At 43.8% G+C, this 563,310-nt stretch overlaps 8 protein-coding genes and 1 long non-coding RNA gene across 21 annotated transcripts; 6 read left to right on the top strand and 3 right to left on the bottom strand.

The window, feature by feature from the left end:
- Window positions 1-11,010: 11,010 nt before the first annotated feature.
- LOC119161503 (dual specificity mitogen-activated protein kinase kinase 7) lies at window positions 11,011-76,171 on the bottom strand. The gene is made up of 9 exons (XM_037414022.2): window positions 75,857-76,171; window positions 66,229-66,319; window positions 62,453-62,693; window positions 49,431-49,631; window positions 35,300-35,452; window positions 26,212-26,292; window positions 22,118-22,260; window positions 22,001-22,046; window positions 11,011-20,256 (listed from the first exon to the last, which is right to left on the bottom strand). Exons 1-9 carry the CDS (start codon window positions 76,008-76,010, stop codon window positions 20,164-20,166), a joined length of 1,203 nt encoding a protein of 400 aa, XP_037269919.1. The 5' UTR covers window positions 76,011-76,171; the 3' UTR covers window positions 11,011-20,163.
- LOC119161502 (folylpolyglutamate synthase, mitochondrial) lies at window positions 68,669-100,843 on the top strand. Of its 6 annotated transcripts, XM_075879138.1 has the most exons (12): window positions 68,669-68,833; window positions 73,025-73,061; window positions 83,246-83,374; window positions 83,442-83,560; window positions 85,815-85,926; window positions 86,006-86,077; window positions 86,149-86,210; window positions 86,923-87,103; window positions 91,533-91,692; window positions 91,777-91,878; window positions 92,758-93,314; window positions 96,862-97,023. In XM_075879138.1, the coding sequence occupies exons 3-12, from the start codon at window positions 83,303-83,305 to the stop codon at window positions 97,018-97,020; spliced, it is 1,596 nt and encodes a 531-aa protein (XP_075735253.1). In that variant the 5' UTR covers window positions 68,669-68,833; window positions 73,025-73,061; window positions 83,246-83,302; the 3' UTR covers window positions 97,021-97,023. The 6 variants fall into 6 exon arrangements, with proteins under 6 accessions (XP_075735253.1, XP_037269918.1, XP_037269916.1 ...); XM_037414021.2 differs by lacking the exons at window positions 68,669-68,833; window positions 73,025-73,061 and adding an exon at window positions 76,212-76,559; XM_037414019.2 differs by lacking the exons at window positions 68,669-68,833; window positions 73,025-73,061 and adding an exon at window positions 76,213-77,085.
- A 4,728-nt stretch (window positions 100,844-105,571) lies between these two features.
- Window positions 105,572-381,185, bottom strand: sws (patatin like phospholipase domain containing sws). 4 transcript variants are annotated; one of them, XM_037414017.2, is made up of 33 exons: window positions 380,853-381,185; window positions 380,624-380,705; window positions 380,407-380,501; window positions 380,219-380,298; window positions 374,874-375,011; window positions 372,229-372,388; window positions 363,969-364,049; window positions 363,823-363,884; window positions 348,637-348,784; window positions 344,975-345,134; window positions 327,114-327,214; window positions 312,963-313,136; window positions 308,108-308,260; window positions 299,628-299,761; window positions 287,784-287,915; window positions 281,172-281,295; window positions 279,847-279,896; window positions 276,360-276,423; window positions 265,280-265,352; window positions 260,376-260,498; window positions 246,219-246,282; window positions 245,592-245,760; window positions 240,756-240,938; window positions 234,054-234,172; window positions 230,821-230,977; window positions 193,202-193,265; window positions 186,648-186,770; window positions 158,092-158,208; window positions 139,623-139,771; window positions 137,659-137,913; window positions 115,165-115,252; window positions 110,010-110,068; window positions 105,572-106,124 (listed from the first exon to the last, which is right to left on the bottom strand). In XM_037414017.2, exons 1-33 carry the CDS (start codon window positions 380,973-380,975, stop codon window positions 106,074-106,076), a joined length of 3,855 nt encoding a protein of 1,284 aa, XP_037269914.1. In that variant the 5' UTR covers window positions 380,976-381,185; the 3' UTR covers window positions 105,572-106,073. The 4 variants fall into 4 exon arrangements, with proteins under 4 accessions (XP_037269914.1, XP_075735249.1, XP_075735248.1 ...); XM_075879134.1 differs by lacking the exon at window positions 158,092-158,208 and adding an exon at window positions 157,287-157,403 and having other exon boundaries at window positions 281,172-281,291; window positions 287,780-287,915; XM_075879133.1 differs by having other exon boundaries at window positions 281,172-281,291; window positions 287,780-287,915.
- Window positions 166,887-225,510, top strand: LOC142776119 (uncharacterized). The gene is made up of 2 exons (XM_075879139.1): window positions 166,887-169,246; window positions 225,228-225,510. Exons 1-2 carry the CDS (start codon window positions 169,112-169,114, stop codon window positions 225,402-225,404), a joined length of 312 nt encoding a protein of 103 aa, XP_075735254.1. The 5' UTR covers window positions 166,887-169,111; the 3' UTR covers window positions 225,405-225,510.
- Window positions 381,186-381,353: 168 nt separating the features above from the next.
- On the top strand, window positions 381,354-466,183 carry LOC119161500 (histone-lysine N-methyltransferase SMYD3). 4 transcript variants are annotated; one of them, XM_037414012.2, is made up of 13 exons: window positions 381,354-381,504; window positions 381,559-381,668; window positions 381,740-381,803; window positions 395,085-395,195; window positions 396,746-396,815; window positions 406,220-406,350; window positions 418,752-418,819; window positions 425,981-426,089; window positions 445,738-445,842; window positions 448,499-448,577; window positions 450,381-450,567; window positions 451,426-451,534; window positions 465,937-466,183. In XM_037414012.2, exons 2-13 carry the CDS (start codon window positions 381,565-381,567, stop codon window positions 466,069-466,071), a joined length of 1,272 nt encoding a protein of 423 aa, XP_037269909.1. In that variant the 5' UTR covers window positions 381,354-381,504; window positions 381,559-381,564; the 3' UTR covers window positions 466,072-466,183. The 4 variants fall into 4 exon arrangements, with proteins under 4 accessions (XP_037269909.1, XP_037269911.1, XP_037269912.1 ...); XM_037414014.2 differs by having other exon boundaries at window positions 381,356-381,504; window positions 381,544-381,668; XM_037414015.2 differs by having other exon boundaries at window positions 381,364-381,473.
- LOC142776121 (uncharacterized) lies at window positions 418,826-421,192 on the top strand. Its single transcript, XR_012887320.1, has 2 exons — window positions 418,826-419,121; window positions 419,195-421,192. It is a non-coding gene; the product is annotated as an uncharacterized LOC142776121 (long non-coding RNA).
- A 35,622-nt stretch (window positions 466,184-501,805) lies between the features above and the next one.
- On the top strand, window positions 501,806-505,345 carry LOC119162214 (heme-binding protein 2). Its single transcript, XM_037414678.2, has 6 exons — window positions 501,806-502,164; window positions 503,072-503,137; window positions 503,245-503,316; window positions 503,435-503,564; window positions 504,248-504,428; window positions 504,750-505,345. The coding sequence occupies exons 2-6, from the start codon at window positions 503,096-503,098 to the stop codon at window positions 504,919-504,921; spliced, it is 597 nt and encodes a 198-aa protein (XP_037270575.2). The 5' UTR covers window positions 501,806-502,164; window positions 503,072-503,095; the 3' UTR covers window positions 504,922-505,345.
- A 16,625-nt stretch (window positions 505,346-521,970) lies between these two features.
- LOC142776122 (uncharacterized) lies at window positions 521,971-536,232 on the top strand. 2 transcript variants are annotated; one of them, XM_075879141.1, is made up of 3 exons: window positions 521,971-522,108; window positions 528,821-529,086; window positions 533,044-536,232. In XM_075879141.1, exons 2-3 carry the CDS (start codon window positions 528,826-528,828, stop codon window positions 533,404-533,406), a joined length of 624 nt encoding a protein of 207 aa, XP_075735256.1. In that variant the 5' UTR covers window positions 521,971-522,108; window positions 528,821-528,825; the 3' UTR covers window positions 533,407-536,232. The 2 variants fall into 2 exon arrangements, with proteins under 2 accessions (XP_075735256.1, XP_075735257.1); XM_075879142.1 differs by having other exon boundaries at window positions 522,010-522,108; window positions 528,825-529,086.
- A 22,122-nt stretch (window positions 536,233-558,354) lies between these two features.
- On the bottom strand, window positions 558,355-559,440 carry LOC142776123 (uncharacterized). Its single transcript, XM_075879144.1, has 2 exons — window positions 559,205-559,440; window positions 558,355-559,145 (listed from the first exon to the last, which is right to left on the bottom strand). Exons 1-2 carry the CDS (start codon window positions 559,431-559,433, stop codon window positions 558,379-558,381), a joined length of 996 nt encoding a protein of 331 aa, XP_075735259.1. The 5' UTR covers window positions 559,434-559,440; the 3' UTR covers window positions 558,355-558,378.
- Between the last annotated feature and the right edge of the window lie 3,870 nt (window positions 559,441-563,310).

The raw sequence follows: 563,310 nt of genomic DNA on the forward strand, positions 1-563,310 counted from the left end.
TGGCGCCGAGAGGCGAAGGAAACAAAATACCGAGAAAAGGGGAGCGCGCTACCACGTGACCGCAGCCGCCCTATCAGAGGCGTGGAGAGGAGGAAGCGGCGTAGATCAAGAGAATGCTGTACTTTTCCGAAGGTACAGGGGCTTTAAGCTAAACAAGCTACTAGCGGAAATTTTCAAGCATTACCCGGATCTCTGAACACTTTACCTGCGACTAATCTGCCGTAACGGATCCGCACCAAGTTTTTATGAACTACCCGAAATTCACAAGCTTGACGTCCCCCTCCGCCCGATTGTTGACTTCACTTCCTCCCCATGCCGAGCCATTTCAAATTTTCTACACCAAATCATTGCCCCACTAACCCGGGGGACACCAACTCATGTCCGTGACGCCAGCCACTTCGTGCAGCTAGCGTCAAATGTGAGCATAGGCGATGACGAGAGCATGGTCTCATTTGACGTCATTTCATTGTTCACCAACGTGCAAGTTCCTTTAGCTGTCTCCCCTGCCCATGCTGCACTTGAGGACGACGCAAGCCTGAGCGAAAGGACTCCTTTGGCGGTTGACGAGCTCTGTCGTCAATTGGAGTTCTGCCTCTCGAGTACGTACTTCTCCTACAAAGGAACTATTTTCAGGCAGAACAGTGGAACCACGATGGGAGCTTCCATCTCCGTCACGATGGCAAACCTGACCATGGAGTACATAGAAGAGGGTGATTCCACGAGAGATCGACACGGGTCCAAAAGTTAATATGTTAGATTTCATTGAGTATTTTATATTTCGTGCACCTCTCACCAGGTAGCCCGAAAGTCGACAAATACATACATTTATCGACATAGATTTTATCGACAAATACATTGTGAAATTCATTTTAACGTACTATACTTCAGTTTTGCATTCGCACTGTGGATACTTGCGCACAAGTATCCACAGTGCGAATGCAAAACTGAGGTATAGTACGTTAAAATGAATTTCACAATGTTTTTGTCGATAAAATTACGGGAGGCGTAATCTTTGTCCCTACTTTGAACCATATAATCTAAAGCATTGCCTCCGAGATGCGGCGCACAGCAATTCATTTGTAGAGCAGACGACGGATGACAACTTGCCCTGAAGCGTGTTCTTCAGTCTAATGCGGCAGTCTTTGTGCCCCAAATGATAAAAATTTGTTATGAATCGTTTATGAACTCATTCAACATTCAATTCTCTTACCCAACGTGTTGAAAACACATGGCCGTCACAGCAGCTCCATCTGTGTGTCAGTAACGGAGAGGCACCACATATTAGAAGTCTCAGTGCTCTACGTATAAGAGTGAATTCAGATACTATAGAATACCGTGTTCAAAATAGTTACTCCTATCTGCTAAAACAGCCTTTTTTCACCAAATGCGGTCACGTTTACTCGCGTTTGAAGCTTATTGCCGCTTTTCCGTTCAGATTTCTAGATTTCTCAACTTATCAGCGCATTCTCGAAAAGCTCCGATTTGTACCACGAATATTGTCGGTAAAAACAAAATAATGCGACATGTTTTTCTATATTACTGTATGATGGCCTTCGGTTGTCTATTTACAAAATTTTAAGAAAAATCGAAGATGGAGTTTTTTTATTATTCAAATTTCAGTGAAGTACACTTTTGCCAATATGAGAACTTTGAGGCAATATATAAAAATTTACATTTGCCCTATGGCAGCAATAATTTATGTACCTAATGAACACACTATATCCTTAAAACGTGTGAAGTTTGAAACCGCTGCTTGCATTACTTTCGGAGAAAAAAATGGGGAATACGTAACTTATGTTAAACTGTCGCAAAATTAGACATTTTTAAAAGCTGTTTTCTTAAGGTCTACAAACTTGAAACCGTATGAATTCATTCTTCATTAGACATGCATTTCAGGTAAAAAATATCTTCCTTGAAACAAAAATATTTGTCTTTTTATAGCATCTGCAATTTTCGAAAATGACAGGTGACGAAATTGGTGCCTCCGTGTTGGTGAAGTTTGAATTTTTTTTCTCGTAAGTTATGCCGTTAATCATAAAACGAAGTTGACTTTCGGGCTACCTGGTGAGAGGTGCACGAAATATAAAAATATACTCTATGAAATCTAAAATATCAACTTTTGGGCCCGTGTCGATCTCTCGTGGAATCGCCCAAGAGAAAGCACTCAGCTCCTTCTCGCCGCGACCCAAGTTTTTTCTGCGTTATATGGACGATTGCTTTTGCGTCATTAAGACGGCTGAAGTTGAAAACTTTAGACAACACCTAAATTCCGAATTCACGACCGAGTGTGAAAGCGACCACTGCCTGCCCTTTCTCGACGTCCAGGTGGCAAGAAAGCGCAACGGCCTGGAGTTCTCCGTTCATAGGAAGCCAACGCACACTGGCCGCTACCTTCAATTCGATTCTTCCCACCCCGCCTGCCCCAAGGCCTCGGTTGTGACCACGCTACTCGAGAGAGCTAGGACCTTATGCTCTAATGACACCGAGCGAAAGAAAGAGGAAGCCCGCGTAATTGCTGACCTCAGAAAAAAACGGATACCCAAAAAAAACTTCATTCGAGCCACCACCCGCGGCGCAGAGCAACAGAGAATACGAAAACACCAATCAACCTCAGTTGGCAGCCCCCTCCGAAACGCGTACCGGTTCCATATGTTCAGGGAACCAGCGAGATGTTAGCGCGGATCTTCAGGAAGGAAGGGGTTCGCATCGCGCACGTGCCTTCGTGTACACTGGGCTGGGAGACCAGTTTGGACAGCCAGAGGAGACGGTTGTGTCTGTGCCCTCCGCGCTTTTTCGCTGCCTCTCCTTGACGTCAGTCGCTCCCCAACTCCCGCTGAGTGCGGTCGCTCGCGGGCCGCGCTCGTCAGGAGTACGGCTCCTCCGCAGCAATGCGTTCGCGCTCCTGCGACAGTGACGGACATCTACACTGATCTGCGGTCGCAACTGCTGTGGAATAGCCTGCCATGGACTGCCCGGAACCCCCCACACCTCACACTGCCGGTTAGTGAATTAATTCCTTTTCACTTCGCGTGTTGTACCCGGCCGACCGGCGTGTGTCGTGGTGTAGGGCCACGGCTCATTGCACGTAGCTTAGACGCGCTTTCGCCGCGCCTGTGTGTGCGGTGCACAGGCGCTTGAGTCATAACGAACAACTAGTGTCCATTACGCGCGACCACGCTATTGGGCAACCATTCCTGTGCAGTGTGCGCTTTTTTTTTTCGAACATTGACAGTGACGCTTCGCAGTCCTCCTTAGTGCAACCGTTTTTCTTCTTTTCTCTCTCTTGCACTAATTGTGACGTGTTGTTTTCCCTGAGCGGTGTCGCGCATCCCTGGGAACTCGTGCGCGAGTGTAACCATGCATTCGCCTAGGCGCAACACCACCCCCGACGCCCGCTCGCCCATCGTGGCATCCCCCCCATCGGCAGACAGCGCTTTAGTTGCTGCCCGAACTCCTGAAGAGCCCACAAGGCGTCGCTATTCTCACCGAAGATCGGAGAGCCTCCCAACCAACAAGGTACAGGCACACCGCCACCTCTTCTTCGAGAAGATAGCGACCGAAAAAATCCAAGCCATAGTGGAGAAGTGGCTGCAGGCCAACCCTGTCGCCCCCACACAGGCCCCCATGCCGGCCTCTCAGTGCGCCAGCGGGGCCGCACCTGCCATCATAGCCACCAGAACTGCAGAGGAGCCACCACAAAGCCCCACGCAGAGCGAAGCTCCTGGGCAGACACAGGGGCCTGCTGGTGTTCCCCTACCTCTGAGCTCCGATGAGGACGACGAGTCGATGGACTTCTTCAACTCACGGAAGAGGCTGCGGGAAGAGAGTGGGGACGAGGACGACCACGCTCCCCGAAAGCAAACGGCTACTACCTTCCCCGACGAGGAATCACACGCTTCACGGGGCTGGCTCAGAGGAGATGTCCGGGAGCGAGTTCAGAACCGTGGTGAATTCCGAAGGGGCGTCCTCCACAGGGGACATGACAACATCTGCCCCAACAGGCGGCCCGGACCCAACGAGCTCGGATGGTGCAGGCACTCGCCAACACCCCACTACCGCCTCAACGGTCGACCTACCGCCTGCAACAGGAGGGACCACCGAATCCCCCGACAACCCACCCTCTGACGCTTCAGCTGCCATGGAGGTGGTCGAAGAGGTTATCACTCGTACCGCTACAGGGGGCACCACCCGAAAGGAAGCCCCTTATACTGCGAAAGACTTCCTCCTCACATCGTCAGCGGGGGCCACGCATACCAACCGCAGAAAGAAGGGGAAGAAGAAGCCCACCAGGAAGCAACCCCCGGTTACTGCATCGGAGGGCACAGCTGCCAACCTTCCCCAACCTTTCAGCAAGGCCCCCACTGCAGTGGACACAAGGAAGCACAGCAGTGCAGCGGGGAGTCCCCCAGACACAGAGGGCTTCCAGGTGGTCACCACCAGAAGTGCCCGACGCCGTGCCAGGGACCTTGCTGCTGCTGCGGCCCTCCCGGTCGACCCTGCCATTGTGGGCACAGTTCTGTTCCGGCCGTCAGCCCCGGAGGTACCTTCAGTGGATCCCCACGCCTCATCCTCGCACAGGCGCTCTCTGCGAGGCCCGGGGTGGCCGCAATTCGCGTAAACCAAAAACGCAACATTGTGGCTGCTGACGCTACCACGCGAGAGTGCCTGGAGCAGCTACTGAACATCAGGGAGCTAAAGGGGATCCCCGTATCTGCCAAGGAACCCGCTGACCACAAGACCAGCATCGGGTACCTACATGGTGTCGACGGGGAGCCTGCGGTGGACAGCCTGCTGCCTGGGATCCAGTCGGCCGTTCCGGTGCTCTCTGCTGCCAGGGAGGGGCGAACCGTGACGCTCCGCTTCGCCGGCCCTGTGCCGCCGGAGCACGTGTCTCTCTTCTTGGTCCGTTTCCCAGTGCGGCCAGCCAGACCCCGCCCTCTGCAGTGCCGGCAATGCGGTCGGTTCGGCCATGTGAAGGAGAGCTGCAGCTGGCCAGGCAGCTGCATCAGATGCGGCCGGACCCACCCTGGAGAGAGCTGCAAGCAGACCCGGTGTGTCAACTGCGGGGGCCCTCACTCTGCAGACACCCCAGAGTGCCCTCGGTGGCAGGAGCAGCGGAAGATTGCCACAATCATGGCATCCTCCCCAACCATCCTCTCGAGGCGCACAGTGGCAGCAGCGGTGCGAAAAGAGATTCGGGAGGCGCGGACCTTTGCAAGCGTGGTGAAGGGCCACCCCGCGCCGCCCCCCCCCTCCGGCCAGACCCATCCCGGCGCCTCGAAAATCTCGCCGCCAGCCACTCCAGGGACTGCAGTCCACCAGCGCTGCTGCCCCTATGGCCCTGCCAGTGGCCACTGCTGTTCCTGAGGCCCCTCCTGCTGCAGCTGCCACTCTCGCGTCCCAGCCTGCAGCTATTGCCCCCGGAGGCCGGCCTGCTGTGCCCATGGCTCCTGCGGCCCCGCCTGCTGCGACAGTAGAGTTACCTCCAGCTGACCCGGCCTACCAAATCGTCGCCACCCTGCTGAACACCCTGCGGTCTGTGGGAGAGTCTCTTCCCCTGGACCACCCTCTTCGAGCCATCTGCTTACAGACGGGAGGCTCTCCACTCCCCACAACCAATCATGGCTAGCTCCCCACCCGGAACGAGCCGAGGCCGACGCCCTAGCGTTCTGCAGTGGAACGTAAACTGGCTGGGGCGGCGAAGAGACGACCTGGCAGAGCACCTCCTGCGGAGCGACTACGACGTGCTTGCACTACAGGAGGTGTATGCCCAGGCGGAGGACCTTCGCCTGCCAGGGTACGTCGGATACAGCAGCAGGACTGGCTGCACTCTGGCGACCTGCCCTGATGCCCCCTGCCTGAACGACAGCCACCAGCAAGGACGTTCCCGGTGTGCTATCTACGCCAGGCGCGAGCTCCCGCAGGCAGAGGTGAAGGTGGCTGACCTGGCTGGAGGCCCCTTTGAATGCTGTGCCGTCCGCATCCACATCGGGGGGCTGGACACCACTGTGGCCAGCATCTACGTTCGGCCGGGCCAGCCCTGGGACCCCAGATGCCTTCGTCAGCTGGCGCATCGCCTGGGCAAGGAGTTCCTGCTTTGCGGGTACGTCAATGCGAAACACCCAGCATGGGGCGGCCGCAGGACTGACGCTCGAGGCAGAGAGCTGCGTGATGTCCTCCAGCAGCTGGGGCTGGCGATCCTCAACTCGGGTGCCAACACCTTCCTCCGTCGTGGGCAGCAGATCACCAGCACTGCCATAGACCTCAGCGTTGCCACGGAGGGTTGCCAGTATGCCTGGTCGCCATTCCCGGACACTTGGGGCTCGGACCACCTGCCCATCCTGCTGTCTCCCTTCAGAGGTAGGGCTCCGCGGGACCACGAGTACCGCGTGGTGGACTGGCAGGTCTACCGGCGACTACTCCAGCAGGACACGAGCAGCGGGGACCTGCTGCAACTGGTGGCCCACAGTGCGAGGGCAGCAACGGTCACTGCCAAGGTTCAGCAGGGACAGCCCGTCCCAGACATCCGGCACCTGGCTCTGAGGGCGGCACGGCGACGTGCAGAGCGGCAAGCACTGAACAAACGCCAACCGGAGCTCTGGACGGTCTTCCGGCGAATCGATGCCGTCTGCAGACGCCACGCACGCAGGCGCCGGAACCAGGGCTGGCAGGGCGTGTGCGCCTCGATCAACAGCTCGCGGGATGGGACGAAGGCCTGGCGCCTGCTGAAGTGCCTGCTGATGGCGCCCCGGGCCTTGAACCAGGGACTGTCCCTGGCTGTTCACCTGTCGACCACGGCTGCGAACCTGGCAGAACGGCTGGCTGACCAGTTTGCTGCCAGAGATAGAGCCCCACTGCCTGCTGCACCACCGCCTGCTGCCCTCCCTTGCCCTACCTCTTGTCACCATCCCAGATGGGTGTCCGCGCAGGTGCGGGAGCTGTGCGAAGAGCCCATAGCGACACATGAGCTGGTGGCAGCCCTCGAGAGGACCAAGCGACGAAGTGCTCCAGGGGCCGACGGCATCACCTTCCAAATGCTCCGCAACCTGGATGGAGGTGGCCGTCAACGACTCCTGGAATACTACAATGACGTCTGGTGCACCGGAGCCTTACCCGAGTCCTGGCAAACTGCGGTGGTGGCGCCAATCCTGAAGCCCGGGAGGAAGGCCACGGCTCTCTCCTCATACCGGCCAGTGTCTCTCACCTCTGCGCCCTGCAAGGTGATGGAGAGGGTGGCTCTGGAGAGACTGGAGTGGATTGCCGACCACCTGGGCTTCTTTCCGGAGCAGCAGACGGGCTTCAGGCGGCACCGGTGCACGGCAGATTCCATCTCGGACGTCGTCGCTACCCTCGAGGACGCCAGGAGCAGCGGGGACGTGGCCATGCTGCTGCTGCTGGACGTGGAGAGCGCCTTCGACGGACTCCCACACGTGGCGGTCGAGGCGGCCCTGGACCGCCTCGGCGTCAGTGGTAGCCTCCGAGGCTTCGTGACCGCCTTCCTGTCCGGGAGGACCTTCCGCGTCCGCGTTGGAGGGGCAACCAGCCAACCCAGGGCCATCACTGCTGGTGTCCCACAGGGTTCAGTACTGAGCCCCTTCCTCTTCAACATCGCACTGGCAGGACTTCCGGCGTCCCTCCCAACAGACACCAGGTTCCCGGCCCGCTGCTCTATCTACGCAGATGACGTGGCACTCTGGGTCCGGGGACCAAGGCGGTCCATCCCCGCCATCAGGAGATCACTGCAGGCGGTCCTCGATGCAGTGGTAGCCTACCTCGGAGGCATCGGGCTCAAGGTCTCTGCCACAAAGACCGAGGCCCTGCTGATTCACCCGCTGGCGGCAGCACGCACCCACGTGAGACGGCTGAGGATTGGCAATCGCAGCCTGCCTTGGAGGTTGGTGGTGAAGTACCTAGGCCTCACCATCGACCACCGACTCACCTGGATCCCGGCTGCCAAGGCTGCTGCCACCAAGGTGCGGCGCGTCCAGGGCGCCATCAGCAGACTGCAGCTGCGTGGCCGCGGCTGCTCCACCAAGTGGGCCCTCCGGCTCAACCAGGCTGCGGCGTCCTCGGTCCTCCTGTACGCCTTCCCGCTGGTGAGCCTGACACCGGCCAGGAGATGCCTGCTGGAGGGACTCCACAGGGGTGCACTGAGGGCCATCCTGGGGCTTCCCAAAAGCTCGCCAGTGGCAGCAACTCTCGCAGAGGCAGGAGAGTGGCCCCTGTCGTTACGTATGCTGCAACGAGCGCTGGGCCACATTGACCGCCTTCACCGCGCCACCGACGGCAGGGCCCTCCTGGAGCGTCTCCGCAGCCAGCCAGGATCACGGATGGGAGGCCTCTGCCTGCTGTACCACCAAATGGTCCCAGATCCACCAGTTCCGGTTGCCTCTCCACCGCCTCACCACCAGCCACCAGAGGTCCACCTCTGCTTGGAAGGGGCAACCAAGCGACGAACGCCTGCGGCCGCACTGCAACAGGCGGCCTTCTGCAAGCTCCAGGAACAACTGGAGGGACGGCTGCAGGTGTTCACGGACGGATCTGTGATGCCAGACGGGACCGCAGCGGCCGCATGCGTAATCCCGTCCAGAACCAACAGCCGGCAGTGCAGGCTTCCCTTCCCGGCGAGCTCCACGGCTGCGGAACTGGCTGGACTGCATCTCGCAGTAGACCTGCTGGCTGAGGACATCCCCCTTCAGCCGGCCGCGGTTCTATGCGACAGCAAGGCGGCCCTGCAGACCCTGGCCAACTCCCGCCGTGCCGGACTGACGGCCTGCCTCCTGAGAGCCAAGGTTCGCGCCCTCACCGACGCCGGGGTGTCCGTCTCCTTCCACTGGCTGCCCTCCCACGTGGGCATCGCTGGAAACGAGAAGGCGGACACCCTCGCCAAGGCTGCCCACCAGCCTGGTACTCCCTACTCCTGTGCCGTGGCGGCCAGGGACTATTCACAGGCCCGTCTCAAGAGGCTCCTCATCACAGTCCACCCAGACCCGAGGGTGGCCAGCGGGCGAGGACCAAAGCCTCTCCCAGATACGGGCCTCACCAGGAGAGAACGGGCCTCCCTGTTGCGACTGCGGACTGGCTGCGTGTGGACGGCGGCCCGCCGCCACGCCAAGGGACTCTGCCCCTCCCCGGCCTGCAGTCGTTGCGGAGACCCAGAGACCATCGAACACCTCCTCTGTGCCTGCCCTGGCTTAGCACAGGAACGCTTGAGGGCCTACGCGGCCTACAGGAGACAGGGTCTGCCCGTCTCCACCCTGGAAAACCTGCTGTTCCCGTCTCATCCACATCCAGCAGCACTCCGCAGCCTGGCGGAGTTTGTGGAGGAGTCAGGAATTGCTGCCTATCGCTGACCCCAGGAGCCCTGCTGCCCTTGCCCTTGCCGACGGCCTGCGCTGAAGCGGACCGGACATCCCTCCTACACACCACACACTATTTCTCCTATCCTCTTTCATCCCCCTCTACCCCACCCCAAAGGCACTGTGCCGTGTCGCCTGTAGGCAGACAGAAATTAGGTGCCTTCTTCCTTTTCCTCATGAACCACTAACAACAACAACAACACTGGGCTGCCTCCTCCCCCGCACGAAAGACCAGCCAACAATGGACAGGCGCCCCGGGGTCGTTTACGAAATTCCGTGTGCCGAGTGCCCCTCGTCGTACATCGGCGAGACGAAAAACCTACCAGAACGACTGAAGCAACACGCCAACGATGTGCGGAATTTCTACAAAGAGCGCAGTCGCCGAACATGCTGAGAAGTTGGATCACAAAATAAATTTCGAAGCGACGGCCATCCTTGAAAGCGAGCCGAACTGGAGGAGAAGGTTGTTACTCGAGTCCTGGCACATACAGAGGACAGCCCATAATATCAACCGCTCTCTCGGAACCCTTCTTCCAGTGTATTCACACGGACTGCGCTCCACGGCAAAACGAGAGAGAGAGGGGGGAGGGGGGGGTCATTAGCCACCCCGCGAGTGCTTTGAAGACAACGCTGCTAGTAGTAGCCTCCACAGTCACCCCTGAGGAAGAAACCAAGTCAGTTCTGAAACGTCGGGTTTCTTCAAAACTTTTGGTTGGAGTCTAAATCATCTCCCAGTTTCATACCCAACCAGACAGACTCCTGTCGAATGTTTACTTTCAGGATGGAAGATACGTTGAAACAGGTGGTTTACGAGGACGAAGTACCGAGAAATAGAGTTCCAGAAGTCATATACTTCTAGGATTTTAAAAGGAGCCTCTAGCTTCACGTTAGGTACAGAGGAAAAAAAAAAGGCGTGGGAGGTGGGGGGGTTGTTAGAACAGTAGTGTAGGGGCATGACCCTAGTGGTTTTGAATCTTTTGGGCGACTCCCTCCCCTGGTTCCAGAGCCCCCGATTGCGTGGCAGGAGCGTAGAATGACATCACACGTCAGACAAATGAATTGAAGTGGAAATGAAATGGGTGGCTTAAAAGCCCATCCATTACAATGGGATCAGCTATAATTAATCATCAGCAGCAGCAGTAGCAGGGACAGCATCAAGATGCGCAAACAGACTTTCCTAGTTGAACGGTCGTGGTGTCCACTGAGAAGCGAAGTCTAGCTAGCAATTGAGAAGACAATGCGGACGAGTACCGACTACGCTATCACAGTTCTGAAGGCGAGGCTTATTTCCACACGGTGAACTCGCAGAATCCCTAACTCGTTCGCCTTGAGACAAGTCGAAAGCGAAAGCCGCCTCCTTTTCCTTCTCAATCTACAAATCCATCCTTCTGCACCAGACCTCTAGGATTGTAGGCATCGCAAGCTTTTCACACTGTGCCTAGTTTTGAACGGCCTCCAGTATCGGCCCCCCTTTGACCAAGCGACGATGTCATGATGTAACAAATTAGGGCGGTCTCCGACATCATGATGATGTCATCGCATGATATCTTGCATCACTCACATTGACATTGACACCGCCGATGGTCTTTCGCGTTTAATCAAGCATATAGGGCTTTCACCTTAAAACTGTGAAACAACAAACAACCACTAGTTCAAGAGCAGAATGCCACTTTTATTTGCGCTTTGCAAAACAATCGAGCCCCACTCGTCGACAAGGGCATACATCAGTCGAGATTTCGCTACAGGGAACCAGCAGGCAAGCAGGGCAGGCACAATGCCCAATGCATCACAGTTGGCACTGCCAGATGGAGGCAGATTGCGTACATCATGCCCTCGGCTCGTGACAATGCACACTGGTCACACAAACTGCTTGAGAGTCACATAATGATAAAAAATGGTAGAGAACCCAATTGTTCTCCAGTTCAAAATAAAAAAGGCCTGAATAAATGCTCTCTCCAGCAGCCTTCGAAGATAATTTCTGTAAATCACTTTGATAAAAGAAACAGCTTGCAAAATAAACAGCGGCACCATCACATTAATTACTATCCATGATCTGCAAGCATCAGGTTCGCCCACTGATGTCAGTAGGTGCCATTCAAGTTCAAATCTATAGTGGGATGATTCAGTCATGTTCTTTCCCAGCTCAGTCAAAGGATAATGCACTGGTACACACGAGAAGGACACAATGACTTGAATTCGTTGTGGCCATTAGGTTGCAGTTTCTAACAGAATTTTTTTAAAAGGCTACATTTGTGTTCATTAAAAAAATTCCTGGTAAACACGAAAACAGCAAGAACATTTGAATGCCATGCAGTCCATGATAAGGTCGATAAAAAGGCACCACACAGACCAACACCCAACCACATTAGGGGAAATTACAAAGCACGAATTATTCCCCAACATTTCATTGGTAAGATTCCTGCAGTGACAGCTTATGATGTCAACTTTCCTAAACAGCATGTCAAAAGCAGCACGAGTGCACTTTGAACCATAAGAGTGCTGAGAGAGGGGGCAAGGCAAACTGCCTCACCTGCTACAGATATACTGTAGGTGGGACGCTGCTGAAGCTAAAAGCACGTGCAGTGGCAACATTTTGAACACAGTGAATAAATCGCCTTCGCACCAATTCAGCAACCACATCCCATGCAGGCCTGGCAGCACAACTAAAGCCCAGTTGTCAATTTTTCACATTTACTATAACAGCAACAAATAACATCAATAAAATAAATAAACAAAAAATATCAGAGCCAGCATCAAAATAATTACATGCGTGGTCTCGCACGCTTCAGCATTTACGTCTGTAGGCTTTCCGTGCCAAGGAAGAGGGCAACTGTCTACAGTCGGTAGCAACTTGAATGGGGCCTGAACCACTCTTCCAAGTAATCATTGTATGACCTCAGTATCAGCTTACTCAAAAAGCGATTGCCGCAAAAATATCTGGAATCCATCAAAAACGACCAAAGTGATTTGTCGCTAAGTGCTTTCTTGTCTCCTCCCTACGAGCGCGAAGAAACTACACAATATGGCACAGGGTAAAGAAGATACGCCAGTGCGCGTGATGAAATGCGATCGCTTTTCCCTATTGGTTTTCCTGCACGCTGGTGAGGCTGTGAAATGTTAACAGACTATTGAGCATGAAAAAAATACGTGGCGGCACCTGATGACAAGAGGCGTATTTTATCCAAACTATGATTCATGTTGGAATTTGGCCGTTAGAATGCCATCCATTGTGCGACGCCGAGCAGGAGGCGCCGTTAGCTCGCAGATTGAGCACAGGACTCGCTAAGAAAAAGGCCGCCTGAGAAATTGACGCTCCACTTCTAAACTCTCCTTGCCACACACGACTGCAAGACTTAGATCAGTTGTTAGTAGGAGTGTCTGCTTTCCACAACATGTTTTTTCACTAGGCCCGAGGTATGGTTTCTGGCCCATTATAGAAGGCAAGACTTCCTCTGCCCAGGAGAGCGCACAGTGGCAGCTGATTGCATTCACGAAATGCACTAAATTACCCGCGATACGAACCTCAAAGGGGAGCAAAAATGCTTGTTTTACCCGAAATTTCATGCCACGAAAAAACTAGCGAAATCCACTTTGGAACCCCAATATGCCTTTACGGGGCACACGCGAACGGACGACCGCTAAGGGATGGCAGCTGCGTGAACGTGCATGTGAAAGCTTCACTAGAGACCAACTTAAAACGAGCCAAAGTAAACTTCACAAGAGTTATAAGCAAACGACTGGAGCGCACCAAAACGCTTCGAGTCTTGTTACTTCTTTGACGCCACGATAGCGCATACCTTCAGGCCTGCTTAGTCTCATTGGCAATCGCACTCACAGCGACCCCATTTTTGAGAGCGGTGGCTGAAGTAAAAGGCAGTTTCGTTTTCAGCCCTTGTGCGTTCGTAGCTCACGTGCCTTTGGGACTGCGTGGTTGCCATGATCGCGCTTACCATGGTTCCGTCTGCGAACTTAGCGGCAGGCAGCATCCCTTAGACTCTGCAAGCGCTGAATGCACTTGTGCTTTCAGTTTCCTCGGTTACCATACATGCTCGCGTGGATATAGCGACAACGGTTTAGTGAGCAGCTGATGCAAACAGTAGCTTATCTTACTGTGTGCGCTGGCCGCGCACTTGCGTTCAGAAGTGCGTTGTGGCTATGATCGCGTCTACTGCTTGCGTCGATAGTGACCGTGGGTCCATTCGCAGCAGTGGTAAGCCAGCCACGCATACTACCGGAGCCCCGCCGCGGTGGTCTAGTGGCTAAGGCACTCGGCTGCTGACCCGCAGGGCGCGGGTTCGTATCCCGGCTGCGGCGGCTGCATTTCCGATGGAGGCGGAAATGTTGTAGGCCTGTGTGCTCAGATTTGGGTGCACGCTAAAGAACCCCAGGTGGTCAAAATTTCCGGAGCCCTCCACTACGGCGTCTCTCATAATCAAATAGTGGTTTTGGGACGTTAAACCCCACATATCAATCAATCATACTACAGGAGTACGGCGCTGCGGCCATGGCTCGAAGGTCTTGGTACCCAAGTTAGTAGTGCAGAAAAGTGTTCGGCACATTCGAACTAGATGCAACAAAATTCGGTCGGGGAATTTTTAAAATTCGTGTCAGACCACTACTCTGATTGTGCATACCCACACATACAAATGCATGCACGCACATAAAGACAGCTGACCCCCATCCCATTAAAAAATCTGGCTATGCCACACGGAGGGGTCACCGCCGCCGGGCTTGCGACAGCTAGAGCACGCATTTATTGGTGCAGGCTTCTGTGCATCCGCGTTGGAGGCCGAAATGCGCCAGCCTTTTATAGTTGTACACGACTGTAGAGAGCAGTTGCCATTCACTGCCAATTGCTTAACATGCACGAAAACAGCCCACCCTAAACCACGGTGTTTTTTTTATGGTGTCTCTCTACTATGGTCACGACGAAAAATGAGCAGTAGAAACAACCCGTAAATTTGACAAGAAACACAACCAGACACTTTGAAGCAACAAGAGAATACGATATGACAGTTTGAAGTGCACATGCATCTACTACACACTGAAACAATGCATCCACAATGCTTTTTAAGCCTGCCCCGTATAACTTGCTGCACAATGCTTGAATCAGAAGAAAAAAAATACCGCACACAACTCGCGGAAATGAACGCTCACCAAACAAGCATGTGACAACACCGACATTCGTTGAGGGGACTCTAGCACAGTTGGAAAGGTGGCACAGATCTTGCATCCTCTTAAGATTTAAGCAAGCACATCTCCTCGCACAGCATCACATAACCTGTCTAAGCTTTAAACAGTAATGAATGCTGCCACCCAACTGAGACATGTACTGTTAAGACATTCATATGAAATCTTCGATGGAGGTGAAAATACTTGAAGCCTATGTACTTAGATTTAGGTGCAAATTAAAGAACCTTAGGTGCTTGCAATTTCCAGAGCCCACCCCTATGGTGTGTCTGACAACCATATAGTGGTTTTCGAATGTTAAAACACCAACAATTATTATTATTCATATAAAACAAAGCCACTTTCACCCCCCTAAAAGCACGGACATGTCTTGTATGACAATGTGTGGCTTTTGTACTACTTAAAGTCTCTTCAAGTGCCACATCAGCAGCATTAAAAAAAAAAAACTACCTTGCACCACGTGAAACCAGGACAAAAAAAATTGAAATATTTAGCGTCCCCTCACTGAACATGAACACCACTTTACATGCACATTTTAAATTACACAGACTTTAGTCGCACTTCAACTAAGCATAAACTCCATCCCAGTTCCCTAGTGTGCCTTACTCATCACAAAGAATGAGGTAAAAAAAAAAAAAGCATCACAGCCCCTGCACACATATGATGGATGGCACAAAAGGAAACTAAAGACGTTGCAATGCAATGGGCACCCAGCCATATGCTAAATTAAGTCTCCAGAGGTTGTGTATGCATGACTGCACACAAAAGTAGCAGTCATGTAATGACTGCTGCTCATCACTCCGTGCAGCATGTGAATAAACATAGAAAAACTGACTAGCCGCATCTTCACAATGGGAGAAAAAAAAAAGCACATGCACACACAGGTTGCCCCTCTACTCGACAAGACTTTTCCATTTGCATGCGACAGAGAGGGATTACTTACACACGATTCAATCATATTTACATCATAATAGTATGTGAATCATCTACTATATATACGTCACACTGTTGTGAAACATTATGTACATCACATCTGCACATGCTGCTTCCCAGCAAAAACATGGAAGCAGCTGGCTAGGGGGGACTTAAGTAGGACAACGCATCAAGAGCAAGAGAAGATCCTAGCCTGGTCAAACAAGACAAGTCACAAGCAGCTGTGTTTATACATAAATACGGCTGTACAGTTCTTCCCGCAGGGTTGAAGACCAGCGCAGAGTGTGAACAAAAAGTTGTCCTACCTCCACAAGCATCTATATCACAAAGGCTGGCCTGGCCAAGTAATGTAACAGCAAAAAACTGGATACCCTTAAACCTGTTTAACAGGCACACATAGTTAAATAGTGTAAAGGAGCCGGCGGAGGCAACTCATTTTGGAGAACGCCTGAATCCTCACAAAAAATGCCTCCTTAAATATACGACAACAAAAACTTCAGAGACGCTTTCAATGTCTCGGCAGGCAAAGGTACACGAAAAAAAAAAAATTGCCGGGCGTAACCTATTTGGCGTTTGCAGTTGCACAAAGGACCAGGTTTACAGAACAGTTAATGCGCCAGTTAGTTCAAGCAATAACCAGTCAAAGCCTTAGCCTTGCAAAGCGAAATGCGATTTGGGGTGAAATATTTTGCTCCATGATAGTAAACTGAAGCTACTGAGGACACAAAGGCAAATGGTAACCGAAGCACAACAATACACACAAAATGCCACAGGACATCTCATTTAAATTACGTCGACGAACTGTACCTGCCTATCTGCAACAGCCCTCAGCAGCATTGACGTTAATGCAGAAAGAATAACCAGAAGGACAAGGACAGCACACAAACATGCACAGAGAGAGGGACTGGAAGCGAGAGGACTGGGGCCACCTTGGGCAGCAACTTTTCAATTACTAAATAAAGTGTAAAAAAGCTCTCGCCCAAACGTCTAAAACATATGCGTCTCACTCCACCCTACAATGGCTTATCTGGCCAAAAAAGTAGACACTGCTAGATTTTTGCCGTGGGAATCTCTGCTCAGTAACAGAGCAGTAGTAATTTTACACACTGTATAAGAGAAAAGTGATTCCTATAGGCATTCAAGCATTTAAGCAGGTGTCACAGAGAAGGCAACCAAGCAGTAAATCTTTGTGTAAAGAGCAAATTATTCGCAATGCCCATAAACTGTCGCGCTGCTAAGCGTAATTCATGAGAATCCTTGTGAGGAAAGTCGGTAAGGCAGCGGCACGCAATCGCTCCCTTGTTTGGCTGTGCTAGCCTCAGTGTTGAAAGGGCCCTGCAACACTTTTTGAGCATAGTCAGAAAATGCTGCTGATCGATAGTAGAGGCTCTCTAGAACACGCGAGCCAAATATTATAGCGCAGCACGCGGCCTCGAATTCACAATAAATTATCAAAGTCAGCTAAAAATTGCTTTCTCTTTTCTCGACAAATGACGCAAGACGCTCAAAAATCACTTGTAAAAAGCCCATCTATCAACTATTGGCTGAACATGATGCACTCAGTCGTTACAAAGATCGCCGTGGGAGGCTGCTACTTGTCCACGTGCGCACGCGCAATCACACTTAAGAAGCCACGCATTCGAAGAGAAAAAAAAAAGGTATCGAGGTGCAGGTGACGCATTTTCTTTGCTCCTGCCATCCTTCGCTGCTTATCTTCCAGCGCTTTCGTCAGGACAAGAGAGAATGCACTTGCAGCATGCAACAAATCTTTGTAACTCCATTCACATTGAAAGGAATCCTCAAATTTTTGCGGCATTGAGTTTGTGAGGCAATAAGCTCTCCCAGCGATTCCATTCCAAGGTTACTTGAAGAAGTGTTTCAGGGCCCTTTTAAGGCATTACCAAGAAAAAAACCGTACTACTTTGCATGTTTCCTGCATCAGTTAACAAACCGACCTCTCCATGACATTCGTTTGGCGGCAGAAATTCTTCAGATCGCTTTCAGCAGTGATGTTGAAAAAAGCCATGACGACGAGAATTTTTCACTGGACGTAGAAGGCTATGTGAAAGCACTGAGAGTGACAGCAATGATGAACGATCAGCTGCTAACTCGTGAGTAGCGACTTGTCCCTCACATCCCCTCGTGTTTTACTTTCTTCATGCTTGTAAGACCCTTTGACTGTATCTGATGTATAATATCCTTGAGCAAAATCAAAATAAAAGAAAAGTTCTTGTGCATTGCATGTAGTGCAATTATTGTGGATATTATGGAGTGCTGTATGCTGCCAACACAATTTAGCTTGACCAGCGAAGAAAAATGGTCAGAGCAATCAAATGTGCATTCACAGCCACAATTCAAGCCTCTCTACTAACTTCTCCTGTACTTCACATGCACCTTCCGCACGGCACAGTTATTCGACGAATTTGCACAATGTCGAAACATTAGGCGTGAAAAGCATACGTTCGTATCTTTTTCGATATCCATGTTTCAATCCTGCTGATAGACCCGGCCACATCCGAATGCAGTGAATTGCATATGGCTAGAGTGTGAGCATGGTTGCAACACAAGCACTACTGAATGGGATGTTAAATGCTTGTGGTATGTTAAAGAAGCAACTCCGCATTTCTGACTGTGCATGAAATGATGACGAGATATGTTTGCAAGCCATTACCTGTTAAACATACAGTCCTGTGCAGCAGCGATGACGCTACTTGCTGGCGGCTTAGTACTGCAACAAATTCATTAGGCACGACTGCTCCACATGCATACTACTTCAGAGTGTCGTTCAGTTCATATGTGAATCTTCGTTCATGAAGTTTTCTGCAGCACGCACCCGATTTTACAAGGCATTGCTTATGCTTGGTCACAGAGCTAAAATATAACCTTTCATACTACGGAAAATAATTAGGTGGCGAGCTTCCATGGTTTGAGAAAGTATTTCAGTTTCATATTCTTTTTGGTGCAGTTCATGACTTCATCCCGTGAAAGTGGAACGGACCATACATCCACATGTGCTATCTATTCCTATACTAACGAACGGTTGACCCTCCTCCATGTGCCATCTTGAGTCGTACAATACACCACCTATAGTTCGTAGACATTGCAAATATTGTAGTACCTAAATAAGAATTAATGCAGCCGTGACATCTTCCTTTCAGATAATTCTTGGAAAATATAGAAGCCTCGGCAAGAAAAAGCTGTGGAAAGGAAGATGTAATGCTCCTGCTCAATAAAAAAAAGTCAAATAAAAAGCAAAAAAGTCAACAGGAAATAATTGTTTTGTCAATAGTGAGCAACTAGCAAGAAGGACATGGCACTTACAAACTAATGCTTAGCATTAATAAGAAGTCCTAAGGACCATGCACCAGGCTGCTTTCATGAGCATTTACAAAAAATAAATGCATTGAAAGAAGGTCCTAATGCAAAGCCACTTAAGTGGCCACAAAAAGCAGGATCACATGTTTCCTGTCTGAGCATGGTGGCTGCGCACAAAGATAGATATGCTGCAGTAGTAACACAGGAAGCTTAAAATTTACAGTAAGGAGTAAAAAAATGAAAAGTTACATTCCCTTTCATCTCACTGAAAATCATCAGCATTAAAATGTTTATAATGTACACTAAAGACAGACAGACACACACATTATATATGTACAAAATGGTGCTACACACTATAAAAATACGTCGATTTGTAAAAACCTGAACTCATCTGGAATAAAAATTGCCTCATACATTCCTTAGCAGCTGAAAAACTACAAAACTGGCATAGCCTCAAAATTCTCAACTTATCAAAATGAGAACAATACTCTGCATGCTGCGATGTAGCCCTGCAGTGCCCATCATGCCTGCTGTCAAATATCAGGCTTGTGCAAAACACGTCGATTATTTTTTGTTCAGAGTAAATATAACCTTTTTCTAAAAACATTAAGATACCTTCCTTTTGCATGGGAAAGTGGTTGTCAGAGGCAAACAAAAAACACGCAACTCATCCTCCCAGCTGGTAACATTTGCAGTACCTGCTCGTGGTCTTCAACCCTGTGAGCAGTTTTCTGTGGCCAATGGTGTTTCTTAGGCCTCAAAGCAGGAACAGAGGACAAAGAATAGAAGCGACGTACTCCACAACATTGCAATGGCACTGGAGCATCCAAATGACTGTACTGCTCATCAAGCCAAAGTGGGCCTTATGCAAAAGCAATTTTGCATGGAGCAAGGTACACAGAAAGCACTGAAAGCTTTCAATGCAGACCAGTTGAAAAAAAGCAGCTAAAACATGGCCAGTGTCTCTTCCCAATTGGACTTCTCTTATCTGCTGAATTCTGTGTCAGTATCACCAAGATATTAAAGCTAGTAATATCAGGGGGGAGGGGGGGAATCGGGCATGAGTGAGAAAGATACCTGTGAGCCATTGCCACAGATTCTGGTATCTCGTGTACACTGCATCCTATATACCTTGCTCCACACTGCAACACCAAGATGGACAGCTATGAAAAATGGGCATGACCTGCCAGCCTCTTATGTAGATCCTATACACTGGTGCTGTGCCATCCTCCTCAGTTGCATGACAAAAAAAAGGAGGGGGGGTCGACATGTGAGGGCAAAACCGCTGCTGGTTGGAAACTAAACCAAGCATTCGATTTGGCATCTGCTTGCTGCTTCCATGGGAGCCTTTATCAGCCACCTTTTCTCACTGGCCATCTTGGGAGTTGTCCATTACTCTGGCTAGCCATGCTGCTACATCCACCTCTTTCGTTTCGTACCGCTTTATGAAGGCATGTTCCTGCAACAATATTTCAGTAACACATCTCATAAGATTGCTGCCTACTTTTCCTCAATGTGTGTTTTGTGCATATGTACAGTACTTCTTGATTTTTAGCTCACAAGAGTGACAAAAAACATCATACACCACTTAATTTTGAAATATTTGGGAAACCGTTTAATAGAGCTGACATCTGTTAAAATGCAAACACGGCATGATTAACACTAAGACAACCATACCGGCAGGGTTGCCAGAAAGAGCCACATGCAGTAAAAGTAGCCAAAACTAGTCATCAATGTATTAAAACTACTTTCACATTTTTACTTAGATGACTAAATGCAGAAACCTTTTAGTAAACATGTAGATCTGTGCAGCACTAACACTTTCAAAATATATTTGTTGTGATTACAGCCCAAGTTATTGACTTCAGCAATCATTTCACGCATGATGATGTAGTGTTCGCACTGCTGAAAATAAAAGGGCTATTTACGCATCTTGCATTATTTTTTCTGGAAATGACTTAAAGTTACGGCAAAACAAAAAGACTACAGCATGATCAGTGCATTAGAAATCATGGTAGCTGGCACTGAAGCACAAATTGTTGCCTCTTTTGGAATAACTTTTCCCATGATGACGAATCAAGGATCTCCATCCACACCTAAGCCTTATAAATGCTAGAAGTTGTTTGTCGGATATCCTGGAAGAATTGATTGTTCAACTAGTCGGTACGACATTTTAAAGTGATCCCCAAAAAACCAGGATACAAGAGGCAAAGGTGGCAATACAAGTACTCACTAATAACTGTTGATCAAGCTCGTGTTGCCACCTTTGCCATATGTATCCAGGTTTTCCAATGCTCACTTGAAATATAATATCCAATTTCTAATATTGATAAGAGCAGGTTAACTTGGAAGCGGAGCGCTTTGGATTGCTTTCACTTCCAACTTAGGTGTCAAATCGCGTTCAGCAACGGGTGATTCGTAAAATGAGGCCTCACGCAATAGTTTGGAGTGCCAGCCACGTACACAATTTTCTTCTATGCGAGAAGTCTGCTTTACTAGAAGTTTAACTGGTAGTTTTTCTTAGATTTATTTTCCGATCACCATCATTGAACCTTACACCTACTTAATATGCAATTGCCCTTATCACTTTAATTAGAGATCATTATCTGCATAATTAAAGTGCTTAATTAAATGTTTGGAGCTGGACGCACACTTTGGCTGCCATGTTTGATACCATATACTCGAACACTAGTGCTGTGACTTCACCAGATATCAATAGCTTTGATTAAATCGAGAGAACAAGAAAGTAGCCAAAAAAGAGCTAAGTTGCGAAGTTTACTTTTATGTCGTCCCTGGCATAAAAAAAGTAGCAAATTGGTGCAAAGTAGCCAAACCTGGCACGCTGGTGGCATGCATTTGTTTATTGCTTTCTTGATAGCCTGAATAGTGCTCAACTGCTGACCTGAAGATTGCAGGATCGAATACCGGCTGCGGCATTTTCGGCAGAGCAGAAAATGCTTGAGGTCCGTGTGCTTAGAATTAGGTGCAGGTGGTCAAAATGTCTGAAACCCTCCACTACGGCATCCCTCATGACCATATTGCAGTTTTGGGATGTTAAACACCAACACGTATATTGATACTCTCAATAATTTATCCTTCAGTTAATTCAAGCATCTATTCCTGTCTAGTGAAATCCAAATTAAAGAGATTTTCTACACTATATCAATATTTTAACCAGCTGACAACCACACAAAACTACCCACCAGAAGTTTCTTGTACTTTGGCCTCTTGTTGTAGTCTTTTGTGAGGCTGAAAAACAAGCAGAAAACATCAAAGCCAAATTTCAACAACTCCAGTTGCACAAAATAACATCAACTAACCACTGCCTGACGAAGGAGCAGAACTCCGGTGAAAAAGTGCCATCATCAGGCAATGAAGGAGGCTCATCTTGAAGGACTCTGCTTAGAACTTCAAAGTCAGTTTTGCAATCCTGGTAAGGAAACTGGCCAGTGGCAAGCTCAACCTGCAGGAAGAAGTTGGCAGCTGTAAACAACACTGCAACAAGAGCGCCATGCACGATGGCACAAGCTCATTTTTCTCAACGTACACCCAGGTTCTGTCCCTGCCGGCAGCACAGTATCGTATTGTCCACTTTACTTCCTTCACATTTATACCATAACTACTACAGTCGTGAACAACTTTTCTAGGCAATAAAAGAAAGATTACGAAGCCAAAGTGAGGCGTGTGTCCCCGCTGATGAATATAGTCCCACAACTGTGTCCATGTTTTCCGCGTGAAAAATCATACAAAACAACATTACTTCATTTTCTACATTAATGAAGAGACACAACACGCACCAAGGAGATATTCATATTTGTTTTAGTTTTTTAAACATCACCATTTTGCACATTTTATGTGCACATCACATCTAAATTAACGTCTTCCTCTTTGATTAGAAGGGTGCTCGTCACTCAGCAGCTATTCCGACAACTCGCCGAAAGAAGTTGTGACGAATTTCACTGACAAATGACCGTCTAAGCAGACGTAGCAAATTGCAGGCAGCGTTATCACTCCGATTTCAAACGTGAGCTGCATCGAACTACTTGGCGAAGTACACATGCAATGAATTTGCCCCTGTAGCTTTATTTTCATTGCAAAGAAAAGTTGTCCACGAGTATACAAACAATATCCCCCATACTTTCCTTGGCATTCATGTCTCTTACTTTTAATTAGTACAAACAAACAAACAAACAAACAAATGAAGAAACAAAAAATGAGCCCATAAAATTTCTCTCTTGTTCATATATTCAACAATGTTCATGACAGTTTTGGAAAATATCTAACGGTCACAAAGACTTCCAACACAATAAATGGCAACACCATTCTCATTAAATGTAAGTGCTTTTGTTTCTGAATACAAATAAATAATGTATAGAGAAAACATCAAGAACCATCAACTGCACCTCCCAATAACTTGATCATTTTAAATGGCATCATATATAGAAACAGGTGATCAGAAACAATCCAAGAAGCTTAGCCAAGATTTTGACAATCCCATGAAATGTAAAAGATTAACAGGCCTTGAAAATTGTAGTGAAATGATAATCGAAAAGCTGGTTTCTCAAGTTCCCACAAAAACTCATATATACAGTTGATTGATGATTGATTGATATTTGCAGTTTAACGTCCGAAAACCACCATATGATTATGAAAGTGGAGTGGAGTGGAGAGCTCCGGAAATTTCGACCACCTGGGGTTCTTTAACGTGCACCCAAATCTGAGCACACGGGCCTACAACATTTCCACTTCCATCAGAAATGCAGCCACCACAGCCGAGATTTGATCCCACGACCTGCGGATCAGCAGCCGAGTACCTTAGCCACTAGACCACCGCGGCGGGGCTCATATGTATGCAGTTGATTCCAGATATATCAAAGTTAAGCGGCTATATCGAATAGTGAAGAAGGACCATTGTAAATTTTACAAAGAAAGTACATGACATGTGCGCAAACATGTAGAACACCAAAAGACACACATATGCAATGTACCAAATGCACAGCCACACTAAAAAACCAGGAGATGCATTCCTTTTAATAAATAATGGTCACCTTATGACCGTGCTCAAAGGAGTTGTGAACCCTCTTTGTATGTGCATATGGCTAAAAGGTGGTGTCATTAAATTGCTTAAGTAGATTGCACAATGCATAGCAACTAAGTTTTTCATGCACAGAAATGAGAGGAATACAAAGTGATGGACTAGTCTGTACTAGCGGCAATGAAGCAGTGAGCTCATTCCAGTAGTTGTTGAATGGCTACTTTGTGGAGTTCCCAAAAAGCATATCTTTCAAATAGTACACCGTTCAACGACGCATGGAAGCACTGGTGTTCAGACTCCGAAACAACATTAGAAAGATACGGCCCGCTGACAGCATTATCATTGGTTAAAGACAGCTCTCAAGGGCCATTGTTTTGCATCCTGTAAGTGCCTGACCCGCCAAGAGCAGGCAAAAGCTTAGAGCTTTCGATACCGCGTTGGGCGCCAGTGTAGTGTACACGTATCCCGAAGGAGTACGGCCACTAGCGTGGTTCCAGTATTAGCGAGCAGCAGGGCATGCGTTAACCGTTGCCGTGGTGAGAACACGGTACTGCTCAAGGTCGCAACACTTTATTGTCTGTGGCAACACCAGAAATGCAGTACAGAGCCCGTTGCAAAGGCGCGGCGAGAAGCAAATGGGCTGATCTACACTACAGGCGAGAAGTACTACACAGGGGTGCCGCGAGCCCGTCTCTGTGGTAAAAGTGATTCACAGGGACACCGGGACACAGGGCCTGGTTGCTCGAGCGAGAGCAAAGGCGCTCGCAATGGCTTCGCAAAAATACGGGTCGGCGTAGCCTGGCCACGCACTAGGACACCGCACTGCTCTTCGGCCTAGCGTTCGGTAGGGGCGACAAAAGGTAAGCCTTCGCCCCAGGCGCAAGGCATCGTTAGTGAAGTCCGGAAGGGCCCCAAACAAAGGGAGCCGACGAATAAAAAAGAAATGCGTGCTTACCCCATGACCTCCCGGAGAGGTTCTCTCTCACTCCCGACGCGCACGCGCAATACGTTCCGGAAGGCTTTGCGCACGGTGCCACAGTCGACATCCCCTACCAGGTGAGAGGGGCTAAACGTCACTCCTCGCTCTGCCAGTGCGGCACACCGTAAAGGAGGGAAGTCATGTCGGGACATGAGAAGGCAGAAAGAGTCGGCAAAGCCCACGCAAAGGAGGTGGGCTAGCCTCGATTCCCACAACTGAACTGGCTAAATCTAGAAAATGACCACCATTGGATGCAGTGAATAAAAGAATGAAATTTAGACATTGCTTGGTCATAATTTCAAGGCTTTCTATGTTGCACTTGCTCATACTGATAGAGCCGGAAGAAATCTAACAGAATGCTGTAGGGCATCGATCAGAGTTGCCAGTCATGGTTATACGTTGCATCAGTAGAATGAGTGAAAGTGCCGCAAAGGTGCTAGTGGCAAGAAAGATGCAAAAAACACTGTGCTATGAACTATAGTAAACTAAATATTCTTTGTAAGTAAAGTTGGTTTATTTTACTTATGTGTAAAATATTCTGCTTCTGAGAGCAAAGTGGCAGATGGGATGCTTGACCCGTTTAGGTGGCAAATTTCGAAAGATTTTTTTAGCCTCGAGTAATGCTTGCAGCCCACTCAAAACTAATTCACACAACTTGAGCACCTGTTCAAATTCATTTTATGAAGAAACGTAACAAGGCTGACTAAAATACTTATACATTTGATCAGATAGCATGAAATTATGAACATTTCAGTACATTATTGTGTGTTGCACTGTAAGAAGACTAAGAAGATAGTCCCACATCAGAGAATGTTCCCATGTTAACTTTCTTTTTAACCTACTTGTGTTGTACACACTAATTTTTTTTCTTTTAGGCTTTTGCTGTCATCAAATATAAACTCCTTACTATTTGGGCCTTCACTATGGTTTTAACAGTACATCAACAGAAATGTTGGAATGCCGGTCCATGCAGAGGTGTTTCTTTACACTTCCTTGCAAGTGCTAGCGTAAGGCATGGAACTTCTGATGTATCAATACTTATGTAAGGATGGAACTGCTAACCAACTTAAACAAAAATCAAAACCTCGTACACATTGACTGATCGATTGATATATGGCGTTTAACATCCTGAAACCACCATATGATTAAGAAAGACGCCGTAGTGGAGGGCTCCGGAAATTTCGACCACCTGGGGTTCTTTAACGTGCACCCATATCTGAGCACACGGGCCTACAACATTTCCGCCTCCATCGGAAATGCAGCCGCCGCAGCCGGGATTCGATCCCGCGAACTGCGGGTCTGCAGCCAAGTACCTTAGTCACTAGACCACCGCGGCGGGGCAAAAAACCTCGTACACACCACCACATAATAGTTTTCATATTATTTTAGCAGATACTCACCATAGATATGCCAAGACTCCACACATCAGCCCGAATATCATAATCGGGTTTTGTAGGATCTGGTGGATCAATGCGCTCCGGCTGGAAAAAAAATTGATCAGTAAATACCTTGAAAGTTAGCCAAAGAAGGAAGCCCCAATGAAAATGCAGGCTACTAGAATTTTTTATGAACAGACATTTGTATCAACCTTTGACACAATTGTTGAAACAATGTGAAAGAAATGAAGTAATAGAATTATAAAAAATGCTGCAGTTACATAATTCAATATACCCGTTGGCCTAAGTGGACTTTCAATCAAAATAGTCAAACACAGGACACTCCCAGAAACTAGACTATAATTAATTCAATACATGAGACAAATCACTTTATTTCAATTTTGCTATACGCCTTTGCTGGATAATCAGTAGAGCATGACTGGCCAGGACGCAAGCACATGACCAAAATGGCAAACTATCATGACCACAATGGTTGTACACTCAAACCTCAACATACCTAACCTAGACATAACGAAATATCGGTAGCAACAAAGCAAATGAAGATAGTCTTGCAATAGCTATAGTGTTAGGAATGAACCTTTATAACGCATTTTCAAATATAATCTACTTGATTTCATGGAAGATACAATTTCGTTATAATGAGGTTTGAGTGTAGTATGTATGTGTTGTGCTAGGGGCCAGTAAATGTACAGAACACATATAACGCATTTTCAAATATAACTTACTTGATTTCATGAAAGATACAATTTCGTTATAATGAGGTTTGAGTGTAGTATGTATGTGTTGTGCTAGGGGCCAGTAAATGTACGGAACACATATTGCTTGCGAAAAAACAATTTTTGGCCCGACTCTGGCAGATACTATTGACGACAAAACAACATTCACAATGAATGATTACTATTTCTACCAAATTCTATTCAATGCCTGTATCAACTAGATACAAAACAAAGCTCTGTTCATGAAATCAACAACAACTTACTGCTGCAGACATCCCATTGCATAATGCGGCAGTAGAAAAGTATTAACAATGACTGAATGACAGTAAGACTTGACCTACAGAAGCTGGCTCATCAGGCAAGTTATTTCAGATTATCAGGCAAGATAGTAGCAGCAGGGTTGTGTCATTGGACATGGCTCGGAGAAGCAAAACTTTTACTTTTATGTTGATGGGGGCATGCTTGCCAGGTTGCAATAAGCTGTGCCAGACTGGATTTTTCTAGCCTGTTGGCAGGCAAAAAAGTTGGCTTGGCTATTGTAGAAATTGAACATAAATGTGTGTAGCATATCATAAGATGCAACTTTAGCAAGTATTTAGGGTGCCGGGCATATACAGTTAAATCTGCTTATAATAAACCTCCATATGACGAATTCCTCGACATAAGTTTTTTTATTCCCCACCGTTACTCCATAGAAGCACATGTATTTGTGACCTCTGTGTAGAAAAGTGTCATCCCTGATTAATGAATTTTTACCACGAACAAGCTAGGATTTATGCCTCAGATTTTTGTCATTTTGGCACGAGCATGCATCTTCTACGGTTGCCCTGGCGCCGACAAACACGAAGCAGTGGCGGTGGGCTCGTGGCCCCCAGCAACTTCCAGGCAAGAGCGAGCACTCGTTCGTGAGCGCAGGTGTGTGCGAGGCGGGCATGCGGGTCCACGCCTCTCCTACAATAACCATTGTAAATCACACGCTTTTCAAAAATGCCATAGTCAACATTTTGTAATTCTTGCTTGTTGTGTACAGTTATGCTTGCTTGCTGCGTTTTTTTGTTTTGCCTAATTTTGTATAAGATGTTTGTTTCATATGTTTTCTCTCCCTGCTTTTTTTGTTATTCTTATTAATGTACCCACTTCCCTCTATAATGCCATTGGCCCTGAGGGTATTGCTAATAAATAAATAAATAAATAAATAAATAAATAAATAATGTGAGGCTTACGGTGGAGCAGTTCGCCGTCGTCTACCATTCCTGCCGCTGTGGGCGCATGCACAGGGATATGCCCTCCCCCTCCCCCTATTCGAAAAACAAAATAAAAGTAGTATTGCGCTGGCACTGTGCCACGCTTTTAGTTAACATTACATAAGTGAGGCTGCGCTGCATAAGGAAGGGCACTTTACCGAATAGTTTCCCTGATGTCCATGTCGGTCACTCATAGTTTTTGGCACCGTGCGCACATACGTGGTATCACTGCGTGTGCATAGTGTAGCCCCTGATGACGTTCAGCTTTTTTTCTTTCTCTTTTTTTTTCCACACGAACGACGGTGCATGCCGTCACTACCAAGGGGATGTCATATTAAGCGCTGATGGGAACTCTCCGAGACCACTGTAACGACAGATTTTCGGAGGTCGACTCGTTACATGCTCCCGTTTTGTGCCGCGCCGCGAGTTTGCGGAATTGTAGCCTTTGTTATTAGCCGATTAGCTCTGTGAGCAACATAATGTCGCATTGAATGCAATGCAATGAACATGATAGCAACGAATTGTAATGCTATACTAAGTAAGGCTGACAGCAACTCTTTTGGATCTGATATCACAGAACTCCTACAAAACGCTTGTTTAAGCAAATATGGTGGCTCCAAAGAGAAGTGCTCTTTTCACACAGTCTCTTCGCGTTGAAAGCACACTGATGCTTGCCGAGATAGCATGCGCGCCAATGATAGCGACGACGCCCTTAAAGGTCAACTCCGGAAATTTTTCTAGGTCAATTGATCTCAATGACATTCGCTGGGTACGTTTTATTTGCACGTTTTCATCATTTCTGCCCAACTACAGGCTTCAGAGATACGCAGATTTTTTGTGAGTGAATTTTATAGATTGCTCCGACTCTACCAACTGGCTTCCATCAACTGGCTTCCAACAATTACTGGGAACATTGCGCTTGTGTGCCAATGCTTACATCAAAGCGACGGAACCGATGAGCTAGTAAATCGTCTGCTGTTCTCAAGGCGATGATTGTGTGTTTTGCTTGTGCAACACTTCGCTGGTTCGGTGCGCAAATTTCAGTTCGTTGTGAGCTTGCTAGCGATAGGTGGCATGTGGTGTTGCATTGTGGTTGCACACGATTCCTTGTATAATTATCTGAACATTCAGCGAACACTCAAAGGCTATGATTACCCTTTGTTTTGATATTATATGATGTTTTAGCTAGCAGTGCCAGCTCACTTCATGGAAACTGTGTTAATACAGTACTGGCAGAAGAGAATCCATGCGTGAAAGTTACGGCAGTGTACTAAGCGAGCACATTACTGCATGGAAACACTTTTTTATAATGTACACAGTGCACACCATGACTGGGCCTAACGTGTTGTGCCAAGATACACCAAGTTGCTGAATTAACTTCTCTCAGCCCTGCCACTATTGCCAGACATATGCACTCTTCCTATAGCAATATTAAGAGGCTTCAAATAGTTCGCGAACTTCTCAGTGATAGCATTTTACCAATCACGGCCCCACAAACTTGAGCGGCCTGGACAGGTGAGACGCCATCTGACAGTGGAATGCACAACCAGCAATCGCCGTTCCTCTTTGGCAATATTACTTGGCCTTCACATCCGTCTGAATTTCAGCTGTCCTTTTTCGACAGCTCCGAAGAGCTTGTGCACATAGCACACTAAGTAACAGACATGGTGCGGCCGTTGCAATGGGGTTACCCTTCCCCTGAGCATTTGCTCTTCGCAGATTTCGCAGGCAGCTTTCATACTTCGCGCTCGTGAGGCTGGCATGCATTGCACGGATTATGGTTTGCATGGTTTTTACCAACGCTTATGTCACACGATGATAGTACTGCAGCTGAGTTTCAGTGTTGCACTTTTTTAAGGGTTCGTACAGGTTTTCAAAGAGCAAATTCAAGGATATTCAAGGGCTTTCCAGGACCTGTGGCAAGTTTTTCAAAGACTAAAAGCGGCACGCAATGTTGAAAATTTTTTACTCTAAATGTTTCAAAATTGACTCATTTTTATTGCACTTTATAGTACATGCATACTGCAATTATAGCAAACATGTCTAGTCTGCAATTCAGCTCACTTAAGCTTCACCGCTCGCAGAATAAAAAAAGAGCCAGCACTGAAGAGCATTAAGAGTCTCTCACTTCGTTTGTTCGTGATTTGACACAGTAAAACTTTATTGCTCATGCAGATTTGGAAAACAATACCGTATCAACTGACGCCGAATTACTGTTTCAGAAATGGAGAGTTGGTCAGGTCGATGTTGATCCGTACCTGCCAAGTTCAAGGATTCTGAATCTGGGCGACCTCCGCAACGTGAAGAGGAAGAGGGGGTTTCGCACCAATTCATTTCCACACTTTCTTTTTTTTGCACACAAAAAAAAAAACATTGTGAATAAAGGGGGGGGGGGAAGGGGGGTGTCAGTAAACATCAGCGTTGCGCAGTGTCGTATCGACTTGGAGTGGCTGAACACCCGAGAGTAGGGTTTACCAACTACAGTAAAAAGTGCGAGTCTCAAAAGAGTGCAAACATACTACTTGTATCTCTCAAAATTTTTAACATCAAAACAGCTAGCAAAATCTATTTCTGTCAAAAGAACTCTTGTATGTCTTCCTGGGACACACGCGAATGAACGAGACGACGCAGCCGGTTGGCGGGATGGCTCGAAGCTTTGCTTAAGGCCAACTGAAAACTTAACGTCTAAGTATAGCCAAAGCACCCAGATCGACAGGAACAACATGACTTATTCTTTTGATGGAATGCCAAACGCTTTTAATAATTTTTACATCTTTATCGCCTCTACCACTGTGTTAACTACATCTGCAACCGCGACTTCGCACGTCGTGGTCGCTGAAACCGGTAGTTTTGTATTCAACCCACAAGTGTATACCTTCAAAACCATTTTTGTTTTTGTTATGACTGCATCTGCTGCGATTTTGTCCGCTGTGTTTGTGGATGGAATGCAATGTTGCTTTAACTGGTCGTGTGTTGAAGGCACGCGCACTTTTGGAGTTCTGTAACGTCGTTGCCACACGTGATCATGTCAAGCGCAACCACGGTTTCGTCCACAGCAGTTGTGGCAAACGATAATCGCAGTTCTGACAGTGCGTGCGTGCATGGGTCGCGTAACTTTGAATGAAAAGTGTCGGAAACCTATTGCAACAGGCATCAACGCCCGCCGATGATTGAAGCGCAACTAAGTGAGGAGGGGACAAACAACCAAAACTAAAAACTCAAAATATTTTTTTTTATCAAATAGACATAATTTTACATATGTCAAAGTTAACTATACACTTGCTTTACGATGTATCGCACACATAGCGAAATGGTTGATTGCCTCAATTCTTCGTTGAGTGCCATACATGGGGATGGGGGGAGGGGGGTGTCTCCTGGCAATTTGCTTTCTGAGCTTGTGTTTAGTTCGGCGTATTCTTTGGTTCGGTGCACTGCTAGGCCAACAAGGCATTGCTTATTTTTCTGTGGTGGTTTCGTGCGTCCCTTCAGTATTTTACTTATTTTTTATGTTCTGTTTACTGGGGCGACATTCCGGAGCTGAACTAGCTCACAGAATGTGTAGATAGCCGCTTCTGCGACTGCTTTCACTGGCGCGTGGCCAGCGTGCTCTCACCTTTGTGACGGTGAACGCGACATGCTAAGCAACGAGACGCTGTACTCCACGGCTGCTAAAGCTACACTTTCAAAGCTGCTGTCTTGCTGCAGTGGTTTTCGACGATTGAGCAATGTGAGTTTTCAAACTATAAAGCTATTGTGCTCGTGAACAGTTGTCTCGCAATTGCATTGGCGAAGTCTTTGTGCATATTGTAAGTACGTCATTTGGTTAATAAAACAACTTTGCTTTCTCAATATTTTTTTTATCAATCCCGCATGCAATTAGTGAGCCATAAGTTCAATAAAACCACGTATCGTTGACAGCACGTGAAAGGTCAGCCCCCAATTAAGAAAGATTGCAATTTCGCGCCATGTAGTGCAAATGCGCGGTGTCGCTACCACTTTCGGCTGTGATGTCATATTTTAATTTTATGCTTTGTTTGCTGTTAGTTGTCCCTTCCTTCCATAGATGGCGACAGTGGCAACAAGCCACCAACTACTGGATCTATGGGCTTCTATAGAAGTTACGCTACCAGTTTACATTTACCTTGGCGCGTGCACTGGCCATGTGTCCTTCCAAAGCTTCGACCAAGCTGCCCTTGGCACTAAAGTTCATACGACCCGCCGCGATGAGAAAAAGAGCTCGGATCATCTGAACTTTGGCCCAATAAACATAGTGGAACTTGGCTGAGGAACTTCACAAATTCGTATAGCTGTCGGTTTCGCATCATTGAGATTCTACTGTGACACCTCCTAAATTCATTCACAATAAAATGCGATGGGTTCACAAAAAGCCTGGATTGGATTGGGCTGCATTTTCGTCAATGCGGCCAGATCACACACAGAAATTTCAATTTCTGGGAGACTTTCCTGACAGTCGTACGAACGTAAGAACTGTTCAAAATTCGGGAGACTTTGCAGGTATGCCGGTCTACCACATAAAGGAGGCCGCAATGTCCATTGGCAGTGCTCAGGAAATTCAAGAATTTTCAAGAATGGGAAAAAATTGCAGGACTTTCAAGAGCCTCAAAAACACATTTTTCAAATTCAAAGGTTTTCTAGATATTCAAGGGCCAGCACACATCCTGTTTTTTTTTTGCTTATTTGAAATTATTCTAAACTTTGCCAAGTATTTATTTTATCAGGCCCAGGCCGAAGCATCTGGGGAACATAAAAGCACCATTACTTTGACCGGAGTTGGCCTTTAAAATCAAAGTTCACCATTGCTACTCGAGCGACCCCATCCCTCGTTTTTTCATGCTCATTCAAGACAGGTGGTTTCCTTTCAAACATTCGACGGCAGTTCTAAAACGTAGTGGGGATGTTTCTATATGCACCCTCCAAGCGATAGAGATGGGCCGGCTGGCTCATTTAATCTCTCCTTCATAAAGCACTCATGCGCTTTTACCTGCATAAAAGTTACGATGCGCGCAGGCATGTTATCAATTTGGACTTGTTATAAAACATGGCGGCGAATGCCAACCGCAAAGTGTCCATATAATTAAATAAAAACGCAGTTCTTTACCGCTAAATAAGTGTTTTGGGTTAGTTCTGTTTCCAGTTCTCTTTTTTGTTGAATTTGTGCGTTCTTTGAATTTTCAAACTGAACCTCCATATCACGAAATTCTCTTATAATAAATTTTTCCTGAAATTTGTGAATTTCGTTATATCTAGGTTTAACTGTAACCACTATACAAAAAAACACCCGTTAAGATGAACTCTATTAAGACGAATTCTTGTTTAAGATGAACAACACGGGAGTGCTTGTTTGGTTTCCCATAGATTCAATGCAAAAAAAAAAAAATCTGTTTAAGACGAACCGTCTAACAGGCCTCTTCTATCAAGATGAACTCTCACAGCAACTAACAACGACAGGGATTCTGCACAACAAAGATTATAGCCTACCGTCTTGTTTTATGGGAGAGGGGGGGGGGCTTCAGGCAAACAAGAAAAGGTAAAATGAATAAAAAAAATTTTCCTAGTGCAAAGCTAATCGAAAGCTAATTGCAACATTGAGGGATGAAGCGAGACAAGTGGGAAAGAAAGGTCAGTGCATAAAGCTGGTATCTCCCTCACCCCTAGCCTGTGGGTAGGGAAAGGGCTGGATTTATCAGCAAAAAAAGTAACAGAAAACGTTAGTCCTTTCGTATTCTCCTCACATTCTTCAGTTCTTTAACAGGAGAACAGTGGAGAACAGAACACAAGAGCTTTGCTAGAGGGGAAAATGCAAGGGAAGAGGGGGAGAGGGCAAAAGACAGCCAAAAGAAAGTGAAAACAGGAACAAACATTTTCTGTACATTATAATCGCATGAAGCGAAATTCGCACGTGCAGTGCTAGCACTCCCATCAGAGGAGTCAGACGCATTGTCATCACCATCACACAATGGCACCTGAGCGCATGTTGTGGTCAGTTTGCATTGATTTGCATAGGGCCTGTGCGCGTCATACCTGTTCCCACAGAGACGAAGCAAATTGGGATGCATCATTTTCATTATGAAAGTGCACAACAAAGGTAGGCCATTTTGCACACTAAATATGGCTGCCTTTTTTGCGTGCTCGAAGCTTGTGATTGTGAGTCGTGTAAACGGAGAACTTCAGCTGCATGTCGTTCTGGAGAAGTTACTGCGGGCTGAAAATAAAACCTCAAAGAAATGCTTGCACGCTTTCATAAGCAACTTGGTGTATCTTGGCTTTATAAAGGTAGCGGTATGCAATGGAGGCATATCCAAAAGTGATAGCAAAGCCAGTAAAACAGCCTTTCTGAAGGTGAACAGCCACAAGAATAAATTTTTTGTTCTTTGGAAAAAAATTGTTCTTGTCTCTTCCTTTTTATGTTCTTCTAATAATTAAAATAGAGTCGTGCTACAGATTTATTGTTAAAATGTGTAGCAATTTATTCATGAGCCTATTTAAAATGAACTTGCAAAATCGAGTACTCCACTTGAAAGCACAGTTTTTATCAAGCTTTGCCAGATAGATGCTTTTCATGTTCCTTTCCAGCCCATTATGACTATGCTTAATTCAACATTTTCAAGCAACATATTTGGGCATACTTGGAGTGTTAGCATTTGGTTTTTGGGGGCACTTCTGATAAGCCAAACTCCTGATAAGACGAACAAATGATTGTGGTCCCTTTGTGCTTGCCTTAAAGGGAGTCTACTGTATTTCAAAAAACTTTTAAAATTTGTTCATTGCCATTGTCAATTTGACCCTATGCTGGCTCTTTCATTTTATTTGAACGATCTAAAAATTTAAATTTGTATGTTGTTTTACCGTGCATGTGATTTTGCCAGCAAGATTCCTGGGTGTCTGCACAGCTCCTGATCATGCATGAAGACCGCGAATTCTTTGTTACCTATGCAATAGTGGACTGCTTTCATTTCTACAAAGTGACCCCAGAAAAACTTTTTGTCTAGAAGCTCACTGTGACTGAAGCAATGAAAGTAAAAACTATACGAGGCATTTTTTCTTCCAAGAGAGCCAAGTCCACTTTAAAAAGAAGAGAAAAATGATTCTGAAGTGATGAATGCAACTCACAGCCATGTATGCTGCACAACCAGCAGAGCGTGTGCGTGCCTTGGAGTCCACAAGGCGGCCACTAATACCGAAATCGCAAAGACGAACGCGACCTTGTCTGTCAAGTAGAACATTGGATGGCTTCACATCTCGGTGGATCAGGTCATGGCTTTCCTGCATGAATAAAACACAATATAAAAACCACAAGCAGAAAGGCCGGAACTTTTTTTTCTAGTAGTTTCAACAAAAGTTCTTTATTTCTTTATTAAAGATACTTTCGAGGCCTGAAGGCACAACGAAAAGAAGTGCGCATAAACAATACAAGTGCAGGTCGAAGAGGGAAAAAGAAAATTTACAGGATATCTTGTACAGCGAGCTTGAAATTTTTTTATCCATTATGCACGCCACAGAGGTGGAAAGGTGGTTCCAGGAGGTGCTTGTTCTCAGAACAAACTAGTCGTTGCACAATCTAGTGCAACAGGATGTTAGGCCCACGCTATAGCGATGATCAGTCCTTGATGATATGTAATGAGAAGGATGAAATAGGCCGTCCTTAAAATGGCTGTTATATAATGATGGATTGTGCAAAGCAGGTAAAGGCGTGACAATTCGCGGTGCAATGAAAGGTCAGGCAAGTCTAGAGTGCTTAACATGGATGCGACACTGGAATGACATGAATTATCTGATAAGATGAAAGATTATGCCTGAATAGTGTCTCTTTACAAAGCAGTATCGACACCTGGTATGGCTCTGTGGTAGAAACCTTGTATACCACGCAGAATGCTTGGGTTCAATTCCTGGTGGGGCCCTGATATTTATTCTTTGCATTCGTCGAGTCAACGCTGCCAGTGCCAGCTTCTTTCTTAACTCTCTCGTGTTAGAATTACCTAAGTCTGTTCTTGCCATGCCTGGGTACACATAAACTGTCCATCACCTGCGGCATACACACACCCGTGGTTTGTGTCTGCTCATGTCTGCCACTCATGTCTGGCAGAAAGGGTTTGATGATGTACACGACCGGATTGTCACATTCTTTTTGTCATTACCAGTGTGCCATACTCCTCAAACCGTCTTACCCTCCCATAAGTATTTGGGTTTGCCCATAGTTGAGGGCGTCATCACAAGAGCACCCAGACGGAGGCGGCTAGATAGATACCCCTTTACTCTCATAATTAGTGCATCCCTAATATTTCACCATCTTGGGCAAATGTTCCGTTGGGATGGGCTACAATAATTATACAGTCGAGTCAGCTTATAACAAACTTGAGCATGATGCGGCATCTGCTCGCTGTGTCCGGAAGTTCGTAGTTAAATGAAACACAGCTTTAAAAAAAGTTTTGAGTGAAAATTTTTTTCCTAAAAAAGTCTGTGATACACGAGTTTGAATGAACAGAAGCGATACGGATGTCCTCGAGTTTATTTAAAGCGGCAGCGTGCTCCTCGCCGAGGCCTGTGGCATGTACAAGCTGCCCGAGGCCATTAGCACAAGCACGCTTGTGAGCACTGGCTCCAAAGTTTTGTCGTCATCATCCGATTCCTCCAGATCGCTCTTGCCGTTCACTTTATTCGCAATGCTTTTATCCCTGCACAGTTTCCCAGTGTTGGCATCATGGTCCGCCGTAATGAAATCATGTAAACAGACGTCCGTCCCGCCCTCCCATGTCGACGACTCACTGCCACACATCGCCATCGGTGTGGTCCTGTTCGGAAGCTTCAGGCTCGGCATAGGGTCCCACATGAACAAAGTCAGCCTCACAAAAACAGTTTCACACACATGTAGCCGTCACCAACGTTGGCCGTCACCGCCACCCACTAAACTTTCACCATCTCCACAGCTGAATACAGGGACACCTGAAGCGGCAAGTTGGGTGCCGGACGGTCAACAGATATGAGCAAACGATAAGCCTTAAATGAGCGGAGTACGCCCAAGCCAAGCAGTCCCACACTAGCGACGTTTTGTTGAGCGGCAGAAAAAAAGATGCGGAAGGCCATCCTGACCACACATCCACACCAAACAGTGAGCAAGATGAGCAGCGCGACATAGAAGCGAGCATGCGTGGAACTGCTCTGGCCCCGTGTCTAGTCAGAAAACGGAACTTCTGAATTCAAGCCAGTAGCTAGCGTGGTTGGCGTCGCGGAGCAGTGGGGACGGGCGAAGGTGTTGCGAGAGAGTGAAGTGGGGGTAATGACACCCCTGTAAAGTTCTTTGCCCCATGTGGCGCACGTGTCTCGCCCAAAAGCCGCATTTCGGGTTACAACTACCGGGTGGTCAGTGGCACTGATTATCACTGTCATCATCATCATGGTTGTTACAGTGGTAGCGCCGGCGGTGACCCCTGGCGGAAGCAAGCCTTGGTGACGGGCGAGAGTTGAGCGAGGCTCTTCTGCGCGTGGCGCTTGCCGCGAACAGTTGTCTCTAGCGTGGGTCCTCGGCGCGTGGCCCCGCAGGCCTGCGCGCCGAGGGGCCCACATGGTAAGTCAAGCGTTGGCGATGCTGCCTTGGGTGTGTTATTGTGTGTTTGTCATGTTATTGTGTTTGTCATGTTTTGGAGTGTATGGAAATTGTGTGTAAGGATGTCCTAGTGGGTTGGTCACGATTGGTGCATCATTTGGCGGATGATATTGTCTAAATTAGTTGAATAAATGTGTGTACGTTTGGTTTGTACCGATCGCGACTGCTGTGTCCGTTCACTCCAAGAGCGTGGCGTGGCGCTCGCTCACCTCGTCAAGACCCCACAGGGGGAGCATACGGCGGGGAGGCGACCTTAAAAACCAAAACACGCGGGAAGAAGGCAAGTCGGGTAGCTTGCTTGCAGGGTCCACAAAACTCACAACTCGTGCGTAGGAGAACATGGGACTGCGCGCGCAGAGGTCAAAGAATCGCACTGTGGTGCCAGCGGACATGTGCAGCCCCGCCAATTTCAATTATTGGCAATTCGTTCTGTATAACAGTCACTTTTACGCTTCTGCATGCGTGCCTAGAGCGAAGTGAGCGAGAGCAGGTCATAAACACAGAATGAGTCGCAAATAATAAAAGTCGGTAGGACGTAGCGCAAGCTCTTGCAAAGACCGCTCTTCGAAAGATCGGTGGTAGTGTGAAAACACAAGGCTCGTCTGGTGATGCACAGAGCAGTGGGGGGGCCATTGGTCGGAGGGGGCATGTAGCAAAAAACGGTCAGGGAAAACGACATCTAGAGGGCTGCCCAGGCAGGTTCAGCGTTTAAAAATAACAGGGGTGCAATAGCCGAAATACAATTTCGAGCAATTTTTGTAGCAGCAAAATGTTACTTTTGGAGCACTAAAATTCGAATTTGAAGCAGGTTACAAAAAAATAACATGCATTTTTTATAATAAAATACCAAATTTGGATCATTATAAAAAAGCAATACATTTAAAAAAAATGTAAAAACAATTCAACATAACCTAAATCGCGCAGTGTGAACATGAGCTCTGCTATTTGAATGAAAGTGGTATTTTGAACCACCCCACTGAGCAATGAATGGTAAAGTGAGCAATGAATGGTAAAGTCAATATTAGCATTTGCTACACCTGTCAAATCATTCGACAAACTCTGTAAATTTAAATATGGATCTGCCAAGCTAGCGACTTCGACATTCGGGAAATTTACAAAACCGCAAAGTAGGGCCGGCAACAAAAAAAAAAGGCAAACAATTGTTTTTTTTTTATCAAAACAGGAACGTCGAAGCAGGCGCCAAATGACTGCCAGTAACTTATTTAGACGTCAGTGATTATACTGGTACTCAAAATTATGCAGCGTACAAACGCATGAGTAATTGAATAAAATGTGCAATGTCCTGTGACTAGTCCTAACAGCCCCTTCCAAATTTTAACGCACTTTTCTGCAGGGCATCGGTGTATTGCAGCGAAGGTGGATTAAGCATTGATTTGATTGATATGTGGGGTTTAACATCCCAAAACCACCATATAATTATGAGAGACGCCGTAGTGGAGGTCTCCAGAAATTGTGACCACCTGGGGTTCTTTATTGTGCACCCGAATCTGAGCACACGGGCCTACAACATTTCCGCCTCCATCGGAAATGCAGCCGGGATTCGATCCCGTGACCTGCGGGTCAGCAGCAAAGGTGGATCAAGCAAGCAGCATTCTCTGCACGGGTTACAACCAAGTCCAAGAAATGTCCGGCAAGTTGGGTGGTTTGGTAAAGATGCATAACTCATGTCGTCTACATCACTTCCTTTTGTCCCCATTTTTTGGCGTTAAGAATTTAAAGTTATCCAAGAAATGTTCTGACCGCTACACCTTCCCCCCCCCCCCCCTTTTTTTTCACCAAGGGGTTAGATGCCGCCTCATCTCACTTGCAAGGTGCTTTTAACCACGTAATGTAACAACAGCGCCCGCCTGTTAGGCCAGCATTGGTAACAAATATCTATCGCCAGGACCGTGGCCGGGACAACGCCAATTCAAAAAAAAAAAGTTTTATGTGCCACTGCTAAGCAATCAACGTGGTTGCTGGCAACGCCCGTGTTCGCAGCACGATCGAGCTTGTTCGTGGGAAGAAAATGCAGCATACGCTTCCAGCTTTAGTTCCTAACAAGCTATGGCTGCCTTTTCAGGCTAGAAAATTTATTTACATTTCCCAGATACGTTGGTGGCTATAGCAACACATTTGTGTCTTAAAGTTCCGTCATCCCGTCGATAGGTATCCGCTGCGGCAAGCGAACTAATGGGCACGCAGCGTTGTTACTTTATATGGTTGATCGCGTCTCCCGAGCCTAGGAAGGGTGCCTAGAATACCGTATCTACGAGCATAATTTGTGCAACACTAATATTTGGCAGCTTTGCTGAAAAAAAAGATATATATATATATATATATTTACTCGTATACTTTGCGCTCCCCGACCCGCCCGAGTCAGCTTGCCGGTGCGCGCTCCTTCGAACCTTTCGGTGTTTTGGCCACGTGTGCGCCTCCTCACTGAGCAGACCAGCGCAGTGAAACAGGCTGCGAGCACAAAGTACCTTCTTCTAAGGACTTCCCCGAACTAAGGTCCCTAAAATACCGCACCTGGACACACACCTGTTGACAGGTCGCCGGAACTGCTCGAGCGTCTGCCGCCCCCTATCTCCCAATCTTTACCACGGCGATAATGGCAAGAATCTACGCTCGCGTAGCTGCATCGGATGCGTACGAGGGCCTGTCGCGCAACTGACTCGTTCCCTGCATCCGCGCTGCAACGCACGCTTGGTCGATTTCGGAAGTTTAGGTTTTGCCATCCGGCCTATGTGTTTTGGTGGTTCCCTTGCGATGTACTACAGTAATTATATATACGGCGAAATTGAAGCTCGCTGTAGTAAATTTCACCGAACAAAATGAGAAACATGCGACCCCAAAGCACTTCAAGGAGACATACTTCAATGCGACAACCGGCGCGATTGAAAAACAGAGGAGTGCGTGTTTGCTAATGAAAGTTTCCTGCCACTGAAGGAGGCCTTTTCAAGTATGTGTGGATGCTTGGTTCTTCCTGTATCGCTGTGTTGTGGGACCTAGTTTCTCCTGGCATTGTCGAAAGAGCTTCGGGAGGGCCGTGGTAGCGGCCGCGATGATAATCCCCAATCGAACTTCGCGATCAGTGATTCTCGTTAGACCACGTGTGACCGGATCTGACTGGTTAAAGTAAGCACTAATTCTTTCAAAATTAACAAGTACACTATGTTTGTGCTCCAATTTATCTATTTTTTTTTATGTATACACTGCGCACGTTAGGACTGTGACAATATTTCGTATGCGCTCGCAAAATAACTGCGTAAGTTGCACACCGCAACCCCTTCTCGGGGCCCCAAAATCGTGAAAAAAAAGTGCGCAAATCATGCAAGTAAATACGGTATTATAAGTATATTCTAGGCACTATAGTTAGGATCTGCGGCTTTGAGTGATGGCGCCAACTGCAGGTGGCCGACGTGGCCGGCATTTCTCGCCGAAATTAGCACACATGACAGAATTTTGAGGCTGGCTGAACACTTTAGCGCAGTGTGGCACAATTTCAGCAAATTTCACGGTTTAGTCCCAGCTCAGCGCAACAATTGGGAATTGTATCGAATTAGCGCAATTGGTGCAGCTCTTGCACCCCTGCAATAGAAATCTATGCCTCGCCGATGGCTTATAGGTGGTCGAAAGTAGTTTCCTGAGAAGTCGCCGGAGCGCAGACTCTGTTCACTCTAACCGAGCGGCGACGCTCAGACACATTTGTTGTAAGTGCATGTGCAATTTTGTGCCATTGAAATAATGCATATTTCCATGGGGCATGGCTATCGCTCATTTTAAGCGAAAGTTCGTTTCAAGTGGGGCCGTTATATGTGGGCTCAACCGTATAGAGTTGAACTCCTTAATAAGAGACACTGATATACGAGACAAATGTGTGTAAGACACCCATATGCCAACAGTAAAATACGAGGAATAGAAAAAAGCATACGAGGTGCCCTGCTTATAAGAGACATTTTGTATAAAATACAAGAATTGCTGCCCGGAGCATGCCTCTTATACAGGGGTTTAACTTTATATGGTGAAATTCAAGCTCGCTGTTATAAAGTTTGCTGAAAAAAACGGGAACTGTGCCGCCGTAAAGCACTTCAGCGTGAAGTTCTTCATTGTGTGACGATTGAGATGAGTGGTATGAGAGAAACCAGAAGAATGCATGCCTGCTAACACAAGTTTCCTGCCGTTGAGGAAGGCCTTTTCAATTATGTGCATCGCTTAGGTCCTCCAGTATCGCCGTGTCTTGGGACCTAGTTTCTACCAGCACTGTTGAGGAGAGTTAAAAGAAAATAGGGCATTTGAACGCGCTTGACAGAACTGAGGACGATGTGCTTAGGGAGGGCGGTGACAGCGGCTGGGGCAAAGATTCAGTGATTACGGCTAGACTGCATGTGACCGGATCTGACTGGTCAAAGTACGTGCTAATTCGGTTAAGTAAACAAGTGCACTTCGTTTGTGCTCCAATTTCTTTTTTTTTCTTTAATATACTGCATGCGTCAGAACTACTGCACATTATTTTATATGCATTTGCGAAATTTCCGGCATAATTAGCCCGCCCTTTCGCTGAGCCCCAAATTCGCAATAAGAGTGCTCAAATTATGCCAGTAAATACAGCAGATAGATACGTAGATAGGTGCACAAAGTGCCTGCACCATGCAAAACAAAATGCCTCGCATTTAAAAGGCCTGCCATTACCAGTCGTGTAGCCAGCAGGTAGCATACCAGGCTTGTGCCCCTCCCACTGAAAAAATTTCTGCCTACGCCACTGGCCGCTACAGCCGAACCCTTTTATAAAAGACACTGATATAAGAGGCAAATGGGTATAGGAGACAATAGTGTGTCTACAGTAAAATTTAGGTTTATAAGAAAATGCATACACGGTACCCTGCTTATAAAAGACTAGAATTGCTGCCTGGAGCATGCCTCTTATTAAGGGGTTCAACTGCATACTGCAGTGTTGCCATGAGCATGAAACAAGTTTCACATTGAACTATAGCTCCATCTTTGTCCACCGCCTCTGCTGCTTCCTGTCAAAGTGTGCGAGCTGTTCCTGTGGAGTGCTTTCTGAGCACACCTTAACAAAAAAACGATGGACTAAGTCTGCTTGTAAGCGAGTCATCCCAGTGCTCAGTAAGAAGTAGTCTTACAGTAAGTTGCCTGGAACCAGCCTCCAAAAAAAAATGCACACAGCCGAACAGCCAGTGTCCACAGTCGATTTGTAGTAAGCTGGTCTATCCACCACTTTCTGTGCAGAGACTTTGACAGAAGACATGCAGTCTTTCTTGAAATTATAATAAAAGTGCGAGCTGCAACCACTTCTGGATATGGTGGAGTTCACTTTTTGCCCAATACTTAAGGCTGGATAACAATACATTTATTGGTTATTCAAATACGTGCAAGTCTATCGTCACCTGCTTAGCGGGTGTGCCGGTAACATCGAGAAAGTCTTTTTCTGAGACAGCAACATATGGACATGCCAGGAACATTTTTGCAGTCACCATCATGTTTTCTATAACTTCAAAATCGATAACATTGCCCCAGGCACCATATGATCTAACTGGGAGTAAAAACTCGCGAACGATGCAGATGAACGAGGTTAAAGCAGATTAAACAAGCCGGCCACCTGCTTTGCATAAAAGGCACAAGAAGATAGGAGCCGAATCCAGTAGGAGGTGGGCTAGGGTGGGAGGATATTGTGTGCCTTTGGTAGATAATGCATACTTAGCCGACCAAGCATGGTCCCTGGCTGTTGCATGTATCTGTAAAAGGGATCAGCAGAGAGATCACAGCCTTTCAGGAGCTGTGCTCTCATAGTAAGTTTGCAGGGAATCAATAAACAACACTAAGTTCTCTACCCTTGTAGCACCGGCCACGTTTCCTGAAAAAGTATAGGCGTTGTCTGCATTGCATTCAATTTTTTTACTATCACATTCATTTCGTCGCCCTTGATGCAACTTATTTCTTTGAAGGACCAGCAAACAACCCTAAGGTCCAAAAATTGTTATAAAGAGACATATGTGCACTTTGATAGATAATGCATACTTTGCCCCTGGCTCTCGCGCGTATCTGTAGAGGGGATCAGCAGACGAATCACAGCCTTTTAGGAGCTGTGCTCTCATGGTAAATTTGAAGGGAAGCCAAGAACAACACTAAGATCTCTACCCTTGTTGCATTGGTCACGTTTTCTGAAGGAGTATAGCCATTGTCTGCATTACATTCAATTTTGTTGCTATCGCATTCATTGCGTCGCCCTTGATGCGAAACTGACTTTTTTAAAGGTCCATCAAACAACCCCAAGTCTTCGTTCTACAGAGCCCCCTGAAGTTGCCAGAGATGAATGCAAAGATGCCTCCAATCAATTTTGATGAGGCCATTTTGCAGAAATTCAACATTGAAGTAAAGGATAAAGACATTGAAATGAAGGCCCTTAATTTTTCCGCCATACATAAGCAACTCTTCGTGGGCATGCTGCCTCAAGAATTTTGCAAATACATCCTATATTAAGATAGTTATCGGAGTTAGAACATCACTTTCAGCTGGTTTCAAATTTTCGTGCGGTCTCGCCACCTTTCTCCTTCAGAGAAAGGGGAAGGTGTAGCCTGTCGTCGTGACTCCACGCTCTTTGGAAATGTGACACGACATCAGCAATTGACGCCATCGGCGAACTATATCAGTCGCAACGCACTTCTGCTTGCTGAGGTACCTGGCTGTTTACTATTGACCCGGTCAACACCCTCTAGACTAGCTAAGGCCTCTCCACTCCTCAATGACGTCACCCCACTACGCCGGGCGCGGCGGATGCGTTTTCAGAAAGACGACATCGCTTTTTCGCGTACTTATGGCACGTTGCAAATCCTCCATTTGTTCTCGGTTTTGTGCTCTGGTTTATATATATATGTTTATTAAAATATATAAATGAACCAGTGCATGTGACGTTTTATAGACAAGTGAAAGTGCCGAACCGTCAAGGTTTTGAGGTGTTCAGCTTCCGCTTTTTGGCCACTTTCTTTTAGACAAATTGATCATTTTTAAGTTTACAATAGTTTTTCAGCAGAATATTAATTGCAGCACTAAGTAGGTGTTGTAGCACTAACTCTGGGCTGTGACCGCTATGACATTCCTCCAATAGCTGCCCTCCATCAAGAGGTTGCACGTCAGCGAAAAAAGGACTCGCTTTTGATTTGGGAGTGCATAAAAGACAGTAGAATACTTGTGACTTTGTAGTTTGTCTAACACTATTTTGGCGGTCATAACAGCATTAACCACTGCAGGTTGGGGAAACTTAAGTTCCCCACAGCTCATGCTCTCTATTACTTCTGTGTTGTCCTCTTTTTCCACTAAGTTTGTTCTGCACGCAGTGCATGACAGCTTCTTAAGTGCCGCATGGGCACAATAGCCTGCGATGTACGTTATGGCAGGATGATTAGGGGCGTTCATTTCAATATCCTTAGCGTTTACTTCAAGGTTGAATTTCTGCCAAATGGCCTCATCAAAATTGATTGGAGGCGTCTTTGCATTCATCTCTGACAACTTCAGGGCGCTTTGTTGACGAAGCTTGCATTCGGATTCAAATATCTGCCTAATGGAGACATGGTACTCAGACTTGGAAAGTTGTCAATACTTGCAAAATTTTTCCTCCAGACAGTCTATCTGGAACTTGCCCAGGAGTACATAACCAAATTCAAGGTCTTTGAGGCAATATGCGACAAGCTTGACCAATGTCTCTGTAGCGAGTCTAAAAGCACTGTGGATCTCCCGTGTGAGAATTCCGTTAGTGAACTTCAATTGTTCCCACACATCAAGCCACTGCATGATGCTGCGAAGAAATTCCCCTTATGGGCACAATGTTTCCGTGATGAAAGTCTGCAGCACGTTGCGAAGCCGTCGTCCTTTATTGGGAGACTTGACATTAATAATCTTCCACCACGTTTCTACAATCCTTATGAACTCTGCAGTTCCAGGTGCGTGCTGCAAGTCATAGCGCTGGTCATATGTTTCTAAACCAGCTGTCATGAATGGATTAAACACTTTCAGGGCAAGTTTAACATTCTGCCTTTCCATGTTGGAAGGATTGAGAGCTTTTATTGAGAGCATTGGAGCAGCCTTCACAAGTTTATCTTGTTCCTTTGAGTGAAGATGCCGGAGGGTCTTGAAAGATGCTGTGAGAATTTTTGGGCTGCCATGCAGATCCAGAAGAGAAGGAAAAAACATGCATGTGCCACTGTTCTTTTGATTAATCCAATTGTTACGAACACATTTTAACAGGTGAATGGGATCAACAACAACAAAAAAAGAGGACGTGTCGGATCTGACGGGTGCGGGTAGGAGCTGCTGACTTTTGATGAACTTCCAAAAAGACTCATTGTTCTGCGATTGATAAAATCGGCGATCTGGAAACGACCTTCAGAAAACCTGCGATGGCAGCCATTCCGCTTCAGCGACGCCATTTTAGATGGTGCAAAATGTGCACAAGAAAAACAGCTTCAAATCAAGCCCAAGATGGCGGCGCTCAGTTTGCTGCAACGCACATAGCACGTGGGGGCAGTTCAAACAAATTTCGTCCATTTTGGGGGCATTTTAGTGCAACCGGAGTGCATTGAAGGTCGATTTTATCGCGTTTCCCGACCAATTTCATCGTCAGAAATTTGAGAGTAGGTGCTAAAAAGTACAAGTTCCCAGAAGATAAGCTTTGCAAAAAATCAATTTTTTGACCATTTTTGATCATTCTAAGACCTATGTCCCTCCTTAAGAACGTACAAGCATCGTGTTGCTCCTTGTCTTGCATTTCTTGATTCATTGCGTCCTCAAGCAGCGACACTACGAGCTTTATATGCCACTGGTCTTGTCCTCAGACTTCAAGGTAGGTGTCTCATCAAGTCCCTCAACAGCTTCCAGAAGACACGTCATGCACCGAATGCCATTCACAGTTTTGGGAATGTCGATGCCATCACGTTTGGTGACCTCGACGTCTTGAAAAAACAGCGTGAAAGACAGGTCCTCTGTGATTTTCACCGATTTTTCTGACAGCTGGGGCACCATCATAAGTACACAGTCATGCTGTGTAAAAGCTGTCCAGAATTTCAAAACCTTAATATGTAGAAGGCAGTTCAAGAGTGCCTGAAAAGTGTCAATTCTGTTATTTCACTCTTCCTCGAGATGCGTTTCGATGGACAGGTTGACGGCTTCTTGCAGAAAAGCTGCCTCTCTACGAGCTTTTTTTCATGTGGGGCCTCTCAAGATGTGGTTGCGACTGGGGCGGAAAGATAAGCTGGACAGTTTGGCAATATGCTTAGAATTGGGTCAGGTCGAAGACGGGTAAGACTCAGCTTTGCTTCAATTACTCTGCCAGTCTTTGTATCCACATAGCTTGGTGTGTTTACCATGTTGAATGGTCTGAAGTGGCGCTCACAGACCTAGAATAATAAAAAAAAAAGACAGAATAACGTAGTATTAAGTTCAGAAGCAGCAGCTCATCTTCATGGCAGCAAAGTAATGGACACTCCGACTATTTCTCAAGAAACCCGTGGTGCCTAATGTAAGCTATACAAAGTCACTCCCTTATATTTCCCACACATTCTCTTTAATATAGAGTGGGCGTTTTTGTTATCTCTCACATCAGTCCCCGTGGTGTTATGCAATGCACAGGTAGTGTAGAAAACAGGACTTAATAGGAAAGTTAGCCTTACCACTGATAGCTTTCCTGGTGTGAAGTTGGCACGGTGAATAGCCTTAATCCACCGAGTTGTTCTTGTAGGGTCCGAGGAGAACGTGAACACATGCACAGATTCTTCACCATCATAGTTCCCGCGGCACCGCGGTACACGGCAATGCTCAGGCATTATCACAGCTTGCCCACTCGATCCATACACTATTGGTTGGACTCACTCATGCCATCGTTAATAAGGCAATATACCAACACTCTCGCCAATGCACAGAGCACGAAAACACAGAAACAGTTTTACAACGCAACCGCTCGAAAAATCAGCCAACTGCCACATGAACCGGGTGTTCACTGATGTTTATGGTCCTGCGGATGCATTCACCCTCTCGAGCATTGCACTAAAATATCAAAAATAGGAACAAAACTTGGCGTAAAACCTAATTTTAATGTTTCAAAAGACTACGTTTACTGATACGCACGTGTTTAACGCAATAATGAATTAATTTTGAGGTCAAATTTTAAAGAAAAACGCTACAGATGATTCCCCGAAATTTGACACTTCGGCTTGTTTTATTCAGCGAGCTCGCAGTAGCGCAAATACCACAAAACCGGTCAGAGCAGGGCGGAGTGATGAAGACGGGTTGCTTCGGAAGGGGAGCATGCCTCCTGCTTACCAAAACCGCATTAAGAGATGACGAAGCATCTCCGTCGTAGTGGGGTGACAACGCGCTAAGGACAAGAAAAAGTGGAGAGGCCTCAACCAGTCTAGAGGGTGTTGACCCGGTACCGAAGCTGCCTCGCAGCCCATTCGCTCGATTCGCAGCCGGCAACGATTTGCAGTGAAACTGCATTCTAAAACGTGGACATGTTGTTGGCCTTATTTTTCGAGAGTTAGCAGACTGTCGCGCCGTTTGGGAGCAGTAACACAAAACACAAATAATGCGTTTAATAGTGGGTGTGCTGATCAATAGATGGCACGACAATCTGCTCACTCCTAAAAACTGGACCAGTGGCGGGTTCGAATTTTGATACATGGAGCCTACGGGGAGTTTCGCAACTCGTATGATTGAATGCCTTTGTCTTAGCTGTGGGGGGGATACCGTGGGAACAGGAACTATCATTGACTTCACTACTATTCGTTGAGACCTGATTTAGACCAATCAACGAGCTGCATGCTCATCGAATAGTTGCTGCGTGCTTGTCGAGATGCGCGGGAATTGTTTTTCGAAATGGAGGCTTAGCACGGAGCTGTGATATTCCGAAAACGTGATCGCTGCGATTTGCCGAGCTTGTTTGGGGGGTGTAAAAAAAAAAGCCGGACCCTGTTGACTGGTCCTTTCACAATTCTTGACAGCAACAAACACGGAATGACATTTAGTGCTACTGATGAAGGGATGCAGCCACTGTTTACCTGTCTGAAATTCACACAGAAATGTTCTCAATTTTTCAGCAATTGAAAGAGCAGTCAGCTTTGCTAACAGTGTTGCATGATTAGCTCCATGGAAGGCAGGGCACATACACGCAAAAAAAATGAAGGAAGCAACATAAAAAAAGCTGCTTTGCGGTATTTCCAATGCCACACGGTGATAGTATTTTCCATATCCACGTTGTATCAGTGAGTTAGCTCACAACGGAATATATCCGAAAAAGTGCTTTAGCCAAAGAGATCAATAACAAATGAGCTCAAAATCACACAAGCACCAAAGTTCAAGGTGGCCTCGCTCGTCTTCCCACAGGTGAGTGTTGCCTTGATATGCTTCGAAAGCTCATACTTTCCCATTTCTGTCCCCACCCTTGTTGATGCTACGCACATGCAGCCGGGACAAAAAATAAGAGTGAACTGCTCGCTTGTTTTCCTGGTCAATAGACACCTTGCAAAAACTAAATAGGACAATCATCTACCACATTATTTCAGATAGGCGTAATATTCTTTCCACAAAGATAGAAGAGATCTGGAGTTGGTCAACCTCATTCTTTACCTTGAGATAGTGCAGGGCACGAAGGACTCCAAGGGCCGTCTTTCCAAGTATATCCTCAGGCAGTGCACGTGGCCTGAGGCGCTTCAGCAGCTTGTCAAGACATGTCTCCATAAGCTCCATGCAGATCCACACTTCACCTTCAGTAATCAAGTATCCCAGACACTGCACAATGTGTGGACAGTCCCGGCAGCGTAGGACTACCTAGGATTTAAAATACGAAACCACTCCTTTGACAACCATGCTATTAGACATATCTCAAGGCATGCATATGTTCAAACAAATTTTTGAGAAGTTTAGCTTATACGCCAAACAGCTGAACTTTCTTGATATTGAGGGAAAAATGCGTTTTATTTTTTTTTTTTGTAGGTTGCACCAATACATGAACAAAATGCGGAATAAATGAACATTTTATGGGTCCAAGTTCCATTAACGAGACGTATGTCATGCAAGTGATATAACTGCCCAATATAAGGCTGTGGGACAATACTGAACAGAGTTTTTCGAGACGTTCTTTAATCTACTAAGAAAAAATATAGCTGAAATAATAAGATATAGATGAATTCCACTGGACATACGTCACGAAAATGCAGTGGTGCTGGCGGGCGTTTGGTTTCGCTTGGTAGGCGAAAGCCGCTGCGCCTACGGCAGTTGCTGCTGTGTTTTGACTGGTGCGTGAGCTAGTTGTCGTCGTGAAAACAAAAAAAAAAATGGTGTAACGATGAGCTGTTCTGGTTATTTGTGAGGGATGGCACAAGAAAAGATGGGCTTTTTTTTCCCCCTCGGTTTTCTGTTGATGAAAACCGTCGCAGATCAGCCGCAGCTAGAAAATACGAGAACTTGCCTTCAACGCCGCCTCATCGGTTATGTTTTGGAGTGCGGCTTACCCAGAAAAAATGATTAGCTCCCTGAGGCATTGGAATAAGCTGTAGAATTATGCATAGTTTTTTAAGTGAGCGACGGAAACTCATCGAGTATGTTTACCTGAAAGCATGTTAACGTTCTGGATAGCATTGCCTTATCCAAACCATTTTTCACGGTTGCCATTATCAATATAACTGCTAAAGTCTTCGACACGTCAAAACGATATCGTTATATTCGCATGAACTACATCGAGCCAAATTGGCCATGTGTTTTTTTCTGCATGGGTACAGTTCATTAAAGCAGCAGGGCGCGCATGACTTAAGACTGTGCTTTTTCTGATTATATGCGACTAGGATGACACACCTGACACACGTGTATCGGGCAGGGCTGTTCTGGCTGTGGTGCGCTTCATGAGATTTTTATGTCTGCGTGAATTCACAGAAAAACATCACTCAGGAAACTTGCAGAGTCTGTCTATGGTCAGTACACATTTCACGGTGTTGGCTTGAGCGTATGAATTGAGCCATGGACCTTACAGGTACGTAACCATATTGTCCCCAGCATGTTGCTGAAGCATTATTGCAAGCGTGTTGCGGATGAAAGTGTCGCCGAGATCGCCCTTGTCGTTTGCATGAATAACTTCTCTAGCAAATTTGTAATATGTGAGGATTTATCGTAACGATTCGTGGCTATGTATTTTTACACCACACATTTGCATATTGCACCCTAAAGCCTCTTGCTGAACTGCTGAACTGGGTTTGTCCTTGCATTAGTACAAATAAAAATGGGCACATGTGACGTAGGCTGCAGTAACGGCAATGACATTTCGCAAAAAATCCAAATTTCGACCATTAAAATGCTTCATGTTCTGAAGAAGTTCTCAAAGCTAGAGCTACACGTCAACATAGCTTATATGTTCCTTTCAGAACCACTCCAACTTCCTCTGTTGGGGCCGCTGCTTGTAAATATACGAGAGGCGTCCCGATGCGCTGTTCTCGAAGGCAGCTTGAGCACCTGCAGCGGTAGTTGTCACATGATTATAGAGGGTGGCGACGTGCTTTTAGCTGGGACGACTGGGCAGAGCCAATGTGCCGTGTTCTCACTCGGCACCTACCGTTTGTACAAACATGGAGTAGGTCTATACAAAATGTACTGCCATATAATAGTGACCATCTCTAAAAATTCAAACGTTTTCATTAACAGGACTTTCTCGACAAAAATTGGGCATGTCATGGGCGTGAACAATTGGGCATGTCATGCAACAAAGCCATTCCTTGATGTAAAACGCAGTGTACTGGGCCCTAGATTGGGCTATAGGTGGCAGGACCATCAGCGCGTTAGTGTGGATAGGCGGCTGGTGGTGCACATACAATTGCATGCAGCGGCCCGTTTTTATGAGTGATGTGAGCCGGTTGTCAGCAAATAAATGCATTAATTGCCACCCACTTATAAAATGTATGTTGTCCATTATTGAATGAATGCACGAAACTCATCGAACACTACTGTCACTTGTGCAAGAAATGCTATCTGTCATTGCAAGAGATGTTCACATTTGGTCATTGCGTTTTTACACTGTCACATTTCTTGCATGTTTAGTATTTAAAAGTACTGAGCTTGTGTCCCGCCTACTCCCCAGAGCTGTAGCCCAACTGAATTCATTCGCTGCCTCATGCATGCTGGTCTTGCATATTAAAAAATGAGAAAGAGAGAAAACATATTCTTGGGCGATGAGCTAGAATAACCGCAAATCAGCATTTTTTGTTATTCAGTTGTCCATGAAATGAACGTAGGACAGCCATGTTTATTCAGGAAAGCTACGTCGCTCTGATAGTGCTTTAGCATGATTGTGCTTTTCCAATAACAGTATAAAAAAGCAACAGTTCCGAACACAGCTTTTTTCAATTGATTACCGTATATACCCGAATCTAAGCTGTTTTTTTTTTTTTTTTGAAAAAATGATGTGCAAAAGTGGGGGGGGGGTCGACTTAAATCCGAGTACCACGATTTGGCCGCCGCTGCCAGCTGCTTGAAGGCCGGCCGCGCAAGCGGCAATACGGCCCTCATTGCGCCGATCTCTAGGTACCGGTTTTGCATGCTAAAGGCTCATTTTCCCGCCATTCTACAGTAGCTGCACGGTCACGAGGCCGCTTAGGCCTGTTCAGAAGGAAAATAGTGGTCCCTATCACTTTCAAACGGTCCATTGACCCGAAATCACACAGTCCAATGTTCACGCAGCGAGGGAGTGAGGGTAGTCAAGCCAGCGAGATTTCACTTTGGAAAAGCCATGGAAAAACGGAAAGACGTGGATTGTGTCACGTGATTACCGCCGATGGATGGATGTATTGACATGGCTGTACCCTTTAGATCGGGCGGCGGCTAGTCACCCAGCTGTAATACTTAGTGGACAAAAACTAAACTTCATATTATTTTTTTTTTTCTGTGATGCTCAGAATGTCTGCTGTCTGCTCTGTGTTAAAATAGAATAGAAATACCTGATTCGCTTACTGGAGTTTAAAATGAAATGAATTTCCAGCCAAGCCCGGTTTCCAAAAAAAGAAAAAAAAATTCAACACGACTGTTGCCACTTTGGCCACTTATTGGCTATCACGTGGCAGATGGCGCCAAAAAGAGGCGCGGAGCTGGCCAATAGTCATTCTTCTGAGAGCGATCGTGCAGCGTAGTTGTGCCTCTTGCTCGCGAACAGCTTTGTCAATTGTGCTTCAGATTCGATGGCACCAACCAAGCGGCGTTTAAGCGGAAAGTCGGGTTACATGTGGAAAAGGCATTGGACCTATGAACGCAGCAATAGTTCAGTGTGCACGCAAAGAATGTGCGACGATGGCAAAAATGGAAGTGTGCACGCAAAGAATGTGCGACGATGGCAAAAATGGAATTTTTTTTCTGGCCTTGCCAATTTTGGGGGTCGGCCTAGATTCAAGTATATACGGTATCTGCATGACAGTGATGCAATAAAGGTTCGGTTCTTCGATGGGACAAAAAAGTTGTTTTTTCAAGCGAATAATGTCCATTCCTTCCGTCAATCAATAACAATGCCACAAAAGCACTCAAGATACTAATGTAAAAAAAAGTGACATTTTGCGCAAAATTATACGACATAAGCGTGATGCACGCAGTCTGAATTAATTCTGACCATCTGAATTCTTTAAAGCAAACCTAAATGTAAGTATTGTCTGTTTTCGTTTAAGGTGAAAATTGCGCACGGTGACTCAAGTTTAATCAGCTCTTTGTCATTCCATTTCCTGTTCTTTTTAAGGGACAATTTCTGATATTTCAAAATTTTTCAAAAAGAAATAATAACGGAAAGCTGAGCTAGTTGGTACGTATATATTATAAATATTCAAATGTTATGTGCTGCTGCATAAACTGACTATTGTCTGCATGCCATTGCTACCAGCTAACTTTAAAGTAGTGATTTAGACAACATACCACCGCATTTACTTGCGTAATGAAGCCACTTTTTTTTTTCCAGAAAAGCTGACGCCAATTTGGGGGGAGGGTTCATTATACTGGGGAAAGAAAAAGTCACCGGAGTTATAAATTGAAATGTTTCGCATGATGGTTTTAAAAAAGTTGCTATCCAACTACTGCTGGCCTTCAGTTCAGTGACAGGACTATGGAGCCTCAATTCAAAAAATTCACTCTCCACAAGGGGAAACCGCCCTTGTTTTTTGTTTTGGCCTGCAAAATGTGTAACGAACCTCCTAGCAGGAAACTCTTGTTTTCTCTCGTGACGAACACACACGGAGTGACGCCAAAGTGTCCTCCAGCCGCATGGTTGCCATGCTCGACAAACTTAGTAGTGTAGCTAGCCTACCAGCCAATCGTGCCCTGCACAGCAGCTGTCCCAATAAAGTTCACTACGACAAACCTGACAAAAAAAAAAAAAAAAGACCGCCAAGCCTGCACGGAAGGTGCAGAACAGTCACAGCAAAAGCTAGAAGAGTGGCCTTTCAGAGCTTTTTCTAACCACTCATTGGGTAACTGCTGCAAGCATAATTGCTGGGTATCCACTACAACATTATTAATCATAATTTCTGGGCAGTAAGCCAGAATTCCCTATGCTATTGTCATTCTTCTAAGAAGCATGGTATCCGCTAAACACTTGTTGAAAATTTTGTGCAAATTTTTTATGCAGTGGCTGACGACAATGAAGAAATATGCCGGAAGTGGGTATGCACCACAGTTATTAGGTGATCAAGAACAAGTTTTCTAATGGGCTGGAGCATTGGAAAACCCAGTCGTTATGCAATTCGTACCGTGTGACCCCTAGCTGTTCCTTTGCTGTTCTAAAACGCTTCATTACTCAGTAGCGGATCCAGGTTCAAATATCACTGTGTCATTGGTGTTTTTTATTTACTGAGTTACAAGCACTGGCGTGGCTCAGTGGTAGAATACTGGGCAGGCACGCAGTGGACCTGGGTGTCATTGGTGTTTTTTTATTCACGAAGTTTTTTTCGTTCGATACCGGTTACGCACACCGGCGGCGGCAGATAACTACGGCGCTGCACGTGACCCATGTTTTGATCTCATAACAGCTTTCGCTGTAAAATGCGGCGTCTGATAGCGGCGCACGCATGTTGTGGGTGCACGTTACGCCGTCGGTGTGGTGGTCACGGTTGCACTGTTTTTTTTTTTTTGTGCCACTGTGCTTGCGTGGCCCTATAAGCAAAGAGGTTTCTCCTGTGTCCGACAGATGGCACTGTGCCGCAAAAGGCGCGACTTCTAAATTTAGTCGATGTAGTTTGCACTCATGCTGCTTGCAACGGTTTAGCATGGTTCTTAAACGATGTTTTGAATTTTATTGCATTGTTGTTTTGTGGTACAATCGCGTGATTTAACATTGTTTCAATTGTCTACTGCACTAGATATCTCACCAAAATAAAATGAACAGGTGCATTAAAAGTAGATTTTTTTTGTTTTTCAAGGACTAAGGTGGGGGGTGGGTTCATTATGCCAGTGGGTTCATTACGCAAGTAAATACTCTGCTAAACCTGCTCTTTTATTTCTTTTTTGGCGGTAGTGAGTTTGTACAGCATTTCATGCATATATGTGCCACATATATAACATTACTATATTTTGTATTAGGAGAGCCTGTAATAAGTAGACCTTTATGTTGTTATTCCATATTTTAGTATGTGCATCTTTATTGCTTTTGCCAGGCATTGATATTTCACTTGAATGTGCCATCGGCCTGTGGGCCGTTGGCGCATTTTAACGAGAATCTTACATTAAAAACTCCTACACATTTTAACCTGTATTCTACTAAATAAAAGTTGCGTCCTTTACATGTGTATACATAAAAGAACCTATGAATTTCATTGTAATATATATATATATATATATATATATATATATATATATATATATATATATATATATACAGTCGAGCCCGCTTATAATGAACCCAAGCCTGACGCCTCATTCATTCGCTGTGTCCTGAAGTTTGTAGTAAATGAAACAGTTTTTAAAAAAGTCGCGAGTGAAAACACAAACTTGCCCAAAAAAGTCCGTGATGCACGTGTTTCAAAGAGCACAAGCGATAAGGGTGGTCTTGAGTTTATTTAAAACGGCAGGGTGCTCGTTCGTCGAGGCCGGTGGCATAAGCTGCATGAGGCACTGGCTCCAAAGTTTCATCGGTCTCGCAATCCGGTTCCTCCAAATCGTTCTCGCCACATACTTCATTCACAATGCCCGCAGCAAAGAACCGTGCACGGTTCCGCAGTGTCGGCATCATCATCGGCCATAATTGAACCATCCCAACAGACGTCCCAACCGCTCCCCAGGTCGGAGTCGACGATGCGCTGCCACAAATCACTGCCGGAGTGATCCAATTCGAAAGCTTCAGGCTCGGCATCGGGCCCGACGTCGACGAAGTTGGTTTCGCAAAGACAGTTTTGCGCGCATGTAGTCATCACCACCGTCCACGAAATTTTCACTATCTTCAAAGCTGAATACCGGGACCCCTGAAGCGAAAAGTTGGCTGCCAGGTGGTCAACAGCTATGAGCAAGCGCTCCGAAATGCGGCACCTAACCCGCGGACTACGCTTAGGCCAAACGGTCACACTTTCGACGTTTTGTTGAGCGGCAGAAAAAAGCAAGCAAGTTCTCCCGTCTGCCATCCCGACCACAAACGCACACCAAAAGCGAGCAAGACTCGCACACGCGACGTACATGCCAGAATGCGTGGAACTGCTCTGGGCCCATTTCCAGTCAGAAAACGAAACTAATTCGAGCCAGCATGGCTGGCGTTGCGGAACGGTGGAGAATGGCGAAGGGGTTGTGATCAAAAGAGGAGAGCAGATTTGTGAGAGAAGGGCAACGAGTTGCGATAAAGTGAAGAGAGGGGAGGATGCGGCGGGAGGACGACCTTGAAAACCAAAACACACGGAAAAGAGGCAGATTGGGTAGCTTGCTTGAAAAGTCCGCGAAACGCACAACTCGCACTTAGAAAAACTTGAAAGAGTGCCTACGTGCGCAGAAGTCAAATCACTGTCGCCTGGATCGGTGCGCGCGGCGGTGTTCAAAGAATCGGCGGCTGTGGTCAAAAAATCGTTTTGTTGGACCAGCGGGTTTGCGTGGTCTCACCAACTTCAATATTTCGCGATTTGTTCCGCGCAAATTAACAGCCGTTTTCGTGCTTCCGAACGGGTGCGGAGGGCATGCTGAGCCGAGTGCGAAGTGAGCGAGAACAAGTCTTAAACACGGAACGAATCGCAAACTATCAGAGTCTGTGTGGTAACGTACGCGCGTGCACTTTATGCAGACGATCCGATACAGTCGGTGGCCAACGATGTTGGCAAATAGTCTGGTCACTCCAGGCCGACCATGCCAACGACAGTACCAGTGATGAAAACAGGGTAGATGGCCGACCGGTCTTTGAAAGATCGGTGACAGTGCGAAAACACGGGACTCGTCTGGCGATGCAGGATGCTCCGAGTAGTGGGAGGAACAAAGGACGGAGGGGTGGGTAACAAAAAGCGGTTGGGGAGAGCAGCAACTAGAGGGGCGTGGAGGCAGGGTCATCGTTTAACAATAAAAATGTATGGGCAACTCGCCGATGCCTGATCGGCGGTCGAACGTGATATCCTGGGAAGTCGGCAGAGTGCCAACTCCGTTCGCTGTAACCATCAACGGCGCTCGGAGACGTTCGTTGCAAGTGCGATTTTGTGCCATTGAACCAATGTATATTTTCACGGTCACGTGGATATCGTTCGTTTTAAGCGAAAGTTCGTTTTAAGGGGGGACACGGAGTGTGGAGCCCGAAAAATCACGAGAAAACTCTTTTTTTTATTGCATTTTTGAAATCTACAGCTACTAGTGCACTTATATCGTGAATTTCACGCCTATAATATTATTATTTTATCCACTAAGACTCTTTATACAGCGCTTTCTAGCTAAATCTGAGTCAAAATCGACGTTGAAATTGCACATTTTACGTGACGCGCTCCTGCCCTTTCATGTATGCCAGCACGACCCACTTGGTCTCATTTGAGAGAGCTGTCTTTCACCTTCAAATTCCCGCCAGAATGGGTCCTATTCAACCATTGGCAGCTTGTAAAATGAACGGCAAAAAGAAGTATCAGAGCGCCTTCCTATTCGCTACTTCGCGCACGTGACTTGAGCTTGCCTCCCTATTGGTGGAAGTTCCTGGCTTCGTCTGCTCTGGGTATTGAGGCGCGCGTCCATGTGCGCCATTTTTCCTCAGTGTCAGCGGAGAAGTTACACAATGTCAAATCCTGAGTGCAAATTTCGCACGCGGCACAAGTTTGGTGTGAAAAAGGTGCGAAGGACGCTAGTAGCGAATTTCGAGAAGTGCTCCGTGATACAGCAAAACCCCCAAGATGCTGCACTCTCCACGTCCCATGACGAAGTTGTCGACGCTACCAAAGAAGGCCTAGCTACCGCACCAGTTGTCCCGGAGCCTGTGCAAAGTCCGTCAGTCGCGGAGCCTTCGAGCAGCGGTCGCGTGCATCTATCTATCTATCGGCAGCAATCTGACTTGGAAGACGAGCGAGCCAAAGCTGAAGATAAGTTATCGGAGTTGTTCGCTGCAGCGACGGAGCAGAAACGCGCATTCGTGGTTGACGGTGCCGACGAAGCAGCTCGGCCGCCTGATGAAACCACGTTCACAATTATAGATTTGGACACAGTGAACAGTTCTTTGTTGGCATTTGCAAAGTGCAAGGCATGTAACGGAGAACTGCAGATTGTCTGCGACGACCGGGAATTCGGACTCACCGTGAAGTTGCGTTTTGTGTGTTCGACCTGTGGGGAGACTGCGTCATTGTGGAGCTCGCCGCACGTACGTAGCGATGAACGCATGAAACCTTTTGCTGTGAACGTTTTGGCCGTGCATGCTATGCAAGCAACGGGGAACAGACAGGCCCGCTGAATGATGTGTTCTCGTTGATGGGCATCAGCCGTCGGGGTCTTCACACAAAAACGTGGCAACACTACGTGAAGACGAAGTAAGTTGGCACTCGCGGCCGATCGTGCTGCGCGCAATTTGACGAGCGACTGTGCGCGGCTGGCGCGCGAACTTTACACCGAATTTAATATAGGCCACATGGGAAACATCGCAGTGTCGTTTGATGGGTCATGGATGACTCGTGGTCATTTGCGAATATTGGTCTCGGCACCATCATAGAATTGTTCAGCGGGCTGGTGCTTGACTTCGTTGTCTTGAGCAACTTTTGTGCTAGATGCGAGTCGGGCCCAAAGGAAGGTGACCCTTTTTATGCAGCGTGGAAGGAACATCACTAGTGTCAGAAAAACAGTGACAAGAAGGCTCGGGAAAAGAAGGTTGAGGCTGCCCTCATCCTCTTTAGGAGGTCACTTGAACGGCACAACCTGCGCTACACCACGGTGCTTTGCGACGGGGACAGCCACAGTTACTTGCGCTACAAGAAGATAAGGTTTATGGATATATCCCAGTGGAAAAAGAGGACTGCATTAATCATGTCCAAAAGCGTATGGGCACTGCTTTGCGCAACTTGATTGCAAAACACAAAGGCCCTGGCCTTGAGAGTCTTGGGGGAAAGGGCCGCTTGACAGGAGACCTGATCTCCAAGCTCACCATTTATTATGGGTGGGCTCTGAAGACACACAGTAGTGATGCTGATGCTATGCACACAGCAGTGATGGCCACTTATCACATCACGTCCAATGATAATGTGGCAAACCACACTCAGAGCCCCCCTGGTCCAAATTCCTGGTGCAAACAAAATGCGGCAAAGGCCAAGGGGGAGCCCATTCCCAAACATCGTCGAATGCTGCCTCCACACGTCTGCCAAGCCTTACTTCCCATTTATGAGCGCTTGTCAGACAGAAAGCTGTTGCAATGATGCCAGCGAGGAAAAACCCAAAATAACAACGAATGTTTGCATTCAATGGTCTGGGCACTGGCACCAAAGGAGCGACATGCTTCGCTATTCACGGTGGAGGCAGCTGTGGCAGAAGCAGTGCTCAAGTTCAATGCAGGCAATAAAAAGGCATCAGAAGACATTATGAAAGAGCTGAGCCTAAACCCCAGCTGGCAAAGCCGCAGCCGCATGGCTGAAAAGGATCGACGCGCACGGCAGCATCAGTCAAGAAGCGACAAGCAACGGAGAACATGCACCAGTCCCTGAAAAAGCGCCACACAGGGACTCATAGTCAAAAGGACTACATTCTCGATGCATACTGAGCATTTTCAAGTGCAGTCATGTAAATGAATGAGATTTATTTCTTTTTCTCAGTTTCCTGAAAACATGCTTTTTGGTGAGTTTACTAGTTTGTCGGGTTGATATCTTGCAATCAAGAAGAGCTAGAGCAATAATTTTTGTCATTAATGTAAAGCCCAATCTGTGTATTACAAAGCGCTGGGAGCAGAATTTCAATTTGCTGCCCATATAAATTTAGAAGGTATTAAATTTCTTTGTATGTGATAGCCATAACATGACTCCTCAACTTTCATCATCTGGAGAATCACTAGTTTTTCTTTAATTTGAAATCTGCTTGCTGCATTGCATTTACTGCTAATTGCACTGTCTAGCTATGCAATAATATTTACTTTTTGATAAGCAATTTCTTTTCTATTGTCTCCGAAAACAATTGAGTGGCAGCACTGTGTATCTTCTAATTTAATAGACCTACAATGAAAATTTTTGCATATTTGAAATCAGCAGGAGAAACTACATAAGCATGTATATTTTCATCATGTTGGGTCCACAAATACAGAAAATATCTCCACACACCATGTCCCCCCTTAAGTGGGGCCGCTATATGTGGGATCGACTGTATATATATTTTCACGGTTTGATCATTTTTTAACCTTATGACTAAACAACTCGGCAATTTACTCCAAACACGCTGTGCATCCTTCCATTCACATCCTGAATGCGTATCATGCCCCATTATATGCAAATACAGTAGACTCTCTTTAAACAACCTGAAGGGACCAGGAAAATGTGCTCCATTTAGCAGGAATTCTGAGAGATGAGCAGGGGTGCAGAATCCAAGTACGAAACCAATCATAACAGAGACAGTTGTTCTATTTAAGCCACTGTTCCCTTTAACAGATTTCTGTTTACTAAGACACATAGCAATAAAACGAGATCAATAATGTGTTGGGAGCGAAAATAATCTTTTATGCTGTAGTAAATGCTGGTTGGTTGCACTTAAACACACAGCACGTGCCCCACATATGAAAAAGGGGGGACTTCTGCTTAAGAAAAAGAAAGCGCTCGGAGAGAAAGGGGGTGTGAGAAGGAGCAAGCAGCTGTTCTGTTGCCATGATGACATAAGCAATGTAAGTGCTAGGTAGGTGCCACCATCATGCTGACCCTATCCTAAAGGGCTGTAACTGAATGGGGCTTTTGGCAGTAGCATTGTTGGCACCCTTGATTTTAAAAGAAGGTAGACTAAGTAACACCCTCTTGATCACACTAAAAGTAAGCCACGTGTTTGCAGAAAAAAAAAAAAAAAACCTTAACATCATGACGTGCACTGATGAACGAACACATCTTTTTGCACCCTTATCACACCCTCTCCCCTCCCACACGCAGCTTTCAGCGCACTCCCTCTTATGAAAGCAGAGAGAAAGCATCTGAAGAATGCAACCTAGCCCTGCAACTCCGCTCATACTTCACAGATTCTAAAATACTTTTGTGGCAGTTGATCCATGAGGCAAATGCTTTTTTAATGAAGCTATTCGATGATAACTTTGAAAAGTGCTGCTGACCACTTTAACTATTAGTACATTAAAACAGTCAAGTATTGACAATGTTTTACTGAGAGGACATGGCAGGTGCTCGGTGTATATCTCTCGCGACAGGGTTCTTTTCCAAGTCTTGGTATGCTTGAAGATGTAGAACTTTTGCATTGCAGCAAAACCAACATTTGGAACTGCTACAGCTGGCTCAAGGCTGAAAGATGATTGACGTGACAGAAGTTTCAGGTTCAAGTAACCCCTGTTCTAGTTTTTTTTTTTTTTGTCATCGTTAGTGTCCTCCTTGTTACAGCTATGCAGCGCAATTATCCACAACATATTTCAAGTAATCATATCGTATTGACCTGCAATCAGAATTAAATGTCTGAAGGAACAGATGCCAAAGAGTTTCAGCACTCGAAATTTCAGACGTGCTTTGTACACATTACCTCCACAAGGCATTATGTGGCGATTGACCTTGTTTCTCAATTGTCACACTCAAAACTTCCTGGGAAATACCCCAAGGGCATCCAAAACCCATTGGCTACAACTTCTTTATCTCAAGGGCTACAGTCTATGGAACAGAGTGGTGGACCCCACCTGAACAAACCACAGTGGCAGTTTGTCCCACCATTTAAGGAAGTCTTGACATCCCTAAATGCAAGTGAAGTTGCCGTGTGAATTGCCAGCTAAGTATGTGCATGATTTATAAAATTTGCGTTTGTCCTACCCCCAAAAAATCTAAGCCCTGCTTCACTAGTCTGAAGAGGGAATAAAAAAAAAGAAATAAAAAAAAGAAACTAGTAGCCATGCTTTGATGAAAATAGCAATGAGTCTACAATAAGCAATACCATGCACACTGCTTACGTTCTGTATCAAATAGTAATGTGCAGGCAATGTAATCTATTAACAATCTTGGTTGGCAAACACCTTTAGCTATGCCGGCACTTGCCTCAAGGTCCATGGTGATACGCTTGTTCTCCTCACGATTTCCTGAACGCCGCATTTGCTTGACAGCCAGCACTTTGCCTGTGGGCCGGTGGCACATTTTAACCACATGACCACATGTACCTGATCCGAGGTCACCAAGCTTCTCAAGGTCAGCCATCTCAACCCGATACTGATGGCCACCAATGGTGAGCACATTACCAGCTTTCAGGATCTCCTTCAACTTGCTTTCAGAATCGCCCCCACTGTAATTCACAAAATGAATAGAACAAATGTTAAACACCAATGAAAAATCTTGACATGGAAACCATGCAAATGTGCATTACCCCTTGACAGTGCAAGTACTGCACACTAAAACACTTCAATTTTATAGAACTTGGAAAATTCACAATTGTACTTCCTGTGAAATTCAGAGCATGTGCCCCCTCCAACTACACTGCTAATTTCACTTTTTTTTAAACGATTCGGCAAAGTGCGCCCTTTCCTGCATCACACTGTTATAGCGCACCGTGTCCCCCCCCCCCCCTCTATAGCCTGCATAAATGAAGTCTAATTTTGCTAAGCAGCCTGATCTTAAGCATCAGCGCCTAAAATTTGTCTTCAAAACCTCATTTCTCCGTTAAGGAATGATGATCACACCTCAAACTTCGGGCATGATACCTATAAAAAGTTGTGAGGTGGTTCATGCGAGAAAAAGCACACCCTTAAAGATCTGAATTAACCATAGGGAGATGTTCCCGATGACACACATAGTAAGCAAAAGTAAGGCCTTCGAGACCTGTCTGTTGTTGCCCAGGGCTCTTGGGCATGCTCATTTTCGGAGGGTGCTCCCATGCCATGCCTCCAGTGGCCTTTGCATTTTGCAAGTAGGTGAAAAATCTTTTTAATGCACCACGCCACGAATGAAAGCCATAAGACTTCTGAGGAAGTCCATATGCACTCCATTCATTATTTTTATTCTTTCCTGGCAGGAAAAATTCGCCACCGCCATATTGAATTTGAGCACTGTTTTCGGAAAGTGCCCCTTCAATTTTCTGGTAACTTTGAGATGCTCGAAATATTACGGTTAAAGATGGGTTTTGGCGCGATGCTAGCAATGACATAGACACACAAACAAGCTAGCACAGACACACTGAATCAGGAAGAAGCAACAGATGTGAATGATAAAGATACTGCCCCCAAATCCAGAGGAGGCGGAAATGTTGTAGGCCCGTGTGCTCAGATTTGGGTGCACGTTAAAGAACCCCAGGTGGTCGAAATTTCCGGAGCCCTCCACTACGGCGTCTCTCATAATCATATGGTGGTTTTGGGACGTTAAACCCCACATATCAATCAATCAATCAAATCTAGAATGCTTCCAATGATTTCCTGTACCTCGACAAGTGAGACACAAGTTTACTGCTGAAAGCAATTGATTCCAACATAGAATGCATGCAGCAACCACACTTAAAAAATAATAACAAATAAATAAAGCAAATACATATGTGAACTTTCAGTTAAGAAACTTATGTCCTTGAATTGCTAAAAAATTAAAGGATCACATCAACACTTCATGAAAAATGTAAAGTATGGTGTAAATGGCTTTGAATACTTGAGTTTCATTCAGAAATGTTATTAACTCCACATCATCATGTTACCAATGGTCAACTTCTTCCCATCTCTTCAGTTCCTTTGATTTTCCTGTCCACATGTAAAAACAGATGTTATTAATCTATGTTTGTAATGTTGGAGTGTGCACTGCACGTAGTCTGGGCATAGTAGTCTCATCATATAGCACATATACATGAAGGGCCCTGAGGCACCCCTCATAGGAGGTGAAAAATGTATACAGAAGAGAGGAGACACTGCTATGAACAGCTCAGCCAAAACTTGTAGTCCTGCACAGCAAGGAGAGTTCACAAGTGGAGAAAGAAGTTGCCAGTTTCTCAAGTACCGTAATTACTCGAATCTAACGCGCACCTTTTTTCCGGTTAAGCGAGTTCATAAATCGCATGCGCGTTAGAATCGAGAACGAACAAAAAAATTACGGCCAATCTATTGCCATCGGCAAATCTAAAATGGCCGCCCCCTACGTGCGTCGGCATGGCGCGTCGTCCATTTCTGCCTATGTGTTTCTCATGTGCGGCACTTCGTACGTGTGCTGAGGAGTTCGTCATCTAGTAGTGCATTAGCATCGACGGCGTGGAATGGCCGACTCCAAAAACTCGAGTGCACCACGATGCCGCTTTTAAAAGAAAAGTCATCGCGTGTGCAGAAACGGACGGAAGTCGGGCCGCATCGCGGTCGTTCGGAGTTCCCGAAACGTGCGTGCGGGACCGGCGGAAACAAAAGCAGAAGATTTTCGACAGCAAAGCTTTACGCAAAGGCTTCAGTGGACCACAGCAGGGTCGGTTTCCGCAAATTAAAGAGCTGCTCGGCGAGTATGTGCTTTAGCAGCGAACAGCACAGCGGCCCGTGACGGCAGAACTGCTCCAAGTGCAGGCTATGCAATTAGTCTTAGAAAAAGGTCTAATGCGGAGCCAGTTTAAAGCGAGCAGGTGCTGGCTAACTAACTTTATGAAGGGGAAAGGCTTTTCCCTCCGAAGGGGAACATGCATATGCGAAAAGTTTTGCGGAGGAGTACGATGAAAAGCTTCACAGTTTTCAGAGGTTCGTCCTCAACTTGCGGCGCAACAACGACTACCTGCTTGGGCAAATCGGGAATGCCGATCAGACGCCTCTTTACTTCGACATGCCTGGCACCACAACCGTTGAGAAGAAGGGGGCGAAGCAAGTTCGCGTGCTGACATCGGTCCACGGTAAAACTACAGTGACGGCAATGCTCTGTTACACGTCAGATGGGCACAAGCTTCGCCCGTACCTCATATTTAAATGGAAGACGCTCCCGAAAGGAGTCGTTTTTTCGAGTGGTGTGATCATGCGGGCCAGCGAGAAAAAATGGGTGCGCGTTGCAATCGATGTCTTACGTTTTTTTTTTTTTTTCGTGGTGGAAATCGGGTGCGCGTTACAATCGAGGGCGCGGTAGAATCGAGTAAATACGGTACCCTCTCTTCATACAGAAGCCTGTACCCAAGAGGCTGTCACACAGCAGATCCCTCTTCATATAACAGATTGCTGCTATTTGTTCATAGCTGGCATAAACCAAAAACAGACTTTAAACCACAGCACTCTGGGAACACTCCCCAACAAGAGTGGATTATGCAGTGATGCTGCACATTGGCTCGCTAAACACCTTTGATGGCTGGCACATCAGGTTGTTTTGAAGCAAAAACACCCACAAACACAGTCATTGCAAAACGAAACAAAAATTCTTTTTGGGCTGAGCCACTGGAGACGCCAAACATTTTCCAGCCAGTATCATGTGATGTCGCTTTGTATGTCAGGGATCGATTCCAGAAAATGGCACCATCGTATGTCCTCCAGGCTTACCATCTGATAGAGAACTCATAATTTGTTTGGTGAAATGAAGGGCAAAATAATATAGTCGTGTGGTGACCACCAAAAAATAAATTTGATTACTTTGTCTATAACACTCATCAACGCATGTAAGTACGGCAGACATAACACGACTCTTCTTTATTTACTGCCGCAAAGGTAAGAGGCAACCTTCAGGGACGGGGTTTTTTAAGTGACAAAAAGAGAATGAGACTACAAAGGCAACTATACACAAGACTAGATTGATGTTTGGAATACATGACCTGCAAGCATGTACTTGTGAAATCATCATGAAGGAAGTGAAATTTTGAAAAGAAGGGGTATACCCCCGAGCCTTACACATACCTGTCTTGCCGTGTAATTATTGGACTTGATGTAGGCAGAGAAAACTGCTTCACAGGTCGGCTAGGTGCTGCTGCCATCTCATTCGGTAAAACTGAAAAGCACAACCAAACAGATTTTTGAATCTTTCAAGCACTATAGAAAATTCAGTTTTAATTAAAGGGGCACTGAAGCACATGAAAAAAAAAAAACGCGATTATGGTGTCATGATACATAATTTTGTGCTGTGAACTCGATAATAAAGTAAAAAATTTGCCGCAAATAACTTTACTTCACCAAAACAAGCAACAGGCGCCGCGGCCGCCACCGCGAGTTTTGCCGCCGTTGTGATTGGTCGAAGCTTCATGACGTAACGGTCAGGAACGTGAGGACAGCTGACTGCGCTCGCCGGCAGTCAATGCCTTATTTAAATGTTGAAATCGGGTAGTTGCTGTAAGTATGGCAAACTGTGAAAGTCAGACGGAGTTCGCTGTATACATCCGTACATGTTCGAGCCGATTGCTACTTTCAAGGGCGACGACTGAAGCGGCACAGAAAAACGAGTCCCATCCAGTCCCATTCACCTGCGTCGGATACAGACTGGTACGCATAAGATGCATACTGGTGCTTAAGTTCTCTGTAGTAATCGATTACTAATGATACACTTATCAGTGGACATAAAATTTGATAAGAAACAGCAGCATCAGCACCCGCTTTTACCCGCGTATTGGCACGGTTCGCGCTAGGTGTGGGTAGCGTGCAGAAACATCAGCTGTTCGTGGATTTCACAGCTCAGAGGCAAGGCGCGCGGAATGAGTCAGTATGCTACCGTGAGAAAAAAAAAGAAAAAAAAGAAGAGTGCCACTTTTGCCGCAGTGGTGATATGTGCTCTGAACTGGGCTGCAAATTGCGCAAAAATAGTTCGACTCATATATAGTAGTTCTGTTCTTTTATAATACCACCACTTTTTCTCAATTCTGTCCAGTACTACAGTGATGATGTGTTAAAATGCAAACGGTATATCAGCTGCGCTAGAAGCATGTGACTGTCGTGTAGAATAACTGATTTTGATTATGTGTACTCATATCTTTGTACACATTTTTTCGCAACAGGTGCTCATGCAAGCACTGCGCACAAATGGGGATAGAGGAGTGCTGCTACTGCCTCGAAATTTGGCAGATTTGTTAATGCCACAGTGCTCTTCATTTCCTAGGTTTGAAGTATTTTTTTTAAAACTACAGCGGCCCATTTTGCAGCCATCTTCTGATCCCAACGAAACTTGTGAAAAGCGACCTCATCGCGACAATAAGCGCTGCAGCAGCCATATGCCGCGCAGTAACTCGGCAACGCGAGCCCACTTCAACCTTGCACAAACACAACTGGTGAATGTTGGATGGCGAAAATCTCTAATCAGAAGAAGAGAATGGTGCAATGGCGAGAAATTCCTACGAACTGGCAAAACTGATGCTTCGCCAGGCAGCAGATCGCAGCAGAAACAAGGCACAATCAAGAAGTAAACAAGCTGAGATGACTGGTGACACAGGCAGCCTGGCGCAAATTTGCCCGCCGAGCAGCGGCTCAACCCTGACGGTGACGTCACCTCCCCACATCTCTCCCATGCTCCGCCCCTGCGCGTGCCGGCAAGCGTTTTTTTGGTCAAAGTAAATTTGCCCGCTTATAGCGTCGTTGTTCAATCGAACCTCCCGAAAGAAACTTCCGTAGACATGTTGTAAGAGGTTGTGGGTACCGAATTCGCAATAAGTTCACGAATTCAAAACTTCTTCAGTGTCCCTTTAACTCACAAGATTATTAATTACATGCTGCATCAATTATGAATGACCTGATCTTTATCCAATCATTGTAGTTCCATTAAAATTTTTATTGTTTTATTTACACTACCCTAACGGCCCTCAATACTTCTACACGAAAAATTAGTTTGCCACTGTGTGAAACAACACCACTCATGTTGACTTACTTTTCATCCCACCTTTTTCTTTGAGTTTCAATCGACCAGTTATTTCCATCTTTCCAGCTCTAGATATACCACATTATCGTACTTCCAGTAAACTGTTTTCTGAAAAGAGCTCTGCTATGTGTCTAAGCCAGTGGTGTTCAAGTCAATATTTGTTTTGTATGTAGTAGACAGCCAATATCGGAGGATCATTAAATTATACAAGTTTGTTTACCTTGTGGTGCCCTATATCAACAAGCAGTTGACCAGGAAAAAAAAGTGAACTAGTTAATGATATAACTAACGTTTTAACTCTTTCCTTACCATCCCATAGGGCATCGATCACTATGAATCAATCGTTTCAGATGCTCCGCCGAAAATGGAGATGCGCCTTCACGGACACCTAACGCCATCTAGCCGGAAATATAAGAACTATTGCACACTTCGTCCTCTTTGTTTCGCTCTATCCTACCCCCCCCCCCCCCCCAAGAAAAAAAAACAGCGGCGGAGGTAGCGCGGTGTTTCGCAACCGCCAAAAAGAAACTTGTGAGATGTGATTCCACTTCCTCTACCACTCATGATCTTGATTCGAGCAGTAGTGAGGACTCCGTAGAGTTGGATCATCGAATTTCGACTCAGACAGCGATGACTCATCTCCACTGCCCCGACCTTCAAGCAGTGAGTCAAAGTGTAGTTTCAGATGTCGATGTTGTTTGTATACGGTGAGTGTGTTTTGTAAGTGACAACACCTGTTTACATTTTTTACTCGGGTGTCAACTACCACCTATGGAGGCAATATTCTGCCGAATGCACCATGCCGAGTGACGTGCAAATATTGCTCAGGACTGATCCCAAGGTTGAGGCAAGATCACTGTCTGCTATTCAAAATTGAGTAGGTATCAAATATTATCTGACGTCGAGGCAAAGTTGAAAACTGTGAGCGTGCTTGTTTTCTTAATTCTTGGCTGTTCAACTACGTACTTCTGCTAATGGAGCAAACAATGACCAAGCTAAATGCTTTACGAGTGCATTAAATATCAAACAGCTTTTCCAATAACTTTTCCAAAGTACACAGCCAACTAGGGCTCAAATAATGCCCTAACTAATTCCACTCACTATCACATTTTGCAACTAAATAAGTGGCCCACTTAGATCATTTAAATAATAGATCTATGCAATTTATCAATTATAGCAACAATAAAATATGATGAAAAAACAAAACTATCAATTGCACTATCCCGGTAATGAATGAAATTCTGACACTTACACGAGCTCTAGCCAAAGCTAGAATTATGTTGCTGAATTTTAGCAATGAATAAACTTAACAGGACACCGTTTTTACAAAACAAATGTGATTGGCTTGTTGGTGTCTTTAGAAGCTTCTTTTACGATGTAGATGTTGCCACACTAAAGCTTGTATAACTTGCATGCAAGCAGAGGGTAATGCTTTATGTCGGCCAGTCATATAGCTCAAACAGACAACCACCACCTGTCGAACTGCCAAGCTTTCACATTTATGGTGGAACTCTGGTGATACAATCACGGCTCGTAATAATTTCGAGTAATAAGAGTTTTTTCTGTAGTCCCGGCCAAGACCCGTTAGCCTGCAATGTAATAGAGTTCGATTCTTCCGAACTGTCTTTCTCCCCGCAACGTTTCATACAAACACTACCACGCAGGTTCAAACAGTTACCATCTGTACTGCCACAAGAGACGGCAAATTTAGCATGCGAATCTTGGAGGCCCTAATGCGCCTTTGCCTGCCTTCCGGCTTAGATTGCAGATGATGCTGGCGTCATCTCCTTTTTTTTCCCCGCCCCACACGTGCTGCTGTGCTCGAGGCAGCAACGTTTATTGCTACGTTTACACGAGCCTGCCACATCGACGTAAGCCATGTCCTCACAATCAAATATCCCATGAAAGGTAGAAGAGGCCCAAAAAAGGAAGGTCTTGGTGAAGATCTAGGCCTCACAACGTCACCATGCATGATTGTTGGGGATGTGCGCACTAGTCAAATTGAACAGGAGAGACTCAAATGTTGCGCAAACCTCCAGAGTAAACCCCTCGCAACCATAAAATAAGAACAAAAGAAAATAACTACAAAGGACAGCGGTTCTAAAATTTTGTGGCCTTCATCCATCATGTGCAAAGTGCTCTGATTTCAGAAATTTGGTGTCATGTGGAAAAGCGTAGTAAGATTAGAAAGGGGGCTACTAATGGTCAAGGGTCGTAACGCATTTCCTTCCCTGCATGCACCATATATTTACGACTACAAGTATGCCCGCTGATGTCTAGAAACTTTCTGGCAATCATTCACAGCTTTTCATGCATGTTGCTACGGGACTGAGAAACAATAAATGAAAACGTATGCCAGCTTTCATTGGTCGTATTCTGATTTTCCATGTTTTCTGGTGATATAAATAGTTTTCCTTACCCAGCGAGATTCATATCACCGAGGTTTCATTGTATAAAAATTTGCAGCACGTTTCACCAGCAAAAGCACTGTATGTACAGTCGAGCTCAACGCGACCTGTGAATGGTGCAAATGACTGAAGACTACCCAAGACTGCACAGCGGCACCAGAAGGCATTAAGCTGGTTTACAAGCAAGGTGTCTACCAATTTGCCTTTTCAAAATTCCCTGACTTTTCCAGGCTTTCCATGATGATTTAAGGCAAAGTCCATGATCGTTATGTCTTCTTTAAAAGCACTGGAAACCGACCCTCGAGTGGTTAAAAAAAAATCAGGCGCTCCTATAAAATAAGTAAGTAAATTTACCACAAGTGCTCGGAATGTTCTGAGCATGTGCAGTAAATATGAAAAAATATGTATATCCGGCCAATATGAAACCTCCGAGCCAGAGAGTAAGCAAGTTGGCTGTTTAATGTTTGGAAGAATGGTAAAGCAAACACACGAGTTGAAATTAGCCACAGCTAAAGGTTTGAAGGAGCCCACAACAGTCCTATAGTGAAAAGAAAGCTGCTAGAAAACATAGAAGTGCACCATCTCGTGGCATCTGTGTAAAAGGAGAACGCCGGAGTTCGGCCGGTTCAGCTATTAGAATATATTCTAGTTCACAATAATGGTTATAGACCAGGCCGCTGAGGATATGAATTTAATTAGATCGACCTGTATTTACTGACCTTGATGTGGATTGGATTGGATCTGATGCGACCTGGATTGCTGTGTTTACTATTGGTTTGCATCCCCACCTAAATTACACACCTCTACTATACACTTTCCAGCAAAAAATAAAAATAAAAAACACCACTACTACGTACTCGCATAATCTGTACACTTTGCATTGAACAATGACTAACAATGTTGCAAGAATGGAGCCATACTGCATAATTTTTCTTTCTTTCATTTTTTTTCCCACAACAAGCAACGTTGATGTTTTATTTATGTGGTCTCTGACGCTTATAGTTTGACAAAGTCCTTAGATTCCTGCGATGAAAGCTAGGGGTAGCGTTAAAGTGATGAGTTAAAGTGATGACGTTTGAATATGTGCTGGCAAAAAAGAATCTGTCAGGGTGCAACAGCTACCTCAATTCCATAAATTTATCACAGATGCCAGTGGGTTACTTTCATTTGCGTACTTGTCTATGAAGATAACACTAAAAAGTGTTCACAGATTTAATAATATCATCTCAAGAAACTGAGATGAGAAATTTAGACGAAGGCACCCAACTCTACCCTTGAAACGCGAGCTACCAGCAATAAGTGTAGCTGAGGACGTTTGCTGTTGAATCGCCAATAATAATAATAATAATAATAATAATAATAATAATAATAATAATAATAAAGGGCATGACATAGCCCGGCAAGCCTCTGCTAAAGGCAGTCCTAGCCGAACCAGAAGGCTTTCAAGCCGAGCCAAATCATGATTAAGACAAACATGCACAAATTTAACGACGTGAATAAAGTTCTGGTGTAAAAGTAACATATGCTGTGTGATATGTAGAAGCAATAGGCATAGAAATAGTGCATGTACTAACATAGAAGCTAAGGAACGCTTTAGATAATGTGAAGGACAAGTTGCCAAGCGGAAATCTCCACTGCCTTTTTTACTTTAGGCAGCCACGATTGCGACGACCAGTACATAGGTGAGACCACTGATTTCAAGGAAAGAGATAAACGACACGAATATGATGTTGGGAAACTACACGTGCCTTCGTATGCCCTCGCTAAACACGTAGAATCTACAGGCCACTGAACTGACTAGCCAAGTGCGCGTGTTCTGGCCAAAGAAAAGCTTGCATCATGCCTGCACCTTAAATACCAGGACATGCAGACAACTGCATATATGCTGAAAAGGAGTGATGGGACGCTTCCAACAATGTACTTCCAGTGATGTCATGTACTAAGGCTAAATTAAATAAGCTATGCCTTTCTTATGGCTTTTATTGAGAACAAAGCTCCCGTAGCGGGTGCCATAATGTCAGTAAACTTTGTATTTTGGTAGGTGTACCCTTTCGCGTCTTAACCTACAAGCAACAGTAGGAGAAAGAATAAACTTTATCATCAGAAACCAGCAGGTTTAGGTGGCTGGGTCTTGGCCTCCCATGAGGGGATGTCAAGGGTTCACCTCGACGACGCCTCACGGGCGTGCTGTGTCGCCCACGTTTGGTCGTCGAGAGCGGGGCTCCACAGAGCCTCATGAAGCTTCAACGAAAGGGTTGTGGTGTTAGTGCCCTGCTTTTTTTTCACACATCTTGCTATTCACTGTAGTTGCAGCTGAAGGTGTGGCGTCTTAAGCTTTCATCAATGGTAATGTTTATTTTTGTTACTTTTGCACAGACTGTCGTCAGTTTCTATGACCAGGCCAGATTTTTCAGAAATTCCCCGATTTTTTTCCTGACTTTTCCAGAAGGATTGGAATTCCCTGACTTTCCCATGTTTTCCAGGTTGGTAGACACGCTGACAAGATACCACTGCTGGAATAATGTATAGTTGACTAATTTTTTATATGTTGGTGCACAGATCACTTTTCAAGTCATACTGAGTTGATGCATGTTGTTCACAAGGTCGAGATGGGAACCACATTGGCCACTGAGTAGCAGCAGCTTCACACAACTTCCAAAAGTGCCCAAACTGCTCCGATTTCGATACTGTTTACCCCTATCTCATTTCCCATGCAAGCTGATTTTGATGATGGCCAATGAAAATGCATCTATTAAAATTAAGGGGAACCCACACACCTAGCATTGAGACAACAGAAAGCCTCTAACTGAATGTTCATTAGGTTACAGCTGTGCTCATGTAATTTGCCGTTAAAGGAGCTCTAACACTTTTTCAAGTAATCTGTGAATGACTTCCCTATACTAGACTTTACTGCCTCATGAAATGGTTGCTGGAAAAATTTTTCAGACCAGTCTAGGACAACCAGAGTTACAGAGATTTGTCACATGCTCCAAGTATGTTTAATTTCTTCTCGAGCATGCTGGACACTTCCCAACGAAAAAGCAGAGGACAGAGAGGTCAAGGACAAGCAGAGTTACAGGAATTAGTAGCATGCTCCAAGCATGTTACCTTCCTTCTCACAAGCATACTGGAAGGCACACAAAGGGGATCACAAAGGGGCTAGAAACTACATCAGTGTGCATTATGACCTTGAGCATTTGGTTTTCTTTCCCTCTTTTTTGTTCACGTGTTCAGATGCTTCTGGTATGACAATGAGCACACCTACAATATGCATCAGTAAGGTGCGTTGACAGTGGGCTAAGTAGGAGATGAGTGAATGATTTATGCCCCTAGGGTTTAAAATAGTACAAGTGTATATGCTAGCTGCATAAATTTAGGAGAACACAAAACAATGTGCATATTGTAAGGTGTGGCCAGAAGTACTGATACAGTTGCGGTATTCTGTATTTCTAAAGAAATACATGTGCATTGTTTACTTATTGAAATCAAAATGAACACTACAAATATTAGAATGTTTCATAATATCTGCTGTTGCATCTTTACAATGCCCTTCCACGGTGACTATAAGTTAATGTCTCGGGAAGTCAAGTGAAATGTTGAATGCTGTGTTAAAAGCACATGTGCAAAGATTTGCTGAAACATGGCGAAAGCACAGTGAACACGAGGGCAAGTTGGCCCTAGCATGATGAACTAATTCAAATGGTCTCTGCTCATACACTCGACACTTACGACAACTTCAATTATGAAAAACAAGATAGTTTTTGCCTCCAAATCTGAGGCTTGTGAAGCTTGCGAGGTTCCTCCACTGGGGTACGAATTAATTTATTTTTCTTTTCAAAAAGAAACTAAGCGTGAACACGACAGCACCCACGCATCAGAGACCACTAATGCACAATGCCATTTCTTTCTCCTTTATGTGCTGATCTATCTGCATAGTCTACACAAAGAAGAAGAATAAAAGATTAATGTCCCAAAACCACTATATGATTATGAGAGAAGAGTGGAGGGCTCCAGTGGAGAGCCCTCCGTAGTGGAGGGCTCTGGAAATTTCGACCACCTGCGGTTCTTTAATGTGCACCCAAATATGAGCACACGGGCCAACAACATTTTTGCCTCTATCGAAAACGCAGCCACCGCAGCTGGGATTCAATCCCTCAACCTGCGGGTCAGCAGCTGAGTACCTTAGCCGCTAGACCACCGCGTCAGGGTGACAATGCAAAAACTAGGCCCATAGCGTTTATTAGTTTAAGTATCACCAGCTATTTTCCTGCATCATACAGATGACAGGCACCAGTGTCTCACAAAAGTAGGAAAAACTTGGGGCAATGTACACAACATACACAGATAGGCGTGTATACATGTTCAGCTACTTAAGTATGTTTCAACAAAAATATGGACAATGAATTTCACACATACTTGAGTGCAAATGGAATTCCCCCCCCCCATGGAAACAGACATGTATGCGACACCAAACAGAACCTTGCCCTGGAATCAATACATTACAGACACTGCCCCTTGCATTCTGAAAGTAGTAGCCCCATGCTGAAACCTACGGCAGTGAAATGCAGGCTAAAACTTACTTAACAGACATGAATGAATTACAATTGAACGCGTCTGTACGGGCGTTCGACACATCGGACGAACAAGAGCACCAACCGGCACCAACCAGGTTAGCGTTCTTTTCCGTCACCTGGGACAACAAGTTTAAGGCCGGAATCACCATCAGCGGCTACCTGGCAATTCGCACTATGCTCCCAGATTGCACACAATATTTGCACAAACGAAGCTAAGCGAGTGAATTCGCTTGCAATAATGTATTCGTGCCTTCATCATCTTACAGATCACTTTCATTTCGCCTCGAAATGTCATGTCATCAAAACCGAAAGGAACGTGCCGCTGTGAAACCCAGAGCAATGTCACTAGCTCGAAGCTTAGAAAGGGTGACGGGAGTCTGCGTACGCGGCTGGAATACATGTAAAACGCGAGGTGTAGCGATCGCGACATCTTGACGGCGTAAATAGCGCAATCCGCTCGAACCGCAACACCACTTTCCTCGTCAACAATCGATACACTCACAATACACACGCACATTCTGCGAGGTAGTATACGCGCACAGCTACCTAGAGAGTGCATCTAAGAAAACACCACACTGTTACAAATATATGAGAGCAAAGGACACACATGAAATACACTCAACAAGTTCGCATAAGTTTAGAGTCGTCTTTCTCTCAACTTAAGCCTACCTGGCTCTGTGGGCTACGATGCGAACAGTACTTACAAGGCTTGGGCCGGGATCGTGGAGTGTGCTGGGGGCTTGAAAAGTTCAAGTTGAGATCACGAGGTAGTTTGTCTTTCTTCTTTGCGTCATTTTCCGCACGAAGTCTAGCTTGCAGTTCCGCAAGCTTATTCTGAAACGACGCCATGGTCGCCATTCTGAACAGTTTCTGTATTTTTTAGATGCCGCCAGTGCGTACTTTCATAAAGCCAACTGTAGCACTTGAACATAATACAACATCTAGAAAAGTAACTTTACTTCAAATATAACTTAATTCTGTGATTTAAAAGAACACTAAAAAGAGTATATTGCATAAAAAATGTCACAGAAATGTCACGACAAAACGCCGCAGGGGCCGCAGGCATGCCGATCCACTGGCCGATCGTACCCGAAACTGCGATACATATGCGAAAGCAGATTGTTCCTCAAAACGTAAACCTGAGAATAGCTCTGTAGTGTATAGGAGTGGTTGTGTCTGTTAAGACGTGCGGTTTGAACGTGCTGCAGTTTTACCGTCCTCAGTGTGTTGGCATGCGCACGGATTCAGCGCTAAAACATGGTTCAATGTGTGGTTAACAAACCACGTGGTGTGTAAGCAGTGACGCAACACGCGGAAGATCGTTACAGAGGTGGCAGATACGTGAAAAAGTAATGGAGATATTGCATAGATGTTCTGTGGTGGAGCTCTTCGATTCTAGATTTACGGGTAATCACATTTCGACGATTATGTGTGTCGCCTCCCAGAAATGTAGCTACCGTAACCATGCTCCGTGCTACACCAGCTACACAGAGTGAACAAGATCCGTTTTGACGTCGTGCAGTGGGGCAATAGCACACGAGGCCGCGATAAGAGATAAGGGGCGAGGTGGCGTAGGGAGATTGAAGGAATGTGGCGTTGCTGGCTCGTTAACATTGTGTGGTGAGAGCAGCTAGCACCGTCAGCAGACGACGGTCGTCCTAGGCCGCGGCTATCATCTGGTTCGCAGGAAGGCAGATTTAGCTCAGGTGCACCGGTTTTGCTGTGTCACTTCTGGATGTACTAAGAAAATCGAAACAAGTCGGATGTTGCACTAGCCTACCAAACTCGGTTTTCCTGGTTCTACTCCGATGCCCAGTGGGGAATGAGAAACCTGCTCCGCCGCCTAATGATGGTGAAACCGACCCAGGTTAGAACTGTCTGTGACCTTCCCGCCAAGCCGACACCAACTGTATCGCCTAAACGGTGTTATGAGGTGAGATCAACTGGTGGTCATACGGCGTCTGTGGTGTGCCACATTCAGCTTCACTTTCGAAAAGGGGACGCGCAACTACAGGTCGCGAATAACGGCAGCTGCGCCTGTTCGCCGTGCTGCCGAAAGTAAAAATTTCATTAGAACGGTAGCTTCCGACTCGTGGTGTGGAAGCGATTCTTTTGTCTTCTTGCATTTCTTCACTTATTGGTCGAAGTGAGCCGCGGATAGTTTTCGTGGTACATATACTTGTTTAAAATGTGTCTGAATCCGTTTTCCAAACGTAACCTGCGGTAACTGTAGCATGGCATAGATGCCATGCCATTATTCACTATTTCAAAGCTCATTGTTTTTTTTGGTTTCACTTAAAAAATTCTAACATTAACAACTAAAATTTTCAGAAACGTATACAGTATTCTTTTCTAATTGTTTATAATATGCTATTTACATTCTATTTTAAACGAGTACATTTTAAAATGGTATAATGCTTTAGAACCATACCATACCAGCTCATGGCAGCTTATTGAAGCAACCAGAAAACAGCCCGAACTCAAAGTTTATGAAGTTACTGACTTGGATTACTGACTTGACAATACAACCTTCATTTTGACATTGCCAAAATTGAAAACCAGTGTCCAGGACTGACATTACGCTACAGAAAAGGAAAAACAAAATAGTTTGGAGCGACCTCCAAAACTGATTTAGTTTTTCTTTTTACTGTTCCTGTAATTGAAAACTGTGCTTTTGTCCTTGTGACAGACCTCCTTTCTGTGGCTTTTAGTGTGCTGCTTGTTATGGCATCCATTGCCCCCTCTTCATCATGGGTTTATTGCTGTCTGTGTGTGATGGCATGACACTGCAGCTTTGTTTAACTTAATGCTGCTTTAGTAGAAATGTGGTTGTTTGGCTGCCACTGAGCCAAAAGTAAACTCAAATGTTTAAAGGGACACTAAAGGCAAATAACAATTTTTGTCAGAGTGAACGCTCACTGTTCAAAATGTCTAAAACAACAATATTATCAACAGCAGTGCCTTGCTTGCCGAGAAGTTAAGCTAAGTGTATCACACGACCTGTGCCAGGAGTGAGACATTTTGGAAACGATACCATTGACGTGAGAGCGTCTGACTACAATTTATAACTAGTGATCAAACTGGCTGCAATAAAAAAAGTACCTTCCGTGCATCAAGAGTTGTAATAAAATACTGCTTGTCTGTTTCTGTTTGATTGCGCGAGTGGTTCAAAAGTCCCGCTATCGCCCGGTTAGGCTGGATAGGTTGTGCCATTCAGTGTGGCCCGGTTGAACCAAGCAAGCAGAATATTGTTCAATGGTCGTTGTTGCTGCTGTGGCTCCCGCTACTTTTGTTGTGCTGCAACTATGTTGGCGATTGCGTAGTAAAGGCAGGCAATGTAAGCCTGGCAACAGTGACGTCGGAAAGATCACTTTCAGGCGGCTGTCTTGAACTGCACTAGTACGATGTGGACCTCTAAAAGAAAAATTTTTTGTCAAAATAAGTCTTCCCTTGACACAAAAGTAGTCATCATCATCATCAGCCTGACTACACCCACTGCAGGGCAAAGGCCTCTCCCATGATTCGCCAATCAACCCGGTCTTGTGCTTTCTGTTACCATGTTACACCCGCAAACTCTTTAATCTCATCCTACCACCTAACTTTCTGTCTCCCCTTCGTGCGTTTGCCTTCTCTGGGAATCCAGTCTATAGTTACCCTTAATGACGAGTGGTTGTCCATGCCCATGTTCTATGTGTCCGTCCCATGTCCATTTCTTTTTCTTGATTTCAGCTATGGTATCTTTAACCCCGGTTCGTTCCCTGACCCACTCGGCTCTCATCTCGTCTCTTAAGCTTACACTCATCATATCCTTTTCCATCGCTCGCTGCGTCGTCCTCAATTTAAGCTGAACACTCTTTGTAAGCCTCCAGGTTGTTGCTCCGTAAGTAAGTGCTGGCAAGATGCAGCTGTTATATACCTTCCTCTTGAGAGTTAGTTGTAGATTACCATTCATGATTTGAGAATGCTTGCCGAATGTGATCCACCCCATCCTTATTCTCCTAGTTACTTCAGAGCCCCGCCGCGGTGGTCTAGTGGCTAAGGTACTCGGCTGCTGACCCGCAGGTCGTGGGTTCGATTCCCGGCTGCGGCGGCTGCATTTCCGATGGAGACGGAAATGTTAGAGGCCCGTGTACTCCGATTTGGGTGCACGTTAAAGAACCCCAGGTGGTCAAAATTTCCGGAGCCCTCCACTACGGCGTCTCTCATAATCAAATGGTGGTTTTGGCACGTTAAACCCCACAAATCAATCATCAAATCAATCTAGTTACTTCAGTCTCGTGGTTCGGCTCCGTGGTTATTACCTGTCCTAAGTAGACATATTCCTTTACAACTTCCAGTGTCTCTCCACCTATCGCAAAGTGCTGTTTTCTGCCGAGACTGCTGCACATTACTTTAGTTTTGTGCATATTAATTTCCAGACCTACTTTTCTGCTTTCCGTGTCCAGTTCAGTAATCATGAGCTGTAATTTGTCCCCTGAGTTACTCGTCAAGGCAATGTCATCAGTGAATCGCTGGTTACTAAGATACCCTCTATTAACTCTTATTGCTAACTCTTCCAAATCCAGGGTCTTGAAAACCTCCTGTAAACATGCAGTGAATAACATTGGAGAGATTGTGTCTCCCTGGCTTACACCCATCTTTATTGGTATTCTGTCTTTATGGAGAACTATGGGGGCTGTGGATTCACTGCAGATTTCTTCCAGTGTGCTTACGTAGGGTTCTTCGATGCCCTGATTCTGTAGTGCTTGCATTACTGTTGATGTCTTGACTGAGTCAAGCGCCTTCTCGTAATCTATGAAAGCTATGTATAGGTGTTGGTTGTATTCAGCGCATTTCTCTATTACCTGATTGATAATATGAATATGGTCTATTGTGTAGTAGCCGGTATGACATCCTGCTTGGCTCTTTGGTTGATTGAACTCTTATATCGCCTTAATTCTATTAGCTATTATATTAGTAAATAGTTTGTAGAGAACAGACGGTGAGCTGATAGGCCTGTAATTTTTCAAGTTCTTTACGTCTCCTGTCTTATGGATTAAGATGATGTTGGCACTCTTCTAAGGTTCTGGTACCCTTCCTGTCAGAAGGCACTTCGTATATAAGGTGGCTAATTTTTTTAATACAATTTCTCTGCCATATTTCAGGAGGTCCATTGTTGCCTTATCCTCAGCAGCGGCTTTGCCTCTTTGCATTCTTTTTAGGGCTTTCTTTACTTCTCCTGTCGTTATTCATAGGATGTTGGATTCCTCTGGTCCATTATTGTATCATCTTGGTTCTTGTGACTTCTGTACAACTCCCTGTAGAACTACTCCACCATCTCGACTGTACTATTCATATTGGTTATTGCATTGCCTTCCTTGTTCCTCAGTGCATACATCCGATTTTTGCCTATGCAAAAGTCTGCCTTCGCAACTTAGACTTCTGCCGATTCTTATAGCCTGCACAATTCTTTTCATGTTATACCTCCTGGTGTCGGCTACCTTACGTCTATTGGCTAACTTCAAAAGCTCCACGAGCTTATTTAGTAGTACTACGAGGTACAAAAGTAGTACTACGAGGTTTCTGGACTGCTAATTCATCAATCAAGGTCGACCTAGTATTTGTCTTTAGTGTCCCTTTAAAAGTTTAAGCTAGCTTCACAGCAATTACACTGACATACCTTTATAAAGAAGGTTTAGATCATCACTTGGATATGGCTTAATATGGATATTGAAAATAACAAAGCTGAGCTCTTATTGGCATTTGTAGTTTCACTTTTTTGTGTGTGTGTCCGGGTTTGCTCGTCCTCTCCTTTAGAATGGACACTTACATTTTTAAGAGAGAGCACATGAACGAAAAGAGGGAAATGAATCAAGGGGCCTATTTTTGTCACGCAACCACTTGAAACCAAGAAAGTTCAAGGGAGCATTATGAGATGGCAGGAAAACTATTTAATGAAGACAAAAATGTAACTTATTTCCACTAGTTAGGGCTGAACCCATAACCTTTCACTGTACATGTGGGGAAACATGTTTGGGCCCTTTACTGTGAACAAGGCTCTCATATTGGAGCTCAAACACCTTGTTTTTATTTACTTTTATCAATTGGTAAACATGTTGCTTTAATTGTATTTATACATGTAGCACAAAAGCCCTTAGTTATTGTCTCCATGTTCTTTTTCTTGGTTATTCTGTATGTGTAACCCTTGGTTTTGTTGGTGGCACTCTTGGCCATGGTGAAAAATGTGGAACATTAATGTTGGTACATCACGTTTGTGGAATAGGGCACACTTAGACAGGGACAGAGTAAGCAACATGACCCCAGCGCAAACTATCAACAAATGTTTGTCAATTGTTAGTGCTCGTGTCGAGTTGCTTATTCTGTTCGTGTCTAAGTGTGCACTGTTCCTCACACACAATTAAAACTGGAATTTACTTGGCACACATATATTGATTAGCCTGTTCGCTTGGTGCTGATAGACTCAGGCTCCAGTTATTATTGTTGGATTGCTACTTATGAGCAAATAATAAATGTAAGAATAAAATGTCTTTGCTTTGGAGCATAACTACTTGATTCTTATTTTAAACTTCACAAGTATTTGCAGGGGCAATTATTTATGATCACTAGGTTTATCAAAGTTCTTAACCTTTGTTTTTAACAAACTGTCTGTGAATAAAGACTCTGCAACATAGCATAAAAAATGGAATGCATTTAATAATTTGAGTCTTGCATGGAAGGAGGCAAAATAACCAGATCAACTGTCCACTACTTATTCATTGTTATTCATTGGTAGACAAATATTTGCCAAGTGCATATGCTAGTTTTCCAGTGTCTTGTAATTGTTAGCTGTCCATATTATGTCCATTGCAGGTGGACAGCCTCTCCTAACGATCTGCAGTTAACCCCATCTCGTATGAGCTGGTTTCATGTGGTCCCTTTTAACTTACTTTTGTCATTCCATTAAATTCACTCCTGTCTTTGCTGTGCTTCCCATCGCTTTATATTTTTTGCACTACTCTAACTTGACGCTTATTACCAGTCCTACGCATTATGAACTGGCGCTCTTTGGCCATGAAATGGCCCTTGCGCCACAAAACATCAAACATCGTCATCAGTCCTACGCATTACATGGCCTGTCCAGACCCTTTCCTTTTTTTTTTTTTTGTTGGTGTCAATTGTAAGATTGGTTTCCCCTATTTGTTCTTTTATTCACCATGTTCTCTTCCTACTTCTTAATGTTATGCTTTTCATTCCCTGTTCCATCGCACACAGGTGGTCTTTGACGTTTTTTCAAGTGATTTCGTTATCCTCCTAATTTCTGCCCAGTATGTTAGAATTCGTAGTATGCAATGGTTGTGGACATTTTGCTTTAGGTACAGCAGAAGGTTGCTTGTCATGATCTGGTAATGCCTGCTGTGTGTGCTACTGCCCATCCTAGTTGTTTGTGGATTTAAATTTATTTTTTATGAATAGGGTGCTCTATAACAGTTGATCGGTATGTGTGACCTTTTTTTTTTAGTTGAGGTTGTTGAGCATTGCCTTTGTCTTCAGAATATTCATGTTTAGCCCCACTTTCATATTTTCTGTGTTTGTGTTCAATTATTTGTTAGTTTGCCAATGTCAGGATAAATGTACTTATAAATTAGGCTTATTTCTGTCATCCCTTCCCCATTTTTTTCTCTTTTATCTTCCTTTCTTGTGCTTTTCAGATTGTCCTGTTTCGTGAGGTAGTTGGGCATTGTGTCCTTTCTGGAGGCTGTGGCTATTCATCCCTGTGTACAGAGCAGACTACAATAATCAATAATGTAGTTATGTCACGAAGTTAGTTGTAGCACATGTATACTGTATGTCTAATGCACAACTTGTCAAGGAAGTAAAATGGGGTGGGTAAAAGCATACAAAAGAACCCACCTGGACTGAAGGATTTTTGGGCTTACTGAGTTGTGCTTCCCATGGCCAACCAAAGAGCCACTTTGGTGAGATACTATTAAAGCTTGTGTGGCATGAACTAGTAATACGTGAGAAGCTCTTATATACATGATAAAAACATGATGTGTAAAAAGTAAAGAAAACTGAACAGCTTCTTCAGTGCTATATTCAAATGTGCATTTCAGGATGCAGTGTATGCCCTCAATAACCTCCAGAGTAATGAAGCTACGCTGAAAAAATCGATGCAGTACCCGACCAGTGCGTTTCTCAAATCAAGACTAATGCCTGAGCATCTTCAAGCAGTTGGCCTAAAGGTAATGATATGAGCTGACTGTTTTTTGGTGCAGTATAAAAGATGCATACTTTTGTTTAATGGCATAGGTATCAGATCTTGATGACCTCAAGGTAATCCATGTGGCTGGAACAAAAGGAAAAGGATCAACGTGCGCTTTTGCTGAAAGTATTCTCAGACATCATGGCTTTAAAACGGGACTCTACACGTAAGTGGGGATGTCTACTCATGATATCTTGGTTCTGGCAATATTCCTTAAGTGTCTCTGTATGAAATGAACTAATGACTGATGCAAGTGGCAAATGCTATAGAAACTTTGATGAGTCAATTTGACTTCTACCCATGGCGCTTCTCAATTGTTTGTGTCAACTTGCATTTAACTTTCATTACAACATATATTGACTGTAGTCGCTCATGCTTGTAGTGTTGCAACTGGCTTTGAAACTCTCCATTTTTTGGTTATTCTACCTTGTTACTATGCAAGCCTTAGCAACTCTCAATTTACAGATATATACTGTGTGCGTTAGGACTATTGCACCTTATTTTGTATGCATTTGCGAAGTCTCCGCGTAATTTGCGCACCCCTTTTCTCGGAGCCTCCAAATCACGAAAACAAAGCAGAAACTGCGAATAAGTACGATAGTATGACTACTATTGGTGGTTTGAAAGTTGAGCACGACTCATTTAGAAAAAAAAAATTGTTTGGAACCAGTATTTTCCTCTAGACAATGCAAACATGTTTTACAGTGTACTATTACCATACTCTCGGCACATGGTCTGAGGGCTCTACATGGCTGGTGCATTGTATTATCAAGGGAGAGAGAGGTATCATGTGCTGGAAATGGGAAAATGCAAAAATATGGCTGGTGCATTGTATTGTCAAGGGAGAGAGAGGTATGTGCTGGAAACGGGAAAATGCAAAAATTTGTTTTACATGCAGTGTGAAATACTGTTAACCTTTTCCCTACCATGAAAAACAAGTAGTCTATAAAATTCAGTGGAATTTTTTTCCACCACTCAATTTGTGGACTATTTTTTTTTTCGGAATAAAACGATACCATTCTTTCAATTCAGTGGGATTCCTTTATTTCACTAATTACATGAAAAGATAACTCAAAGATGGCTTCAATGCATACAATGAAAAATGGCAATGAAATGAAAGCCAATACACAAATGGCACAATATGGACAGGTGTGACCATCTGGCATCCCAACAGTGATGAGCAACTGGGACCAATTTTGTTGTTAACGAGTATAGACACCAGTTATTTTAGTGAAAAACTTTGACATCTATACTTGTAAAATAGAGGGAAAGGGCTATTATTAATTGGAGGCCTGATTTCTATTTCTACAGGCATTCATAAAGGAACATTCTCTTTGCTCTATCAATTCATGTCACATTGCAGTGTCAAGAAATATAGCATTTGACTTTCCCAAGTTGTACACAAAAATTTGTAATTCTACCAACATGTATGAGAGGACGACTAAACGAAAAATAAATGTTTAGATCCCTAAAAAACTCTCCCAGCCAAGGATGCCCATCCACAAACCCACACCTACATTTGTTAAAAAAATTTAATGAAATGTCGTCCGGATGTGAAAAGCTGCTTTTTTTTCTGATTAGATTGCACAGTGAATGAGCTCACAGAGAAGTACATGGGCCTTTTTATTCTGAAGAGTTTTGTGTGAATAACACTTCCTAATCACCTGCTCAAGATAAAATAAGAATACGTATGTCTTAGTTATGCTACACTGACCAACACTTCTATACTTATTTAACGTCAAGTTCCAATGTATGGGGGAGTCAGTGGATGACAATTTTAATTTGTTTTCATGAAGCTTTAGAGTGCAGCTAACTTACACAATTCAGTGTACTACTGCCGTTTATATGCTTCCAGCTGCTGGTGATATTTATAAAATAATGCTTATCTGCTTTTGCTAGTCGCACAGTTACAAATTCTCATTTATTTGTACGGCTAGCTAGCACGAACTTTTCTGCTAAGTTATGCACAATTTTTATCTTTTTTGATGATTGTTTTGTACTTTACTGTATGTTGTTCGTTATTGACAAATGATTGTAAACTGATATAATGTTACTATAAGTGATCTAAAGATGCTTGATAAGATATATCATCATGTATAAGATTTTATTGTGTGAAAAATTGTAAGGGCTGGTGTGCAGCTTTAAAAAAATATGTATTTTTTGCTAGGGTGGTCAGTGAGGAATACACATGTATATGCTGGCATATAGTTTATTGGATGAGATATTCTTTTGTAGAAGTCTTAATGGTAAATGTTTCGTTATTCTTTCATAACTATTCATAATTGTTTTGTCGATAAGCAGATTTGTGTAAATGTATGATTGGGCATTACTTAAATAACAAAAAAAAAAAAAAACTTGCTGAAAAGAAGGCTGTGTATCGTATATGTCACTTGACTATTTTTACATTTTTCCCATGACAGCTCTCCTCATCTCGTGGCAGTTCGAGAAAGGATCAGAATAAATGGGAAACCACTGTCCGAAGCTGCTTTTGCAAAGTACTTCTGGGATGTTTACCATAACCTAAAAGCCAAGGTTTGTAGTTTGCTCATTTAAGATTCTAAAGCAGTTGCAATGTTGCGTTAATCTGGCCTAACATTCTTTACTTAATTAGGAGGGACTGGACATTCCAGCCTATTTTCAATTCTTGACTGTGATGGCATTTAAGGTATTCATCATGGAAAAAGTAAGTGCGTGTTAGTGCTGCTCAGTCTGCCTACATGTTGATCCTGATGCACGTTTGAATTTTCTTTTTAGGTTGATGTGTTGGTGCTTGAAGTAGGTGTTGGTGGCGAATATGATTGTACTAATGTAATAAGGTAAGAAAGTGTTTGCAAACACTGTAACTGTTATTGCTCTAGCTTGCTACAGCCGGTTTCGAATTCAGGTTCATGTAGTCAAACTGTTCTTTAGTTAGACTAATTATGAATTAAGTATCGGGAGCCAAAGTGTGTGCTTTCTGAACCTTACATCATTGCACACTTTATAAAAAAGGCAATTGAAAATATGCATACATATTTAATCTAAATATATGTGAATTCTTATAACTTCAGGCTAGTCATTTACAGGGACAAAAAGCTAAAAGCAGCTTGAAATTCGTTTGAAAGCGCTCACCAGCCTATGCATTGCAGTATGCAAGTAATGACAAAAAAAAAAGGTTTTACTTCAGCTCTGCAGATTGTTTTGAGGCTCTGTTTCCGGAGGTACCACTGTTCTTAAGCACTGCAAGTTAGCCAAGCATGCATATTAACTTGAGCGGTGTTCTGATAAACGAGGGCAAAGTTGCAGACTACAGCATACAAGTGTATAGATAATGCTCTACAAGGCACAGTAACTGCTGCTTGCGCTTCCTGAACCTTTCATTTTTAGTGCACAATGGATGGCTGATCTACAAGCCTACGAGTTCTAGCAATGGCATATTATGAACATTTTGCACACCTGGTGACTGGCAATTGGAGCTCTTGTTTTGCAGTTGTCGTAATCTACAAGATTTATACATTGTCATGTCATTTTCATGCTTCTTTGTGTCAGGCATCCTACTGTGGTTGGCATCACATCCCTGGGTTTAGATCATACACGTTTGCTAGGCTCAAGCCTGCAGGAAATTGCTTGGCAAAAAAGTGGCATTTTCAAGAAGGGCTGTCCAGCATTTTCACTTCCCCAGCCAGAGGGAGCATTTCAGGTGCTCCAGGAGAGGGCACAGGAGAGGGAGGTGAGCAGTGTAGTGCCATTTAACCTTCGTATAGATACTGTGGCCACTGCAATAGTTGTGCAGTAGCTGCTTGCTGGTAAAGGTGACTTGTTGCTGTAATGGACACGATCAGATTTGTGCAACCACATCTAACTGCTGGCTGTATCATCACTCTTTATTAAACTTCGGTTGTATCACTCTGCGTTACCTAAGGGAAGATGAGAATTGAAAAACTCAAAATTTTCCCAATATTACATATTTTTCATTTTTATTTACTTTCACAAGTTTAATTTCTATACTTTCACAACAAAAAAATGAAAATTTTAATGAATCTCAAATTAAGTTAAAATAGCTTTTAAAGTGCACAAGGTGGCTACCAAAATCTAAAAAGTGCTCATTTTCTAGAGTCTTGGAAATTGTGACCTGCCTGATTGCCTTTGCATGAGTTCACTAAAGTCACATGCTCAAAATAACTATGGTTGCCAAGCTCTGATGATAGAAGAAATCACATGAGAAACGTATATTTGCCCCATAGGTGAACTGTAACTTATACCTTTACAATGCATTCTTCTCTGCATCTCTCATAATCATATGGTGGTTTTGGGACGTTAAACCCCACAAATCAATCAATCTTCTCAAGATCAATTTTTGGGCAACTTCTTAGGATTAGATGTCTTGTTTTTGGTACTTCTGATAGCCGGATCAGCAAGAAATTTTGCCCAGATATTTCTTAACATGTGAAGGGTGCAAGTTTCTCCTTCATATCTTGATATCACCTGTGTAATTATTATGAAGCTAAATCAAGCAGTTAGTATGGGCTGATAATTCTAGAAATTTTCACATTAAAATTTTTCTTGTCCATTAAAATGTCTTATACACACTTTTTAGTAGTTATTTACATTATGCAGTTAATGAGGAGCAATATGAGCCATTGTTGGGTTAGAACCATAAAAGTTCGATGGCATTAAATTGTTGTCCCAAATGAACTATATTTTACACATTGTGATGGCACAAAATGAAAACTGTGAAGCTTACTACAAATCTAATTACATATTTGAAATCAGCATAAAAGCCAAAAGAGCAAAAAAGTTTATTGCCCTAGTCTATAGATTCACTAAACTTCTTTTTCGAATTGCATCTCCCCTAACTAATGGTGTGCACCATTTTCTCGTTTTTTTTAGGTGAAATAAAGAGTATTTTACTCCTTATGTGGAAATTTGTTGATCGAAGCATTTTTTTCTGAAGTGCATGTGGTTAAAGGTGTCCTTCAAGTACTGCAAGGAACACTTGACTTATGATGGTTCATGAAAGTCAGATGCATGAGCATTGTTGAAATTCCATTAATTTGTTGGTGCGACTTACTCTGCCAGCCAATTCATATAATTTAAAAGTTGTTTTTTGGAAAGTTAAGCTATTTTACTGTTAAACAGAATTTGCAGTTTAAATTATTCGCAAACTGCTTGAGGTGACAATATTTGCTTCAAGTTGGCTCACGTCAAATGTTTCAGTATGCAGATGAAGTTATGTAAAGGTGGCCGAAGCTCAATAAAATGTATTTCATGCATTTCAATATGAACACTGCTTTGAAGATCTACGTGGAAAACAGAAAAATTTCAATGTTACGAGTTTTGCTTACACCCTTCTTTCACTGCTGACAAGTAAGTTGTCTTGAAATTTTGCACCAATATAACACAATGAGTATAGTAATGGTAAACAAGAAATCTTCGTGCAATGAACTTTTAAGAAAAGTATTTTGCTGCTTTGGGTAAAGCCATTGTACAAACAATAAAAACTGGAATGTCTCTTGAGTGTGATCGTTTCAAAGACCATTTGCAGTCAGTTTTGAGGCATTTAGTAAGCATGGCATAGGATGTAATTTTGCATTTAAACTTATGCAGACTATATGTGATGGATGTGCGTAAGAAAAGCAGTGCAGGCATCGAGGGATTTTGCAGAGGTGTTTGACTGTACACCTCTTGTTGCACCTAGTCGCGATTGGTTTCTAGATGGCCACAGTGCTCCATGTGTTTTGAACGATGCCTCGCCTTTGTCTGCATTAGCACCTCTGGCACCTGCCACATGGGAATGAAAGCACACACACGCAAAGTATTTTGACCACTCTCATCAGATGACAGCTCTGTAGAGTTTGGATGGAAACAAATATGTTTTCTGATTTGAAGACCGAAGGGAATGGTTCAGTGGGTAGACTGGAGTGAAGCCATGCAGTGAAGCCTTGTCCACGTTATCATTTCACACTATTTGAGAAATAGAGGAATGCTACTAAATTTAAAAGATGGGGCCATATTAGTCATAAGAGGAATAGAGGAATGCTACTAAATTTAAAAGATGGGGCCATATTAGTCATAAGAGGAAATACAGTTCTCTGAACTTGCCAAAAAAAGAAAAAAAAATTGGTATATTTGGTACATTTTCATATTTCATGGTACGAAACATTAACGTAGATGAAATATTGTGCCAGCATTTTGAAAGTTAGTGTGAAATGTCTTATTTGAGCCCATCTTGCTGGGTCATGCCCTGCAATCTTTGAAAACATCTAAGTTATAGTCTATAGTGTGACAAAATTGGGAGAGTATGTCCCATACTTCCTTTGTCATGGTGATATCTCTGCTTATCAGCACATGAGTTACAGCCTTATCTTTGAGGACCTTCATATCTGTTCTAGTTTCTTGCATGTATCCAGGTTAATGCAACATTCTGTCTTCTGTGTTGTTTTCAAAGTAGTGATCCTGTAGCCTTTTCATTATTTTTTTTTTTACTGTTTTTCACTGAAACTTCATTATAACAAAAATGAATATTACAGAAAAATGAGTTTGTGATATAAAAATTTATTATGTTATTTCTAACACTGTATCTATTGCAAGTCTATTATTTGTTTACTGGGTTATAATAGATATTTTGTTATATCTGAGTTCATTCTATTGAGGTTTGAGTGTACATCATTTTTCCAGTTGACTTGTGTGAAATTGTTTTCTTTAAGCAGTGGTTACATTAGCAGTGTCTTTAGCCAGCACTATGTCATTCTTGGAGTTGTTGGTGGCTCTTCAAACTTTAGCTGTGTTGCCTTTCAAGAGGATATGCGAATAAAAAAAACGCAAGTTTTTTGCAGAATTACATAATTACATACTACTTCCAAAATTACATACCTGTCAGATTTTATTTGCAATAAGAACCTTTGTTTCTTTACTTTCATGTAAAAAAAATTTAAAGATTGTAATTAAACTTAAAGTAGGTTAAAATGTCTTTTAAAGAGCATAAGGTGACTACTAAAAACTCAAAGGAGCTCATTGTATAGTCGCCCCCGGAAACTGCCACCTGGCTGCTTGCCGTAGCATTTTGCATGAGGAGTTCACTAAAGCCACATGCTCAAAACTATCATGATTACCGAGCTCTCATGATAGAAAGAAGCATCTTAAAAAATGTATCTTTTTCGTACATGTAAGTTTTTGCTTATACGTACCTTTAAAATGTGTTTTTCTCAAGATCCATTCTTGGGCAATTTCTTGAGTATGGACATCATGTTTTTGGTACTTCTGATAGCCCGATCGGGCTGAAGCCATACCCACATATTTCTTAGCATATGAAGGGTGCAAGCATCTTGCTTAAAACTTGACATAGACTGTATAATTATTATGAACCTAAGATTTCTTGCACTACAATTTTTCTCGTCCATTAAAATGTCTTATATGCACTTTCTTGATAGTTATTTGCATTCTCAAGTTAATGTATAGCAATATGAGCAATTCATGGCTCAGAACCGTAAAAATTTAGTGGCCTGAAAAGTTTGTCCAATACAAACTATACTTTACACATTGTCATGGCACAAAACAAAAACCATGCAACTTACTATAAAACTAGTTGCGTATCTGAAATCAGCGTAAAAGCTTATACATGCAGTAAAAATTTAATTGTCCCTGGCTACAGATTAACCAAAAACGAAATTTTTTTTTTTCCTAATAGCACCTCCCTTTCATGAAATACTATCTCACTTGTTTGGGCATAGTCATTGTAGCAACAAAAGAAACTAGAATGCTTCTGGCATGTGATAGTTTCAAAGGCTTTGTGCAATAAGTTTTCAAGCGGTATGTAATAGTGGTATGTAATTATGGCATAGGATATCATTTTGCATTTTAACCTATGCAAGCTATGTGTGATGGATGTGCAAAAGAAAAGCAGTGCAGACATAGAGGGATTATGCGGGGGTGCTTTACCAAATGCCCATAGAATGAATATACACATGAAGAAGTAAACATTCTTTAAATACTTGAGTGTTTCCAGGTGCCAGGCTACTCAGAACTGGCTCGATATTCTCGTATAGATTAAAGGACTAGAGCTTCTTTACAACTAGTGCTACTTGGAAATGTTTTTCACTGGGGAAGAGTTTGTAGAAACGTGGTTTAGACTTTGTATTTTTATTTCTGGATTTTCGCAGTGTTCACTCAGCTTGGCACCTCCACTTTTGACATATGAATGCGAGTCACCACTTCTGCAACTGGGAATACCTGGGGAGCCACAGCATGCAAATGCATCACTTGCATTGCAGTTGTGCAAGACCTGGCTTTCAAAGCACTGCTCATCTAGTTCCGCAGCGAGTAAGTTAGAAGAATGAGGTGCTAACAAGTATTGCTCGTTAGCCGAGGCTTAAATTCACAATTTTTTTCACCTCTCCTCAACAGAAAAACAAGTAGCAAGAGATGCTGCTCAACGAAAGTGGCTGCATGACCAGAATTTACCTTTTATTGTTCCTCCTTTCACCATATCAAAGTTAATGGCCAAAGGTGAGCAAATGCTGCTTAGTTTCCTGGCATGTTAGTGTTGTCTCTTTCCAAAAGGGCTGCTCTTTATGTGACAAAGCTGTATTCTGCAAAGCATATTTCAGTTCATGAAAGCAGAGAAATGTACCAGGAACAGGAACTGTAAATTGTGCATCAAAATTGGAGTGGCAAACAGTTTTTTTTTATTTCTATAACCCCTTCATTCATCATGCAGTTAACCTTGCCCAGTGGACATAATTACACTTGTGCTTGACATGTTGGAAATTTAGGATATTCGTTATGGCATTTGGCCTTTTGGTTACATTTTGTTTACCGGTAACGTCTTAGAGGAAAAGACCCTAACACTTGCTAAAGGAAGAGGTTCTCTGCTTAGAGGAAAATGGATGGTAAATTCTATGTTATCACATTGTAATCCATGTTTACTCCAATGTAGTAGACCCTCAAATCTAATGCCTCGTATTTGCATGTTCAAAACATGCTGACAAAAATGTGCCTGAATGTAATGCTACCCATTGTTTTAGGAGAAAACTCGTGGATGTCACATTGTTTACAATTGAAAAAAAAATGTATAAGCACAGTCTGCTTTCATTGCATGGAAAATGTATTCTCCTCACAGTTCTTTTTCTTCTGTGATAAGCCTATTTGGGTTTTTAAAATAACTTTTTCTTGGCCTTGATCATATACTATTTGGAGAATCTTGATGTACAATGAGTTGATTACAAAAGTTTTCTGGATTTTTTTTGAGATCCATACATTTTTCTCTTTTCACCCTATTGATAATTTTATTTCAACAAGCCAGAGTTTTAATGTCCTGTTAGAAACATACACGCCTCTTTGCATTTTTAACTTTCTGGATAATAACTGTGGGCTGACTGTTTACAGGTCTTGAGCAGTGCCGATGGCCTGGTAGGTGTCAAATAGTTCCTGCTGGACAAGGCATGACACTGTACTTGGATGGGGCGCACACAGAGGAATCTGTGCACTATTGTGTACGCTGGTGGCGGGAAGCTGCAGCATCTGAACAATGTGCTTTGGGCGCGAATGTTCAGGTTCACCGTGTGCTTCTGTTCAACTGTATGGGGGACCGCCGGCCCGAGGTTCTGCTCTCTTATCTCGCAGAGGAGCCCTTTCATGTAGCACTGTTCACACCTAACCGCCTCACTGTAAGCAAGAGCCCATACTCGGATCAGAGTGACTTTACTGTGGAGAAGTGCACAGAGACGGCCAGATGCAAATCCAACATGCGCATCTGGTGTCACTTACTGTCAAGCCTTCAAGAAGAAGAGATGCTTGGTGTAGGCAGCCCTACATCTCCACCAAGCCTCAAAGGGAACCCTGAAGACTCTTGCATTGTGTTTTTCTGCATCTCTGATGTCATGGCCTGGCTCCAGGAGCAGCAAGTGGCTGCCCAGCAATTGACACCTCCTTGCCACATACAGGTAGGTTCTCTTTCACTGTTAGTTAGTAGTGACTTCTTTTTGTCCTATGTATATTTAATAGACTGTGTGCGGTTATGTTTCCAATCTTTTGGTATCCATTCCATGGCCCTTACTATCAGTTATCTATTCATTGCATTACTCGTCTTGTACAGGGCCACTGTTTTCTTTACACGTCAGCAAATGTCTGTTGCTCCTGTTTATTGTTTAATTCACTATGTTCATTTCCTCTCTCTCAATGTTAAGCCTATCATTTTTCTTTCCATTACACACTGTGTAGTCCTCAACTTTCTTGCCCTTCAAGTTTCTTGCCCTGTGCTACTACCAGCAATATGAAGTATTTGTACACTTTCTGCTATAGGAGCAGTGGTAAATTGTCTTTTGGAATGTCTGGTGAGATCACAGCATGCCAGCCTCCTTCTGTGGTGAATTTCCTGGCCATGAAAGGCTCTCTGTCAATAATTGAACTAGATATATTATTGTACAGATACTAGGTCCCAAACATAAATTTCCAATTCTCGTTCTTTCACTGGGCATCCTAACAGTATCTTTGCTTCAACAGAATTGAAAATTCTTCACAGACACAAACATTCTTTCGACAGACAGGCAGGACTTGAACCGGGAATAGACCTTTTTCAAGCAATCCCATAACACCCCGTGGGCGTGCGGAGCACTATGGGAAAAAGTTGTTAGGCCAAGAGAACTGGCTCTTCCTCCACCCGCTACTTGCTGGCGCCGTACGAGCAGAAAACGAAAGAAACATGCCGCCGCTTGTTGAATAGGGTCCGAATGCACCTGCATGTATATCTACGCATCAGATGTGAATTGAATAATGCAGTCGGTGTGGGTATCACTGCAATGCAGTCAGTGTGGGTATCACTGCACGGGTGTACATTGAACGCACAAGATGAGCGACATGCGAGTTGTTGCGTACAATTACACGTCAAAACATGCTGTCATGAGGAATGTGAGCTGGAACATTGAATTCTTAGTTATTCAATGATGAACTGCTCATAAACTGCTATGGCCTTTAATACCACCGCGGTTTGTAAGTGTCTCTGCGGAGCATGTTTGCTGGCAGTGTATTCCGCATTAAGTGAGACTACTATTGAATTTAACGTTGGCGCATTCAAATATTGTTCAACGAGGAATAATGATGTAGTTATGCTCAGCAAAGAAAAAAAAAAAAACTTGGGCACGTTACATGATCAATTGTTTCCAGCTACAAGAAGGCACAGTGTCCTGCCTTTAGCATGTTGCATCAGTTTGTGAACAGCTCATTCGAACTGCAAACTAAGATAAATTCAGACGACCTTCACCTGCAAAGAAGCTAGGGATACTGCAGTTATTGTATGCATACGTTCTTCACAGTCTCAAAGGCAGCTTTGAAGCGATACGAGGTGAACGTTAGGTTTTCCGCACCATAAGCTTAGTAACATTTCTTTCGTAGAGCGCAAAAGGACGCAGGGGTCTGCATTAGCCAGAGAAAAGTGCTATGAGAGGCACGCCAATTGTTCTTTGAATTGTTATGCAAGAGTTGCTAACCCAATTCCTCTTGTATTAACATATACAGGGTGTTTCGAGAAATGTGTCCAATATACTTTAAAAACTACAGAAAAGAGGTATCTGCATGCTACTTGCGGCGTTGCCTTTCTGTGGCAGAAGGCATCTTCAGATATATACAAACATTAATTATGGCAGTAATTATAGAAATGAACAAAATTAAGTTTTTAACCAGTGGTAATGCCAGTCGAGTCAAATGGGCAAATTCAAGCCCTTCCTACAAATAGTCCATAGCTACTTTGAAATTTTGGAAAAGCGGCCACTGGTAATCACTGTGGAGCGATGCAATCTGGCCAGTTTATCTGGCAAAACCAAAACCGACGCACCAACCAGTGCATCTACCATTCAATTCAATTCGCTATCGCTACAACACAAGAAACTCAACTTTACTAATAAACTGTAAACACGCGTCTCGGTTGTTAATCTTTTTGTACCTCTTTATGAGATGCGGGATGCACCCCCATTTTCTTATATATATTTGTTAATTTGTGCGATAACCTTTTAGTCGTGAGTGAGCGTTTCCAGTGTGCATATTTCTTTCTTGGTCTTTTTTTTTTTTTTTTGCCCTGAAGGCTTTATTCCAACCTGCAGTTGCCTCGCCGCGGTGGTCTAGTGGCTAAGGTGCTCGGCTGCTGACCCGCAGGTCGCGGGTTCAAATCCCGGCTGCGGCGGCTGCATTTCCGATGGAGGCGGAAATGTTGTAGGCCCATGTGCTGAGATTTGGGTGCACGTTAAAAAACCCCAGGTGGTCGAAATTTCCGAAGCCCTCCACTACGGCGTCTCTCATAATCATATGGTGGTTTTGGGACGTTAAACCCCACATATCAATCATCAAATTAATCCAACCTGCAGTTACAGCGCCAAGGGAAGTTGGTGATGCATATGCTGCGAGCGGCGTGCAGTGGTCTAGTCAATGCATTTTGTTGTTTGAAATTGCGCTTATTTCTAAAGCACTGTTTAAATATACCAGAACCATGCAATTTACTCATAAACAGCATCAAAAGACATTGATTCCTAATGTGTCCGTGAAATTGTTTACAGTGCTTGCAATCTTTAGGCAACCAAGTTGTGCTGCTTTTTCGTTATTTGTGCCAAAGGCATACTGACGCTAAAAACAATAATAATCAGCCGACGCTTCTGAGTCGCTCAGCTGGTGGAACAGGGAGACAAGTGCAAATTGTAGACAGGCCATTGCATCCAAACACTGAAGTTTTCAATTTTTTGTAGTTAATTGAACCTGGCAGGGTTCGTGTGTGCTAATGAAAATAAAAGTGCATTTCATCATTTCTATTGAAAGAGTTGCAAGTTTGCACCCGCAGTGTCCAGGTCTTTCTTTGTCCTTGTGTGTGTGGCAGAGTCAGTCGTGAATAATCTCAGTCTTTTGCAAATACTGTTATGATTGGCCTGGCTGGCTTGGCGCCGCTTGGACGCATCAGACGTTGCGGCTGAGCCTACCGTGATTTCTTCCGGGTCAGCGCTTCCAGAGATTCACCAAGAGCGGCAACAACATGAAAGTCGTTCTTCAAATTCTCTAGGGCCGTCGGCGCCCCTCGTAGAACCCTTTGGACACGCCTGACCGACTGACAGATTAGGGAGGGCTGTTGGCCGTCGAAGCGGCTTGCTTTGTCGTCAAAGTGCCCCGGGGAAAATGCCGAGCAACTGGGAACCGTCTGTGGATGCATTTTTCACATTCTCCATGGCGCCTTATGCCACTGTTTCCACAATTCGTGGTCTGCCTGGCGCCGCATACCTATCACTGCGACGGACTACAGAGGTCATTTCCACGTAGGACTCAACGTCTTCATGCTGTGCTGTGTCGAGCGCGGTGTGCAGTGTTTTCTCCCTCGCCATAGGACGACCTGGGCGTGCCTCTTCCCCCTTTCGTGGGTTGGCAAGGAGGCGGCGCCTCACCTTCCCCTTTTGGGGACAAATGTGAAGATGGCAAAATTCATTGGACTGTCCTGGTCTCCATTGTTTATTCCTGCAGGGAATTCAGGGAAAGCCAGGCCATAAAACGCGAGCGCCTAGACGCTCCCAACAAGCTCCCGGAAGCTCCCATCAGCTTCCACTGAGAGCTTCCATGATGCTGCACCCATCATGTAGTAACACACTACCTGTAAATAATGTAAATAAAAGTTACTGTTAACAGCTCCTGGCTCCTCTTCTCAACATCTCTCCGAGACTCTGGCTGGCTCTGGTCCTCTGGGCAGATCCCTGACCACATCAATACTTATTTTCAACCGTTCGTTAAGGCTTTCTTGGCTTAGGTCTCAATTTAAGCCACAGCTTATGGGCTGTAAATGCACTCAACTGTACAGATCACTGGAGTAACTGCCTTTTGGGACTACTCTCCTTCTCCCTCTATTGTGTGCTCATTATCTCGTCCTGTGCTACACCACACCCCCAATGCTTATTCAGCCACCACCCTTTTTGGCTGACCTTTACACGCATTCCTTTGCACATAGTGACTTATAAAAAATGACGCGCTCTTACTTCACATCACCTCCATACACAACACAGTTGCTACTGAAAGTAGCCTTGAGTGGCCTTATAATTGCTATCACAATAAAAGAGAAATTGCATCCTGCTGCAGTGGTCTAGTGGCTAAGGCTTCTGACTCGGCTTCTGACCTGCAAGTCGCGGGATTGAATCCACACTGTGGCGGCTGCATTTCAAATGGAGGCGGAAATGCAGCCACCTTCATTGTGTGCTCAGATTTGGTGCACGTTGAAGAACCCCAGGTGGTCGAAAATTTCGGAGCCCTCCACTACAGGGTCTCTCATGATCATATGGTGGTTTCGGAACGTTGAACCCCATATATCAATCAGTTAATAGAGAAATTGCAATGGTGCATGTCGTGGACCATATTGGAATGTTTGAACTGTTTATTTGGCCTCTTTTATTTGTTACTGAAATTTGGCGAGTGCCAGAATTTCTTTTATAATCATGTTGTTGGATATTGCATACACAAAAGACCATATGAAGCCTTAATTGCAGGTTTTGTCTGTTTTTAACGAAGTAAAATGGAACGGTACCCAAAGTTTCATTCTCAAGTTATCTATTGGCTTGATATCGGAGCTAATACTAGAAGTTTTTGTACAGCAAGAAAAAAAGTGTATTTTCTGTTTGATTCATCTCCTTTAAATTCAACATCTCTAATATCGAATTGGCCCACAACATAACTTGCTCATCATTGTTTGTTGGGGGTGTAATATACTTCAGAGTGAGTGTTTTATTTGACATTAGTGCCATTTTATTAAAATTAATATTTATAATTATGCCAGGAGTGACAGCAGTACTCAAACAGTGTGCTTGCAGGGACAGCAGCAAAGGTTTTCTATATGTGCTGTGCATAATGCTATACTTCTGTATTGATCTGCAATACGAAATTGCAGCTTTTTGATACACTGGGATTTAACTGCATCATAATTTTACAAGCAGACCAGCTTATGCCTTTTGTACATATTTTTTACCTCACCATGGTACATTGCAATATTGTGATCTCATAGTTTTTCTTAAGCATCAATTTACAAGTCCTTTTAAATGTCTCTTTTCAATTTTTTTGTCTTGATAGTTCTGTAAAATGATCAAAAATGTATAGCATGTGCTCTATTATCGCTTTTCTGTCATTTACTTATTGAGGGTTCCTCGCTAAAAAAACAAACTGGATATTCAGTACAAGAATTCTTTGGTGGTTCTATAGTTGCTTTTGCAGTCGTTTAAGTACCATCTGCTCTTGTCAGTGGTCGCGTGCTTCATAGAATGCACGTAGGAAATTGGTGCAACCAAAACTAAGACTTGTATATCATGAGTTCAGAAGAAATATCCTTTTCTTCCAAAATAAGTTGACTAGATTTGAAAAAGCCCTTGAAAAAACCTGTACAAATTATGAATGCTTAGTTTCAGTATAGGCACATTTAGTTTTAATGAACACGGAAAGTGTACCCTGCAGCTTAGAGCATGACATTTTGCTAGTTGGTAAGTTTGTACATTTTTTTTTTGCAGGTCTTGGTAACTGGAAGCCTTCATCTGGTTGGCGGAGTAATGTGCCTACTGGATCCCAAACTTGCATTGCTTTAGGGGATGTACTAACAAATCTCCAGCTGTATAGAAAATTTACCATCACATTTACTTTAAAAGAGAACACATTATATGGTTGCATTTATATTTCTAGTTTTTCACACTAGAGGTATCATTATATTTTGTCAAGAATAAGGTGTCAGGTTTGAATTACCAATAATAGTACTATTACTGCAGTGTGTGTTTTAACATAACTTTGCGCTTTTATGAAACAGTAGTCCAGTAGAGATGTCAATAACATGTTTTGCAATCTGCCAAACACCAAGTAACAATGCCCTTAATGCACACAGCTTGAAACAATTATTTAATGGTTCACTTTTACTGTTAAGCAGCTGTTATGTTTTTAAAGCTTGCCATTCCACAGCAAGCTATGGTAGTGAGCATGCCAATAATTTTGCAATAATGTACGAAGCAAATACTTGTCTTTGTTCCTTTATAATCAGATTCTCGGGCTCTTAACTCAGCATCATCTTGATTGTCCTTTGGCTTACAGTGAGCTATATGATAAATTAGGTTTTTAAAGGATTTATCAAAAGAGATCACAAGTTTTGGTAAAGAATTGCTGAAAAATCAAAATTTCATAATGCTTTAAGTGTCTCTAGGCTGAAGCACATGTGTTGTGAAAGTTTTGTTAATAGTGTTTTGCATGGTCTGTGTGCAGCTAATGCTCATCTTGCCAGACACTGTGAACTTTGCGCGTGTATAGCTGTCTCTAGTAAGAAACATTATATTGAGGCTATGTTGGTCTCTTTTAATGTGGGTTGTGTAGTTTTTACTCTTTTAAACATTTTATAAAATACTGTTATGCATTTTGATGCAGCTGCCTTGCAATAGGACCCAAGGAGTGTGGCAAAACTACAGTAAGGTATATGCTAAGGCATTTAAAAGTTATAAGGCTCAGATACATCTTCTTTAGAAAGACAAATTGTTGAAACCAACGAAATAAGCTCAAGCCTTCTCTCATAGCTTGTAAGCATGCTGTAAAAGTTAAACAGTGTGCTTGATTGGGCTGGTTGGTGTTGCATGGTAGACTAAAACAGCGTGAAGGACAGGACAAACGGAAAGAGAAGACAAACACAGCATTTTAGTTGTCTTGTTTCTTGTAATGATATATGTGGGGTTTAACGTCCCAAAACCACCATATTATGAGAGACGCCTTCGTGGAGAGCTCTGAAAATTTTCACCACCTGGGGTTCTTTGACATGCGCTTAAATCTGAATAGGGCCTATAGCATGTTTGCCTCCATCCAAAATGCAGCTTCTGCAGCTGGGATTATCTCGCGACCAACGTTCCTGTAAAAGTTCTGCGAATTGATAGGGCAGCATGAAAGTTATAATATGAAAGTTATAATAAAAAAAGCTAATGACTTCTTGAAAAACTGGATTTAGCACGATTTAATGGGACTCGTTATAGCAGCACACTTACTTCCTTGGACACAAAATTCGGCATCACATGACTAGGGTGACATGTTCCGCTATTGCATCGGCAAAACCAGTGGCAGAACAGGCCTTTAAAGCCAAATATGTGAAATGGCCCCCAAAATAACTTTTGCACTAGTGATCAATGTGTACCGTACCCCCCAGAGTACTGAGGTGGTCCATATGTGGCTTTCCAGGTCTCTGGTTTTCCAGAAATTATAGCCGTTTCAGAGCTCTCCCATTATTGGGTGGGTTAGCTTGCTAGAAAATCTCAGCATTTGGCATCGATCTTCTTGGCTTTATTGCTTTACAGATAGAATATGGGTCATGCTCTGCATATGGCACACTATCACTTGTTTGACTGTGCAATTGAATTGTTCTTATTTTGTATTGGTGGCTACAGTTTAAAACTTTTATTTACACCTGTATACCTTGAACAGAGCTGCTAAATAAATGCATTTGTCAAAGGTACTGTATTGTACCCAAGCTTTGCATATTTTAGTTCCATTGCTCATGAAATTGAAATCTTGTGTGGCCAGCTAAAGTAATTGCAAGTTGTGAAAAGTTGCACACCAGCTATAAAAGTTGGAAATAAAATTGGAAATAAAAAAAAGGCAAACCTAGTCATGTTAAATGTTCCTTGAAGGGACTCTAAGGTGAAAGCAGTCTAGTTTCCAACAGATATGCTGTTCTCTAAAACACAGCTGTCATTTATGTCACTATCGTGGCATTATTAATAGAAAAGAAAAAATGATTTCATTTTAAAATTTTAATCCTAATTATTTGCAGGTAATAAATCTTACATTTTTTTGGCCAGGTCAACTCAATAATTTTTTTTTTTACTTCATCTGTTAAGTCTCTGAACCATTTGGCGGACGAAGGAGTTCATTTTTACAGATTGGGAACTGTGTATATACTCTATTGATGCAGCCGAAAACCACAGTGTCATGGCAATAGGTGCACAAACTTCCAAAGTGGTGACCCCATCTGCATATCCTTTTCTCACTTGCAGTCTTCCCGTGGCAAGAGTAGTTGATGCTTATGACATTCTGAAAGAGTAATTCACCTACACGGGAATTTGTTTTTGTTAGCATCCCAGTCACGTTCCTGCAGGTGGTATATACATTGCCTTTGGTGCTCTGCTCTTGCAACTTCTACAGATAGCCTGGAGGCTTCATGTCATCTATTCAAGACTTTTCACTGAGACCCTCCTTGTTCTTGATTAGAAAGGCTGTCTCCACATAAAGCTAGATGTTGAGACAGTCTTAATGAATTCCAGAAAATACCGTAGTAGGGTTTCTACTTGCTCACACTGAAGGCAAAGGTGTGGATGCCCTGATCCAGGAGAGCAGTGTTTGAATGATCATGTCAATATGATTAGGGGCTCAGCTGGGATTTTATTATGCAAAATAAGGGGAAGGGAGGTAGGCAATGCTAAATGTACACACATGGAACACACATGTGGAACAGAGATGGCAAAATTACTTAAATGTAATTGTGTTACAGCTGGCCTAAAGTAATGAAATTGCTTTAACAAAAGTACATTATTCATCTACACTTTATTTAGAGCATGTACACATTCACACCTCAGAAATCTTGATTGTATCACAGGAGCAGCGGGGACTTGAAATGAGGATCAGAAAGGTGTAGTACTTATTTGAAGGGCAAAGTTTGCTTCATCATACTGAAAAGTTGCTCCACAGGCACACATAAGGGCAGAGCTGTTTTGAACATAATGAATTTCTTCATTTTGGGGAATACTAAGAATGTCACCTAAGTCATACCACTGCGCTGACATTCCCTCCAAACACTTGCTTGTCACCCTATAGCCCAATCAGCAGAAACTTGGCACCATCCTCCTCTCTGGGAGATGGAAGCTAAACCTGTTGCGGTGGCTTGTAGCTGCACTGTTGTCCAGATTCTCTGACCTGTCGAGAAACTTGCCTGACCTTGCTTGACTAAAGAACAGTTGTGCAGTGGGAGGATCTAGGACCACAGAAGCCATCATTGTTTTGTCTAAAAAAAAATCCTATCTCAGTTGAACACAGTTATGCATTTGAAACCACTGCATTCTGTTGCTGAGCTGTCCGACAGTCGACAAAGTACAAGGTTGTGGTCAAACCACTTTGTCTGCAGTTACGAGGGCTGTGGCTTTTCAGCAACATTATTCAAGGCTTTGTGTTCAGATGCTACGTGGCTTTTTTTGTGGGCCCGCCTCATTCCACACTTGAGGCTAGGAACTAGATTATCTTTGTTGTTTCAAGTGCATAGCACTTTAGGGGCCCAGCTCATCGTCTGTCCAGTCTCGTGGTCCTACAGTAGTCAATAGTGGAACGAGGTACACTGGTTTATAAGCAGTCCTGCGAGCAGGCAAAAATGTTTTTTCGTAGCAGGCTTGGAGCACCCAGAAAGACATTTTGGAGCAGGCTTGGAACAGCCAGAAAGGCCTTTGCAAGGAAGTTTGGAGCAACGCAAGGAAGTTGGGAGCAGTCAGAGAAACGTTCAGAGTAGATGTTGCCCCATCACAGCACATGTAAAGCAACATTTGTCCAATGCATTTTTTCAGACACTAAGCTAAATTTTCCAATAGCCTTATTATTGCGACAGAAATGTGGTTACTCTCAACGTTTTTTATTTTTTTAGCAAGTTTGGAGCAGTCGGACAAACGTTCAGAGCAGATGTAGCCCCGTATCAAAGCACATGCAAAGTAACATTTGAGCAATGCTGAATTTTTTCAAGCACTAAGCTAAATTTTGCAATAGCCTTTCCTTCATTGTGATAGCATATGAAGGAAAGTAAATTTATGAGCTCATTTTGTTTTGTTAGACACATTATTAATGAAAACTAAGACAATTAATAATAGGGGCTTTTAGCTTCTACGTATACTTCTTTACATTACAGTGTTACCGGATAGAATCTGCACATGCGCGGGTCTTAATGCAACTTAAACCTTTACGTTTCCCGCCCTATTTTGCAAATCCACCTTTGTTCGTAGAAACTTGTGGTATCCCCATTGCGGGGACTCGAGCAGTCGAGTTGAAATAAGCTGAAGTGCGAGAACCAATAGCCATTGCATTGTTTCAGCCGGATTACCAAAGCTAGAATTGCCTAAGACAGATGCCATAAACATGCGAACTCTCGACGGCTGGATAGGTGATGCCATTCAGCGGGGCATTAGTAAACCAGGTAATTACAAAATTATTGCAGAAACATCGTGCATTGTACGTCCGATATAAAAGCCATACATTGTCGTTATTACAAATGAGTTACATTTTTAATTATTTTCACCTAGAAAACATTACGCGTAAGCTGTGTTCATGACTGTGGTTGCACGAACTGTCACAAGATGGCGACATCATCATTGCAGTAGCCTTGTATTTTTCACCCTTTTGCGCATACGAGGGAGGATACTGTACGCGATCAAAGAACGTCTCGTGATTTTGCCACAACGGTGATTCAATCCTATGTAAGTTAAATGCAGTTAGCATCACCATTTATGGTTTGCAACAATGTAAAGGTATGTGCGTTTATGTACGTACGTAAACGGTTACGTATGAAGAGCTAAGACGTTGAAAGATATCCGTTACAGTAAAACGGTAAACGTAAACCGGTATCTAGTAACACGTTAAAGTAAAGAAGTATATGTACAAATTAAAACTCCCTGATGCTTTTACATTACAATTACTTCTAATGAAAGCTTTCACTTACCCTGGCATTTTGTCTGTTAGTTCTCATTGATAGCAATATGGTCACTCTGATTGAGTTTTTGCCATCGGTGTTGCTGTCATGTCCTCTATAAACTCCGAAGTGATAACTTGCCCCCGCCCATCATATGCTCTACCTGCAAGCCACTGCATGTGAGCAAGGGCAACGAATGCTGCTGAAGCAGAGATATAACAAGCCGGCCCATCTCTGTTGCTCAGACTGCACATGTAATAACATCACGCCGCTCACAAGGCTTGCCGTCAAAGCAGAAAGGAAACAACCCACCCATATTAAATGAGCACAAAATGACGCGAGAAGAGGGAGGGGGAGTTGCTCGAACAGTAATTGTGAACTATGCTTCTAAAGGTGCAGGCATGCGCGATACCTTGGCAGCCATCAGCGGGTGGCTCGCAACTCTACAGAACACTGGTGTAAGAATTCCGCCGCGTCAGAGAGAAATTCTCTTTTCGCACAGTCTTTTTGCATTGAGAGCACAGCAGGCGGGTTAAGAAGCTGTACGCGCTGATGCCTGTCAAGATAGCATGTATGCCAGCGATAGAAAGTCCTTACGATTTAAGTTAATAGCTGCTTCTTGAGTGATCACTGCCTTAAAAAAAAAAAAAAAAAAAAAAACGAAGCCATGGCTATTTCAATGACAATAGGAACATGATACTTCAGCCACAATTTTGGGCATGTGGCTTGATGACTGTCGCACCTTGTGGCTAAATTCAGCTCCTGTGGCGCAGTACGATGCTGATAAACGAGCTTGGTGCAACAGGGGTGGTTCGGCGCAGGATGGACTAAGTAAACAAGTTTGGCGCAAATGGTGCAGCCTCGGTCAATGCAGGCCTAACACAAGGCTAACAATGCTCAAAACCAGTGCAACATAAACAAGGTCTAAAATAATATAAGCTACAGAAATAGCCCGAAATAAATCGCAATCATTTATCTAAAATGGCGGAAAATGCTTCTGTAGCATTCTGCGGATACCCAAGCCATGCAGGAAAAGGCGCCACTGCGTTGACAAGCCCACAATTGTCAAGGGAATCCCTGTATTTCCTGTGCAACGGTTTTCCTCAGGTTTCATGGTAATGGAGTGCATGATTTTGAACTGCACCAAAACTTATACAGAACTACATCAGGGCAGGATTCAGAACTGCACCGAGACCTACACAGAACTGCATTAGTGCCACAGAATTTTTTTTTTCTTTCCTTTTTTTAGTCATTTTTATAAAGGAAGCAGATATGCTACATTTTAGTCGAAAGCAATTAGAAATGAAGTGTTAATTTCCCTAAAATGCTTGAATTCATTACTAAATACCAGCTTACAAGAGTAATTCATTACATTACTCATTATAGCAAAAAGCAATGTAATTACTGTAATGCCATTACTGCTAGGTCTCGTATAAAAAGTGGTTGAACTCTGCACACGAGGAACACTTTCAAGTGCAATACCTATGCCTAAAAAACTGCAGTGAAGGATGGGCAAGACAATTTATAAACACATGGCAAGAACAGCCAGAAAGCACTTTATTTGACTGTAAGCCACAGTGGCAGTCTGTGAACATTTCTTATGAAAATAAAAACTAGGACACCTATAGGCCATTGACCAAAATTGCATTGGAAGCTGAAACATCACAAAAGAACTAGGTTGTCCATAGTAAAGATAAGCTATGCTTATTATTTACAAAAAAATAAGAGGCACAGGAACAGAAAGGAGCAGGGAGTGGCACCTATAAATACAAGCTATTTACAGCAGTGTACACTGGGCCACTTGCCTCTTTTGACTAGGCTCTGTGCACAGTGCAGCGCTTGGCCTGACAAATCGCAGACCACAGACCACGTTTTAACGGTGTCAGTGGCACGATTTAGACTTGATATGTGTCCATGTAGACATTCGTACGTCGAGAGATAAATTAGCATTGCACTACTGTCATTTGCGTACAGTCGAAAAGCACCTGTCCAGCACATCACATGAGCTTCTCACTAGGCTCTCTCATGAAGCAACTTCACTTGGTCCTGGATTTAGCTCTTCAGGCTCTTCATCCTGCAAAAAGTTATGCTATATGAAAACACTCCAAGATGCGTGCAATCAATCTGACCATGAATAGAGGGAATAAAACTGGAATGAACCACAGAACATGGCAGGAAAAGCAATTAACTTCATGACCCTAGCTACCATGACATTCAGCACACATACCAGCTTTAGCACAACATATTAACAAATGCTAAAGTAATAGTTATAGTGTAGCCAGATCGAAATGCACACGGATGACCCGCTTTTTTAAAGATTTAGCGTTACTGTGTTTGCGTGGTTTACATAGTCTACTTAAAACATGGCAGTTTTTTTGGATGCCTGCTTTGAACTGAACTTGGCATTAGTGGGGACGGATACACATCTTTCCTAGCAAATGACTGTGCGAAATGACGGCTTGTCTTCAGGTAGCTTCGACGACAGAGTATTAAGGATAATTTAGCCTAGTTTTTGGTGTCACTGCCCATCTAAAATGCTCCTAACTAGAAGATCGATGGAAACAAATCAGCAACATAAAAATTTACATGTTTGGTGCATGGTTCATATTTATTTACTTTTAAAATTACAAAAAAAAGTCGTAACATTGCTTTGTGTGGTGATACAGGCAAACATTCTCTTTTGCTCCTTTTTCTTCTTTTCACCTACTGTTCTTTAACTTATTCACCCTCAGCTGGGTGGCACCACCATCCCAACTATGGCGCGTAAACCGCATAAACGCTGTCCCATTTAACTAGAAGGTGCTGTCCGCAACAAACGTTTCTCGACACGGTAACGCTATTTTAGTGATGCTACCGAGGTCTGCTGATTTGGAAAAATTTTTGGAGCAGCAAAATTTGCATTTTGGGGCACCTTGAAGCAGCAAAATTTTCTACTTTGAAGCAGCAAGATTTTTCATTTTGGAGCAATCTGGAGTAGCTAGCTTCATATCCAGGTGCAGAAGCAAGTTAAGTTTAAATTCAATGACATGAATAATTATTTTGGGCTTCTTGAGAAGACCTACAAATACTTAGATTCATTGTAAACCTGATGGAGGAAGACATCTTAGGAGCACTCTCTATTTCAGTTAATGATGCAAAAATAATGTCATCATGCTGCTGAGCATTCTAGAAAAACTTGTTCAATGATTATTTTTGTAGCCAATAAACAGAATACTGGTTCAATACAATAGTACTTCATAAAATAACTTTCTGAATTCACCCATGTGGTTATCAGCAGATTTGGTAGACAAACTTTAAAGAGACTCGCACAGTCCCAGCTGCAGTTCTCTAAGATGAATCATCAAAGATAAAAAAAGTTCTTTTTCTTCACAACTGATTATAATGCTGGGTGTAACATAACGTCATTTAGCTAGCCTCATAAAGCCAATCTCCTCCGACACTTGTCTCTCTGTGCTGAAACTGAACGATTTAACAAACTTTGTTTTCCTTTTGCAGCGGTGTTTTATGTGGCTAGGGCATTCTGTCTCTACACCAAAAACCCCTATAGTGTCCTCTAGAAAGCAGTGGAAAAAACACAACAACAAGGAGCACCTTATGCATTCACCTAAGACAACTTGAAAGAGAGAGCCATTTTGTTTTTATTGCAATAGCAATTACATCGACATTCTCGATTGGACTTTGCTGTCGCCAGGGCCATAGGAACAAGAATTTTTCTTTTTTTTTTGGGGGGGGGGGGGGGCAGGCAGGCAAATTCATTGGGGGGGGGGGGATTTTCCTGATGTCACCCCCTGGCTACGCCACTGTCACGTTTTGAGTACTGCCTAAGTTATTAACATTCTCTTGCACATAATGTTTTCCATGCTAGTAAAAGCACGCGAGTGGGGAGGACAAATGCGGCTAAAGCAGAGATAAAAAAGCCGACGTATCTCCTTTGCACGGAGGATGGATGTGGTAACATCACCCTGCGTGTCAGGCCTGCCATTGATTGTCACTCAAGCAGAGAAGAACGCGCCGCCCATTTTTAAAGAGCAGGAAAGAACCAAGACCGCAAGGGGGTCTTCTTATATGAACTTTGACTATAAGGGTGTGATCGCTGGCACGCTCGCTATTTCGGCAGTGATTAAAGACAGCTGGTATACCCTTGTACCTTGTACTCTCAATGCGAAGTGACTGGGCAAAAGTGCTTTGCTTTCTGGAGCGGCCATATAGGGGTCTCCACTGAGTCTTAGCCACACGATAGTCACGCCATTTTGTGGTCCGTTCGTACTTTGTATGCACCGTTCGCTGTTCATAAAATCACACTTATCTAGAGCAGCGGAATACGTGCCTGTCGACAGTGTTGTTGGCTGCGGCTTCTATCTCATGCTAGCTACAAGCTCCCGTTGATGCTTACATGTAGCACAAGGACTTAACATGCAGTATAACCATGTTTGGTACCATTACGGCGTCTCTCTTCACATTTCTGAAAAAAAAAAAATGCAGCAGCTGAAGCAGCCGGTTTGGCGCTTTAGACAAGTCTGATTCTATCTGTACGTGCGTCGGCGTGCAAGAGGTGTTCCAGGGGTCTCTAGTCATCAAAGTCGCTGTACGAATATCGAACTCTGCGTGTGCAGAAAGTTTTCTGCACGTGCAGTGAGTGCACGGACCTCCGAAATGGCAATCCCACCACTAGTGCACATTGCAGATGATGTCAAGTCTCATTATTTTGTATAAAAATACAATTTGTTGATATCACATTAATTACTAACAGCTTAAGTGATAGTAACAAATTGTATCTTTAGGACCAGATATCCTGTAATTCATAAGAATGCTGGCTAAAGGGACAATGATCACTCCAGTTGCAAAAGCGGTTTTTGTGCGGTCAGTTATCCGGAACGCTAAGCAGAGGTTAGTACAACAGAGCCTCCAGCGATGGCCCCACTACTGAAAGCATTGCGCTTATTAAAACCGAATTGCGGCTGCTCCGACCAGGACGCATGCTTTCATTATTGAGATGACATTTAATAAAATCATGCGAAAATTTTGCATTCGGACCCTATCAATACCGAGTTTGAAAGAGCAAAGTTTTTTGGGGGGATTTTACCGCAACAGCGATTACAAATGGAGACGTGCTGCAGGAAGGCATTACAAAAAAGCGTTTTTGAATGAATATCCAGGAATAAGAAGTATAAGAAGAAAATCGTCAACGCGTTCCCATTGTTCAGGTGTTGTTCTGTGGATGCGAAGCACAGAAAATTTGATTACGATGTCTAGAAGTAGACGTGACAGATATTCTGGCTTCACGCTCGAAGGTATCAGTGAAAAAATTCCTTTGCGCCATTATCATATTTCACCAAAGAACTCAAACTGTTTGAGCATAGACAAGTATGTCTGCAGGGTTTTCATAGATTTTCAGTCTTTGTTAACACCATTCAAGTGACTCTGCATGCTTTGCCTTGTCCACATCTGCATTATGCCTCTGGCTTAGACTTCTTGCAGCAAAGGATTGAATACAGGAATACAGGTCCACTAACATACAGCAGACTCTCAGTAAACGGAAATCTGTTAAACAAAACTACTGCTTAAACAGAACTATTGCCTTTTCAATGCTTGGTTTCGGGCTTGTATTCTGCACCCATGTTCACCTCTCAGTAAACGGAACTCCTGCTAATGGAACACATTTTCCCGGTCAATTCAGGTTCCATTTACTGAGAGTCTACTGTATTTATATGTGGTAAACATGTGAAAACACTAATGAACACACATTACTGCTATAGTCAATGAAATGAATGGACATGGTTAACTGCCTTCCTACACTGCAGTGTGTGGTGGCTGCAATAACTGTACAGCATTAAATTGAGCGAAAACAATTAATGCCAGAAAAAAACTTCAAAATAATGAAGCTTTTTAGCTTGGCAATTTCTATTTAACAATAGCCTCAGCTTGTAAAAAAGAACAGTTGTCAAAAAAAGTAACTTGCCTTTTCTGTGTCTGTCACAAAATCTTGTTCACAGCACTCGTATTCGTCGTCGTCGGATACTGCAAAATACAATTAGGTCAAGTTAAACTGCTTCCTTTCCACCAGCTTATTCTGACGAAGCAAAGGGGTGAAGCTGCTGATCTGCAGCAAATATTTTGAATTACACAAAGTAAAACATGTACCCACACTTAGAAATCTTATTAATGAACAGCACAAATAGAGGTTAAATACCAACATCAGTGAAACTCTATATCAATATACAAAAATACCAATAGTAGTGAGAGTGCAGCAATAGAGAATGTTCAATATAAAATTTGTTTAAGGGCCCCTAACCAGACCCCATTGAGAATCTTGGTTAATTACTTTAAGTTATAAGGTGCCAGCAGGGAAATGTTGTAACAAGGCGATTTTTCAATCTTGTTCATTGATAGACATGTTACAAGAAATTGAGTTCACAATTGCCACGCCTCCAGGAGGCTAGCTTCACAGCGAGATCTTATACTCTCCCCATTTTGCTTGAACTGGCTTTACCGAGCAGCACAGGTGACCTTGAAGTTAATTTTACTAGCCCTATCATTTTTTATTTATTTTATTTTCATATTTCTATTTCGGTTTTTCATCAAATGCAACCTTGCAGGCTTAGCATTCATTGAAAAACCTAAGTTGTGCCATGGTCTGTGATGCCTTTCACAGACTGCTTGTGGAAGTTTCAACGAGTGCCTGTTGCATTGATATATGAACACGTTAGCTTCCACTCTCTTACAAAATAAAGCTCTTGTGGAAACAAGTGTGTAGCATTCCGTTTTAACTTTTGTCTACTCTCATGCCATGTATGCATGGTCACTACTGAGTAATCTAAGCAACACCCTTGTCTGTATCAAATATCAAAAACCGGTAAGAGGCCCTTTAAATAAGTCGCTAAAATCCATGTTTCCCATAATGAGCTAGAAAAAACTACTACTAAGCTCGATGGAAATGACATCGAACCAACTTGGCCCAATAAAAAGTTTTATGCTGCTTGGAGCCATTCCAAGATATATTCCCATATTATTATGTTCACAGTCGTACACATAACATGCAAGTGGAGAGATGTTATTCATCGCCTGTGGCTGAATAGGGCTTTCCTGTGAGCTCAACATTGTGAAAGATAGTGTGAAAGATAGATGGGGTGAACAAATTCTTGTTGCTTCTAGTAGGGCGCATCATGGTGTTATCTCTAGAGCTTGATAAAGCGACAAAGTGAAGCGGTTGATGAGTGGGTATTGATACGTTCAATGTGTGACCCAGCCGTTGGTCAAAATGCAAAGAAATTGCAACGCAAAAATAATTTTGGAGTGACGAGATTTGGGAATGCTTACTGTGTAGTTATAATGGTACTTGTGATATAACACGAAGTACATTTAAATGCCTTTATTAAACCAGTGTGGTTGTCAGTGTTGGAATGAAGATGCCGATGTTCGAAAACCGTTTATTGCATCTGATGGCAGGTACACAATTGACATGACACAGCCGAATTGCCGGGCTTTTAACAGAATAACAGCGTCAACAAAGGATGCGCACGCATGCTCTACGCACTGAACAACAAAAGACAAATAACATCACAGACACATTTCTTGCGATTAAAACACTCCTCCCCAAACGAAATCACAGCCGGTCATACATCAGTCAATCTGGTGGACGCGTCACCCGAGTGCTATATCTAAGCACAGGAGGGGTGGCTGTTTGCTGCGGTGACGACACTGCTGGTTGTACTGAAGGATTTTCCTCTTCCAAAACATCACTTGCATGCGGCAACGACATTTCATCACCACAGCCTTCCACATACTCATGTTCTGAAGAAGTACAACGCAGGTGATCGGCGTGCACAAAGTGCATTTGCTTGCCAACGTACACCAGGTACATTAGTGGAGATTTCACGCTCACCCCGTTCCCAGGCCGCCACTTCACAAGTTCACCACGAAAAGTACGCACGAGCACGTAATCTCCAACAGAAAATGTTCTGGGCTTGTCTCTATGCTTATTCGCGCTGCGGACTTCTCTATCGAACTTAGCTTTGATCGTAGCTTCCATGTCTGGTTTAAGCAGAGATAGTAGTGTGACCAACTTTCTCTTTAAAAATTCTGCTGGTGTTTTACCAGTGAAGTGTGTGGCGTAGTTCTGTACACGAAAAGGAAGTTATCAACTTTGTGTTGCAAGGATTTAGAACTTTGGCTCCGCTCACCCTCAAGCAACTGCTTCAGCAATGACTGTTTAACAGTCTGCACTGCTCGTTCTGCTATGCTGTTCGATTGAGGATGACAAGGCAGTCAGAGTATGCTTAACGCCGTTCACATGCAAGAAATCCTCGAGCTCCTTGGCTTGAAACTGTGGCCCATTGTCCGTAACTATCTCATGAGGCAATCCGTAGCTTGAAAACAATGACCTTACAGTTTCGACAGTCTTTTGCGCAGTAGTTGAAGTCATTATTTTTACATCTACCCACTTAGAGTGTGAATCGACTGCGACCAGAAACATCTTTTCTTTTTCTGCAAAGTCAACGTGCACTCGCTCCCAACTATTAGTACACCATCTCCATGGGGTCAGTGGCCGCTGGCTGGCCTACTGGTCTTACAATGTGACAGATGTGACATTGTTTTACAAATTGTTTGAGGTAACCATCAATTCCGGGCCACCATACCATTGATCTTGCCAAGGCCTTCATTTTACTGGTATGTACCTATGTGTTGTTCATGTAGCAACAACAGTACTTCCTCCTGAAGAACACAGGGTATAATGACTCAGTTCTCCCAAATTAAGCAGTCCTTATCTACCGAAAGTTCAAACAGCCTCAAAAATAAAGGTTGATACTGCACATCCACAGATGACAGCCAGCCATGCCATGTCATTTCTTGTACAGCTCTCAAAACAGTGCTTACACGTTTCATGTGCGATGTCCGTTATTAATGGCAATTCTCTGACCAGGGAAAAATAAAAAATCTTATCTACATCATCAGTGTTCTCAGACAATGGCAGACGTGACAACCCGTCAGCATTGCTAATCTTTGACCCTGACCTGTGTAAGATGCGGAAGTGGTAGTTTGACAGAAAAATGGCCCAGTGGTGGACTCTTGCCACTGCCACAGCAGTGCTATGATGTTTTGCTTCAAATATTACCGTGAGTGGGTGATAATCAGTGATAACAGCAAAGCTGCGGCCATGAAGATACTTGTGAAATTTCTTTATGCCGAAAATGATGGCGAGTGCTTCTTTTTCGACCCGTGCATAGTTTCTTTCTGCTTGTAACATTGATCTGGAAGCGAATGCGACTGAATGTTCAATGCCATGCACAACGTGGGATAACACTGCGCCCAGCCCGTGAACAAAAGCATCACATGTGAGCTGTATTTCTTTTTTTGCATCATACAGCTTTAACACCGTTTCTTTAGTTAGCAACTGCTTACACTGCGTGAAACGCTCATCACACTGACACAACCATTGCCATACGCTTCCTTGGCGTAGAAGCTGGTGAAGTGGTTCTAGCTGTCCAGCTAAATTGGGCAAAAATTTTGCATAGAAATTTACTAAGCCCAGAAGTACCCTCAACTGGGTCACATTGCTTGGTTTCGGTGCTTCGAGGATCGCTTTCACTTTGTCCGCTGTGGGATGCAGACCGTGTTGGTTTATCTCGTGCCCCAAGTACTGTACCCTTTCATGAAAGAAAATGCATTTCGTCACATTTACTTGGATTCCATGTTTACACAGAGTATTTAGAACTTCATTCATTCGACTGTAGCACTCTGTTGAGGTTTTTCCAGCAATAAGTACATCGTCTAAGTGACGGGCTGTGCCAGGTATGTCTTGCAAAACCTGATCCACGACAACATTGCAGGTGCACTCGCATTGTCGTATGACAACTGCCGGTATCTAAAGAGACCCATGTGCGTGTTAACCGTCAGAAGTTCTTCAACATGCTCATCTAACTTCAGCAGTAAATAAGCTTTGGCCAAGTCTAACACAGTGAACACCGTTCCTCCAACCAGGGAAACAAAAATGTCCTCTGGAAGAAGTAAGGGATAGTGATCTACATAAATGGACTAGTCACCACATATCCTTATTTCTTGGCCATTTTCTTTGGCATACAACAGTAACTAGTGGCGTTGTCCAGGTGCTGTGCCACACCCGGTAAATTACCCCAGCCTTCTCTAGTTCTACCAGTTCTTTTTCGACTTGTTCTCGTAAAGCATACGGTACAGGCCTGGTTTATAGAAAACCGGAGTTGCATTCTGTTTTGTGGCAATGCTACCCTTGTATCCCTTTATAGCCCCTTACCCTGCTTGAAAAACATCAGCGTTCTGTTGTTTTAATCATTCTACATCTTCTAGTGATTTTATAGGTGCGACTGCTTGTACCTTAAGCGCAACCTCGCGAAGTTTCTGCTGGTTCACTTTGGTCTTTGCGAGCCAGTCACGCCCGAGAAGCACCGGCATGCGCATACCTTCTACGTACTTGGCAAATGACAAACGGTAGGTGGCGACTTTCCTTCCCGCACCTGACATCGACTTGTGCACTTGTGCAACACCCTTTACCACTGATTGCGGTGCCATTGTACACTTTTGAGTTTTATGTCCTCACTGTTGTACGATAGGCCAGGAAAGTTTTCTGCAAAGTCTTTTTCAGACATGACTGTAACGGCAGCCCCCGTTACAATCATGTCTGTAATGGCGCCCCTGTGTTGTTAGGTTTGGTCTGACCACGTCTGCTGAGTCAGTTCACTCCAAGAGCGTGGCGCACTCTCCACATTGAGACCCCACAAATTGCATACAAGGTAATGCATTAAAATTTATTAAAATGCCCAACATAATGAGTATATTGTCTTGTGTTGTGCAGGCTATAAGAGTTTGACTTCAAGTAGAACCCGCTATAAAAAAAATTTTTCTACTACCTTATGAATGCTACACAAACATAGCGCAGGCAGAGAAGGAATGCTAGGCATTAACTGCAGCCACTCGATGATTGAAATTTGTTTTCTTTCAAGATGTTTCCCTACACCTACCACCCAAGTCAAGCAACTAACATTTGAAGGTTTTGGGATGTTAAACACCACATATCAATCAATCAATCAACATTTGAACGTAGCCACAGATATCCACTATCATAGCAAATGCCAGCAGCATACCTGAAGACCTCCCTTTTTGGGGCTGCTTGATGGCGCAGACCATCTCAGCAAGGTCAGTAAAAGTTGTAGGGCGCCCTTCTTTGCCAGCCTGCACACACAACGCATATTTCACGATGCATAACACAAACTTTCAGCAGCCCATCCTGTTCCACACTTTATGCAATGAATGAGCCAATCCAGGTAGCTAAAACTGAGCAACTAGAAAGTGCTTGTTAATTTGCTTTTTGGCAAACGTATGTCAAGTCCACAGACTGCAGTTAATCACACTGTGCACCATAGTCAAAAACACTGCAATCAAATTTAACTCAAGCTGAAATGATTATAAAATAATGTGGTTATAAATTAGCATACCTACACACATGGTCCTTCAGATCACTTGAGCCAAGTTTTCAAAAATTTATGATTAACGGCAGTGCACACCGCGTTAATACACAAACATGAAACATGAAAGGGACGACACAAGCGCTTAAATTTAGTGAAAGGTCAAAGCTTGTGTCGTCCTTCTCATGTTTCTTGTTAGGGATTTAAACCAGAGTGCGCTGCCGTTTATCGTAAATATGACCAACGAACTAGCCTACAAGTACAATTTTTTTTTAATCTGTGTGCATAACTAAAATGCAACCAGATTGGTGTTGTTCGCTCTTTTCTTTTTATGAACACAGAGTATTTTTTTAAGTAAACTCGGGTCATTAGTTAGTAATTGTTAATGCTCCAATACGGTTTCTAGAACCACTACGAACTGCACCGACAGCTAGCAAAGCTCCCAGGTGGGGTAAAGCCCTCAACGTTTTCAGATGCCAGCTATAAATAACTCTCTGTACATGTGCCAAATGAATGCAAAGTTACTTCAAGGCACTCATATTCTACTGCAACAAAAATAATATTGCAGTATCAACTTTTGCAATGGTAACAACATTTGTGTATACAACAACTTTTTTATGCTAGTTGTGTCAGCTTGTAATCGAAAAAGAATAAGATATATTGCCCATTGCATGAACTGAACCTTCGCCCACAGCCAATATGTCTCGACTTGACTGCAGTGTGCTAAGTATGACTGCAACTGATCACTAGGGTGAAGACACAACAATGTTCTACAAGTCGTTCGACATACCGTGTAGTAGAACCAACATGAATAGTACCATATTTACTTTTTCAATATGAATACAACCAAAACTAATTGTGCATATGTTTAGGGCCCATGTTTTCATTTTTTCATATCAAAATAGAACATGGCTGACTACAGAATAATTAAATATTTAATTACATGCTAGTTGCAAATAATAACTGAAAGTCGCACCAAACGACTAATTGCCTCATTTTATTTTTGTTGGAATGTAATATAAAATGCCTTAGAGTTATCCTATATGAATCTGACACATTTTACGTGTGTGATGTAGTACCTTAAAAATGCGAGCCTAGCAGACGACAGCACCACATCATTTAGAAGATGAGAAAAATGAAGGGGCATTGCAGCGCGCCCATTAAAAAAAGAAGAGGAGACGCTCGCGGAGAACGAAGCCGTTCGGACGCCGGCAAGACGACGCAAGGGAGCCTAGGGCGAACCCTCAACTACGCGCGAGGTTCGAAAGGCCGGGTTCCTGTCCTCGAGCCATTGACGTCCTCGGGGCACGGCGTGGCGGCGTGGCGGCGTGGCCAGCACGAGTTCTCGGTGAGTGGTCCTGTGGACATCTCCGGTACGGCGAGCGCCCTCGAAAGACCGGAGCTGCTGACCACGTCTACCGAGCCGACGTCGCTGACAGTGTGCGGCTACGCCTAGACCTGGTGATATAGACAGTGGTATGCTGACCTGGCACCCAAGCGACGACTGCATCCGAGCACGCAACGGGTCCCACTTCAAGGCATCGGGCTACGGCACAGACTGTGAGACTGGTTACTCTTTTCTTTTGTGTGTGAACCACGCGCGTGTACGACTTACAGTACTGTACGCGCAATAGTTTTTTTTTTGTTCATCCAATATAACTCCCGTTTGTTTTCCTCACTGTCTCCATCTTCCTCGCGTCACACGCCTTGCTATGTGACGAACCTAACACACGACATATCTGGTGTCCGCGAGACAGGACTACTCTTGTTACATCTAAGGAGAGTATCACATCGCATATGCGTGTGTGACGGTCGATGATGGAGGCAGATAAGCTGACGGCGATCGGAAAGGAATTGGGGTTAAGTGGATCAGCACTAAAAGAATGGATGGACCAAGAACGCGCACGCGAAAAAGAGGCACGTGACGCTCGTCTGGCTGAACGAAATGCCGCGAAAGAAGCCGAAGCAGAGGCAGTCGCTAGATTACAAGCAGAGAAAGAAGTTCTTGAGCTCAAGTTAAGGTTGCATCAGTTAGGTGCGACAGCAGGTAGCACAACTACTGGGCAGCTTACCGAGGATGCGCCCGTAGGCACCACGCAGAGCTACCGAAGTCCACATAAACTCATCCCAGCCTTTAACGAGGAACGCGATGAGCTGGACGCATATATACAGCGATTTGAGCGCGTCGCTACTAGTCAAGACTGGCCGCAAGACAAATGGGCCCTATCACTAAGCCTTTGCTTGACCGGAGAGGCCTTGAGTGTAGTTGGTAGGATGGCACCAGAACATGCCACGGACTACGTAACGTTGAAGAAAACGCTACTACAACGCTTTAGGTTCACAGAAGAAGGCTATCGGACAAAGTTTCGATCAGCCAAACCAGATAATTCTGAAACGGGCACGCAGTTTGCCGGGCGTCTATTAGGTTATTTTGACCATTGGCAAGAAATGGCCAAGACAGACCGGACCTACGATGCTCTGCGAGACAAAATTGTCTCGGAGCAGTTTCTCGCGCAATGCCATGAGAAACTCGCTGTGTTTCTTAAGGAAAGAAACTGTGAAAACCTTGAAAAACTTGCGGAGGCTACAGACCACTACTTGGAGGCCCAGGGGTTGATTAACCTTGGCAAATGTAAAGGCGATATCCTGAGAAAGCCTCCAGGTCAAACTCGAACGACTGAGCGGCAAGATGACAAAGAGAGACCGCAGTGTTTCCTTTGCAACAAAAAGGGTCACAGAGCAGCTGATTGCTGGACCAACACAAAGGGCCCAGGTACAAAGCCACCCTTTTGTGGAAAAGGCCGCCGCACTGGGCATAAAACAGCTGACTGCTCCAAAAGGGCCAACAGCGTTGAGAAGGCCTCATGCTCTTTTCAACAAAGAGATGGAGCCAAGATAATTAATTCAGAGTCGCAGGCTTCCCTTTGTGTTTCTTATAGTCCGGAGTGCGCAGAAACGCGCCCAGCCAAGCTGAAGGAAAAATCAATGCCCACGGGCGAAGGTGTACTCGAAGGATATCCCGCAACAGTACTGCGAGATACCGGATGCGATTCAATCATTGTCAAAAGGTCTCTTGTGGCGGATAGCAAGCTGACTGGAAAGATTTCCTCGATTTACCTCCTGGACGGACGGTTGATGAAGCTGCCTGAAGCACACGTGGAAATTTTTTCACCGTTCTTCACTGGCAAAACTCGGGCCCTTTGTATGGATACTCCTTTATATGATGTTGTCTTGGGAAATGTGGAAGGCGTTCGAGATGCTCACAATCCTGATAACGATTGGAAGAGCCGTCTTTACACCCAGAACACTGCAGAAGAGTACTCTGGCGCAAAAAAATTTGGTTCTGCACACGGACCCTTGTATGCAAAGACTTCAACATCGGCTGCAAGGAAAACACGTTGCAAGACAAAAGTTGCTGCAGTAAACCGAAAGGCAGGAAATCCACATCTACTTCCGGCTCCAGTTATAAACCCCTTAGACATCAGCCCACAGGACTTTAAAACCAAACAGGAGGAAGACAGCAGCCTGCGGAAATGCTTCGAAGCCGTCAACAAAGAGGTCAAGACCAGGTTTGCTAAAATATTGTTTTTCACGAAGAATGGTATCCTCTATCGCAAGTACACCCTTCACTCTAAAAGGCAGGTGAATCAGCTTGTGGTACCAAGGTGCCTCCGACAATTTGTTATGAAAATGGCCCACGAAGGCATCCTTTCGGGCCATCAGGGAATTAAACGAACTACCGACCGGGTACTCGAAGAGTTCTACTGGCCAGGGGTTCAGTCAGACATCACACGATTTGTTAAATCGTGTGATATATGTCAAAGAACTATTCCCAAGCATTTGGTGGGTCGTGTACCTCTCAGCAACACTCCTATAATTGACACCCCTTTCAAGAGAGTAGCCATTGATATTGTGGGTCCATTATCACCGATGTCAGAGGGCGGAAACAAGTACGTACTGACAATGGTGGACATGGCAACGCGTTATCCCGATGCTGTAGCACTGCCGAGCATTGAGACGGAGAAAGTCGCTGAGGCACTTCTGGAGATGTTTTCTCGTGTAGGTGTCCCACGGGAGATAATCAGTGACAGAGGCACGTCATTCTCGTCACGCCTAATGAAGGAGCTAAGCCGACTTCTCTCCTTCAAACAATTGCCAACAACCCCATATCATCCCATGGCTAATGGCCTTGTAGAGAGGTTCAACGGTACCCTGAAACAAATGATAAGAAGAATGTGTCAGGAGTGTCCGAAGAAATGGGACCGGTACCTGGCGCCCTTACTCTTCGCTTATCGCGAAGTTCCCCAGTCGAGCTTAGGCTTCTCCCCGTTCGACTTGCTCTACGGCCGTTACGTCAGAGGTCCCCTGGCGATATTGAAAGAAATATGGGCCGCTGATCATCTTGATGATGATTTAAAAACATCCTACGGGTACGTAGTCGAACTGCGGAATCGTCTTGAAGACACCTGCCGTCTAGCAAAGGAGGAGCTTCAGAAAGCGAAGCTAGTACAAAAGAAACATTATGACCAAAAGGCCAGACCACGTCAATTATCCCCTGGAGACAAAGTTCTGCTTCTGCTTCCATCGGATACCAACAAATTGGTTCTGACGTGGAAGGGACCCTTTAATGTCATTGAGAAGAGAAACGATGTCGACTATTTAATTGACCTCGGTACCAGAAGCACGCTATTTCATATAAACCTACTGAAAAAGTATGAGGAACGGCCGCCTGCACCACCGCATGAAGCATCAGCTGTTTGCCAGGCGGATGACACTGAAAGTGACGAGCTACCATGCGTACCATTCCAACGAAAGGAATCATCTGCTGACGTAAGCATATCGGAGTCACTTTCTCCTACCCAGCATGTGCAAGTCACCAACTTATTGACCAGGTACGACAACGTATTTGCGGATGTTCCTGGCAAAACGCACCTCGTACAGTGCAAGTTCAGAGTGACCACGGATAGACCCGTAAGCATACGGCCATACCCTATGCCATTTGCTACCCAAGAAGCGATACAGAAAGAAATAGCAGACATGCTGCGACAAGGCATCATAGAACCATCGGAGTCTGCTTACAATTCACCTGTAGTAGTTGTGAAGAAGAAGGATGGAACGATGCGTTTGTGAATCGATTTCAGACAACTTAACAAGATTATAGTCAATGATAACGAGCCTATACCCCGTGTAGACATCATCTTTGGTAAACTTGGACAAGCAAAATACTTTTCAAAGTTTGACTTCGCTAAAGGCTACAGGCAGGTTCCCATAGAACAAGGCTCAAAACCAATGACTGCTTTTTCGACAGAATCAGGACTGTATCAATTTAGATTCATGCCGTTTGGCATTAAAACCGCCCCAGCTGTGTTTAACCGCCTCATGAGGAAAGTGGTAGCAGACATACCGCACGTTTATTACTACTTTGACGATGTGCTCATTGCTACTGAAACCTGGGCGGAACATATAGCTATACTTGAGTCTTTTCTCAAGCGAGTTCGCGACGCTGGTTTGACCATTCGGCCAACAAAGAGCGAGATTGGTCAAGAGTCAGTCAAATTTCTCGGTCATCTCGTTGGGCAAGGCGTTATTCGACTGCAGGTCGAAACGCTCGACAAAATACAAGCTGCGAAGCGTCCACAAACAAAAAAAGAAGTACGCTCGTTCTTGGGCCTTACAGGTTATTACAGAGATTTCGTGCACAACTACTCTGAAGTTTCTTACCCACTGACCGAATTGACCAAGAAAAAGGCCCCAAACAAAGTCCTCTGGAGAGAACGAGAACAGAAGTCTTTTGATGAACTCAAGGTTTTGCTACCTACGCCACCCATTCTAAAAGCACCTGATTTTTCAAAACCGTTTGTACTCCGCACCGATGCATCATCGAGAAGTGTAGGTGCCATACTCATGCAGCGTCCCGAAGAAATACTGCATCCAGTGTCATACGCAAGCCGTAGACTACAACCACGTGAAGCTGCTTACGCTACAGTAGAGCGAGAGGCCCTGGCTCTTACGTGGGCGGTTCGGAAATTTCACATCTACCTATTTGGACGCACATTCATTCTACAGAGTGACCACAAACCGCTTGAGTACATCAAGTCGGCCAAGCATGTGAACAGCCGCGTGTTACGGTGGAGCCTCATTCTTATGGAGTACGACTTTTTGGTCGAGTATATTAAAGGCAGAGACAACATAGGCGCAGATTACATGAGCCGTTTGCCAACTCCGTGAGCAACGTCTGTAGGAAGAGTCGATGCTCAATGGTATTAATAGCTTATGATGTGAACCTTACAGCGCGGTACAGGTATCATGACACTTTAGTTCTGTGACTTGTGTCTTTTTTTTTCCTGGTGTGTACTTTTGTGACCGAATGTGCCGAGTGTGCGGGGCTCGGAACTGCTATAGTGTGCAGCGGTGCTTACGTGTGTGTTTCCGTCTGCGAACCAACGTGTCCCCAGTGCCCTCAAGTTCTTCTACCGGAAGAACTTTCTTAAGTGGGGGATGATGTGATGTAGTACCTTAAAAATGCGAGCCTAGCAGACGACAGCACCACATCATTTAGAAGATGAGAAGAATGAAGGGGCATTGCAGCGCGCCCATTAAAAAAAGAAGAGGAGACGCTCGCGGAGAACGAAGCCGTTCGGACGCCGGCAAGACGACGCAAGGGAGCCTAGGGCGAACCCGCAACTACGCGCGAGGTTCGAAAGGCCGGGTTCCTGTCCTCGAGCCATTGACGTCCTCGGGGCACGGCGTGGCGGCGTGGCCAGCACGAGTTCTCGGTGAGTGGTCCTGTGGACATCTCCGGTACGGCGAGCGCCCTCGAAAGACCGGAGCTGCTGACCACGTCTACCGAGCCGACGTCGCTGACAGTGTGCGGCTACGCCTAGACCTGGTGATATAGACAGTGGTATGCTGACCTGGCACCCAAGCGACGACTGCATCCGAGCACGCAACGGGTCCCACTTCAAGGCATCGGGCTACGGCACAGACTGTGAGACTGGTTACTCTTTTCTTTTGTGTGTGAACCACGCGCGTGTACGACTTACAGTACTGTACGCGCAATAGTTTTTTTTTTGTTCATCCAATATAACTCCCGTTTGTTTTCCTCACTGTCTCCATCTTTCTCGCGTCACACGCCTTGCTATGTGACGAACCTAACACACGACATATCTGGTGTCCGCGAGACAGGACTACTCTTGTTACATCTAAGGAGAGTATCACATCGCATATGCGTGTGTGACGGTCGATGATGGAGGCAGATAAGCTGACGGCGATCGGAAAGGAATTGGGGTTAAGTGGATCAGCACTAAAAGAATGGATGGACCAAGAACGCGCACGCGAAAAAGAGGCACGTGACGCTCGTCTGGCTGAACGAAATGCCGCGAAAGAAGCCGAGGCAGAGGCAGTCGCTAGATTACAAGCAGAGAAAGAAGTTCTTGAGCTCAAGTTAAGGTTGCATCAGTTAGGTGCGACAGCAGGTAGCACAACTACTGGGCAGCTTACCGAGGATGCGCCCGTAGGCACCACGCAGAGCTACCGAAGTCCACATAAACTCATCCCAGCCTTTAACGAGGAACGCGATGAGCTGGACGCATATATACAGCGATTTGAGCGCGTCGCTACTAGTCAAGACTGGCCGCAAGACAAATGGGCCCTATCACTAAGCCTTTGCTTGACCGGAGAGGCCTTGAGTGTAGTTGGTAGGATGGCACCAGAACATGCCACGGACTACGTAACGTTGAAGAAAACGCTACTACAACGCTTTAGGTTCACAGAAGAAGGCTATCGGACAAAGTTTCGATCAGCCAAACCAGATAATTCTGAAACGGGCACGCAGTTTGCCGGGCGTCTATTAGGTTATTTTGACCATTGGCAAGAAATGGCCAAGACAGACCGGACCTACGATGTAGGTCCGGTCTGTGTGTAGTTGGGGCCGTTTGCTGTTGCATCACCAGTGATAATAATAATAATAATAATAATAATAATAATAATAATAATAATAATAATAGGCATGAGTAGCCCAGCACGCTTCTGCTGATGGCAGTTTTAGACTATACAAACCAGACTGCCTTCAAACCAAGTTTAAATCGTGGCTAGACAAACATGCATGAATTTACAGGTGCGAGTAATATTGTGGTTTGAAAGTCAGATATGCCGTGTGATATATAGAAGCGACAGACATCAAAATAGTGCATGTATCAACATGAAAGCTAAGGAATGCTTTAGCCAATGTGAAGGACAAGTTACCGAGCGGAGATCTCCTTGGTCTTGTTTATGCCATAGGCTGCCACAATTGTGACAACCAGTAGATCATTGAAACTGGTGATTTCAAGAAAAGAGAAAAGAACACAAACATGACGCCACAAAATGACGCGTCACCTCGGCTGCCTTCGCTGAACACTCGGAATCTACAGACCACCAAATACCGTAATTACTCGAATGTAACGCGCACCTTTTTTCCGGTTAAGCGGGTTCATAAAACGCATGCGCGTTAGAATCGAGTACGAACAAAAAAATTATGGTGAATCTATTGCCATTGGCAAATCCAAAATGGCCGCCCCCTACGTGCGTCGGCATGACGCGTCGGCCATTTCTGCCTATGTGTTTCCCATGTGCGGCACTTTGTACGTGTGCTGAGGAGTTCGTCATCTAGTAGTGCATTAGCATCAACGGCGTGGAAGGGCTGACTCCAAAAACTCGAGTGCACCACGATGCCGCTTTTAAAAGAAAAGTCATCGCGTGTGCAGAAACGGACGGAAATCGAGCCACATCGCGGTCGTTCGGAGTTCCCGAAACGTGCGTGCAGGACCGGCGGAAACTAAAGCAAAAGATTGTCGACAGCAAAGCTTCACGCAAAGTCTTCAGTGGACCACAGCAGGGTCGGTTTCCGCAAATTAAAGAGCTGCTCGGTGAGTGTGCTTGAGCAGCGAGCGGCACAGCGGCCCGTGATGACAGAACTGCTCCAAGTGCGGGTTATGCAATTAGTCTTAGAAAAAAGTCTAATGCGGAGCCAGTTTAAAGCGAGCAGGTGCTGGCTAACTAACTTTATGAAGAGGAAAGGCTTTTTCTTCCGAAGGGGAACATGCATATGCGAAAAGTTTTGCGGAGGAGTACGATAAAAAGCTTCACAGTTTTCAGAGGTTCGTCCTCAACTTGTGGCACAACAACGGCTCCCTGCTTGGGCAAATAGAGAATGCCGATCACACGCCTCTTTACTTCGACATGCCTGGCACCACAACCGTCGCGAAGAAGGGGGCGAAGCAAGTTCATGTGCTGACATCGGTCCACGGTAAAACTACAGTGACGGCAATGCTCTGTTACACGTCAGATGAGCACAAGCTTCGCTCGTACCTCATATTTAAATGGAAGACGCTCACAAAAGGAGTCGTTTTTTCGAGTGGTGTGATCGTGCGGGCCAGCGAGGAAAATGGGTGCACGTTGCAATCAATGTCTTACCTTTTTTTTTTTTTTTCGCGGTGGAAATCGGGTGCGCGTTACAATCGAGGGCGCGGTAGAATCGAGTAAATACGGTAGACTTGTAAAAGCCGTGTGTTCTGGACAAAGAAAAAACCCGCATTTTCCGACGGGGGAGGGGGGGGGGGGCTAGAGTAAATGCGGCACGGAGTAGTGTGGGTATTGCGTGAATGTTGCGTAATTGGGTAAGGTTTGGGAATGCTTAATTGTTATTTCATCTTTATTATTCATATTTATTGAATAAAGGAGAAGTGTTGCCTTCAACAAGTGGTAAGACAGTGATGTTGGGTTGTGCCCCACTACTGATTGAAGGTGCTGTTGCTTCCATCGCATCTACTTGAGTCAAGCAAAGTGTCAAGTCAAGCGAAAGCCAAGTAAAGACGCCCTGAACGTCCAATCTAGTGCCTACATATACGGGGTGGTCAGTCAGCGCAAACAGTTGGTTTTTGTGAGCAGACGAGTCTGCATCAGCCTTGCAAGGCGAGATAGTGGTAGTTGGCACGAAACGCGAGCGTGCGCAGTAGGGGTGTAAACATTTGCGAGTAGGTGCAACTATAAAATGCTCTGCATTTAAAAAAATCTTGTATTGCCTGCACCTGGAATCCAAATACAGACGACTGCACATACGCTGAACAGGAGTGATGGGACACTTCTGGTAATGTACGCTCGCTGCTTACGTCACATATGTAGGCTTACTGAAGTAGGCAAGGTTCTGTTTGGCGTTGCATATTTCAGTTGCTAGACTGCCACCAGATTTGGTGGAGAAATTTGCCCCTGCAGTTGTGACTTCCCAGCAAAAGGCTGTGGGTCATCCGTGGTGCATTTCGCATCCGTGGTGCATTTCGCAAGTGTGTAAGCGACGCGTGAGATCCGAGCATGCGCTGTAGGGGTGTAGACAGCACCACCGAAGCCGTTTTTACGAGTAGGTGCGACTAGAAAATGCTCCACATTTAAAAGAAGCTTGCATCATTCCTGCACCTAGAATCCAGATACAGCAAACTTTACATAAGCCGAACAGGAGTGACGGGATGCTTCTTACAATGTAATCTCACTACTTACGTAATGTGTTGAGTAAGCTTGTGCGAATACTCGAACGCTTCGAATATTCAAACGAATAGTACGGTATCCGAATTCGCTTCGACTCGAATTTGGAACTATTCTTTTTTTTTTTTTGAAGCATTCGAGGTGAATGAATATAAAAAACGTGTGCTAGTACAGTAGAAACTCATTGATACGTTTATGTAAGGACCTTAAAGATGAACGTGAGAGCCCGTCGAGAAATGCAAAATCCGAAAGACAGAGAAAAAAAACAAGAAAATATTTAATAGGAAAGAATTTAGTTTCAAAGCTTACACCTAAAAAACGCCTATCACATTATGTAGTGGGTTTAATCTTGCCCGGGTGGTACAAAAAGTAGTGCCAGCACGGCCGACGCATTGTAAGCATCACTGGCGATACTATCACGAGATTATCACCGGATCTGTCAGCGTTCCCGAGCGATAGTGCACCGCAGATGCGGGACCACTGTGGCTTGCTATATATACAGGGTGTCTACCAACTTGCTTTCCGAAATTCCCCAATATTTACAGGTTTTCCATGATGATTTGAAGCAAATCCCATGACCCTTACGCCTGCTTGGAAAACATTGTGCACTGGAAACAGACCCTCGAGTGACAGGAAAAAATCAGGCGCTCCTATAAAATAAGTAAATGTACCACAAACGCTCAGAATGTTTTGAGCATGTGCGGTAAATATGGAAAAATATGTTTATATCTGGCCAAAATGAAACCTCCCAGCCAGAGAGTGAGCAAGTTGGCTGCTTAATGTTTGGAAGAACCAGAAAGCAAACACACTAGTTAAAATTAGCAGCAGCTAAAAGTTTAAAGGAGCCCAAGACAGTCTTACAATGCAGCCAAAGCTGCTAGAAAACGTAGAAGTGGCACCATCTCGTGACATCTGTGTGAAAGCAGGACACCGGAGCCCAGTCGGTTCCACCACTGGAATATATTCTAGTTCAGTATAATGGTTACCGCCCAGGTCGCTTAGGATGTAGATTGGATCAGATTGATGTATATTTACTGACATAACTATTTAGGATGCAGATTGAATTGGATCTGATGCGACATAGATTGCTGTATTTACTATTGATTTGCATCCCCACCTAAGTTTCACACCTCTAGTATATACTTTTCTGGAAAAAAAAAACACTACTACTCGCGTATTCTGTGCACCTTGCATTGAACTATGACAAACAACGTCGCAACAACGGAGCCTCACCCCATAGTTTTCTTTCTTTCATTCTTTTCTTTTTCCACAACGAGCACATGCATGTTGATGTTTTATTTATCTGGGCTCTGACGCTTAGAGTTCCACAAAGTCCTCAGATGCCTGCAATGAAAACTAGGGGTAGCATTTAAAGAGGTGACATTTGAACATGTGCTGGCAAGAAGGAATCTGAGGGTGCAACAGCTCCCTAGATTTCACAGATTTATCACAGATGCCAGCGGCTTACCTTCATTTGTGTACTCTTATATGGATATAAAGCTAAAAATAATCACAGATTTCATAATACCATCTCAAGAAATTGAAATGAGAAATTTCAATGGAGTCACCCAACTCTACCCTTAAAACGTGAGCTACCAGCTATAAGTGTAGCTGAGGACGTTTGCAGTTGAATCGCCAATAATAATGACGACAGTAATAATAATAATAATAAAAGGCATGACATAGCCCGACAAGCCTCTGCTAATGGCAATCCTAGCCGAACCAGAAGGCCTTCAAGCTGAGCCAAATCATGGTCAAGACAAACATGCAGAACTGAATTATGTCTGGTGCGAAAGTAACATATGCTGTGTGATATGTAGAAGCAATAGGCATAAACATAGTGCATGTACCAACATAGAAGCTAAGGAACGCTTTAGACAATGTGAAGGACAAGTTTCCAAGCGGAAATCTCCACTGTCTTTTTTACTTTAGGCTGCCACGATTGCAACAACCAGTACATCGGTGAGACCACTGATTTCAAGGAAAGAGATAAATGACATGAATATAATGTCGGGAAACTATGCGTACCTTCATATGCCCTCGCTAAACACGTGGAATCTATAGGCCACCGAATTGACTAGTCAAGTACATGTGTTCTGGCCAAAGAACAGTTTGCATCATGCCTGCACCTCATATACTAGCACATGCAGACAACTGCACATATGCTGAACAGGAGAAATGGGACACTTCCAACAATGTACTTCCAATGCTTACGTGATGTACTTAGGCGTACTTCATTTGATTTTTTAATTTTTAGTTCATTGTTTTAAAAAAAAAGTTACAAGATACACAAAAACAAATATACAGGTGAGAGTCTTAAAGTAAGAAAACTGTAGTTTAACGCTGTGCCTTTCTTATGGCTATTCTTGTGAACGAGGCTCCCGTAGTGAGTGCCATAATGTCAGTAAACTTTGTAATCTTTTTGCAGGTGTATCCTTTCGAATCTTTACTATGAAGCAACAGTTGCGCACAGCTTTTTTTTTTTTTTTCACACAGCTTTTAGCGGTTCACTATAGTTGCAGCCGAAGGAGTCGGTTTATACTTTGATCTATGGTAATGCTTATTTTTGTGATGGTCGCACAGGCTACAGTCAGTTTCCACGACCAGGCCAGATTTTTCAGAAATACCCCGACTTTTCCTTTCGGAAAAGTTATGAAAAAGTCGGGGTATTTCTATGACTTTTCCAAAAGGGTCCAAATTTCCTGACTTTTCCAGGTTTTCCGGGTTGGTAGACACCCTTAATATATAGACAGTCGCATGCCTCACGACAGTAACCCGAAAGCAATCGTCGAACACTGAAGTTCGTCACTAGTACAGTTAAACCTGCTCATAACAAACCACCATATAACAAATTCTTTGATATAACGAAGTCTTTCTATTCCTCGCTGTTGCTCCATAGAAGCACATGTATTCGCGACCTCTATGTAACAATGTAACAGTGGGAGACAACCTTGATATAACGAATTTTCCCCACGAACAATCTAGGAATCTTATTCCGCATTTTGGTACGGGCGAGCATCTTCCATGGCTGCCCCGCCGTCGACGAAGCGGCGGCGGCGCGCATGACACACCAGGAGAGAGTGATCGCTTGTTATTGGACACAGGTGGGTGAGCGCGAGGCGGGCCAGCAACCTACAAGCCGGAGTGCGCAAGTGTGTGCCCCCCCCCCCCATACTCCAAACCAAAATAAAAAAAAAGTACTTTTGTGCATTGGCAGTGCCACGCTTTGAGTCAGCGTCACATGCGGGGCCACGCTGCACATGGAGGGCGCTTTACCAAATAGTTTTCCGCTGTGTTCGTGTCGTTCGCTCTTCGTTTTCGACGCCATGGCGCGTGCATAGTGGGGCCCCCGATGACGTTCAGCTTTGCTTTTTTTTATTATTGAGATAGCAATTACATGGACAGTCTCAACTGGTTTTTTGTCGTCGCCGCTACCATTCACATAAATGAAAACTTGAGAAGAGAGACAAATACACGTTTATTTAGACACAGTGTTCCAAGCGAAGCCCGGTATTACCCCAAAATGAGAGGGTTCTCTATTCTAGGAACCCTCTGGCTTTGACTGCTCTCTTGGCCCTGGCGACAAGTTGTCACTGGTCTTCCAGGTCCTCGAGAACGAGCTTGCCCTCCCACGTTTTCATTAGGTGGTCATCGTTTATTTTCCAGAAAGAAAAGGAAAAAAAAACCACTCGCGTACGGCACCTAGTTAGTCACCACGATGCGCCGATGCGCGCTTATTTCCCACGCGTACTTTGCCCCACGAATGGGGGAGGGGTGGTTAGATGCTTGTGAGTGCGCGTATCCTTCGGTGAAGAGAATTGCGCGCCTTCGACTTTGACCGGAACGATTGTGTTTAGTTGCTGGGTGCACAAAGATCACTTCGCTCGCAAGACAGGCGCCGTCTGCGAAAAGAGTGCACTTTTCAAACCCAGCGAAGTAACAACTGGGACACATTGTTGGTTCGCACTCATATCTGTACCTGTGATTATGTTTCGTGCCTCATTTTTGTTTAAACAGCGCGTCAAGTGTCCAGCATTAAACATTCTCAGTTCACTCTCGTTCTGGGTATGTTGTTTTCGTGCATCATTTGTGCGCGAGCAACGTGCTGCCTGTTTCAATCTGCTTGCAGTTCTCAGCGTTAATTCCAAGTTGTTGCTATCGCATTGCTTCGCCCTTGCGGCGAAACTTTGACTTTTGTTAATTTCGGACAACTGTGTTGTCACCCCTGAGGGGATGTCACATTAGGCGCTGATGAAAACTCTCCCCCGAGACCACGGTGATGATAGATATTTGGAGGTCGACTCGTCACGCGCTTCTGTCTTGTGCTGCGAGTTCGCAGGCTGGTAGCTTTCGCGATTAGCCTATTAATTCTGGCAACAGCACGACGGCACGTTGAATGAAAGGCAATGAACGCGATGGCAAAAAATTGTAATGTTGTAAGAAGTAAGGCTGGCAGCCAACTCTTTTGAATCTGATATTGCAGAACTCCTACAAAACGCTGGTGTGAGCAAATACAGCCACTCCAGGGAAAAGCGCTTTTTTCACACAGTCCCTTCATGTTGAAACCGCACTGATACTCGCTGAGATAGGAAGTGCACCAGCGATCGTGACCGCCCTTATAATCCAAGTTCATTATTACTACTCGAGCGATTTCCATTGCCCCTCTCAGTGTTGTTTCATGCTCGTTCAAGGCGGGTGGTTTACTTTCTGTTTGAGCATTTAACAGCAGTTCTAACACGCGGGAGATGTTATCTCCACTTTCCAGGCGATACAGATAAGTTGACTGATCTGACTTCTGCTTCAGCAGTGCTCACGTGCTTTTGCCCGCTCGTGAAAGTTACGATGTACGAGGGCATGTTATCAATTTGGACTTGTTACAGAACATGGCGGTGATGGCATAAACCCGCCGAGAGCGTCCATATAATTGCTATCGCAATAATAATGCAGTATTTTACAGTAAAATGAGTGTCTTGGGTTAGCTTTGCCTTAAGTCCTCTTTTTGTTTAATTTGCACGTTTATTTTCCAAATTTTCGTACCGAGCTTGCATATAGCGAAATGCTCTTTAAAACAAATTTTTCTGGGAATTTATCAATTTCATTATACCCAGGTTTAACTGTAAACGCATTGGCACCCTTAGCAATGATCTAGTTGACAGGTAAAACTGCTTAGTTGAGGACGAGGTCATCCACAAAAATGTAATTTATAGTATTCAATTCCATCGCAAGCGCAGAAGGAAGCACACAACACAACCAGAGTGAGTCGCGTTGAGCTCCACTGTGCGATGACAATACGGCTCGATACGGCTGTGCAATATAGCTGAATGATACTGCTGTGCCATGGCGATACTTATCGGGCCGACTGGGCTCAACGCGTGGCGTAGCCTGAACAACAAAAAAATCAATACATCTCCACCGACTAATGATGACGACGAATCTACGCCAACGAAAAAGCAAACTTTTGCAAGCTAATTTACAACCGATAACGTAATAAACGCCATGTTCTCGATACGGATCTTAAAGGCTGTGTCTTTGCAGAGAGAAGTGAACGAGGGGGTGAACATTACGTCATGTAGCCGCATAGAGCCAATGACCAGTTGCGCCAAGATCACGCAATTTCTCACGTCGCCGACCCCTCGGCAGGCCTCGCCCTCATTCGTTGTTCATTATTTCGACAGGCACTCGCACAAACACTCTCGACATGTCCAACGCTGACATGGCCGCCGCCCTGAAACGTGCGAACTCGATATGGAAGTTGTTCGTCAAAGTGCCACCAAGCCAAGAAGCACAATGTATCAAGTGTCACGCCATCCTAAAGAGGCCGACTACTACTTTGGTGATGCACTTGCAGAGGCTCCCGGATGACTTTAAGGCATATGAAAAGGAACGCTGTGCATGGCAAAGCTCGAAGTGTGCCATGCTCACTAAGCCTATTGTTCTACAAACTTTGGTAGCTGACCGTTTTAAGCCCCAACTGAAGTCTACAATGCAAAAAGCACAGGAAATGACGAAGGCAATTGCTAGATTTGTGGTGCGCGGGATGCATTTTTATAGTGTGGTTGAGGAGCCGGGCTTCCTGGCCATTCTGAACGCAGCTGTACCCGAGTACGTCGTGCCGTCGCGAACAACGCTTTGAACAGCAATAATACCCGAGCTCTACGCTTCCAAGAAGTGGAGCTTGATGGACAAACTTCAGGCGGTGATTGACAGCGAAGTAGAGGCCATTTCAATTAGAACGAACGGTTGGACATCACATGCTAATGAAATCTACTTGTTGGTGACATGCCACGTGAAGGACAGCTCATTTCAACAGCGCGCGCATGCGCTCGCATGTACAGAAGTGGCAAACGCTCACACAGCTAGAAATTTGGTGGCCTTTCTAAAAAGCGTGATGAACGAGTAGGCACTTCCCGACTAAGGTATTGTACCAGTGTACATTATTACATATAACGGCAGCAATTGCTTCGTTGCCTTGGATGGGCATAAAATGTTTCGGACACTTGCTGCAGTTATGTGTGGGCGATGTCAAACGGGAGGTACCTGGATTTTCTCTACTGTGCGCAAAGGCTAGGGCTATCGTTGGCCGCGCAAGAAAAGCCCAAAGGCTCGGGCGCGCCTTATGGAAGTACAAAGAGAAATGCAGCTGGATGTCTTCGAAGTTGTGCAAGATGAATAGCAAGCACGAGATGATGTCTAGGTTGCTTAAGCTTCGCAAGCCTATCACCATGGAGCTCTCAGAGTGTGATGGGGTAGACAACCTCACTATGGCTGAAGGGAAGCTGATGACTGCTGCTGTGAAGATGATTGATCCACTTTCCCAAGCCACGACAGAGCTATATGGGGACAAGTATCCCACGTTGTCCTAAGTCATTCAGTTGCATCGTACTACAGTCGAACACGGATATATCGAACTCAAAAGGGATCGTGAATCAGTAAGATATATAAAAAATTTGATATAAAAAATAGAGGCCCCGAGAGCTTACTTGTAGCAGATCATCACCTACAAAAGACGCATTCAAAAACAACAACTGATTCCGCACACACGCCGCAACAGAATGATTTATTTGCCTAAAAAAAAAATTGCTAATCTTGGCCTGCATCTTCGTTTTTGAAATGTTCAAGACTCTAGTCTCGATCGTATCAAGTCTGTCCAGCTGCGACAGCCCGGCAGTTTCCACCATGTGGCCGATACAACAGCGAATGATGCCGAACGCTGCCGCCACTGCAGCGGCGGAGTACGCGCGTGTAGCCAGCATCTCGTCCGCACAATCCTCCTCGTCACATGAGCTGTCGTCCTGGACATTGTAGACTGCTTCCACGAAGTTGTCTGCAGACACTCCGTGTGGAACTGCTGCCAGGAAGTGGGACGACAACTCACGAAACACACCATCTATGCGCTCGTCGTCTTCACCGGTTTCCAAAAGTTCCGCTATCTTAAAGCCTGCCTTGCGGAAGCAGTTGACCATTGTGTCCATCTTCACGTCTTGCCAGGCATTGAAGATCTCCGCAGGAAAAAAAATTGCGGAGATTTCCAGCCACTCCTTCGCCACCCACTGCTGGATGTCCTAAATGCTGACAGCTTCGTTTTTGCCAGAGTTGGTTTCGCTAACGATGTTGTAGCGCTTCCTAAATCGGTGAAGCTACCCATTGTTGCTGGCGAAGTTGTTTCACCGAGAGCAGTGGCAAACCATTAGGTCTTGGCGATCAGCATTGGGCCATCCACTGGAATGTTCTTCGTGTGCAATTCGAAAAACCAGGCACAGAGTGCCTTTTCTACATTCCTGTGGGCAGAAGCGTGCACATGACAAGCTCCCAACGTTCTTTGCGCTGCCGCCTTTGCCTTAATATCTGCCTTGTTTTTCAACAAGGTAAAGGTACTCAGAGTGCTCTGTGGTATGCCGAAGTCGTTCGCGACGGTCGAACATTTCTCACCCGCCTCAACACGCTGAATAGACTTCAACTTGGTCGCTAAGTCAAGAGTCTTGTGCTTCTTGATGCTAGCCATAGCTACACGATAGTGGTACGTAAGCGACGCGACAGCGGAAGCAACAAAGCGCTCGCAAGGCAATGGCAACCTGCGAGGGCAACTGCAAAAGGCGCGAGCTGTGGTTGGCTCATAAAAACTCACGAAACAGCAACGAAAATAAAAGAAAAAATAGCCGAGAGGAGGAGGACGCCTGCTTTTTTGTTCCTGCTCTGCAAGTGAAGAAAGCATGAGGGAGAGAGAAGAGAAACGAAAAAAAAAAAAAAAAGCCATTCGGCAAGTTAGAGATTGTGCAGTCCGAGCACTTTTGCCCTTACCTTTTTTCTAGCATTTTGGTGGAGGCCTGGTGCCACGCGGAGGTCGCCAGGCTAGCCGGGCACTGCGTGTGCCAAAACACACCTAACAAATCGCGCGCAGATCCGCGCTGCCACAGAAATCGTGGGGGTGGGGGGCAGGCGCAAGCTGAAAGGTGCACTTCGGCACATTTCAGCTCGGGCGGCGTTCGATATATCCGAAGGTGGGTAAAAATACCATTCAATATAAACGTGCAAATTTCTATACCTTTACAAAAGGATTACAAGGGGATAACTTACGAGTTCGATATATGTAGGTTCGATATAACAGTGTTCAATTGTAGCTCGATACGCAGCTCAGTCAGATGAGTCGATGGCTATTGCTGTAACTCTGGCACATAGTATTAAGGCACGGTTTCCTCGTGTCAAGACATCAGAAGATACAACTCTAGCGATGTTGCTGGATCCAAGACTTAAGGATGTCTGTTACACAGAAAGGGCCGAGAAGAAATGGGCCTGCACTCTTCTCATCAAAGCAGCAGAGGGCACACTGGAAGTGATGCACTGTGAACCATCAAGTCGGAATAAGACTGGTTCTGATAGCTCCCAAGATTCTTCTGTGGGGGGGGCCTTTGCTAGGTTTGCGTCAGATGGTTCTAAGAGGTCTGGTCCTTCCATCAAAGATGATGCTGAGTGCTATCTGAGATCTCCCCTCTTTCCTTGCTGTGAGAATCCACTCGAATGGTGGAAGCACACAGGCAGCCACCTTCACCCATTCCTTGTGAAGATAGCTCGCAGGTATCTGTCAGTACCCACTACCCAAACAACAAGTGAAAGATTATTCTCGACAGTGGGTGCCATTGTAACCTGCAGAAGAGAGCACCTTCTTCCGCAACATGTCAAAGAACTAGTTTTTTTGCATAAGAACTTTCGACTCATTTTAATTTTGGAAAGGGACACCTTAAGAATGTGATTACCTGTGATTTGTTTTTTATCTGAAGCATACCGAGTTTCTAAATCAGTTAGCAGAAACAAGGAACTTCTGCGATTTTACTGCTGCGATATTTTTTTCGTGATGTAACCTTTAAACTTTGAGAGGACTTTCAAATGTTTTCGGAGCTTCTGGTCCTTATTGCATATCTTGTTTGTTGAAATATGTATATTTTCGAAAGACTTTCTGTGATGTTCTATGTGTGTATTTCATATTATCTCAGAGTAATTGCACTCAAATCTCGTTATAAGAAAGTTGAAGGGGAGCCACATTCATTTTGTTATATCCATTATTTTGTTATATCGATTATAACAGTTTGTGGCAGTGTATGCTCAGATGGGCGCACACCTATAAGCATGCAAAGAAGGAAACCGCCTTGCGGCCCGATGTACCGCTACCGGACCACGCGTGCGACGGAAAATAAACACAGTTTAATCGCATTAATTCGAACACGCTTTATTTGAACTTCCGGTTGATTCGAACTCACACTGAGGTCCCATCAAAGCTATGTGTATTTCAATGGGCGAAAACGCTCTGTAATTCGAATGCGCAAGCACTTGCGACGATTAATTCGACATACCGCGCTTCAAAAATGCTCTCAGCACCATGCCCAATCCCATGGCGGCTTCTCTCAACACTGCGCGAAGAAGGAAAAGAAGAAAAGTAAAGAAAAGACTGTGGCGGATTGTTTGCTTTCTCTCAAATGCCAATCTGCGACGCGCCTGTGCCACGCTTCTCCATTTTCCGTCTCAGCACGTAGAGACCCTCCTTTTTTCAAGGCCGTATGCAGAGAGAGAGAGAGAAAAAAAAGAAAGCTGTCGCGGAGAGTCCTTCTTTCTCGATGCAGAGGGTAGCAGCGGAGACGCAGTCATTGCCAAGTGAGAGGGAAATCACTTTGCACCGCGGCACCGCTTCTCGGTCATGTGACCTGCTGAGCGCTTTCTCAATCCTTTCCGCTGGCTGTGTGAGGATGGCTCTTTCAGCCACGCGGGGCGTGGCTGCAAGGTCGGCACGAGAGTTTTGAAAGAGCCGTGCCGAACGAGGTTCAAACTCCGCAGAAAACGATATACTTAACACACTACGGTCATTTTTTTATAGACTATTTGATAGACTAATTTAGTTCGTTATATCCATTTACCAGTCAATTTTACTTCGTTACAATGAGATTCAAAATGTATGGTTCTCAATATAGCTTTCAAGAACAATTGCATTTACTTAGGTATATCCATCATTTCGTTATATCCCATCACATTATAACGAGGTTTCAATGTACTAATATGTATGTAGAAGGGAGCACCTACATTTATGCCTAGTCTACGAATAATTTGTGATGTTCTATGTGCATGTTTTATATTATCTAATATGTGTGTGTAAGTAGCACCTGTGTAAAAGGGCGCAGCTAGAAGAGCACCATTTACCCCTAGTCTACAAATAGTTTTATTTAATATATATTGCCAAAAGATTCTGTGTGATAGCGCTTACATTGCGAATTTGGAAATAAAGGCTTAGACCTTTTAACTGTTCACTCTTGTTCTTTACACGACTGGCAACTATTCGTAATCGCTTTGAATTTCTTCGACCTTGAGGGCTATTCACTTCGCCCCAAAAAAGCACTATTCGCCCTAGTCTAGTATTTGGGCGTACTTAAGTACGCTGTGCCTTTTTTATGGCTTGACCTTGAGGGCTATTCACTTCGCCCCAAAAAAGCACTATTCGCCCTAGTCTAGTATTTGGGCGTACTTAAGTACGCTGTGCCTTTTTTATGGCTTGTATTGTGAACAAGGCTCCCTCCCATATCGCATGCTGAAACGTCAGTAAACTTTGTGTTCTATGGGTCAGTGTATCCTTTTACGTTTACACTAAAAAGCAACAGTTATGCACTGTCATTTTTTTTTTCAGACGCCTTCTAGCAGCTCACCGTAGTTGCAATTTAAAGAGCGACTTTTTAAGCTTTGATCAATGTTAATGCTTAGTTTTGTGACGGTCGCAAAGAACTGCTGTCAGTTTCCATGACCTGGCTGGGTTTTTCAGAAATTCCCCAACTTTTCTATGACTTTTCCATAAGGGTCCAACTTCGCTGACTTTTTCAGGTTGGTAGACACCCTGGAATACGTACCGAAACTGCAATATTATGAAGCACACCATAGTGAAACACTCTGGAAATTTAACTATTAGGGGTTCTTTCAAATGCATCTGATAAGTACTGCAAGAGCCTGTAGCACTTTTGCCTCCATTGAAAATGCAACTGTCAAGACCAGGATTAAGCCTGTGTATCTAACCAGGTCATCTTGCCTATGATGCAGCTTCATTTAAATTATGCTGCACACTAGCAGAAAGTAATGATACCTCTGGTTTACCCTGGCATTGAAAGAGTAATAAATATATAAACTTGCCTGGACAGAGCGTGCCTTGTCCAGATTGAGGACTGAGCGAAGTGTGCGCTGACCAGCCTTCATGCCAGCGAAGAGGGTGCGGCCATGAACATAACCAACCTCCATGATTTCATCGAAGGCGCCAAACTGGAGTGTCTTGTAGCGATCAATGGGAGGCCGCACATACGTGCAATAGTCACTGGTTTTCACTTCCTCTAGTTGCCTCACACAGCTCACATATGCCAGGCGTGACTGGATCTCTGGCAAACTTGGGATCTGGGAATGGAGTGAATGTTTCATGTAAACTTACTTTACAGAAAAAAGTAACTTTTGCACCTCCTATTTCACCCCCCCCCCCTTTTGTGACACCGTTAATAGCAAAAAGAAAACTAAAAAAAAACTGGCCGTATTTTTTTCTGTTAGGCTTTTTGAGCATATAACTGTCACAAAAAAAAGCATTGCCGCTTACTATCTTTGTTACTTACTATGCACCCTTTTTTAACCAAGATTTTAAACAAAGCGTTAGCATCAATTTTTACTGCTATAGTCACTATATTTGTTTGTCAAACACTTATTCGAAACCTTGGCCAGTAATGATGAAATTTAGCTTTACTAATTGATTAACTATACAGTAACATCTGCAATTCCCTAGGAAATCTCAGATAGAGGCCTTAAGTTACCTGGATACACTTCTTAGGCACCAATTTTACAACTATGTCACCTCTATTCAATTTTGTGTTCTTGTTGACTGCATTTATTTTTTTTCCCACACACTCATTGCTTCAAGATATCAGTCTTTGTACTAAATCAGTCAGCCTGCATATCTGTATTTATTTCTCTAAATTCAAGTAAGCGTACTATTTGCTTGTGCTTGATCCCAAAACCATACTTCGCTAAGAATACGGAGCTCCTCTGTCACAGTATTTCCCATTTTATATCCCATGAAATGTCTACTTCAATCAGCTTTATGCAGGCCATTAACGGTGTACCCATAACTCATGCACCAGGCAGAGCACATCAGAAGTTTATGATGTCACGCGACACTCAACCCTACTAATTTCGATAAAGTCATCAGGCAGGTTGTTCAACATGACCAAAGTTACGCTCAACTTGATGCGTGTTTTTTGAATAGGCAACCTCTTGTTACCCGGAAAAATATTTCTGGATACACCCCTGGTATTACAGACCCATCTCGACTGATTTCACCATTTGTCCTGTGAGGAATGCAAAGTGCATGATATCATACAAACATTTTTTTAGCGCACCTGCTGTACCTTCATTATAACATTAGCATGACAACTTGCATTTGTCAGGAGAAGACTTCATTTTTAGGAGGCTCCGTATTACACCTTCAAAACAATCAGCCTTTGGGACTTCAATATTTACATGCATAATACTCAGTTACACCTGCCAATAAAACAGAACATATGCAGCAAACAAAAAAACACAATTGCTTTCCTATCATCTGACAAGTAATCTAAGACGACGTGTTGCAGAAAAAAGCTTGTTATTGCAATGCCTACCCACATATACTTCCCAATTTTCGCTATATATTTTCATTTATTGTGCACAAAATTTTGTCCTGAATTGTGGGTCAACTCTTATATTCGAACAGTTACCACAGCTCAACCTCATTAGTTTTCTTGTAAGATATTTAGCGCAACCTTGACTCTCGCAAACACTAACACATCCACCCGAGTAACACACATGACACACATGACACTGGATGTTTGAGAGACAAGTTTTGTCTTTCAAACCTCCAGAATCACTAGCACTAACTAAAGTGAGCAAAAACAGAAGCAGTTTAGGAATAAGATGTTGGTAAAAGGACTTGCTACTACACACACTCACACCTTGTTCTTTTGCAAGCAGGTCCAACACTTTTGATTCACCCCTTATTGACAGGAGAAGTAAAAAAATTACTGTAAATCCAAATGAGCTTCAGCTTACAAAAATAATTAAATATAAAAATAAATGGTTCGTGCCTTGACAGTGTTTGAAATAGGGTTCCAGCGTTTGAAAAGAAGCCACCAGCCACTCAAGCAGTCGCCATAGTTGGTAAGGTCAGTGTCGTCCTGGCTGCCCACGTCAACAGCTATGATTGTCTCAGCACCCATCTCTCGCATAATGTCCGCTGTAAATGTTTCAAAGAGAACAACACATTGTTTTACATTAACATCTTCATCTAGATCACAGTGCAAATCCTTATGCTGGTGAACTTCTAAACAGCTATGAAAGAAATCATGCCATCAAATTGTGTACTGATCAGCAGAGCATCTCAGGCAAGCTTTACACTGATTAATTAATGATAACTTGCCATCATCTTAATGCCTCTGTATATGGAAAGGTTGACCCGCCACAGTGGTCTGGTGGCTAAGACACCCAGATGCTCACCCACAGGTCGCGGGATGGAATCCTGGCCACAGTGGTTGCATTTCCGGTGGAAGCGTAAATGTGTGAAGCCCGTGCGCTTGGATGTAGGTGCACATTAAAGAACCCCGGGCAGTCAAAATTTCCAGAGCCCTCCACTACGGCATCTCTCATAATCATATGCTGGTTTTATGAAGATAAACCCCAAAAACTATAATTAATGGAAAAGTTGGTAGACTGAGCACAGGAGAAGCACAGGAGAAGAAAATGAAGAAACATGACAAAGAGGTAGCAAGCTGATGGAATAAAGTATAAACCAAATACAAAAAAGTCACACTTATATATTTTCTTAAGTGCACAAAAAAAACCCTAAAACATGGCATCTAAAAAAAGGCAATGGCACACATTAAAAACTGCAGTTAAATTTTAACTTCATAAATGGTTGTCTCCTCAAACCTGGCTAAGACTTCAAAAACCTGAACCTAGTATTTGTTCTACTGAGTGTCTCTGAGTCAGTTACGCGAGTTTGATAGTTCCTGGTGAACACTTGACGCCTGCACTATCTGAAAAACCACTAATGATGCCACGTGTACAGATCTGTATAGATATTTATGGGCTTTCATTTACATGGTCTTAAACTGCAGATATGTGTTGTATTACATACATGGAAATATCAGCAGCACTTTTGTTACTATTACTGTGCAAAAGCAATCAAGAAGTACAGAATACAGACAAATGCAACCACTGGAAACATACATCTTTGTACTGTAAGTGACCCCAAATGCTATTAAAAAATGTCCTCTATTTTAGTTCACAATAAATGCCAGCACGTGTCATTCTGACCCAATGAAGGCTTCGTGCAACTTTCCTGACAAAACCGTTCTAGCAATCTGGAACAAATATAACCCTTGTACTTTTGGCTGGGAGTTCACAATTAGACTTCAAAGTCTGCTTTCCTTTTTCAACTTTTAAAGGACCCCCATTACTAGCCCATAAAGAAAGTGTACACAACAGGTGACAGAATGTATTCCTTTAAATGTCAGAACTCATCAATTGCTCTAGAAAAAATGAAATATTAAAATAATCAACACTGATTGGGGAATTCAACTCCACCTTGTGGCAGAAAACATACAATTATACAAATAACAAGACCTCTATAATGAGCAGTGTTATAGAAGTGTGTCTGGATTTACTGTTGATATTTGGAAAAATGTAGGGCCTCCACAATAAATTTTACGGTTGCTGTGGATACGTCACACACCATGAAATCTCAATGGCTACTTCATGTTATTTTTACTGTTGCACTTGCACACATTTTTAACTTAGAAAGTACACTGTTGGCATAACTTGCACTTTTACTCGTTATGCATCATGGGCCCTCCAAAATGCAATGTCCCAACTTCTTTAGACTTGCCTATCAGTGCTCTTTTGGAGAGCCAAGGTCTATGCTATTGAAGCAACATTCGTTACACGTGAGCACTATTTTTCTTCGCACAAACCTGGCAATTGCTCCTCTGACTGACATAGGTGAAATATTGCATTCTAGGCTACCTTGGGATAGCCCCAGGATAGTAGATAACAGAATTATCAGTACTGCTCGAAAAGCTAAGCATTGATGACTATACCAGTCAGAGTTTGCACGTGTTTTTAAGGACAAAATTCAAGGTCTTTCAAGCGCCTTCAAGTTCCAGTCAAAAGTTTTTCAAGAATGCCGAGCAGTGTGAAAAGTAGAAATTTTTAGCATAAAAATGTTTTCATCAAAGCAGTGTGGTTTGTTATTTTAAAGGACTACAACAAAAAATTTGGATAAAAAATACCCCGTCCTCATCATATAATGTGCCTAACATACAGAAATGTTCACAACATCAATGAAACTGCTGGGTCACTCTTGCATTAGCTAGGTATTGTTCTGCAGTTCTTCCACTTTACTCCTTTTAGTCTTTGGCACAGAGTGACTTCACTATGATGTCACACAACACCCACTTTTTCTGAGTAGTCATAAGCTGATGCAGACAAAATAGCAATGAATGCTTCAACTACCACTTGTTTCTTCTTTGATCCTTAAATTTGATCCTTAAATAGTTTACAACTGCCTTATAGTCATGGTGGATACTGTTTCTTATGTGTAAAGCATACAGTGTAGGAAAAACGAAAATGAAATGTAAGCTGCAAAGGCATAGCAACATCAGAATGCTGATAGCTCTGTTAACACAAGTCTCACTAAAAAAGATTTTTGTTTGAAAAGACTTGCAAAGAGGTGGCTTTTCATCCAACACACCTTCCGATTATCATAAAGGATACAGTGAGCCTCTGATTCCCATTTGATTTGTGCCCTAGAACTACCGAGTCTAACAGTGTATGCAACAATGAATTGATCTATACGCTTTCATTAACATACATCTAGTAGGTTCTACTTCAGATAATGGATAGCCCAATAGAAGGAGAAAGAACAAAGGCAGACACAGGTGTACTCATTTTTATACATTTAGAGTAGTCCTGCTTGTTGCAAACCAGCTAGTAACAGCTCGAAATGCCCACAATGATGATACATATTCCCATAAGTCTGCAAAACTTATCTAAAAACTTTTGTTTGAAAAAATATGGTACAGTGGAGAATTCGTGGCAGACTTTTAAAGAAGCGATTGCTCACTGTAAAGAAGGATTTGCCCCTACAAAACTAAAACGTACAAAGTGCAAAACACCCTGGATATCACAGGGTATTACAGTTGAATCTCAATATTTCGAACTCGAAGGGGCTCAAAAATTTGTTCGAATTAAAAGGCGTTCGAATTAATGAATTAAGTAAATGGAGGGCTCCGCACTCAGTGGCACATGTGCGTTGAGCTAACACACGAGGGGGAAGTTTCAGAAGACTTACATTTATTCACAAATCACAGGGCATCCAATATTAATTGAAGTAATTGGTGATGCGCCTCTGCACATGTTTGCCTTGCAGCGAGTAAATGTCACACGCGGCTTATGTGATTCTTAAAGAGAAAAGAAGGTAAAATTGAGCCCCATAAACTCTGCATCACAGTGCCTCACGAGGAATGGGGGTAAGGAGGGATTAAAAGGATAGGATTAAAGATATATAGATAGAGAGGGGGAAGGAGAGCACATGATGCCGGGACAGCGACACCCAGAAGCAAGGAGAAGATAGGAAAGATGGACACGGTACGCAGCTAGCAAAGCATGTCTACTTCTGCTTCAGCATTTTCCTGGCAAGAAAAGTTGCGCGCGGCAATGTCCAGCGCCGACGCTCTCCAAAGACGAAACAACAACGACTGCATCTTCGCTACTACCCTCTGCGCCGAAGCCGCAGCGTGGCCAGCACGTGACGAGAAAGGAAGAGCGTCTCCAAGCGGAGTGAAGCAGATTGCCATTTGAGAGAGAACCAAAACTCCATGGCAGCTTTTTTTTTTTTTTTTTTGCTCTTTTCAGGCCCGTCGTTGGAACAATAAGGGGGAAGCATGGCACCAGCGCGTGTGAGAGGGCCAGACTGAGCAACAGCTTTCTTTTTTTTTTTTTTTCCTCTCTGTCTTTGCGCGCGGAGTCGGCAGGAGATAGATCTTTACGTGTCAGGAGCGGAAAAGGAAGAAGCCTGGCACAGGCATGACGATAGTTATAGCGCGAGAACAAAACGACGACACAGAGACAAGAAGGACACGAAAGACTTCTTGTCTCTGTGTCGTCGTCTTGTTCTCGCGCTATAACTATCGTCATGTCATACCAACTAGCCCAAGCTGCCACACTTCTGGCACAGGCGTGTTGCAGATCGGCATTTGAGAGAGAGCAATCATTCCACCGTAGCCTTTTCTTTCCTTTTCATTTCCTTTGCGAACAGCGTTGAGGTGTCGCAGGTGCCGCCGAAGGATTGGGCGGGGCACTGAGAGCATTTTCGGAGCGCAGTATGTTCGAACTAACCGTCGCAAGTGTTTGCACGTTTGAATTACCGGGCGTTTTCATCCATTGGAATACACATAGCTTTGACGGGACCTCATCGTGAGTTCGAATTAAACGGAAGTTCGAATTAAGCATGTTCGAAATAATGAGATTTGACTGTATTCATAAAAAAAAAAATTTAAGCTCATGTGCAAATGCAAAAGCTGCTCTTAAGAAGTACATAGATTAACCCTTGAGCTAAAACAGGAAATGAGCTTTGTGCATAACAATTTTTTCGCCACCACATACTATCATGACAGATGAACCAAGCAAATTTTGGTACTATTTTTTCAAGACTGAAAACAATGCCGAGCAGTTAGAAATCGGCAGCGTAATTGAGGATAATGCTCCCGCTATCCCAAAGTGTTCAACAAATATTTTCAGTCCGTTTTCACTCGTACATCAGGGCCTCCATAACACGTTGATAGAGTCCACGATTCGACAATTGTGCCAGTAGAATTTTTCAAATCACAGAATCCTACACCTTTTCTTGCAAATGGACGTCAAAAAGTCACCTGGACTCACGGAGCAAGGAAGACAGGAGGGGAAACTGGGGAAACTATGGGCAGGCGACAGCGCGAGCGTGCGCTGCGATAATGCCCCCAGAAAGAGGAAGTTGGCGAATGTGCGCGAAGCAATCCTTGCGCGATGCACAGAACTATTCGTTTTCCGCCGCGGGAAGAGAGCCCGCGCACCCACGGCACCAGTGGTCTTCGACGGCACCGGAGTGTTGTCTGCTACATCTGCTTACCGCCGACTCCACAGTGCTACTGGATGCAACTATGAAAGTTTTTCACCAGCGCGGTTCGCCAAAACAAAATGAAGCAAGTAGAACGTCCTATAGTGCCAGCATTTCAAATTGTATATGTTGGATCAGATGCTCTTTGGGCAACGAAAGAATTGAAGTGGTAGAATAAAAAAAAAAAAACCCATCTGTAGTCGTAGTTAGGCGCATGCCTAAAATCACTCATTGTGTAGCTTGAAGAAAGATTTTGCACATTCTTCGATATAACAGTGTCATACAGAACTACTGCTCGCAAAAGAAAGACATTGATGAAGCACGTTTGAGCAGACAGCAATTTATTTGAACAGAAGAGCAGAGACTGCCTCGAACTGTAAATCAGTTCTGCGTAACAAAAAAGTTTGACCTTTCAACGCTCCGTCTGACCAAGAACAGAAGCAAAAATGGGCGGGGGCTATATGAAGAGGAGATAGACAATGAGAGGAAAGCGACTGCGTCTAGGAAAATTATTTTCGCAGCAGAACAGTCGGAAGGCGCGAGAAAATGCTAGGCTTAAATTTACAGACATCCCTGACCAGCCAAAAATCTTGTTGATTGATATGTGGGGTTTAATGTCCCAAAACCACCATATGATTATGAGAGACGCCGTAGTGGAGGGCTCCAGAAATTTCGACCACCCGGGATTCTTTAACGTGCACCAAAATCTGAGCACACGGGCCTACAACATTACCGCCTCCATCGGCAATGCAGCCGCCGCCGCCGGGATTCAAACCCGCGACGTGCGGGTCAGCAGCCGAGTACCTTAGCCACTAGACCACCGCGGCGGGGCTCTGAAGATCTTGTGACTTGCTGAAGCCGGGCCTTAAGTTTTTGAGCGGAGCTTTTACTTACTCGTTCCAAGAAATGAAGCCAAGAAATGGCTGAAATATCGCTGAAATTACCGATAAAAGCAGCGCCAAACGAGCGAAAATAAAAGATACTCGTCTGAAGTCGGAAGGCTTCAGCGAATATTTTACCAACTTCCAAACTTCCAGGTAGGCTACATCGCGAAAAGTGTGTGGTTCTCAGTTTTACGGGTTTGGTTGTTGTAGCTTGGCATGAACGATTGGTTCTCAGGAAGTTACAACATAATACAAGCTTCGGAAGAGAGCAGACACATGAGAAAAGTTTTTCCTGTTCTTTCGTTTCTATTTTTTACTTTTTCTCTCACATAAAAAGCTCCCCATGTATGTTTTTTTGTATTAATGCATATTGTACGCCATGTTCCCACAAATATTTCTACCCTCGCATGCAAAGGTGAAAGAGTGAAAGCGAACCTGTTTAGCGCTAGTGGACAGCTTTGCAAAACTATCGCGGTATGGTCTCCCTTCTAAGTGATCGGGCTAAATTAGCGAAAACTCGTCGTGACGATTTGCCGATCTCGTTTAGCAAGTGTATCTGAGCTACGCACTAATACAGTGAGCAGCGAGCACAAGCATGCAAGTAGACACTTCTCGCATCTGCTGCTCCGGTGCGGCAGTTCGGCCACAGTTCTGTAGGTGGCGCTGTCACGTCGTTTGCAGCACTATTGTATGGAATCCCTACCAAGGATATCTTAACAAGTTAAAGACAATACAAAAGCTGCATACCGTGGTAGACCGTGGTAGCCATACCGTGCATACCGTGGTAGACACAGTATGCAGTGCATGTGGAGAGGAAGAAGAAACTGCGGAACACTTGATAATGCTCTATAAAGCGCTTCGCCCTACAGTTCAAGATGATGGCGCAGAGTTTTTCAAAGCAGTTGGGTTTAGGGACAGGGAGGGCAAAATAGACTTTAAGCGGGTAGAATTAACTAGAAGGAGGTTATCTGACTGGTGGCTAAAGTCGAGGCACGAGTGAAAATTAAACCCTTTACTACAAAGTACGAATCCTCAACCTCACTTTTTGAAAGGAAAAAAAAATGAAATCTAGTTTTTGGTTCATTAGGTATTACAGCTTGGTGGTGCTAGCCACCGCCCGATCTAAAGGGTACAGCCATATCCATCCATCCATCCATCCAGCCACTCCTGGGGGGGGTGACACAATCGCGGCGCGGAAAGAAGCCGAGTTTCTTCTCCTGTCTATCCTGCCTCCGTGCCTGGACCCGACAATATTTCAAATATGTTTCTTAGACGCTACGCAGAGCAAGTGACTCCTTTCATTCATGAAATTTCCATATCATCCTTTAAAACTGCTAGTGTTCCAGCGGAATGGCTATGTGCAAAGATCATCCCCATCTACAAAGGCGGCAGAAAACTACAGGTAAACAATTACAGACCCATTTCATTAACCAGCTGCTGCTGTCAAGACATGGAGCACATTATTAACAAAGCAATTATGACATATCTTGAAGAAAACAACTTGATATACACTAAAAAACACTGCTTCCACAAAGGCCTTTCCCCAACAACACAACTTTTGAAAACCGTTCACGACTTTGCTGCAGTAATTATTTCTAGGCTACAAGTAGATTCATAGATTTTTCCAAAGAGTTTGACAGGATAACCCAATGGAAATAAATAAGCAAGCTTAGGAACATTGGAATAGACGATAAAGTGGTATCTTAGATGAGCATGTTTAACAGCAGCACACAATTTGTTAAAGTAAATAGTGCTGAATCAGAATGTCTGGAAGCTTCCTTGGGAGTGCCCCAAGGGTCTGGGTTAGGTCCTGCTTTATTCCTAATATACGTAAATGATATGCACTTTCAAGTTGAACAAGACATTGCACTAATATTATTTGCATATGACCGCGTCATATACAGAACGATATGAACAGAGGCAGATCAGTTTAAGTTAAACTTATCTTTGGTCAGTATTGCCATGTGGTGTGATGAATGGGAAATGCAAATTGATGCAGCTAAGACAGCACAAACGTCAGTAACAAAAAAAAAAAAAAAGCCACTAGTATTTACTTACAATTTCATGGGGTCAAACGTTGCTCAGGCAGAATCATACAAATACTTATGGGTGACACTAATGAGTACATTAAAATGGGATACACACATTAGTAACACGTGTCAAAAAGCATTCAGACAACTGGGGTTTCTACGCAGAAAACTTGCAACAGCACCCCTGAATCTTAAGCTATCAAGCTATAAATCTCTGCTACACCCAATTCTTGAACACGGCAGTATTGTATGGAATCCCTACCAAGGATATCTTAACAAGTTAAAGACAATACAAAACAGGGCGCTTCATTTCATCTATTCTAGATACTCCAGAAATGACACTGTGACGCTGCTACAATACAGGCACTTGACAACTACTGCTGTGTTGCTTCTTCGAAATTCATGTACTTGTTATATTACGACAAGCTTGCTGTTAATAAAATTGACTACCTCAAACTATCCTATCAGTGCTCTTCCAGACTAAATCTTGCAAAGCGTATCAGACCATATATAACACGCTGCAGCACTTAGAAATGTTCTTTCTTCCCATCTATCGTAAAAAATAGAATGTGCTTCCACATGCTTGCATGAATATTGAATCCTTATAGGTGTTCACTGCTAAAACAGAGCAGTTTATATTCATATAAACCCTTAAAGTGATCAACTATATTTCTACATTTTCTAGGTTCCCCATGACACTGAAATTTGCTGTATGTAACACTGAGTTATGTAAAAAAATGTTCTCTGTTGTTTTTTGCTTTGATCAATGTATCACACAATACTGTGCTGAAGTGTGATAGCTGTGTTTTTCTTACGCTATTGCAAACTTCACCTAGGTATTTATTGTTTATTCCTATATGGGCCTGTTAGGGTTCAGAGTGCCCAACAAATAAATAAAATTAAAAAACAACAATTATGGAGCTCACTGACTGACTCAAGAAATATATCTTGTGCTTTGGACTCACTCGTGCTCAAACTCACCAAAATCGTACCCACCCGGACTCACAGCTCGATCTGTGTCCGAGTGAGTCGACTCATGAGCCCATTAGTGCAGACTATAGTGAACTATAGTCCAGACTTTGCTTTCTCGATCGTGGTGTCAGTGTTCTTTAAGACCAATATCTCACGTAATATGGAACTCTTTTTGATTCCTTTTGATATAGGAATTGGAATACGAGTTATGAGTGGCTGCAGCTGAGCAAGGACATTTTTCTTGAAAGAGATGACAACATGAGATATATATATATATATATATATATCAACTTTCCTGGAAGAGTAAGTGGGAGTGGAGTTCAAGGCACTACCCTAATGTATTCCATGCCTCTGATCAATAAATAAATTAAATGGTTTATGAACAATACTGCTTTGGAACACATGTGAGTAGACATAAGCATAAATGTGAATGCAGGTAAGACTCATAGTAATGCTGAAGATGATCAGATAGGACTATACAAAGGTGGGACTCACTCGTGACTCATTCAAGAATTATATCTTGCACTTTGGGTCCACTCGGACTCGGACTCACCGAAATTTTCCATCGCCGGACTCTCTCTGATTCAAACTCATCAAAATATTAATCACTTGGACTCACTCAGACTCAAATAGAGCCGCGTGTCTGAGTGAGTACGAGTGAGTCAGAGTGAGTCGATTCATGAGTGAGTTTGCCGACCGATGCATATTACTAATAAGCTCCTCACGATTACCTGCACAAATCAGTGCAGACGTGAACTGTCACTTGCCATTTACTAACAACTTGTAAACCTTCAGAGAATTTAGAATGATGTGCAAGCTTCAAGATAGCTGAAACATTAAAGGTATTATATTTACTGAAAGACAATATTTTATATCTTAAGATAAAAACCTTATATTTAAAGCATAGAAAAATAACGCAATAAGACCAAGATGACAAAAATGTCAAAACCAAGTTTACGCAATCAGAACACTTGACATGTACCAAGTGTGTGTTCAATTCTCACTATTTTTCAGAAGCAAGATATTTCAAACACTGCATTCTGCATTAGCAATAAATATTGCTAAACACAGTCCATAATGCTCTAACATTAAAAATAATTTCGCACCAAAAAAGCATCTAGCTCTCTTTCCACTCATCTAAACCCGCTCCTCAGACACAAAGACAATCCTTAATCACCGACAAAAATTTAATGATTCATTCATTTTATAAAGTGCATATTTTGATTTGAAGCATTCCACTAAAAGTCAAACCTCAACGACGAGTATCCACCCCTTTCTTTCCCTTACGGCATTACTTGATGCGTCACCCTCTAATGTAAACATTTGAGGCCTCAACAATAACATGCGAAAGTGCTTTTGCAAGAAATCATCTTTTTGAACTAAAAATAAAAAAAAAAACAGCTGTTCTTGCACACAGCTACACATTGCTGCCACAAAAAGAAAGACAGGTTTGAGTCAGGAGAGTACAAGAAAACTTCACAGGGGCAAGATAGCACAGGTAATACACAAAATTCGGTGATCTATTGTCAATATGCAGAGTTGCCAAACTTACTGTAATATTGAGGTGACAGTAGAAATGCTAGCTATAGTTGCAACTTTTTGTGAACACAAAAGGCAGCTGCTGCTACTGCTCAGCACCATAAGCTCACATAATATTAGGACATTAAAACAACAATGACATTTTAGTCTGCTCAAGTATCTTCATTAGTCTTCAAACAAAGGAAAGAAAAAAGTCCGACAAAAAGTGGGAAAAAAAACACCACTGCAAATTAAAGAAAAAGCACTCTTATGCCTCTATTATTCGTTTTTACAATCAGAAAAAACCAAACAGCCTAAATTACCACCTTTAAGAAAAGGAAATAAAAATTGGTTTGCAATAACATAAACAGCTTTCTTAAGTCAGTTACTTTATTAGCTTAATTTAAAAAAACAAAAACCACACCAAAGTAGAGCAACGAGGTAGACTACAGTGCCTTAGCAATTGCAAAAAAAAATTTGACAAAATATAAGAAAACTTCCCACTCTAGCAAAATATTCTAGAACTAGGTCCACACCGTAGCAACTCCTGAGGACAATTTTGCCACTAGTATTGAACCAATTAATAAAAAGGACCATTACAGTGTTATTGATTGTAAAGTAGAATAAGATGCTATTTGTGCAGTTGAATAGGTGGTATCCAAATTTGCATCTATTTGATGGTTTCCTAGTTTCCAGTGAGCAGCAATCACAAGTCTGGCTTTGCTTTCGGGTGCTGTGAGCATTCTATTCGATATGATGAACCCAAGACATATCTAACCACCTTTTTTTAAGCACCACCTATTCCATTCATGTAAAAAAGAAAAAAAGATTGACTTTACCCAAGATTGTGTTTAATCTTCTATTGTAGTGATGGTTTCTGCAGAATAACTACTAATCTCACAGGCTATGTTTTAGGACACTGCGAGCACAGAAGTCAACAGGTCTATTCAATTTGTTGTCGTGTACGGTTCTAGGACTGCCCAAAACACTGTATACACAATGCTCATTGGTTGGAGAAACTGGCAGTTTTGGGCTCTCAAGAACGAATGACTGAAGGAGACTGCCTGAACTAGACGCACGTGATCACTGTTTCAGACACCAGCTTTTAAAGTTAATGTTTGTTGTTGACAACTTTTGCTTCACCTAGCGCAATGTGGTTTTCTTCTAAAGGTAAACATTTTCTTGGCATGAAACAAGTGCTGTGATATTCTTTTAGCAATCCATGTCAACATATTTGCCTTTAGTGACCCTTTAAATATAAATCCCTCAAATGCGTGAACATTTTTATTTTCTGAAGGAGGAGGGGTAATAAATATTGAAAATTTAGTTTGTTGTGTAAATCAATAAATGCAGTCAATACTCTGAGTGCTTCCAAAGCATTTTTCAAATATTTAAATAAATCATGACAGGGAGTCAAAATTATTTGAACAAAATGCTTCTACAGTCGATAGTGAGCAGCAAATGAATAAGAACAGTTATACATATCTATTATTTATGTAGGGTGTATCTTCATCATTCGAGTACAAAAAGCTTGCCATTGCATACACAGGTGCAACAGCCAAATTAAGATTAAGAGCAATTTTTGAAAAGCAATGTTGCTTTCCGAGCATAAAATTCTTAGTTTTGAGCAAGTTACGGGGAAGAAAAATGCTTCATTTTTTAGCCCAAAATACCAAATTTCTAACAGTACAACAAATAGGATGTACATTAAAAAAAATATATATATATACAAAAAGTATTCAACATCAGCTACCTTCTCTGCTACCACTCCGCTACTCACTTCACGGTGCTAACATCAGCTACGACTCCACAGTACTAACAATGTCAAAGTCCACATTAGTATTTGGAGAGCATGTCAAATCATTTGACAGGTGTACCATATGCTATTGTGAATCAGCCAATCTGGTGACCTCGAAATTCTAGATTTGTAAAGCAGGAGCAAAAGGGGGTGGTAAAAAAAAAACTAACGTGTTTTTGTTTATTGTTTCTCAAGGCTGTAGAACCATCATATGTCCTTCTATAATTGCCAGTAATTTTTAGACATTAGCAATCATACTAGTACTAATATATGGCGAGTTCACATATGAGTAATTAAGGTACAAAATGTGCTGTGTCCCATGACAGCCAGTACTAGAAACCACTTTTAAATCATGGCATGCTTTTCTGCATAGCACACTGTACTGCAGCTAAAGTGACTTAAAAAAAAAAAGGAAATTTTACAACTTCTCTCCTTCCTTTTTCTTTCATGGCGAGGTTACAGTATAGTGAACTAGTAGTCAGCGCTATGGTCTGTGCATCTGGATTAGAGTGGATGATGTGCAAACTGCAAGTGATTAATGCATTCTTCATTTCTTGCTAAAACTAACAGAGATGCATTCTCCATTTCTTCCTAAAACTAACAGAGCAGTACTGAGACAGTTTTGAGGCTGCTTGGCTATTTTGTCACAGCATGGCGCAATTTCAACAAAGGTGATGATTTTAGCTCAACTTGGCACAGATGTCACACCCCTGTGTGCCATACAGAAACTTTCGAACATGTCACGCATATTCTGGAAGCTAGCAAATCATTTATTTTTTTCTAAATATGGTGACAGACATCACAAGAAAAAAAGTGTGAGATTTTTCTTGTGACAATTATTGTAAGTACATACATACAGTTTTCTCAATAATGAAGCCCCGTTCTTGGCATTCTTAACTACAGCGACTGCAGATTCTGCCTGACAATGTTAAGAAACTTGTTTTCCCATGTGAACACATCTCAATGTACACTTTGATAGCATCAATTATTTTTATGTATTTAGTCTAAATGTGGTGTGCTGTGGCAACATTTGCGAATAACATGTGTTATCTGTGTTTGAACGATTCACAGAAAAAAAAAAAGAGCGTTCTTACTGTGCATTCTAAAAATTTTTATCTTATACATAACATAACCTTGCTCAATGTAGAATATCAATGTACTATATTGACAAAACCAATCAGCATTTTGCTTTGAAGATCACTCAATATTCTATATTTTCTACCACTTTGTAGTTATCTATGCATCAAGCATCATTTAATGACAAGCACCACTACTTATTCTGAAGATAATACCTAACCTATTTTGTCCCAGGTGAGAGACCAATATGTTTGACTGAGAAATGGGATGCTGCTAAACAGTATTTGATTTGAGACAAAGAAAAAATAACAAGCTTTGAGTCATGATGATGTACCAACAATCTGTTAGAAAGAATGAGCAAACTATTAGACATAACTACATTTGAAATTGTAGCATAGCTACATGATCCACATTCAATTCAGAAAACACTGTTGTGGCTCAGTGCCGATATGATTCGGCTGTTAACTATAGGGTTGCAAGTTTGGTTTGTAACCACAGCAGTTACATTACATAGGAGATCAAATGCAAGAAACTTTAGTACTGCATGCAAAATGAAAAACCCTGTAGTGATTAACAGCTACATTCCTCAGTATTGACTGCATAAATTTGTAACATTACACTCTATAACTAGTGCTAAATTTGGTGTTAAAATTACTATTCACACACTAACAAGCTGCACTTTCTAAGCAAGGAATCATATGAAACTGTCCACAAATAGGTCTGCACCAATAATGCTTTTATATCACTATCACAGAACATATCAGTCTAAAGTATGAAGCCCTTCAGGTAGACAGCTGTACCATATATGCAGCTACACGGTATAATTAAACAGGCCTACTTAATCACACAATATATGCAAAAATTTTTATAGTAGATGGCAAATGTTACAGAGCCAGGATGAGAAAACATCAGTAGAGATATTTTCTCTTGTACATCCAGAAAAAAAAAAGATCCTGTTTCTGGATGGTATAGAAGACACCAATATGAACACAAAAATGTGCCAGCAAGATGCACTCAAGAATAGGCCAGCTCTCAAGAGGAAACTTTAGTTCTATCATTCGAATCTAAAATATGATAATGAATTATTTTGTCATTATTTAGCCACAGTGCCAAATTTCATTAGGCTTGTTGCACTAAAAAAGTTTAAATTGGTCAACTTTAGAAGACACTCTCTCATTCATATTATCTAGCTTGTTCACAATTGCAGAACTCAAGCATATTATGTTTACCCTTGTAATGTGGCAATAAAGAACAGTATTACAATGCCACAAGCTGCACAAATAACAGACCTAATGAGGTCAAATTGATGTATTATAGGCTGCTCTGAAATATACAATCACCCTGAAAACTCTCAAAAACCATCAAAAACTTTTGGATAATGTGCACATTTGTAAGTTACATTTCTTCACTTTAAAGAAGCCCTGCAAGGCTTTTCAAGCATAGTCATAAAACGCTGCCAATCAGTAGTCGAAGCTCCCCAGAACATGTGAGCCAAACATTACAGGGCTGCATGCGACCTGTAATTTAGAATTAATTCTCAGTCAGCTTAATATCCCTCCCTTTTCTCTCTATGGGTGACGCCATATACCAAAATTACTGAGCCTACACTAAAAGTCACCACTGTTTGCTAATTTAAGCATTGTGAGCTGCATCGTTACCATGGTAATCGTACAATGCCGCCATGTGCCCATGTGCTTGCACCTGCGATCACAAAATAAGCTGTGGGTTTGAAGAAAAAAAAAAGGAATTGCTCAGATCATGATGCACGCTGATGAAGAGCCTCATCTTCTTTTCTTTTTAGCCTTCAGTGCACTCACTGGTGCGAGGGGAGCGAGAAAACACTACAAGCAAACGACAAATCCCTGAAATTCTTTTCTTAAAATTTTTGCAGCCTGTGATTCGTGAAGCATCATGCGCTAATAGTGAGACTATTCCATTGAAATTCATAACTGTGTTGCAGGGTCTCTTTAAATGCTCCAGCACATCCAGTTTATGGATTTACAATACCTACTTTCAATGAAGGGTTAAAACATTGTAGACATCATCACTCAATTTCTTTACAACAACTTCTTTGAAGAACTCAATTAAGATACCATCCAACCTACTTACAAAGATACCAGTTTCAACAATACATTGGTAATAAGAATGAAAAGCAGCTGCACTGTCAACTTTAGTATGTTTTCTATAGTGAAAAAACCCACTTATAACAATTACTGCATGCCCCATTATCGGTTATAACAATGATTTCTGGCTATTGGGTGTCTGTGCTGAAAGGTAATGAAATGTAAAATCTTTAAAAGTAAAGAAGAAGATGAGGAATTCAAGCTGCTGTACCTCCGCTCGCAACCTCAACATTTCCTAATGCCCCACTTAATTCAGGGTGTGTGGCAAGGCTAACTTTTGAAGCCTGCGACTGTGCTGGAGCAGTTACAAAGTTATGACTTCAAAAAGTTTCAGTGCCCGAATCTTCTGACGTTTTCTATGGGGCTTGTGATGCTCCCATGAAAGGGTGAATTTCAAGCACATCTGAATAATTGCCAGGTTTGTTATCCTTATCAGTGATGTCTGTCGACATATCCTAGCTTGTATTACAGGTTTTCCACAACAGCCTTCTGTCCCCCTTTATTGCTTGTTTTTGTGCAACCCGTTTATAGCAGTTACCGACTATAACACTGAAATTTTTGTGGCACTTGAGTATTTTATCATCATTATCAGCCTGACTACATCCACTGCAGGACAAAGGCCTCTCCCATGTTCCGCCAGTCAACTCTGTCCTGTGCTTGCTGCTGCCATTTCATACCCGCGGACTTCCTAATCTTATCTGCCCACCTAACTTTCTGTCTCCCCTTCGTGCATTTGCCTTTTCTGGGAATCCAGTTAGTTAGCCTTAATTACCAGCGGTTATCCTGTCTACGCGCTACATGCCCGGCCCATGTCCATTTCCTCTTCTTGATTTCAGCTATGATATCCTTAACCCCCGTTTGTTCCCTAATCCACTCTGCTCCCTTCTTGTCTCTTAAGGTTACACCTACCATTTTTCTTTCCATTGCTCGCTGCATCATAGAACTTGTAGAAGACTGTCTACTTAGGGCAGGTAATAGCCGCGGAGCCGAACCACGAGATTGAACTAACTAGAAGAATATGAATGTGGTGGAGCACATTTGGCAAGCACTCTCAAATCATGACAGGTAGACTGCCACTATCCCTCAAGAGGAAGGTATATAACAGCTGTATCTTGCCGGTCCTTAGCTACGGAGCAGAAACCTGGAGACTTACAAAGAAGGTTCAGCTTAAATTGAGGACGATGCAGTGAGCAATGGAAAGAAAAATGGTAGGTGTAACCTCAAGAGACAAGAAGAGAGCAGAGTGGATTAGGGAACAAACGGGGGTTAAGGATATCATAGCTGAAATCAAGAAGAGGAAATAGACATAAGCCGGGCATGTAGCGCGTAGACAGGATAACCGCTGGTTATTAAGGTTAACTAACTGGATTAGCCTAACTGGATTCCCAGAGACCGGTAAGCAGGTTAGGGGGAGACAGAAGATCAGGTGGGCAGATGAGATTAAGAAATTTGCGGGTATAAATTGGCAGCAGCAAGCACAGGACCGGGTTAACTGGCGGAAGATGGGAGAGGCCTTTGTCCTGCAGTGGACATAGGCTGATGATGATGATGATGACTCTTTGTAAGCCTCCAGGTTGTTGCTCCGTAAGTAAGTACTGGCACGATGCAGCTGTTGTATACCTTCTTCTTAAGGGATAGTGGCAATCTACCATTCATGAGTGTTGTTATCAGTGGGTTCAACTATAGTCGATTTCCTAAATAAAGACTATCCTTCACTAGAATCACTGCAATTAAAAATTTTCTCTCAGACAACAAATTTTAGATGTATCAGTTCTGCAACTGTCACATGACATTTCTGCATGTCATACCTATGTGTTTGAATGGAGAAATCGTATTTGGATATAAGCTAAAGTTTCCTCATAAATGAGTACTTGTTAGTTCATGCATGCATGTGAACTTAGAACTTGCAATGAAAGTAGCGTTATATGGACAAACTTGGCTGCACCAATAAAGTGAATTTCTAAAAAATCTGCTTTTTTGCTTAGCAACAAGTAAGAAATCAGCTTCTTCGCTTAGTAAAAAAAAACCAAACACTGCAACACATGCTGCAAAGCAAAGAGGATTTTGCATGCATAATTAACCCCTCTTAAACTCTGTAGGTGCAAGCCAGCCCTTGAGCATGCGTCTGTAGAAAATAAGACAGAATTAAGCTGTGCTCCGGCAGAGAATAGGCGAGCGATGGTGCTGTGCTTTTACCTGGAACATTGTTCACATAGCAGCCGTCAACCAAGAGGTGGCCGTTGTCGGGATCGCATAGTGGTGGCAGGGGCCCCACGATGCTCATGCTGGCTCGAACGTAGTGCCACAAGGAACCTTACACAAATCAACCAAGAAGGCAATCGCACTTCACGCCTTCATTCTTAACACTTCGCTTGTGCCCTTCAGTCCACGACGGTGACTTTTCATGGTCTTTTTGGCATCTTGCATTGGCAAGATGCGCATTACCTTTTGGCATTGGCAATTGCATTCTGGCCACTGCCAGTTTTGATGGCAGTCTTAATGCAATGTGTGACAGAGTGACAGGTACAGTTTTCGGAAGACGCACACGGTGCAAGACTAGCCACCATAAACCTTACTGCCTGCATGTGTATGGAACCTTACCTGCATGTCATGCGACAGGGTATCATAGTTCTGTGCAAAGCTGAAGCACTTAATCCTAGTAGGGGCCCACAATTTAGGGAATAAACTGCAGCTTCCTGGTCGTACCCAAGTTGAGTCACAGCCAGAGACGTAACATTTCCAAGAGGGGAGATAAATATACAAACAGTCGGGAAAGACAGACTCAAAAGGGGTTAAGGGGTTCAACTTGAGGATGATTGATGATCAGAGGACATGATAGTATAGATGGAGCATGGAAAGGAAAATTAGGCCAGCAGCAACAACTGCATGCAAGAACAAGCAAAGGAGCAGGACGAGGTAAAGGGTGCGGGGAGCAGTTACAAGGCACAGTAGTAAACAGCCAGCAAGGCAAGACAGGTGGATAGCCCATGGAAGGGCTCACCTGGAAGATTGTTGACGTATCCCCCGTCCAGAAGCAAGTGTCCATCCACAGGGTCGCACATGGGAGGCATGTAGCCTGACAGAGACATGCTCGCTCGAATGAAGCGCCACAGAGATCCTGAAACAGGCGAGACTTCAAAACTGCAATGCCTGAAGTATTTCTTGTTGGAGGGTCCTTCTTTTTCACTTAAAACATTGGTGCAGATCGTAGATTACCTCCTAAAATAACTTACGGCACCTTGCACGAGCCCCATTCCTGTTAGGAGAATGATGCAAATTTTATAAGCAACACAATTTTTCAGACACGTTCCTGTTGCTTCAGCTGCCTTCTCAAGGAGTAGAAATATATTAGAATGAATTTATATAAGTGAAAGTTACATGTTAATGCCCTCCTTAGTTACAAATTATCACTTGCAGTCCTTGAAATTATTTCAATATAGTTATATTATTAAACCACTTTGAGTGCTAAATGATTTGCTTCAATTACTGCAGGCATTCAGATATTATAACTGATGCTATAGCAGGTTGATCTGCCTGTACTAAGAGGTGCATAAAAAAAATGAAGAATGAAAGAGACTTTAAGATGCTTGTACAATTCTGCTTTTGATGATAGCCTGGAGAAGATTTACATGCTTTTACTCTTGCACAATAATTTGCTATATACGTAGTGTGTTTTTTCATCATCAGGCTGCAATAATGCTAATGCTAACTGCTTCCAATTTTACCCAAATGGCAATATCTCTTTAGTGAGTGCATTCACTTGTCCAAATTCAAAAGTAGAGAGGACCAGGCACCGAGACTAAACAACAAAAATTCTGTCAGAGGCATTAATTTGGTTCACTTCAAGAGTTAAACAACACTAATATATTTCTCTGTGATGTATAAAATCATCAGAAAGTTTTGGAGATCATAGTGCTCATGCAGATAAGCCATTGGTTATTGCATTTGGGTCAATAAATTCCTTTTGTTAACTTTGCATGTTACCGAATCAACAGATGCAACATTCTATTTGATTAAGCTTAATTGGTAATTCAAGGTGCAAAGCCTGAAGTATAAGCCTAAACAGTTTTTTTCTATCAAACTGCTTTTTTCAGAACAGGGGCCGGTTAATTGGGCTTTAGCACTGACTCGCAAACTTTCAAGATTTCTAGCCGATCTTCAACAAAAATTTTCCTGGACATTTCGTATTAGCAGATAAGCAAGCTAAATGCTCATTTTAATACTTCTGTTTTTTTCCTCACTTCATTTATTTAAAAATGAATAGGAAGCAGCAGTTCACTCCTGGCAAAGTTTATGCTCTCTCCAGTGACAACTGGCAAGACTTTCACTTCACTTCTGCTATGTGGCTGACCCATTAACAGCCTGGAATGTATATTTCTGGGTGCTCTTCACCCGTTAGTCACTTTGGTCATTTACTTTCTTTGCTTCATAGCTCACACAGCCCGGCTTCTAATTTTAATCAGTAACTAAGAATGTGTTGTGGTCTCTAAATAACTCCGCTCAATGTTGCTTCAAAGACACGAGCAAACATTGCTCAATGTTGCTTCAAAGACACGAGCAAACAATCTTTTAAAACCTATTTTTTTTGTGCATATGTGTCTATGGCACAATACAAAAATCATTGGCATTGAGTGCCACGGTATTTGGGAATGTGTGCATAAATTTTTTATACAATTCTTGAGCCAGTACAAAATTCTATTGTATGCAGATGCTGGCAAGTGATATCAAAAGAATAGGGAGAATACTATAAAAACTACTAACAGATATAGAAAAGAAACATTGCTGTAAGAAAAGTAATTTTGTGAAGCCGTGCAATTATCTCTTTAGCGATTGTTCAAGATGCCAGAAAGTTCTCGAGCAGCTTATGAATTAAAGCATATACATTTTTCCTCCTTTCTTATGAAAATGCACATGCATTGTTATGACATTTAAGCTAGGGATAGTGACTGCACTCATCAGATGCCTAAGCACCGGAGATGTTCAGTGAAGAGAGCCGAAATGAGCAAGTAGATGTGATCCTTAACCAATTAATAACCAGAGGACAGGAACCATGCAACCAAGAGACTTGTGGAAGAATATGGAGACTAAGCTGGACAAGATGTAGCGAGAATGTGTGGAGTGAAGGCAGAATCACATTTAAAATAAATTGTGCACACACAGCCTATAAGAAATTATTAAAACACATTATTGAAATGCAGAATTAAATGCTGAATTTTCAGCATTCCTATCTCACAAAATGCATGAGCCTACTGCACCGAGTGCTCTAACAGAAGCAAGGCTTCTACATAAGGAGTGCACCAAAAGCGTTTTCACAGGCAACGCAGTTCAAACAAAAGCCCACCCTGGTGGTCACAAATATCAGCACATCCGTTTTGAGAAATATTACAGGATACCAAGCAAGAGAGCCTTGCATGATGTGATGAGGTTGCTTGTAGTGAATGCATGTTATCATGCAGAACCTCACAATGCTTTTTAATGTGCATGACTTTGTTGCAAGCACAGGTCTAAACAAGTGCGTGCAAATGTCAAGTGCTGCTGTTTATAACATTATGCTCAATTTGAACAGACTACGTTGTGGAGGGTCCACACTATTCGTGTAAATGGCAAGCTACCTTTTGTCATTCATGTATTACTGTATTCCACACAAAGCATGAAAATGCTCACATTTTTATCCTTTAATGATACTTTTCTAACATTGTATTACAATGGCCTTACAATGTAATAGTAATAAACCATCTTATCCTGAAGAGTATGGCCCTCAGAAATAAAAAAAAAAAAAACTTGGGCGACTGTAAACTACACGAAATGTCAGCCCTTTTATAAATGGTGAGTAGCAACATTGACAATACCATTGCTCTGTGCACCTAGCACTCTCCAGTGAGAGCTGTGTGTGTCTGCTACTATAATGTTAACTTCAGGAGAGCACATTCTCTATACCTCTGTTATGCATGATGGCCCCCATTGTTCACAGGCAATGAATATCTTGGGGTACACTGATTAATTTCTTTTACTATGCCTTTTTCATTTCAATTCCATGTCCACTATTCGGTTCACTCCAATAACACTAACAATGGACACTACACTACAGATTACACATTTTAGTCATGTGCATGTCTTGGGTCATTTTTATTTTATTTTATTTTTTTAAACAAGGCCACGTACAAAACTTAACCCTTTAATGCCTGAATTACGAAACTGCCGACCAAAATATAAATCGTTTTCATTTTCAACCTTTTCAACCTTTCATTTCATTTTCAATGTTTTCAACCTTTAAATGATGCCACAGCTTAAATTATCTAAAATGCAACTTTAATGCATACTTTTGTATATGTCGTGAATTCTCCATATGCCACAGAAGCGAGGACCTTGCAGCAAAAAATGATTGATGATTGATCGATTTGATTGATATCTGGGGTTTAACGTCCCAAAACCACCATATGATTATGAGAGATGCCGTAGTGGAGGGCTCCGGAAATTTAGACCACCTGGGGTTCTTTAACCTGCACCCAAATCTAAGCACACGGGCCTACAACATTTCCGCCTCCATCAGAAATGCAGCCGCCGCAGCCGGGATTCGATCCCGCGACCTGCGGGTCAGCAGCCGAGTACCTTAGCCACTAGACCACAACGACGGGGCAGCAGCAAAAAATGCACTTCAGAACTACGTATCATGTAGTGTGCCACCTTTTGAGTGCATACACACCAAACAAACAAAATAATTATAGATAAAACTTACGTCACTAAGGCGAGAAAAAAACAAGGAAGTGAGAGCTGTAGCACGTGCTTCGCGCTTTTTGCCATTAGCTCCAAAATAGTTGGTTCTAGCTTAAAATACCTTAGACGAGACACCGCTAAATTTTCCATGCTGAAAGCTAAATGCGCTGTGAGTACTTGACAGTCAGCATTGAAGGTGAAACGAACTTCGGGACTTACTTGCTCAAAGTTTTTTGGTATGTCGTGAATTCACGACATCCAGCAATAAAGAGTTAAACTGAACATGTGCCCTCCTGAAGTGGTCATATTAGACGAAACTTGCATAGGAATGTGCTCCATGCATGCCTCACCACTGCCAACCCTATGTTCGCCAGGTGGCAATATTGCACGTGGGTGAAGGCTGGAATAATATTAATATTCTGGAAGCTGTACTCTATAAAGCGCAGGCTTGATTTGAGCGGAATCTCATAGTAACTAACACAAAAACAAAGAAAAAACATCCCTATTGCAAGTAATAAGAGCACGGCTTCTCGATACGTGCTTTGCCCTCTGCGAGAAAGTGTAAATAGCTGCCAAAATGTCATCTGAAGGTCTTAAAAAAAAGGCAGAAGAAAAAAATACAGTAGGAATGATCTCTGTATTATTTAACGGTTAGTAATGGAGAACTACTAATGCAGCAATGAAAGTAATACAGCAATAGTTTATATTGCAGCAATTAAATATACCAAGTACAAGGCACGTAACTGGCCAAAACTCATGCTGGTTCACATGACCGAAAATTCAAGGGTTTTCAAGGACCACATTCTTTGTTAGAAACCTTATTAACACATGTTCAGGAGAAGATGAAGACTTGAAGTACCTATAATTCATCGACATCACCAGAGCAGACATGAAGAACATGGCTCTAATAATAATTTTTTTCTAGACAATTTTCAATCAGTTTCTCAAACTTGCTCAGGTAATCACTTTCAGTATGACATGAGTTGCAAACTTTTATCAAGATAGAAAAAACTGAGAACCATTTATTATGCAATGCTTTGTTGATGTTTCTGCTTTTTCATATTAATATCCACTATCTCCTGCTGCTTGGTCTTGGCAGTCTTGCTAAGGCTGTTTCACTTGATGATGCACATCTAGTCATCAACTGTCTCAGACTGTTCTGCATGTGGGTCTTCTGTAGCAGTTAATTCCTTAACAGTGGCTACTAGCTTCTTTTCCTTTTTTGTAAGCATTTTGACCTCCTCCTCAATGCAACATTTCTTTTTCTGTTTCTCATCCTCCTGTTCCTGCCTTTTCAGAGTTTACAGAAATGCACGGTACTGGTTCCATGCAAAAAGTACTGATGTTCTCAATTATTTTGTGATTGGCACGTTACATATGCCACCTGCTACATTTATGGCATCACAAATAATGCGTTGTGAAATGTGCGAGTTGACAATCAGGGGTGGAAGTGGGCTTCAGTGCTTTGGAGCAGCTAAGGGAGCAGAAATAATGTGTTGTGGAGCAGATTTGGCACAGTGAAAGGGTAGTTTTGGAGCGGAGCACCAAAAGGTGTGTTTTGGAGCAGCTCGAGTTAGTTTCGAAGCAGCTTTCTAGAGTGAAACATCATCGTCAATCAAAATTATTGCTGGCAAAAAAAATTCCAATAGTTTTCCCTAAACATTCAGCACTAATGAGCTTAAGAGACTTACCACCTGCACATGTCACATGTGCACGCGCCTGTGTGTGCATATGTGTGTATGATACAAAGCATACACATTTCATACTAAGCCTGACACGAAAAAGAAAAATATATTCTGGGCAGGCACATAGTCAGAAATTTTTTTGGCGGGGAATGGAGGGGGCACTGCTTTTATTTCGAGGAGGGCAACCCCTTGAAATGGTCAATTTTCGCTCTCTATGCCATGGCGAAAAAAATTTTCAGGAGTGGAGGGGGGGGGGGGGGGGGGGCTTACGAGCTCGGTGCGTCCCCCTTGTCTATGCCCCCGATTCTGGGTGGTAAGAATATAGAACTATTTTTTTACGCGATCATGTCTACTACAAAGAGTCTCGCTGGCCTTTGCAGCGTTGCACCCGATGTGTGAAATGGAGTATACATAATTGCGGCACACTTCGCTTGGCGATAGTTTGTTATCCCGACGCTAATTAAACACACTACTCTGGTCATCTGGGCTCGGTCTGAAGCGAAGTGGGGACGAGCAATTCACACTAAATCCGTGTGCACAGTGCGGCGAGCCACCCGGCAGAGATGGAGTAAGCAGCATAGGCGCTGCACTATATGCAACCAGGAGATGATCCGGGTCTATGCGACCACTCAGTGTTTCCATGAAAATGTCAGCTGTTGCTTAGTATCATATCACGGTAAAGAAGCGCACATATGTATCGCAGAAACCTGATAGTGTTTGTTCTGTTGCCATTTCAGTCAAAGCGTATCCCAGACGGACCTTGTAGTAGTTTTAAAATGCTCCTTGGCATCTGTACTGCGTGCGATAAAACAATTGTGCGAGAATGCCAGCCCTGTATGATCTTTTACACACTTGGGCAAAAAGGTAGAAAAGACTTTCTGGTAGGTACTTAGGGCGAGATCTGCCGTCGTACTGCATTAATTTATTTGTGGCCATAAGACACGTCAGGAGATGCACAGCTACACTTGTAAGCACGCACTGCTGTTTAGTGCAAGATCGTGCCGCGTTTCTGGCTGGTACAAATCCTCCATGTTTCACTCTGTTACTAAATAATTAACAGTTACTCGTGTTGGTACCACCACTTTTGTGGGGAAGCCACGGCGATAACAGCAATGAGAGCCCCACGAATCACTTAATTACAATGTGATCGAACACCACTGGATAAGGATTTGGTCATGTCGTTGGTGTAGCCAACACTCAGTGTTGCTTCGTCGACGATATTATTTGGCTGGATTTGGCAGTTTACACTTTCAATCGACAATTCTCACGGAAGTTGCCGCTTATGCGCAGCCTGGCGCAGCAGGTCAGATTGGCGCAGTTGGCGCAGCACTTCCACTCCTGGACAATGTTTATTAAAACAAAAAGTAAATTCAAGAATTTTTAAGGATTTGCAAAAATTCCAGCACTTTAAATGCCTTGAAAACAAACTTTTAAAATCCAAGGGTTTTCAAGGATTTTAAAGACCCGCATGAACCCTGCTGACGTTGGGCTGCTTCTCTGTTTCCAAAGAGCATCATCAGGGCACCTTGCACACATGGGCCACTGCTTTCAGATGGCAAACAAACACTACATAATAAACTCATTCTCCATTTAGGATTACTTGTGCCCTGCCACAGCAACGTACCCATGATTGCAAGGTCATGAATCCTCAGTTCACCTTGCATGTTCTACAGCATCTTAATTTTATTTTGACAAGATATTACATTTCTAAAATTCTGCATTTTTTAGCACCATTTAGGTCAAAGGAAGTGCGATTTCATTTTATAGTATATAGCAGTCAATGGTACATTGTGTGTGCAAGACAGAACATGCAAGTGTAAATCAAGAAGGATGGTGGAGATTTGCAAGCACTGGTTAGCAATGACAGGAGGGGGGCACGGAGAGCGCACATCTCTTCCTTTAGCCTGCCTGGCTGGCTGTGGTGGCTGTGCTAATTTTGCACATGACAGTGCAAAAGTGGTCCATGCACATAATCTGAGGCATTTCAGGCTTTTTATTTACTCTCTCAAGACAAAAGTCTCCTGGACATGCGCTCGATGGCAAATGCAAACTTCTGGTCTGTTAATACATGACCCTTCTAATTTAAAGGGGCCCTGCAACACTTTTCCAAGTAGCCAAGGAATGAAATCACTAAGATTTTTATGCCTCGTGAATTCTCCGCAGGAAAAATTTTAAAAATTCGTCCAGTACGGGCGGAGTTACAACAATTTGTTGCATGTCGCAATTGCATTTTCTCTTCTCTCGTCCGGACGAAAGCACTGGAAGCTGAGCAGGGAGGGATGGCACGAAGGGGTAGAAAATACGTTATGAGAGCTTCTTGACATTGAGCACTTATTTTCTCCTTTTTTTTTCTTCGAATGCGCAGCTTTTCAGTGCGATCGCGTGCACATGAGTGAACAAGTTGCGGCCTCTCGCAGTTGCCCAAGTAACAAATGAGCGTTCCATGCTCAAATCAGTCAATGGCCAATACTTGGCACAATACTTTTGAGCATGTAGCGTCATTTGTCAAGAGAAACAAAAAGCAATATTTGGCAGACTGCGAATTCATTGCAAGTTCCAGGCTGCGTGCTGCGCTATGATATTTGACTCGCATGTTTGTTCTCAGAGAGTCTCGACTACTGATCGGCAGCATTTTCTGACCATGCTCAATAGGTGTTACAGGGCCTCTTTATTGGCAGCTGTTTTGCTCACAAACAGCTATCGCAGGCTGAAACTTGGAGGTCATTTTCTCAGGCTAAGCGAGGATTCAGCTTTTTTGCAAATCTCTTGTTTTACACACTTTTGTCCGCAAATCGTGTGTTCATACATGCCGGAATAATGCATTTACATAGAAAATTCTAGTGAAAACAATTTAAAAAAATGCTAGTTAAACCTGTATATTGAAAATCTGTTAAATATATTTAATGACGATTCTGATCAGACTGAATTTATGCTGGAAGATAATTATTAAGTGTAAAGTGTGCTATATAAAATAAAATGTAAGCATCTGTGCATACTTCTGGGGCCTTAGCATGTACTAGTACACGCAGTCATATAACGGGTTCTCTACTTTCTATAGAGGCGATTCAGATTAAGTAACATCTCCTACAGGCTAGCAACTACTAGCAGACAATTAGTTAGAAAATGCCCAACTATTTGGGCTAGCTACTATTTAAGTAACCACGGATATCTACTGGCTGTCTATTATGAATACATATGTCCGGCCGTATGGACATCCAAGATTTGTAGCCAATGAACGTATTGTGAAAATCCATGTCCCGTGTAGCTGTTCACTGGACGTCCAAACTGGATGTTCGGTCAGACATCCAGTTCAGGCATCCAGAATACAGCCACACGGAACAGCCAACGTCCGAACTGGATGTCCGACGGAACATCCAGTTCGGACATTCACTGGCTATCCATAAAAGGACATGCCAATGGTATGTTCATTTGCTCATGAATCATTGTAAATTTAGAATGTAGTGAAAATATAAATAGACCTGCAGAATCCCAGGTGACAATCTTGTAAACTTTCATTAAAAAGGCTCATTCAAATTTCGGCACATGCATTTGATCCCAGGATGCCAAATAATTTTGCTTCCCGAGGCAAAACCATCTGGTTGATTCAATATGCACATCGTATGTCATAAGAAAGAATGTATTTAGTGTTATTATCATCACATGTGAACTGACCAAAATGCAGATTGAGCGCGTCATTGCAGTCATCATGTAGCCAAACTTTCATGCGGCAGCCTCGACACTTTTCAACAAGTGGTGCACCGCAGTTGCTCAGATTCCTCGAACGTACACGTCATGCAAGCCGTGCCCCTCTGAATGTGTTGGGAGAAAACACGCGCCATTGTGCCTATTGTCCCGAAACTTGCTTGACCAGTGGCGCGCACAGTGGGAAGGAGCATGGGAAAGAAGGGTGTTCGTGTCCAGTCACACGCAGTATGATATTTACGCTGGCAGTTGCTCGGAGGATTCCAGGCAGACCGGTTGTGCCGCCTGCAATCTCCGATGTCAGCGAGTATGCGCCGACTGGTTCGCCCTCCGCGACCTCCTGAGTCCTGACCCCGTGAAGCTGTCGTCATGCCATGCCCCGTCCTCGGATTTCTTCGACCGGCTCCCAACTTTCCCATCTCCTTTTTCTGTCGCTTGCCTGTCCTATTTCTTTACCTATATCCTACCTATATTATTTTATATCGCCCCTCCTTCCATTCCCTACAAGATGCTGAGCCATGCTCCCACAAGGGCTGCTGAAAATAGTGCCTTGTTCCTTTTCGAAGCAACCACGCATTCATCTACGCTGAGCCGGTATTCGAGCGGCCGAAGGCAAATTTTTTTTTAAGTGCACCCGTGTGAACATCAACAGCAACATGTGAAGTTCTAAAGGATGGCTCTTCTACAAGAAACACCGGAACGCGGCACGAGCTCACCAGTGTTTTTGGCGGAGATAATCGTGGCAAGCAGCAGCAACCCCACTCACTGACATGGCACAGATAAGGCCACGTGTTACATATCTGTTCTTTACATCTCATATTGGAAATTTATTTGTTCTCCAGGTGCTCAACATTTCCCGAGCCCCCCACTACGGTGTCTTTCATAATCATATGGTAGTTTTGAGACGTTAAACCCCACGTATCATCATTTATCTGTTCTTATCACGCATTAACTATTGTCCATCATTTGTATAAGCCCTGCTAATACGTGACAAGTTTCCAGCTCTTCATTTTCTTGCATATTCCTAGCTATTAACCGATTTAACATGAGCATGTGGTCAGTGCTTGTACACTTCTTTAAAGCATGTGTTACACGCATTAGTTTTTCTTCTATGCTTGTCTGTATGTTCGTATTACGTTTACTAGAATAACATTGGCATAAAAGGTACGAGTTCGGTTTATTACTAATAAGTTAATTTAATGAACCCGTAAGAAAGCAACTGCTGCTGCCTTAGAAGTCATCGCACTTGAAGGTGAAAGGGCATTGAACACTGAAATCTTGCAAGACTACGTACTCACTTTCACAATCGTGGCTGCGGACTATGAGTTATTTGCTTCTTAGCCTTGATATATGTACATAATAAAGATTCCATTCTTGAAATCCCGCTTGGACTCCATTTTTTTTTTTTTTTTTAGAATTAATTTGCAGCAGGAAAGCTCCCGCCGTAAAAAGACAGGCCTCCGAGTAGGCTGTGTGGCTGCAATTTGAATATGCACTAGCTATATACACACAAACATTATATATATATATATATATATATATATATATACAGTGGACTTCCATCAAACGAAACTCGGTTAAATGGAAAAGCCGCATAAACGAAACTATCTAGGCACATTTGGTTGGTCTTTTTTATATTTAATGATAAAGAGTTTCGAGTAATCGGAACATTTTTTTCCGCTTGCGACGGTTAATTCGAACTACAATGAGCGAAATCCATCAACTTCGAAAGTGGTCACGGCAGTCTAGCAATTATGAAACAAATGCCAAAGTTAGCCTAGTCTAGCCAAGCCAATCCAGCGATTGCGCCTGTCCTCTCACGCCGAGCAGCAATCGACATCTCATCGTGAACTTGAGGACAGCCTTGAGGAACCTATAGCTAAATTTCAAGATGAGGACCTGTGCTCAAGTAGTCATGAGATGGTGTGTGATCCCGAGCTCATTTCAGTGGCTGACAGTGCAGCAAGAGATGCTGTCATCCTGTTGCAGCGCTACTTTGAACACGATGGTGGCACAGAATTCCTACCCAGCCTTTCAGCAATGCACTCCTACTATGTGAGAAAGAGCTTGAACAAGGCCGAGCAAGTTGTTACCACCTCCTTTTTTCCGAGTCAGCAATATTAGCAACATTTCTCTTTTTAATCAACTATAGTAGTGTTGTATACTTCAAATTCTTTTTGTTCAGTCAGCGACAGTTGGTGGTTTTGAAACATAGTCATATTTCATTCATTTTGTGAGCTTTGCTTAAATGAAACTTCGTATAAATGGAACAAATTTTCTTGTCCATACGAGTTCCGTTTAAGAGGAGTCCACTGTGTGTGTGCGTGTGCGTGTGCGCGTGTGCGTGTGCGCGCGCGCGTGCGTGCGTGCGTGCATGCGTGCGTGTGTGTGTGTGTGTGTGTGTGTGTGTGTGTATATATATAACATATTCTTTGAAGGGCCTGTCAATGTCCGTGCTGGCTGTCCTAGACGGATGTCGAGCAAACGTACAAATTTGTTACCTTTGTACATCTGATGGACGTACAGTGTACATTCATGGACATTTGATGGATGTCCGGAATATCTGAAACGCAACGTCTTGTCGTATGCCTACCAGATATCCGTGGTTACTTGGGTAGCTAGCTTAACTAGCTGGCATCTTTCGAGTAAACTACACATACAATACAGTGAGACCTCTGTGATACAAAAAATATTCCTATCACCAAAAAACATGGCAAATATAACATGTGATGAAAGAAAGCTGGTGCACATTTTCGTTTCTTGTTTCCAAGAACCACAGCAACGTCATGAACAACTTTGAGTTATTGACAATAATGTGTTTAATTGTCAACAATATGTAGTCATAAATATATAGACCATGCATAGGTGTGAAATAATGAATGCCATGTGTTGCGTGCGACCAGTGACAGTGTATATCACCTTCAAAATTATAGTAAGCTTTTTTGCACGACACTGAAGCACTACAGCAGAAGTGACCTAAGGAGCTTTTCGCACACTATTGGTGAAGGCCAAAACAATTTAAGGCCGCTTGCTTTTGTTTGTATTTTCTTATCCCCTTGGTATTAGGGGATGTTTTTCAAGATGTTATTTTCTTATCCCAGTGGTATTGGGGATTTTTTTCGAGGAACTTATAGTGCTAGCAGAACCGGGAGCTCTTCTCGAAACTCTGGAGTCCCCATGCTAATTGGATTGTTGGCAGGTGTGCATACCTGCGCTTGGGTTCCAGTGTCCACGCGAAATTACTTTGTCCTTCATGACAGCATGGGCAGCACCTGTTTGTAGCTGCATGGTAGTTTACTTTCGTATCAAACATCTCTGCGTGAAAGTTTGTTTACAACAACTGCACTCCATTACACTACAGGTTAACGGGCCTTGGCCGGGACTACAGAAAAATTTGTATAATCCCGAAATTTGTACGATATGTGATCCTATCACCGAGCTTCCATTGTAGTTAGATTGTACATAGATTAACCTAGGGTATGTTTTATAACTAAGGTGTACAGATGTTTGTCTATGCAGAAAAAATCGCCGACAATTCGTGCAGACTGTTTTCCGTGATGAATTAAATGTAGCAAATTTATCAGGACTTACTTGATACTGCTAGTAATTCACACAATGTGGCAGTTTCCATCTCCAACAAGCTTTGACCCATATGTTTATGTAATAAAGTACTGTGATGAAACGTTGGTGGGCATTCCACTTTAGCATGCAATCCCCACAAAATGCTGTACTCTGTGCAAGCAAGAGGTGCACCAGGTTGACTGCCATGTGCTGTCATGCCAGAATGAAATCTGATCACCAGAGTTTGTGGCTTGAAGTACATGCAGTTCAGTTGAACTATGGCCCCAGCACGCTTCATAGACATGAATTGAAGGGTTAGGCTGAAGTACCAGGCAATATTCGAAAAGGTGATCATGAAGTAAATGTAGTCATAAGCTAAAGTTACAGCATTTTTTTTTTTCTGCACTGGACTGTAGGCTAGCGTTATAAAACATAACATAAAATATGAAAATACAAACAGTAAAACCTAGACAGATTGAGTGGACATATAATGATTCGCTGACCACAGCAGGGCCATACAGTTGAGCCCACTTTAACAAACCTGAGCGTGACGCAGCATCCGTTCGCTGTATCCCGAAGTTCGTAGTAAATGAAACACAGCTTTTAAAAAAAGTTGGAAGTGAAAACACAAACTTTTTATGCCCCAAAAAGCCCCTGATGCACGTGTTTCGAATAGCAGAAGCGATAAGGGTGGTCTCGAGTTCATTTAAAACGGCAGGGAGCTCGTTCGCCGAGGCCCATAGCATAAGCTGCATGAGGCACTGACTCCAAAGTTTCGTCGTTCTCGCAATCCGATTCTTCCAAATCACTTTCGCCACGTACTTCATTCACAATGCCCCGATCCGTGCACGGTTCCGCAGTGCCGGCATTGTCATTGGCCGTAATTAAACCATCGCAACAGACGTCCCAACCGCTCTCCCAGGTCGAAGTCGATGACGCGCTGCCACGAATCGCCGCCGCAGTGGTCCTGTTCGGAAGCTTCAGGCTCGGCATCGGGCCCGTCGTCTAAAAAGTCGGCCTCGCGAAAACAGTTTCGCGCACATGTAGCCGTCACCGCCTCCCATGAAATATTCACCATCTCCACAGCTGAATACCGGACGTCCGAAGCGGCAAGTTGGCTGCCAGGTGGTCAACCGCTATGAACAAGCGCTCCGCAACGCGGCACCTAACCCATGGATTACGCTCAAGCCAAGCGGTCACACTTCGGACGTTTTGTTGAGCGGCAGGAAAAAAAAAGCGTGCTAGTCCTCCCGTCGGTCATCATGACCACACACGCACACCAAGAGCGAGCAAGACGCGCACACGCAACACACATGCCAGAACGCGTGGAACAGCTCTGGGCCCGTTTCCAGTCAGAAAACGAAACTGATTCGAGCCAGCGTGGCGGGCGTCGCGGAGCGGTGGAGACGGGCAAAGGGGTTGTGATCACGAGAGGAGAGCAGACTTGCGAGAGAAGGGCAAGGAGTTGCAATAAAGAGAAGGGAGGATGCGGCGGGAGGGCGACCTTGAAAACGAAAACACACGGGAAGGAGGCAGGTTGGGTAGGTTGCTTGAAAGGTCCGTAAAACTCGCACCTAGAAAAACTTGGAAAGAGTGCATGGCCGCCTGAATCAGTGCGCACGGCGGTGTTAGAAGAATCAGCGGCCATGGTCAAAATATAGTTTTGTTGCGCCGGTGGATTTGCATGGCCTCACGAACTTCGATATTTCGCGATTCGTTCACGCAAATTAACAGCCGTTTACGCGCTTCCACACGCGTGCGAAAGGCATGCCGAGTTGAGTACAAAGTGAGCGAGAACAAGTCCTAAACACGAAACGAATCGGAAATTATCAGAGTCGGTGGGGTAGCATACACGCGTGCACTAGACGAAGACTATCGGATACAGTCGGTGGCTGACAATGTTGGCAAATGGTCTGGTCAATTCAGGCCGGCGACGTCAACGACAGTACCAGCGATCAGAAACTGGGTAGATGGCCGACCGGTCTTCGAAAGATCGGTGGCAGTGTGAAAACACGGCCTTGTCTGGCGATGCGGAATGCTCAGAATAGTGGGGAGACAAAGGACGGAGGGATGGGTAACAAAAGCGGTCGAGGATAGTGGCAACTAGAGGGGCGAGGAGGCAGGGTCGGCGTTTAACAATAAAAATGTATGGGCACCTCGCCGATGCCTAATCGGTGGTCGAAATTGGTTTCCCGGGAAGTTGGCAGACCGCTGACTCCGTTCGCTGTAACCGATCAGCGGCACTCTGAGACGTTCGTTACAAGTGCGATTTTGTGCCATTGAACCAATGTACATTTTCACGGTCATGCGGATATAGTTCGTTTTAAGCGAAAGTTCGTTTTAAGTGGGGCCGTTATATGTTGGCTCGACTGTATTATCAAAGCTGTGGAAGACATAGCTGGTTTACCTATTTGTAGATTATGAAATTCGTACTACATGTTGTAAAGTGTTAAAAAATGTAGTACACTATAGTAGAGGTTAAATGCTAAAGTGCATTTGACATATGAATAAAGAATGTCAACAAGACATGGTTGGCACAGACTGTAGGATGACAAGGTTTTGTACATTCTCTTCAATAATGACATTAGTTAGGACTTGAGCATTGTCACTGCTCTGAAAACTAATCTGACTCAATGACAGCTCTTAACATGCTTGAATGTTTCGGGCCTTTTTCTTTCACGCTGCAATATATCCTATCATTTCACTACAGGTTCAGAAAAAATTTACTTTGGTTAGAGAATAATACATTTAATTTGTATTTATTTAGAATTTATTACTCTAGAACACTAAACAACCAATGGGATGGTAGATATTTTGACAGTGCCTACCAGTGCAAAAATAATTAGTAGCAAATGTACTAATCATGGGCCAAACAGTAAATGCAATACAGTAGACTCATTAAACGGAACCTTAAGGAACCATGAAAATATTGCCATCTTTGACTGGTCGTTTCAGAACGCTTTCTTGATAGAGAGAAAGAGAGGTTGCATCTTTTCCTTTCTTCAGCCTCTCTCTCTCCCATGAGAGCACTATAGAGCATTCCGAAATGACCTGCCAAAGATGGCGTATGTTCCAGTTAACAGGATTTCTTTTTCTGATGTTATTCATCAGAAAATACCACTAGGAAACGAATAGTGTTGAAAGCAGTTGTTTCATTTAGGCAGAAGTTCCATTTACCAGATTTACGTTTACTAAGAGTCTACTGTATTTGGTGAGTTAATTGGTTAAGGGTTTATACTGCTTTGTCATGATAAAAAACCTCACACAACAAGTGCATGGAATATTGAAAGCTCTACACCATATATGTAATCAATACTGATCATGGCATCTTAGAAAATTAGATGAGTGTGTCTTTTGTTCCAGTGGTTTATAGAATTTTTTACGTGAAAACCATGTCATTAAATTAAAGAGGCACAAAATTTTTAGCATGGTTACTCAGTGCAATGTGTGCTGATATGTTCACTGTACCTGGGATACATCCATGCCATATTCACTTCATATAACCTCTCATTTCGTTGAAAACATGTTTGCAAAGTTAGTTCGAGCCTTCTTGAAAACTTAGCATGCATAGCTGTACTTGGTGGATACCCCATCAAAGCCATCTTGTAGATAAATGGGGAACAAGAAATGAGAACCATTTTCTTACTCAACGACTGCAACAACACTCAACTGTGTGCTTTCGATGGATAACCTTTTAATAAAGCACAATAAAACAAGCAAAGAAAATTAGCAATATGAAGGAGATTTTGTTAGCAGCAGGGGTTGAGAAACTATTTACCCTGCCACCCAAACAAGCAGAAGAGACTATGACAGCTCAGCTGAGAGTAATGGCAAAATCAGATATCAGCACCGCACTACAACATCTAAAAACAGTCATCATGCTACACATTGCATTCTATGCCATATGCCAAAAGTGGCACTTTTGTGCCTGATATATATAAAAAAAAACAAGGAAAGTCTTTGTCGTGAACTGTGGCCAAAAACACACCAACATACACAGCACAGTTTTTTTGTACAGACATTTAAGGCACAAACATGAGCACACAAGGCAGGCCTAGGTACAAATGAGCATAAAAATATAACATGTTTGCAGTTTGCCGCCATGTATGCATCGCTGCGATAAGAAAAGTCAGACCAGTAAAACTATGGCATATTGCAGTGCCTGTGCAAAATTTGTTAAATAGTAGAAAATAACAGTAATAAAAATGATCACAAGCACACAAACAGCCAAAAATGAACTGTAAACATAACTGAAAGGCAACTGACTGGTGTGTAAGTGCGTTCAATCGAGATGTTATTAATGAACGCTATGCCACAAGCACAGGACGAAGGCTTCAATGAAGAAGTAGCATGCATATGATACAAAAGCTGAACAAATGCCGCTACATCTTACACCATGGCGTTCTTGTGCATTTGTCAATCCTGCCATGCATGCATGTGCACAGACACAAAGTGAGAGCTGGAGAACATGCACATTGCTACATGCCATGACACACAACCAAGATACCACATACACTCATGTACAAGTATGCTGTTGTAACAAAAAGAGTCTACTTGTACAAAGTGGTGAATTGAAGTGAATGAAATTACAACCATACCCCTTTACAACGGCAGCCATAAATGTTTAAAATGAAGTTTTATAATTATTTTTTCAAGTAGTTTGTGAGACTATATCAAGATTAGAGTTGACATTTGCCAAGTGACATCTACCATGCGATGTGCGTTGTCCTAACTACTGCTCGCATGTTACATATCCATGTTACCTGGTCTAAACACAGATGCATCACATAACACTAAATAAAAGTAAACCCTTGCAAACAGGCTGAAAAAAATGCAGTTTTGTTTGAAATATAACTTAACCAAGGCATGTTAGTATCTTTCTGCCACAAAGCTATATTTAACACAACGTACCCGGTACTTTTGAGATCAGGGGTGCAACAGCTGAAATAGGATTTAGAGCGATTTTTGGAGCAGCAGAATCTTACTTTTGGAGCACTAAAATGCAAATTTGGGGCAGGTTACGGAAAAAAAAACATCTATTTTTTATCTCAAAAGACCTAATTTGGAGCAAAGAAGGCTTACATAAAAAAAAGTAGGTTCAAGCCATTCAACAACTAAATCATGCAGAGTAAACATGAGCACTGCTGTTTCAATAAAACTAAGATCTACCCCACTGTGCAAACAATGATAAAGTCCACATTGGCACTTGCCGTGTCTGTCAAATCCTTTGACAGAATCCGTGAACTAAAATGTAGATCTGCTAAGCTGGCAACTTTGAAATTAAAGGGATTTGTGAAACTGAGGAGTAGGGGTGGCAAAAAAAAAAAACAAATATTGCACAGTTTCTTGTTTTTTGTTTTTAGGGTGGCAGAACTGTCATATACGGCTCCAAATGATTGCCAGTAACTTTTCTATGACGTCAGTGATCATACTAGTGCTCACAAATGTGAGGTGGTATACACACATGAGCAATTGAACGAAATTTGCTGTCCCGTGAGTTGTGCTAACAGCCCCTTCCAAATCATATTACACTTTTCCACAGATAACCGATGTATTGCAGCGAAGGTGGTTTAAGCAGCGTTCTGCACGAGTCAGAAGAAGGCCAATAAGCTTTTGAAGACTACTATACCCCCTCCCCCCCCCCCCCCTTTTTTTACAATGACGGTAAGGTTTAGGGCACAACATCTTGGCTCGCTTACAAGGCGCATTCTACCAGATAAAGTAACGACGCACGCCCATCGGTCCGGCGACAGCATCGGATATCTATCGCCGGGACGACACAACTAATGCAACTTGAAGACAGAAAAATGTTCTTATGTGCCGTTGCTATGATGACCAACGTGGTCGCCGGCAACGCCGGCATTCGGAGGACGTCGACTGTGTTCGTACGCGGAAAACGCAGTATGCGCTTGCAGCTCCAGTTGAGATTTCCTGCGAAGCGTTCATGGCTTCGGCAACGCAATTTTTTCTTGAAGTTGGGTCGTTCCGCCGATACATATCTGTTGCGGTCAGCGGACCGATGAGCGCATAGCTTAACTTTATGTGGTCGATCGCGCCTTGCGAGTGCCCTGACCTATTGGGATTAAGGTTAGCATGGTTAGGTTACCATGGTTTAAGGTTAGAGCCTATATAATTGGATTGACTGATGACTCAAACTCAAACTGCAAGTGGGCAATGTATGTGGCCTCCATTTCTCGCTGAAATTAGTGCAACTGAGAATGAGTGAACTGACCTCTAACTTCAAATGTGTTATAACCTGTTATCAAAGCAATATTAAAGTACGAGAAAACATTTATATATGATGAAAATCGGATAGAAAAGCTATAAAAGGCTTGTTTAAGACTTAATTACATCACTAAATGTGAGTTTTATAAGAGACATCCCAATTTACAGTGCATGCCCAACTGCACACATAAAAGAGCTCTAGTATCATTGAATTTCAAGAAAAGGTGCGAGAGCCTTTATCTAGATTAGTTTAAGGGTGTTGCCACAAAATAAAAAGAAAAAAATAGAGCTAATTCAATTACACAGCCTCACAGGATTATTAAAACACATAATGTAAACTTGCTGCAGGCACATAACGTTAGCATTACAACATGCATCTTCTACACCATTGCAATAGCAATGAATGTTACAGCTCTACCTTTACTAATATTGCTATATCAGGACAAAGGTTTACACCACAATACATGGAAACTTTAGCAGAAGATTAGACAGAGCACCGAGAGGCCGAAAAAACTAAGTAACCACGCAGTCGTGAAAATTTACAAGATATTTAAACTGCCATTTGCTAGTTAGTGTGCAGCACCATTCAGTGAACTTGCAGCCCAATAAGAAAAAGTGGAATGTCAAAGTCTGAAAATCAAGCAGCATACTCACCTTTAAACTACAGTAAACTCCTTTTAAGAACTCTAAGGGGCCATGATCATTTGTTTATCTTATCAGGAGTTCCTCTTATCAGTAGTTCCTCCCCCAAAAAACAAATACTAACATGCCAACCATGCCCAAATATGCTGCTTGAAAACACTGCATGAAGTGCACTTACAATGAAGAGGAAAGGAACAAGAAAAAGAATTTATTTGACTCAGTTTGGTCAAAACTATGCCATAAAGTAGAGTATTTACACTAATCTAACAAATAGTCAATTTCATGACTTCGCAATAAATATGCTGATTGATATGTAGGGTTTAACATCCCAAATTCATCATATTGCCGCGAACTATGCCTTCTCGTCTGTGTTTCGTGGCGAACATCTGGCTGCGCCCGATCGTGCTATCTGTTGTGGGCCGCACCCATACTGTGCCGCAAGCGAAGTGCATGTTTTCCTCCTCCCTCGGACTATCTCATTTTGATAGGGAGAGCGTTTCGCGGTGGGCCGTTCCTTCACCACCTGGATTTATCTTTCTTTGGCATTCGTTTCAGAGCACAGGTTCGCTCTAATAAAAAACTAGTTTCCCCAAGAACTCTGCGTCGTTCCTGGCTACGTGACATCTGGTGGAGGTGCCGGGTACATGAACCCTGAACCCCTGACAGGTCGTCGGGCAAGTCCAACTCGCGCCAGCCGCCGACAGCTCGGACTTCAGCCGGAGTTTGGACTGCTTCCGGAAAACGTAAAGAAAGAAGACGTCGTGACCACCACCATGAACAACGCTGCTACTATGACGAACCCTGCAAACCCCCCTGTAGTCCTCCAGCAACCCAAGGAGCCGCCACCATTCCACGGGTCTCCTTCGGAGGATCCCGAAGACTGGTTGGAGCAAGTTGAACGGGTCAGGCTCTTTAACCGCTGGGACGACGAAGAGACGCTGAGGCACGTGTTCTTCTACCTTGCCGACTCAGCTCAAACGTGGTTTGAAAATCACGAGAGCACACTTGGATCGTGGCAGGAATTCAAGAGGAAGTTTTTGATGACATTCACCACAGTTGTGCGGAAGGAGCGGGCCGAGGCCATGCTGCAGACGCGCATGCAACACCCTAACGAAGGGGTTGTTGTCTTTGTTGAAGAAATGAAAAGGCTCTTCAAGCGAGCTGATCCGGAAATGTCCGAAGAAAAAAAGTTACGGCTGTTAATGCGCAGTGTGAAGGAAGAACTGTTTGCTGGGCTTATCCGGAATCCCCCCAAAACCGTCGCCGAATTCGTCGTTGAGGCTAGCACAATTGAGAAGGCCCTCGACATGCGCGCTAGGCAGAGTAACCGCCAGTTTGTCGACGTGGGCAGTTCGAACTGCGTGGACGGGACACGTATCCCGACGGATACACTACGTGAGACAATTCGCGCCGTAGTAAGGGAGGAGTTGCGGAAACTTTTTCCAGCGGTGCCGCAACCACAAGTGGCTTCCTTAAGCGACGTCATCCGTGAGGAGGTGCAACAAGCACTGGGCACCTTTACGCTTCCGGAAGCACCACGCGAGCTACAGGCGATGTCCTACGCCGCTGCAATTGGCACCAGTCGCCCGCTGGTAACTCGTCGCCAAGAGTCGCCGCGACGCCACTACTCGTCGCCCGCCCGACTACCTACGGCTCAACCTCCGACGCCAAGGAAGACCGATGTATGGCGAGCCCCCGACCGTCGTCCGCTGTGTTACCACTGCGGAGAAGCCGGCCATGTCTATCGTCGCTGCCCCTACAGACAACTCGGCTTGCCAGGTTTCTCAGTCGACGCACCACGCCCCGTACCCGGCCAACGACCGAGGGAGATCAACGAGTACCTCTCTCGCACTAGCCAGGAACCAGCTCGCTTCAGCCGGTCACCGTCGCCCCACCCCTACGGATCAACAAGCCGCAGTAGCCACTCTAACTCCACACGCGGAAGGTCCCCCAGCCCAGGAAGGGGAAACTAAGAGCTGCAGCTTCGGGAGGTGAAGTTGCACCACGGCCGCAAAGTAAAAACCCTCCAGCGACGCACCGACGCGCAATGGACGAAGATGCACGATGCGCCCACAGCCCGACGCTCCGTTGTGTCCCCGACATGATTCCCCAGCACGACGACAGCCACATGGCGCCGCCGCTACCCGATGCAACCAAGTCCGCAGTTACCAAGACGACGACGACGACGCCTGTACACCGACCATCAACGCGAACAAGCCGTGAGAGGACGCCCAGACGAACCCGAAACTCGAGAGTGACCACTTCTGATATACAACTGTGCATTGACGGCCTCGACGTAGTTGCACTAATCGACACGGGTGCCGACTATTCAGTGATGAGCGGCCCATTTGCATCGAAACTGAGGAAAGTTGCCACTAGCTGGGACGGTCCACACATACGTACTGCGGGAGGCCACCTCGTCACGCCTTGTGGAACTTGTACGTCACGCGTCACCATAAATGGCACCACTTACCCTGCTGCCTTCGTCATATTGCCCTGCTGCTCCCGCGATGTGATTCTAGGCATGGACTTCTTGACTGAGAATGGTGCTATTATTGATTTTCAAGCCAAGTCGATCAGTTTCTCGGCTGATCGCAGCGCTACAACAAAAGGAAGTGCGAAACAGCATACCGCTTTGAGGATTGCCGATGACCACGTCACCCTGCCTCCCCGTGCAAGCCTGATGATCGCCGTTTACTCTCAGGGCACCACTCCGGACACGGACGCCATCGTGGAGAACGACCACAGTTTACTTTTGGACCGCGGTGTCTCCGTCGCAAGAAGTATTATACGGTTGGTCGAGGGAAAGTCGCACGTTCTAGTCACGAATTTCACTGAAGAATATCAGCACCTCAACAAGGGCACTTCCATCGCGTTGCTCGAAGAAATTCCGGAGGAAAGGGACGTGATTGCCGTCGCCAACCTTGAACGCCAATCGGATGACATCAAGTCTGCTCATCTCTTCGACGTGAATCCGGCGCTACCGCAAGAAAAACGAGAACAGATACGCGCTCTGTTACGCCACTACAGCGAGTGTTTCTCGTCGACTTCGACGCTACGTCAGACACCCCTTGCAAAGCACCGCATAATCACCGAAGAGGACGCCCGACCATTGCGGCAGTCGCCTTACCGTGTTTCTGCCCACGAGCGCGAAGTTATTCGGAGCCAAGTTGACGACATGCTCGCCGCCGATGTGATACAACCATCCAAAAGTCCTTGGGCTGCCCCAGTTGTGCTCGTCAAGAAAAAAGATGGCACTCTAAGGTTCTGCGTCGACTACCGGCGACTGAACAAAATCACGAAAAAAGACGTATATCCACTCCCTCGAATCGACGACGCCCTCGACCATCTTTGCCATGCCAAGTACTTCTCTCATATGGATCTGACAACCGGATATTGGCAAATCGAAGTCGACGAAAGGGACCGTGAGAAGACAGCATTTATAACGCCGGATGGACTATACGAGTTCAAGGTAATGCCTTTTGGGCTATGCACGGCACCGGCCACATTCCAAAGAGTCATGGACACCGTACTAGCCGGCCTGAAATGGCACACCTGCCTCGTTTACCTTGACGACGTCGTCGTATTTGCGCGGAATTTCGACGAACACCTGGCGAGGCTAGAGTCTGTGCTCGAAGCCATTCGTGCGTCGGGATTAACGCTGAAATCTGAGAAGTGCCATTTCGCATACGACCAACTGAAGTTTTTGGGCCACATCGTCAACGCCGCGGGTGTCCTACCTGATCCCGCAAAAACGTCAGCCATAGCAAGTTTCCCGAGGCCGAAAGACAAGAAAGACGTGCGACGATTCCTCGGTCTTTGCGCGTACTACAGACGCTTTGTGCAAAATTTCGCTAAAATCGCCGAACCGCTCACGCGCCTGACGAAAGACAGTGTTCAGTTTCGCTGGGAGGAAGCACAGCAGAACGCGTTCGGTGAACTGCAAAATCGCTTACAGCGGCCACCTGTGCTTGCACATTTCAACGATTCTGCAGAGACAGAAATGCACACAGACGCAAGTGACGTAGGCTTGGGCGCTGTCCTTGTACAAAAACAGAACGGCTGTGAAAAAGTAATCGCTTATGCCAGCCGTGGCCTTTCCAAAGAAGAAAGGAACTATTCGGCCTCTGAAAAAGAGTGCCTTGCGATAATATGGGCCATTTCAAAGTTTCGTCCATACGTCTACGGCAGGCCGTTTAAGGTAGTAACCGACCACCATGCGCTGTGCTGGCTCGCAAACTTGAAGGACCCTTCAGGCCGCCTTGGGCGATGGAACCTGCGCCTGCAGGAATACGACGTCTCCATCGTTTACAAATCCGGCAGGAAACATTCGGACGCCGACTGCCTATCACGGGCTCCCGTCGAGGAGCCGCCACAGGACCCCGAGGATGACGTCCCGTTTTTTGGTATTGTGACAGACAGTGACCTTGCCACTCAACAACGTGCCGATCCCGAGCTGCGCGCCCTAATCGAACATCTCGAAGGACACAACGCCGCAGTGCCAAGGGTTTTTAAGCGCAACTACACCACCTTCGCTTTGAAAAGTTCGGTGCTCGTGAAGAAGAACTTTGACCCTACAACGAGAACAAAGTACCTTCTCGTCATCCCCGCTGGTCTCCGTGACGAAATCTTGGCAGCGTGTCACGACGACCCGACATCGGGGCACCTCGGCACGGCCCGCACGCTGGGAAAGATAAAGGCAAAATACTACTGGCCGCGTCTCACGTCCAACGTCACCCACTACGTCAGGAGCTGCCGCGACTGCCAGCGCCGAAAAACGCCGCCGACCAGACCCGCCGGCTTCCTACAGCCGGTTGCAGTACCATCGAGGGCCTTCCAACAGATTGGCATGGATCTTCTCGGACCGTTCCCCACGTCACGGGCCGGGAACAAGTGGATTGTAGTAGCCACGGACTACTTGACGCGCTACGCAGAGACCGCCGCGCTCCCAAGGGGAACTGCAGAAGAAGTCGCCAAATTTTTCATCCACCAAGTGGTGCTGCGACATGGAGCCCCTGGAATACTGATCACGGACCGCGGAACGGCATTCACTGCAGAGCTTATGCAACGGGTCTTGCACTACAGCCACACGGATCACCGGAAGACCACGGCGTATCACCCCCAGACCAACGGGCTTACCGAACGCCTGAATAAAACGATCGCGGATATGCTGTCTATGTACGTCGACGTTGAACATAAGACGTGGGATGACGTACTCCCTTTCGTCACGTTCGCGTACAACACAGCTATCCAAGAAACTACTAAATTGCCCCCATTTGAGCTTGTCTATGGGCGACAGCCGACGACAATGCTCGACGCCATGCTTCCACACGTAGAAGATGATGACCTCAACACCGACGTCCAAAGGTACCTACAACGCGCGGAAGAAGCCCGCCAGCTTGCTCGAGTGCGCATAACAGACAAACACCTCGTGGATGCCGGACGCTACAACCTCCGACGCCGCGACGCCGATTATGACCCAGGTGATCTTGTGTGGGTTTGGACCCCTATTCGACGTCGCGGACTCAGTGAGAAGCTCCTGCGTCGGTATTTCGGGCCCTATAAAATTCAGCGACGTGTAGGCCCACTCAGCTACGAGGTTGTCCCCGACAGCGACCATGGCATGTCACGACGACGCACGCGGCCCGAAATTGTCCACGTGGTTAGGCTTAAGCCTTACTACGCCAGATGACTGACTTTTTCTTGACTACTTTTTTTTTATTAGTAGCATCGGGCCGATGCTCTTTTTTTCGCGGGGGGCAATGCCGCGAACTATGCCTTCTCGTCTGTGTTTCGTGGCGAACATCTGGCTGCGCCCGATCGTGCTATCTGTTGTGGGCCGCACCCATACTGTGCCGCAAGCGAAGTGCATGTTTTCCTCCTCCCTCGGACTATCTCATTTTGATAGGGAGAGCGTTTCGCGGTGGGCCGTTCCTTCACCACCTGGATTTATCTTTCTTTGGCATTCGTTTCAGAGCACAGGTTCGCTCTAATAAAAAACTAGTTTCCCCAAGAACTCTGCGTCGTTCCTGGCTACGTGACAATATATTTATGACAGATGTCGTAGTGGAGGGCTCCGGAAATTTCGACTACCTGGGGTTCTTTAACGTGCACCCAGATAGATCTGAGCACACGAACCTACAGCATTTTCGCCTCCACCAAAAATGCAGCCACCAGAGCCGGGATTCGATTCCGTGACCTGCTGGTCAGCAGCTGATTAACTTAGCCACTAGATCACTGCGACGGGCCCACAATAAAAATGCTCATGAATAAATTGCTACCACACTTTGACAATAAAACTGAAGCATGACCCTACTTTGACAATTATAATAAGATAAAAAAGCAGAGACAAGCACAATTTTTCTCCAAAGATTAGAAAATTCATTTTTCTGGCTGTTCACCTTCTGAGAGGCTGTTTTACTGGCTTTGCTACCACTTTTGAATACATCTCCATCGCAAACCACTACCTTGACAAAGCCCAATATATGCCAAGCTGCTTATAAAAGTCTGCAAGCTTTTTTTTTTTGAGGTTTGGATATTTTCTAATTTTCAGTAACTTAATTTTTCCTTAACGACATGCAGCTGAAGATCCCAATTTACGCTACTCACGATCACAAGCCTCGGGCACACAAAAAAGACATGATGCAGCTATAGTGTGCAAATGACCTTCCTTTGTCGTGCACTTTCATAACGAAAATGGCGCATCCGAATTTGCTGCATTTCACTGGGAACAGATATGACGCGCACAGGCCCTATGCAAAACAACGCAAACTGACCACAGCATGCGCTCAGGCACCATTGTGTGACAGTGATGACAATGCATCCGACTCCTCTAATGTGATTGCTAGTGTCGCATATGTGGTTTCAGTTTCATGTGATGGTAATGTACACAAAAGCTTTGTTCCAATTTTCACTTTAATATGGCTTTTTTCATCCCTCCTTCATTTGTGTTTTTCCCTCAAGCTAAGCTCTTGTGTTCTTCTGTTGTCTACTGTAATCCTGTTGGCAAACTGGCGAACGCGAGGAGAATATGAAAAGATGAACACTTTTTGTTGCTTCCCTTGCTGATAAAGCCAGCGCTTTCTCCACCAACAGGCTAAAGGTGAGAGAGATACCACTTTTATGTGCTGACCTCTCTTTTCCCCTTATCTCGCTTTCTCTCTCCATGTCGCAATTTGCTTTATATTTATTTGGGTCTTTGTAACAGGAAGTTATTTGTTTTTTTATATTGCTTTTCTTGTTTGCCTGAATGCTCCATCAAGAGTATAATGTTTGTTGCACAGAATGCAGTCGCTGTTAGTCGCTGGGAGAGTTGTTCGTCTTAACAGAAGAGGCCTGTTACACGATTTGCCTTAAAAAGATTTTTTTTTTTTTTGCATTGAGTCTATGGGAAACTAAACAAACACTCCCGTGTTGTTTGTATTAACAGAGTTCATCTTAAAGGGAGTTTATTGTATGCAAAAACAAGAAAACATCTGCTTAACAGCCCAAGATGGTGGCACCCATATGTCTTAGGCAAAGTAGTCTATATATATTTAGGAAGACTTGTTTCCACTGCATATCACAAGCGTCTGAGTAATTATCCCAACTGTGACACATGATAAAAGTTCACTTTGTGCACTGTCATAAGCAGCATTACAACCCATGAAACACAACTGTGCACAAAATCTCAGTGCCAATCGCAAAGTATGATATCATGCTGGTGCATATATGTGCTTGCTAGAATGTCAATCTTTTACAAAAGACAGCACATGAAATAAAGCATTTAGGCACTTCGTGTATATGCAGAGCAAACAAAGCACCACTGCCACAATATGATCAGCGACAGCCAGTGCATGCTGAATGCCACTGCACACTTTAAACAATGAGATGTGTCGCTTACTGTTCTCCCACAAAACTGCTCTTCTCAGAACATCAGCTCACTTTTTGCAATGATTCCGTTTGTCTGTTCTTAGACCTTGGGAAGCTATTCAGAGGTGCTCTGTCTCTGGCTCGCATGTCCAAAAGCCACTCTTATTGCCAACACTGGCCACATGCTGTTATAGGTGGCAAAGGAGAAAAAGAGACTACCACAGGTGAATAAACTCAAAGCTTTGATAAGATATCAACTACTCTGGAAACCATTACACACATAGTATATTAAAGTGAGTAAGATATAAGGGTAAGTAGCACCCCTTTATTTAACAAAGGGGTAATAGTTAAAAAGTCTTGCCTGTACAAACAGTAAAGAAAATATCGTCTGCCAATTATATAAATATGATCAATTACATTCAGAAGTTTTTCTTAGCATCACTGTTGCCCAGTGCCAGCCACCATACTTGTATTATTGCTGTATAAGTGACTTCTGGATTATAAATTTTTTTATGATGCTATGCATAATTGAGGTTTCACTGTAAACAATGTTAATGCAAGTGGTGAAGGCTGATGTAAACAGTCATCTGTTAAAGGGACACTAAAGTGAAACAATAAATTAGTTTAGGTAGATAATTTATGCTCTGGAAACTCTACTGTCATTTCTTTCACTGCCTTAGGTTTATTAGGAAATGTGAAAATCGTGCTGATAAGTTTCACTTTTATATTCTCCACTGAAATCTTCGATGGTGAGGTCACAGATTTTAAATTGCTGGCGCCTTTGAAAGATAACCTACCACATTTTAACTTATTAAGAACTACCGAGATCCTAGTAGACATTTTAAAATTCATGACATCATGGTTTATGATGCGGGTATTACAAAGTGGCATCACTAACCTCATTTTCTATTTGCAAGATTTCTCGCTTACCAAGCATCTTTTTGCAACAAACATGCTGTTTTTGGTATTATAAAATAGTAATTAATAAATAAGAGGAACTTTTTTTTTGTCTTTAGTGTCCCTTTAATGCTGCAGCTAAGTTTTGTGGATGTTGGGAGAAATTAAATACAATTTGGCATTCCAGCAAGCTCTTCGGCTAAGGATACAGAAATCCTTTGAACGAGTCTTCAGCAATTCTCCTGAACACGAAATATAAAATGGACAGCCTTTTGCTTACCATGCCGATGGATGCGCATGCAGCTGCTGGTAATGTCTGTTGTGACAGTGAAGTACGGCAGCCACAGGTCCTCAATTTGGCGGTCACCGAACAGATCATAGATGGTCTGGTTGAATGCTGCTCCTGCACGATGTACAACGATTTGATGAATGAAATAATATTGCCAAAAGCAAATTAAAGCAGATAATACAAGCCACTCCTTTTTGACAGTCATACTACTAATTTACTCAAACAATATCTCAAAAGGGCTAAGTACCACCTTTATAAATAGTATTCCTAGTGTCCCATCTGTGGACCTTTCCAGAAATTGGAGCAATGTTCTCTTCCTTCGTGAAAAGGTGTAAGGTGTTGTGGGAGAACAAAAAGTTCCATTGCATGAGCCTTACAACTGACAAGCGCCCATTGAGTGCTTTTCAGAAGTAGTGTGCTGCCTTTGAAACAGGCAGTTCATTACATAATTGCACGAAGATGTCAATGAAGTCTAACGTTTCCAGGATTTTTTTTTTTTTTGCTCCCATCAATTTGGTTCTAATAAAACAATGAATGCTCACTGCTACACAAACAGGACTGAACTGATTACAGTCAATAAGCTCAGCGATAAACAAGACACCTACGATTGTGATGCGTAGATTGACAGATAGAGAAAATTCACTCTTAAACTGAGTGCTTAGCAGCCCTTTAATCAAGATAAAATTCGAACTTGAATCTTGACTGATGGCCAATAAATGTGCCCGCGCAATAGCCTTCTCCAGCTTTGAAGTGCAAAGTAGGCTTTCAAACGTACACTTTTTGCATTGACCTTAATTAAATTAAACCTGTATTACGCTACAGTTTTATACAAAATGGAAATTTTTTTTATACATATATCCTACGCCGTGACACTTCATGATTAGTAGCACCACTAGGATAATCATGCTGCAGTCTAGTTTTTTTTTTAAACTCTTGCAGGGAGTCCTTTGGTTGTAATAATAATAATAATTGTTAGAATTTATCCTCCCAAAACCAAGACATAATTAGGTCCTTGGGTTATTTTATTCATGTATTTCTGGTTACAGAGCTGGCAGAAATAAAATTTTAACAGCTTAAAGGGGCCCTGCAACACTTTTTCAATTAACCATGCAATGGATTCAGTAAAAGAGCTTATTGCCTCGTGAGTTGAATGCCGCAAAAAGTTTTTGAACCCATCAAATAAGAAAGGAGTTACAAAGATTTGTCGCATGCTGCAATTAAATTCTGTCTTCTCTTGTCCCGAAGAAATTGCTGGAAGCTAAAAAGGAGAAATGGCACGGGAAAGATACATCATGCATGCTTCGTGACCATGAGCACTTAACTTTTTTTTCCCTCCGAACACGCGGCTTTTTCAGTGTAATTGCGCACAAGCATGCACTCACATGCAGACAAGCCGCTGCTTCCAGCGGCGACTTCAGTGACGATCAGTCGCGTCATGCTAAAATAAGCCAATGGCCGATACTGTGACAAGCAATTTTTGAGCTTGTAGTATCATTTGTCGAGAGAAAAGAAAGCAATTTTCAGCTGACTGAAAATTTATAGTGATTTTCAGGCTGTGTGCTGCACTTTCATATTTAGCTCACGTGTTCTCAGAAGCCTGGACCACCGATTAGCAGTGTTTTCTGATAATGCTGTAAGAGTTGCAGGGCCCCTTCAAAGAAGCATATCACATATGAAGTAATATAACAAGAGTAAAACCATTGACTTGCTGACTCACCATTCACTATTTTTGATTAAATTTGCTTTAGGCACAGGTTTTAGATCCAGAACAATGATTAATTAGTTTTGTGAAAGAAAGTTTCGTTTGCCTAGAAGGCAATTCCAGCTGACCCCATGCACTGTGGTCATTCATGCAATGTGAAGCAGTCAACCTACAGTTATGTGGCAATTGCAGGCCTAAAACCTAGACCTAAAACAAGACACACATTCGTTTTGTTCTTGTAGTCAGATACAACTTCAAAATTTCAGAGAGGTTGGCCAAAACGTGGCAGCAGCTCGCCTACACGACTAAAGAAATAGTACCGCGCATGCACTCGGCAATATTCTCCGAAAGCCGGGTCACCGGCCGCTTGGCCTGTGACATCACTCGGGAGTTAGCACCCGTTGTGGCAGACTCATGTGCATCCACCTTTGAGGAGAAAATGAAGCAGAATTCTAAAGTTTTATCCGACCATAATTTCATAAACAAGTCCCAATTGCTACCCATTTCATTTGATGAAATACTGTGCAATTGTTCGAAGAGTTTATGAAAAAACAATGCACATTCATTATCAGTGAGCTCGTGACCCACCACAAAGAGGTAAAATTTGGCTACCTGAAATTTCGAGACCTGTCTATAAGGTACTCCAGCATCAGTACATCAATGTGAATATTTATATTGTTGCTCGGTACCACTAGCTGCAATCTGTAAAAGTGTAGTTCAGCAAGCAGCATGGGTAAGAAAGAAAGACCTCACCACAAGAGAGAACTTTCTTGTTCAAGGAACAAAACCAACAAGGCATGCTATTTCCAGCTCTGTTATCCTTTTATATGCACAAAAAAAAAAAAACAAGGCATTTCGAGCTTATTCAAGTTAACTTGCCATTTTAGCCAGTAACCTTTATAGCCTCCACAGTGATATGAGAAAATTATCAAGATGGAGTCAAGTGATGCCCATTTTGTTTTATTTGTTGAGCTATGACAGACAAAACATGCATTTCAAGGGATTCTGCAACACTTTATCAGCATGGTTAGAAAAATGCTGCACATTGGTAGTCGAGGCTCCCAAGAACATTTAAGCCAAACATTACAATGCGGCATGCATCCTGGAATTTACAATTAATTCTCAAAGTCAGCTATAAATAGCTCGCTTTTTTCTCAACAATTGAAGCCATAAGCCCAAATGACTGCGTCATAAATACAAAGTACGTAGTCACACTGGTTCATTTGAGCATCATAAGCTCAAGCATCGCGACTGTATAAGCATAAGCATCGCGACTGTATAGAAAGTAAGTCAGACATTCTAAGAAATTCACCGATGATTACAATACTAATGCGAACTCAGAGCGCAGGTTCATGTTGGGGCAACACCAACTACGTTTGATGTTTCAGCTATCAATAATTGTAGCAGTATACCATTCGTCACATATTGTCACAGACACTGCCGGCACTGATGTGCTATGCACACCACTCTGTGCATAGCAGGCAACGCGAAGGAAGCAAAACGCTGATAGCCCTCAAATGTTACGCGCACCACTCTGTGCACTGCAGGCATTGCGAATCAAGTTCTGAAACACGGACAGCTCCGTTATGACGAGCAAAGCCAGCCACAGTGCACGTGCCAGCCGTACATGCACACGGGCTGCAACCAAGGGGCCAGCATGCATGATGGAGAATGAAAGCGAGGTTAGAGGCCAGTGGCTCATAATATCAAAAGACCCTGTGTTTGCTTTTTCATACTCGTTTGCTCTATCTCGTTTTTATATGCTCTATTAATTGCGCCTACACCAGCCAACAATGACGACCCCACTCAATGCAGAAATGGGCGCCTATGAGTACTGCTGTAAAGAGAAAAAAGCGCTCAATGTTATGAAAAGTGCTTACAAATGAGTGCAGCTTCTTGCACCCTTTGTTATCCCTCCTTCCTGCACTCCCTTCACCTCTCCCCCCCTCCCAACGTAGCTTTCAGGACTTTTCAGGTACAAAAGAAAAGAGAAAGTGCCTAAAGCGTATGATAAATCTTGAACACCACTCAATAAGAGTAGATTCTAGGAATTTTTTGCAGCAATAGATTCACGAGACAATGCATTCCTTTAATGATCATTCAATGATGCCACAGCGCTGAGCCCAAAAGTCTTCTTCAATAAAGCCATTCAATGATTACTTCAAGTATTGCAGGGCCCCTTGAAGAATATCACCAAATTGCAAGATTAAATAAACATTTTAACTAGAGGTGTGAGAATATTTAACTTTAAAATATTTTTTGAATCGTGTTTGCTATTTAATTACCACCAGAATTTTACTATTCAAAGTATTGGGGCTTCCAGAAAAAGAGATACAATTGTTTACAACAGAAAATAAAGAAAATGGTGATAAATCGACAAGCACTGTGCTTGGTCAAAGTACGTACGCCATCCGGTATCATGAGTACAAAAAGCCGTTCTGCGACAGTTTTCATCACAAGATCCAAAGTGGCGATAAGCAAAGCCTGTGAATGTCTGCTATGTGGCGACGAGTGCAGCCCACTATCGTAATCTTATGATTCAGTTTCCGCTTGCAGCTGCCAAACTAAAGCAGAATTATTTTCTAAATAATCATCTACTTGTGAACACAGAAGGAGTGGGAACAAGTTATTTCATCATATTCAACTGTCGTGGCCTAGAAAATCGAAATGCTTGCAGATTTCAAAATCTGCAGGCATTATCAAATAGACTAGTAAGCAGCTTACCGTTTATGTGAAATGTGTGGTGCTTATTAGTTTCTCTCTTAAAATACACACAGGAGCAAAGAACCTACTCGCCTGCTTGCAAGAAGTTTCGCAGCAGCTGCCTTTTAGTTTCTGTCTTCGCAGAGAAAAAAAGAAATTGATATCACATTTTTTTAACGCACAGCTTGAAAGAAACAGATAAGCACCAAACACCACATGCAAAAGTTAGGCGATTCGGCTGTTACGAAATTTCGTATTTTCTTAGTCATGAGTAATGCCGGTCTGACATAACTGAGTGGTCATAATTCATGTGTTCCAAGTGCAATCAGTTCCACCATCAGTCTTAGAATACTATGAAGAATATCTTTAACTACATTCAATTTTCATGATTTCTGAAATATGAGTATGCTATACATCGGTACACACTAAAACTTTGTAATATAAACACCAGCCCTGAAGTCAAAGTCAATTACAGTCGAACACGGTTACATCGAACCCACATATATAGAATTTCAGGGTATATCAAACTCGCAAGTTATCCCCTTGAAATTCCTTTGTAAAAAGTATAGAAATTCACATGTTTATAACGAACAGTATTTTTACCCGCCTTCGGATATATCGAACGCTGCGCGAGCTGGAAGGGCGCTACAGCACTCGCAGGCAGCCATCGTCTCACAAGCACTTTCTAGCTCTTGAGCTGTCGCGTCGTCTATGTACCACCGCATGTGCAGCATTTCTCTTTTGCGTGCGTGGTGTGCAAAGCCACTGCGGAATTTTTGAATTGTCGACTTCAAGAAGCTCAAGATCTTCAAGAAGCTCAAGCTCAAGAGCGTCAAGAAGCCCAAGATCTTTGACTTTGCGATGAAGTTGAAGGCTATTGAGCGTGTTGAGACCGTCGCAGATGACTTCGAGATACCACAGAGCACTCCGAGTACCTTGTTGAAAAACAAGGCAAGATATCAAGGCAAAGGTAGCGGAGCAGCAAATGCTGGGAGCCTGTCATGTGCGCCCTTCTGCCCACGGTAATGTAGAAAAGGCACTGCCTGGTTTTTAGAAGTGCGTGCGAAGAACATTCCGGTGGGTGGCCCGATGCTGATCGCCAAGGCCAAATGGTTTGCCGCTGTACTCAGTAAAACAACTTCACCGACAACGGCCGGTGGCTTCACCGATTCAAGCAACACTACAACATCGTTGGGAAAACCATTTCTTCAGCAGCCAGGACATCCAGCAGTGGATGACCAAGGAGTGGCCAAAAATCCCCACGAAGTTTTCTCTCGCGAAGATCTTCAATGCCTGGTGAGACATGAAGATGGACACAGTGGTCAATGGCTCCCGCAAGACAGGCTTCGTGACTGCGGAACTTGGGGAAACCAGTGAAGATAATGACGAGCGGTGATAAGATCGAGGTAGCGTCTTCAATATTTCAAAAAACGAAGAAGCAAGCCATGGTTAGTGTCCCCCCCACCCCCCCAAATAAATAATTCTGTTACGGCGTGTGTGCCGAATTAGTTGTCATTCTTCAATGCACCTATTGTAGGTAATGATCCGCTACAGGTAAGCTTTCGGGGCCTCTATTTTTTTTATATAGGATTTTTTATCTATTGAACTCATTCGCGATCCCCTTCGAGTTTGATGTATCAGTGTTCGACTGAATTTAAAGTTGCAATTTGTTGCCAGTGTCATTTAGTTGGGCAAGGTATTTCCACCTCAACGTGAAGTTCATGTGCATAAATGGCAGAAACCTCACAGTCATAGGATTTTTATTTAAAAATCTGTACTGTCTAAAAAAAAACTATTTGTGTTAATAGACAGTGCATGCCAACACGGATAAATGAGAGAAGTCAGGATGCCACAAATACAGACTAACAAATGAAAAAGAGGCACAGCAGCGACAAAGTAGGTAGACAAATACTTCTCCGACGTGCTAGACTGATAGGTATCACCTCTTTACTGGGCATGGACAGAAAAGCTTTTTTGTGTTTTTATTTTCTGGTGTTATGCGCCTTTTTCAGTTGCTAGAGTTTCTGGCGTCTTGGCCTCTCTTACGGCCGTGTTTGCATGCCCTGTCTCCAACATGAATACCTATTAACTAGTTCAACTCTCTGTTATTCTACCAGAGATACAGAAAATAAGTATTCACCAGTGAACCAGGCAGTGATAGGGTAGGTAAGATCCCACAGCTGGCTCCAAGGGGATGTCATCCTCTGCAGGAAAAACAATAATATAGCAGTAATAGTTTACATTTAGCATAGTAATCAAACTTTATTGAAATGCTTATCCTACCCAAACAAAACATCACAGAAGAAACAAATGCCAGCATGGTGACTTCATGCAACTGCATAGCACAACTACACTCCTAGAAAGCTGATGTGTGAATAGCTTTGGCACAATGCATTATTGTCCATCATTGGCTAGATATTCTCAGAACTGTTCACCAGTTCTACAGGACTCCTACAGGTGGTGTGTCAACATGCTGTCTCTTACCATGCTCCTGAGTGCAATGTAACACTGCTGGTTGCAAACGTGACACACAGAGGCGCATAACAGCACTAGAAGCAAAAATTGGGCTAGTTGGTGGTTCATACTTGGACATAGAACTTGTTAGACTTAAAGAACACTTAGCCTCTTTGACAATTTCTGGCGGTCTGCACTTGCCAGCTCATTGCAGGAAGTGTGGCTGCCAGCCATTGGTGGACGGAAGCAATTGTTTGTTTGGCCACCGGGACAAATGTACTCTATTAGAGAGGCTTTTTACAATGAAAGAGAGGGGAAAAGATGCGTGAGCAAGTCATCTGTGGCACTTCGTGGAAAGGAGGTTGGATGCCTGGGTTCAGCGCTATCAGGTTAAAGCGAATGTTAGTATTTTTTTTACTATCACGCATGTTTCCGCGAATAGGTGTGGTCATTATTTCTTTTTCACTTTTCTTTTTTTTTTTGTATTTACGCATGTGTCGATTTTTCTTTAGAGTAGATTCTTCTGTGTACCCTGTTTGCTCTGCTACACAGTCACAATGGTGTGCCATGTGACCAGGTCTTCTACCTGATATATGTGTGTTCATTGTAATAAATTTAGTTGCGAGTTCAGCACCTTGTTGTCTCTTCTTCCGTCTGTGTGTATACTTGCACTGTTTCTACATCCAAACATAGTAGCACATCAGAAATGGAACGAAGTATGCTATAGAATGAATGCAACTACTTTCAATCCAGACACTCAACTAACACGAGTTGAAAAAAAAAACGTCTTTTTGAGGTGAAACTTACTCAAGAAGCGGAGAGTTGAATAAGATTGTTGTCGTGCAAAGCAGTTGTAAGAGCTACAAGAATTTTTTTTTACCTATAAGCAGTCAGGGTAACAGTAATTCACAGCTATGGGCATTTGGTCCAGCATACTATTTACAAATTTGTTTATTTTACTCAACCGAATTCATATTTACAACATCTGAATCACTATAGTGTGCCACGCACAAAAAATTTCCTTTTCATAATTTTACTAAGTACTTTTTCCCCAGGTGAAACATACTTTTTGGCAACTTCTTTGCATTCTAGACAAGGCTTCAGTTTTCCACTCATGCAAAACTGATGACGTTCACAAAAGTTTTATGGAGATGGTGAACTTGGTTTCATAAAAATTCAGACCTAGTTCTAAGCTGGCACCAGTTAGGTCTCCAATCTTTGCAAGCAGTCAGCCAAATCGATGCACTGTTCGGAGTGCCCCCACTATAGCCTGCTACATGAGGTGCCCCTGAAACGTGCAAGCACATTATTGCGCACGCTACGCGAAGGGCTCCTCGTGAAGGGGCAACTAAAGTCAAATAAAAATTTACATCAGAGTGAAAGCTTTATGTATGACAACTTATAAAACAACAATATTACCAACTTACAGAGAAATTAAGGTAAATGCACAAGAATACATGCACCCCAGTAGCACATTCTCAAAATGATACCGACGACGTATTTGATACTTACCAACGACGGCACTATAGTGCCTACAATTAATTTTTAGTAATCTAACTGCACTGAATAAAGATCCTTCCTTGCATCAAGAGACACGATAAAGTGCTGCTTGTTTGTTTCTGTTTAATTAATGAAAAAAAAAATCGCCGGACGTTACTAAGGAAAATGGCGCGAGTGGTTTCAAAAATTCAATTTTCACGTGGTTATAGTGGACATGTGTCATCTAGTGGGGCCCAGTTGAGCCAAAACACGTCTGCAATCTCTGAGCCAATGGCAGAAAATCAATGGCAGTTGTTGTTACTGTGGCTCTCGCTGCTTTCGTTCTGTCTACTAGTGTCGGCAACTGTGCAGTAAAGCCGGGCAACATTAGTGCATGGCAACAGTAACGCGAGTGGGACCGCTTCTTGAGGAGGGTAATTTCAAGTGCGCACACCCGATCCAGGCCACTAAAATGTGATTTTATTTGAAAATATGACCTTCTGTGGCACAAAAGTAACACTATGAGGTTCCTGGACCGCTATTTCAACAATCAACGTTTACTTTATAGTTGCTTTTAGTGTCCCTTCAACACCAGTCAGTGATGCCACCGAGGTCTGCTGATTTGGAGCAATTTTCGGAGCAGCAAAATTTGCATTTTGGAGCAGCTTGGACCAGCAATACTTTCCATTTTAAAAAGCTTTGGGGCAGAAAAATTTCATAATTGAAGCACTTCGAAGCAGCAAAATTTTTTATTTTAACGCAATCCGAAGCAACAAACTAGAAGGAGAAGCAAGTTGCATTTACATTCAAGGACATGAAAAATTATCTTTGGGCTCCTGTGAAGTGCTAGAAATATTTTGATTCATTGCTAATCACATGCAGCAAGACCACCTTAGGAGTACTCCCTATTTCAGTTGATGATACAAAAATAATGTTGTAATGCTATTGAGCATTCTCGGGAAACTTGTTCAGTGATTATTTTCGTAGCAAATAAACAGAATACTGGTTGAATAAAATAGTAATTCATAAAATAGCACTCTAAATACACCCATATGGTTATCAGAAGATTTGGTAGGCAGATGCTGTGACTTAGAACACTAGAGACTCACACAGTCCCAACTGCCTTTCTCCAGGATGAATTCAAGAATAAAAAAGGTTTTTTTATTAACAACTGATTATACTACTAGGCATAACATGACGTCATTTAGCTAGTCTCATAAAGCCAATCTGCTCCGGCACTTGTATCTCGGTGCTGAAACTAAACGATTTGACAAACTTTATTTTCCTTTAGCAGCGGTGTTTCATGTAGCTAGGGCGTTCTGTCTACTTAAAAAAAACACCCTATATTGTCTTCTAGAAAGCAGCACAAATAAAACCCTTAAGGAGTACCTTATGCATTCGCCTCGGACATTTGAAGGCAAGAGCCATTTTGTTTTCATTGCTATAGAAATTGTATGAACATTCTCGACCGATTTTTGCCATCGCCAGGCGCACAGGCAAAAACATTTTTCTTATTAGGGGGGCGGGGAGGACCCCTTGATTTGAAGGCAAATGGTAATTTTGTGCTATACATGCCATGGTGAAAAAAAATTTGAGGGGCGGGGGCCTTTCCAAATGTGCCCCCATCATGTTTTGTGTACTGTATTAATTAATAACATACTCCCATGTATCGTGTTTTACGCGCGTGTAAAAGCGCCCGAGCGGTGGCGACAAACGCGGCTAAAGCAAAGATGAAAAAAGATGGACGATGAATGCGATAGCATACCCCTGCGTGTCAAGCCTGCCATCGATTGTTACTCAAGCAGAGAGGAATGCGCCACCAGTCTTCAAGGAGCAAGAAGGAACTAGGGCCGAAAGGAGGGGGGGGGGGGGAATGCTGTATTATGAACTTAAATTTTAAGGGTGGGATCGCTGCAGCCCTCGCTATTCTACCCTTCTACCTTGTACTGTCAATGTGAACTGACTGGGCAAAAGTGCTTCGCTTTCTAGAGAAGCAATACAGGGGTGTGCACTGAGCCTTGATCACAAGGTGGCCACACCATAGTCGCAGCCTTTTGGAGGTTCATTCGTATGTGCATTTTAAAATAAAGCATGCGAAAATTTTGGATTTCGACCCTAGCAATCTTGAGTTCGAAAGGGCAGGGCCTTTTGAGGGCTTTTACTGCAATAGTGATTACTAACGCGGATGTGCTGGTGGAAGGCTCTACGAAAAAGTTTTTCTGAATAAATCTCCGGGAATTGAGTATACTAGTGGAAGAGTGCCAATGCATTCCCACCACTGACGTGTTCCTCTGTGGACGCGAACCACAGACAATTAGATTGCAATGTCCAGAAGCAGACGTGACAAAGATGCTGGCAGCACGCGTGATGTTATTAGCAAAAATCACTTCAATCACGTGCCGTGCAACTCTTCAAATGAGCTATCAGCAGCGTTCCTGGACAATGTTTGCCAATGAATCAGTGCCACAGTTTCACTACCAATTGGACTAGACGTCACGTGCCACTGCAGAGAGTGTGTTTTGCCGTAAAGTGAACTTTGTGAGAGTGCCGACACCCCCTGTAAAGTTGTTTGCGCCGCGTTGCGAACGTGTCTCGCACAGAAGTATTTCGGGAGTGATAACTATTGAGCGATAGGTGGCATGTTCGCGAGCGGTGATCACCACTATCATCATCATGGTTGATAAAGTGGTAGCCCCGGCAGTGACTCCTGGCAAAAGACAAGCCTTGGTGGCGGGCGAGAGAGTTGAGCGAGTCTTTTTTGGCGTGCGGCGGTGGCGCGGACGGTTGCCTCCAACGGTGGGTCTGCTGTGGATGGCACCACGGGCTGTCTGCGGTGGGCCCACGTGATGAGCCAGGCGTTAGCGACACCGCCTTGTTTGTCATGCTGTTTAGTGTTGTGTAATTATGTGTAAGGTTGTTTAGTGTGCTGATTACAATTGATGTTATAATAATTTGGCTGACGATATCGTAGATCAAAAAGTAGTTAAATAAACGTAAGTTGTTGTTTGGTATGGACTGACTGCGTCTGCTGTGTCCGTTCACTCCAAGAAGGTGCCAATTTGAGACCCCACAACTTGCACAACAGAAGTTGCGTCAGCACCAAACATAGCATTGTGGATTACTTAGGATGCACGCGTAACAGCTGTTTATTCAGCTGAATAATTGTAGTCCCGTGATTGTGACTTTGGTAGCCCAGAGAAAAAGGCACATATGTTTTGACGCAACGGCGTGGCTATTGCTGGCGAGAAACGCTTACAAATCTGACCTTGGTGCAATTTCCATTAATATTATCAGGATGGCGCAGTAAATCTGATTTGGCGTGCTTTAGCGTAGTTGGGGCAGAACTGGAATTACTGAGCGATCGTGTCACCAAAAAATATAGAACACCTATAGCAAATCATATCTACAACCATGACTGGTGTGGAGCATGCATCTGATCAGATGTAAAATGGGCGTTTCATGCTGGTGATGTTTCACCACAAGACACTTCACATATTTTAAATGCTTTAATACTAAGCACTGCAGCATTGTTGCTACTAGCACTACAAAATACACCATGTGGAGAGACACAATTATGCATTTAAAAAGTGCTTGTAGGAGTCCACATGGTTGACTACTACAGAATACTACTGCTTGTAAGAACAGCGTAAGACACAACAAAATTTTTAAAAATAATGAGCTGAAGCAGAATATCATTATGGCAGTGCAGCAAAGAAAGCCTATTTGCAGGTGTGCAACAACTGAAATAGAATTATGAGCAATTTTCGAAGCGTCAAAATTTTTCTTTTAGAGCACAAAAATATAAATTTCGAGCAGGTTAAGAAAAAGAATTCCCTATTTATCACGAAATCCCAAATTTGGTGCAGTATAATAAAGAAGGCTTACTTTAAAAACAAATACAGTTGAATCTCATTACTTCAAACACGCTTAATTCAAACTTCCGGTTAATTTGAACTCACGAAGAGGCCCCGTCAAAGATATGTGTATTCCAATGGGCAAAAACGCCTAGTAATTCGAACGCCCAAGCACTTGCGACGGTTAATTCGAACATACCGCGCTTCGAAAATACTCTCAGCACCCCGCCCAATCTCGCGGCGGCACCTGCGACACCTCAACGCTGCGCGCGAAGAAAATGAAAAGGAAAGAAAAGGCTGTGGTGGAGCGTTTGCTCTCTTTCAAATGCCAATCTGCGACATGGTCATGTCACACTTCTCCCTTTTCCGTCCCTGCCACGTAAAGACCCTTCTCCTTCCAACGCCATGTGCAAACAGAGGAAAAAAAAAGAAAGCATGTGTGGTTGAAGTAAGTGTGGTTGAAGGAATGAATGTGTGGTTGAAGGAAAGAGAAAAGGCACAATCTTCTGCGGCCCTTGCCCCTTGCGGGAGTACGGCTCTGCCCCTTGAGGGGGAGGATCTCTCACGAGCTGGTGGCAAGCTTCCCCTTTCCCGTCCCTGCCACGTAACCCTTCTTTCAACGACGCGTGCGAGAAGAGCAAAAAAAAAAAAAAGAAAGCTGCCGTGGATTGTTGGTTTTCTCTTAATTGCCGATCTGCTTCTCTACGCATAGAGACGTTCCTTCTCTTTTGTCCCGTAATGGCACAGTCGTTGTCGTCATCGTCTTTAGAAAGTGTCGGCGCTGGACATTTCCACGCGCAACTTCTCTTGCCAGGAGAATGCTGAAGGCGAAGTAGAAATGCTTTGTAAGCTGCATGCGAAATTGATTGACTCGCTGCAAGGCAAACGTGTGCAGACGTGCATCACCGATTACTTCAATTAATAACACATGTCCTGTGATTTGTAAATAAATGTAAGTCTTCTGAAACTTCCCCCTCATGTGTTAGCTCAATGCACATGCGCCACTGCATGGAGAGCCCTCCGTTTATTTAGCTTTCATTAATTCGAACTTCTTTTAATTCGAACAAATTTCCAGGCCCCTTCCAGTTCGAATTACCGAGATTCGACTGTATGCACAAACCATTCAAAATTCCCTAAATTGTGCACAGTACACTGTTAATTCAATAAAAGCCCTATTTTGAACTAACCCACAATTCAAATAATAAACTCCACAATAGCTTTGCAGTGCCTGCCAAATACTTTGACACCGGAAATTCAAATGTGAAACTGCCAAGCTGGTAACCTTGAACTTTGGGAGATTTGTAATGCAGCAACAAGTGAAGGTATCAAGAAAAACAACTGACATGGTTTTGTTTATCTTTTCTTAGGCTTGCAGAAATGTCTTATACAGCTCCAAGTGATTGCCAGTAACTTTTCAGATGCCAGCAATCATACTAGTACTACAGACAATTATGTAGTGGATAGATGCATGCGTAATTGAGGAACAAAATGTGGTATATACAGTGAATATTACAAACAGCCCCTCCTAAATCTTGGTACTCTTTTTTGCAGCGTGTCAGTGTACCGGAGCAAAGGTGGCTTAAGGGGAGATGCTACTCGAAGAAACTTTTTCTTTAATATTGCCACTTAAAGTTGTGAGCCGGCAAGCCCTAGCGAGCCGAAAAGGGAAAAGAGAACAAAGAAGAAGTGTGTGGTAGCGCTTCGTTTAAAGATACACGCTCGTGTTTTTCTGCCCCACTGTTCCTGTCTTGTCTTCACGGCTCTTTGTGCGTGACAAACTGGTGGACGTGCTGGGTAATCTATGCACCGTACCCCTCCACATAGCAAGAACTCAAGCGTCGTACCGGTGGTCACTCCTGTGCACCGCGCCAGCAGAAGAATCCGAGGGCAATCCCCTCAGTTTGGACTGCTCGTAAACAACATGGCAGCTCTGACCAGCCCTACTGACACCAACCCAAACGGTACGAACGGCAAAACGCCGCTTCATTGCGCCTTACTTACAACGCGAATGCCAAATCCCTTTCATGGCACTGCACTTGAGAATGTCGAAGATTGGCTCGTGCATTACGAGTTCGTTGCCGTGCACAACCAGTGGGACGACTCAGACAAACTGCGGCACGTCTATTTCAGTCTTATGGACGGCGCACGTGTATGGTATGAGAACCGGGCAGGTATTCTTACATCGTGGGAAGACATCAAACACCGACTTCTTTGGACATATGCCAGCCCTGACCGACGGGAGAGAGCTGAGCGCGATCTGCAGTCCCGCATACAACTGCCGAATGAAGGCGTTGCGATGTATGTCGAGGACATGACACGTCTTTTCCACCGAGCTGACCCCGGCATGCCAGAAGAAAAAAAGGTACGGTACCTCATACGCGGGGTGAAAGAACAGCTTTTCGGTGGGCTTGTGCGCAGTCCTCCCAAGACTGTGTCCGAATTTCTCAGAGAAGCCGTCACCATAGAAAGCACTCTTACGCACCGGGCCCCGTCATACGAACAGCACGTCAACGCTTCAACTACGGACTACTTGGGAGCTTTCGGTGGCCAAATGGATTTCTTCAGAGCGCTCATACGTTCAGTCATCCGCGAAGAACACCAGACGCTGTCAGTGCCCTCGTAGCCCACTATCTCCTCGTTGTCCAGCGTAGTCCGAGATGAAGTCCAGCATGCCTTAAGAGAACCTCCTTTCATGCGGGATTATCAACCACCCAGCGACTTCCCCTGCATGTCGTATGCTCAAGCTTTGCGGCAACCTGTTACACCCGCAATCCCGCATCCCACCGTGGCCCCAGCCATGCTGCAGATGGTCCAAGCGGCACCATATTACAGCGCACCTTGCCTGATTTCGCGGAAATCAGACGTCTGGCGTGCACCAGATAGGCGTCCTCTCTGCTTCCACTGTGGCGAAACTGGGCATCTGTACCAACACTGTTCTTACTGACAACTTGGACTGCGCGGATTTTCGACACTACGCGGATTTTCGACGAACTCACCGCCACCCAGGTTCATTCAGCGGCCCCCTGAAATTGAACAGTATGTGGCTCAGCAGCACGGAACTTCGTCGTCCTTGCACCAGTCACGCTCCCCGTCACCGCGTCAATTTTCTCCTAATCGCCGCACCTATTCGAGCGTGGCGCAGGGTCGGTCACCAGTCCACGTCGGGAAAACTAACCACAGCGACCTTCGGGGGCGAAGCCGCTCATACTGGACAAGCTCAAGGCCTCCTACCGACGCTTCCGCAAACTGACGATACCCCGACGACGACGACACCAGCTGGTTCCACAAAGATTTCATTAGACATTCCAGTGCTGCTCGACGGTAGCAAAGTCAGTGCTTTAGTTGACACGGGTGCGGATTTTTCTATAATAAGTGAAAAACAGGCTGCTCTCCTGAAGAAAGTCACGATGCCTTGGAACATCAGGCCAATTCGTACTGCTGGTGGGCATATCGTCACGCCACCCGGCGTTTGCACAGCACGAATACAGATTCGTGGTTCTACCTTTGTTGTCAGCTTGAGAGTTCTCCGTCAGTGTTCTCGAGACCTGATCATTGGCATGGACTTCCTGAGGGAGCACGGTGCTATTATCGACATTCGACAACGCCTCGTCACGTTTTCAACAAAAAGCGCCACACCAGAGCATAAACCTAGCCACGATCGAGTATGTCTGCGTGTAATTGACGATGATGTGATGATACCACCGCACTCAAGTGTTATGCTTCAAGTGGCGTGTAACGAATCAGCACACAGTAAAATGGTGGCGGAGAGCAATCGATCCCTACTCTTTTCCCAGGGTGTCTGCGTAGCACGAAGCCTAGTAGACCTCCAGACTGGCCACTGCGAGGTTCTTGTTACAAACTTCAGCTACGAGCGCCGACACCTTTTCACTGGTACTGTCATCGCCTATGCCTACCCAGTAACCAATGTGACTGAGTGTTTTCCTTCCGAGGCTACCGATAATGCCGAAGCACCTCTCCAGTGTGTCGACGTAAATACAACGCTTTCTGACGAAAACAAACGAAGGCTTAACGTCCTGTTGATAGAATTCCACGCCTGTTTTGCACATTCATCGAGAATTCACCAGACATCGATTATCAAGCACCGTATTCACACCTACGGCGACGCGCACCCTATACGGCAACAGCCTTACAGAGTTTCACCAACTGAATGACACGCGATTCAAAAGCAAGTGAAGGAAATGCTTCAAGACAGTGTAATACAGCCATCAAGCAGCCCTTGGTCATCGCCAGTGGTCCTTGTAAAGAAGAAGGATGGTAAACTTCGCTTTTGTGTCGATTATAGGAAGCTGAATAATGTCACAAAGAAAGACGTGTACCCATTGCCTCGAGTGGATGATTCTCTTGACAGGCTGAGGAAAGCAAAGCACTTTACCTCAATCGACCTCAAAAGTGGTTACTGGCAAATTGAAGTTGATGAACGTGACCGTGAAAAAACTGCTTTTGTAACTCCCGACGGTCTGTATGGATTCCGAGTGCTCCCATTCGGTCTCTGTTCCGCTCCGACCACATTCCAGCGAATTATGGATACCGTTCTCGCTGACCTCAAGTGGAAAAGTTGCCTCGTCTACCTAGATGATGTCGTCTTTTCAAGAACGTTTGACGAGCACCTTCATCGCATTCGGAGTATTCTTGAAGCTATATGTTCCGCTGACCTTACCCTCAAGCCTGAGAAGTGCCATTTCGGCTACAAAGAACTGAAGTTCCCGGGTCACGTTGTGAGCGCTGCAGGCGTTCGGCCTGATCCCGAGAAGACTGCCTCTGTGGCCGCTTTTCCAGCTCCGACAGACAAGAAAAGTCTTCGACAATTTCTGGGGCTCTGCGCATACTATCGCCGCTTTATCGAAAACTTCTCCAAGATTGCGGAGCCACTCATCAGACTTACGCGTGACGACACCCCATTTCTGTGGACTGACGAACAAGCGACTGCCTTTGCGGAACTGCAACACCAATTGTTGCACTGCCACGCGGGACAACATCTGAAGTCGCCCAGTTTTTCATGCATCACATAGTGCTTCGTCCCGGCACCCCGTCATTCATCATCCCTGACCGAGGGACAGCGTTTACAAAAAAACTGTTGGACGACATCTTCAAGCTCAGTTACACGAACCACCGTAAGACAACCGCATACTACCCCCAGAACAACGGCTTGACAGGAACGCTAAACAAAACACTGGCTGACATGATTTCTATGTACGTGGATGTGCAGCATAAAACGTGGGATGAGATCCTGCCGTACGTAACGTTTGCGTATAACACCGCAACCCAGGAAATGACAAGGTTCGCACCCTTCTGCCTCGTTTACGGTCGAGACCTGCAAACCATGCTAGATGCCATAATTCCTTGTGACATCGACCAGCACGAGCTGCTAACACCTGATGTCGAGGATTACATTCAGCGTGCAGAGGAAGCAAGCACATCAACTAGCTCGCGCGCACATAAGATCGCAGCAATGTAAAGACTCTCGAAGGTACAACATCCACCATCGACCAGTTACCTATCAACCTGGCGACCGAGTGTGGGTTTGGACTACTGTTAGACGACGAGGTCTCAGCGAGAAACTCCAGAGCAAGTACTTCGGACCCTACAAAGTATTACGGCGGTTGAACGAGGTCAACTACGAAGTCATTCTAGACGGAGGCTCTCGGCAACGACCCAGCGCCACTCACCACGAACAGAGATTGTGCATGTCGTCTGCTTAAAACCTTATTTTACGTGGTAATACTCGCCTTATTGTGCCAGGGCAGCAAACATATTCTTCTTTTTTTTCGTTGTCCATAGGGTCTCGAACGAACTTTGAACTGTATTAATGTTTTTTTTTCTTATGACCAACCACAGACATTTTTCTTTTTTTTGCACCTGCATATGCCCTGTGCACTATAAGTATCGTTTCTCCCTTTCTTTTTATTCCCTTATGGGCCCTGCTGTCACCTTGTGTATGAGCATCGAGTCTATGCTCTAATGGGAGGGCGAATAATGCCACCTAGAGTAGTGAGCTGGCAAGCCCTAGCGAGCTGAAAAGGGAAAAGAGAACAAAGAAGAAGTGTGTGTTAGCGCTTCGCTTAAAGATACACGCTTGTGTCTTTCTGCCCCGCTGTTCCTGTCTTGTCTTCACGCCTCTTGGTGCGTGACAATATTCATCCTAGAGCAATGAAACTTGAGCTGCTTATGGAACTTTTTATGCTGATTTCAAATATATACCGTAATTACTCGAATCTAACTCGCACCTTTTTTACGGTTAAGCGAGCTCATAAATTGCAAGCGCGTTGGAATCGAGTACGAATAAAAAAATTACGGTCAATCTATTGCCATCGGCAAATCCAAAATGGCCGCCCCCTACGTGCGTCGGCATGGCGCGCCGGCCATTTCTGCCTATGTGTTTCCCATGTGCGGCACTTCGTACGTGTGCTGAGGAGTTCGTCATCTAGTGGTGCATTAGCATCGACGGCGTGTAAGGGCCGACCCCAAATACTCGAGAGCACCACGATGCCGCTTTTAAAAGAAAAGTTATCGCGTGTGCCGAAACAAACAAAAATCGGGCCGCATCGCAGTCGTTCGGAGTTCCCGAAACGTGCGTGCGGGACCGGCGGAAACAAAAGCAGAAGATTGTAGACAGGAAAGCTTCACGAGAAGGCTCAGTGGACCACAGCAGGGTCGGTTTCCGCAAATTAAAGAGCTGCTCGGCGAGTATGTGCTTGAGCAGCGAGCGGCACAGCGGCCCGTGACGACAGAACTGCTCCAAGTGCGGGCTATGCAATTAGTCTTAGAAAAAGGTCTAATGCGGAGCCAGTTTAAAGCGAGCAGGTGCTGGCTAACTAACTTTATGAAGAGGAAAGGCTTTTCCCTCCGAAGGGGAACATGCATATGCGAAAAATTTTGCGGAGGAGTACGATAAAAAGCTTCACAGTTTTCAGAGGTTCGTCCTCAACTTGTGGCACAACAATGGCTACCTGCTTGGGCAAATCGGAAATGCCGATCAGACGCCTCTTTACTTCGACATGCCTGGCACCACAACCGCCGAGAAGAAGGAGGCGAAGCAAGTTCGCGTGCCGACATCGGTCCACGGTAAAACTACAGTGACAACAATGCTCTGTTACACGTCAGATGGGCACAAGCTTCGCCTGTACCTCATATTTAAATGGAAGACGCTCTCGAAAGGAGTCGATTTTTTCTTTTTTTCGAGCAGTGTGATCGTGCGGGCCAGCGAGAAAAATGGGTGCGCGTTGCAATCGATGTCTTACGTTTTTTTTTTTTTTTCGCGGTGGAAATCGGGTGCGGGTTACAATCGAGGGCGCGGTAGAATCGAGTAAATACGGTAATTGGTTTTCTTGCAAGTTACACACTTTTAGCTCTGCAACATGACAAAGTGCAAACCTTAACCCTTTTGCCCCCCCCTCTTTTCATCCCTAAAATTCTGTAATTTTTTACCATTCATAGTTCATAATGCTTCAAATAAAGTGTAGAGTGCAAATAAATAATTATGAAGCACATACAAAATATGTAATATGCGTGAAAAATAATATACATAAAAAGTCCATATTTCACCTACCCTCGTAAATGTATACATACAATGTTTTCAATATACAATAAAATATTAAAATTCAAACTAGATAATTGCATTTGTCATACTTTGGAAAACATTTGGGCAAAATTTCATGCAGATCCGAGCACTAGAAGTGCCCGAAAAAGGAGGGGCACATTGGAAAAAATGGCAAAATTTGTGTTCTGAGAAAAACTAGTTTTAAAGTTAAAATTGAGTTTTTATTAATGAAAGATATTATTAAATCAGATGAAATTTGCACACCAAGAAGAACAATTCTTGTAGTGGCCACTGCGACTAAAGTACGCCAGCACCATGAGTTTGCACCTCTCGGCGTTTTCGAGCAGACTCCTCACAGACATTTCGATCACAGACAGGGCTATGAAACGCTTGCCAAACTTCCGCTTTATCTGGCAGAGCATTGTGCCAACTGCAAGCTAGGAAGAAGTTCAACAGGACTGCGAAATCCAAACTAAGTCCAGAGTCCAAACTAAGTCCGTTTTGCAGCCAAGTTTGTGCCACATACCGACGTACATAATGGCAATGTCGTCCCTACTAAGTTCTCTCAGTGCGAGCTCTTTCGACCTCTCAAGATTGGCGCTGACGTCATCCATTGCTGCATCACGAACTTTCCGGCTGACGGGTGTGAATGACTTTGATGCATTGGCTTTTGCAAGCCAACAACTTCCACGAATCGGACCAGCTGCTCGTGGCCTATTCCTACAGAGCGCGCCGCACAACGGCTTTCACTTGCGAGCAATGCCTTTTTTAATTCACAACGGAGATAATTACACGAGAAAAGCATTGTTCAGCTGTGCTGCTCGACAAGACATGGACCCCGCAAATAGGTTTCACAGCACATACAGGCGCGCAGCGGCAAGTGGCAGTCTCCCGATTCGTACCATGTGATAAGCCAGTCGCGGCGCTCGAAACATGCGCAGAAGAGTCATTCTTTTTATTATTTCTTGCGCTGTATCAGCAAAAAAAACTGTTGTTATTTGAAGAGTGAGGCTCGAATCTTCAACTCATGCGATCAACAATGGCTATCAGCGGCGCATTATTGGCGGCGCATTATCGGCGGCAAGGTCCTCGAAGACTGCACACTTTCGACCTTTTAACAGACACCTTGTGCTCTTTAGATGAAATTTGAAAGCATTTCCAGTTAAGTCTCGACCTGTATTATTTTTTTCATAACAGTAGAGGTACTAAATCTTATCAAAACAGGCTAAAATAAAAAATCGATAATTTTGAAAAAAACTCGCGTTTTTCGACCCGCATCTCCCCTTAAGCTGCATTCTGCGCAAGATTAACAAGACCAAAAATTTTTTGAAGAGCTGCCCTTTTTTTTCTTTCTTGATGGAGTTAAAGGGATGAACTAATTTTCCTCGACCCGTTTTTTTCCGGCGCGACAAAAAGCTTACCCTTCGCAGTGTTAACAGCTGCAGTAGTTACACCCAAAAGCACGTAGTTATTCTATAAGCAGTACTTTTCAATTTGAAAGGCTCTGAACACCAATGTGCCTTTCTGTCCAACAACGCTAAGAATTGATAGCGATGCCGATAGCCTTTCTAGCAACTTGTGCATGCTGTCATTGTTCTGCTTTCACAGGAGTTCCTGTAACTACAGCAGATGCGTGATAATTCAAACTCCGATAATTCGAACTTTCGGTTAATTCAAACAAAATTCAATTTTTCGGTTGGCCCTATCCTTTCAATGGATTCTTTAAATTCAAACTCCATCATTTGCTTAATTCATACTTTTTGTGGTTACATACCAGAAAATATCTGCTGCTTTCCCACTACTCTTTAAAAATATGAGTGTTTATATAATCCTAACAGTCTAAAAATAAAAAAAATTGCCCGCAGCTTCCCTCGGGGGAACACTGAGGAGGATGCGGACCATATAATTGGTTAACGGGGTGTTAAAGTGCGACTTACTTGGGTCGATGGCTAAATTGGTTAACGTGGTTGTGAAATGGGGTGTTAAATTGCGACTTACTTGGGTCGATGGCTAAATTGGTTAACGTGGTTGTAGGAGGGGGTGTTAAATGAGTGAACACGTACACACGTATGCGAAAGGGCGGCGCTGGTCGAAGGGACGTCGATCATTGTGTTTGTGGATTCGTTGGAATTCATTTCACCGCGACCTTGGACGTCGACGCGCCGTACAAACCAACCGACGAGCGGCAACTGAGCGAGCGAGCACCGACCTTGAGTATATATACAGCACGACGGCGCATGCACTGTCAGCTGTTGAATGTTCTCGAAGCGCGACGCCACATGCGCGTCCACTGGAGAATCAGGAGAATTGTAGATGTCGAACGCGGTGTGTAGAGGAGGAAGGGTGCACAGATGGTGGAGGAGTGAAGCGCGCGCGGTGTGTAGAGGAGGAAGGGATGCACAGATGGTGGAAGAGTGGGCGACGGCGCGACGGCGCATGTGCGCGCGTCAGCTGTCGAATGTTTGAGAAGCGGTGCGGACGGCGCACTACAAGGCGCGAGTATAAGATGCTCCGCATCTAAAAAAAATGAGCATCTCAGGCCTTCGAGGAAAATGGCTTTGCCAGTAAACAAATGCTTGAAACGAAGCACATGCATGATAAACTGCGATGCTTCTCAACTGATATACAGAGATCTTTGTGCTGAAGGCACATATAGCAAAAAAGCAGTTGATTGATTGATATGTGGGGTTTAACGTCCCAAAACCACCATATGATTATGAGAGACGCCGTAGTGGAGGGCTCCAGAAATTTCGACCACCTGGGGTTCTTTAACGTGCGCCTAAATCTGAGCACACGGGCCTAGAACATTTCCGCCTCCATCGGAAATGCAGCCGCCACAGCCGGGATTCGAACCCGCAACCTGCGGGTCCGCAGCCGAGTACCTTAGCCACTAGACCACCGCGGCGGGGCAGCAAAAAAAAAAGAAAGCAGTTGGTAGTTCATGATTTATTTAAGAGGTCTGATCAGGAATAAATTACTGATAAACTTGTGGACCTTACACCTCTGCTTTCTGTTCATTGCATGCACTTATGCTTTAAAAATGCTCAAAAATTTTTAAATGTGATAAAATCAATCTCTAATCATAATGCATGGTGTCACCTCACCCACAGTCATATATTTGAGAACTTCTGATAATTGAAAGAAAATTAAGAAGTCCCTTCAAGCTTGAATCAACGAGAGTCGACTGTATACTTAACAACACTTATTTTGAGCTTTACAACTATTTTTGAAAATAACAAGCCCTTAAAATGCGACAATGTGGCTTTATACAGCTTCCCTGTATTTGCACAGCGTTGCGTGCGCCTGCGCCCAAGCTTGATGCGCTGGGTTATGGATGGCTTGTCCAGTCGTCGTTACTCTCTCGACACACGAGCCAAGTTAAGTCACCGAAAACATCATTGCGCATCACTTCTGAGAAAAGCATAGAGAAACCACAGCATAGGTCACTCCAAAATATTTCCGTCCAACCTGGAAACTACGTGCACGGTTTCATGAGCACGTAGAAAAGTTGCTCAAGAGATGATTACGTCATGCGAAGCCGCCATTTTATTGCGCACTACTAACACAGACCTATTAGTATATTTTTTATGGCATAATGTTTTTTTACTATAAAGAAGGAAACAATATTTCAATACTAACAGAAAAATTGTTGACTGTGCGCACTAGTTTATGGTAAATTGACAGGGCAGTTTGGATAATTGAAGTTTCTGCCACCAGATGGTGCCATGGGTTATTTCCGCAATTTTGAATTAAGAAATAGATATAACTCCACTTCTCACGAGAAAAATAGGGTTCATTTGAGTCACTATGAGGGACAATCTTCCCATCCGTGCAGTCATCTCATTTCATGTTCTGAGCAGTTGTTGCTCCCTTTAAGTTTAGGTAACACTCTCTAAAAAGTTTTTCTAAGGGGTGTTGGTTTAGGGCTCAACTTCCTATCTCGCTTGCAGAATGAAAATGGAAGTGACGAGCCCGTTGGGCAAACTGTATGTGTGTAGTGCAAGCTGCTTTGCTCGCTTAACAATTAAAGCTTATCAACCACAGGTTCAATTCGGTGGCAGCTTGAAACAGATGACAGCAGCGACTGCACTGCCGCAGCCGCTGCAGAGGTGCCATCGTGGAGCGATGCCTCATGCTATGCCATTCTTATCGTCCAACACTCGCACACGATTGATAGAATTGATAACACAGACTGACAGTCACTCTGACCACTGACCAAGTGCGAAAAGCACAAAAAGCATGCAGTGGACTGGCATCGGAAAAGGAACTGTTACGCGATTGCACCCCTGTGCGAGCTGCTGAGAACATCTAATCAAATCTGCACTTTGTCGCTAGAGATGCCTTTATGAGTTACATCTGCATGGAGCCTATACATCTTTCACTGCTTACACTGTGGTTTAGGGTGAGGGTTGCATGCCTGAATTGGATTGGTTGATAATGCCTAAACTGCAGGTGGCCATCATGGCCTCTATTTTTTGCTGAAATTAGCGCAACCGGAAAGATTTTGAGGCTTGGAAGGCATTTCTGCGCAGTATGACAAAATTTCAACAAATTTCATGGTTCTGGCTCAGCTTGGCGTGAAACTAGGAAATTGTATCGAATTGGCCAAATTGGCGCAGCCAACGTTTTTAGAACAATTCAGTTTCACAGCTCCGCTCCCGAGGCGGCCGTGGTGGCGGTCACGCGAACTAGTGGCGCTGCAGTCACGCTTTTTTCCACTTGCTCCTGATCGGGCGCGCGGACAGGCGGGTGCTTTGGCGGGCGTGCGTCGTTCGAAGCGATTTCGTTCCCCACACGTGCGCCTGAATCTTCCGGTTTCCGAATGTTCGCTTTTTTGTTGTGAAAATGCCTTCGTGTTTTGCGCCGGGATGTACGAGTGGCTACAGAAATGACGCCGCAAATCATCATTTTTTTACCCAACCACGTAAGGCCACAGAGTTTAAACAATGGGAACACATGCTGCACCGCAAGGACAGGCGCCTCACGCAAAAGGTTAAGGTATGTGAGAGACATTTCGAAGAGCAAGACATTGTAAAGTATTTCAAGCATGTTGTAAAGGGCCAGGAGGTTTTAATTCCCCGTGGTAACTGGAAGTTAGTGCCAGGAGCGTTGCCGCGTCTCTTTCCTGGCTTGCCGGAGCACATATCTAAGCCAAGAACGACGACATGCACGCGAAAATCACCGAAAAAGCGGAACGAAATCGGCTAGGAAGCATCGGCGGAAAGTGCGTCTTGTTCGAGTGGCTCGTGTGGAGAGGCCTCTTTGTCCTTAGGCGATTCGCTTGGAGCAGTGGGCATCACGCCACCACCTAGCACCTCAGCAACGAACTCCTCCGGTGTTTGTCTGAACGAACTGGTGACAGTCCCGTTACGTAGTAGGGACTAGAAGCTTGAACTCATCGTCGATGAATGTTCTGGGCAAACTTGCGGTGTTTTTTTCGACAGGCGACTTGTGGCAGGGGAGCTCAAAGTGAGCAAGGCCGTTATTGTGAAAAATGATGGTAGCTGTGTTGTGAACGGTTACAACAAGATGCACAAGCAACTGCATAAGACTGTAGACAGCACTGCTAGCGTCGAGCACCTGCTCAATGAGACAGATAGCTTGAAAATCTGTTCAGGCATTCAGGTAGCTCACACTGGTGTGACAGGAAAATTAGAAAATGTCCATCACAAGCTGTGTTCTGTCCTCACAACCCGACCTGTATGTGCTCGGTGCCTACGCCTCCAAAGGCAAATGCGAGCAAGAAAGCCAATGAAGGCAGCGGTGAACAAAAGCAAAAAAATGCGAAACTTGACCAAAAAAGTTTTCCGAGCTGCAGCTGCAAGGGAGAAGGGGAAGCAAGAAATCACACTGCTCAAACAGGAGCTTGCGAAGGCTTCCTAGAAAGGAATAGAAGAAGCTTTAAGTCGCCTTCCTCACTTGCAACGCCTGGCATTCCTGACAGCACTGAAGTCACTCAAAGCAAAAGCTCCGTGTGGCATGCGGTATAATTCTGGGTGGATTTTGAACTGCTTGATGCTGAGAATTTCAAGTCCACGGGCATACAAGCTGATTAGCGAGATGAAAATGTTGCCGCTGCCTTCTCTTAGCCGCTTGGCACAAATTTTGAAAGGCTTGCCGTGCAAGTACGGCTTCAACCCCGTTTGTCTGGAAGCTATACAGAAGCAGTTTCATGGAAAAGCAGATGAGCAAAGGTTGGGGTCTTTGATCTTAGACGAGATCAAGTTGCGCCAGGCATATGACTTCAACAAATGCAGCTACAAGATGGACGGATTTGTTGATTATGGAGGCGTCACGAATGAAGGAACCAACCAGCTAGCCGACCATGCGCTAGTATTGATGTTTGTTCCTCTGTTTGAATCCTGGGTACAGCCAATTGCAGCGTTCGCGACAAAAGGTGCTGCTCCTGGCAAAATTTTGGCGGAACTAGTCCTGGAAGCAGTGGTGCGCCTTCACAAGCATAACGCTACAGTCAATTCCATTGTGAGCGATGGTGCGAGAAACAACCGGTCCATGTGGCAACAGCTAGGTGTTAGTGGCAGCATGGCAGCACCATGCCATAAGATTGCCCACCCGTGTCTCCCTGATGGGAAGTTTGTGCATTTCATTTGTGATGTACCACATACCATCAAATGTGTGCGAAATCATCTGCTCAAGCACAAGTATGGCCAGGTGGGTGGCAGAACAATAATTTTCTTTTGTGTCGCCTTTTACCTTCGCATATATTAAAATCAGTTCTTTTTGCATTTCCAGGCTGGAGAGAACCGCATTGATTTCTCCCACTATCAGCTGCTTTACGAAACTGAAAAGAAGAAACATCTAAAAGTTGCCCACAAGCTAACTGAAGCTCATGTGCAGCCGACAAACTTCCAAAAAATGAACTGAGACTTGCAGTTCAGGTGAGCACTAGTCAGTGATGAAAAACTTTGTAATGCTCTGACGGTGTTACTGTACTGGACAACTTCCTTGAAACATAAAAAAACTACTTTTATACTGCAGCTTTTTAGCCGGAGTACAGCCATTGGCCTCCGTGTCTACAGAGAAGAGGGCACTGATGGCTTTCAGGACACAGCTGAAACAGAGGCATTCACACAAATGATAAATGATGTATTCGATTCCTTGAATGCTAAGCTCCCTAAGCAAAGAATCGGAGCCAACTCGCCGAAAATCCAGGTGAGCAACACGTTTAAACCGTGGTTCATTCGCCTTTTCTTCAGGTTAAACTGTTTGTGTGGTATTATTTTCCTTGAGTTGATTCATTTTAATGATGTAGCATTCTGTATTTCTCTCAATTTTTCGCAGGTCATCAAGGACTTCCTTGTGATGCTCACGGAATTTAACCACAATACGAAGAACACTCTCTTGTTCGCGTCGCGTCAAACCACGGAATCTCTGCGCGTGACGTTGCTTTCTATCATCGACATAATTGATGAACTACACAAGGCCGGTGTTCCATATGTTCTCACAGCAAAGCTGAACCAAGATCCACTGGAGGTAATGTGCCCTGGGCCTTTGTACCATATGGAGTCGACTCAAATATTCAATGTCAAGAAATGTGCTAAAATGCTTTCTTTCACAAAGTGTGTGAATTTAGCGTCTTGCACTAAATACCATGGCGTCGGCAGGATTTTCCTGCCGTTGCATCGCAGAGTAAGGGGGAGAGGGCGGGAAGAGGGGAAGTGCTGGTGTGGCTTACGGTTAGGGAAAGGTGCCCCTCTTTTGCAATATACACGGGCCAATTCCCTTGTTTATACTGGGCATACGGAAATGTGCTTGATGCGAAGTTTTTTTGTGTGTGCAGATTCTTTTAGGAATCGTCTAATGGCATTTTAAATGCAGAGAATTTCAGTAACTCACGATGTGACCCGCGTTGAGTAGCGTAGTCCGCAGCCAGGCCACTACACTATAAAAAAAATAGCAGTTACCGGCGCCCGGTTTCGATCCCATGACCCTGCGGGCGGAACGCGAGGTACATGGTGCTCTTCCCACTGCGCCACAAAACGTTAACGCAATACACCCACCCCCTATGCGACGCATTTACTCAAGTCCCCCTCGCGGGGAGATGGGTGCATACACACTTAAGGGGATTGGCTAAGAAGAGCTGTGGTAGAAAAGAAAATGATGGTTAGGAATATAAAGTGGGTAACGGCGCTCTCTCGTCAGCAGTGTGGTTAGGGCTTCCTAAGGTTAAATGGTGATTGAGTGGGGAGAGATAGCAATGATATAACAACCAACAGAAACAAGTGCAACAACATTAACGTTACGCAAACTACTTAACGTCGTGCACCCCCGGAAATGCTCTGCATTTGATCGTGCCCCTCGCGAGGGGGATGTCTCTTTACATTTACACTGTGCTTACGTGGTCTTTAATTTCTTTTCTTGTCTGTAAACGATGCCCTTCAAAACAGTTTTGCGCGATCGCGTTCTCTCTTACGCAAACATTGCTGCCGTTCCTTTGTCTGCTTTTTTATCCCTCAGCGATGTTTAAACGTTTTTCTTTTGCAGAGATTTTTCGGAATAGTCCGGTCATTCCACGGTGACGACGACCACCCCACGATTATTCAATTCAGCCAGATTTATCGCCTGCTGTCCCTTTTTACACCTGTGAGAAACGCCGTAAAGGAGAACTGCTCTGGACCGGCTGAGGGCGTCCTCGTTTCAATTCATGAAAGTCTTGCTGAAAAGGCGAAAGCGGCAGCTGAGCTAAAACTCGCCGTTGAAGCAAAGCTGGATAAAAAGCTTCTGGGGATGGTTTGTACCGAGGACGTTTGCTGTGACGAACGGGATCATGGGTACCAAAAAGCTGGAGCACATGAGATGGTGGTGTACTATCTAGCCGGTTATGTGACAAGAAAATCACGAAAACAATACCGTGCGAAGAATGCTGTGCGTTGCTCACAGCTTCTCCCGATCAGTTCAACTCCGAGGCAACACAGCTCAACCAGAGGCGCCTGACAGAGTTGAGGTCATTCAAGCCAGGATGCCTTCGAGAGACCTCATTTAGGCTGTACGCATTAATTAAGGAAGTAGAAGAGGTTGTGCACGATACGCTTGAAACGTCGGCAGTGTTCGGGGATATTTTCTGGATGGTATTGGACAGCCTTCATGCGACTGCACTGCCTGCAATTGGTTGTAATGAGCACCATGAATTCCTCACCGCAAAGATAATCAAATGCTATTGTTTGATGCGCATGCACTTCTCTCGAAAGAAGAACCGTGAACTGCTTGTCACGGAAAAAGTTCAAAATGCAAGAAAAAAAGCTAAGCTGCTTTGAGCTGCCTTTCTTGCTCAGTGAACGATGCAATACTATTCTGTATGTGCAAGAAAATATATGTTCCTTCTGAATTTGCCATTTTTACTTTCTCAGTATTATTATTCTCACCATGTTATCTTCAAATAAGATTCACGGGAATAGGAAAGGAAAAAAACACCGAAATCAGATTGACGAGTCTGTTCGGTAAACGGCGCATGACTATGTGGCATCAGAAACGAGCACTATGCTTTTAAAAAGTTTTACTGCATCTACGTTTTCTTTGAAGGGTGTCTTTTTTTTTACAGTTATGCTCGCGCGAGGCCGCCTATGCCCACATAAGAATGTACTGGCGACGGTAGCTATAGATGGAGCCCAGACACTAATTCCACCAGATGAAAATGGGCACAGCAACAATGAAATGCATGTATACGAAGAAACTGCTGCTTTGGCACGAACTGTTCCGCCAGCAAAGCGAAACGCTTTGAAATGCGAGCGGTAACACGGCCGCGCCGCACCGCGTTTCCTCCGGTGTAGCAGACGACGCGCAGAGTGCGGAGCAAAGCATGCCTACAGCGCCCCTAGCGGCCGCGACACGCTATGCGGCCGCGCCGGATAGTGGGCGCCTATGGGAAGCTGTGAAACTGAATTGTTCTAAAAACGTTGGCGCAGCTACATCTCTGCCATCTCTGCTACCTGATGAAGCAAGCTGACAAAGGTTATAAGGGTACTGGAATCTCAAAAGTAAAAATTCTAAGTTCCCCCTTCAGCAAATTACCTGCATACTGGCTAAATTTCATGTAAACTGACAATCTCTTACACAGAAAAGCATGCTTATGATTTCCCAGACCCTTTTTATCACTTATGCACTAAAGCTTTTGTTTATGCATCTGGTTTTGTATGGCTTCTGGGGTTTAATGTCTCAAAGAGACATTGGATATGAAAGATGCTTCAGATAGTTTCAAGCATCAAAGTTTCTGCCATGTGCACTGAAATGGCGCACTACATGGGCCACCAGTATTTTGCCTCCATGAAAATGTGACAGTTGCAGCTAGGATAGAAGACAATTCTCAGGTCTGCTGCAGTCCCATAACCACTGAGCAAGTGCAGCAGCCACTTTATTTCAACTTCATCTGAGCTGAATTCTGCATTTACATGCACAACAATGATGGATGTACATTACACAGTATCTTGGTCTTAGATAAATTATAAAAAATTTGAGGAATTATGTTTTTAAGAAAGGAACATTTATCATTGATTACAATAATTAAAGCAGAGATGAAACTTTTTTTATGAGAATTTAGGGAAATCTTATGCATTTACTGTTGCGAATAAAGTCAACTCGATTCATTAAATTTACTTGAAAGTAATTGTCTATTGCCATTTTATGAACCCTCTCACTATGCCAGGTACGACGATAGAAAGCTTGCACAACAGACTTTACTTTCTTCATTTTTCAAGTTAGCACATAAATAAGCAGATAAGCTATTAGAGAGTTCTTGGCATTACATTACAATATTAATAGATGCAAACTGCTAGGCATACAAATATATAACATAAACTGAACTAGAAAAAACACAGCTAGTCTACAAAGGAGTGCAAGCAGTTATACAAAGGTGTCTGTGGATATCTAAATACATTTGGTTATTCAAAACCTAAATCTTCCTGCTGAAAAACAAACTTATACAGCTAAACCTGGATGTAACGAAATCGATAAATTCCCAGAAAAATTAGAGATAAAAATTTGCAGTTCAGTACGAAAATTTGAAAAATAGGCGCACAAATTAAACAAAAGGGGGACTGAAGGCAGAGCTAACCCAAAACACTTATTTTACAGTAAAAAGCTGCGTTATTATTGCGTTACCGATTATATGGACACTCGCAGCGAGCTTCTGCCATCGCCGCCATGTTCCGTAACAAGTTCAAATTGGTGATACATATGCGCCCGCGCATCGTAACTTTCACGGGCAGATGAAAGTGTGTGTGAGCTGCTGAAGCAGGGATCGAATGAGTCGGCCCATCCGCATCGCCTGAAAAGTGCATAGCATCTCCCGCGTGTTGTTAAAACTGCCGTCGAATGCTCAAACAGAAAGTAAACCACCCGTCTTGAACGAGCATAAAACAACGCGGGAAGGGGGGAAGAGAATCGCCCGAGTAGTAATAATGAACTTGGATTTTAAGGGCGGTCGCGATCGCTGGCACGCTTGCTATCTTGTATCAGTGCGGTTTTAAAGTGAAGGGACTGTGTGAAAAGAGCACTTCTCCCTGGAGCGGCCATATACTCACACCAGCTTTTTTTTTTTTTTTTGTATGAGTTGCGTGATATCGGATCCAAAAGAGTTGCCTGCCAACCTTACTTCTTATAACATTACGATTTTTTGCTATAGCGATCATTGCATTGCATTGAGCGCCACCATGTTGCCAGAACTAATTGGCTAATCGTGAAAGCTACCAGTCTGCGAACTCGCAGCGCGGCGCGAAACGGAAGCGCATGACGAGACGACTTTCGAAGATCCGTCGTCACCATGGTCTCAGAGAGTTTCCATCAGTGCCTAATCTGACATCTCCTCGGTGTGAGGACACGGTTGTCCGAAATTAAGAAAAGTCCCAGTTTCGCCAGAAGGGCAAAGCAATGACTGCGATAACAACAACTTGGAATGTCACGCTTAAGAACGGCAAGCAGATCGAAACCTGCAGCAAGCTGCTCACGCACAAATTATGCATGAAAACAACATACACAGGACGACAGCAAACTAACAACGTTTACCGCTCGACATTAAAGCACTGATTAAACAAAACCGAGGCACGAAACGTAATGCGTGTGAACTAACAAGTGCCTCAGTTGTTACTTCGCCGTGTTTAAAAAGCGCACTCTTTTTGCAAACGGCGCCTTTCCAGCGAGCGAAGTGATCTTTGTGTATCTGGCAACTAAACGCAATCGTTTCGGTCAAAGTTGAAGGCGTGCGATTTTCCCCATCGAAGGATAAGCGCCCGCGCACACGCTTAACCCCCCTCCTCACCCTGATTCGCCGTGCAAAGTACACATGGGAGATAAGTGTGGGTCGGCGCACCATGAAGAGCTGGGCACCTAGCGTGGGTGTCTTTTTTTTTCTCAGGTTTTCATATATATAGATCAAAACAAATCTTTATTTGTCGCAAAAAATATACACGCATTGGAGTTAGTATATACAGAAGGAGGTCCCATAGCACAAGGCTGAAAGGAAACTTCCGTACGTATACATATGTATACATATACGATGAATGACGGTGGCGGCGGCAAAAAACTAGCCGAGACTGTCCTTATACATAATTGCTATAGCAATAAAAAAAGGCAATACTGGACGTCGTCGAAGGCCACACCATGCGCGCACAGTGAAAATATGCACGCTCGCATGGCGTCGAAAACGAAGAGCGAACGACACGAACACAGACACGGATACCGCAGAAAACTATTCGGCAAAGCGCTCTCTATATGCAGCCCGGCCCCCCATATGTGACGCTAACTAAAAGCGTGGCACTGCCAACACGCACAAGTAGGGTTTTTTTTTTATGAGTTCGGGGAGAGGAGTACACCCGGCGGCGAGAACGGCGGCAATGCAGGCTCGTAAGGGGCAGGCCTGCCTCACGCCGCCGTGCCCCCGCCTGCCTGCCGCCGCCGTTTTGCGCTAGGTCGGCGGCGGGTGGTCACGAAAAATGCATGCTCGTATCAAAATGACAAAATGCGGAGCGAAATTCATAGATTTTTCATGGGGCAAATTCATTATATTAAGGTTGTCTCCCGCTGTTGCTCTGTTACATAGAGGTCACAAATATATGTGCTTCTATGAAGCGACGGCGAGGAATAGAAAAACTTCGCTTTTAATTCGTTATATGCACTTTGGCAGCAGTGGTTGCGGCTAGAGGACGGCGCTCTAATTCCCTGCTTCTGCGCGATACAGGTTGGTGACAGCCAGCTCGTTTCAAGGACGATCACCTATCCGCCGGTCGATAACGTTCATTCAGCTGCCTGCTGATCGCAACTGCACGGTCACTACACGTGTCTGGGAAACCTGCGTCATCTGCGCTTGGTTACCCTCACCACCGACGGAAAAGACGTCACTGGACAGCTTGGCCTGCCACCTATAGGCGCCTTGGACCCTACATAAGGATTCCCTCTAGTCCTGGCTCGTCACTTTGGCAGCAGTGGTTGCGGCTAGAGGACGGCGCTCTAATTCCCTGCTTCTGCGCGATACAGGTTGGTGACAGCCAGCTCGTTTCAAGGACGATCACCTATCCGCCGGTCGATATCGTTCATTCAGCTGCCTGCTGATCGCAACTGCACGGTCACTACACGTGTCTGGGAAACCTGCGTCATCTGCGCTTGGTTACCCTCACCACCGACGGAAAAGACGTCACTGGACAGCTTGGCCTGCCACCTATAGGCGCCTTGGACCCTACATAAGGATTCCCTCTAGTCCTGGCTCGTCACTTTGGCAGCAGTGGTTGCGGCTAGAGGACGGCGCTCTAATTCCCTGCTTCTGCGCGATACAGGTTGGTTCCTTACTTATTGTTTTGTCTTGGAACTCCTTGCCGCTCCCACTGCTGCCAGCAGTTTTTGTAGTTTTTAGCGTTGTCTTTATTATACTCTTTTTTAGTGTTTTTCTACTATTGCTGATGATTATTAGTGTTCTAAGCATTGCATCATGCCAACCACGGCCGAGCTTTCGAGGCAAATTGAGCTACTTCGTGCTGACCTTGCAGAAATGAAGAATAGCTTGCAAGTGCATAGCCAACTCTACGAGTCCGTTAAGAGCAGAAATGAAGAATTGTCCAAAGAAAACAAAGAACTCAGGGACGTGAGTAAACAACTATGTAATCGTCTGGCTGCCTTGGAGCAATACTCACGCTTAAACAATGTTGAGATAAAGGGTATCCCTGACACGAAAGGTGAAAACTGCCTTGCTATAATGCAGGCAATTGATGAGAAAGTTGGGTGCCCCGTTGAGCCGACAGACATCGATGTCGTCCACCGTGTCCCGGCGAAAAATGGATCGAACATTATAGCGAGATTTTGCTCCAGGACAAAGAAAGCAGACTTTGCTTCCAAAGCACGGAAAGCACGAATCACGACGGGTGTCATTGGCTTTCGTAAAGAGACGGAAAAACCGGTGTTTGTTAACGATCACCTAACCCCAGAAAACAAGAGATTGTTTGCTCAGGCTTTGGAACTAAAAAAGGCGAAAAATTGGAAGCATCTATGGACAGATTCCTGCGTAATAAAGGCCAGAAAAAGTGATGACAGCCGCGTCTTTCGTATACGTGAAGCAGGCCATCTATCTGTCTTTCAGTAGATAGTTGCCTCTAAGATATCTGGAACAACCATGGATTCCTCTGTTTTGTCTTATCAGCAAACTAAAACATTTCTCAAGAATAAACCCCCAGCTTTATCATTGATTCATTTCAATGTCCGCAGCCTCAGAAAGCATCATAATGACCTCATACACTTCCTGACAGCAATCAATCACACGTTTTCAGTCATATGCCTCTCTGAGACATGGTTAACAAATAACGATGGTAATCTATATGGCATGTCGAACTATACCTCTGAGTACTGCAACCGCGATTCAGCCCGTGGTGGTGGTTCTGCGGTCTTTATTGATTCGTCATTGTCATATAGGCGTCGTCACGATCTTTCTTTTACTAACCTAAACTGTGAATCGGTCTGGCTTGAATTTGACCAAACGGTTTTTTCACTGAACGGCAGAAACACCATCATTGCATCAATCTACCGCTCTCCGTCTTCATCTATTGTTCATTTTTGCTCGCAACTTGAATCCCTTCTAAACCTTCTCGTTTTTGAAAACAAAAACGTCATCATATGCGGCGACATTAACATTAACATACTTGACCTTTACAGTCATACATGCTCGGATTATGTTCGCGTTTTTCAAAGTTTTGGCTTCTCATCGTTAATCACAGCTCCTACTAGGTGCGATCCATCAGGCACGAATACACTGATTGACCACATTTTGTCCAGTTTGACAACGAGCGCCTCTGCGGCTGTAATAGACTATCAGTTTAGTGACCATTATCCTGTTTTTCTCAGAATAGAATCCGCTCTCTTGCCCCGTGCCACAAATCATAAACAAGTCATGAAAGCGGTGTTTAACACAGAAACATTTGTTTCCTTGATTAACCAACTAGACTGGACTGATGTCACACAAAACGAATCTGCTGAGCAAGCCTACGACTCATTTTCTGCTCTAATAGCAAACTGCATAACACAGAGCACATCGCATGTCCCTATTTCTTGGGGGTTTAAAGAGCGAAGAAACCCATGGATCACCAACGGATTATTGCACTCAATTTCAAAAAAAGATAAAATGCATAAGAAGCTTAAGGACCAACCATTTAACACAGTGCTACAAATTCGCTATAAAAAATATTCGAATACGCTTGGTGCAATTTTGAAACGTGCTAAACGTGACTATTTTCAAACGCGCATATTGCTTAATGGAACTGATACTAAACGAAACTGGCAGCTAATTAAAAAGTTTCTGAACAAAACCGATTCCCATGCACGGTTAACGAAAATAAGTACTGCATCCAGCACATTCACTGAGCCAATTGACATTGCCAATGCTTTTAACGACCATTTTGCCAACACTGAAAACAATCAACACCGGCCATCACTTTCCCACTTATCGCGCTGTCCGCAATCTTTTTACTTATATCCTACTTCTAGCGCTGAAGTTCGCTCTGTCATATCATCGTTAAAAACAACCGGGGCGGGTTTAGACTCCATTCACCCTTCACGAGTTAAGCTGATAATCGACTGTGTTTCACCTGTTCTTGCTAACATCATCAACAAAATGTTCAAGGATGGCACATTTCCAACCTCCCTAAAAAACGGCAAGATAACTCCCGTCTTCAAGAAAGGTGACCGTGAATGCATTAACAATTACCGTCCTATTTGCATTCTTCCTTTTTTTAGTAAAGTAATCGAAAAGATTTTGTACAAACGCCTCATGTCATATTTCAAAAAATTCGACTTGCTCTCTCCCCATCAGTTTGGTTTCCGTCCAGGTTTCTCAACCGAACTGGCGCTCATTAGTTTCACGGACAAAATCAAACTAGCCATTGATGACGGTTCACTATTTGGTGCAGTCTTTGTTGATCTTACTAAAGCTTTTGACACTATTAATCATTCCATTCTTTTTCACAAGCTCGCATCTTACGGCATTACAGGACCAGCCTTGAGCCTTATTAAGAATTACCTAAAAAACAGGTCGCAAGTTGTACAAATCGACGGTAGTATTTCCTCTCCCAAGGTTACTAATACAGGAGTGCCTCAAGGATCTATTCTAGGCCCGCTGCTTTTTCTACTCTTCATCAACGATTTGCCCCTAACACTTCGCCATACTGACTGCTTGTTATATGCGGACGATACAACCATATATTCATCTCATAAAAGCATCGCCGTACTGTTACAAAATCTAAATGTTGACTTAAAAAATGTAAGTGATTGGTGCAGTCGTAACTGCCTGCACATTAACCCCACTAAAACTACATTTGTAATATTTCATTCTCCATTATCAAAAGTGCCACCCGTGGTGCTCACGATGGGGGACAATGAAATACCCGTTACTAACAGCGCCAGGTTTCTGGGTGTGATATTAGATGAGCACCTAAAATATAATATTCATGTTCATTCACTAATGCATAAAGTTTCTTTTGGCATACACGTAATCATTAAATCACGTAATTATTTCGAAAGGCCCATTATTCGTTCACTTTATCACTCTTTCATTCATAGCCATCTGTCTTACTGTGTATCATCTTGGGCTAATACTTACTTTTGTCACCTCGATTCCCTTCAACGCCTGCAAAACCAAGCTATACGACTAATGACCTTCAGTAATGTTTTTACCCCCTCTAAACCGCTATACCAAAATCTAAATATTTTGCCACTCTCAGAACTACTTAAACAAAAACTATCTCTATTTATTTTTCGGCTAAAGAGATGTGGCACCTCCATTCCGGCTTACTCAAATGAATTTTTTGTCAACACTAACATTACGAGGTTCTCTTCAAACGACAATCTACTTCTTCCCGCCGCTCGAACAAATTACGCGAAACTAACAGCCCTTTTTTCAGGCATATCCATTTGGAATTCGTTACCATACGAAATTAAATCAGCATCCTCTGTACATACATTTCAAAGCCTTCACAAAAAATACTGTCTCGGCAAATTATGTGGGCAGGCACACTAACTCAGGGATCTGCCATTTTTTTTTTTTTTATTTTTCGCGCATGCTTGATTTGCTACCATTACCGCTGAATATTTTGCTATCATTTGCTGAATATTTTGCTATCATTTGCTGAATATTTTGCTATCATTTGCTGAATATTTGCTATCATTCGCTGATTATTTGCTATTATTACCGATATGAATTAATCTTGCTTTTGTTTTGTAGCCGTAATTATTATAGCGTTTGGTATTCACTATTTTATATGCTGCTATTGTGTTAAAACTTACTATGTTCACTTTGTTTTGATGAATTCATGACGCCTGTGTCATGAAGATTTCCCTTATAACTGTGTTTTTTTTTTCCAGCGTATATTACAGTCATAGACTTAAATACCATGCCAGTTTTTTTGTTATTTTTTGTCTTTTTTCTTGCTTTTACTCTTCTTATGTAGCTCCTTTAGCTTTCCTGTAAATTTTATACATGTATTTTTTTTTTTTTTTTTTTTTTTGCTATCAGAGCATGCTTTTTTCTTGCTGCCCACGTTATTCAACTTACACATGTTCTAGTATTAGGAGGTCCCCCCGTCAGTTCCTGAAACTATGGGACCTCCGAATGTATTACTTACTACTAAAGATGTTACATTGTATCCAAAGAAGCTGAATAAATTGATTGATTGATTGATTGATATGGAGGTCCGTTATACGCAGGTTTAACTGTAGTGCATAAATGTGCTGGGTTCAACAATATTATAAAGGCCTAAAGTTGCCAGTAAATTTACATGTGATAGCTTCTAACTTTGCAACACAGGTCAAAGCCATTTTTCTCAATGCGACAACTTTCTCCACAAGGAAAACAACAGTGCTTAGCTTAAGCTTACCGCTGATTCCATCACGACCAAAAGTTCTATCTTGCATTCATATTTACATGACCATTTTTTCTTCTTCGTGATTCTTAAATTATTTTTATTAGATGATTCAAACTTGGCTAATTCTGTTGTATGTCCAAACACAAGTGGTGATCGCAGCGGTGACTTGAACGGAAATAAAAATTATAACAACATGATGGAGGTAAATGATGATGGACATTGCATGTGGTAACTCTACTAGCAACACTGTGTCTTGGAGGCACTCGATTTGGAATAGGTATTACAGTCCTTGCCGAAATACGATGCATGCCTTTCTTCCCGTCAAAATTTGAAAATTGCCAGGTCAGTGTAATCCAATAATAAATAAGAACAAAATACACGCAACAGCCTACTATCACATAGATATCTATCTATCGTGGGCACGGCGGACCCGGCGCGACCATGGCACTTACGCCTATGTTCTGCCTCATGCAGGGCATTCTTGGATTAGCCATATTCCCAACAGCCGGCCGTCTGCGAATCAGCAAACTGTGTATCAGTTATGCGGACCAACGGATGCCAATGCGTCATCGCATGGAGCCATTATCACTGAATGACACGGCAAGCCCGACAGCGCAATTTACTGCGCACAGCACAGGAGGCCGCCTATGAGTAGCTACCGGTGCACAGCGCAGAGTCACTTTATCGCTGGACATCGCTATAAAAGCCTCACCGCAAGCCTTCGACCCTCGTGGGCACGGCGGACCCGGCGCGACCATGGCACTTACGCCTATGTTCTGCCTCATGCAGGTTAGTTCCAACGTGGGTTCGTTTCGTAGTGATTATCGCTGTATTTTGGTCTTGCCGTGCCCTCGGCGTTGTCAGAATATAGCATATGAGTGTTTTCGTGCTTGTCGGTTGATTTTATGCGGTGACGTCGAAACAAACCCTGGCCCCACCCAGAAAGAACTATATGAAGAAGTGCTCAACGGCCAAGCAAAAATTCACGATGATGTGCTTGAACTAAAGAAACAGTTTATTGAATTAAAAAATATAGTACATGATTTCATTAAGGCACAAAAGGATTCCCAAGAACGCAGCATTCCCAGTTAAAAGGTGGGAAATATGTTACAATCTCTGGAACGTATTGTAAGCTTTCAAAACAAAAAGCTTACCGACCTCGAAGACCGTTCCAGACGGTCGAATTTGATTATTCACGGTATTCCCGAGTGCCCTAATGAAACTGATGCAACCCTGAGGGAAAAAGTGGTTAAGGAAATATTCACAGAAAAGCTTGGTGTGAAATGTGATTCCATCGGACGCATACACCGACTAGGAAAACAAACTGGAAAAAAGGCCTATCATCCTCCACGTTCAAAATTTTAATGAAAAGAAAGTAATATTAGAAAATGCGAAAAAAACTGAAAGGATGGTATCTATTCAGAATGATTATTCGCAGTTGACACTTAAGAAACGAAAAAAGCTGTGGGACAGTGCTAAGAACGACAAGCGACAAGGAAAAAAAAGTATTCTTAGTACACGACAGGCTTATAGTAGATAAAGATACATTTTATTGGGATGCATTGCAAAACAGGCGAGTAAAAGCAGGAGACCGTCAATCTTCCAAGCCGCACTCGTGACCTATTCCAGTAGTATGTAACAAACAGTTAAGGCTACTAAATATTAATACCCGAAGCATTGTGAATAAAACTGAAGCGTTCGAAGTGCTTCTGCTGCAGCATGATCCACATATTATGGTTGTTACTGAGACTTGGCTACACGAGCATTTGCCTAATGATGACGTCTTCCCCCCATCCTATACAGTTTTTCGTAAAGAGAGACGCACTAGGGGAGGAGGGGTGGCTGTATTGTTAAAGCAGTGCATCGATGCTGTTTTGTTGGATGATCTTGTTGACATAGAATGCTTATGAATTAGGCATACATGCTGGGGTCATTGTCTCGCTGTAATTGGGTTGTACAGACCCCCAGACGTTACTCCAGAATACCTTAGCACACTGAAAAATTATATGGCCAAATTTGAGAGTAAAAGGTCTTACTGATTGGTGACCTGAACCTATCTGGAGTAGACTGGGAGCACCTTGACGCCGGCATTAACACTTCAAAACATGTTAACATAGTGTTTGACATCATGCTTATACATGACCTATTGCAGGTAGTTCAGGTACCTAAGCGCGTACAGAGGGATTCCACCTCAATATTAGATCTTGTGTTTCTGAACCGTAATTTCTCCGAATATACAGTAGAAGTAGGGCAAGGTCTTTCTGATCATAACTATGTCTTCACTTCCTTTCCTCTTGTTCCACAAACTGGCCATAAAAACCCGGTATTTCACTGCTTTAAAGACTTTTCCAAGGCTAATGATGCAGATATAATTGAACACCTAGAAACATGTCTTACAAATTTTGATGACGTAAATGTTAGCGTGCTTTGGACACGATTCGAACAAATGTGTCATTTTTGTTTAGATAATTTTGTGCCTTCCAAGCACAAAAAAGTTAACAAACAAACACCATAGATAAATCGCAACATCATTCATCTTAAGCGCAAAGTTAAGCGACTGAAAAAAAAGCGGGCAACGGCTGATTTGATACATGATGCGCACAACAGTCTTGCTCAAACTGTCCGCAGCTCTAGGGAGTATTACTTTAAAACCTCATTACCTAACTTTATTGCAAATGACCCCAGTAAATTCTGGAGTTTTATCAGTGAAAAGAAAAGACCTGTATCCCAAATATCAATTGATGGAACCAACATCACCGATCAGAAAGACATTGCCAGGCATTTTAATCAATATTTCCAGAGTGTGTTCAACACTTCTGATTTCAAGTGTATATATAATGCTACAGCCTTTCCTTATGCTGAATCACTGTTTATTTCTTATCCAGGCGTGGTGTCTATGTTGCTAAATTTAAAAACTAAGGCATCCTGTGGTCCTGATAACATATCGAACGTATCTCTACGACCATATGCTTTATCTCTAGCAAAGTTTTTGGTTATTATTTTTCGCTGTTCTTTGTTGTCTTCCCAGCTGCCCAGTGACTGGAGGACAGCCCGCGTTGTACCCATCTTTAAAAAGGGGGACCGCTTAGCACTAGGAAATTACCGCCCAATCTCACTAACTTCACAATGTTGTAAAATTATTAAACACATCATAGCTACTAGTATAAACAAGTATATTGAAGAACACTCTATATTAACCATTTATCAACATGGCTTTCGGAAAAGATTATCCACCGCAACTCAACTCGTCACACTGTTTCACTCTCGCATTAAACATCGATAGACACGGTAGGACAGATATGCCCTTCTTAGATTTCTGCAAAGCCTTAGAACAAGAGGTATACCCGAAATATTCCTTTGTTGGATTTCTGCGTATTTAAATAATTGCAAACAGTACGTTGATATAGGGTGCCAATATTCGGACTGTCTTCCGGTCACATCGGGCGTAACACAGGGCAGTGTGTTAGGCCCTTTGCTTTTTCTATTGTATATCAATGATATTGTTGATGTTATTCACCCTAGTGTAGAAATAAGATTGTTTGTAGACGATTGTGTTTTGTTCAAAGAAATACGTTCCACTAACGATTTCAACGATCTGAGCACTAGCCTTTGCAATATATATGAATGGTGCAACAAATGGGGAATGTGTCTCAATGCGAACAAATGTATGTGCCTTCCAGTGACTCGCCAAAAGAATCCACAATCGTATACATACATATTAGGGTCTTCACCATTGCTACAAGTAAACTCCTACAAATACCTTGGTGTGACACTCACTTCCAACTTATCTTGGAATCTCCATATTGATAATGTTTGTTCATCTGCCTTTCGTAGACTATGTCTTCTTAAACATAAACTTCAAGGTGCTCCCACGAATGTTAAACTACTTTGTTACACAGCCCTTGTGCGGCCAAAACTAGAGTACGTGAGCACAGTATGGGATCCTTATACAAAACGTAATATACACACTCTTGAGCGTATTCAAAGAAAAGCTGTTAGATTTATATTCAACAAGTACTCCAAGTTAGACTCGCCCTCAGATTTAATGCTAGCTAACAACATTCCCTTACTGCAGATGCGAAGACAAAAAGATAGATTAGAATTCCTTAATCAACTTTTGAACAAAAAAATAGCTCTAGACCCATCCCCGTATTTGACACCCCTTAGTAGCCGGCCCACCCGACACCACCACCCAAAAGCCTTGATCCCATATTTTGCTCGCACAGACCTACTGAAGTATTCGCACTTTCCAAGAACCATATGTGAATGGAACTGTCTGAATGGAACTGTCTGAATGGAACTGTCTTACTAATACATGTGATGAATGAACTAACCTACCAAACAACCTTCTTCGTTCTTTATTGTTTCGTTTTGCAATTATTTTATTTGTATGTGTATTACCACCCTGCTTGGACCTCGAGTCTGCAGTATTGAATAAATAAATAAATAAATAAATAAATAAATAAATAAATAAATATCCGAGGTCATTTTTCTTTAGACCAGAGGTTGGCAGCCTGTGGCCTGCAAGGCTGTATAAGGCAGCCTCCGCCACCATATCCGAACTCTCTCCCCCTCCCGCCCCCGCTTGTCATCTATTATCAATAACCCAACATAGCAGTTTTGACCTCAAATGGCGTTCTGCCGCTAGCGTTCTCTTGTTAATTGCAACTTTGTGACATGTCTACAGGAAATAAATGTTGTTTGTTTCTATTTCGGTTTTTAAATGCGAAGCACTTCTTATTGAACTTCGGCGACTTTGCGCGTATTTGTCTATCTAGGCACCTACGACTTTTAGCTCTCCTGGCCGTTTCGATAGTGGTATCGATACCAAACTTGGTATGGCATAACGTGACATTATAAAGAACATATTTGACTAGTCATAACATAAAAATCATGATATGGATGTGATGAGTGTCATGATTTACATTTCATGGTCCTGCAGCTCTTGCGGAGGTTTCGTTCACATGCAATGTTGCAAAACTGATATAGTATGGCATGATTGCATGGCAAACACAAGCGACGCACCCTAACATGAAAATCATGACATGCGTGTCATGTAACAACATGACTACATGCCAAGCCCATGATGCGCTCGCGGGCACTTCGCTAGCGTCACATATACCAAATTTGGTATTACGGTACGTGAATGAATGATGAAGGTATGTGACTGGTGCAAACATGATAATCATGAGATGTGTGTCATGTAACAACATGACTACATGCCACGCTCATGATGCGCTGGCGGCCGTTTCGCTAGCTTCACTTATACCGAATTTGGTATCACCGGACGTGAATGGATGACGAAGGTATGATACTGGTGCAAACATGATAAACATGAGATGCGTGTCATGTAACAACATAACTACATATTACATTCATGATGCGCTAGCGGCTGTCCCGCTAGCTTCACATATGCCAAATTTGGTATTACGTGACGCCAATGGATGACGAAGGTATGTGACTGGTGCAAACACGATAATCATGAGATGTGTGTCATGTGAGAGCATGACTACATGCCACAGTCAAGGCGCCAATACATTTCGACATGACGCGGTGCGTGTGCTCGCCGGCGTTCATTTCGTCGCATCATGCTGGCGTTGCCACGCCAGGCGCTGGTCCTGCCATATACTCGCAAGCGCGCGCCGCGCTGCGTTGCTTTCACGCATGCGCATTTTAGCGCATGCATGAATACCAAATTCACGCATGCGCATATACCAAATTTGGTGTTACGTGACATCAATGGATGACGAAAGTATATGACTGGTGCAAACATGATAATCCTGACACACGTGTCATGTAAGAACGTGACAACATACCACGCTCATAGCGTGCCCGCGGCCATTTTGCTAGCTCCACATATACTAAATTTAGTATCATGTGACGTGAATAAATGGCGAAGGTAAATGACACATCCAAACATGATAATCATGACGCGGAAGTCTTGTGCGGCATCATTTACCTCCACCTCGTAACCTTGTGCTGATTTTTATATTGGTCACGATTAACTGAATATTTTTCCTTATGCACCCCCCCCCCCTACCAATTCACACAAAAAATGCTCACGAACCTTTGACCAGTGACGACCCTTTTGGACAAGTGAGGTGACATTCACTTCTTGGCACCAGAGAGCACCGACCAATGCACCAATGCTCACACCACCAACCATGTCGATGGGAATGCCTGCCTCGTAGATGGCCCGAATCATGCCTACATGTGCACAGCCTCTGGACATGGGCAGAATAGAAATAAAACAAATAAGTTCTGAGGGCAACAACGGCACCGTAGGCATAACTGAATGAAAATAAATAAATAAATTACTCATTACAATAAAAAAAAGATACACACACACACTTCACCGTGCTACACCACCTAAGAAAAAATACAGTTCGTTTCCATAACCAAACATGGTAATGCCCATCGCTGCTGCCGGTACTCCTTGGTCAGGAATTGCGATCAGTGAATTTTCGCTGCATAATCCCACACTAATAATTTCTTCATATTTATATATCACATAAGACTTCTAGTTCAAACAATGTTTTCACTCAAAATACATATTAAAAAATATGTCTCAGCAATATGCTGGGCCTCAGCAATACTTCAGTGGTCTAAAGTAGCCTGCAGACTTACGAGTGATGGTTTCCAACTTTGTGCACCACATTAAATCTATTTTTACTGATACGACATCAACAAACACGTCGGCAACCTCTCAACAAACTGAAAGCTCTTCCGACATCCTGCTTCTACTAACAAAATGGCTGCACAAACTTTGTAGCAAGAAAAATGCTGAAAGGTTTCATAAAAAATATTTGCACAGATAACTTTTTTTGCTGTGCTTACTTTAAACTATACAATTAGTTCAACAAGTGAGTCTTTATAACTCTTTCATTACCATGCCTATTAAATTTATCCCCAATGACCAATGCTTTGAATCGTCTTTTTTGCATGTTGAATTTCTTTCGTGTGCACCTAGCAGTTCCTAGTAGTTACGGTAGTTCAGCCACTCATTTTCCAGAATCAGTTGGAACTTGTCCAATATGGCAACAGTTACTTTTCACAAACCTTCTCACAAATCAACGTGTGTGTGTGTGGTTGGGAAATGCACTTGGCAGACAAACTTGAGAGAAATGTGGTGGTGGCGGTTATGCGGCAGTAACATCAAAATTCCGTAATAAAAATAACCTCAGCAAATTAACTACCGAATTATGGCATCAGCTTCGTGATCTGAAAGTGCTGAACTGTAACAATTGCCTAAAATTCATGCCAGCTATTCAATAGAAAGCTGTTAGGAGTGGGGGACGATTTGGTTTTCAAGAATTAATCGAGAAAGTATGTCGCATGTAGTATAATGTGCGGAGGTGGCCTTTTCCGCCAGTTTCCAGCAGCTTTGGTTTCACTTCTATTGTTATATCAGACACAGGGCCACATTCAGAGCCACTAGTCGCTCCCAAAACATCGGCGTGATTCTCACATGGGTGCCCACCTGCGCCGCGAGAAACGCCTGCCGCTCAAGACAAGCTCGCGACCCCAGCTGAATAGAATGCCGATGAGCTTTGTGTCCAAACATTACAGCACCTCAGCTTCAAGCTCTGACGGCAACAATGTTTTGCATCAGCATGAGACATTTGCAGTCGTTCACTGGTTGGTTTTGTTTAGGCACAATCTTAGTGCTACTTTGATTATGTGCTGGTGCCGGCTGCAGAGCTTCCCCTCACGGCAATAAGGCTACCGCAGCACATCTCGGCCCCACCCACACTACGGAGCAGCTCGAGACGAATAAATACAAATAGATATGCTTCGATGCATATTTTGGAACACCAACCTAGGAGAGTGGTGGCTTACGGAAAGGTGTGACGCCAGACGAACGTGAAGTTCACTGGACATGTGATGTATATAGGCATTACTCACATCACGTATCAATCTATACTGGAACACCAGCAGTATAGATTGACATCCAACGAGAGTGTACGTGAGAAGTATACGAAAGCACCTGTGTTTCATAAAGAATCAGTAAATGCTTTACTGCATGGCATGAGCAATGAAGCGATACATCGGCTGAGATTTCTTTTGTCCTTATTATTAAAAAACACTGCGTAGAACATTCATTTTTTTATGCTATTCCAAGGTCATTTCACTTCGAAAACTATTTTCCGAGTTTCTTTGTTTTTGTTGTTTTTGCATAGTATATCGTGTTTTTTATTGCAGTGTTTATCAGCTGGCAACCAAAATTCAGTGATACCACCGAGGTCTTCTGCTTTGGAGCACTTTGGAACAGCAAAATTTTCTATTCAAGAGTGCATTGGAGCAGCAAAATTTTCATTTTAGAGCACTTTAGAGCAGCAAAATTTTCCATTTAGGAGCACTTTGAAGCAGCAAGATTTTTCATTTTGGAGCAATCTGGAGCTGCTAACTTCGCATCCTGGAGGAGAAATAAGTAGCATTTACATTCAAGGGCATTCAAGGGAAGAAAATTGTTGATCACGTATACTAGTATACGGTCACGTGACAAGGCAATTCGGATAAATGAAGTTTCTCTCACCAGGTGGTGCCACTGGCTATATTAGAGATTTTCAATGAAGAAATGCAAATATAATTCTACTTTTCATGAGAAAAACAAAGTTGGTTTGAGTCATTATGAGGGACAATCCTTTCATTCGTGATCTTATTTCATGTTCTGGGTAGTTGTCGGTCCCTTTGAAAGAGCCCCGACATACTTCTTAAGTAACCATAAAATGGCTTTATTAAAGACCTTTATTGCCTCATGAATCAACCGCCGCAAAAATGTTTAAATCCCAAGGGATGCGATGGAAGCAAAGTAGGAGGGGAGGGCCCGGGAAAAGAATTACGTCAGACACACGTCTTAATAACCTTCAGCCCTTTCTTTCTCTTTCTTGGAATGAGCAGCTTACTTTCAGTGTGATCGCGAGTGCGCACACGTGACGGCCTCTTGCGACAGCCATCAGGCATTATGCAGCTCACAATGCTCAAATCAGCCAATGAACATAAATTCGGATGTATGGCGCAGTCATTTGGGTATATGATATCATTCGTAAAAAATAGAGGGAATAATTTCAAGCTGATTTTGATAACTTATAGCGATTTCCAGGTTGCATGCTGAGCTATGTTTGCTTGCATGTTCTCAGGAGCGTTGACTATGATCAGCAGTGTTTTCCGACAATGCTCAAAAAGTGCTGCAGGGCTCCTTTAAAAGAAATGCGTTACAAGCAATGCGGTTCCTTATAACCTATTACATCCATCACTGTTTAAAAAGTATAGGCAATCAACACATGGTCTTAGGCCTACCTTGCTCCTCCACCTCCAAGAACAAGGCCAATTGATGTGCCAGTGAGGAATCGTGCCAGGCGTGCGAAGTCTGAATGTACACTCACAGTTCCTTCTTGAACCCTCTTGTACACCTCTGTCTGCGAGTGAAATCAGGACAGACCATTTTTCAATGACACAACATGAATTAAAGTGCAACATTAGCAACAGTATTAACAACTCAAAATTGCAGTAAGATAGCTTTTTGGCCAAGATGGTGTATGTCTGGAGGAAAGTGAGTCGTGGTAATGACATCAGACTGTTACATAGGAAAATACAACTGCCTTGCCTCCCTCTTCAAGAAAAGTTGGCACTTTCCTTTCACTAACCCTGTGAAACAACACAACTAGAAAAGCCTTATGCGCATTAAAGAGGATTATTATGCTCTATATAAAATTAAGGTTTAGCATTAGCAAAACAGCAACACCTATTGGGTGAAGACTTCGTAGTCCATAAATAACAAAAAACTGAAATATAGATATTAAGAAAGGGCTGCATAGCACTGCAATCATGCCAGAGACTTGACTAAACCTGGTAGGCTTTGAGAACTATTTTAGCACCAAAACGGTCAAAAGTATAAAAGTACATATACACTAAAACTTGTGACACCACACTAGCAACGAGATTCCAGTGTTAACTCCAAAAGAAAACATGGCTTGCTATTTCCTACGCAACTAGACAATCTTATTCTGTCTAATGAAATGAAAGAGTTTTGAAAGCGTATATATTATTATTAGTTTAAGCCATTATATGATGATAATCTGGTGACAAGGCAAAATCAAGCAATAGAGCTGCAAATGATAATTTCTCCAAGGAAAAACTACCCTGTTTTTTGCAGACAATCACACAAACTCTATGTTGAGGCAGAAATACTTAGTCGCATCTGAAATGCCACTGCTACAACTAATTACAAAAATTACAAAAATTCTTAATTAGCATTTTAATTTTTGACATGAGGGTAACTGTTCATATTACAAATTTGTAGGGCATGACAATTTATGACACCCATTTTTTTTTTTCATTTTAGAAATCATGCAAGTTGCACGTAATTTTGCGATAGTCAATCAAATTTTAAAGGCAGTATCAAAACTGAACCTGCCTGCCACACAGGAAACGAGGCCCCTCGGTTATATAAGAACAGAACTACACATGACAAGGAAGTGATGACAAGGAACTCGAATCAAGGCGCAAAGAAGTAGAGTATGGTCTGGAAAATCTGAAAGCTTTCTGAAGTATACAAGCAGACAGCTTATTTTTTTGGGTGCAGTGCGTGGTGTTTATATTTTTTTATCCGATACTACAAACAGGCAAGGAAAATTTTTTTTTCCTGTCTGCAAAAAGAAGCGCCACAGCAACTGCTCCACAGGTTTATGTTTCACAAGAAAAAAAAGTTTAAATTGCAGTTTCATAGCTTGAAAGAAAAATGAGCACAAGACAGCACACACAAAGCTAATGGATCCGCTGGCACAAATGAGATAACTTGCCATGTTCCCCAAAAAATTGCAGCCACTACGTCCCTTCATTAAAAATTCAACCGAATTTGACCGTTAAGTGTTATAGGCAGTTTCAGTCTGACATAACACAATGCACATGCTTCATGTGCACCAGGCACGACCAGTCGCAATGTCACCCTCAAAATTCAATACGAATATCTTGAACTATGGGCATGCCATAAATTGGCATGTGCTACAACTTTCCAATATGAACAACAACACTCAAGTCAATAAGTAAATAGTAAATTAAGAAGCTTTTGTCAATTATTCATCTCAATGTCATTTTAGCTGTGGCACAGTATTTTCACCTCGACATTTGAGTTTTTGTGCGAAAATGACAAGAGCATTACTGTCAAAGTACTTTTTTATAAAGTGTGTATGCATGTGCTGTTTTTTAGACAACAGATATTTTTAATAAATATGCTATGAGTCATGCACTTGTCATTTTTACTGGCTTATAATTTAAAAATTCTAATGTTGCAATAAAATAATAATTGCATAAAGTGATTAACAAAGTTTTGTAACAAAAAGCTGAAGAGAAGTTTAAATGAGAAGGTTGTAGGCCATCGCAATATATGTTACACCATTTTTTTTAATCCTTAAAATATTGCACGTCATTTGAGATAGTCGTTATTGAACTTCAATAGTGATATTGAAATCAAGCATGCTGCACGTGCCAGAAAAGCAACCGCTACATCACATAACAGCAGACCTTCCTATGATAAAATCAAGAACCTTTGAGAGATGCACTCCATAGTATATTGCGGTGGAGAGCAGCAGGTTATCTCCTTTCCACCAGCAAATCACCTTACCTTTGAATTGAATGTTTGTCATTTATTTTTTTCTTTTATAATGTGTGCAAGGAAACCGCAATTTCCACTTTTTCTTTCACTTAAGAACAACTCGGGGCGAAAAACTGAAATGACACGCAGTTTTTATTTCTAAAAAATGAGTGCCTAAACTGGTATACCCCGCAACTTTCCCGGAGAAACAACTGCCCTAAAGTCATTCATTGACAATTTAACAAATTTTTACATCAATATTCATGTACATATTTTTTTTAAGTAGCTTAGCCACAGCGAAGTGTTTTCACTCTGACAGAGAGTACATGTGTGAAAACAAGTACTTTAATGTCACAGAATTTTCATAAAATATCAGCATCATACAAAAAAATACAACCTGTGCATATGCAAAGGAGGCATACAGAATACACAACAGCCACATCAGCTACGTTATGACCATGCTCTAAATATTTTGGCCCGATTATCTTGAATTTGCCACAATCATTGAAAAGCCTTACAAGTGACCGTCAGAAAGTGAGTAGGTGTCACCAAACACGATCAGAAGAAGGGTAGTACCATATTTACTCGTGTTATAGACACATTCGCATAATAAATGCACCCCCAACTTCAGTCATGCAAGTTCGGACTCCCCCCCCCCCCTTCCCCGCGTAATAAACGCACCCCTACATTCATCCGCTGCAGTATCGCTAACAGACACCTGGCACCTCCTCACCCATTGGATCTCTTCCGTTTTTTTTTATTATTTTGCCAACCCCCCTTGGCTACTGCCACTCATTTCCCCCCTCCCCTGCCCATTGTTGCGTGCTGTACTGTTTTCCTTTCTATCTGTGCGTGGCACGTCATCCGCCTTACCTGTGCGCCACAGCGGGGTAAACAAACGGTGCGAGTGTAGAGACATCGCAGCTGATAAGCACACAATGCGCAAAGCTCATGATCGTGACCTTCGCTCACTGTGTGCTTAAGACTACCCGCGCCAACAGATGGAGGGTCGCTCTCTGCGAATACGAAAAAGCCCAATCACGTACACGCAATTTTCGAGCAATGGCGATAGCGATTGCTGTCGCGAAGGGTCATTCATCACTATTGCGTCACAGGTTTATGGAAACCCGAAAAAATTGCTTGTTGTCTAGAAAAAAATTGTGACAATTTCCGGAACATGGTAGCATCCCCGATTCTCACTTCGCTTGTTATCCGCGCGTAGAGGAACTTTTCATGCAGAAGTGAGGCGGCGGCCTTATTTTGTCGTTAATCTTGTTATCGACGGTTTATTTTGATGCTTCGGGGTAGCTCGCTACAATATTGGTTACTTGCTACAATGTTAACTGGGGGGTCACGGTCGCCGTGCGAGATTGCCACAAAGTTGGCAAAGTGCGTCGTAGCGCACACATTTCGGCGCCCCTCGAGATCACAGCAAATACCAATGTTGTACACATACGTGTACAACAGTGGTATTACATATGTCACACAGATGTAATACCACTGTTGTAAACAGTGTACAGATATGTCAATTACGAAAGAATAAGCCACCTAACTTTTTTTTTGCATTACAGCGTTTTTTCCTCCTCCTGAAAAAGTTTCCATAAAATTTACCCCGCGTAATAAACGCACCCCCCAACTTTGCTCCGATTTTTAGAGAGAAAAAAAAAAGCGTTCGTTACGCAAGTTGTGGGGGTGCTGACACCCCCCCTGTAAAGTTGTCTGAGCCGCGTGGCGCACGTGTCTCGCCCCAGGGCTTTGTTTCGGTGGTGACCACCACCGGGCGATAGATGGCGTTGGGTTTGCTTGGAGTACCACTGTTGGTAGAGTGGTAGCGCCGGCGGTGGCCCCTGGCGGAAGGCAGGCCTTGGTGGTGGGCGAGCGTTGAGCGAGCCTCTTCTGCGCGTGGCGGCTGCCGCGAACGGTTGTCTGTAGCGTAGGTCCCCGGTGCTCGGCACCGCGGGCTTCGCGCCGGGGTCCCACGTGGAAAGTCAGGCATTGGCGACGCCGCCTTGGGTATGTGTTAGTGTGTTGGGTGTGTTAGTGTGTGTTTATCATGTTATTGTGTGTTTAGTGTGTCACTGTGTTATGTTGTTTGTATGGTAGCGTGTTAATTGAAATTGGTGTATCATTCGGCGGACGATATCGTCGTCTAAATTAGCTAATAAATGTATGTATGTTGTGTGCTTTGTACCGACCGCGTTTACTGTGTCCGTTCACTCCAAGAGCGTGGCGTGGCGTGGCGCTCGTTCGTTTCGCGGAGACCCCACAAAGTAAATATGGTATGTTGTCTCAATACCTTTGGGAAACACTTCTTACAAAATGAACATAAACACCACTAACAATTATAATAATATCCGGGGTTTTACATCCCAAAGCCACGACATGATTATGAGAGGGGCCGCAGTAGAGGGCTCCAGAAATTTTTCACTGTCCAGTGTTTTTTAGTGTGCCCTAAAGTACACTAGACACTGGAAAATTTCTGGAGAGAAAAATGACAGACCCATGTCATTGCATAGACACGAGCCTCTCCCATTTTGTCTCCTACAAAATGCAACCGCCACGGCTAGTATCAAACTCGTGACCTTCAGATCAGCAGCTGAGCCCCATAAGCACTGCTTCACCGAGGTGAACGAAAAACAATCATTATCTCGTCCCACATTATACAGATTTGAGGTTCCCCACAATGTGATGATTAATTCTAGGTCCCATGTGTACACTCAATTCTGAGTAGACTGAATAGGACATCAAAGTGCCATATTTTCATTATCGAGGGCCTCAGTTCTAATTTACTTAATCCGGCAGCACCTGCTAGTAGTTTTAGTGTCCCACAAGCATTGCGAATAACTTCTCAGTTTATTTTTTGTCGAAGTGAACCAAAATCAGAGGCAAGTACAGCTGTGAAAGAATTAGTAGCTTTTGTTTCAATTGATGAGACTTAATTAGTAAGCAGTACCCTCAATATATGTGGACACAGAAACCTTATTACAGTAGGAAATGCTGACCAGCTGCGTAAAAAAACTTAATTCATCAGTGGGATAAACCTCAATTATTGGGCGTTTGTGCTTAAAAAAATTAATTCTAGAGTTTTCAGTGTCAAAACCACAACATTATTACGAAGCATGCTGTAAAAAGAAAACTATCTTTACTGAGGACTTTTCACATGGGCCTATGTCTAAGCATACTGGCAACATCTGCACTATATTAGAGCTAACCTGACGCATCAGTTATAGCTGGCCAGGCTGGGTGACATCCTGACAGGCACTTTTTCATCAGATGCCTAGCAATAGAAGCAACAGTCTACAGTATCTATGTTGAAGCAACATGCAGTACAAGGTCTTTGCTCTTATCTGCCTGCAGGTTGTGAAAGTGAGGGTTTAGGGTGATCAAGGGAGTTCTGTTCATGTTTACTTTGCATGCACGATGTATCCCCACGTGATGCTATGGACTGGTTATCTTCATCGCCTGCCAGCTTGCTCTGTTTTCGAACCTTTTTGTGTAATGCAGCATATTAAGATAAACGAGTCACATCAGTATGAGTTCTATGCAAGCCCCATCCTCAAGCCAGATGAAATACATGCGAGAAGGCGAGGGGTGTGTGCGAGTCATTCTTTTGTGTGAAACTGAACAACGGCAGTTGGTTACAGACTAACTTTTCAGCTATTAGCTACAGTGTGGCTCTATTTTACTTTTCTTTTCAGGGGCACAAGTTCATTTCAATAAAGCCTTGTCTTGGTTGCTGCTTATACGTGATTCCTGCATCCCTTTACAGGTACATAATGATATCATGCTCAACTAAATGTTTTCCACAATTTACACAGCTGATGAAACTGCTGATCTTAATTTATGTAGTTTAACACATCACTGTCAATGCATGGCCTTTCTGGCAAGAATACAATATTTTTAATGTGATACCGTCTTTGCTAGTACAACAGGTATACATGCCGAACCACACGCATTCTCATTATTATGTCTCTGCCTGCTTCAGTGGTGCAAAAAATTTCATGTGCATTAAAGCATGGTACAAGTACATATATCTCTTTCAAAGCAAAATACACATCTGTCCTCATTTTCGCTTCCTTGTGCAAGAAACAGCTGACACAGTCCCAACATTTAAACTTTTACTGGTAGCTAGTAAACACGCTTTCTTTTTCGTATGCTTCATGTTTTTACAATATGAATTTTATGCGATAGTAACGGTTGGCATGACTCAATAAAATTTGTATCACCAAGACCTAACTTCTTTGATCATGTTCGTCTGTTATTAAAAAAAATTGATGGAATATAACCGTATCCAATAATTTTTAACAATAAATTCTCGGTACAAATGAGAACGACCAAAATTCCCCCTTCAAGTGTGTGTATTTCCTATTTCCTTTTCCAGCATTTTAAACATAATAATTTCTGCTTACGATTCGAGACGGTGAGTGGCGCATGAACATGCGCTTAGGGCATCGAATGTGATGATGAGAGGAACACCAGGAACGCATGTTGAGCCAGGCCACTGTGTTGCGTGGCTTGTCTGCACCCTCTCTATGCAGCAGAACAAGCTCCTTCTGAGTTCGCTGTGCTATGCTTTCTGCCTGCTTCTCAAGCTGCAAGCGAAAATGACATGAAAAATAAATGAAGTAAACAGTAATTGGAAACACAAATGATGAGCACAACTGAGGAGAATAATGAGAAAAACAGATTGAATAAAGTGATTGATGAGCAAGAAAAATTTCAGTAGATCCCACACATAGTGAAAATAGAGTGCATCACAATGTAATTAAGCTGCCTATGCCACATTTTTTTGGCTTCGTGTCAAGCATTAAGAGATGGACTGACGTGTTAATGTAAAACGAGTAGTCCGCATATTACTGGGCATATAGGCCACACTGGTGTGAAAAAAGTTGCTTTTGGTCCGACATCATGTCAGTGCTCGCGTTATAGAGCTCAAACATCACTTTCATAAAAATGCAGCATACGCAAGGTGTACTTAAGGAACGTTATACAGTCGAATCTTGATAATTCGAACTGAAAGGGGCCTGGAAATTTGTTCGAATTAAAAGAAGTTCGAATTAATGAAAGCTAATTAAACGGAGGGCTCTCCATGCAGTGGCGCATGTGCATTGAGCTAACACACGAAGGGGAAGTTTTAGAAGACTTACATTTATTCACAAATCACAGGACATCTGTTATTAATTTAAGTAATCGGTGATGCGCGTCTGCACACGTTTGCCTTGCAGCGAGTCAATCAATTTTGCACGCAGCTTGCAAAGCTTTTCTACTTTGGCTCCAGAATTCTCCCGGCAAGAGAAGTTGGACTGGAAATGTCCAGCGCCAACACTTTGTAAAGACGACGACACCAACGACTACGCAGCCACAGCATGGCCAGCACGTGACGAGAAAGGAGGAGCGTCTCCACACGGAGAGAAGCAGATCGGCATTTGTAAAAAAACCAACACTCCACAACAGCCCTTTTTTTTTTTGCTCTCTTCGCATACGTTGTTGAAAGAAGAAGGGTTACGTGGCAGGGACAGGAAAGGGAGAAGCGTGGCACCAGCACATGAAAGACCCCACCCCCTCAAGGCGCACAGCCGTGCTCCCGCAAGGGGCAAGGGCTGCAGAAGATGATTGATTGGTATGTGGGGTTTAACGTCCCGAAACCACCTTATGATGATGAAATACGCCGTAGTGGAGGGCTCCGGAAATTTCGACCACCTGGGGTTCTTTAACGTGCACCCAAATCTGAGTATACGGGCCTACAACATTTGCGCCTCCATCGGAAATGCAACCGCCGCAGCCGGGATCCGAACCCGCGACCTGCGGGTCAGCAGGGCTGCAGAAGATAGTGCCTTTTTTCTTTCCTTCAACCACACATTCATTCGACCCAGTGACAGCTTTCTTTTTCTTTTTTCCGTCTCTCTCTATTTGCACGTGCCGTCGGAAGGAGAAGTGTCTTTACGTGGCAGAGACGGCAAAGGGAGAAGCGTGACACGGGTGCGTCGCAGATCGGCATTTGAGAAACAGAAAACATTCCAACGCAGCCTTTTCTTTCCTTTTCATTTACTTCGCGCGCAGCGTAGAGGTGTCGCAGGTGCTGCCGCGGGATTGGGCGGAGTGCTGAGAGCATTTTCGCAGCGTGGTATGTTCGAATTTACCGATGCAAGTGCTTGCACATTCCAATTACCGGGCGTTTTCGCACCTTGGAATACAGATAGCTTTGACGGAACCTCATCGTGAGTTCAAATTACTCGAAGTTCGAATTAAGTGCGTTCAAATTAATGAGATTCGGCTGTAATTAGTTTTCACTTGTTTGTTTCCTGCTGGGAGGTGCGACATGCAACTATAGCTTGCTGAGCCATATGAGTACATGTGTGCAATGTTTATTATACTGTTATAAGAACAGCAGCCAGCACTGCACCCACAATTAGTGTTTGACAAGCATTTCTACCACAGTTGATAATGGGCAAACATCATCGCAACTGGTCATCTAAAATTTATTAACAATAGGTACCATGTGGTTGCTGGCCGAGTGTCAGCATTTGTCTGCTATATTAAAATCACTAACTATGAGGGGTGTTCAAATAAAAAGGCACTGAAATTCGTAACAACACGACCTTTAACGTAGATATTATGCCACTATAAGAGAATGTAGCGAGACATCTAGGGATGTGATTGAAGTCTTTGCTGTGAGTTGTAGCATGCGGGGGCACCCACATGAGCAGGAAAGAGCGAAGGCTTTTATAAAAAGTGCCATCCAATCGATGCGGAAATGCGTGTGGGGACAGGATGAGGTTGACATTGCTGACAATTGAGGAGCAGCAAGGCAATATATTTGTGATAGCAGGTGTTAAACCAGCCATCATTCATCACTTGCAATTTCCACATGCTTGGTCCCTGATAACATTTGACAAGGAAGCACTAACTCAAAGGACAAATCCAATGACACAGTGAAAGACTAGGTCACGTCATGGCCACAGGAATTCTGAGAACAAGGAATCCTTCGGTTAAATCATCTAAGAAACCACCATGATCAGGCACATAGTGTATGCTTTGACTAAAGTGTTCATTTATACTTACAGGGCTGTTTCATAACTTTTTATTTGAACACCCCTTGTGTAACAAATGGTATGCGTTTCTATAACTTCATACAGCCAAAGTGTTCCAAAAAGCTACCAGCCATGGCACCTAGCATATGTAAGGTGTCACACAGGTAAGCATGTCACACTCCTGATTGTCAAGTGGGAGGAAACAACTTTATCGAATAGGTACAATTGTGTGCACTATCTCGAAAGATCAGCAGACTGCTCATAGCTTTGCAAGTGCTATGCTACCACTGTTTACTTTCCGCTGAAGTAAAAGGCAGCAAGAAAACCACTTACATTTGCTAGAGTAACCGTATTCCCATACATCAGCACTTTATAGTTACACCAGAATGAATCCTAAAAAAGTTAGATGCCAATCTTGCTTTGTGTAACATTCCAATTCGTTGCTATCGCATTGATTGCTTTGCCTTGCAGCTCAAATTTACTCCTTTCTTTCTTTTTCAAGAGGGAATTTCTAAGCTTGCAATGCCAGGTGTCACTTGGTTCATGCCTTTCATCAAAATGTGGCCACCAGAAAACATGGCTCATGGAATGGCAAGATGCAAACCGCCAAGAAAAGACAGGCAAAAAGATGTGAAGAAGGCACTCTTTCCTTTCGTCTGTTTTCTTTTCGTGGTTTGAGTTTTACAAAACGGTAACACGCCTCATCACTGTTGCCATGCATGCACAGAATCCTTACTCACCAAAAAAGGTTAATTGGACATTCTACGAAAGATGGACGAGCTCCATAGAAGAAAGATCTAAAATAAGATTATGAAGGAGGAAGATTAATAATTATATCTGAGGTACCAAAACAAAGATATGATTATGACAGACGACGTTGAAGAGGACTCAAAAATTCTGACCATCTCGTGTTCTTTAGAGTGCACTGACAATGCACAGTGCACAGGCCTCTACCATTTTGCCTCCATCAAAATGTGACCGCTTACGCAGCAGTTGAGATCGAGCCCGCAAACCAGCAGCTGAGCACCATAATTGCTCTATCACCATAGCGGACATGGACAGACTTGGCAAAGTAGCTACCCGTCACATCAAGGTGCACGATAGTTGGGGAATGCATGCGTACTAGCTCCTCCAATTCGCCCAGAATACTCCAGTTTTTGTGAGGACAGCCACAAATCTCTTGAAAATGACCCTGCCCTCCCCGCAAGAGGAAAATAATAAGAGACAGGGTCAGTGGTTCGATGTGTCCTGGCCTTTGTATTAACCGTAGGGCTTGTGTACGTCAGTTCCATCATAGTACACTACTGCCATGAGGAAAAGCACACTGAAACTTGGAAGGACCTGCTGCGAGGAATTATAACTCAGCTGCCAGCCCGTAATAAGATCATTTGCTACGTGATGCCAACAGGCAGGAAATGTGCCACACTCGCCATCATGACTACCGGTGACGCTGGCTAACGCTCCCACGTTTAAATGCCCATTTATGCCCCATAAAGTGGACTGGAAGATAGCCACTGTGGTAGCTCAGTTGGTAAAACGTCGGAAGCGTTTTTCGAAGGTCGCTGGTACGAAATGTGCCCACGGCAAGTTATCGTTTGTCAATCAATCCATCAATCATTTTATTTCCTTTAGATAAGGTGGAGTACAGGACTAAAAGCTCAAAAGCTTGACGAGGTCCTGACCCCGTTCACAAGTTGACAAAGCAGCAGGAATGGCAGTCAATCATGCACAACAAATATGAAATAAATGTATTTGTCCACTTTTCTTTCTTCACGTTTACATTGTATTAACTACTGATAACATCCCCTATACCTTTCTTGGCAGTGTTATTAATACTGTGTCGAACATACAAAAACAAGCCCTCAGAATTTTCACTCTTTCCTTCAATCATAGCGAGGATCTCGTTCGGCAGACATGTTTTCAGGGAGTATGCGAAGGATTATTGGTCAGCTGCCAGCCTGTAATAAGGTCACGTGCTACGTGATGCACACAGGCAGAAAAAGCGTTCCACACTCTTCATCATGGCTACTGGCACCACTGACCCACGCTAGGAAATAGTCATTATGGTAGCTCCGGAAAAGTCATTGGAAGGTTGCAGGTTCGGACCCTACCTTGTATCAACACTATTTCACTCATTATGCCTTATTTTTGTGTTAAGTGTTACCAGACAGCGGCACGATGCTTTCTTCCTTTTATCTAGCACTTTCATCCCACCTGACCAACAAGTGGTTCCTGGTCTGCAAGGGCCACAATAAGTATGCAGTCTGCCTGCCGGATGCAGCGCTGGGTCCATGAGCTCATCTGGCTGTCACACTGGTACAGAAGCACCCTGTTGCGGTCCTCCTGCTGACCCAACCAGTTGCACAGGCGGTACTCATTGGCTCTGCAGAAAAATAATCATTAGTAGCACCACCTACCTAAGCAACATGTTCTATAGTTTCTTTGCTGCTACCACAAGTGGCCACGTTGGCATATTTTGATGACAAGTTCCTTCTAGAACAGACAGTATTAGAATGACAACCCAAACTATTGTTGCACCAAAATATATTAAGGCCATACTGAACTTTTTTGTAAGGCAGTAGTCTACTGAACAAGCTCTAAACTTTCGCTCCTCACCTTTCCTTTTTTTTTTTTTTTTTGGAGCTCCACTCATTTTTCATCTTTCCCCCTCCTCATAGAGTGAGGTAGCAAACACCCCATTTTTTCCTCTCTCTATTTAAGCGGCATGGCAGTGACTTAGCAACAAAATTGATATGAATTACAATAATCCATAAAAAACTAATGTTTCAAAAACTGGTTAAATCCTGGAGCACCAAAATAACATCATTTAAGTGTACTTACGTGTCAAGTGCAGAAGCCCCAAGCTGCTTCTTAATGTAATCGGAAGTCAGCCGGAACACTGGTCCTGTAGCAATAATGAGAAAATGAATAGCTATTGATTTTACGCAGGTCTTCTCATTCCTCAGAGTGTGATTTTTCACTCCTATAGAGTAACTTGAATTAAACTGAAATTGCTACAACTATGTAAAACAAGCAGAAACAGCAGAGGTGTTCCTTTAGGTTAAAACCACGTTATGCTCGCTACAGAGGACAAACGTGCAATACAGGAACTGACAGCAGATTTTTCTTGACCCAGTTTTTGATGGTGCTAGGGAAAGGTTAGGTTAGAGGATGCAAAGGGTGCCACTGGGTTTGCTGTGCCCTCCAGCCGCTAGGGCTCCTGCCAGTGCGTGCCAGCAAGGGAAAGCTCCCCCTTGTTAGTGATTAAACCTGCAGGGGTTGATTCCAAAAGCACGTGGATATTTTGAAGGCAGAACTTTGTTTCGAGAAGCCATTAAATCACTAAAGAAGTTAGTTCCTTCTCCAGTAGCACTGTGAAGCGATAGTTATGCTGACAGCACTCCTCGAAAATTGTTCATTTCACTAAAGGTTCTGCTTTCACAAGAGTTAGTGAAACTTGTATCACTGCCAGATGCGCCGACCGACGGAGACAATGGGCGCTTTAGCGCCGGAGCGCTGTAATGAGCATCATGCTGGGCCGAAGAACGGGGAGGAGACTTTTTATTCAGGGAATGCGCATCAGCGCATAGCAGAAGTTACACAATATAATCGTTGCATGGCGCTATACGACACATCCTGCGAAACCAAAACTGATCCGAGGTCCAGTACTCCGAGATTACTATTTTTGAATTTGGGACATGAAATGCCCGACACCACATCATCTTCCCCTAGAAAGGAAAGGAGACGTAAACTCTTGTGTACTTGTACAAGAGAATGTGAATGAATTACAATAGATGCCTTTTAAACGAAATCTTAAGGGACCAGGAAAATGTGTTTCTTTTAAGAGGAGTTTCATTTACTCAGAGATAAACAGGGGTACAATATCCAAGTAGGAAACCAAACACATTAGTTTATAAGAAAGTGCATCCACCACAACATTATGTGAACCCTTGCAGTACTGTACAGAGAAGTTGTAGTACAACAGTCTGGCACACTAGTGTGAAATGCGTAATGGGTGCCGGCCTCTGATCCAGCAGAAAGTAATGCAACAAGAGCTTGATGATCAATGCGTAATGTAAAATGTCTACCCCACAAGTACACACGCCATTTCTCATAAGCAAAAAAGCAAGCTAGAGCTTCCCGCTCACCAGCAGAGTAGCTGCGTTCAGGAGACTAAGTTCTCGAAGCAAAAGCAATTGTGATTAACTGGTCACCTTTGAGTTGTTGAAACATGGCACCCAATCCTATGTTGGGCGTATCAGTTGTAATGACTATCGGAAGCTTCTCATTAAAGAGTTGAATGACTGGGTTTGCAGCTGGTACTTCTTTGATATTGCTGGAAGCCACATTGGCTTCCTTGGACCAATTGATGTTTGGCCTTCACACAACATGAAATGCAGTGGTTCAACAACATCAGGGTAATGTGGAACCAAGAAATGAATGCAAGGTTTTAGAATCTGCAGGTGCATTAACAATAGCATGCACTTTGAATTCAAAAGGAGACAATTTTTCTGGCACTGACATTGTGTCCTAAAAATTTAATTTGCTGGACGGGAAAGACACATTTGTCTTCAGTTTCATTCCTGTATTGCTTATGCGTCTTAGTACAACTTGTAAATTACCGTAGCATTATGCTCCGCACGCGTTCGACCCCAGACCAAAATGTCATCTAAGTAGCACAGTACTCCAGAGCAATCTTTCAAAATGTCCAAAATCATTTTCTGAAAAACAGCAGGGGCAGATGAAAGCCCAAAACAAACTCTACGGAATCTAAATAAACCATCATGTGTTACAAAGGTAGGTAGTTAGTTCTCTACTTGATTCAGACAAGTTAACCTGATGGTACGCTGAAGCAAGATCTAGCTTTGAAAAGTAAACAGCACCTGTAAGTTACGAGAGAAGTTTTTCGATGTGGGGTAGGGGAAATCCATCAACCACGATAGCTTTGTTTGGTTCACGCAAGTCCACGCAAAGTCTTAAGGAACCGTTCTTTTTTTTCACCACGACCAGTGGAGAGACCTAATCTGATGCTGAAACTCGTTCGATGACGCCTGATTTTTTAAGACGAGAAAGTTTGTTGGAGACTTGTTCTCAAAGCAGGAATGGCAATTTACGAAGTTTGGCAGTGACTGGCTGGACACCTGGACGGCATTTCACTTCGTGCATGTAGCCTTTCGCCAGTCTGAGTTCCTGGGTGAAGAGGTGATGAAATTCAGAAGGAGCATTGGCAGGAATTCTTGTGGTTTCTGAACCTGAAATTTGTGAACAGGACAATGTTTCACCGTCGATGGTTATGCAGAGGCTTCGAATGGCATCCAACACAAGTGAAGAACCCTCTTCCATCACGTAAAATGTGACAGCAGCAGTGGTATCATTGTACCGAACGTTTGTGCAGAAGTATCAGAGGTTGGCAATGCATTTCTTCGAATAGTCCAGAAGGACAATATATGAGTAAAGTAGTCTGGTCCCCAAAAAGTACTTCTTGAAGTCTTGTAAGCTAAATCATGATACGGTCGCACTGGTGTCAACAAGGAATGTCGACTTGACCAACTTGAACAATAATCTTCAGTGGTGAAAGATGGCTGGAGCGTTCATCAATGTTTAGAATTGTAAATGTGTTTGTTACAGCAATATCTTGTACTTCAGCTACATTGTGTTGAGATGTGCCGACATTTGATGAGCAGCATACACCTCGTTAGGGACCTTGTTTCCCGCAGGCAGAACAAGTGCAATTGCGGGCTGGACAATTAGGAAAATTCGCGTAGTGTTGATGAAATTCGTATCTGTAGCAGACACCCGATTCAGACCGGTGTGGTCTATCCTGGCAGCTTCCTGCCGAGTTCTGTCGGGGAGGCCATCGGCCATACTTTTGTTTTGGCCGGCCATCTTGTGGACCGGGATGTAATCCTATCTTCTCAACCTGTGCGCGTGCGAAAATTCCTGCATTTCGAGTTCAGTACGCTCCTCTTCGCAATTTGAATTTTATGGCGTAAAGCAAAGGTAGAACCCAGTTGCATAAGTCGTCTTCGCACATTTTGTACGCACATTTTGTACGTGATCAGCTGAACAGCTGATCACGGACCATGGAATGGACGGAGGCGCCGAAGTTTCATTTGCTCGCCATTGTCTGTAAAGCAAAAACGTAGTCAGTAACCGATTCCCCCGGTATTTGCTTGCGCATTTTGAAATAGTCACGCTCTAGGACTTCATTGCTCGGAGCCTTGAACTAGTTCTCTAGTAGAGCAAGTGCTGCGATGTATTCATCCTGCGTGCCATCCTCCAGAGTCCCCTCTCCGCTTTCCGCCTGGTCCTGCGGATTTCGTAGTGTCCAGTAGACATCAAGGCCCTCAAATGCGAGTGCGTTAAGTAGTAGACTCTTCATGAGAGCAGGCCGGGCGATGTCTCCAGCGGCAATGTCAACGTACACTTAAAAGACATGGTGCCATTTAGCCCAAGGCATAGAAGGAGTGCCCGAAGTATGCAAGAATGGCAGAGGAGCTATCGTGGAAGTCATACTGGAACGCTGAGGCACTGTGAAGTCGCAGTCGCCAGTATGCGTTGGCGAGTAACTTGTGCCAGCAAGCCTTGGCCAAACATGCAGGGGTGGCCGCAGTAGGCCTAACGCATTTCGTGCAGCGTGTAAGTAGGGCAGTGTCCTGTAAATGCGCCCGAGAAGGTGGTAATATGCATAGAAAATCGGCGGAGGATGCCGAAAAAGTACGCAAGATGCTTATTTTTTGTTCATCTCATTGCCAGTTTGTTGTATCGCTGCTGGATGTACCATTCGACGGCGAAAATGGGTGCGTTAGCGCCGAAACGCTGTACTGAGCGTCATGCTAGGTGGAGAACAGGGAGGGGACTCTTTATTCAGAGAATGCGCGTCAGCGTGTAGAAATGGTTACCAAATATAGCTGTTGCATGGCGCTATATGACACATCCCGCGAAAGTGAAACTGACTGCAGGTCCATGACTCTGAGATCAGTATTTCTGAATTTGGGACACGATATGCCTGACACCACAAAACTGTGGTTAACCACAATCATATTCATAATGTCAATCGTTTTTGAAAATAAAAAGCAGATAAAATAAGTTTTTTAAACACTTGCCACTATGTGAGACTCCTTTTCCACCTCACAAGAGAGCCACTCGTGGCCTTCATAATTAGCTCCGGCAAGGCAATGTTGCGCATTGCAAGAGCTAAATGGAGAGGCTACAAAGCGCTCTTCGTACTTCTCGTCGGCAGGTGCAGTTAGGCCTTCAGCTAACAAAGTTGATGCTGCCGGCCATGAGCATTGGATCAGATACCATGTGCAGGCAGCACCACTGTTCTGCTCAGTACAAATGAAGGCACATCTTCGTTTTAGGTTAGGAAAGACCACAAGAAAAAAGTACTGCATTTGAACATTAATTTAAAGACGATTATTAGCGTAAACCAGTAAAAGGCCACAAGATCACCATCATGTGCATCTTCATTTTTTTATTACATGAGGGACCGGAAGTTATTTTTAGTCAGAGTAAAAATAGTATAAATCCACGTACTATAGCAAGAAAAATAGGGTTCAATTTTGACCATACAACAGACTATCTTTCTATCAGTGGGGCAATCTCAATTCGTGTTCTAAACGGTTGTCAATCACTAACATTTTTTCATGACTCCAGTTTCTTTTGTCAGCCATGGAGAGATTTTTAAAGCTTTTTCCAAGTCAGGGAAGCGAGCGCTCGTGGGGAGGTGAGCGCTCGTTGCGTTCATGTCTACGCTGTAACTGAAACCACGAGGCGAGCGCTCGTGGTTTCAGTTACGGCGTAGATATTGCTAGTGCGAATTTAGGCAGTCTCCGACGAATCTGAGAGGGAGTGTGTGGATGATGGTAGTAGCACAGACAGGGTAGACGACTTTAATTCTTCAGACTTCAGTACATACGGTGACAGTACTTGAAACCTTAGCAGGTATCCGCCAGCAAGTTCCTCTCTCCCCTTTTGGGCGTTGTATTGCTGCTGCATGTTGATGTAAACATATCCAGTGCATACCAATGGTCACCGCTCTTATCTGCAAGGTGTCAATTTCGTTGGGGCAGGGACATTTTACACAAGCTGCAGAAAGAGTGGATTTTTCTCGGCCAAGACGACGAGGAGTAACACCTCGAACTAGGGCTCCAAATTGCCGCGTGGGGGGCTTCATGTTTTGCACCACAGAAATTCTCAGAGATACATGCAAATACAAATAAGTACATGTAGATGCACATTTTCAAAGAACCAATGCAGAGTAATAGGGACAGAATTAGAGGAGGTCACTGATGAGCAGATGCACAAGTTCATCAGACTTCTCATGTAAAGGGGAATCATCCAAGTCTTGCACCTGCATTGCAATTGGAGTCAACGACACATTTCCAGGCTCTTTCACTGTCAGTGATGCCATGGAACAGGTTCAAGGCATTGTTTGCCTTCTTGAGTCTTCTCTACTGTAATGCATGAATGATTCATCTGTGCTATTTTTTTCAACCTCGTCAGAACCTTCTTATAGATAAGAAAATGGTGAAATCAAACAGTCAGTCTTATATTCCACAGTACATGAAGACAAAGTGGTCAAACGAGGATGAAAATTATGGGTTTTGGCAGATTTGGTAACTGGGTACACTGTTCATATCAACGTATATACAAAAAAGCATCTCGAAGTCCACAGTACCAACCACAAAAACTGAAAAATACCAGGACTGCTATGAGGAAAGAAAAAATGTGCAAAAAAAAATGCATTGTGTGAAACATATGCAGGCAAACTTTATTTCACAGTGCCGAGAAACTACTTTGCAAAGTGGCGTGATTGGCACTAGTGAGTTAGTGAGTGAAATAACTTTATCGGGTCCACAACACATGCGAGTCTACTCAGCGTCACCTGGCTAGGCCCACTCGGGGACTGTCAGATTTTGCGTGGGCCTTGCATGGGCCCTCTGGACAGCCAGGATTTGAGAGGTGAGGTCCTGGGCCTTAATCACCTTGTTCATTTCCTCTTCTTCAAAAGGGGGACCAGCAAAGACACAGCCCCACAGGACATGCTCGAAGTCCGCATAACAGCCACACAAGGGGCAATCTTGGCTTGAGAATCGTTCAGTGTATATTGTGTGCAGTGCCACGGGGCTCAGGTAGGTTCTTGTCTGGAGCAGTTAGAGTAACAGCTTAGGCCCTGCACAGCGAGGAGTGTGGTAGGGGCAGCACTCTTCTCGAGAGATAATGGTGTTTGCACATACGAGATATGCAGAGAGGCTCAGATCGCCCAGGAGATGAGGCGTTACCCAGCACACGGTCAGTCAAACCTTGTGCAGTCAAATGCGCCTCCTCGTTCAGATTGATCGAAGCACCCTCAATTGGTCCAAGGTGTGCAGAAAACCAGACCAATGAGTGATTTTTGAGGTCTTGAGCTTCTTTAAGGATTAGCAGGTCCTGGAGAGCTACCATACCCATTTGAAATGCCTTGATAGCAGCCTTGGAGTCTGAATAGATTGTGTCATGTACACCGTCAATTAATGCAAGAGCAATGGCAACCTGCTCTGCAATGCTGGAGCTAGAAGTGCGGATGGTAGCACAGCTGATTACTTCACAATCACAACCAACAAGTACTGACGAAAATGCTTCTTTTTGAGCGTACGAAGCCGCTTCAACGAAACAGGCCCGTTCCTTGTCCAGGCGGGCACAGGCGAGTAGAGCTTTACCCCTTGCTCGTCTTCGTGCTGCGTTGTAGGTTCGATGCATATTGCGTGGCATCCAATGTATGAAAATCTTGGACCTTACTTCATTAGGCAGCTTCACAGCATCAAGACTGAGGACCGCAGGGTTGCGTCCCAGCATGCCGAGTATGACCCTATCCCCAGGGGTGCCGGACAGTCTGACAAACTGTGAAAACTCTTCGGCCTCAGCAATATCTTCTAATGTGGTGTGGATTCCCAGCTTCAGGAGGTCTTCCGTGTGCGTTTTGACGAGAATGCCACGGGCCAGCTTGAAAACTCTTGTGATTAGGGCATTGATCTTGTTGCGCTCCGATACGAGCCAGTTAGCATAGCTGCCGTATAAGCAACGTGACATAGCACAAAGTTACTAGTGCTTATATTTTTGCATATACGTAACTTTTCTAATTGAAGAGCTTGTATTTGCAGTATTCTATTAGGGCCTTGTTTACAAGTTTAAACTGTGCAGAGTAGCATTGATGCTTCTATGAATTGTTTTTCTGCTATATCTTTTTTTGGTTTGGTAATTTTATGATGATATTCAAAGTAAAACCGTAAGATTAATACTGTTAGAAACAATTTTTTTTCTCCATCATTTGACACCCTAAACTTAGTCATCAACCAATTTCTGTGGCAGATATAAGATATTTTCTGGACTACCCAAAACCAAGTGTTAAGATTTGAACTAAGATGTAAGATGAGGCAGGAATGAGAATAACATGATCTCTACACAAATAATAAGTAAAATCTCATAATAAGAGACACTCAAGGCACCAGAGAAATATGCCTCTTGTAACCAGTAATCCTAGATAGATTAAAACCACTACAGTCGAACCCACATATAGCAGCCCCACTTAAAACAAACTTTCGCTTAAAGCAAACAATCTCCGCGTGACCGTGAAAATATACACTGTTTCAACGGCACAAAATCACACTTACAACGAACGTCTCCGAGCGCCGCCAATTGGTTACAGCGAACAGAGTTGGCGCTCTGCCCGGGAAACCATGTTCGACCACCGATCAGGCATCGGCGAGGTGCCCACAGATTTTTATTGTTATACGCCAACTTTGCCTTCGCACCCCTCTAGTTGCCGCTCTCCCCGACTACTTTTTGTTACACACCTCTTTGTCCTTTGTCCCCCCCCCCCACTCTCAGCATGCAGGTTCGCCAGACAAGGTCCGTGTTTTCACACTGCCACCGATCTTTCGAAGACCTGTCTCCCCTCAGTTTTTGATCACTGGTACTGTCGTTGGCATCGCCAGCATAGAGTGACCAGACCATTTGCCGACATCATCGGTCACCGACTGTACCCGATCGTCTGCGTCTTGTCTTATCGTATCGTTCTAGTGCACGAGCGTACGCTACCCCACCGACACTGATAATTCGGGATTCATTTCGAGTTTAGGACCTGTTCTCGCTCACTTCGCACTCGGCTCAGCATGCCCTCTGCACGCGTGCGGAAGCGTAAAAACGGCCAAGCATAACGAATCGCGAAATTCTGAAGTCGGTGAAGCCACACAAACTCGCTGGCGCAACAAAACGATTCTTTGACCACGGCCACCGATCCAGGCGGCTGTGTTTTGACTTCTGCGTGCACAGGCACTCTTTCAAGTTTTTCTATGCGCGAGTTGTGCACTTCACAGGACCTTTCAAGCAAGCTACCCGACCTGCCTCTTTCCCGCATGTTTTTCGTTTTCAAGGAAGCCTTCCTGCCGTATCCTCCCCTCTCTTCGCCCTATCGCACCTCCTTGCCCTTCTCTCGCAAATATGCTCTCCTCTCTTGATCACAACTCCTTCGACCGTCTCCAGCGCTCCGCGACGCCAGCCACGCTGGCTCAAATTCAGAAGTTTTGTTTGCTGACTAGAAACGCACCCAGAGTTGTTCCACGCATTCTGGCATGTGTGTGGCGTGTGCGCGCCTTGCAGGATGGAGGACGGGAGGCCTTGCACGCTTTTTCCTGCCGCCCAACAAAACGTCGAAAATGGGACCGCTTGGCTTGGGCGTAATCCACATGTTAGGTGCCTTGTTGCGGAGCGCTCGCTGTTGACCACCTGGCAGCCAACTTGCCGCTTCGGGCGTCCCGGTATTCAGCTGTGGAGACGGTGAATATTTCGTGACCGGTGGTGACGGCTACATGCGTGCGAAACTGTTCTCGCGAGGCCGACTTCGTCGACGTCGGGCCCAATGCCGAGCGTGAAGCTTCCAAACAGGACCACTATGGCGGCGATTTGTAGTAGCGCGTCGTCGACTCTGACATGGGAGAGCGGGTGGGACATCTGTTGCGATTGTTTCATTACGGCCGATGATGATGTCAACACCACGGAATTGTGCACAGATTAGGACATTGTGAATGAAGCACGCGGCAAGAGCGATTTGAAGGAATCGAATTGCGAGAACGATGAAACTTTGGAGCCAGTGCCTCATGCAGCTTATGCCACGGGCCTCGGCGATGAGCACGCTGCCGTTTGAAATAAACCCGAGACTGCCCTTATCGCTTCTGCTTTTCGAAACACGTTTGTCACGAACCTTTCTTTTGGGGAAAAAAATTTTGTGTTTTCACTCTCAACTTTTTTAAAAGCTGCGTTTCATTTACTATGAACTTCGGGATACCGCGAATGGATGCCGCATCAGGCTCAGGTTCGTTATAAGCGGGCTCGACTGTATATGATTATGAGAGACTCTGTAGTAGAGGGCTACGGAAATTTCGACCACCTGACGTTCTTTAACCTGAATCCAAGTATGAGCACACGGGCCTACAGCATTTTTGCCTCTATCGAAAATGTAGCCGCCACAGCCGGGATTCGATCTAGTGACCTGCAGGTCAGCAGCCTACCTTAGCCACTAGACCCCCGAGGCGGGGCTAACCAGTAATCCTAAAAACAACTTGGAAATTGGTCTAGATTATTTTATTATATACATCAGCATCAAAGTGTTCAAACACAGGAAATCGCTATGAATTGCCTACGGATTGCCTACTCCAGTGCATTTTCGACTATATTGAAATAATGTAGTTTTCAAACAGTAATAACAGTCCCGTATAAAACGTGGTGGTTCATTTTTCTGAGAGACTCGTCAATAATTTTATATAAGCAATCAACGATAAGTCAAAATCGCAACTGAAACAGGGAGCTGCTGCATGTGGGTATATGATGACATCACGAAACCACGGCTACATGCCACTACAACTGGCCAGGGTGTAAACATAGCCTGAATGCTTCTTCTATCGCACGAAAAGCAAGCTGGAAAGTTCATCTGATTTGGAGTCAAGCTGGGCCAGCCTGTCTAAACTTACCAGTGATGAGTTCATTGATGATTTCAGCTACTATGTGAATGTGGAAGCATCACCTATGTAAACACAGAAGCAGCTGACTTGATCCGTATCGATTTCCTCATTGCTCAATTTTACTGCAAGATTTGATGTCAACGTCGACTAACACACTATGCAGCTGACAGAACCAAACTATGCTCGCGTCGTCGTTGCCTTGATGAGGAAATAGTGCGCGGCATCTATCTGCTGGGCGAGGTGGGGTAGAAAAATTAGACACGTACAGTGGCATCCATTATTAGGGTGAACACGGCTCAGAGTGGCAGTGCTCTGTGAAGCGCAAATGCAGCCGGCGTGGCTGTGCATCCAATCAAAACTACGCAAGTGGCACACGATGGTGTCAATCTTGCTGTACTACAGAGAAGCGAGACTGGCACTTGGCTACTATGAAATGATGCACTCAAGCGATGTAGCAGATGATGTAAAGCATTTTCCTGGGTCCGTGTCCAGGCCCCGCTACTCTTCAATGTGCAGCTGCGCCTGCACACTGGTGCTGTGCAGAGCGCAGCCATGCTGAGCTGTGTTTACCCTAACAGTGGATGGCACTGTACATTACATACACAGGGTGGCCTGCATATACAGTCGAATCTCGATAATTCAAACTCGAAGGGGCCCGATAATTTGTTCGAATTAAAAGAAGTTCGAATTAATGAAAGCTAAATAAACGGAGGGCTCTTCATGCAGTGGTGCATGTGCATTGAGCTAACACATGAGGGGGAAGTTTTAGAAGACACATTTATTCACAAATCACAGGACATCCACTATTAATTGAAGTAATTGGTGATGCGCATCTGCGCACGTTTGCCTTGCAGGGAGTCAATCAATTTCGCACGCAGCTTGCAAAGCATTTCTACTTCGGCTTCAGCATTCTGCTGGTAAGAGATGTTGCGCGCGGAAATGTCCGGCACTGACACTTTCTAAAGACGATGGCAACGACGACTGCGTAGCGGAGCCTCCCGCTCTCCGCTACCCACGCGACGAGAAAGGAGGAGCTTCTCCACGCGGAGAGAAGCAGATCCGCATTTGAGAAAAAACCAACACTCCACAGCAGTTTTTTTTTGTTTTTTTTCACACGCGTCGTTGAAAGGACAAGGGTACCTGGCAGGGACAGGAAAGGGGGAAAGTGGCACCGGCGCGTGAGGGACCCCCCTCCCCCTTCAAGGATAGTGCCTTTTTTCTTTCCTTCAACCATACATTTGTTCAACCCAGTGACAACTTTCCTTTTTTTTTTCTCTCTCTCTCCCTTCGCGCACGGCGTTGGAAGGAAAAGGGTCTTTACGTGGCAGGGATGGAAAAAAGAGAGTGTGACACGGACGCGTTGCAGATCGGCATTTGAGAGAGAGCAAACATTCCACCGCAGCCTTTTCTTTCCTTTTCAGTTCCTTCGCGCTCAGTGTTGAGGTGTCGCAGGTACCGCCGCGGGTTCAGGCGGGGTGCTGAGAGAATTTTCGGAGCACAATATGTTCGAATTAACCGTCAGAAGTGCTTGGGCGTTCAAATTACCAGGCGTTTTCCCTTATTGAAAAACACGTAGCTTTGACGGGACCTCATCGTGAGTTCGAATTAATGAGATTCGACTGTACAAACGTGATTCCAGAACGGGCTACCAATTTTAAGATTCGGTTTTAAAAAGCTAAATCACTTATGACTGTATAATTGCACACATATTATCAGGATGCCAAAGAGAACATGTTCTGATAGTTTCATCGAAATCAGTGAACATAAAAAAATCGCCCGGAATCCCCTTCAAAGGGCCAGTCAACAGGCTCAGACATTTTTTTAAAACCCCTCTAAAAAATCTTGGCAATTCGTGGAGTAGACCGCGGTGATCATGTTTTCCAAATATTAAAGCGCTGCGCTGAGCCTCAATTTCGAAAAACGATTCCCACGATCCTTTTTTACGCCCAATTAATCCTCCTTTCACACGCAGTGGAGCAAAGTTACTAATCGCCGAACGGCGACTTGATGTAGCACACATTTCATTGATTGGTCTGAACCAGTCACGACGTCGGGCTACGCCTTCCTTTCCCTGTGAGGGAGAAGGGCGGCGAGGCAATGCGAAAATTGAAAACTAGCTGAAACTGGTGTTCTAAACCCCTGTAACTTCCTTAATACAGTACGTGTTCACAAAATTTTTGTGGCAACATGTTGAAAAAGCAAAAGTGCACACATTTTGCTTTATAACAATTTTTGGACCTCGGGGTTTTTTACTGGCTCTTTAAAAAAATATTTCATGGTAGCTTGTTTTTAGTCACCGCAGAACGTACAGTTGAACTCCTTTTTAGGAGGCATGTTCCGGGCAGCAATTCTCGTTTTTTTTATATGAAATGTTTCTTATAAGCAGGGTACCTTGTATGCATTTTTCGATCAACCTGTATTTTACTGTAGGTACACTAGTGTGTCTTATACCCATTTATTTCTTACAAAAGCGTTAGACTATATTAGCTTTTTCCCCAACTTCTGGAGTTTCATTTGACTTAACAAGCTTTCCTCTTGCTCACCATACTATTTGTAGTACTCTCAAGTGTTCATCAGCCTACCTTCTCAACACTTACAGCCCCTCTGGGATGAAATCCAACTGAATGATAATTTGTCATAAAGACAGTGTGGGAATGCAATAGCGATCATGAAAGCATAATGAGAAAAAGTTCAGTGCAATTTGTAGTCACAACAATACGAGGAATGACATCCAGCTACAGAAGAGAAAAAAATCGTGCCTAGGTTATGAGGATTTCACCGGATATCGGTTTGTGTCTGGGTTTTGTCTTCTATATAGTGAACAATTTATACTCTAGGGACCTGGAAATATGCTCAATAACCTAATGTTTCTTGTAACCATGTTTCTATCATGCGATGATCTTAACATGGCAAACATAGGAAAACCAACCAAACTTAACAGAGTGTGTCTTGTAACTATGCTAGTTGTAATGTAATTTTACTGCATCACTTTCAGATACAAAGTCATGCTGTATAGAAAAAACACAAGATTTATGAAAATTCAGTAGACTGCTGAACATTTGTGATAATTTTTCTTGATTCAGCTGAACTCTCAACATTATGGAAGAAAACTTTAGGCAAGTGATAAGGGCTGCCCGTACCACTGTGTACAAAGTAAATGAACGACGGGAACTTTGAGAGTTCATTTATTTGTATGATGCCATCTTAATGAAAACCAATAAATAACAAAGACAAGGAAGGTATGTGAAACTTTAGGAGACTGTTGTCACAAACTGTTGTGCTTGTATAACAAAAAATGACATAAAGACCCCCTTCATAACTCTTGTAAGTTACCCAACCTCAACTTTATAGCCAACATTAAAAAAAATTGTACTGTTTTTAGTCTATTGTAGTTTTGTGATATAGATGTACACAAAGTAAAAAGAACAAAGAGACAACTTGCCAAGGGCAGGAACCGAGCCTGCAACAAGGTTGTAAGTTCGGTCCCTGCTAAAGGACTAAATGGCCTTTAACTCTAATGTAATACACCCAAACCTCATTATAGCAAAGTTGCATCTTACACAAAAATTTGTTATATCCAAAAATTCATTATAAAGGTATATTCCTAGCACTATATTGCAAAACTACTCTTTATTTACTTCATTATAACCTATATTTCGTTAATACAAGTTTGTAATATTAAGGTTTTTCAGTACAAAACTTTTTTTTAATGACAAGTGTTTTTTCTGAGTGCCTTCTATTTCTACTTTTTATTTTATGCACTGTATAATGACACCAAGCAATTTTTATTGAAAAAAAAATGAAAAAGACTGGTTCTTTTTTTTTTTGCATGCATACAATGATAACTGAAAAACAGCAGTATGTACAACAGAGCAAGACATAGGTAGTCCATCAATGCTAAACAAACCAAACATTGAAACTGGAATACTGGTGCCCCTAGATGCAGTGACAACTGTTGGACAGTTATGCCACAAAATTCCCAAACAAGAGACATTACCTATGCTGCGAAGTGCATGACACAGCTCCAGGGTGAATGTTGCAAGTGGAACATCTTCATTGACAGCCAACGCTGCAATGGTGGTGAAATTGGAGCCCGTCGGCCGGGAGATCATGGACGCAGCTGAAACAAACAAGTGATGCACAAAGGTGTATAGAAGGAGCCGAAAGTGTGAATGTCCAACACATGTAATAGCGTACCATGTACGGTCTACTGAGCACTGAATCGGTGTATAAATGCAGTGAATGCTGAGTAGAAATTGCCAAACTACTTTTTACTGCTCTGACCAAGAGACGTGCTTTTATTAATGAAATAACATTTTAAAAAGTGCTCATTAAAAATTCGAACTGGGACCCTGGCATTCAAGAGCTCGAAAAAGTGGGGCCTTTCAGGGGACTTTATTGCAAGAGCAATTACAAACGCAGATGTGCTGGTGGAAGGAATCACGAAAAGGCTCTTCTGAATAAAGATTCATGGATAAAGTATACTGAAGGAAAAGTGTCAACGCGTTCCCACTGTTCACATGCTCTTCTGTGGACATTGATTGATATGTGGGGTTTAACGTCCCAAAACCACCATACGATTATGAGAGACGCCGTAGTGGAGGGCTCCGGAAATTTCGACCACCTGGGGTTCTTTAACGTGCACCCAAATCTGAGCACACCAGCCTACAACATTTCCGCCTCCATCGGAAATGCAGCCGCCACAGCCGGGATTTGAACCCGCGACCTGCGGGTCAGCAGCCGAGTACCTTAGCCACTAGACAACCGCGGCGGGGCGCTCTTCTGTGGACATGAAGCACTGAAAAAACGACAGAGATATCCCAAAAAAGACATGACAGACATTCTAGCGGCATGCGTGCAGTTATTAGCAAAAATTGCAATGAGTATCTACAATGCAAATCTTTAAATGAGCTATCAGCAATGTTTCTGAAACGGATGACATCTGCCCATAAATAGTCGCCAAACTTACAGGCTACTAATAGGCCTAGATGTCACGAGCTCCTGCAGAGAGCACATTTTACCATTGAGCTGCCTTGTACAACAGAAGCTGCATCGGCACCGAGCGTACCATCGTAGACTATTGGGACGCACGCGTGATGGCAGTTTACTTAGCAGAATAATTCCAGGTACAGGTTGCTACTTTGGCGGCCCTGAGAACAAGCTGCACATGCTTTGATGCACCAGCATGTTTACTGCTAGTGATAGATGCCTACAAATCTGAAAAATTGACACAGTTTAGTGCAATTTCTGCTGATATTATCAGGATGGTATTGTAAATCTGATTTGGCGCACTTTGCCGCAGTTGGCACAGGAGTGGAATTACTGAGAAATGTTATCCTCATGCCTGATGTCCCCCTTAAATAGATGTCTGTTCTTAAGCCAGTCATTCTCTATTTTTCGATAAAACAATTTCAAGCTTGAAATACATGGAATATTTTTTCAATCAATCAATCAAAGAGCTTTATTTTCACCAAAAACAAAAACATTTGCGGTGAAAAAAGGTGGCCGGTGTCAGTTATATGCATTCCGAGTAAACAAAGAATAAGAAATCCCACAACGTGGCACAGTGGTGTAGCCAGAGGGGGAAAGGGGGAGTATTGCAAGATTCCACCCCCCTTAATTTTAAAAGAGTGCCTGAACCCCTCCCCCCCCCCTCCCCCGAAAATTTTTGGCTATGCCCTCTATGTGGCCCAATTAACAACTTGTCAAATATGGTAGTGCCTTCAGCAAAGTGATCCTCTGCAGCAATACGTAGCCCAATACAGTTGAATAAGCGATAGTTGTCCACTGAGAAAGTGTAGAAAAGTGCCCATTGCATTTCATACTGGTTAAAGTAACAGGCAGCGTGAACAAGTCTATGTGCACAACTGTAGATGTTGTGGCTAAAGGGGATATACATATCGCACCAAATGATGTCTAAGTTGTTGCCTATACGTTGCCTGCATGCCAATCACTCTAACTGACAGTCAGAGTGAGATGAGTTCTGCTGTCCTTAATAGGGAGCCAAAGCTCAAGTTTGCGGAGCGACGACAACGCCGCACCTGACCCTGGCGATAAGCTTCAAAACTGTTGAGGAGAGACGCGGGAGAGGTCGCAGGCAACTACGTGTGTTTCGCCAAAATGTGAGCGCATGCGACACGCGCGCAATGCGTTCTGCAGTCGGTGCGGGAACTTGGGCACCATGCCGTCAGCTCGGCACGCTAAAACGAGACGCTCACTGTGTGAAGTTGCCTATCCGCAATGAAAGAAGCGGCCCCACGAAAGGGTCGGTAAGGTCAGAAGTATTGTTGTGTTGTGGGCTGCCACAGCAATGCAGACAACACCAAGGGACGCTGTCCACGTGTAAAGCTGTACGAGTTTCCCAGCAAGTCAGAGCTGGCGAACACAGCCGCGTTCGAGAGAAATAGAGCAAGCATAACACGAGAGCTGAAAAAAAAGAAAACAAAAAACGAGGCGAGCGCTTCAACTTGACTTGTTGTGGTTAAACTTCAGCTTGCTGCTTCGCAGTGACATTAACGGGTCATGCGCCCACCGCAAGGACATGACTAACTTCTCAGACATTTTAATGCCATGACGGTATAACTTTAGTTTTTACTTTTTTAAGCATGCCGCAAACGTTTCCACATGACAGTAGACGGCCGCTACTGCTACATACCACATCAAAACAACAATTATATGGTTTCCATAAACGTTAACACGGCACATCAATACTGCGCGGCTTCATGTCAGCAGAATGAGACTTATCTCGAGCCATACGACATACACGGTATTATCACGGAGGACTCGAGAAATATATTTCACAGTGACTCGGGCGTCCTAGTCTTCTGTCATCTGTTCAAAATTATAAACTTGACTACTGAGCTTTACCCTTTGTTAGATTCGCTTCTTGGAAGTGCTAGTCTGGCTGAGAGATTTTTATGAAGCTGCACTGCAGGTAGTACATTGGGAAGTGATTAAAACGCAGCGCGCACTCTCTGCACGAGCACATAAACAAGCGGCAGCGCATTGGAGGGAAGGAAAAATGCGCGCTATACATTCCCGGTTTTTACTTTTCTTCCAAAGATGGCGCTGCGTGTTCAGAGTCGCAGCGCCACCATGCATTGCTTTGGCTTCCTATACTCTCTAACACAATAGAGTTTCTTTTTTAAGCCTGCTGCATTTTGTCCATTTTAGAGCTTTTTTTTTTTCTTGGAATATGACCAATGAAATTATCTAAGATTGATACTTTTTCATAAAATTAATAACACCTTTCCGACACTTGCACAAGAGTTTTAGCAAAGTCTATCACAGCTATCAAGCTTGTTCTCAAGCTGCTTCTGACAGGACACACACCACCATCCACTGCTGCGTGCAATCGGCCTCTATATTACATTGAAAAGAACCAGATGATACTACCTTAAACATTCATGCCACGGTGGAAATGACGGTCACTGCTAAACATGATACTTAGCAGTCAGTACTGTGACCAAGCTGTCCTTTGCAGTCCCACCTAACACATTTTTTAACCAAAACTTTCTCCGAAAAAAGAAAGCTTCACGAGATACATTTTGAAACCAGTGCAACAACACGACGACGAAGAAAGAAACGTCAAGACTGGCACTGACCCATTCTTTTTTCATCCTCTTGTTGTTGCACTATTTTATTTATTTATTTACACATACTACAGCGATAATTGCACTATGGCAGGAGTGGGTATACAAAGATACAGAAATATAACAAAAAAACAATAAGAATAAAGCAAACAAGTAACATAATAATGTTGTTCGAGCATTAGTGCAAAAATATCAGAACATGGAAAAAAGAAACAAAGCAATACCTTTTGCAAACAGATCAGCGTATTTCACACGTATGAGTTATGTATTTCGGCAAGAAAACTCTGCGATGGACATGAACGAAGGGAACCAGGCAATGAATTCTAGTATTCAATAGAACGGTGAAAAAAACAATTTGAACGTTCGAGCGTAGTAAGGCCTCAAATTTATATTGCGATAGCTCCTCGGCGTTGACTGTGGGGCTAAGTTTATGTATTCCCTATTATTTGAAAGTTTAACTGTGGAGAAAACGATGCTTAGCAAGAATTTTAATGACTCTATTTGGTGATGCCAATACAGTGGAGTAAATTGCAATGAAGATAGAATAGAAGAGGGTGAGCAATCATGGTCGTAACGATGGCACATAAAAATCTTACCGCCTTTTTCTGAACTGCTTCCAGTTCTTGAATCTTGCACTGCTTATAAGTATTCTAGACAATGGATGCTTAATCAAGTATAAGACGAATTAGCAATTTATATAAGAGAACCTTTGTGTGGGCATTTAGACATAGTGCGACATAGATAGCCTAGTTTTTTCAATGCTTTGTAATATATAATTATAATGTCGATGTGCTTGAACCATGGCATATTGTGTGTAAAAATAACAGCAAGATACTTGTATTTAAAAACCCTACATACAGTACAGTCATCAAAAGATGAATACCAACCAACAAGCCCAAAATCTCTGTTCTCCTAAACTTCATGGAATAACTAGTATAAAAACATGTGTTTTACTTTTTGTGCTTGGGGACGGATACTATCTCAAAACTGATCCTAGCCTCAGGGTGGTTATCATTATGAACACCCTCGCTTAAATGATTTTGCTTTCCCAATTGCACATCACAGGAAAAGTAAAACACCACTCTCTTTATGCATACCGGAACGCTTTTAAAATATCTCATGGCAGCACATGGTATAAACAGCCAATTGCTGCACACTCACTCACAAAGGCAAGACTCTGATAGTGCCATGGCAATACTCCTTGGTACATTCAGATTTTTTCTAGATGCTCAGTCCTGCTAATTAAAAAAAAATGACATTTCCAAGTTCATAAAAATGGTTCTCTAGCTTGCTGCCAATGAAAACTCACCTTTCACAGTGTCACCTTTTTGCAAGCTACCCAGAAGCCGGTGGCCAAGAAAATGAATGAGTCGAGTTACCACCTGTGACATACCATGTAATGTCAAGTTCAATGCGTAAGTAGTGAATCAAATGAGCATAATGCAACTTTTATTTTTGTTCACTATATTAACCATATATGAAAACATCATATTAAAAATGCAATGTAAATTTTTTTTTACAACAACCTCCTGAACAAATATGCTTGGGAGCTAGGTCCGCCTTTTTAAAAGTAAATTAGCTATAACAAAACGCAACGTATGTTTGAGATGAAATGCAGCCCTAACCTCAAAAAAGGTGTAGATCAGTGGGAAAATGACAGTACAGCTGAGTTATTGAGCTAAGGTCCAAGAAAGTACAAAGAGAGAGTGGCATGTTTCTTCAACTGCATATTCAGCATTAAATTCAGCATTCAGTTTAAAAGCACAGCGCCATAGAATAAAATACTGTAAAATTCCAGAGCACCATGAATAATTTAATGCAAAAAGCTTTTTTAAACATGCAGTGTCAGTTTTCTTTACTCTATTTTGATGTTGCAGTAGCACACTGTGACGTTTTGATGCTCCCTCGTGCTTGTTCAACCCTCTCTTATACTTGTACTCATTGAGAAAACCAATGCTGCAGCATAGAAGATGACTGAAAAGGCCACAGTGAACATTAAAATGCTGCAATGTCCCCCTAACTGAGTCACAACACTAAGATTAGGGTGACCACCTTCCTACTAGTGAATGGCGAGACACGCCATGATGCAAAATTAGCTACAGCTTGTTTTTTTAGCTGTTGGTGAGAAGTTTTCTCTTGCAATATTTTGCCATCTCTGAAATGGAAGTGCAGTAACTGATAAAAAGTTGAAGTTCAAGCACACATCTGTGCAAGCAAAACTATTTTATACATCACTGTATTATTCTTTGACACAGAACAAAGTGATTAATAGGAACAAAAATATCAGCAACTCAAAAAATTATCGCAAAACAGCTGTGCCTTAGTCTCTACACATTACTGATTAAGAGCCTGCAGAGTACTTGATGCTGCATTTTTTACTTTCTTGAAGTTATATTTCTATAGCTGGCACTAAAAGCCACCATGAGCTGAGTGGTTAGCCGACTTTTTATGGAAGCTTGGAGTGCTTGCAGCTAACACGTTGTCAAACAGGGTGGCCCGATGCAGCTAGATTCGAGATGCTGCCAAACAATTATATTCAGGGTGATATGATGAACATCTTTGAAGATTTTCTATCTCTGACGAGATGTGGCACAAAAGCCCTCAATGCACTTCTCCTAAACTACCTTATGATTAAATGAGTTCCAGGACGGATGATCACCATACCCAAGATATACTACTGTGTAAACCCAAAAAACTTATTGGCAACTGCTTGTAGAAAGGCTGATATTGTTACGCGGAAAATAACAATAGTCAGTCTACAGCCTCAGCGCAGCTGACCGACAACGTCCACTTCTTCACTCTCAGTCTGAGGCACCTTTCTTAATATGTCCCACTATGCCCTGTTTCAGTCAGCTTAAATCACGTAACACGACCCCCGGCGGCAAAAGGGCCGACCCGGCGAGTTTACGGGGCCACAGCAGGAGCAGTGTGGTAACGCTTGGGCCTTGATACGTGGACAATGTCCCTTGACAGCAGAGCAGAAGAGGTTGATGGATTATCAGGGACAATTTCATATGTAGTGTTGGTCACTCGTCTAAGCACGCGGTATGGGCCCGTGAAACGAGAGAGAAGTTTTTCTGAAAGGCCTGCATGTCGCGTAGGGGACCAAGGAAGAACGAGAGAACCTGTTGGAAAGTGTTCGTCGCGATGCCGCTCGTCGTAACGATGCTTCTGCGAGTCTTAGGACGCCATTAATCTGCTGCGGGCAAGCTGATGAGCTTAGTCAGCTCGGGTAATAGCGTCGCGTGCATATTCAGAAGTACACTGCGCAGCGGCTGGCAGAAAGGTATCCAACGGCAATGTTGATTCGCGTCCAAACAGAAGGTAAAATGGCGAGTACCCAGCAGTGTCATGCTGGGAGGAATTGTATGCGAACGTCACGTAGGGTAGTGCAAGGTCCCAATCACGATGGTCGGCCGAGACGTATTTCAATAGCATGTCTGTCAGGGTGCGGTTTAAACGTTCTGTAAGCCCGTTTGTCTGGGGGATGGTGCGATGTCGTGAGCTTATGTTGGGTGGAGCAGGAACGCAGGATATCGTCAACCACTTTCGAAAGGAACGTACAGCCTCGGTCTGTCAGCAGTTGACGAGGGGCTCCATGCACTAAAATGAGATCGCGTAGTAGAAAATCAGCGACGTCTGTAGCACAGCTTGTTGGCATGGCTCGCATAACTGCGTAACGGGTCGCGTAATCCGTAGCTACCGCGACCCACTTGTTTCCGGAGGCGGGTGTTGGGAAGGGACCGAGATGGTCCAAACCAACACGGAAGAATGGCTCCGATGGGATGTCGATGGGCTGAAGATATCCGGAAGGGAGTCCCAACGGCTTTTTGCGACGCTGGCAAATTTCACAAGCGTTGACATAACGACGTACAGAGCGTGAAAGGCCAGGCCAATAGAAGCGGCGGCGCACACGGTCATATGTGCGAGAGACACCAAGGTGACCGGCGGTTGGCGCGTCATGGAGCTCGCATAGGACCGTGGAGCGCAGGTGCTTTGGTATTACCAGAAGTAGGTCGTGATCATTGGGCGATAAATTACGCCAATATAAGGTGTGATCCTTTAAGGTAAACATGCGAACAGAAGCATCTTGCGGTGAAGATTCGAGCTGTTGTATTAGGCGGCTGATATCCGGATCGCGACGTTGCTCGTCCCCGAGATGAAGCAGTTGGGAGATGGAAAGGACGCAACCCACATAATAAGTGCTCGTAGGATCGCAGTCGGCCACAGGGTAGCGTGACAGACAATCCACATCTTTGTGCAATTTTCCTGATTTATACACTACGGTGTAAGAATACTCCTGGAGGCTGAGTGCCCAGCGGGTGAGACGACCTGTGGGATCTTTGAGGGAGGCGAGCCAGCAAAGAGCGTGGTGGTCGGTGAGAACTATAAATGGTCGGCCGTATAAGTAAGGGCGAAATTTCGCGACTGCCCACACCAGCGCTAGGCATTCGCGCTCTGTGATGGAATAATTACGCTCCGAGGGGGACAGCAGCCTGCTGGCATAAGCTATCACGCGATGCTGCCCACGTTGTCGCTGAGCCAACACAGCCCCTACTCTGTAACCGCTGGCATCGGTGCGGACTTCGGTCGGTGCCGTAGGGTCGAAGTGAGCCAGCACAGGAGAAGAAGTGAGCAAAATGGTCAGGTCGGAGAATGCTGCTGCTTGCGAGGGACCCCAGGTAAACGTCTCATCTGGTTTGAGTAAATCTGTTAGGGGCCGAGCGATTTCCGCAAAGTTTTTGATGAACCGCCGAAAATAGGAGCAGAGCCCCACAAAGCTGCAGACATCTTTGGCAGTTTTGGCACAGGAAAGTCCTTCACAGCTCGAACTTTTTCTAGGTCAGGCTGTATGCCGTAAGCGTCAACAATATGTCTAAGTATTGTAATGCGACGGCGACCAAACCGGCACTTGGATGAATTCAGCTGAAGGCCGGCGAGACGGAAGACGTCAAGAATTTTCGACAGTCTCTCAAGGTGCGCTTCAAAAGTGGGAGCAAACACGATCACGTCATCCAGATAACAAAGACACGTAGACCACTTGAATCCATGGAGCAGGGAGTCCATCATTCGTTCAAAGGTGGCGGGGGCATTACATAGGCCGAAAGGCATGACTTTGAATTGGTAGAGGCCATCGGGTGTTACAAAAGCCGTCTTCTCTCAGTCCATGGGGTCCACAGCAATCTGTCAATAACCAGAACGAAGATCGATGGAAGAAAAGTAGGCGGCACCATGGAGGCAATCAAGGGCGTCGTCAATGCGGGGCAGAGGGTATGCGTCTTTCTTGGTGATGTTGTTAAGATGGTGATAGTCCACACAAAATCGCCACGATCCGTCCTTCTTTTTTAACTAATACCACCGGGGATGCCCAGGGACTAGAGGATGGTTCAATAATGTCCTTCGCTAGCATCTCGTTCACCTCCTTCTGAATTATGCTCCGCTCAAAAGCAGACACTCTGTAGGGACGGCGGTGAACAGGGTTGGCTTCACCTGTGTGTATGCGATGCTGGACAAAGGACGTCTGTCCTAGAGGTCGGTCGCCAAAATCGAAAATATCCTGGTAGGCCTCGAAAAGATGTTGTAGGGCTTCAACTTGTGGAGGCGGAAGATCAGCGGCGATCATGTCTACGATTTGAGGGCTGCCCAAATGTGTTGCGAGTGATGTGCGCTGCGGTGAAACAAGGGTGTCTAAGGCAGGCACTTCAATTTGTGAATCGAGCAACGGACACAGGTGGGCCACGGAAATGCCTTGTGGAAGCACATAATTCATGTAGCGGAAATTTACAAATGGTAGACAAGTTTTGTTATCTGTGATGCTGACCACCGTATGGGGCACTGCAACATTGTGCGCAAGGAGTACGTCGGTGAGAGGCATAGCATAATAGTCACCGTCGGGCACAGCTGGTGAGCACAGAAAATCGACATACGTCACAATTTTGGAGGGCAGGTGAACAAAGTCGCTGCATTGTAATCGGCATGTAGGTTGGTACGGGGCGTCACTGATTTGTGGCAGCTCTAGGCGGAGCACACCAGTGGAGCAATCAATCAGAGCAGAATTGGCGGCAAGAAAATCAAGGCCTAGTATGAGGTTGTGGGGACATGTTGCAAGCACGGTAAAAAAGACGACCACTAGATGACTGGCGATGGCGTAGTGGTTAGAGCATCCGCCTCGCATGCAAGAGGTCCGTGGTTCAAATCCCGGTACCGCGCAGTTTCCAACCGGATTAAAAAAAAAAAAAATCCGCGTGTTGATGGAACTGCATTAAGAGGCCTGGGGTGCGGCCTCACTGGCAAACACCGCCGAGAACGCACTCCCTCACCAGAGAAGGATTGGCCACCCTGGTGCAGTATCTGGCCACTACCTCCCACATGCTTACGTCAAATAACTCACGGCCCTCAGTCCCCAGCAGCTGCGAAGCAACTGACCATGGCGGCGGTCAGATCTGCAACGCAGCAGAGGGTGCTAAGAATCTCTGGATCCGGACAGGCCGCCATTGGAACCTGAACTTGGCAACGTTTAATGCTAGAACCTTATCTAGTGAGGGAAGTCTAGCTGTACTATTCGAGGAGCTAGAGGGTGTTAAATGGGATATAATAGGGCTCAGTGAGGTTAGGAGGACAGATGAGGCCTATACGGTGCTACAGAATGGGCACGTCCTTTGCTACAGGGGCTTGGCAGACAGAAGAGAACTGGGAGTGGGGTTCCTAATTCACAGAAACATAGCTGGCAACATAGAGGAATACTATAGCATTAATGAAAGGGTGGTAGGTATCGTAATTAAACTGAATAAAAGATACAAGATGAAGGTAGTACAGGCTTACGCGCCTACATCCAGCCATGATGACGCTTCAGTTGAAAGCTTCTATGAAGACGTGGAATCGGCAATGAGTAAGGTAAAAACACAGTATACTATAGTGATGGGCGACTTTAATGCAAAGGTAGGGAAAAAGCAGGCTGGAGACCAGGCAGTAGGAGATTATGGCATCGGTACTAGAAACGCCAGAGGAGAGCTACTAGTAGAATTCGCAGAACGCAATAATTTACGGATTTTGAATACCTTCTACCGAAAACGAGAAAACCGCAAGTGGACATGGAGGAGCCCTAATGGCGAAAATAAGAACGAAATAGACTTTATAATGAGTGCACAACCTGGAATCGTGCAGGATGTGGAAGCGATTGGCAAGGTACGATGCAGTGACCATAGAATAGTACGGTCTCGAATTCGCCTAGACTTGAAGAAGGAACGACAGAAACTGATACGCAAGAAGCCAATCAATCAGCTAGCACTGAGAGGGAAAGTACAGGAATTCAGAGTGTCGCTGCAGAACAGGTACTTGGCTCTTAGTGAGGAAACGAACCTTAGCGTAGATACAATGAATGATAATCTAACGAGTATCATTACGGAGTGTGCAGTGGAAGTTGGAGGCAGGGTAGTTAGACAAGACACTGGCAAGCTTTCCCAGGAAACAAAGAACCTAATTAAGAAGCGTCAAATCATGAAAGTGTCAAGTACAACAGACAAAATAGAACTGGCAGAGCTTTCGAAGTTGATTAATAGACGTAAGGTATGCGATGTAAGAAGGTATAACATGGAGAGAATTGAACACGCTCTGAAAAACGGAGGAAGTGTCAAAGCATTGAAGAGGAAACTTGGGATAGGCAAAAGTCGGATGTATGCACTAAGGGACAAAGAAGGCAAAATAACTACCAATATGGATAGGATAGTTAAAATAGCAGAGGAGTTTTACAGAGATCTGTACAGTAGCCGTGACAACCACGGCCTTAATACTATAAGAACTAGCAGTAACCCAGATTACACCCCACCAGTAATGATAGAAGAAGTCAGGAAAGCTTTGGAGAGCATGCAAAGGGGCAAAGCTGCTGGTGAGGATCAGGTAACATCTGCTGAAAGATGGAGGACAGATTGTGTTAGAAAAACTAGCCACCCTGTTTACGAGGTGTCTCCTGACGGGAAGAGTACCAGAGTCTTGGAAGAACGCTAACATCATCTTAATACATAAGAAAGGAGATGACAAGGACTTGAAGAATTACAGGCCGATCAGCTTGCTCTCTGTAGTATACAAGCTATTTACAAAGGTAATTGCTAACAGAATAAAGAAAACATTAGAATTCAATCAACCAAAGGAACAAGCAGGATTTCGAACAGGCTACTCAACAATTGACCACATTCATACTATCAATCAGGTAATAGAGAAATGCTCAGAGTATAACCAACCCCTATACATAGCCTTCATAGATTACGAGAAAGCGTTTGATTCAGTGGAAATATCAGCCGTCATGCAAACACTGCGGAATCAGGGCGTAGATGAAGTATATATAAACATTCTGGAAGAAATCTACAGGGGATCAACTGCTACCATAGTGCTTCATAAAGAAAGCAACAGAATACCAATCAAGAAGGGTGTAAGGCAGGGGGACACAATTTCCCCAATGCTATTTACCGCGTGCTTACAGGAGGTTTTCAGAAGCCTAGAATGGGAACAGTTAGGGATAAGAGTCAATGGAGAATACCTTAGTAACCTGCGCTTCGCCGATGACATTGCATTGCTGAGTAACTCGGGGGACGAATTGCAACTCATGATTACGGAGCTAGACAAGGAGAGCAGAAAGGTGGGTCTTAAAATTAATCTGCAGAAAACGAAAGTAATGTACAACAACCTCGGCAAGGAGCAGCGCTTCGAGATAGGTAATAGTGCACTTGAAGTTGTAAAAGACTATGTCTACTTAGGGCAGGTAATAACCGCAGAGCCGAACCACGAGACTGAAGTAACTAGAAGAATAAGAATGGGGTGGAGCACATTTGGCAAGCACTCTCAAATTATGACAGGTAGTTTGCCACTATCCCTCAAGAGGAAGGTATATAACAGCTGTATCTTGCCGGTACTTAGCTACGGAGCAGAAACCTGGAGACTTACAAAGAGGGTTCAGCTTAAATTGAGGACGACGCAGCGAGCAATGGAAAGAAAAATGGTAGGTGTAACCTTAAGAGACAAGAAGAGAGCAGAGTGGATTAGGGAACAAACGGGGGTTAAGGATATCATAGCTGAAATGAAGAAGAAGAAATGGACATGGGCAGGGCATGTAGCGCGTAGACAGGATAACCGCTGGTCATTAAGGGTAACTGACTGGATTCCCAGAGAAGGGAAGCGGGTTAGGGGGAGACAGAAGGTTAGGTGGGCAGATGAGATTAAGAAGTTTGCGGGTATAAATTGGCAGCAGCAAGCACAGGACCGGGTTAACTGGCAGAACATGGGAGAGGCCTTTGTCCTGCAGTGGACGTAGTCAGGCTGATGATGATGATGATGATGATGAGATGACTGGCTACGGTAAGTTCAGCTGTGCACATACCGGCGACAGGGACTATTGCGCCATCTGCAACTTGGACGACACTGGTCAAGGAGGGGCGTAAGGACCTTCGTCATGCGACGACGAAAACACGAACTCATAATACAGACGTGAGTGCCCGTATCTATCAAAGCTTCAACAGGTGTGCCATCAACATATACTTCTAGGGTATTCCGGTTCAAACGTAAGGGCAACAGAGGATTTTTGGGTAAGGTCGACAGGGCAGCTTCATCTCCAGAAGCTGTGCAGCCTAGTTTTCCGGGGACATACGGTGGTTAAACGATGGCGAGGGAGAGCGGCGACGCGTATTTGAACGAGAAGAGCGGCTTTGAGGCGGTGGCGACGACGAGACAGGGTGGCCGTAGTCCGCAGTAAATGCTGTAGACTCAGTGCGGGTCGGATAACGGTGGTTTGGTGGACAAAATGAGTTTCTGTAAGCAGAATACGAGCCAGAAGACATAGATGGCCATTGGCTGCGGCAGTAACGAGCAATGTGTCCTGCGCGACCACAGCGGAAGCAGATTGGCTTATCATCAGCTGTTCGCCATTCAGACGGGTTCCTGGTTCGAATAGAGTACGGGCGGCGATGTCTCATGTCCACAGAAGCTATCGAGGGACCAGTATTATCAGGGTGGGTGCAGTGGACAGGATACCAAGGTTAGCGAATTCCTGGCGGACAACAGCCTGGATCAAGACGACAGCTGGCGTTGAGGCGTCTGGCAACGTCGGTTTATTGGCAACCGGGTAAGCGGCCTCGAGTTAACGTCGGAAGATGCGCGTCACGTCTTCGATCGTAGACGGATGACAAGGAGTGGCTTCGCAAGACGACGTTGCCGCGGTGTTGGGTAGGCGCTGAAACTGCTGCAAAAGGCGTCGACTCTTCGCCTGCTCGAGACGGCGGCACTCTGATCACGGCGTCGATGGTCGTTACGTTGGTAAATACAAGCAGGCTGAACGCATCGTCGGCGATTCCTTTTAAAACTTGCGAAATCTTGTCGGCCACAGTCATGTTGGGATTCGCCCTTTGACACAAAGCTAAGACATCTTGAATATAAGTCAAGTAGGGCTCAGTGGACGTCTGTGTACATACGGCCAATTGCTTTCGGGCATCAAGCTGTTGACCGAACGGGTTGCCAAAGAGGTCGCGGAGCTGTTGTTTAAACATTTTCCAGCTTGTGCTTTCGTGCTCATGGGTCTCAAACCAGATGCGAGGGGTCTTGTCAAGATACAAAATGACATTCGCAAGCATAACGGTTGGGCCCCAGCCATATTGCTTGCTGACGCGCTCGTACATACTGAGCCACTTGTGCACATTCGCGTTTTCTTCTCCAGTAAAGGTACCGGGATCACGGGGTTGCGTCAGGGCGACGTACCGGGTTGCTGTCATTGCTAAGGTAGGTGGTGAAGCCGTATCCTCACCCGGAGCCATGGTAGCAGACTTAAGGAGGTGTCCACTGCGTAGCTCCGTTGTCATAAGAGCACCCAGCACCTTCACCAAAATGTTACGTGGAAAATAACAGTAGTCAGTCTACAGCCTGAGCGCAGCTGACCGACAACGTCCACTTCTTCACTCTCAGTCTGAGGCAGCTTTCTTAGGTATGTCCCACTATGCCCTCTTTCAGTCAGCTTAAATCACGTAACAATATGTTAAATTACTGAAGGCCCTTTAATGCTTGGCAGCATTTTTTATCCAGTTTTAGAGGTATCAAATCTTCAATAAAAGCTAAAAAATGGGAACTCAAAATATTGCATCAATAATCATTCAGGAAAATTAAGCTCAACAAGTGTAAGGCTTCTTGCAATTATCATAAGCTGCCCCTTGCATATAACATCCGCGCATTTGATTAAACGAAGAATATCCACACTTCTGAATAACAAGATGCACGAGCAGCTATGAAAATTAAATACCAACTAAGGTCATGGATAAACTATAGGAAACAGTCAAAATTCGCACATTTTGATCATAGCCTTACAAGTTTGACATGAGAGCCTAAAATTTACAGTGCATACTTAACACAGTGAGAGAGAACTGGCACATCAAGAAAGAAAACAAAAGGATAGGAGACAAATGCTTCCACCCTGTCCATTTTCTGTATTCACTATTTGAAACCTGAACCAATTACTAGTCCCTTGTTAAGTCGATATCTCAATGACAAAGCTCTATGCATATTTTTAAATGTGCCTTGGTTTTATATTCTGAAGAGGTCAAGACTCGTGTGTTTACATTGAAAGCTTTATTTATAACTGCAGAGATTTCTATAAACAGCCATAAAAAATTCCTAATAAAAGAGTAAAAAAAGTTAAGTACAATAACATCAAAGCAATTAATTTTTTTTTTAAACTTGAGTGCTAGTACACCTGACGCTGTGTCTACTAAGTTTTCATCACAGTGGCTGTTCAACATGTGGAGAGCTGAAACACAACCGTTCAAAGCACTGTGGTAATTTGGTCTAAGTGATGCTTTCACAGCCATTCTACTAGCCCACCTTTTTTCCACCTTCCTAGACTAAACAAAGACACTTCTCCTTAACTACCTTCTAAATAAAGATGTTAACTGCCTCTCAATCTCACTCCCACTTTTAGCTGACACATAAAAATTTATTTAAGAGAACCCCTCATAATGCTGAATAACCAAGCTAACAAAGCATGCTTAGTCAACGACCCCAACTTGCATGTATGATCCTGATAAGCCATAAGCTCCTGACAAACTATAAAAATGTTTGCACATTGTCCCATTAGTATGCAGCAGAATTCATACTAGAATGGCATGGCATTGACAACGGTTTTCAATATGCCCCATGTTCCTAAGCCTGAACTAAACATGAACGATTGGAGGTCACACTCAAGCTGAAGTGCCACTCAAAGCATTTTTACTATTTTGGTGCAGAAAGTTAAAAATGTAATATTTAGGCGCACTACATGCAGTTGTACTGCCTCCGATAGTCCATAAAAGAAGAATGGATTGAATTGCGACATATCACGCATGTAAATCACAGTGAAAATAAATGAAACATGTGCTTACCACAGGGTACTTGATCTTGATAACATTTAAAAGGCCCTCTGGAAGCTTAGCTAGCTCAGTATCTCTGTCAACAAAGAAAAACAAGAAACAACGTACCCATTAAAAAAAAAATGCTCCCATATGCTCAAGAGACAAATAAAATATATTCTGACTACATAAAACTTTATAGAGCCGAAGCATTCTCCCCAACTTTCAAGTGGCTTTAATCTGTAACTGTCTCAGAACCAATATGCAAAAGCAGCACAAAAGCTTTACTATTAGATTTCAGATAAGGGGTGTCGTACACCTAGCCCATATACAGTCGACTCTCATTAATTCAAACTCAAAGGGACCTCTGAATTTAGTTTAAATCATCACGAAGTTTGAATTATCAGAAGTTTTCAGATAGGTGACTATGGGTGAGGCAACACCACACATTATGATTAGGTGGTGATTTTATCCCATTTAAAATTTTTTGAAGTATTTTTAAACCCTAACTGCCCACAATGAACAGAAAGCAGAGGTGTAAGGTCCACAAGTTTATTGGCTGTTTACTGCTGATCAGACTTTTTAAAGAAATGGTGAATTGCGAATTGCTTCTTTGCTATAGGTATATGCCTTCAGCACAAAACTCTCTATACCAGTTGAGAAGCATCACGGTTTACCATGCGTGTGCTTTGTTTCAAACATTTGTTTACTAGCAAAACCTTTTTCCTTGAAGGCCTGAGGCGCTTATTTTTCCTTTTTAGACTGTTAGGATTATATAAGCACGCAAATTTTTAAAGGGACACTAAAGGCAACTATTAAGTTGACGTTGACTGTTGAAATAGCGATCCAGAAACCTCGTACTGCTACTTTTGTGCCACGGAAGGGCCTATTTTGAAATAAAATCACGTTGTAGTGGTCCGCATCGGGTTAGCGCACTTCAGATGACCCGCCTCAAAAAGCGGACCGACGAGACCAACTCACATCACTATTGCCGTGCACAATGTTGCCCGGCTTTACTGCGCTAGTAGCAGCAGATCGAAAGCAGCGGGAGCGACAGCAGCAACAATGCCCATTGATCACTTACCGGCCATTAGCTTCAAGACTGTAAACATTGTTTGTTTCAACTGTACCTCGCTAGATGGCATCACCTGTCCCCTGTAACCCCGCGAAAATTGAATTTTTGAACCACTTGCACCCTTCCCCATAGTAACGTCCAGCAGTTCTTTTTTCCATGAATCAAACAAAAACGAACAAGAAGCATTTTATTGTGTCTCTTGATGCATGGAAGGCTCTTTATTTAGTGCAGTTAGATTGATTACTAGTGATTAATTGAAGGTGGTTCGTCTGATGTCATCGGGATCATTTTGAAAATGTCCTACTGCGGCGCTTCTGTTCTTGTGCATTTACCTTAATTACTCCGTAAATAGGGCAAGTTGTTGATAATAGTGTCATTTTAGATGTTGTCATACATTGAGCTTTCACTCCAATATAAATTGTTATTTGACTTTAGTGTCCCTTTAAAAAGTAGTGGGAAAGCAGCAGATATTTTTTGGTATGAAACTGCAAAAAGTATGAATTAGCCGAACATGAAGTTTGATTTAAGAGGCTTTAAAATACATTGAAAAAATAGAGGGCCAACCAAAAAATTTAATTTTGTTTGAATTAACCAAAAGTATTATATATCAGCGTTTGAATTATCGAGAGTCTACTGTATTTGGTCAACTTAAAAACTCCCCAGCTCCTTCCGCCATGAAGAAAAAAAGCCAGAACTAGAAACAAAGCTTCCTGCAAAATGATCTAAGAACATGAAAAAAAAAAAACTGCCTATAGACTATTTCACCTAAGACACATGGGTAGCGCTATCTTGGGATGTTAAGTTGATACTTTTTTTTTGTACAGTGCGATGTGAATTAATAAGGCCACGAAATATCGTATACATAAACTCAATCGTCTTCATGCATGTGCATGTACCATATCATTGTTTGTTAAGTTGTTAAAGATGGAAAACACAAAGGCTAACAGCCCAACATGGCGGCACTAAAAACCACCTGTAAAACAGTCTATAGGCAATGCTGTAAAATAAGCTACTGTGAAGTTCAACATAAAGAACCAGAACAGAGCCTGAACGATGTGGTCTTTGCAATCTCAGGTTAGGTAATTCCTGTTGTACAATGAAAGAGCTGCTTTGTTCCTAGAATTTCTTGTAAAAATAACCAAGAACGAGCTTGGCTTGGCAAAAGTACCGTAACTTTATGACAAACTTCGAGGGGCCTTGAGAACTTATTCGTGTTACCAGGAGTTTGGCTTATTGTAAGTATCCCTCTCTCCAAAACAGAAGTGACATGTCAGACGGTTCTAAATAAAAGTTATGATAAACAGTAATTAAAATAGGCGAACATAAGAAAGGTACTAAAGAAAGGGCATTTATATTGCTTTGTATGATAAAAAAATGTGGATTCGAGCACTCTTGCTTGGTTTTATTCAATTGGCAGAAGTTTTCTTGCTGCTGTTGCACAAATCAGCATGATATTATGGCTTCATTTGTGATGTCGTGATGATTTGGCCAAGGTAATATTAGAGTCTCGCAGCTTTCTGTACTTAAATATGGTCCCTGCATGTGTGACTATGACATTGCTTTGTGCCAGTAACAGAACTAACTAGCTGCCATCTCACTGTCACAACTCTGAAAATAAGAGGTTCAATGTTGTGGTAACTACAGAATATTGTGTTAGACGAGAATCAGTTTGTATTAAGCATTTTTTTGTGGTTGTTCTTACTGTTGCTGTTTTACCTTACGCCTGCCTTGCGCCTGCAAGCAGCCTTACGTTACCTTGCGTTACCTTACGTTACCTTACGTTACCTTGCGCCTGCAAGCAGCCAACCAAACGTTCCCACACTAGTCGCTATATTAAAGCATACATCTTATCAGAGCTCATTTTAATGGAAGTTTGCTATATGTAGCTTAATTTAAGCTCATTCTATTGGTGCTTCATTTTGCGTCTTCTGGTTGGTGACAGCATGGAATGCACAGATAACGCAAGTAGGAGTGAGTATTCTAGCAGAGCAATAAAATCGTGTTGGCCATCGGAGATCCTAATGGACAATTTAACAATTTTTGGTTACAATTTGTGATAAAAAATGGGCACAGAGAAAGTGAAGAGGTCAACTTTAGCTACGTGCTTTTGCACAACCGGTTCATTAAGATTGGTGTCTGTCTGCCGTTTTGAAAAAAATACTTATTCAGCTCTTGTAGCAAAGGATACACAAGCCCTCCTGACAATCTATACCACTATAGTAGTTCTTTCTAAAGAATTATTGTGGGCACTGTTTATTATGAAGTGTAATGACATCAGAAGGGCAGCACACTGACATAGTTCACACTTGACATAAGCCAGCTAGCTAAAACCACATATAATTTGTTAACAGTGGCATTTCAAAAGCATTCAACGATGAATTTCAGATCACTTTACATGTATTTCACCTTTTAATTCTTTAGCCCCATTTACAAAGCTTCACTCACCTTACTGCCATGACAGTAGTTGCTCTTTTAGCTCCGGTGAGGAGTTCTACCTGCAGGAAAGGGATTAATTATACTATTAACCTAAGCTATATAATTCAATGCTGATGCAATGTTAACAGGACAAACAAGCTCAAGTTATTCCCCAAGAAATATGAAATAAAAAGCCTGTGTTTGCTTCCTACAGCAGTGAGATTCTAAAGGAATGATCAGTATGTCCCTCTGGTGTACACCTGCACTGTGCACAAGCTTGCTATTTTTTTCAGTCATGTGTCAGTTGTACTACTCGCAACTCAACTCAAACCCCCTCAAAAAAGCGTAATGACAATCGGGATGAATACTAGACTCTTACTACTTTCCACAGAAACTAGTTCTGCAAGCTGTTGATTTTATGAACCAAATAAAAAGCAACATCTACCCCTGCATATGCACCACCATAGCACAAGCTACAAGAGTTTTAAAACTGTGAAACTGTACAAAGAATGAAATAATTGCATTTGCTACCTTCCACGAGTCATTTACTTGCAACAATAACCATTGTTTAAAGTCAACATCGAATAGTAAGAGTTTGACACTATTTCTCTACTGCCCACACCTTCCCTATAGCACTTTTACACCCCTCTGCCCCCCCCCCCCCCCTCAGTGGAGTTAGAATTTCTTTTTTTTAATAATTTTCCCTCCATTCTATACCCTTTGTAAAAATTTGAGCGCCAATTTATTCAAAATAAGTAACTAAGCAATGGCGAATTCCACTGGCAGATCCCGAGCAGGCGCCGAAATCCTGAAGCGAGCACTCGGATTGCGCCAAACCAGATCTGCGAGAGGAACACGTTAACGCCCCGCGTGAGGTTGCTCCAGAAGTTGTTTACAAATACGTTGCTAAACGGATACTGGAAACAATTTTCTTTTCAGTTCTCTACGTTTCAATGCCAACTGTGTCTCCACTGCAAAGCACACATTTCGACTACGCAGTTGCAGAAAGCAGGGGTACCACTTTCCAATTTTGGGAATGTAAACAAGTGCACAGGATTACTAGACCGCCTCAAAAAAAGCTGAAGACAACCTAGCATCTCGACTGTACGGGAAATGACGGCAACACTTCCTCAAAGTTCCGGTGAAGTCCATCTCTGCAAAATAGAGCATGCCGAATGCTCCGTCATGGAGTGGGTTACTCCGAATCTACCAGTGCAAAACTAGAACTTACTACGGATCTACCAGCGGAACGCGATTTCCCATCCCCGAAGCAAGAAAACTTGCTCTCGCTCGACGAGTGGAATTTGCCATAAGTACGTAATTATTGAGTAAAAAAAAAGATTTGGAATACATACTACTCCAACAAGGTCTCCTCGGCCATACTCCCCAACCATTGCCCGTTTGCCATCTGCCATTATCAGCACGGAACGGAGACGTCCACTAAGCACAATTGCTGTAGACTCTGCTTTTTCATCCTGCCTGCACACAGAAGCAAGAAACTTGTATAAGTGCCAAAATTAATAATGCAGGCTAGAATAACAAGCAAAAAATGAAGTGAGCTCACAAGGAATAAAGTTACAAGACTAGGCAAACTGACAAATTTTCACAATACCTAAGTATACTTAAGCTGTTTGTATGACTTTTATGTATAGGTCAATGCTTGATCGCTTACCACTGGTGTGCATGATGAAATTATACATCCTAGGAGTACACGTCAGAGATGATTCGATATCGTGCCCATAAATGACACTTCAGTCACCGTTCCCGGAGGGATTTCAGCAGTTTCATTTCTTGTTTTATAATGGTCCGAAGGTACTAGAACTATTTTAATTAAAAGCCTGTCCCGTACTGATGGCATGATTTTAACATTTCCAATACCCTAGGACCATTAGAAAAAAGATAAATACACAATTTAAATGACAACCGGGAATGGTGAATTTAGAGTAATTTATGAGCACAATATCGAATTGTCTTCAATGTGTACACTTAGGATACATCATTTCATTATGCACACCAGTGGTAAGAAACCATACCTCAAACATCATATACTAACAGCTTAAGTAAGCTACACCTAAATTATGTAATTATTTATTACTAAGACCATGTGCATTGATTATTAGAACTTAAACAACGCCCTAATACTGACTTCCAGGCATCCGACTGTCTTACAATCCCGCTCCTTGGAACTGAGAAGCACTTGAATATAACCTACCCTTAGATGGTGGAAGGGAAAGGTACCGTTAGATAAAATAAGCAATATTGCCCTTTTTGACACTCTTTACAGCAGTAAAACTAAAACAAGTGACAAGCAGTTGTATGACATGCATTATTCGCGGCCAAAAAGTCCCTGCTGGAAACTCACACTGACGTGCTATGCAGGGAAGGCGAGGCAAAGGCAAGCTTTGCACTACCTTGGGGTTGTTCAGTTGGAACATTTTTTTCCTTTAAAACAAAACTACTCTTTTAAAACTTTCTTCATGCCTTACTAATGAAAAATACTATGTAATGATATATAAGCCATATTTTTACTTAGACCACTACATTGTGAAAATCAAGCCACAATGCGAGTCAAAATGCTATTTTACCCAAATTTGTCGAAATAATCCTGGCAGTGTTTGTGCTTCATTCACTATCGAAGTATTTTAATAATTTATTATAGAAACCGATAAAATATTAAATGTGAATACATTACCCCCTAAAAAAAAGCTTTTTATAAAAAACGACAAACATTGAGCATATTGCACTTTTCTGCCAAGCCAAGAAATAAATAAAATTGAAACAAAAATGGATAAACCATCATTGTCATGAAAGAGTAACTTGAGATTAAGGGAATAATTGTTCCATTGTAACTGCTCAAATTTATTTATCAGAACACAGTTTCATTTGGGTGCCCAAAGTTTGAAATGCCCTCCAGGCATCACAAACTTTTTTTTTTTGCCAAGTAACGCCTAAATAACTATTACTCACAATCACCTATACCTGTATGATTCTTTTAGTATGATCAAAGATGGTCGAAAATCAGCCAGGTACACTTGATATGGAATGACACACACATGCACACACACACACATCACACATGTTAATTGGGTTATGACAAAAATGCTTATTTTTTTTTTTATCTGATCTATCTTACAGTCAAACCACGTTAGTATGTACCCGCATTAAACATACTAATGGTTCAAACATAGTTGCAAAGAATGCCCGACCGAGCCTCATAGAGACTAATAGATTCGCGGACCGCTTAAGCCGTAGTGATTGTCTTATACCTACCGGTTAATGTGTACGAAATGCATACTGCGATAACATTTTGCGCCGTAGAAGTTTACTGAGCCATTGAACTTGCAAATACCATAATGTGCCACCAGCAGTTTTTCATCATTTTGATAAGGGCGAAGATCGGCCAATCAAGTATTCAGAGTTCTGCGCGATTGCGATGATGCCTTTGCTGGTAATGATTGGGGAAAAAAATGAAGGCAAGGCAGCGACCACTGACAAACCCGCCAGTATGATTTATCGCCGACGAAAAGCCTTCTCACAGTAGGAATTCCCAGCAATCTGCTCAGGCATGCTTGCGGCATAGGGCCACTTTAAGCCTACTGCATGCTTTTAATAGGCCAATACCTGAACGTGTTGGGCCACTGATCGCTGCCGCCTTCATTGTGCGACCGTGTTGAAGTGCACACTGCTTTCCATAAACGCAAGCGACTCGCTGTCGCAGAGTTTAGCGTTGCAGGTCGCGGGCACCGAGGCGCCATGCTGTACGCAAGCACTGAGACACCATGCTAACATCCGCAAGCGTAGTGCTGTTCTAAACATAATGCACGTTTTCATTAAGCGCTTATATGTTTAATTTGTGCATTTATTTTGCAAATTTTCCTACCGAACCTGCATATAACGAAGTCCTTATTATAATGAATTTTTCCGTGGATTTATCAAATTTATTATACCAAGGTATTAATTATAGCGAATTATTGGTTATAACAAAGTCAGTAAAAAATGGTTTTGTCATAGATACAGTGTTACGAATAAAGTTTCTGATGAATCTTTAGGTGTACAGTCTCTGACCGATTTTTCGGACCTGGCGGGGACCGAAAAAAAAAGTCCGAAAAATCGAACAGTCCGAAAAATTCGTTTTTGTCAGAAATATGAACTTTATTGCATCAGGCAGGCTTAAAAAAAGTCCGTGATTCTGCCTTGCCTTATACTACGCTTGGAAGCTATTTGGTTAGCCCGTATTTGCACCAAGGTGACATCGTCACCGTAAATGCTCAACAAAAGTGTCACCGCGATGGCGATCTCCGCTGCCGACAGCTGCGGGCGATCGTCATCATCATCCGAACCGCTCTTCGGCTGCGGCACAACCTGGCGAAAAATTTCTTCCGTCTGTGGCCTCCGCGCACAAAATTGTCATCGTCCCCACGAGCGAAGTCTTTAAATAGGGAGTTTTAGAATAGTGTTTGCAGGTGCTGAAGGCGTTGCATGTATAGCGGACGCATTACGAGTTTTAGGATAGCATTTGCTCCCCCTAGGAAAAAGTTTAGGGACTTTTGCCCCGACCGCAAACTCAAAAGCACAGAAGCTACAGACAACACCTTGCAGGCCTCGCGGGCCGCTATCGCTGCATGCTATTTCAGATTTTCTGCGGGCGGGGGCCGCGAACGGCAACTCGCGTTACGATGCATGCGCAGTGGCAGCGACCGCACCGCATGGGCTAGGGGTGCGCTATTCTAAAACTCCCTAATGTCATTGTGGCAGGCACATTCACTTAACCACTTCGCAGCTCCGCCTCCTCCCTGTGCGGTGCAATGACGACAGTGCTGACCACTATGGCTGACCGAAGACAAAAAAAAAATGGTCCTGTGCTGCGTTTTCTAAAGAAGACATGGCCTCCGAAACTTGAAATATGACATGATAGTAGTTATAGCGCGAGAACAGAACGATGACAAAGAGACAAGAAGGGCACAAAGGACATAAGCGCTCACAAATAGGTCGTCCATTCACAACATCTCTGCGAGCTTCAAAACTCAAGTTTGCCAGCTTAAGACTTCGAGTTTTCCTAAGGCGTTTATCACTTCCGTTTCTGAGACTATCTTGCGGACTAATGGGGCAGAGCAGACGCCGCGACAGGATCTGAGCAACACGGATACAGAGCGTGAAAGTTCAGTCGTTCCATACAAACACCAGATATCACACAGGACCAAGAAAATCAGAAAATGTGTGGGAGTTCGTGTGCTGTTCTCTGCACCGTTAAAATTAATCAGCCTCACCAAATCTACAAACCCCCTGAAAACGCAGTCATCAACTGAATATAGAGTTCAGCATAGAAACAGGTAAGTGGCATGCTCCCGGGAAGTTGTCTATAGGACCCCCCTTTTCTGCGGTGCTTGTTATGTCAGAATGACCGAAAGGTGTCTGAACGATCGACTGAGAGAACACGCTAACAATGTCAGAAACGGGAAAGATGGTTTTCTTGCTCAGCACTGCACTGAGTGCAACTGTGTGTCCCTTTTCAAGGACACAGTGACGCTATACAAGCACAGGGATGAGCACACCCGAGTCATCGTTGAGGCCGCGCAGATGGCACACGAACAGGTGTCATGCATTAGCAAGCCCTCCGTGTCCCTGTCTGAGAAAGAGCTAAGGTTCCCCGAAGGTTTCGGTGCGCACAAGTAGTTATATTACCTTTACTTTTCTGTTTCGTTTCCTTATAGACTTTCCTTTGTCTTTTTCTGTGCCTTTGTTTTTTCCCTTACTCATGTATTGCTCTTTGTGCCACATGGTTTTTGTCAGCGCTCGTGTCCTTGCCTCTTTGTCGTCATTCTGTTCTCGCGCTATAACTATCGACATGTCATACCAACTAGCCCAAGCTGCCACACTTGAAATAAGACGTTTGCTTTCCAATCTTGGAGATAGGAAAGCCATTTTAAAATTAAGCCACTAAGCTTGGTCAAGCCGACGAAAAATCCAACATGGCGGCGTCCATACAGGTTTGTGGTGCAGCTCAAAACAAGCAATTTAGTCCGAAAAATACTACTTTCGGGGGCGAATTCGTCCGAAAAATCAGTCGAAAAAATGCATTAACTCTACGGGAACCCCAACTGTACACTTTTGAAGTCCGAAATATCCAACAAGTCCGAATTTTTGGAGCCTTAAAAATTGGTCGGCGACTGTACTGTATTTACTCACCTAATGAACTCTCTTTTTTCTCGAAAAATCGAAGCTAAGTTGGGGGGTGCGTCTACTACGCTGGGTAAATTTTATGAGAACTTTTTCGGGAGGAGCAAGAAATACGGTAATGCAAAAAAAGTTAGGTTACTTAGCCTTTCGCAATTGACATACGCATACACTGTTTGGAAACAGCTTTGTTTCCCTTTACTCATCTTCAGTTGTTTACGGCGCCGTCTTCTCCATGTTGTCCCCACGCCGCCTGTGCATGCCATAAAAGCTCTACGTGGCTATCTTTTCTCACAATCGTTAAACCTAAACAGTGCTATCTGCTGTGATCTCGAGAGGTGGCCAGAAGCAAGCGCTATGACACTATGACGCACTTTGCCAACTTCGCAGCAACCTCGCACGACAACCGTCACGACAATGTTAACATTGTAGCAAGTAACCAACATTGCAGCGAGCTACCCCCCCCTCCCCCCAAAGCATTAAAACAAGTCGTCGATGACAAGATTAATGACAAAATAGGGCCGCCGCCTTGCTTCCACATGAGAAGTTCCTGTACGCGCTGATGACAATAAAAACGAGAATCGGGGGTGCTACCATGTTGTGGAAATCCTCATGGTCTATTGTGGGCGACAAATGACTCTTCTTGTTTTCCAGGAACCTGCGATGCGATAGCGCCTATTGACCCTTTGTGACAGCAAATCCTGTTGTCGTCGCTCGAAAATGGCGTGCACGTGGTTCGGATTTTTGAAACTGCCTGCATCGTTTGGTGGTGGTGGTAGTGGTTAGAAAAGAAAGAAGGCGCCTAATATCTACAGCCTTGTAGGGAGCAAGGCACAGCGGCTCATCAGTTGGCACGGGCTGTTTTAAGAACTCAGCTCACTGTGTGCCTATCAGCTGCGATGTCTGTACACTCGAACCGTTCTGAACCCCACTGTGGCGCACAGATAAGACGAGCGACGTGCTGCGCACAGATAGAAATAAAAACAATACGGCACGCAGCAACGGGCGAAGGGGGGGAGCTGAGGTAGGTCGGCAAAATAATAATAAATAAACAAAAAAGATCCAATGGATGAGAAGGCGCCAGGTGTCTGTTAGCAGGAATGCAGCAGATTAATGTAGGAGGTGCGTTTATTATGCAAGAAGGGGGAGGGGAAGGGGGGGAATCCAGCTTTTGATGACAGAAGTTGGGGGTGCATTTATTATACGAGTGCATTCATTATGCGAGTAAACATGGTATGTGACGCTTACACACAGCATGGCACTGCACGCGCAAAAGTAGTTTTTTTTTTTTTTTGGTTTGGAGAAAGAAGGGGCACATCCGCAGCAGCAAGAATGGCGGCAGGCCCACCTGCCCGCCTTGCGCTCACTCGTGCGCGATCACAAGTGCTCTCTCTCTCGCCTGCTGCGCTGTAAGTGCCACTGTCGCTTTGCGCTTTGTTGGTGGCAGGGCGCCTGCGGAAGATGCATACTTGTAACGAAATCCGGAACGAAATTCCTAGATTGTCTGTGGAGAAAATTTGTTATATCAAGGTTGTCTCCCTCTGTTACTTCGTTACATAGATGTCACAAATACATGTGCTTCTATGGAGCCATGGTAGGGAATAGAAAAACTTCATTAAATTGAGGAATTCCTTACATAGAGGTTCGTTATAAGCAGGCTAAACTGTATGCATTTTTTTTATACAGAGCCTTGAGCGCAATGAAACTTCAGCAACAATGAATGATAAAATTATAGTTCAGACAGAGGAATTAATAGACCTATTGTCTATAGAATAATGCTGATAAAAACTTGCCTATAGACAGCTCGGCCAGACTCAATGTAGACCCATTCCAAGGCAAAATCAATCTGACGCACAAAAGGTGATAGCCGTTCAATCACAGACCGTGCCATGAACAGTACTGCTGTGGGATTCATGCGCAGAATCCTGCAAATGAAAGAAGCAGGAGTATTATAAAAACGATGAAAAATAAAGCAGTGAATATGACTTTTGAAGACAATGAAAATTGTCTCAAAATGTTTGCTCACAGGATCAAAACAGAGAGGAGCATAGAATCAAAACATGCCAGTAACACCAATCTCCAAATTCCATAGATACTATAACAAAAAAGGAGAGGAATATTTTTTTCGCATCAATTTGTGTAGAACAATACTTCCCACAAAGCACTTTTTGTGAAAAACAGAGCTCTTGGGCACTTTTCTAAAATAAAATATAAGCTTTGCACTGCCCCTTACATCCGTCAGATGAAAAGCTTCGTAAAAAGAATATGGGATAACAGAAACGATGATATGCAATTTTTAACACAGAACAAAATGCTCTCACAGATCACAGTGACAAGCAGGACCACTGCACATACTTGGAAAATACTAGGCTTGTGCGAATATTCAAATGCTTTGAATATTCGAATGAATAGTTGATTATTCGAATTCGCTTCAATTCAAATTTAAGTTATAAAATATTTTCGAAGTATTCGCAATAAACAAATAGATGTGTATTAGTTGGCATGTCACTGCTTGTAAAGGTGGTGTTACTACAATGTAAAAATGCTAAGCCGTGAAAGCACCTAACCATGGGAACTTCGCTTTGCCGCGAAACCCCCCTTAAAATTTATAGGGGCCCTGCAACACTTGCTGAACACGATCAGAAAATGCTGCCGACCGGTAGTTGAGGCTACCGAGAACACGCGAGGCAGACATTAAAGCGCAGCACGCAGCCTGTAATTCACAATAAATTTTCAAAGCTAAAAATTGCTTTCTTCCCCGGCAAATGACACTACAAGCTCAAAAATCACTTGTCACAGTCAAGAAGGAACATACGGCTCAAGTCACAGCCATTGGGCGATTTAAGCATGGTTCGCGCATCGTTACCGGGGCCGCCGCTTGTCCACGAGTACATACTCGATCGCAAAAAATCCCCGTATTCGAAGAAAAAAAAAGATGCTCAAGGTCACAAGGTGCGTGTGACGTATTTGCTTATTTTCTTTCGTCATGCCATTTCTCCCTGCTTAACTTCCAGTTATTTCGTCGGGACGAGAAGAAAGAATGCAATTGCAGCTTGCGACAAAATTTTGGAATTCCGCTCGTACTGGACTGATCCTAGAAACTTTTCGGCAGTAAATTTGTGAAGCAACAAGCATGTTTACTGGCTCCATGGCTACTTGAACAAGTGTTGCAGGGCCCCTTTAAAGGAACATGATGTCCTCAAATCAATTCTTCAATTTATTAAGCTTGTTATGATGGCTTATATCCCCAAGTATAATAAATTTTAAAGCGTTAATTATCTTGCAGGTTATCACTCGCATCCTACCGAAACTACTACTCAAGGTTGTTTCGACTTCCTTTAAACGAAAAAAAAAATGGCATTTGCATAGAGTCCCTATTTCAATTCAAAAGAAATAGTGTGCACGTTAGCTAGGTCATAATAAACATTCTTTTTTTTTATATGTCATACATATAATTTGAATTCGATTTGAAATTATTCGATCAAAATCACTATTCGCTTTGAATTCGCTTCGAACCTAAAATTCACTATTTGCACAAGCCTAGAAAATACCCAGATCACTGAAACTATAATATTGCTGTTGAACCCTGATTACAATGAAACCCCATTAAAACGCACCTGCCGAGAACAGAGGCATAACTACGCATTAAACACACTACACAGTAACCACCAGCTACAAGTTTGCATATCCTGACATGCGCCATCGCCGCCAACAAATAAGAAACTCGGGATACATTCCCTAAGTGCCCACCGCAAAGCCATTTCTTTCTTTTTGCCAATGTGCAGAAAAGTTTCTAATTCTCGCACAACCACCCGGTTGCACGCGGTGGCGACGCCAATGACATTTTGGAACTACTGCGGTTTGCCGAATATGCAGCGTGGTATAGTGATAGAATGAACACAACCGACTGTCCACGATAGTTGTTCCGTGGTCTGGTTCTAAGCGAAAACAGATGCAGTTTTCTCTTTTTAAATGCGGTACAGTCGCAGAGACCCAAATAGCTTACTGCATGGCTAGTTGCATTCAGCGCTTCGCTCACTCGGCGCACACCGTGACTGCCGATCCGCTAGCCGTAGAGTATGCCTTCTCCGCTTCAGGCCATGCACAGATGCAGCGACTAGCCTGCTAGGTTGACGCGGCGGCAAAGAGCTTTCAGCAAGCAATGCGCTCTCCGCGATGCTCTAGCAGTCCTGGCAACGGACGGAGCTGTCGCTGAATAAAAGCGTGCAGCATGGTTACAACAGCGCTACGCTTGCTGTACGGTGTGCGTGTTAGCATAATGCATCAAGGTTTCTTGGTAATTTGATATGTAGTGTTTAGCATCCCAAAACTACCACATTATTATGAGAGACGTCGTAGTGAAGGGCTCCCGAAATTTCGACCACCTGGGGTTCTTCAACGTGCACCCAAATCTGAGCACACGGGCCTACAGGCACACGGGCACACGGCAATCTTGCACAATGAAGAGGCAGCGATCAGCAGCTCAGCGCGTTCAGGTAGCTGCCTACTACAAGCGTGCAGTAGGCCTAAAGTGACGCTGCTCCACACGCGTGCCCGAGCACATAACTGGAGATGCTTACTGCCATAAGGCCTTCCGTCGGCAATGTGATCGCAATTACTCACAATGTTATCGCCGCAATCATGCGGAAGTTTAATTTATCGGCTGATGTCCACACTAATCAACATGACGGAATATCGTTGACGGCAGATTGTGCCATCTGCAAGTTCAGGGACACAGTAAAATTTTGTGACGCAAAATGTTATCGTGGTACCCAGTTAGTCCGCAAATGCATCAGTCTCTATGAGACTCGGTTGAGGATTTGTCGCAACGTCTTCACTGTTAATACGCTTAAAGCGGGTACGCACTAACAAGGTTTGACTGTATAAGACTTACAGGGAACCATGCCATACAGTCATATAATTGAAAAACTAAGATTACAGGCAGTCACACTCTGCCTTGCCCCAAAAAACCTACCATCCTTCATTATTGCGTAGGGTGCTCATTATGCCTCCCATGTATCATTCCTCTTGCATTGACCACAAACACAAGGTTGAAAATACTTTTTTCTACACAAACACATTTTTTTGCTCCTTCATACCGGTCACATCAAACGGTTGGAACCATCTACAAGGTGACATCATTTACATCTCTGATCACTCGCTTTTTCGTCATCCTTTATCGGCTTACCTACTTCCCGATAGCTCCTAGTCATCCTATCCATTTCCCCTCCCCCCGACTTTTTGTCTACACGTGTCAAGATGCTGACATTCTCCAGCAAGTTCCTTGATTTTTTTTACTTCTTTTTAATTTTACATTTTCCGCTAGTATTGTATAACTTTACCACATTTACTATTTTCTTTTTGCGATTCCCTTAATTTTTTTTTATGATTTACTTTTGTTTTGTTTTGCTAAATAGTCTTCCTCATGTATAAAATATAGCAGGATTTGTTTTACTATATTGTATTTTTCATGTTGTAACCCAATCTCCTCTGTAATGCTTCAGCAATTGAGGGTAACAAAAATAAATAAACAAATGGGTACCGACTGCCTGAATAAGCCCACGGCACTACATTGTGCCTCCGCAAGGAAGGTAGATTAAAATATTTTTGCCGGCGGGAGATAATGGCAGCATTACTTAGCTGAAGGATGTGCAAGCAAATCTTTATTCTAAACCTTAAAAAAAATCTAATACAAAGTGCATCTTTGTACCAACAGAGTCCGAAAATTGCCTGCATGGAAAAACTAAATTAAAACCACGTTGCAAACTGCTTCACGTCAGAAGAGTCACACACAGTGTCATCGCTATCAACGAGTTTCCGCAAAATGCATTCGCGCATGGTTTGTGTGCTACTGAGCTGTGCACGTTGAATTTGTTGCCCTGTGATGTGCAACTAGTAGCGTCCCGCACGCTTATATTAAGAGCACTGACATCAAGTCAAAGTAATCTTGTACTGTGAAAACAGTCGCATTCGTAGCGTGCGGAAGCCTGCTACTGCGAGTGTGAGAAAGGCAAGAGATCAGCTGTATGTCGACCAGCAAAAGTTCTTACGAACCAAAAACGTGAAAATATCAGCTTTTCGGCCAGCTGAAGCTACTCTGTGTGGATAGAGCTTGACTAGGTAACAATCCCAGATACGTACGCACGCGATTGAGGCATACGTAAAAACACATGAACTTCCAGAAGAATAATTTTTCCTTTCAAAGAAGACAACCTGTCTCACTCTTTTGTTTTCCAATCATCAATCTAGGGTAACGCAAGTTCATATTTTGAACTCGTGAATATTTTGGCAATGATCCGAGTAAAGGTAGTTTTTTTCTTTCGGGCGGAATCGGAAAGTTGTGGTGAAATGCGGGGTCGGCATAAAACTGCGTTATATAACCAAAGTTTTTAATGCGTTATTTCTATGGAGATTTTGCCAGGACCAAACCGATTTGTCGTAAAATGCAGGTAGGCACGGAACCAGGGGACGTATAATTAAAGTTCCACTGTAATTACAACTAAGACACAATGATGCCATGAGAAGTACAAGGGATGTTATTTCAAGTAATTGTTATATAAATGTGAGAGAAGAAAAGTGAATGAAAAAATAACTTCCCACCGGAAGGATCCGAACCTGCGAACTTCAAATAACGCATCTCATGCTCTACCAGAGAGCTACGGTGGCAGTCATCCACTCGTCCACTTCATAGCGTATATACCCCATTTACTCGCATAATCGGCGCACCCCTGGTTTGGTCGCGGAAAATTCGATTTTTTTTTTTTTATTCCGCCCATAATAGGCGCACCCCGAACTTGGCAGTGATGAGAAACGATTCTACCCCCTAGCCGTACAGTTGAAATGCGGTCCCCGTACCTTGAAGAAAAAAAGAAGACGAATCGACGAGCAAATAAAAAAAAACAAGTGCAACGACCTAACCAACGTGTTTGTCGAAATAAAACTTGAAAAAAAAAAAGCTTCCATGAGCGAAAAAAAAATGGCTGTTCCAACAATTATTGATACCCCCCAAATCGCCGCGCTCCTTGGAGGTCACATATACAATGCCGGGGGCTCGATCGCCATCACCACCATCAGCGGAAAAGAAAGAAAGCCCATTTTGCAAGCGGTGTGCATATGTTGTGGTCATGTATTCAACTTTGGAACTACGCAAGCTACACGGCTGGATTTAAATTGAAGGCAGTGCAGTACGCGCTGGAGCACGGCAATCGAGCTGCAAGCAGGCATTTCGGTGTTGAAGAAACATATTCGGTACTAGAGGGATCAAGAAGAAAAACTTAAGGCGACAAATAAGACACGACGGGCTTTCCGCGGTGCCAAGACCGGCAGATATTCGAACGTCGCAGAGCAACTGGCCTGCCATATACGGGAGCTACGACAAGACGGCTGTGCTGTGTCATTGAATATTGTGCAGACTGAGGCGCGCAGAATAGCCTGAGCGCAGCGCATCAAAGCAAGACTTCAAAGCCAGCTCCGGATGGACAACTCGTTTCATGCGGTGCCATGGCCTCGCACTGCGAAGCGGACCACCTTTTGCCAGCGCTTGCCCACAGCATATGAGAACAAAATGGTGAACTTCCACCGTTCCGTCATTAAACTCTGACAGCAGAAAGACTTCATTTTGTCCAAGATCGACATGCTGATCAGACCCCACTTTGCTTTGATATGCTGCTGAACACTACAGTGGAGGAGAAAGCTGCACGGAGCGTCATGGTCAGAACGTCTGGCGCTGATCAGCAACGATTCACCGTAATGCTGGCGGTGACAGCGGATGGGTGCAAGCTACCGCGTTACGTTATTTTTAAACGTAAGATGCTCCCAAAGGCAAATTTCCCTCAAGGAATCTATTTCAGAGTCCTGGATTAAGGCTGTATGAGCGCGGAACTCCTGGTGTATTGTGTGAAAACAGTCTGGGGTCGGTGGCCGGGTGGTCAGTTGTTCCCGTCCATGCTTGCCCTGGACAGTTTTCGTGGGCACCTAGTAGACCACGTACGAGATGAGCTAAAGGAGCTGTACACAGATCTGACAGTGATTCCAGGTGGCCTCACATGGATATTGCAGCCTTTGGACGTGTCCTTGAATAAGCCTTTCAAGGAGAATGTTTGAAGGCTCTACACCACCTGGATGGCTGGAGGACAACATTAGACGACTCATGGTGGTAAGATTAAGAGGCCGCCTGTGTAAATGCTGAGCGCTTGGATCATGGAAGCATGGCAAGCGATCTACGACGTAGTGGTCAGGAAAAGCTTCAAAAAAACAGGTATCTCAAACGCACTGGATGTGAGTGAGGATGACATGTTGTGGGGTGCGGATGATTCGTACACCGAAAATGAATGCCCACTCGGCGAGGATGAATATGTGCTCTCCGACTGAAACTCTCAAAAGGGAAAAAGAGGAACACCTATGAATTTTGTGTAAATAAATTTTACATGTGTGTGTGCAGTTGACGGCTTTCGCTTGTTCATCAAAAGGTACGTAGCTATGTATGTTTTATGCTGAATTAATAGATAAACAATAAAGTCGCCTTCTGCTTGACAAATGTGCAGATTTAAAGCGCGACAACAGTCGAAAAAATTTTCCAAAATTTTGCCCCGCGTAATTGGCGCACACCTACTTTGAGCCTGATTTTCTGCAAAAAAAAAAAGTGTGCTTATTATGCAAGTAAATACGTTATAGGCATTTAAACATGTCAATGTCAGTCAGCACTGCCCATCGCTATTGCGGTCAGTGTAGAACACTTTGCCTGTTGGCACCACATACAATAGCATGTGCTCGTATTACAAGCTCGGACGAGTTATTCGAAGGTTGCAGGCTCCGATCCTGCCAGTGGCAAGTTATCTTTTCGTCGACTTTTTTTTTCCTCACATTTACTTTAAATTACTTCTAATGACATCTCTTATACTTAACATATAGGAGATGTCTCATTCTCTCTTAGTTATCGTTATTGTTGTGTCAAAAAAAAAAAAAAACGAGCCCTTAAATTTATGTTTAAACCACAGTTAGTCATATAAAAAACTATACTTAGAATTGTGGCACATAAAAATAATGCTGGGGAACATCAATAAGTTGAGGCAATCAAGAGTACCTTTGCCTTTGGGCCTTGATCGCCAGCTAGAACGTTATGACAGCTTCGCGCGACTCGAGCTCTGCTAACGGCCGTTAAACGGGGACGTGGGCTCTAAAAACTCTTTTATTTCTGGCTCAATCTCCGCTAAACTTCACTGTCTAAAGTAGTTTTCCATGCTGATTTCAAATCTGTAATTTGTTTCTTAATAGATCAAGTGGTTCAGAAAATATTAGGTATGAATTTCGATTGATTGCTTATTTTTTACGAGACTTTTTCACAATTTCACCGTGCGAAAACGAAAAAGTAAATGCATAACCTCAATGCTGAAGAGTTGCTGTAGGAGGTGAAGCTATTCGTTTCCACTTGAAGGCATTTTTAGGCAAGAAAATGTAGAAACACTTATGATGAAAATTTTACTCTAATTTCCTCTGATAATTATCTTTAATTACCATTCGCAATGTGGTTCTAGAGATATGAAAATAGCATGACCACCTGGATAATTTTAAGACGAATAGAATGATACCAACTTTGTCACTCTCACTCAAATATAAGATAGGAAAACCCCCGTAAGGCCGAACGAAATGTGCTAAAACAACGAACCGAGAAAAACACATTTGAAGTTTCCAGCAACTGTAACTTTTCCTAAAGTAAAGCTACGGCAATATTACTGACACTGTTTTGTAGCTTTATGTTTTACGATAATGACCATGCTAGATGTATGACTGTACCCTCCTAGAATAATGGCGACAGCTTCCTCCAAGACTATGAAATGGTCATCCACACAGCAGGATAATTTTTTTTTTTTTACTTTGTGGTCAGTCTATTGAGTTTCAAGTGAAAGCAATGCACAGAAATGGAATAATCATGTTGCCCTGGCATATACAACACACCTACACAATGTTCAGGTTGTAAACAATCTATATTTATTTTACAAGAAATTGTCACTGCCATGATGAGCGTTCTACAGCCAGACTGGGCCATTGCCCCCGTGTCGAGGGCATTCATCGCACGCAAATTCACTTCGAATGGCCTTATTTTGGCGTCGGTCCCGTCAGCTACACGTGGGGACGAAAACCGCTCTTCGTGAAAGTCCCAACTGCTGCACATGACGACAAGCTTCGAACACAGCCCATACTCTTTCTTGGCCTTCGAGAAAGTCACGCTTTTTTCACTGCACTCAAGGCAGGCGACAAGTCGAAATAGCGAGTCGATCACCGCCAGGTAACAATTCTAAATTCTGTCTTATTTTCTTTGCCGTCATCCTCCAGATCAACATCTAGAAGCTTGAACTTGCGTTCCATTGCACACTGCGATGCGAGGGATGCCTTCAAGCCCCCCGCATTCTTGGCGCACTCTGCAGACTCGTCCACAGAATAAAACGCCATGTCAATGCGGTCCTGTATGTTACTAGAAAAGTCAGATGATCCGACGACGTGATAATCTGAAGAGGTGCTGCAGCTGGGCTCCGGAGAGTGCACCGTTTCGGACACAACAGGCGCCCGCGACTGAGCGCCGTCGTCGGAGTGCACCGCTTCAGCCGTATCGGGCGAACTCAGCCACACATTGTCGGCTTTCCACGGACGCCTTCGTTTATTGCTGTACGCTTGGTGCATCGTTTATAGACGAGCACCTCCAGTCATACTGGCAAAAAACGGGGAGTTGTTGCAATGGTCGCATAGCACGAGTGGGAAGCAGGAGCCGGCTGTCGACAAACAACACACAGAAAAAAACCACCCAGGCAGCCAATGGGAAGCGAGAGACTGGGGACTCGCCTGGCGTGCGCGCGCTTTGGCCAATAAGTGGTCGGGAAGCAGGCATTGGAAAAGGGGCAAGGGCAGCCATTCCATGCATGCGACGCCATTTTGAACGGTGGCAAAACGCACACAAAGAAATCAGCTTCAAAACGAGGTCAAGATGGTGGCGATAGGCTGACTGCTTTGCCGGCGGCGTGCGTGCGAAGTTCGAACAAATTTTACCTTTCGCGGGGAGTTTTCGTGACTACCGTGGCGACATTATAGCCAACTTTAACCCATTTACTGATCGAATTCGGCATTCACAATTTGAGAACACGTGCTTACGGATATAAAATTTCAAGAAATGCGATTTTCTAAAAATCGACTTTTTGGCCAATTTTCACTATTCTAGGACCTGCATCCCCCTGAAACAGCAACATAAAGGCCGTGTACATAAGCACTGGGCTTTGTTCCCCGCCCAAGCCATGCTGCTTTCTCCTCGATGAAGTGCCAGCTGTCTCACGGCCAACTAACACATGTCAGTGTGCTATGCCTGTCCTCATTGGCCGCCAGTGGGCTCTCTCTACACATAAGCTCGCTTCTGTCTGGTGCTTGCTCAGCACAGCACATACTTTCACACCAGCACAAGAGGCTCATGACCTGCTTAGCCAGGCGGCTTCTAGTCCGTGCACTCAACAGCTCCATTTTGTGCGAGCCGTAGAGCAGTTAGCAAGCGTACTTGATCGGTTTTGCAGTTACCGTGCACGGCTTGCAATCCTGTGATGGACGCATTGTGCTGCATTGTGGGTTCATAGACCTTTGCTTGTTGACAACCAGGCTTGAGTGCCTTTTCTGAACTTTGCTGAAGGGTCGAACCCAATTGCGGCTACTTTGTGCGCAGTCGCAGTGGAGTACATCGCATCCCTTTCGGGTCATGCTTGTTGCGCAAGCTTTTTGCGAACCTATTTTTGCAAGGTCTATGAGGATGCTGCCATGTGTATGTGTACATGCCCTTCAAAATCAGTGAAAAATACAACACAAAGACCGTAGTGACAGTGGAAAGAACAATAGTAAAGAAGACAAAAAACCTAAAGAATGCTATTTCTTGTGCCCTGCCAGACAGTTATCCCTGAAGAATGGGCTGAATTTGCCCAGGGATGCGAGACATGTTTTTATTCAAACTAAAAGTAATTTTGACCATAAAATCTTTTACTTTATCACAAGACCAACCTCACAAATTAAAATTTTGTGTATATGTGTTCTTGAAGAATATCAGGGCACTAACGAATCTTTGATTAAGCTAGGTGAAAAGCAAGCTACTCTGACAGAGCATAAAATTGAAGTACAAGCAATAGACAATCGCTAAATAGCGTCAAAGGGGCTCTGCAGTACTTTTTCAGCACAGTAACATAACAATGCTGATCAGCAGTAGAGACTCTTGAGAACATGTGAGCCAAACGTAGTACAACGTGCCGCCTGGAATTCACAAATCCTCAAAGCCAGCTAGAAATAACTCACTTTTCTCTCGACAAATGATGGCATAAAACGAAATGACTGCGTTTCAAACCCAAAGACCATGGCCAAAGACCAATTTGAGCATCTTAAGCTGCATAGTTACCACGACCATCACGAGATGTCACTACATGCCCACGCGTCATCGCAGTTATAGTAAGCCACTGATTCAAGAAAAAAATGTATAAATGAAGTGCTCAAGGTCGTAACATGCGCTGCTGAACGGATGTCACTTCCTGCCCCCTAGTCATTCAATGATTACTTGAAAAAGTTCTTCAGGGCCTCTTCAAGTAACGATTTAGCCTCTTTTGCAAACCTCACAAATGTCTCTTCTCATGTCTGGCTTTTAGTTTTGATGCCACATCATGTACATAAGTAAACATGAGTACATATTTTGGTGTTCCAGAAATAGAAATGGAGTTATTTGGATCACTTCTGCAAAAGACACACTGAATATACAACTATATTTAAAAACCTTGCAGTAATAAATTATTCAGCATTTAAAGACAATTATCGTCATACCCTCATTGCTTTTTTTATTTCTTACTTGAATTCTCGTACTAATATGTCATTTTGACTTCACATATGTATATGTTCGTTTTCTCATGTTCAGGCTGTTAAGGTATAAAAAAGTTTAAAAAACTCTTTAGTTCATCATATAATTCCTTCAGAATAGACTTTAAGTCTCTCTTTACTAACAAATCGTTAACTGTGCATGAGTACATGTTATCAAAGTCTATGCAGAGGCAATCTGGTTTGTAAACTTGAACCCCTTAGTAGACATCCCCAAGCTGAACTCATCACACAAGTTTGTATCAATATCGCTGATGATGCACCACACTCATACAGCCCAATTTTGTGCTCATTCCACCACCGAAGACATATCACTGTAGTTGCTTTGCTTGCAATTTCAACCCTAGATGGCAGTAGTTGTCAAATAAAAATAGCATTTCATGCCTCGTATGCATGTTTTATTATTTTCAGAATCAGAATTGCATAAAAAAACCTATGAAGAAAATTGAACATTTCTGTACATTTTCTGGGAGTTATATTGGCAGTTAAAGGGTAACAAGAATTGTAATCCCTCATATTTTGTGTCATCCTTTGTTCTGGCTCATCAAGTAGGAGTACCTCTTTTATTAATTCAAAAGCTTACTCTTTTTTTTTTCTTCAAGCACAAACTTTTAATAAAAATAAATGTTCAAGGTCTGTACAAATTCACCTAAACATAAGCTTACTGCAGTTCCTGCAAACACCCTATAAACTAATGATAGGAAAAGATACACCTACTTTACACTACGTCACGTGGATAGTGAAACTTCACTTACTCATAGCACTGGGTGGATGTCAGAAAGGCCACACGCGATGCCACCTTGGCTTTGCGGCTAAAGATGGGCGACTCGCCTGTCAGCACCTCCAGGGCGCCAGTGATATCGCCCACATGAGCAATGTACAGCAGGTCCTGTAAAGTATGGGTGCCCTTTCTCAGGTCTCTCTTAAACCACTATGTTTCGTGAGCATGACATGAAAGATGCAAGGTAATTGATCAGAATGACTGTTATACACTAACATATGCAAGTGAACTAGGTAATTGCTGTGTCCAGTTTTCTAAGCATAGACAAGTCCCTAGCATAAATTTTGAAGTCTCAACTGACCCTTGAAAGTTCATGTAAACCTACTAAAAAACAATACATTAGGGTAGTTTCAAAACTGCTCATGTTAAGAATTCATGCTCACAGTACCTGAACTTATATGAGGAGGTTTTCTTTTTTCTTTTCAAACAGCCAAACCCACTTTAAGCAGGATTGAGATGAAACAATTGTTTGCTACTGACAATACCATCAACCATGCTTTAACAAACATTGATTAGTGTGTTTATAGAATCTAAGCACTGCAAACCTGTATTGCTGTGAAAATGTGGATGTCTAAATTTATGGCATCATTGCGAGTTGGTGCTGAAACCTCCATGTAACATTGCCAGGTGTGTTTTCCTTTTGAGAGTTTTCTCGTTTACCAGCACATTCTCACAGCAAAAGTGGTGCTTCAGGCACATTCAAACCTCCATAGTGAAACGTGGATATAACGAAATTGATAAATTCCTGGAAAAATTCCTTATATGGAAGTTCGATACATGAATTTGAAAAATAAAAGCACAAATCAAGCAAAAGGGGATCTGCAGGAAGAGCTAAACCAAAACGCTTATTTAAGGGTAAAAAACTGCGTTACTATTGCAACAGCAATTGTATGAACACTCTCGGTAGGTTTTTGCTGTCCTAGCTATGTCCCGTAACTAGTCTAAATTGATAACATGCCCCCGCGCATTGCAACTTTCTCAAGCGGGTATAAGCACGCAAGCACTGCTGAAGCTCAGATCAAATGAGCCGGCGCATCTCTATCGCCTGGAAAATGCGTAAGATAACATCCCGAGCATGTTAGAACGTCGAATGCTCAAACAAAAAGGAAACCACTCGTCTTAAACAAGCATGAAAAAACGCGGCAGGGGGTCGCTCGAGCAGCAACAATGAACTCCAATTTTAAGGACAGTCGCGATTGCTGGCACGCGTGCTATTTCGGCAATTATCAGCTGTGAACTTTCAACACGAAGGAACTGTGTGAAAAGAGCACTTCTCCCTGGAGCAATCGTATTTGCTTACATTAGCATTTTGTAGGAGTTCCGTGATATTGGATCTAAAGAGTTGGCAGCCAGCTTTACTGCGTATAAGATTACAATTTTTCGTTCATCGCATTACATTCAACGCACCGTCCTGTTGTTGTCAGAACCAATCAGCAAATCGCCAAAGCTACAAACCTACGAGCGCAAGACGGAAGTGCGTGACGACTTCACCTCCGAAGATCTGTCTTCCCCGTGGTCTCGGAGTTTTCATCAGCACCTAATCTGACATCCCCTCAGTGGTGAAGATGCAGTTATACGCATTTAAAAAAAAAAAAGCAAAGCTGAACGTCGTCGGAGGCCACACTATGCGCGTGCAATAAAACCATGCAGGCACGTATGGCATTGAAAACAAAGAGCGAACGACATGGACACGGACACTGATACCATGGAAAGCTAATTGGTAAAGAGACATCTATATGCAGTGCGGCCGTACATGTGTGACACTAACTGAAAGCGTGGCACTGCCAATGCAAAAAGTATTTTCTTTTTTTTTTTTTTTGGGGGGGGGGGGGTACATCTAAGCATGCTCCCACGACGGCAAGAATGGCAGCAACACCTGCTGGCGCTGACCCGCGTGCAATAAAGAGCGCTCGCTCTCGCCTAGTGTGCTTGTGCGCCAACGCCCCTTCGTACTTCGTCGGCAGGGCACCCGCGGAAGATGCATGCTTGTACCAAAATGCCAAAATCCGGGGCGAAATTCCAAGATTGCTCGTGGGAAAAATTTGTTGTATTAAGGTTGTCTCATGCTGTTACTTAGTTACATAGCGTTTACAAATACATGAACTTTTATGGAGCAACGACGGGAAATAGAAAAACTTCGTTATATCGAGGAATCGTTTATATACAGGTTCGTCATAAGCAGGTTCAACTGTATATTGAACCCTGATATAACGAAATAAATAAAATGTACAGTAAAATCTTAGTAGAATGAATGCCACCTAAACGAACTTTTCATATGAATTACCGTATTTACTCGCATAATCCTCACACTTGCATAACTCTCGCACCCCCCCACATTGCCCAATAAAAATACGATCTATTTTTTTCCTCTTGTAATTATCGCACCCCAAAACTGCGGCAATAATGTCGTCGGCTCGTTCCAGCCACTGATGATAGCGTGCGCTGTCTGGCGCCATCTCTTAACCATCAATCGTACTATTGCACAGAGATTCAATCCAAGCCAAGCCAAAGTAGCCAGTGCGCGTTGCGGCGTGTTTTGTATGTTGTGTCGGTAATCTTGTCACGTTATGAGGCGATACTGAAGCTACACGGCTCCTTTCAAGTTGCAAGTGATAGATGATGCACTAAACAACGGCAACAGGGCCGCCGGTGGGCCCTTTGGAGTCTACGAGCTTTGTGTTTGCTACTGGTGATGGCAGCTGAAAGCCACCAACACGCCTTGGGCCTGCCGTGTGCCTAAAACTGGGATTGATGGTAAACTTTATTTCTTCAGAAGGAAACTGCGGACGATTTTCTTAAATAGCCATCAGCCCAATACTGACGTCCTAAGCTTACCTTTTGAGGGCTCCGTTTGAGCGACGAACGCTACCGCTACGCCCGCAATGTTCACAAGCTTTGCGCATAGTATTCTACCTCTCGACTAATTGCTTTCACTTTTTGTGTCTCAAATAAATCTTGTCTTGTGTTGAATCTCTGCCTTTATTTTTGAGGCAAGTTTTAATTAGTACTTTTTAAAGCTTGCTGTTGGTTGCTGGTGTGAGAATCCCGATTCCCGGCCACTTCGTTTTCTTTTTCGCTCTGTACGTTTTCGTGGAAAGTTTTCCCCGCGTAATTCTCGCACCCCCCAACTTTGCATCGGTTTTCCGGCAAAAAAAGGTGCGAGGATTATGCGAGTAAATACGGTAACTTTTTGAAAATCGCGTGCCAACTGCTAATAGTTTCAATGTAAAATCGTTTCACTACCTCGTCCTTCAGAATACCGAACTTTTCAGAATAACAAGCGCTAATTTAGTTCCACATCATATTAACAACGCCTCAGTACAGCGAACTCATGTTCTGAAATCCGTAGCGACCATCGGAGCGGTACGCAAGCAGGCGATGCAGTGAATAGACGCCTTGCTTCTCAGAACACGTGCGAAGGTGCGGAGGGGAAAACGAAAAGACGACTTTCCTTTCTTTCTTTTTGTTGAAACGTTGACGCTGCAGGTTTACAAGTGCTGAGGCGAGGGGCGAGGGCAACACGGGAGGGCAAGGTGGCGAGGCAGAGTGGGAGTTGCAGTGCAGGAAGCATGGGTGCGGAAAACCAGAGACAGCGAGAGAGCAGAAAACGAAACGCGAGAAATTTTCTTTAGCTCTTTCTTTTCTTTGGAAGAGGCGATGACAGCCGCAACGCTTCGGGTTTTTCTTATCTTTGTCATTTCTAAATGTGTTCTAGGAGGCCAGGCCAGTGGCATGTTGTAAGCTTCGCGGCCGCGCCGTGAGGCGTCGCCACCATCGAAATGACGGCAGCGCACTGGCGGCGGCAGCAAATGAAGTGCCACATAAGCCGTTTTTTTGGCGGTTTGATTTGTCAGACTTCAAAATAGTACGCATAAAAAACTGCTTCTGATTTATTTTAGGCATTTGTAAGCATGAATAGTGCGAAAGCGTGGAAGATTGGAAAGTGACCCATTTTTGCTGGCAGCGCAAACCCGAAAACAAACAGTCGGACCGCACTACTTATGAAAGGCGGGCGGGCACGCTGATATTATTTACAGAAAGTTTGCTGAATACTGTCGACGAAGTGTTACAACATCTTCAGCTACAGATGTAAAGGAACGTTAGAGGTGTACCTATAACGTTAGCGGACACTTACTGCAGTGAAGTTTTCGTCGAGTGCGATGGATATATCAGTAATCGCTGAACAGCTACTGTGCTCCGGGCATCTGCGTTGGGGCTATGCGTAGTACGTATATACCCACTATGTGATGCATGTATATTGTTCCCCGCTGTACATGCTAAAACGTTACTTACGTGGCGTTTACTTTATTGCGATAGCAATTATATGAATACTCTCGGCCCAGCATTGACGTTGACATCGACGTCGCCGTCACTCGCTATATATGTATACGTATCTGTATATATGTAGATGTATCTATATATATGAAAATACAAGAAAAAAAGAAAACCCAGAAAAACACTCTGGCGTGCGAAATCGAATGTGGGACCTTTGCGTCGTGAAAGCGAGGCCTTAACTACTGAGCCACTTCGAAGCACGTCCTTCACCATTCAAACGGCAAGCTATTTATATCTACCCCTTACTGCTGCTCACGAGCATCTCGAGGGGAATTGTGTTTTCAGTATTACCAGCAAGATGGCGAAATGTGCGCGCGGCGCCACATCGCACGGCAGAGCTCGCTCTAATCTTCTTCGTGTACTTTGGTCGGGTTAAAAATGGAGAGCAACGCTCCCCCGCGCACCCTTATATCACCGTGGTGAGGAGGGGAGGATATTAGGTCTTGGCTGGCCTCGGGCTTTACCTGGTACGATTCTGCTGTAGTTACCGGGTGCACAAAGGTCACTGCAACCATTGCAGTCTCCGTTTGCGAAAAGAGCGTGCATTTCAGACACAGCGAAGTAACAAACGAGATGCTTATTCGTGTGCATCCGTACCTGCGAGTACGCTTCGTGCATCATTTGTGTGCAAAAAATGTGGTGCACGTTCCGATCTGCTTTTTATATAAACATCAATTGACTCACCAGAAAACAATTTATTGCTGCAAGTTTGCGTGATCAGCACTGTCGTTTCGCTCGGCCTGTATGTGGTATCACTCACTTACTGAAGTAAATATGCAAGACACTTGTGAGCTTCTTGTAAGTAGTTCACTGCATTGCAATATATGGAAATGAGAAAAATTGAGAGAGGGAGCTGCTCGACAAGCACGGGTCAGCCATGACGCAGAAGCAGACGACGACGCTACTGTCTGCTATGCGAACGGCCAGCCGCCTTATCGAAACGTCCAGGTGCTTTGAAAGCTATTTTGTTTTATATGCAGTTATAAATTATACAAACATTTTTAGTTATTATTTGTTCAAGAAAGCTATTTCAGTGTAGAAGATAATAAAAACTTTTTCAGTTATTTGTAAGATAATAATTTTCCAATCTTTGTACAACTGCTGCCAGAATTCAGACGGCACTTTCATCGCGTCCAATTTTCATCCCCATTGGCTCTATGGACATGTCACTCCCTTCAGGAGGCCTTGTCAGTCGTGTTCATCTATTTTTGGTGATTAATTATCGTGTCCGCAAAGCAAGTCGGCATTCGTGCTGCGGTGCTACTACAATGAGTTCATCTCTGCTTGCGACAAAGAACCAATCTGTTGACCATGGATTTGGTCTCATTTGACAATTATGTGCTGTGTGATGAAGGCATTCGACAATTATGTGCTGTGCGATGAAGGAACCACAACATCAGCAGATGATACGACAGAAGACATCCTTCAAACCATTCAAGATGAAGGCAGTGATGATGGTGTGAACAATGCCGCAGATAATGAAGGTACGACCTCATCGCAACCTGAAGACCTTGACGAGGTCGTGATGGCCGCAGATATGATAGATATCATGCGAAAAGCACGCATTTTCCTAGCGAAAAACGCCAAAGCAGCCAAATCGCACCACAAGAATGTGGATGAGCTGGAGGCCTTCGTGCTGCAAAGTTTGTGCTGCATGCGTTAAAAAAAAAAAACGGACTTCTTTAAATAAACGTGCATTTTTTGATGTTCATTTGTGAATTTGTTTTCTCTCGTGAAAAAAGAGTTGAAGGACTCACCGTTGTAAACGTAATACCCCAGTCACACGGGCACTTAAAAGTCTTTTAAGTAAGCGGTCTTTTTCCGAAAAGAAGTTCCTGACAGCAGACAAACGGCACAGAGCGAACTCCTTTTCAGAAGCGGTCTTTTTCGTAAATGGAGTTCGTCGATCTCTTTTACGGCTCCGAATGAGTAGCCTTGAAACCAGTGGGCGCCAGTAATTTTCGAGTGGCGGGAAAAAAAGAGCGAATGCTTATTTTTCTGTCACCAAAACTCTTTGTAAAAACAAATTTCATATCCTGCAGAAGATGTAATGAACTCTTTTAATGGTTATTCCCTTTTCTACTCTCGTAAGCAGCTATAACGCGTCGGCAATATCACGTGGTGACGCTCGGTCTCGTGCTGCGCCATTTTGCACAAGCGAGGAAAGCGTGGCAGTCGTGTGTTTGCCCGTCATTCATGTGGTCAAGCTTGTATAGGGCAATGCCGACTCGCTTCTCAGGAGTGATGGTTTCACGCATGCTGGTGCACTGTCTTTCGAGCTCACTGCGCAAGCTCTCCACAATGAAACGAAAGGTGGACGGGTACACTCAAAAAGATTGCTTGAAGTTCTGCTCACTGAGGTGAGGTACAGTTCCCTCGAACCACCTCTCGTTTCGTCTGAAGGCCCAGATCGATCGATCGCAGGCCTTCTCCGACAGCTCCAGTGCGCACAGCAAGGAATTGCTGAACAGCAGTTGCTGCTTGATACTCTCCTTGGCGGCTTTTGCAGCGTCTGCCTCGCTTTCCAGAGCGAGAAGGCAGGCCGTGAGGCTTGCGATCCTCGCTTTTTCTTCCGTACGGTCGGCCATAATGTGTTGAGAGCAGTCGATAGCAGCGAAAAACAAATACGGTAAATAAAAGCCCAGTGGTGCCAGACAGACTTGTGCATGTCGCTAGTTATGGGAATGCTTCCTTAACTAGTGCAACAAACTTTCACATTGGTGTTTCTTCATCTCTTATTCTTAAACTTATTTGAAGAAACGAGCAGTGCAACAAGTCTTTGATTTGTACATTGTGATACATCGTTTAATTTTCATTGCTTCCCTTTTAACTGCTAGCGCCACGCTTTCGCTGGCGTCTTCAAACGAAAACACTAAAAGGAGATTGTTGCTGCCGTGTGTCTGCGCCGCAACACCTCTTTGTTAAAAGTCTTTCAACTTCGTAAAAAGACCGCTAACTTAAAAGACTTTTTGCGCGCCCGTGTGACACAGGTATAAGTCATTTTGGTCGGTCGAAAAAAAAGCATTTATGGTTAATTTTTGGGCTGTCACTTTAATGACCTTTCAAAATAACGAACTAATTGCCACGGCTCCCCGAAGTTCATTATAATGAGATTTCACTGTAATCACACAGTAGATACAGTATTAGGAATAAACCTTTATAATAAATTTTTGGGCATAACAAACTTGTTTTCATGAATGATGCAACTTTGTTGTAATGAGGTTTCAGTATTACGAAAGGGCCATCTATCAACACGAAAAAAACATTTATTTCTAGTTACCGACACTTCGTAAATTCAATAAGCCCTTAAGGGACTGAGCCGAGACTTCGTCATAACAGCTTGTATTTTTGAAACAGGCACATTTTAATGAGGTTTCAATGACAGGCCACGATAGGTGAGTGGCTGTATGACACACAGACACTGTCCCACTACAGAAGCCCCATCCAATTCTCGGAATGTTTCAGTGCATGAATAATGGTACAGTAGTCAGTAAGTGCGTCACACCTTTGCATTGCCCTGAAGCTGATTTTTCGGAACACCTACGACTACAAATAGATTGGAGTACACAAGCATTCATTCAAGGCTGCAAGATAATCAATGGGAGAGTTGTGGTGATGTCCTTTACTGTCTTGCCTCTAGAAATTATGCCATTTTGCGTCTAAATTATGTCGTTTTTGGTATTTAACCCGAGCAGAAAGTCCGAAAAATTGGATGCTGAAGAATTTGAGTGCGAAATTTTCTTCATCCTTACACGCTGGCTTCATGGGGGCGATGCCACACAGGCATCCGAATCATCAAGCAATGCCCGGAAATGAGGTCATTGACTGTATTCTTGATAACATCAGGTTGTATATTTTCCTGGATGGTATGTTCTTAACTTCTCCTTAATAAAAGAGCTGAATAAGGTTGAACTGTTGTGATTGCAAATATTTACTACAGACCTCAGTTACATAACATTTCAATAATTATTACAGTCTTCCTTAATTTTTGCTTTTCCTAATGCACTTCAAAACTGCTTTCCCATAAATAGCTCAAACTTGCATTATTAATGCAAGTAGATAGAGTAACTGTACTTCAATACACAATGAAGAGGGTTTATTGAGCTGATAAGTACGCACATCAGTGTCCTTGGCAGATGTCTTTTGGGAGACAGCCACATATCCCGAAAGAATGAAGAATAAGGAAGCTGGCTCGCCTGAATCCTCCTTGCTCAAGTATTCACCTGGCTGAAACTCTTTCAGAGTGACCATGTTTCGAATCATGTCCTCATCCTGCAACATGAAAATGAAGAAAAATACCAAAACCAATGTCATTTTGAGCATTACCACAAGCACACACAGAATGGACTCATCCTAGCTCCCTGACTTGTGAACTTACAAGAGCCTCCGTATATAAAACTTTCATTCTTAACGAGTGTGGTAGTCTGGAAGGTTTTAGGAATTTTTGGACACAGTAAAAGCTTGTTAATTCAAACTCGAAGGGAGCTATAGAATTGTTCGAATTAAACCGAGTTTGAATTAGCAGGATGACACTAGAATGAACGGACATCACGCTAGTGTGCGGTAAAAACCCAAAGTAGTCACCTCTGGACTTGTTGTCCATACTTAGGTGCTATTTTATTTGTGGCGGGTAATTTTGTAAGTTAGGTTCATGGAGGTCTAACAGCGGACATAATTTGATTGTTCCGTCAGTGATACGCCAGAAATAAGCGCCGACATGCACTCATGTAGGCAGTGAGCTGTTAATGTCAAAATGTACGGCAATAAACGTGTGTGGCCCTATTTATGCTCCAAAACATATTTACATGTCAGAGATGACAAAATCAAAATTAAAAGTAATCAGTAATTCATATTTGCTTGCGATTCTATCACAACCCCATGAGCATCATTTGCAGCTTGCCCAAGAGCTCCAGCGCAGTCTCCGAAATCTCATACGTGCCGAGAAATACTGCCTTTTCATTGTTTTGCATCTCTAGCAAATTTGGTTTGGTTTGCAACGCATTGTCACTCGAGGCCAGCTTCTGTGAGCAGCGATGAAAACCAGGGGATCACAGTACGAATTAACCATTGTGGATACCTATGCGTTCGAATCATAAAAAATGTTTTCCTTATAGAAATGCACAGGGCTGTGCTGGGACTAGGTGGTCAGTTCAAATTAACTGTGTTTGAATTAACGAGCATTTACTGTACTAAACTAGGCACACTGTGTGTCAAAAACCACTTGCTTTGCCCCCATTTTTCTATGGCACTACATACTTTATATGTATTCTTGAACTGTAGCCATGCCTCAAAGATGTTTATTCTATTATTATTGTTCTATTACTTTATCCTCACATTTATTTCTGGTTAAAGCATAAATGTATCCAGTGCTCATTCAATTCATAGAAACTCGCAATATTGTCATGGGGTCGTGACGTCGAAGAAGAGAGAGGACTGTAGTTCGAAGATCACATTGTTTATTCGGCCGAACTTGCGGCCAATGAACAAAAAGTCAGATTACAGAGATACACACTGGCACTGAGAGCGGCCAACTGAGCGTCGTTCGTCGATCAACTGAGAAGCGCATTGGCATTTACCGTGCTTACTCCCATAATTTGTGCACAATTTTTTCACGATTTTGGGGCCCCGAAAAAGGAGTGTGCAAATTAGGCAGGAATTGCGCAAGCATATGAAAAATTGTCAGAGTACGAATGCGCACAGTATAAACATTAAAAAAAGAAGAAATAAATTGGAGCACAAACCAAGTGTACTTGGTAAATTAAAAAAAATTTGCGCAAACTTTAATCAGTCAGATCTGGTCCCGCGCGGTCTAGCGGGAATCACTTATTCTGAAGTTTGATTGGGAACCATCGTCACAGCCGCTGTCACCGCCCTCCCAAAGCACATCGTCTTCGGTTCCGTCAAACATGTTCGAGCGCTCCATTTTCTTGAAGTTCTTTCAACAATGCTGGGAGAAACTAGGTCCCGTGACATGGCGATACCGGAAGAACTAAGCATCCGCACATAATTGTAAATGCCTCCTTTAATGATGGGAAGCTTGAATTAAGCAAGCGCGCACTCTTCTGCTTTCTCCCGAACCGATCACGTTAAAGTACGTCCCCTTGAAGTGCTAATATATGGTAGCGCAGACAAAGGACATGGACAAGAGAAGGCACATTCAAGACAACACAGCGCTATGTGCCTTCTCTTCTCCATGTCCTTTGTCTATCCTACCATATATTAGCATGCTACCATACCAACAAGCCCAAATCGCCCCCTCATAGACCCTTGAAGTGCTTTGCCGCGGCACGGTTCCCGTTTTCTTCGGCTAAATTTAGAACAGCGAGCTTCAATTTCCCCGTATATATAATTACTGTAGTACATTGCTAGGGAACCGCCAGAACACATCGGCCGGATTGCGAAACCTAAACTTCCGAAATCGACCAAGTGTGCGTTGCAGCGCGGACGCAGGGAACGAGTCGAATAGTTGGCGCGACAGGCTCTTGCATGCCTCCGATGCAGAAAGTCGTCCGTGCTGTAACGCGAGCATGGATTCTCGCCATTATCACGGTGGTGGAGATTGCGAGATAGGGGGAGGCTGACACTCAAACAGTTCCGGCGACCCGTCCACAGGTTCGTGTCCGGGTGTGGTATTTCAGGGACCCTAGTTCGGGGGACGTCCTCAGAAGAAGAGACTTTGCACTCGCAGCCTGTTTGACTGCGCTCGTTCGCTCGGCGAGACGCGCACCCGGCCGAAGCATCGAAATGTCCAAAGGAGCGCCCGCCGGTGAGCTGGCTTGAGCGGGTGAGGGAGTGCAAATTATGCGAGGGTGCAAATTAAGCGCGTAAGTACAGTATACATAAGCCGTCGAATATTGCAGCGTTATCGCTGACGGCCACGTAATTTCCAGAATAATCTGTAATGTTGGCCTAGGGCGTGTAATCTGAACAAAATGATCTACTACAGTCCTGAAGCTTCTCGAACACTGCAGGTTTGGCTTGCACTGAACATTACTTAAGAGCGTAACGGGGCAATAAAAACACTTAAGGAAGGAATAAGGCAATATGTATGAAGGTTACCCAGTGCTGTTTTCTGCTATGCCTGCAGCTTGTAGATAATACTGCCCTATTAGATATAGCTGGGGATGGCTTGATACAAATACTAGGAGAATCTGATAACAATTGCCAAGATTTTAAGTGCCAAAACACTGACATGATTATGAGGCATGCCGTAGTGGAGGGCCCGAGAGATCTTGGGAACCTGAACCATCAAGCAGAGGTAAATGTACAGCAAATAGATATTGTTTGGTATTGGCACCCTATTAAAAGTTTATGGGTATTCCTATTGATTAAATGTGATGAATGCAAAAAAAAAAAAAAGAAGACCTAGCCATTCATGCCTGGAAATAAATCAAGAGTTTACAATTGGAAGTTAGTCCCCCTGAAGTAAGCCCTTTGAAACATGAACTTATTTAGTAGCAAAAGCACTATCTAGGGTATCACATCCCAAAATTATGATATGATTATGAGGGGCGCCACAGTAGAGGGGTCTGGAAATTTCGACGATCTGGTGTTCTTTATTGTGCACCGACATTCCACAGTACATAGGACTCTAGCATTTCTCTTACATCAAAATACAACTGCTGCAGCCAGGATTGAACCAGTCAACTTCAGGTCAGCAGCCAAACACAGTAATTACTACACCACCTCAGAGAGCTGGTTGATTAAAAAATTTACAGCAGCATGTCTGAGCAATGACAGTGTGGTGAAATGGTTGTGATGCGACAAGAGCAGCAGACATTAAGGCGGGACATAAGCAACAAAGCTTGCATGATAGCTGCCTTCCCCTGTACAACAGAGCCCTTTGTATTGCAGAGTAGTATGTATATACACTGGAGCCTCAGTGATGTGACCACTGCTCGTACAAATTTTTGGGGTGCTACGAAGTTTTTCTGGTCCCGGCCAAGGCCTATTAGCCTGCAATGTAATGGTGCACGGATGTTGTGAATAGTTTTTCACCTTGTGACGTTTGACACGAACGTATGCTACCACGCAGGCTCAATCAAACAGGCGCTGCCTGTGCTTCTAAGGAAGACATATCAATCACGCGTGGCCGCGAGAGCGCGTGTGCGGGGGTTTTCAGTGCGGCGCCAGTTTGTCAGCATCGGCCATCAGCAGCACATGGTATCCTCCAAGATTGTGCAAGCGACTCTTGGAGACTATAATGTGCTTTTGTGTGCCTTGTGGTTTATATTACAAATGGCAAGCAACTTTTGGAGGCTGTAATACACTTTCATGTGCCTTAGTTTAGATTACAGATGACATTCCCATTACCATTCTCCCCTACCTTTCAGGATACTTCGACACATGCTGTGCTTCAGGCAGCAACGTACTGTGCTTACAGAAGCTTGCCACATCGATGCAAGCCATGTCTTCGCAATGCACCATTCTACGAAAAGTGGACGAGGACCGAAAAAGGAACAATCTTAGCGCAGGAGCTAGGCCTCGCAACGCCAACATGCACGTCTGTTCGCAAGGCGCACACCTGCCCAGCAATTTGCACGGAAGACTCATTTCGAGCAAATAACCACCACACCACCGTGATTAGCCAGTAACAATAAAAGCGGTTCTAAAATTTTCTGGTCTTCACCTACAGTGTGCAAAGCACTCCTTAGGTACCTTTTGCCACAGTGCTCTTGTTTCATGTGGTAAAGCGTAGCAAGATTAGTAACAGGCTACTAGCTGTCGCGGGTAGCTACGCATCTGTTTCTAAGCGCAAGTATGCTCGTATACATCTAGAAACTTTACTGGTAATCATTCAGAGCTGTTCATGAGCCCTATGAAACAAATGAAAATGTATGCTAGCTTTCTGTTGTCACGTACTGATTTTTAGTCTTCTAGTGATACAAATTTCGGATATGAATATTTTTTATAACCAGCCAGATTCATATCACCAAAGTTTTACTGTAAAATGTTACAAGGACAGCCACATTACCTCAATGTCTAGCCTGCTCGTGAAACCTTGGACAGCTGCTTCAACATAATGATTGTATTCTTGAGCCAACGAGGAAGTCCTGGAGCCTTCACCAACAACAAAGGACGTTTTTCGAGTTGATTTACGTGCTCCAGCTGCCTCAGATGTTGCAGACACTTTTCGTTTTGATGAAGACTGCATAAAAAAACACCACTCAAACTCATTTATGTGTAGCCAAAGTGCACTGAATCACAATGCCACAGAAATGAGAATCAACACTAAAATGAGTTTATTATAGTAGAACCTCGTTCATACATATGTGCTGGAAAGGGTGGAAAACATGCTCTCCAAGAAAACGTAGAATCCAAATTCACTAAAATCGCACAGCTCATCTTTACAACGGTACCACAAACATTGCCACAGGGCAAGAAACTGGAATATATGAACAAGGTTCTACAGTGTTCCAGTTAGAACAAAAGACCAAAGAAATAAATATTGACGAAAATCACTTGGTTAAACACACATAAAACATAGTGGCCCTGTTATGACAATCTGTGCTTTTTTATAAAGCGCAGATTAGAAAAGAATGATGATTATGAATGATCGTGTTTTTTGGCATGAGGTCAAAAAGCGCTGGAAGTGTCTTTCCTGGGTACTCATAACTAAAAAAAAAAAACATTCTTGGTGTAAAAGGCCATGCAATAAAAGCAGCATGTATAATAGCATAACTCCAAGATTTCAGCAAGGCATACTTGAAAAGCAGGGCTGGTGTATAAGTTCTGATTAAATCACACTGTACCACTTTACAGAGGCTGAGTTCTTTTCAATAAGAGCAATGGAAAACAAAAAAAGCATGACAGCAGATCTAACATGCTCTGTTGAAATCTACATAATGCAAAACTCTGCTTATCGTACATAGTTATTTTTGTCATGTGCAACGCTCGTTTTACTCTCCTTTGTCAATTTATCATGTTTTATTTAGTTCCCGAGTTGGTGAACAGTGTAATGCACCTTTGAATGCAAATAGCATAATAAAGATGAAAGAAGCAAGCTAACTTTCGGCACACTCATTTCAGGTACAAGAACTACCCTGGGAGGCACATATGGAAGTGCCCATGTGGCTGCCTACATCTAAGCAGGTAGCAGAATGCATGTGAAATGAGAGACCACCATCTCTAATACCCTCTCTCTCTCTCTCTCATCTCAGTGTGTGTGTCCACTATTGCAGCCTCTCTACTCCCTTCACCAGATGTCAATGTCTCACTTGTACACCATGGCTTCCCCTCTATGCTTCACTGCAGTGGATGAAGTATGGTGTAAGCTAAGATTGCCTATGGCCTGCCAGTGCAAAGGGCCAGCGTTCATTTGTATCATGATGCATTGCTTTGCAGCAGCACTTCTAGATGGCAGTGCTATACCATCAACAATATGGGGCAAGGAAGTATTGCTGGCATTAACACACATAAAACATGCATGTGGTGGTGGCCCGATTGTTTGCGCATCGGGCTGCTGTGTTAAAAAAGAAAGGTGTAGGAGGTTAGATTCCTTAACAAAAGAGCAGTAAGGAACTTTTTTTAAAAATGGTGCAGCAAAAGCTGCCACTATCAGAAAAATTTGAGAATGTTCAAGCTTTACGAATGCCATCCCTGTAGCTGTCTTAATGGAGAGACTGATACCCCAGACCACTGAGCATTCAAGTTATTTGGTCTGAAGAACACTCAGTAGAAAGACATCCACACATGGCAGCATACTACAAAGAGGTGTCTGCTTTCTGGTATGAGTACCTTGTAAAAAGAGATATTAGAACAACATCACAAGCATAAAGGCATTACCTCGTGTGCAGAACAAAAAGGTGCCACAGTGTGTATTATCTCCACTAATCTATCAAGTGATGGTCATTAGGTGTGCGGGCTGCAGGTTTCTATGCTATCGCACTTGCATGTTGCCAACAGCATTTTGTATCTTTACAAGATTTGTGTCCAGACGCTACAACAGTAAAGTATTTGCGATTTTTCTGCACGGTTCAGTAATTCCATTCTCCATTTCTCAGTGAATTAGACTAAGCAAGAGCTTCTGTATTGGCAAAGTGGGACCAAGATGATGTCAATTGACACTTAGGACACTGACGAGTGCTGCTGTGTTTACAGAAGCCATAGATTAACAAGCTTGCTTGTTTTCTTGGCTCTACAAAAATGGCAGGGGCCAGAAAAAAAAATGAAAACGACAATTTAGCGATGGAAATTGCATTACCGCAGGACTAAGGCACCATCACATTGTGCAAAGGATTGAGCTTGTGTGAATAGTAAATTTTAGGTTTGAAGCGAATAAAAAGCGAATAGTGATTTGGTTCAAATATTTTTAAATCCAATTCAAATAGCCTATATATAACATATCATTATGAGAAATGAGCATATTCGCCATTACCCAACTAAGCTGTGCAATATATTTTTTAATTAAAACAAACCATAGGCAGATCTCATTCCTTTTTGTTCAGAGGAACTAGAAGAACTTTGAACAGCACCAGTAAAATGCGAGCGATTACTTGTAAAATACAGTCGATCCCGGATATATTAAACTAGAATATATCAGATTATTGGCTATATTGAACAGTTGAGAAATCCCCTTGAATTCCCCATGCAAATGTATAGACCGGTGCACCAGTATATCAAACTTGCACAGCAGGACATTTGATGCATCAAATGCTGCGCTACGCCAAAGCCCAGAAAGCGCATTTTTCCAAGCATATATTGATCGATTTTCGGCTGCGTTCTAACAAGTTCGGATCCCTTTTCGTGCGCAGGTGACGAAAAAGCAGTGCAATTCTATTGCGCTGATCTGGTTTGTTGCGTGGTGCTTGCGAGTGCACCAGTATGTTTGATGCGCTATCTGCAGGTCCTAACGTTTTACAAAATGACTGATTACCGAGGACACCAACATGAAAATGCAGAGTGACTCTGCACTCTCATTGCAATGTTCACATTCCCTAAATTGTTCCTTAGCACACAGTAAGATACGATGAACATACGAGCCTGAAAAGCATGGCCTTCGTGCAACGTCGCGAAGTGCAACGTCGCAACATATTTCAGTGTTATTGGTATTAAAATGCATGTCTCAGAGGCTACGCTTTCTGTAGCTTTTCACATCAAAGCAGCTGAAATGAGCGGCTGCCAACTACAAAGCAACAAGTGGCATCTACATTGCCTACATGTCGACAGTGGGAACTCGTTATATTCCTTCCGCCATGAAACTCTGCGTTGTTTTTTGTTGTGCCTTGTGTACTTCTCACCTCGTTCCTGGTAAATCGTCATTCGGAAGTTGAACTGAAAGTTAACCTGCACTTAGCTATAAAAATCACGACTGCCACTAATAACGACGTCAAGCAAAGCACCATCGTAAACTTTTTTTGCGGGCCAGGTGAAGACTTCGGGTGTGTCAAAATGGCCGACAACGGCGTGCGGTGCCAAAGTGAATTCCGAGACTTGTCAGTGTTTCTAAGCACCATCTCTGACAGAGAGCGACTTCATCGGTGCAGATGACATTGCTGCTTCTGATCACCGTTAACCAACATTTTGCCACGGTACAAAGCTTGCATCGGCGTTCTTCGTCAATCAACGCTGTTGTGGCCGAAAGAGCTGAATTCGCTTATTTGAAAAGACTGGAACTCGACGACATGCAAGAAGAAAGACAAGCTTGCGGACTATTATCATGCAAAATAAAGTGTGGTAACTTGCAGTTCACACTTTGTTCTTCATTATACTGTGAGCGAATCACTGTTAGTGCTTGTAATGAATTCTGAGGCCCGGATTCTGAGGCCTGAAATGCTTTATTTAGGCCTTAGATAAGCGTATTTTGTATTTCAAATTATTTATATATCGAACTATTTCATGATCCCTTTCGTGTTCGATATATTCGGGATCACCTGTATGTGACATTAAGAATTTAATAGACAACGTAAGCGGGCATAACAAGCTTTTGACCTTAAAGAAGGAAGAATCAAGGGGAAGGTAATATGTTCATTTAACCTTGAAGTGGGGCTTTGCAGCTGTGCAGATTATCCCTAGAAAGGTGTATTCATGGTATAGACTAATTCCACTGGACATACACCCCGAAAATGCCATGGCCCTGTCATTGGCTATTTAGACTTGCGTGGTAGGCAAAAGCTGCCATGCTTACGGCAGTTGCTGCTCTGTTTTCACTGTTATGTGCACTGTTTGTCATCGTGCAAAGAAACAACAATGTATCGATGAGCTGTCATATTTATTTGTGCGGGAAGGCACAAGAAAGATTGGCTAGGTGTTTTTTTTTTTTTTTCCTGCTCCAGCTCGCCACAGGTGCAGAACCCGAGAACTTGCCTTTGATGCCAGTTTATTGGTTATGTTTTCGAGTGGCTTAAGCAGTACAAACGATTACCTCTGTCAAGCATTTGTCACTGTAATGTGACACACTGCATATATTGGAATAAGCCTTATGTGGAGGCATAGCGAGCACGTTTACCTCAATGCACATTATTGTTTTGGATAGCATAGCCATATGCGAAGATATGCAAAGAATTTTTGATGGCTGCCATAGTTGATACAACTGCAGAAGTCATAGTCGCATGAAAAAAATTTCGTTATACTTGCCTGAACTAAAGGTGTCACTTTGTCATGAAAAATGTGTTTGTTTTTTGCGTGAGTATGATTCACCAAAGAAGCAGTGAACGAAACGGTGACTTAGACTGCGCTTTTTCTGACTATTTGCGGCTGTGATGACACACCTGACACAAGCGCATCGGGCAGGACTGTTCTGGCTGCGGTGCGCTTTACGAATCTTTCAGATCTGCAAGAACTCACAAAAAAAAAAAAAAAAAACAGCCCTCGGGAAACTTGCAGAGTCTGTTTACTGTCTGTTTGCATTTTGCAGCTTCGATTTGAACGTACAAATTAAGCCCCGAACCTAACAGGTACGTAACCGCATACAATGAAATCTCAGTATAACGAACTTCAGGGGGCTGCGGCAATTCATTCGCTATTTTGAAAGATTGTTATAGTGAAAGCCCAAAAATTAACCATAAATACTTATTTTCCACTGACCAAAATGACTTACCTTTAAAATGATGGGTCCTTCAACTCGTTTTTCACGAGAAAAAAACAAACAAACAAGTGAACACTAAATAATGCACGTTTACTTACAGACGTCCGATTTTTTTTTAAATGCGTGCAGCACAAAATTTGCAGGGCGAAGGCCTCCAGCTCATCCACATTCCTGTGGTGTGATTCGGAGGTGCGATCCACTCTTTTCGCTTAGCGAAAACTGCTTCCACTTTTTCGTAGCAAGCAGAGATGAACTCATTTCTAGTACCACTGCAGTGTGAATGCCAACTTGCTTTGCAGACGTGCTAAGTAATTACCGAAAGGAGATGAACACGACTGGCAAGGCCTCCTGGAGCACGTGTAGAAGTGACAAAAATAAGAAAAGCCCTAAGCGTATGGCTGTCATCGCCTCTTCTGAAAAAAAGAAAGAGCTAAAAAAGGAAATTCTTCGCGTTTCGTTTTCTGCTCCCTCGCTGTCTCAGGTTTTTCGCACCCATGCTTCCTGCTCTGTAACTCCCACTCTGCCTCGCCGACCTTGCCCTCCCATGTTGCCCTCGCCCCTTGCCTCGGCGGTTGTAAACTTGCAGCTTCGGCGTTTCAACAAAAAGAAAGAAAAGAGTCTTTTTTGTGTTCCCCTCCGCATTGTTGCACATGTTCCGAGAAGCAAGGCGTCCGTTTGCTGTGTCGTCTGCTTGCATACCTCTCCGGTGGTCGCTACAGATTTCAGAACATGAGTTCATAGTACTGAGGCCTTGTTAATATAACATGAAACCAAATTAGTGCTCGTTATTCTGGAAAGTTTGGTATTCTGAAGTACGTAGTAGTGAAATAATTTTACATTGAAACTATTAGCAGTCCGCACAGGATTTTTTAATGAAAAAGTTCGTTAATCTGAAAACTTCGTCAATGTGGAGTTCGTTCTACCGAGAGTTCACTGTAGTACACAGCATGTAGTTGAAGCATTATTGCAAGCGTATTGGGGATGAGTGTCGCCGAGATCACCCTAGTTTTGCATGAACATATTCGAGGTTTTGCCGTAACAATTCATGGCTAAGTATTTTTACACCAAGCATTAGCACATCGCATCCTAGAGCTTCTTGCTAAACTGGGTCTGTCATTCTAGCACTAGTTAACAATTTAAAATGTATACATATAACGTAGACTGCCACAATGGCAATGACATTTTGCAGAGTTAAACTAAAATGTACACGTGTGGCATGACTGCTGCAACAGTGATGACATTTCACAAATGAGTCACATTCCCGCCGTTTAGATACCTCATGTTTTGATTAAGTTCTGAAAGCTAGTGCTACACGTCAACCAGGCTCATATGTTCATTTCAGAGACCCTCTTACAGCCACTGCAACTTCCTCCGTTGCGGCCATTGCTTTTAAATATGCAGAAGGCGTTCCAACGCACTGTGCTCGGAGGCAGCTTTTGCACATTCTGCGTTGGTTGTCACGTGATCGTAGAAGGCGGTAACGCTCTTTTGGCAGAGACAGCTGGGCGGAGTCAATGCGCCGCAACATCGCTACAGCAAACACACATATATCGATAGTGCCTATTGCTGTTTACAAACATGAAGTATGTCTACAGTACCCGTTCACTGGAATGAAACCTCCCTTGCGGGGGGTTGGATGTGGATACGCCTATTCATTCATACTTTCAAATTGCCCGGTTGCGGTGGTCTACTGGCTAAGGTACTCGTCTGCTGACCCACAAGTCGCGGAATCGAATCCTGGTTGAGGCAGCTGCAATTTCGATGGAGGCGAAAATGCTGTAGGCCCGTGTGCTCAGATTTCTGTGCACGTTAAAGAACCCCAGGTGGTTGAAATTTCTCAAGCCCTCCACTTTGGTGTCTCTCATAATAATATGGTGGTTTTGGGACATTAAAGCCCATATATTAACCAAATTATACTTCGAAATTTCCAATAATTTATAAAGTATTTGTTCAAATATTTGAAGTACTTGAATATTTGCACAAGCCTACAAAGGACTAATCGACAAAGTGGATGCTATGTAATGATACCATGGGCAAGATTAGGCCACAGCACAGAAAAAAAAATAGACTCGTCAGGTGCAGGAGAGTGATCACCATGGCCTCCTGCGCGAATTAGAGAGTTTGCTTGGGAGGTGTAAAAAAAAACAGCCTGTCTACCGGCCACTTAAAATATTCTAGGCAAACTGTTCATCACTTCCTGATTGCAATCTGAAAGCTAAGCATTGTCTTACTGCAGAGAAAACAGTGGGCCTAATGCGTTCCATTGTCCAATTGGATCACAATGACGAACTGGGACTTCTATGTCCCATTATTCACTTGAAGCACTTCACTATCTGAAATTGCTTGTACATCATAAATTGGTAAAGCAGCCTCACAAAAATGTAGTAGAAAGACCAGAAAATATGAAGTTGATGCTTATTGTAGATGCTCATAAGTAAGCCTTTGCAAATATTCAAATTTCTGAACTTTTTTAGTGGTGTTTGCTATTTGATTTGATTCACACTGAAATTTTACTATTAGAACTATTCACATTTCCCAAAGACAACAGTCAATATCCGATTAACAATGATCCCTTCAAATTTCCAATATGCTTAACCCTATCGCACACTCATATTGCGAAAAAGCTACTTTTCAGGTACTACTATGGTTGCAAATGTATTGATTTAAGAAAATGCTGGTTCCAACATAGAGATCACAGATGTGACAGAAGTGGAGGCTCGATTAATACTGTTTTGGATCTGAAATTTGAGCAGGATTTGAAAAATCAGATCCCGAAAATTTTTAGCATTCAAAATTTGAGATGTTCTTATATATTGATGTCTACATCGCAGATTATGAATTCTAGACTCCAATGAAGCACACCTTGTCCGCCAGATCCCTTGGGCTCCCTCAGAAGTTGAAAGAAGAGGAGAGGCTGAGAAAATAGCATCTGTGCCTTTCATGTGTAAAGTGTTGTCTGCAACACTTTGTGTTGCACCAAATCATACATAAACACAATTCTGCCTCTGCATTGCCTAATTCTTGATAAGACCACTATGAAACTCTAACCACTAGCACTTCATCAGCCTAGCAAAAAAAAAACACTTTTATGTTGCTATCTGATAAGAATATGTGCGGGAATTTTCTCCAACTTTTTTTTTTGCAGTAATTTCACTTCAAAGTATTCCAAAAATGTTTTGAAATAATCTACAACTATTTGACAAATATTCAAAGAATATTTCTTTCAATTTGCATTCACACTTCAAGATTCAAATTTGCTTCGCACTCAAAATTTTCTAACCATAAGGATCAGAACCCAAACTTAAACTGTAGATCATCATGTTTATGTGATGCCGATGCTTTGCACTTCGTCTGCTCTCAGTGTGAACGTTCATCCGTTCGGCAACACGGCCCAGCATCTCATAGTGAAAATGAAAAGTGAATGTGTCAAGGGCAATGCTTGTTTGTCTAAGCCTTTAAGAGGTGGCTAAGCTGCAATTCACGGGCATAGGTATGCTAACTGCAGACTTATTTCAGTGAAGTTCTTTCAAATCACTTTCGTAGCCAGGTTTTTATTTAGTACTTCTTTCATTGTTTCTTTCACACACTTACAGGTTACGTTTTTTTTTCTGTAAGCTCGACAAACCTGTGAGAGCTTATTAGAGATGACTAACTTTTGTACTTTACACGGACTCACTGAGTGATAGTTTTAAAATTGCATCTTCAATGCTCTAAAACCCTTCAATGTCACTGTTAGGCTTTCCTGGCAATCTTTAAAATAACTCGGGTGCTTCCACAACAGTTGACACATTTCATCTCATATTTTAAGGGGCCCTTCAACGCTTTTCAAGCATAGTCAGAAAAAGCTGCCGATCGATAGTCGAGGCTCCTAAGGACATGTGAGCCAAACATTACAGCGCAGCATTTGGACTTGAAGTTTTCAAAGTCAGCTAGAAATCACCCACTCTTCTTTTTACAAATGATGCCATATACCCTAAATGACCGTGTTTATGAGAACCGATAGAGGAGCTAGTTTGCAGGAATTCAGGTTAAAAAAAGGTAGTTCAAAGGAACGACAAGCTAGGAAGAAGTACATGAGACAAGCACTAACAAACTAGTCTCATGTACTTGTTTTTCGCTTGTGTGATTGTTCCTTTGCGTCACCTGCTTTAACATGAACGCGTTACAGGCACAAAGTCCACAATCACTGACTGATTTGAGCGTCGCGAGTATCGTTACCGCGACCACCGCAGAATGCCGCGATTTTTCTTTCCAAAAACCATCATAAAAACAAATATTCCAAGCAATATACAAAGAAAACACGTAAACTGCTAGTTGTCTTGTAGCATGCTTTCACCTGCCGTTAGTGTCACGAAAATGAATATGTAATGTTCTGCCACATTTGACAGCAGGAAATAGTGTCCAGTACGTGGTAGTTTGAGCTCTGTTACGAAGCTACAGCATCAACAATGTGAAATGAACAATGGGTCATGCATACGTCCCACTGCCCAACAAATGGTTAAATGAATGCAACTGCCCACAATAGCACTGTCCTTTTCACATCACCGTACTCAACTCTAGCAGCTTTGGCCATGATGGCTTCGTCCACAGGTTATTTTACTCCCGTTCGCATTTGTCAGAAAAGCACCTCAATGTAGACCATGCTCACATAGAGAAAAATTTATTGGCTCTAATGGTTGAAGTAAAGCCTAATTTTGCCCTAGAAAGTGACACACAAGTAAGTAAGACAATGCTCAGACATGTCCTTCATGCTTTATGCTTTTTTTATTTTTGTTTTGCCTTCAGTTAATGCGAATTTTTCTAGTGCTAGTTTCATTTTAGACTACAAGCACCTTTTGGTTTGCATTGATGCTGACAGAAAATATATAATAGAGACCTGCAAAAAGATGAGGCAGGTGCCTCGTGAGATTCGCAACCTGATCACCATGGCACCAATCCCGAGGAACGTCTTTCCCAAGCATAACCGTGGCAGGCGATTAGCCAGAGCAGCCATAATTCTCAAGCACATCTGCAGCGAGTAGTGCGAGTCTGCTTCGTAAATGTGGCAGTGTACAACAGTATCACGAAATATTTTCACCTCATGCAAATAGAGTACCCACTCTTTCCCCTTAAACTTAATAGACCTCAGGCCCTCCATCTCAGACTATTGCAGATGGAGAAGTACTTAATCCGAGCTCCCTACACACCATTTATTCAAATGCAGTCACCGTTTGATTAACCCTTTACTGCCGAATGTCGCGAATTCATGATGTACTGAAAAACTTCGAGCAAGTAAGTCACGAAATGCGGGCTACTTTTATTGTGGGCTGCCAAGTACTCGCGTGGCATGTATCTTTGAACATGAAAAATATAGCGCTGTCTCGTCCAAGGTATTTTTGAGCTATAACTATTGTTTTGGAGCTCATGGCGAAGAGCACGAAGCGCGTGCAACAGCTCTCACTTTGTTTTTTTTGTCGCCTTAGTGATGCAAGTTTTATCTTCAATAATACTGTTTATTTGATGCGTGCACACTCAAGAGGTGGCACACAACATGTTACGTAGTTCTGAAATGCATTTTTTGTAGCAAGGTCCTCGCTTCTGTGATATATGGAGAATTCACGACATACGCAAAAGTATGCATTAAGGTTGAATTTTAGATAATTTAAAAGCAGAATCATTTAAAAGTTGCTATTAAAAGCTAGAAAATGAAAACAATTTTTATTTTGATCGTGTGTTTCATAATTCAGGCATTGAAAAATTAAATGTGACCTCTTCAGATCTTCATAAGCTTCACCTCAGCACATTCTCGTATTGCAGCAAAGCTACCTTTCAAGCTCCGCTCCAGTTTTAAATGTATAGACTCAAGAAAATGCTGCTTCCAACACGGAGATTATAGACGTGAAAAAGGTGTGGGCTCAATGAATGCTGTTTTGGTCCGGAAGTTCGGGCAGGAAGTCTGAAAAACTAGATGCCGAAAGTTTTTAGCATCCAAGGTTTTAAATGTTCTAGTATGTTGACGTGCACGAGGCAGATTTGGAACAGCGGACTCAAGGGGAGCACGCCCTTGTCTGCCACAACAGTTGGGCTTCCACAGAAGTTGAAAGAGGAGGAGAGGCTGAGGAAAAAATAACATCTCTGCCTTTCACACGTAAAGTGTTGTCGGCAACACATGTACTAATACAATTTGGCCTCCGCATTGCCCTATTTTAGATAAGACTATGAAATACCACCCGGCAAGCACTTCAACCTAGCAGGGGTGCAACAGCCAAAACAGAATTTGGAACATTTTTTGGAGCAGCAAAATGTCATTTTGGGAGCACTAAAATCCTAATTTGTAGCAGGTTAGAAAAAGAAATTGTTTACCATGAAAGATCTAATTTAGAGCACTATAAATAAAATGGCTTACCTTCAGAAAACATATATGTACAAAAAATTAAACCCACCTGAATTGTGCATGAGCACTGCTATTTCAATAAAAATGTGGTATTCTGAATTACCCCACACTGAGCAAACAATGATGAAGTCTACATTAGCATTTGCCGTGTCTCTGTGAATTTAAATGTGGCTCTGCCAAGCTAGCGACCTTGAAACTCAGGAGATTCGTATAACTGAGGAGTAGGAGTGGCAAAAAAAAAAAAAAAAAAACTGGCCACAGTATTTTCGCTTTTATGGCAACACAAATGTCATTGCACTTCTAAATAATTGCCAGCAACTTTTTTAGACGTCAGCGAACATACTAGTACTCACAATTATGAGGCGCATACACGCATGAGTAATTGAACAAAATTTGCTGTGTCCTGTGACTAGCGCTCGCAACCCCTTCCAAATCGTAATAAACTTTTTCGTGTGACACCAGTACACTGCAGCGAAGATGGCTTAAACAGCGTTCTGCACGGGTTAGAACAAGGCCAAGCAATTTTCAAACCACTACACCCCTCCTCCCCCAGCCCCACCCCACTCTTTCTGTTTTTTCTTTCACGGTGGGTTTGGGTTTAGGGCACAACTTCTCGGCTACTCGCAAGGCACGTTAGACCGGATAACGTAACTACATGCACCCGTTGGCCAGGCGACAATGCCGGATATCTATCGCCAGGACGCCACAACTTCAAGCCAGAAAAATGTTTTATGTGCCTTTGCTATGGCAACTAACGTGATGGCTAGTAACGACGGCATTCACAGCACGTCGACCTTGCTTGAGCGTGGAAAACTTGGCATACTTTTCCAACATGCCATAACCACGTTTCCTCACATTTCGCACAAAGCGTTGATGGTTATGGCAATGCTTTTTTTTTTTTTTTAAGTTACATCATCTCGCCGCAAGGTATCCGCTGTGGTCAGCGCACCGATGGGCACCTAATGTTGTGCCTACCTCTTATACTTCGTCTGGATGATCACATCTCGCGAGTGTCCTCACCAAACGAGTATATAACTTACATATTGGTTTAAGGTTATGGTCAGCGCGCTTGGTTTGATTGACAACGCGAAGTGCAGGTGGCTAGTGTGGCCTCCATTTCTTGCTGAAATGAACGCACATGAGATAATTATGAGGCTGGTCAGGCATTGTGGCGCAGCATGGCGCAATTTCAGCAAAATTCATGCGTCTGGCACAGCTCAGCACAACAATGGGGATTTGTATAAAATTGGTACAATAGGCACAGCTGTTACACCCCTGACCTAGTAAGAAGAAGCACTTTCAAGTTGCCATATTTCATAAGAATATACTAAAGAATCCCCTCCAAAATTTTATCCATGCAATTTCACTTTGAACTATTCGAAAAATATTCTAGAAATATTCAAAAATTATTCTAAAAATATTCAATTCACACTCGCACTTTAATATTCAAATTCACTTCACAACCAAAATTTTGTTATTCACACAGCTAAAAAAAAAATAAAAGAAATAGCTCAATTCAGCATCTCTTTTCCCACCTTTACTTCCACATAGAGGAAGATGCATATGGGGAGCAGGTGACCCAATGACACAGAAGGCGTAATGAAAAGAAAGAACAGATGGACAGGCACAGTAAACCCATTTTGTACCTTATAACTGCTGTCATAGTGGAATACAGGGAAATCTCAATAGAATGAACCCCCGCATTAACGAACTTTTCAGATTAACGAACATTTTAAAAAACCTGTGCCAACTGCTAATATTTTCAATGTAAAATTATTTCACTACTTCGTACTTCAGAATATGAACCTTTCAAAAAAATGCACGCTAATTTAGTTCCACATTATATTAACAACGCCTCAGTACAGCAAACTCATGTTCTGAATACGTAGCGACCACCGGAGCACTAAGCGAGCATACAACACAGCGAACAGACGCCATGCTTCTCGGAACACGTGCGACGGTGCGGAGTGGAAAAAAACGAAAGGACGACTTTCTTTTCTTTCTTTTTGTTAAAACACCGATGCTGCAGGTTTACAAGCGCCGAGCAGAGGGGTGAGGGCAACAAAGGAGCGCAAGGTCGGCGAGGCAGAGTGGGAGTTGCGGAGCAGAAAGCATGGGCGCGGGAAACCTGAGACAGCGAGGGAGCAGAAAACTAAACGCGAGGAATTTTCTTTTTTAGCTGTTTCTTTTCTTCGGAAGAGGCGACGACAGCCATATGCTTCGAGTTTTTCTTTGTCACTTCTACATGTGCTCCAGGAGGCCTTGTTAGTCGTGTTCATCTCCTTGCGGTGATTACTTATTGCGTCTGCAAAGCAAGTCAGCGTTCGCGCTGCGATGCTACTCTCTGTTTACGACGAAAAAGTGCAAGCAGTTTATGCTAAGCGAGAAAGTGGATCGCACCACAGGAATGAGGACTAGCTGTAGGCCTTCGCACTGTGAAGTTTGTGCTGCACGCATCAAAAAAAAAAAAAAAAAAACATCGGACTTCCTTGAGTAAATGTGCAGTTTTTATGTTCACTTGTGTGTTTATTTTTTTTGTGTGTGTGAAAAACGAGTTCACGACCCCACCGTTTTGAAGGTAAGTCGTTTTGGTCAGTGGAAAATAAGTATTTATGGTTAGTTTTTGAGTTTTCACTATAACGACCTTTCAAAATAATGAACGAATTGCCACAGTCCCTTGAAGTTCATTATACCAAGAATTCGCTGTAACACCAGCCCTAACGCACCGTTTTGAATGCAGCTGCACCAGAAGGATCTTCAGTGGCCAACTTTTCAGACTCTGCAGCCTCATCTGTAGGATGAAATGATCCAGTTTCAGGAGCAGTCCCTGAAAAAGAGCAGAACAATTACCTTAGAAGGTACAGTGTCGTACTGCACAGCTCATGCACAAAGGCTTAGCCATGGTGACCAATTTTCGATGGGAGGATAATGGAAGAGCACCCACAAGCATGGTTCTTTATGTAGATTTAGGTGTATGTTAAAGAACTCCAAATGTCACACCCAGGATAACATAAACAACATGAGGAAATTCATGCACTGCTCTAGGGAGGGCTGTACGAAGCTCCATGTTTAAAGTGTCTGATGGTGATACTACCGCATTGCCATTTTCGTGCACCCTCATTTGTGTGTCCAGTATTTCCAACAAAAACACTAGCATCATTGATTGATTTGTGGGGTTTAACGTCCCAAAACCACCATATGATTATGAGAGACGCCGTAGTGGAGGGCTCCGGAAATTTTGACCACCTGGGGTTCTTTAACGTGCACCCAAATCTGAGTACACGGGCCTACAACATTTCCGCCTCCATCGGAAAAAACACTAGCATCAATTATAGGTAGTAAAGCATCTTGAAAAATGGTATAGGGGAGAAACCACATCTTATACATAGCAAATTACTCGCATTGTCCTTGAGTGCATTTTACATACTTGCAAAACAGACTTCTAATAGTTGCAAATGGAGGGTAAACTCATTCAGAGGCACTACAGCTGAGAGCAATTTCGGAGGAGCGAAAATGTTGCTTTTGGAGCACTAAAAATCCTAATTTGGGGCAGGTTATGAAAAAAATCTCTATTATTAAGCACAAGATCTCGAATTCAGAGCAGTACAACAAAGAAGACTCAAAAAAGCAGAACACAAATGTGTGTGAACCAACATCAGCCAACCCATGCACAGTGCACATGAGCACTGCTGTTTTAAAAAAAAAGCAGTGTATGGAACCAACACGCAGTACAAACAATGATGAAATCCACATTAGCATTTTCAGTGCCTGCCAATTCATTTAACAGGTGCTACAAATGCTAATGTGTAGAGACCGAAACTTTAGGCGAAATGCCTATTTTTTCCTGAAGTTCGTTTCGAGCCTATTTAACATAGAAATACGAACTAATGAATGGGAAATGTTTTAATCACACATTTATTGTGCCTATAAGTGCCTATTTCGAGGTTCGTGCCTATATCAGCTTTTCAGCACCTAAATATGCCTTTTCACGTTCGTGGAGTACATGTTTTGCTTAATTCAGCTGTTCATATAGAGGAAAACGTGAGGCAGTTAGTGTGGCCATATTAACGATAACACGTGTGTGCATAGCACACTGTTTTTGCTTTTGTTCATACTTTTACTCCTATTAAGGTGCAATTACAGCTCAACGTAGGGTAGAAGCATGCATACGCTGTGTCATGTGAGTGAAAAGCGATCGTAGGTCGACGCACATGTAACTGGACTCGGCCGATGCGCTCCAATGCATGTTACGCTCACCAACGCTCCGATTACGTGGGACTATAAACGCGCCTTTATGTGAGTGGGTATAGAATGTACCCTTTCGAGGCGAAGTGGTATACTATAGCGCTAGTGGGCCTCCCTAAAAGATACCCATCGCTAGGTTCAAGAGCAGTGTAGCTCATCAGTTGCATGCGGGAGGATATTGTACAGTGTAGCTAGAGTGTACTCTAATGAGCCAAAGCTAAGCTATGCTAGCGCTGCCGCCTACAGCCTACACGCAAGTTTCGTTAGCATTTATGTTCTTCATAACGGCAGCTGTCGGAAGTCTGCCAAGCAATGTGGAAGAACAAGAAGCCGTACAGTGTCCATGTCAGGCAATGGACCATTGGATCACAGTGCTACCCCGTCAATGGAGAAACTGTATTTTGCAAGCGAGAAGACATTTGAAAGGTCAATAATATTTTGTATTTCATGTCCACTCTGAAGCACGCATAGGCATAAAGCTCCCAACATTGGTTACGCAACTGCCAATTGAAATAACCCATGAACCTGTGCAAATACCACGCATTTTGTGGTCATTTCACGGGCACTCAGCTTCTTTATTTTGTTATTTTTATATCCGCATCTGTGAAATCGCTTGCACCCATAACACAGAATGCAGCTATATGCCAAAGCTTCACTGACACAAGCCACTTTCAACTTCATCGATTACACTTTCAAAATTAGAACTTCTCAAGTAACATCATGCAATAAAAAGTATTTACTAAGTGGTTGAAGTATGCACCAGGGACTGGAGATAGCTATTGCGTTCAATGCTTAAAGTAGGGGTGAAAGCGGGCTTCAGTCTTTTGGATAAACTTTAGGAACAGCAAAAACACAGTTTTGGAGCAGCTTTGAAGCAGTAAAAGGGGTACTTTGGAGCAGCTTTGGAATACCTAGAGGCGTGTTTTGGAGCATTAAAATTTAGTTTTGGAGCAGATTTGTTGGATCACACATTACTGTTAATTAGAATTTTTGTTTTCTCTTCACTTTCTCATCAACATAAAAAATTTCAGTGGTTTTTACTTTACTAAGCATTCAATGTTGATCAAGTGACGAGACTATTTTGTTTATTTTTATTTTTATCTCAAAATACTGCAGGCCAACTTGACCCTAGCAGGAGGGGCAGTACACATATAAGAACAAAATAGAAGAATGGCTTAATACATAAAATGGTACATTATGGAACTAATTTGTGCACCTAACAATAGAAGCATAAAATTGATAACGCTCATACATAGTTAAATAAAACATCGGCACTAAGAAAGCAAATAATTAACAAAATATATGCTCGTCCAGAGCTTTGACAAAGCTTGGCGACATAATGACTGAATCTGGAAGTCTGTTCCAATCCTCTATTGTTTTAGAAAAGAAGCTATTCTGAAATGACTTAGCTTTAGCAAAAATCGGTTTCAGTGCATGAGTTCTAGTGTGTCTTGTTTGTCTTGTATTAACAGGACGAAGGTATGATGAGTCACCTACATTCAAGCCACCAGCCAATATGTTATGTAGCAACTTTATGCGATGAAACTTTCTTTTGGACAGTAACGAAAATTTTTTGTTTTTGGTCATCAGGACACTAGGAGAATCTGTTCGCTTATATTTATTAAAAATGAATCTAATGGCCTTGCGTTGAATCATTTCGAGCTGACCAGTGTCTTTCAACGTAACTGGATCCCAAATTTGTGATGCATGATCGTGCGAAGGTGTTCACAGCAAGCAAACATAACCGAGGAGGAGCATGATAGAGTCTTCTACTGCGTCATGCTACAGAGATATGCCTTCAAGCATATCTCTGCAATATGTTTAGTCCATGATAACTCATCAGTAAAGGTGACTCCAAGGTACTTTTAACAGTCAACTGTTTGAATGGGAACGCTGCTGGATTGGTACTCAAATATTATTGGGGCCTTTTTCCTAGTGATTCTAAATAAAACTGTTTTATTTACATTTAGCTGCATATCCCAAGATTGGCACCAAGAACTTGTTATCAATTGCTTGTTGGAGCAAATCTTGGTCGCTAGTAGAAGTGATTTCTTTAAAAATAATGCAGTCATCTGCAAACAGCCTTACTGACACTGATAATAAAATGCCCTCCGTTAAACCATTTATATATATTAAAAATAACAACGGCCCCAAAACACCATCCTGTGGCACACTTGAGCCAACAGGAAGCACCCGAAAATGGCTATCATTATTATCTTGATAATTGTTGTCTGTTGCTTAAGTATGATGCCGTCCACTAATGAAATAAACTGGCAGACCAAAACAAAAGGTACAAAAGTTTTGAATGTGACACTTGATTGATATGTGGGGTTTAACGTCCCAAAACCACTATATGATTATGAGAGACGCCGTAGTGGAGGGCTCCGGAAATTTCGACCACCTGGGGTTCTTTAACGTGCACCCAAATCTGAGCACACGGGCCTACAACATTTCCGCCTCCATCGGAAATGCAGCCGCCGCAGCCGGGATTCGAACCCGCGCTTTGCGGGTCAGCAGCCGAGTACCTTAGCCACTAGACCACCGCGGCGGGGCTTGAATGTGACACTTTAAGAGGCGGAAGCAGGCTTTAGTCTTTTGGAGAAGCTTTGGGAGCAGGAATGCTACAGTTTTAGAGCAGATTTGGAGCAGTAAAAGAGGAGTGTTGTAGCAGTGCTTGAGCACCAAAAAATGTATTTTGGAGCATCAAAATTTAGTTTTGGAGCAGATTTTCCAGGTCACACATCACTGTTAATTAGAATTTTTGCTTTCTCATAAAATTAAAAAATTTCAGTGGTTTTCACAAAGCATTCAATGCTGATCAAGTGACCCGACTTATCCCAAATTGATAAATATATTAAATCTTACAACATCAAAGCTGAAATCACAGCAACTCAAAGAAAAAACATGAGCGGCACTCTGGACAGCTACCAGACTTCAGACGATTGAAAAAAAATTTATATTAAAATGTTGCAATGTTCAAGATGTGAATAAAACACCACATCTTACATGAACAGCAAGTCAATCAGACTAGAACTAATAAAAGCTATTTTCCTACTAAACTAATACGGCTCTACAAAAATGAGTGCACAGAACTTATGTTCCGGTCATTGAAGTGCTACAGCCGACATGAGAACCACGAAAAAATTTAGATGGGCACCCCGCGCCATTAGGGATCTTTAGGATAACGTTTGCAGGCGCTGCGGGCGTTGCGAGCATAGCTGACGCTATACGAGTTTTAGACTAGCGTTTGCCCTCCTGCGAACCGCAACGCACGATCGCAGCAGCACCATAGCCTCGAAACCAGCGTTTGCGGGTCTTATGCGGGCAGCACACGCCGCCCGCTATTTCCGATTTTCTGTGTGCGGGCAGCGAACGCGGACGGCTCACGTTAAAATGCATGCGCGCAGTGGCATCAACCGCACCGTAAGGGCTCGCAGTGCGCTATTCTAGAACTGCTTAATGCTAGGCAATCAAGTTATTTTTTTTATTAGGATATGAAGTATATGGACACTCAATGGGTTTTTGCCATCGCCGCCATGTTCAACGTAAACTACAAGTTGGTAACATTCCCCGTGCATCATATGCTCTACCCGCACATAAGATTGCGCAAGCTGGGGTGGTGAGCGCTGCTCACGCAGCGATTAAACGAGGCAGCCGATCTGGGTCGCTTGGAGGGCAGCACAAGCTATAGTATCCCACCCCGTGTTACACCTGCCGTTGAATGCTCAAGCAGAGATAAACCGCCCCTATTGAACGAGCATCAAAAAAGACCCAGGGGAAAGAGGGGGGGGTGCTTGAGCAGCAGCGGTGAACTTTGATGCTAGGGCGTGAATGCGATAAGCTGGTGCACGCTATCGGCAAGCATCAGCACACGGCTCGTAAACCCTCCTATGTGGTGAGCTCTCAACAGGGAAGAGATTGTGCGATAAGAGCATTTCTCCCTGGAGCGGCCATCCTTATTCTCTTACACCAGCGTTTTGTAGAGTGTCACGATGTAGGATCCAAAAGAATTAACTTTCAGCCTTCGTATCATGCGGTCGTGATGTTGACGAAGGCAGCAGCCGCTATTTTCATGAGTGAACTTTTCATTTGGGCGAACCTGTGCCCGGAAAACGAAACGTCACTCTACGAGCAATACGCTCTGTAGACTGATAACAGCAAACCAGACCGTCGTCCATCGACAATCTGCCAAGCAGCTAAGTGCGTCGGCATTTATACATGTGCCATCATAGGTTCCAGAGTTATCGCTAGCGGCCGCGTAAATTCCAGAACTAATGTATGCCTTGTGGGCGTAATCTCATCGGAAGGTTCCAAGATTATCTAGATTGTTCCCAGTCATTCAGGCGCGGTTCGCGCAAGGCAACATTACACGTGTAATGGTGTGGTAGCAAAAATAGAAAGGAGAGCGTGCCGCATTAGCATTACAACATTACAAATTCTTGCTATTGCAGTCATCGCTTCGCCGGTGAAACTATCTTTTAGTTGTTGTTTTTTTAGTTTATGTGACTCGGCTAACAACTTTGCTGTTCAAATATATATAGAGTCGCATAATGAGGTATGCACACAAACGCCACCTTGACAAAATTCATGCATGAACTGAAATACGACGCGACTAGTGAAACAGAACCAATAGAAACAGAACTAACAGTCCTATTTGATATGGACGCGGTTGCATCCTTAGTGTAGCACACGCGCGTTGCTCGGTCGATGATAAAACTCAACTAAATTTGGCGTTGCACACGCAAATTGCCGTTTAAGCGCAGCAGGTCAAATTGGCGCAAAATGGCATAAATGATCCAGCACTTCCACTCCTGCACTTTGTTGAAAGCCTTACAAAAGTCGAGAAATAGCATATCGACTTGGCCACCTTTAAAAAAACCACAGAGATTTTAAGTATGGTTGTTACTGTGTTACTGTCGACATGCCTGCTCGGAACCCATGCTGATAAGGTGAAAAAATGTTTTTCTCGCCAAGATATGCTCTAATTTCCTTCGCAATAATACGCTCCAACATCTTACAACAGGATGACAAAATAGACACGGGCCTGTAATTTTTAACTAGTAGTTTATCCCCATTTTTGTATATTGGAACAATTCGCGCTTGTTTCCAGTCGTTTGGCACTTCTCCAACATTCAAAGAAACTTGAAATATTTTCTCTAAGAACACACATAGCTGACCAGCAAAAAGCTTTAGGAAGACATTAGGCAGTCCATCTGGGAAAGGACTTTTTTTTTATCGCTCAGTTTTAATAGCATCGACAAGACACCTTCTGGTATAATAATTGGCACATTAGCATCATCTATGACATCTGGATTTTTGGCACATAAAGTCAATAGCAAAGACACTGTAAAAGAAGTCGTTGAAGCAGTCAGCTATTTTGTGTGGCTCCGTAACACTCTCAACATCCAACATAATGTCTTCAACCTTATCTGTTGGTTTACCCAAATGTCTCCAGAACTTATGAGGATCACTTTCAACTCTTTTGTTACCCCACCAATTCCAATCAATCACCAGTGATCGACGCTTTGCAGTCATAGATTTTAGCCTGTTAAATTTATTGCTCGTGCACACAGCACTTTCCAGTAGTCAGCTCAGCCACTCAACTTTCAGAATTTGTTTGAATTTGCCGGCTTGGGCAACATAGCAATATTTTTACAGACTTTTGCTCGAACCAATGGGCGTGTGTAGTTGGAAAAATGCACTAGGTTGGCGAACTTGACAGAAGTGCGTGCCCCTCGTGATTATGCTACAGTAACATCGAAGTTCTGCAATTGAAAAAAACTCTGCAAGCCAAATATCTAATTGATATGTTAGCTTCTCAATTTGACTAAGTTGAGCAGTAATAATTGTCGAAAATTTATGCCAGCTAATCAATAGAGAGCTGTTTCTAGAAGTCGGGGACAATTAATTCTGCAAAAAACATTTCCCAAGATCCGCCGCATGTACAAAGTGTGCAGGTGGCTCTCACAGCCAGTTTCCAGCCGCTTTGGTTTTCCTTTTATTGTTATAGTATCAGACACACGGCCACATCTAGTGTCACTAGTCACTCCTATTATGCGGTCATCAAGTGCGCATGGGTGCGCATCAGCGCTGCAAAACATATGCGCTCCTTGAAACTGTTTAGTGACCCCACCTGAATTGAGTGAGAATGAGCTGAGATTTCGTGGATGACAGCACATAAGTTTTATGGGGACAATGTTTTGCGTCAGCCTGTCGACATCTGTAGCCGTTCATGGGTTTGTCTTGTTTACATCCTCAAGTTGTCGTAAAATTGTGCAAGATGGGGTGGTGAGCGCTGCTCAAGCAGAGATTAAACAAGCCGACCGATCTCGGCGGTCGCTCAAAGGGCGTACGCGATACTATCCCACCGCGTGTTAGAACTGCCGCCGAATGCTCAAGCTGAGATGAAACACGCCACATGTCTTGAACAAGCATGAAAAAATGGGGGGGGGGGGGGGGCAATGGGTCGTCAAGCAGCAGCTGTGAACTTTGATTCTAAGGGCATGGTTGTGATTAGCTGGTGCGTGCGCTATCAACAAGCATCAGCGAGCGGCTCTTACAAAGTTCTACATGGTGCCCTCTTAACGAAAAAAGATCGTGCGATAAGAGCATTTCTCTCTACAGCGGCCATACATCTTTTCCTATACCAGCGTTTTGTAGAGTGTCGAGATGTCGAATCAAAAAGCGTTAGCTTTCAGCCTTCGGACTGTCACACGGGGTCGTGAGGTTGACGAAGGCAGCAGCCGCTATTTTCATAAGTGAACCTTATTTGGGCGAACCTGTGCCTGGAAAACGAAACGTCACTTTACAAGCAATACAAGCTGTAGACTGATACAGTAACCCAGAGCGTCGGCTGTCGATAATCTGCCAAGCAGCAACGTGCATCGGAATTTATACATGTGCCATAGAAGATTCCCGCCTTATCGCTAGCCATTGGGTAAGTTCCAAAACAAACTCTAATGTACACGGGGTGCGCGTGATCTCATAGGAGGCTTCCAACATTATCTAGATTGTTCCCAGCCATTTGGGAGCGGTTAGAGCATGGCAGTGTTACATGCATAATGGTGCGGTAGCAAAAATAAACAAAAGCGCGTGTGGCATTACCGTTACAACATTACAAAATCTTGCTATTGCAGTCATCGCTTCACCGGTGAAACTTGTTTTTATTTTTTTTTCCAGTTTATATGGTTTGGCTAACAGCTTTGCTGGTAATATTACATATATAGAGTCGCATAATGAGCTATGCACACAAACACCACCTTAACAAGATTCATTCATGAACCGAAATAAGACATGACCGAACTAATTTGATATGGACGCGGTAGCGTCCTTTGTGTAGCCCACTCGTGTTGCTCGGTCGATGATAAAACTCGATTAAACTTGGAGTTGCACACACAAATTGCCGTTTAGGCGCAGCTTGACGCAGCCGGTCGCATTAGCGCCGAATGGCACAAATAGCGCAGCACTTCCACCTCTGTTAAAGGCGAAGCTTAAGGATCCCCAAATTTTTTGGACGTTCAGGAAAGGTTTGCCACTATCCCAAATGGACATCTCGCTGACAAGGTCACCCCAAAGCTTAAGTATGTCTTGGACAAGAATCCTGGACTTTGTTTTCAAACGAGTGTCTAAAGTTTTGACTAGTGCTGATTCAGATGTTCCAGATGCTACTGAGCACTGAAAGCCTCTGGCTACAAGTACGCTTCACTAACTTTAGTGGACGTCGAGCGTTCTTTTTCCGCATGAAAACAAATATTAACTCAAAACAGGCACAATTCAAGCCTGGAAACCTCGAGATATTGCTGGTTTGCGACTGATTTCATAGCCTTTCCCAAAGCGTCCAATTACCCCAGCTTTCACCTAAATCTGTTCAAATGGTTATGCTTGTTTTAATTTTTTTGATGAAAAAAACAAAGTTAAACTTCCCAAAGCGCAGAATTGCGAAGTAAAATATTTTCAGAAGTAAAATATTTGTCCTGAAACACGCTACTGAAGAAATTATGAATTGCGCCTATATGTACCTAAATCAGGGTTGAAGAGGACGTGTTTTGGAGCAGCTCAGGGAGCAGGAAAAATGCAGTTTTAGAGCAGCTTTGGTGCAGTAAAATGGGAGTACTGGAGCAGGTTCAGAGCACCAAAAGGTGTGTTTTGGAGCAATGCAAGTTAGTTTTGGAGCAACTTTCTAGGTATCTAACGTGGTTGCTTGGGCGAGTTGGTACGACATGATTCACAAAAAAAACAGCCCCAAGTCAGTGCCGCCGTCTGTCTCCTTTTCTTGTCCCTCGTTATTGGCGCTGTTTTTTTATGTGAACTTTCTAGGGTCGAAAATCACTGTTAATCGTAAGTGTTTCTGGTAAAATATTCCAATAGTTTTCCCTGCACACTTAGTACAAATGAGCTGACCAGACTTTCTCTCTCTCTCTCTCTCTCTCTCTCACACACACACACACACACACACACACACACACACACACACACACACACACACACACACACACACACACACACACACACACACACACACACACACACTCGTGGGTAGTAGGTGTGTGTGCATGTGCGTCTGTGCTCCCATCATTACACATCACAGCTGACTGAGAAATAACTCAGAGAAAACAAGGCATGAGCGATGTTTGTCTCTTGTTTTCATGATGACTATAGATATTCACGGCGCACTTCGTTTGGCAGATGTTTGTTATCCCCACCGTAATAAACAAGCTACTCTACTCATCTGTGCTAAGTCTGGAGCGACGTGGGGATAAGCAATTCACAGGGAAAATCCGCGTGCACGCTACCGCGAGCCGCCCGGCAGCGACGAAATGGGCATCATAAGCGCCGCGCTGCACGCAACTAACCAGGAGATGATCAAGTCCACCCAACCAATTCATGTTTAAATGAAACTGTCAGTTGTCGCTTAGTACCAGATTACAGTAGAGAAGTGGACATATGTATCGAGAAAAGACAATCCGTTCTGTCGCTATCTCAGTCGCTGCGTAATTCAGAACCTGTAATAGTTTCAAAATGCTGCTTCGCTACGGCGCGCTATCAAACGATCCTGCGGGAGTGTCAGCCCAGTATCTTTTCCACCTTTTGGCAAAAAGGAAGAAAATACTTTTTGATGGGTACTTTGGGCGGCATGATCACGCAGCGTTCCCGGCTGGTACATATTATCGAGGTTTTACTGCATTACTAGATAATTCACGGTTACTTATGTTGATGCCACCACTTTTACGCGTAAAGCATGGCGATAACAGCGATCAGACAAGCACTAGCAAGAAGCCCCATGAATGAAGCGAACTACATGATGGCGATCGAAAATGTGATCGAACTACATTGTATTTGGATGCGGCCGCACCCTGTGTGTGGCCAACACTCAGTGTTGCTCAGTCGACGATAACATTTGGCTAAACTTGGCAGTTTACACTTCCAATCAACAATTATTGCGGATATTGCTGATTATGGCAAGCCTGGTGCAGCAGGTCAAATTGGTGCAGAATGGTGCAATTGGCGCAGCACTTCCACCCCTGCTAAATGACAGTTTTTAACGCCTATTCATGCTTAAATGGCAGTTCTTAGAGTCTATTGTAGGCGCCTAAAACATTTTTCATGCCTGAAGTCCTGGTCTCTACTAATGTGGATCTGCCCACCCGGCCACCTAAAAACTCGGGAAAATTGTAAAGCAGGAGCAAATGAGAGCGGTGAAAAAAGTAGGCTTGTGCAAATAGTGAGTTTAAGTTTGAAGTGTATTCGAAGCTAATAATGATTTTGGCCAAATAATTTCAAATCGAATTCGAATAGTATATATTTCATATTGTAAAAAAATAAGCATACTTGTGACCAAACTAACCTGCACAATATTTACTTAAATTGAAACAAGACGTGTGCAAATGCTTTTTTTTTCCTTCAAAAAAGTCGAAACAACTTTGAATAGTAGCAGAGTTTGACTTTCTGTAGAATGCAAGTGATAACCTGCAAAACTTGTTGAGTTTTGAAAGTTGATATACTTGGAGCATAAAAGTCAGTATAAAAAGCTTTTAAACTTCTAAAATGTATAGATCTGAGTGTAATATATTCATTTAACCTTCAAACGGGGCTTTGCGACAGTGCCGGTTTCTCCTGGATGTTTTCACGGCTTAGCATCACTTTACTACAATGAAATCACCTTTATAGGAGGTCATACGCAAATTGATATACATTTGGATATGTTAGTGGCGGCAATGCCTTCCAGCATTTTGGAGCGTCCACTAGAGCAGGCAAAATCTCCTTTTGGAGCAGCTACCTCTGTGTTTGAAGCACGCACAGGCTTTCCATGATACACACAGAGAAAGAAAATTTAGCTTAAATTTAGTTTAATATTCTCTCATTTTACATAATCATTTATACAGAAGCAGCAAGCCCACGGAATAAGCACAAAAAATAAAGAAAAGCAGAATCATATACAGAAGCGGTGACATAAAACAGTGTAGTATATTGCACCAACTGGCTGTGGCATGAAGTTCTAGCAGCGTGCGCACACCCTAACTTTCATTGGCATGTGCACAGGGAAGCAGAAGGGGGGGGGGGGGGAGGGGGGGGCTATAAACTTAGCCATCTTAAGTGGCTAGGTTGATAGTTACAAGACGCCAGTATTTGGAGCGAGTACCTTAAACATATAAAATGTAAATGGCCTTAAACATAAAATACAGAAAAAAAAGGGTGTTATGGGGACAATCGACCTCAAGCATTCTAGTGTGCTGTATTAACAAGTAATAACACAGAAAGCGGAGCTGCAGAGTTGACGTGACCAATACCAACACAAGCACGTTTTTATTTACTTCATACAGTAATACCTTGTTAACTCGAGCTCGCATATCTAAAAAAATCGGCCAAGCCGAAATTTTCTGTGGCCCATGTATACTTTTCCATTTGTCTGGACATATGTTTGGATCGAATCGCGGATAATTCGAAATCTCGACTGGGAGTGGAACAAATATTCCACCGCCAGGCCATTTCACAATATACTTCAGTATATTGTCAGTCAATATATTTACCAATATGTCGTATGTACTTGAATCAAGGCCACCCTCAAATCTAGGTTTTCCCGAAATTGGCAAGGTCAGAAAAAAAAAAACTTTCCTCGAATGTAGGCCGAATAAAAAAAAAAGAGAACACCGTTTTATTGGTAGAGAACACAGCCTTTATTCTTACTCAAGCGCACGCTCCGTAAGCATGTAGTACATAAGTTTATTTATCGCCGTCGTCATCATCGTCCGCAACATCGCTGTCTTCATTGTTACAGAGTTCGTCCCAGACAGCATCATCCTCGCTGCCGTCCATTGCATTAAAGATACAACACTTTTTGAAAGCTCTTATTATCATTTCATTTGGGATTTTATTCCATGCTGCGGCAATCCAGTTTGCCAGCTGACCAAGCGAAGCACACTTGATGCGCTCAGTTGGGGTGAACTGGCGTTCCTTCGACGTAAGCCAGTCGGTGTAGTGCTTACGAAGCCTGTCTTTACCATGCTTTATTGCTAAACCATTGAGAACACAGACGTATGTGTGATCGGCTTACCATGTTACATAACATTGTGCACAATTCCGTCCGCACAGCCACACCCATTTCGTTCACAAATCATCCTACCCATGTGACTCGCCGATTCAATCCATTGAACATGGTGCCATTCAGATGTTTTATTGATTGTTATAAATACTGTTTTTTTCCGTGCACAGTTGACACTTGGAATAATCTGGACACTACTTTGAAACGACTACCGCATGCGCTGTTTGATAAACAAGTGTCCTATTATGTAATTTGAAGTTTTTAATTTCGCTGTTCCTTTTGTTTCATCATTTATTGTTTGTTGAACAGGTGTCTAATCACGTAATTTTATGTTTTTATTTCTGCTGTTTTTGTTCGTTTATTGTAACCATTCCTTCAATGTCTCAAACATGAGACAGCAGTATCTGTAAACAAATAAAGGGCTTATTAATTTAAAGGGCGACGTCAAGCAGCTGGAGTTGGCTGGTCATGCCACCAGGAATTGTGGCTGTGTCCATACCAGCACGAGAAAGCGTAATCTTGACACCGTCAGTTAGATGGCCGCGGTAGAAGCAGAGGACTAGAAGTGAGTGCTTGAACAATGCGGCCACTGGGCGGCGTTCCCAAACCATTCTCACCCAGTCCTCCATTAAACAGCTGGACGTCTATTCTTTCTCGTGAACACGCACAACAACATTCCTGGGGAACTTTCGCCCACTGGTACGGTTTTGCGTTTGAAAATTATGAATGGAGGAAGTTTCCACCTATCGGCGCTGCAGCACAACATAAACGTTGTTCACTGTTTTTCGTAACCCGCCGTCCTGAGCTTCAATTCCTTCGCACCCTTCTTGTTCACGGTGTACATCATTGGCATGTCAAAGAACACTGGGGTCTTGTCAGCATTCACAATTTGTCCCAGTTGGTAGCCATTTTCCCGCCGTTTGTTCATTACATACAGCTGAAACTTCACGGGCTTCTCCTCAAAGTCATTTGGAAGCTTTTGACACCCGGAGGTCCATCGTCGCAGGCTGAATCCAAGCCGTTTCATGAAGCGTGTTGTCCAGCCCCTGCTGGCTTTAAAACAGGCTCATGAGGTGCCCTCCGCGATGGTGACTTCTCTGGCCTTCGCCTGAATAATTTCAGTCGTCATGGGTATTCCCGCTTCCCTCTGTTCTCGAACAAAATCACAACAACTTCTTCCACCACATGGTGTCGGCCGGTTTTTGGTCTGGTGAACGCTATGCGGGTTGCTTGCTGCACAATCAAAGAATTCTGCACGTTGATTTCGCCATGGTCGCACATTTTTTTCGTGCACGCTGAACTCTTGCTGGCCTCGTAGGTTCAATGTCTTTTCTGCAATGTAACACGACCTTCCTCTTAAGGGGAGATGCTACTAGAAGACATTTTTTTTTAATATTCACCCTAGAGCAATGAAACTTGAGCTGTTTATGTACCTTTTTAAGCTGATTTCAATTATATAATTAGTTTTCTTGCAAGTTGCATACTTTTAGCTTTGCAACAAGACAAAGTGAAAACCTTGACCTTTTTGCCCCCCCTCTTTCCATCCCTGAACTTCCATTATTTTTTACCATTCATGGTTTATAATGTTTGAAATAAAGTGCAGAATGCAAATAACTAATTAGGAAGCACATACAAAATATGTAATAGGCGTGAAAAATAATAAACGTAAAAAGACCATATTTCACCTACCCTAGAAAGGTTTACATACATTTTTTTATTATGCAATAAAATATTGAAATTTAAACTATGAAATTGCATTTTTCATACTTTACAAAAAATTTGGGCACAATTTCGTGCAGATCCGAGCGCTAGAAGTGCCCGAAAAAAGAGGGACACAATGAAAAAAAATGGCAAAATTTGTGTTTTTAGAAAAACGAGCTTTAAAGTTAAAATTGAGTCTTTATTTATGAAAGATATCATTGAATCTGATGAAATTTGACAACCAACAAGAACAATCCTTCTTGTAGTGGCCACTGCCACTAAAAGACACCAGCACCATAAGTTTGTCCCTCTTGGCTTTTTCGAGCCAAATCCTCACAGACATTTCGCTCACAGACAGAGCCATGAAACGCTTGCCAAACTTCCGCTCCATCTGGCAGAGCCACGTGCCAACTGCAAGCTAGGAAGAAATTCGACAGGACTGCGAAACCCAAGTCCAGTATCATGCCATTTTGCGGCCATGTTTGTGCCACATACCGTCATACATAATGGCAATGTCGTCCCTGCCAAGTTCCCTCACTGCAAGCTCTTTCGACCTCACAAGATTGGCGCTGACGTCATCCATTGCCGCATCACGAACTTTCCGGCTGCCGGGTGTGAATGACTTTTAAAGCATTGGCTTTTGCAAGCCAACAACTGCCGCAAATCGGACCAGCTGTTGCCTATTCCTACAGAGCGCCACACAAAAAGCGCGCACAACGGCTTTCACTTGCGAGCAATGTTTTTTTTTTTTTCATTCATAACGGAGATAATTACACGAGAAAAGCATTGTTCAGCTGCGCTGCTCGACAAGCCATGGACCCCACAAAAAGAGGCTTCACAGCACATACAGGCACGCAGCGGCAAGTGGCAGTCTCCCGATCTGTACCACGTGATAAGCCAGTCGTGGCGCTCAAAAAACGTGCAGAAGCGTGCTTATCTTTATTATTTCTTGCGCTGCATCAGCGAGGGAAACTGTTGTTATTTGAAGAGTGAGGCTCGACTCTTTGGCTCATTCGATGAACAATGGCGAGTGGCGGCGCATTATCGGCGGGAAGTTGCTCGAAGACTGCACACTTTGGACTTTTTAACAGGCACCTTGTGCTCTTTAGTTGCAATTTTAAAGCATTTCCAGTTAAGTCTCGACCTGTATTTTTTTTTCATAACAGTAGAGGTACTAATCTTATCAAAACAGGCAAAAATAAAAAAGTGGTAATTTTGAAAAAACTTGCATTTTTAGACCCACATCACCCCTTAAACGCCGCGCTGTAGTGGCACCGCTTGGTTGGTGCCATTGAATCTGAAGCACAATTGACACAGGCGTTTCGCGAGCAATAGGCACAACTACACTGCACGATCGCTTTCAGAAGAATGACCACTGACCAACTCCGCGCCGTCCACCACGCGATAGCCAATAGGTGGCCAAGGTGGCAACAGCCAGGTTAAATATTACTTTTTTGGAAGCCGGGCTTGGCTAAGAATTCATTTCATTTTAAACTCCATTGAGCAAATCAGGTATTTCTATTCTAACACAAAGAAGGTGTTCTGAGCACCACAGAAAAAAAAAGTTTAGTTTTTGTCCACTAAGTATTACAGCTAGGTGGCATTAGCGCCGCCCGATCTAAAGGGTACAGCCGCATCAATCTATCCATTCGTCTGCGGTAATCACGTCTTCCCATTTTTCCATGGCTTTTCAAACATAAAATCTTGCGGGCTCGGCGACCCTCACTGCGTGAATGTGGGACTGCGCGATTTCGGGACAGTGGACCGTACGAAAGCGATAGGGACCACTATTCTCCCGCTGAACAGGCCTCAGCAGCCTCATCACCGAGCACCTACCGTAGAATGTCGTGAAAATGATCCTCCGGCATGCAAAATCGGTACCTTGAGATCCACGCATTGAGAACCGTAATGCCGCTAGCGCGGCCAGGCCTTCAGGCAGGTGGCAGCAGCAGCCAAATCGTGGTACTCGAATCTAAGCCGGCCCCGCACTTTTTCAGATCATGTTTTCAAAAAAAAAAAAACATCGGCTTAGATTCGAGTATATTCGGTACTTCAAGTGAGACACAATGCTGCCACACCTGAATTCCGTCAATCTTTTTTCTTATTTAGCTGCGGCTACCACTACGTCGATGCTTTCCTTGAACGGAAGTCTAAGCCCAGCAGCATATAAACTTTGTCAAGCAACCTTGTCGCACATCATGTGAGCAGGGAGGCCCTCTGCCCATGCTTGGCATAGTTTGTCTCGTTCACTTTGTGCAGTGCACATGATTTTCCCTAAGGTGTGATTTCCGTTCATCTGTGAAAATCTAGCAGTACGAATTTTTCAAAAACTGTGAGGAGTGGCAACTTTGCGTGAGAGCGGAAAGCATGGCGTCAAAGCAGTGGAAGTCACTAACACTACAAAAAAAGTTGCCCTAATTAAGGAAGTGGAGAAAGGAGGCCGAACGAAACATAGTATCTCGCTGGAATTTGGCATTTTTTTGTATATGCTTTCGACGGTGCTGATAAACAAACAGAAGGTGCTGGATGGATTTCAACAGAGCTTGTCGAGCTAGCAAAAGCGGCTTTGAGAGTCAAAGTCCCCAGACGTTGAAGCGACACTGATGGTATGGCTTCAAAATAAGGTCGAATGCAGCGGCGGGTAAGATCGACTGACGCGATGCGTCAAGCAGCTGGAGGACGCCTTCTTAAGCCCGAGTACGACCTCAAAGCAGACGAACATTAGGAAGTTTTTCTCTGCTAAATAAAATGGCGGTGCGGCCAAACCCTGCCAGTTAAAGTCTCTCTTAGTTACCTTTTTTCTTTTTTAAACCTGCATGACAAGAAATATTAGAAACTGCCGCTGAAAGCCGGTAAGTAGTAGTGATTTTTCTGAAAAGCGCTCATTTATCCCGGTGATTAGTAGAACTTTGCTTGTCTCAAAACTTCACCTAGTTTTTACGACTTCGAGTTGACGAGGTATTACTGCACCACTTGGCTTTTTTCATTACAAAAAAAACTTTAGAAGACATTTGTGAAAGCTAGGTCAGCTAATCATGCTGTCTCTATAACAGAACAACATTCAGTCAAGCACGGCTCAACTGTTTACTGCAAAGTACTCACCTTGGCCACATTCCTCTGGCACCACTAGCTCCCCCACTGCACCTGCGGCAAATGATGCAAAAGGAATAGAAGTATCCTTGGCATGGCTCAGCTTGCGGCTGGGGGTTCGACATGGACTCGACTTGGGGGACACCGCGGCTGCTCGTCTACCTCCACTAGACTGTTGTTAAAAAGAAAAAAAAAAAAGCTATGTAATTTATGCCAGGAGAAAATAGCAATCTATATAAGTAATGATGGTCTCCAATTCAATAGGAAGATTTAACTTAACCACAAATGATATTCTCTACAGCGTGGCAGGACAACAGCAATGCTGGCAGTACATTTTTAGCAAATTTTTTTCAATGTGTTTTAAAAAAGCATTTTTGTATCACAAAAGCATGTGACCCACAGAAGCTTTTCTGAAAGTCTGTACATTAACAAATGTGTCACAGCCACCACATAAAATAAGCAACTTAAAGGGCCACTCACCAAGCCCCATACCTAATTTCGGTTGGACCGTTGAAGTTTTTGAGTATGAGAAACATTTTGCCACAAAATGTTTTTCTTTTTCAATCGGTCTATTACGAGATGAGAAAACCTTTCTTGAGGCGGTGCGAAACGAGGATGGGAGGAAACGAGCTCAAAAACCCTTGCCACTCCTCCATGTAGCCTTCGCAAGTCAAATCTCCTCCCTACCCACTCTGGCATCCAGCCAAGAGGTCACGTATGCATGACGTGCCCGAACAACCCCAACCCCGAGCACGCAAGTGGAGTTTTTTTGTTGTTGACTAGCGTTATTTTTAAGTTTACTGCCTGTTTCTGCGGGATGGTTTGGAAACACTGGCTTACACGCGGTAGAATATATGAGCACAATGAGTGCGCAAACGCGTAGGAGCATTCTACAGCTGTCGTCTGCTTGATGCACTGACTGCTGGGACACGAACGCATGCGAAACGCCAACACATTAGCCCCGCATCTCATTGCGATTCCCGGGAGAAAAATGAAGAAAAGACACTCACTCACATTCCCTTATTGGGTCTCATTATTTATCAGAGTTTCACTAATCTCTTCAAGAAACAAATTACACAAACTATGCATGTCGTATAAATCATTTTCGCTATGTCACATGCCACTGTCGGCAACGTCAGAGCACAGTCGTCTACATAGATGACCAACGTCGCTGCACTTCCGTGTACGTAGCGCCATTCATGCGTGCACGTAATGCCCTCATTCTTCGTGCGCGCGCCCGCCAAAGAAAGGAGGAGCAGCCTTTATCTTGAAATTTGACCCATTTCTGCAGTGCATAGCATTGCAAATTTTGGCAGACGTAATCATGAACGCCTCATCTACACATTGCGCTTGTCAGCTGAAAATTGTCAAACCTGGTGAGTGGCCCTGATTGGTCACCAACAACAATGATTGGTCACCACTATATCAGCCATCTGCCAACTCTGACTACACCCACAGCCACATGATAGTGTTACTTGTGCTACTAATACTAACATTGCTAGCACCATTCTGGTCACTGTTAAACTAGGAAGCTATGAACCAAGAAATAGTCAAACCTAAACATATCGACTGCGAAGACGATCATAAAAGTGTTATTTGAATAAATAATTTGATACATAGAATATTTTATTTATCAAAAATATACTCAAACAAACTGTACAATTGTTCGATATAGGCAACAACTTGTTATACATAGGTTTGATATATGAAAGTTTTACTGTATATGGCAGCTGAAAAAGCAACATGACAGGTTATAAACTGAGACATGAATATAGTCAATGATTTATCAATATATTGAAATGCACTCGATGGTTCAGGCTTCCAACAGCACCAACCTACCCTTAGACTCTGTGCATTACAATAACTAAAATTTCAGACCAATCAAGGGCTTACTAATCAATACTCTGGGCTTGTTTAACGACCTATTTTTATAGATGGCACATGCGGTCATTGCCAAGAGGCACCCGCACAGCCACTGTTGAGTGAAATCAGGGCCACCAAGAGAGCATATCTTTTAAATGCAGCTGAATCTCAAGTTGCAGGCCATTTTCATCACGATCATCAAAACTACAGTGCTTCAAATGTGAATTCTTATCATTGCTCCAGTTGCTGCTGCATGCTGCTGTGATGGGGCACTGAATCATATGCCATTCTGGTTTAACTGGGCAAGCTTCGTAGTAGTACTGCCCATGTCAACAAAGCTTTGAGCCCGAGTTCATCGCAGCACTAGGCCCATAGTAAGAAACTACTCCAATTAACTTTAATATATAGTCCGGAATGTTCAAGTGGAGCGTTGTGTCAACTATATACTTGCAGCTAGTACTGGTGCCACTGACAAAGCTCTGCAAGTTTAAGACAACAATGACACAGAAAGCTACTGTCATACAGCTGTAGAGAACAGCCAGTCACTGGTAGAGGTAGCCCGAGAATTCAGCATTTAGAAACTAAACTTGTGTCCAAGCAACTACATGTAATTGACCACTTGTCATTTAAATTATTTTAACAGCAAAACTGTTTAGGCTATAGGTAGTGCTCTATCACGTCGAACTTCGCAGGTGGGTATGTGCCACAACGGTGGAGCAAGCTCCACTACCAAGTACAGCAGGTGTACGCATTAAACAAAAATTCTCATTGATTTGAAACAGAAAGAGAGAGAAAGTGACATAAATAAAAAGAGAAAAGTAAAGGAAATAAAGACAAAAATAGCCAGAGAACAAAATAAAAAGAGAAGGCAACAGACACGAAAAAGAGTTTTTAAACAGAGCAAGACAAACAGAAAGACAGAAAAAAAAAGGACAGAAAGGGAAAGAAAAAAAGCAGAGGGGGAGAAAGGGATAGAAAGAATAAAAGGAAAGCAAATAAAGAAAATAAAAGAAACATACAGAAAAAAATAGATACAAAAAAAGATGTTCCACTCTTCCTTCAGGCTTGGCACCACTGTTGCGAAGCTGCTATAACTTATGTTTCATATTTTTGTAATTTATCGATTACATTTTGCTTGGTAACAGTCACTGCAATTCAATTACTTTTTTTTTCCAACTCATCACAGGTAAACACTTACTTCATTCAATAAACAAACTGCATGTAACAAGAGATGCAGCTTTTTAGTATTTGTATTTAAGACAAACTAAAGAATAAAGAAGCAAACTCTGCCTCGTGAAATGCTCAAGCTTCATAGATGCACACATTTCAGCAGGCCCTCTAGATTTTTCTCCTAATCTCAACAAACAATTCGAAAGCTCCCAAGTTTGGCACCGTATCAGCACCTCATTACAATTTCGCTGCTGAGGCTTTTGTTTTATGAATTTGTAATCAGCGTCCAAAAGTTTGTGCAGGTCTGTTGGTGTATCTCCTTTGCAACATGAAATAACATGATGCAGATATTATTTGGAACAACCTTCCATCTTTAGTTCCACCTCCCTCAGAACTATCAGTTATTTCTTCTATGACCAAATGAAATGAACACTGCACAACTCTGATAAGCCAATTTTTAAGTCAAACATGAAGCTCTTACATCCGTACTCAAAATTTAAAATATTAACACACCCTTAATTTATAAGTTAAAAAATAAAAATGCTACACACTTCTATAAAGTAACACTACTTTTATAATCCAATACAGAAAAACAGCTAGTTGAGACAGCTTCACTTCGTGGCTTTTAGCCTTCGACATACCGAGCGCATAAGCTGAGTGGTGAGGCCAAGGTAGTTGTGAAGAGCTGTGACGGTGACCCGATGCAGACGTATCATGACTATTTGACAGAGGCGGATCATTGAGTCTGGATACTTTGTAAGCAGGATACGAAAGCTGTCATACCTAAGCCTGCACAAAGGATCACAAACAAGGTCAGGTTCCACCACTGTACATTTACAAAATGGTCAGCGAGAACAACAAAATTTCTAAAATCGCAAGACAAAAACACAGGAATGCACTTAAAGGACCCTGAAACAAAGGTGACAATATTTTGCAAATAGATGTAATAGTGTAGGTACTTTAGATCATTAACAGACAAATTTAAACGCTTTGCATAAAGTTTGTAATTTATTACAAGGTTTTGAGCATGTGCATTTCTATCAATCATAGTGTGCCACTAAACCAAGTTATTCAGCTGCCCTTGTTTTTGGATGCAGAATCATTTGGAACATCAATCAGGCTAGCCTCATTAGTTTCTCAGTGTTTGTAACACACGTGGTAGAACAGGAGAAAACGTGAGCAGCCACATCAGTAATGGCACCTAGTGGGACAGAAATAAACCATAAATACAGAAGGTGGCCTCCACCAACTACTGAAAAGGCAAAACAGCACAGAAAGAGGAGCAAAGTCTGGTCGTTCAATGAAGAAGTTGAGGAAAAAAGTACAACTTGTGAGAACAGTGTGTCACATAAAAAGGTTGAGACACCTGTAGGATAAAGGAAACCTCCTCGTTGGAATGATGGAAAAGAGGGCGACTTTATTGCCCCAGAGCACCATTGCATAAACACATCCCCATTCTCGGCCGATAAAAATCAGTCCAGTCCCGCACCGCATGCTCCATGGGCTAGTCCCGTCCTCGTCCTTATATTTAACACACTCCGGGGCCTGAGGTGGCAATTTTTAAAAAGTACAGTTTTTGTACAGGCCTCAGCAGCTTAAGAGTCATTCGGTATTCTTAGTTTGCATGACCGAACTATGCCATTTTTAAAAGTGAAGCCTGACAATGACGAACTGTAAGGCACCCACATTCTAAGCACACGGTCGTTCACGAGTACTTGTACCAAATCCAGGTCAATCGGTTTGTGACAATCTGGGTTTCATCCTGCGCCTGCTCCTCCAGCAGTGCTTCTGACGCTTGTGCTAAGCTCGTGTTTCTGAACGCGCCGCCATCCGTGAACTTGTGCTTTCACTGATCAGTTTCCGTTGCCACAAACATTCGTTATGCCGAATCTTCCCCGATGTTCTCCTCCGGACCCTTTTGAAGAGCTTTCTCGGTTTTATTGTCTTCGCTTCATTCACCCTAGAAGCACCAGCCTTCTCATTCGGTCAGCTGTGATGCTGTCTTAGCATTCTTCACTGTTATCTCGGAGTTGCTGTGCAAGACTGAAGTGGTAGGCGTCACATTGTGCCTCCTGTCACGCCTTCCTTCAGGTGTGTCGCGAACACTAGACTCGTGTTGCATGCTTTTCTTAAGGTCTTCTACCTCCAGTCGCAGATGGTTGAACAGCTGCTGTACCTGCGTATCTGACGAATGAGTCCTGTCAGGCCTTTCTGCTGAGCTCTGTCGTTTGAAGTGTTCCACCACGATGTCATGGGGAATCACCTTGGGTCAGAATCTCAAGAAACATCACAGCGTCTGAAACCTCCGATCGTCCAAGTACCTTGAGACCTCTCACCTTTATAGTCACCGTATCTAGGAGATTGCTCGTGGCGGTCACGTCAGTAGAACTTCGTACGGGCTTAAGCGTTCCAAGGTTTTCCAAGTACTTCTGCTCGATGATCCTCGTGTTTCTGAAGCAGTTGGTTAAGATTTCAATGGCATCTGCATATTAAGAATGCGTGACCTGAATTTCGTCAATCGCTTTGACCACTGGATCAACCAAAAGAGATTTCAAGTAATGAAATCTTTCTACATTCGTCAGACCGGTGTTTTTATGAATGGCATGCTTGAACACGTCCCGGAATGGCTGCCACTGTAGCACTTCTCTATTAAAGTTAACTAAGTCAAGCTTCGGTAGCCTTGAAGCATCACCGTTGGAACGATTTCCCGAATCCATACCTAGAGTAACATTATCGTTGAGTATGGGTAGGCCTCGGTCCACCGTCGTTTCAGGTCGAAGTTGCTCAATGTGATACGAGAGAAGGGACAGCGTTGCTGCAGCGTTGTCTTCATACTCCAAGAGTGATAGGTACTCCTCAGCTGCTTGTTCGTCCGTGAGAGTCTGTCCAGTTGTTCGTTGAGCACGCGTAGTCCTTTGTTTCAGTTCTTCAGTCGGTTGCACAGAACTCGAAGCGCCGGGGCGCTAAACTGGCTCGATTCAATGAGTTGGCTTGCCTCTTTACGAAGACCCGTGTGCAAAGCTCGTTGGGTCGCTCATTTGTCTTTGATCCAGCCCATCTTAGTTGGTGAAGAAGTCCTTTCATTGTCGGGTCACTCGTGTTGCTAATCCCGGGTTTCTTGGCACCATAAAATGTAGAATAAAGGAAGCCTCCTCGTAAGAAAGATGGAAAATGGGACGACTTCATTGCACAGAGCACCGCTGCATAAATGCGTCCATTCTCAGCCGATACAAATCAGTCCAGTCCTGCACCGCATGCTCCACACACTAGTCCCATCATCGTTACATTTAACAACACCTAATATTGAGGCAATGAAAAGACTGTGGTAGACTTGCCCTGTAGCAAAGGAGACTCAACGCAAAGTGTTGGACACAGCAAGCATTCAAGGCATGCCTAAACAATTGTTCTTGGAATTGAGAACCGTAACTAACGCAACTGACGCTGACATTTTAGTGTTGGAAGAGAAATGAAAGTTCTAGTCACGTTAAGCTTCGTTCACATCGAAACGTTTTTTATTGCATGGGCCAGAGTGAACTCATCACTTGAGAAATTAGAAGCATTCACACAGGATCTCTCGTCCCATGTGACAAAATGCTTTTTCATGGCCACAATGGGATGGCTACCCATTACCCTTGCCCACTCCCGCAAAACACACATTACTACAATTACCAGGCTGGAATTCCAGCAGTGTTGAAAGTGCTGCTGATATGCATGATATGCACAGCTGTGCTGGTAGTGTTTCCTACAGCCGCAACTGTTAATGCTGTATGCTAGAGCAAATGATAAAGCCCTGCATGCATCAGATTTTCATGGGCCAACATGACAATGCTTCCTAGACAGCTGCATCATTGTCCAAACTGAAACCGAAAGTGACCGAAACTGAAGGTAGTTCACATTATATGATACTAAATTATTTAGCAAGAATACAGTCGATCACACTTATAACGATAATGGTTTTAATAGTGTATTGGTTATAACAATGAAAAGCCTATGAACCATAGACTTTTGTATGCGCTTATTCCTTTTTTGCACTTTTTCCTACAGACATTGTGTACAATAGCTGTTGTAGTTTGATATGATGATGATATGTGGGGTTTAACATCCCTAAACCACCATATGATTATGAGAGACGCCGTAGTGGAGGGCTCCGGAAGTTTTGACTACCTGGGGTTCTTAAACGTGCACCCAAATCTGAGCACACGAGCCTACACCATTTCCGCCTCCATCGGAAATGCAGCCGCCGCAGCCGGGATTCGAACTTGCGACCTGCGGGTCAGCAGCCGAGTACCTTAGCCACTAGACCACCACGGCGGGGCTGTTGTAGTTGAATAAACAGGCTGAAATTTGTAAAAACTTCATTGCGAGTTTTCAATGGTCTTAACAATATATCGGTTATAACAATGACAAGCTGATGCACTATAGACTTCTGTATGTTTTCTATGGTAAAATAACCCATTTTCAGCTTTACCGCCAAGCCCCATTATCATTTATAACAATGAATTCTGTCTGTTGAGTGGTCGTGCAAAAGGGTAATAGAATGCAAAATCCTTGACAAAAAAATTGGCCCCGCATCTGCATGTTTCACTGCAAATGTCATCAAAAGACGACAGTCTTCTGTCTGAAGAGACTGAACAAAACATTTATTTGATGTTTCTGAGTGATAAAATCATTGAATTGTATTCTGGAGGCGCTGCGTTAGAGAGTCTCGATCCGTGCAGCAAGGCGAACGAGCGCATCAAGGCACGTAAGACACGAGCGCTATCTGGCAGTTATCTTCAAAAACAAAAAAAGGTGTGCGCGCCTGTCTCGAAGGCAATAAGGTGTAGAAAGCAAAGCGACGGGCAGGTGCCACCACCGTGTCGTCTTAGCAAAGCGTTAAAAGCACTTGCCTTTTCGTGCGTAGCGTTGCATTGTCAGCACAGCGTGCTAAACGCTACGGTCTTTAAAACTTACGTTTGCCTTCTCGAGTATAAAGGGACACATACAGAATATTGACGTGTTGTCATTGTGCCTCAGATATGCAAAATAATTGCTTTTTGTTTGAATATCGCAGAAGTATGAACACTGAAACTTGAGCAATATTGGTGGGTGCTGCAGATGTGGTTAAATTTTGGCCGTTTGAGGTACAGTTTCGGTGAACAAACAGACAAATGTACAGACAGACAGACAGACAGACCACAATTTTTGTGTCAAAGTACCCCAAGAAAGACTATCGTCTATAAAAATTCAAGCTCCTAAACCACCGGCCACAATTCCAACATCCCCCGATGCCCCCCGCAGAACCACAATATGCTTTTCTGCTAGCAATCGGACATTACGGCAAAGCTAACTTTTGAAATCTGCTATGACATGGGAATGGCGGTGGCTTCTGTAAATACAGTTTCGAACATGACATTGGCGTCGAAAGTAAAAATTTTTGGCATCCAAAACTCCAGACACTGTCATACATTGGTTCTATAGGGCTTGAGGTAGCCCCATGAAGGCGTGCAAACTTTCAAGCATGTCCAAAAATTCAGCAGCTTTGTCATTCTTATCACTGAAGTCTATTCGCACATCCTACCCAGTAATGTAGTTTTCTCACAACAGCCTGCTATCCACCTATTTCATTTTTTTTTCTTGTCACCAGTTTATAGCACTTAACGGTTATAACAATAAAATTTTCGTGGCACTTGAATATTATTATAAGTGGGCTCGACTGTATAAGATTCCAAGAGTGTATCATGTTTCCTGGAGCAATAAGATGTGTTTGAAACAAAGAATGTACAAACCACAAATTTGGTGTCTCAACCTTTTTAACTTATGGTGTGAATCATTTGATCTACCTGACCCAACTACATGTATAGTTTCAAAAACTATCCACCATGGTAAAACTTACCAGCTAAGGTGTTGGGCTGCTATGCTCAATAACGCAGGTTAGACTTCTGGTTATGAAAGCTGCATTACAAATCAGACAAAAGACAGCTCTGAATGGTTGGCAGTAACACTTTTAGATGACAGCAATCATACCTGCACTCATTATCCCATGGCGTGCGAATGCATATGTAATTAGGGGACAAAAAGTGTAGTGTCCCAAGACAACCAGTAACCCATTTTTAATCTTAGTATACTTTTTCGCATGACACCAGTGTGCTGTGATGAAAGCAACTTAAAGAAACCCACAACACTTTTTTGGAATGGTCAAAAAAGACTACCGGTTAGTAATCACGGCACATGATGAACACGAGAGCCAAACATTATAGCGCAGCATGCGACCTGCAATTTACAACTAATGCCCAGGCAGCTAAAAATTGTTTCCTCCTCTTTCTACAAATGATGCTGTATACCTACCCAAATTCACGATTCCCAGATTTCAGCATCGTGAGCTGCATAGACAGTTACCGCAGCCGCCGATGAATGTTACCATGTGCCCACGCATGCACTTGTGAACAAGCAAAGCAAGCCACACATTCGAAGAAAAAGAAAGACCTCAAGGTCATGGTGCAAGCTGGCACAAGTACGCATCTTTGTGCCCCCTGACCCATCACCCTCCCAGAGGAGCTTTCAGCGCCCTCGCTAGTATGAAAGAAGAACCACTTGAAGCATACAACAAATCACTAATTTCACTTATGATTGACGGATCCTAAATATATTTGTGACGGTCAATTCATGAGACAATAGACTTTTTAATGAAATTATTGGACCATTACTTGGAAAAGTGTTGCAACACTCCTTTAAGAAGCATTATGCAACCAATACACCAAGAACAGCCTGTGCATTTTTGTTTTTGTTTTTTCTTTCCTAATCAACACACAATTCATACCTGTGGCTTGGCTAGTTTGACTGGTTGTAAGCAAGTAATTCGCTTTGTTTGTGACTGCTTGTGATACAAGAATAATTATGTTTAGCCAAAGTGCAGTAGAATATTTTCTGGCATGAGCATGATATGTAGGCTGTAACGTCCCAAACCCATCATATGATTATGAGAGGCGGCGTAGCGGAGGGCTCCAGAGATCAAGACCACGTGGGGTTCTTTAATGCGCACTCAAATTTGAGCAGACGGGCCTACAGCATTTTTGCCTCCATCGAAAATGCAGCCGCCGTAGTCGGGATTCGATCCCACGACCTGCAGGTCAGCATCCGAGCACCTTAGCCACTAGACCACCGCAGCGAGGCTTCTGGCATGAACAAACTAAAGTATTAAAGTGGCTTTACAATGGATTAAAAATATAGTGGGCAAATCAAAAATTTGGATATAGATTTGGATTTAACTGAAAGTTTGAATTAGAGTGAATTGTCATAAGAAACAGAGTTGGTGCAGGAACCTCCAAGTATCATTGTCACCCGTATTTTTTTTTTTTCTCGTGATTTTATCACTCACCAAGCATCTTCTCGAGGCAAGAGTGGCGTTTTTAGTAATGTGGAAGGGTAATTTACTCATACGAGTGAAATAATATTTTTTCTTCTCATTTTATTTACTGCTTCACAGAGCAGAGGGCATGGAAAAAAAAAAAAGCTCAGCAGACTTTCACTAGGCTTCCAAGCCTGTTACGACCCAGCGACACACATTTTGTGGGGGAAAAAGTACAAAGAAAACAAGCGAGAATTCATTCATATATCCACAGCCATCAATATTTGAAACAAAATAAGCACTCAGATTTCCTCAACGACACTCCAAGTTTGAAAATGGAGATATGAGCTTCATGAGAATACCGCTTGAAAGTTCAGACCAACAACATACATCAATGTCACCATCATTTCGTACTAAAACAAATAAAACAGAGGGCAGAGTAATTACACATTTGGGCACCATAATTCGTGCGCAAGCATTTTACTTTACAATATTCTACCATTAAACCTGGGCAGAGTAACGCTACACATTTGGGCACCATAATTCATGCGCAAGCATTTTACTTTACAATATTCTACCATTAAACCTGGATATAACAAAATTGATGAATTCCCAGAAAAATTAGTTATAAAGAAGATTTCTTTATATGCAGGTTCGGTAAGAAAATTCGGAAAAATAAACGCGAAAATTAAACTAAAGGAGGACTGAAGGCAGAGCTAACTAAAAACACTTATTTTACAATAAAAAACTGCGTTGCTATTGTGATAACAATTATATGAACACTCTTGGCGGGTTTTTAGCCATCGCCGCCATGTTCCGTAACAAGTACAAATTGATAACATGCCCCCGCCCATCATAACTTTCACGCGCGGTGTTATGCCAGCGAGTCCTCGTCAAACGTCCGTGCCTCTGAAAAAGGCAATCTGGGTCAAGGCCAGCCCGCAGTCTGCCTGACGCGAACATCTCAACGGCGTGAACACGCGCGGCGCCTCTCTCACCCACGTGCATTGAGTCAGCGGCGCACGTGACAGCGAGCTGGCGTTCTCGTGTCCGGTGGTCTGACGCATGGCGCGGCAACCCCATTGGAAGAATCTGCGCTGACGACCAGCGGCGCTTCTGATTGGACATTTTGGTTGGACCCGGTGTAAATAAAAGAAGCCCTGCGGCGCGTCGCGATCGGCGGTCCTATGTGAGAGGCGTCCCCGTGTCGGAGTGCCGACATGTGTGTGAGTCAGCGGTCTTAGGCGAAAGGCTGAACTATGTGTTAGAGAGAAGAGCTCGGCTCTTCGAGTATCTGTCGGCCCCAGTGCCGAAATTGTAACGCCTCTGTATATATGCTGTACATAAACCTTGTTTAACTCACCGTCGTCTCGTCCGCTCGTCTTATCGGCTCTGCGCAGAAGCAGTCGCGAGCTGATAAACACACGCTACCAAACGGCTGGTGACCTTCCCGGCGGAGTTGAAAGCAGTGGCGCCTCCGGGGCCGTGTTGGCGTCGCCGTCTTTCGCAACAGTGGTGGCTTCGGCGGGATCGGTCCGTCGTTCTCAACAGTGGAGGTCAGCGGTGGGATTCGGAGTTGGCTTCGCAACAGTGGTTGGCAGCTGCGGGATCGGCCGGCGTCAGCGACATCGATGCGGTGAGTGCCTGATGTTTTCCCCTCAGTTCACCAGACTACTCTAGCTCAGGTTGTAGTAGTTTAGAGAAGGGCTGTGTGAAGCATTGAAGTGAGCTTTGATCGTTTCAAGCAAAGTCGAAGTGCTTTGAAACCAAAGTTAATGCGGAGGGGGTAAACACGGGAGAGTGAAAAGTTGCTTGCGCGTCTTGCTAGTTGACTTATAGTGGGTACGGCAAGTAAATTGTTAACAGGGGCAAACAGCAAGAGGCTAGTGTGAACGATGGAGAACCTTAAAGTGAAGGAACTCATCGAAATTTGTGAGGAACTCGGCATTACTTTGGGCCGTGCGAAACGAAAGCAAGCGATCCTTGAGATCATGAAGGATGAGGGAGTGTCGGCTGAGGAAGTCGATGAGGCCTGGGTGGATATTAAAGCACGCCGTGAGGAGGCTGAAAGGCGAGAAGTAGAAGCTCGCGAAGAAGCTGAAAGGCGCGAAGCTCGCGAAGAAGCTGAAAGGCGCGAAGCTCGCGAACGTGAAGAAGCTGAAAGGCGCGAACGACGCGAGGAGGCCGAGAGACAAGAGCGCCTAGAGTTGAAACGACTAGAATTGGCAATCCTACAGTGTTCGCAGGCGCCTAGCGTAGCTTCTCCGACGATTCAGGTCAGCGGTTTTAGAATTCGGGACCAACTGCCACCGTTCGTAGTAGGCGAGGACATGGCGAAGTATCTCGTCAAGTTTGAACACGTCTGTGAGCGAAACGCTTTGGAGCGGTGTCTTTGGGCGCGGAACCTGTTAGCTCTTCTTCCCGGCGAAGTGTCCGATGCGATAACTTGCTTGTCGAGGGAAGCGTTTGAGAGCTATGACGAGGTTAAGGAAGTGCTCTTGAGACGTTATAAGTTGTCACCCGAGGCTTTCAGGCAAAGGTTCCGGTATGCTGAAAAGGGGAATGAGTCACACGTTGACTTCGCGTTTCGTCTTAAGGCCGATTTAATCGAATGGCTCAAGGGCGAAGGTGTTTATGACGACCGCGATAAAGTGGTGGAATGCGTTGCATTGGAGCAATTCTACCGCTGCATCGAGGATAATGTCAGGCTTTGGCTGCAGGACAGACTTGGTGAAGTAAAGCTAAACAAGGCAGCAGAGTTAGCTGAGGAGTATTATATTCGCCGAAAGTTGCACAGCAGGGCAGTGCGCGTTGAAAAGGATGAGAGAAAAGAGGGCTTTTCAAAGAAACCTGATCAACGGAGACCCGTTCCGCACCGTAATTTCAAAAAGGACCCGTCTCTTACGAAGGACAGTGTAGGGGAAGGGCAAACAGAAGCGGAGAAATCGAGTGAGGTTTCTACCACACAAACATTCGAATCGGAAAACAAACGGAAGCCGCTAATCTGCTACAACTGTAAAAAGGAAGGGCACATCGCGAGAAACTGTCAGGAAAAGTTTGCCTTCGCAACAATCCGAGAATCAGAAAAAAACATGCGGTTGTTGGAGCCGTATCTCCAAGAAATTAGGGTGAATGAGAAAACATGCCGAGCACTTAGAGACTCAGCAGCAACCATGGACGTTGTCCATCCTTCATTGGTGTCTCCGGATGACTTCACAGGAGAATGCGCGTGGATCAGGCAGGTCGCCGAGGAGCAGAGTGTTCGCTTACCAATCGCCACGGTTGTCATTAAAGGCCCGTTCGGTGAGCTTCGCACCGAAGCGGCTGTGTCTGCCGCGCTAAATGATCGTTTTCCTTATCTTTTCTCCAACAACTCGGAGCAGCTTCTCAAAGAGCGGGGCAAATCGTTCTTCCCCAACTTAGCGTGCATGGCCCTCACGCGATCGCAAGCGCGGAAGCTATCGCGGCAGCTTGATCTGGTTCCATGCGGTGAACTCTCAAGTGACCTTGTCGGCGGGTCGACGGAACCCCAGAAAGGAAAGTTTCCGCATGAGTCATGGGAGCAGTCACGCGAGCGGCCCGTCGTCGAACCGGCCGGCGCGGTTTCCGTAGAAAGGGGAGACTACATGGCGCCATTGAGTCAGAGCGAGGGGGTTGCAACGCTCTCGCCTGTAGCGGAAAGTTGGAGCGAGCTGCCGAGAGTTGATCGAGAGACGCTCGGTCGAGAGCAGCGTGAGGATCTCTCGATTGAAGCGCTAGTGGAAAGCCAAATTGAAGCGCTAGTGGAAAGCCAGAAAAACGCGGCAAAAGTGCTGTCGAAGGAGCACTACGAGGAATCGGTGAAGAAGCGCGCTTTTGAAGTTGATAATCAGGTAATGCGGCTGCAGCCATCCAAAAGGAACAAGCTTGAGGTTGATTGGGAAGGGCCCGCCAAAGTATTATCGAAGCCTTGCGATACAAATTATGAGGTGCAAGTAGGAAGGCGGCAGAACAAAATTTACAACTTGATGAAACCCAATGTTCAAAATCAAGCGGTCGTAAATCAGCTGTTGAAGGCTTCAGAGGAAGAGGAAGCAGAAAATTTGAGTTCTAGTGAGGTGATCGAAGGGGAATCGAAAGTAATCCGGGAGCAGATAAACCTAGAGCCTAGCTTAAGTGAAGGAGGACCTGAGAAAGAGGACCTGAGAAAGATTGTTTCCGAGTTTGGGTATGTGTTGTCGGACCGTCCCGGAGACACGACGGTGATCGAACACGATATCGAGCTAAGCGGTGAGGAGTCAATCAGTAGCAAGCCGTATCGTTGTTTCCCTGTGCAACGTCGCAAGTGTGAGCCGCTCTTGGTGCCGCATAGGTATCGTCGCCTAAAAGTGGCCGATTACTGAAGTGGAGCATGTTGCTCCACAGCGCAACTTTGACGTTCGCTATCAAAAAAAAAATAAAGGAAAGGTATACGCTAATGCAGGTGCATTGAGCAGTGCGTTCCAGCTAGTAACTTCTCAACCTTTCGGTTTCTGGCTGGCGATTCGGGGCAAAATTTTGACCTCATCACAACCTGGGCTGAGCGCTCTCGTTCAGAGTGATCTCAAGGGGCCAACTTTGTGGTATTCTAATCCGTTACGTTGTTGTACGTGGGAAAAAAAAATTGAGTTGTCATTTTAAGAGTCTTTTGTCCCACATGTGCCTCTTGATGTAGAGGGAACAAAATTCCGATAAACACGTAGATAGGTATATGTTGTATTATACTTTGTCTGGTGTTCTGTCGGGTGACCGAAGGCACTTGCGTGTGTCGTGTGTTGTCTGTTGTCGAACCGTTCTTAGCAAGTTGCAGAACCATCGACAAGTGCTGAAACCAAAGATGGTCAGAAGAGACGAGTGAAGCTGGTCGACAAGTTGTGGCGACAAGCCAGTGGAGCTGGGATCCGTCGTCAAAATTGGGATGTGTTCCCGGAACAGTCTGGAGCTGTATTCTCCCCATGGCCCTGGAGGCGAACCTGGAGGGACCTGGCGAACGAGCGCACCTGACATCCGAGCCCCGTGGAAGCAGCTCGTCTTTCCGGTGCATTGTCTGGCGGCGGGGGTGCTGTTATGCCAGCGAGTCCTCGTCAAACGTCCGTGCCTCTGAAAAAGGCAATCTGGGTCAAGGCCAGCCCGCAGTCTGCCTGACGCGAACATCTCAACGGCGTGAACACGCGCGGCGCCTCTCTCGCCCACGTGCATTGAGTCAGCGGCGCACGTGACAGCGAGCTGGCGTTCTCGTGTCCGGTGGTCTGACGCATGGCGCGGCAACCCCATTGGAAGAATCTGCGCTGACGACCAGCGGCGCTTCTGATTGGACATTTTGGTTGGACCCGGTGTAAATAAAAGAAGCCCTGCGGCGCGTCGCGATCGGCGGTCCTATGTGAGAGGCGTCCCCGTGTCGGAGTGCCGACATGTGTGTGAGTCAGCGGTCTTAGGCGAAAGGCTGAACTATGTGTTAGAGAGAAGAGCTCGGCTCTTCGAGTATCTGTCGGCCCCAGTGCCGAAATTGTAACGCCTCTGTATATATGCTGTACATAAACCTTGTTTAACTCACCGTCGTCTCGTCCGCTCGTCTTATCGGCTCTGCGCAGAAGCAGTCGCGAGCTGATAAACACACGCTACCAAACGGCTGGTGACCTTCCCGGCGGAGTTGAAAGCAGTGGCGCCTCCGGGGCCGTGTTGGCGTCGCCGTCTTTCGCAACAGTGGTGGCTTCGGCGGGATCGGTCCGTCGTTCTCAACAGTGGAGGTCAGCGGTGGGATTCGGAGTTGGCTTCTCAACAGCGGGTAAAAGCGCTCGCGCGCTGCTGAAGCAGAGATCACATGAGTCGACCCACCCCCACCACCTGGAAAGTGCATAAGATAACATCTCCCGCATGTTAGAACTGCCGTCGAATGCTCAAAGTAGACCACCCATCTTGAACGAGCATGAAACAATGTGGGGATGGGGGATCGCTTGAGTAGCAATAATGAACTTAGATTTTAAGGGCTGTCGCGTACGCTGGCGCGCTTGCTCTCTCGGCAAGTATCAGCACGGTTTCAATGCGAAGGGACTGTGTGAAAAGAGCACTTCTCCCTGGAGTGGCCGTATTTGCTCACACCAGCGTTTTGTAGGAGGTTCGTGACATCGGATTAAAAAAAGTTGGCTGGCAGCCTTACTTTTTATAACATTACAATTTTTTGCTATCACATTCATTGTATTGCATTCAACGCGCCATCGTGTCGTCAGAATTAATCGGATAATTAGGACAGCTACCAGCCTGCAAACTCGAGCACGGTGCAAGAGGAAAGCGCATGACGAGTCAACGTCTTGAAGATCCGTTGTCACCGTAGTCTCCGAGAGTTTCCATCAGCGCCTAATCTGACATCCCTCGGTGGTGAGGACACGGTTATCCGAAGTTAAGCAAAGTCACAGTTTTGCCGCACGAGCAAAGCAGTGAATGCGATAGCAACAACTTGGAATGTAACGCTGAGAACGGCAAGCAGATCGAAACGTGCAGCGCGCTGCTCACGCACAAATTAAGCACGAAAACAACATACACAGTACGAGAGCGAACTAACGTTTACCACTCAACACTTAACGCGCTGTTTAAACGAAAACGAGGCACGAAATATAATGAGAGGTACAGATATGAGTGCAAACTAACAAATGCCCCAGTTGTTACTTCACTGCGTTTGAAAGCGCACTCTTTTCACAAACGGCGCCTGTCGAGTGAGTGAAGTGATCTTTTAGTACCCGGCAAAATCCCCCCCTCCCATTCGCGAGGCAAAGTACACGTGGGAGATTAGCACGCGTCAGCGCATCGTGACAAACTGGGCACCGAGCCCGTTTTTTTTTTTCTTTTTCGAGTTTTCATATATATAGATACATATACATGTACTGTGAATGACGGCAGCGGCAGCAATAAACCAATTCAAGCTGTCCATATAACTGCTATTGCAATAATAAAAAAAGGAAAACTAAATGTCGTCGGGCACCTCATCATGCACTTGCGCAGTGAGACTTAGTGCACGCTTGGCGTCAAAAACGAAGAGTGAATGACAGAGACACAGATATGGATACCACAGAAAGCTATTCAGTAGAGCACTGTACGCAGTGTGGCCCCACATATGTGACGCTAACTAAAAGCGTCGAACTGCCAAAATGCAAAAGTAGTTTTCTTTTTTATTTTGGTTCAGAGTAGGAGGAAAGATAGGGTACACCCAGGCATGCGCCTGCAACGGCGAGAACAACGGCAACGCCGGCTTGTGCCGTGAAGGCCTGCCTGCCTACCTCCGTGGACGCAGACCGCGTGCCCGCCGCCACCACTTCGCACTTCGGCGGCGGCGGGGCTGCCGCAGAAAATGCATGCTCGTACCAAAATGAGGAGACAAATTTCTAGATTGCCCATGGGGAAAATTCATTATATCAAGGTTGTCTCCCACTGTTACTTTGTTACATTGAGGTCGCAAATACATGTGCTTCTATGGAGAAACAACCGGGAATATAAAAACATTTATACCGAGGAATTCCTTATGTTGAGGTTCTTTCCAAGCAGGTCTAACTGTATTAGTGAAAGAGCACACAGAAATGCATTTGACTAGTTCTGTTATTTCGATAGGCATCAATCTATATTTTTTTTCATATTGATGTAGAAAAAAAAGCGTAATTTATACAGACAAGACTTTTGGAATAGCAGCCGTTTAAAAGAGCTGTGCAGAAGGGTAATCTTCAAGTAAATCATAAACAAGGTGTCAAGTTTTTTTTTTTTTTTTTTCAGATGAACCTTTCCTAAATTTGTGAACGTAGTAGTGACCCATACAAGCTGGCAACAAATAATGTGTGACATAAACAGATATCTGAAAAGCAAGAGTACGATTTTGATAGGAAGGACATTATTATTACGGTATTCAATACAAATAAAACGTGAGACAGCTAAGCATACGTGATAAACATAAACATCCCACAGCAACTTTTCATAAAACCGAACGCCAAGAGATTTGAAAGCTGGCACAATTTTATGTTTTCCGGTTCATGGGTAAAGATAGAGAGCACAGTAAAGTTTTACTTTTGGAACGAAAAACCTTTTGTTTTCGTCACATGCAAAGCATTTAAGTTTAACCAATGCTCGAGAATGCCAAGCATTTTGTTAGCATTGCCCAGTAATTCGTAGGCATCTTTACCACTAAAAAAAAAAAACGCAGGTGTAATCAACAAAATATACTTAGAGTGAATGTGGACAATATCATTATATAAATTGAACCAAAATGGCCCCAGGATACCTCCCTGCAGTACACCTGATGTAAGACAGTGTTTGTGAGGTGTACTCATTGAGATTAACACATTGGCACCTATGAGAAAAACAAGACCAAATCACTTCGAGGATGCCTTCTAATTCAATAACTTTCAACCTTGGCGAGAACTATTTCATGCATAAAGTATTTCATGGTATCTCTTTAACAGGCATTATGTAACAGTTTCACAAAACACGAAGGCATTTTTACCTCAAGACCGAAGAGTCCTCAAGAGCACGAGCTGCAACTGTTTTAAATGTGGATGGGACACCCTGTAACATCAAAAGGCACAAAATCATGGTCGGCCCTAAAATTCTCTAGAGCTGCCTGCCAAATGTGACACGCATATGACTTACGGTTAGCACAACGAGAGCACTCAGTAGACTTGCAATATTCTCGCCAGCTGTCACTTCTTTGAATGCAAGCTCAGTTCCATCCTATGAACAGAGATAGTACACATTAAACTTAATTGAAAAGCAAAAGCTAAATTAAGCAACAATAAGTGTCAGAGTGGCTGAAACGCTCACTTAATTGAAAGCATAATAATAAGCCAACAAGGATTCATTTTTTACTCCAGAAAAATAAACCATCAAGAAAGTAAAATGAAAGAATAAATTCTTTTTCATTTTCCACAACTTTGGATAAAATTTCATTATGAATAAGCTTGACAGATTATTAGGTTTGTGCGAATAGTTTATTTTAGGTTCGAAGCGAATTCAAAAGGAATAATGATTTTCCTGAAATAATTTTGAATCGAATTCGAATAATATATATAGTATACTATGAAAGAAAAGGGGCATACTTGTCATGGCCTCATACTTGCACAATCTAAAAAAAATTTATACAAGGCCTGTACAAATGCCTTTTTTTTTTTTTTGCATTAAAGAAAACTTTTAATAGTACAAGAATTTGACTTTCGGTAGAATGCAAGTGATAGCCTGTAAAATATGTTACTTTATAAAATTTTTTGTACTTGGAGCATATAAGTCTGTATAACAGACTTTTCAACTTGAAAAATGAATCGATGTGAAAATAATACCCTCATTTAACTTTAAAGTTAGGCTTTGCAGCAGTACAAATTTCCCTTGAACAGGTGCTTTCACAGCTTAACACCGCCCACTGCTTTACAGGTTGTCACACACGAATTCATTATTATGATCATCATCAGCCTGACTACGTCCACTGCAGGACAAAGGCCTCTCCCATGTCCTGCCAGTCAACTCGGTCCTGTGCTTGTTGCTGCCAATTTATACCCACAAACTTATTAATCTCGGCTGCCCACCTAACCTTGTCTCCTCCTAACCCGCTTGCCTTCTCTAGGAATCCTGTTAGTTACCTTTAATGACCAGCGGTTATCCTGTCTACGTGCAACATGCCCGGCCCATGTCCATTTCCTCTTCTTGACTTCAACAATGATATCCATGGTTTGTTCCCTAACCCACTCTGCCCTCTTCTTGTCTCTTAAGGTTACACCTACCATTTTCCTTTATATTGCTCGCTGCTTAATCCTAAATTTAAGCTGAACCTTCTTTGCAAGTCTCCAGGTTTCTGCTTCGTAGCTAAGTACCAGCAAGATGCAGCTGTTATATACCTTCCTCTTAAGGGATAGTGGCAATCTACCTGTAGCGATTTGAGAGTGCTTGCCAAATTCGATCCACCCCATTCTTATCCCTTAGTTACTTCAGTCTTGTGGTTCAGCTCCGCGGTTATTACCTGCCCTAAATAGACAGTCTTTTACAACTTCAAGCGCACTATTACCTATCTCGAAGCACTGTTCTCTTCCGAGGTTGTTGTACATTACTTTCATTTTCTGCAGATTAATTTTAAGACCTACTTTTCTGCTTTCCTTGTCCAACTCCGTAATCATGAGTTGCAATTCGTCCCCCGAGTTACTCAGCAATGTAATATCATCGGCGAAGCGCAGGTTACTAAGGTACTCTATTAACTCTTATGCCTAACTGTTCCCATTCTAGGCCTCTGAAAACCTCCTGTAAGCACACGGTAAATAGTGTTACGAGTGACTGTGTTTATTTAAAGATGAGGTGAAATGGCGTTGTGAAAGAGCAGCGTACTTCTGAGACAGGCCTAGAACGCTTCACTTAACTACACAGTCCAAGCGCTGCTCCACTACTCTTCTTCTTCTTCCACGCCCCGTAGGCTCGCGCATCTTCGTTTCATTTCCCCCGGCGGCAGACGAAGCTCGCCGAGTGAGTTAAATAGGCCTATGATGGTACTGTTTGAGGCGGGCTACGTGAACAATTTGCGTAGTGCGCGAACGCCGGTTATTGGCTGTGACTCGGGCGACAACGTAATTCACGTCACTGAGACGAGTGACTATCACGAATGGGCTAGAATAGTTTGCTAGAAACTTCCAGTACAATCCTTTTTTACGAACAGGAGTCCACAGCCACACGTAGTCCCCAGGAGAAAACTCTACGGGGATATGCTTGGCATCGTAGCGACTCTTGCTGTGTTCTTGCGAAGACAATGTTCGAAGGCGCGCTAGTTGACGTGCTTCTTCAGCGCGACACAACGTCTGAGCGATGGACAGATCTTCCTGATGCAAGAAAGAAAATAGAGTGTCCAGAAAACTGTGGATTTCGTGTGTAAAGCAGAAAGAAGGGCGAATGTCCAGTAACTTCATGCTTGGCGGTGTTATATGCGTAAGTAACAAACGGTAAGACGGCGTCCCAGTTCCTGTGGTCAGCATCAACGTACATCGATAGCCTATTCCTGAGAGTTCAATTTGTTCTCTCAGTGAGACCCTTAGTTTGCGGATGGTAAGGGGTGGAGTGGCGATACGAGGAGCCACAGAGGCGCAAAATTTCTTTAACCACATAGGCGATAAATTATCGTCCACGGTCACTGATGACAACCAAGGGAGCACCGTGACGCAGTATGACCCGTTGTAACGGAAAAGAAGAAACAGCGGATGCTGTGGCCGATGTCAGTGCGTCCGTTTTCGTATAATGCGTTAAATCATCCACGCACACTATAACATATCGGTGGCCCGATGGGGTCTTAGGAAGGGGTCCAAGCAAGTCGATGCCGACTTTTTCAAAAGGGGATGTCGGTGGAGGGATGGGCGGCAAATAACCTGCCGGGGCAGTGATGGGTCGCTTGTGGCGCTTACATATAGCGCAGCTGGCGGCGTACTGTTTTGTGGTCTTCCACATTTTCGGCCAGTAGAACCTCTCCCGTAGTCGATGTAGCGTACGTGTGAAACCAAGATGACCGGATGTTATGTCATCGTGCACAGAACGAAGGACGACCTGGCGCAGGCTTTCCGGCACCACTAGAAGCAACGGGAGGCCATCGGCTGAATAGTTTCTTTTACACAGCAAGTCATTTGAAATTTTAAAGTGCTTGTCGACGGAGTTATGTGCAGCTTCGAGCAAGGGTTTCAGAGTAGGGTCGCGCTGCTGCTCACGTTTGAAGCTGCTGGTATCTGGGAAGTCGGACGAGACAGAAACTAAATAGTCATAAATGTCATCGTCGTCAGCGTTGGTGTGTACTGAAGGAAGGCGGGATAAGCAGTCAGCATCTGTGTGACATCGTCCGCTCTTATATGTAACAGAAAAGCTGTACTCTTGGAGACGCAACGCCCAACGAGCCAGCCGGCCAGACGGGTCACGAAGTCCCACAAGCCAGCATAGTGAGTGGTGATCAGTCACTATTGTGAACTCGCGGCCATGTAGATACGGTCGGAACTTCTGAATGGCGAAGACGACTGCTAAGCACTCAAGCTCGGTGACGGTGTAGTTCATCTCTGCTCGGGTCAGTGTCCGACTGGCATATGCTACGACGTGCTGACGGCTGTTGCAGAGTTGGACCAGCACAGCACCAACACCTAGCCCACTAGCATCAGTATGAAGTTCAGTCAAAGCATCTGGATCAAAATGCTTTAGGATGGGTCCTGAAGTCAATAAAAACTTGAGCTGTTGAAATACAGCCTCACATTTATCATCCCACAAGTACGGTGAGTCTTTATGAAGAAGGGACGTCAGTGGGGAGGCAAGTTGTGCGAAGTTCTTAATAAATCGGCAGAAATATGAGCACAGACCCAGAAAACTTCGCAGGTCCTTCACTGTTCGTGGTGGTTCAAAGTTGCGAACCACTGCGATCTTCTGTGGGTCTGGTCGCACGCCTTCTTTATCCACGAGAAAGCCTAATACGAGGGCTTGACGTTCTCCAAAATGACACTTCTTTGAGTTTAAAACAAGGCCAGCTTCGCGTAAGCATTCAAACACAAGCGACAAGCGCTGGTTATGCTCTTGAAAAGTCTTGCCGTAGATAATCACGTCATCTAAATAGCAAAGGCAAATTTCCCATTTTAGTCCACGGAGTACTGTATCCATAAATCTCTCGAATGTCGCTGGAGCATTGCACAAACCAAAAGGCATAACGTTAAACTCGAAGAGACCGTCTGGTGTTGGAAAGGCCGTCTTCTCTTCTTTATCTGAGGGATGCATAGGAATTTGCCTATACCCAGAACGCAAGTCAACAGAAGAAAAATAGGCAGAATGCAGGCAGTCCACGGCGTCATCTAGACGCGGCAAAGGGTAGACGTCTTTCTTTGTGATGGCATTTAGACGACGATAGTCTACGCAGAATCTCCATGAATTATCCTTTTTCCTGACTAGAATGACAGGAGCTGCCCATGGACTACACGATTCTTGTACGACGCCCTTCTTTAGCATGTCTTCAACTTGCTCAGCGATGGCTTTCCTTTCGGAAGGCGATACACAATAGGGCTTCTGGCGAATTGGTGGTGCTTGGCCTGTATAGATACGGTGTTGCATACGTGAAGACGGTGGCGTAACGGTAGACGTCTCATCTTGGGCAAAGTCAAAGACTGAGGCGTAGCGTGCAATCACCTCCTGCAGCAGCGACCGTTCAGTTGATGGAAGTGACTTGTTAATCATACGGTCAATGCTGGCAGAATAGTCGGGGTACGAGTTGGCGTGGGGTTTCTTGACATCCACCGACAGTTGGAGTGACCGTATGGTAAGAGTACTTTGCTCTTGAAAGCTTGCCAATTTAAGTCCTGCAGGCAGATATATGGGCTGCGCGGAAACGTTTACAGTCCACAAATCAGCACAACCATCGACAGTGAGCACGAGGCAACGAGGCACAATAACGTTTTTCTTAAGTGCGTTACTGAAGTTCGGCTCGGCTAAACCGTAGTAAGAACCCGCACAAGAACGCGAAGAGTTTACACGCACAAACATTGCGGTATGCGGGGCCAAGCAGACATCTTCAGACACAGAAAACACTTCCAAGCAGTCATCAACGGTATCTTTCGTCAATGGAGACGGCAACACGGGACGAAAAATAATCCCACCACTACCACAATCTAGACTTGCACCACATTCCCGCAAAAAATCTATACCTAGAATGACGTTGTGGGTCGCTCGTGCAAGCACCGTTAGTTCAGCTCGAAACGTTTGATTTCCTACAGGAAGTAAAACAGAACAAACTCCAACCGGGCTCAACGTTTCTACCCCTACGCCGCGGAACGTAGCACTCCGATTCCAAGCAAACATTACTTTCGTCCCAAGGCGATTTTTAAAAAACATGCTCATTATGGAAACGGCAGCACCGGTATCAACTAGTGCAACAGTACTCACATTGTCTACAAAAACACTCACTTTGTTCTCAACCATTACAACACAAGGTGGTCTTGCGGAAAATGATTTTGTGGCCTCACCCCCATTGGTGGTGGCGTCCCCGAGCGGCGACGCGGAGACGGGGATCGCTGTTGGCGTGCGGGTGGTGGGGTAACGCTGCGGTCTGAGCAAGGCGAGTCAGCACGTGCTGCGTGTTGCCGTTAGAAAGAGCCCTGAAATGGTCGAGACTCGCCAGCAAATACATAGGGCGTGTACACGTTGAATCGTGGAGCTCGCTGCTGGCGACGGTAGCAGTACCTAGCGATGTGTCCAGGTAGCCCGCAGTTGTAGCAAGTACGGGTGTTGCGTCTAGTCATCCCCGGCGAAGTAGACCTCGTCGGTTGATAAAAGCCGGGCAATGGTGGCCGAGGAGTAAATCGCTGTGATGCAGCTTGCCTGCGTTCCTGGTTTTCGAGTGGTCGTTCACTCCTTCCTTCGAACCGATCGGTGCAATTCGGGCGAGGCTCGAAGTAGCTCTGTCGCATCCGAGGTACCAGTGGTTCACGGGGCCGTTGGTCGAATGCACACTGATGGCAGACACCAGTGGTGTCCACAGCTTGCAGTTGAGCAAGTTCTTTCGCAACCACTCGTCTTATAAGAAAAGAGGTCGTCCTGTGATGGAAGGTTGACACTTGCAATCGTGGGCACATTCTCAAGACGTCCAAATTTCGGTAGGACTCTCCTCTTTAGCGCTTCAAACGCTCGGCAGTGTCTCCTTAAGTCGGAAGGCGTGTGTAAGTCTCCCTTAGTGATAAGAAAATTGTACACATCTTCCGCGATTCCCTTGAGCAGATGACCTACCTTATCTTCGTCACACATGGTCGCACTCACGATTCCGCAAAGCTTCAAGACGGCCTCGATGTAGGTGGTGCATGTTTCGCCAGGTAACTGAGCTCTGCGTGAAAGCGTTTACCCCGCCTGCTTGACCTTAGCTGTTGAATCACCAAAACACCTCTTCAGCTCGCCCACGAAAATGTCCCATGTGGTCAATGCACTCTCATAATTGTCGAACCAAAGAGACGCGGTGCCGACAACAACGTTCGAGCTGCTTAACAGTGCTCCAGCAGTTGCTGCGACTCACTCTTTGGTAGTGCTTGAGCCAGTCATCAACATCGTCATCCGGCTGCCCCGTAAAGGTCCTCGGCTGACGTTCCGGAATGCCGCAGCGAGCTTGTCCTGGCGGGCGAGCGTGTTGCTCATCAGCAACAAGGTTGTTATGGCCTGCTCCCACGTCCTCCTTATCTGGTAGCTGTGGTGGCAAGCGTGCCAAGCGTCTGCTCCGTCGCAAAATCGGTAGAGCTGGGTCGTCCAGATCGATGTACCCAGCACCTCCACCAAACTGTTACGAGTGACTGTGTTTATTTAAAGATGAGGTGAAATGTCGTTGTGAAAGAGCAGCGTACTTCTGAGACAGGCCTAGAGCGCTTCACCCAACCACACAGTCCAAGCACCGCTCCACTACTCTTCTACTTCTTCCGTGCCCCGTAGGCTCGCGCATCTTCGTTTCAATAGCATTAGGGATATTGTATCCCCCTGCCTTACACCCTTCTTGATTGGTATTCTATTGCTTTTTTTATGAAGCACTATGGTAGCAGTTGATACCCTGTAGATGTCTTCCAGGACGTTTATATATGCTTCGTCGACGCTCTGATTCCGCAGTGCCTGCATGACTGCTGATATTTCTACTGAATCAAACGCCTTCTTGTAATCTATGAAGGCTATGTATAGTGGTGGGCTATATTCTGAGAATTTCTCTATTGCCCGATTGATAGTATGAATGTGGTCGATTGTTGAGTAGCCTGTTCGAAATCCTGCTTGTTCCTTTGGTTGATTGAATTCTAATGTCTTAATTCTTTTAGCAATTACCTTTGTAAATAGCTTGTATACTACAGAGAGCAAGCTGATCGGCCTGTAATTCTTCAAGTCCCTGTCATCTCCTTTCTTATGTATTAGGATGATGTTAGCATTCTTCCAAGATTCTAGTACTCTTCCCATCAGGAGACACCTCGTGAACAGGGTGGCTAGTTTTCTTAACACAATGCTCTCCGGCTAACAAGCAGGCGATTTTACACACGGATTAATATGCACCTAATTATTACTTTCGAATAATTCAAAATTTCCAATATTTTAAATTCAGTTCAAAGCGAATTCGAATACTGCATTATTCGTTCAAATATACAAAGCATTCGAATATTCGCACAAGCCTACAGATTTCCAAATAGCCAATAAAAAACATACGAAGGAAACATTTGATAAACTAGCTCAGATGTGTTGAGAGCAAGAGAAGAACCATGAGCTTCATAAGTGAGCAGGTGTGCTGTGGCCACATTGCAGCACACCTGCTCACCTGGCAAGCTTACATTTACAACAATTCATGTTGCCCCTGAATCTGCCATCAGATTACTCGCTTCACCTTTCCAGAGAAACTTTACTTTTGGTTGCTGCGAGACTGCACATCTAAGTCAAACATGTACACTATCTGCAGTGTCACCATAGTTTTTAGATTTGTAGTGTCATGTATTGTACTTTTTCACATACATATATCTCACTGAAATGCACAAACAGCACTCACAATAACAGACCAGAAAAAAACAGCACTGGTAAGGCATGAAACTAAAGCAGGTGAAGCAGTAAACAGCAAACTGCTGCCATACACTAGCCAGTGATCTAGTGCACCATGCACACGAGCTAGTGTGTAGGCTTCAGGAATGGCAAGAATGCCAACCAAATTCATCTGAGCATGTACAGAACAAAACATGTTATGCTAACGTGCACACAAAAACGCCACAGCGAATTAAGAATGCATAAGGAGTTAAGCACTCCCACCATGATATATCTGAAGCACAACAGTGACAGCCTTCAAATCAACATGTTTTGCCATTCAAGTAATCACAGAATCATAAAACATTGCATTCAAAACTGTTTCGACATGACAAGATGGACTCACAGGCTCAACGATGTGCACGTGTATACGGCCAGACTGCACTACATAGATGCTGTCATCGCTGTCACCAAGCGAGAACAACATAGTGCCCCGAGGCACAAACAATGTTTCAATGTGCTTCCATAGTTCCATAAACAAGGGTTTCTCAAAGAAACCAAAAACCCTGAGAATGAAAAAGGAAAACAGTTTATAACATGAGATAGTTGTGGCAAATCTTATAAAACAGCATCATGCGCAAACCCTGCTTACAGAACTGTACGAGGCCTACTAAACAGGTGCCCAAAGCAGTTTATGCAGTTTAAGATCGCAGCAAACAGTGATTATGGTCGAATAATTTCTAACTGAATTTGAATAGTACATATATCGCATATTATAGAGAAAAATGAGCATATTTGTCATGACCTAACTAACCTGCACAATATTTTTAAAAATTGAAACAAGGCCTGTGCAAATGGCATTCTTTTTCCTCCAAAGAAATTGGAAACAACTTCAAATAGTAGCAGGATTCCACTTTCTGTAGGAAGTAAGTTGCATTTGAAAATTTAGAACATATAAGTCAGTACAACAAGCTTTTTAACATAAATAGTGAATCCATCCAAGGGTAATATCTTCATTTACCTTTGAAGAGGGGCTTCGTGCCAATGCGGATTCCCCCTAAGTACGTGTTTTCAGTGCTTAGCACCATTTCATTGCAGTGAAACCACTTTTACAAAAAGTTGCATTGGGACTAATCTACACCTGACTAGGTGCTTTCATGGTTTAGCATTCCTCCACTGCAGTTAAACCACCTTTACAAGATGCAGACTAATATTCATTTATTCGCTCGTTTCGAATGCTTTGAAATTTTAAATAATTTGAATTCGATTCAAAATGAATTTAAATATACTGTACTATTCATTCGACTATTCAAAGGATTCAAACATTTGCACAAGCCTAGCAGAGGGCCTTAACTTTTCCCCTAGAAACCAACTATGTGCATTTGACATACTTCTTGAACCATTCTTCAAAAAGCAGCCTTCTGCCAGCATATTTAACAAAGCTAAATTGGCCTAAACTCGACCAAATACAGGAAGGGTGCATAACTTGTTGCTATTGCCCTTAAGCTGTTTAGACAATGCACAAGAAAAAGAATAAAATATTGCTTAGAAAGGCGAGATACCATTTTTCAAGCAAACAACCAGACTGCTGGTAACTTACATTTTCGCATCCACAAAATGTGATAAAATGCAAGTTAGTCTATTCTACTTAGTAGATAAAGATGAAGGGGAAAAGGCAGGTCCATAGCCTCCATATATTGTGCAATTTTGAAATGGCTCGACAAATACAAGTGTTCGACACAGATTTATTAACTTGTGATAAGTTCTTTGTACTAAAAGAATTTTTTTTTCAGCACTCTTCCCCAAGCGTATCTTGACACTCATATTCTTGTAAAACAAAATAGCATTCGTTGGAAACATTCTCAATTGACTGATGAAAATTGTGATTAAGATAACCAAAGGTTTTATCAGCCCAGCAGCCTCAGTGACCAAGGCCACTGCCACTAGTTGGACAACAGGGTCAGAGCTACATGTCAATGCCTACCACTGCTTCATAGTATGTACACTACTTTATGAGGTCAAAATTTTGCACATGGCTACAAAATTGAGTCAAGTTTGCTAATGTGTTGCCACAGGCCTCCTAAATTATGCAACCCTGACAGTTCTGTTCATCCTCATCCAAAGTATATGCAACACTAATTGATGGAACGCTCTTCAAGTAGTTTGGGACTGTCGGGGTGGATGATTGGCACACACGGTGTGCATCTCGTTTATTTAGCAAGGAAATGCCAAGTATGAGCAGAGTCCTTCAGTACTTATGGTCATGAGCCTCAGTTTCATATGGATCCAGCAACCGCCACCAGAGGTGCAGCGGTGCACGAGACGTCCTATGAACACTGCTAGCAATGCAATTTTGTGGGACAGCTTCGGTGTTCTAGCTATCTAAACTCATGCCACAGCCCCTTCACTTTCAAGTAGCTACTTTTAACACACAACATGCACGAGTGCCTGAGTGTGTCTTAAGCCTTGAAATGAGCACCCGGGCGAAAACAATAGCCACTCTGAACATGCAGCTCGCAGTGGTTTCAGCCTAAGAGAAAAAGATTCTCTATTTGAAGTGCCTTAGTCAACTCATCAAATTATGAGGCATGATGGACTCGAAGACTCCCGGACCATTTTTTATCATCTAAGGCTTTTAATTAAAGAAACATGGTCACTTTCCCTCACCCACCCCCTGAGCGAAATGCAGCTGCCATGGCCTGGGAAGCACCAATCAGTCTTGATGCTTCAAGAGGTTCCAACTTTTTAGGAGGCTCCATGAGAGATACCAGTTACAATTTTGTGAGTCTTGCAATAATCGTTGAAGTGTACAGGGCTGCACTTGCTGGTACCAAGTTCAAAGCTGTGATGCAAAAATGCAATGATGCATGGAGAAACCTCCAAGGCTCCAAGATCTCATATTCATTGCATATTTTGGCATTTTACAAAATACACTAATGTGAAGTAAAAGGTCAACAACACAGAACAGTCACACATTCTTCTATGCCCACCGAGCTATGCATGCACTAGATATATAATTATTCACCATGCAATATATTTTTGCCTACCCACCGTATACTTCGCAACATATAAATGACATCTGGTGGCAGGCGTTTCTCCATTTGTTCTGTGTAGTCTTCTTCAAGGAATGCCTGCGATGGTTCCTTAACTTGTAATGTTGGAGGCTGGTCCTTCTTTAGGCGCAGCAGCCTAAAACCAGAAAGCACACAGTATTGATTAAAAATATTTCTCACAGTGAAATGTGGCGATCGCTGTGGCACTTGGTACCTTAAAAGGCCAGTAAAGAGGGTCAGACTTTTTTTTTTTTTTACACTCCACAAACTAGCTCGCCAACTTGACATTTCATTTCTATTTTTCTAATATTGCAGCTCTACACGCTGTGCAGGCCTTCCATTTTGAAAAACAATTCCCATGCCTCTTTTGATTAATCTTCCTTGTACACGCATTGATGCAAATTTGCCTGTGGCTAACTTGATGCGCCACTGAGCTTGTGGATTGGTTCTTTGCCCTACGAAACAGCCATGGTCCAGCATGGATGCAGTTTCGCCCGTGCAGTTTACATTTCCATTTTCCTGTCCTACCCTCTGCCATTTGTAGAGCCTGAGAAGAGAAGCGGTATTGCCAGAATGAAAGCCTCCAAGACAAAGAGGCGTCTCGCTGCTTTCCCGCTAGGGGATGGGCGCTACTTATGCTGCACTTCCTCCCTGCACCACACATGTGCTAATGTGAGGGAAGCCCTGTTGGTTGTTGGCTGTGCGCCGATGACATATTGCTGAGTGGGCGAAGTCATTATAACTGGCTATGCTTTTCTCCTCCCTATGGTAGAGAAGGGTTGCGAGGCTGCGCGAAAATTTGAAACCAGCTGAAGCTAATATTCCAACCCCTGCAACTTCCTTATTATAGCACGTATTTTCTAAATTCTTGCAACAGCATGTTCAAATAGCAAAAGGTGCGCATATTTCTCTTCATTACAATTTTCGGACTTGTTCACTGGCCCTTCAATCTGCGAAGACTGTGCTGGTAAAATGAAGAGAAACTAGTTACAAAAATGGGCATCCCAGCAGGTTGATATCAGCACTATCAGTGCCAGTGAAGCTAAAAAGTAAAAAATAGAATGAAATGTATTAGAAAAATAGCAAAACTAAGTACACTGTACACATAGAATTTACTAATATATCAATCCTGAATATTGATATAAATAAAGTTAAATATCATTCAGCTTCCTATGCCTTCCCGAATTTGTATTGATGACAGCTGTGCAAAGCAACATGTGAAACGCTAGTCAGCAATCCACTTCTAGAACTTCTGGGTACAGCCAACTATTGTGCCTTCATGGGTTTGCACTTTGTGATGCATGCATGTTGTTAAGTACTCCATACATTTGCAGTTGCAGATTACTGTTTTTTTTTTCTGGATTCCACGTGCCAGTTGGCCTTATTTTATATTTACAAGGGTCCATATAATGTAAATGATGTAAAGACTGGTTTAATAAACTGAACAATGATGTGGACACAGTATCACAACATGCAGAGTAAATCTTAAATGCATAACTGGCATGAAAGACGGGCCTTCCCACAATGTCCTAGTTGTTTTTTTTTTTGTTTTTTTTTTTTCAGATCACACGAGCATACATCTGTTGTTACGCTATTGGTCCTTTCAGGTCATCACATTTGCTTACTTCCTTCAATGTATTGTTTCATATCAGCATTAACACTGATTATGAATTTGAACGAAGATTATGAACGACCAACTAGCCCACCTTTCTATCCTGTTGCAATAGATTCGTTGGTCTTTGGCTTGAGTGTCTCATTCATAGCTCACAGTTGGCACAGAACAATCTCGGAAAAGCGTGCACTGTTGGTGCTTTTTAGCACCAAGTAGCAACACAATCTGCCTTTAGTATAGCAAAATGCTTGGAATGAGAACATTGCGAAAAATGGGGTCAGTACACAATGCAGTCGTATTTCTTAATGATCTTATAGAAATTGCCTAATTTTATGTATGTTGGTACTACAGTTAGATGAGCACTCCTTGTATAATTTGTCACTAAAAAAAATTCAGCCAGAAAAGGCTGAAGGTTGCAACTTTCTCACAATAGCAAATGCCACCAAGATTATAAACTGCACTTCAGGAATGCAGATGTTGCAAAAAAAAAAAACAATCATGCACGACACTACAAACAGAGATCTATAATAAAACACATTCACAATGATAAATCATCCAAAAAGCAAGTCTTTATATACACCTAAATAAAAAATAATGCCATGCTACTCCGTGATATGCACTTTAATGGTAGGCCACCTTCTAATCCATTGTAACCAAAATTTATGCAAGCCAAACTAGAAGGGAAGAGGAAACGAGGTCATCCATGCAAAAATATGGTATTCTGGAAGCCTTAGAGAGGCGTTTATGTGAACTTAGAGAACTAGTGCTTGAATAGTCATTATGTCATCGGGGGTTTTCAGCAACTCTATTACCAACCTGTGAGGCGAGCTTTATGTGACTTAAGTAAAGTACCTGAAGTACACTGTAGCAAGGTTTCGACAGTGCTAAGCGATTTCTGCTAGAGAGAGGAAGCCCCAGGTTGTGCGTCTTTTGGTTAAGGAAGCACAAACTGCTGAGGGTAACATACAACCAAATGAATAAATAATTTGAGGGGTTTGAAATGCCAAAACCATGATACGATCAATGTGATAGTGGGAAACTCGGTATTAATTTTTACCACCTGGGGTGGTTAAACACACATCTAAATCTACGTACACAAGTTTTTCTGCATTTAGACCAGACGAAATATGGCTGCTGTGACCAGATATCAGACCCACATCTTCGAGCTTAGCACTGAAACACCTTAGTGCCAAGTTGCCAAAGCGGGAACAATCTAATAATAGGACAACAATAAAATGCAAGACATCTGTAGGGCTTTGTGTATGCAAAGGTCCTTTTTGATTATTAAAAGATGTAAAATCTATAGATTTTTAATTATTTTAAGGCTGCTGTAACAGGCTTCACGCAGATTTCACTCTGTCACTGATGAAGGCACTTCTAGCAGCACCAACCGGTTCCACTAAACTTCATACCACTCTCGTGCAGGATTTGAAGGAATTCCATCCGTGATTCTCGTGTTGGTTTGAATGAATGCTGAGAAAGCAAGCTCAGAGTTGTCTGAATAGAGACAGGAACATGTGGTGGGAATTTGTGAGCCGAGTCTTTTGTTTCTCTCCCCAACTTATGATCAGTCAAAAGGCACTGCTGCCAAAAAACCTCAGCATGTGCATAATGTTGACACTAATCTTAAACCAGTGTGCCAGAATGAAACAAAAACTAAAATAAAAAATGATACTTTTCACTAGAGCAAAATGTAACGAAAACATTATTTCACTTCATAACAAAAACAAAATATTCTCCTCGCTTTTTGGTTCAAGGGAACATTTGGCAATCTGAAAGAACACGGGTCAAGCAACGTGAGCATTCAAGGAGTACTATCACAAATTTTTACTATTTTTGGGTTGTTGCTTTATATATAAAAACACTGGTCTTGAGAACCCTAAAAATAGTGTCAAAGTATATGGGACTGCACTGAATATATTTTTAATACCACTAGAGCAAAATAGTAACTTCTGCCTCAATATTGAGAGGCGACTTCGCAGAGACTGCTTAACACCAGCGCAATTTTGCAGGAAGACAGCTACTCGTGCCATACTAGCAACAGCTGTCAGTTTGCCGTCACACTCAGTTGATGTAAACGACAAGTGCATTGTCATGCAGACGTATTGACAGCCAGTTCTGCAAATCGGCCTGCATGCAGGATGCAGACACCATGAACCATGTCGACTCCATGATAATGTCCATTGCAATGGGGTTGGCTGAGAAATGTGGGGCAATGAAAACTTTTAAATCAATGCAAAATATATAATACGTGTTGTCTGGCTCTGGTGAGTGGAAAGTGTTGATAATGCACACTACAGAAATGAATAATGTTCCTTTAGACAGGCTTCAAGAACTCCCTTGCTGGATTCCGTGCCGACCGGTTGTGCCCTCGCGATCTCCGGCATCAGCGCAGCTCTGGCCGACTGGGCTCGCCCTACGTCATCTCCTGACGCCGACAGTGTAGCTCTGACCGACTGAACTTGCTCTACGCCACGCCAACAAGAGCTCTCACAAGTGGTGCTCCGTCCTCGGACTCCTGTTACCGTGTTTCCATCTTTCCTATCTCTCCTATCCCCTTGATATGTCGTCGCTCTCACGCTTACCACCTCATGCCTCTTTCTCTATACCTTTATTCCAACCCTCACCCCCATCCCTTGTGAGCTACTGTTGAGGTGTCGCTCGCTGAAGCAGACAGTTATGGGGCTCACTTTTCTTTTTCTTTCCCACTTAGAACCACTTAGAGGCCTCAAAATCATGTCAGTACTCATTTAACACATATCTCAGGCATGGACTCCAAATTAAAGATGCGTTGAAATTCGGGGAAGAAGGAAAAAAGCGGTAACTGGAGCTACGTATAATAATGCAAGTGTTCTTTGGAGTGCAAGCCACACAGGCCAGCTGGAAGTGAGCATTCTGATCGCCAAGTTTGTTTTATCAAAACAGCACTCTCGCATATCACTCATGGCGTGCTGCTTCATAGATCATGATCACTCCCTTGACACAAAGCATTCAGCCTGCTCGGAAAATAATTCCTAATTAACATAAGGGAGATAACACTCTTTTCTCATCGTTACTTGAATTTTAAATTATTTGCATGTGAATAGCAACCATTATGAACTTTTCTTTTTTCGTTCTGGAACAGACACAGAATAAAACTTCTGTGGAGCTAAACTAAAACCAAAACAAAAACGTTTCATTCAGACACCCTGGCTTAATCTGCAAAGAAATAAGTTGCCCACCAAAACGTCTTTAAAGTCATAAACAAGAGGAGAAGTTGTATTAAATTCAGGAAGCAATCAAAGATAAACCAAGGCAACAAAATGATAAAAAATAAAACGAACTAATTTTTGGTGTCACTCCTACGTTTGAGTCTGATGTATACCTTTCCAGTTTCAGTAATTAAGGCCCCATGAATACGTCTGAATCATCCTTTCTGCCATTGGATAACGTGGTGCCTCAGTAAAACATTATCACTCATTGCAGGGGGCCCCAACCATGCACTAAACCCAGACCACAGCACATCGTGCACCATTTAAAAAATTGTGCAGAGCTCACACAGGTAGTACGGCATACTGCAGGAGCACTACATTGACACAAAGTATTTCGGATAGCACATGTCACAACAGCTGTTTTTTTTAGAAGAGTTCACACTCGTTCTGCACACACATATGAATCTATTAATATGTTGAAGCATCCGACCAGTTGGAACAACGTCAATAACGTTCCCCTGCTTGTGGGCATGTTCCTACCTTTTCGCAAAGCGCAGGACCATTTGTCTGTTTTTTTGCCGCGTCCTCCCACTCGTAGCTTGATTTGTAAGGAAGTTCACCTGAGGTACACAAAAAACATTTCTAAACTTCTTGTAAGGCGCATAAATCACGAGCAATCCACGAGAAACCCGGATTAACGGATTATGATGCTGGTGCAGAGAAATTACCTTTCTCAACATTTTGCGCCCGTAAAACAGCACCTTGTCTCTCTTACGAAAGCGGGGCCTCGAAGTACCGAGCATTCGCGCCCGCACAACGTCCACTGCAGGATGAAACAAACATTAACTAGCGTTACTCATACGACAGGAAGGTCAAAAACAGCTACGTTCAGTTCCCAGCAACATTAGGCAATGTGCTATGCAATGTTGCATCAAAAGTACGCACCTTTGTTCTTTATTTTCCTATAAAAAAGAATTATTCCTAGTACGACAGCAACGATCAAAAGGACCACTGTGCATATTGTCACCTAGAAAACAGAGACGGGAAAAGAAACAACCAGGAACGGAATCAAAACAGCGCAACGGCCCAAGACATACAGTTGCAGTGCGAAGTATGACGAACACACAGTATCAGAATCGTCATCCTTCGGCTCTTTAGGTGTCAACGCGCTTACCAGGTGATGCTCGAAAACATTAGCCATGACCGTCGTGAATGAAGAATGCACTAGAACGTCCCAGTAATCCCAGTACTGACTGGTGAAGTAGAAGTCTTCGAAGTGACTGAGAAGCGCAGTCATTACTAATCGTTGCTAGCGACAACGCCGCTTGCGCTCACTTATCACATATCATAAAAGCGATACCCTCATATCCTCTACGCAAGCGCAAATCAAGGGCTTTCGGTACTTTTCGTCAAACCTGGCAATACAAAAGTTAATGCGGTAGGACATTAAGATGCCAAGTTTTGTTTTGGAGAGAACTTGGCTGGCACTTTTGATAGCCTTTGCGCGACGGCAAAGTCGACTGAAAACCAAATCAATTTTAAGCATACCATAAATTATTGTCAAATAAACGCAATATACATTAAAAACGTATTCTGTTGTTTTTACTTTTTGCGTGCAGATTTTGTCAGAATTTCAAGATCACTTGTCAACAATTGGCATCAGTTATGGTTTCGGTTCGGTATTGCAGCAGCTGAGCAAGGTCTGTGAGCAAGGCGCGTGTTCGACCAACGCCAACGCTTCCCAAGTTGGGTTGACGTTTGACAACGTGCTCGGTGGTGCCAGAGAATACCTGCGGTACCTTCTCCGGGCGTCTTTCGCAATCGCGGTAATACGTAGAGGTGCCTATTTCGATTGTTTCATCTAGCCTACCTTGTTGCAGGTCGAAATGTTGACCTACAAAGCAGGGGACGAGATTTTGTCCTCAACGCCATTCGTCTACGTCTTGGGCAAAGAAGGCCGCGGCCTTATGTGCGACTACTGCTTTTTGGAGTAAGGCTTTCCGTTAATCCCGCCAGCGTACGCGTTTGTTACATCGCATTTTTTTTCTTTTTTATTGGAAGATCCCCGAGCCTGAAGCGGTGTTCTGCGTGCAGATACGTCTCCTTTTGCAACAAGCAATGTCAGGTGAGAAAAGACTCAGTTGAGCAGAGAAGGCAGATCGGTTGTACTTCGTGGTTTGGCTTCCTTGCTTCGTTGATTAATGAGTATTTATATTCGTATGATTATGGGGGTAACAAGAACGAAAGCACTTCATTGAGCATTTTGCCCTAAGCAAAGCGCGCACTGCTCGTGCTGTGCAGTGGATCACGCATGCATTATAACAAGCGCCTTCTGTCGAAGCTGAAATCGCTCTGTAGTAAGGAAGTTAGCCGTTGTCATTCCAGTGTTCAAATTGGCATGTACGTAGAATGAAGGTCCTAGAATGAACAAAACCACTTTATATAAATTTTTTCTAGTTCTACAACTAACGTTTCACTCAACCGGCTAATAGTTCTTGTCAAGTAGTTTATATGCATCAGACGTAACTAATCGAGCGTGACTGACGCATAAAGTGTTGTTGAGCATGGCTGAATCGAAGCCAAGCGGGCTTCATCGCCAGAGTGAAAGGCTGTCGACACACTGCGATATGGGCCACGTATGTAAATTTTCAAGGAAACATTATTTACAGTGTATATTCCATGCCCTGTTTAAACTTGCAGTTTGACCATATTTTTGATTCAATTAAAAAATGTGTGTTTAGGTACTTTGGCTTCTTCGGTTTGAAGATGCTTTGCTTTCTGAATATCAGGTGTACTTTCCAACTGCTCTTTTCTACTAAACATGAATCTAGTGCACGTGTTTAAACGTGGGAAGCAACACTTTTGCGAACAGGATATTGAAATGCTATAAAAGAGAATTTTTTTCATGCAGTTATCTTTACAACAAGCCGTGTTGGGTAGTTGGTGCATAGCTACTTGAAATATGTGGTGCAAGGCTATAAACGAGACAATAAAGAGGGATCGAAAGAGTGCCAAAAACAATTACAAAAATAAATTACCTTTTTACTCATGCACAGAACTATGTGCATTTGATCGCTTGACTCTCTTTCTGTCCCTCCTTTCTTTCTTCTCATTTGTAAACAGGCTCCATGTCTAGTTCTCTTAACTTTCATTATACCGTGAGTATGCTAGGCATACACACAACTGTTCAGAAGTTATGAGATAATGCAGCTGTCACAAGCATGAAGGCACCATTAGATGTTACAAGAGGTGTAAGCAGCAGGGTGTAAAACCAAATTTTGAATTCTCAGCCAGTATCAAACTGCAACTAAAAAATAATAACGTTGGTCAGTGGTATGGAACAAAGCTGTGCAATGTATATAAAAAACAGCGACTGTTTAAGTTGTAGCACTGAGACAATGATTCAAACAGAGCCATCTACATTATTCTAGTGCATCACTGTTGTGCAGCTGAATGGGTTCCTGAACAAACTCACCTAAGTGCTTATGCAAAATAGTTGCCAACTGTTGATGATACATGTCTCACCTTTATGCAGTCTATCCTTTTGTTGTTTCTGTTAAGACAAAAAAATTTATCATTTCGCCAATGTTAGCAAGCACACTTTTTTTTTAATTTATTCAATGTGTGGTAGCCTTCAACTTGACGAGCACGGTTCATCAACAGATGTGCATGTATCGCATACTACCTTTCTCTATCATTAATATTAGTGTAATTATGCTTCAAATATAATCCTGGCATGTCACATGTAGTGTACCTGTATGACATTCTGTAATAGTTTTGTTGCTGAACATTCTTATTTCGTTTCAATTCATATTCGATGATCATTTTTTTGTAGCCCTCTTTGGCTCAAAATTTGCACTTTCGAAACATCTATAAACTGTTCTAACCAATGTCAATATTATTAGCAGTAGAAAGAATCATTGCAAAGAGAGAGCTTTAGGATAGACCACATATTCTGTTGGGCTGCATATTTTTTACGTGGAAAATGGTGCTTTAGATGGCTTGTGTTCGTTAATATGCTAGCCATAGATATTTTTACAAAATTTCACTCATATTTATGGGAAAACATAGATTGATGATCACTATATCCCATCTCTCAATGAGCTCATATCTCCCACCATCAGATAAAACACATATATTGCAAAGCACATGATTTTTCAAGTCCAGTCTCTTCAGCTTAACTGGCTAGAGAGTTTCAGTTTAGCAGATTTAAGTTAATAAGAAAGTATGACATGGGGAAAATATTTACAGTGCTGAACTGGTGTGTAAACCTATAAAGATATCTATTTCTACAGAATGTAAATGGAGTGCTTTGAGCCAAAGCCAAACCAGTATTTCTTTCTTTTGATTTGATGCTCTTATATGCAGTAAAATTCAGAAGACAGCTGTAAGGTTGACTCTTATTCACCCAGTTTATTGCTGCATCTGAGGCCTAAAGGAATTAAACTTGATCTGTGGACACATGTTATGGATCATTACACATATACCGATAGCCTAGAAAAGCTACTTGGTGTAGGTATAGAGAAGAATGCGGGCAATCAAGACGAAATCGTTGGCAAAGCCTAAAAAGTTTTGTGAAATGCTTTGTTTTGAACACTTATTATTGTGTATAATTTCTTGTGAAGCAGCTTTACTTGCTCAGATATAAAGAAGTGCCCTCCCTTGTCTGTTACAGCCATTACACAAAATTGGTTTATTGAGCGTGCTTGTGCGATGCAAAATTTTTATAAGACTATTGACTAAATAGATGTATCAAAGGACCTTTATTGCAGTAATGTGCATTGCTTTTAACTGCTCAGCTGGGAATGTTTCCATGTAAATTGTATCAAATGACACTGTAAAAAGAATATCGTAATATGCCCGGCATCTACGGAATGCTACTTGAGCATGAGGCTGCTGGTTTGTTTTTCTGCTGTGTTGGCCATGTCTCATTAGCAACAAAACAGAGCTGTGGACTTAGATTTCGGCACATACTGTAGAATACTAAGGAACTCTTCAGGTTCCGTTTAACTACTGCACAATAAAAAGTATTAGGACTCTTACAGTGAAATGTTAGTTTTGGTACACAAGGAACAAAAATTGAAGTTATGGCTTATATATTTACAGAAATTTTATTCTGTCTGCCCCTGTGGATCGAAGGTTACGGTGCTCTGTGGCTGACCTAAAGGTTGCGGGTTCGATCCCAGCTGCAGCAGTTGCATTTTGGTCGAGGCACAATGGTTGAGGCCTGTGTGCTGTGCGATGTCAGTGCATTTAGAAAACACCAGATGGTCGAAATTTCTGGTGCCTTTCACTAAGGAGTCTCTCATAATCGTGTCGTAGTTTTGAGACGTAAAATCCCAAATGTTTTTATTGTTAGAAATTTCTATCTGGTTTTTAGAGTACTACACGCGTACCTACATTATCTACATTATTGATGTAAAAAGACTGACGCAGACACAAAAGGGCCCATTCGAAACTCATCGTCTTCTTTTCTTTATGAGCTCCCCATTTTTTATTAAAGCACTTCTTTTTCTACATACATGGTCGTTATTGTTATCTGCATGATCGACTCTTCTTATGGTGACGAATGGTACATTGGCCAAATGTTACAGCCTGTTATGTTCGATTAAACAGGCATCGTGTGGACACGCCGATGAAATTACTGGCAGCAGTGGCACAGCATATTAATGTAGCAGGTCACAATTTTGATAGTCTCAAACTTTATATCCTTCAGTCGAATTTTCAATCCTCAAGAGACTGAAAATATACAGTCATACCTTATTCATATGCTCAATATATCCAGCGAGCAGGTGTAAACATTTATAAGGGAGCTCTTGAACCCATCCAGTATGGTGCATACACAACTAAAACCAATGAGAGTTAAGCCCGCCTAAGGAGTTCTTATCTACCATTGTTAAGTGGTGCTTCCTCTTGAAAACTATAATTCAGTAAACATGTACCCCATCCTTTCATCCACATTTTTTTTTTTTCTGTTAAATACCTCTTTCCTTTTAGACTCGCACTATTCGTCACAGTGGCCTCTTTCCCACCCTGGCTTTTGCAGTTGCCCCCTACTTCTTCTTTCTTTCGATTAGAAGAGGGTATGAAACATGTTCACACTAGAGCTAAGGAAATTAGTTCCAGCATTCAAGAAGACTTGTGAAAAGGACTGCTCGAGCACAGAACCTTTGTTTATGGATTTCTTTCATCACATTGAAGTGCGTAGAACACTGAAAACCGGAGTAAAGTTTCTGTAAATGTCTTAGCCATAACTTCAATTTTTGTTCATGTATCGAAACTAATCTTTCACTTAGTAGTCCATGTCAGGGGTGGAAGTGCTGGGCCATTCGTGCCATTCTGCGCCTAAACGGCAATTTGCGTTTGCAACGCCAAATCTAGTCAAGTTTTATCATCAACCGAACAATAGGTGTGGGCTACACAAAGGGCACAACCACGTCCATATCAAATTAGTTCGGTGGCGTATTTTAGTTTTGGTTCATGCATGAATCTTGTTAAGGTGGTGTTTGTATAGATACCTCATTATGCGACTCTATATATGTTTTAACAGCAAAGCTGTTAGCCAAACTATATAAACTGGAAAAAAAATCAATTTCGTTGGTGAAGAGATGAAGGTAATAGCAAGAATTTGTAATGGTAATGCCGCACGCGCTTTCTATTTCTGCTACCGCACCATTACGCCTGTAACACTGCCTTGCGCAATCCGCTCCCGAATGGCTGGGAACAATATAGATAATCTTACAATCTTCCGATGAGATTACCCGCACAACGCGTACATTAGGGTTTGTTCTGGAACTTAGGCAGTCGCTAGCGATAACGCGGGAATCTTCGATTGCACATATATAAATGCCGACGCACTTTGCTGCTTGGCAGATTATCGATGGCCAACGCTCTAGTTTGCAGCTATCAGTCTACAGCTTGTATTGCTTGTAGAGTGACGTTTTGTTTTCTGGGCACAGGTTCGCCCAAATAAGGTTCACTCATGAAAACAGAGGCTGCTGCCTTCGTCAATCTCACGACCCCATGACAATACGGAGGTTGAAAGCTATAACGCTTTTGAATCCTCCTGGGAGAGATGCTCTTATCTCATAATCTCTTTCCGTTGAGAACTGGTAGGTATTCTGTGAGCGCACCACGTAGAGCGGTTTACGAGCCGCGTACTGACGCTTGCCAACAGTGTGCGTGCCAGCTTATCAAAACCACGCCCTTAGAATCTAAGTTCACCATTGCTGCTCGAGTGACCCCCCCCCCCGCCCCCCTTTATACGTGGTGGGATAGTATCGCGTGCGTAGTCGCTTCCAAGCGACAGAGATCGGTCGCCTCGTTTAATCTCTGCTTGCGCAACACTCACGTCCCCAACTTGCGTAATTTTATGTGCGGGTAGAATGTATGATGCACGGGGAATGTTACCAACTTGTAGTTTACGCCGAACATGACGGCGATGGCAAAAACCCATTGAGTGTCCATACAGTTCATATCGTAATGAAAAAATCACTTAATTGCCTAGCAATAGGGAGTTTTAGAATAGCGCATCGCGAGCTCTTGTGGTCCTGTCGCTGTTACTTCGCATGCATCGTAACGCGAGCCGTCGTTGGCGTGCCAGGCCCGCACGCAGAAAATCCGAAATAGCGAGCGGCGGGTGATGCCCGCATGCGGCCTGCAAATGCTGGTTTCGAGGCTATGATGCTGCTGCGATGGTGCGTTGCGTTTTTGCAGGAGGGCAAACGCTATTCTAAAGCTCATATGGCCAGCTTCCTTTTTATCTCGGTGAGGTTCGAATCGCCGGTGTCTTACGTCATAAATACAGCTCGGAACGAAGAAAGATCAAGCGCTGATTTTTGCTCTCGTACCTCACAGTTTCCAAGCTTTGGTGGCTTCAACAAGCTGTATATTGTGAGCATCCGGTACGCCTGCAGAAACGATGGCATATCAGGATGGTCATTTTCACAGCGAGCCTGTCGAGCTTTACCGAAGAATTTTTCTAGGGGGTCTTGGTTCATCTTGTCAGTGAAGATGTGGTTGAACCCACACTGGTTCTGCAAGTACTCCGATAGTTCTAGCATCGACAGCATGGTGACTCGGAGGCCTTGTGCAGTCGATGAAGCCAGAAACAAGCCTTTGGAAATAGCTCCACTGCGAACTTCATGCTCCCAGTCGTCGAGCCACTTCAGGGAATTCTTGATGCACTTTAAATCTTTGCATCCCATGCACAGACCCTCTTTATAATGACGCTTTATAAAGACGCCGTTCATCTGCTCGGTGAACGCAATAGTGCCTTCAGTAGTGTCCGTGTGCAGTACACCTACTTCTGTGTAGTGTTTTAATGCTGAGGCCATAGATAAGTTGAATGCCTGAGTGGCCAGGTTGACACGCATAAGCTCCATATGTGATGGGTATATATGGTGATGCGTTACTTTAGGGCAAACCTTCAAGCGTCCTGCATTCTTGCAATCCTCTTTGTAGACAGCCACATAGCAAGACCAGTGCACCCACTTACCATTAACTTTCAGAGAGCGATGTTTCAGGAGCGATGTTTCAGCTTATTACAAACACACTTCACGAGGTGTGGCACGTCGGAGAAGACATACACCATTCTTGCGCAATTCATTTGGTGTTCAAATGAGGTTTTTTTTTTTAACTGAGTTTCCCATTTATGCCGAGTTCTGTCCACATCCTTCTGTTTGTGCTCACTTCATCAGAAACAATCCCGTCAACGAGAGTACCTGCCTTCTCAAATGTATGATGGCCTGCAGCACCAACGGGCTTAGCACTGGTCCTTTCGTTGGACCTCGGGAGGCAAACACGCCGATCGTTTGAGCGTAACTCTCCTAAAATGAAATAAACATGAAGACTAGTGCATGATTGGCTAGGCCAGTTGCACTACTTTTAGCACAGTTCACTCCCTGACCGTGGTCCACAAATTCAACGTAGTTAAGTGTCTTGGAATTGACACACTTACGTTCTCGAACCTGCATCTCGTCGAAAAGCGGCATTCCGTGCTTTTGGAAATTCAATTTGGGCGTTAGTTTCTCTTTCAGGGCGATGAAAAAATCTTCATCGAAGCAACACTTCATTGCTTTGTTGGAAATGTATTTTCTAATTGTCTTCACGCAGGGCAATGGCAAGATATTGTGTTCTCTAAAAAACCTGTAGCCAGATGATGTGCGTATATTTAAAAGCAGGCAGAGGATAAGCCAGTCATCCGTGTACCATCTTCCCTGTTTCGCCCGGACCTTTGCGCCAACTAAACACTCTGCCAAAAGCATGCAGTGGTTCTCGGGAAAGCCGGCTTCTTTAGTAAGATTCAAAACTTGCGTGTCTGGAAGGAATTTGAGTTTCTCCATGCTCGCTTCAAGCGAGGCTTTTAATCTTTTGGTTCTTTTCATAAGTCTTTTTTTTCTTGTGATACAACACAGCTCATTACTTCCTAACTACCTACCTCTACTATTGACCTTTACGGCACACTGGGACCCCTAACACGAGACCTAACAGATGCCTTGACTTTTTTGCTTTCATTTAGTTTCTTGTGAATAAGCAAAGTGTTGGACAGCTTTTGCATTGTGAGCATTGTCTCTGTGAACTGTTAAGAAAAACAGGGTAGCTTTTGTGTCTCTAGGCTCTGTCTCATCACAAGAGGCACATTCTGACTGGATGTCGGGGAAACTTTTAGGAGCGAAGCTCCTTAAGACCTCACGATGTCCGCCGTCTCCCGTCTGTCCGTAACACCATGTAACCTTCAACATTAAGCAACAGAGGGCATTGGTGGTAACCGTTTTGCATGTAACCTTCAAATTATAAGCAACAGAGGGTGCTGTGGTTAATTGTAGATGTGATGGCGCTGCTGTCAACGCTATATATATATAATCACATTCTATACCACACATTCTCTTCTCTCATATGGACGAATACGAACGCAGAAAGCGCGACGTGCTGAGTATCAGCGTCGTCGTCGACGGGAAGCTACCGTGGAGACAAAAGAAAAGGAAGCGGATGCAAAGCGGCAACGGCGACAACAAAGTTCTACATCACAGACTAGGGCTAAGGAAGCAAAGGCTAAGCGAGAAAAACGCCAAGCTGACGCGCAGTTGAGACAACTTGAAGCGGATGCAAGGCGGCAATACCGACAAGAAAATTCTACACCAGAGACGATAGCTAATGAAGCTGTGATTATGAAGTCAAAACGTAACCCTGAACTCGGAACCTCATATCAGCTATAAAGAAGAATCACCGCTATATCACAAACGGTCTCAGCACTATCTCTTTGAATAAAAAAAAATATATAAGTATCACAACCACAATCAGTCTCAGTAATATCTCAACTTTAATCACAATAATCACCTCCGAAAGCTTCGCCCCATAATTATCTTCAAGCAGCTTGAAATGCAGTGATTTTTTTTTCTCGCAGGACCTCCATGACAAACGACTTGGTGATAAAATTCCCAAAGCATGTCAATAATATTTCTGGTTCGCTGGGCTTCACAAGGTACTTCTACTACTAAATGGCTCACTTTGTGACGCAGAACCCATTTTGTTGCTGTATATCCCTCGCTACCCTCGTGGGATGGCATCAATTCTAGGATTTTGAATGTGAATGTGGCAGACCACGCTGATGCTTTCACCATGTGCACAAAAGAAAGGCATTCCACACCATCAACGTTTATGTAGTGGTGGTTCCATGCAGGGTTTGGCATTGGTATGGGATTTTCACTTAACAATTGCTGGAGCCAGCTAGCTGTAAAGGCAGAAGCTCCTGCCTCTATTTTCTGCATAGGCACATCTTCAGCAGCAGAAGTAGTTGAATTGTAGCTTGGCTGTGGCGGAGAGTTCATGTGCAATGTACTCGAATGCTCAGATGTGAACCCCTCTTGGGCAATAGAGCTCACTTTGAATTTCGCATTTGTTTGAACGCTATTACTCTGGTTGCTGGTGACTACTGTATCTTGATACACACTATCCACCTTCACTCTTTTGGGGCTTCTTTCATCGGCAGTTTGAAGAACATTCCGGCTGACTCTGGGTTTCTTCGCTGGATGCAAGTGCAGCAAAACGTCCGGGAAAATGCAAAGAACTGCCTCAAGCACCAACTTTGCCTTCTTCAAGTGGTCAAGAATGACCGTGCCTCCAAGCTCAGTGTAGTATTTGCACCTGCCCACTATTTCACTCTAACCACTATGCCATCGCCACTAAACGAGGGAACCACGAAGCAAGGGAACCGTAAGTGGACATGGAGAAGCCCTAATAACAAAATAACAACGAAATAGACTTTATACTGAGTGCACACCCAGGCATCGTGCAGGATGTGGAAGTGCTTGGCAAGGTACGATGCAGTGACCATAGAATGATACGGTCCAAAATTCGCCTAGACTTGAATAAGGAACGACAGAATCTGATACGCAAGAAGCCAATCAATGAGATAGCACTGAGAGGAAAAGTACAGGAATTCAGTCTCGTCTCAGAACAGGTACTCGGCTCTTATCGAGAAAAAGAGCCTTAGCGTTGACCTAATGAATAATAATCTGACGAGTATCATTACACGGAGTGTGCAGTGGAAGTTGGAGGCACTGCAGTTAGACAGGACACTGGCAAGCTGTCCCAGGAAACGAAGAATCTCTTTAAGAAGCGTCAAAGCATGGAAGCCTCAAGTACAACAAACAAAATAGAGTTCGTAGAGCTTTCGAAGCTGATTAATAAGCGTAAGGTATCCGATATAAGAAGGTATAAGGAAAGAATTGAATGCGCTCTGAATAAGGAAGAAGCGTCAAAGCAGTGAAGAGAAAACTTGGGATAGGCAAAAACCAGATGTATGGGCTAAGGGACAAGGAAGGCAAATTAACTACCAATATGGATAGGATAGCAAAATTAGTGGAGTTTTACAGAGATCTTTACAGTAGCCAGCACAACCACGACCTTAATATAGGAACTAGCAGTAACCCAGATGACACCCCACTAGTAATGATAGAAGAAGTCAGAAAAACCTTGGAGAGCATGCAAAACGGCAAAGCTGCTGGTGAGGATCAGGTAACATTAGACCTGCTGAAAGATGGAGGACAGATTGTGTTAGAAAAACTAGCCACCCCGTTTACGAAGTTTCTCCTGACAGGAAGACTACCAGAATCTTGGAAGAATGCTAACACCATCTTAATACGTAAGAAAGGAGATAACAAATACTTAACAGGAATCACAGGCCGATCAACTTGCTCTCAGTAGTATACAAGCTATTTATAAAGGTAATTGCTAACAGAATTAAGGCAATATTAGAATTCAATCAACTAAAGGAACAAGCAGGATTTCGAACAGGCTACTCGTCAATCGACCACATTCATACTATCAATCAGGTAATAGAGAAATGCTCAGAATATAGCCAACCACTATACATAGCCTCCATAGATTACAAGAAGGCATTTGATTCAGTAGAAATATCAGCAGTCATGCAGACACTGCCAAATCAGGGCGTTGACGAAGCAAATGTAAACATCCTGGAAGAAATCTACAGGGGATCAACTGCTACCATAGTGCTTCATAAAGAAAGCAACAGAATACCAATCAAGTAGGGTGTAAGGCAGGGGGACACAATCTCCCCAATGCTATTTACCGGGTGCTTACAGGAGGTTTTCAGAGGCTTAGAGTGGGAACAGTTAGGGATAAGAGTTAATGGAGAGTACCTTAGTAACCTGCGCTTTGCCGATGACATTGCATTGCTGAGTAACTCGGGAAACGAACTGCAACTCATGATTACAGAGTTAGACAAGGAGAGCAGAAAGGTGGGTCTTAAAATTACTCTGCAGAAAATGAAAGTAATGTACAACAACCTCAAAACAGAGCAGCGCTTCGAGATAGGTAATAGTGCACTTGAAGTTGTAAAAGACTATGTCTACTTAGAACAGGTAATAACTGCGAAGCCAAACCACGAGACTGAAGTAACTAGAAGAATAAGAATGGGGTGGAGCACATTTGGCAAGCACACTCTAATTATGACAGGCAGATTGCCACTATCCCTCAAGCAGAATGTATATAACAGCTGCATCTTGCCAGTACTTAGCTACGGAGCTGAAACCTGGAGACCTACAAAGAGGGTTCAGCTTAAATTGAGGACGACACAACAAGCAATGGAAAGGAAAATGGTAGGTATAACCTTAAGAGACAAGAAGAGAACAGAGTGGATTAGGGAACAAACCGGGGTTCAGGATATCATTGTTGAAATCAAGAAGAGGAAATGAACATGGGCTGGGCATGTAGCACGTAAACAGGATAACCGCTGGTCTTTAAGGGTAAGTAACTGGATTCTTAGAGAAGGCAAGTGGGTTAAGGGGAGGCAGATGGTTAGGTGGGCAGATAAGATTAATAAGTTTACGGGTATAAATTAGCAGCAACAAGCACAGGACCGAGTTGATTGGCGGAACATGGGAGAGGCCTTTGTCCTGCAGTGAACGTAGTCAGGCTGATGATGATTATGATGATGACCATTTCACTGGGGAAATGCTTTTTGCAGACGTAGTCGCATGTAGTGAGATCGCAATCCACCCGGCTAATAGCTCTTGCCCATTCTTGCAAACGTTTAGGGTCAGCTGGAGCTTTGAAGGTGCGAACTTTTTCAGCACAAGACTTATATCTGTTGTTGCAGTTTCGGACAAAGCATCGGTGCCCCATGTCGATTATCGGCGACCTTTTACACAGTCAACGTACATCGCGAATCAGCAGCGCAGAAACTGTCGAACTTGCGACGTGCTGGTTCTCGAAGCCAGCCCATACGTTGCTCCGTCTGTTCAAGTCTGTCCAAGTGTGATGAAGGAAATGTGCTTAAATTTCTATCACAAACATCAAGTGTGTATGGCATGCTCTGATCACCATTTTTTATGGCGTATGTTAGTAACTAGAAAAAATGTTGCCTTTTGTTATACCAATAAACTTACAGAATGGGAAGCCGCACCACGGCATCATCAGATTGTCTGCTATCTGGAGTGGGCCAGTTTGTCCCTTCCATTCGATACAATAGCATTCTATACCAAATGTGAATAATAAAGAAGTTTGGCAATGGGATGCACTAATCCGGCTTTACCTTCCTAAAGCTAACATATCTAACTAAAAGCTTTTTTTTTGTGTGTAACAAGGCAACGTAGCGCGAGTGGCCGGTGCAAGATGTTGCAAACGACACTCGTGTCTGTCGGAGACTGCGGGCGCGCCCACTCTCCTCTCACGGCGGAAAACGAATAGTTCTGTGCGTTGCCGCAAGGATCGCTGCGCGCACGTTTGCTAACCTCCTCTTTCAGGGAGACATTTTCTCGACGCGCGCTGGCCCGGAGTTTCCCCTACAGTCTTTCTTGCTCCGTGTTTAAATATATATATATATATAGAGAGAGAGGGGGGGGGGAGGGAGGGAAATAAGTGTATACCTAAGGGCTCGTTTTTCCGTGTTTTGACACAATATTAACGAGATCTAACAGACAGTAATGCCAAGGAATGTACAGGAAAAGTTATTAGAACCAATGGAATGTAAATAAGAAGAAAGAAAAGTGGGTGAAAAAATAACCAGCCGTGAGCAGGAATATATATATATAATGGAAAGAAGTGTATACTCGAGGACTCGTTCATGTGTGTTTTGCACAATATTAATGAGATCTAACAGACAATAATGCCAAGGAATAATAGGGGGGAAGATATTAGATCGAATTGTAAAGTTGTAAAGTGAATATGAAGAAAGAAAAGTGGGTGGGTGAAAAGACAACTTGCCGTGGGCAGGATGCGATGTGTGTGTGTGTGTGTGTGTGTGTGTGTGTGTGTGTGTGTGTGTGTGTGTGTGTGTGTGTGTGAGAGAGAGAGAGAGAGAGAGAGAGACGAGGTCAAGCACCATTTACTGAGACTGGTGTCAAAGGTGCTCCCTGCTAAACTTGGTGTTCTGCAGCCAATCGTGTTCTCTTAGTACAGCCACAAAGTTTCCATGAAAAGTACCAATCTTATTTCACTCATTGAAACTTCATTGATGTTTTCACATGAGCGTATCATTTCCGCCATCACAAGTTATTTTTTGTTTTACAAATATTTTTATGTAGCAAACTTTCTGTAGTTAAATAGCTGTACAATATGCACCACCAATGTAGCACTCCGTATTGACTGCTTAGTCTTTTGCATTGCTTTGTTCACTAGGTTGCATAGCTATTGCATTCAACGTGGTGTTGCCTATCTACCACAACTGGGCACCATTAATAAAACATTGGTTATAAGGCATAGTGATGTGGCCAAGGGCCATCAAGTAGAAATGGCATGTTTGCTCGCTGATGCAAGAATTTAAATCCAAACCAGTAGGAATGGTAGTTTTTATATACGTCTAACATCTGTCCCGATTCTAGATGTCCACATTGTATATTGCATGCATTACAATTCTTTTGGGGTATGTGACTTGTCTTTACAGAAATTGGCCTGGCCAGACCACAAGGTGGAGTGTGCTGGTCTGCGCAAAGTGTCTCCCAATGTGCCTGACTCGTCAGTGCGGTACTTTTGCAGACTGCTGGTGAAGCTCAGTGTCAGTGGCAACTTCTGAATCTGAATACTTGCATGTTTCTTCGGGAGTGAGTTCTCAGCACTTTAAATGTGATAGACCATTTTTGATATTTGTATGAAAAATTAGTTTTCAGTTGTCAATGAATTTTAGAACCCTGCTGTAGTGGTGAAAGAGGATGGTGAATCAAAAGGTTGACATTTTGGTGTTCAAGGTACTGCTACAGTTACTGATTGCTTCTGCAACTAGGACATGTTTCTCAACATTGTTATGTCATCTTTATAAAATTTATATGCACACTTGCCACCAACAAAATGATATCAATAGAAAATTAGCATTGAGCTCACACATTGTTCATCCACATCAAAGCTTGATGTCCCAGATTTAAATCAACCGTCAAGCTACCGACATTCTTATCTCTTCTTTTCATTCATGATGATTTTTTATTCTTCATTTATAATTTTGCTTGTCACATTGCACCATAGCATTATTTCCTATGTACTAATTGTTATATTGCACCTAACGTTAAGGTGAATTTGTAACATGTTTATTTGTACAGTCACATCATGCCTGTTACTTCTAATAATTTTACCAAAGTCAAAAACTAGAGTAATCACTTGAAGCTTTTTGGGTTTTACCCTATAATTTCTGGGGTTTTAACCAATGCTCTTGTGGATTTGGAACCTTACATGTTTTTGTGAAGCCTAGGTCATGTTAAGAAAAAGAGTGGAAATTTAAGGGCTCATTTTAAGTGCTCGTTATTTGTGTGTGTGTGTGTGTGTGTGTGTGTGTGTGTGTGTGTGTGTGTGTGTGTGTGTGTGTGTGTGTGTGTGTGTGAGAGAGAGAGAGAGAGAGAGAGAGAGACAATAATAATGATAGCTTGTACAATGATAACATACATCATTGTCTATTAGTTCTCTATAATACTAGGTTATCTTAATAATTTAAAGTGTATACAGTAGAGGTGAAAATGAGCAACATATTCTTGTTGCATGATGAACTGCAGCTGACATTATTTTGAAAAAACAAAACTTAAAAATGCAATCAGTGCATAACAAGCATTTCTTTTGAGTTGTTTGCATCAGTAAGTTGGCTTGTCTAAAAGTGCACTATTCATAATTAGTTCTATACCATGATTATTCATTTTTCAGTCAACATGGTGACAAAACTCTCTATATTATATTGTGGTGAATTTGGTGCAAAAATCAGTATTTGCATTCTGTTGCAGAATGGTGTTTCCCCGATTCATACTCTCATAAACAACAGTCTCAGAAAAAAAAAAAGTTCCATTTCCAGCAGGATTATCAAACCTTTACAGCTGGAAACATTCTTGGTTTGATAATTCAGCTATATAACATTATAAGTAATCTCAAACTGAATGGATATCTAGCTAGAATATGGCCGAATTCCAGTGAGGAACTGACAATGTTCCGGCTGGATATTCATTTACTTTGAGCTGAATTATGAAACCTTCTTTCCAGCTGGAAAGATTTCCCGCTCAGTAATCTAGCTGGAAATGAATTTTTTTTTATCTGGCGTGCCAGCATTATATTCTTAGTATTCATCTCTTTTAGAACAAAAATGCATGGTCAGAAGCCGAGGAGGTGTTTGGAAAGCAAAGGTGTTTTACAGATCTCGTTTCACGTAAGTATAAAAAGTTTAAAAAGAGATCACAAAAGAACCGCAATGTACAGGATTCTCTAAGCACATGCTTTCCAGTTGAAAAACTTCTGTTATAAAGCCCAGGACCAATGCCACTTTACCATATGAATCAACCAGGAGGTCTAACAATTTGCATAGCTTGGCCAGATTAACCGGGTACTCTAAGTGCCAGGATAATAAATATGGCAAATCAGGTCAGCTGAAGCCCAGAAAAAATAAGAAAGCTCTATCTTTGTGGTAAAGTCAAATGTATGACTATTTTTTCTTTTCATGAACCTTCCTCCACCTTGTGGGGGTTTCACAGAACTGATTTTTTATGGGTAAAAGGACACCTGATTTCATCAAGATGTGCAGTGAAGTCACATTTTACTCAGCCAGTGTAGTAAAAGAATTGTTAGCTTATTTTGCATGTTGCTATATATTCTACGTTATCTTATATGTTGCCAAGCAGGAAACCTTAGGCAAACAGCAGGAACATGATGAATTGTTTGCTTATCAAAAATGTTGTTTAGCTTGTTAAATTGCTGGATGATAGACAAAGGATTACCACTCTCAGTGTATCTTCTTATAGTGAAACAGGCCTTAGTGTGCCTAATACTTGCTTAGTGGGAAGTTATGGCCACTGCCCAAAGAGCTTGTACTAATTACGTTCAAACTGATGCCATCTAGGAATAGAACAGAAGGGAGTGTCTGTAATTGACACATGTCTTTGTTCATAATATCTCCTATATCATTGTGTGTCAATACATAGTATGTTGGCGTAGAGCTATATTCGGGAGTGAATACCTGGCACCATGATTATACACTTCCTCTAATGTGGTGTTTGCAAGTTGAGGCCTACCAAATTCCTAATTGTCTCTATGTCTCTGCCATATTCCTAATTCTTCGTGATGGCGTAGATATTTTAGAGACCTCGACAGCCAGACCCGTTCATGAGCTATGTTTTCTTCTCACACCATCATCAGCCATGTGCTTTTAAGTTTGCTTTCTTTTTGTGATACACATCAGTTCTTTGCAATCCTCACTTTGCTTCACTAAATTAAAGGTCAGTTATTTATGTTCCATCCTGCAAAATCTGACGGTTTACTCTTTTTTTTTTATATTTTGGACAATGCTATTTGCTTTTGGATGGCCGAGGACACTATGGAGTCAGACCAATTTGCTCTCATAGAGGTGGCAGGAGTGTCAACATGTTTTCATCGACACTGAGGGCTGCCATGCCAGCCCAATAGCAATACACACTGTGAGAAATGTATTTTCTAACATCGGGACCCACCCATGTGCGAGAAATGTGGTGAACCACACTCTCTTCTCCCCATTTTAATTCAGTTCAAAGGATTACACACTCTGAGAAAAAAGCACGTCTTATTACCTTACCAAGAACAAATACCGCTTCACCCAGCAATCTTCATCAGTAGGGATTCATTTTTCAAACATGATCGACTCAATGTTCTCATTTCTAAAAGATGTTCATTTTTTTTTCACGTAATTTAACATGGTAATCTGCAGCACGACCTCTGAGCAGAGGTCGCTGCTATGGTAGGTACATATATTGTGACCCTCGTCCGTGGGCGCCATGTTGGCCATGAGAAGCAGAGCCAAGTGGCGTTCTCACGTCTGGAAGCCCCCGTGCTCTTTTCTCGAAAGGAGTCCAGCAGTGGGAAGAAACAAAGGGATTAGAATGTGGCAAAGTTCAACTGTTCATAAGCCAATATCCCTACGAGCACTTCCTCCTGATGGCTTGTTTGGCGAGACGGCGAGGCAAACCGACCGCGCAGGTCGTGTCTAAGCAACAAAGGCCTCTACTCCTTGACTGCCCTTCCAGGGAAAGACAGCTGCAGCTACCTAATTGCCAACTTGTTCCGGGATGCAACCCATTTTCCCTCTCCTCGGTAAAACTCGGCCTGGAGGAGCATTGCGTCAGGAGATGCGACCCCTATTCGGCGACCGTGTGTTATTGACTGATGCTCTGGAGGGCGGTGTCTTGTGAGTGATAGGTGTTTCAATCAAGGAGGAGGAGCCCGACAGGATTTGAAACGATGCTGCAAAGTGCTGGATGTGGCTCTGAACCATAGTTTGACGGTTCATCCACCATGCCCGTGGTTGGCGGAACTCCTAACCTCTATGCTGTAAATAGTTGTAAATAGTGATATAAACCTGTTTGTTTTTTCGTTCCCCAACTTGTCGACGTTCGTTTTTTCCACCCGAAGTTGCTCCATGCAACCACAGGAATCTGGGTGCTTCGTAACCCTGTCGCCTCGACAACCCATGTCAGCGGCGACGCGTCTGGTCGATCCCGCCTCGCAACAAATAGTAGAAAGCACCTGTCACGCGGCCCTTGGACACAAGGGTGTAGAGGAGACATTCGTACTCTACCACCTCTCTACAGCTCTATCAAGACTGTTTACCACCCATTTGCACTGCACGTATCTTATGCCACTTTCATGATTTTAATATATATATATATATATATATATATATATATATATATATATAGAGAGAGAGAGAGAGAGAGAGAGAGAGAGATTTTACCCACCTATACAGCGAGCAATTTATGCCCCTATAAAGCCAGTAATAATGCCCACAGATGTACTGGCACTCTTTGGCCATCAAATGGTCCTTGCACCAAAAAACACCTGATATCACCATCATCATCATCAACAACATCTAGCTCAGCTGCAACTACTACTATGGAGACAAGTTTCACTTTTGTGTTATGAATGACTCTTATGAAAGAAAAATCAACCACTTTTTAATGGTATCTTCAAAGGGACTAACAACTGCCCAATACATGAAGTGAGTTGAATTCACGGATGGAGAGATTGTCCTTCATAGTGACTCGAATCAACCTTGTTTTTCTTGTGAGAAGTGGAATTATATTTTTTTTCTTCATTAAAAAGCGCTATAAACAGCCTGTGGCGCCACCTGGTGGTGAAAGCTTCAATTATTCGATGTTCCTGGTGACGTGACTGTTGATTAGATTACGCGTCAACAATTTTCTTATTAGTATTGAAATATTGTTTGTTTCTTTATATTAAAAGATATTACTCCATAAATATGTACATATGGGCCTGTGTTAGTACGCATTGAAGGGACGCTGCCTTCGCATGACGTAATGATCTCTTGCTCGTCATCGCGTCTTGAGCAACATTTCTGCCGGCTCATAAAACCGTGCACGCTGTATCCAGGTCACCAAAATTTGGGAATGATGTGATTTTCCTACCTACACTTTGTTTCAGAAATGATAATCTGTATTGTTATTTGGCACGGTCACGCATATGCGCACTGAACTTTTCGGTGACTTGGCTTGGCTCGTGTGTCGAGAGAGTAACAACGACAGGGAAATCCAGTCACAACACAGGCGAAACAACCTTGTGCGTAGGCGCACGCAACGCGGTATATATACAGCATTGCTTTATAAAGGCACATCATCTCATTGTAATGGCATGTTGTGTCAAAAAAAGTAAAGCTCAAAACAAACACAGTTACGCATAGTTACAGGAACTCCTGCGAAAACAGAATGACAGCATGCACAACTCACTAGGAGGGCTACCGGCATCGCTATCAATTCTCAGCATTGCTGGACAAAAAGGCACATCCATGTTCAGAACCTTTCTGATCGAAAAATACTGCTTGTAAGATAACTATATGCTTTTGGGAATAACTACTGCAGCTACAAACACTACAAAGGCTAAGCTTTCTGTCGCACTTGAAAACACTGGATCGAAAAAAAATCACTTGTTGGCTCCTTTAAGTCTTTCGTTGTCACGTTTATTCTAATCTATCCCCGGTGATCGACACTTTCCGGTCATCGATTTTGGCATGTTTAATTTATTTGTCGTGCACCCAGCACTTTCTAGTAGTTAGTTCAGCCACTCAATTTTCAGAATTTTTTTGGATTTGCCAACTTGGACAACATAGCGATTTTTTACAGGCTTTTGCGCGAACCAATGTGTGTGTGTAGATAGAAAAATGCACTAGGTTGGCAAACTTGACAGAAGTGCGTGCCCCTCGTGATTATGCTACAGTAACATTGAAGTGCTGCAATGAAAAAAAAAAAACAAACTCTGCAAGCCAGATATCTAATTGATATGTTAGCTTCGCAATTTGACTAAGTTGAGCAGTAATAATTTTCGAAAATTTATGCCAGCTAATCAATAGAGAGCTGTTGCTGGAAGTCAGGGAAAATTAATTCTGGAAAAAAATATTTGCTAAGGTCCGCCGCATGTATAAGGTGTGCAGGTGGCTCCCACAGCCAGTTTCCAGCCGCTTTGGTTTTGTTTGTATCATTATATCAGACACACGGTCACATCTAGTGTCACCAGTCGCTCATATTTCGTAGTCGTCACGTGCGCGTGGGTGCGCATCAGCGCTGCTTGAAACTGTCTTGCGAACCCACCTGAATTGAGTGAAAATGAGCTGAGATTTCGGGGATAACAGTACCTCAGTGCGAAGTTTCATGGGGACGATGTTTTGCGTCAGCTCGAGACATCCGTAGCCGTTCATGGGTTTGTTTTGTTTACATCCTCAAGTTGTCTCCTCTGCCACAAGTGCATATAGCTTTTGACCTTTGTGCATAATCTTATAGTTACTCAGGTTACGTGCGTGGTCTACAATTCGCTAGAGCATGGTGTGGTGGCGGCGGCTGCAGAGCTTCTTCTAACGGCAAGAAGGCCCCCGGAGCACATCTTGGCCCTGACTACGAAGCAGTGCGAAACATTTTAGAACTGCGCACGACATTGTTCTTTTTTTATTACGATATGCACAAAGATGCAAGGGAATATGCTTGGATGCATATATTGCAACGCCAACTTATGCGGAGAGATGTGGCTTATGGAAAGAGGTGACGCTTAACTAAATAGCAAAGTTTATTGGACATCTCATTTATAAAGGAAATATTCACATTACGGGTTACAGTCTATATTGGAATACCTAGAAACTCTTATTGCAAGGCGATGATAATTTACTGAAAAGAGTGTACAAGTACACTTGTGTCTCTCGAAAAATCATGCAATTTTTCACTGCATGGCATGAGCAATGAAGCAACACCTCGGTTCTGATTTTTTTGTCTATGTGAAGAGAAACAGTTTATACAACACTAACTATTTTTATACTGTTCCTGGGTCATTTATCTACAAAATATGCTCAATTTTCTTTGTTTTGAATATTTTTGCATATATAATGTTTTTTATTCCACTGTTTACCAGCTGGCGACGAAAAATTTCACACTTTTCACATTTTTAATTCATTCTAAAATATTTTTGTTGCTCTACAACCTATATTTTTTGGAAAGATCATTTCATTCTGCAAAGTTTTCTATGCTGGAATGCATGCTGGAGTACTTTTCAAACTGACGAAAAGGATCTTCTCGAGACATATGAAAAACAACCATTCTCACGCGGTAACGAAAGATTTAATAGTATTAAGGATCCAGTGCAGTTGCTAGTGATCATCTCTTCTCTATCTCTCATTTAAACTTTAAGGAACCCCCTAAACCACCTCTGATATTTTTTTAAACATTTGAAGTGAGCATGTGCATCGTGTGCTGAATGCAGTCATGATCAATGAATCCACACCTGGCAGTGCTACAAGCTGCCAGCATGCCCCAAATTCGAAAGAAAAATCTCTCCTCCTCTCTGGGCTTTTTTGGCCTCCGTGTGACATACAGCACAGTGCATTCTGACGCGTGGCGCATGCATGCTGCGATTGCTCAAGCAACCGGTTAGTATGCAAGCAGCTATCTGCGCTCCTTGTTGTTTGTCGTGTTGCCCGCCTGCGCCACCTCCCTGCGGCACATGTTCTTCTAGGCACGCACAAACCACTTGTGCGCAGACTGCCCAATAGAGAGGACGGGGGGGGGGGGGGTGATTCTATGGAAAAATACGAAAAGGTAAGAAAATAGAGTGTGGAGTGCACAAAAACTGTCTGTCATGTGAGGACACATCAACCGATACACTCACGGGAAAATGGGGGTCGAAGGAACAGGGAGTGTGAAACAAAACAAAAAGTCACAGTTTTGCCGCAAAAGCAAAGCAGTGAATGCGATAGCAACAAATTGCAAGGTCACACGCAGAATGGAAAGCAGATCTAAACTTGCCCCGCATTTCTCGTGCACAACTGATGCACGAAACATACTCATAGGTACACATGAATGCGAATAAGCGTCTCGGTTGTTACTTCACTGTGTCTGAAAAGTGGGCCCTTTTTACTTACGGAGACTGTGTATGTGATTACTGACTGCAGTGGCCTTTGTGCACTCGGTAACTACAACAGAATCGTTTCAATGAAAGCCGAAGGCCAGCCCAAACGTGCAATCCTTCCCACCGCGAGATAAGGGCGTGCGAGTGAGCGTCCACCCCCTCCTCTCCACTGGGCAAAGTATGCATGGGAGATGAAAGCACACGCCTTCACATCGCCGCGACGCATGCTCATTGCGCCATCTTGCTGGTAATACTGAAAACACAATAGTTTCCCCAAAGATGCCTGTTACCAGCGGTAAGTGGTATACATAATTAGCTTGCCGTTTGAACGTTGAATGACATCTCCTCAGTGGCACTGTGGTTAACGCCTCACACTCATGACTCGGAGGTCCCAAGTTCTATTCTGCGTGCCGGAGTTTTTTCTGGATTATTTTGGTTCCTTGCGTTTAGATATCGTATATACAGATATGTATGCATATACGGTGAGTGACGGCAACGCTGATGTCAATGCTGGCGATAAAATTCACCTGATAGTGTTCATATAATTGCTATTGCAATAAAAAAAGAAAGTAAGGTAAAGAGGAGAGTAAAAAATATGAAGTAAAAAAAATGTTTAAAAAAAACGCCAGGCTTATGGGGAACGCGCAGCACAGTCGCAGGGAAAGATAGAAGAGCGGTCTTTCAGAGCATTTTCTAAACACTCTTTGGGATGCTACAAGTACACTGCAGGGTACCCACTACACCATAAATAATCATAAATTGTGTGTAGTAGGCCAGCATTTACTATGCTATCCTTGTCATTCTTCGGAGAAGAGTGGTATCCGCTACACATTTGTTAAAAGTGTTGTGCATTTTTTTTATGCAGTGGCTGATGATGATGAAGAAATATGCCTGAAGTGGGTATGCACCACAGTTAATAGGTGATCAAAAACAAGTTTTCTAATGGGTTGAAGCATTGGATGACCCACTCATTATGCAGTTCTTATTGTGTGATGACTGGCTGTTCATTTGATGTTCTAAAACGCCTTATAACTCATGTTAACGCGATTCCTTTTCCGACATCAAGCCTGCCTAAGGCCAGTTTAGAAAAGAGTTCCAAGCACTGGCATGGCTCAGTGGTCTGGCACGCTGCGTACCCGGGTTCGAATCCCATTGTGTCATTAATGTTTATCATTTACTGAGTGTTGTTTTTGTTTGATACTGGTTACGGACATCGGCGATGGCGAACAACTACGGCGCTGCGCGTGACCTGTGTTCTGATCTCATAACAGCTTTCGCTGTAAAACTTGCATGATGGGCAAAGAGATACCTAAAGTGGCACTCAGCGAGAGGGCAAAGCAGCTTTGAGAGAGGACACCAGTGGTGGGTAGCAAAGGAAAAAATGAAAACAGCAATCACCGCGTTTTGATAATCAAACGCATCTCAATTCGCTATTACAGCACCCGTTTAAAAAAATTCTCACCGTTTTGTGACAGATCTGTGTAGGTTGTACACTCATGCACAACTTCCCCTCCACAACTGAATTTTGACCTCTTGGAGGTTTAGGGGTCATTTAAAGGAGTAGAAACAAAAAATTTGTGCACCTTTGTTTTTGGGTCTTAACCAGTGGCTACTGTCTTGTTAACAGTGACAGTGAAACTAATTTGCCCCCCCACGACATGACTGTTTAGCTATAAGCTCTTATGTTACGACAGGAAGCAGTTTTGATTTTCGAAAAGCACGCGGCGGCCTTGTGGCATAGTCGGCCTGCTCGTCAACCAATACTATCGTGTGACCTCGAGAGCCGGTGATGTCACTTTCCAGCCTCTTGTATGTTGCCAGCCCTGTTGTTTTTTCTGCTGTGTTGAGCGCTGCAAGTGCTTAATTTCTCGATTGTCAAACTACATTACTTATCTAGTGCCACGATGGTTGAAGGAGGTGGGAGGAGTGCAAAAATCATTCAGAAAAGCTTTATTCGCTTCACAAATCTTGCCAGGGGCTGCAATTTTGTTCTTGTCGTCGACCAACTAAGGCAACGTTTTCGGTGAGGCTTGGGGCAGCTGCAACATTAGGCGTGCTGAAACATTTTCGCTGGAATCATTTGTAATGTAGCAGGTTGAGAAGTGACGAAGGAACAGTGAAATCACCACATTCGTGCTGTGTAACAGCGTGCATGTGGGACATGTAAGTGGCATGATATACGCATTGCTGACTCGTATTCATATCAGGCAACGCTGCATTCTATAGGCATACCAATCCCACATACATATGTTGGAGCACCAAAGCAGTTATTTGTCCACCTTGCAGTACAATCTCAGCTGTAGAGAGCTTTGGTTTTGTCTGGAGACTTCTTAACATTTGCGTACGTAGGGTTACCAGAGCCACGGATGGATGCTGCAGCAGCAGCGGCTGCTGTAAAACCAGTAGTGACATCTTGCAGAATTTTGTCTAACTACAATAATTTTTTTTCAGCTTTTTTTAGTCGCTTAACTGTTCTTGTCAGAAAAAGGCAGTTAAAATACTGTGAGTCTATAATTATCTCACTACCAATGCTTTACACAGAGTTAGCTGGTAGGTCGGTGCAATGTTATTTTAGTGGGTCTTTGGTTAGGTTCTGCATCATCAGGTGTTGCTACCACTGTTCATCTCATGCACATCTCTGGTAACCCGCCAGAGCTCGTGAAATTCATGGTACCCACTCAATTTGCTTCTATTTCCGAATCGGCACTTTCACCAACTTAAAAGCTCAATTATAAAATACCTTTTAGGCTGTACTCGTGGCTCATATTGCACTGATGACACTTCTATGTTTGCATCAGTGTAAGGTGACAGTCAAATTTGGTCAGATTATTCGTGTGGCTACTCCTTCTAAGTGTTCTAGCAGCAGTAGAAAGCATGCTACACCAGTGAAAGTTGGAAATTCAACTTCTGTTTTTCAAAACAATATATTTACTCACTTGACAACTCTCAGTATTTTGACTACATAAGACCTATTTTCACTGCATATATCTGGCAAGTAGTATCACAATTTCTGAAAAAAGTTTCTCATGGCTTGCAATATTTACCCATCTCTGTCGTCTGTGTGAAGAGACTTCCAAGTGCTTCCCAACATCAGCAGTATTTGTGTGTTGATGTATACTTTATCATAACTGTATTATTTTGTGATTTGTACCACTCAGATAACTCGTTTTTTCTTGCCATATTTAGATGTGGATTCCATTAAAATTGACCACCCACGCTACTTCAAAGAATTTAAACGACTCTGGGAGACCAGCAAAATTTTCCTGGATGACAAGTATCTACCAGAACCTGAGGTTGGCCTGGAGATTTATGGCAAAGTAAGTATTTTGTGAACTTATGAGGTTACAATATGTGTTTGGTACTTTATGCTGTACCAATCTATTGCCTGTATAATGTAGCGCTTGTATTGGTGATAACAAGTGCCATATGTCTTGTCGTTGTCCTATTTTCGCTTGAAAATAAGCTCTAGACCAGTGTTGTGGAATGGGCACCATTCCATGTCAATTCTATTCTGGGAAAGTTGCAACTTGTCGTAATTCTATTCTTTTCGAATCCTCGGAATGAGGATTCGGAATGAGGATCCTCGGAGCCCATTCCCACCCCGGGAACGGCCAGGCAGGTGAATTCCATTTTTGCAATTCCTCAATGTAGGAAAGGCATACCTTAATTGTTTTATCTGGCTAAGAATAGTTCTAACAACATAAAGATAATGTCATCACATCAGTAAGAACTGCATAAATTTGCTTAACACGTTACCACGGTCGAGGGATAGTGGCTTGGTGACTTATCTCGTGTGCAGTACAACCACACTACTAGTTCCTTTAGGTGCAGTTCTCCCGCTACCTATGGTATTTGCATGGTGAGCACAATTTTTAAAAAGCTAGTAAACAGTTGGGAACGCATGCATTTACTTCTTTCGAGCATATTTTACCACTTTCGCGGCATCTCTTTACTATAGACAGCAGCTAGCAAAGTTTCACACTTTTGCTGTTACTAACCAGAAATGCTTTACTGGTATTTTTAACTAGATAACTATTAATCCACATACATTGCCAGATCTCTCGTAAACACCACCGTATATCCTGGTGTAATCGTGACACTTTGAATAAAAATTTATACCAATCTTAAATTTATCAATTATTTTGAAATAAAAATTTTGTGCTTAGTAATTACACACATAAAAGAGCAGACCATGATGTGTACAAAACGTCCATTATTTTTCTAAATGTTATAGCTGCTGACCAGTACACAGTGTGCTATTCCAAAGAAGAAGCATAAATAGCCAGTAAACGGCTGCTACAGTATATGATAACAGCTATATCTTAGAATTATGTGTGCAGGTTTGTGTGTATGCCCTTGTTTGTGGTTCTTTCACGCCTCTGTGTAAGTTGCCGTGTTGTGCACTTGCCATTGTAATTACATGAAGTAATTAGCAGCCACTAATTATTATATGGACAATTGCTCTTCACTTATTACCCTATATATACATATGTAATTGAATTATCTTGATGTGTCAATGTACATGCACATATAAATGCCCATTAACTAAAGATTCAGCAATGTATTGATTATTTGGGTCAGCACTATTCACCAACTACTTTACAAGCTAACAAGTTTCACTAATCAGCATCTTACTACTTTCACTTACAAAAAGGTAAGTGTTTCTTCTGACAAATAAATGGTTAATATTTATTTAGGTGAACAAGCAGGCCTTTTCTTTTAAAGTGCATGTTAATATTGTTTAAGCTTAAAATGTTTTAATACTAAAATGACGACTTAGCACATCGTTGCATCCCCAGGAATACGGGGAGGTGCCACCTTAGTTACATGGGATGGCCTGCATTGGCTGGCTACCAGAACCAATGTTTTCAAAAGCCTGTTTTATCTCTCTGCACGTTTCATCTTGTACAACAGTTCATCACATGCGCAGTTCATCATGTACAAACGTACGCTGCACTGACCTATAAACTTTTGCGATAGAGCTTCAGGCAAGGGCACCCGTGTGTGTAGGAGAGGGGGGGACAGTATTCCGAAAAAAAAGGGAGGGGGGTAATATGTGGTGAGACAGCACACCAGTGTCGATACGCATCACAACTTGGAGAAGCACTTTGTCGAATATGCGTCCGAGTATCCCATGGTGGCAGAAGCAAAAACAAAGTCAAGGATAAGAAGACAGCAGGCGACTGAGGCGCCACTGAGGGGGAAAAATTACAAGGTGTGAGGTGGGTTTGCCACCATTGTATAGTTCCACAAGGCGGATACCATGTCATAGAGGCGTGGTTACGCGAAGAATACAGAAAAACTTTGGAGCAACCCAGTCTATATATAGACGAAATTATAGTAGGCATGTTGCTTATAAATGTACCATGCTTGTAATCATCCAAGGCTTTTTAAATTACTGCTTTATTGTTGAATTAGAGGGTCTGGTTTACTAACGTTTGAAGTTTGAAGTCTGAAAAAGAGCAAGTGCACAAAAAAGTGCTTTACTTTCAGAAAAAGACGTAATTGCATTCCCATTTTATATCGTAAAAAATGTGCGTAATTCCATTCCTATTCGATTCCGAGGTCGCGAAAATGTGGAATGACTTTGGATTCACTTCAATTCCCGAGTGGCAACTCCGCGACACTGCTCTCGACACTTGGCTGTGCATGTCTTATTAAATTGTAAAAATAATTAATGTTGTATCAGGTCATCATTGGTCATGCAGAAATTATGTGTGCATGACATGCAATTTAAGTGTGTGCAAATTTTTATAAGTCGAAGCCTATTACATTCATTTCTTTTTTTCGCACGAGTTGTCATCTGCATAATAATGAGATGTGCCGTAACTCCTCCTTCCTGCCCCAACATTTCTTTGCACCTGTTACTTTTAATAACTACTGTGGAACTTTTCACGACTCCTGGTGACACCATGAGTTTGAGAACCAGTGAAACCTATTTAATACTTTCTTTTAGCTCACAAGTTTTCCTTGGGCCTCCAGAATACTATCCAACTATCTTGTGCGTGCACAACCCCTTTTTCTCTGATCATTTTCTTTGCCTAGCATTAATTATTGCTCTACTGAACTGGTACCTTGTCTACAAGACCAGAATGGCATGGTATTAGTGTCATTGACTTTGCTTTGAAAACATATTCAAGAACACTCACTTTTACCAATTGTATTTTTACGTTTAATATTGAAGGATGTTCATTAACATGGTTAGGTTAATAGTTGGGTAATGTAATCATGGCTTCTGTAGACTGCACCAGCTCGCGTCTTCGTTTGGCAGTCCATAGTTCGTGTGGCAGTCCACGAAATTTTGAAGCTCTTCACCATCACCTTAACTGCAAATGTTTTAGCTTTATTTCTTGTGTAATTGTGCAAGGTCAACAACACCCACATATACATCAGGTACGAGTGCAAGTTGTCGATCTTGCTAATTACTGTCATATAGTGATTAGGAATGATGCATTGTATCAGAAATATCTGAGCATTAATTTTTGACCATAAAGTTTTTTAATAATGCAGAGTGTGATATCAAAAGTATCACAGGTGTGCTAGTAATGATTGATTTTAAAAATTAATTTTCATTATTTAACTGATATCTTATTTACTAACGTAATGAATGCACTTTTTTTCTCAAAAAAAATCGGAGTAAAGTTGGGGGTGCGTTTATTGTGCTGAGCAAATTTTAAAAAAACTATTTCGAGATGACCAAAATGTGTTAATGCAAAAAAGAAGAAAAGTTAGATTGCTTATTCTTTCGCAATTGTCATAGATGTCAGACTCTGGTGTTTGCAGACACGTAGCGTCGCCTGTCGGTGCAGTTTTGGGTAGTGCAAAGCTACACTCCCTTGCCACGGCCACTCGATCTTCTCCGTTGGTGCGGCCCGCTGATTGCTCTTCCCTGCCTGTGAGAGCGCTAGTTCCCTTTCAACCCGCCGCATCGGCTATGGTGCTAGCTACCGACTATACAGGTGTTTCTCCCAAAGCTCTCTTCGGCTATCTGCGTCGATAGATTCACGCGTTTCTGATCAGTGCTTTGTCATGCTCTCATGAATAGGCTGCGTCACTTTAGCTGGATTAGTGGCCGATGACTGAGTGACACATATTAGCGCAAGCCATACGACAAACACAGAAAAGAAGACTATCCCAGCCACGGCTGTTGAAGGCTGTGTGCTCCAGATGCTTAGGATATATTCAACTCTGGGGTGTTAAAAATATCTTAAGCATCCCTCCCTCCCCTCAGCATGGCTCATAATCATATTGTGGTTTTAGTACTGAGACGTCAGATATTATTATTATTATTATTATTGTCATCTTCATCATCATTATTAAGAACGGTCTACCTCGGTGGAACAGTGGCAGGGGCTCGGCTATTGGTCGCGGCTTCGATTCCAGCCGCTGTGGTCGTATTTCGATGAATAGTAGAGGCCCGTGTATTGTGGGATGTCAGTGCACATTAAAGAACACCAGATGCATGGCTGAAATTTCTGGAGCCCTCTATTACGGCATCTCTGATAATCATATGATGGTTTTGGGATATAAAACCCCACATATTATTATAAGAAGAAGATTTTTATGGTGTCTATATCGTTCATTTGCTGCGATTTAGACTTAGTTACGAGCTAATCCAAGCCCACTGAAATCTAAGGTTACCCCTGAGCACCAATGATAGCGGGCTACATATGTGGATTTCGAGATACACTCAAACCTAATTATAACAAAGTTGCATCTTACACGAAATAAGTTTGTTATATCCAAAAATTTGTTATAAAGGTTATTTTAACACTATATCACAAAAATATTTTTAGTTTACTTTGTTATAACCGATATTTTGTTATATCCAGTTTTGTTTGAATGTATTTTGGGGACATGGGCATGCCGGCGAAAAAATTGTTGGAGCAGGCTCAGCGATATTGCCAGTAGCAACATGTGTATTGAATGTGTGCCGTTAGACTGGTTTTCTGCATGAAGTGAAGCAATGTCTAATATGCTTGCGGTAATATGTCAAAGCCTGTTATACACTACTAACTAGCCCAACAATTCATTTTTTGGAGCTAGGTGGTTCTCTATACATGCACTCTATTAGGTACATGCTGTAAGTTTGGCTGTTTGATTGCAATTAAGGAAGCATAAGATCCTCGCCTTTACCTTTCTTGTACAGGAACTCAACATGGCATTAATAATGTTATTGGTAATAATCAAAATACAGTGGCTCTAAATTCAGTGTCTAGTTACTAGCTGAGGTTTATGTTTATTTTATTTAGAAAATGTACTGTGCATATCGTGACATATTTATCTCCACGGTATATATCTAGGTATAATGTGAATTGGACAATGATCAGTAATGATTTTTTTTATAAAGGTATACTAAGTGCCTGAGGCATAGCCAAGGGGTGGCATATCAGGCACGTCCCCCCCTGAAATTTTTTTTGCCATGGTATAGAGAGCGAAAAATGGCCATTTTAAGAGGGTGCTCCTCTCAAAATTAAAGTCATGCCCTCCCTCCCCCTCCCTGTAAAAAGGTTCTGGCCACGGTGTTAAATGTATAGGTGGAACGACGGAGCTCCGCCGCCCCGTGCTCGCTGCACTCAACTTTGGTTCCTCCGCTCCACCGCGCCACGAGATGGCAGGAGCAGTCACGTGGCTCACAGCTGTGCAAGTGGCGAGCGGGCATCATTCAGACCACGTACAGTGTTGTTCCGACAAAGCAGTTGTCATCACGTTGCACTCTTGTTTTCATTGTTCTTTTGTGTGTGCCTGATGACAGTCCATGCTGCTCATGTGAGCAAGTCGTGAAATGGGAAAGAAGTGTTTTATGCCCCAGTGCGAATCTGGCTACCACACATGCACGAAAAAAGTCGATTTCACTGTGCAAATTCATAACATTTTTGATGCCATGAATCGCAGACATCGAGTTTTTATTGTCTAACTTGAATTTGTATGCTAGAATAAATTTAGGTTAGGTTATGTTCACTCTAAGGAAGGTCTAAGATTAGGCGGAAAAATGTTTAAAGGGCTAGAGTCATGTCTACAATGGCCCAATAATTGGGAGGGAGAACTGAAGGCAGGACGAATTGATCCTGATAATTTTTTTTTTCTACAGCGAAAGGTTTATGATATTACAACTCGGGTCACACGCAGTTGTCCGCCGCCACCGTCGCCGGTGTTTGTAACCACATCGCGCGAAACTAGAAAAAATAAACCTAGCACCAATGCCACCCAGGTGCCAGCCCAGTATTCTACCACTGAGCAACTCCGGTGCTTGTAACTTGTCAAACTTGCCTTAGGCAGGCTTGACCTAGCACCAATTACACAGTGGGGCTCGAACCCGGGTCCACTGGGTTCCAGCCCAGTATTCTACCCCTGAGTTACACCGGTGCTTGTGACTTGTCAAACTTGCCGTAGGCAGGCTTGATGTCGGAAAAGCAATCGCATTAATACGACTTATAAAGCATTTTAAATCAGAAAAGAACAACCAGTCGTCACACAATGCGAATAGCGTAACGAGTGGGAAATCAATGCTCCAACCCATTACAAAAGCTTGTTCTTGTTTCCTATTAACTGTGGCGCATACCCACTTCAGCCATACTTTCTCATCGTCGTCAGCCACTGCATGAAGAAATGGCACAAAATTCCTTGCAAGTGTTTAGCAGATGGGATGTTTCTCAGAAGATTGACAAAAAATAGCATAGCTAATTCCGGCCTTCTACCCAAAATATTATTAATAATGACCTAGTGGGTATCAAGCAAGTGTGCTTGCAGTAGTTACCCACTGGGTATTTCGAAAAGGCTCTGAAAGGCCGCTCGCTCTTTTAGCTTTCGCTGTGACTGAGCTGCGACTTACGCGCAAGCCTGGTGTTTTTTTGTGAAGCACTTTTGAGGGCTTGCAAGTGACTATTCTGTCGACGATTGAGCTCTCAAACTACTTGTTAAAGAAATGGGACTTCAAATATGTGTTAACTGCAAAGTTTAACAAAAATATTTTGGAAACGTTTTTTGGTGTTATGCCAAGCAGCAGGCCAAAATGAACATCACTGCTTGCCGACGTTCTTGCAATTATACAGCATGCTATTCATTTACAGACTCCCAAATATGGGAGCCACCCAAATATGGGACTTGCCAGGTACTTAGTCAAGAGCGACGACTTCTTAGCTTTCATGATTTAACATCAGCTTTCAAGGAGGATCTGGCTAGCCAGTCACGCTGGATGAGCTTAAGAACAGGCTTGACGAATTGGTGCAGGATGAGATTGAGTGTGACGATGTATTTACCTCAATGCCTGCATCAGACAGTGTTACCGACTGCATAATTTATTATGTATGCATTTTTTTTTTGCCAAAAACTTTTAAAAAAATGCAAATTGTTCCAAGTGCAAGCTTGAACTGACTGGGACAGCTGATATGTCAAGGGCTGCATCAGCTCTTGTAGTTTTGAAGACAAAAGGAGGGCTTACGCACACTAATGCCACTCTATTTGATCTTTTGAAAGAAGTTGAGCGAAAATTTCAGAAGCACGTCGGCGATAAGGAAGTGTAATATTTGGCTATTGACTTTGTGTTAGATAAGTACAACCTCTCGTGTCCATGTAAAGAACATAAAGTAGACATGATGGCACAAGTGCTCCACTATTATGAAGGAGTGCGTATGCGCAAATATTGCAAACAAATGAAAAATAATGAGGTGAACAAGTTTCAAAAGTTCTGCAAGCTTTCAAAACTAGTCAAGTAGTTAATTTGCTACCTTGAAATCGAAACGGATAGGTTTCATTTTTCACACATGTCTTCAATACTGCTTTCCTTTTGAGTTGAGGTGCTGTCCTATTCTGTTTGTGGTCATTTAGATATGAATGCATCTCTACATCGCTGTAATAGAATGTGCCGTTTATGAGTTGAGAGTTGCTCTTTTGCTTTGAAAAATCTCTATAGACCTACATGGGCCGTTCTCCTGTTCTCGAACGAGAACTACGCTTGTTAACAATGAAAATATCTGTGGTTTTATGCGCTAAAACCACGATATGAATATGAGCACGCCATAGTGAAAGGTTCCGGAATTTTTGACAATGTGGTGTTTTGTAACGTGCACTGGCATGGCAGAATCGTGTTTCATCTGTCTCGTCTTTTGTTTTTGCACGCTGTGTTTTTTTTACTTTAAAGAAGCTCAAGTTCACACGCTTTTCATCAGACAGCACTCGGGTCTGCTTCATCAAAATGCGACCAGCGCGACAAAAATCTAATTAAGTTTTTCTGCTGCAAGACTTCGACTAACAAGTTATTTTTGTCTAACTACTACGTAAACAATAATTCAACCAAGAACTAACCTTTTTCATAATTACACTGGACTTTATCATCGCATGTTTGAATTCGTGATCGGATGTTTGTGACTGCGAAAACATATGCTCCTATCGCGAACCTTCGATGTGGTGAATTGAACATTTTCCGTATCATGTCTACTAAGAGAAAAGAAGTAGCTGGTGCCACCATAATGGCACCAACCTCTCCTATTTCATCATTTTAATTTAAAAGAAAACATTTTCCACAGCTATTTATGCTGTATCGTCAAAATGCAATGATTGTTCGCCGTTTTTAATACTTTTGTACTCGTTATCAAATGAAAGCAGTTGTTTTTTTTGTTTTTTTTTTTTTTTTTCGAGTTGCTTTTGCGGCCTTGAAGCGAACTGCGTTTGAGCCACGGTCATTGTGGCGCCATCTAGGGTTCTTTCTACAAAACGGGGATGAAAGTTTTTTGCTCTGGAAGCGCCATCGGTCCACCTTAACTACTTCTGACACCGTGGTTCTGGCTACGGGCCTGCTGTGGGCATTTATTTGCATATAGTGACGTTGACATATACGTAGGTATATGTCATGGAATCATTATAGTCTCACATACATTTAATTTATTACTGAAATATTGCCAAATGTCACAAACTGTGGGCTTTGCAGAAGAGTGGTTTCTAAAAGTCTCTTAGTATGTGTTCTAGCCAGCTGCAAAGAGCTCTACCCAGTTGGCAAGGAATGAACTCAGTAGCTTCTTGATAACAGCAGTCTGGAAGAACAAATGCCATCACATGCTGGCCGAACGATGGCAGGATAGGATTATCTCAGTATAGATAGAATAAATGAAATTACGCCTGCACAATACATGGCGCAAGCAGGTGCAAGTGCGATTACCCCACCGATGTGCAGCGCCCTCACCTGTTGCCGTGGCCGGTCAGTCAACTTTTGCTTTCACGCGCGCTTTTTTGTTCGGGAAATGATTCGGCAGGCTGCACCAAATGGGGAAGATCGAGCAGCCGTGTCTTTGCACAGTTTACTGCGCAACTAGGTGCTACTACCATGGAAAAAATAACGATTAAGCTAAACATTAGGTGTTCTTCCATATTCAGAACTCAGAAAAAGAGCTATGGATTTCTCTCCACCAGTCGAACGCATCACCAAACTGCCATGACGTTCTTGCTGGTTCACTCACCAGAACGATGGCGAAAATAAGAGCAGACGTAACAGCTCCGCGCTCCTCAAAGAAAGACCTCTGTAAATGCTGCTTTCGCATTGTGAATTACAATGGACATAAATTACTTCGTTTTTTGCGATTTATAGCTGTCGCAACGCAGACTAGCAAGAGTGCTAGATATAAGCCATTGTGAATGTGTTGGGTAAGTGAAATATTGCCGTTCTGCACAGCCGGTCACATCAAAAAGTGTAATAATCTAGGTCTCTCATTATTAGACAGATTTAGGTGCATGTTCGCAGCAGTCGTACGGATGCAGACTCCCATTGCAAATTGCTGGCAGGCTGCGTCCGTACTGCTCCTGCAGACGTGCAACTAAATCTCTCTATTGTTTTGACTAGCCTTGACAGAGAACAACGGTAACTTTGAGTATGAAGCTCAACAGAACATTTGACCGCGGTGCACCCCGTGCAAAACTACACTGGTGACACGCACTGTAAACATCGCACACGCCACGATCGCAGATAATCTGAGGTAGTTGCCACCACACAGCATCGCGCGTATAGGCTTTGAAGATTCTAAGTTCTGGCTTTAACTAGCAAATGCAAACACGTTAGTTGTACAGGTAAATTGCAATATTTTGATCGTGACCACAATCAGGTTTTTTTTTTTTTGCCGTTGGTCTTCGCAATCGCCAGAGCTATCTCGGAGGCCTCGGTCTTGCCTTTCGTTGTACTCCAACAAAGTGACAACGAATGTATTCCCGTTTTCTATATAAAACAACTGTCAACAGAACATTCTAGGATTCATAATAAAACAATTCAATGCGCAGGAAGTGAGAGACGGATATGGAGAATGCAGCTGCAAAGACAGAAATCGGTGGGACCATTCGTGCCAGATAAAGCGAGCTTCATACCACTGATTGTAAGATATATTGCTCGTGTATGCACTTTATCGCTTTGGCAACATGTGTATATTCGAGTTTATGCGTTTAGGCGTTACAGAACCCACGTAGAGGTACTTACCTGGAACTCATCTCACGTGATGCTCGCTTCCACTCAAATTGTGAGTTATAGCACGCAGAATCATCTTTTGTATTGTACCCACAGTTCACTTCGATAAGCTTCCTAAGCGAGGTTGGCTTGACGGAAGAAGCTTGCCAGGTCCTCGATTTTCAGGAAACCGTGCCTCAACACTAAGGAAAGAGAAGGGCTTATGCACATTTGCTTGCAGACGTCTCTTTTGGCACTACCCAGTTATGGCCAGTGCAGTGATGAGGGCGCTGCTGGCGGCAGTGCCGCCTGGGCAGAGTCCGATGTCTATATGCGTATGCTGCTTGAAAACAGCTTCTTTGTTGCACTTCACTCATCTTCAGTGGTTCAAAACACTATCTTTTGCAAGCTGTGCTAGCCGTGCCGCCGGTGCACTTCATGAAAGCATTTTGTGATTTTCTTTTCTCGCAATCGTTTAACCGCAACAGCGGTATTTGCTGTGATCTCGAGGGGCGTCCATAAGCTTGTGCTGCGATGCTACGATGCACTTTGCCAACTTCGTAGCAACCTCACACGACGACTGCGATAATATCGTTGTCGTTGACATAGAAGCAAGCTACCACCAAAGCATTAAAACAAGCCATTGATAACACAACGACAAAATATTGCTGCTGTCTCGCTGTTCACATGAGAAGATATTGTAGAAAAGGCAGCCTATATCTTGCATCCCTTGAAGTACACGCGGATAAAAATCATGAAAAGCGAATTGCAACCGAAGCGAGAATCAGGGTCCACCATGTTTCGGAAATCCTCATGTTGTTTTTTGGGTGAGAAATGATTTATTCTGATTTTCCAGTAACCTGTGACGCGATGGCGAGGAATGGCCCTTCGTAGCTCGAAAATACCAGGCGTGTACATGGGTGGGCCTTAAAGCATGACCTTCTACAGAGGAGGTCGCCTCGCCGCTGTGGTCTAGGTGCTAAAATACTCGGTTGTTGACCTGCAAGTCGCGGGTTGAATCCCGACTGGCTCAGCTGCAATTTTGATGGAGGCGAAAATTCTGTAGGCCCGTGTGGTCAGATTTGGGTGCAAGTTAAAGAAACCTATGTGGTCAAAATTTGCCCCGCCGCGGTGGTCTAGTGGCTAAGGTACTCGGCTGCTGACCCGCAGGGCGCGGGTTCGAATCCCGGCTGCGGCGGCTGCATTTCCGATGGAGGCGGAAATGTCGAGGCCCGTGTGCTCAGATTTGGGTGCACGTTAAAGAACCCCAGGTGGTCTAAATTACCGGAGCCCTCCACTACGGCGTCTCTCATAATCATATAGTGGTTTTGGGACGTTAAACCCCACATATCAATCAATCAATCAATCAATCAAAATTTCCGGAGCCCTCCACTACAACGTCTCTCATAATCATATAGTGGTTTTGGGACGTCAAACCCGACATATCAATCATTAATATATAGGAGGTCATGCCTATAAGTTTCGCATTTGCAGGAAGGGACCGCTGGTTGGCACAGGCAGTTTAGTGGCTTTCGCTCGCTGTGTGCTTGTCATATGGAAACCATCATGAGGGCGCAACTAAGCACAACACACAGGGAGATACACACGAGGACAGGCACAAACTAACAACTGGCTTCATTTAAGGAAAATCCACACCTTTATATATAAACACCCTGGGCAAGGGCACCGCCCCAACAACAAAGTAAATTCAAGTCAGGCAAGAAAGAAATTGGAATTCAGCTTTGTACAATGCTCAATTTAATGCTGAATAATAAGCTTTATTGCTTGTTGCTCCAGGAATATTTTATAACCTATAAAACAAAGCATTATAGGCACATGTAGCTCAGTATGTACACAGGAAATATTAAAGCAAGAAATGTATCTCTGAGCAAAGAAAAAAACAAAAACATCGCAGTAGGCCGAAAAGGGCTAATCTGCACATGAGGCCCACCACTTTCTCATTATTTCAGTGGGATTCCAAGTACGCATGTGCGAGGTTGACCTGTTATTAACTATTGTGTCACTTCATTACGTAGTTATAATGTACTGTCTGTAATCATAGAAAGTAAGAGAAAACCTGAGAACCTTTTTGTAATGTTGTGAAGCATACCTTTTGAAACTTGAATACAGGACTTTGTTTTTTACTTTGAACCTTCTGTTCAATAAGCGTTTAGTAGTTTAGTAGTCAATAAGCATTTAGTAGCATTTAGTAGTCCCAAGCACTAAAAACATCCATTCAAGTGCTTCAAGTCATGTGGCTTAGGTTAACATTTTTTTATGAATTCTTTATTTCAGATGATTATTAACAGCTATTGCATATGCAGTGATGAACACACTCCTATTGGAACTGGCTTATATATTGGGTAAGTGTTTTTATGCTGTGATGACGTACTACTTTCATATACTTCTCTTTAATTTAATGCCTTAAATGTAAACATTTTGACAGAAGTCTGTCTGGCAGGGTGGAAGATTAAGGAAGTTGAATTACCTCCAGCCACAATCTTGGAGAAAACCCGAAGTTTCAAGACTGGCTTGGTCCCTTCCTCAGGGCAGGGAAGCATTGACACGCCTTTTCCTAGGCTCAGTCTTTCCCTTTTCCTCACGTTTCAGAGACCGTGCATGTAGATCGAAGGCATTGTTCCCAGGGACTGGATCACGTTTGCCGGTGCGTGTTGTATATGCCAGGATTCGAGCAAGAGCTTAACTCGTTTCCAGATTCTTTTCCGTTTCTATGACAGAACTGCCAGCGGAGTCAATCCCATGGTCGTGCTTCTCACAATGCTCTGCAAGGGCACTGCATTGCACTCCATCTTCTTGACGTCATTTCGGTACTGGTAAGCACTTACTCTTGCCTATGTAGCTCACAGGACATTCCGCACACGACACTTTGTATACCACGCCCTGGTGTTAGGCGCTAGGCCATGCTCCCTACCAGGCTGCAGAGATTAGGTGCCTTCTTCTTCTAACCACCACCCATGCCCTGGTGTTGCTCCTTGGATCTTCGATCTTTTATCCGTGGTAATAAGCATGCGAGCATTGAAGCTGGCTTATCAACTATCATGACCCCAATTTTTCCGAGAACCCTGGGAAGCTGCTCGCTAGTTCCCGAAGATATGGTATGACGACTTGTTGGGCTGGTCTCTCTGGTCTTATTGTAGCCGGTGGTGTGGCAAGTGAGGGACGGGGGTCGCATGTGTTATTCACAGGAGCGTCTTCGGGGTGGGTTGGTCGACCTCTCGACATACAGCGTGCCTCACTCTTTTGCGACAACACCGGCTACAATGGAACCAAAGATACTAGCCCAACGAGTCGTCATACCTTATGTTCCTGGGACTAGCGAGCAGCTCGCCAGGGTTTTTAGAAAATCTGGGGTCACAGTACAGTAAACACCCTTTAAGACGGACTCTGTTAAGACGAATTCTTACTTAAGACGAACAACATGGGAATATTTGTTTGGTTTCCCATAGACTCAATGCAAAAAAAATCTGCTTAAGATTAACCGTGTAACAGGCCTCTTCTGTTAAAGGGACACTAAAGCCAACTATTAAGTCGACGTTGATTGTTGAAATAGCGGTCCAGAAACCTCGTAGTGTTACTTTTGTGTCAAGGAAGAGCCTACTTTGAAATAAAATCACGTTTTAGTGCTCCACATCGGGTTAGTGCACTTCAAAATACCCGGCTCAAGAAGCGGACCGACCAGACCATCTCACGTCACTGTTGCTGTGCACAACATTGCCCGGCTTTACTGCGATAGTAGCAGCAGACTGAAAGCAGTGGGAGCCACAGCAGCAACAACGCTCATTGATCAATTTCCCCCTATTATCTTCGAGGTTGCAGACGCTTTTGTTTAAACTGTGCCCTGCTAGATGGCACCATCTGTTTTGTGTGACCTCGCGAAAATTGACTTTTTGAACCACTCGCGCCATTCCTCATGGTAACGTCCAGTGGTTCTTTTTTTTTTTTTTCATGAACCAAACAGAAACAAAGAAGCAGCATTTTATAGTGTCTCTTGATGCACGGAATGTTTTTTATTTGGTGCAGTTAGATCGATTACTAGCGATTAATTGTAGGTGCTCCGCCTGACGTCATCGGGATCATTTTGAAAATGTCCTACTGTGGCGCTTGTGTTCTTGTGTATTTACCTTAATTTCTTGGTAAGTAGGGCACTGTTGTTTATAATATTGTCGTTATAGATGTTTTCATACATTGAGCTTTCACTCTGATGTAAATTGTTATTTGACTTTAGTGTTCCTTTAAGACGAACTCTCGCAGCGACTGACAATGACAGGGATTCTGCACAACGATTAAAAGAAAGGGCCACCTTAATCAGCCAAGAAAGCAACAAAAAGCATTCGTCCTTTTGAATCCTCGCATTTTTCAGTTCTTCAACACAATGGAGTACAATAGAGAACAGATGAAGATAAGAGCCGGGCTAGAGGGGAAAATGCAAGAGAAGGGGGGGGGGGGGTGAATAAAAGTGATTATGGGAACAAAGACTGTTTGCTCATTATAGTCACATGAAACCGAAACCACATATGGGGCACCAGCACTCCCATCAGAGGAGTCAGATGCATTGTCATCGCTGTCACACAATGATGCCTGAGCACATGTTGTGCTCAATTTGCATTGTTTTGCATAGGGCCTGTGCGCCCCGTATCTGTTCTCAGTGACATGCTTCAAATTGTAATGCGCCATTTTCATTATGGAAGTGCACAATAAAGGAAGGTCATTTTGCACTGAGTATTCCTGTGTCATGTATTGTTTGTCTGCCGGAGGCTTGTGATCGGGAGTAGTGTAAATGGAGATCCTAAGCTACTTGTCGTTAAGGAAAAGCTACTGCGAGCTGAAACTAAGCAAATATTTGAACCTTAAAACCTTACGTACTTTCATAAGCAACTTGGCATATAATTGGCTTTGTCAAGGTAACTGTATGCAATGGAGACATATCCAAAAGTGATAGCAAAGCCAGTAAAACAGCCTCTTAGAAGTAAACAGCCAGAAGAATCAATTTTTCATTCTTTGAACGAAAATTGTGCTTGTCTCTCCTTTTTTAAATTTTTCCAATCATCAAATTATGGTCATGGAACAGTTTTATTGCTAAAATGTGGTAGCATTTATTCATAAGCATATTTATGATGAACTCACGAAATCGAGTACTCATCAGATTAGTGTAAATACTCTACTTGAAAGCATGGTTTTTATCAAGCTTAGCCAAATAAACGCTTTTCTTGTTCCTTTCCTCCTCACTGTACGCATTCTCCAGTCAGTGTTTTCAAGCAACATATTTGGGTGCACTTGACATGTTAGTATTTGGTTTATGAAGGAACTTCTGATGAGACAAACTCCTGATAAGATTGACAAGTTATCGTGGTCCCTTCGAGTTTGTTTTAAAGGAAGTCTACTTTAGTTCATAAACCGGCTTCAATGCTCACACGCTTATTACCATGGCCGAAAAATCAAAGATCCAGGGAGCAACACCAAAGCGTGGGTTGTGGTGTGGTGGTTAGAAGAAGGCATCTAATGTCTGCAGCCCGGTAGGGAGTTTGGTGCAGCGTCTAACACCAGGGTGTGGTATACAAAGTGTCGTGTGTAATATGTCCTGTGACCTACATAGGGGAGAGTAAGTGCTTACCGTAAAGAATACGCCAGTATAGGAACAACGTCAGAAAAATGAAAGTGCAATGCAGTGCCCTTGCAGAGCACTATAATAAGCACGACCACAGGATTGACTTAGACAGCACTTCTGTCATAGAAACGGAAAATAATCTGGAAATGAGCTAAACTCTTGCTCAAGTCATGACACTTACAACACGCACCGGCAAACGTGAACAGGTCTCTGGGAACAATGCCTCCGATCCTACTGCAAAGGCCTCCAAAACGTGAGGGAAAGGGAAAAACTGAGCCTAGGACAAGGCATGTCGACGCTTCCCTGCTCTGAGAAAGGGACCAAGCCAGTCTCGAAATGTTGGGTTTTCTCCAATATTGTGGCTGGAGGTAATTCAACTTGCTTAATTTAATGCCACACCTTATTTTCTCCTGAAATGTTGAAGTGGTAGTGATTTCATTTTTCAAAGCTGTGTTTACTCCGTCATACAAATCTTCTGTATACAGAGACGGCTCCGAGATAGTCTGAAACTCTGCAAATGTTCATAAAATATTTTGTTAAGATGGTAAAGTCCAAATTTCTCTATGGTGCACCTACCAACACAAACATTAGCCTGACGTCAGACTACACTACTAATTCTGGTGACTTCATGCAGCAGTCTCGCTAGTTGTGATGAAGCGGGTGCCAAAACTTATAAAATAACCACTTGTGCGTCATCGAAACTTTTTAAATGGCCACAGTGCAAAGCGGCTGTGAAAAAGTCGCAAAATCTTGCATGAGCACGTGACGACAAACTCATGCCGTATTCTAAACTCTATGAAACGCTCCACCTGCTGGCAACACTGGTTGAAAAATCAAAGGTGGCTGCACTTAACAGGGTCAACGCGGCACTTTGGCTTGCCGCTGTGTTGAAGTTTCTTGAGTGTAGTGTTGGATTGTATTTGCATTGTAGAAGGAGAAAGCATGCTCACCACGAACCATCTCATTCTCATCAGCATAAAGGATTTCACTGGCAACACAGAGTTAGTTGCGCTGTGTGCCTTAACGATGAGGTCCTTCGGTGAACCACATCACATTTACTTCAAGTTGAAACACGTGTCTAGCAAACCCAAGGTTAAAGGAGGTAACTGCTCATGTGTAGCGGGCCTCTCCGAAAAGTGCTAGCACTTTCGCGCTGCATTGCTACAGTGCTTCAACCAATGCCTTATCAGTTTGTGAGGTAACTATGCTGCTACTCGTGCTGCCGATTGCTTGTATCTCATTGAGTTCCACTGTCCAGTCAAAAGTTGAATACACGTGTCTTTCACTTGATTATAGAACTGAGCTATTCCTGGGCCTATGTATTTTTAGATAAAGCAAATCGTAGTTTTGATTGTGATAGAAGTGCTCGTTCCTTTTAGTTCGCAAACATTGATGTCAAGTTTCATATGAATAAGGTCCTGTGCTTCCGAACACTCACTTGTTCGTGTTGGCAGTAGTTGATATTCAAAACAGATACACGTATGCACACTACGCAGGCTACAGATTCACAGACAGGATATATATATGTATGATCATACGTTCATGCTATGCACATGCAACCTTTGCACACGCGTTGGTGTGAGTTTATATACACATATGCAAAATCAGTAATGTTCGGGAGAAGGATTACTACAGCTTAATTTGAGAAAGGGCATAGCACTATGACTTGCGCAGAAAGCAAGCGTATGCAGAACATACACCTACATGTAAGGCAACAAATTTACTAAAGCGCTTGCTTATGTAAATAAAACAATACCGTATAAACACGTGTAAGGGCCGCACTTTTTTTTCAGGAAGTGAGGGCTAATTTTCAGGTTGCGGCCCATACACGGAACTTTTTCTTTGGTGAACTAAAAACAACGTACCAGTTAGTGAACGAAGAGCGTTTATTGCAGTATGCCGCGTGTGCGCTTAATCGTCGTCACTCGACGAGTCCTCTAAGTTGGAGCCCGAGATAGTGTGTTGCGAAGCACCATCATTCCACAAACAGTCATCTTCGGTGCCATCCAGGCTGTTGGATAACCCAGTGACCTTAAAACTTCGGGACACAATGTCCGTCGACACCGAGCTCCACGCCGACAATATCCAACCGAGAACAGTAGCAAGCGGTGCCCTCTTCAGCCGTCCGGTCGGCGTGTGCTCATGGTTGCCGGTTGTTATCCATTCCGTGTAAAGTCTTCGGAATTCAACTTTGAATGGTCGATTCACGCTCACATCCAATGGTTGCAACAATCCTGTGAGGCCGCCTGGAATCACGGCCATGTCTGTGCCGACACGGCGCAGCTGCTCCTTCACCTTATCGGTAAGGTGGCCGCGGAAACTATCCAGTACTAAAAGTGAATGTTTGGCCAACAAAGCTCCCGGTCTGTTCTGCCAAACACTTTTCACCCAGTCTAGCACCGAATCATCGTTCATCCATCCCTTTTCTTGGGCTCTAACTATGATGCCCTTGGGGAAAACTTCGTTGGGAATTCTTTTCCTTTTCAAAACAACGTACGGGGATAGCTTCCGCCCGTCCGCGGTCACACAAAGCATCACGGTGCAGCGTTGGCGCTCAGCGCCGGTGGTCCGCACGGCGACACTCTTCTTGCCTTTTACTTCGACTGTGTAGTTCTTGGGAGAGTCAAACCACACAGGAGTTTGATCAGCATTCGCTATTTGCGACAACAAATAACTGTGCTGATGGCGCAGGCCGATGACATGCTTGTGAAAACTTATAGCCAAGCAGCTGAATAGCTGTATAGCTATTCAGCTGCTTGCCTATCGTGCGAAAACGTAAACGTCCCGCAGAAAACTAGCTGGAGTCCCAGAGTCATACGGTACTCTGTGCTTAAAGAAACCCAAATATTGATAAGAATGCGCATGCGCTACATTATTGTGCACTCATCAAGGAGAACTGTGTCATCACGAGCGAACTGATTAGAACAAACTGCCATAGTGTCCGTCACCTTCTTCCCAATTCGTAAGTTTCTGATTTGCGCTGTTTGCCGTCGTGCATAATCTGCACTTTTTGGGAATCGGTAGGCCAACATGATGCCGCCTTTCCACCATGATGCAACGCACTGTAGCACAAAGTTATTGTCTTTGGACATCACTTTCATTTTTTGCGGGCTCGCGCGTGCGGCATGGCAAAAATAAAGAAACATGCGGCCACTTCTCAATGCGCGCAACGTGGTGACATCTCCTTTCAAGGTTGACCATGTTAGCGCTGTTGTTAGGCACGGCCACTAGGTGGCGAGCGTTCAGTTGGAGTCACGAATTGAAACGTTAGGGTACAGTAGGAACCGAAACTAGTTTTTAAAAACATATTGTAATTACTTTTTTCAAGTGTGCTCATACACTAGCAGAGCATTTTTCAGGCCCTTGAAGTCTTAGCCTTTCGTTTGACACAAAAAAATTACAACTGAAAATTTTTGTGTTGGCAATCCTACTATTGCTTTACATATGTAAGTAGTAAACTCAAACATCATTATAACATAGTTACACCTTACACGAAAATAACTTTGTTATATCAGAAAATTTATTATAAAGGTTTATTCCTAACACTATATTATTGCAAGACTATTCTCATTCACTTCGTTTTAACTGATATTTTGTTATATTTGGGGTCGTTTTATCGAGGTCTGAGTACTGTGATGAAACGTACACAAAAAAACGTGAGTTACATCTATAGTAGCCTATTTATCTATTCTGGTGTCATGAGAGATGCTTAAATTTAGGAGTGGAAATGACAGTTTCAGCTTCCATTTCATTTAAAGTGTACATATTCTTGTTGTGTGACCATTTATTCAGTCACAATGACGTTACAGAATTAGTCATTTATTCATCAACTTTTAAAGGAACTGACATGTACTATGCCAGCTGAGGCTTTTCTCTACTGTTCGCATTCTGCTTGCAGCCCATCAATCCTTGACCATTCATGTTCTCCAAATGCACATGCAGTTTATGAAGGGCATAAACTGCACCTTAGGGCTGCAAAGGATATCAATTGCAGCATTGTTGATGGTGTAAGTTGAGCCTGTTTGATTTCTTTTTTCATTGAAGCTGTTGATACTATCACTATAAGCATTCTGAAATGTTCTTGCTTTGATGTTGTCCTACAATTATTAGATCATTCACTCAGTTACTTTGCAGCTTCACATTTGTCACTGTTAAAATGAATAGCTTGTGGACACTCAACAATAACATGCACAGTTTGCAGAAATTAGCACCGGTGTTTTACTAGGCTGTAAAAGTTCGAGTTTCTGCATCGCATTGAGTAGTAAGCAGGAATTGCAGCAATTCACTATTTTCAGTATCACAAATACCAGTTTTTGATAGCTCTTTACAATGGATTCTCCAACTTTTTAATGTAAAGTATTTTATGGAGCCCTCTCTGTATGTTCAATGTTAAAAAATAGGATTGTATGACTATGACACTATTTTGCTAGTAGTCATTCATCATACCTCCTCCATGTCTGTAGCGCATAAAATAATCTTTAAAGGGGGCCCTGCTGCACTTTTTCTAGTAACCATTAAATGTCTACACTAAAGGAGTTTGTCACCTTATAAATCAGCCACCACAAAAATGTTTGGAATCCGTCAAGTACAAGCAGAGTTACAGAGCTTTGTCATGCACTGTGATTTCTTTTCTCATCCTGACAAATGCACCAAAACTTAGCAAGGAGGAATGGTATGGGAGAAAAAAGCTAGGTCATGCACGCGTGGTAGCATTGAGCACTTTTACTTTTTTTCTTTTTTTACTTTCAGCATGATCTTGAGCGCATCGGGGTCAAGTGGTGGCCACTGTAACTATTCAGCCCACAATGCTCAAATCAGCCATTGGCCGTGAACTTGGATTTACAATCGCAAGGTCATTAGGGTATATGGCATCACTTGTAGAAAAAAAGAACAATTTTCAACTGACTCTGAGAAATAGTTGTAAATAACAAGCCACGTGCTGCACTATAATGTTTGGCTCGTGTGTTCTTGAGAGCCCCAGCTTCCGATTGGTAGTGCTTTCTGACCATGTTAAAAAGTGTTGCAGGACCCCTTTAAGGGAGAGCATTGACACTGCATTTGCATGTGTATTATAGGCTTTGGCAAAGCTTTCACAAATTTCCTGAGCTGCACTGTTGCTAGCTCTCTCCTCTTACATGTGTTCCTTTGTTACTTGGTCATCTCTATCCTCATATTGCTATTGCCTTCACTTTTTCTCATACTGCTGCCTAAATTAAAGGCAACCTAATTAACAATCAACTTGTGTGCCTTTGCAATATTTTGCTCTGAAGCAGTTGTTGCATGGCTTAGAGAAAAGCAGGAGGTCAGCCTTTGCTTATGCTATGAGCCTGTGGCATAGCAGAGCTTCTAGGCATAGTAGAGTATCTTCAGTCACTATCACACAGATTTTATTTTTTAGCTTGTTCGTTTTATAAAATTTGGAATCAGTAACAATAGATGTGGGGTGTAAATGCACTGTAGTCAGTTTGACTGGAAAGTTGAATTTTTGCGGTACCACTCACAAGCTTTTCAGTCCTCAAAATTTTACATCACCAACAGTTGGGAATGTGAGTGCTTCTCTAAAGTGGTATGTACAGTAGCATGCTGGAGAGCATCTTTCAAGGCTAGAAAAGTACTGCTGGACAATACAGCAGAATAGGCAAGAATAAACACCCTAATAGTATTTTACCATCGAAGCAAGCAGTATGTGTTATTTAAGGGCACAGAGTAAGCCTTATACATCACATGTATTTCTTACAATTTTGAAGAACCATTTCTCGGTGACTAAAAGTGGTACGTATCTACATAATGCATCAGTGATGTGATAGCTGCACCAACTGTGCAAAACTGCACCAAAAGGTGAAACCTGTTATACACCCCGCCATATTTCTGCAAAAATCTTATAATTAGTGCTGAGAATGTACCAAGACATCACTCTGCAGTTTAAAAAAAAAAAAAACCTGCTTGCAAACTATACCGTATTTACTAGCATACTTTGTGCACTTTTTTTCGCAATTTTGGGGTCCTGCGAAGGGGGTGCACAAATCACGCAGAAAGTTCGCGAGAGCATACGAAATATTGCGTCATAGTCGTAATGTGCGCAATATATACGTCTACAAAATTGGAGCGGAAACGAAGTGGACTTGTTAATTTAGCATATTTAGCACATACTTTAACCAGTCAGATCTAATCACGCGCGGTCTAGTGGGAATCATTGATTGCGAAGTCTAATTGCGAGTCATCGTCGCGGCCACTGCCATCCCAAAGTGCATCATCCTCTTTTTTTTTTTTTTTGGTCGCGCGTTCGAATGCCCCATTTTCTTAAAGCTCTTCGCAACAATGGTGTGAGAAACTGGGTCCTACGACACGGCGGCGATACCGAGTGACTTAAACATTCGCGCACAATTGAAAAGGCTTCAGTGGCAGGAAACTTTCATTACAAAGCACGAAATATGCAAGTAAGTATTTTTTAGCAAAGCTGATAAAATATTACGGGCGCACAAATTAGGCAAGTAAATATAGTATTTAAGTTAGGTACCACTGTAATTTCAAGTGGTTGTTAGAGCATGCTAACGTGTACTATGTTGTTGAAGTAGTTGCTAATCACAACGCTGCCAAACAATTCAGATTGACCCATACTGCGTACATAAAGTTTTTTACTACTTCTAGGCCATACCGTATGACATTAACGATCTCCGTAAGGTATCTTCTAACTGTTGAGGACCAAGCTTCATTGAGCAGTACATTTATGGGTTTAAATAGACCATTTGTTGTTATAGTTTGTTTTTTCAAAAAAGTATTGTACTATTTCTTGTGATATACTACCATAAAAGTTCGTGTAGGGTGCTCAATTCACAAGTTGTGTCTAACCGTACAAGCACCAAACTTTATCAAGAATATCACTCACTGTGGCGTACTGGGGATTTTGCTGAGAAAGCATGGTGGTACTTCAGTTCTGCTTCTCAATAGCACAAACAGTTCCATTTGAAAACTTGCTGAAGTTAAATATAATCCCTCGCATTACCACAAATTTCATTGGGAACAAAATGGATTTCTGGCACAAAAGACCAATTCCTGCAATTTGTCAATCATCCATGGACTACAATCTGCATTATACTCTCCATAAAAAACAACCACAGGAACTTCAAGCAGCAAAGCCCTAGGCTGTACTGAAAGTACAGTTGTCATCAAAAGAGTCTTTCTGAATAGTAAGAGTACACAGAAATATTATACAGATTGTGCTTCCAGTACTGTAACTGAAGCGTCTGGAAAAGTAATATTTATTCACAGATACGAGGTGGACTCTGGGAAAATGCTTGGTGGCCTGAGGTCATGGCTTTAAAGAAACTTTGGGCTGCCCTCATAAAAAATGACGAGCAGTAACATAATTTCATCTTTCGGGGTATTCCAAGTAAAGATACATCTATTTGTATTCATACTCATTTTGTAAAACATATAATATAACTGGTCAAGCTTCTAGACAAATATTCGCATTGGAAAATGTTTATTTGATAACTGCTCCAAAAGGTTGCTATGCTGCTCCAGAAGCTGCACCCAAGTGGCTTCGGTTGATCACATCCTGGAATATGTTTGTCATTTTCTTCCAAATTTTTTGCTCTTTTAACTGTACCAGATCTATTACAATCTGACTAATATGAAAATTTTGAAGTACCGTAATTTGTACCTCTCAAAATATGTTACTCAAAAACTGTGAAGTGCAGATTTTCAATTCTGATACAGTAGTTCTGTGCACTTAGGGAGAATACAAGAAAATACATACATATTAGTTATGTTGGAATAAATAGAAAATAATTGTACCTAACTAATAAAAATTATGTTTTTGAAATGATCGAGCTTGAAGAAAACAGCTAAAAAGGGGAACATTATTTGCCACAAACACTGTGCAACTATATTATTTAGTTGCTACAAGCTTCGCAGTCATTAGCCAAGTCATTTCCTTACTTTGGGCCTGTCGTCTTGCTTGCCTTTCTTTTGATGTGCTGTCATACAGCTATGCCCATACCATATCGTCGATTGTGGTAAACTATCAGAAAATTGACTGTATTTTGGCCAAGCTTCAATCTTAATGTTTTCAGAATTTTGGCTCGTGTGATCTTGCCATTGTTAAATGAAAGAATAGCCTGCAATGTTACAATCCTTAAGACCCTCAACACTAAACAAAGACAGCAAATACTCTTTGATGCAATTCCCCCGCAGGGGCGTCTGCGCAAGCAGGCATTTGGTGTTTGGCAACACCATGGACCCTAGCCAACGGGGGGTTCAGACTCGTTCCCATGCCTCGCCGTGCGTGGCTTAGCTGTGTCCGGGGAAAAGGGGACCTGGGGGTTGAGCCGACACCGGGAGATTGGACCTTTAAGGCTCCCCGGCAGAGGCAACACACCTCTTTGGCCCCGGCTTCCCGCAGATGGCACCCCTGGGCTGACCCACCCAGTGGAAATCGGCAGTCGCCTTTTCTTATCTCCTTCTTTCCTCATCTTGGTCTTTCTCTCACTTTTTGTCTGTCCTGTCATCTTATTTACTTCCAAATTTCTTGGAGGCGAGGGTTAACCTTGTGTAGGTATCCAATCTTTGGTAAATACATTAGGTTATAGCGACGATGCATGGCTAGTGTCTCCAAGTGTTTGTGAATCAACATTGTAGCGTCCCCTTGTTGAGCTTGGTGGTGGGTGGCCACTATTGCCGCCGAAATAAATACTCTCCGTATGGCAAATGCTTTTTCCCCCTTTCCTGATCCTCCCTCAAAAGGTGGCGCACCAAAGAAGCAAGTACGTTAACTAAACCAAAGCAGGGCTTCTAAAGTATCATGTAATTCATAGTCAAAATGAAAAGAAGAAAGTCTGAGCGATTTCACCGTTCCTAATGTCAAACACTCTTAGCGGAAGAAATCGGCCCAGGGTACAAAATCACAAAGATGGGAAGTGGAGACCTTCTATTGGAGGTTCGAGACGAAGCACAATACGACAAACTATCCAGAATTGTATCGTTTGGGGACACACCTGTTTCAGTGGGCCTACACAGGTCTATGAACATCGTCTGTGGGGTAATTTCTGATGATGATCTTATCGATCTGAGCGAAAGCAAACTGTTAGAAGGATGGCAAGATGAAAACCTTGTGAAGGTACAGAGAATTATCAGGTGTGACAGCATACAGACCCCTACAAAACACGTAATAATCACCTTTAGAACAAGCTTCTTAGCAGAATCAATAGAAACCGGCTATTGCGAGCTGCGTGTAAGACCATACATTCCTAATGCTCGTCGTCATTTCAAGTGTCAACGTTTTGGGCACAAATCGCTGAGTTGCAGAGGGCACACCACTTGCGCAAAGTGTGCATCCATTCAACACATATCTGATGAATGCACCTCAGAAGCAACTCATTGTTCGAACTGCGAAGATAACCTTGCCTCCTCCCGATCATGCCTCATGTGGAAAAAAGAGGAACAAATAGTAGAACTCAAGGTCAAATTCAATCTGTCATTCCAAGAGGCACGTAATTGTTTTGCACTTCACAACCCCTCTTGTCTCTCCTTCGCAGATGTGACACGCCGGGGCTCCGTGCCACATGTTTCTGCACTCGCTAATGTCACACAGAGTGTGGCCGCGGTCGTGCCATTAGCACCCCCGACTGGAGCAGCCTGTACTGCTCAGCCACCTGACAAACAGGGCCGGTAGACTACCGTGTCTGCTGGACCCCGGACCACTGCAAATGCAGTTAGGTGGTACAAGGGATACAAGGCAGCCCCGTTTCTAATCCTGCCCAGGTAACACTTCTTCAGCCACTTGTACCTGATCGCTTCAGTGGTGCCCCACATGAAGATGTTGAAGATTGGCTTGAGCATTACGAACGCATTGCCAACATCAACCAGTGGAATACTCAACAGAAGCTCGCCCGCACGTACTTAACTCACGATGACAGCGCTCACACGTGGCTTGAAAATCGAGAAGGCTGTATATCGACATGGGATGAGTTTTGTCAGCAGCTGATTGACACCTTTGCTAGCGTCGATCGTCAAGAGCGGCCTCAGCAGTTGCTCAAGTTAAGGCTTCAAAAGCCTAACGAAACTTTGGCAATGTTTGCTGAAGACGTGACGCGCCTATGTTGTCTGGCTGATCCCAATATGTCCGGGGAAAAGAAGATGCACTATCTTATGCGCGGCGTAAAGGAACAACTGTTCGCCGGACTTGTGCGAAATGCCCCAACTACCGTGGCCGATTTTATAAGAAAAGCCACTGCCATTGAGCGTGCTCTGCACCAAAGATCGAGGCAGTATGATCGCTCATCCACTACCACCCCAATCAGCGCCGCTTCAGTGACTCTGGACAGTCAGGGCTCCCTACGTGACCTGATCAGAGAGATTGTTCGAGAAGAAATTCAGAAGCTTTGGACCCTTCCAGTGGATACGCCAGTGACCACCATTGCCGCAGTTGTTCGTGACGAACTTAGGCATGCTTTTTCAGCAGCTGATCTCGGTGGCGAGCAGCGTCCAATGAGTTACGCCGACGCTGTCCGCCATCCATCACCCGTCTCGCCTATTACGTCATACTATCAGCCACCTACAGCTGCACCTTCATCGCAACCTTTGCAGGAGGCTTTCAGACGTCGGCCCATGTCTCCGATGTCTTCATGCCACCAGCCACCACTTGCCGCGCCTTACTCACCACCACAAGAGGTCATAGGACGCCCACAATTTCGCAAAACGGACGCTTGGCGCACTGTCGATCAGCGCCCCCTTTGCTTAAACTGTGATGGTGCCGGCCATATAGCTCGCTATTGTTCGTTCCGCGACACATCGCTTCGCCCGTCTTGGCCAGGGTGCGACGGTCGCCGTGCCAACGCCGACTACATTGTTCGCCATGACGACCCTGGTTTTCGAAGACCTCCAACAACGTGGTCTCTCTATCACGAGTCGCTTCCCAATCGCCAGCTCAACTCCAGCCACAGGTCACGCTCTCCATCCCCTGCTCAGACATTGTCACCGAATCGACGTACTTTTTCTGACCTTCAGGGAACAAGGTCGCCCAGCCCTTACTGGGGAAACTAAAGGCGGCGACCTCTCGGGGTGAAGTCGCAGCCCAACCACAAGACGATAAAAAGTCCCCAGCACTGCCGCTACAGAACGACGCGGCGCCGACGAATATTAACAACGCCGAAATGGTGAGTGCCGGCCTCAATGTAATTATTGATGGAGAGCAAGTGACTGCCTTAGTCGATACGGGTGCTGATTTTTCCATAATAAGTCACAAGCTGGCCGATTTTATTAGAAAAGTAAAAACGCCGTGGACAGGACAATATATAAGAACAGCGGGTGGTCAATTGCTGCTCCCTACTGAAAGATGCACAGCAAGAATCAGCATAGGAGACTCCTCTTTCGTTGCGACTTTCATCGTTCTTCCAGAGTGCTGCAAAGATTTAATCATAGGAATGGGCTTTCTCAGGGAGCATGGTGCAATAGTCAACATTCCGGACCGCGTGGTTTCGTTTTACGAGAGTGCTTGTCTGACTGATTCTTCATCACCAGAGCACAAATCCTTTCGTCTCAAAAACCACAATATATTTGTTCCGCCTCAATCATGTATCCTTGTTTCAGTAGTATGTGAGGTACCGTTCGACGGTGAAGGAGTCACCCACCAACTAATCTCGCTGCTTTTCACTCGCGGGATTTCAGCAGCACGAGGAATAGGCACTGTCACCGACGGCTGAACGAACTTGCTGTTGACCAATTTCACCTCCGAGCGACGGCACCTTCCAAAAGGCACAACTTCGGCATATTTTGACGAGATAGCCGATGTTTGTGACTGCTTTTCAGCACTCGAAGCAACGCCTACACAAGACCGCATTACCTAGCACGTAACCTTGACGTCAGCCCTACTTTAACTCAGCAACAGCGGGAACGCCTGCTTGGGCTGCTAGCCGAGTTCCACGACTGTTTTGCGTCGACTTCGAAAGTTGGCCGGACGTCCTTGACCAAGCACCGAATCATCACAGAGAAAACGGCTATACCAATACATCAAAATCTGTATCGTGTGGCTTCAAAAGAACGAGAAGCGATAGAACAGCAGGTAACAAAAATGCTTGAAGGCGACTTGATTCAACCGTCGAGAAGCCCTTGGGCGTCACCTGTTGTTGTAGTCAAGAAGAAGGACGGCACCCGGGGTTTCTGTGTGGACTATCGAAAGCTAAATCAGGTCACAAAAAAAGACATGTACCGTATTTACTCGATTCTACCGCGCCCTCGATTGTAACGCGCACCCGATTTCCACCGCGAAAAAAAAAAAAAAAAACGTAAGACATCGATTGCAACGCGCACCCATTTTTCTCGCTGGCCCGCACAATCACATCACTCGAAAAAACGACTCCTTTCGGGAGCGTCTTCCATTTAAATATGAGGTACGGGCGAAGCTTGTGCATTGCCGTCACTGTAGTTTTACCGTGGACCGATGCCAGTACGCGAACTTGCTTCGCCCCCTTCTTCTCGACGGTTGTGGTGCCAGGCATGTCGAAGTAAAGAGGCGTCTGATCGGCATTCCCGATTTGCCCAAGCAGGTAGCCGTTGTTGCGCCGCAAGTTTAGAACGAACCTCTGAAAACTGAAGCTTTTCATCGTACTCTTCCGCAAAACTTTTCGCATATGCATGTTCCCCTTCGGAGGGAAAAGCCTTTCCTCTTCATAAAGTTAGTCAGCCAGCACCTGCTCGCTTTAAACTGGCTCCGCATTAGACCTTTTTCTAAAAGTAATTGCATAGCCCGCACTTGGAGCAGTTCTGTCGTCACGCGCCGCTGTGCCGCTCGCTGCTCAAGCACATACTCGCCGAGCAGCTCTTTAATTTGCGCAAAACGACCCTGCTGTGGTCCACTGAACCCTTTGCGTGAAGCTTTGCTGTCGACAACCTTCTGCTTTTGTTTCCGCCGGTCCCGCACGCACGTTTTGGGAACTCCGAACGACTGCGATGCGGCCCGATTTCCGTCCGTTTCTGCACACGTGATGACTTTTCTTTTTAAAACGGCATCGTGGTGCACTCGAGTTTTTGGAGTCGGCCCTTCCACGCCGTCAATGCTAATGCACTACTAGATGACGAACTCCTCAGAACACGTACGAAGTGCCGCACATGGGAAACAAATAGGCAGAAATGGCCGACGCGCCATGCCGACGCACGTTGGGGGCGGCCATTTTGGATTTGCCGATGGCAATAGATTGACCGTAATTTTTTTGTTCGTACTCGATTCTAACGCGCATGCGATTTATGAACTCGCTTAACCGGAAAAAAGGTGCGCGTTAGATTTGAGTAATTACGGTACCTGCTTTCCTGCATGGATGATTCAATCGACAGGCTTCGAAACGCACGTTACTTTTCTTCCATGGACTTAAAGAGTGGATATTGGCAAATTGAAGTTGACCCCAGTGATCGTGAAAAAAACGCTTTCGTGACGCCGGACGGACTGTACGAATTTAAGGTCTTACCATTTGGCTTGTGCTCTGCGCCTGCTACTTTCCAGCGTGTCACGGATACCGTGCTCTCTGGGCTTAAATAGAGAACCTTCCTAGTATACCTTGACAACGTTATTGTATTTTCTACAACGTTTGACGAACACCTTGAACGATTGCATGTGGTCTTGCAGGCCATACGGGCCGCAGGCCTGACACTCAAGCCAGAGAAGTGTCACTTCTGCTTTGAGGAACTACAGTTTCTTAGCCATGTCGTCAGTTACGGAGGAGTTCGTCCAGATCCCGAGAAAGTTGCCATCGTCGCACAGTTCCCAACACCATCGGATGAAAAGGCAGTCAGGCGTTTTCTGGGTCTCGGTGCCAGATTTTCCACGCATTGCGTCGCCTTTAACTCATCTCACGAGGGGTGACGTTTCATTTGTTTGGGGCGATGAACAGGCAGCGGCTTTTAATGACTTGCGGCAACGTCTGCACACGACCTCGTGTGCTTGCCCATTTTGATGAGACAGCTCCTATAGTGCTACATACTGACGCCAGCAATGTTGGCCGCGGAGCTGTGATTGTGCAGTGCCTGGACGACGAGGAAAGAGTGATCGCTTACGCAAGCAGAACTCTGTCACGCACAGTAGCAAATTACTCAACCACTGAAAAGGAATGCCTCACCGTGGTGTGGGCAGTTATGAAATTTGCCCATACTTGTACGGATGCCCATTCAAGTTTATCAGTGACCACCATTCGTTGTGTTGGTTGACAAGTATGAAAGATCCTTCCGGGCTATTAGCACGCTGGAGCCTTAGACTACAGCAATTTGATGTAACGATGGTGTACAAGTCAGGAAAATGACACACGGACGCCAACTGCTTGTCTCGATCACCGATAGAGTCGGCTGCTTCCCTTGATGAAGAGACAGCATTCCTCGGAATCCTCCACATGTCAACCATTGCAGATCACCAGCATGACGATCTTGAGCTACTTGACTTGATTAATTATTTAGAAGGACCGAGCCAGAACACGCCCAGAGCCTTTGCTAGAGGACTATCGTCGTTCTGTCTGCGAAACAATGTCCTTTACAAAATGAACTTCTCGCCAGAAGGGTCCACCTACTTGCTTGTTGTCCCTACCACTCTTCGTTCTGAAGTGTTGCAAGCGTGCCACAACGAGGTCACATCTGGACATTTAGGCTACACGCGCACACTGGGCAGAGTTCGAGAGAGGTATTACTGGCCTATACTCACTGCTGCCATGAAGCATCATGTTCGGACCTGCCTCGATTGCCAGCGGCGCAAGTTACCTCCGATGAAACCAGCCGGTTTGCTACACCCTGTTCAGATCCCAACAACGCCATTTGACCAGATCGGAATGGACCTTCTGGGCCCACTTCCCACCTCTAGTGCTGGTAACCGCTGGGTTATAGTGGTGACCGACTATCTTACTCGCTACACCGAGACAAAAGCCATTCAGAGAGGCACAGCTGAGGAGGTGGCCCGATTTTTTATGGAGAACATTGTGCTCAGACACGGTGCACCGCCGATCGTTATAACAGATTCCGGAACCGCATTCACGGCTACACTTTTAGATCACGTCTTGGTTCTCGGCGGTACTATTCATCGTAAATCGACAGCCTACCACCCACAAACGAACGGGTTGACCGAGCGGTTCAACATAACTCTAGAAGACATGCTTTCAATGTATGTAGACATCGAGTACAAAAGCTGGGATGAGATTCTCCCTTACATAACATTTGCATACAATACTGCTAAACAAGAAACCACACGGATGACCCCATTCAGCCTTGTTCACGGACGAAAAGTAAGGACGATGTTGGACACAATGCTGCCACACGAATGCGATGAAAACGAAACGAGAGCTGACACGTTCACTCAACACGCTGAGGAAGCCAGGCAGCTCGCACGTCTCCGAATATACCAACAGCAAGAGTACGACGCAGGTCGCTATAACCTACGTCATACACCTGTAACGTACGAAACCGGGGACAGGGTATGGGTGTGGACGCCTGTACGAAGACGGGGACTATCCAAAAAGTTGCTCAGAAGATACTTCAGACCTTATCGAGTACTGCGACGACTAAGTGACGTTACCTACGAAGTCATCCCAGATAGTCCAAACTATAGAAGGGGTCGCCAGCACGGACCTGAACTTATGCACGTGGTGCGCATTAAGCCATACGTCAGCGAGTGACTCTGAAGCACAAAGTGACATTATGCGCGAATGATAGGCTCAGCTATAGCATCGGGGCGATGCTCTTGTAAGGGGAGGCAAATGCCGCACTCGAAATAGACAGGAAACAAAGACGATGTGCGCGTCAACAGTCTCGTGAAAAGGGACACTGAAGAAGACGACTGGCTTTTGTTCATGTCTTTTGCTCTTGGCTCCGGCATAAAAACACACGTCGTCGGTTCTCGGACTCAACGTCTCGGTGATCAGCTTACGTTCAACCGCGACAATATCATTAGCAACACATACTCGTCAATAGACTTTAGCATCTCATCACCATCGCTTTTCAATAATCCATCAATTTCAATTTTCAATCATCAATAATTCATATGGAAGTAATCATTTTCCTATATTTCTCAGCCCCACAATTGCAAATGATAGTCCTCCACAGGTTCTCAAGTGGCTCACCCAAAAAGCTGATTGGGAACAGTGCCAAAAAGTTGCTTTCTTAACCTGGAATGAGATGAGTGTGTTAAGCATAGAGGCTGCTGTGGATTACTTCACTGCTTTTTTGGTTGACGCTACAACCGAATGTATTTCACAAACAAGCGGACTGTCAGGCATACAACGTGTTCCATGGTGGAATGAAGAGTGTCGTAATGCACGGAAAAAACAAAACAAGGCATGGAAATTGCTTCGAAACTCGCCAACGTCTGATAATCTTATAAACTTTAAGAACATTAAATCTCAAGGCAGGAGAATGCGCCGACAAGCTGGAAGAGAAAGTTGGCAAACGTTTTTATCGGGCATCACCTCATACATATACACAAGAGGGTTAAGTATGGAACAGGGTGAGAAGAGTAAAAGGAAAACAAGCATATCCACTCCCTCTAGTAAACGCACAAAGCGACAGCTTGGAAGACGAGGCAAACTACCTGGGCACACCATTCGAGGAGGTTTCCAGCTTTTCACACTACTCTCCAGAGTTCCAACGCTACAAGACAAGAGTAGAAAAACATAAACTAGACACGAAATGTATTAAATATCAGGCATATAATCAGCCATTCTGCTTGGCTGAGCTACAGGCATTTCTTAATTGCTGCAGCTATTCAGCCCCAGGATCTTACCGTGCAATCTGTGAAATGCTGAAAAACCTACCTCTAGAAACTCAAAAACCCTAATTTCCCTGTACAATGCCATCTGGTTTTCTGGCGTCATCCCTTCCTCTTGGAAAGAGGCCATCGTCATTCCCATATTGAAACAGGGCAAGGATCCGTCCTCTGTTACGAGTTACAGGCCTACTGCATTAACCAGTTGTCTTTGTAAACTATTTAAATAGATGATAAATCGCGGACTTATACACTTCCTTCAAAAGAACAGTCTACTTGACCTGTACCAGTGTGGTTTTCGAGAAGGTAGGTCCACCATTGACCACCTGGTACATATTGAAGCACAGATTCGGGACGCTTTCATCCACAAACAATTCTTTATCTCTGTGTTCCTAGATATCGAAAAGGCTTATGACAAAACATGGCGCTTTGGTATACTTTGAGACCTCTCAGATTTATGTATACGGAGTAAAATGCTGAGTACAATTGAAAGTTATCTCTTCAATCGGACGTTCTGTGTTTGAGTAGACACAGTCTTGTCCCGAACATTTTTTCTGGAGACAGGGGTGCCCCAGGGTGGTGTACTGATCTGTACTGCTTTTTATTATCAAAATGAATTCATTGCGCCTTTCTATTCCTAGGAGTGTATTTTACTGCAATTATGTAGATAATGTCCAGTTCGACTTTAAGTCTTGTAACCTGGCGATGTGTGAGCGGCAAGTGTAGCTGAGTTTGAACAGGATTTTGAAATTGGCAGATGGTAACGCGTTCTGACTGAATCCACAAAAAAGTATGTGTGTCTTATTCGCTAGAAAGAGAGGCATTCATTCCGAACCTCACAGTGTACTACATGGCGAACGTCTTTCAATAAACACAGAACACAAGTTCTTAGGCCTAATCTTGGACACCAAATTAACCTTTATACGGCACATAAAGTATTCAAAAAACAAGTTCTTAAAAACGATGCACATTAAAAATCATCACTGGGGTATGAAAAAAAGTGTTTGATCCATTTGTATAGAAGCCTCATACAGACACGCCTATATTACGAGGCCATAACCAATCAGTCTGCAACAAAAACGTCCTTAAATATGCTCGACCCTGTCAATCACCTAGGCATTCGTCTTTTCACGGTTGCTTTTCGCACAAGCCCCGTGGAAAGATTGTATGTCGACACGAACGAACGGTCTCTCCATTTGCAACGATCCTACCAATCTTTTGTCTACTTCCACAAGGTGATTGCCAACAAAGAACACCCCATACACTCCACCATAAATTATTTGTCCAGTTCTGTCCTGTTTAACAAACCAATCTGCCATAAGACAGCCCTACGCACTTCGTGTAAGAACTCTAGCCGAAGAGATGGGCGTGCGGCTTCTTGAACACGGTTTGGCTGCTCCCACTGTATATATCTTGCCTTGGCAGTGGCAGCTAATAGACTACGATAATGCCACAGGCATGCAACGAGGTGTAACCATGCCAATACAAGTATGTGCCATGGTGTGAAAAAAGAAGAGGACTGTTGGTGTGCTCGTGCTCTAACGTTCGGTTCGGCTCGACGTCCAGTGCTGCTCCTGCAAACAGACGTTGTGGTCATTCTATAATCACGTGACATTTTCTGGTAGAGGTGCTGGGTAGTGTTGTATGCACTGCAATCAGCAGCAAGGTCCCGACACTAGTCGTGACTTGGAAGAACCAGCTGACCTACAGCATAGCAGGCGACAACTAGGCCTACCTCCTGAATTCGGACCATTTCCACAACTCGGCAACACTATGGCTAGTGCGGGAATGCAAACCCAAGAGACATCAATGCTGCCTCCTCCATGGTTCTGCAACGCCCCGCGAACCCCGAAGCCGTTCCACGGTGACCCTTACGAGGACGTCGACGATTGGCTTGATGACTACGACCGTTGCGGCAGCGTCAATGAGAGGAACGAGCAGCGAAAGCTTCGGTATGTCTACTTTTATCTCGAGGACTGCTCGCACTTGGTTCGAAAACCATGAAGTCACTATGACAACCTGGCCAGAGTTTTGCAACCAGTTGCAGAACACCTTCCGAAGCTCTGACCGAAAGGAGCAAGCGGAAGGGTTCCTCAATTCCCGAAATCAGCGTCCGAATGAGAGTGTTGCCATGTTCGTTGAGGACATGTCACGGCTGTTCAGGCAAGCTGACTCCTCAGTGATGGAAGAGAAGAAGGTGCACCTCCTAATGCGGGGAGTGAAAGAGCAGCTGCTCGCTTGGACTAGTGCGGAACCCTCCTAGCACTGTAGAGGATTTCCTCCGCGAAGCCACGACAATGGAGAATGCTAAGGCAGCATTCGTATCAGTATGAGCGCCCTGGTAGTCTTTCGTCTGTGTTGTCGGCCCTGCCAACACCTGACGTCATGACTGTAAGAGACCTGACGGATCTCGTGCGCAGTATTGTGCGCGAGGAGCTGCAAAAGCTGCACGTGGTGTCTTCTCCGCCCCATGTTGCTGCTCTAACGGATGTCAATCGCGAAGAGGTCCGGCAGCTGGTGCACCCTATGACGACTCTGCGTGCAGCCGAGATCCAATCCATGACGGCCCCGCGTCCAGCCGAAGCTCCGCTATTAACATACGCTGAAGCAGTACGTACTCCTGCATCGGCTTTTGGCTATCCGTCCCGTCCGTCCACCCTGCAGATGGCGCCGTCATTCTACTCAGGACCACCGCAATACGGCAACCCACCCCTTACACGAAAATCCAGCGTATGACGTGCTCCCGACAACCGGCCTTTATGTTATCACTGTGGTGAACCAGGTCACGTCTACCGTGAGTGCGCATACAGGCACATGAGTCTTCCAGGCTTTCGTCCGGATGCTCGTCGGCCCAGAGATGGTGAGTGGTCCCGTGCTAGTTCTGAATACTTGGCAAGCCAGCGATCCTCAACCCTTCTGCGTCGCCAATCCCGGTCACCGTCTCCACGGCGTTCCACGTCACCTGGCCAACAATCCACCTTTGCGGACGTCCTTGCAGGAAGATCACCTAGATCCACAAGCCCACGCCGGGGAAACTAAGAACAGCGACCTCTGGGGGTGAGGCCACTGTTGATCGACCGTTACAAGACCCTCCCCCGATCTGCCTGCCGACATCCAACGGCATCCTTTCACCGGCGTGTGCCATCGACGACAAACGTGTCTCTGCTCGCATCTCTGTCCTTCTCGACAACCACCCGCTGACCGCTCTGGTAGATACGGGCGCCGATTATTCCGTTATAAGTGCTGACCTCGCTGCACAGCTAAGAAAGGTAACGACACTTTGGAGGCATGAAACCAACCTCCGGACTGCGGGAGGTCACCTATTGACACCGCTGGAAATATGCACTGCCCGCTTCCGAATTTGTGAGTTCACATACATTGTTTCCTTCGTTGTATTGCGCGAATGCTCCCAAAACCTAATTCTCCGAATGGATTTTCTCCACGAGCATGGAGCCATTATTAAGCTTCACGACCTGCTCATAACGTTATCTAACGACCATACAGCCCTAAATCTTTTATACAAGTCACCAAGCATGCGCCAATGCGCATATTAATACGCATTTTCTAGAACTGCAGCAAAAATACTCATGTCCAGAATTCTATACTGATGCCTCAAAAACCTGCCTTTTTGTCTCCTATGCAGCAGTCGGTCTATCTTTTTAAGATGCTGGTATTCTGCATCCGAACACCAGCATTTTCACAGCAGGGGCTTATGCTATACTGGTAGCTGTTAAACACATAAAACAACTAAAATTACAAAGTGCAGTAATGTACACAGATTCCCTGAGCATCGTGAAAGCCCTTAAAACACCCAAAAAGCAAACAAACTCTATTCTTATCTCCCTTTACTCAATCCTGTGCACAGTGTATGCACTCAATACACATGTAATAGTCTGCTGGTTGCTAGGGCACCGTGAGATACAAGGAAATGTTTTGGCAGACCATTTAGCTGCAACCGCCAACGAAACAGCTGCCAGTAGATCAATAGTGATTTCAGCACTTGACTTGAAATCTTTTCTAAAACAAAAGCTTAGGGCCTATTGGTAGAGCACGTGGGACAGACACACACATAATAAAATGCATGTTATCAAGCCGCTACTTGGTCATTGGCTGCCATTATCAAAATCACGACGCACAGAAGTAACACTTACAAGACTAAAGACAAGACATACATTCACTACACATTCATACCTTTTGTCTGGCGGCGATATGCCCTTGTGTGAGAGATGTGGCGAAGCACTAACAGTGCTACACATTTTAATTCAGTGCAAAGAATTAGACACACTAAGAAAACAACACTTTCCACAACAGTGTCCGCTTCACCCAGCTATGTTTGTCGGTAAGGAACTACTTTTTACTCATAAATTGCTATTAGGATTTTTAAGAGACTTTGGTACTTTTCATGTCATATACCCGGGCCTTCCGTAGCACGACCTCTCAACTGAGGTCACTGCTGCGTTGTCTACATCTCCGCCATGCTTTTATTACCATCTTTCGCCATTCATTCTCATTACACATGTTTCATGTCACTGTCATGATTTTAATGCTTCCATCTTTTTACCCACGTTAGCACGAGGAATTTTAAGGCCCTTATGTAGCCACCTATCATAACCATTATTCGCTTCTCTTGACCCACGACCTGGCACTCTTTGGCCATCAAATGGCCCTTGCGCTATGAAACACCGCACATCATCATCATCATCTGTGGTGCAATTCTGATTGACTTGACACTTTCACTGCCAGTTTGCATGTGCAATTCTATCGAATTGCATTACAAATACTATACTCATTCGTTCGAGTATGCCCATTGTCACCCTGCATGCAGTTCTCCTCGAAAAAGACATTGGAAAGGCAGAGAGGTTCGTTATTTGGCAACTCAGCACGTCGCCAACATTTATTCACATTTTCGAGAGAATAATATTGATGGTTACGAAATTCACGCATGCTGAGGACCTTACCCTTTTAGCACCTCATATCAACAAGAATGACGGACGCAAGGTGTATGAAATTAGGAGCTGAAAGTGTTCGAACAAGCATGCTCTGAAAAACAAGTGCTAATAAAAAGGTGCACAACATCTTCTAACTGCTTTAAAAGTCGCATACAGCCGACTCAGGACAAGCATTCTGGCTTTGTACACAGTTTTTTTTGTTTGTTTATGTATCTATGCGACGGAGAGCTCCGCAGAAATCTCTTCCACGAACGATCGTTCCGCCGCCTGTCTGGCTGTGAAGCGCATACAGACGATGGACGAAGCGAGTAGATGGAGGTGTCAAAGAATAAACATGGTGGCACTGTCTGAAGGGAGGTCTGCCCACTTCAAATCTTTAAGCCATTTGTCATGCATTGTGTGGGCTGTTAATCTGATTGATTGTTTGATATGTGGGGTTTAACATCCCAAAACCATCGTAATATTATGAGACACATCGTAGTGGAGGGTTCCGGAAATTTCGACCACTTGGGTTCTTTAACGTGCACCCAAAGGGCTGTTAATCTTCAACTGACAATTGTATTGGCTTTAGGTTTGTGTCTGCAAACTTCACGGAAACTTATTCAAGATGATTTGACACTGTTTTTGCGAGCCGCACTCATTTTCTGAGAGCTGTAGGTTTATCGTGTGCCTGTTCGGCAGAACATGAGCTCGGTGATCTGTGGTAGGCTGAGTGCTATCAAATTTAAGAGGCCGTGCGGAAAAAAAGGAGCGAGAAAAAGAAGTTTTGCTGGTTACCAGACCTATAATTGCAATCTCGGCTAAATCTGATGTGTTAGTCTGCATGAATCCGAATGCGAAAAATAGCTTGGTATTTTCTGTCCGCGTGGTCCGCGGATGCAGCATGAATGGCACAAATCTATGACATGTGGTCACGTGATGCTCCGTCCACCACAGAAAAGGCGAATTTAGTCCGTCATGTGGATACACGCTAAGCACGGAGCATATACGAGAGGCTTGTCCTGGGATGCACGTTCACTCACCACTTGCTTTAGGAAAAACTTTTCAGCTACAAAGCTACTACTTTTTAATGAAAGCACTAATGTAAAATATGTACACAAAGAGACACACTTCCCTAATAACAAAGAGAAAAAAAAGGGTTTTTTTTTTTTTTGTCAGTGCTTGCCTAATTTAAAACTATACCTATTCGTTATGTTAGGCCTTTGATAATTTACCAACTTTTAAAGGTACACTAAAATAAAACATTAAATGAGTTTAGACAGATACTACGTTATTCTCTAAGGTCTCTATTAGGATTAATTTTGCTACATATATATATATAGTTAATTATGAAAAAAGAAAATGAAGGTCAAAGTTTTATTTTATTAATTCTGGACCGGAACTTCAGCATGTCAATGTCACTGCGACATCACGAATTTCAAAGCCCTTTTTATATTCTGACCATGCTCAACAAAATTTTCCGTAACTTGCTATATTTATAGACTTTCAATCCTTTCGAAAAAAAGTTATACGATTTTTACTGGTAAACAATGATGTAGTTCTAGCAAACACTGTCAAAATCTATGATGTCACAGTGAGCTGGTACACTAACTTCCAAGGCAACATCACCACCTGTATTGTTTTTTTTTTTTTGTGCATGTTCTCACTTACTGAGCATTTTCTTGCGTTGAAAGTTGGGATTTAGGTATTGTGCAGCTGTAATTTAATGTGAGAAATATTATCTTTTCCTTTAGTTGCCCTTCAAGAACAGCTTCTTATGCAACTTGTGGTGCAATCTCGATAAATAAAAGATCCACTCAGTGAAGTGGCTTTGTTTCATTACTGCTTCTATTTCATGAACCAACAATATAGGAAGATTTTGATGTTTTGTGCTTTGTGTGTTTGTGCCTCCATGCACGTAAATTTGTGTTATAAAACCCCTGGGAAAACTGTTTATTCTCAGTAGTCATTGTAATACCAAATTCTTACTTCATGCAGATCAGAGTCAGCTACATTGATGTGATGGCTCCCAGGAAAGTGAGGCAAGAAGAGTTGAGAAGCCAGTACTACTTTGAGTGCAAATGTGTAAAGTGCAGTGACACGGTATGTTTTTCCTCTTGCTATTTCAGATGCTTAGTTCAGAGTAATGTCAGCTTATCTTAGGATTTGTTACTACCTGATATTGCACTAGCCATTTATTGAAAGATAGCTGAAGAGAGTTGATGCAGAAGTCATGCATGTCAACGAAGTTATCCCTTACTACTTCAATAAATGTTCATAGCAGAATATTTCAAGCATGAAGGGAATGTGCTTCTTACTGTGATAGGAATTGCTGTAGATCTGATAAGTAGCTTAAGAGTAGAAGTAGCTAATGCAATATACTGGCATTCAAATAAATATTACCCACCTTTATTGGTTAAAACTAATGAACAAGAAACTAAGGAAAGTATAGGGGATGTTATTTGTTTTAATTATTATGTAAAAGTGAAGAAAGTAAAGGGGATGAAAAGATAACTTGCCGCTGGCCAGGACCGAACTTGTGACCTTCAAATAATCCATCTGGTTCTCCACTAACTCAGCTACAGTGGTGGTCATCCCCTTGTCCACCTTATGGGGTATGTGTGTGCATTTAAACCTGAAAGTGTAAGTCAACACCTCCTGAGGCCATGACGCTGAGTGCGAAACCCTCTTTTTCTGCTTACTGGAGTTGTGAAGCATGTGATGTTTTTACAGGCTACAAGCTAGCCAATAATTTCTCGCGTACTATCATAAGGCATCCAGTCTGCCAGAATGAGACCCTCTCTATGAATGAATGAATGAAGACTTTTAAAAGCTCGTTTTTCTTTGCTAGACAAACAAAAATGGGCCCTTAAATTTTCATTATGTTGGTGAACTGTTTGAGTAATTAGTTTTTGAGTAAAAGTAATTATTAAAGTTAGTGATGCAAGACTTGTAAATAATGAATTATATATGCGTGACTGCTTTTGGTGGTTTTATGATTAATCAGTTGCTTCTTAAGCTCACTAATGCTGATTGTAAATTCAATTACTTTTTTCTGTAATCACTTGCTTGTGACCAGTTAATTTCTTTGCAAAAGTGGTGGTGTCCTCAAAAAAAGAGGTTAGGTCAACTTGTTATGTTTACCATGTTCGTCCGTCTGGTGTCATTAAAAGCTGAGGGGAGGTTAATGTAAAAGGAAAGTACATATCTGGGACAGTAATTGGTCACTGTAATTAAGATAATTTAAAGAGAAAGTAAATATAATTATAATTTATTATCTTATCCTGTAATGTGACCTAATCTGTTCGAGATGAGCCTTCGTTTTTTGTGTCTCCTTTTTTCTCATCGGCCCAAGTTTCCTTCAGTGTTTTTCATTATTTAGACCGTATAATTTTGTGACTTTTTAATGCGATGTTACATGCTTGGTACTTAGTATTGTGGCTCAGAAAAAATTCAGGCAGCTTCACACTTGTGTCGCCTGAAGGAAGTCGAGTGCTGGGCTGCCTTCACTCTTTTCATTTCCCTTCTCTTTCTTCTGCTCTGTTTTTCTCTTTCTTTCTTTGTCTCTGTTTGTTTCTATATCTTTCTTTCTTGATCTATCGCTTTCTCTTTTTCTCCCTTCCTCTTTTTTCTTTTGCTGTCTTGCGCTTTGTTTTTTTTTTTCTCTTTTGTGTCTGTTTCTTCCTATCTCTTTCTCTCCCTGTCTTATTTCTTTCTTTCTATCGTTTCCTCTCTTTCTGCTGTTTATTTTTCTATTTCCCTTTCAATGTTTTTCCTTCTCTCTTTCTCTTCGTACTTCTTCTCTCACCCACCCAAGCAGTTAAATCCAACAATTGTCAAATTAGCGTAAATCTACTGGGAATGAAGCAAATGGAAAAAGGGAAGAAATATGCACGTGCTTGTTTATTAAGATAATTTTTTATGTGTTCTGGTAGTGAAGCAGGAAGTGAAAAAAAAGAATGAAGACAGTGAATTCGGGTTTATATATATTTTTTCATGACTAATGAAGTTTTTCCTAGCTTAAACAGCTTTGGTTTTCAAATAAGGCAGAGCAGTGCAATGGCTTTTTCCACTATTGTTTTGGCACTGCAGTGCGCAAGATGTTAGGAATCAGCTCACATAGGTAGGGCATACCTAAGAGATTGAAGCAACCTGGTCGAACATCGGGATACTTTTCCTGTTTATATATGCCCATATTAACCGTAGTTGAATACAGCTTCGAAATTGCGGAAAAGATCTGCCTAGACATTTAAAACATGGCAGCCAATCGCCTCCGTGACTAAATAATTAGTTCCACTCATGCACTCGGCATTGTTCTCCAAAGGTGCTCATGACATCAGTATGGAGTGCGTATTCATTGTTGCAGGCATTGTGTGCATCTTCATTTGGGCAGGAAATGCCACGGACTTCTAAAGTTATATCCAACTATAGGCAAGACATTGAATTGTTAGTAAACATATCACTAGTGGCATAAAATTAATATTTTGTCTGCTAAAAGCTGAATTTAAAAAAAAAAACATGCATACAGTGTGGGGTGCTGTTTTCAATAAATATAAAGAATAAATATAAAGAATAAATTATAGGTATGCTTAGTGGCACCCCCTTGTTTGTACCTTGGCCTACCACCTAGGTCACCAACCACTAAAGTCTGCCTGCATGTTGAATATGACCAAAAAAAAAAAAAAAGTCATGGCACTGGCATTACTTGAGCTCTCTGCTTCATCTGTGTAGTGGAATCACTGAAATATATGTTTTTCAGGTGCCTGATTATGTGACAGAGAAGTCACGTGCGCTTACTGCAAGTGTTAAAGAAAAGATGAAGAAAATTGATATGCAAGGTGAGGGCTGCATTTAATGTTTTCTTGCTCTTCACCTCAACTATCTCGTGCTAAAGCTGTTGTCACAAGAAAACCTGATTCCAGAATAGATGGTGATGCTTAAATTGAATTGTGTTGCTGATTGCAGTGTAAGGAATGTTTGCCATCTAAAGCCATTGTCATATCAATACATGTCTAATATTGTTGTATAGCTGCATGCATGATCAGTGCCTGCAGAATTGAAATTTATATTAGTGCTGCGCAGTATCGAAGGTGCATGCATCTCGGATACCATCTTAAGTACTCTTTGGGTATTTTGTATCCATGTCCTGATACATCTCGCAAAACAAGTGTTTGTAGCATCTGTATTTCTGATACATTCAGTAATGCATCATGTAGCTTATCATACAAGATATTGCTATAACAATATCATGCGGAATGATAAATGTTGGTTGAACTCCACTTTTCAAGTTGATACTGCTGCCACTAAGTCGCCTGAATAAAATTAAAGAGAGTGACATTCTGTTATCTTTCCACCAAAGTCCTCCAGTGATGGCAAGGCATCGGGTCTGCGTATCCCTGTTTGTAGAGCAGAGCCACGTGGTGGTGCAGAAACATGCTCCTCCGTTACTATATTTTGGTGGGGAAAAAATCAGTCCTACTTTCCAGACAAACCCTGAATATGCACGTACAAAATGTGAAAATTGTAAAAACAAACCTCCTGACGATGCCACTCTTCAGTGCGTCTATTAAACAAATGTCTAACCCTCATCTTGTTCACTTAAAGGACCTGTGCAAAGCTTTTTCAACCAAGAAATTAAACCTGCTTAGTGACTGGACAGAACCATCATAAACGGCCTGGTCAAACATTATTCGTGAGCATGCAGTAAGGACCTTGCATATTTAAAAGTTTGCCTGTTTTTTTGTTCAATTAACTTATTGATATGCCTACTACATGTTCTTTGTCACATCCCAATGCACACAATGGCTATTCTTCATTTTATTAGATGCTACAACTAGGCAGGGGTTTGGCCAGGATAAAGAAATCAGATATGCAGCTTAGCAGGGAGACCATTTCGAGGTGCAAAAGAAAAGTGGTACCTCTGTGCCAATTCTATTGCATCTGCGTTTGGGCAATGTAGAATCTTGAATGTTGTACCAGTAGCAGAGCTCAGATCAGTGATGAGCTGTGCAGCAAGGGCGCAGCTGCACATCATGAAGTATGGTATGGATAACCAAAGGGAGAGTGAGCTTACAGCTTATCTCCTTGCAAGACTTTGGTGTGAAAAATGTTTGGAAATTAATCTCTGCAGGAGCCCACTAGCTAGAAATATGTTCAGGAAGGAGAAAAATTTTCCTCATCTCATTTATTGCATGAAGCTAGTGCAAAGGAAGTTTGCATGGGCTTCTTGGCAAGAAACCTTCGAAGTTGAGGGAAAATTCCTAAGCTGGGGTATACGAATGAACAGATGTTATTTTTTTTGTCTTTTCAAGAAAACATTTCGTTGGTCGATCAAACTTCATTAATAGTCTTGTAAGACACAACTACTGTGCAGTGGCCTCCTACCACGCTGGGGTGGGCAGGCTCAGTCTGACCACTATTCATGGGCTCATCGGACGGGCCAAAGATAATCCCTGTGGTTGGGGCTTCTGAGGATAAGGCACTGCTCGACTTGGTTGTAATGTGTTTTTATAGCTGGCAGATTAAACCTTTTTAAAGGTTTCACATGGCTCGCTTAAAAATATAGTCTGTGTGACAGTTTTCTTTTAAATGCTTAATTAGAACAGCACAATCAGTGTTGCCACATTTCTTCCCCAATACAGCAATGCAGAATACTGCAATACTCCAGCAGATACACCATTGGACTGAAGAGCTGTTGGAAACTGAGCAGCTCTCAGAGACCGATTACGCTCGCATCCATGCTCTGGACCTTCAGGCCAAGTGCTGCCTAGCTCTGGAGGACTACCGGGGTGCACTGCCACCTTATTTGGCCCGAGAGTCCATATATAGGTGGGTACAGCAAGATTCGTATGGCACTTTTTTTATGCATAGGAACAACGTAAGGGCAGCATTCATTTCTGTCCTGTCAACTAAAAACAGTCGTACTCTTCCTGTTTTTCAGAGGTGCCTAATTTTTTTGTTCTCGGCTTACCATAATCAAGTAGCATACAATCATTTTTCTGCACTGATTGATTTCTCATGCTGCATTGTGTGGAAAAAGGCTCCGGTGTGTGCACCCAAACACCACTACAAAAATATTTTCATCATAAGAATATAACATGAAAAAGCTCTCTGCACAACAAATAATTTTTCCACAAGTATTTCTCCTTCCAGTGAAGATTTTGCAAATGCAACTGAATAGGGAAGGGGTAATTGCTAAGAATCGGCCTAAGCTTAGATAAAAAAGCTCAACAGTATTACACACACTCACTACTTTCCTCCAGTGTGACCACAACGCTTGCCCAATTTGTGTAATTTATTACGTGATTTTCACTAACACATGCACATCAGGAGTCACTTGCAGCTTAATTTAATTTTTCAGCTGGCTCTGCTATTGTTTTTTGTAGTTTGGGATATTTATGTCATTGTGTTATTTCCTACTAAAAATTTATTTGGGGAGGATTACAAGACATTTGCAAAAGATTAAAGTCATGCACAAATTGACTTGCACTTTACTAAGAAAATCTTTAGTTTACATTTGTAAACTCATAAATAAAGAACACTTAATAAGTTTGTTAAGTGCTGCAGGCATTATCATAAGGGTTATCATAATTCACAGTAAAATATGGTTGCTGAGTTAACAGAATGGCAATAAGTTTTCATCAATAATGCTTACAATAAAGCTGTTGTGAATGTTTTGTTTTGCAGGGAGTGTTATGGGCCACACAGTCCTGTTTATGGTGTGCTGCTCTACAGCATAGCAAAACTCTTTCATGTCACAGTGCAACTAACAGAGGCTATGGAGTACTTTGAGAAGGTAAGGTGCTTTGTCATTTTGCAATGCATTTTAGTTATGCATTTATTTCACGCATGCTGTGTACTTTCATTTTATGAAACAGTGCCTATTGAAACAAAGTTTCACACATGACGTGATTGTCATTTGATTTCTCTGTACATCTGTGCAACAACTCCCTCTTAAGTGCTCATGTGGATTGCTATGCTACATTAAAAATTACGTGAATATATAACATCAACACTGCAGTACCTTGTGGCATGTAAATCATCATAGCACTCACAGTGAGAGATCATCGAATAGAAAATGTTGCCAGAACCAATGTTGCTGCCTTGATGAAGAAAAGTGCTCTTGTGAAAATGTTGGCTTCAGCTACATTTCCTGTTCTACGTTTTCTCATCATTTCAAACTTCCATCTTCCCTGAAGCATCAACCTTGTTTCGATTAAAATGCTCAAGTTGCTAACAAAGCCTTGTTATGTTCACAATTTGAATGATTGAGCTAATGTTGCTGTAATATTTATCTGTCATGCTCCTTAATCCTAACTTCTTGCTTGCCCTACAAATGCCTCATCATTTTTGCCAAGGGTTAACCTAAAAAAAGCATAATTCATAGATCTGTGAAGGTGTACAAGACATTATGGAGGAAATTTCATGAAATGTGAGAGAAGCACAGTCTGAGGTAATATGTACCGCGAACACAGATGTACACAAAAATATCACACAATGTATTCGCAAACAGCAGTGGTGGTGGACATACTTCTTAATGTGTACTACTAGTACAGTGAGTAAGAAACGTAACTCTATAACTCAACACCTCTTGCTTTACTCTGTGGGGAGAGTTTCAGATTATGTTTTTTTTACATGCCTTATATCAAGATTTTAGAGGGTGCCAATTGCTTCGAAAATATCAAACTTGTGGAAAGAAGTGTGGTTGCCAATAAATGTCATAAATGGTCGTGCATTTGTGTCCTAACCTTGAGGCTTAAACTGCGCTACTTTAATTACATAAGGAATATGTCACATATAAATTTATAGGTACTAATTTTTCATGAATGACACTGGTTATAAATAAAAAAAATCATAGCAATAATAGATTTTTTGAAAATTGTATTTTTGTAATATAGAGGCATTACCACAATTTTAGACAAAGTTTCTCACACCTTTGACTGTTATTTCAGCCGCAATGTCAATTTATATAGTCAAAACTAGCAGTACTTTCACCGAAGAAAAAGCACTAAAAATGCACTTTTTGTGTCATGCTGCTGCTAATGACATAAGCTACTGTAGTAGTCATATGGGTTATATTTCTGGTGGTTGCTAATCATCTAACAAAAGATTTCACTATTTTGTGTAAAATTCAGTTTAATATTAGCCTTGTTTGTTTGTTTGCATTTTCTCAAAAAAAAAAAAAAGAGCCTTGAGTCACTCTGCTTGTCTGGCACAATAATTTCTCAAGCTCTAAGATAGCTACAGCTGTAATGTTTTTTGCTATATGAAGCTAAATGCAGAAAAGTTGAGGCACTGCAAAAAGATTCTTAGTTTTCTTCTTAAGCTTTTGTCTGCTACTGTTCTTGATCACTAGTAACTGTTCAATATTGAACTTCAGTAGGCTCCTAAATTACTATTTGTTGTTGTTTGTGAAAGCTTGAAAAGTAAAGAAAGACTCGTGAAAGCAAGGAATCGTCCTTCATCTCTTTGTAGAACAAAGTTATGTCTTCCATTTCATAGTGAGGGTCTTGTTCTGACAGACTTGATTTCTTTAGGAGATGTGCGAGAGATTGTTGGTCATATGCCATCTTGTAATAAGACCACATACTACATGATGCCAAACAGGCAAGAAGAGACATGGCCGGGCTACACTGTATGCACTCTCTCGCTTTTTACGGCCTTCACATCGAGTGTAGTACATGCCTCTCACCGCTGACTTGGGGGGGGGGGGGGGGGGGGGGGCTCGACCCTGACCCTTTTTTGTTGCTCTGTGCAGCGCACGCAACGCCGGCACACGAGTTCAGGCATGCTTCTTTGTTGCTCTGTGCAGCGCACGCAACGCTGGCACACGAGTTCAGGCATGCTTCTTTACTCACCGCACGTTGAAAAACATGTTGTCTAATTGTTTAAAATGACCAAATGGTTTATTTTGACATCTTATATGCGCAATGTGCTTCAAACTTAAGTTAAGTTTATAGAAAAATGTATAAGTGCAAGAGCCGGAAGTACAGCTCTTCTCCATCAGACGTGAAGACATTCTGAGGTCTAGAAATAAATATTTATTGCTCGTAAGCACTGGCAAAAGTTGAACACTTTCAAGTGAAAACTTTGCTAGACTTCACAAATCATAGCCAGGTATCGACCCACGTGATGAGTATCGCTGTTCATTGTTTGCGTGCAAACACTTACTGCTTTTTGTCCAGTGAAAGCATCTTGTCAAGTCGCAACATGCAGATCTGCTTCGTTGGTCTCCACTTCACTTCCTTGATGTTTGGCGTAGGGGCGAAGCTTGTAAAGCAGGATCTTCGCGAGGCTTCTATGCACTTAGAATCAAGTTGGAAAGATAGTCCTCGAAGAGAGTAGTCGTGGAGTCAAGAAGTTTTCATATGCGGCATGCAGGCACATAGTCTTCATCTCGATGTGTCGCCGCATACGTCAGTTGACGCAGACTTGTCTTTGAGGATGAAGTTGTCTCTCGCAATATTATTTTGCCATTTAGCGCACAACTCAGCATTGCTTGGGAAATGGTGAAAAAAAAAAAACACCGGGTGTTTTCCCCGAACGGGACTTGTGATACAGAACACAGCAATACACCATCACACAGCTAACATATATTCATTTACACACTGCGTGCACTGAAAGTTGTGCGACCGTCTTCTAGAGTCGAAAAACCACTGCAGACTGAACACTGAAAAAGCACTGAATAAAATGCAGCCGTAGTGGGCAAATTCCAGAATAAACCAAGCGACACTAGAGAGAAAAGGAAATTGACAACCTGTTTGTATCACTAAGCCAAAAGAGAGCGCATAAAGATTTCTTAAAAAAAAAAAGATGCTTACTTGCCGAAAAGTTGAAATGTTGTCAGTTTCTTTTTCTAAACATGTTCTTCCACGAACTCTACGAATAGCGCATAACTGATTTGCACTAAAGAGATTTAGTTTCAGGGCAAGCAGCTTATGAGCGTAAGCAGCTTCATTCTTCGCATTCTTCATGAGTGTGGCTTGCCACACAAAAGAATGCAAAATAGCTTGGGGTCCCCAGAATTGATGTTAACACCTTGACACTACACACCACCACTCTCAGGGCATGCCGTCCAAAAGGGTTATTCAGTAGCCAGTCCTCTTTTTTTTTTACTTTCTGCCCATACACAGTTAGTTTTAACCATTAGAGATACAACTCACGTACGAGTTTCAAAGAGCTGTCAAGCTGCAGACCGCAGCTTTTTGCTATGCTAACCGTTCAAAATGTATTAGGAAAAATAAAGAACTGGAAAATAGCTAGCAAAGGGAAGGTGTGCTCGTCATTTCTGTAAGGGACCTCATTGTCCAACAAGACGACGAGCCAGAGGTATTTGGTGCTGTCTGCTTGCAGAACAGGCGCAGCGTTCTTTATCTCTCTCTGATCATTGCCAGTGCTTTATGCCCCCTGCATTATGCCTCATTAGCTCATTCTTCCCAATTTTCACTGAGTTTCAGCATGTATTATGTACGAGCACATGCATACCTACAATTAGCGGCGAGCCATTTGATAACATTCTTTTTTAAAAGCAGAGAGAAGCGCATGCAGGTGCAGTATAGCCTGGCGGTGAGTATTCTACACTCACCGCCATGGCAACCGGTGGTGCTGACTGACGCTTCCATGTTTAAGACACATATATGCCCCATAAAAAGTATGTGGGGATAGCTGCCGTAGGAGCTCAGTTGGTAGAGCATCAGATGCGTTATTAGAAGGTCGCAGGTTTGGTCCCTGTCTACGGCAAGTTATCTTTTCGTCCACTTTTTTCCTTGAAATTTACATGACAATTAAGATCACCTATACTTTCCCTGGCATTATTGTCTGTTAGTTCTCATTAATATTGTGTCTAACAAAGGAAACAAGCCTTTAACTTTGCACCCTCCTTCATAGAAAACCCAAGTTTTTTAGCATCTAAGCTCTTTCAATATTGAAAACTTTGTGCCAGGCCAGGAAATTGTTTTATCAATTGATGAACTTAGTTGCTAAGAAGTATTTAGTAAATGGAAAGTGTAAAATAACACATAGCATTTGAAAACTGCTTGTAGCACTCCAGTGCTTAGAACATTCTGCTTTTCACTTATGTATTAAACTTAAGTTCCTACTTATATTTTGTCCTTCTAAATAATAGCAATTAACATAGATTATTTCAATAATTATTTGAGTCACTGCAAAACTTATGGCATTGATGTAATCTGCAGAATAAAATATATATAACTATTGGGTGCTAATAAATTGAATTCAGTCAATAAATAAAAAAGACAGTTCCAAGTACCATATCCTCCTTTAATAGGAATACCAACATCACTTTTGTGTAGCTCATGCTATGTATATCACACTTTTCATTTACTAAGTACTTTTTAGCAACTAAGCTCGTTGATTGATAAAAAGTTTTCTTGGCCTGGAACAAAATTTTTGTCAGTGAGAAAGCTTAGTTGCTAAAATACTTGGGTTTTCTTTGCAACATAACTTTGTTCTGCAAACAGATGAAGGACAATTTTTTTGTTTTCATGAGTCTCTTTACTCTTCAAGCTTTCACAGATCTTGTTTGCCAATGACCAAAATCTTGAATGAGCTTGAGGTTCATAGCCAAATGTAAATGATGCATTGATAATTTCTTTAAAAATTAAAAACATGAAAACTTTAAAAACTTTAAAAAATTAAGCCTTTAATTTGCTGTTTGTACAATAAAGCAGGACATAAGTATATACTTGCCAAATGCTAGTTACCTGTTCAGCCATTAATGATCAAGGTATAAGTGCATACACATTATGCAGTTGCACTCATATGTTTGGAGACCGTGGGGACATGTCACGAATTTCATGTGTATGCTTGCTAGAATTTGACGGTATGCAGTGAAACTAGGTTATCTGGAAACCACGAGGGTATGTTTAAAGTTTCATGTGTGCACCTGCTCGGGTGGAGGCGCTTGCTTGGAATTCTACGGTATGCAGTTGCACTCATATTTTTTGAGACCATGGGGGGATGTCTCACATTTCACGTATGCACTTTTGAGCTTCACTCTGGAAGCGCATTCATTCTTACTCACTGGCCTGCTTGTATGATTGGTGCATGCATATCACAGGAATTTGTGCCACCCACTGCAAATTGTGCTAATGAAAAAAGAACAGCCCTAACGTGTGCACTTGCCACACTTTCTGAATTGCGGAATAGCTTGCTCACACCACTGGTGCTTTTGCCACTACTATGTGAACAGAAAGGGCTGCTTTCACTTTCTGTAGACGGGTGACACTCCTATGACAAACCACTGTGGTTGGCAAAAAGAACTGTATTGGATGGAAGCTGTAGCAAACAAAAATAGCTTTTTTTAGTGAGGATGAAAAGTACTTTTGATATTTGTCATCTCAGGTGTCATGTGTCCAAGCCTTCATTTAGATTCTGTACAATACATGCAAGTACTGTGAGAAATTGGCAGTGAACAGTGCTTTTCGATTGTGAACTTCTATCAATTGGCAGCACCTCTTGCAGGGAGCAGCCCACTACCGTGAACTCTCATTTTAACAAACTTCAAGGGCCCCAAGTAAATAGTTCACTTAAATGAAAGTTTACTAAACTGAATATTCACTAGAATACGAAATGGCATTGTCCACAGTAGAAATCAAATAAAATGTGTGAAATGCAATTCATTTTGAAAAGAATTTTGTAATTTTCATTTGTACTGGCACCCTTAAAGTGCAAGAAAAGACAAAACTGTCCAGGGAGTGTACATATGCTTCGGTGCACTGCCTCTGGCACAGCTTGCTGCTGTTGCATGAAGTCTTCTAACTTTATAATATATCCTACATCTTTGCTTCGGCTAAATATGCAGGATTTGAAGCTGCCTCAGTCATTACAACTTCTTTGTCACGCTCTTCTTTCAGTTTCAGAGGAACACTGGAAAGAATTTCTAAATCTGATAGCTCTGCGCAGGTAGTAAAGTGGATGTGGCTCATTTTCGCCTCCTGCACAATTCTTTTGTCTAGGAGGCACTGCATGCACAAGCAATGTCTAACCGCCGTCGATGGATGGGTAATTTGGGGGCAGCATGCATTGGCTATGCCAATCATGCGGAGTGCAAAATTTCACTGAATTGGTCCAAAAAATTAGCCCAGGTCTGCAGCTCAAGTTCATTCAACTAAAATATTCACTATTCAGAAGCTTGTTTACCGAAGGGTTTTTGCAAAGAATGCATAGAAAAGCTGCTGGGAATTTTTTAAAAGGTATTTATTCTGAAACATTGGTTAAACTGATGTTCACACACGTGAGAGTCCATCGTACACAAACATGCGAGAAGAAATGTTACACTATATTGATATATAACAGCCACTACAACGCCGCTGCACGAAAGAAGAGAACGAAGTTAGTTTTTGGTTGATGCTGGACTGGCGCCATCTTGCTCGTCGGCTTCTGTGCATTGTGAATAGATTATTAAAGAAGTTACTCGTAACATTATTGGTAGAGGTGGAAGACTTCCGTACGTCAATGTAGACGTGCAGTGGTCGCAACACCGGCGACCCTTTGACTGCTTTGACTGCTGGTACTTCCTCTCCACCGCCCTCATCAGTCCAAGCCACAACTTACGTCACACTCCTGCACCCCCGGGTCCCGGCACTTTCTCCGGTGATGGTACCATCGATCTTCCCACTTGGCTGAACCGGTACGAGCGTGTCAGTGCTACTCACCGCTGGGATCCCGTGCTTATGCTCGCCAACGTGCTTTTTTACCTTGACGGCACTCCCCAAACATAGTTTGAAAGCCACAAAGCAGAAATAACGAGCTGGGATCTTTTTAAAGGAAAGATCCACGACCTGTTTGGTGATTTATCTGGTTGTCAGCTCTCTATGAAGAAGGCTTTTTCCACACGGGCCCAGTCTTCTACCGAATCATATGTCTCCTACATTCTTAACATCTTGGCCCTTTGTTCCAAGGCAGACCAGTGCATGTCGGAAGACGAAAAGGTTAACTATGTCTTGAAAGGCATTGGGGATGATGCGTTCAACCTCAACAACGTCTCAAGCATCAACACGATCCTTAAGGAATGCCAACTTCTCGAACAAGCTAAAGCCCATCGCGTGGCCCAAAGCATCATGCTCCTTCCGAACACAGCAGCTACTTCATGTGACCACGCCTTCCATTAGGCCCCTCGGTGTGACAACCTCACATGCATAATTAGTTGAGAGGTTGAGGCAGCACAACCGGTAGCCACGCCATTCCCCACGCCATTTCCCACGCCTGCACCTTCCCCGACCACGATCTCTTTGGTACAGGCTGTCGTTCGTCAAGAGTTACTGAATATTGGCCTACATCCTGTTCCTGCTGTATATTCTGCTGGGCCTTCTTATTGTCCCCCTTCTGCTCCTCGCCTCCAACGCAATCCGTTCGAATGGCGTACCATTGATGACAGGCCCATATGTTTTAACTTTCGACGCGTTGGTCATATCGCTCGTAATTGTCGCAACCGCTGGGCTCCACTGTCACATTATACACCTCCGTCTCGAGCCACTTCTGTCCGCCAGTCATCCCCACCACTTTCTCCATCAAAGCCGACCACATTTTTCGCTCCTGCCGCGCCTCTGAGCAGACCTTGCTACGACCGGTCACCGTCCCCTGCTCGTCGTCAGTCCTTGTCACCCCCATAATGCCGTGCTGCCTCCCCGACCTATTTGCAGCACCTCCGACCAGACAACTAGGCTGTGCAGCTTCTGGAGGTGGAGCTGCATTTATGACCTTCGTAAGAAACTCTCGCTTAACGTTAACGGTGAACCGGAACCTTTTGGACATTACTGTTGACAATGTTCGTAAGAGCGCGTTGATAGATACTGGCACGCATGTGTCCATTATGAGTGCTAACCTTCGCTGCTGACTTTAAAAAGTTGTCACGCCCGCCCTCAACCGAGCTGTACGATGGAGGAACTGCTGCAATTCTCGGCATGTGCTCTGCCAGAGTTTCTATTGGGGAGAGAACCACTGTCCTTCTTTTCGCTGTTATTGAACATTGCCCTCGTGAACTCATTCTTGGTATGGATTTTCTAGCCACGTGTTCTGCCCTCATACACTGTTCAGCTGGCTCTCTGAACCTCGATTTACCTCTCTTTCCTGACCCTACCAGCCCACCACAAACCAGCCTTTGCGGCATTAATTTTACAGGCCTCCCGTCTAACTCTGTCACACACGTCGACTTATCCTCCACGCCACCAGTATCTGACGGTGATTACATGGTGGCCCCGATTCCTGCCGTGATACTTACACATGGGGTTGCTGTGCTGCATATGATTCTGACGATTACAGGAAACCGCATTTTTTTCTGCTTGTCAACCTCTCACCCACCACCCAGGTTCTACCACAGGGTATCTATCTCCCTGGCCGAAATTACCGATCTCTAAGACGACCATGTCGAGCCCTTCGGAGTGGACGATTGCTACAGCTCAGTCAGTGGTTCAACTTCAGCGCATTCTTCGGGCGCCAACATCGAGCGAATGGTGTCATCGGACCTCACGTCTAAGCAAGCTGCAGCGCTTTGCCACGTTCTTGAAGACTATCATAGAATTTTCGACTTTGCCAGCACCTCTTTAAGCCAAACAACCATCGTCACCCATCCCATCAATACTGGTCATGCGACTCCCATTCACTGACGCCCATGCCATGTTTCCGCGTAGGAGCGCGCAATAATACAACAGGAAGTCGAGAAGAGGCTTGCGAAAGACATTATCGAGCCTTCATGTAGCCCCTGGGCTTCTCCCTTCATCCTTGTTAAAAAGAAGGATGGAACATGGCACTTTTGCATTGATTACCATTACCTAAACAAAATTATAAAAAAAAGACACTTATCCTCTGCCTCAAATCGACGACGCCTTCGACTGCCTGTACGGTGCGGTGCTACTTATCGTTCAACTATTGACCTTCGGTCAGGCTACTGGCAGATAGCCGTCGATGAGATAGACCGTGAGAAGACCGCATTCATCACTCCTGATGGTCTTTATCAGCTTAAGGTGATGCTCTTTGGTCTCTGCAATGCACCAGCCACATCTGAGAAAATGATGGACTCATAGCTCCTAGGGTTGAAATGGCCCACCTGCTTGTGTTACCTTGACAATGTTATTGTCTTTTCGCCCACATTCGACTCACATCTCGATCGTTTATGAGTTATTCTTGATGTCTTCGGTCGATCCGGACTCCAGTTGAACGCCTCCAAGTGCCACTTTGCTCGTCGTCAAATCTCCGTGCTTGGTCACCTTGTAGATGCCAAAGGCGTGCGTCCATACCCAGAGAAAATTCGTGCAGTTACCAAATTTTCTGTTCGGAGGACCACGAAGGATGTCTGTCCGCAGTTTTGTGGGGTTGTGTTCCTATTTCAGACGCTTTGTTAAGGACTTTGCAACCATTGCACGCCCCCTCATGGACCTCCTGAAGAAAGACGCTTCGTTTTACCGGGGCCATGACCAAGCGCCATCGTTTTCCCAACTTATAACCCTGCTTACAACGCCACAAATCTTGGCCCACTTTGAGCCATCAGCCCCAACTGAAGTTCGCACGGATGGCAGTGGACACGGCATAGCAGCTGTGCTATTGCAGCACCAACAGGGACATGACCGTGTTATAGCCTACGCAAGTCGACTGCTATCTCCAACCGAGCGCGACTATTCCATCACGGAGCGCGAGTGTCTCACCTTTGTATGGGCAGTTGCCAAGTTTCGTCCATACCTGTACAGGCGCTCATTCCGTGTTGTCACGAATCACCACGCGCTCTCCTGGCTAGCCTCCCTAAAGGACCCCACAGGATGTCTCGCTCGTTGGGCCCGACGCCTTCAAGAATACACGTTCTCTGTAATCTATAAAACAGTACGATTACATCAGGATGGGGATTGTTTATCCCGCTACCCTGTGGATAAAGCAACCCATACTGACGCTATCGCGGACATCTTTTTTGTCTCGCAACTGCTGAACATCGGCGAAGAGCAACATCAGGATGCTTCTTTACGAGCCATCATTGACAAACTGGAGCCAACACCTCCCAACCCGTCCCTACAAATGTTTTTGGTGAAAGAGGGAATCCTGTACCGCCGTAACCTTGATTTCTTCTGATCATATTTACTTCCTGTCATTCCAGCGCACCTGCATTCCACTGTCCTCCACCAACTTCACAACACTCCCATGACGGCCCATTTGGGAGTTTCCCACACATACGATCGTGTACGACGTCGATTTTTTAAAGACAGTCTTTCTCGGGAACTTTCGACGCAAAAATTTTGGTCTGTCTGTACAGTTGTCCATTTGTCCACTCTTACCGGCATCAGGTACTTGAAACGGCTGACCCCATCCGCAGCGACCACCAATGTTGCTCAAGGTTGAGCGTTCATGCTTGTGCAATTGTCAATATAAAATGCAATTATTGCGCATGTCTGGGGCACCATAACAACACACATATATTCTGCATATGCATCTCTTACTAGATAATGTATACATAAGTAAATTTAAGGACCATAGCACTTATCACGCTGCGCTTACCATGCAACGCTTGCGTGGAACGGGGAGTGTTTCCAACGCTTTGCTAAGACGAGATGGTGGTGGCACCTACCCGTCGCCTCGCGTTCTACACCTTATCACGCATCTTTCTCCGCAGGCGCACAATCCTTCCTTTGTTTTCGAAGATAAATGCCAGATGGTGCTCGTGTGTACCGTGCCTTGATGCGCTCGTTCGCCTCCGCTGCATGCTCGAGGCATTCTAACGCGGCGCCTTTGGAATAACGTTCACCGATTTTCTTGCGCAGAACGTCAAATAAATGTTGTGTTCACTCTCTCCACACGCAAGACTATCGTCTTTCAGGGACATTTGCAGATTACATGCAGATACGGGGCCAATTTATTGTTCTGGACTTGCCTGCTCTATTCGACGCTATGTCGCCGCTTGTGAGCCCTGCCAGCGTTGCAAAACGCCATCTGCGCTTTCAGCTGGCTATCTTCAGCCGATCGACGTTCCCGCTGAACCTTTCTTTCGAGTTGGTCTCCACCTGCTGGGCCTTTTTTCACTTTCCACAGCCGGAAATAAATGGATTTCTGTTACTACAAATGACGCGATGCGGTACGCAATCACACGAGCACTCCCGACCAGTTGCGGTACCGACGTTGCTGACTTTCTGTTGTACGGCATAATATTAGTGCACGGAGCTCTCCGCCAACTTCTCACCGACCGTGGCCACACGTTCCTCTTAGCTGTCGTTCACGAAACCCTGAGGTCTTGCCATACCAAGCACAAATTTACTACTTCGTGCCATCCCCAGTCTAATGGCCTCACGGAGCGCCTCAACTGGACCATAACCAGTATGTTCACCAAATACGTTGCACCAGACCACCAGGACTGGGACATTCATTTGCCGTATGTGATGTTCGCCTATAACTCCTCCCATCACAACAGTGCCGGCTGTTCGCCCTTTTATCTCCTATATGGTTGGGACCCAACGCTACCCTTATACCTGTGTCACACGGACACGTTTGAAAGGTCATTGAGTCGATGGCCATCGAAACGCTACAACTCTATTGAGCTCGACGAAGTTGTCGCGCTGCCACACAGCAGTTTTCAACGGCCATTGAGTGATTAAGGTGTTTCCCACAAAACTTTCGTGGCGCTGCAAGTTTTTATTTTTGTTTTCATGTCATTGTAAATAAAATCATATAGATTTACTTAAAAGCACACTTTTGCTTGTTGTTTGTGTTTATACATGTCAATAAATGTTTATAGCAATTTTAAATGCATAATTAGTTTTTATCTTTGAGCAGCCAAACTATGGCAATGCTATAACTGCTTCATTTGCTGTTCTGCGGTTGTGTTTACATGTTTACACGTGTCGGAGTGCACTATGACAGCTGGCTGTTACGACTACGTGCTTGTGTGCAGCCGTCATGAACAGCGAAACAGATGACAAGGTCGCTATGGTGTTCTATATGAGTACGATTATACAGCTTGATGTTGGGATCGAAGCGGCGAAAGAAAAATTCGACGCCATCGAGGAAGAGCTGCTGTTCGTGAACAATTTGCTGACGACAATGGACGCAGTCACCGGGTGAAGTGTGGACAGGGAAAGGTGGTCGTTCACTCGGCAGACGAGGTGGATCGAGGAGACTGTGCCAATGCTTGGCGAGAACATTAAGTGAGCGCTGCGCCGGGGACTTTTTGCTACATCCTCAAAACAGTCGGACCACTGCTCCAGCACCGAAACAGCGCTGGCATGGCTCTTTCTTTTTTGGAGGCGGTGCATTCGCCATAGCAAACAAGCACAAAACACTTGCTCGGTTAAAAAAAGAAGTGTCTTCGTCGCACACTCCTAAACAAATAAAAAAGCGCTACACAACCCCTCAAGAGTTGAAAATAAACACGAGGAAATAAAAAATATAAAAAACAACACACAAACGTAGAGAGCAAAAAAATAAAAAAAGAAGCAACTAAAATGGCGGCAGGGACACGCTAGGGCTATGATAGGCCACCTCATGGTGGCACCCTAACGGTGATAATGAGCGCGGTTTCAGGTGAGTGTTGAGCTAGAAAAATTTGTACACTCCAAATTACACAACTACTACATTGAATAACTTATAACATCTATATACACTACTTTCAATGCATACTTGCATACTTGTTCATTATTTCCTTTTTTAATTATGAGTACAAGCACTCTGGGAACAAGAAGGCTCAATTACGCTGTTTCCGCTTCTGCCGTTCGATGTCCGTTGAAGTTTCAATGGAGTTGTGAAGGGCTCCGTGGACTCGATGGGCCATTGACTCCATAGCCTTTGAAACCGCCCATGTGGCAGCGCGTGCATGCCCGTTGACTCAATGGTCTATCGATTCAACGACCTTCAAAACGCTCGTGTGACACGGGTATTAGACACTTTGCTACCTGGAGCCACTGAATATGCCGGGGAAGCTATCGCCCGCGCTGACCACACGCGCCAAGTTGCCTGTAACCGTCTACAGGCCTCAGAGGCGCACCAACGACAGCTTTATGATTCCCACCACAGAGACTTGCACTTTTCCCTAGGTTCTCTCGAGCTCCTCTGGTCACCCACTCGGCGTGTGGGACTGTCTGAGTAACTGTTTTCGCCCTACACTGCACCATTCCATATCGTTCGCCAGGGGACTGACGTCACGTACAAGATCGTCCCAATCAACCCAACAATGTCATCGTCAGCCCCGAGCGACACAGTTCACGTGGCTCGGCTAAAGCCCCATTACTCCCCTTCGACATCATCTGCGTAGATTAAGCACCGCGACGGTGATTCTATAGCCAAGGGTTATGATACATAACAGCTGTACAAAGCGGCTGTATGAAAGAAGAGGACGAAGTTAGTTTTTGGTTGATGCTGGACTGGCACCATCTTGGTTGTCGGGTTCTGTGCATCCTGAATACATTATAAAGAAGTTACTCGTAACAATATTATTGTGTATTTTTCAGTAATTAATCACAATTACCTCTAAGTTTTTAAAATATAGTACTCTGAATCATGGTGTACATTGGGAAGACTTCAGCACGCACACAATAGATGTGGAAAGAAGACAAATGGACGCCAACTCGCCCAACTCTCTATAGTTTTACATACTGTATTTCTTTATGAACCGAATTCAACAACCCTCTCAAATTACATGCAATATTATCCGCTGGTGAGCATTCCTAAAAAGGTAAACAGATATTTCAAAATAGCTGCCGAAACACCCATTCCTCCGTTTCATTTAAACAGCCTTCACTAAAACAATCATTTGTGGCAAAATATTTCAACCAGGATTGATATAAAAGAATTTAAGGTGACAAAAAGGCTTAATTTACCATTAGCTCAGTGTTTGTAGTATCTTGTTTGCCTGTAGTGCTGAGATATGGCAAAAGCAAGTCGAGTCTCGAAATGTGGACCCTGTGCCCTGAAGGGTAAGAGTCAAAATTACACTGATATGACAAAAACTGAAGGTGGTTTAAACAAGTGGGCATGCATTACTTAGCCCTTAATTGACCTGTTTCAATCCGTGAGCATTATATATTTAACTGCTGTAATTTGCCGTTTCATAATGCACAATTGGTAGCTTTATGAAAAACGAACTGGTGACATGCCTTGTGTAACCATATTGTAATATGGAACAAGCCATCTTTTGTTAAAAATTTGAAGTAAGACGCTAGTAATAATTCATGATCCATGTTTGTGTGTGTTTGTATGTATAATTTACAGGCTGAAGCAGTGCTGGCTGTCAGTCATGGGCGTTCTCACTCTCTCTACAAACATCTTAAGTTCTCGTATGACCACTGCAAGCGTGAAGTGGAAAATCCAGGAAAGGGAAAGGGCATCACACTGAAGTTACAATAGCAGTGAGCACACTCAGATGGGATTATCTCTGCACACTTTTCAAATAAAAAGGGTGCCAACGTTCTTTATATGTCTTAACTGTAGAACAAAATAAACAGATTTATTTGCTCCAGTGGTTGCAGAATTCAATTGAGTGCACCTATTGTTTTGACGCATTGTCTTCGAATGTGTAAGATGTAACTTTAGAAGACAAGGTTGTTTGTACTAAAAGTGCTGAGAAGTAGACTCGTATGAAAACCTACTACAAAAATCAAACTCTCCAGTTTTTCCTGCTTACGGGTTTAAAGGGACTCTTAAAACAGAAACAATGATTCACAAACTGCAGTCTGAGAACTCTGATTGATCACATTGTCACATTGTCATAACTTCATTATTAGCAGAGAAAATCAAGGTTTAAGTTTCATCTTTAAATATCGCTCTGAAATCTCTGCGTGTAACATCAAAAATTTCAATATATCTTTTTCGTATTTGCACGACATTGGCACAATGAAATCTTCTGAAACTTCATATGCTAGGTCTATAGCCCCCAAAAATCAAAACTTATTTCAATTTTATCGATTATAAGCTACGTGGGACCCAGTAGATGCCTTCAAAATCAAAGACACCATGGGGTTTTTTTTTTGCACATTTTCTCACTTGCTAAGTGTCATATCACTGTACGTGTAGTGTTTTCGAGATTGTGAAGTTGTACTTCGGCCCCGCCACACTGGTCTAGTGGCTAAGGTACTCGGCTGCAGACTCACAGGTCGCGACATCGAATCCCGGCTGTGGCGGCTGCATTTCCGATGGAGGCAGAAATGTTGTAGGCGCGTGTACTCAGATTTGGGCGCACGTTAAAGAACCCCAGGTGGTCGAAGTTTCTGGAGCCCTTCACTACGGCGTCTCTCATAATCATGTAGTGGTTTTGGGACGTTAAACTCCACAAATCAATCAATCAAGTTGTACTTCACTGTGATGTAAAAAATTGTGTTCTTTAGTGTCCCTTTTAAGGGACTCTGAAACGGTTTTGATGATTTTGTAGAAACACATTGTGCCGGCAAACTAAGTCCTAAGGGTCATTTTCAGACCGCTTTGAGCCCTTTGCATGAGCTGTGTAATGAATTACAACGCTTTAAAGGTGTGAATAACTGCAGGTCGCTGCAACTCAGCCAAACACGTTTTCAACCTCCCATTCACACAATGACATGCTTTGGTAACACAACGTCACCCAGGCTGCTGATCTGACTCGCTGTGGGATGTGTGGGCAAGATAGGCTCACCTGTCAAAGCAAATATCAACCGCTTTGCGATCTTCATCTTTGTCGCCAGACGGCATGCGTACAGCTGAACGTGCTGTATGATGGCCTCCGAGATTGCGTGCAACCTGTTGACCTGCAGTCTCAGACGTCTAGACTGGGTAAAGCTCAAATCGTTGAGTGCGCTCATGAGATCTCTGCGATCCTTAGCGATGCCAGCATATCTCATGTGTTGTGGAGGCATATTTGGGGTGAGAAGGATGGTATGACATAATTGTCCATAGTGGCCTGGGTACACAGTGTGTCGCTAAATTTGTGGTGCGAATGGTTTGGTGATACTATAGCCTAAACGCTGACAAAACTTCAAAAAACCGTTTCAGGGTTCCTTTAAACAAATGTGAAAGAGACGGTAGTTGCATACTCACCCTGACACCTACAGAACATAAAAAACATTTTGTAAGGTGCTATGCATAGATTTCTTGTTTTGTTTTTATGCATGTGTTATACTAGTGAAGCACTTCATTTTTGTAGCAAATTGCATTCTATCTTTTTATATATTTCTTTTATGTAGCCTTACGCATGTATGTGCAGCATATTCAATTTTACTCGTTGACTGAGTTTAGTTTCTCTGCCATATATAGGTGCGCTTAAGCTACAGTTTTGTAGCTTTTAGCCTGGGGTCCCTTGCCCCTTTTATAGGAAAAAATAAAGACAATTATTAAAGTAAAAAATTAAATCAAGCTCACACATGTATGTTTGAGCCCTGATAATTTATTTAAGATCATTGTGAGCAATTACATCTCACATGTAATTTATATATGTGACATTGAGTGTTGAAGTCGGAGTCAGACTTATATTTCCAGTTTATATTTACAGTTATGCAGTATGTAGAGTTTGTGAATAAAAACAAAGTCAAAGTCATGTATAATTCTTATACACGCAGTATAAGTGCTGCATGCCCAGCATATACATCATGAACTGGGCAGAGCACCTACACTAGCCAAAGAAAATAGTGCAGCTGACATGGAAACAGAAATCACAGAAAATGTATTGTATTGACCAGGTGTAATACACATAGTGTGCCATGGCTAGCATTGCATTACTTCAGACTTCTTCCAATGATTTAGTTCAAAATTAAGATAATCCAACTTTAGCGGGGATCAAAAGCTGTATCTTAAAAGGACCTTACGCCATATTTTTTAAAAGCCTAATAAAATGCCTTGAAGGTATTGTGCAAACTGTGTTCTTGTTCCCATGCATTCTCAACTTGCTCAGCAATGAATAAATGGGGCAGTTGCTCCATTCTTTCATCTTTATGGGGCAAGCATGCCACTGATTGCAGCATTACAAATGTGCCATGGTGAAATAAGTAAAAGTGTTTGCATTTTATCACAGGTAACAGTCTGGTGAAAAATAAAAAAAAAGTAACCTTTTTTTTTTTAAGTTTATCTCACTACGACTGTTTGTATATCACGGTGCTCTTCAAATAGTCTTTGTATTGGTTTCTAGTATTAGGTTTATAAATACCAGCTTCAGGAAGTTGAAAACCGTTTAATTTAATATACCATTTTCGTATCCACATCTATCGCACACATGCAAGACAAGATCTGGAAATTCATTAATGTCACTCATTCATCTTGGTGATGTTGAAACATTCAAAGGGGTAAAGAACCACTTTTCCAAGTATCATGAAATCTCACGTAAGCCCTCAACAGGTGAATGAAACCAAAATATAACAAAAGGGAAGGGGTGGTGGAGCGCTTCACCCCTCCTTCCCTCTTTGCCTTTATTCACCTGCAAATATCTCGAGTAGGGAAGGGGGCACTTGCCCAGGATTTTATGGTATTGATCGAATGACCTCAGTATCGTAGTTTACTGCCTCACAAATCAATTTCTGCAAAATTTGTATGATCCATCAAGAAAGAGTGCAGTTACAGGGGATTGTCGCGTGCTTTAGATGCTTTTTGTTGTTCTGTTGAGCGTGCTGTAAGCTATTCTAAAAGGATTGGCACATGAGGTCATTAGTTATGGCAGCGAAGCATCGTGAACAAGAGCACGAGTGATGATTTCAATCACTCTTTCCCTTTGTGATCACTCTTTCTCGATGTTATCAGAATACGGAGCGCGGTGGCACCCTGTGGCAAGAAGCGGTCACAAGACAATAGCGTCAGTTGCTCCGAGGAAAGAGCACAGACCTCTGAATGAAATGAGGGAATCTGAGAAAATGGTAACTTTGAGCTCATCTTGTAAGCTCTTTTTGCAGCGCTCGACTGCAAGATTTCACTCAGATGTTTGTAGCATTGTCTGATATCGGCAGGATGTGCATTTCTCACCAAGGCTAAAGGTCATTGACTGCTCAGAAGTGGGCAAACATGAGTCTACACAGCTTTGGAAACTTTGCACAATTTTAGGACTGGCTCCCAAACTTTGCCTTAAGTAACCGGTAAGGGTACAAGGAAGAAGAAGTTTCCTGATGAAAAGGTTGAGCACCCATTTCAATATAGTGAAAACTTGGGCTTGCTGATGGAACGTTAGGAAAGAAACCAGCCAACAGTCACAATGTATGTATAAAGTATTTCACTACACACAGTGCTAATCAGTGATGGTGTCTTTATATTTTTAAGTTGTGATTGTTCACTGGTTTCCTTTGCGATGAGTGCCTGCACTTCTGAGGGCAAGGTCGAGGAACAAAAAAAAACATTGGATGCCCCGCGACATTAGGTGTTGAACTCTTGCATGAAGACGAATGTGCTTCACTGCTTGACCAGTGACGCAGTTTTGATCTCTTCAATATTTCTCACATGTGATCTTTACTTTTTTTTTGGTTTACATCATATTTTCTAGCAGCAGTGGTCTGACAAGACACCATGTTTACCACATTTGGTCGCATACTCCAAGATGCATACTCTTACATGTTCTGCACTTTTCTCAAGCTCAAATAAGTGGTAGAGCAACAAGGTCTTGAATGAAACTGAGCACGGAATGACGTCTACATTTATACTTTAGGCTTAGCTGAACTAAAAAAAAGATGGCCAACTGGACATGTGTTCAGACATAGGGGAAATAGAAGGACCGTGTATTATACAGTGATAGAATGGAGGTTTGTTTCTGCGATTTGCATGTGCTTTATGTCTTTAAGTTGCGCTTGAATGTCACGAAAAAGCGCCGCATCACGCCGCCTGGTGGTTGAGCCTTGGAGCTGTGCGAAGGAATTGTGCAGAGTGCGCCTGCAGTAATGTAGCCTACTTTTTCTTAGGCACACCACAATTCGTACATAAAGGACCCGTGACACCGACTTTAGTAACTCTAGATGCTTGTGTTTGCGAGTGCCGCATGCGGGGGCACTTCTGAAGTACCAATAATTGGTAAAGAGCGTTGCCTATATTACTTTAGTTTTAAAGTAAGGTGAGTGTCAAGCACCAATGGATATGAACTTTGGTTTCACGTAGACGGAGGCCCCGCGTGACGTATGACGTAGGCGAGTATTGACATCAAAGCACATTAGCGGCGCACCCGGCGAAAACTATTGTTCGTCACCCCTCTCGATCTTTTGTCGGGCTGCACTCTAGGTGGTTTTGGCTGCTTACGTCACGAATGCCTTTCTTTTTTCTGAGGGGGACACGCTGAAAGCACTCGCATTGTTTTATTCTTCACGCCCGCGGGTCCCCCTATTTGAAAACGGCGGGTTCAGCGTCACGATCCGCGACACAGTGGGCGCGCGGCGCGCCCGCCACCTTGGAGACCACGGAGGTGTTGGAGACCATAGGTCCGTTGGATTCGCTTGCACCACGTGAACCAGTTCACGAGGTGCTGCACCTTGCCATTCGTTTCAGCGGTGCAGCATTGACAACCACTGCACCCTGCCATTCGTTTCGAAAGGCGCAGAAGAGGTGCAGCACCGGTTCACGATTTTCCTGCACCTCCTTCGCTGAGGGTGCCGGCTTGGTGCAGGCGCGCGTGCAGCTGAGCAGACGACGCAGCACTTAGACGTAGGTGGGTTAGGCCTCTACAAATGCGGTGTGTTTTGCCAAGATGTTTGCGACTCATAAATTGTCCGCATGTGCATTTCGCCATAGGTCAGTGTTTGCTGAATGGTGTAAATTAACCGAAAAGAAATAAGGCCAACACCTTGTCGGCACATCATCATTTGTTTCGGGTGTCGTGCCATGCCTGCACCGCTGAACTCACGCTGCACAATTTCTGAACTTCGCGTGCACAGCCGTGAACCGGTTCCTACCGGTGCAGGTGAATCGAACGGACCTCATGCTTCAGCGCCCGTAGTATATATATATATATATATATATATATATATATATATATATATATATATATATATATATATATAAAGAGAGAAAGAGTGTGTATGTGTGTTAAAACACGAACGATATAACGAAGTCCGTGAAATCGACTATATGCTTTGTTACATCTAAATCTTCAATTTGCTCGGAAAATGCCAGACGAATGTTTTAGTAATATGGCAGTACAAAAAATTACTTCAAATATTGTTTTAAAAATTATTTTCCTGAATCTAAGATCCGGCGACCGCTACTTAATTGATGCCACGCCAGCGAAGTACTCTTAACAGTGGCTGAATGTCACGCGTGAACCAAAAAGAAATACAGGTCCCGTGAACTTGGTAATATATGGGATAAGTCATACTTACTCCTAAAGGTAACGACCGTATGCAGTAACTCAAGGCGTAGCCAGAGAATGGCGGTCATTGAGCCCGTGCCCTCGTCCCCCCCCCCCCCCCCCTCGAAAGGTTTTTTTTTTTTTTGCATATACAGAGCACACACCTGTCTGCCCGGCCCAGCCCTCTCTCAGTTTCATTATAACTGTTGATATTCTGTTGTCAATATATCAAATTACGTGCATTACTGTACTTCTAAAAAACCGAAAAAAGGGGAGGGTGCCATAAGTTTTGACGCTTTACAACTTTCCCGTACGAACAGCTTCCCTTGAGTTAAATTTTTTCTTCGATGTTCACTTCTGTGAAACTTAAGCGGCGGCAAAGTATTTTCGACTCGACGCAGAGTCGAATTGTGTCCAATATTCTCAAAAATATTCGTTCGATGCTTTGTTGTCTGTAGCCGCAGGCTTGTTAGGATGGCTAAACACATCGTGGGGATAGTAATTGAGAACTCTTTTAGTGGAGTTACACGACTATGTGAAATGAAAAAAAAAATCAGCTTTGATATTTCGAAAAAGCGGCATTTAGCATTTGTGAAGTAATCAACTAATTCGCTGGCGAAACCGACACCGAAACGCAGATCACGGCTGCTAATATTGTGAGACGTCGAAAATGAGCGAGCGTCATTAAATCAACCATCGACGCACCTCGTTCTGTTGGTCTACGGATTGCACGAGGACGCATGGCCCGCATATTTTAACCAATGTGGAAGAACACCTTTGTAATAGTTGTCTTCTACAGTGACGTCATTTCGGTCGTCTGAAATTGTTGTGCTCATCGGTGTTCGCCGTAGAATTTGTTGAATTTCATTACGCCACAATTAGTACACAAGAGGCCGATTTTTTGAAATCTCAAAGCTGCAATGGGTGCTTCGCATGAAATACTTCAATTTAGCGCCTAACTCCACTATGAAAAGGATAATTATTTTAACCTTTGTAATTAGTCGCCAAAGTGAAGCTTTTAACAAAGTTAAGACGTCCGCCGCTACAGATAAAGCACCCGTGAAGGCATCGAATGAATATTGCATTTCCCTTATTTTTTAAAAATTTGGACGCATTTCTTAAAGCACCTTGTCAAAAAAGAAGGGGAAGGGGGTGGGGTTAGGAGCCCTTTCTTCATTGGGTAAATGGGTACGTGACAATCGATGCCAATGTGCCTGCGTCGCACAAAAGAGTAATTTGATAGTGTAATTTGATATCTTCAATGTGTATAATAGGCTGTTTATAAAGGCGCATCCAAGGTCATATAGTAGTAAAATATCAATTGTTGGGGTTTAACGTCCCGAAATCACGTTTTGATAAATGAGGGAAACTATAGTGGAGGGCTCTGCAAATTTCGACCACTTGGGGTTCTTTAACGTACACCTCGATTGATATCCATTGATAATGCGGCCATCATGGCGGGGATCGCTCGCTTGTAAGCCTGAGCACAGGGTGTATGAACATGTTTACATGCAGGCGCACAAAGCGGCACCTTGAGTAAGGACACGTTCAGAAAAGCGCTCGAGTGTAAGGGCGGTGCCTCGCCATCTCAACTCGCGCTCGTTGCGCCTTATTTCGACCTGAAATTTGCATGAAAGTTCCATGGAAAGTTTGTTTTAAAGTTCCATGGAAGTTTGTTTAATCTCTTCATTTCGCAGCATGCAAGGGACACCGTGGAGGGACTCACCGGCAATTCGCAGAGAAGCTCCAAAGGCTCGGGTCCGCGAACTATTTCCGCGATAGTGTGATGGTTGCGGTCTATGGGCGAGAAGCTCCCGAGATGACCGCTCAGATGCGGCTAAGCGCTTTGCCGAAGGGGCTCACCCGTTTTTCAGAAGGCCGCGGGAGTGGCTCCTCACGTCCGGTAGCCATAGGTGCCGACGGTCAGCGCGTCGAGCTAAGCGCAGTCTTGCGCCGCGGTGCTGCGTGTGCTGCTGGGAAGAGCACAGCGGCCCATTCTTCAGGCATTGTTCGCGTGCGTAACGTGAACCCGCGGGAAAGAGGTATACGAACATCGCATGCGGCTCTGACAGCGCGCTATGGATGACAGCTCTGGTTGCTCTTCCGGCTGCGGTAAATGAGTCACGTCTCGATCCAAAGACATAGATAGATAGATAGATAGATAGATAGATAGATAGATAGATAGATAGATAGATAGATAGATAGATAGATAGATAGATAGATAGATAGATAGATAGATAGATAGATAGATAGATAGATAGATAGATAGATAGATAGATAGATAGATAGATAGATAGATAGATAGATAGATAGATAGATAGATAGATAGATAGATAGATAGATAGATAGATAGATAGATAGATAGATAGATAGATAGATAGATAGATAGATAGATTATTGAAGAGAAGACCGGGTATACATGCGCGAAATGTGGTGTACTAGCGTTTCAGACAGGGGCGTAGCCAGGATTGGCACACCGGGCTCCCCCCTCCCCGAAATGTTAAATGTTGTTTCGCCATGGCATAGAGAGCCAATAATGACCATTTCAAGGGGCTGCCCCTCCAGGCAAAAAATACGTGCCCCCCCCCCCCGCCCCATTTCTTGCTACGCACCTGGTTTCAGATGGGGGGCCAGCATTCGTCAGAACGAACAGCACGTGGGCTGTGTTCAAGGGTGTGCAGGTTTACAAAGCAACACAGTACACCACATTATGCAGCACTTCGATTTGCGAACGACTATCAGCTCTTGGTGCGACAAACATTGAAAACAACTACAAAAAAATCACAGTGGCTTACACAAAAATCATGTCACCGGCTATAGTGTAAGCAAACACGAAAAGTGAAGCACGCATCACATCCACTAGCACTCTGCAAGTTACATCACAAAGGAAACACAATTTGTTACACAATCAGGTGAAATAAAAAAAAGAAAAAAAGTTTGGAAAGTGTTAAAATCATGGTGCAAGTATACTTTGGGTGAGCGAAGACCGCAAAGCGAGCTCTTGGCGGGGAGGGAGTGATTATGCTCTCGTTTGCGGCATGCCGATAGATGGCTCGCCGGACTGAGGACCGTGGCGGGCTGCTGGCGAATTCCGCAAAGCACATCCGGAACTTGGGCGACGGTTTTCAAATCTGATAAAACCAGGTTATCGCGCGATATCAACCACGAGACACGCATAGAGTGACGCCGCGAAAGAGGGGTGATAAGGGAGGAGGTTGACGGCGCGCCAAGGGTGTTGTGGCGACGAAAAAAGAGCGTCGCTACTTTCCTACGTCTCGGGGCTTTCCTACACAGAGAGGGGGGGGGGGGGGCGCAGCGCCTCCTCTATAGTGCCCGGGCGTACGCTCTCTTCAGGGCCTAGGGCTGTGCGCCGCCGCCGCCCATTTTTGCTGACGCTTCTCGCGCCGCCGCCGAAGTTTCAACTTGAGCGGGGAATCTAGGAACGAAATAAAGCACTTCACCTTATTTTCTGCAGCTTTCAGTCTTTCGGGAGTGGCTTTTGAGGTGTCTTGTCTGCTCTCTTGTTTCCGTGTTTGCATGCTCTGTCTAACAAGCACCCTAAAACGGCTTTCGAAGATACGCAATCAAGCGTGTTATTCCTTCTTGTAGTTTCTCGTTCTTTTGGAACGCTTCGTGACACCAGAAAGTGATTTACGTTATATTAGGGCACATACTTTCGAATGAATCATATACGAGAAATTGCAGTTGTAAAATGTTTTTACCCTGATTTGCCACTAATTCGCCCTCCCCTCCCCCGTTCTTTTTCGCGTCTCGCGTGTATATCATGTGTGATGAACTTGTGATATCACTGCATATATTGTCAGTTTCTGATTGCTCAAGTGGAAATAACAGATAGTAGCCTACAAGCTCAAAATCTTGATTGGCTCAACGCTTAGCACTCAGATTGCACACTTGCTTTAAGAAGACATAATTTTGGAAGAGAGATAGCCTGTAAAAATTGTAGTGAAGGCAGTGTAGTGGCGTGTAATGAATAACAAAATGAAAGGAAAAGGCTCCGAATTATTCGATTTCCCAACAAATTTGTTACAGCGAAGAAGACGCGGCTCTATAAAAAGACAGGCTTGCTTTTCAGCGGTTTTCGTAGATAATTTGATTGCGAGAAAATTATATAGGCACTCTCTACAGGCTTTTATCGTCGCTTTCATGGTCAGTGTAAAGAACGAATCAATAACTTTTGTCCCCCACACTATAGGCTAAACTTGCAGATGAAATCTCGTGATCGTTAGCGAAGAACACTCCTGGCGCACAGATGAAACACGTTGCCCGTCTCCGCGGCACGGACGGCCCCGCCCATGCGACAACATCACTCCGCGTGTGATGCCTGTCATTGATTGCTGCTCAACCGGAAAGTAAGCCCCGTGAATCGTTTGCAAGGCAAAATAGGATGAAGAAATACTCCGGTAGGAGGCTGTGCAGATTGACCCGCAACTGTGAACTTTGAATATAGGGGCGTGTTCGCGCGCGCTATTTAAGCAAACATCAGCGAACTGCTCGTGTACCCTTCCACGGGCTGGGATATCGCTGCACAAAGACTTCTTTTTTCCGCAAACGGCCATATTCCCATACACCAGTGTTTTGTAAGAAGAGCTGCAGCCTAAGTTTGCCATGGGGCTGTGCTCCTATCGCACGGTGTAAAATGCAAAGTCGTTGAAGGGTTTTCTGACCATATAACTATTGAAGTCGCCTCAGACTTAGCGTGTTCTCCTCAAAGACCTTAGATCAAAACTGCTTTGATCTTTGTTAAAGTTGATGACAATTCCGTACTGGGTACTTTAGCCTCATCTTTTGAGGAATTTGAATGTTTTAGCGAATTTCGCAATGTAGATGCGCTTCTTCTTAAGTTTTATAGGATTGTGCGTGAATGCCTATCGAATTGCACGTCTCAAAAATATATTAAATAAAACCCAAAATATCCACAGCGCCATAAAAATATAATTCATCTCAATCGTCCAATAAAGCGCTTACGTAAGAATCGCCCCTCGAACAGTAATGATGATTCCTATTCATTTAATTATTTGAAAGCTGAATTTGAAGTTAAATGAAATAGGCCAAAAACTGCTACTTAAGCAGTGCATTTGCTACATGGCAAAATTGATCTAGGTTCTAGTGGTTGAGTAGTCCTGCATGGTCTATAGCCTCATCGTTTCTTCTTGGTTGCCAATCCTCAAATCATGAAACTGCGTATATGAAATGCCTTTATTAATTACTTTAAATCTGTTTTTCCCTACACATAACGACATCAATTCATTTTACTCATGCAGCAAACTACCTGCTCTTTGTAGTCATGAATTGAGCTTCTCTGGATAGATAAGCTTCTACTAAATGTTGAGGTTTCAAAACGATCTGGCCCAGATGGTATTCCAAATATGTTTTTGAAGTGCTATTCGGAATGGTGTTCTCACTACGTTATTGTAATATTGTAAAAAAATCAATAATCTCTGCAATAGTTCCCCCGCTCTGGAAATTAGGAAACGTCGCGCGCGTATTTAAGTCCGGAATAAGCAAATAATATCAAATAATTGTCAATAGTTTAGCTTTCTGCCACCGTCATACTATTGAAGCATATCATTAGCAAATGCATTGTGAATACCTCAACGTTCACAACATACTTTCACAACCACAGCACGGCTTTCTTGCTGGATATTCTACTGTTATGCATGTAGTTCCTCCAGTTTACGCACGACATTGCTTCTTTCCTTAACGACTGCAAATAGGTTGATGTCATATTTATTGACTATTCAAGGTTCCTTGAAATGGTTTGCTATGACAAACTTTTAGATTTTTCACAAAATGTTTTGGTGACAACAAGCTGGTTTATCGGAGCATGCAGATACTATTGCGCTCACAATTTCTCGCGTTTAACCACGCGAAGTCGTCTGACGTAGATATCACATCATGAAGGGGCCTCAAGGCTCGGTGTTTGGTCCGCTTTGGTTATTAGTTGTTTAAATAACGGAGAAAAAATTATCGGTGATATTCAAAATAAATTTACAATGTATACATGTAGGCGAATGCGTTATTGTTTAACCATTTCTAATACTGAAGACGAGGATGCACTGAATAGTTCTTTTTTTGTGTGTCGTATGTAGCAGGAGGGAAACATGGCAAACATAAAAAAGACTGCAGTGACTATCTTTTCAAATAAGAAACAGACTTTTGATTTTACATATAATAAGGACGGTGTAAGTGCAGTAGGTGTTATGTGGTTAAGTACATTGGCGCAAGTCTTACACCAAATTTATAAAGTAACACGCACGTCGAAACAATGCGCTACAAGCACATCGAGAACTATGGAGTCTTCGAAGCGCGTTAAGCAACATGACAAAAGAATGCTGACTGACAGCGCATAAGGCTTTAGTTTAGTAAGACAGGAATATGCGTTGGCTGATTCGCTGCCTCACCACAAACCTGACATACCTATGATAGAATCTCTTTTTTTTTTTGAGCAATACTGCTTGCATTTTGTCGCTATCACCTGTGTTCCTCGCTTACATCGCACGCGCATGTTTTATCGCTGCAGTCCCTCTCGAACATCATCATCATCATCATCATCATCATCATCATCAGCCTGACTACGTCCACTGCAGGACAAAGGCCTCTCCCATGTTCCGCCAGTTAACCCGGTCCTGTGCTTGCTGCTGCCAATTTATACCCGCAAACTTCTTAATCTCATCTGCCCACCTAACCTTCTGTCTCCCCCTAACCCGCTTCCCTTCTTTGGGAATCCAGTCAGTTACCCTTAATGACCAGCGGTTATCCTGTCTACGCGCTACATGCCCTGCCCATGTCCATTTCTTCATCTTGATTTCAGCTATGATATCCTTAACCCTCGTTTGTTCCCTAATCCACTCTGCTCTCTTCTTGTCTCTTAAGGTTACACCTACCATTTTTCTTTCCATTGCTCGCTGCGTCGTCCTCAATTTAAGCTGAACCCTCTTTGTAAGTCTCCAGGTTTCTGCTCCGTAGCTAAGTACCGGCAAGATACAGCTGTTATATACCTTCCTCTTGATGATGATGATGACTCTTCGTTGCATCTTCCACACACCGTAGCCGGTGGTTTGATTCTCTAAATATTGTGCCCGTTAGATCACTTCAGCATTCTTTCCGTTTTTGTGTTTGTTTTTTCTTTCTTTTCTTCAGAACGTGCATTTTTGGAATGAGCTTGATTGGTGTTTGTGCGGACTCGATGCTGAGCAATTAGAAGAAAAAATTGCGTAAACATGTATTTTGTTAAAGTTTGTTATTATAAAAGTGCTGAACATTTGTATTTACACCTGCTATATCTCGAAAACTGAGGCAGCAGAATTCGTAAAATAATATTAAGACAAGTTGTGACCACGTTGACCGCTGCACACTTACTGAAGACAGATTTCTTTTTTTTTTAAATTTCAAGGGGAAGTTTTCATTCACACCAACTTTTGCATGTTCACTCTAACCCCCTCGTGTTCACGCCGCCGACGCAAGAAGGCGCCGGACGCCGCCGGCGATCAATTTTCATTTTCGATGAGGCAATTAAATCTATCGCCTTAATGCACTGTGCGGCTGTAGCTTCGTGAAATTGCAGATTCCGCTGGTGTGCGGGGAGTGCATGCTTACAGTAATCAGGCAGAACAATTGGTCTCCTAATAAATCTTCGTACTACTCTCTAATATGTATACCCGTCATTTACAACCCGAGTATGTTGTAGATTATAAGTAGCGTTGGCTGAAGACTACCCGTCATGTGTGGCAACATGGAAATTGGTGTCACCGAATGGGAGTGCGCTGCATCCAAACAGTCAACAATTGAGTCTATCAATAACAACGCTGCCTCGCGATCACTGCCGTGTGCAACGCTAACATTACGCCCCGAAGCTGAATGAGAACCCATGGGCACCACACAAGCATTCGGCTCTTTTCTGCTCGCTACCAAATTAAGACGCCAAAGGGAAGAAGAAAGAAACAGGGTTGAGCAGCCGGATATTAAGGCTACAACAATCCGTCCACGAATACACAGACAATCTCAAGCAACTGACCACAGGCTGCATTTTCCATGCCTGTCACCTTGGCTCAAGTTGAGAGTCGGCATTATACTTCAGAAATTACCAGCGCCTGTTCAAAACATCGGCAATGATCGCAGAAATCATGCCGCATATGGAGATTTTCTAGTTTATTTCACAATGATTTCATTGTTTAAGCTCTCAAATGATGAAATCACTTGCCATAGTTCCTCATTTTCTAAAACTTGCTTTTTCACGGTGGCAACACGTGTAATGCTTTTCGAAGGAAACGGATGATGACCTATACCCCTGGAAGCAGTCTAGTGGCATTTTGTGCTATTTGGTGCATGAACTCCAGGCTTGCGCATAATGTGCTACGCCACTAAAGAGTAGCAAGTGTCGGGCAACATTAGGCACCTAAGCTTTTAATATTAGCTCCAGGCAAAGGCTTCTCTCAAAAATCGACTTTCAGTTAGTCAAAAAAGCAACTCTCAGTCAAGCGAATGCCTCGGTGACAAAACAATCTTCGGCGGATTACTGGCATCAGTTATCTGGTGTCGGCCTAGCAGACGACACGCGATCACCTCGATAATTAGTAGCGAACGACACATGCCTTTGAGATGAGCTAGGTGTCCAGAACAACTAGTGCTTGACGATTATCGTTTCCAAGTTTCCGTTACATTTTAAACAATGCGAACACAGCCCAAAACCGAGCCGTATAGCATCTTCGAACGCAGGCGCGGCATTCGTTTGCGCGAGAGACGACACAGCAGCATCTTTACTCCAGTTGCGGCGCCTGGCGGCGAAACGCCGCACTAGCACTGACGGCTGCTTCTCATTGAAATTCACTCCTTCGCCCGGGCACTGAAAAAATAGAGGAGGCGCTTACCGGGGCGAACTTTGTAGTGCCATATCTCGGGCTCTGCGAAGCAGAACATTATCGGGCAGCGGATAGTCCCGGCGTTCTCTCACCTAAAGTATTCTTGCACCGTGGTTAGAATCACTGGCGGCTACCGAGGCACGCTGTGGTAAAACATAGCAGTCTTGTGTAGTATAGCAAGGACGTGGGAAAGGGAAGGAAGGGTAAGAAGGAGAGTGAGTACAAAGAGAGAGTGTAAGAAAGGACAGAAAGAGAGAAAAAATGGAACGGCTATGAAGAAAAACAAAGACAAAGACACAAAAAAGAGATAACAAAAAAATAAAGAGAAAAAAGGAAGCAAAGATAGAACGAAAAAGAAGGACAGAGAGACAGAGAAAGAAAAGCAGACAAAAGAAATCTCAAAAGAGGTAGCAAGCTTAATGCCATGCGCGTTTCTTATTTTCATTTTTTTATCATTCGGTTTTCACCCACAAAGCCTGTCAGAAATGATCAACGCGAACAGCGCTTCATTGTTCGAGAATGTTCGCAATTATTATAGATCGTTCTGTTAAGACTGCGCGAAAGGCGCGAACACTCCAGATTATTCTAGAGCTTCTCCGACGACCACTGATAAGGCTGGAATAATATATGGCACATGTATAAATTCCAACGCGCTTCGCCACTTGTCAGTGGATCGAAGGCCGACGCTCTATTCGCCGCTAGCAGTGCCAGTGTGTTGCTGCAATCTGACTTTTCGTTTACCGGCCACAAGTTCGGCCAAATAAACAGTTTCATCTGAGCATCAATTCTACTCCCTTCGTCACGTAGCGACCTCGTAACAATATCCATGCATGTATGGCAGAGTATATATCTGTATATCAAAGGGCGGGAAGTATATAGGTCGGAGAGTAGAAGCATAGCCAAGCTATAGCCAAGCCAGGACCAGCTATAGGTTGCCACCAGCTCTGCTGTGATCCAGCCTTGCGCGACATACTGCAAGCTACAATTAGTGCAGTCTGGTCTCAACAGACGATAATATATCTAGAAAAGGTTAAAAATAAACGCATCCAGCCAGAAAATGCTGGGAATAACTGAGAACGTTTGATAATGGTGGCGCGATAGTTTCTCGCTCAGTTTTTCCATTGTTCATCATTTTCATTTTGATGCCTAAACCCGACGTTTGTGTTCTGCATGACGCGTGCAGAACACAGAAATAGTAGAGGAAGCGCGGCTGTTACTTGACCCTCCTGAACATTGATTGATTGATATGTGGGGCTTAACGTCCCAAAACCACCGTATGATTATGAGAGACGCCGTAGTGGAGCGCTCCGGAAATTTCGACAACCTGGGGTACTTTAACGTGCACCGAAATCTGAGCACACGGGCCTAGAACATTTCCGCCTCCACCGGAAATGCAGCCGCCGCAGCCGGAATATCCTGAACATTGCTGCGAGTGGAACTGTCAAGGAACTGTCCGCAAGTAACGACGAGCGCTCGCAGATCAACGAACAGTATGAGGAAGAAACTGCCATAGCGTAATATTAAGATGACGTCGTTATCGTCCTTGCTGAGATACGTTGCAGGTTTTTCTAAATGGAACGAGCTCAGAATTGCCATACCGAAAAAGCAACGGCTTTCAGAAACGAGGCTTCATATAGATTTATGGCGCCCAGGTTGCCGCATCTGCGCATACCAACTTTAAAGGAGACACCTCAGTGGACAGTTCTCTGGCAACAATTTGAGCATGTTGTTCACCTCGATCGAATCATGCTAAAGAAAGACTCGGTGATACAGCAATGGATATTGAGCACCACTTGACGGCACTGAAAAATCTTCCAAGCGTAGCACCAGCCAATGGCCTCCGTTGCTTGCGAAGATTTCCGATACCGCGCAAGTGAATATTCCTTGCCTCGGAGCGCTGATTTTTCATATTTGGCTACGCTCGTCTACATCTTGTAGCAGGCTCTACAGTGACACCCAGAAGCAAGGAGAAGATATAAAAGATTGACACGGTCGCAGAAGTCCGAGGGCGGGGCACCACTCAGCGTTAGCTCTTGTCGGCGGCAGGAGATGGCGTAGGGCGAGCCAGTCGGCCAGAGCTGCGCTGTCGTCAGAGATCGCGGGAGCACAACCGGTCGGCATGAAATCCAGAGAACGAGTACCCTGAGCAACATTTGCAACATACATTTGTAATACTTGTGTACATGTGCTTCGAGTTGTCGATGAGTACACCCTCACGCTGTCAAACATTAGCTTCCTGGTTAGCTCAATTGCGGCAAAGCGATTGCCCCAGATAGGTGTTGGTCCTCTTTTGAACCACGTACCAGGACAATTTTTTTTTTCAGATAAGAAGCTTTCTTTCTGAGAAATCCGTATGAATTTCCTTGTGGTTTCGTGCTACAAACGAGTGGTTGTCTTCTTTCTCTTTCATACATGTATGGGCAGAACCAGAGTTCACAGTGTTGTTCACCCTTTATAACATTATCCGGTTCACACGGGCAAATCTACTGCACTGACTTGCATACTGCCTGGTTCACTTGGATGCTCCCTATGCAATTAGAGATTAAGATCTCAAGTGCCCAGATACCACTAAATTATCGACCTCACAAGGCTTGATTTAATGACCCTAAAGGTGTGATGTGACAAAGCTGCAAAATAATAACATTACGCTCAAGTTGCTTTAACTGTTTAACTTTCTTCAAACAGAACAGTCAAGAAGCTACTAGTATAGTAATAACAGGTACGTTCATTCAATGGACTTGCTCGCTATAGAAGTGAAACACGTGGTGTCCATTTCCAGTTTCGATGCCAGTGGCAGTTTCGTTACTTTTTCCCAAATACCTTACATTATAGTGAACATGAATTGTGTCCGTCTTGTAGCTTGTTTTCCTTTAAATAGTCAACAATAAGCACAATACTTGCCGAAAAACATTCTTTTTGCATGATAAATGAGCTTCTCAAAACACGAAGAACGAAGGCAAACGCGTGTCGCCGCTACAATGCTCTTTAGATTCAAAGTATTTCCAATTAGCGTCATGTTGACGTGCAAACGGTGTATAATTCAAATTGGCAAGATGAAATCAAGTTAACTATCAATTCTCTGAAACAAAAAAAAAGAAAAGTATTTCAGGCATCCTTGCCTTTCCAGATACATTGTGCGACTCTTCTTTTTCTTACCTCATCACAATGCATTAAGTTTGTTAAATATACAAATTTTCTCAATTTTATTTCACTATTTGGAACTCTGATCCCGTGTCTGCATGTCGCCGTGACAAATACAACAATAAAACACACCAAGGAACATGCATTTCATTCATTCCAACCGTAGCCGTATCTTCTCAAGGACCAGATTCATCTGAAGCACCGCCGTTTCATGAGATCTTAAGTCGCATCTAATATCTCATCTAAATTTATTGAACACGTATTCAGTTCTCCCTTGAAACAGAGGCTCATTGTTGCTTTTGGATATTCTCGCAACTTAAACTGCAAACACACCTACCCTATAACTGATATCCCCAGTTCACTTCAGACCAGCCGAAAATCCGTGATACATCAGTAGTGAAGACAGTATTTCGAAGAGCCGCAATCTAGTGCAGAATACAACTAAAAAAGAGAAAAAAACATGATATTGTTACGGGGAAGATTTATTCACCGAGAGCTGGTCTTGCTAACGGCTTAGAGAGCGCACAGTCAAGCAGGCCAACGGGAGCAACTCGAGAGTCCAACCCACTACAACCACGTTGTCGTCTTCTTCATTTGGGTGCCAATTCAGCTGTGTCGAGGCGACAGTTCCATACACGTATCATCACCCCGGCCCGTAAGGCACCGTCTCGGTGCTTGTTAAATTAGCGAGTCGGCGTTGTAGGGCTTGAGACGAGAAACATGGACTACTTCCGTTCTGGGTGCAGCAGCTGATGAGTTTGTGGTAGCGGCAATCTCGTAGGTCACAGGTGTGACCTGGCGAATGACTCGGTAGGGCCCAGCGTATTGCGATAGTAGTTTCTCGCAGAGGCCAACACGTCGAGATGGGAGCCACAGGAGAACAAGCGGACCCGCAGAAAAAACGGCATCTCTATGTCGACGGTCATAAAGAGACTTCTGTGCTGTCTGCTACGACGATAACCGAGCACGCGCTATACCGCACGTGCCGTGAGGGCACGGGTGATTGCATCCTGAGCGTACGAAGTGGAGGATGGGTGGTCTGATGAAAGCAGTGTGTCGAAGGGCAGTAAGGGATGACGTCCGAAGAGTAGATAAAAAGAGGAGTAGCCCGCAGTTTCATGACGCGACGAGTTATAGGCGAAGGTTACGAACGGAAGAGCTATGTCCCAATCAGAGTGGTCGGTAGATACGTACATGGAAAGCATGTCCGTCAATGTGCGGTTTAGTCGCTCCGTAAGGCCGTTAGTCTGAGGGTGGTAAGATGTGGTGAAGTTGTGACGGGTAGCACAAGATCGGAGTAGATCATCAACCACACGAGATAGAAAGTAGCGACCACGGTCTGTGAGCAGGTGAGTCGGAGCGCCATGCTGAAGAATGATGTCGTACAGCAGGAAGTCGGCAACGTCGGTTGCGCAGCTGGTTGGTAGCGCTCGAGTGATTGCATACCGAGTGGCATAGTCTGTGGCCACTGCAATCCATTTATTTCCAGTTGTAGAAGTAGGAAAGGGGCCTAGCAAGTCCAACGCCACTCGATAAAATGGCTCGGCTGGAACTTCAATAGGTTGAAGTAGACCGGCAGGGGGAGTCGTAGGCTTCTTTCGGCGCTGGCAGAGGTCACAAGATGTGACGTAACGGCGAACAGAGCGGTACAGACCCTTCCAGAATACTCGTCGTCGAATGCGGTCGTAAGTTCTGGAGACTCCTAGATGTCCAGAAGTTGGAGCGTCGTGGAATTGTCGCAGAACATCCTTTCGCAGGTGATGCGGTACGACGAGTAAAAGTTCCGCGCCGTCGGGGTGTAAGTTGCGGCGGTACAAAACGCTGTCTTGAAGCAGGTATCTGCTAAGAGAAGGGTCAGCATAACGCGATTGAAGGTGGTCAATGATGGTGAGCAGCGATGGATCTCGGTGCTGTTCGTCAGCCACGTTCAGAAAGTCAGTGATGGCTAAAACGCAGGCATCGGATTCCAAATCAGTGGAGCTAGGTGGATCAACAGGGTGCCGGGATAAGCAGTCAGCATCGCTGTGCAGCTTTCCAGATTTGTAAACAACCGAGAACGTGTACTCCTGTAATCGAAGTGCCCATCGGCCGAGTCTTCCTGTAGGATCCTTAAGCGTCGACAGCCAGCAAAACGCATGATGGTCCGTGATGACTGCGAACGGACGTCCGTATAAGTACGGACGGAATTTCGCAATAGCCCAAACGAGGGCTAAGCATTCCCGCTCAGTGATGAAATAATTTTGTTCCGCTTGTGACAAAAGGCGGCTAGCGTAGGCTATCACACGGTTGGTGTCATTCTGTATCTGAGCGAGTATAGCACCAATGCCATGGCCGCTTGCATCGGTGCGAAGCTCTGTTCGAGCCGCTGGATCAAAATGAGCCAACACAGGTGGTGATGTGAGGGCGGTAATTAGCGACGTGAAGGAATGTTCTTGGTCCCTTCCCCAAGAAAAGGCCACATTCTTTTCGAGGAGATCCGTGAGGGGCCTAGCAATATCCGCGAAATTGAAGACAAAGCGGCGGAAGTATGAGCAGAGCCCAATAAAACTCCGAACTTCTTGTGTGGAACGCGGAACCAGGAATTCTCGGACTGCACGGACTTTGTCAGGTTCGGGTTGAACACCAGTGGCGTCAACAAGGTGGCCGAGTAGTTTAATCTGCCGACGTCCAAATGAGCATTCCGACGAATTCAGTTGGAGACCAGCACAACGAAAAACGTCAAGATTTGCCGAGAGACGAGACAGGTGGCTTTCGAAGGAGGGCGAGAAAACTATTACATCATCCAGATAGCAGAGACAGGTCGACCATTTGAAACTGCGAAGAAGAGAGTCCATCATACGTTCAAAAGTAGCCGGGGCATTGCACAACCCAAAAGGCATGACCTTGAATTGGTAAAGGCCGTCGGGTGTGATGAATGCTGTCTTCTCGCGGTCGCGGTCGTCGACCGAAGTTTGCCAGTATCCGGATCGAAGGTCAAGGGACGAGAAATAGTTGGCGCCGTGGAGGCAGTCGAGTGCATCATCGATTCGAGGCAAAGGATAAACGTCCTTCTTGGTGATCCGATTCAGGTGGCGATAGTCGACGCAAAAACGCCAGGTGTTGTCCTTCTTTTTAACTAAGACCACAGGGGAGGCCCAAGGACTCGATGAAGGCTCAATGACGTCTTTACTCAGCATTTTCTCGACCTCCGTCTGTATTACTTGGCGCTCAGCATGTGACACGCGATAAGGGCGTTTGTGGAGTGGACTGGCGTCGCCGGTGTCGATGCGGTGGGTTACGGCACTTGTGCGGCCCAGGGGACGGTCGTCGACGTCAAAGATATCCAGGTAAGAAAATAGAACACCCCGGAGCGCCGCAACTTGGGAAGGTAAGAGGTCGCTGGATATCATTTTGTCGAAGAACGCCTTATTTTGCGACGTGATGACAGGTTTCGTCATGGTCTTACTGTCAGGTGTAAAAGAACAAATCGAACATTCATCAAGGGTGGAAAGATCGGCTAAAGTGATGCCTTGGGGAAGCACTTGGGTCGACGTAGAGAAGTTCAGAACTGGAAGTAGCACCGTGTTGTTAGCAACAACCACTATAGTATGTGGTAGTGCGATGTGGTGCGTAAGGGTCAAATCAATGAGGGGAGCTACCAGATAGTTTCCATCAGGAACGGACGGGAAGGGCGACAGAGGAATGTACATAGCAGCCTGGGGCGGTAGCCGCAGAGACTCCACGGATCATAGCCGAGTGCGACTTGGAGGAGTGAAATCGGAGCACAAAGGCAATTCGAGCCGTAAGATACCGGTAGAACAATCGATGAGGGCGGAGTGGGCGGTTAAGAAGTCAATTCCAAGGATGACGTCGTGTGGGCAAGCATCGAGTACTGCGAAAAGAACGGAAGTGTGGTGGCCAGCAACAGTAACGCGGGCAGTGCACATACCAAGCACTTATGTTCGACTTCCGTTGGCAACTCGAACAGTAGAGAACATAGCTGGTGTGAGAACCTTTTTCAGGCGAGATCGAAGTGTAGAACTCATAACAGATACTTGGGCACCAGTTTCAATTAGAGCAGTAACGGCGTGGCCATCAACGAACACCCGAAGTAAATTGCGTCTTGAATTTGTAGCCAGTTGAGGGTTTTCGTTCCGAGTCGTCAACGCAGCGTCACCTCCAGGAGCTGCACTCGTCAGTTTCCCGGGGAATGGGCAGAATAAGCCGGTGACGGAGAGCGGCGGCGTTTAGGGGAGCGTGACGGCTGACCCTGAGGTGACGGCGAGTGGCTAGACCAGTTTCTCTGGGCGACGACGTCAGCGTAGGACGGTTCGGAGCGTGGAAATGAACGGCGAGCTGAAGGGTCCAGAATATGGTCATCCGGAAAACCGGGTTGCGAATAGTGTCCGCGGTCCTGACGGCGATCTACATTACGAAAGCTTGGCCGGAAATACCACCTGTTGCGGCAATGGTGGGAAATGTGCCCAACTCGAGAGCAAGAAAAGCAGATGGGTCGATCATCGTGCGTGCGCCACTCAGATCGATTTCGGTAGCGTGGTGGAAACCGAGGAGTCGAAGCTGCCGCAGCGACAAGTGGAGCAGAGTGGTGGTCAGCGTTGTGGACGGGAGTGCTCATGGGCTGCGGCATAAGTCTGGTGGGCTGGGGAACCTGGACGCCCAGGTTAGCAAACTCCTGACATACGGCGGCTTGAATAAGCGAGACTGTTGCCCAGTTGTCTTGCGCAGGGGGCTGATAGGAAGCGGGTGCCATGGCTTCCAGCTCCTGGCGAACAATCCTTGCGATATTGGCAGGAGGCGCAAGTGAACGGGGCGCTGCAGAATCCTCGCAAGTCGAAGTCGCAGCAGTGTTTGGTATTCTCGCGATGTGGTGGGTGATTCGCCTGCTTTTAGCTTGCTCAAATCGCCGGCATTCAGACATGATGGAGTCGACAGTGGTGCAGTTCTTGCACATTAGTATGTTGAAAGCATCATCAGCAATGCCTTTCAACACGTTGCTGATCTTGACCGCCTTGGACATGTTTTTGTCAGTCTTCCGGCACAGTGCCAGTACGTCTTGAATGTACGTGACGTACGACTCCGTCGATGATTGAACACGCGACGCGAGTTCCTGCCTGGCTGCCATCTGACGAGCAACTGACCGACCGAACAAATCGCGAAGCTTTTGCTTGCATGTGTCCCAGCTGGTTAATTCTTCTTCATGCGTCTCATACCAGGCGCGTGCCGTACCCCGTAGGTAGAATAGAATATTTGCCAGCATAAGCGTTTCGTCCCACCTGTAGTACTTGCTGACGCGCTCGAATAATACGAGCCATTCTTCGACGTCCGTGCTGTCCGTCCCGGAAAACGTGCCAGGGTCGAGAAGATGGGGGGGGGGGGGGGATCACAGGTGATGGAGCCGGCGCGGATGGCGAGGCCTGAGTGCCAGTTTCAGGCATCGCGGCTGGACAAATCTGGCGTCCACTGCGGAGTTCCAGAGCCGGGTTGTGTGAAGACCCAGCACCTCCACCAAAAGATGTTACGGGGAAGATTTATTCACCGAGAGCTGGTCTTGCTAACGGCTTAGAGAGCGCACAGTCAAGCAGGCCAACGGGAGAAACTCGAGAGTCCAACCCACTACAGCCACGTTGTCGTCTCCTTCATTTGGTTGCCAATTCAGCTGTGTCGGGGTGACAGTTCCATACACGTATCAATATATTCAGCAATCTCGTTAAAAACGGTTACACAAGATTGTTTATTCGAACCAAAAACACAACGATGCAATCTTAGAAATGCAGCAACAGTATACCCCGTATCCACACCACGACAGAAACATATCACTCTCCGTTGTCCGAAGCGCCAGTGAAACCATCGCCCGTTTGAAGCGAACTCAGGCGACGTGCCATTCGTGGAAAGCTGAGTCGGGTAATAGTAAGAGCGCGAGTGGCTTCACTCGGAGGATTTCAAGCTGGACGGTCGTGCCCTCGCGATCTCCGACGACAGCGTAGCTCCCGCCGACTGGTTCGCCCTCCGCGGTCTCCTGACGCCGACGATAGTTAGAGCGCGAGAACAAAACGACGACACAGAGACAAAAAGGACACGAAAGACACGAGCGTATCGCGCGTAGCGCTCGTGTCTTTCGTGTCCTTCTTGTCTCTGTGTCGTCGTTTTGTTCTCGCGCTATTACTATCGTCATGCCATACCAACTAGCCCAAGCTGCCACACTCCTGACGCCGTTCAGCTCTCGCATTGTGGTGCCCCGTCCTTGGACTGCTTCGACCGGATCCCCACTTTCCTATCTCCTATTTTCCGTCGCTTGCCTCTCTATTTCTTCATCTATTTCCTTCTATTCTTTTTATCCCTCCTTACCCCCACCCCTATAACGCACTGCGCCGTGTCGCACCTGAGGCCGGCAGAAATTAGGGGCCTTTTTCCTCTTCCTTACAACCACAACCCCCCCCCCCCCCCCACAACCACTTTCGCTGTGGCCACACACACTCGCCATTTGAAACAGGAGGGATAAAGGCCGAGCTAAAGCCAGTTCTAACGGAAACAATGCGGTGCTCGGGACTTCAAAGTGAAGCCAAATGTTCGAAAAACTGCTTACGTACTCAACTATAAAAAAAAAAGTCTTGCTGACTTCTCACACACCGAATGCGTTGCCCGCAGCCGAGGATGGGGACGGGTGGTTCATGCCTCCCCTCTTTGAACTTTAAAGAGGAACCGTATGCATTCCTAAACGTCGGGACAATTCCCACTCAAAGTTCTTAAGATAAGAAGGCACTTCAAAACTCGTGTTTTCTGTTTTCTTCGTGGCCTACGTTTTCTGCAGGCAAATGGTGTCTCCAGAAGGGTGGACGTGCGTGGTTATTCACGCGTGGTTAGTCACGGGTGGTTAACGCACGTGCCGTGACCCCTGCCGCACGCAAGCGGGGGACAAATAAGCCAATTGGTGACGCTCTTTCACCCTCCGCTTGGGTGTGGCAGGCGCGTCGGCAGGTGCGTTGCGGCTGTGCGGCTAGCGCATGGAACGGAGCGCGGTGCCGAGCGACCGACTTTTGCTAGAAAGACGGCGAAGGACGGATGGATAGATGGATGGATGTATTCAGCTGTGCCCTTTGGATCGGGTGGTGGCTCACGCCACCTAGCCATAAAGTCAAGTACTATCACTTTGTGTTTAAGGATTGAATTTCACTCGCGCCTCGATTCTAGCCACCAATCAGTTAGCCTTGTCCTCGTCATTTCTACCCGTTTAAAGCCAATTTTGCCTTCACTGTCCCTAAACCCCAATGCTTTGAAAAATTCGGCGCCATTATCTTCGACTATAGGGCGGAGCCCTTTACAGAACGTTATCAAATGTTCAACCGTTTCCTCCTCCTCTCCACACGCACTACATACCGTGTCTGTGCCTTCGTATTTTGCTCAGTACACCTTGGTCTGCAATAGTCCCATTCTAGCCTCGAAAAGCAAAGAACTACCCCAAGAGTTATCGTAGATCTTTTCTCTTGCAATTTCCTGCTTAAAAGTTCGGTAGATCTCCAGTGATGATTTCGTAAGCACTGCCATCTTTCACATGTCCCTCTCTGTTTCCTTCACCTTCTTCATAACCCATGTTTCCTTTTGGCTTGGTATTCTGCTGTTGTCTAGATACTTACTTGACAGTTTTCGAGTTCGCTTCCTCCATTTAGTATCAACATTCTTCATGTACAAGTAGCTGAAAACTTTCCTAGCCCAACGCTCCTCTCCCATTTTTCTCAATCGCTCTGCAAATTATATCTTGCTGATAGCTTCCCTGCACTCAAACGATGTCCATCCTATGTCACCCTGTACCCCCTGATTTGGGGTATTCCAGTGTGCTCCCAAAGCAAGTCTACCTATACCAAGTTGTTTAATTTCCAATCTTGCTTGAACCTCTGATCTCTGCACAAGACCGCATTGCCGAGCGTCCAACCCGGGACCATGACACCTTTCCCAATCCCTCTCACAACGTCGTACCTATTGTATTTCCACAGTGCCCTATTTTTCATTACCGCTGCATTTCTGGTGCCCTTAGTCATAACGTATCTTTCGTGCTCACTTAGATACTCAGCCCCGTTATTTATCCATACGCCCAAATATTTGTATTTATCTACTATTTCTAACGTGACTTCCTGTATCTTATGCTCACTGCCTTTGTTATCACTAAAAATCATGGTTGCTGGTTTTTCTTTTGACATTTTCTTTTGACATCATATTCGGGTTCACCCCTCTGTTTAGCATACCTGTGTTCCCTGGAAGCTTCCTGACGTCTTACTCATGATGGCTCTCTTAACTTCCTCTTCCCACCAGCTTTTGGGTTTGTGTCTGCTTTTCCCGGTTGATTTGACTCGTACCTTAGCAAGCTTTAACTCAAACAATCGAGTTATATTTGTGTACGTCCACTCTGCTTTAGTATCCTCGGTGATAATTTTGTCAATCTCTTTAACTGCTATTTTTATTTGCCTTTCTGAATAAATACTACCGTGTGTTTGCTCGTAATGCCACCTTTCTAATTTCATTTCTCTTCCAAAACTCAGCTTGATACGTTTGTGATCACTACCTAAGCTTCTCGACTTATATTCATCTATGTTCATCACCCTTAGCGGATCATACATCCTATGTGACATTATTGCGTAATATATCGTCGACTGCAGCCTTCCCACCTCCCTTGTTATCTGCCCTTCGCTTTTCTCGGTGCTAATGCAAATGAATAAATCATGCCTTTCACACATATTCATTAGCATTCTGCCTGTTGGGTCAGTATATCCATCTATATCTTCTTTGTGCGCATTCATATCTCCTAATATGATTACCTCACACTCTTCTCCTAGTTCGTCAATGTCATTTTCTATGCACTGCACCATTTGTTGGTTTTCCTCTCTGGCTTTTGCCTCTGTCCACAAATATACAAAACGCAGGAGCGTCATTTGCCCTGCCACTTCCCCTTTTAGCCATGAATGTTCCTTGCGCTCCTGCTTGACCCTTTGCCAGTCTGTACTTTTATCTATTTTTATTTATTTATTTATTTATTTATTTATTTATTTATTTATTTATTTATTTATTTATTTATTTATTTATTTATTTATTTATATTGCGATCCTTCAGTTGAAAGATTATGGCAGGGTGGGAAACATGTTCGAGAATCGGTACATACACAGAATAATGAAAACACAATAAATCTAACGATGTGAGTATACAAGGCGAAGGTTCAAAAACGCTTACTTCAACAAATTTTTTGAGTAACTTAACGCATAATAACGTAGCACATAGATTACGGGTTACAGACTAACACGATATTCACAACAAAACAAATGATACAATGCAAAGTGTAGTGATAGCTAGGCGATGCTGTTTCCAAATAATGACAGTTTCTTGTTAAAACGACATCATTTGTCAGGTTATTCCATTCATTAATAGTTCTAGGGAAGAACGAATACTAATAGCAGTTAATGCGTGAAGGTAAAGGAGTTATCGTTTTACTATGTCGCTTGCGAGTTGCGTAACCGGAAGAATACCGAAGGACTGCCTGCAGTGTCAACATTTAAATGACCATTTATTAATTGATAGAAAAACTTAAGCCGGCAAGTGCCGTATCTGTCCACAACGCGTTGCAGACCGCTTTTTAGCAATAATTCAGATACGGATGTTCTGCCGTAGGAGTTATAAATAAAACGTAAGTCTTTGTTCTGCACTTTTTGTAATTGATTAATATTACGTTTAGTGAATGGATCCCATATTATTACAGCATATTCCAACATTGGACGAAGGAGTGTTTTATATGCCAACATGCGTACAGATGGGGTAGAATATTTTAAGGATCGCTTTAGAAAAAAAAGTTTACGTAGACATTTACCTGTAGTTATGTCGGCGTGTTTGTTCCAGTTTAGATCATTAGTTATCCATAATGCAATGATTGAATGAATGAATGCCCCAATATCACCCCCCCTGTCTGCTGCCTTCTGTTCTATGTTCTATTACAATATTCCCATGCGTAGTCCGGATTCTTAGGTGCATAAAAAATCACATGAAAGTTCGAGTGCTTTGATATATATATATATATATATATATATATATATATATATATATATATATATATATATATATATATATATATATATATATATATATATATATATATATATATATATATATATATATATATATATATATAAGAAGGCAGTAACTGAAGGTAGAAGTAGATAAGGAAGAAGTAATTAGGGAACCCTAAAGCTTCGCCTTTAGGAGTTCCGATACCGACATCCCGTTCCTAGAGCGCACTTCAAACGCTTAGTGCATGAAACCTTTTCTAATTTGCTATGCACCCACTACGTGGTCTTAAGGAAATAGGCGCAGTAGCGTATGTGCCTTTCGTAGTGGGGTACCAGCTTTCAACCACAGAGACACTATATGATAATCACATATTCTGACCCCTGTTAGCAATGGACGCTTGTAACATGCATTCATGCATTATCACTGAAATCTTTCATGTTGCATTGTGAAGCATGTGTACAGGACGCACATGTATGTGAAGCATGAGAGCTACTTTCACTGCATTCCTAAACAAAGCAAGTTCTTTTCACCGTTTTCGCAAGCAGAGACATGGTCATGTGGTAGAACATCCGCCTGCCATGCCAACGACCATGCTTCGATAGCCATGTTGACCCAAACAACCTTGGTTCGGTCCCTACTCTGCTTCAGGAGTTTTTATAATTAATTTATTTTATTTGCATCCTTCTCGATTTTTCGGTCACGCATAAGATAATCATTTTTCATTCACAACCGACGGCGCTAACGCCATAATTTCTGCGAAACGAGCTCTTTAACACTGTCTTGTCAATAAAGACATGGCATATAAGCCAGGCCACGTCCCCCGGTCATGATAGCGTCATATAAGCTGACAGGATGAAGAACTGCCTGCCACTTCATCGACGACGTTTTCGACGAGACGCCCTGAAGACACACGATCTACCAAAGCATATCCTAGCTGCACGCATTTACAAGCATGATGACGGAACCATCGACTGACCTTCCCATCCCCAAATACGCTGGAGCAGCCGACGATGGACCCGTACAAAACTGGTTCGACCTGTTCGAGCTCCACGCTACCGCTGAACCTTAGTCGGAATGAGAGATGATCATCAACTTCACTGACTACACCTTCAGGGAGGCTTTCAAGTTCTACCTCGCGCACATATCTGAAAACAACAAATCATGGTTAAAGATAAAGAGATGATTGCTCGTTTTGACGACCTAACAAGTACTTCCTTATTACCAACAATCTGCAGACAATCCAACTCAGCCGCTGCAGTTCAGGTTCTTTTCTTAAAAGACACAGCTTCCCATCAGGTTTCTCTTCTGCACGGAAGTCGGCATTTTCAATGTCGTAGCTCCAACATTGACAGGAAATGTTGCTCACCCTACTGATGCCCTTCATGCTTTGTCTCGCATTTATAGTCCGGCTTGAAGACTGGCCATGCAGCAGCTCTTCAACTGCTGCTAAGTCTCACCATTTATGTCATAAGGAAGCCTTGTTCAGAGTAGACGAGAGAAAATACCGAACTACGCCATGACGACTCAAACAGTAAAAATTAGTCTTCACGCATTGGAACAGCTTACTCCCAGTATCTCACTCTTGGCCCACCTCCTGGCTTTCCATTGCTTGGCTCTTCCGTCGCTCACAACGCCCACCTCACATCTCACACACCCCCTACGGTCGAGATAGAGCTGCCGAAATCGGAAGATACTCAGCCAAGCCCTGAACCTACTGCCCAGATTCATGCGCCAGAACAGCTCAAATCATTAGTTGCACAAAAATACAGCCATTCCCAACTGAAGTCTGACAAAACCATGCATGTTGCAGTGTCCCCGTTTAGTGTACAGGCACCTGAAAATCCAAACACAGGAGGCTCGGAAGCACCACCCCTTACAGGGTGCCGGGTGCCAGAAGCCTCCGTAATGAACGGTGTCGCAGGCGCCACAGATATTCCTGCAGTAAAATCTGTCCTACTAACTTCACTGCCCGAAAAGCATTACAACGGCTACCAACTGAGCACTACGTCTATTTTCCAAAATAATATTGTCCTCTTCCAGTAGGGCTGCCACCTCAGAATTTTCCGCAACACTGGCAAGGTCAGACCAAGCAAATCGACCAGGTTAAGCGACATGTTATTCTACAACCGCAGTCCCCGAAAGACCGCTCACGGCTCAAGGAAAGACATTTGCAAGCGAGTCAAGTCAAGCAACGACATATTGAAGATGTCTTGCTCGCGACAAGGAAAGCATCAAAACCAGGACATTTTCGCAAGGGACGTAGAGTAAGTTTTCTTTAGCAGAGGTCAAAACGGAGCCTACGATCAATGCAATTCGAACAGGAGACAAAATGTCACAAACGGCATAATACCACACCCCGCTTTTCGGAAATACACAGGCATCGCCCCGTCAGCCAACGAATATGCAAATTGGTAGTGCCCGATGCATACCATCCACGACAGAGAACACGTCTGCAAAGCTCCAGCTATCAGTGTACCAAGGTGTTCCACCTTAGTTCATTCCTCGCAAGAACTGCTCTGTCATCACCAATTTCTGCATTCAAGCTGTGCTTCTGTTGGCTAGGACACAACAGCCAGCCTCACCCACCAGAGTTCCACTAGATATCACCGGACTGCCGCCCTCTCCTGTGAAATGTTGGTGCAAGTTAATGCAACTCTCATGTGACATGGAACTACTGCATTTTCTGTCATTCATTTCTTATTATTAAATTCCACTTGTTCATGCTTTATAGCTTGTAGCTCGTGCACTCTTTCGGGGGGAGGGGGAATCCTGTGACGCAGGAAGGCAGTAACTGATGGTAGAAGTAGAGAAGGAAGAATCGCAATAAAATAAACACATGACGAATGAGCCAGGATATATATATATATATATATATATATATATATATATATATATATATATATATATATATATATATATATATATATATATATATATATATATATATATATATATATATATATATATATATATATATATATATATATATATAAATTCCGGCTGACGTGTGGGGTAGGTTTGCCCCCCCCCCCCCCTACTCGTGAAAGATTTGGTATGCCACTGGGCACTACACTCCTCAAGTACATTCCTGCCTTTCTCCAGCAGCAGTGGCTTTAGGTGAGGAGGATGACTGGCACCTTGCACACCAGATTTTGTGCTACTGGGAAACAACATCGTAGTTAATTACCCTGTTCTCCATGAAATTGTGCAATCAAACAGTGGAACCTAGACATCCTTGTTGCATCAAATGTAAGCCTTGAAGCACTTATAAAATGAATATCAGAGCTGCGTAATTTTACAACATAGTACTGACCAGTGCACTTGACTATGTTCCATCTCTCGAAGAGAAACCGCAATATTAGTAAGACTGCCCCAAAATACTTGAAGTGGAAGAAAAAAATTGTACATGTAACTCAAATGGCACCAAATGAAGACAAGTTAATAACGAAAATTTTGTACTTCTCACTATTCACAGAACTTAACAATGCCCCCATTTATTAGTTGACGTGTTTATTAGAAAACAAGTACAAGAGTGAACTTTTTTTTTTCTGCTGTTCGATCTGAGATAGAATGATCGTGGAGCGTGAGAGTATACCTTTAAAAAGAGAGAGAGAGAGAGAGAGAGAGAGAGAGCAAGAGAGGAGAAGGAAAAGAAGGTGAGGAAGCTAATAAACTGAGGGAACATTCCACTCTGATGGAAATGAAATTTTCATTAGACACAAGCAGCTAGTTTCTTGCACTCATGTTTAAATACTGGAGATTATGTTTTGAGATGATTCTTTTCTTTGTCGAACATTATGAACATGTGCAGTTACATGTGATAAAAAGAATGAAAAATGAAATGAATTCTTCCAAACAAAGGCCCTGGTGACCAAATATTTGCATAAAAATCAAGACGAATAAGCTTGCCACCACTCTACCAAAGGCTAAATTGGTGCACAGCTAAACTCTCGCATAAATATAGTGCACAGATTGACATAAATTACCCTTGCCATTAATATAAAGTAGTTGCGCATGAACTATCTTGACTTCAAAAATGGGAGACAAACAAACATAAGCGAAGCAATGCAATCAACACAGGTGCTGGGTTATTGAACTCTAAAGACAAAGCCATGAAAATTAAAATTCAATAGTGGTGCTTTTCTTTTAGCAACATGCTCATTATGTTAATGCATGGCTGGGCAATTCACTTGCAGCCCTTTTTTGGCAGTTGATGAACCACTAAATTGAGCATTGCTAAGTAATATAACACTGAAGATAGCAAATGTGAAAAAAAGGCATGACGTAGTTTCTCCACTAGCTTGATAATGTGGGGAAAATTGTTGATGCCATGTTTTATTGAAACAAAGCCACGGATTCATAGCATCGGTCTATATACAGAGTCAATGCAGGTACTGGGGGGCGCCGGGTAATTGCACAAGGAGCAAATAAAAAAATAATGCAGGCTCTTGGGGTGCCCAGGTCATTTGATGATAGGTGAATAAAAAGTTATCTTCTTTGGCCCTGATGAAGTTTTGAAAGTTGGAGGAAACAACCAGTCAATGTTAAGGCATCGCAGCCACTTTAACAGAGCAGGTAGCAATGGAAGTTGTACGATGAAATGAAGCCAATCAAAACATTGTCAGTCCATTTTTTTTAGCTTTATGCAAAACATGTATTGTTTAAACAAAACCATATGTTCACCCGAATTCAGTAAAATGAAAGGAAACTATGAAAATGCATGATCAACTGAATAAGAAAATTTCGTCAAAATCTGGCTCAAATATGTTGTTTAAAAATGTAGAAAAAAAAGCAACAGCCCATAGACTTACTGAACGTAGAGAACCATTTGTTTCCGTAAGGATCAGAATAATCTTGTGTTCAAAAACATTGTGTACTTGCAGAGCTTAGAAAGCATATTCAGTGCTTGTTCCCGTAGGCATTGCAGGCTTTCAGAATCTTAAAATGGCATTTATCTACGATGTTTCTGCTTTGCAGCTATGTTTACCACAACACAGAGTAAACAGAATCTGATACTTTTCAATCACAGTGAAATATTTGTAACTGTAAGCAGCTTGTTAAACAGAAGACAGACCGCTTCCGATTTGGCTGGCTTTGTACTTTGATGCTGTACTTCTATAGTACATCTGTCTCTGTAAACAAAATTCCTGTTACATGGAACATGTCTCCCAAGCACCTTGATGCCCTGTTTGAGAAGATTCGACTGTTTGTTACCACAAAGTCTCATTTCAATAATAGAAGTGTAGTTAGAAGTTCAATAAGTTGACAACTAAACAATATTCCTATAGCTCAAAAAAACTGAAAATTAGGATCTTACGGTTGAAATTTACATATCAGCATTAGCCATCACCAGCTTATCGCAATTATTCGAGTGCAAATTAATACACAATGTTCCCACTGTGTGTGAACGTTCTAAGAAGTCTGTTATATTAAAAGACTGAGCATAATTGCAGAAAGCGATAGGAAGAAACGTGTCGTAGGTATACCGTACATTAATTGCGTGTCACACAAGCGCAAAAAAAGTAGGAAGGAGATACGGCGTTAATGCTGTCCTTATGGCTGCCAATAAGCTATAGGTAAGATTTGTACCGCTGTGCAGAGAAAGAGTGAGCAAGTGAAAGACAAGACACTGACCGAAATTTGTTTCGTGAAACACACCAACAAATACACTGATTGCCGTACAGGTGTGGTGGGTGAGGTTCCTTTGAGCTGCCGCCGATTCTACGTTGGACACAAGGGCCTCTGCAATAATCAGATATTATTGGAACGCAAAGAAATTGGCTAACCGGAGGCTCACCTTCCAGTCTGCCATTACATTGTCGAGATTGCAAGTACACGCCAAAATTTGATGAATGAGCATTTTTGTACCGGCGTGGGAATGAAGAAACGCGTTCGATTATTGAGACATGGCATATTGATAATATATAATAGCACACGCGTGAGCCAACTATCGATTAACTTGCATGAAGATGAAATCAAATGCCTTAAAGTAGTACTGGCACGATGTGAAAAGATCGCGAAAGGGACGTTTTTCGTTTCTTCGATATGCAGTGCCACTCTCCAAACGCTGGAGTAGCAACACTTATAAAATATTTGATTGAGATTTTAAATTTTTCGTTGGTTAGCATCTGCAGGCTAGCTTTACTGCATTTGAAATTATCCAGACGAGTGAAGACAGTTTCCCAATTGACGAGCTCAGCTTTGAGCGCGCGTGCCCCGCCGCGATGGCCTAGTGGCTATACTCGGTTGCTGATCCGCAGGACGCGGGATCGAATCCCGGCTGCGGCGGCTGCATTTCCGATGGAGGCGGAAATGTTGTAGGCCCGTGTTCTCAGATTTGGGTGCACGTTAAAGAACCCCAGGTGGTCAAAATTTCCGGAGCCCTCCACTACGGCGTCTCTCATAATCATATGCTGGTTTTGGGACGTTAAAACCCACATATCAATCAATTACGTCGAGCACGCAACCCAAATTGAAGCAATCACTGTCAGGGTCACTGGACTACCATTCACTCACAGTTGTTTACGTGCGCCACGCGCACAAAACTGATTTCCCGCTAATAGGTGGCCAGTAGCTGTCTTCCCGTGACGTCACACTGCCATGACACGTCACGGAGAAGCCACCCCTTTAATGTCGAAATCAAAAGTGCCTCTTTAAGGTAGTGGTAATAAAAATGCATTCGGTGCATTTCCAAGCAGCACAATGCTCGTTTTGGGTTTCTCGACGTCAGTATACCTTGATTAGGAGCAACAATCCGAAAACATTTAAAATTCGTGTCAGTACTTCTTTAGCACTTATCTTTCAAGTAGAACCCCTCGTGAGCCGCATTGATAGCGTCACATTTTTTGTTAGCATGCGCACATAACTGATCGCGCTTTCTTTTCTGCTGGTGCACACCTCTTCAGTTATTGCTAGTCGGCGTATGTGGTGTCTTGACTCCTGTGTTTTAGAATGCGAAAAAGAAGTCAAGGAGAATAATAAAACCTTACGGAAAATTTCGAACGTGTTTTCATTTGCTAACACGCCACAAATACTGCGCACAAAGCCGCTTATGAGGGAAGTAGGCGAGCAGTATAGCGTACACCCCGGCGCTGCTTTCTAACGACTTGACGAATGGTGCCCCCCTCAATCCTACATATTATCAACATGTTGTGTTACAAATCAAGGAGCTCATCAAACCACAGGTGCCACAGAAATGAAGCGAATTCTGAAAGTGAGAGGAAGCATTTATAAAAGCGAATGAATGACCTAGCAACAGTCCTGCCTTTTGCCCATTTCTTGCAGATTTGCGGTGGGCGAGCATCACCCGCTTCAGAGGTCGTGAGATGTAACAAACAAATAAATAAAAAACTGTTATATATGATAGATGATCCACGGCGATAACGCCAGAGGAACGATGATGGTGACCCCGGCAACAGATATTTAGAAGAAACAATTTAAAAAAAAAAGAAGCTGCCAGTGAGAATACGGCGAGCGTGGCTGGCTTGATGAATCTTCCTGCCCTATATGCTTCCGGCTGCCTTCCGGGAGTGAACAAGCTGCAACAAGTTTCAACGTTGGAACCTTTCTGCTTCTCTCCCCCTCGTTGACCGTCGCCTCTCAAGACAGCGTGGAACACTCCGGGAGTCGGACCACGATTGACGGTGTAAGAGGAGGAACGACACACCGGCGCGAAAGGGAGAAAACTGTGCGCGCTACCCGTTGTGCACGTTCTCCTGTTTTATTTTCTCCGTCTATTTATTTGCTTCGCTGGGCGGCCCAGCTGTCGAAACAGCGGTTTCCGGAGAAGAGGGAGAGTAGTGAGCCCTGCGGCCGAGTAGCGGTCACGCGGGACCGCGGGGGGTCCGACTGCGGGGCTGCCTTGCCGGGAAACCCTTGCCGCCCAGCGGCGACAAGTTCAAGGTGAGCCCTGCTCCAGTGCCTCCGTCGGCGCGTGCGGTGCATCGACCCCGGTGCTGCGCACAGCGAGGGGCGCCGTCGAGAGAAAACGGCCGGGACCAGTTGGGGGTCAGCCGGTTTCTTCTGCCGCTCGGGATCACGGCCACAGGATGGCCGGTCACCTCCTTCTTCCGCATCGGCGAGGGAACCAAGGACGCCTATAAAGGGGGTGCCCCAACCACTGAACGTCGCGCTCCAACAACGGTCCCCACCTCTTCCGGCCCGGTGAGTTGAATCGCTCCTCGCGCCGCTGACGCAACGCTAGCGGACAGCCGCTCAGCTGTCCCCTAGCTGTGCCGTCCGTTACATGCTACTGCTGTTGAAACGGCTGCCTCCTGCCCCGATTGACGGCTGCGATGCACCGTTTGTTCTTGAAGGCGATCGCCAAAGCTTCAGCATGCAGAGTTTGCGGAAGTAGGTTTTGTCGCAGTGCGTCCGTGTGGGCTTTCTCAATGTCGTGTTGCTCAGTGACGCGACTTCGTGATTCCGTGTACTCTCCAATCTTATTTTTCTCTTTTTTTTGTTTCCGCGAGTGTATAATTAGCAAACTTGTAGTATAATTAAACAAAGTGCTATTCGAGTTCTGTTTGTATGGCTACTGTGGCTTTATTTTTTTAAAGGAGGGCGGATGCTGACACGATAGTAGTAGCATCGTGAGCAATCTAGGGAAACCTTTTTCTCTGTGTCAGCAACTTCACAACTAAAGCAGCATTAGGACGCTCGGGCATTCGTATGATGCATGCATCACCCCCAAAAACAATAAATAAAACCAATCGCTTCATTTTCAGAATTCGCGGCCATGTTACATAGCATAAAATATTTTGTGGCGTCCATCTCTATTAAGAACACTATGCATACGTGAATATGTAACCTTTTTTTTTAATTTGTGCAAATGGTGCATTCTAGAAAGAGCTAACTAAATATGAACTCAAAATACTTTGCTCTAAATATACTCATGGTCAGATGATAATGTACTGCGTTCTTGTTTTCACGCTCCATTTGCCATGGTTCACGACCGAAATATTGGAAAACGAAGTTATCGTAGGGCTTAGTCAATTTGGTCCAACTGAAAACGCTTGCATATGATGAAGTGCCATTAATTTTGAAACTCTTCTGCTTGTTTCTTATGCAGGTGATTCTAAGAACGCGTCTTATAATGCGGACTTTAGGATTAGCGATAGCAGCGATCCTCATCCAAGTAAGCTGGTGTCATTTGTACAAGTGGCCCCTTTCACATTAGTGATACAGTAGAGGCTAGATATTCATGTATCTTCGTATAAATATTTTTTTTCACCACGTGTTTAGGTTGCATCCGCGTACTCCTGTACTTGGAGAGGTGTGGAGTGCATAGACTATGAGGTGATCTCGAACGAAGCTGTAAGTGCTCTTCATTATACTCTTATCAACATGAATGCTATAGGATATGTTCACATTCATGATATATACGCATATAATTCTCACTCCGTTTCAACATAGCCCTTGTGCTGACACGCAGGAATACGAAGAACGTCAGTACCCGGAAACGATGTGGATCAGCGTCACATCAGAAGCGATGACACTTTTTGAAGCGAAGAGAAGGAGCTTTCGCAAGCTTATTTACTACATCCAGGGCTTCAATGATCAGAGTGAGTTCCGTTGCCGTGATGTAGCTCGGAGTAAACGTTCAGCAAATAATACGCCTCGCATAGTTTTGTACCAATTAGAATGAAACGAGGTACTAAAAATATTTGGCTCCTATTTTGTTCGTCTATCCTCTAAAATTCTCCGGAGTAATGTTACATTGAAATTAATGTCCTAGAGCTTTGTACGTTGCCCGCCCATGATAGAATTGGGATCGTTCACAAGCGAGTCATGAGGGATGTCAGAGTAATAAAATATAGCGAAAGAGATGTTCGTGAATTAACCTACATTTTTTTTGTTGTTGTTAATGTTGTTGTTGCGTTTTAGTGAACAGGATGACTAATTCAGCTCAATCAGGTTGTCTTCTATTGTCATATATAGCTACAGTTGTATCATGTGGGTAATGTCATGTCACGTCGCTTATGGCGGAGCCGCGTCGCAACATTTGTGCCCAGGAAGCAAATGAGATACGGGGCAAATTACACTTTGAGCGCATAACGGCATGACACGCGTGTATTAAAACTGAAGAACCTCTAAGGAGCAAACATTGCGGAAAGCTTGATGAGCAAATTAATTAGTTTAGTTCGGTTTGGGTTGACAAAACACACAAGGACACACAAGGAATAGAGTGCTCAGTAAGCTTCCTGTGATCATGCTTAAATAATAATCATGTCTGGCCGGTCCGCAGACGTAACAGTAGACCTGACCACACCACACCGGACTTTGGTGACCCGCGGAGCGAGTGGCCATCGCCTGGCCAACTACACCATGGCGTTCCCACTGCCAGCCGAGCTCTACATGAACCCGCCACAGGCCAATGACAAGGACATCCGCATCACTGTCGAGCCACCTCGCCGATACGCTGTGAAGTAAGTCGTCAATTGAACCCATGTTCACAATTTCATGTGTAATGCGGCGGATTCTGCGTAAAGATCCAAGGTCAATTGACGAGTTGCCAACGTCACTCCGCTGGCGGAGGCATCTTCAAAAAATATATATATACTACGTTTTGTGGGTGTTATAGTGCATTTGCGTTATTAGTGGTAAACAAACAACAGCAATTAGAAGTTTGTGGGGAGAAAAAGTGTCGAAAGTACGGTGGAACTTGCTTCTACGCTATAATTAATTCGTTGTTGAGTCGCCTCTTTTGCACCCTGCTAAACGCAAGAGTCGGCTTCTCCTCTGTCTAGGGTGTTCGGCGGAAAGCCCAACGAGCAGCAATGGCTGACGGAGGCAGAGGAGTTCATCCAGGCGATGCGCAAGGATGGGCGTGTAAACCTGGACCACTTCTACGTGGCCCGGTACGACCTTATATTCTGGGTGCTGGAGCGTCGTAACGAGATCTGGCTGAGCATGAAATGAGAAACGCTGGCCGCCGCTGCCGCTACGATCTCCGCACCGTGGCGCAGCCACTGGTGCTGCGCGCGGGCCCCATCACCTGGTTCCTGTATATTACTCCCATTCCACACACCGATGCCGCCAGGTCAAGAGCGCAGCTGCTGCTATTCATTCAACGGGAGTCAAGGCGTGGCTACTGATTTGATACTTTCACCTCTGCAGGGCATCTTTCAGCAAGCGAATAGCTGGTATAGATGGTAGGGACGATGACTACTTTACCATAGCAAACACACGCAATTAAATAATACTCATTCGTTTTCAACAGTGACCAGAAGCGAGAGTGTGACGTGGATACAGCTTACTATATCTGATGAATCGTTAAAGGCTACTTTCCATAGGCAGATTGCAAAATACTGATTTAGACTATCGTTACGCATGCCGTCAAGTACAGAGTTGTGTACTTACTCGGTGGCAGGTGTCATATATAGTACAAATGACGCATTCAGTAGCACGTGCAAACCAGTCAGCGAACACCTGCGCTGTCTTTCCGCTTGGCGCGCTATTTCTTCGTGCTAGCTATACAATATTGACACACCTGTGAATAGTTCGTAAGTTACCACAAATGGCACCAAGGCTTCGGCGATCTAGTGCACAGTGCAAAGATCGAAAGACCGGATGAAGGACAATGCGGAGAGCAAGGGGGGCGGGAGGGGCACACACAAGATTTTGCGCCTGGACAGGGCTCGAGCAAAGGCATTAAGGCTCTTCTTGAGTCGATTAAGCTGTTTTTCCTGCCCAGTAAGAAATTCTACAATCCCGAGCATACTCTTCCCAGCACATTTACCAATCTTCGTAATCTTTTTGAGCCGCGAGTGATATCTACGAGCTGCCGACAAAGACCTAGCACGCTGATTATCGAAGTGCGCTAGTATAAGGCGTATACTGGGAAGCAAGGTAGCGAAGCTTTTCATTTATTTTCTTCTAGAACAATAGGCACGAATTCCCACTATTATTTGTTCTGTTGATATCAACGGCAACATGCAATTGATACTCAGTTGAATCAACCATCGCGTTATTAAAATTAACGCACAGGAGCAGTGTTATTGCTGAACTCTTAACTACTCCAGTGCTCTTATTTGAATGAATGGGGTTACACTTGGTCAACCATGGTCGCTTACGCCAACGTCATCACAGACGTGCTGAGGTGATCTGCTTGAGCAAGTATTTGCTGAGTAAGTATCAACTAAATTGTGCACGACAGGAACAAAAAAATTATAAATAACAAGCGCATATATTTATGCCTAGTTCAGTGCATTATGGCTCCAGTGCGCTCATGCGGAGACGCTTTCTTTAGCGTGTTATGTTCGTAAGTCAATTTCGGTTACCGTTTTTTTTTTTCAACAAAAACAAGGTGAACACGTGATTTCTCGTTTGCCGTTACAAACTCCTTGTTCTCTGTATTACTTGAATCCCGATAGTCGCAATTTTCTTTCTTTATGAGACGAAACGTCACTTTATTTAGATCATCATTTTATACCTTATATGTACACCACTATGCGCACTACGTGCTGGTCACGAAACTCGCTTTTTGCAGTGTACCATGAAGAATAAAAATTCAAACAAATAAACGAAGCTTCTGTGCTTTACTTTCTTTCTTTCTACTTTTTTGGAGCGCGCTTACAAGTGCTCGCATACTCTCGCAAAATGAAAAGAAATACATGCAAACTGCCACCTTGAGGGATTGGCCGAATAGTACCATCACCTTCCTCGTCGCTCCACGCACCGTCACTGCCATCTCAGTGCAGCCAACAGTAGGCATGACTAGGATTGCGAACAACTAAGTCGACATGTCTCGGCATCCTTGAAACGAAGGCCGCAGCTCTACGTGCTGCACGCGGCCGTCGGGCGTACCGTGTGCGCCTATGGCTCAGATGTACGCCATATGCCTTGCTATTCGCAAGGTCGCCATAATGGTTTCAGACTGTCACCCCTTTCATCCCCCCATTTGATCGCATGGAAAGAAAGAAGAAAGGAAAGGACGAGCAACGTTCCGAGCCATACAGCAGCGGTGTATAATGGTTAATGCTCACGAAGCGCGATAAACACGGGGCGAAGCAGAGACGCCCTCAGGACAATCACTTGTCCCGCGTTCTCGTGTTTCCCTGCATCTCTAGTTTCCCTGCATCTAGTTCTCAGCACTTCGTGAAACAATTTCAGATAGGTCAGATAGCCACGTGCTACAATGCTCATAACCTGCAGTACGAGAGCTAGCGCATTCGATTCCCGGTGCCACCGGGCACCCACTGGATTTTCTAATGGGGAGAGGGGTAGCGCGACCTGGCACTCCGTGCTGTGGATACCCATATCTCGAAAAGTGGCCGCGAATTGTACACTTTTAAATGCGAAGCAGCTTTTGCTTAGGACTGTGTTCGTTTCTCGGCGACCATCCGCTTCTTTGCTGCGACTGCGCCAACTATCTCCCTCTCCTTGAGGGAGTGCGAGGAGGTAGGAGGAGCTGGCAAATCGCTACCTCCGCTTCGTTTCTCCTCTCCTGTTCATCTCTCCGCCGCAGCTGTGCGCTCGTGTATAATGTTGCACGCGCTTGCTCCCTTGCACTCTCCTAGTAGCGCTGGGTGTTCACTTTGCGGCGCACACAGGGTAATACACACAAATGGGAGGGGGATAGCATAAGCGGTACGCAACATATACACAACTCCACGCACAAATGAAACATACACGGAAACATACAAATGAAAACGGGTCATTCCACGCTAAACGTCCCAGCCATTTCGGCGACCATCTCAAGTGCATTCGAAAAAAAAAAAGTGCTGATTTACTGTATTGATAACAGTAAATTGCTAGAACATTTCGGACAGATAAAATTTCTTGGTCACGTGGGTGCCTTCTGAACTTCCCAGAATGTCGTGTAGGGTGTTGTTTGGAAAAAAAGTGCCGCTCTTTCTTTCTATACCAAATTTGGTATACGTGTTAAATAAAGGTCCTGGTGTAAGGTGTTCGAAGCTTAATAATATTAATGCAATTTTTCTGCCACATAGGCGTTCAAGAATTTAGCCGAAATGTGTTATGTTGACATTTTTTTATTGCAATGCTGCATTTTGTATGAATATCTGAGCAGTGAATACTTACTCCACAAAAGGTATATTTCGTTGAAAAAAGTTTATTTAGACCTCTCAACCTGTTAAACTTCGCGAGAAAAAATCATGAATTTCGCAAAAAAGTGTCATTTTTGTCCTTAGTGAGACGCAATTTGCACAATGTGGTGGTCAAATGAAAAAAAAAAGCCTTTATACCAAAATATAAAGCAAATAAGCAGTTGTTTTTATGTGGCAAGTTTTATCATTACAATTTTTTAAAGGAAGAAAACAAGTTTTGAAGTTTCCCAATAATGGCCATCTTTCCATTGGGTCATACGACAGCGTCTGCCTTGAAATTCCCCATTGAAGAAATATTTTTTCCCTTAAAACAAAAATTGTAATCATAAAACTTGCCACATAAAAAGAAATGTTTATTTGCTTTCTAGTTAGACACATTACGTGTTAACTTCCATCTATCTGTGTTTGTGGCTTTGCCAGCAAATCTGTAAGGAATCAGACGCTTGCGCAGTATATCTGCGTACACCATCTCTTCCTTAACTTCGGCCGACGCGCTGCTGCCCCCCTAAAGGGTGGATTTTATTGACTGTTGATATGTCATTTTCTGACTACCTCCTCCAGCTATTCCTGTCGGGTTTTGTGGTCGTAGTTTAGCCTCTAGCCGTCTCTCTAATGAAGATATTGCTGCCTGTAAGTCATTTCGCTCTTCGGCCATTTGTTTCTTTAGCTGTTTGACCTCTTGAGTCAATCTCTTATTTTATTCCTATATTTTCTTATATTGTGGATTTCCTGTTATAGGAGCATTGAAAAACACTGCCCTCGCAAAGCTCACCTGATTTATGTTTGTCCGACCGGCGGCTAGGGGCGTCTTGTGATTCCTGGCTGGAACCCATCTCGGCCAAGGTCCGCGGCACTTTCGTTGGTTATTTAAGCTGGATTTCTCAGGGGCCGGATGTGCCGTGTTAGCATGGTGTTGCCTGTCACTTTTTGAACGAGATCTCGATCGCGACCTTGACTGGGATCTCGATCGGGATCGTGAACTTGACCTTGACTGGCGCTGTTCCTGCCGGTTTGAGCTGAATTATTCAGGCATGCCCAGCCTTAGTGGAGGGAATTCTTCGGACGACTCGGCATCGCCGGTCCATTCAGGTTCGCTGAACACGTAGGTTCTCCATTAGTTCATCTTGCCAAGTCCCGGCTTGTATATCGTGTACTATACCCCGCAAGATGCCTTCGGGGTCGGCCACGTATGCACTGAAAGCGCGGATTTGTCCCCCGATCTTTAATTGACTGATGCCTCGCAGCCTACTCGCTACCTCCATGCTAGGCGCAGATAGGATTACAATGTTCGACCCTCGGTGAACCCGAAACAGAAAGTCATTGCTATTGAAACTTCGTTGGCAGGCATCTATCACAGCCCTGGAAAGTTCCAGTCCCATTATGTTTTTAACCCAGATACCCTTATGCGGCCTCAGGATAATCTTGATGTCCTCTTTTTGTAGAAGAGGCGGGCCGCGTCGCTTTTTCCGTCGAAAACGCTGCGTGGCTTCACGTTTTTTTTTTTTTCGGCGGGCGGATCGCTTTCCGATTTCTCGTTGGCGTTCACAGCCTTCTACATCTGGCATTTCAGCTTTTTTGACTGGTTTTTCTTTTGCCTGCGCGAGACAATGGTATGCCAGGCATCTTCAGTCCATCCACGGCGTTCCAAACAAGTCGCGTCGCCAGTCTCGCTTCCGACAGTCGCGTCAACAGACGCCGGTTTGTCATTCTTTGCCTGCCGAGACGAGACGCCTCTAGCGTCCGTGTCAGCGGTGAGTGATTCCGGTGCCCAAAAAGGGCTGGGATAAGCTTCGTCAACATCCATATTGCGAGAAAAGGCGATCAGCCCCAGCCAGGAATGCTTGGCAGAATAAAGGAAAAGTGACCGCCGCTCCTGTCAAGTTAGTCAGGGCGCTTAGGCTGGCACAGTTTTTCCGCCGGCATTTTGTCGTGTCACAAAATAGGTCAAGAAAGTGAGGTAAAAATCGCTCATTTTCCATCCTTGTCCCGTGGCAGCAAAGCAAGTGTCCAAAGTTCACTGTCTGCTAGTCTGTGCTCCCACAAACACACAAAACCGTCGTGTTCCGCACGTCAGAGTGCCTTCCGGGACGCGCGACGTCGGCCGTGGTCGTTAAGGTGAGCGGCTTCACAAAGTCATCCAATCATCCGGCGGTAGTTTCTTCCCGTAAAGCTGATCCTGGCCCAAGCTTTGGGTACCCGTGGGATCAGCAGAACTTCGCGAAGCAGACTATATGATTGTTAGATGGGTTTGAGCAAAGTTGCTCTTAGAAAATCTTCGAGACAGCGGAGCGCAGTGTGCGCATGGATGGATGGATGGATGGATGGATATGGCTGTACCCTTTAGATCGGGCGGTGGCTAGCGCCACCAAGCCGTAACACCTAATGAACCAAAAACTATATTTATTTTTTTTTCCTTAAAAAGTGAGTTTGAGGATTCGTACTTTGCAGGGAAGAGTTTAATTTTCACTCGTGTCTTGACTTTAGCCACCAATCAGATAACCTCCTTCTGGTTAAGTCTACCCGCTTAAAGTTTATTTTGCCCTCCCGGTCCCTAAACCCCAGTGCTTTGAAAAACTCTGCGCCATCATCCTGAACTATAGGGTGAAGCCCTTTACAGAACATTATCAAGTGTTCGGCAGTTTCTTCTTCCTCTCCACACGCACTGCATACTGTGTCTACCCCTTCGTATTTGGCCCGATATGTCTTGGTTCGCAGTACACCCGTCCTGGCCTCAAACAGTAGAGAACTACCCCGTGTATTATCATAGATCCTTTCCTTGGCAATTTCCTGCTTAAAAGTTCGATAGATCTCTAGTGCGGACTTCTTAATCATGCCCATTCTCCACATGTCAGTCTCCGTTTCCTTCACTTTCTTCTTATCCGATAGTTCTTTTTGGTTTGGCCACCTGCTGTTTTCTAAGTATTTACCAGTCAACTTCCTGGTTCGCTTTCTCCATTTTGTATTGACATTCTTCATGTACAAGTAGCTGAAAACCTTCCTAGCCTAACGCTCTTCCCCCATTTCTCTCAATCGTTTCTCAAATTTTATCTTGCTGCTAGCTTCCCTGCCCTCAAATGATGTCCATCCCATATCCCCTTGTACTCCCTGATTTGGAGTATTCCCGTGAGCTCCTAAAGCAAGCCTACCTATTCCACGTTGCTTAATTTCTAATCTTGCTTGAACTTCTGATCTCATGCACAAGACCGCATTGCCGAACGTCAGCCCAGGAACCATGACCCCTTTCCATATTCCTCTCACAACATCATACCTATTGTAATTCCACAGTGCCCTATTTTTCATGACAGCTGCATTCCTGTTACCTTTAGTCGTCACGTATATTTCGTGTTCCCTCAGATACTCGGTCCCATTGCTTATCCATACGCCCAGATATTTGTATTTATCTGTTATCTCTAGCGTGACCTCCTGTATTCTAAGCTTACTACCTTCGTTGTCATTGAAAATCATGACTGCTGATTTTTCCTTACTGAATCTAAAATCTAACCTATCTCCCTCATTACCGCAGATGTCCATCAATCTCTGCAAATCTTCCTTGTTGTTGGCCATTAGCACTATATCATCTGCGTACATTAATGCTGGTAGTGCCTGATCAATAAGTTTTTCTTGTTTGACTAAAGAGAGGTTGAAGCCCAGTCCACTTCCCTCTAATTTTGCCTCTAATCCTTGTAGGTACATCATGAATAATAAGGGTGACAGGGGGCACCCCTGCCTAAGCCCCCGTTTTACCTCTGCAGGCTTGGATACCTGTTTTTCCCACTTTATAACTACCTTGTTACCTTTATAGATACCCTTTAAAAGATTAGTGACTACATGTTCCACGCCTAGTGTGTCCAGTATTCCCCACAATTCCTCTTGAACCACGCTATCGTACGCTCCCTTGATATCCAAAAATGCTAGCCACAGGGGCCTGTGTTCCTTTTCTGCTATTTCGATGCACTGCGTCAGTGAGAACAGATTGTCTTCCAACCTCCTGTGTTTCCGAAACCCATTCTGCAGTTCCCCCAGCACCACCTCATCCTCTATCCACGCCTGCAGTCTTTCCTTTCAGAGCTTGGCGCCTCCTGGCGGTCTCCCTCATTGCGAAGAGACTATGCAAAAAGTGTCTTTGGAGCGGCCGTAGTCCTTTACGCCAGCGTTTTCGCACCGCGGTGTTCAAGTGGCTAAGGCACTCGGCTGCGAACCCGCACGTCAACGGATTGAATTCCGGGCGCGGCGGCTGCATTTTCGATGGAGGCTAAAATGCTTGAGGCTCCGGTGCTTAGATTAAGGAGCCTGTTAAACAACCCCAAATGGTCGAAATTACCGGAGCCCCCACTATGGCCTCTCTCATAACCTATCGTGGTTTCGGGATGTTGAACCCCAACATTATTATTATTATTATTATTATTATTATTATTATTATTATTATTATTATTATTATTATTATTATTATTATTATTATTATTATTATTATTATTATTATTATTATTGAGCATTGCAATTTGCAGCAACCGCATTCGCTACTTCACCCTCGCAGTGAAACTGACTTTTCAGCTATGTACAGTACGATACACTGTTAGACGGGACACGCGAGCTGTTCACAAAGTAAACGTGCGCATATCTCTCTTTATAACAATTTTTGGACCTCGGGGTTATTTACTGCCCTTTAACTGAACGCACGAGTATCAACCACCTAGTCGATAAGCGCTGCATGAAGGAGCGCAGTGGTAAATTGAACGAGAATACGCGCATGCACTCAGTAAGCAGTTCTGTGCCGTTGTTTTACAGTGGAAGCTGTATATGGCTAGGAGAAACGAAAAACTGTCGGGCAGCGGTGTCAAGAGCGGTCCTCATTGGCTGTCCTATCAGTAAGTCATTCTTAGCGTAAAACCTAAGCATGCTCGCCATTGGCTGCATTGTGAGTGATGTTATCCATCTTGTCGCAGCCGTGGCGCCGAGAACACACGCATAGTTCCTCCTGAAACCTTCCGCATGGGTATGATACGGACAACTCTAGAAGAGCGCCGACAGTGGAAACGTGAAAGAGCTCACATTTGCCGAGTTGATGGTGAAATCGTGGCACCAAACAGGCCTGGGAGGTCGAGTGCCGGTCACAACTGCGTACCGATGATCCGGTAGTACAGTGTACTAGAAAGGGGCAGTGCAGTGAACAAGGCGGCCGCGCCGAATCTCGGCTGATTCTCCGGCGGATGACAGTAGCGGCGGCGCTGTATTCCCATGGTACTGAAGATCTCAGGAACGTCTGCATTGAGAGCGCGTGTGCCCGAGCCTGCAAAAGCATGTAATTGCTCGTTTATAGCGCGTTTAATGAATTTCTGAGCCTTGATCAATGGACGCACCTGCTACGCGCCATGGTGCATGAGTGAATATGCAGGCACACCAAAATTGCGTCGATACATTCACTGTTTCAAGAGCCTGCCGACCCACACACACAAAAAATGTCAATCGTAATTTGGATGGATCCGCTTAGCTACTTACTCAATCAGCGCTTTGAGCTGTGTTACATCATAAGTGGCTACTGGCGAACTACAAAGAGAGGAGAAGTATCAAAACCGTGATTAAATCACACGCTTGTTTTGTCAGCAGTCTCCACGATATCGAGAGCACAGTGTCCCTCATACGAGTCTACATGCGCTCGGTTGTTTCACGAGAAACCCTAGTGTAAGTAACGTTTTCATAACATTAATCGGTGAAGACTCTGTTCTATCATGCCAGTTTAGCAGAAGATAATATTTATTGCTTTCTGAAACTTTAATACATATTAAACGTATTAAAACAACAGAAAAACATATTAAAGTGTCAATTGTATATATACCGTCTGTTAGTCTGCGTAAATTCATTGCAACCAGCTCTCATTTTGTATCGACAGCTTAAATTGTGCTGCTTTCCAAATATTCTATTGGCGTAACGCCATTGCAAGCGAGCAAAGTTATGACGATGTTTGGTATTATACGCGTAGTTCTATTATTAAGTATCAAAAGTGTAGGCAGGCAGTGGTGCATCTTGTTTTGAGAAATTTACCTTTCTTGTATATGTATACAGTAAACACACATACACGCACGCACACACACACACACACACACACACACACACACACACACACACACACACACACACACACACACACACACACACACATATATATATATATATATATATATATATATATATATATATATATATATATATATATATATATATATATATATATATATATATATATATATATATATATATATATATATATATATATATATATATATATATATATATATATATATTCGGAGAGGAGGAAGACGAGACAACGTGCTTGTGGGTTGGTCTCTCGAGCTTGACGTGATGCCATTCCTCAGCCAAGTTGCGTATAGCTTCTACACCATAACATATAAATACCATTTGTTTATGCGAAAGCAATGTAACACACAACACCATATATGTATACGGATTCACGATGAAAGAGTGGCATGAAAACATGTACATGAACAGGTCAAGACGATAAAAATGCCCACTATCAACTGAAAAAGCACACCGTGGTGAAAGATAAATGAATAAAAGTAGACACGTAAACTTGTCTGTGCATGTGCACGTATGGGGCGCCATCTGCTAATACGGCGAACGTGGGGGTCTATACCTACGAGATAACTAGTCAGGCACTTGTATTCATCTTTATATGCAAGTTAACCGACAGCTGTCTCACACATGCGCTATCTATTGACGTCCTAGGCTTCGACGATTAGACGCGTTTTTTTTCATTATTATTCTTTTGACTGCATGAGAGTGCGCATCTCCAGCTCTTCATTAAATTATTTTTCTCTATCAGCATATTAATTTAACTTAAGTGTGCATTAACATTCTTGATAATGTAATGATAGATTAGATGGTGATCCTACAATTAGCCGCTTCTTATGGTACATTGATCTCTGATTAGCGCAGTCTGTTCCAAGCAGCCGCAGCTATAAAACCTACTTTATGCACAGTACACGCAACGGTATACGGCTATCAGTAACTTTCTTCGTATGGTCTACGAAACAAAAATTAGTAAAGTCGCGCTCAATATCAGTTGCAACACACTGGCTGTGGTTGAATCCATCCCAAGCCTTAACAATGACACTGACTAACATTAAATTGGTTCAGAAAGTACCACTAATGGAGAAAGTCGACTTTACCCCCCCCCCTTTTTTTTTTCTATGTAGGTGCAACTTCGCCGTGCTGGCGCCATTTTGAGTACAGACAGCGTGTCGCAACATATATTGAACATGACTGTACAGCTTTTGTATTTTTGTTGCTTATTCTTTCTCTGCACGGAGGTACCTCCCTTACCTTGGTTATTGGCAGCAAAATAGTGTTAATAATGCCATACCTTATTACTCCTTTCTTTAGCCTTCGAGGAAAGCATCTAAATACCCAAATATTTCAATTACCCAGGGTGTGCTGACCATTTTTCAACCTTGCTAAGGTTGACAAACGCTTAAAGTGACATTGTGACCTTCGAACCAATGCAACTTCGTTCTTTGTAAAAATGCCTTCTCTCCAACCGGAAAGCGACGATTTCAAATACACGGACAAAATAATTTTATCCGGAAGGGTCTGGGACAAGGGGCTCGATGGGTGGGGTCCCAAGTCCAGGGCTCTTCTAGCTATACGGCCGCCGCCTGCCTTGCGCAAGGTGGACCTCTGGGTCAGAGCTGGCGAGCTGTACATCCCATTGCTCAAAAGTATTAGAGAGCCTGTATTGACCCCAAAACAGTGAGATTAAGATCGTCATTGATCATGATCAAAAGAGTCCAGTGTGGCTGATGTGGCAGGTATAATGCACAGCACACTTATTACGTCAAGTTGGCTAGCTATAGCTGGGTCACGCGAATCGCTCGATCGGTGCTCTCTTGAGAAGGTTGTGATAGGCTAGCCTTCAGTTTGCTGTGTTTACGTCTACAATCCGAGTTCAAAACAAAAGACTCGTTGGCCTGAGTGTGGCGATGATCATTCACTGCAAGATCAGTGCGTATACATCCTCGCACCGTGTGACGGCGCATGTTTTACAGGCGACATCTTATTTCAAAAGGCGCACTGTGGCGGAATAGAAAACGGACACAGAAACTTATCCGTATAGAGCGCCATCTGCTATTTCGGCACATTTGGGGGTCTATGCGACCGAACACGTGTCAGGAATTTAAATTCATCTTCATGCTAGTTAATCGATGGCAAGACCACACATGCGCCGCCACTATATTGATATGCTAGTCCTCGACCAATGCCACTTAGACTATCAGGCCTGCTCACTGACGCCGTGACGTCACTCATTTTGCCCAAGCGAGCGCGCGTGTGGGAATCTGAATCCATTGCCACAATTGTCTCCCGTTGAAAGATAAAGCGTTCGCGGCAATTTTTATGTGCTTAACAGCTTTATTTTGCCTTTTGAGTAAAAAAAAGCACTGGTTTAAGTAACATATTGCGCTTTAAAGCATTTGGAAATTTACCTGCGAGCCATTTCTTCCACGAAAAAGCCAAAGATTGACGCTATCGAGCGTGTGATCGACCTATGAGAGGATGATAGTTATAGCGCGAGAACAAAACAACGACACAGAGACAAGAACGATCGGCTGGGAGAACACGCTAACAATGTTAAAAACGGGAAAGATGGTTTTCTCGCTCAACATTGCACTGAGTGCAAGTGTGTGCCCCTTTTTAAGGACACAGCGACGCTGTACAAGCACAAAGATGAGCGCACCCGAGTCATTGTCGAGGCCGCGCAGATGGCACGCGAACAGGTGCCTTGCATTAGCAAGCCCTCCGTGGCTCTGTCCGAGAAGGAACTAAGGTTCCTCGAAGGTTTCTGTGCGCGCAAGTAGTTATATTATCTTTACCTTTCTGTTTCGTTTCCTTATAGATTTTTCTTTGCCGTTTTTCTGTGCTTTTGTTTATTGTTTTTCACTTACTCATGTTCTGCTCTTTGTGCCATATGGTTTTTGTTACATGGTTACTGTCTCCTCTATATATTTTCGCGCTCTGCGCAATAAACTCAGTTGGATGTTAGCGCTCGTGTCTTTCGTGTCCTTCTTGTCTCTGTGTCGTCGTTTTGTTCTCGCGCTATAACTATCGTCATGCCATACCAACTATAGCCCAAGCTGCCACACTCCTATGAGAGGAGCCCCACCGTGGTGGTCTAGTGGCTAAGGTACTCGGCTGCTGACCCGCAGGTCGCGGAATCGAATCCCGGCTGCGGCGGCTGCATTTCCGATGGACGCGGAAATGTTGTAGGCCCGTGTGCTCAGATTTGGGTCCACGTTAAAGAACCCCAGGTGGTCAAAATTTCCGGAGCCCTCCACTACGGCGTCTCTCATAATCATATGGTGGTTTTGGGACATTAAACCCCACATGTAAATCCAACCTATGAGAGGAAACTTTGATGGACCAACAAATTGAGAAATTAAATATGGCGAATTTCATTCATAACTTATTTACACGCGTATATAAACACACTCTATCTAAAGCACGCCGAGAAACTGTTCCCAACTCACTTGCAAAGTTTCTGCAGTTTTATTTGTACTCTTTCCAACATCTGCCTTCATAAACACGTAGTTATTGAGGAGAGTGTTTGCTGCTGCCACATGTATGGTATTCAACGCAATAACAGGGTGATGATCACCGCAAAAGAAAACAAAATCTTGATTGATATGTGGGGTTTAACGTCCCAAAACCATTATATGATTATGAGAGACGCCATAGTGGAGGGCTCCAGAAATTTCGACCACCTGGGGTTCTTTAACGTGCACTTAAATCTAAGCACACGTGCAAGAAAACAAAATCTTTCGTTTCACAAAAATATCTTGTGACCGACCCAAAAAACAGCGTTTCCTCTTTTGCTCTTGCCCCTCTCGCAGTGGTGCGTAGTCGGTCATATAACTTAGGGCCTGGGAAACTGTTAGTACTGGGTTTATATTAAACCACGTAGCCCCCGTGGGCGCTTCTACCGAACTGCTGGTTCTTGGATCGGTATATTTTTGGTAGTGGTTCTTCGTTATTCTAGCTTGAAGTAGAGACTACACACCTGAAAACCAATTAAGAAAACGCTTTGCCATAAGTGTCTACACGCATCTAAATTTCAAGGAAATATGTTAGACTAAGGTGCTGACCACAATAATACTGCAATAACATGATATGAACACCGGCAAGAAAATACTATGCACAAAACCGAGGCACTAAGTAATGCAACCGCATTCCTTCCATATTTATCACCCTAGTGAACAGAGGTAATACAAGTCCGCGGCGCTAATCGCCATGGTAGTTGAAAAGTGATTACTTACCTTGAATGAAAAATGCCTGTTCTGAAAACGTTCTGCTACGCGCGTTAATTATTTAATGCCACAGCCTACGGCATCAAGTCAGAAGCAAACATGACACCTTTATTTAGCAGCAAGAACAGTATATGGTAGTGATGAGGCCATGGGAATGACCTAAAAATATGTAGTACAGACACCCGTACCTTCGGGTCACGAAGAAAACAGATATCGACATCAGCTTGACGAACGACACGCTCACATTTCGTTCTTCGGTTGTCCTTCGGAAACAAGAACACTCGCAGCATCGGTACCTTTGCCATGACAATTCGACACGCAGCATCCCCCAACCCTTCAGATTTCCAGCCGTACAGACTGCGAACATCCAGTGCGCAAAACGCTTCACATATCCACGCTGCAGTTCACGGACACGGAAAAAAGATTGGCTTCTCAAGCCACCAACATGTACTATCGGTATCAAATGAAACGCGAACAGCGGAGCGCATGGCACAAGCCTTATCAATGGCATAGTGCGTGCCGTCCACCAGTCATTGGCACAGACAGGCCCACACATCCGGTGTGGCAGCACTGCATGGTCCCCCTATAGCGCTATATTTCTGCTTGTGTTCCAGGCATAGTATTGGAAAGAAACAAAATAAAAAATACAGAGGTTAAACTACTGCAGCCGAAGGTGAGTATTTTAGCACGGTTTGTCATGACGGAGTCAATTATCACGGATTGCCTGGCATATTCTATTTGTAGTAGATAAAGGTCAGTTCATAATGCTGTGCAGCGAAACACACTGGTCAAAACGAATTGACGTCAGAGCCCGTGGCTGACACAGTGAGCAGACCTGAAGTAATCTAGCCCCGCCGCGGTGGTCTAGTGGCTAAGGTACTCGGCTGCTGACCCGCAGGGCACGGGTTCGAATCCCGGCTGTGGTGGCTGCATTTCCGATGGAGGCGGAAATGTTGTAGGCCCGTGTGCTCAGATTTGGGTGCATGTTAAAGAACCCCAGGTGGTCTAAATTTCCGGAGCCCTCCACTACGGCGTCTCTCATAATCATATAGTGGTTTTGGGACGTTAAACTCCACATATCAATCAATCTGAAGTAATCTAGGTGGCATTGCCTCGACCATTGGGAGCGTTTATTCGCTCTTGTGCCTGTACACAGCACAGCACAGTCATCAAGTTTAGGCGTGCCCTATCGACAATGTTAAGATAGATAAGATGGTGAGCCAGCGATCAACGGAATGGCCTCTTATACGGCTTTCATTTATGGTTAACACAGCGATATGCAAGGGGCCCCAGCTAAAACGAACTTTATGCAACGCAGGAGTGTAGGAACAAATTTTTTCAGGGGGGAGAAGGGGGCACCCCTTTCACTTTGGTGGGGGCACCCTTTTACTTTTTTTCGCTTTGTATGCCATAGCGAAAAAAAAAACCGGGAGGGGGGGGGGGGGGCGAGCCTAGAGTGCCACCATCTGGCTACGCCACTGACAGACACCACCGGTACGGGAATCAGTAAATTCTTCGTGTGGTTTCGCTTATATTTTGAATAAATAGCTTAATCGCTTAGATTTTCATAAGCTGGGCTAAACTCAATTCTTTAATTGCAAGTATACAACGGCCATGGCACCTTCACCAACATCAAATATGGCTGAAATTTCGTCTTGCAGACAAATCTCGCGTAAGACGTTTTTTGAATATAGGTGGTGCCCTGATACCATTGACCCTTAGAATAATGAAAAAGAAAGTCACTACATGCTTATGCGCTTTGTAGACGCATTAAAGTGAACTCGGAAAGAAATCGTTGGAGCGTGCAGTCATAACGACAGCACCACAGGAAGTCGGCAGGAATTTGGAGCTTTGAGATGCTTACGGAGCCGTGTATAAAGTAGGCCTTATACTGAGGACGCATGACCTGAAAAAAAAAAAAAAAAGGTTGTTATTTTTATAGACCTAGTGCGAAGCTCATAATTCCGTTTTTTTACAAACTTTAGCCACAATTTCAGAAGCCTCTAATTAAAAAGTGTTATTTGTCATTGGCGTTAGCTTGTGAAATAATCGCCATCAGGATTTAACGGATTTGTTTTCCTATGAAGAATTCTAGCCCCAGAGTGTTTTCTGGATACGGGCCGTCGTTCGCAAGTAAACTGAATACTACCCGTTCCTCAAATGGGTACGTTCACGCTTCAGCGTAACGGTCTGAAATTATCACTGGCATAGCATTTCGGCGTAAACTTCTTTACGTAAATACCGGCACAGGTTTCTTACCCGTACTGGCTTAAAAGCGATTGATGTATAGTTTTAAATTTCTTTCTCACTGCATGCGAACCAAATCTTCGCTCACACTATAGGGTTTTTCGCGGAAACCATATCATGATGATGATAATGAGGATGATGATGGACCTTTACTTTGGTCCAGAGAAAAACTGCAGGGGAGACCCCACACCACCTGGCTATAGTTTCACGGAGAAAACGCCAAGCCCTATCGTGGAAAAGTTTTGCGTCGATGAAGATCTCTCAGAGCACGCTGTACGATATTGAGAGGAATCGTGGCAATATGCGAAAATGCAACCTGTTTGAATGTTTGAGCACTTGAACGGTTGTAGTGTAGCATGATGCCTGTGTGCTATCCTGAGGATCAGTCAATGCGTGCACAACTATCCATCGAAGACCCCCATCAGCAGGGTGGGCTCAGTGGCGTTGCTCATGCTAAGTATTAGGTCACGAGTTCGGTTCCCAGCTGAAGAGGCATTAGATGGGGCCGAGATTTAAAAATTTTTGCTTATTCTCACATTCAGATCCACATCGTAAAACTACAAGTTATAATAACCATCCCTCAGTCATCCACTACGGCGTTCATCGTGGTTTGAGCCCCGAGAAAACCCGGAGGATGTTATTATTTAATTAGTTGATGGCTATGTGCACCTCACGTTATCAAATAAACGTGTATATCACGCTTACGCTATGTTCAATCACACGCTCTAGCTGTACTTGACAAGGACTTGACTTTTGGGGTTGTAGGCCCGTGTGCTCAGATTTTGGTGCTCATTAAAAAAAAAACCAGGTAATACGGCGTCTCTCATAACCATTTGGTGGTTTTGGGACGTGAAACCCCACATATATAAATCAAATCAAAGGACTTTTGGGGTTGCCGAAACAAGCTGCAGGTGACATTAGTTGTTCGCATGTCGAAAGCATGTTAACGCCTTCGGAAATTATCTGGGCGTTCGTATACGGTGTATAGTTGTATTTGTAGTGGTTCGCCACAAATTCCGCCTTTCGGAAGAAAATTAACCGATATAGCCAAACAATGAAAAGAGAAAAGCGCTTCTATGCGCCCTAAAAGAGCTATAGAAAAACGTTGGGCTGTGTCCACGGAAGTTTGAGGGGCGGAGGCATTCTGGCAAAATGAACGCTTACCACCGTAACGACGCATAGAGAGTAACGGTGGGCAGTGGTGTGTACAAAAAACAGTGAGCCCCCGCTTCATCGCGATTCGCAGAGTGGTCGTGTCGGACAGCGAATGTATTTTTCCTGTAGGGGCACACAGGACGGGGCCGCAGAACTCAATGTCGAATTACCTAAGCGCGCAAGTATGTGTCTCGGTAGCCAGCGTTGCGTGCCGGGTCCGAGGACTCCGGCGCGGCGCACCATAAAAGCTCTAATGACATAAAGAGGCTCGGACATTCGGGCTTGCGGCTGTGTCACCGGCGGCTGTCTTTGTAGTTGAAAAGGTGAGTTTTCTCATTTTCGCCCATTTTTCAGGAATTTGTAAACCTACGCGCAGTCTATTTCGCTTTAGAGAACGCGAAAGCTACTAAATATGGCGTACTGATGAAAGAAGTGCAACGAGAAATATATAAGTGGCGCAGTATAATCTTAGAAAGGAGCATTTAACGGAACTATACATGAGGCCTTTTTTTCTTCCAAAAAAAAAAAGCGCCAAATGCACTTCAAACGAAACTGAAACTGAAAAAAAAAAAACGCACTTTTTTTCTACTGACAATATGGCTAGGTCATCTCAAGCAACTTTTTGCCAGCATGTTCCTCTCCTCTGGGTACCAAAAATCCATTTTGTGGCTAAAATATACATAGCCAAATATCGTCAGTATTGTGGAGGTAAGATTGTATTTGGCTCATATAGATTAAAACGTTTAATTTGGACATAAAATTTCTCGTAAAATAGGCGCAAAACGGTTCGAATGTATAGCAATATTTAGCGATAAAATTGACATCATACTTGTGCTTTTGTCGGTGCCGTGCTTCGCCGCATGGGCGTAATGGTGATTACTAAAACCCGAAAAGCGAGTGATCCTTCCTGGCAAAAGGCGCACTATTCTGAACTGTCATCGGTGTTTTCTTGTTCCTGGCATCTATTCAATGCCTTGAAAAGTGGTTGGTTGGTTGGTTGTTCCTCAGAGTCCTGGCGCAAACCACCACGAGGGATCGGTCATAAAACGGACGGTGCCTCATTTGTAAGATGGCATTGTTTTACCAGCCGGGTTATTTAGATACCATCCCATTGTTTTACCAGCCGGGTTATTTAGATAAGGATGTTCAAACAAAGAACCAATTGGTAAACGATAGATTAGAAATAAAATAAATAGAGATAATAAAAAACGAACAAGCTAATATGGTTTGAAAAAAGTGAAGTTATGCCTCAGCTTAACATTCCATTCGTTTTGTTGCCTTGAAAAGTGTTCCAGTTAGTTTTATTCCATGTCATTTCTGATCCCTTCTTCTTCTTTATGGAATATATAGACGCCAAATATCATTATTTCATGCCTATTTTCTTTCAAATATACCCTGTTGGAGTGAACGGAACGGAGTACAAGATACTGTTGAGCTGAAGTCGAAAATAATCACTAAATGCAAAATGAAGTAGGCAAGTCAGCCTCTTACTCTTTACAATCGTGTTTTGTCATTGAACATTATGTCCTTCAGTAAGTTCCAACTCGCACTAGAGAACCTATAATTATGAAACGTAAACACGATAACAGAGCAACTCAGAAGACAAAAATGAAACATTTAAGGTGGGACCATCTTGGTTCTTTTGATCACGTTTATTGGCGCAGTGCCGGTACGTTTAATGAATGTGGCTCACTTTGAGGTAGTTGGACTACTTGGCTCATTTTCGATTAGAAACTGCCTTTTTGAACTCGTGTTACAATAAGATATTGCCCCATTTTGATTATAACTGCTTTATAAATTGAAGATACTTAGGCATGCTTTGCGTTCCAGTGAAATTCAGCCTATAGTTTAAGTTTCTGCATTTGGCCCTTTTAGAAAAAGAAAACGCCGTTCTACGTTTATACGTTCAACGTTTCTAAATATACGTTCTACTTTTCGTTAAACAAGTGGCCGCGCCGTGTGTACTAACTTGATATTCGGATAACATTGAAGTTTATTGCTTAGTAGCTTCACACGCGATATGCGCCTGTCTTAGGGATAAGTGTGCAACGTGTTTCAGCTCAGACTTTCGATACAAGCACAAAGCTATCACATGTCGCTTCCCGCTGCCGTTCTGAAGCAAGAGACGAGGCACACACAAGCGCTACTGTGTGTCGTCTCTTTCTTTGTGTCTGTGTTTGTGCTGTAAAAGCACCTCTATGATTATGGTTTCGTTTTTCGCACTTTCGATGCTTCCTCTGGTGAGTCACCAGTCCTCTTGCGAGACATGACACCCGTCCTTCCACGTGACACTATCTTACCTTGTCACTCTATATAGATCCTCACCACAGCTCAATGACTCAATCGCCCCAACTTAGAGCATTATCTAGTTTACCTTCTGCCTGTTTTCTATTCCGTCCGGGCATATATACACTCTCATTCTCGACTCCCGCTTACGATATATGCATTACCACGACGTATATAGCATCGGCAAAGCCATGAGTGGAGGGGTTCAAGCCCCACTCGAAAATTTTCAATTTCGCTTGCGTACACACGCAAAAGCGCTCGCGAACGTTAAGCATCGTTGAACCCGTCCCGCCCCCCCCTCCCCCCCCCCAAAAAAAAAGTTCTGGCTACACTCGATCCTGGTACATACTTATAGCTGGTGCTGTATCTGACTTAATACTTAAGTTGTTTTTTCAGTGTGAATTTGTTTGAAAAGCCACAGCGGCCATGCAAGACCTTTGTTCATCGTAAAACAGAACCAACGTAAGAACACGGGACCGAAACGGATCAGGTCAAGCGCTCTTTCTGTTCCGTGTTACTTATCTTTCGGTCCTGTGTTCTTATGTGCGCTCTGTTTTATGAAAAACGATGAATAACCAACACGCCCAAACCTTCTCCCTTTTCAAGGTCTTTGCTCTTGCGTAACGCAAAGGGATGCTTAACTTGGCATGCAAACAATATTTCTTTGACTGCTATTAAGCATGTATTAAGGCCATTTGCAAAAGAGGAATGATTAGGATGTCAATGTAACAGAATTACACTGTAACATGGTAACTGTAACAGCGCACTTGCACAGCGGTGAATTGTGCTATGGATGCTACCGAGCCACTGAGTATTTACTGTGCGATTTGATGTCATGTCGCTGACTACAGCTTCTAGAAGAGCTATTCTTACGCCTTAAAACACGGAAAACCACGAGCCCTTCATCATCATCATCATCATTATCAGCCTGACTACGTCCACTGCAGGACAAAGGCCTCTCCCATGTTCCGCTAGTTAACCCGGTCCTGTGCTTGCTGCTGCCAATTTATACCCGCAAACTTCTCAATCTCATCTGCCCACCTAACCTTCTGTCTCCCCCTAACCCGCTTGCATTCTCTGGAAATCCAGTTTGTTACCCTTAATGACCAGCGGTTATCCTGTCTACGCGCTACATGCCCGGCCCATGTCCATTTCCTCTTCTTTATTTCAACTATGATAACCTTAACCCCCGTTTGTCCCCTAATCCACTCTGCTCTCTTCTTGTCTCTTAAGGTTACACCTATACCATTTTTCTTTCCATTGCTCGCTGCGTCGTCCTATATTTAAGCTGAACCCTCTTTGTAAGTCTCCAGGTTTCTGCTTCATAGCTAAGTACCGGCAAGATGCAGCTGTTATGTACCTTCCTCTTGAGGGATAGTGGCATTCTACCCGTAATGATTTAAAAGTGCTTGCCAAATGTGCTCCACCCCATTCTTATTCTTCTAGGTACTTCAATCTCGTGGTTCGGCTCCGCGCTCATTACCTGCCCTAAGTAGACATAGTCTTTTACAACTTGAAGTGCACTATTACCTATATCGAAGCGCTGCTCTTTTCCGAGGTTGTTGTACATTACTTTCGTTTTCTGCAGATTAATTTTAAGACCCATATTTCTGCTCTCCTTGTCTAACTCCGTAACCATGAGTTGCAATTCGTCCCCTGAGTTACTCAGCACTGCAATGTCATCGGCGAAGCGCAGGTTATATATACTAAGGTACTCTCCATTAACTCTTATCCCGAACTGTTCCCATTCTAGGCTACTGAAAACCTCCTGTAAGCACGCGGTAAATAGCATTGGGGAGATTGTGTCCCCCTGCCTTACACCCTTCTTGTTTGGTATTCTGTTGTTTTCTTTATGATGCACTATGGTAGCAGTTGATCCCCTGTATATTTCTTCCAGAATGCTTATATATACTTCATCTACGCCCTGATTCCGCAGTGTATGCATGACGGCTGATATTTCTACTGAATCAAGCGCCTTCTCGTAGTCTATGAAGGCTATGTATAGTGGTTGGTTATATTCTGAGCATTTCCCTATTACCTGATTGATAGTATGAATGTGGTCAATCGTTGAGTAGCCTGTTCGAAATCCTGCTTGTTCCTTTGGTTGATTGAATTCTAATGTTTTCTTTACTTTGTTAGCAATTACCTTTGTAAATAGCTTGTATACTACAGAGAGCAAGCTGATCGGCCTGTAATTCTTCAAGTCCTTGTCATCTCCTTTCTTATGTATTAAGATGATGTTAGCCTTCTTCCAAGATTCTGGTACTCTTCCCATCAGGAGACACATCGTAAACACGGTGGCCAGTTTTTCTAACACAATTTGTCCTCCATCTTTCAGCAGATCTGATGTTACCTAATCCTCACCAGCAGCTTTGCCTCTTTGCATGCTCTCCAAGGCTTGTCTGCCTTCTTCTATCAGTACTGGTGGGGTGTCATCTGGGTTACTGCTAGTTCTTATATTAAGGTCGTGATTGTGTTGGCTACTGTACAGATCTCTGTAAAACTTCTCCACTAATTTTAGTATCCTATCCATATTGGTATTACTTTGCCTGCCTTGTCCCTTAGTGCATACATCTGGTTTTTGCCTCTCCCAAGTTTTCTCTTCACTGCTTTGATGCTTCCTCCGTTCTTCAGAACGTGTTCAAGTCTCTCCATGTTATAGCTTCTCATATTGGATACCTTACGCTTATTAATCAACTTCGAAGCTCCACCAACTCTATTTTGTCTGTTGTACTTGAGACTTTCATGATTTGACGCGTCTTAATAATATTCTTCATTTCTTGGGAAAGCTTGCCAAAGTCCTGTCAGCCACCCTGCCTCCAACTTCCACTGCACACTCCGTAATGATACTCGTCAGATTATCATTCGTTGTATCTACGCTAAGGTTGGTTTCCTCACTCAGAGCCGATTACCTGTTCTGAAGCGACACTCTGAATTACTGTACTTTCCCTCTCAGTGGTAACTCATTGATTGGCTTCTTGCGTGTGAGTTTCTGTTGTTCCTTCTTCAAGTCTAGGTGAATTCGAGACCGTACCATTCTATCGTCACTGCATCGTACCTTGCCAACCACACATCCTGCACGATACGAGCCCTTCAGTATACACTAATTTTCCTTTACACACACACACACACACACACACACACACACACACACACACACACACACACACACACACACACACACACACATATATATATATATATATATATATATATATATATATATATATATATATATATATATAATCTAACAGCCGATAATGCCAAGGAAAGTATAGGGGAGGTTATTAGACTGAATCGTAAGGTAAATGTGAAGAAAGAAAAGGGGGGGAAAGGATAACTTGCCGTGGGCAGGAACTGAACCTGCGACCTTCAAAACACGGAAAACGAGCCACACACACACTATATATATATATATATACATATATATATATATATATATATATATATATATATATATATATATATATATATATATATATATATATATATATAGTGTGTGTGTCACGTTGAATATACATGTGAGTGTGTGTGTGTCGCTTTTCATTTTTCTGTTCTTGTATTGGTATTGTACCATACATGTTGATTGATATGTGTGGTTTAACGTCCCAAAACCACCATATGAATATGAAAGACGCCGTAGCGCCGTAGTAGAGAGCTCCGGAAATTTCGACCACCTGGGGTTCTTTACCATGCACCCAAATTCAGCAGACGTGCCTACAGCATTTTCGCCTGCATCAAAAATGTACCATGGATGTGTTTTTGGAGTTATGTACATTGTGAATGACAGAGATCGCACGGCTGCTTGGGTGACGTAGCCTAGTCAGGGGCCTTTCAAGCCTTTTAACGCGATACCGTTAGAGAGCTCGCGTAGCGGAAATTCCGCAGTCGGCGTCGGCGCCGTTGGTTGTGAGTAAAAAATCAATTAAAAAATTGTGAGTAAAAAATCAGCGGAAGGAGTCTCATTGACGCATTTGTTCGACAGGTGTCACGACGAAAACGAGTCCATTCGGTGATTTGTAGGCGCATTTGGGATGCCATTAATTTACGTCGAGAAAGGCCGGGATAGTGCAGCTATCACCGCTAAAAACGCACAGGAACTTTCAAACAGCTCTAGAAATGGTCATCTAGCGGAAAACATATCATGCCTTCCCAGGGGCGTTGATCAAGCAAGCAGCAAACGCTATATAATGTGCTGCCATCTGTGAGGCATTGTAAGACTCTTTAAGGCATCCGACATGGCGAGCGCATGTATGTACCCTTTGCGCGCGCGCACGCTGGTACAATCTACTGTGTGTGTGTGTGTGTGTGTGTGTGTGTGTGTGTGTGTGTGTGTGTGTGTGTGTGTGTGTGTGTGTGTGCGTGTGTGCGTGTGTGCGTGCGTGTGTACGTGTGTGCGTGTGTGTACGTGTGTGTGTGTGTGTGTGTGTGTGTGTGTGTGTGTGTGTGTGTGTGTGTGTGTGTGTGTGTGTGTGTGTGTGTGTGTGTGTGTGTGTGTGTGTGTGTGTGTCAAAACATTTTAATAAGTATGCACTTAGCGGTGCAAGGGCGCACTAGGGGCTGGATTTCGCTTTCGCGTTCAACTTTTAAAGGCGAAGCTTAAGGGTTCCCCAATTTTCGATGCGTCTCGATCCTAAAACAATTGTAAACTGTCTTGAAATAATTATTATCTACGAAAACCATTAAGCGATATATCCTTGTTTTTATCCAGAACCTCATATGATGAATTAATGAATTAATACGAAATAGGTAGGATGCAGCTCAGCTCTTTCTTGCTGTATGCCTGGACCTGTTTGGCATTGAGATCCCCGTGCCTCGGGACGGTTGCCGTTCCGCAACAACCGGGATTCAACCTGCTGCTCGAACGCCAAGCCCAACCGACACCGCCGGCACCGCAGCCTCCAGCGTGGCCACCGGGATGGTTCAACTTTCCGGGCGTCGGCGTGGTGGTGCCGACCTTCCAAGTTCCCAACTTCCAGTTCCCTGTTGTCAACTGGACGTTTCCCGGATTTCAGGTATGCACAGTGGGCCAGCAAACGGTAGTTGAGCTGGGTTGTTTTCTTCTTTTTTTTTTTTATTCAGTAGTACACAAAAACTGCGTTGCCAATGGAAGAGGACACTTGACTGAACAAAGTATGTTGTGTACTAACGGGAGCACACCGGTTCGCCCCGCCACGGTGGTCTAGTGGCTAAGGTACTCGGCTGCTGACCCGAAGGTCGCGGGTTCAAATCCCGGCTGCGGCGGCTGCATTTTCGATGGAGGCGGAAATGTCGTAGGCCCGTGTGCTCAGATTTGGGTGCACGTTAAAGAACCCCAGGTGGTCAAAATTTCCGGAGTCCTCCACTACGGCGTCTCTCATAATCATATGGTGGTTTTGGGACGTTAAACCTCACAAATCAATCAATCAACCGGGAGCGCACCGGTTGTACGGAAGCCTTCATATCAATCAATATTGCTAATCAGGTTGACCTAAATTAAAGTCATCTCAAGTTAATAAAAAAAAAACAATGACGCAAGCAAGGACCAGTGACACGAGACGAGCGATATCCTTAAACTGCAGCTTATTCTAGAAATCCGCGCCTATTTATCACTCAGCAAAGAGGGGAAAAAACACATCGTCACCCACGAACACTTCATCCCGATCCCGCAAAGATAATGTGTTACAACAAGCCACAACACCTCAATTTGCCCTTATAACGAAAACCGTACAAGCAAATGGGGATGCAGTAAGAACACCAAGAATTGAAAGACTTGAGATTATGTATATAACGCCCGCTCAGATTCGACAGACTTGAGCCAGGGGGCGGAAACTTTCAATACCTCCCATGTATTCGCTCTCGGCAGCTGCAGCGCCGCATTTACCACTGGCGGTTGCCGGGAGTCCTACTAGAAATAAATCACGAACAGAAAATTTTCTTCATGAAGACACTCGTGACATCCCGAAATAGAGGGCAACGATAAAAAAAAAGTCACGCCTTTGCTGCAAAGACGAAGCAATGAACGCAATAGCAACAAATTGGAAGGTCACGCGCTAAAAGGGCAAGCAGATCGAAACGTGCCCCTTGTTTCTCACGCAGAAAGGACGCACGAAACGTACTCACAGGTACAGATTAACGCGAATAAGCGTCTCAGTTGTTACTTCGCTGTGTCTGGACAGCGCGCCCTTTTCGCAAACGGAGGCTATGCAACGATTGCAGTGACCTTTGTGCGCCGTTAACTACAACAGAATCGTTCCAACGAAACTCAAAGGCTAGCCAAGAAGTATGATTTTCTCCACTGCAAGATAAGGGCGCGCGGCCGAGCGTACACCGCCTTATTCTCTACGCGGTTTAAAGTACGCGATAGCATTGAGAGCAGCCACGCGCTCACTGCGCCATCTTGCTGGTAATGTTTAAAACACAATAGCCCCCCCCCCTCCCCAAGATGCCCGCCAACAGCGGTATGTGGTAGATATGAATAACTTGCCGTTTGAACGTTCTAAGAGGTACATCTTGGTGGCTCGGTAGTTTAAGCCTCGTATTCACGACCTAAAGGCACCACGTTCGATTCCGCGCGCCAGTCTTTTCTGGATTTTTTTTTAGTTTTCATATTGTCACGGGGTCATGACGTGGCTAAAGGCAGGAGACTGAATAGTCAGATAATAAACTGTTTATTCGGGCCTAACTTGTAGCCACGTAAAAGGAAAGTCAGATTACAGCAAGACACTGGCACTGATAGCGGTGAGCAAAGCGTTGGCTGTCGATCAACTGACAAGTGGCGAAGCGCGTCGGCATTTATACGCTTGTCATCGAATGTTCTAGCGTTATTGCTAGCGGTGCCGTAGGTTCCAGAATAATCTGTAATGTTCACCAAGTGGGCGTAATCTTAACAAAACGATCTACTATATACAGCCTCAAAGCTTTTCGAACATCATAAACGCGGTTTGCGCTAAACGTAGTGTGACGGGGTGATAACCAAACTTGAGGAAAGGAATGTGGCAATATATATAGTTACGTATACATATACGGTGCATGACATCGACGCCGACGTCCACGTCAACGCCCACTCCGACGGCGAAATCCAGCCGAGAGTGTACGTATAATTGCTATCGCAATAAAATCCGGAGGAGGAGGGTTGTCACGGAAGCCCTTGCTTCTTACTTCACGTGCAAGCGGAATACGCTCGTGCCTACTTTCAGGTCCGTTGGCGGCTTGGGCGATGTCGCCATTCGTAAAACTTTGTTAATTCTTGTTTTTTTCAATTTTTTTCGTGTTTTCCGAAGAGGCGAAAGTTAAGCTGACTGATTTCTCAGCAAGACAATACTCGATCGGCACAAATAAAATGAACTTTATTATTGCACGCCTTGTATTAAAAATAAAGAGACATGCACGTAGTGTGAAAGTGTCAACATATAAAAGCAGCTTTAACTATACAACTGACATACGGACATAACGAACAAACGTTGAACCCAGAATATCCGAACCAATGCGAAAATTATCAACAATCGCGAGTAGGACACTTCGCATTTCACTCAATCACGTTTGTTATGACGGCGCTCGTAGTTTTCTCGCAGTACTTGAGTACCGAACGAGGCTGAAGTTCAGACACGAAGAGGCTTGAAGCGATCAGAAGTTTTTAGAGAAACAGCGTCGCGGGAAAGTGTTTCGGCAAGTTGTCTTGTCTTCGTCAGGGCAGCAGCGTTGCCTTGAAGAAAACTTCACTTGTGAAAACGTTGGCTTCATCGACATTTTCTGTAATAATTTTTGGAAGTATTTAGTCTATCATGGGTACTTGAGTGAGACTGTTAGAAGTAATTAAGATTCACACATTTTCAAAACGCGGTTGCAAGAATTTCATGAGCAGGAAGCAGCCTATAAATACTTGAACTACACGCCTAAAGTAAAAGAAACTAAAAACATGTAGCCGAGCCAACTCATATTCAAGCCTTTGAATAAACGCATTTTTCCAACAGGAGCTTGGCTGCCATCTTCACCAATTAGTCAAGCGACACTGCAATTCTGTCAGTCCAGTAAGGCTTACAGAGAACTGGGTTTACTCTTATGCACTCATGCAAAATAAACACCTGCTCAAATAATGAACCCAAAATTCTTGTGCTCACCCGTCGCTGCGAAACCTTCGCGGACCTAGAAATCCCCGGGTTAGCACGCCGCAGAGCCGCGGAAAACACGTTTCGCCCGATTAAGCTATCTTTGACGAATACATGGTTGACTCACTGCAGGTTGCTTACATGGTTAACTCACTGCAGCTTCCGTTCTGTTCCCGCCATGACTTACTGTCTTTATCTTTCCCGTAGTTTACGAGCCAGCCGAGCGAGATAACTGAGCGCGATCCAACTTCTAATATCGCTGAGCGAGGGGCGAGAAGGAGTGGCGGCAAGCGCTACTAACGCAATTCAATCACTTCCCGCGCTTCGCCTGATTTAATAATCACAAAACAAGAAATAAGAAAACGCATATAAACAAAAAAGAAGTTCCTTTCAGGAGTATCGATTCTTTTTATTTGTAGAAACTTGTGAAAGCCAATAAATGCGAACATTCACGTCAACATTACTCTGTTCAACCGGATTTTATAGGATGCCCGGGTAACCGCTACGAGCATGCATGTCCTTTGAAAAAGAACCTAGCGCTGAGTTTCTGGGGCCTGCTTGAGCTCTTATAGTGATGATAGATATGTGGGGCTTAGCGTTCCCAAACCACCACATTATTATGAGAGACACCGCAGTGGAGAGCTTTGGAAATTTAGACCATCTGGAGTTGTTTAACGTGCATCCAAATTTGAGTACACGGGCCTAAAGCATTTTTCTCCTCCATCGAAAATGCAGCACACGAACGATAACATAAAGCACTGCGTTATGTAATTGAACCTCGCGCCAGCTTTTCCCTTTCACTCATTTAAAGAGTCGATATTAGGCTCGTATATTAACATTGAGACCATTCAATATATACACACACACCTTTTTCTGTCTTTCCAGACTCCCCAAGTACTTCAGATTCCATGGGCTCCCCAGATGCCCCAAATGCCTCAGATGCCTCAAATGCCCCGGTTCAACTTCTCAGTGCCTGGTTTCGGTTTCTTACCAAGCATCCCAAGCATTCCCGGAATTCCCGGACTTCCCGCAGTACCTGTCATGCCAACATTTGTAGGCTTGTCCGGTGACATCCCAGGTGTTCCAGACATTCCCGATATCCCGGATGTACCAGACGTCCCGGATATCCCGGACGTCCCTGAAGTGGTCGGAGGCACAGGCTCCTCGGGGACCTTACCTGTGCCTCGAGATCTGCCCCAGTCGGCGCCGATCGCAAGCGCAAAACTTCGAGACCACCGGCCGTCGTAGCAAGAGACGGAATTCGGACGGGGGCCCCTTGTTCCACGCGCAACTGTCATTTGTCTGCTTCTTTTTTCGTAAGACTGCTGCTGTTGAACAGGACACGTTACATTGTGTAAGCGCCGTAAATTGTACAACTTATAGTTTGCACTTTCTGAAAAAAAAAAAAAAGCTTCATGAAGGGTGTTCGTTCCCATGGAAAGATTGGCCGGCTACCACCCTCGCAATGCAAGCAGGTGCCCCCACCTTTGCGCGCAACTATACACATCATACACAAGAAAACAGGCACGCATACGTACTGGCACAAACGCACGCAAACGCACAGGCACGCACGCACACGTACAACGGGTATGCCAAGTTATATGCCCAGGTGCGGTGGCCGCATTTAAATCTCTCATTCATTACAGCACCACAAAATAAAAACACACACACAAAAATACAAGTATATGCGACTAGCGCTATCGACATCAACTGAATTTACTCCACGATGTGTATCTTGGAGTCAATTAAGTTGATGTCTAGTGCTTGGTCCTGTCTATGTATCTTCTCTTGTATTTAATTTTCACTGCTAAAACGAGTTACGGTTCCAGCAACCAGCTATTCGGTCTTACTACTACTATTCGATGAGCGTGAAAGGCAAAAATGATCTTACTTAAATTTAGGCGCGCGCCAACGAACGAACCTCAGATGGTCCTTGTTTATTAAGAGTCTCATATCAGTATCGAAATTGCCTGAGGATCAGATGCCGTTCCAGTGTCGTTCCCATCACTTCAATCTTCTATCTTCCCTTAGACTTGCATCTGGGTAAGATTCATACTTACATGGTAAAATCAACGAGAAAGTGAGACATCGGCCGCGAAAGCGAGAAAAAAAAAAGAAGAAAAAAAATGTGGGTTTCTTTCTTCATTTTTGAACCATTCATAGACTATTTTACGGAAGTGTTTTAGCGCCGGCTTGCTGGACTGTTAACCTCTGTCTTTTGCATCTTTAACAAGCATGAGAACCATGGAGTTGGTGCACGTATACGTTGTTCCATGGACTTATTGATTCACAACGCAGTGTGTAAAACAAGAAAAAATCGACTTAACAGCCCAAGACAGTGGCGTCCACATTTATGAGGTGAAATAGTCTATGCAACTTTTAAGAAAGCCAGCATCCTCCATTCTTTCCGCCTTACCCCGTATTCTAGAACATCCCTTCACTCAACGCTTCACCTTGCACTTGAGAAAGCCGGTGGGAGCGCCGTCTCTTGGCACGGCAAGTCACTGCATATCAACGATAATCTGCTGCGATTCTTAAGTAGCGCAGCATTATTTTCAGCCGAGCAGCGGCGCAGTGCTCAACTCTGTCAAGTTAAGGGTGATAGTCGAGTCGAGAAGCGTGTCTGAATACGGGGGTGAGTCTCGATAGCGCCAGCAAGCCAAGAGTACCAGTGGCGATATCCTTTCAAGAAAAGATTAGCGCACAACCTGGCTCCGCTATAGCTTCGCTTTAAACCCGTGCAGTAGCCAGGGAGTCCACTTCCCAGCCGTAGAAAAAAAAAACAAGTAAAGCTGCAAGAGAGAGTCGGATTTCGAAGAAGGCTTGGAGCCCGTCAACAAGATTTATCGAGATGGTACTTGCCTGGAGTCTTAAAACGTATCATCTAAGCGCGTTTGGAGAAAGAAAACACGACTTTTTCGAAATAGCGATCGCGTGAAAGCACGTGGTTTAAACAATACAAGCTTTTCATAAAACATTATTTATTTTCTTCCACAACACTGACATCACAAAACTGAGTCGTCGCCGATATAAATGTTGTGACAACATTAGTTATACTCGAGTTTCTCATGAAAAAATCGAGCGCATGTGGGCTCATATCAGGAACAGTGCTCTGGATATCGTAGACATTGCCGACATAACGAGCGTATGATTTATTCGCAATATTGATACTTCTCCTCTCTTAGTAGTTCGCCAGTAGCCACTAATGATGTCGCGTAGCTCAAAGGGATGCTTGAGTAAGAAGCTAGGCGGATCCGCTCAAATTACGACTTAACGTGTTCTTTTTTTTTTTGTTTCGTCAGTAGGTTTTTGAAACAGTGAATGTCTTCACACAATTTCGGCATGCCTGCGTATTTAGTCGTTCACCATGGCACGTACCAGGTGTGCATACACTTGTGAATGCTCAGAAACGCATTAAACACGCTAAAAACGAGCAATTACACGCTTTCGCGCACGCGCTCCCAGTGCAGACGCTACTGAGATCTTCAGTATCATGCGACTACAGCGCCGCCGCTACTGTCACCCGCCGGAGAATCAGCCGAGATACGGCGTGGCCACTTCGTTCACTCCACTGCCCCCTTCTAGTACACTGTAGCCTTGCCTGGGTAAGGTACCATCCAACGTTTCTAGACTAGGTAAGTTGCAAAACTCCCCGTGTCAGACTACTCGGCACAGGGCGCCGGAACAGCTTTCGGTTTGGTGGCGCTGGCGGCGCAACAAGCTTCCGCTAGCAGACGAAAACGCGTAGTCGTCATGGCAAGACGCCGTGGCGGCCGTTTTGAAAAAGCTTACCAACAGTATATTATCGAGATTTGCTCTGCTGCTGCAGAAACTTAATACTGCGTAATATTTAGTGGTGTAAGGCAAATAAAGCACAATTATGGTTTTCTGAACTGCTCACAATAAACAATGCCTGATATATATAGCATAACATACGAGTCTGTCGGTTAGTTGCTAGTTGGTGTACGTTCGCAATAGATTTTTAGACGCGAAAAACCCAATTACAACGTCTGGCATCCTCTTTTGTGGCTGTGTTTTTCGGGCTTCAAAATAAATTACAACAATGTGGCGCAATCTTGTGGCTTTTGTCTGGTTATGTAGTCAGCTTTTTTTTTTCATGTCAGTCACATTCTTTAGCAACTTAGACCGTCGAAAAGCTACGCGTGCGGCCATTTTCTTGAGCATGTATTCCCTCTGCTTCTTCTGGAGTTCCTCTAATGAAACCTGTTAACACAGCTGCAGCCAAAGCTTCGAGCAGAGACCGCACTTTGGGGTATCGGTGAGCACTTCGTAGTAATTACTCACGAGTCTGCCTGCTGGCGCATTGGGACAACATGCCCCGCCGCGGTGGTCTAGTGGCTAAGGTACTCGGCTGCTGACCCGCAGGTCGCGGGATCGAATCCAGTCTGCAGCGGCTGCATTTCCGATGGAGGTGGAAATGTTGTAGGCCCGTGTGCTCAGATTTGGGTGCACGTTGAAGAACCCCGGGTGGTGAAAATTTCCGGAGCTCTCCACTACGGCGCCTCTCATAATCATATGGTGGTTTTGGGACGTTAAACCCCACATATCAATCAATTGGGACAACATGGACACACTTGTAGCTTTTCTATGTCCTCCAGAAGTTCGGCCCAATGTGCGATGGTATCTGCATTACCAGGTGACTTGGCTAAGTGATGGTGACGGCTGCTAATGGTGACTGTCATGTCTTCTGCAACGAAAACGCATTTCTCCACAAATAGCGCGCTTTTGTTTTTCTTTGAGCCCTAGAAACACCACAAGACGTCTTGTCTCGCCATTCTCAACAACTTTCCGCCAGCATGCAAAATAACGTTTTCTATGTCTTGAATAGAAATGACGCCACTAGTTGACGGCATGTCGAGACTTATTTCACTGTATTCGAGCTCAGTGCTCGGAGATAGTCTATTCTTTTTCGCCGATGATATTCCGGAAAATACCCCACTTCTATCGGGCAGCTTTCGCTTCTTTGTCGCGGGCCCCACGACAAAGGTAAGCGGGAAAATTCGGCAATATTCATGAAACGCATCCTTCGACGAGGTCCCGCTTTTCTCTTGCGATTTGTACCTTCTTACCATATGACGTGAGTGAAAGTCTTCAGGATGTCCTTCTCATGAAAGTGCATATCACACACACGTGAGGTGCTGGGCACTTTCTTATCCGCACGAGGAGTAGCGTGGTCCCATACCTCTCGCTGCTCAGGTACACGTGGGTACAAAAGAAATGTCATGGTGTCTCTCATTTCCCGTAGCTACTCTACAGCCGAGAACGCAACATCCGGGCATGATGAAAACACGCAACACATTCAAAGCAGAACAGGGCGCTCTGAAGCACAAAAATTTTAACGCAAAAAGAAGCCTCAACAGATATCGACGCACTGCAACATGCACAGCGATGGTGGATACGGGAGTGACACGAGCGAGATAGGTGTTCTGTGAGCGAGCATGCAGTGAGTCAATCTGAATGCGACAGCAGCGCCATATTTGTCGCTTGCAGAGGCGGCGCCGCGCAACATCGCTCAGGTTTGCAACTTACCTAGTCTAGAAACGTTGGGTACCATCCACTTCGCGGCATAGGGCTGCGAGATATGACGCGTCTGCCCAGCGCTTCGTGCGCCGAGGGGATGCGGCACCCTTGTCCGGGAAGGGACGTTCACCCTAAACAAAACAGGACCCGTCCTCTAACCAGGGGTGAGGCCCCCTATTGGGGTGAACGCAACTGGATGGTGAGGTGTTGATGTGGGGCTCTTTGATTTTCAGGCCTCTGGCAGCTCTCTGGCAGCCAGAGCTAGCCAGAGGTAGCCAGAGTGTCAGTAAGCTAGTTTCGGTCTGGACAGGAAACAGCGTCGGGGAGAACCCGAGACAACCCGCCGAAGGTGCCCAAAGACCGCAAAATCGAATGCTGGGACAGCAGCCAGTGTAAACGTAAACAAACTCTACCGTCATGGCAGCAAACGAAACAATGCGCCGCGTGTATGTTGTTTTTTTTCCTCCATTGTCCGTTTGGAAATACGTAGCTAAGTTCGCCAAAAAGCTGAAATAATATCCTCGAGCGTACGCATTTTGGGGTACGACTTGATACGCTCGCACGATCACTCGCCGCGTCCGCGAACGAAACAGCCAGCTGGCGCACGCTGCCTCGAGAACGATGCAAGGTGAGCTGCCACGACGCTAACGGCTTAACAAGCTCACGTCTCTGTAGTACATGTATCAGCCACTGCACAACACAACGGCGAAGTCACGTGAAAGTGATCATGTCGCCAAAAAAGCTCGTAGATATATACCTGCTCAGCTACGTCGCAAACACGTTGACCAACTTGCGTTTTTGTCTAAAGTTTATGATATGCGCAAGTATCGGTAACACGAGAGCGCGTCGTATATAAAATGAACATTTGCATGGCACGTTCTCGACCCATTTTAGAACTTGCCTTTGTCTGTTTTTCAGTTCTAAGTGGCACCTAACGAATGTCATGTACATGAGCATTGATTCGACCTACTAGGTCATAGTCCGTACTGCGCGGCATTATTACGAAGAGGTGGAAAAAGGCAAAGCCAACGATTAAATGGGCCACTAAAGGATGTATACATTCCTAAATTCATTCTCCGTTTTTTTTTCTCGCGCCGTATCTCATAATATCATACCACATAGGCAGGCTCATAGATAGAAATAGGTTCGCACGCCGCTCGCGACCAGCGAGCATCACCAACAGTCCCGATCTAGGGCCTTCTATCACCATCGAAGATCAATCGTGTAGCCAGGACAGAGGTTCTAAGAGGTTCACATATGCAAACATATGATGGAGCGAGCCAGTGCGATCACAATCGTCTTCGCTAAGTGCACCGAAAGCAGGCACAGCTTCAAAAACGACTGCTACGAAAAAAAGATTAACTCCAAAGTTGTCTCCATGCGTGCGCACGAACGTGTAGTAACGTACATAACTTTCAAGGCATGTGCACGACGCAGTCAACAGGCAACAGTTCACCGTGTTGTTCACAGGAGGAAGCATCACGGGAAACATAACAAAAGCGATGAACAGTAGCTTCAAACACTCGCCACCACTAGTAATCGCCTCATCTCGCAAGGCGGAACAGGCTTTAGAAGATAACGCCACGCGTAATGACAAGCGAAGGCACAGTCCTCAAGCGCCCACATTGCAATCCATCGAGTCCTCACAAAGATGGCACGGAGGGCGCATCGTACCTTTTCGGCGTCTGCTAGCCCCGAAACCTGCCCAAAACCTTTGAGAAAGCTTTTACGACTAAATTGTCGTGGAAGTGTCTGGCGACCCTCGGGCTCCCCGCGGGATGCCAGAACCGTCCAACCTTAGAAAAACGGACGCCTACCGGAAGTGCGCCGCGGGGGGGACGGAGCAGCCCGAACAAACGGGCGTGCTTTGGCTGGCTCTAGCAGCCCGCGGGTAGCCAGAAGTATAAAATCGAAGAGCCTCATATATGCACTCTGGGACGCGGCGCTTTCGGGTACCAACTCCCCTTCCTTTCTGACAACGGTAGCCTCTTTCGGGACGGATGCTCTATAGTAGAGTAATGTCACCTGGTGCTCACAAACTCAGCACAGTTTTACTAACCACAAATTAGAGGTCAAGATTTCTGGATGGGAGCCCGCCCTCCTCTACGGGGTCCCACGTCATGCAGGTCACCGCTCCCAGGGTACTTGCTATTCGAGGATCTGCTGGACGGATCAGATCGAGCTGTTGTTCCTGGTCGTAGCTCCAATGTATATGTCGACTGGTAGCGTAACTTTCATAGAAGCCATGGAGCGAGTAGTCCTCGGCGCGTTGCCACCGTCGCCATCTGCGTGAGAAGACAACAGCTAACAGCAAAATTTTTTTACAAATATGACGTCACAACCGGAAGTTATAGCGACGTTGCGCATTTGCCTCACCATAGCCTCCTAGAATGGCCTAACACAAGGAGGTTCTATAGAACCTCTGGAGTGACAATCCCGGCCACTGCCAACGGTAGCAAGTGAAGCCGCTGGTGGCCATGTTGCTAGAAGAAAAACGGGGCGGAACCACCATAGACCGCAATAGAATATGTGCGTTGGTTTGCAGTTCCACGATACAAAAGAATGAGATGGAAACCACTTTTCGGTTACACCAACGAATAAATGCCTCTTATTGTTTATGAAACAAATTATTTCATGCACCCATTGTCAACTGCACGCTTTCAGATCAATCTGTTGTTGAGGGATGCCTCGCATATCGAGCTTGCTGGCGCACTATTGCGGTACAAAAGGGTTGTATATATTGGGTGTTTTAATAAATGTGCCTGCAGATACTCAAGATTAAGGGGAACGCGACATTTGCTCACCTCTTTCATATATGTGCTTGTGTGTGTGTCGGCAGATTACCACAGAGTATATACAAGGAAGTTAAAATAATTAAAGCTAATGTTAAAAAAAAGAGGTAATTAAGTAAACAGGGACTCGCCAGTAATTTTTCTAGAGTTATCGAATTCTAACCTTCTAACCAATTTACAGGGGGAACCAAAACCGAAGCACAGATGTCGCGTGTAACCGACAAAACTCGAGGAGACGTACCCCAAACGAATCGTTTATAAGAAAGATTGCAGTGGCGTTAGTTATGCACAATATTTGGCAACTTTCGTTGGTGACGTGTGTTTTCATGTCAAGCTCAGCCTTGACAGCCTAGAAACGAGAAAGCTCGATGTTTGATGTAACGCCACTCACTCGATAATTTTGGCAACTTCGTCTATTGGTGTTTTGGCTTCGGTTTCGTTGGCTAGAACGGATTTCAAAGGTGTCTAATCTTGTTTTAGACGTAATTGCTTATTTTAGTCACTAGATTTTATTGAAGCTACGTCAAGGAGGTAGAAACTAACAGGTTTTTGCAGATGCGCTCGGAAAGCATGAAAAATCGAAGGTGCACTGCCAGTCTGCAGTCTGGTTGTCTGCCCCGTTCTGTTGAAGCAGCATTCTACGAAAGGAATAGAACAGAGGCGGCCACCGTCCGTAGCCCTCCAACTATTCCTTCGAACAGCACGTTCCCAGGCAGAACGCAGCGCACTGTCTTTCGGAAACCTAGTAGCATGGATAATCACAACATGGACTTCTTCTCTACCTTGGCGGATTTCTCTATAAACATGCACCAAATTCGATATTCACTCGCTAAAAAAAATATGCATGCATGCTGTACGTCTTGCCTTGTAAGACAACACCAGAAAACTTGGAATTAAAAGGGCATTCAGACGTCCTACTCGTTCATATGTTTGATACGTGCAGCCACAGACCGCAAGTCCTTCGTCCATAAACTTAAAACTCAGAGACAACGTCGTGCCAGCGAGCATTTAAAGCTTTAAGTTACCTTCCATACAGCTATACGCATGTATTACACACATGCGTACCTTTGACATTGTTTCTAATATAACAGAATACGCGAAAAAACAGGCGATCATCAGCGAACGAAGCGAGAATACTTACACATTAAAAGTGATCCCAGGTGTCTTCTTGATGTGATTTGCACAGCCATAAGAGACGCACGAAATCACCATGGCCTTGTAAAATCTTTAACTGCTTTACAAAATCACGTCACAGTCTCCAAAGGCCACTGCGAGAGAGGAGCTACGAAGCGCACTGTGTCGTCTGCTTCCGAGTCTTTCCCTTTCCAATATGGCGGTGACCGGCGTCACTTATCGGGGCGCACCTCCACTTTAGAAGACATACTATAGAACCTCCTTGACCTAACAAGGCGCAAAATTGAAATTTTCTCAATTGCTGACCTGCTATGAGCATTTATTATTACGCTACTTTATGATGCCTTAATTGTGTCTCGCTAATTGCATGCTAGATAAAAGAAACACAAATAACAAAGATTGAGGAAGCAAAGTTATTTTATTGGCAGAGACTGCTACGCCGCGCGGCGCACGAGCCACTCCACACAAAATCGGCTGCTGAGCCGCACGGAAGTGACGTCATGCACATTTCGGTTAGGCGCTTCGTTTGAAGAGTCGGAGTGTTTAGTGGTACGTCTAGATGTTAAGATAGAAGCAATTAAAAAACGTGAAGGTAAAAAAAGTTCCTTAGGTCCATCGTGAAAACACAACAAAACCGGCTTGTTAATTATTCGAACCGATTGGCAGCTGTGGCGTAGTTGGTTAGAGCGGCGCAATAAGAACTGGAGAGGTCGGTGGTTCGAGCCTTGTTTGATGTATTTGTTACTTTGTCTTTTGCTGTTCGCGCATGTATTGTTTCAACGTTTGCGCCCCCTCAGCCTCCCGTCAGCCTGACTTGCTGCGGGTGGTGGTCCTATCCACTGGCCCTTTAATGTTGGACGTTTAATGACTTTCGCGGAATTGGCTATATTGATTATGATAAGTGTTTCACGAATTAATCGTCAGGAATCTTGATTTCCACACTCGTCAGGAATCTTGATTTCCACGGTATTTATAAGTTTTGATGACAGAAAGGCGCACTGCAACGTAGCCACAGGAAACTTTTTCATGTTACCCAGTGTACAATCACCTGATGAAGTAACCGGCAGGCCACTTCAACATACTGACGTGCCACCACAATGGTCTACGCGATCAGCACTTAATAAACGATACCCAAGGGCAAGTGCCGATGGCGTTAGCCCATGTAACTACAAAACAGCTCGTCTGCCTTGTTGAATAACCCGCACGGCCTGTGACAGCACGGGAGTATTTACGTAGCAACGGATGAGAACGGCCGTACGTGTTCGCACTTAACAAGCCGGCAATGCAGTAGCTTTGGCCTTCGGAGATCACAGGCTTCGTAAGAACACTACAATAAAGTTGTTTCTATCCTTCGTAAGAGCATCGAGTGTGGCTGATTGTACTGTGTAGTACGTTGTTTGATTGGTGACATATTGTACTCAACTAATGTGGAGTGTGCATACTTGTGTATTGTTGCACTTTGCAGACGCACTGGGGTTTCATGCATGTGCGTCCGGTCAGTCACACGTGAACTGTGAAAAGGCATTTATTTTATCATCGACCTTGCCCTTCGCGACAAGCAAAACTCGGCAGCAAGAACACTTTCATTTTTGACAACACTACGCTTCGCATTGCAATCTAGAAAATGCAGTACGCCCAACAACAATAATCCACACTTCATACTAAGAAACTTTATGGCACACACACTCAGATGAAGCTGCGGCACGGTTAGCCACCATAGCGCGGTGGATGGCCGTGCTAGCTCAAACCACCAGGTTCAACTAGGCATCCAGCGATATTATGAAGCAGCGACGACACAGGGTCTCCGGTCCTCCTTGGGGGCGGCCTAAGCCATGGCCATGATTTTGTGGGAGGTTTGTTCTGTGGGAGGTTTCGCCACCTACACACATCGCAGGCAACTACCACAGAACACCAATACACTACCATTTGCAGCTACCATCTCGAACTGTTTACCTTTCGCAGCCGCAGCGCCAATGTCGCCCCTGTACTTAAAATACTTGTAATATGTGTTCAACTTTTTTATTGATATGTTATATAAGGAGATGTTGGCGCACCATTATGGCGCCAGCTACTCCTTAGCCGTTGGGTGAAACTTGAGCACGTATCTTGAAGGAAAACATACAAAGCAGTGCATGGAAAATAGAAAACTCGGACACAGATATGCAAACACACTTATACGCACATATCACAACATAATGGTAAGGAAATGTTCGAAAGTCAATAAATGAAGTCTCTGATAATGTCCCTCGTTAATTTTCGGTCCACTAGCACAAAACAGCAGAGCACACGTCTGGTCCTAATAAAGATGCATTCGCTCGTGTGTACATGTGTTCAACTAACAAATATAGACTGATTTGCTCATTAAACACCTGCTTAGTAAAATTTTTGTAGGTTTAATGCATTACACATGAGTAATTTATGTATTTAAATCATTTTTAAAGTGACGTCACTTTTGTGCGGCGCAGGAGCCACTTCCGTGTGGAGCTGGCTGCTGCGCCGCGCGGAGCAGGAGACGCTGCCAAAAAATGTCCGTAGTGTGTCCATAATCCATGGTACTAATAACTACATACACTACATATGTACACCAATTACAATATGAACAATGTACATGATGATATATGTACAGAATTTACAAGACTTGGTGACAATGTTACGAAATATGTGCAAAGGTTACCAATATTCGTAGAAATTAAACTTACAGCGCTAGAATGAAATGCATATATACCAGAACTCACCCCCATATGGGCTGCACACAAATGTTTAGAAAATAGTTGTTAACAATTTAGAGTACTAGGTACTCTACTATGGGAGAGCATAAAGCCGTCCCGTGGAAATGCTAACCGCCTTTTGTGGCTCACACAAATATATATGAATTCTAGTGTTAGCAAAAAAAAAAAATGTCTGCTGAAATACAGTTTCAATCGAAATGATCAGCATCTGAGTCCACAAATGTGGTGCGACATTTCTTTTTAAAACTAACAATGCAGACAAATTTTGTCTGCTACTGTGACATCCATTTTTAGGTTGCAATATAGTCTTGGTCACAAAACGCAAACCTTTAATTACAAGTATACTTAATATTTATTACCAGCGTGAAACAAGTTATGTAACTACCTGCGCTTTTAAACCCCTGATGAGCGCAACCTCTTATTTTCTCACAGAATCTATCCGGGTAATTTGGATCTCGAGAGGCTGTGTGGTTAAAAAAAAACTGATAAGCTAACAAACATTAACGCTAAATGTATATATTTCTGTTCACTTTTTTTTGTCGGAATAAGTTTTGAAAGGAAAAAAAATGTGACGCTTTTTTTTTCTTCTTCCTAAACGTTGCGATGACCGCAGTTATTTCCTTTCTCCATGACGAGCACACTACGAGCGTCTCTGTTTGCTTTGCGCGTGTTTGAAGCATTTACTGTGTGCGTTTTGTAATTTGTATACTGTCTGTAGTAGCACTGGTACTCGTATGGGCTGAATGTTTTCAAGTATTAGCAGATATGACCAAGTTCAGGGTAAAGAGACGGTTGCAACGAAAGTTCTAACGCCATCGACGTGAATGTTTCAAAATTTTGCTTTTTCCATGCTTCGAACCAGCAATAGAGGAGCCGCTGTTCGAACCGTCGGCCATGCGTAACCTTGCGAACTTGAACGAGACCCTTTACTGCATTGTACTGTGATAAAGCAGAAAGTTCTATTGAGCTGTATTCTCTAGCTGCGATTCGCCCTTGCTGACACTGGCGAAAGTGGTGAGCATACCAGTGCCGCCTTTTTTGCTTTCTGGCTACCTAAACATATCTGGAAAGCTTTATGAAGCTGCTGAGAATGTTGCATCTATAGTGCCGCTGCTGAAGTACTACGTTGTGTTGTGCCAAGTAGTGAATGTATTGTGTCGGTTAAGGTAGAGTCGGCCATTTTTCAAACCTGAACGCGCGAGCGTCGACCGTCCCGTCGATAAGCGCCGTATAACGAAGCATGGCGGCGAAAGGAAATATGATACGCACATGTTCCTGACGAACAGTCATGTGCAACATGCTTTCTGCCTGGCTGTTCAGAGAAACGGACACCAGGATGCCGGAAATCGGCGTTTATTGACCCAGGTCTAAAGAAGAAATGGGCGGCTGTATGTACCATTGTGGAATTCACCGTTGTGGATACCAACGCATTTGAATTGCGGAGTCCTCCCCCCGCCCCCATAGAAATAAACAGGGTGCTGCCGGGACCAGCGCGTCAGTTCAAATTGACTGCACGTTCTAACTAACCGGGTTGGAATTGATGAGTTTTTTCTGTAACGGTGATCAATATTAAAATTGTTATTTTGCTAAATGACCACACTAGCCTCCTTACAATAGAATAAATGATATCTATCTCAGTGCAGAAAGAGAGAAACTTCAAGAAATGTGAATGGTGAACATAATACTTTTAATTGAGTTGGGAAACAAAAAGTACACTGCATTTCATAATGTTACTTTTGGATGTTTTCAGGCTGTCCGCTGAGGGCTGGCAGATTTGATTGTCGCAATTGACCTACTTGTCTACTCTGGCAGAGCGAAAAAAAAGATATTTGAGCACTACTTACTCCCAGTGTCTAGCTGGGCTCACTCCAGGGTTCAGTGGCAAGTCACCGTCTCCTACTTAATTTTTCCATTGTTTCTCTATTTAATTTCTTAAGGGCTGCCTCTTTGCATTTAGGGACATTGTAGCATGATTCCTTTTCACAGGTAAAGCTGTTATGAAATCACAAGAAGGGTTGCAAGTGGTGCCGTAGTTTTCCGCTGCCGGTCTTTTTAACAACTATCGCAGGAAATAATGAATAAAAAATGGAAATAAAAACGCGGAGAACAGAGCGAGATTGGAACCCGGGTACCCTGTTCACAGCTCAGCATTTTACTGCAGAGCCACCCCGTGCTCGTAACTTTGTTGCAAACTCTCCTTAGGCAGGCTTGATGTAGGAAAAAGAGTTGTATTAGTATGAATAATAAAGCGTTTTAGAACAGCAAAGGATGTACCAGGCATCACAGCGTACGAATTGCATAACGAGTGCGTTGTTCAATGCTCCAACTCGTTACAAAAACTTATTCTTGATCACATATTAAGTGTGGCGCTTACCCGCTTAGTCGTCGACAGCCACTGCATAAAAAAATTGCACAAAATTCTTTGCAAGTGTGTAGGGGATACCACGCTTCTTCGAAGAATGACGAAGGATAGCATAATATTGGCCAGTCAAAGCCGTGGGCCCGCCTACTGCACAAAACTTATGATCATTTGTGGCATAGTGGGCACCTATTTAAGTGTGCTTCTTGTAGTTAAAGCGTGTTTAGAAAAGACTCTGACAGGCCGCTCTTCCAGTCTTGGCCGTGACTATGTTGCGTGTTCCGCGCAGATCTGGCGGCACTAATGGAAGTGCTGCTCTGATTCCTCCAAACTGCTCCAAACAGTAATTTTTCTTACGCATTGCTCCAAACCTGCTCCGAAATGACACCTATAGAATGAGAATGACGATTTTTTTGTGTTTGACCGAATACACAAACTGAAAAGAATATGTGTACTATCATCCCAGTGTGCTGCATGTGTGCAGCATTATCAGCTCTGATCTCGTTTGCATGACAAAAGCTGGCATATTAAGCATATTTGGCTGTTCTTTTTTTTTCTCTCTGTTAGACATGCAGGCTAGTGTGGTAAAATGCGAAAGTTAGCAGGATTGTGTTTACCTCATACCGGTTATCCACTGCTTATTTAGCAACACTTATATTGGACTCTGTTTACTTCTAAAATATGGCACTCAGCTTTTCCAGTTTTAACATGCTTTGTGCCACAAATACTAGTATTTTGAATTGTAACTTACTTCAGGGCAAATTTTTGACAACCTGCGATTGTTTGCTTCATGAAATTTATATTGATTGTTGTCTCTTGAATATACCATTAGCATTTACGAGATGCTTCGACAATGCTCTGAACTTCTTTATAGTGTGGGCAATTTCCTGCTCCTAAAATACCAGTGACTACTCTTAATTAGCATTTTTTTTCTGCTCCGTAAACATTTACGACTGCTACAAAGTAGTAATCTTTTTGTGATGCTAAATGTCACTTCCATCACTTCTAGGGTGCACGTCTTCGGACTTTCAGAATTAAGTTTTCCCAAACCAAAGTTCCATCACTGTGGCTTTTTCTTCTTTTTTTCAATGACCGGGAATGCTTGAAGCATGTGTTTAAAGCACAAAAAGATTTCTGGAAGATTATTCAGCAATAAAGAGTTTTTTGTAATAATTTACTTGAGCGAATTCTGCCCTGAAGGGACAGACAAAATCAGTTGGTATATCTAGTAGGTTAAAAGGAAGAAAGCGCATCATATACTCATCCAGCAGCATTTGCCCTGGTTGTAGCGTGTCTTTCTTTCATTTACTTTATGTGTTGAAAGGGTGGAAATTGCATTTCACTGTCGAAACTTAGCAGACAAACATGACTTTTCGAGCAGGAAATACACTATCCCATCTTTCCTTCTGGTAATAAGAAAACATGAAGCCAGAAAACAATCAAATTTTCATTTGATGTTATGCAACCCTCTTATGCAGCACTTCAGCCCTATAAAGAAGAAAATATGTCCTACATACAACTTCCAGCGCACTTACTGTCCTCCATTGATCGAAGGACTTCTCAGTAACCTCGAATGGGATGTTGACACATATCAGATGGACCACTTTGCTTGTCTGTCCTGCTATACATGTGATTCTCTGTAATGACGAGAATATTTCAAGCAGCTTCTTGCCACTAGCTCAATAAGTAATATAAATTTTCGCTTGGAAGTACACTCTTGGTTAGACTTAAAGAGGTGTGTCATTGTTTTCATTTGCTTGAACTTGCCCTTTGTAGTCGCCACCTTTTGAGGCCAATGGTGACAAACATTAGTAAGGTTGGTCCCAACTAGGTTACTGTGAACGCTGCTTTGGTATTGTTCTATCTCAAATCACGAAGCCTAATGAGTGTTTGAACAAATGTTACCTAAAAAGAAAAGAAAGAAAGGCATGCATTATAATGGGACAAAAGCCGGCATTATTCCATGTCAGCGTATCCGTTCTTGTGCTAAAATCTTCCTGGGGCATGTAAAAAGAAAACGATTGAAGATGGTGATGTGTGATTAATGCATTCACTGTTTGTCAAGCAGCTGGTTGCAGTGCGAACTTGGCACAAGGACAAAAGGAGGCACGAAGAACAGGTGCACACCTACGGTAAATGCAGGAGAGTTGGATGCTGCTGCTACTATCAGAACCGTCGTTTAACCCCCAATTGAAGTCAGGCGCATGCTAGAGGACCAGCTAAGTTCAAATTATGTGGCAGAGTATATTTTCCGGGTCAAAATAATATATTTTTGTCTCATGAAATCGTATTTTCTGGGATTTCAGATCTGCTATTTTATTCAACCAGCATTCTGTCTATTTGCTATGAAAATAGTCACTGAACAAGTTTTTCCAGAATGCTCAAAAGCATGACATTATTCCTGCATCATCAATTGAGACAGGGAGTGCTCCTAAAATGGTTTGGTTCCATAAGGTTTGCAATCAAATGAAATATTTCTAGCTCTACCCAAGAGCCCAAAAATAATTATTCATGTCCTTGAATGTAAATGCAACTTGCTTCTCCTGAAGGATGTGAAGTGCAACGTGGCCTGCGTGTTGGGAAATAAGCAGTTCCACATCTCCTCGTGCATCGACGCATGACGTCATCGGGCACACTGGTGCTACTCGTGATCCTACCGCTTCGTGCGTTTTTCGTCAACCTCCTGGTACTGTGAGTGACGTCCGACGAACAATTATTTTGAGATGCACCGATTGTCGCGCTTGTGTGGGCTAGGAGCATAGGGTTAGCACTTTGGTGACATTTGTAGTGCTTGGCCAATCAGAGTGTTTGTGATTGTATCCAGTCGATAAATGTTTCGTGTCCCTGTCTCAATGCCCCGAACCACCACTTATATTTTAGTTTTTGTTCATATTTTATGTTTTGGCTTAGCGGGGAAGGTCATCTGTATTTGTGCAAATATGGCATTAAAGTGAAAACACTTTTGGTTGAGTATATTTCTCATTACATCATTTTTATGTTTTATGAAAATGTCAGGATCTATTGTACATACTAGTAATATTAAGACCTGACTAATGCAATTTTTGGGAGATTTGAAAAGATTTGTAGAAACCTTTTGTAAACACTAGCAGACTAAAAGCTACATTAGAACCCATAGTGTTTTTAAAGGATAGTTCACGTCATGCTTACTTTTTGCAAGTAGTTTACCAAACTAACGCTGTAGTGTAGACATATTGTGTAGTTCTCAATTACGTCAATTGTTGTAGTTGAGAACCTTCGAAAAGGTATGCATTCTGCAGGGCTACACTTATTTTTCAATTCTAAGGAGAGAGCATAATTGTGAAGTTAGCATAGTGCCATTCTTGCAGAAAGGCCATGTCTGCATGCTGTGCACAGTGATACGGAGAGCACACAACTATTTGTGTCATTCCTGAAGGTAGCCTTTTGGGTGCATAAGTAGCTATTGCTCTCTAAAAAGAACAAAAAATTAATATGATACTGCAGCATTAAAAACTGTGCCAAACTGAGTGTGTGTTGTGTTTGTGGTATTCAGTTTTTTTTCTATCATTTGTATTCTAGACTAATGTCATCTAGTTGAAGAAGACGTGCAAGTAGCACAAGTGCTAAAACCAGAGAAATCTTGCCAAAGGGTTAGTGCGACTTGTCCTGTCTGTCTTGATTTTCTTTCTCTTCATTCTCTTGCATGCATATTCTGGTGAGGTCGCTGTGCTGTGGACATTTTGTCTGGCAAATTTACCATGAAAGTACTCGACACAGTAGAAAGAGAAAAAAAACTGATATTGACATGTTGTACAAAAAAAAAATGCCTGTATATTTTCTCATTGTGGGCTCTTGCATCTTAGTGCATCTGTAAAACTGCTGTTAGTATCAAGAAAACTATTGGTGTACCGAAGTGGGTAGTTTTTGGGAGTTTTTCTTCTCTTTACACTCTGTTAGAGAGCTACACTTTTGAAGCTTAAGATAACGAATCTACGTGTTTTTATTGCAACAGTTACCCAAACGGGAATAAAACTTCGAAATATTCAATTTCAATTGATGAGTGTAAAGCAAGTTTGTTGCAAAATCTTATCTTAACGTAGGAAAAACTAATGTATGCTGCTGCTATCTACACTACATGTTCTCTATATGATCTGCCTGGTGTGGCACCCACTTCTTCTCTTTCTTGTGGTCATAGAACACTTTAAATCCTTGTATGGGCTCATAGTTGCATGAAAGGAACAGCAGATAATAATTGAGGTGTACGGCAGATAACAAAATTGTGTGTTAAAAAATATATTAAGCTCCTTTAACATTACTGAGTAAATTAATTCATTTAGATCATATGGCAGTGGTGCCAATAGAAAAAAAAAACCAGCACACAAATATTATATAAACTGGAACTAAAAAAATTTATTGTGGCAAAAAAAAGTAAGAAACGTTTTATCTGATATTCAACATTTATCAGTTCTGAAAGAACAGTTTCTTGTATTCCGAGTCATCAAATATATCATTGTTCACTCACTGCCCACTCAGTACATATTAAGAACGGTAAAAGCACACTGAAAACGAGGGCACAAAGAAGGCACACTCACACATAGCACAACCTGCGTGTGTTTGTCCTCGTTTTAAGTGTGCTTTTACCGTTTTTTAATCATGAAACAGGAACGTTCCCAGATGTCCACCTCAGTACATACTAGAGAAAATATTAGTAGTCTGTCTAAATATGTCCATGCATATCTATTTCACTGTGTGACAATAGTCTGTGTCTATTATAACTGTAAAGTGAATTAGTGTTTAGTATTCAGCCTTAGGCTCCTTTCGCAATGCATGGAACCATTTCATTTATGCTCCACTTCGTTGTTTCCATGCCTTGTCACACAGGGCACATGGAGCCCCTTGAGAAAAGTTTGTACAGTACTCGCGGATTGAAACGGGACAATGTACGGCCAAGTAACCCGCATTATTTCCTTTCCACTGTCTTCATTTCGGGATATATTGGCATCTTTTCAACTCGAACGAGTAGATCAGAGCCAAATTTATGCTTAGAGAGCAGATTCGTCGCAACGGTTATCATGAGCAATAGCGCATGCCAGTCATGATACCAATTTCTGGTTTGAATCCATGAGTGCTGTACATCAAGCGTGCTGGCTGTTCCGTCACCTGCTGCTCGTTGGCACGGTTGGAGCACCTAACAAAAAAAATGCCATGGCTTGTTGGCTGTTAATAAAATCTAAATAATACACATATGTGAACGCACCTGTATGTATCTCTACAGATGATGTGCGAAAGCAATAGTGCAGTCAGCGTAGGTATTACACTGTGCAGAATTTAGCCGTTAAACAGCATAAAACTTGTCACATGTTGATACGTGCAGTCAAAATATGCTATCGTGAGCAATGTAGGATGGCACACCGACTTCCTAATTATTCATTGATTACTTGTTCACAAGCTAAACAATCATTTGTTCATTATTGGGTTGAATCAAACTGCAAAGAGGTGTTATAGTGTTCAGCTATAGAGATGACAATCTTATTTGCATGGAGAAGTCATGTGCTGTGCAAATAAGTGAGCGCATTCTAAATGTGTCTTAAGCAAACGGAATGGGACTAGAATTCAATTGCAAGGTATCTTGCTTTGATAATTTGCAGTTTCTTGACACATCTTTTTTATGTTTCACTGCGAGCATGTTTGTGGGCAGTATTCTTCGGGTTCTGCAAAACAAGTTCTATTTCGTGTTGGCGCATTCGAATAATGTGAAACGAGAAAAAAAAAACTTGTGCGCACAAGATGAGCATTGTTTCCAGCTACAAATTGATCATCTCAAAATGGCAAAGTGATTCATACGTGTCGTTGCATCGGTTTGTGAAAATCTGTTTGCGTGGCAAAGAAAAATAAATATGGATGTTCTCCACCCATGATAAATGAAGAAACTGGAAATATTGCAGTTATACCTTGTATGTATAGGAAGTTGCATAAGGAATGAGGAATGGAGGGAAGCGATGTGGGATGAGGGTTGTGTTTGCTGCCCCAAATAATCTTAGTCGCATTTGTTCCATAGTGCACAAAAGGACTCAAGGTCTGCATAGGGCAAAAGAAAATGAGGTTAGAGGCGTGCCAATTGACCACTTTCAAGCAATCCGAGAAACCCCCGTGGGCGCGCAAAGCACGATGGGAATAGTCTCTACGTTGAGTGCGCCGGCTGTTTTGTCACCCTCTGCTTGTTAGTGCTGGGAGCACCAAACGAAAAATGCATCACTGATTGTTGACTATTATTAAATCATAAGTACTGCAAATGTCTGAAGGTACTTGCATGTATCTCAACGCATGAAACTCGAAAGGAATCATGCAGTGAGTGTAGGTATAACCGAGCGTATGTATACGGCTTGATACGCATGCGAGTTGTCGCGTGCCGATACATGCAGTCAAAACGAGCTTTCGTGAGTAATGTGAGCTGAAACATAGAATTAATAATTATTCAATAATTACTTATTCACAAACTTCCCATCACACGAATGTCCTCGCATTCTTTTCACCACACCTTGGGTGGATCAGCACTCAGTTTAATTCCACGGATTAAATGGCTTTTCTCTGCTATATATGGCAAGCTATTTTGGCGCCGTTGCTTCCAGGGACGTCTGCCTTATTCACATCCCGCAGAATTAACTTCTTGTTTATCGCCTATCTCTCTATAGCTTCTTGAGACGATTACCTGCCTCGGGACCCGCACACAGGTATCCAACTCCAACCAAACACGCGCCTGAACACGTCAACACGCGCCGCTATCACTCGGCCTCGGGCCTGCGACGGGAAGGCACGCTTCACATGTCGCACGAGTTGTGTCACCACGCGTTTTATTGCGATAACGTTAAAGAGCTCGCTTAGCAGAAATTTCGCCGTCGGTGTTGGCGGGGCGTCGTCGGTTGTTGCCGAAGAGATCGAGAAAGTTCCAAATAAAATTTTAAAAAATATGGACCATCTCCCCAAAGGTAACCATGATGGGATGCGAAGCAGCAGCGGTGCGCACGGCGTCGACGCAGCTGAAACGGGCGTCGACGCAGGTGCTGAAAGAACGGTTTGAAACGAAACTTTGTGTTGCCTTTGCTCGAGTAAACGTTTCTTTGAAACGCAAAGACACGGGAGACGGGTTGCGGTTCATGTAAGTTGCCTCACAGATAAACGAGTCAAATTAGTGTTTCCACTCGACGTGCGGTCAAGCGTTGCGGGCAGTGGAGAGGGTGAAGCGAAAGAGAAGCGTTGCGAGCGGGCGGAGGAGCAACACCACCTAGGTAGGGTGGCTTAACCTAGGGGTGTTGGGAGCTGCTGCAGGTGAGGGAGAGTGACGTCAACGCGCAGCTGCGTTCCCACAATTACGGCGGGGGGAACGCGGTGCGGTGGGTTGGCATGGAGACACAGTCGGACAGCGTTACACAGGCTAGTCAAAGGGCTGCTTCACATCTACTAATAAAAAGTTGCAGTCCAGTCCGAGTTAAAATCGAACCCAAGTAGTCTACGTGGCAAGCAGGTGTACCACAGAGCCACAACTACTTTGAAAAAAAAAATCACTGTATTTATGAATGCTACACAGTATAGCGTTTTTTTAACGCATCATGTATTGCGTGGCAGAAGCGTACAATCGCAGCAGGCATAAAAATGAGACTTGAGCAACGAGTGGGTGTTTAAAGGTTCACCTATTACAAAGCGCTCAGACATATATCATCATCAGCAGCAGAAGAACAATAAACAAAATGAACAGCTGCATAGGCTCGCGTGTTTCCCGGCGGACACGTAGTGCGGCCCTTCGCAAATTTCCAAAAGAAATAACTATGACGTAGTGGGCATTTAACAACTGTGCTTGCAATAGACATTCAATGATACTGTCACGGGGTCGTGACGTGGCCGAAGACAGGAGACTTCGTGTTGGGATTTAACTGTTTATTTGGGCGAACCTGTGCCCGGTGAACGGAAAGTCCAATTACAGCAGCAGTCTCGCACAGATAGCAGTCTCGGACTGATAGCGGCGAACGGAGCGTCGGCCTTCGATCAACAACTGACAAGCGGCGAAGCGCGTCGGCATTTATACTCTTGCCGTCGAATGTTCTAGCGTTATCGCTGGCGGTGGCGTAGGTTCCAGAAGAATCTGTACCGTTCGCACAGTGGGCGTGATCTTATCGAAATGATCTTATACTACAGTCTGGAACCTTCTCGAAAACTGCAGGCGCGGTTTGCGCTGAGAATCGTGTGGTGTTTTGGGACGATAACAAAAACTTGGGAAATGGAACGTGGCAATACATTGGAACGGCCAATGTTATCCGCGGACAGTCGTTCGTTTCCTTGCAGCACGGTTGAGGCATGCACTGAGAACTGCAGCGGGTTAGCATTTCAAAAGGCAATTCGCACGAAACTCGATCACGCTATCACGATTTATACTCTTGAAGACAAAGCTCAAGCGTCCTCCGATTCTGCGTTTTGCAAAACTGCACCGAAAATTCTATTCTGTGTACTGTTTCACTTTTCAAGTGTCTCGCTTCTTGTCAAAAAAAAAACGTCTCGCTGATTTCCCAAAGGATATCTTGTAGCGCAACATTCTGCATTTTAATGTTAATTCTGCGTGCTTTCCTCAGATTGGCATCGACCGGCATGTTTGTTTAGATCGGCCCGTACAGCGACCATTTATCGCTTGCATAAAGTATTATCGCGTCTCGGCGACTGCAGATCGTGTCAGAACATAGCAAAACACATAATTTCGCCGCTGTAAAAATCACCAACGTTTTTACTGAGTCCCGTAAACAACCAGATCGCTTCAAGGACGGCCAAAAAGATTGATTGATTGATGTGTGGGGTTTAACGTCCCAAAACAACCATATGATTATGAGAGACGCCGTTGTGGAGGGCTCCGGAAATTCCGACCACCTGAGGTTCTTTAACGTGCGCCCAAATTTGAGCACACGGGCCTACAACATTTCCGCCTCCATCGGAAATGCAGCCGCCGCAGCCGGGATAAGGACGGCGAAGAAGACGAAGATCGTGATACTTCTAGGGTGTGAGCCAGAAGTTTAGGATTTACATCATTAGCACGTACCCACTCGGGTTGATTGGCCAAGAAGCAAATAGTAAGAAGAATAAAATAAATCATATGGCCATAATATACAACTTTTCCGTATAGACAGCGACCCTCAAGTTTATTGATTTCATTGATTTGTGGAGTTTAACGTCACAAAACCACCATATGACTATGAGAGACGCCTTAGTGGAGGGCTTCGGAAAATTTGACCATCTGGGGTTCTTTAATGTGCACGAAAATCTGAGCACACGGGCCTACAGCATTTTTACCTCCATCGAAAATGCAGCCGCCGCAGCCAGGATTCAATCCCGCGACCTTTGGGTCAGTAGCCGAGTACATTAGCCACTAGACCACCGCGGCGGGGCCACGATGACCCTCAAGCTAACAGTCAAAAAGTAAATGAACGAGTTTTTTTAATTGATCATTTCAATGTAACTTCAGGTGCGGCAAAGAAAGTTTTCCCGCCTCGACGTGGAGTTCACGGATGGGGAGGGGGGGGGGAGGGAGTTGGTTTGTGCTCATATTAAAGAGAAAAGCGGATTGTATATAAAGGACACTTTTCAATAAAAACTTCAGTTGCGAGTACAGTGCATGTCCTGTCTTATTCTCGATCGTCCTTTGTATTCGTTCTACCGCTGCCTCATTTCCCCTTCAATATGAACGTGGAGTTCGTTTGCGAAAATCACAGGGGCCTGACTGCCATCGCGTTTTTTTGTTTTTGTTTTTCATGTACATTGAGCAAAAAAGCTACGGAGCATCTCACACATTGTGAAAATCAATTTCATGCGAAGGCTATGTCGTGTCATTTTTTTTTTCGCTTTGAGCCAATGGCCATGAAGTGGATGGCGTAGTTTTGGACATATCGAGGGCTTACAAGGCACTCGAACTTCACTGATGACTTCAGGGTATAAGTCATGGTCCGATGATTGGTCGGTACTCACGTTAGAGCGTATGCGTCAGCGTTATCGAAATATAGTGCACGCTACGGTGCGTGCGTGCAATTAGCGGTCGTTGGCGTATTCTTCCGGGGTCGAGCAACGCTTAACTAAGGCTTGCAGGGCATCGGAGTACATATAGACGCAAGACTACGATGACAGTGTTCACCGTAGAACAGTCGTTTACCAAACCGGCGACAGAGTATGGATTTGGACTCCCATACGGCAACAATTAAGGAAATAATTTGGACCATACCAAGTATTGTGACGACTCAGTGAAGTTACCTTACGAAGTCGTTTCCGGCAGTTTATATATTACGAGGCGTCACCAGCACCGTTCTGAACTCGTGCACAAAATGCGCATGAAGCCGTATGTCAGTGAGTGATTTTTCGTGAGACATTTCTTCGAAAAAAAAAAATCTGCAACACTGATTTAGCATCAGGGCGATGCTCCTTGACAGAGAGAGAGAATCAAATGACGCGACATGTGAATGGAAACGAGGATGAGGTAATTTAACAGACGTCATAAAGTGCGATTGTGGATATTTGAGGTCGAAGAAGACATTCTTGATATTCAGCTGATTTCCCCCTCTTTTTCTGTGGTTTTCTTACATTAGTTAAATTAAATACAAATTCTTTTTTACACAGTTGTAATGCTCACAGAAAAAGTACACTACGCTTTCTTTACCAATCCCCCTGAGTGATTATGAGTGATAACTTCAACGAAACAAACAAACAAGCAATCAGCTACTTTACGTTCTGTTCATCTGAGTGAGCATCAAAATTTCATATAAAATTTGTAATGTTTTTATCCTATAACCTCAGTCATTCTAAAATTTCATAAGATTTTATAAGACTACTCAAATCTTAGCCGATCCCCTACAGTGGGTATGAGCCAGAAGAGAAGGTGAACAAGAACAAGCTGCTTTGAACACGCAGTTTCCGCCATAAGGAGCACCAGTCTTTTGTTCGTGTTGCACCGCGACAATAACATTTACTAGATCGTTAACAAAGTGGTTGGACAACCCTGCAACACAATAGGTGCTGCCCTTAGTCCGATTCAGCTTCAAGCGCTGGTGTGGAAGGACTACCTCGCTGAATGCTGGATTTTTCCGGCTAGAACCAATCTTTTTTTTTCTTGCATCGATCGGGATTTTCAGTTTCTTTACGTCGGCGGGTTGCTCCAGTACTTCAAGGATATCGACCAACTAAAAGGTCTATTCTCACGATTCCTTAGTTGAAGTAGACAACACATTACGAGGGTTGCAGTAGGCGGGTAAATGCCGCGCGTAACTAAGAAAAGGGGCTTCATGACGTACCCGACAAGCATATGCCACGTCATTCATGACGTGACTCGTCTTGGTCCTATGTCCTCCTGCGCTAACCTTGGTTTATACTGAGTTAAGGAGACGACCACGAGAACATACAGACGTATATAAACGGTTAGGTAGATTGACAGAGCCTTCGTCGGCCAAGAAATGCTTCGCATTAAAAAAAAAGTCTTGTACACAAGGCGGAGGACAATTGCATCGCGCCCAATTACGCACATAGCACCGCAACCAGTTTAGTGACGATGTTAAACTTGTGGCACCACTCATTTATGTTATCTAGATCACTCTGGCGCATACTCTTGTTTGTGACTCTCTAAGGAAGACAGAAAACAACATGCTTTCCTTGTTTTATTGTTTCCCTACTGGGGTACAGCGGCGACGGCCGGCACGTCTCCGGCGCGTTCCACTACTCCGTCCTGGCCGGCCACTTCGGCAGCGTAGCTGGACGGCGCGTTGCCACCCGAATCGGCCATGCTGGATTCTTCGCGGCCATAGAACCTGGACGGCTCCTTCTTTGCGTATGCAACAGCAGCTGCCTCGCCGTAGTCGTACTGCGGGTAGCGCTCGTTCCAGGTCTGCTGCACGTGACCTCCGTAGTCTGACTGCCATGAGCCCCACTGCTTCGCGTTTCGCCGGGATCCTGGCACTGCGGCAGCGGAGCGCCGCTGCTTCTGGTAGCCTTGGTGTTGATAACCAGTCCGGTAGTCGTACCCTCCGGCCGCGTACTCCTGTTCCGGCTCCTTGCGACCTTCCTCGAACTTGAAGCGCTCCGCCGAGGCGGCGCCGGTGTCCGATTCCAGTGGAGCCACGTATGATGCCTGGAAGGATTCCGGACGCCGGCCCACCTCAGCTGGCTCGCGCACGGCTCGCCGGCGGTAGTTGTCCCAGCCGACCTCAGTGTCCGCAGAGTAGTCACCGTTGGGGTAGTAGTAACGCGGGTTGTCCAGGCGCCTGCGGCGTCTGTGGGCATTCCGGCGCAGCCTGCTACGCGGTGCCAGGCCGTAGCTGCCTGCTGACTGCGCAGCCCCGGGATATTCCTGGTGGCTGGCCGGCGCTAGGGCGGCGCTCAGTGGCACGCCAACGGATCCAGCCACGATCACGGTCCTTGGGACGGCCTGTCGGTTGTCTGCGATAAGAAATAACTGGCATCAACAGCGCACCGGTCAAGTTGCTCGCGTTTCTTACCTGCAGCATCTTGATCTTGCGCTCCTACCCCTGTTGTGACGGCGCCCAGTCCAGTAACCGCTACTATCAAGCACAGCCACATAGCTAACATTCCAATCAGCGCCATGGCGTCTCTCGTCTTCCTCGTCGTAGCGCGAGGCGCCCACGAGCGGCAGTCGCGCTTTACGCCACGCGGGTGGAAACTCAGAAAAGAGAATAAAGAAAACAAAAGCGACATTTGTTGTACCATCGTCAAATATATTTGTCCTTTGTAAAAAAAAGACATTTGTTTAAAAGGAGACCAAAAAAAAATGTGACGAAAGGTGGTGAGGCATGGCTAGAGAAACGTGCTCACAGTGGAGAAAGTGGTGAATAAGTATAATAATAACATCTCGTGTTTTACGTGCCAAAACCACCATATGATGATGAGAGACGCCGTAGTGAAGGGCTCCAGAAATTTCGACCCTCTGATGTTCTTTAATGTGCGCTGACTATTTCGTGTCCACTAAAATGGGACCGCCGCGGCCATAAAGCTTTGGACAGCAGATAGTAAAAGAAAATAAAGTTTCATGAACATGCCTTGCTCATTGAAGGCAATGGGGAAAAGGTAATTTTGATAAATTCAAAGATTTCGAGCATTTGAGGTATTGCTGGAATAAACAGTGGTGTGTATCTCGCCTGTTAGAGGTCACTTATACCAGATTGCGCTGTGCTGTTCCACAACTAAATTATTACCTTAACAAAGCTCGACTCAGGGCATCACCGCTAAGCATTTGGTGCAACGAAATTGAAACAATCGAACATTTCTTTTTATTCTGTCATCGTTATTCTTATCAAAGGAAAAGATTTTTTAGTAGCCCCATTACAAAAGCTTGGAATACAAGTAAATCTACCAGTAATTTTATCACTTGGCGGAACTTCATTTAGTTACTGCCACAGGGATATATGCTCCACTGTGTTTGATTACATCAACGCAACTAAAAGATTACCGTGCTAGTGAGCCCTAACCTTCTCAGATCTTTAGTTTATAATTCGTAGCTATGTCTGTCAAAAACAAGAGATGGTCTGACCGCTTGCTAAGCAAACATTTCTGTTTTTTGGTAGTATGATTTTTAAACTACTTTTTTATATTGGCTTCATTTTCATTTTCGTTTCACTTAAATATCCTGCTTGTTTTCAGCTGCAGGTACCACATCAGTGTACCGATGCTCACGAGTCGTGGAAAAACAGAGAGTTCCCACAGAGTCGGTCATTGTAACATTTGCAGGCGTACACAGACCAACAGAGATTAAGGCATGGCCTTTGATTTATAGAGTTGAGGCTCTCGCTCTCCGCCCGCTTCAATGCATCCAGTGCTGGCGATATGGTCATACCGTTAAGGGGTGCAGATCGTCTCCTCGATGCCGCATATGCGGAACCCGAAAACGCGTTCCTCGCAAAATGAACGATGCTGTCTTTGCCAAGGTGCTCACCCTGCTGATCATTCAAACTGCCCGGCTAGAGATCAAGAGCTCCAAATTTTAGAGATAATAGAAAGGAAGCGATGCTCACGCCGTGAAGCTCGAGCCACAGTATTAGATATATCGTGCTGGTACGCGGCAGCTGCTGCTCGACATTCTAAAGCTATGGAAACCTCTATAGGAGAAGTTGTGGCAAATGCTGTCGAAAAGGCCATGTCGAAAGCACTGACCGCCCTGTTTTCTACCCTGTCAGAAACAATCGGGCAAGCTTTGACAACTCAGATGAGTCAAATCTTACATAGTGCAGTAAACCCTACTATCGATACAGGTATTGCGCTTACCCACGAAGGCATAGATGAAACCACGCCAGAAACTGCGTCTGGTGCAGAAACTGCGTTGGAGTACACTGATACTCTTCCATCTCCTTGCGAACGGCACGATGAGAGTGGTTCCGAGGCCATTTCACAAACTGTTGAAAATGTGGATTTGGACAACAGAGCCGCAAAACGCCGGGCTTCCCCTTACTCACCGAAATCCACCATCCTCCATAAATTGAAGTAAAGAAAGTGCCAGGACAACAGTCCGCTGACGAAGGATAATTTCTTAAAGGACAACATCATTCAGAAGGCAGTTGAGGCCGCTGGTGTACCTTCAATATAGGGTCATTGAAAGTGCTTTAGTGGAATTGTCGCTCGATTCTCGCTGCAGATATACTGCTCTTTTACATATTTGTACTGAATTTTCTCCTGAAATGATTATATTACAAGAAACATGGTTATCTACGGAAAAAGTTTTAATATTAGACGCTATCACTGCTTTCGTTTAGATCGCCATACATGTAGAGGGGGTTAACGATTTTCATCTCTACGAGATTTGCCCATAAAGCGAAGATAGCATATCAGTTTACATCGACAGAGTGTGAAATTTTAGCAATAGATATATCTATTGCTGGTTGTACATCATTTTCAATTATCAATGCTTATTTCCCCGCAGGTGTTGTGAATACTAGTTTATTACATTCTGCAGTAGCCGCGTGTAAAAAGAATATAATCATTGCAGGAGATTTCAATTCACGCCACATAATATGGGGTTATAGATCCGATGCCAGTGGAAAACGGTTATTAGAATGGGCCAGTCTGAATGGCATTCAGTGTGCGAATTCCAGATCCCCCACTTGTATATCTGGCCTATCACGTTGTGCAATAGACCTGACTTTTTCTAACTCAGGTTGTATCATTTCGTCCTGGTCCACCATCACAGCAGCCACAAATAGTGATCACCTTCCAATATTTTTTGAAATAATATGCCCACTCACTTCGACAAATAATTATGTACGAAATTACGTTATAATTACACCAAATTTAAAGATACATTACGATTAGGCTTAAATGAACAGGCAGGTCAAAGCGAGCAGGCAAAGGCCCTTAATTTATGTCAGCTATTAGGTGCCACTATGAATAAATCTAAATTCAGTAAACAGTCAACTAGCAGTACTACCCATTCACCATGATGGAACACCGACTGTGATCGCGATTATAGGCGACGAAAGGCAGCTTGGAAGAAACTAATCTACAACCAGTGTCCATGCAACTGGAAAGACTATAAATATGTTGCTGCTATATTCAGACAAATGGTTGAGAGAGCAAAAGAAGAGTACAACTCTAGACATTACAGTTATATGTCGGAGACAAAAAATAAGAAAGCCCTTTTTAGATTCTTACGACACAGAAAGATTGTTCCGACACCAATAAATCTAGAATCGATTTGTTTATCACCTGCAGAATTGTCGCAGTCGTTGGAAACGATCGGGAAAGGCTTAGAAGATCGCTTTACATCGGTACTACCCCACCCTATGCCGGACTCAGAAAAAGCTAATGAATACAATGCAACAACTCTAGAAGAAATATCAGAGGTAGTACAATCACTAGCAGCTTCATCTCCAGCTAACGTGGTTGCTTGGGCGAGTTGGTACGACATGATTCACATAAAAAACAGCGCCAAAAAACGAGAGACAAGAAAAAGAAGGAGACAGACAGTGGCACTAGTGCCACTGTCTGTCTCCTTCTTTTTCTTGTCTCTCGTTTTTTGGCGCTGTTTTTTAAGTGATTCATCTCCAGGTCGTGATAACATAACAGCGATGATAAAAATTATGTTTAATTTGTTTCCCAGCGATCTCGTTAACTCCATAAATATTTCTATAGAAAATGTCTGGGTGCCTCCTGACTGGAAAGTTGCTAAAGCTGACAATTCTGCCAGCCCATGCTACGGCAGCGTCGCCTTGAGAACCGGTTTTTGTCCACGTGCGTCGCTTCAGGCACCCTCTCTCACCATGGATCGCGTGAAGCGGCGCACGTGCAAAAAAACCGGTTCTCATGGCGGCGCTAGCGTTCTGTGGCTCCGCGCCACTCTGCCTTGCCACCCCTACCCTTGCTTCTGGACTGCTGCTTCTGTTGATGACGACCGTTCCACTACTCACTTAATCTTTCCTCTTCTTTCCACTTTTCTCCCTTTTCCCTTTCGCACAGGCACAGCGCCGTGCTCCCGACCGGGTTGCAGAAATTAGGTGCCTTTTCTCATCTTCTAACCCCTACCACCACCACTCTGCCTTCTCGGGTGCTGTTCAGGGACCAATTGCTTGTACGTGTTCGTGCCCGCTTAACGAAAGTT

The sequence above is a fragment of the Rhipicephalus microplus genome, chromosome X (assembly GCF_043290135.1).
Source record: "Rhipicephalus microplus isolate Deutch F79 chromosome X, USDA_Rmic, whole genome shotgun sequence".
Classification (NCBI taxonomy): domain Eukaryota; kingdom Metazoa; phylum Arthropoda; class Arachnida; order Ixodida; family Ixodidae; genus Rhipicephalus; species Rhipicephalus microplus.

Excerpts from the sequence above, each read along its gene's own strand:
- LOC119161503 (XM_037414022.2), bottom strand. The coding sequence starts at position 76,010 with ATGGCGACCATGGCGTCGTTTCAGAATAAGCTTGCGGAACTGCAAGCT. Across the intron at positions 35,453-49,430 it reads GTGCCCTGCACTATCTCAAG|GAAAGCCATGACCTGATCCA; the intron begins GTAAAGAATGAG and ends TTATTCATGCAG. Across the intron at positions 26,293-35,299 it reads GTTGTGCAGCATACATGGCT|CCGGAGCGCATTGATCCACC; the intron begins GTGAGTTGCATT and ends TTTTTTTTCCAG.
- LOC119161502 (XM_037414019.2), top strand. The coding sequence starts at position 76,975 with ATGAGAAACCTGCTCCGCCGCCTAATGATGGTGAAACCGACCCAGGTT. Across the intron at positions 83,375-83,441 it reads TTCAAGCAGTTGGCCTAAAG|GTATCAGATCTTGATGACCT; the intron begins GTAATGATATGA and ends TTAATGGCATAG. Across the intron at positions 86,211-86,922 it reads GATTGTACTAATGTAATAAG|GCATCCTACTGTGGTTGGCA; the intron begins GTAAGAAAGTGT and ends TCTTTGTGTCAG.
- LOC142776119 (XM_075879139.1), top strand. The coding sequence starts at position 169,112 with ATGGTGTGTGATCCCGAGCTCATTTCAGTGGCTGACAGTGCAGCAAGA. Across the intron at positions 169,247-225,227 it reads CAGCAATGCACTCCTACTAT|GGCATTCTTGGATTAGCCAT; the intron begins GTGAGAAAGAGC and ends TGCCTCATGCAG.
- sws (XM_037414017.2), bottom strand. The coding sequence starts at position 380,975 with ATGACTGCGCTTCTCAGTCACTTCGAAGACTTCTACTTCACCAGTCAG. Across the intron at positions 281,296-287,783 it reads TCTGGCCGAGCTGTCTATAG|GCAGGATGAAAAAGCAGAGT; the intron begins GCAAGTTTTTAT and ends TTCTGTGTGCAG. Across the intron at positions 265,353-276,359 it reads TCAAGATCAAGTACCCTGTG|GTGGTAACTCGACTCATTCA; the intron begins GTAAGCACATGT and ends GGTATGTCACAG.
- LOC119161500 (XM_037414012.2), top strand. The coding sequence starts at position 381,565 with ATGTTGACCTACAAAGCAGGGGACGAGATTTTGTCCTCAACGCCATTC. Across the intron at positions 406,351-418,751 it reads GCCTGGAGATTTATGGCAAA|ATGATTATTAACAGCTATTG; the intron begins GTAAGTATTTTG and ends TCTTTATTTCAG. Across the intron at positions 450,568-451,425 it reads GCCCGAGAGTCCATATATAG|GGAGTGTTATGGGCCACACA; the intron begins GTGGGTACAGCA and ends TTTGTTTTGCAG.
- LOC119162214 (XM_037414678.2), top strand. The coding sequence starts at position 503,096 with ATGCGGACTTTAGGATTAGCGATAGCAGCGATCCTCATCCAA. Across the intron at positions 503,317-503,434 it reads AGGTGATCTCGAACGAAGCT|GAATACGAAGAACGTCAGTA; the intron begins GTAAGTGCTCTT and ends GCTGACACGCAG. Across the intron at positions 503,565-504,247 it reads CCAGGGCTTCAATGATCAGA|ACGTAACAGTAGACCTGACC; the intron begins GTGAGTTCCGTT and ends GCCGGTCCGCAG.
- LOC142776122 (XM_075879141.1), top strand. The coding sequence starts at position 528,826 with ATGCAGCTCAGCTCTTTCTTGCTGTATGCCTGGACCTGTTTGGCATTG. Across the intron at positions 529,087-533,043 it reads GGACGTTTCCCGGATTTCAG|ACTCCCCAAGTACTTCAGAT; the intron begins GTATGCACAGTG and ends CTGTCTTTCCAG.
- LOC142776123 (XM_075879144.1), bottom strand. The coding sequence starts at position 559,433 with ATGGTACAACAAATGTCGCTTTTGTTTTCTTTATTCTCTTTTCTGAGT. Across the intron at positions 559,146-559,204 it reads GCAAGATCAAGATGCTGCAG|ACAACCGACAGGCCGTCCCA; the intron begins GTAAGAAACGCG and ends TTCTTATCGCAG.